Source organism: Scyliorhinus torazame, chromosome 11 (genome assembly GCF_047496885.1).
Source record: "Scyliorhinus torazame isolate Kashiwa2021f chromosome 11, sScyTor2.1, whole genome shotgun sequence".
In the NCBI taxonomy this organism is placed as follows: domain Eukaryota; kingdom Metazoa; phylum Chordata; class Chondrichthyes; order Carcharhiniformes; family Scyliorhinidae; genus Scyliorhinus; species Scyliorhinus torazame.
Window position 1 is genome coordinate 222,561,943 of NC_092717.1, and position 499,399 is coordinate 223,061,341.

Here is a 499,399-nt window from a genome sequence, read left to right on the forward strand (position 1 = left end):
CTACAGCGTGTTTTAGTTTCGTTTTCAGAGCTGGATAGCTGCAGGCAAACCAAGCAGCTGTATAATGATCTCTCTCTGCAATCTAAAGACTGTCTCCAGATCATGAAATGAAAATCGCTTATTGTCACAAGTAGGCTTCAAATGAAGTTACTGTGAAAAGCCCCTAGTCGCCACATTCTGGCGCATGTTCGGGGAGGCTGGTACGGAAATTTGAGGATTTGAAAGTAATACCTGTTTCTGTACAGGATTTAAACCTGCTGTCTTTCTGGAAAAAGGGTCTTTTGGTCTTATGGATGTTGTTCGGAAAGTTATGATGGGTTACATAGAATATTGTATCTGTGGGGATTATTGGTGTTGATTGTTGTTAAGATGTTTACTGTGGGTTTATAAAATGTTAACTGGATTTATAAATAAACATAGTTTTGTTTAAAAAGTGCTTTAGATCTCTGTTGCATCACACCTGTAAAGTGGGCCCTTGTGCTCCCCATAACCAAAATCTATTAAAAGTTGTGGGTCAGGTGATCTCCATGATACACTTTGGTGTTCTCTAAACCCTGGCCCAGAACACCAGCCATATCCCCCACTCTACCATTACCACCAAGCCAGGGGATCAACCCTGGTTCAATAAAGATTGCAGGAGGGCATGCCAGGAGCAACACCCTGCATACTAATAACTAGTTGTTGCGCGTGATTCAGGGGACTCAAGACTGCTGACTGGCATATTAAGCGGGGTGTTTCTTGGCAGCTGCAGTGCCAAAAACATCCCGCTATTCAAAGCCATTTACCACTTTTTTTGGCTTTGGGGAGTTTTTCCACCTTCGAGGGGATCGGGGCACTATTTTATCCGATAGTCACAATCTCCCTCCCCCCCATTTTCAGGCCCCCTCCCACTTCTTTGACCCTCCCTCACGCCCCCAACATTGGGGAGGCCCCCAGAAACCCCCCTGGCACTGCTGGGGTACCAGCCTGGCAGTGCAAGTTGCCCTGGTGCCAGGGGGAGTGCCAAGTAAAGACAGGAACAATGTTTACATTTTACAATTCCTGGCCCATTGCAGCAAGGAATGAGAAACTCATGCTAATATGTTAGTTCAGTATTACAGAGCTGATTGGAATTTACCAGATGCAGCTTCTGCAGGCATTCCAGCGACAGACACTGACTGTAACAAAGGCCTCGTGGCATGGTGCTCTTTTGCCTTCTGTTTCTCTGAGATCTCTCTCAAAGCACTGTGTCCCTATTGTGTTCTTAGTTAGCATCTCCCAGACCATGTGGAACCCAGGCTTGATTAGTGCTGGCCTTTCAACAAACCCATTGTGTGCTGCGGCATTCCGAGCTGAAACAGCCATGCCAACAGTCCATAAATATTCAGCAGTGTTTTATTTGCTACTGCACACTGTCCTGGTAATTAATACAAAGTGCAACATTTTATAATTATGATAAAAGTGCTCATTGACACAAGGGGCACGGTTGACAGGATGGACAAGCACATCTTTGTTTGACTATGATTCAAGTCAGCCCCACCAGCAGGGAGAAACTATGGCCTTGGCGTACAGTCAGCATCAAAGGGTGAAATGAACAATGACTTACACACTGCTGACTGAGAGCGACTTAGTCAGCAACTTGGGTCTGAATGTATGCCACAGGGGAGAGGGGAAGCGCAGAACCTCTCTGATGAGAGTGAAGCTCTCTGTTTTCATCTTGTCAGATGAGCCAGCATGCCCTCGAATACAGTAGGTTGACAGCGTACAAGATGTTGGCTCTAGCTGGCAGAGAACTGATTTATGTTCCTTTGGGAATTGATGGTTGAATAATGGGAACTGGCACCTCCTGCACAGTTGGCAAAATGTGTCCAGAATCCGTGAAAAGGTTGTCCAGCTTCCCCATCCCTATAAGAAAAAAGACTTGGATCCTGACTTCCAAAGGAGTAAAGTGAACCGATGTATTTTGGCCCTACTTAAGCCGAATGTGAAATTGAATGAAACCACAACTTTGGACACATCGCTCAGTAGTCTGAACAAGGTTTCCAAAGGTGGAAATTTGTGAAAATTGCAACCACACATCAATATATGCTCCAGTTCCAACTCACCCTTCCATATCAAAGCTTTTTATGCTTGTTACTCAAGTCGGATTCATGGCATCCAGTAGGATGTCAGGAAATGCAAGAGTGCCAAAGCCCACTCGGACTACATCAGGGATGTGTCCGCAGCTCCAGAACATCTGGCAAGGGGTCTTCAATCCTAAATATTCAAATGGAAGGTCTCAGTGGAACTCTCTGGGGTCAACTGGAGAGAGGGGAGGCCACTACAAGGTGCTGCCCCTACACTGACAATGATGATGACATTGAAACCATTGTCGATTGTTGAAATAACCCACCTGGTTCACTAATGCCCTTTAAGAAAGGAAATCTGCCATCCTTACCCAGTCTTGACCGACAAGTGACACCAGGCCCACAGCGATGTGGTTGACTCTTAAAATGCCCTCTGAAATGGCCCAACAAGCCACTCAGTTTAAGGGCAATTAGGGATGGGCATTAAATGTTGACCTAGCCAGTGATGCCCACATCCCATAAAAATTATAGGCACGGTTCAGCGACCCTGCTGTGCCTGGCACAGATTCCGGTGCAACGGGTGAATCGCCCGTGAGCCCCGCCGGAGCTCCGGACCGCGTGTCGGGCTGATCGCGTGTCACGCAACTTGCTCCACTCCGCGTGATCTGGATCTTGCCCTTACTGAGCGTTATCCAGATCTGCGGTGCAATAGCACAGTGGGTGCCACTCCCTCAAAGCCCTCATGCCCTCAGCACAGTAGCATTGTGGAGAGCACAATTGCTTCACAGCTCCAGGGTTCCAGGTTCGATTCCGGCTTGGGTCACTGTCTGTGCGGAGTCTGCACATCCTTCCCGTGTGTGCGTGGGTTTTCTCTGGGTGCTCCCGTTTCCTCCCACAGTCCAAAGATGTGCAGGTTAGGTGGATTGGCCATGATAAATTGCCCTTAGTGTCCAAAATTGCCCTTAGTGTTGGGTGGGGTTACTGGGTTATGGGGATAGGGTGGAGGTGTTGACCTTGGGTAGGGTGCTCTTTCCAAGAGCCAGTGCAGACTCGATGGGCCGAATGGCCTCCTTCTGCACTGTAAATTCTATGATAATCTATGTCCCTCTACCCACTCCCTATGGTTTCTCATGCCCCCATGCCAAGCTATGATACTTCCATGCTCATTGATACACTGTACACTTTATAAAACTAATAAGACCCATAGTATACACTGGTATTACTCAAAACAAAAGCTTTTGAAAAAAGTATCCATTGATAACGTCCTCTTACTCTTGAAAAAAGTCTGGAATGCAAGCTAATAAAACTATCAATCATCTAAGCCCTTTAAATTTAAAAAAAAAACACAAAACATTGAAACCACTTAACTTGCATGAACAAACATTGTGAATTTGCACACACAGAACAGAGAACGTTAGCTGCCGATCAAACAATGGGGGGTGGGGAAAGATTCCAGGTCCATTCACGGTGTGCGCAAATACCGTTATTTTCTTTTCTTTACGTTTTTATTGGTTTTCACATTTTATGTTACACATTTCAGTTCGTAGGTTCAATTACAAGTTGCATAACCGTGCACAAAACACAGCAAAAACAACGAAGAAATTTTTTTTAATTACAAAAGAGAACCGAAGAGAGAAAAAGAAAACAGAGACAAACAATGATCATTATATATATTTACATACACTTGTCTCCCCTCCCTCTGTGGCTGTGGTTCCCCTTTGGCTGATCTGCTTCAATTGTCTTCCCAAGTGTTGCCCAAACGTATATTAACCGGCATGTTTTAGTTGTTCATTCTGGATTTCCACGTGCCCTCTGGCCTCTCCCCTGCGGCTTTGTCCCTTGATCATCGCGAGCTTTGTGTGAGCCTTTGTCCGCCCCTTCCCCACTTCCTCATCCCCAACCCTTCCTTCCCTCCATTTCCTTTTCCTTTATGTTCCATGGCCTGTCCGTGTCTCCGCGCCCCCCCCCCCCCCCCACCCCCGGCATCAGCGGCATTCTGGCCCCGGCACCTTCCCCGCCTGCATGGCGTTGATATGCCTCATGACCTCTCCCAGTTCTAATGGTGCTTCCAGGCCCCGTATCCTATGTTCCCCCATGATCGGCATGTCCGGCCTATCGAGGAACTGCTTCATCCCAGAGTCCCCCTCAGAGGGCTCGGAGGTGCACAGTAGAAGGTCCCAAAGGCCAAGTTGATCTTTTCCGGCGTGACGACTAGCCTGCCACTGTCGTCATAACCTGCACTATTTCCCTTGTGCCTGTCTGCTTTCTCATCTGGTGAGCCAGTCTGGCTTCGTCTCCATGTTGGTGAAAGGTCCCGTGTCTGGCGTAACAGGTGCACCGTTTTCCTCGTGAAAAGCAGATCAAAGTCCGTTTGTAGCTTCTTCCTCTCCGCCAATAATTCTATTGTCGGGCCGTGGAGAACCACTGGTCTACCTCCAGTATGGAGTCGACCAGTTGCTGCCGAGTCTCCCTCTCCTTCCTACCTCTGCATGCTTGGTAAGTAATAATTTCTCCCTTTATTACTGCCTTCAGCGCCTCCCAGAACCTGGAGGGTGAGACTTCCCCATTATGGTTGTTGGTAACATACCCATCTATGGCTTGTGATATCTATTCGCAGAATGCCTCATTGGACAGGTGGGCTGTGCCCAACTTCCATGGGGGGCGTTGGGGCCAGCCCCCAACCACACATCCATGTAGTGTGGAGCGTGGTGGGAGATTACGGTTGAGGAGCATTCCACTCCTACTATCCCTGGAAGCACTGATTTCCCCACTACAAAGAAGTCGATCCTGGTGTAGACCTGTGTACCTCAGAGAAGAAGGAGAACTCCTTCTCCCCTGGGTGTGTGAACCTCTATGGATCCACTGCCCCCATTTGTTCCATGAACACCCTATTCCTTCGCCATGTTTGATTCTTTCCCCACTTCGGGGTTTGATCTGTCTGTCCATGGGTCCTGTGCACAGTTAAAGTCCCCTCCCATGATGAGTCGGTGTCTACGTTGGGGATTTCCACCATGGCATTTTTCATGAATTCTGCGTCATCCCAGTTGGGAGCGTAAATGTTCGCAGGTCAACTATAATAAAAGTAATCTTTATTGTCACAAGTAGGTTTACATTAACACTGCAATGTGAAAAGCCCCTTGTCGCCACATTCCGGCGCCTGTTCGGGTACACAGAGGGAGAATTCAGAATGTCCAAATTGCCTAACAGCACGTATTTCGGGACTTGTGGGAGGAAACCGGAGCACCCGGTAAGAAGTAGAAAGAAGTTGAACCGTGACGTCACAGCCTGCAGGTAAGTGATTGGCTGTGACTGGTAAGTAGTTTTTCTTTTCCCTGAGGTGTTATCGTGCGGGGCGCAGTGGTTGCTGAGTGAGTGCTTGCTGAGAAGGGGAGTACATTTTTTTTTTAAACTTACTGTTGGGAGTGTAAAAATGGCAGGAGATCCCAGACCCATGTTATGCTCCTCTTGCTCAACGTGGGAGTTCAGGGACGCGGCTGATGCCTCTGACTCCTTCATGTGCGGGAAGTGTGTCCAGCTGCAGCTCCTTTTAGACCGCATGGCGGTTCTGGAGCTGCGGATGGACTCACTTTGGAGCATCCGCGATGCTGTGGAGGTCGTGGATAGCACGTTCAGTGAGTTGGTCACACCGCAGATTAGGATTGTTAACGGAGACAGGGAATGGGTGACCAAAAGGCAGAGAAAGAGCAGGAAGGCAGTGCAGGTGTCCCCTGCGGTCATCTCCCTCCAAAACAGGTATACCGTTTTGGATACTGTTGGGGGAGGTGACTCACCAGAGGAAGGCAGTAGTAGCCAGGCTCATGGCACCGTGGCTGCCTCTGCTGCACAGAAGGGTAGGAAAAGGACTGGCAGGGCTATAGTCATAGGGGATTCAATCGTAAGGGGAGTAGACAGGTGTTTCTGTGGTTGAAAACGAGACTCCCGAATGGTATGTTGCCTCCCGGGTGCACGGGTCAGGGATGTCTCAGATCGGCTGCAGGACATACAGAAGGGGGAGGGTGAACAGCCAGTTGTCGTGGTGCATATACGCACCAACGATATAGGTAAAAAAACGGGATGAGGTCCTACAATCAGAATTTAGCGAGTTAGGAGATAAGCTAAAAAGTAGGACCTCAAAGGTAATAATCTCAGGATTGCTACCAGCGCCACGAGGCAGTCAGAGTAGAAATTCAGGAATAGTCAGAATGAATACGTGGCTTGAGAGATGGTACAGGAGGGAGGGGGATCAGATTTTTGGGACATTAGAACCGGTTCTGGGGCCGGGGGACCATTACAAATCGGATGGTCTACACTTGGGCAGGACTGGAAACAATGTCCTTGGGGGTGCTTTTGCTAACACTGTTGGGGAGGTTTTAAACTAATGTGGCAGGGGGATGGGAACCAGATTAGGAAGTTAGAGGTCAGTAAAGAGGCAGCAACTAAAGCCAGTAAGGTACTAGATAATAAACTCAATGTGACTAAGAGGAAGAGTAGACAGGGAAGAGATGATGAACGCAAAGTGACAGGTCGTCTGAGGTGCATTTGTTTCAATGCGAGAAGTGTAGCAGGTAAGGCAGATGAATTTAGGGCTTGGATTAGTACCTGGGAATATGATGTTATTGGCATTACTGAGACTTGGTTGAGGGGAGGGCAAGACTGGCAACTAAATATCCCAGGGTACAGATGCTTCAGGAGGGATAGAGAGGGAGCTAAAAGGGGTTGCATTACTGGTCAGAGATGATATCACAACTGTGAGTAAGGCGGGTTCGATGGAGGATTCGAGCACTGACGCAATATGGGTAGAGCTAAGAAATAGGAAGGGTGCAGTAACATTGTTGGGACTTTACTACAGGCCTCCAAAAAGCGAGCGTGAAGTAGAGGTACAAATATGTAGACAGATTATAGAAAAATGTAGGAGCAATAGGGTGGTCGTGATGGGAGATTTTAACTTCCCCAGCATTGAATGGGACTCATGTAGTGTTGGAGGCGTAGATGGAGCAGAATTTGTAAGGAGCATCCAGGAGAGTTTTTTAGGGCAGTATGTAAATAGTCCAACTCGGGAAGGGGCCATACTGGACCTGGTATTGGGGAATGATCCCGGCCAGGTGGTTGAAGTTTCAGTCGGTGATTACTTTGGGAATAGCGATCACAATTCCTTAAGTTTTAGAATACTCATGGACAAAGACGAGAGTGATCCTGAAGGAAGAGTGCTAAATTGGGGAAAGTATAACAAAATTCGGCAGGAGCTAGGGAATGTGGATGGGAGCAGCTGTTTAAGGGTAAATCCACATTTGAAATGTGGGAGTCTTTTAAGGAAAGGTTGATTAGAGTGCAGGACAGACATGTCCCTGTGAAAATGAGGAATAGAAATGGCAAGATGAGGGAACCATGGATGACGGGTGGAATTGTGAGACTAGCTAAGATGAAAAAGGAAGCATACATAAGATCGAGGCAGATTCCGCAAAGGCAGTGACCCAAGTCGGGAATCGAACCTGGGACCCTGGCGCTGTGAAGCATCAGTGCTAACCACTGTGCTACTGTGCCGCCCACAGACCGTTAAGTTCCTTGACATTCCAGGTGATATTCTGATGGGAGGTTTCTGTCCCCCCCCCCCCCCCCCCACCCAAGATGGCCGCTATCTATGTGTGCGCCATGTGGGTGAGCCCCTGCACTCCAGGGTTTCCTTTCGTTTGGGTCCCTCCAAAGTGGCTGCTTGCGGTGCCTTTGTGTTCCTTGCTGCCATATGTGATCAGTCCTAGCGTAACCAGCCTAGCGCCCTACCCCCCCTTGTCCCTTTGCTATCCCCTGGTCTGTCTCCTCATTCCTCCCCCCTTGTCCCTGTGAGTGTCCCTCCCAGCCTTCCCTCCCTGTTTACCCCCCCATTACTCCTCTCCCCCATCTGTAGTGTTCACCCGCCCCACCTCCCATCGCCAGGCACTCTCTCCCCAATGGGTGATGTGCAGTGCCCCCCCCCCATCTCCTCCCCCGCTCGTACTTCCTATTGCATGCTCACTTGCTTGTGTAGGCCTCCCCCCCCCCTCAATGGGGTCGATTTATGCCACCCCCTGACCGCTGCTTGTCTGTTCCCCCTTCCTCCTCCTCAACCCCTCCTGCGCATTGCTGCTCTCTCCCCCTCCTTTCTGAGAATTAACTCCTGAATTTAATACGAGCAGTCCAGTCCCGAGCAAGTAGTGTCTGTGTCGAAGCGCTGGGTATCTGGTTCAATGCTGGTTCCACTGTTGTCTTCCCAGCCCATGTTTGTGGATGAACTAATTTGACTCCGCTGGTGGGGTGAAATAATATTCCCTGCCCTGGAATATTAGCGGTGCCTTTGTGTTCCTTGCTTGGCCGGGTGCAGCATCCTGACCCACACCTTGTTTTTTTAAAGGGCCGGCTTGGCTTTGTAAAATTCCGCCCGGCGCTTGGCCAGGTCTGCCCCGATGCCCTGGTACACCCGGATTAAGTGAGCCCCCCAGCTGCAGGATCTTGTGGGTCTCGCCTAATTTCAGATCCTTTCCCGCTGCAGCTGTTCCCAGGCTTTGGGCATTGGCCGGAGTGACCTGTGGGCTCTGCCAATTTCTGGCGGCTTGGGGAATCTTTCTGTTCCCACCAGTTTGCTGAGCATTTGGGCCACGTATTCCGTAGGGTTCCTGCCCTTCGGTTTCCTCCGGTAGGCCCATAATGTGGGGGTTCTCATGCCGTGACTTTCTACTTTAGTGTCCCTCTCCTTGCCATTTCCGTCTCCAGTACGGCGATCTGATCGCTCTGGCCGGTCGAGGCCTTTTCCAGCTCCCTGATCGTTGCTTCCCGAGATTGCAGTTGCCTTTCTGCCTTTTCCAGTGCCGCGTGCAGGGTGACCAGCACCTCCTCGACCACCACCTTTACCGTTGCCATCATCTCTGTTTTGATGGCATCCTTGAACTCCTGGAGTTCCTGCGTGAGGAACTCACTCCATTTGTTCATCGGCGGGAAGTCCTGCGTGTGGTCCTTCCCAATCAAGTGTGACCGGGACCTCGTCGCCCCACATGCTTGCCATCGCCTCGGTCCTTCTCTCAAGGCTCTTACTGCCTTTGCCAACTTTCCGGCCCCTGGAGGTGCTGCCATTTGGCAAGTCTTGTCTTGATGGTGTTGGAGGAGAGTGAGGGTTTTTTCTCCTGGCCTTAGCGGCTATGTTGGGCTTAAATTTGAGTTTCCAGACGGACAGCCACCTTTCGTGCCTCCGCTCAGCACATCCCACGTTTCAGAGAACCCAACATCAGGCGGAGGCAGGAACATCCAAGGGAATCAGCAGTCAGAGGTTTGCTGGATCCCAGCGCTCAGCTGGGTCCCAGTCAGATGCTGAGCCTCTGGACAAGCTTAACCTGAGCTGATGCAGACGCTGTGAGATTTAAGCATTAATTATTCACGCACGGGTATCTCTCCGAACCACCTGGGAGGTGATTTGTCTGCCCACCGTCAGCTGGTGGGTTCGAAGGTTCGGCTGCCATATTTAAAGACCAGTGCAACATGCTCACCTCACTCTCTCCAGCCCACTTGCCTTCACGGGATGGTACAGGATGTCAGCAACCCAGAGGCAAAAGGTGGGCAGCCTCAACCACCTTGCCCTCCAGGCCTTGATTCAAGGAGTTTGGGCTCAGGAGCTTGCCCTCTAACCAGCGATGACTCGAGGATGCACACCGACCTCGCCTCCCCAGCTCAGGAGGCTGTTACCCAGGAGGTCAGCACAGCTGGGAATGCCAGGAGTGCCACGGAATGCAGGAAGCAGATGAATGATTTGATCTGCCTCACGGGGGAAGGTCCTCTCTCAACTCCCTCTCTCGGCGTGGCATCATGTATTCAAACGGCTACTCTCTTCACGGATCTCATCCATCCATTAGCGGGGAGGTGGGGGGGGGGGGACACTTATCAACATTCACTCTCTCCACAAGGCTTTCACCAAACCGTCGTCCCATCTGTCACATTGCTCACACTCTGTCCTCTGGGCCTTCTGGGGAGAGCACTCCAAACACAGGGATATGCATTTCCATTTCACCCAGCCTCTGCTCCATCCCCTCTGATCACATATCTTTCTTTCATCTTCATACAGGGCAAGCTGGTACACAACAAGCGAGAGAGCCCAGACTGGGCGCAGGGATGGCAGAGATCACAGGGTCTGAGGAGGCTGCAACCGACCGTGCTGGGGAGGATCGGGATCACTCCTGTGGTGACACGGACAGCAAGCTAGTATGGATCTCAAGCGCCATCACTTCATAATAATAATCTTTATTGTCACAAGTAGGCTTACATTAACACTGCAATGAAGTTACTGTGAAAAGTGTGAAAATATTCAAGGAACCATTTGTATTTAATTGCTAGCATTCAATTTCAAGTTTTTATAATGCTTCATTATATTAAATTTATTCAGCTAAATCCCCACTAAAATAGGCCAAATATAGTTTGCAAATTGCACACTTGAGCATTACGATAGTGGAGCTGTTAAATATACCGCCTCCCATATTGCCAACAGATCTAAACCAGGCAAAATGTTACAGAACTGTGCTAAGGTGAAAGCAAGTTACTGTGAATGCCGAGATCTGAAACGGAAAAAGGAAATGTTGGACAATCTCAGCAGCATCTGTGGAGAGAGAAGGAGGCTAACGGGCGCAATCTATCGGGAGAAGTCCAAGTGCTGTAGCGGGTGCGACTTCCTGGGTGCTACCCAATTGCCGGCCCGGCGAGATGCCGCCCTGTCTCTAATGGCAATTAGGGCCGGAAATGATCCCCAATGAACATCTCAGACGAAATGCCCATCCCGCCAGCCTTGACACCTGGACAGCGGCCAGCTAATGAGGGGGGTGCTGCTTATGAACGCTTCCTCCGAACACATATCAGTCAGCATACAGCCATGTCACCATGTAGGCCTGCTCCACGTTTCGGAGAACCCAACATCAGGCGGAGGCAGGAACATCCAAGGGAATCAGCAGTCGGAGGTTTGCTGGATCCCAGCGCTCAGCTGGGTCCCAGTCAGATGCTGAGCCTCTGGACAAGCTTAACCTGAGCTGATGCAGACGCTGTGAGATTTAAGAGGGGATGTCAGTGACTCCAGCGAGTGCATCGCCGATTGGAGGAGTCCCAAAGACTATGGGTGTAGGAGAATGTGTGACACTGAGGCCAACACTGCTGAGGTGGCGACCGCAGTGGAGAGCCTGGAGCACCACGTCAGCAACATGCGCAGTGGTGTCAAGGCGTGGTTCAGCCAGTGACAACTATGGCTGCGGGCCTTAACAGCGTGTCCCAGTCAGTGGAGGACATATCCCAGAAGTGGATATTGCCAAGGCACTGCGGAGCGTGTCCCAGTCGCTGAGGTATATGTCTCAGGTGGAGGTGGATATTGGGAGGCACAGCGGAGCCTGTCCCAGTCGCTGAGGTATGTGTCTCAGGTGGAGGTGGATATTGGGAGGCACTGCGGAGCGTGTCCCAGTCGCTGAGGTATATGTCTCAGGTGGAGGTGGATATTGGGAGGCACAGCGGAGCCTGTCCCAGTCGCTGAGGTATGTGTCTCAGGTGGAGGTGGACATTGGGAGGCACTGCGGAGCGTGTCCCAGTCGCTGAGGTATGTTTCTCAGGTGGAGGTGGATATTGGGAGGCACAGCGGAGCCTGTCCCAGTCGCTGAGGTATGTGTCTCAGGTGGAGGTGGATATTGGGAGGCACTGCGGAGCGTGTCCCAGTCGCTGAGGTATGTGTCTCAGGTGGAGGTGGATATTGGGAGGCACAGCGGAGCCTGTCCCAGTCGCTGAGGTATGTGTCTCAGGTGGAGGTGGATATTGGGGGGCACTGCGGAGCGTGTCCCAGTCGCTGAGGTATATGTCTCAGGTGGAGGTGGATATTGGGAGGCACTGCGGAGCGTGTCCCAGTCGCTGAGGTATATGTCTCAGTGGAGGTGGATATTGGGAGACACAGCGGAGCCTGTCCCAGTCGCTGAGGTATGTGTCTCAGGTGGAGGTGGATATTGGGAGGCACTGCGGAGCGTGTCCCAGTCGCTGAGGTATATGTCTCAGGTGGAGGTGGATATTGGGAGGCACAGAGGAGCCTGTCCCAGTCGCTGAGGTATGTGTCTCAGGTGGAGGTGGATATTGGGAGGCACTGCGGAGCGTGTCCCAGTCGCTGAGGTATATGTCTCAGGTGGAGGTGGATATTGGGAGGCACAGCGGAGCCTGTCCCAGTCGCTGAGGTATGTGTCTCAGGTGGAGGTGGACATTGGGAGGCACTGCGGAGCGTGGCACAGTCGCTGAGCTATGTGTCTCAGGTGGAGGTGGACTTTGGGAGGCACTGCGGACCATGGCCCAGTCGCTGAGGTATGTGTCTCAGGTGGAGGTGGACATTGGGAGGCACTGCGGAGCGTGGCACAGTCGCTGAGCTATGTGTCTCAGGTGGAGGTGGACTTTAGGAGGCACTGCGGACCATGGCCCAGTCGCTGAGGTATGTCTCTCAGGTGGAGGTGGATATTGGGGGGCACTGCCGAGCGTGAAAGTCAATGGGGAGCTGCCAGGGCCGGCAGGGGCGGATGGCACAGGGGCCTCTGGAGCTCACTACAGCTGCCACGCCGTCCCATGGAGTCACCCAGGGTCCCAAGGGCACCGACCGGCAGGAGGGAGCATTGGAGGTCGCCACGATGCCTTCCACAGGGAGACCACACCGGTCTTCACTTCTTCCGAATCCCCTCCGCTTGACCTTGCATGTCTCGAGGTCAGTGGGCAGAATAGGGTGGTAGCTTAATGATGTGTTAGTTTTTGATGCCCCCTTGACGCATTGTGCCAGGATTTATCCTTTCCCTCCACCCAAGGAGTTAGTAGTGAACACATTGTGCTGACAGTGACTGCCCCACACGGATCTGACACTTCGGGAAACATTAAGTGTCCAGGACCAGGTACATTTTGATGTCTCGGGGCAGGGAGGGGCGTTGAGGCCTGGGAGCTCGTCGGGGATACAGAGGTGTTTGAGGGTACTGATGGAGGGGCCAGAGGGAACATACCCCACCAGCCTCCCCCCCCCCCACCCACATAGAAATGAAATATTCCCCTCTTCTATGGGGTCTATGGCCCAGGCTGGGACCCCCAGGTGGCCTCACATCCACCATTGAAACAGCCAGTCCATCGCGTCTCAGCATCTACTGACTCCACATTCTTTCCCTGGTTTAATCTCAGCTAGTGCCATGGCATTTATGAGCAGAGAACCCATGCCCCTAGATAATCACTTCCTAAAAGGCTCACACACTCCACCCATTTCCCCGACTAACCCCAGGGATCATCCCATGGAGTAAGTTCAGGCCTCCCCATACCCACCTGCATAATTTACAGACATTGAACTGTGCTTATCCCTGATATAAATAGACTGTCCATCTTAGATGTCCATGCGAACCGATGATGGAACACATTACACAGTAACTGCACTCTGCTTTATTCAATGAAGAACTTTCAATCCACGTCAACAGACGTCTTTGCTCCACTGGATTCTTACTTGGCAGGAACTCAGGCGACAGGTCAGCCTTTGGCAGTGAATCCAATTCGAGTATTACAGTCAGCAGCTGTACAGGCTGATTTACATTCTCAGTTTGAAAAGCCGCTGGACTGATACGCAAACTGTTTTCCTCTCGCTAACTTTGGCCATTTTAGACACTCTGTCCTGAGTGGTTGGCTCACATTTTCTAAAAATTCAAGACCAAGGTAAAAAAAAGACATATCCCCATGGACACAGAAAGAATTTAATAGAATGTTTACTGTCATTTTGTTTACTTGGATCTAGCCCCTTGGGCGCCTTTATTGGTCTTCCAGCCTACTTCCAATATATGATGAGCAATGGCCTTGACTCTGTCCAGCACTGCAGCCTCCTCCATCCACACAGCCCGCTGAGGTCTCTACACTCGTACAATTCAGTTCTGTTACTTATTTCCGAATCCCCGTTGACAAGCCGTTGTGTCCTTGTGCCTGGGCTCTAAGCCAGCGTTGGTTAATAGACTCACCACTCACCACATCAGCCACAAACATGAGGTGAACTGACGCTATTCAGGTGAGAGATTTTGATCAGATAATAATAATAATCTTTATTGTCACAGTAGGCTTACATTAACACTGCAACGAAGTTACTGTGAAAAGCCCCTTGTCGCCACACTCCGGCGCCTGTTCGGGTACACTGAGGGAGAATTCAGAATGTCCAAATTACCTAACAGCACGTCTTTCGGACTTGTGGGAGGAAACTGGAGCACCCGGAGGAAACCCACGCAGACACAGGGAGAACGTGCAGACTCCGCACAGACAGTGACCCAAGCCGGGAATCGAACCCAGGTCCCTGACACTGTGAAGCAACAGTGCTAATCGCTGTGCTACCAAATGTATATTAGGGCCTTACAGCAGCCTGTTTGACAAAGGGTGTGATTCCAGACTCTAGCACAATCTGTGGCTGTGTCAAAGATAAGTAGCAGTTCCTGCGAGGAAAACAATCTTTAACATTAACAATCTGTTGCCTCGCTCCATTAAAATAAATGATTAAAAAAGGTTGTAAAGGGGTGGCGATCGCGAACGGAGCAGCCGCAGCAAAGACGCTCCCGCACAGCCACAAAATCACGGCTTTTTGGGGGGGGGGGGGTGGGATTCCCTGGGAATTTTAAGAAAAAAAAAATTTCTTTAGGCCCCGCGAATTCGGCCCTGCCCAAGCGCCAAAGCTCCGATCCACGGAGCTGGAGAGGGAGAGAAAAAACAAGGAGGGCCTGGTCCCGGTGAGCTGCAGGTGGAGGAGGAGTGGGGATCGCTCAGAAACGGCCCCTGAAAGTCGGAGCACGGAGAGGATCACAAGAACAAAATAAGAACTTTTTAATTCAACCTTCCTTGTTCCTCTCCTGCAAAAAAAAAAAATTTTTTTCGAAAGAAAAACTTTTTTAAAGGGAAAAAAAAACTTTCAAAAAGAAAAATCCCTTTTTGTTTTAAAAAAATCGTTTTTAAAAAGATTTTTTTAAAAAACTCCAAAAATAATTTCTTTTTCGCACCAAAACCCAGGAAAAAAAAGAGAAAGGAACAGACAGAAATATGCCTCCAAATAATAAATTGGGGGGACGGCGCGATGTAAGAAGGAGCAGCAGCGAAGGCGAAGGAAAAAAGCAGGAGCTGCGGCCGGGCAGGCAGACGACCCCACGGGGCGAGGCGGAGGTTCAGGCGAATCAGGAAGTGGAAAAGCTGGTGAGCCGAGCAGCGGAGCAGGAACCGGATGCGGCGACCACCCCCCCCCCCCCCCCCCCGCCCCCCGCGCACAGGGGGAGGAATGGAGAAATGTGCTGAAAACTGAAATAAACGCCATAAAGGACGGGATAAAAACGGAGATAAACGCCATGAGGGAGGCACTCAGGACGGAGCTCCACACAATGATGAAGGAGATGCTGGTGGAGACAACAGAAAAAATGCAGCGAGCCATCAACGGCCTGGAAAGGAAGGTGGAGGTGCAGGAGAAAACTATTCAGGAGTTGGAGACGGCCGCCTCGGACCAGAGCGACAGGATGGTAACTCAGGAAACCGAGGTGAAAAGGCTGGTAACGACCCAGGGGAGCCTAAGAGGGAAAGTGGAGGACCAGGAAAATAGGTCCAGACTGCAGAATGTTAAAATAGTGGGTCTGCCAGAGGGGATGGAGGGCAGAGATCCAACAGGCTGCGTCACCCAAATGCTGGGCAAGCTAGTGGGAAGGGAGACGTTTCCAAACCCCCCAGAAATCGACAGGGCACACAGGTCGCTCCGACCCAGGCCCAAAGCCGGGAGCAGCCCAGAGCGATTATCGTGAAGCTGCACAGGTTCCAAGACAGGGAAAAAATCCTAAAGTGGGCCCGGCAGACGAAATCGAGCACGTGGGAAGGGAAGACCATAAGGGTGTACCAGGACATTGGGGCGGACCTGGCCAAAAGAAGGGCTGAATTCAACAGGGCCAATCAGCACTCTACAAAAGTAATGTGAAATTTGGGATGTTATTCCCGGCCAAACTCTGGGTAACATTTGAGGGGAAGGAGCTGTTTTAAACACCCCAGCGGCAGCAGAGGAGTTCGTTAGAGCGAACAAACTGGGGGAGGGACAGCCACAACGGCCATCATGAAAGCGTCGGGGATGGAAAAGAAAGGAAGAATCGGAACAAAGAGCAGCGGGCAGACCGCAAACAGAGACAATACGATCATGAACTGTACACACGTGCTTGGTGCACTGTGCGGGACTGTGCTGACTCGTTCCCGGGCTCGTTCCACCTCTCAATGCAATGGGGGGGAGCGAAGCAAGGTGAATGAGGGTGAAAAAGGCGGACAGGAGGGCGAGACAAGGGCTAGCAAAAGGAAGGTAAAACAGGACCAGAGCAGGGCAAGTGCTGGGAGGGGGGCCTCCGTGCTAGCGAGGAGGGCTAACACGGGAGGGCAGGAAGAAAGGAGGGCCGCGCCGCGCCTCTCAGGGGAGATGGAGCGCCTGGCACAAAGAGAAGGAGGGGGCAGGGCAGAAGGGGGGGGGAAGAACACGGGGGGGGCAGAGGAACAGGGACTAAGGGGGGGGAGTCGGTGGGAGAGCGCAGAATAAAAGAGAAGCAAAGGGAAGTGTGAGGTAGATAAGCAGCACGAACACAGGCCTTGGCAGGCATGGAGCAGGGCGAGGAACCAAGATGGTGCCACAAACAGCCACTTGGGAGGGCTTCAGGACGAAGGGAGACCCTGGAGTGCAGAGGTGCAGCCATGTGGCGTACACACAGCTGGCGGCCATGGTGGGTGCCCCCTGGACAAGAGGAAACCCCGGAGCCCGGCCTCATGGTGAGAGCGGTGACCGCGGCCATTTTGTACGGCCCCCTAACAGGGCTGTTACTGGTTTCAATGACTCCTTCCCTCAGCAGCCTTTGGACCTCTGACCTAATAAAGATCAGTCCTGGGCACTGTCCCGTCTGCTCCTGGTGGCGACGGGTTTGCAATTCGGGGTGAGGTTCGCAAACAGGGAAGGCGGGTCGACCTTAAGGGTCGCGAGGCCGCAGACAGTAAGGGGGGGGTATAGGGCCACCAAATTGGAAGGTCAGACTTTGCAGGTTACACTGAAAGTCTAAACCCAGGAGTGTAGCCGTGCAGAGGTGAGGAAGGACATAGAGGCGGAAAATTTTGAACTCCCTTCCCTGGACTGTGAGGTTTGCTACACAAAACCCCTTTATGTCCACTGAGTGGGAACCGGAGGCCAGTGAAATTCTTTGATTAACAGGGTGGATAAGGAGGGAACAGCGCCTTACCGTATTGGGGTGTATAAAGCTCTCTGTGATCCCAGAGTCGATCAGGCAGGACGTCGCGTGGCTGTTGATGAAGATAACCGTCGTTGCTGTTGAGCTGTTGAGAGTGTTTGAGGTCGAGTTTGGTCCAGAGTCACCGAGACCAGATGCAGTAGTTGTGGATTTTGTTGAGGCAGTGCGTGGTCAGCCGAGCTGGGGTCCTGGGGCCCCATCCAAGATGGCGTCTCCCATTGGTCGCACATGGTGGCCAGGGGTGCACAAAATGGGGGCGCCCATCCTTCCAGCGTGGTGTCCAAGGGACAAGATGGCGGCGCCCGGGGTCCGCACGTGGCCCTTGGATATGGGGGTGGCGGCGACCGCTGGCCGCACGGGGCCCGTGGAGAAGTTCGCTGTGGCGGTCCGGAGTCGCCGCTGGAGACCGCGGCCACCGCTCGTGCCTGGCAGACTCCCACAAAATGGCCCTTTTTGCCGCATCCCTTGCAGATGGATGTGTGGGCTGGGCAGCGCTGACGGGGGTGCTTTTCCTACCCACAAAAGAAACAGCGGGGCCCATCGGGGTTGGCAGGCCACCTTACTGCGCAGGCCTGTGGGGAAATGGGGAAGGTCTCTGGGTCGGCCGCTGCGGGATTCCACACTGCCCAAGGGGCCGCCACGCGGTCGGGCACGTGGGCTCGTGCTTTCCTGGAGGCCACATCCATGGACCCTGCCAGGGCCCGTGCCTCCCTAAGTCCCAGGGTGTCTTTTTCTAAAAGACGCTGGCGGATTAGTGAAGAGCTCATACCTGCTACAAAGGCGTCCCGGACTAGAAGTTCCATGTGCTCGGAAACTTGCGGGCAGCCACAGCTTCTGCCCAGCACCAGTAGCGCGGTAGAATTCCTCCAACGATTCCCTGGGGGTTTGTCGTCTTGTTGCAAGCTGGTGACGAGCGTGGACCTGGTTTACTGGGCGAATATAGTGTCCTTTTAAAAGTTCGATTGCTGCATCAAAGTCTTCCGCCTCCTCGATGAGGGTGTAGATCTCTGGACTTACCCTTGAGTGCAGGACATGCAGTTTCTGCTCCCCCGAGGGTGTGCTTTCAGCCATATCCAGATAGCCTTTAAAACACGCCAGCCAGTGCTTAAAGATCGCCGCTGAGTTCACCGCGTGGGGACTGAGTTGCAGACACTCTGGCTTGATTCGGAGGTCATCCTTTCTACTTAAATCTAGCTTATTAAATTGATGCACGATCAATAACTACTAAAATGAGGTTGTAATACAACTGAAGGCTTTAATAAGCTAGAAGTATTCCCCAGCAACTCAGGTACAGAATGAGGGCTGCTGGGACGGTACGAGTTCTTATACCCTGCCTATCGGGGCGGAGCTACCATACTCTACAGCCAATGGTAAAACCCCTAGGTTTAACCAATGGTACTTCAGCCTCTCAGGTACCGTAATACCTGATAATACCACACAGAGATAGGGAAGAGAGGGTGGCCAGGCAACAACTGGTGGACTCCATCCTGGAAGTCGACAGAAAATACTCCGAGGCCTCGACCATAGGGCTGCTGGCGGAGAGGAAAAAGCTGCAAATGGACTTTAACCTGCTATCCACTAGGAAAGCAGTTTACCAACTCCGTCAGACATGGGGGAACCTTCTACGAACACGGAGACAAGGGTGGCCGCCTATTGGCTCGCCAGCTGAGAAAGCAAGCAGCCACAAGGGGAAAAAGCGCAGGTAAAGGATAGCAGAGGCAGACTGGTAACAGAACCAAAGGAGGTCAATCGGGCATTTGAGACCTTCTACCGGGGACTGTACACCTCCGAGCCCCCCAACGGGGACGCGAGGATGAAACTGTTCCTAGACGGACTAGAACTACCAGTTGTGGGGGAAGACAAACGGGCGGAGCTGGAAGCACCAATAGACCTGGGAGAAATCATGGAGAGCATCAGCTCCATGCAGGCGGGGAAGGCACCGGGACCCGATGGGTTCCCGGCGGACTTATGCAAAAAATTTGCACCAGTCCTGGCCCCACACCTAAGGGACATGTTCGCGGACTCACTGGCAAGGGGCACCCTGCCCCCAACTCTAGCGCAGGCCACAATTTCACTGATACTCAAAAAAGATAAAGACCTGACGGAATGCGGATCATACAGACCCATTTCACTGCTGAACGTGGATGCGAAAATACTCGCAAAGGTCCTGGCCAAAAGGCTGGAGGGCTGTGTACCAGAGGTGGTCGCAGAGGACCAAACTGGCTTTGTCAAGGGTAGGCAGCTCACAGCGAACATCAGGCGGCTGCTGAACGTAATAATGAGGTGATCGTCTCCCAGGATGCAGAAAAAGCCTTCGACAGAGTCGAATGGAAATACCTCCTCGAGGTACTGGAACGGTTTGGGAGAGGAGCGGGGTTCACCGCCTGGGTGAGGCTCCGGTACAATGCTCCCAAAGCGAGCATCCAAACTAACACCACCAGCTCTGAATACTTCCAGCTGCAGAGAGGAACAAGACAGGGCTGCCCCCTGTCCCCACTCTTGTTCACACTGACCATCGAACCCCTGGTGATAGCCCTGCGGGACGCAAAAAGCTGGGAGGGAATCCGGTGAGGAGATAGAGAGCACAGAATCTCACTCTATGCAGATGACCTGCTCCTCTATGTCTCGAAGCCACAGGAGGGACTGAAGGCAATACTGCAAATACTGAAAGAGTTTGGAACCTTCTCGGGCTACAAACATAACCTGGGCAAAAGCGAGGCATTCCCAATTAAAAACTCACCACTATTCTTAGAATTCCCCCTATACCAAAAAGGGTTGATATTCTAAATAGTGAACAGGGATTCTCACTCCCCAACTCCTATGCAGGCTTCAGTGGGTGCTATTCAGATCAAACTATGTTTTCAAGTTATCCCCTAGTATAACCCATATGTTCACAGAAGAATTTTACCTACTTACCCCTTAGTAGCATTGATATCCTGGGTCCTGCGTTGCTAAGTAAGTAAAGTAGACTAATAACCACTGTTTCAGGTTAAAACTTTTAAGTTATTTTATTATTATATATTTTTTCTTTTAAAAGATGCAATCACTGTCTTTACAGAAAAGTAAAAAGATCTTGTTTCTGGATCCTTATGGTTGGTTGAAGGGACCTTCAGGCCCAACTTGACAATCAATCTTCTTTTTAAAATCTGGTCTTCTTTAGATGTATTCGCTGGTGAGCTCGGTTGCTGTGTCCTATCTTTCCCATATACCGAGCTGTGAGAGCTGGCTCTGCTGGCTGTCCCCTTTCTTCGGGTTTATATATTTTTCTAACACTTATTACGTTTTTATTAATTTATTGTAAAGTAACTTTTATTTCACTTGGATTGTAAAAGGTACCTTTAATCTGAATTTTTCTAACACTACTAAGTATTCATTTTGGCATGGCCTCAGCCCTCAGATCTGATTACATTGTCCTTTGTGATGTTCAAAAATGCTTTGACTTCAAGAGGTGTTACTTTTAATTCCTGTCATTTCTATAGTTTTATTTTCCAATTGTGTCCTCAGCTCACAATTTTAACTTTGATTTTGGCTTTAAATTATGTTTCTCGTAGACTGATTGTCTCCAGTTTTCTTTAATTTACCTACTTTCTGCGGAGCTTCACACCTATATATTTGCCCCCCTAGTCATTCTTTTCCAGCTTCTGATTTTACTTCAATGATGGTGTGAATCATTGCTTTTAGCGTAATGCTAAAAACCCACTTGGTTATAACTTGGAAGGTTTACATTTATCACCTCACTCAACTCAAATCCTCATCCATGCTTTTCCAGATGCTCACTAAGATAGTTATTTTCAATGAAGGTGTGAGCCATTGTTTTTAGCTACATACAAAAATCCTGTGTTTGCTAAGCCTGTTTGGGAGAAAGAATCTGCATTTTATAATCCTGCTCTTTGCAGCTGCTGTTAACCCTTCGTGGGATCTTTCCCTGTATCCTCTCATGTTTCTTAAATCAGGTATTGCCAGACTTCCATGAGGAAGCTAAAGAAATTTGCCATGTCTGCATCGACTCTCACCAACTTCTACAGATGGTGATAGAGAGCATCCTATCCGGCTGCATCACAGGCCAAGATCGCAAGAAACTGCAGAGTGTGGTGAACTCAGCCCAACGCATCACACAAGCTTGCCACCCCCACATTGATTCTGTATACACCTCCCGCTGCCTCAGGAAGGCAGACAGCATTATCAGAGACCCCTCCCACCCAGGCATTGCCTTCTTCCAGGCTCTTCCATCAGGTAAAAGGTACAGAAGTCTGAAGACCCGCACATCCAGACATAGGGACAGCTTCTTCCCCACAGCTACAAGGCTCCTCAACGACTCCCCCTTGGACTGATCTGTTCCCTGTAAGAACACTACTCATGATGCCCTATACTGCTCTTGTTCATTTATTTGCTTCGTTTGGCCCCTTGTTCCGCACTGTAACCAATCACTGTTTGTCGATGCACCATTTGTCAATGTACTCTGTCAATTATTCTTTTGTCTGTATACCTTCACTCGGCAGCAAAAGAATAGAACAAAGAACAAAGAAATGTACAGCACAGGAACAGGCCCTTCGGCCCTCCAAGCCCGTGCCGACCATGCTGCCCGACTAAACTACAATCTTCTACACTTCCTGGGTCCGTATCCTTCTATTCCCATCCTATTCATATATTTGTCAAGATGCCCGTTAAATGTCCCTATCGTCCCTGCTTCCACTACCTCCTCCGGTAGCGAGTTCCAGGCACCCACTACCCTCTGCGTAAAAAACTTGCCTCGTACATCTACTCTAAACCTTGCCCCTCTCACCTTAAACCTATGCCCCCTAGTAATTGACCCCTCTACCCTGGGGAAAAGCCTCTGACTATCCACTCTGTCTATGCCCCTCATAATTTTGTATACCTCTATCAGGTTTCCCCTCAACCTCCTTCGTTCCAGTGAGAACAAACCGAGTTTATTCAACCGCTCCTCATAGCTAATGCCCTCCATACCAGGCAACATTCTGGTAAATCTCTTCTGCACCCTCTCTAAAGCCTCCACATCCTTCTGGTAGTGTGGCGACCAGAATTGAACACTATACTCCAAGTGTGGCCTAACTAAGGTTCTATACAGCTGCAACATGACTTGCCAATTCTTATACTCAATGCCCCGGCCAATGAAGGCAAGCATGCCGTATGCCTTCTTGACTACCTTCTCCACCTGTGTTGCCCCTTTCAATGACCTGTGGACCTGTACTCCTTGATCTCTTTGACTTTCAATACTCTTGAGGGTTCTACCATTCACTGTATATTCCCTACCTGCATTAGACCTTCCAAAATGCATTACCTCACATTTGTCCGGATTAAACTCCATCTGCCATCTCTCCGCCCAAGTCTCCAGACAATCTAAATCCTGCTGTATCCTCCGACAGTCCTCATCGCTATCCGCAATTCCACCAACCTTTGTGTCGTCTGCAAACTTACTAATCAGACTAGTTACATTTTCCTCCAAATCATTTATATATACTACAAAGAGCAAAGGTCCCAGCACTGATCCCTGTGGAACACCACTGGTCACAGCCCTCCAATTAGAAAAGCATCCCTCCATTGCTACTCTCTGCCTTCTGTGGCCTAGCCAGTTCTGTATCCACCTTGCCAGCTCACCCCTGATCCCGTGTGACTTCACCTTTTGTAATAGTCTACCATGAGGGACCTTGTCAAAGGCCTTACTGAAGTCCATATAGACAACATCTACTGCCCTACCTGCATCAATCATCTTAGTGACCTCCTCGAAAAACTCTATCAAGTTAGTGAGACACGACCTCCCCTTCACAAAACCATGCTGCCTCTCACTAATACGTCCATTTGCTTCCAAATGGGAGTAGATCCTGTCTCTAAGAATTCTCTCCAGTAATTTCCCTACCACTGAAGTAAGGCTCACCGGCCTGTAGTTCCCGGGATTATCCTTGCTACCCTTCTTAAACAGAGGAACAACATTGGCTATTCTCCAGTCCTCCGGGACATCCCCTGAAGACAGCGAGGATCCAAAGATTTCTGTCAAGGCCTCAGCAATTTCCTCTCCAGCCTCCTTCAGTATTCTGGGGTAGATCCCATCAGGCCCTGGGGACTTATCTACCTTAATATTTTTTAAGACACCCAACACCTCGTCTTTTTAGATCACAATGTGACCCAGGCTATCTACACCTCCTTCTCCAGACTCAACATCTACCAATTCCTTCTCTTTGGTGAATACTGAGGCAAAGTAGTCATTTAGTACCTCGCCCATTTCCTCTGGCTCCACACATAGATTCCCTTGCCTATCCTTCAGTGGGCCAACCCTTTCCCTGGCTACCCTCTTGCTTTTTATGTACGTGTAAAAAGCCTTGGGATTTTCCTTAACCCTATTTGCCAATGACTTTTCGTGACCCCTTCTTGCCCTCCTGACTCCTTGCTTAAGTTCCTTCCTACTTTCCTTATATTCCATGCAGGCTTCGTCTGTTCCCAGCCTTTTAGCCCTGACAAATGCCTCCTTTTTCTTTTTGACGAGGCCTACAATATCACTCGTCATCCAAGGTTCCCGAAAATTGCCGTATTTATCTTTCTTCCTCACAGGAACATGCCGGTCCTGTATTCCTTTCAACTGACACTTGAAAGCCTCCCACATGTCAGATGTTGATTTGCCCTCAAACATCCGCCCCCAATCTATGTTCTTCAGTTCCCGCCTAATATTGTTATAATTAGCCTTCCCCCAATTTAGCACATTCATCCTCGGACCACTCTTATCCTTGTCCACCAGTACTTTAAAACTTACTGAATTGTGGTCACTGTTACCGAAATGCTCCCCTACTGAAACATCTACCACCTGGCCGGGCTCATTCCCCAATACCAGGTCCAGTACCGCCCCTTCCCTAGTTGGACTGTCTACATATTGTTTTAAGAAGCCCTCCTGGATGCTCCTTACAAACTCCGCCCCGTCTAAGCCCCTGGCACTAAGTGAGTCCCAGTCAATATTGGGGAAGTTGAAGTCTCCCATCACCACAACCCTGTTGTTTTTACTCTTTTCCAAAATCTGTCTACCTATCTGCTCCTCTATCTCCCGCTGGCTGTTGGGAGGCCTGTAGTATACCCCCAACATTGTGACTGCACCCTTCTTATTCCTGATCTCTACCCATATAGCCTCACTGCCCTCTGAGGTGTCCTCTCGCAGTACAGCTGTGATATTCTCCCGAACAAGTAGCGCAACTCCACCTCCCCTTTTACATCCCCCTCTATCCCGCCTGAAACATCTAAATCCTGGAACGTTTAGCTGCCAATCCTGCCCTTCCCTCAACCAGGTCTCTGTAATGGCAACAACATCATAGTTCCAAGTACTAATCCAAGCTCTAAGTTCATCTGCCTTACCCGTAATGCTCCTTGCATTAAAACATATGCACTTCAGGCCACCAGACCCGCTGTGTTCAGCAACTTCTCCCTGTCTGCTCTGCCTCAGAGCCACACTGTCCCTATTCCCTAGTTCTCCCTCAATGCTCTCACCTTCTGACCTATTGCTCCCGTGCCCACCCCCCTGCCATACCAGTTTAAACCCTCCCGTGTGACACTAGCAAACCTCGCGGCCAGGATATTTATGCCTCTCCGGTTTAGATGCAACCCGTCCTTCTTATACAGGTCACACCTGCCCCGGAAGAGCTCCCAGTGGTCCAGATAATGGAAACCCTCCCTCCTACACCAGCTGTTTAGCCACGTGTTTAGCTGCTCTATCTTCCTATTTCTAGCCTCACTGGCACGTGGCACAGGGAGTAATCCCGAGATTACAACCCTCGAGGTCCTGTCTTTTAACTTTCTGCCTAGCTCCCTGAACTCCTGCTGCAGGACCTCATGCCCCTTCCTGCCTATGTCGTTAGTACCAATATGTACAACGACCTCTGCCTGTTTGCCCTCCCCCTTCAGGATGCCCTCTACCCGTTCGGAGACATCCTGGACCCTGGCACCAGGGAGGCAACATACCATCCTGGAGTCTCTTTCACATCCACAGAAGCGCCTATCTGTGCCCCTGACTATAGAGTCCCCTATTACTATTACTCTTCTGCGCTTTGACCCTCCATTCTGAACATCAGAGCCAGCCGTGGTGCCACTGTTCTGGCTGCTGCTGTTTTCCCCTGATAGGCTATCCCCCCCGACAGTATCCAAAGGGGTATATCTGTTCGAGAGGGGGACAACCACAGGGGATTCCTGCACTGACTGCCTGCCCTTTCTGGTGGTCACCCATTTCTCTGCCTGCACCTTGGGTGTGACCACATTTACATAACTGTGATCTATGACGCTTTCCGCCACCTGCATGCTCCTAAGTGCATCCAATTGCTGCTCCAACCGAACCATGCGGTCTGTGAGGAGCTCCAGTTGGGTGCACTTTCTGCAGATGAAGCCATCCGGGACGCTGGAAGCCTCCCGGACCTGCCACATCTCACAGTCAGAGTACAGCACCCCTCTAACTGACATTGCGTCAATTAATTAAAATTAAAATTAAAATTTGTCTTTTTTTTAAAAAAATATTTTTTTTTAAATTTCAAAGTTACTGTCAACTATCTGTTTCCTAGCACTAGATTTCTAATAGAAATGCGATAGCTAACTATAGTACTCTCCGATCTCTGGCTTAGATATCCCTCTAAATTATAATTAAGTTATTATGTTTAATTAGTTACCAAATACTAGCCACAGCTTTTCTGTGATGTCACTTCAGTTTCCCCCCGACACACAATTTGAAAAAAGGTATAAAAGTAAAAATAAGTAAAAATCACTTACTTACCTTCTGAGTGTCTCAGATGTTCTCAGGTTCTCTTGCTGACAGAGACTGCTCCTCCACCTCTGAACCTTGACCTGCACAATGCTAATAATATAATAATATAATATGGCACTTACCTCACACCAATGGGTCTTATTATTAGGTTAGAGGAGGAGGGCGGTGGGTGACACTACACGTGTAGTGCCTTGGGTTTCCTCTCCACCAGAATTTATTGGCTGGGGGGGGGGGGGGGGGACTTCCCAGAGGTCCGCGGGTCGAACTTCCGGTTCCCGCCTTATATAAAAACAAATAAAACAGAAAAAAACAGACACGGGACCAGGTAAGGGTTTTTAAATTCACTACTCACCTCCCAGAAGGCCCCTGCGCACCGCTGCCGCCGAAATCCAAAGGGCTGCTCCTGTAAAGATAAGAGTTTTTAAATTCACTACTCACCTCCCAGAAGGCCCCTGCGCACCGCTGCCGCCGAAATCCAAAGGGCTGCTCCTGTAAAGGTAAGAGTTTTTAAATTCACTACTCACCTCCCAGAAGGCCCCTGCGCACCGCTGCCGCCGAAATCCAAAGGGCTGCTCCTGTAAAGGTAAGAGTTTTAAAATTCACTACTCACCTCCCAGAAGGCGTTCTATAGACAAGATTTATATGTTCTATAGACAAGATTTATAATCATCTAGATAGGAATAATATGATCAGGGATAGTCAGCATGGCTTTGTGAAGGGTAGGTCATGCCTCACAAACCTTATTGAGTTCTTTGAGAAGGTGACTGAACAGGTAGACGAGGGTAGAGCAGTTGATGTGGTGTATATGGATTTCAGCAAAGCGTTTGATAAGGTTCCCCACGGTAGGCTATTGCAAAAAATACGGAGGCTGGGGATTGAGGGTGATTTAGAGATGTGGATCAGAAATTGGCTAGCTGAAAGAAGACAGAGGGTGGTGGTTGATGGGAAATGTTCAGAATGGAGTACAGTCACAAGTGGAGTACCACAAGGATCTGTTCTGGGGCCGTTGCTGTTTGTCATTTTTATCAATGACCTAGAGGAAGGCGCAGAAGGGTGGGTGAGTAAATTTGCAGACGATACTAAAGTCGGTGGTGTTGTCGATAGTGTGGAAGGATGTAGCAGATTACAGAGGGATATAGATAAGCTGCAGAGCTGGGCCGAGAGGTGGCAAATGGAGTTTAATGTAGAGAAGTGTGAGGTGATTCACTTTGGAAGGAATAACAGGAATGCGGAATATTTGGCTAATGGTAAAGTTCTTGAAAGTGTGGATGAGCAGAGGGATCTAGGTGTCCATGTACATAGATCCCTGAAAGTTGCCACCCAGGTTGATAGGGTTGTGAAGAAGGCCTATGGAGTGTTGGCCTTTATTGGTTGAGGGATTGAGTTCCGGAGTCGGGAGGTCATGTTGCAGCTGTACAGAACTCTGGTACGGCCGCATTTGGAGTATTGCGTACAGTTCTGGTCACCGCATTATAGGAAGGACGTGGAGGCTTTGGAGCGGGTGCAGAGGAGATTTACCAGGATGTTGCCTGGTATGGAGGGAAAATCTTATGAGGAAAGGCTGATGGACTTGAGGTTGTTTTCGTTGGAGAGAAGAAGGTTTAGAGGAGACTTAATAGAGGCATACAAAATGATCAGGGGGTTGGATAGGGTGGACAGTGAGAGCCTTCTCCCGCGGATGGATATGGCTGGCACGAGGGGACATAACTTTAAACTGAGGGGTAATAGATATAGGACAGAGGTCAGAGGTAGGTTCTTTACGCAAAGAGTAGTGAGGCCGTGGAATGCCCTACCTGCTACAGTGGTGAACTCGCCAACATTGAGGGCATTTAAAAGTTTATTGGATAAACATATGGATGATAATGGCATAGTGTAGGTTGGATGGCTTTTGTTTTGGTGCAACATCGTGGGCCGAAGGGCCTGTACTGCGCTGTATTGTTCTATGTTCTATGTTCTAAGGCCCCTGCGCACCACTGCCGCCGAAATCCAAAGGGCTGCTCCTGTAAAGGTAAGAGTTTTTAAATTCACTACTCACCTCCCAGAAGGCCCCTGCGCACCGCTGCCGCCGATATCCAAAGGGCTGCTCCTGTAAAAGTACTTGCCACTGTACTTCGGTACATGTGACAATAAATCAAACCAAATCAAAAAATCAAGTCTTGGACATTTTACAATGTTAAAAGGCGCTATATAAAGGCGAGGTGTTTTTATAGTGTTTAAAAGATTAAGTAGCGTCAATGTGGTAGTTGCAGAGTTGCAGTAATGAGACATCAATATCTACATTCCACAATAAACATTAAATGGGGGTTACCACGTCACTCACAACATGTTCTCATCTCATCTCAGACAAAAAAAGGCGGGAACAGGAGGGCCTTTAGTCTCCAGTCAAGCACAGAACAAGTGGTAATTGGGAGTATAAGGAAATATGCTGGAATTCTAACTGAACATACAACTCTGGACTGATCAAATCAGGAAACAAATCTCCAGTCCCGAAAAAGAGAATTTTTAAAATCCTTTCATTTGATGTTAGCATTGCGCACAAGACCAGCATTTATTGTTCATTGCCTCTTGAACCGCTGCAGTCCACTGGTCTCGGTACACCCACGGTGCTGGTAGCAAGGGAGTTCCAGAATTTGGATCCAGCAACGGTGAAGGAACGATTATATATTTCCAAGTCTGGATAGTGAGTGACTTGGAGGGGAACTTGCAGCTGGTGATGTTCCCAGCTATCTTCTGCCCTTATCCTTCTAGGTGGTAGATATCACAGGTTCGGGGGTGCTGTTGAGGTGAATTGCTGCAGTGTATGTTGTAGATGGTGTGATGTTCTTTGTGTTGTTAATTCTAGGATGGTTGGCGTAGTGTTCACAAAGACCACAAATAGCTTTTAACTTGAACAAAGCTATAGATTTATTAACACTACTTAATTGGATTTGACGCTTACTCCTATATAATACACAGTTGATAATAAACATATAATCTACACTCAACTACAACTAATCTCTACACTATTACATTAACTATGACCTGCTCTCACTCACACTATCTTTCCTTCAGTCTGTCCTCTAACCTTCTCCTCAACCTCTCACCCACAAGGCTTAGCATCGATGCCATGGACAGTTGTACATCTAGCTCCCTCTAGTGGTTGATTTAGACATTACATTAACCCTTACAGTTCTTTACATTTATTATAATATCACTGATGGTACACACTGATACCACTGTGCGCCGGTGTGAGGATGGAGTGAATGTTTAATGTGCTGAATGGGCTGCCAATCAAGCAGGTTTCCCCTGGATAGTGTCACGCTTCTTGAGTATTTTTGGAGCTGCACTCATCCAGGCAGGTAGACAGCATTCTATCGCACTCCTGACATGTACCTTGTAGATGGTGAACGGGTTTTGAGGATTCAGGTAGTGAGTTACTCTCCACAGGAGTACTAGTCTCTGACCTGCTCCTGTAGCCACAGTATTTATATGGCTAGTCTAGTTCAGTTTGTTAGTAGCCCCAAGATGTTGATAATCGGGAGGGGATTCAGCGATGGTGATGTTTTTGTATGTGTAGGAGCAATGGTTAGATTCTCTCTTGTTGGCAATAACCATTGCCTGGCACTTATGTGGCACAAATGTTATTTTCCATTTATCAGCCCAATCCTGAATATTGCCCAGTCTTGCTCCATTTGGACTGTTTCAGTATCTGAGGAGTCAGGAACAATGCTGAACATTGTATAAACATTGTATAATGTTCTGACCTTATGATAGAGGGAAGATTCTTGATGAAGCAGTTGAGGATGATTGGCCCGAGGAGACGACCCTGAGGAAACTTTCCACAATATCCTTTGATGAGGAACCTTATTGAATACCTTCTGGAAATCTAGGTACAGTAAATCCATCAGTTCCCCTTCATCCACAGCACATGGTATTTCTTCAAAGAACTCTAATAATTTGGTTGAACGTGATTTGTCTTTCAAAAAAACATGTTGACTCTGCCCGATTACCATGAATTGAGTGAATTGTTAACTGGCATAGGCAGATCATTTGCCTTTTAGTGTGAGCAAGGGACAGTGATTTAACGATGCATTCCGGCAAAAAAACAGATGACATTTCTGTCCGAAGAAACATATTATGCCAACTGGAGTCAAAGGGTTTTCTGTTCACATGCTGACATGAACACTCACAGACACTCATACAAGCATTTACACACAATCTCAGCTGAAAACCCTCTTCAAGCCTGAGGTGCAGCAAATTAAACAATATGAAGGTTGGAGCTGAGAGAGTTTGTATTTAAGCTTACCAGCTGATGAGAACAGTTCTGAGGTCAAGAAAGTCTTGACAGGAAGAATCTGTGACAACTCATTTCTAACGAGAAACAGAGAGATGTAACACATACTTTTCTCAAATGTTGGTTAAGTCCACCTCTATACTTAACCTATACTTCCATTTGTCAGTTGAATTGCTTTGTATTTTTTACTAAGATGTCAGAGGTTAAAAGGAGGGGTTATGTTGAATGTTACCTACACTTAAATCATTTGGCTCACAATACATAAATGTTTAGGTGATTTGGACATTCTGAATTCTCCCTCTGTGTTCCCGAACAGGCGCCGGAATGTGGTGACTAGGGGCTTTTCACAGTAACTTCATTGCAGTGTTAATGTAAGCCTACTTGTGACAATAAAGGTTATTATATAAAGTTTATTATTATTTCAATATTGACTGCAAATGAGGACCATTGAATCAACAACTCATTCTCCTTTGAGATTTTGAAAGGAGTCAACAGAGTTTTTACGCTGGCCTCAGCTTTGAAGCTATTTCTGTAAATAGTTGAGAGAAGATTGTGTGGCAGCAAGTGGACCGTGAGAACATTTGTTGAACCAGAACATGAACTCAGGCACAAGTTCAGTTCACACACTCTAATAGGGAACAAAAGCTGCTACTTTACAATAACAGTTTAGGCTTGGCATTATTGCCTCTTAAATAGACCTCAGGCTGTTATTAATAGAAAGATACACAAACACTTTGAATAATTTAAATACAATTGGGCGATTGGGTCAACTTAGCATAATTGTGCAGTATTAATGAGCATTTGAAATAGCCCAAGGGTGTGAGCATGCCCTCCTCTATCACAAACATGGGCGTACATCAGTGTTGGAGAAATGAACATTTTTCCACCCAGTGACAACAGCTGTTATTCTTGGGGCAAGGAAAAGTAAAGTCATCATAGACTGTTTCCCCTTTGAGGGGGAGAGCTGACTGGTGGTGATTTAACCTGAGGATCACCACACCTCAGGTGAGGGGCAAGGTTGAGAGGGCAGGGCCGTCATGAATATTCTCAGTTGGTACAGGAATTGAACCCGCAATATTGGCCTTGCTCTGCATCATGAACCAGCTGTATAGGCAACTGAGCTAAACCAGGAGAGGTAAACTCAGTAAAACTCTCACTCTGCCTCAATCCAATCAGAGAGGACCAGGTCACATTAAATCCATGTAAATTCTATACCATCCACCTCCGTAGCCTGTGGCTGCTATAATGCAGGACATAAGAAGGTTTTATGCTGTATCTTATTCCCTTCACAATTAGTATTAGTGTGCTTAAACTATGACTTCAACATCACCTTCTGGGATCCTGTTTCATAGAACCAGAGAATGCCACAAGAGAAAAACAATCTTCTCAATGTGATTTACCAACAGTAAGGCCATGCTCCCATATTATGAATATTCTTCTTTTACAAATCAGCTCCCTTTGAAATTTGTATATGTGTGTGTGGAATTTGTAGACTAGGTGACCACGTGGAATCTGGAGTGATGGGGGTGCAGAAAGGGTCCCGTGTTGGGAGCAGGGGAGTTCTCCACGGTGAACTAAGCCACAACCAGCCTGCCTGTGCCACCAGCCACATTGTAGCTGGCTATTCCCTTAAGGTTCGGAGCATGAACAAGATAAATAAATTAGAGTTCAGTCAGAGCAACCAAACCACTGAGCTTGCAACACACTGCTGTGAGAGTTTTGAGACCACCATGGAAAAGGTGAGATTTTCACCACCTTAAACATTGCATGCAGCACCACAAAACTAAAGGTAAAGGTCGACACTGAAGCAAAGAACAACGGCCAGTCCGGGTAGTTGCTGTGGGAGATTGACCCATATGCTGCACCAGACCCTAAAGTCCAGGTGGATCTCGTGGCATATGGTGGATGAACCATCCACATAGATGGTATGGTCACTCTCCATTGCATACAGGGCAGCTTCCAGTTTCATATCACTGACCAAATCATAAAGCCACTACTGGCTTGTGATCTTAAAGTGGAGGCCCAGCACAGTCAGAGAATTTCTCACAGGCCCAAGTTGCTGCAATGGCTTCCTCGTCGATAACAGAACAACGCTTCTCATTCTCAGTTAATGACCTGGAGCGTAGTAAACAGGTCTTCATTTGCTATCACTTTGGACTTGTAATAGCACTACACCTAGTCCCATTGCAGATGCATCATCTGCCACAATCATGGGAAGTTCTGCATCGTAATAGGCTGAGGTTGGCAACATCATTTAAACTTCTTCAAACAATCAATGTTGTTGTTCTCTCCAGTAACATGCCTGGTTCTGTCATAAAAGATGCCTGAAGGGTTAATTCTTCTGGGCTAAAGTGAGGCAGGAATTGGCCTAGTTGGTTGACCATTCCTAGAAACCTCAGGAGCTCTGCTGCATTTCTGGATGACTGGAAAATCCCTTATTGCTTTTGTTTTTGAGAGTCCGCACTTATTCCATTACGAGGACGATGTGCCCTAGGAATTTTATTATGGACCTAGAAGACTCACATTTTTCATTGAATGTCAAGCCAGCCTCTTGCAGTGCGAGTAAAACATCCCTGATCTGCTTGTCATGTCCTGCTTTGTTGACTCATGGATCAAGATGTCATCCAAATGGCAAATAACAACTGTCAATTCCCTGCAGTGTATTGGACATTGTCCTTTAGAATATTTCAGGGGCTGATGGGACGCTGAATGGATGGCAGACCGTTGAAACAGTACCATCCAAAGGGCGTAATAATGGCTTATGGCGTCATGGTTGGTGAAGATGGTGCTCTTGGCAAATTTGGCCAAGTTCTCATGTACTGATTCCAGCAGATAAATTTATCTTTTGACTGCTTCGTTGAGGTGTGCTAGATCTACAGAGATACAAATGGAGCCATTAGGCATAGAGGCTATAAGACCATAAGACATAGGAGTGGAAGTAAGGTCATTCGGCCCATCGAGTCCACTCCACCATTCAATCATGGCTGATTTCAACTCCATTTACCCGCTCTCTCTCCATAGCCCTTAATTCCTTGAGAAATCAAGAATTTATCAACTTCTGTCTTAAAGACACTCAACGTCCCGGCCTCCACCGTCCTCTGTGGCAATGAATTCCACAGACCCACCACTCTCTGGCTGAAGAAATTTCTCCTCATCTCTGTTCTAAAGTGACTCCCTTTTATTCTAAGGCTGTGCCCCCGGGTCCTTGTCTCCCCTGCTAATGGAAACAACTTCCCTACATCCATCCTATCTAAGCCATTCATTATCTTGTAAGTTTCTATTAGATCTCCCCTCAACCTCCTAAACTCCAATGAATATAATCCCAGGATCCTCAGACGTTCATCGTATGTTAGGCCTACCATTCCTGGGATCATCCGTGTGAATCTCCGTTGGACCCGCTCCAGTGCCAGTATGTCCTTCCTGAGGTGTGGGGCCCAAAATTGCTCACAGTATTCTAAATGAGGCCTAACTAATGCTTTATAAAGCTTCAGAAGTACATCCCTGCTTTTCTATTCCAAGCCTCTTGGGATGAATGACAACATTGCATTTGCTTTCTTAATTACGGACTCAACCTGCAAGTTTACCTTTAGAGAATCCTGGACTAGGACTCCCAAGTCCCTTTGCACTTCAGCATTATGAATTTTGTCACCGTTTAGAAAATAGTCCATGCCTCTATTCTTTTTTCCAAAGTGCAAGACCTCGCACTTGCCCACGTTGAATTTCATCAGCCATTTCTTGGACCACTCTCCTAAACTGTCTAAATCTTTCTGCAGCCTCCCCACCTCCTCCATACTACCTGCCCCTCCACCTATCTTTGTATCATCGGCAAACTTAGCCAGAATGCCCCCAGTACCGTCATCTAGATCGTTAATATATAAAGAGAACAGCTGTGGGCCCAACACAGAACCCTGCGGGACACCACTCGTCACCGGTTGCCATTCCGAAAAAGAACCTTTTATCCCAACTCTCTGCCTTCTGCCTGACAGCCAATCGTCAATCCATGTTAGTACCTTGCGTCGAATACCATGGGCCCTTATTTTACTCAGCAGTCTCTCGTGAGGCACCTTATCAAAGGCCTTTTGGAAGTCAAGATAGATAACATCCATTGGCTCTCCTTGGTCTAACCTATTTGTTATCTCTTCAAAGAACTCTAACAGGTTTGTCAGGCACGACCTCCCCTTACTAAATCCATGCTGACTTGTCCTAATCCGACCCTGCACTTCCAAGAATTTAGAAATCTCATCCTTAACAATGGATTCTAGAATCTTGCCAACAACCGAGGTTAGGCTAATTGGCCTATAATTTTCCATCTTTTTCCTTGTTCCCTTCTTGAACAGGGGGGTTACAACAGCGATTTTCCAATCCTCTGGGACTTTCCCTGACTCCAGTGACTTTTGAAAGATCATAACTAACGCTTCCACCATTTCTTCAGCTATCTTCTTTAGAACTCTAGGATGTAGCCCATCTGGGCCCGGGGATTTACCAATTTTTAGACCTCTTAATTTCTCTAGCACTTTCTCCTTTGTGATGGCTACCATATTCAACTCTGCCCCTGACTCTCCGGAATTGTTGGGATATTACTCATGTCTTCTACTGTGAAGACTGACGCAAAGTACTTATTCAATTCCTCAGCTATTTCCTTGTCTCCCATCACAAAATTACCAGCGTCATTTTGGAGCGGCCCAATGTCATCTTTTGCCTCCCGTTTGTTTTTAATGTATTTAAAGAAACTTTTACTATCATTCCTAATGTTACTGGCTAGCCTACCTTCAAATTTGATCCTCTCTTTCCTTATTTCTCTCTTTGTTATCCTCTGTTTGCTTTTGTAGTCTTCCCAATCTTCTGACTTCCCACTACTCTTTGCCACATTATAGGCTTTCTCTTTTGCTTTGATGCATTCCATAACTTCCTTTGTTAGCCATGGCTGCCTAATCCCCCCTCTGATAACCTTTCTTTTCTTTGGGATGAACCTCTGTACTGTGTCCTCAATTACTCCCAGAAATTCCTGCCATTGCTGTTCTACTGTCTTTCCCACTAGGCTCTGCTTCCAGTTGATTTTCGTCAGTTCCTCCCTCATGCCCCTGTAGTTACCTTGATTTAACTGTAATACCTTTACATCTGATTCTACCTTCTTTCTTTCAAATCAGAGATTGAATTCGACCATATTATGATCACTGCCTCCTAAGTGCTCCCTTACTTTAAGATCTTTAATCAAGTCTGGCTCATTACATAACACTAAGTCCAGAATGGCCTGTTCCCTCGTGGGCTCCATCACAAGCTGTTCCAAAAAGCCCTCCTGTAAACATTCAATGAATTCCCTTTCCTTGGGTCCACTGGCAGCATTATTTACCCAGTCCACCTGCATATTGAAGTCCCCCATGATCACTGTGACCTTGCCTTTCTGACATGCACTTTCTATTTCGTGGTGCATTTTGTGCCCCCGGTCCTGACCACTGTTAGGAGGCCTGTACATAACTCCCATTATGTTTTTTTTGCCTTTGTGGTTCCTCAACTCTACCCACACAGACTCCACATCATCTGACCCTATGTCGTTTAGTGCTATTGATTTAATTTCATTCCTAATTAACAAGGCAACCCCGCCCCCTCTGCCCACCTCTCTGTCTTTTCGATAGGTTGTGAATCCCTGGATGTTTAAATGCCAGTCCTGAACCCCCTGCAACCACATCTCTGTGATGCCTACCACATCATACCTGCCAGTCACAATCTGGGCCACAAGCTCATCTACCTTGTTCCGTACACTGCACGCATTTAAAAATAGCACCTTTAATTCTCTATTGACCATCCCTTTTTGTTTTCTTAGTGTGGTGGACCTTGGTTTACTGAGCCTTTCCATACACTGTGTCATATTTTGTGGGATGGGGACAATCGTAACCACTCTTGAGTTTTGTCTGTTCGTGTTTTTTTGTATTCTTAAGCAGCTACGCTCCCCGCTGATTACTTCACCTCTTGGTTCCCTGACTTTCCCTTCCCCCCCAATCTTTAGTTTAAAGTCCTATTGACCACCATATTTACTCTTTTCGCCAGAACACTGGTCCCAGCTCGGTTCAGGTGGAGACCATCCCAACGATATAGGTCCCCCCTGTCCCAAAACTGATGCCAGTGTCCCATGAAAAGGAACCCCTCATTCCCACACCACTCTTTCAGCCACGTGTTAACTTCCCTTATTCTTGCCTCCCTGTGCCAATTTGCACGTGGCTCGGGCAGTAATCCGGAGATTATGACCCTTGAGGACCTGTTTTTAAATTTGAATCCTAGCTCTTTATAATCTCTAAACAGGTCCTCTTTTCTAGACTTGTCTATGTTGTTGGTACCGACATGGACCACAACAACTGGATCCTCCCCCTCCCTCTCCAGTATCCTTTCAAGCCGGTCAGAGATGTCCCGCACCCCAGCACCGGGCAGGCAACATACCATGCGGGACTCTTTATCCTGCTCACAAAGGATACTATCTATCCCCCTGATAATAGAATCCCCTACAACTACAACTTGCCTATTTACTCCCTCCCCTTGAATGGCCTGCTGAACCATGGTGCCTTGGTCAGCTGACTCATCCTTCCTGCAACCCTGTTCGCCATCCACACAGGGAGCAAGTGCCTCATACCTGTTGGACAGAGTCAAGGGCTGAGGCTCCTGAGTTCCTGACTGCTGGTTCCCTTTACCTGCCTGACTTACAGTCACACCCTGCTGTCCCTGGCCACTGGCAGGATTTAAACTACTTACTCTGACAGGTGTGACTGCCTCCTGAAACACAGTGTCCAGGTAAGTCTCCCCCTCCCGGATGTGCCTCAGTGTTTGAAGCTCAGACTCCAGCTCATCAACTCTGAGCCGGAGCTCTTCGAGCAGCCAACACTTACTGCAGATGTGGCCGCTGCAGCTCGCAATGGGATCAAGCACATCACCTGACCAGCCATCACTAATTAGTTTAATTTAAGTTTATGGTGGGGGCAGCTTCAGCCAATCAGACACTCATCTACCCTGCACTTTTAACTGAAAAACAGCACAATTAGATTAACCACTTACCTTTCCTGGTTACCTCACTGCACCAAACTACCAAATTCTCACTGTCTGTATCTCTCTCACTCCGGCTGTGTCTCCTTGACCTGCACAATGCTAATAATATAATATAATAATGCTAATAATAATAATATAATATGGCACTTACCTCACACCAATGGATCTTATTATTAGGTTAGAGGAGGATGGTGGGTGGGAGACACTACACGTGTAGTGTCTCGGGTTTCCTCTCCACCAGAATTTATTGGTTGGGAGGGGGGGGGGGGGGGGGGGGCCTTCCCAGAAGTCGAACTTCCGGTTCCCGCCTTATATTAAAAAAAATAAAAAAATAAAACAGAAAAGAAGAACAGAAACGGGACTAGGTAAGTGTTTTTAAAGGAAAAACTTACCTCCCAGAAATCACTTGCGCACCGCTCCCGCCGAAATCCAAAGGGCCATACCAGAGCTCCACTTGGTTGGTTTAGTGGCTGGTGAAATGGTGTTGCAGCACCGCCTCAAACCCACACCTGACTCTTTTCAGAAGTGGGCGTGGGATCTTCCTTTGCATGAATAGACAAAGGAGCAGAGCATCTGTTTTGAGTGTAATGTGATACACGGTCTGTAAAGAGTTTGGGGATTTCCCTCCTAAATTCATTTTCTGGTTTCTTTGCATTTACCACCAACCTTTTGAAGCAGATTTAAAATTGTGCATGCTTTTCTGCTCAATAGAGGGTATGCTCAATTTTCGATGTCAGACAATGTTTCAGGAATTTCTCTATCTTTGCAGTTTAGTGTCATCTCTAGCTGGACTTGACTATTTAACTTGGCCCCTCCTGGACCTTGGAGTTGAATAGAGGACAGTTGCAGTGCCAGTTTATTCAATCAGATAGCACAGAAACACCAGCTCCTGTGCCTAGCTGGAATTAGGTCAGATGTCGATTTACTTCAATGACAGCACCCCAAAGGCGGTTTTGATCTTCCTTGATATTTCCCAGGAAAGTTGTGAAGCTCTGGAATTTCTTGAATGGAGGTTAATTTAACAGAATTCTCCCTCTGTTATAAAAACACAGATTTCCTGGAAACTTTCAGAAGGGCTGAACTGCCCACATCCATGGGATTGCACAAACCAGGCAGAAAATCTTTCCCGCCTGTGGACCTTATTCCTATCACAGTGAGGACATAGGAAAACTGTGGTTGGCATCTGTTCAGGGTGTTTCTCTGGTTGGTGCTTTGCTCTACCTTCGGGTTTATAGCCTACGAGCTAAACAACTTCATTGGGCTGTTCTTGGGAAATTTCCCTCACACCTCGAACAAAAGTCTCCACTCTTGTTTGACCACCTGTTCAGCTTTACATAATATTAAATTTTCCTTAGATTGCGGGGAGTCAGAGAGACTGCCATCTAAAACGCTAACAACTTTCCAATCAGTGATCAGGTTTTTTTTAAAGTGTTCCATACCCTCAAATTGTGGCTAGGCGGTAATAATAATCTTAATTATTGTCACCAGTAGGCTTACATTAACACTGGAATGAAGTTACTGTGTAAATCCCCTAGTCATCACACTCCGGCACCTGTTCGGGTACACTGAGGGAGAATTCAGAATGTCCAATTCACCTAACAAGCATGTCTTTCAGGACTTGTGGGAGGAAACCAGAGCACCCGGAGGAAGCCCACGCAGACACGGAGAATGACGCAGACAGTGACCCAAGCTGGGGAACGAACCTGAGACCCTGGCGCTGTGAAGCAGCGGTGCTACCCACTGTGCTACCGTACAAGTCAGTATGAATGGGTTGATCCCCTCATCCAGTTTTTGACTGCACCAGTTAAACTCCACCCTCTCGCTGACAATATTTATTTACAAAGACTGAAATGTGAGTCAAAGCTCTGAATACATCCTCGTGGGAGATTGCCTCTTCAGTCGCTCCTCGTCTAGGAGGCTGTGCTCCCAACAGTGTATGAACAAAGTGCTAACTTGATGTTTGTTCTCTACAGTTGTGAGGCCTGAGGTGTTGTGCTTTTAGGGAAAATGTTTTCACCAATTTTGCCATTGCTCCGCCTATCTGGGGTGCTGAATATTTTGAAAGCAGGGCAAAGTAGTAGCTATTGTTCACCCAGATCTGAGATTGTCTTTTTCCGCTTGTCCTGCCAGATGCCGAGCTGCCATCTTTACTCTGCGCTGTCTGATGTGGCTGCTGGATTGGCCTCGAAGTCCTTCATGATGTTCTCAGGCAAGGCATTCCAGATCGGAACCACTCACCGCATCAAAAATATTTTCTCAAGCCGCAGTTGCTTCTCTCGCCAATCATCTCAAGTCTGGTTCTCAAACCTTCAAGCAACGGGAGCAGTTTCTCCCTTTCTACTCGGTCCAGACCCCGCATGATTTTGAACACCTCTATCAAATCTTCTCTCAATCTTTTCTTTCCGAAGGCGATCAATCCCAGCTTCTCCAACCTAGCTTCTCAACTAAAGTCCTTCATCCTGGCACAATTCTCTTGAAGCTTTTCCATGCCCTCCCTAAAGTCTTCATTCCTTCCTAAAGTGTGGTGCCCGGAATTGAACACAGTACACCACTTGAGGCTGAACTAGCATGGGATAAAGGTTCATCATAATTTCATTGCTTTTGTAATCTCAACTCCATTCAGGAGGCCCAGGATTCTCTTTGTCTTTTTAACCACTTGCTCAATTTGCCATACCACCTTAAATGATTTGTATAGCTACACACACAGGTCTCTTTGTTCCTGCATCTTATGTCCTTCATCTTATATTGTCTTTCCTTATTGTACCTATTAAAATGAAATATTTTGCATTTCTCAGCAGTAAATTCCATCTGCCACTTATTCACCTATCCTACTACCTTGTATTTGTCCTTCTTGGAGTTTATCAATATATATGTATCACAATGCTTCCAAGTTTGTCTCTGCAAATTTTGAAATTATGCCCCGTACACTGCAGTCTGAGTCATTAATATACTGTCATGTGAGTGACCCTTTAAGAAAGGTTTGGTCTTACCACATGACCTGTAGCATGGCTTCAGTGATGTCATATGTGGGTGGAGCTGGGCTGTGGCTGTCAGGTGAGAGGGGGATTAGTGTTTGGGTTTCAGTTTCGGTTTGTTCATCAATTTGTTATCGGCCCGGGCTTAGAAACTCCAAATGTATTATGAAGCGCATCTGACCTATAACATTTATGTTGAATTTGGCTAGGATGAGCACAAGAGCCTTCCCTTCAGGTGTGATTCATCAGACTTCCTAGGCACTTTTATCAAAACAAAGTTTATTATAAGATTGTAGTTAACATATATAAAACACAGCAAAACTGTCTTAGCAGTTACAAACATAAAGAAAACACAACAGCTACAGTAATCTATGTATATAACGCTTAATGAATCCCCCTTAGTAACTGTTCCAATTCAATACAAAATCCAATAAACCAAAACCCCTTTCAAGGGCGTGGCCCAGCACTCTGTAATCTCACTGGAATGGGATTGGTCCTTTCCCGGAGATTCTGATCCACTTTCCAACCAGCAGATTCAAAACTCCTTCCGGAAAGCAACTCTATCTTTAAAGTTACCAAGACCGGAAAGCAACTCTATCTTTAAAGTTACCAAGACAGTTTGCCACACCCAATGTGCTGTCAGTTCTCTGGAACAGCTTTAAAATAAAACCAAAAAAAAAACAGGGAAACACTGCTTCTTTCTTCTGCATTCCAAAGCAACAAACCGAAACTGAAACCCAACCACTAAACCCCCTCTCACCTGACAGCCACAACCCAGCTCCACCCACAAATGACATCACTGTAGCTGTGCTACAGATCATGTGGTAAGGCCAAACCTTTCTTAAAGGGACTCTCACATGACAATACGTTTATTGGGGGAAACTAGCACTGACGCCTGGGCCTCAGCACCGCATACTTTCCTGCAGCCTTAATGACAACCATTTATCCTTAGATCCAGGAGGATGAGAGAAGCTGATACACCATCCTCACCAACACAGAGATTGTCAAACTTTGACAGAGAATCATCCAGACTCAAAACGGTAGGTCCCTTCTCCCTCCTCAGATGCTGTCAGACCCGCTGAGATTCCCCAGCGTTTTCTGCTTTTGTTTCAGATTATAGCACCCGCGGTCATTTGCTTTTATCTTATTGTCATTCTGGACTTTGGTTCGGGTTATTTCTCCCTGATTGTAGGAAACGGAACAAAGGTGGACCGGGGATCTGGGTGGTACCAATACATTCAAAGACCTTTGGAGAGGGAAGGGAATTGAGAATGGGATGGGAATTGAGAGGGTCAGGACACCAGTTTAGAAAGGTTGGGGGATCGGAACCTGAAGAATTGCCTAAAACCTGGATAGGGAAGAACAGTTGGATGCTTTCAAGCTTAGTGAGAATTAGGGATTGAGGGGCCAGAAGGTAGGTGTCATATCTGAGGTGATCTTGAGGTAGCCACGGCACAAACTGGAGCGAGGGAGAGCAGCGTTTATCCAGCATTTTCTGTTTTTACATTTCCAGCATCTAAAGTGCTTTCATATTATCAAGGGTTTCTTGTTCAAACATGCATATTGACTACAATGATATTCAGGTTGAACTCGTCAAAGTGTGAACACCCAGCTTGCCAAGTAATCCTGAAGAATATCAATTGAGCAATGTAAGGTTGGCAATAATTGAAATTGTATCTTTTGATTGCAGGCCAGAGCATCTTTAATGCCAGACCTGTACGTTTCCAGACCACTTAAACTCTGGTCTTCTGGTCTTCTATATATAGGTTGAATCTTTCCATCAAAATATTCATTTTTGGCCAATGACTGCGTTAAGACAGCCTATCAAAGGTTGTTACTATTAGGGGTGTTTGGATCTGAAATGTAAACTATATATGACTGTGCAGTGAGAACAATTTCCATATTAAGGCATATACATGAGTAAAAGGTGATAGCAACCTGGCACTTAGGTTCACTGTCAACCCCTCTCCTTCCAACTGCACAGCAAAGCACTCAGGGGCTTTGAATTTATGTTTTTTATTTCACCTTCACTCCCTGTATAGCGATCTGGTAGCTTGTCCACTGTAGAAACTGCTCAATTTTCATCCCATTGTTTACAATGGGACAAAATAGGAGTGGGATTTAATGGTTGGTAACCAGAAAAAAAATCTTGCATTTATATAGCATCTTTCATGACCTCAAGATGCATTTCTCGTCAATAAAGAACCACTGAAGTGTAGTCACTGTTGTAACATAGGAAACGTGGCTGCCAATTTGCGCACAGCAAGCTCCCACAAACAGCCATGTGGTAATGACAAGATAATCTCTTGCTGAGATCTTGCTTGAGGGATAAATATTGGTCAGGAGATTATCATAGATTATCATAGAATTTACAGTGCAGAAGGAGGCCATTTGGCCCATCGAGTCTGCACCGGCTCTTGGAAAGAGCACCCTACCCAAGGTCAACACCGCCACCCTATCCCCATAACCCAGTAACCCCACCCAACACTAAGGGCAATTTTGGACACTAAGGGCAATTTATCATGGCCAATCCACCTAACCTGCACATCTTTGGACTGTGGGAGGAAACCGGAGCACCCGGAGGAAACGCACGCACACACGGGGAGGACATGCAGACTCCGCACAGATAGTGACCCAAGCCAGAATCGAACCTGGGACCCTGGAGCTGTGAAGCAATTGTGCTATCCACAAGGCTACCGTGCTGCCCTCTTTAAAATCGTGGCATGAAATACTATACACCTGAGAAGGAGACAGAACTTACCTGAGGGGGAGACAGAACTTACCTGATAGTGCGACACTCCCTAGGTACCTAAATATTTAGCCTAAATATTTGAGCTTAAGTCTCCTGAGTCGGCCTTGAACCTATAACCTTCAGATTCAGCCCTGATGTGGAGATTCCGGCGTTGGACTGGGGTGGGCACAGCAAGAAATCTTACAACACCAGGTTAAAGTCTAACAAGTTTGTTTCGAATCACTAGCTTTCGGAGCGCAGCCCCTTCCTTAGGTGAGCCCTGATGAAGGAGCTACGCTAAAATATTAAAATACTAAAATCAATTTAATTCATGCAATTATATTTACCTTGACGCCATGTTACTGTTAAATAGTTCCACTACTTAAAGACAGAATCCAGTTGTGGGAGACACTATTTACTGTAATTCTCATGAGCAATATAAGATAGCTTCCAGTAACTACTGCAGGGTTATATTTTACCCACAACATTATGTACAGCCATTATGCAGTATGACACTACCATTAAATGGCACAATCACTGCTTATGGGAATTATTTCGAAGAAAGGTAATGGGACCCATTTTAAACCACAATTGTAATTTACAGACACATAAATGAGTTCCCTTCCCAGGCAACCCAATGAAGGATTTGATCTGATTAACAGAAGTTACAATTGTGAAGCAGAAGAGGTACAAATAAACCTGAATGTTTTAGTACATTTAGATTCTGGCGTGGATTAAATTGATCTTTGGCTGCACTGTACAGCTGGTGATGGCACATCATCCGCCAGTTTTGCATCCTGTTGCCATTGCATGCACCTGGTGCCCAAGCCCATTTCTTTAATTAATTCTCTGGAGGTAGTTAGTCGCCACTGAAAGGGTCAATATTTCCTGCCCAGCTCCAAAAGAACCCTAGAATTCATGCAGTACACGAGGCATACGGCCCATCGAGTCTGCACCGACCCTCTGAAAGAGCACCCGACCCAGGATTATGAGCCCAGGTATCTGAATTGCTCATCTAACTGCATAGCGTTGACAGTACCAGCCATATCGAACAACTGGCCATCGATCCCTGTACTGCAATGTTTTTCAAACTTTTTTTCCGGGGACCCATTTTTACCAACTGGCCAACCTTCGGAACGCAACCCGGCCGATCTTCGCGACCCATGACAGCCGACCTTCGCGACCCACGGCAGCCGACCTTCGCGACCCACCATTTTCTCTTACCTTGTTTGCTGCTGACAAAACGGAGGAATCACAATCGTGCCCAAAGCACATGATGTCAATGTTCAGGGGGTGTGGCCTGCTCTTTGCCTCCCTTCAGGCAGGAAGGTTACAGAAAATTTTATAAAAAACCTTCTGCATCTCCGGTTGCGCAAATTCGCAGGCAACAATCGCAGCAGCCGTTTTTCTTTTACAAGTTCAGGGGGGGTTATATTTAATAAAATATTACAGGAGAAAAATGCAGAAACTGAAAATATTTTCATCCTCTAGAAATTGGAGGTTCACCACATTTCACCTAAACATTACAATTAAAAATGAAAAAAAATAAGAGACTTAAAAATCAATTAATTAATAAAGCTTCCAAATACGACCTGAAATGAAATGAAAATCGCTTATTGTCACAAGTAGGCTTCAAATGAAGTTACTGTGAAAAGCCCCTAGTCGCCACATTCCGGAGCCTGTTCGGGGAGGCTGGTACGGGAATTGAACCCGCGCTGCTGCTTGCCTTGGTCTGCTTTAAAAGCCAGCTATTTAACCCACTGTGCTAAACCAACCCCTGAACTCCGGAGCACCCCGAGGAAACCCACGCAGACACGGGGAGAATGTGCAGACTCCGCACGGACAGTGACCCAAGCCAGGAATCAAACCTGAGACCCTGGAGCTGTGAAGCAACTGTGCTAACCACTGTGCTACCCTGCTGCCCCGCAGGCACTTTGTTTTGGAATGTTTACAAATCAAGATTTAAAAAGTTGACATCTCTTGGTTGAAGTTACAGCTGCGGTGAAACCATCGTTGGATCACTCACCATTCTTGGAGTAAGAGACTTCCACTTCATCAGCATCAAAGTTCAGAAAGCAACCAATCACATCAGTCTTCCCAAACTTTTTGCAGCCGGCTTTTAACAATGCCGGCAGCGAACGGCCTTCAAAAAGACTGCAACCAGGTTTTAAAAACTGCGGCCGCACTGTGCATGCGTGCCCGCTCATCGGTGCGCACCAATGAGCGGGCACGCATGCGCAGTACGACCGCATATTTATTTATATGTTCGTGGCCATTTTGAAGGCCGCTCGCAGCCGACATATTTAAAAGCCGGCTGCTGCGGCTGTTGCGCGCTGATTTGAGCGATCTGGAGCACCGTGACGGACGGCTCCCCAACCCTCCCGACACTCGCCCGCGACCCACGGGTGGGTTGCGCCCCCGCCTTTGACAATGCCTGCTGTACTGCACAGGGATGGCAGGTGTTTGCCTGTCACCTACAAGACAAAAGAAAATAACTTTATAGGACAGATGAATGGTCATATGCAGGCACAGTTGGACTTCTGTTCTGCGTTGCCCCTTTACAGAGATAGATGAAACTTCATAGAATCATAGGATTATCACAGTGCAGAAGGAAGCCATTCGGCCCATAGAATCTGCACTGGCCCTCTGAAAGAGCAACCTACCTAGGCCCGTGCTCCCACCCTATCCCTGCAACCCAGTAACCCCACCTAACTTTTTGGACACTAAGGGCAATTTAGCATGATCAATCCACCTAACCTGCACATCTTTGGACCTTGGGAAGAAACCGGAGCACCCGGAGGAAACATATGCAGATACAGGGAGGATATACAAACTCCACACAGTAGTTGGAATTGAGCCTGGGTCTCTGACGCTGTGAGGCAGCAGCGCTAACCACTGTGCCACCATGCCGCCCCTTAATGTAAACTTAATGTAAAAATTCAAATGCATCCCTCCAGATCAGCTGCTGTAAAACATGGAGCGATGACTTTGTTAAAAATTGCAAACAGCTACTTGGTTAAGTCCACTTCACACCTCGGGGCAAATGATCCAAGCAGATCATGCATCAATCCGTACTTCAATCCCTTCTATGCAGTATGGGCCTTCCATTCTGGCAATGCAACACCTTGTATAGTAAACCAGGCTGTGATAACATATCATCCATTACCAGCACATCCCTGGTGGAGTAGTAGCATCAGACTACAAAAAGTAAGTTCAAAGACTGATGATATGTTGGTCATTATTACAAGGGACCTGGAACACAATGGGGGAGTAGTTATGTTAGTTATATAAAGTCCCATCCTGAAATATTTTCAGTTCCAGGGTCCACACCTCATGAAGAGGATATTGGACTTTAATCAGGTGATATGCAGGACACCAGGATACCAGGACTCGGAGGGCAGCTTGCACACAGTAGGCTTGTGCTCACTTGAATAATGAAGATTAACTGATGATATGATTGAGGTGCTTCAAGGATTCGCGAAGTTAGATAGAGAGAAATTATTGTCTCTGGCAGGGGGAGTCCAGAACAAGGGACATCACCTCAAGATCAAATTCAGAAGTGATGACTGGAAACACTCCCTCACACAAAGGAAGGTGGAAATTTGGATTTCTCTTGCTTAAGAATAAGCCATTGAGGTTATTTTCATAGATAATTTTCATAGAATTTACAGTGCAGAAGGAGGCCATTCGGCCCATTGAGTCTGCACCGGCTCTTGGAAAGAGCACCCTACCCAAGGTCAACACCTCCACCCTATCCCCATAACCCAGTAACGCCACCCAACACTAAGGGCAATTTTGGACACGAAGGGCAATTTATCACGGCCAATCCACCCAACCTGCACATCTTTGGACTGTGGGAGGAAATCGGAGCACCCGGAGGAAACCCTCGCACACACGGGGAGGATGTGCAGACTCCGCACAGACAGTGACCCAAGCTGGAATTGAACCTGGGACCCTGGAGCTGTGAAGCAATTGTGCTATCCACAATGCTACCGTGCTGCCCTCAATGAACATTTCAAAAATTACATTGAAACCAAAGGTTTAAGAACCAATGTGCGTAGATAGAGATAAACCATGATTTAATTAAATGACGGAACAGAGACAGAGATCTGATTAGCCTATGCCTATTATGTTGTAAGACATAAAGAGCACAAAGTTTTGTTTCTGGGTGGAACGTTTCCCAGTATCTATCCCCATTATACTTTCTGGTGGAGTACCTGAGGATGACACTGATGCCAAAATCTTCTCATGTCTCGCCTTGAAAACTTACAAAATGCCCCGTAAATACCAAAAATCATTTTAATCAGCACTGAATTCCATTGTAATGGACCAATTTTTAAATTTAAATATTAAAAGTAATACAAGGAACTACAGTGCCAACAATGGCTCGTTGGCCTGGGAAGTGAACAGTGAGCTGGCATTGGGCAGTATCATCGCACCACCTACCCGACTAGCAAGGGCCAGATCATTGTTAATGTGCTTCATTTTAATGGGATCGGCGAACTGCCAGCTTGATGCTTTTCAGGGTGACCAAGACAGCAGCCCCTGTAGCGCCAACGCACCCCCCCCCCCCCCCCCACAACCTACCACCCACCACCACCATTGTGTCTTCCGACAGAGCTAAACAGTTCCCCTTGCACATAGGCCTACTTGTCAAATGGAAACTTGCGAGCTGATTTATGAATAAATTGGCAAGAGTGCTTTTTCACATGCGATTAAAAATTGGGTTGAGAGGCTAATATTGGTAAATAGATTCATAAATGTTCAACGCTTTGGTTAATAAAGTCACAGGACTAATTTCTCCTTGAAGTGGTGCCGTGTGAAGTCTTGTCAGAATTCATTATCATACCAATCCCTGTTGCGAAGGAGAGTTGGAGCAAGGCACCAGCTGTATGCGAATGAGTGGCTCCGCTCCGCTGAAATAGAGGGAAAAGGAAATATCGACATGACCCCTTGTATTATCTACAACAGGCAGGCTTGCAGATGATCCGGCCTCCTGCAGATCATTTCAATGAAGTTGTTATGGCAACGTGTCTGCACGATGGACCAGGCAATTGCTTTCTCTTGCTTTCTTTTCATACATACACACTGTTTCCCAATTCTCCTCTCTTAGTCAGCAGTCACGTCAGGTAACAAGAGGAGGGAAATAGATTAATGGGGACATATGCTGGAATAAAGTTCCTGCAGTTGTCATTTCGGATGATTGGCTATGTCTTCAGGGCAGTAAGAAGGGCAGCGGTGTGGAATTGAAATGAAATGAAAATCGCTTATTGTCACAAGTAGGCTTCAAATGAAGTTACTGTGAAAAGCTCCTAGTCACCACATTCCGGCGCCTGTTCAGGGAGGCTGGTACGGGAATTGACCCGTGCTGCTGGCCTGCCTTGGTCTGCTTTTCAAAGCCAGCGATTTAGCCCTGTGCTATACCAGCCCCTAATAAACCAGTTTAGCAAAATCAATGGACCTGGCTAATTCAGCCAAGCTTCTCAGATCTGGAACTAAGTGAAGTTCAGGATGAAACACAACAGGCGGGATTCTCCGGTCTCCACCACCCCCCCCCCCCCCCACCTGTTTCTCGGCAGCGCAACGGAATACCCTCCTCCCGCCGCGTGTCAGTGGGATTTCCCATTGAAGCCACCCCACACCGCCGGGAAACCCAAGGGCGGGGATGCGCTGCCGGCGGGAACAGAGAATTTCAACAGCCAGAGAATTCCGGCCAATATCCCAAAGGTGGGAGCTACAACAGGCACCACATCGGCGTGTCCATTAAAGGAACAAAATAATTATTACTGGAGGGGTTTGTAAACCACACGTTCACTAAGTCGGCAGCATTCGTACTGTGGTTTGTAGATCTGGTAGGGCGGAACTTGAGTATTGTGGGGAAAAACATTTTGACGAAGATTTTTAACTTGCACTCAGCAGGATAATTGCAAGAAAATCAATGTTAGGGGAAACAAAACCTTTTTACTGCATGAGATGAGAGTGTTGAGTGGGCTCTGATTGTGAGAGGCATTGCCTTGGAGCATGCACCAGTTGACAGTGACTGATGGTCAATTGCCAAGCATTGTTCGAAATTCAAACAGGGCTGCTTGACTTTGATTGATCAAGGCATTGCCCTGAGGAATGAAGCAGTGAATGGTTGTCACTTACGTTGTTTCGCTGAAATAGGCGCAATGTGTATACATGTTCTTGTATATTAAAATATGCAACTTCCAACACACACTCTGTGTTGAGAATTGAACAAAACATTGCTCCCACCACTTTGAACACAAGCATTTGCCTTGTATCTAGTCATTTCATATTTAATTTTAAATATTCTTTGAAATTAATTATGGAGATGGTTATGCAGCAGATCACTATAAATGGGATGAATCTAAAGACAGCTCAATTTTATAAATCAAACAAAAATGTTAGATATGTAAACAGGTCTATCAGCACTCAAAGGATTAATTCATATTTCTCCTCTACAGCGCCTGACTGATCCATTGTGTGTTCACAGCCTTTTCTGCTTGTGAAACAGAGGGCAGACAGAGCGGCAAAAAGGGTTGTGTGTTGTGTGTCCTGCATTAGCATGAAGTGCTGATCACTTTGCAAGTAATATATGACTGTCTGTGTGGAGTTTGCACATTCTCCCTGTCTGTGTGATGCACGATCAATGACCACTAAAGCGAGGTTATAGTCCAACTGAAGGCTTTAATAAGCTAGATGTTTCCCCCAGCAGCTCAGGTACAGAAGGAAGGCTGCTGAGGCGACACGGGCTCTTATACCCCACCATGCAGGGCAGAGCTACCATACAGCTTGACCAATGGGAAACATACAATATCTACCAATGGTGTTCCAGCATTACTAGGTGCCGTAATACCTCTACACAGACTACCACACTGTGTGGGTTCCGGTTTTGTCCCACAGTCCAAAGATGTGCAGTTTACATGGAATGGCCATGCTAAATTGTCCCTTAGTGGCCAAAAGGTGAGGTGGGGTTACGGGGATAGGGTGGGGACTTGGGCCTATGTGGGGTGTTCTTTCAGAGGGATGACGCAGTCTCGATGGGTCGAATGGTCTCCTGCTGCGCTGTCGGGATTCTATGTAACTTATACAAGGGGAGGCTTATTTGAACAGGAATCACAACAGTGACGATGACTGTGACACATTATCCTCTTTGACACTTCTCAGTCTGTCTGAACATTTGGCATAGTTGCCCATACGCTCCTCCAGTATCTCTTCCTTTGTTTGCACTGAGTGCTGAATTTGGTGCATTTTGAGTGCTATAGTAAGAGTTTGGTGACCGAGGGAGTTAGGTGAGGAGGGAGTAAGGTGCTCCTTTCATTTTGTTTCTGACATTTCCGCAAAGAGTGAGAAGAGAGCCAGGAGTTTACAGAAAGTGTAGCTGACTGGGAGCAGAGTCGGAGGGCGGAGATCTAATTAGTCCACAGGGCAGCTATATTCTGTCAGGTAAGAGGGGATGGAGGCTAGGCCAGTTGCATGCTCCTCCTGTAGGATGTGGGTGGTGAGGGATACCACCGGTGTCCCCGCACACTATACCTGCGGGAAGTGCACCCAACCTCAGCTCCTCAAAGGCCGTGTTAGGGAACTGGAGCTGAAGATGGATGAACTTCGGATCATCCGGGAGGCAGAGGGGGTGATTGAGAAGAGTTACAGGGAGGTAACTACACCCAAGGTACAGGGCAAGAATAGCTGGGTTACCGTCAGGGGGAAAAAAACAAACAGGCAGACAGTGCAGGGATCCCTCGTGGCCATTCCCCTTCAAAACAAGTATACCATTTTGGATGCTGTTGGGGGGGGGTGACCTACCGGTGGAAGGCCCTAGCGGCCAGGTCTCTGGCACTGAGTCTGGCTCTGGGGCTCAGAAGGGAAGGGGGGAGAATAGAAAAGCAATAGTTGTAGGAGATTCAATGGTTAGGGGAATAGATAGGAGATTCTGTGGTCGCGAGCGAGACTCCCAGAAGGTATGTTGCCTCCCGGGTGCCAGGGTCAGGGATGTCTCGGATCGTGTCTTCAGGATCCTTAAGGGGGAGGGCGAGCAGCCAGAAGTCGTGGTGCACATTGGTACCAACGACATAGGTAGGAAAAGGGGTGTGGAGGTAATAGACAAGTTTAGGGAGTTAGGCTGGAAGTTAAAAGCCAGGACAGACAGAGTTGTCATCTCTGGTTTGTTGCCGGTGCCACGTGATAGCGAGGCTAGGAATAGGGAGAGAGTGCAGTTGAACACGTGGCTGCAGGAATGGTGTAGGAGGGAGGGCTTCAGGTATTTGGATAATTGGAGCGCATTCTGGGGAAGGTGGGACCTGTACAAGCAGGACGGGTTGCATCTGAACCAGAGGGGCACCAATATCCTGGGAGGGAGGTTTTCTAGTACTCTTCGGGAGGGTTTAAAGGGCTGTGTGTTGTATGGCAGGGGAATGGGAACCGGATTTGTAGTCCAGCAACTAAGGTAGCCGATATTCAGGATGCCAAAGCATGTAATGAGGCAGTGGGGAAGGGAACACTGACAAAGGAGAGTACTTGCAGGCACGGAGATGGGTTGAAGTGTGTATACTTCAACGCAAGAAGCATCAGGAATAAGGTGGGTGAACTTAAGGCATGGATCGGTACTTGGGACTACGATGTGGTGGCCATCACGGAAACTTGGATAGAAGAGGGGCAGAAATGGTTGTTGGAGGTCCCTGGTTATAGATGTTTCAATAAGATTAGGGAGGGTGGTAAAAGAGGTGGGGGCGTGGCATTGTTAATTAGAGATAGTATAACAGCTGCAGAAAGGCAGTTCGAGGAGTATCACCCTAATGAGGTAGTATGGGTTGAAGTCAGAAATAGGAAAGGAGCAGTCACCTTGTTAGGAGTTTTCTATAGGCCCCCCAATAGTAGCAGAGATGTGGAGGAACAGATTGGGAAACAGATTTTGGAAAGGTGCAGAAGTCACAGGGTAGTAGTCATGGGTGACTTTAACTTCCCAAACATTGAGTGGAAACTCTTTAGATCAAATAGTTTGGATGGGGTGGTGTTTGTGCAGTGTGTCCAGGAAGCTTTTCTAACACAGTATGTAGATTGTCCGACCAGAGGAGGGGCAATATTGGATTTAGTACTTGGTAATGAACCAGGGCAAGTGATAGATTTATTAGTGGGGGAGCATTTTGGAGATAGTGACCACAATTCTGTGACTTTCACTTTAGTAATGGAGAGGGATAGGTGCGTGCAACAGGGCAAGGTTTACAATTGGGGGAAGGGTAAATACGATGTTGTCAGACAAGAATTGAAGTGCATAAGTTGGGAACATAGGCTGTCAGGGAAGGACACAAGTGAAATGTGGAACTTGTTCAAGGAACAGGTACTACGTGTCCTTGATATGTATGTCCCTGTCAGGCAGGGAAGAGATGGTCGAGTGAGGGAACCATGGTTGACAAGAGAGGTTGAATGTCTTGTTAAGAGGAAAAAGGAGACTTATGTAAGGCTGAGGAAACAAGGTTCAGACAGGGCATTGGAGGGATACAAGATAGCCAGGAGGGAACTGAAGAAAGGGATTAGGAGAGCTAAGAGAGGGCATGAACAATCTTTGGCGGGTAGGATCAAGGAAAACCCCAAGGCCTTTTACACATATGTGAGAAATATGAGAATGACTAGAGCGAGGGTAGGTCCGATCAAGGACAGTAGCGGGAGATTGTGTATTGAGTCTGAAGAAATAGGAGAGGTCTTGAACGAGTACTTTTCTTCTGTATTTACAAATGAGAGGGGCGATATTGTTGGAGAGGACAGTGTGGAACAGACTGGTAAGCTCGAGGAAATACTTGTTAGGAAGGAAGATGTGTTGAGCATTTTGAAAAACTTGAGGATAGACAAGTCCCCCGGGCCTGACGGGATATATCCAAGGATTCTATGGGAAGCAAGAGATGAAATTGCAGAGCCGTTGGCAATGATCTTTTCGTCCTCACTGTCAACAGGGGTGGTACCAGGGGATTGGAGAGTGGCGAATGTCGTGCCCCTGTTCAAAAAAGGAACCAGGGATAACCCTGGGAATTACAGGCCAGTTAGTCTTACTTCGGTGGTAGGCAAAGTAATGGAAAGGGTACTGAAGGATAGGATTTCTGAGCATCTGGAAAGACACTGCTTGATTAGGGATAGTCAGCACGGTTTTGTAAGGAGTAGGTCTTGCCTTACAAATCTTATTGAATTCTTTGAGGAGGTGACCAAGCATGTGGATGAAGGTAAAGCAGTGGATGCAGTGTACATGGATTTTAGTAAGGCATTTGATAAGGTTCCCCATGGTAGGCTTCTGCAGAAAGTAAGGAGGCATGGGATAGTGGGAAATTTGGCCAGTTGGATAACGAACTGGCTAACCGATAGAAGTCAGAGAGTGGTGGTGGATGGCAAATATTCAGCCTGGATCCCAGTTACCAGTGGCGTACCGCAGGGATCAGTTCTGGGTCCTCTGCTGTTTGTGATTTTCATTAATGACTTGGATGAGGGAGTTGAAGGGTGGGTCAGTAAATTTGCAGACGATACGAAGATTGGTGGAGTTGTGGATAGTAAGGAGGGCTGTTGTCGGCTGCAAAGAGACATAGATAGGATGCAGAGCTGGGCTGAGAAGTGGCAGATGGAGTTTAACCCTGAAAAGTGTGAGGTTGTCCATTTTGGTGATGATGCAGCTGTACAAAACTTTGGTAAGGCCACATTTGGAGTACTGTGTACAGTTCTGGTCACCTCATTTTAGGAAGGATGTGGAAGCTTTGGAAAAGGTGCAAAGAAGATTTACCAGGATGTTACCTGGAATGGAGAGTAGGTCTTATGAGGAAAGGTTGAGGGTGCTAGGCCTTTTCTCATTAGAACGGAGAAGGACGAGGGGTGACTTGATAGACGTTTATAAGATGATCAGGGGAATAGATAGAGTAGACAGTCAGAGACTTTTTCCCCGGGTGGAACAAAACATTACAAGGGGACATAAATTTAAGGTGAAAGGTGGAAGATATAGGAGGGATATCAGAGGTAGGTTCTTTACCCAGAGAGTAGTGGGGGCATGGAATGCACTGCCTGTGGAAGTAGTTGAATCGGAAACATTAGGGACCTTCAAGCAGCTATTGGATAGATACATGGATTACGGTAAAATGATATAGTGTAGATTTATTTGTTTTTAAGGGCAGCACGGTAGCATTGTGGATAGCACAATTGCTTCACAGCTCCAGGGTCCCAGGTTCGATTCCGGCTTGGGTCACTGTCTGTGCGGAGTCTGCACGTCCTCCCCGTGTCTGCGTGGGTTTCCTCCGGGTGCTCCGGTTTCCTCCCACAGTCCAAAGATGTGCAGGGTAGGTGGATTGGCCATGATAAATTGCCCTTAGTGTCCAAAATTGCCCTTGGTGTTGGGTGGAGGTGTTGAGTTTGGTGGGGTGCTCTTTCCAAGAGCCGGTGCAGACCCAGGGCGCCGAATGGCCTCCTTCTGCATTGTAAATTCAATGATAATCTATGATTAATCTAGGACAAAGGTTCGGCACAACATCGTGGGCCAAAGGGCCTGTTCTGTGCTGTATTTTCTATTGTCCAGCTCCACGGAACTGCTCTTGTCTGGTTTTAATATCTAGCCACGGCCAGAGTTCCTCCAGCAATGGTTTCTCTTTCTGTTCCTCCCACACCATTTACACGCCGCCCCCTCCAAGTCACCCATCATCTGACTTGGAAACATATTGTCATTTTGCTAACAACACCGCGAATGTACCTGCATCGCAAGGATTGCAACAGTTCAAGAAGGGGGCCTCACCACCACTTTCTCAAGGGCGGTTAAGGATGAGAAATGTGTTGGCCTTGCCTGCAATGCTGACAGATGGTGAACAAATAAAAACAATTACTTCTTGATTTCCCAAAGGAACTTACTTTGCCATCACACCATGGGTGGGATTCTCTCAGCCCATGCCGGGCCGGAGAATCGGCAGGCTGGCCGTGAATTGCGCAACCGGCGCTGGTCCACCGATTCTCCAGAGAGCGGAAAATTTGCGCCAGCGCGGTCAGCGCAAGGGGGCCGCTCTACACGCACCCCCCCCCCCCCCCCCCGGCGATTCTCCACCTGGGAGGCCGTAAAAGAAATCCGAATCCTGCCGGCGCCATCCACGGGTGGTCTTACTTGGTGGGACCTTGGCGTGCATCCATCCGGGGACAACCTGGTGGAGGGGGAGGGGGGTCCGACCCTGGGGGAGGCCTCCGCTGTGGCCTGGCCCGCAATTGAGGCCTACTGATCGGCGGACCGGCCTCTCGGGCTGGGGGCCTCTTTTGCTCCGCGCCCGCCCCTCTAGCCCTACGCCATGATGCGTCGGGGCCGGCGCGGAGAAAGGAGCCACAGCGCATGCTCGTAATTGCACCGGTCGCACTGCGCATGCGCACATTGGCACCGGTCCCACTGCGCATGCGCACATTGGCGCTGGTCGCACTGCCCATGAGCAGATCCGCGGCGCCCATTTGAGGCCGGTATCGGCAGCTGGAGCGGCGTGGGTCGCTCCAGTGCCATGTCAGCCCCCTGTATGGGTCAGAATCGCTGCTCCTGGGGGCATGTTGACACCAATTAAATACCTTCCCATACTGTCTGTTCCTATCCCTCTCCATGACTATGGTAAAGGTCAAAGAGTTGTGATCTCTGTCACCGAAATGTTCTCCCACCGAGACATCTGACACCTGGCCTGGTTCGTTGCCGAGCACCAAGTCCAATTTGGCCGCCCCCCTAGTCGGCCTATCTACATATTGAGTCAGGAATCCTTCCTGGACACACCTGACAAAATCTGCTCCATCCAAACCATTTGCACTAATGAGGTTCCAGTCAATATTAGGGAAGTTGAAGTCACCCATGACAACAACTCTGTTACTTCTGTACTTTTCCAAGATCCGCCGCCCAACCTGTTCCTCTATCTCTCTGCTGCTATTGGGGGGTCTGTAGAAAACTCCCACCAAAGTGTTTCTCGGGTAGCTGCCTGTGTGCTGTTCAATGTAGACACGAAAATACTGGCCAAAATCCTAGCCAGGCAACTGGAGGACTGCATACCAGAGGTGGTGGCAGAGGACTGGACGGGCTTTGTTGAGGGTAGACAGCTCACATCGAACATCAGGCGCCTGCTGAACATGATAATGGCGGGCAGCACGGTGGCACAGTGGGTTAGCCCTGCTGCCTCATGGCGCCGAGGCCCCAGGTTCGATCCCGGCTCTGGGTCACTGTCCGTGTGGAGTTTGCACATTCTCCCCGTGTTTGCATGGGTTTCGCCCCCACAACCCCAAAAAAATGTGCAGGCTAGGTGGATTGGCCACGCTAAATTGCTCTTTAATTGGAAAAATAATTGGGTACTCTAAATTTTTTTTAAAAGAACATGATAATGGCCCCACCCAGGGAAAGAACACAGAGGTGATCGTCTCCCTGGACGCAGAAAAGGCCTTCGACAGAGTCAAGTGGAAACACCTCATGGAGGAACTGGAACGGTTTGGGCTAGGAACAGGATTCACTGCCTGGGTTAAACTCCTGTATCGCTCTCCTGTGGCGAGTGTATGAATTGAACACCACAGCGCTAAGTCTTTCAAGCTGCTTGGGGGCACCAGGCAGGGATGCCCGTTGTCCCCGCTGCTGTTCGACCTAGCGATCGAGCCACTAACGATCGTGCTCAGAGCAGCAAAGAATTGGGAGGGGATCCGGAGAGGGGACAGACAGCACAGAGTCTCGCTCCCCGTGGATGACCGGCTCCTCTACGTCGCAGACCCACAAAGCAGCATGGAGGGAATCATGACGCTCTTGAAAGAGTTTGGAGCCTTCTCGGGCTACAAATTCAACCTGAGCAAAGGTGAAACATTCCCGGTAAACCTGCAAGGGAGACGGGCAAAGCTGTAGGGACTACCAGTTAAACAGGCCCAACACAAATTCTGCTACCTGGGGATCCAAATTTCCCACGACTGGACTCAGATCACAAGTGGAAGCTGGCCAGCCTGATGGAGGAAGTTAAGAAGGACCTGCAGAGATGGAACACACTCCCAGTCTCTCTGGCGGGGAGGGTACAGACGATCAAGATGAAGGCCCCTCTTCCTATTCAGATCCATACCGATCTATACCCCAAGGTGTGTTTTTTTTGGGGGGGGGGGGGCAAGGCCCCATCAGCAACAACCACAGCTTCGTGCCAGCCACAATGGATGGCACCTTCAAAAGGTGGAGACAGGATGGAGGACACTGACAGTTAGGGAATTCTGCACAGACAACAGACTAACAACACTAGAGGAACTGACAGAGAAGTTCCAACTCACTGGGGAAATGGAGCTAAGATATATGCAAGTTAAAAACTTCCTATGTAAGGACACAAAGACATACCCATGGACACCAAAACAATCGCTATTAGAGGACCTACTGAACGCAGACAACTTAGCGGGAGGGGGGGATTCGCGGGGATATGTAAGGTTGACCTGTATGGGCTCCTCACTCGATGAGACAAGAGAAAAATGGGGGGAAGACCTCGAGTTTGAAATAGGGTGGGGACTCTGGAGCGAAGCACTGCACAGGGTCAACTCCCCCCATGCGCAAGGTTAAGCCTATTGCAGCTAAAAGTGGTGCACAGAGCCCACTTAACCAGTTCCCGAATGAGCAGGTCCTTGCCGGAGATGGAGGACAAATATGGACGGTGCTAGGGAGACCCGGCCAACCACGTACAGATGTTCTGGGCATGCCCCAGACTTGTCGCATTCTGGACAGCCTTCTTCGAGGCATTGGCCAAGGTTGTGGGGATGAGGGTGAAGCCATGCCCAAATGTGGCAATCTTCGTGGTATTAGAACAGCCAGAACTCTTTGTGGAGAGGAGGGCCAACGCCCTATCCTTTGCCTCCCGAGTCAAAGCGGGGCACTTGTAAAACATGTGAATTGTAACTGATGTATATAGTTTCTGTGTATGTTCACTTTCATCTTTGTTTTGTCTGAAAAGAAAAGCCCTACTAAAAACATTTTCAAGAAAAAAAGAAGTTGAGCTTCATGTCAATCTTGCTGGAGCCCAATGAAATACATGGACAGCGCACTATAGCACCATCACATCTTTGTGACCAGGTAACCTGACTGGCTACCTTTCATATAATGTGGTCAGTAGATTTCTTATTGGATTCTGACATGACGTGACAAGAAATGTAAGTGTTGCTGCAAGTCCTAGAGGACTTTGACTGCTGAAATGGCCTGTGTGTGGAATTCTCCCCGGATAGGGGCTGGTTTAGCACAGTGGGCTAAATAGCTGGCTTGTAGTACAGAGCAAGGCCAGCAGCGCGGGTTCAATTCCCGTACCGGCCTCCCCGAACAGGCGCCGGAATGTGGCGACTAGGGGCTTTTCACAGTAACTTCATTGAAGCCTACTTGTGACAATAAACAATTATTATTATAATGTTTATAATAATTATTATTATAATGTGTCCCCTGGGAAGGCAAGTTATCCTTAAGGTGGCCTACGATTGGTGCTCTGGTGAGCTGGCTGTTCATGCCTCATTATAGAGTCTCCTATCCCGATATAGTCTCATTGCTCACAAGATCACCTCAGCTACATCCTCACATCCATTCAGAACTTTACCTTTGACCAAGCAGAGGCAATCTGAATAGTGATCATAGAATCATAGAATTCTTACGGTGCAGAAGGAGGCCATTTGGCCCATCGAGTCTGCACCGACCTTCTGAAAGAGCATCCTATCCAGGACCACTCTCTCACCCTATCCCTGTGACCCTACCTAACATGCACATCCCTGGACACTAAGGGGCAATTTATCATGGCCAATCCACCTAACCTGCACACCTTTGGACTGTGAGAGGAAAATGGAGCACCCGGAGGAAACCCACGCAGATATTGTGAGAACATGTAAACTCCCAATGTCACCCAAGGCCGGCTAATATGCGTAATCAAAGCAGAGACACACAAGATTTCAATTGCTGGATAACAAGGTTACAGAGGCAAACAAACAAAGCAAAAAAACTCAAAAAGAGATGAACGACAGCTTCAAGAAAGTTGACCCTGCCATAGAAATTCTATCAGCTTGCAAATTACCTCAATACACGCCCCGAAGGTCATGGTTCAGGGGAAGCGCAGGGATGCCAGTAGCATTAAAGTATCCTGTACGAGCCTGTGATCACCTGAAACTTTAAGATAAGGGAAGGTTGAGGGGTGGTCCTATTAAAGGCCTTTGAAATTATGAAGGGGGTTTATGGAGTAGAACAAGAGAAAGGGCGGGATTTTCCAGCCCCCACCCAGGCTTGATTTCTGGCCATGATGTGGGGATGCCGGCGTTGGACTGGGGTAAGCACAGTAAGAAGTCAATCAACACCAGGTTAAAGTCCAACAGGTTCTATCAAAACAAACGCTTCTTATTGCTTTCTAGTGGCAAAGGCAGCTCACCATTGGCTATCCATGGGACTTTCCAAAGCCTAAGGCAGCATGCATGGCTCACCAGGCCCACTGCCGGGGAACCCACCACAGGAAAGTCGCTTTCCGTGGGACCGGAAGATTCCGCTGGTGGTAAGGACCAGGAAATTCTGCCCAAAATGTTGCCATTTGTCAGGGGGGACAAAAAGCAAAGGTGATAAATATAAGAAAACCACAAATATATCTCATGGGGAATTCGGGAGAAACATCTTTACCCTGACAGTGGTCAGAATGTGGAACCTGCAGCTACATAATGTGGTTGAGGTGAATAGCATAAATAGTATTTAAGAGGAAGTTAGTTAAGCACATGAGGAATGAAGCAATTAATGGCTGTGCTGATCGGTTGGATAAACAAGGTGCGAGGAGGCATGGAGCAAAAACACCAGAATAAACGAACTGGGACGAACGGCCTGTTTCCAGGCTATAAATTCTACGTAATAAATATTCTGGTGTGCTTTTGGAGAAGAGTTTTTTTGTTGTTGTTGCCAAAAGATGGCTGTCAAAGAGGCTGTTCAACAGGAGCAAGATTTTGTGGCAGAAATATGAGTAATTTCATCAGTAACAGAGCGAAGGCAGCTGGCTGCGTAGAGACAGCCTGTTATGAAGGCAAAAAGAACAGCTCCTGCTGGAGTAGAGCAGGGGGGGCGATGATCTACTTCCCTACCATTGAAGGAAGGGTTTGCAGGTAGAGCATTGCAAGAGGTGGCTGAGTCCCCTCAACGACAGCAGCACGGTGCCAGGTTTTGCAAGCTCACCAGGAGGGAGGGAGAGAGCAACATGAACCTTTACACAGATTTAAAAGTGTTTCTGAACCAGACAGCAGCTGGCTGGCGTTTCCTATTACTCAATAGAATAATACTGCTAAAAGCAGCTGGAAAGGCTAATATAGCTCCTGAACAATAAGAAATGATTCTCTCGTCACAAAGCACAACTTTTTTTTAAATCACTGGCAAGGTGTGACGAATGGAGGATTTGAGGAATATTGGATTCTAAGGATTGGGGCTATTTAAGTGCTCTGAGCCTGGGGCTATAGTGTTTACTCCTGTTTTTCAGGGGTTGGGAGCCTTTAGGAGGTGTGGAATCTGTGTTAGAAGGATTACGGTACCTGGTAATGCCGGAATACCATTGGTGGAGAATGTACTTGTTCCCATTGGTTAAGCCTGTATGTTAGCTCCGCCCTGCAAGGCGGGGTTTAAGAGCTCGTGCCGCCCCAGCAGATGGACCGAATGGTTGACCGGTACGGTTTACGGGCCACATTCCCGTACCTCAATAATGTCACCATCTGCGGCCACGACCAGCATGACCACGAGACCAACCTCCAAAAATTCCTCCAGACCGCAAAAATCCTTAACCTCACGTATAACAAGGATAAGTGCGTGTTCAGCACCGACCGCACTGCTCCAAGGCCCTGAAGCGCTGCCTAGGTTTTTTTTCCTGCTATGCCCAGTGGGTCCCCAACTATGCGGACAAGGCCCGTCCACTGATCCAATCCACAATTGCAAAGGCCACGATGCATGCCATCGACGAATCCCTCCCCTTCCAGGTCGAGAGCGACGCATCCGACGTAGCTCTGACGGCCACCCTCAACCAAGCGGGCAGACCCGTGGCCTTCTTCTCATGCACCCTCCACGCTTCCGAAATCCGCCATTCCTCAGTCGAAAAGGAGGCCTAGGCCATAGTAGAAGCTGTGCGACATTGGAGGCATTACCTGGCCGGCAGGAGATTCGCTCTCCTCACTGACCAACGGTCGGTTGCTTTCATGTTCGATAATGCACAGCGGGGCAAGATAAAAAACAACAAGATCTTACGGTGGAGGATCGAACTCTCCACCTACGACTATGAGATCTTGTATTGTCCCGGGAAGCTAAACGAGCCTCCTGATGCCCTATCCCACGGCACATGTGCCAACGCACAAGTGGACCCCCTCCACAAGTGGCGTACCCCGACGGCTGACAGGATACGGTCTCCCTATGGGACCTGGCGCCCGCTGGATCCCCACACACACCCCCGCCACCAGTCCCACCCTCCCCCCACCGGCGCACCCCACAGCCGCCTCCTCTCCAGGTGGATCGGTTCTTCCACCGGCCCCGTCTAGGCCCTCCCGCCCACCGGCGCACCCCACAGCTGTCCCCTTCACAAGTCAGTCGGTCCTTCCACCAGCCCCGTCTAGGGGTGATGAAGCTGCCACAGAAGCCAAAACCACGCTCCCAGAGTCACAGACGCCCAAACCTCCACCGGCATCACCACCAAAGCTACGACGATCGCAGAGGACGACCAACTAATTTCTTCATTTTGAAATGTACATTACTGTTGTAAATAGTTAAGATGTAATAAGGCAAAACGCTGTACGGAGGTATTACGGTACCTTCATAACTGTAACTTCTACCACTTTACCACATTGTAATACGAAGCCACCACCCCTGCTGGACTCTTTTTTAACAGGGGGTGAATGTGGTAGTCTGTGTTAGAAGGATTACGGTACCTGGTAATGCCAGAATACCATTGGTGGAGAAAGTACTTGTTCCCATTGGTTAAGCTTGTATGTTAGCTCCGCCCTGCAAGGTGGGGTATAAGAGCCCGTGCCGCCCCAGCAGCTTTCTTCTGTAACTGCGCTGTTGGGGGAAACATCTAGCATATTAAAGCCTTCAATTGTCTCCAACCTCGCTTCTGGAGTTATTGATTGTGCATCAGGAGGTAGAAGGTGTAAGTGACAGAGGAATATGTTTTTCAGTCTGGGGCTAATGCACTGTGGTTTGACTGGAGATAGTCTCTGGGGAGTTAATGTGCTTTCAGTCCCTGGAAAGTTCATTTGTTTTTCAGCTAGGTAAGATGATGCCAATGCTGAGTGGAGCTAAGAGAGAGAGAGATTTTTGTGAAAGCCGTTGAAGAGGTCTGGATTGGCTACCACAGAGTCCACAAGCAAAGGCCGTTCTCTATCCCAGTAGGATAGTTTAAAAAAAGAGTAATAACAGTTAAAACAGAGCAGTCTTGTCTAAAGACAAGGAAGAGGCTGAAGAAAGCTAGTTGGAGCAGCTATTTGAAGATATCCAGCCAGAGTCTGAATGGGTTCTAACAGAAACCAAAGTCTGTTCTGTGAAGCAAGTATTACTTTACACCATGGTGAGTTTAAGCTGGATTGAGATCTGTTTTTTTTTCTTGTTTTATAATGGGGAATTGAGTAGGATTGTTTGAGGGGTAATTATAAGCTGTTCTTTTCAGTTGCAAAGTTAAAAAGTTTAATATTGTATTCATAATAAAGTTTTGTTTTAAAATACTAAATCCCTATTTGTTCATGCAATCACTCCTGGAGTGATTCATTCTTTCAGCAGTCTTAGAAAATAAAACAAACTACTGAGGTTTTGGTCCAGTATGCTGGACACTGTTGGGGTCGGGTCTGGGATTGTAATATAAGGCCAGCATTTATTGTCCATTCCTAAGTGCTTTTGAAAAGGCAGTGGTGAGCTTTCTTTTTAAAGCTCAAAAGGTGACAGCGACTGGGAACAGGACCTGCTCCTGTTCAGGAAGTCTAGGCAAAGTCTCCAACAATGGAAGTTGAGAAAGATGACAGGAGATGTTGAAACAAGTGGACATTTCCTCGCTGAGGGATTCCTGCTCTCTTTTCATCCTCGTCAATATGTCTGAATAAGTCAGCATTCGGGGCTTTTCCAGTTAGAAGGGAGAGCTGACGATGAGTACACCTGACTTCTATATTCAGGGGATTGGAGAGCGTACCCACCACTGTCGCTCTCCCCTAACTGGTGAAGTCGTGAATGTTTATTTGGATGGACAGAGAATGCAAAGCCCCCAGTGAGGTTGCTGCTCTGCATCATTAGGTAGAACTCATCGTGATGTAATTAACCATGGTAACAGTCAGTCGCCAAGGTCCCCTAGCAGCCAGCACTTTAATTCTTGCCAGAAACAGGCCTGGTCTTGGTTGATATGATATAAGAACATAAGAACAGAAGAAATAGGAGCAGGAGTAGGCCATCTGGCCCTTCAAGCCTGCTCCGCCATTCAATGAGATCATGGCTGATCTTTTGTGGACACAGCTCCATTTTCTCGCCCGAACACCATAACCCTTTATTCCTTTATTCTTCAAAAAATCTATTTTATCTTGAAAACATTTAATGAAGGAGCCTCAACTGCTTCACTGGGCAGGGAATTCCATCGACTCACAACATTTGGGTGAAGAAGTTCCTCCTAAACTCAGTCTTAAATCTACTTCCCCTTATTTTGAGGATCTGCCCCCTAGTTCTGCTTTCACCCGCCAGTGGAAACAACCTGCCCGCATCTATCCTATCTATTCTCTTCATAATTTTATATGTTTCTATAAGATCCCCCGCATCCTTCTAAATTCCAGCAAGTACAGTCCCAGTCTACTCAACCTCTCCTCGTAATCCAACCCCTTCAGCCCCGGGGTTAACCTAGTGAATCTCCTCTGCACACCCTCCAGCGCCAGTATGTCCTTTCTCAGATAAGGAGACCAAAACTGAACACAATACTCCAGGTGTGGCCTCACTAATACCTTATACAGTTGCAGCATAACCTCCCTAGTCTTAAAATCCATCCCTCTAGCAATGAAGGACAAAGTGCCATTCGCCTTCTTAATCACCTGTAAACCAACTTTTTGCAAGACTCATGCACTAGGACACCCAGGTCCCTCTGCACAGCAGCAGGTTTTAATATTTTATCATTTAAATAATAATCCTTTTTGTGTTATTCCTACCAAAAGGGATAACCTCACATTTGTCAACATTGTTGACAAGTGCCAGACCTGAGCCCATTCACTTAAACTATCCAAATCTCTCTGCAGACTTCCAGTATCTTCTGCACTTTTTGCTTTACCACTCATCTTAGTGTCGTCTGCAAACTTGGTCCCCAACTCCAAATCATCTCTGTAAATTGAGAACAATTGTGGGCCCAACACTGATCCCTGAGGGACACCACTAGCTACTGATTGCCAACTAGAGAAGCACCCATTAATCCCCACTCTTTGCTTTCTATTAATTAACCAATCCTCTATCCATGCTCCTACTTTCCCCTTAATGCCATGCATCTTTATCTTATGCAACAACCTTTTGTGTGGCACCTTGTCAAAAGCTTTCTGGAAATCCAGATATACCACATCCATTGGCTCCCCGTTGTCTACCGCACTGCTAATTTCCTCAAAGAATTCAACTAAATTAGTTCGGCATGACCCGCCCTTTATGAACCCATGCTGCGTCAGTCCAATGGGACAATTTCCATCCAGATGCCTCGCTATTTCTTCCTTGATGATAGATTCCAGCATCTTCCCTACTACCGAAGTTAAGCTCACTGGCCTATAATTACCTGCTTTCTGCCTACCTCCTTTTTTAAACAGTGGTGTCACGTTTGCTAATTTCCAATCTGCCGGGACCACCCCAGAGTCTAGTGAATTTTGATAAATTATCACAAGTGCATTTGCAATTTCCCTAGCCATCTCTTTTAGTAACCGAGGATGCATTCCATCAGGACCAGGAGACTTGTCTACCTTTAGCTTTATTAGCTTGCCCATCGCTACCTCTTAGTGATAACAATCGTCTCAAGGTCCTCATCTGTCATAGCCTCATTTCCATCAGTCACTGGCATGTTATTTGTGTCTTCCACTGTGAAGACCAACCCAAAAAACCTGTTCAGTTCCTCAGTCATTTCCTCACCTCCCATTATTAAATCTCCCTTCTCATCCTCTAAAGGATCAATATTTACCTTAGCCACTCTTTTGTTTTATATATTCATAGAAACTTATAGAACATAGAACATAGAACAATACAGCGCAGTACAGGCCCTTCGGCCCACGATGTTGCACCGAAACAAAAGCCATCTAACCTACACTATACCATTATCATCCATATGTTTATCCAATAAACTTTTAAATGCCCTTAATGTTGGCGAGTACACTACTGTAGCAGGTAGGGCATTCCACGGCCTCACTACTCTTTGCGTAAAGAACCTACCCCTGACCTCTGTCCTATATCTATTACCCCTCAGTTTAAGGCTATGTCCCCTCGTGCTAGCCATTTCCATCCGCGGGAGAAGGCTCTCACTGTCCACCCTATCTAACCCTCTGATCATTTTGTATGCCTCTATTAAGTCTCCTCTTAACCTTCTTCTCTCTAACGAAAACAACCTCAAGTCCATCAGCCTTTCCTCATAAGATTTTCCCTCCATACCAGGCAACATCCTGGTAAATCTCCTCTGCACCCGTTCCAAAGCCTCCACGTCCTTCCTATAATGCGGTGACCAGAACTGTACGCAATACTCCAAATGCGGCCGTACCAGAGTTCTGTACAGCTGCAACATGACCTCCTGACTCCGGAACTCAATCCCTCTACCAATAAAGGCCAACACTCCATAGGCCTTCTTCACCACCCGATCTTGTCATTCTTAATCTTGCCCCGCTGTGCATTATCGTACATGAAGGCAACCAACCGTTGGTCCGTGAGGAGAGTGAATCTCCTGCCGGCCAGGTAATGCCTCCACTGTCGCATAGCTTCTACTATGGCCTGGGCCTCCTTTTCGACCGAGGAGTGGCGAATTTCGGAAGCGTGGAGGGTGCGGGAGAAGAAAGCCACGGGCCTGCCCGCTTGGTTGAGGGTGGCCGCCAGAGCGACGTCGGACGCGTCGCTCTCGACCTGGAAGGGGAGGGACTCGTCGATGGCGCGCATCGTGGCTTTTGCAATGTCTGCTTTGATGTGGCTGAAGGCTTGGCGGGCCTCCGTCGACAGGGGGAAGTTTGTGGACTGGATCAGGGGTCGGGCTTTGTCTGCGTAATTGGGGACCCACTCTGCATAATAGCTGAAGAACCCGAGGCAGCGCTTTAGGGCCTTGGGGCAGTGAGGGAGGGGGGACTCCATGAGGGGGCGCATGCGCTCAGGGTCGGGCCTATGACTCCACTTCGCACTACATAGCCTAGAATGGCTAGACGCTCGGTGCTAAACACGCATTTATCCTTATTGTATGTCAAATTAAGAATTTTCGCGGTCTGGAGAGATTTTCGGAGGTTGGTGTCGTGGTCCTGCTGGTCATGGCCGCAGATGGTGATGTTATCCAGATACGGGAACGTTGCGCGTAAGCCGTACCGGTCAACCATTCGGTCCATCTCTCGCTGGAAGACCGAGACCCCGTTCGTGACACCGAAGGGAACTCTTAAAAAGTGATAGAGCCGCCCATCTGCTTCGAAGGCAGTGTACTTGCGGTCACCATGACGGAGGGGTAGCTGGTGGTAGGCAGACTTGAGATCCACCGTGGAGAAAACCTTGTAATGCGCGATCCTGTTCACCAGGTCGGCTATACGGGGGAGAGGGTACGAATCCAGCTGCATAAACCTATTGATGGTCTGACTGTAGTCAATGACCATCCTATGTTTCTCCCCGGTCTTTACCACCACTACCTGAGCTTTCCAGGGACTGTTGCTCGCTTCGATGACCCCTTCCCCCAGCAGCCTTTGGACCTCTGACCTGATAAAGGTCCGGTCCTTGGCACTGTACCGTCTGCTCCTGGTGGCGACGGGTTTGCAATCCGGGGTGAGGTTCGCAAACAGGGAAGGCGGGTCGACCTTAAGGGTCACAAGGCCGCAGACAGTAAGGGGAGGTATAGGGCCGCCAAATTTAAAGGTCAGGCTTTGCAGGTGGCACTGGAAATCCAGCCTAAGGAGGGTGGCTGCGCAGAGGTGCGGCAGGACGTACAGGCGGAAATTGTGGAATTCCCTGCCTTGGACAGTGAGGTTTGCTAGGCAGAACCCCTTTATCTCCACTGAGTGTGACCCGGAGGCCAGGGAGATCCTTTGATTTATGGGATGGGTGACAAGAGAACAGCGCCTTACCATGTCGGGGTGAACAAAGCTTTCCGTGCTCCCAGAGTCAATCAAGCAAGACGTCTCGTGGCCGTTGATGGAGATCGTCGTTGTAGCTGTTGCAAGCGTCCAGAGTCACCGAGGCCAGCTGAAGTAATTGAGAGTTCTGGTTGGGCAGCGTGTAGTCGGCTGTGCTGGGGGCCTGGGGCCCCATCCAAGATGGCGTCACCCACGGGTCGCACATGGTGTGCGGGGATGAAGAAGATGGCGGCGGCGAGGGACAAAATGGCGGCGCCAACCCGCCCAGCGTAGTGTCCCGGGGAAAAATGGCTGCGCCCGCGGGTCGCTCGTAGCCTTAGGATAGGGGGGTGGCGGTGAGCGCTGGGCGGTCGGGGCCTGAAGGGGGGGTTGCCGATAGTCGCTGGAGACCGCGGCCACGGCGCGGGCCTGGCAGACCCCAACAGAGTGGCCCTTCTTGCCACACCCTGTGCAGGTGGCGGTGCAGGCCGAGCAGCGCGGGCGGGGATGATTCGCCTGCCCGCAGAAGGAACAGCAGGGTCCGGCGGCGTTAGAACATAGAACATAGAAAATACAGCACAGAACAGGCCCTTCGGCCCACGATGTTGTGCCGAACCTTTGTCCTAGATTAATCATAGATTATCATTGAATTTACAGTGCAGAAGGAGGCCATTCGGCCCTTTGAGTCTGCACCGGCTCTTGGAAAGAGCACCCTACCCAAACTCAACACCTCCACCCAACACCAAGGGCAATTTATCATTGGCCAATTCACCTAACCAGCACATCTTTGGATTGTGGGAGGAAACCGGAGCACCCGGAGGAAACCCACGCAGACACGGGGAGGACATGCAGACTCCTCACAGACAGTGACCCAAGCCGGAATCGAACCTGGGACCCTGGAGCTGTGAAGCAATTGTGCTATCCACAATGCTACCGTGCTGCCCTTGAGAACAAATAAATCTACACTATATCATTTAACCGTAATCCATGTACCTATCCAATAGCTGCTTGAAGGTCCCTAATGTTTCCGACTCAACTACTTCCACAGGCAGTGCATTCCATGCCCCCACTACTCTCTGGGTAAAGAACCTACCTCTGATATCCCTCCTATATCTTCCACCTTTCTCCTTAAATTTATGTCCCCTTGTAATGGTTTGTTCCACCCGGGGAAAAAGTCTCTGACTGTCTACTCTATCTATTCCCCTGATCATCTTATAAACCTCTATCAGGTCGCCCCTCATCCTTCTCCGTTCTAATGAGAAAAGGCCTAGCACCCTCAACCTTTCCTCGTAAGACCTACTCTCCATTCCAGGCAACATCCTGGTAAATCTTCTTTGCACCTTTTCCAAAGCTTCCACATCCTTCCTAAAATGAGGCGACCAGAACTGTACACAGTACTCAAAATGTGGCCTTACCAAAGTTTTGTACGGGCCTTCTCGCTGCGCAGGCTTGCGGGGTCAGGGGGAAGGTCTGAGGGGCTGCCGCTGCGGGGTGCCACGCAGCCCAGGGAGCCGCCGTGCGATCTGGTGCAAAGGACAGCGCGTTTTTATAGGCAACGTCCAAGGACCCTGCCAGGGCCCGTGCCTTTGTAAGTCCCAGAGTGTCCCTTTCTAGGAGCCTTTGTCAGATAGCGGGGGAGGTCATACCTGCCACAAAAGCATCCCTGATCAAAAGTTCCGTGTGCTCGCTCCCCGAAACTGGCGGGAAGCCACAGTTTCGGCCCAGCACCAGCAGCGCCTAGTAGAAGTCTTCCAACGTTTCCTCGGGGCTTTGCCGCCTAGTTGCCAGCAGGTGACGAGCGTAGACCTGGTTCACAGGGCGGATATAATGTCCTTCTAGCAGCTCGATCGTGGCAGCATAATTTTCCGCCTCCTCGATAAGAGGGTAGATCCCAGTGCTGACCCGTGAGCGTAGGAGATGCATCTTTTGTCCTTCCGTGGGGGTGTCGGCAGCCGTGTCGAGGTAGCCCTTAAAGCACGCCAGCCAATGTTTAAAAATAGCAGCAGAGTTGTCCGCGCGGGGGCTGAGCTGAAGGCACTCCGGTTTGATATGGAGATCCATCCTACCAACTGAAGTTGCAGCAGATTAAATTGATGCGCAATCAATTACTCTCAAGACGAAGTGATTCATAACTGAAGGCTTTAATCTGCTAGAACTCTTCCCCAGCAGCTTCGATACAGAAAGTGAAGGCTGCTGGGACGGCACCGGTTCTTATACTCCGCCTCTCAGGGCGGAGCTATGTACAACAGCCAATGGTAGACTCCTGGGTCCAACCAATGGTCATCCACCTCTTAGGTACCGCAATACCTGGTACTACCACAGGTAGCAAAGGCAGAGAGAAGCCGGGTGGTGTCTTGATTGTACAGGATTCACAGTCACAGGATTGTTTCATCACAATTCGGCCCACCCTGTCGACACCGACTCCCAGGCAGATTCAAAGATGCCAGACAATGCTTGGAATGCGAGCATTAACCTGGTAACCCCAGGTTAAAGAGGTGTGAATTGTGTCTGCGAAATCCTACCAACTGTCCTGACTTGACACAATTCACACCTCTTTAACCTGGGGTTACCCCATCTCTGGATCTGTAAAGATTTAATCACCTGCTAATGCTCGCATTCCAAGCATTGTCTGGCATCTTTGAATCTGTCTATATATATGTTTCTGGAACATACCTGAGGAAGGAGCAGCGCTCCGAAAGCCAGTGACATCGAAACAAACCTGTTGGACTTTAACCTGGTGTTGCAAGACTTCGTACTGTGCTCACCCCAGTCCAACGCCGGCATCTCCACATCACATCTAAGAAATGATATACTTTCCTCAGAGGGAGGGCAGCGCAGGTTCACCAGCCTGATTCCTGGGATGGCAGGATTGGCACATGAGGAGAAATCGGGTCGAATGTGCCTGTATTCACTGGCGTTTAGAAGAATGAGAGGGGATCTAATTGAAACGTGTAAAATTCTGACTGGGCTGGGCAGACTGGGTGCAGGGATGTTGTTTCCTCCGGCTGAGGTGTCTAGAACAAGGGCTCACAGTCTCAGGATACGGAGTGGTCATTAAGGACTCAGATGAGGAGAAATTTCTTCACTCAGAGGATGGTGAACCTGTGGAACTCTCTACTGTAGAAGGCTGTGGAGACCAAATCACTGAATGTATTTAAGAAGAAAATAGGTGGATTTCTAGACTCTAAAAGTGTCAAGGGATATAGGGAGACAACGGGAATATGGTGTTGAGACAGAGGATCAACCATGCTCATATTGAATGGCAGTGCAGGCTCGATAGGCCGAGTGGCCTACTCTTGTTTCAACGTTCTATGTTTCTATGTTACTAGTCCAGCACGTTTACCACCATTCTTCAGATGCAGTGCAGTGGAAGTCTTCTCAGAGGAGAGCAGGATGCTTGTGGGCAGTTCAATACGTAGAGGCCTGGTTCTTCGGATCTCCACCTATTTTCCTGGTTGGCCGAGCCCCCTGTTCTCCTCGGGGTCTACAACCTGGAACATTGGCTCTACTCCTGTGCCAGCTGGAGGCGAAGATAAAGGAAGCATTCCCATCGGTTCCTGATGGAAAACATGCCGGGCACGATTGAGAAACATGCTTGAAACTTTGCCGACTCCCCAGGCTCTCCTTATTTGGATGACAAATTAAAAGTATTCTCGAGCAGATTCCCTGCTGCGCACCGCCCATGCGTCTGCCTCAGGCACCAGCTTCCTCCCTTCCTTTTGTTCAGCAGGAGAAAGCTTCCCCTGCCGCAGACAGAGGGGCAGCTGTCACAGGCTGCTCGCCCCCGAGTACAGCCACATGTCGGAATAAGCTGAAGGTCCCCAGTGGACCCCGAGCTGGAACAGGAGAAAACTCAGCCCTGCCCTTCCCACATAAATAGCAGCGAGCAGCTGACACCAACAGGCAGCAAATGGAGCAGGCTCCACAATATGTGGCAACTCCTGCTAACCTTTCAATCATCAGGCCAGTTTGGAAATCAATTTACAGTTTTGCATTCATGTCAAGCAGGGAGGACTAACTGGGCTCTCCTGAAGGGGAGAGATGTGATATCAAAATCATAAGATCATGCAGCACGGTAGCACAGTGGTTAGCACTTTTGCTGAACAGCGCCAGGGTCCCAGGTTCGATTCCCGGCTTGGGTCAATGTCTGTGTGGGGTCTGCACGTTCTCCCCGTGTCTGCGTGGGTTTCCTCCGGGTGCTCCAGTTTCCTCCCACAAGTCCCGAAAGACGTGCTGTTAGGTAATTTGGACATTCTGAATTCTCCTTCAGTATACCCAACCAGGAATGTGGCGACTAGGGGCTTTTCACAGTAACTTCATTGCAGTGTTAATGTAAGCCTACTTGTGACAATAAAAATGATTATTATCTTCTTTTAAGAGAGGACTGGTGAATCCTTTTCCGATGGTCGCTTCACAAATGGCCGGCACATTGCCAGACCGTCACTTAGCCGCCTCACTCGTGTGTCGTACTGTGTGACAACAAAAAGACACATGACTGACTTGTCCTTCTTCTCCCCACCCCTGCCCAACACAAAGGAAGGTTTGACAAAGAGCTTTAAATGAGGATGGCCCTTGTTTAATAAACTCATCTGTAGCTAAAGTGTAACAAAGGCATTTTGCATCTACAAAGGAGCAAATCAATTTGTTACACCCCAAGGCTACACTTCAGACCGTGACAGGCTCTGATACTATTGGGAGGTTCAGCTAATTTGAACTTCTGCTCCAAGATTCTCATTGAAGTTCGCATTGAAATGAATTGTCAGTCTGTTTGCATGATTGATAATAACCTTGTGATGACTGGCTGTTTCGGCACTCCACATCACCCCATTTACAGTCAGGCAAATTAAATGCAGGTTCATCACAAAATAAATTTGTTGCACTGAATTTCAGGCAATGGTTAAACTGGAGTGACCTCTAGTGTGCAAGAATATATTTTATAGTGACTGGTCCTTGTAACGGGCTGGGCCCAGTTTTCCACTTACTTTACACAGTACAATAGACGATAATCATTCAAACTTCCAAATTTTGAATACTTCTGATATTTTAGCTGCGGAGAATAAATGATGGTTTTTAAAAAACTTACTGCCAATAATATTGGCAAGCCAATACAGAAGGCACCTTTAATAATAATAATAGTCTTTATTGTCACAAGTAGGCTTCCATCAACACTGCATTGAAGTTTTTACTGTGAAAAGCCCCTAGTCGCCACATTCCGGCGCCTGTTCGGGTACACAGAGGGAGAATTCAGAATCTCCAAATTACCTAACAAGCATGTCTTTCGGGACTTGTGGGAGGAAACCGGAGCACCCGGAGGAAACCCACGCAGACACGGGGAGAACGTGCAGACTCCGCACAGACAGTGACCCAAGCCGGGAATCGAACCTGGGACCCCGGCGCTATTAAGCGAAAGTGTTAACAACTGTGCTAGCGTGCCGCCCAAAATGGATGGGTTGCACCTCAACAGGACTGGCAACGTCCTGACGACGAGGAGGTTCACTAGCATGGTGGGGAGGTTTTTAATCTAAATTGGCAAGGGGGTGGTGTGAAAACACACACGGTTCTTACATGGCTGATGTGCGACCATTGAAAGCAGATCCTGCATGTTTATGCACGGTTCCCTGGGAGTTACCATGATTCCTGCATCCTCAGTCGCTCCCAGGTTCCTGGAATCACCAAGGGACCAGAAAGTCAACCGCGATGGCTCGTGGTGGATAAGAGCTATCCACTTAAACAGTGGCTCATGTCTCCGGTGTCCCCCCCCTCAGACTCCAGCAGGAAAGATACTCCGCTGCTCACTCCACTACACGCTCCCTCATAGAGCAGACCATGCTCTTTTTTAAAAATGTTTTTATTGCAGTTTTTAATTTTATACACTGTACAGTAGACAAGGGTTTGTGCAAATGGCACAATATATAAATAATTTCCACTGGTAACTATCAGTTAGGAAACCCTGATGCGCAGAGTGTCACATATCTGATGAAGCCTCATCAGCCATTGTTCTCCCTTGAGGACTAATGATTGAGAACTCACCCAAGATACACTGCAAATAAAGAATTATACATTGAGGGTGACACACATCTCCCTGGCAACACACAGGTGACACTGAGGGTAACACCGCATTGCATTGAGGGTGACACACATCTCCCTGGCAACACACAGGTGACGCTGAGGGTAACACCGCATTGCATTGAGGGTGACACACATCTCCCTGGCAACACACAGGTGACACTGAGGGTAACACCGCATTGCATTGAGGGTGACACACATCTCCCTGGCAACACACAGGTGACACTGAGGGTAACACCGCATTGCATTGAGGGTGACACACATCTCCCTGGCAACACACAGGTGACACTGAGGGTAACACCGCATTGCATTGAGGGTGACACACATCTCCCTGGCAACACACAGGTGACATTCAGGGTGACATCGCATTGCATTGAGGGTGACACACAAGTACCAAGTGACATTCAGGGTGACATCACATGAATGTTAATCTTAAAAGGGGACACTTTGAGTGTGAGAAAGGTTCAACATCGGAATTAAGGGATTGCAAAGATCTAAATCAAAATGCTTTCATCTGACCATTAAGTTCACATCCCCATGTAATAGTTTTCAAAACTTATTCACAGTAATAGAGATGACATCAAAACTTTTAAACTTTCCTAATCATAAGACTATTGCAGCCCTGACATTTTCAGCAGGGACAGAGGCAGCCTGCTGACTGCTACACCCTAATGCCTGGGAATCCTCTGGTGGCCTGAGATCTGGAGGGAGCCAGATTCATAAAGGTCTCCTGTGCTGTTGGAGTTGGTGCAGGCACAGACAGAGGAGACTCGGAGTGGCTGCATATCCTTGGAGCATCCTGGGTGGAGGCCCCTGGGTGTCCAGCTAATACTCATCCTCTTTAAGGGCCCCAGCATGACTCTTGCAGGAGGAGATGGAGGACCTAAAGGGAGGTCAAGGTGTTGTAGTGATCTGTACATCTGTACATACATCTGCACATACACCAGGGACTACAGACAGATGCAACAGCCGCAGCATCACGAGAGGGCAGCATACAAAGGGTCCAGCCCAAGGGAGGATCCGCCTCTTTCAGAAGCACAGGGCTAGTGAGCAGCAGAAGACAGAGACAGCTCAGCATAGGCAGTTTACCTTAGCTTCACTGGTCATACCTCTTGACTGTATTATATCTAGTTAAGCTCTGGAAACAGAACAAACCCATTGAATAAAGTATTTGTGTTAACTGGAAATCTACAATCTTTATCCAGACTTAGAGAATAACATATGATGGCAGGAGTGATTTCAGAAAGCTAGCTAGACACCCCAGCAAGAGAAGAAAAACTTAAACCGGATATTCGACTGTGGAAGACTTCGCAGCAAATGGATCCTCGCCGACTAACTGATTCGATGAAACTTGTTGGAACTCCATGGCAGCTGGACACAGCCGGTAATTTAAGTTATAACTGGAAAATGTTTGAACAGCTGTCCAAATATACACACAGGGACCCTGTGTGAGAACCTCTCTGGCTACATCGAGGGCATCTTGAAACCCATCGTACAAGGTACACCCAGCTTCTGTCGCGACACGACGGACTTCCTACAGAAACTCAGCACCCATGGACCAGTTGAACCAGAACCATTGTTTGCAGCAAACTACCCAGTCTTCAGAACAGTGACCACGACACCACACAACCCTGTCATGGCAATCTCTGCAAGACGTGCCAGATCATCGACATGGATACCACTATTACACGTGAGAACACCACCCACCAGGTACGCGGTACATACTCGTGCGACTCGGCCAACGTTGTCTACCTCATACGCTGCAGGAAAGGATGTCCCGAAGCGTGGTACATTGGCGAGACCATGCAGACGCTGCGACAACGAATGAACGGACATCGCGCAACAATCACCAGGCAGGAATGTTCCCTTCCAGTCGGGGAACACTTCAGCAGTCAAGGGCATTCAGCCTCTGATCTCCGGGTAAGCGTTCTCCAAGGCGGCCTTCAGGACCCGCGACAACGCAGAATCGCCGAGCAGAAACTTATAGCCAAGTTCCGCACACATGAGTGCGGCCTCAACCGGAACCTGGGATTCATGTCGCATTACATTCATCCCCCACCATCTGGCCTGCGAAATCCTACCAACTGTCCTGGCTTGGTACAATTCACACCTCTTTAACCTGGGGTTACCCCATCTCTGGATCTGTAAAGATTTAATCACCTGCTAATGCTCGCATTCCAAGCAGTATTTGGCATCTTTGAATTTGTCTATATATGTGTTTCTGGAACAGACCTCTTCATTCACCTGAGGAAGGAGCAACGCTCCGAAAGCTAGTGACATCGAAACAAACCTGTTGGACTTTAACCTGGTGTTGTAAGACTTCGTACTGTGCTCACCCCAGTCCAACGCCGGCATCTCCACACCAAATATTTATCACAGCTACTGATTTAAGCACTACCTCTGATGCAACAAAATTAGCCCTTCTACTCTCAACAGGAGGGCATGAAGCTAGAGAAATCGATAATTGCCTTAATTACTTAGAAGGTGAGGACAACACCAAAGTAGGCATTAGACTCAAAAAATTTGTTGAACGCTGTAACAGTCAGTCCGGTGAGATGCTGGAAAGATTTAACTCTTGACAGAGAAACGGAGGGCCCATCTCTGATTTTATTGCAAATCTCAAGTTAATACCATAAGGCTGTGATTATGCTGATTTCAGAGACACTGTAATAATGCATCAATTAATTTCTGGATTATCTGATAAAAATTTGTGGGAAGAACTTTCATAAAATAAATATCTAACTCTAGAAATCGCTATACAAAAATGCCTTGCTTATGAACAAAAACAAAATCAGTACTTTGAGTCTCTACAAACACGGAATCATCATCTAGAAAACAAAATCGGTAAAAATGGCGCAAACACTCACCACGAGGCGGAGGCAGGGTTGAATCGGAGAAAGACGGAGGTTCTGAGCGGCAGCCATCTTGAGAAAGGAGCCACACATGCTCAGTTGCGAAAAGACGGCACAGTACAGGAAACTCGGTGTGTGCATGGGCAATCGAGTCCTACGCATGTCGACACGAGCGCCATGACGTCAGAGGACCAGGACCACGCCCATTTAAAAGGGAAATGTACGAAAATGAACAAAAAGAAATTTAAGGCTGCAAAACCCAATTTTCTTGCCTCAAAAGACAGAACAATGCCCGAACTTACACCAGCAGTTGAAAATAACTTTCACAACACCCTGGAATAAGCAGTTAGCACCGCCCTAGAAGATGATATCGTTCTTGTAGGCTATGACACAGACGAAGATTTCATCTTGGGAGATGGCTACCCCAGTACCAAATCCGAACCGCAACGAGAGGTGTTGTACCGTGAAGACCCCGACGATGAGTTCTTCGGAATGGGAAATCTGCAGCCCAGCATATATCCCGACTCGTGAGTGCAGGATTATGCTGCGGCCTGACGCCAAGAAACAGAGAGTGGTCCACGCAACACGAAGGGTCCCAACCTCCACACAAGATGATTTGTTCATTGAACATGAAGAGAACGATCACAACTCCGAAACAAAAAGCGATGATTTGTCCAACGAACAATACACACAATACTGCTCAGACATGGCTGAGTTATTCGGAGATCCTGATCACAGCATTAGCAAAAGCTCAATATGACTCTTCTCATGGTAGAGGAATCCAATACCATGGTGCCATGGCAGATCGTCGATACATTGGATGACAGCAATACCCAAGACGAAGACGACGCCACACAGAGAGCACAGAATGACTCCGTTGAGAGAGCACAGATCGACGCTACAGTGAGAACACTGCACGACTCCACAAAGAGAGCGATGACAGACTCCACAGAGAGAGCGATGACAGACTCCACAGAGAGAGCAATGACAGACTCCACAGAGAGAGTGATGAAGGACTACACAAAGAGAGCAATGACAGACTCCACAGAGAGAGCGATGAAGGACTCCACAGAGAGAGCGATGAATGACTCCACAAAGGGAGCGACGCAAGCCTCCGCAAAGAGAGTGACGCAAGCCTCCACAGACAGCTCGGTGACAGACTCAAAAATGGAAACAAGCAAATACTCCATAGCGAACGCCATGCATGTACAAGACCATGAAGATCGATCAAGCTTATTTGAGTAACCAGAAGAAGACACTGAATGTCTACCCACTATATGTGAGACAAGTGATGAAGAAATCACAATTCCCATACAGGATGTGCAGGATCACAGCGAGACTGACATATCCCAGCTCGTCTGCACAGAAGCACTCAATAATCAGAGGACGGACACCCAAGAGTCCAGAGAGACCACGTCAATTGAAATCTTGAAGATTTTGACTCCAGAAAAGGAGCACAAAGAGATCACAGATGATTCAAATGAACCTAAAATGACTCCAAAAGAGGAGCACCAAGAAATCAATGATAATTCAAGTGAACCAGAAATGACTCCAAAAGAGGAGTACCAAGTAAGCAAAGAAGAGGAATCGAATCCACCACAAATGACTGATGTCACCAACATCAATGCAACATCAGATCATTCTCACAATTCTCAAGAAGATATGCTCAATGTAGCAGAGACCACAACGGACACTGACACCAATACCTGTGACAATGACTCATTCATTGGGCTGTTTAGCACAGGGCTAAATCGCTGGCTTTGAAAGCAGACCAAGGCAGGCCAGCAACACGGTTCAATTCTCGTAACAGCCTCCCCGAACAGGTGCCGGAATGTGGTGACTAGGGGCTTTTCACAGTAACTTCATTTGAAGCCTACTTGTGACAATAAGCGATTTTCATTTCATTTTTTCATTTCATCCACATGGCACATTCATTGAGCGCAACAAGAACAACAAAAACCACAAGAAGCACAGCTGAAACAAGAACAAGAACAGCAACAACAAAAACAACAAGCAGTGCAACAAGAACGACAAAAGCACCAAGAAGCATCCCAGAAACAACAAGCATGACAAGAAAAAGAACAAGAATAAAAGCAAAAACAACAAAAACAGAATCAACAAGCGCGACAAAAAGAACAACAAGAACGACAACAACAAGAATGCCAATAAAAACAACCAAAATAGAAACGACAAAAACAACAAGAGTGACAACGAAAACAACAAAGACAGAAACAACAGAAACAACAACAATGAAACAACGACCTGTACAACATGGTACAACTCTGCATGTGAAGGACAATACCACAGCCCACTGCGAAACAAGACTACAAACATGCCATGGCATGATAAAGAATCTCACGAATTCACATCTGCTCCAGAACAAACAAGCAAAACAACTTTCCCGAATGATGACATACAGAATCAATACCACAAATACAAGAAAAAGTCGAGGTCAGATAAAGGTGCGACACAGAATCGCGACCAGCAATCAAATGGAACAGGGGAAAAAGGTGTCCACATCATTAAACGGCTCATCAACAAAGCAGCCAAGTCACGTTCCGACATCAACCTAGCTCTGTTATCGTACCGAGCAACCCCATTGAGCTCAGGACTGTCGCCAGCGCTAATGCTCTTCGGCAGAGACATCCGGACAACCCTACCGGCAAAGCAATTCTGAGACCCCGGCAACACACTGGTTCTCGACGACATGCGGGCACTATGCTCCAAACAAAAACTATACTACGATCAACATGCAATCCCACTCAAGCCGCTGACAATAGGTGACACCATCAGAATCAGGGACCCAGAAGGCGGAATGTCTGAGTCAGCCACGGTGATCTGGCAGGAGGCACCGCGGTCCTACATTGTCAAATCGTCTGCGGGAGTACTTTTTCGCCGTAACCGCTGGGATCTATTAGAGATTCGACCTACAAATGACCGAGTCCATTTGTCCACAGGATGTTCCTCGCCACACAACGCCAGACAGTACTCTTGATGACATCAAACCACATCCCTACTACCACCGTTAAGACGCTCCAGCAGAAGCCGTAAGGCACCTGACCGGCGAGATTTGTAACGACACGTCAACACACGCACAAAACGGATATGGACATTTCTTACGATGGACTCACAACACAGTTAATTGTTTCTGTATTACTTTTATCATTTTCACAGTGTGCCTATTTGCATATTCTCACCACTTGTTATGTACAGTTTTTTTGAGGCCAGTCTAGAAAACATGTCCAATAAAAGGGGGGGATGGAGTGATCTGTACATCTGTACATACATCTGCACATATACCAGGGGTTACAGACAGATGTAACAGCCACAGCATCACTAGAGGGCAGCATATAAAGGGTCCAGCCCAAGGTAGGATCCGCCTCTTTCAGAAGCACAGGGCTGGTGAGCAACAGCAGACAGAGACAGCTCAGCATAGGCAGCTTACCTCAGCTTCACTGGTCATACCTCTTGTATGTATTATATCTAGTTAAGCTCTGGAAACAGAACAAACCCATTGAATAAAGTATTTGTGTTAACTGGAAGTCTACAATCTTTATTCAGACTTAGAGAATAACCAAAGTGTCTCGTCCCATATGCCCTACATCTTGCTGGTGCCCACCTGAGTGTGTGCCACGCGCAAATCCAGCAGGACCTGCTGGACCAAGGTCTCCATGGTGGTCACCAATCTTCCCATGGTGACCTCGACGCACTCGCATGTCGGAGCCAGGACAGCAGGCGGAACACAGAGAGACTCTTCCATCGTGCACTCTAGCCTGCTGAGAGACTTTTGAAGCTCTGCATGATGTTCTGCTGCCTGCCATGGCAACTCCATCAACGAGCTGGCAGCCACTTCCAGAGGCTTACCATCTGACTGGGCCTGAACAAGCAGCTGGTCTCCAGCAGCGCTCCGAACACCAGAGACCTGGGCGGTTCATGCCTCCAACTGCTGGACCCCGAGTACCAGACACCAGGGCAGTCCCTGCCTCCGACTGCTGGTCTCGGAATACCAGAGACCTGGGCGGTCCCTGCCTCCGACTGCTGGTCCCCGTGTACCAGAGACCTGGGCGGTCCCTGCCTCCGACTGCTGGTCTCTGAGTACCAGAGACCTGGGCGGTCCCTGCCTCCGACTGCTGGTCCCCATGTACCAGAGACCTGGGCGGTCCCTGCCTCCGACTGCTGGTCTCTGAGTACCAGAGACCTGGGCGGTCCCTGCCTCCGACTGCTGGTCTCTGAGTACCAGAGACCTGGGTGGCCCCTGCCTCCGACTGCTGGTCTCGGAATACCAGAAACCTGGGAGGTCCCTGCCTCCGACTGCTGGTGTCCGCGTACCCGACAACAGGGCAGTCCCTGCCTCCGACTGCTGGTCGCGGAATACCAGAGACCTGGGCGGTACCTGCCAACGACTGCTGGTCTCCGAGTACCAGAGACCTGGGCGGTCCCTGCCTCCGACTGCTGGTCTCCGAGTACCAGAGACCAGGGTGGTCCCTGCCTCTGATTGCTGGTCTCCGAGTGCCAGACTCCTGGGCGGTCCCTGCCTCCGATGCTGCAGGGACAGTGAGGTGTCAGTAAGGTGTTCTCCAGAAAGCGATCCTCAATCTAACCTTGAAATACACCCTGTTAAATGGCTTTACAAAGTGCCATACTTAGCACGGGTAGAATTCATTGTCAATTAGGGGCCCCAGTTCCTGCAATGCCGCTTGATGCACTCTCAGCTCATTTGTTAAATACAAGGCCCGTGTGAGCTGCCGAGTCCCCAGGTTCTGTGCTGGGGCCAACTTAGAGTTGCCAACTCTGGTTGGACATATTCCTGGAGGCATCTTCATTAGACCTTCTGCCTCTAACCACTCTGCCCCCATATCCCCATCAAACTCCTCCAACCTCACGGTACACTGCCGTCCCTGCAGACAATCAGCAACACTCATCACTCAATTTTACCCTCCCCACCTCAGGTATTTCTATTATAAATAACCAAGGGATCCAAAAAGAGATTTTTTTTACAAAATAATCCTTAATAGCCCCAAGAAGCATCCCGGGGTTTAGTTTGCTTTAGTTCCAGAAGACTCCAGGGCAATCCTGGAGGGTTGGCAACCCAACCAGCCGGCTGGGTTTTCCCTGGGTTCTGCCATCAGCAGCCACTGCTGCTCATTCCTGCTCTGTATGACAACCAATGTATTTGCCTCTCCCTCGCTCTCTACTTCCTCCCCCCCCCCCCCCCCCCACCCCCCGAATGGACATCTGATACTTGGAAGGGGTGGAGGGTTTGAGGGTGTGCTGGCATGTGGGACACCGAGACTTCTGTGTCTTGGTTTGCATCACTTCAGGAGGAAAAAGAGCTACACTCCCTTGTGCGATTTCCCCCATGCAAATTAGGAGACCCTCTCGCCCTCTACACCTACAACCTTTGCTGGTCACAATCCTGGTATAAATGATGGGGACTCACCCAGTAGAATTACCAGTTCCCAGTCTTCCTGATGATTTTCATCAGTACGGTTAAACCTAGTTTATTCACTTGTATTCTTTTTATAATTAAGTGCAGCTTACGATTTCTTTACATATTTTGGGAACTTTATACCTTGAAGCAACCTCTTTTCCTCTTGGGGAGTTTGTACTCCATGCACCATATTCTTTTGCCAATTTCCTGCTCTGATCTGTTGTCCAATTTACTAACATTTCTGCCCAATGTTTTGGTGACAGATCTCACTGATCTAGAGAGTTTGTGGAGCAGATTGCAAGAACAAAGGCTGAGGGCCCACATTGGTGAGACCACACTTGGAATACTCTGTCCAATTATGGGCAGCACGGTGACACAGGTCCCGGGTCCAATTCCTGCCTCGAGTGACTGACTGTGTGGAGTTTGCACTTCCGCCCCGTGTCTGCGTGGATTTCCTCTGGGTGCTCGGTTTCCTCCCACAGTCCAAAGATGTGCAGGTTATGTGGATTGGCCATGTTAAATTGCCCCTTAGTGTCCAGGGATATGTACGTTAGGTTAAAGGGTTATTAGGAATAGGATGGGGAATTGTGCTTGGGTGGAGTGCTCTTTCAGAGGGTCGGTGCAAACTCGATGGGCCGAATGGCCTCCTTGAGCACTGTAGGGATTCTGTGATTTGTGGTCTCCTGACGTAAAGAAGGATATACTTGCTTTGGAAACAGTTCAAAGAAGGTTCGCTGGGCAAATCCCTGGGATGAAGGGGTTTGTCTTATGAGGAAACGTTGAGCAGGTTGGGCTGTGCTCTCTGGAGTTTAGAAGAATGAGAGGTGGCCTTAACGGAACATATCCGATTCTCAGGGAGGATTATGGATAGTGTGGATGCTGAGAGGATGTTTCCTCTCCTGAGGGAATCTAGAGCTAGCGGGCACAGTTTAAAGCTCTTGCAGTATTCTCCCGAGTCCCCGCGATGGCCCGATGCTGGCGTAAAGATACGGTGCAAACCACTCTGACGTCGGGCTGACCAGAAGTTGCGGAATACTCCGCACCTCCAGGGGCTAGGCCGGTGCCGGAGGGGTTGGCGCCTCGCCAGCCGACGCGCGAGTTAGCGCAAGCGGAGAGCGGCCAGCGTATTCTGGCGCATGCGCAGGGGGGGTGCCTCCTCTGCGCCGGCCATGGCGGAGCCCGACAGGGGCTGGTGCGGAAGGAAGGAGTGCCCCCATGGCACCGGCCCGCCCGCAGATCGGTGGGCCTCGATCGCAGACCAGGCTACCGTGCCCCCCCCCCACCGGGGTCGGATCCCCCCGCATGCCCCCAAGGACCACACCAACCGGCCTACCAGTCAGGTCCCGCCATGTGGGACCATGCCCAATTCACGCCAGCGGGATTGGCCAGAAACCGATGGTCGCTCGACCACTCGGGGCCTGGAGAATTGCCGGGTGGGCCGCTGCCAACGGCTCCCGACCAGCGTGGTGTGATCCCCATTCCCGCCTGAAAACCGGATACGGTGAATACAGCAGCCGGCGGCGGAGCGGCAGGACGGGATTCACGACGTCCCCCGGGGATTCTCCGACCTGGCGGGGGGGTCGGAGAATCCCCCCCAAAGTCTTCTGGTGGGCAGCGGTGTGGCGCTGAGGACCCGGGTTCGATCCCGGCTCTGGGTCACTGCCCGTGTGGAGTTTGCATGTTCTCCCCCTGCCTGCGTGGGTCTTACCCCCACAACCCAAAATGATGTGCAGGGTAGGTGGAATGGCCGCACTAAATTGCCCCTGATTTGGAAAAAAGGATTGGGGACTGTTAATTTTTAAAAAATGTATCCCATTTAGGACGGGTATGAAGAGGAATTTCTTCTCTCAGAGCGTCATTAATCTTTGGAATTCTCTTCCACAGAAAGCAGCAGAGAGTGGGTCATTAAATAGATTCAGGGCCGAGTTAGACAAAAGTTTGATTGACAAGGGAATCAAGGACAGTTGCTCAGTCTTGCTGCATGCAGGCATGGACAGTTTCTGCATCTGAGGAGTTACGGGTGGTGTTGTAAATTTTGCAATCATCGGAGAACACCCCCACACCTCACCTTAAAATGGAGGGAAGATCATTGATGTAGCAGCTGAAAATGGGTGTGCCGAGGACACTGCCCTGAGGAACTCCTGCAGTGATGTCCTGGATCTGAAATCTTTGCCCTCCAACAATCATCTTCCTTTGTGCTCATTGCGACTCCAGCAGCAGAGAGTTTCCCCCCGATTCCCATGACTTCAGTTCTGCCAGATCTCCGTGATTCCAAATTCAGTCAAATGCTGCCTTGATGTCAAGGACAGTTAGGCTCACCTCACCTCTTGAGTTCAACTCTTTTGTCCACATTTGGACCAAGGTTGTAATGAGCTCAACAGCTCAGTGGCCCTGGCAGAGCCCAGGGGGGAAGGCGGGTCAGGTTAGTGAACTTGATGATCAGCCAGATCATAACGAGATGCCGAGAAGGCTTGAAGGGCTGGATGGCCCATTCCTGCTATTTTCTATGTACGACCCAAACTGACCTTTAGTGAGCAGGTTATTGCTGAGTACGTTCCACTTGATAGCACAGTAGACAACACCTCCATCACTTTGCTGATGATGGAGAGCAGACTGATTGTCAGTAATTGGCCGGGTTGGATTTGTCCTGATTTTTGTGCACAAGACACACCTGGGCAATTGTCCACATTGCCGGGTAGATGCCAGTGCTGCAGCTGTATTTTGGCTAGGAGCACGGCTGATTCTGGAGCACTAGTCTATTATTGCTGTAATATTATCAGGGCCCATAACCTTTGTAGTTTCCAGTGCCTTCAGCCCACTTCATGATATCATGAGGGGTGAATCGTATTGGCTGAAGGCTGACATCTGTGATGCTGGGGACATCTGGGGCGGGATTCTCCCCCCCCCCCCCCCCCCCCCCCACCGGGTTGGAGAATCGCCGGGGGGCGGCGTGAATCCCGCGCCGCCGCTCCGAAGCTGGATTTTTGGCGGGGGCGGGGATCACGTCGCGCCAGTTGGGGGCCGTTGGCAGTGACCCCCCCCCCCCCGACAATTCTCCGTTTTCGGCTGCTCCCGCCGGCGTGAAATACACAAGGTCCATACCAGCGGGACCTGGCTCTGAGGGCGACCTGCAGAGTTCTCGGGGGGGCGAGGGGGGATCCGGCCCCGGGAGGGGGGGGGGGGGGGCACGGTGGCCAAGCCCGCCATCAGGGCCCACCGATCTGCGGGCGGGTGTGTGCCGTGGGGGCACTCTTTCCCTCGGCCTCTGTAAAGCTCCGCCATGGCCGGCACAGAGAAGAACCCCCCTGCGCATGCGCATGGATCAAACCAGCGGTTCTGCACATGCGGCAGAACACGCTGGCGCTCCCGCACCTGCGCCAACTCATGCCGGCTGGCGGAGGCCCTTCGGCGCTGGTTGGCGCGACGCCAACCACTCCAGCACCAGCCTAGCCCCCGGAAGTGCGGAGGATTCCGAAACATCCAGTCGGCCCGACGCCGGAGAGGTCCACGCCAGTCTTTGGCGCCATTACGGCCTGCCCGCCGGTTGGGGGAGAATCCTGGCCCTCGAGGAGACTGGGAAGGATCATCCACTCGGCACGTCTGGCTGAAGAAGTTTGCAAATGCTTCAGCCTTCTCTTTTGAACTGATGTACGAGCACTTCCATCATTGAGGGTGGGGATACTAATGGAACCTCCCCTTCAGTGAATTGTTTAATTGTCCGGCACCATTCACGACCAGATGTAACAGGACTGCAGAGCTTAGACGTGATTGCTGGTCACTTAACTCAGTTTATTACTTGCTGCATCTGCTCTTTGGCACACATGTAATCCTGTGTTGTAGCTTCACCAGGTTGACACCTCATTTTTCGGTATAAAAACAAAAGAACAAAGAAAAGCACAGCACAGGAACAGGCCCTTCGGCCCTCCAAGCCTTCGCCGACCATACTGCCCGTCTAAACTAAAATCTTCTACACTTCCTGGGTCCGTATCCCTCTATTCCCATCCTATTCATGTATTTGTCAAGGTACCCCTTAAATGTCACTATCGTCCCTGCTTCCACCACCTCCTCCGGCAGCGAGTTCTAGGCACCCACTACCCTCTGTGTACAAGACATGCCTCGTACATCTCCTCTAAACCTTGCCCCTTGCACCTTAAACCTATGCCCCCCGAGTAATTGACCCCTCTACCCTGGGGAAAAGTCTCTGACTATTCACTCTGTCTATGCCCCTCATAATTTTGTAGACCTCTATCAGGTCTACTCAACCCTCCAGTGAGAACAAACCGAGTTTATTCAACCGCTCCTCATAGCTAATGCCCTCCATGCCAGGCAACATCCTGGTAAATCTCTTCTGCACCCTCTCTAAAGCCTCCACATCCTTCTGGTAGTGTGGCGACCAGAATTGAACACTCCGAGTAATATGCCAGTGTAGCTCCTGGCATGTCCTCCTGCGCTTTTCGTTGAACCAGGGTTGATCCCCTGGCTGGGTGGTAATGGAACAGTGGGGGGTGTACCAGGCCATGAGGTTACAGATTGTGGTTGAACATAATCTGCTGCTGCCGATGGCCTGCGCCTCATGGATGCCCAGTCCTGAGTTCCAAGATCTGTCTGAAGTCTATCCCATTTAGCACCTTGGTATCCTCAGGCTGAAGATGGGACTTTGTCTCCACAACGACTGTACGGTGGTCATTGGTATCAATACTGTTAGGGACAGAAGCATCTGCGACTAGTAGATCGGTGAGGGCGAGGGCGAGTAAGTTTGTCGGTTTCCCCGCCATCTAGCGGCGTCTATTTAAAATAATTAGCAAAAGAATGAGAGAGAGGAAATGAAGAAAACTTTTCTCACACAGGGGGTTGTTCAGAGCTGGTATTCCCTGCCTGGGCGGGTGGGAAAGCAGACTCTGTAAGAACTTAGAAAGGGCAATTGGAGGTGTTGCCGAAGAGATCGACTATTTTGAATGGTTAGGGGAAAGGTGCATGGCGGTGAGCGACAGCTCTGTCAAACAGACAGCACTGACACTGCTGACAGATTCCAATTCCACAGGGTCATACTACATGGCTAGAAATGAAGAACTGAAAGTTTCTGCAGATTATGTGGCTGACAGGTTAAATTAACCATGAATAGTCATAACTATGTTCCAAGTAATATTAAATATCAACATTTTTCCATTCACCAGCCCAACCTATTAAGGAGTTATTGCATGAGGAGGACAAGGTGCAAAGAAGCACGTTGTATAAACCCTGATGTGTTTTTTTTTGCACTGAAGTATTAGTTTTGATTAATAAAGTGAGATGTCGCCGTGTGGTGTCCTGACTGATGGTATGACAGGCACCCTGGATGGGGCTTTACACTAACAGGGAGCGGAGGGAGGATTTGGGTAAAGGGAAATTCAGAAATCAATAAAGAAAGGTTGAGGCAATAAACCATACAACAGTGTGGGTAAAGCCAAGAAGAGTGAGACAGGAAAGGACAATGAATAGTGAGTAAGGTCCTTGCTGGAAATGGTGGGAAAAAATTAAAATGGAAGGTTCTTCATCTGAATACATGGAGCCTCCACACAAAGACAAATGGCATTCTGGCACAAATTGTGATAAAAGATTTAGACCTAATCATCATTACAGAGACATTGTAATGTGCAAGGACAGGGGTGGCAGGGTGGCACAGTGGTTAGCACTGCTGCATCACAGTGCCAGGGATCCAGGATCAATTCTGGCCTCGGGTGACTGTCTGTGTGGAGTCTACACGTTCTCCCTGTGTCTGCGTGGGTTTCCTCAGGGTGCTCCGGTTTCCTCCCACAGTCCAAAGTTGTCCAGGTTATTGGACATCATCAATTGCCTCTTAGTGTCTCGGGATGTGTAGGTTCGGTTAAGGGGTTGGTGGGATAGAGTGGAGTCCTCTTTCAGAGGGTTGGTGCAGACTCAATGAACCAAATGGCCTTCTTCTGCATGTTAGAGAATCTATGATTGTTGCAAGGTGACTATGATTGGGAAATAAATATTTCAGCGTTCACAGGGTTTTGAAAGGACAGGCAGAATGGAAAAGGAGCCCTGATAGTGAAGGATAACATAAGGACAGGAGTGAGAGAGAATCTTGGCTCAGAAAATCAGGAAGTGGAATCAGCATAGCTGGAGGGCAGGAACAGCAATGGTCAGAAATCCTGGTAGTAGTAGTTCAGATCATAGAATTTACAGTGCAGAAGGAGGCCATTCGGCCCATCGAGTCTGCACCGGCTCTTGGAAAGAGCACCTTACCCAAGGTCCACACCTCCACCCTATCCCCATAACCCAGTAACCCACCCAACACTAAGGCCAATTTTGGACATTAAGGGCAATTTATCATGGCCAATCCACCTAACTTAGTGATTGATGAATTTGGTGTTATTTTTAAACCTGCGTATAATTCAGCGCATGCTCATGGCATTGAACATGGACAGGTAATCAAAATACCTCTCCATTATGTTGCTCTATGTTTCATTAAGAGAGGGAACATTTCAGTCTAAGAAGCATTGCCAACAAATCCAAGCTACGACTGTCTCATGAAGCTGCATTGCATCAATTCAGAGCCTAAATGTAAAATTAAAAGTACCTGTGTCCATTTGGAGTGAAGAGTTCAGAGAGCATGGCATCGTTAACAGATTCAATTTGTGTTGACAGTTTTAGCTTCCTGCAGCAGAATCTTTTATGAGATCACAAACTATAATTCAAGGAAGGGACATGCCTAGGGAACGTGTTAAAAGTATAACTCACAAAGCAGATCTGACAATAATGCAGCATTCACTTTGTCTCAGGATCACCATTTCTGCATTGCTATATTTGCTTACACGGACATTTGTTTATTTTACAAATGCTCCAATTTTCTGCAACTAATTTTGTGTAACTTTGCCACACAATGCCATTTTTGTAAATTGCTTGGTTTAAGCCTTTGATTTACAAGGCTTATGAGGAGCAATTCCAACAAGTTATCACTCTTCACAGGGTGCATGTCTGGGAAACTCATGGCCAATTCTGGTTGGGTGTAGTCCTGGAGGTGTCACCACATGGTCTCCTGCTTCCAATGTCCCTACACCCCCCCCCCATACTTCCACCGTTTGTTCGCCCACCCAACTTCCATCTTTGTGCCGCATAGCCTTCCCACCTCTAGTACTGGAATGGAGGAAACCTGACTCTGCCAAAAACAGGCTTACCCCCACCCTCCTGTGACTCCAGTATTTTTGGAGCCAAGAAATGAAAATCTTCAGGAAAATGCATGGAAGGGGCACCGGTAGTACTGGTGAACGTGTACGCTCCCAACTGGAAGGACACAGCATTTGTAAGAAAGATCATGGAGGAAATCTCCGACATTGACACACACCAACTGATTATGGGGGGGAGACTTTAACTGTGTACAGGACCCGCTAACCGACCGATCGAACCCCAGAGCGTGGAAAAAGACAGGCATGGCTAGGGAACTAGGAGCTTTCATGGAGCAGATGGGGGCAGTAGACCCAAGGAGGTTCCTTTACCTGGGAGAAAAGAAATTCTCATTCTTTTCACAGGTGCACAAGGTATACACCCGTATTGACTTCTTTGCAGTGGGGAAATCGGTGCTTCCAGGAATTAGAGGACCGGAGTACTCTGCGATAGTCATCTCCGACCACCCTCCACATTGCATGGATGTGAGGTTGGAGACAGGCCGTGTCCAGCGCCCCACATGCAGGCTGGACACGGACCTCCTAGCCGACAAGGCCTTCTGCCAGAAAACATCGCAGGCCATAGGCGATTACATGAGTAACAACCAGAACAGGGAGGTCTCACCCTTCACGTTCTGGGAGGCACTGAAGGCCGTGATTAGAGGGGAAATTATAGATGATATAAAGATCTGTAGAGGGGTAGGTAGTATTTAGGAAACAGGCGGGCTGCAGAAGGACTTAGACAGGCTAGGAGAGTAGGCAAAGAAGTGGCAGATGAAATACAATGTGGAAAAGTGTCAGGTTATGCACTTTGGAAGGAGAAATGGAGGCATAGACTATTTTCGAAATGGGGAGATGCTTAGGAAATCAGAAGCACAAAGGGACATGGGAGTCCTTGTTCACGATTCTCTTAAGATTTACGTGCAGGTTCAGTCGGCAGTTAGAAAGGCAAATGCAATTTTAGCATTCATGTCACGAGGGCTAGAATACAAGACCAGGGATGTACTTCTGAGGCTATATCAGGCTGTATCAGATACCATTTGGAGCATTGTGAGCAGTTTTGGGCCCCGCATCTAAGGAAGGATGTGCTGGTCTTGGAAGGGTCCTGAGGAGGTTCACAAGAATGATTAGATAGGGTGGACAGTGAGAACCTTTTTCCTCAGATAGTGATGTCTAGCACGAGGGGACGTAGCTTTAAATTGAGGGTAGATAGATATAGGAGACAGATGTCAGAGGTAGGTTCTTTACCCAGAGAGTAATAAGGGCGTGGAATGCCCTGCCTGCAAAAGTAGTGGTCATTGGATAGACATATGGACGATAAGGGAATAGTGTAGATGGGTTTTAGAGTGGTTTCACAGGTCGGCGCAACATCGAGGGCCGAAGGGCCTGTACTGCGCTGTAATGTTCTATGTTCTATGTTCTATCCCTGGAATGAAGAGCTTGTTGTATGAGGAACGGTTGAGGACTCTGGGTCGGTACTCATTGAAGTTTAGAAGGATGAGAGGGGATCTTATTGAAACTTACAGGATACTGCATGGGCTGGATAGAGTGGACGTGGAGAGGATGTTTCCACTTATCGGAAAAACTAGAACCAGAGGACACCATCTCAGATTAAAGGGACGATCCTCTAAAACAGAGATGAGGAGGAAATTCTTCAGCCAGAGGGTGGTGAATCTGTGGAACTCTTTGCCGCAGAAGGCTGTGGAGGCCAAATCACTGAGTGTCTTTAAGACAGAGATAGATAGGTTCTTGATTAATAAGGGGATCAGGGGTTATGGGGAGAAGGCAGGAGAATGGGGATGAGAAAGTATCAGCCATGATTGAATGGCAGAACAGACTCTGCTCCTATGTCTTATGGTCTTATAGCCAACAAGGCATGTAGAGATAGGGAAGAGGGGGCGGCCAGGCAACAGCTGATCGACTCCATCTTGGAGGTGTGTTTCGCGATGGCTGGAGGTGGTGTGCCATCTGCTGGCAGCAAAATTCTCTGCTCTACCGCTGTCAATGGGAATTCCCACCTCACATCTCTGGGAAACCCATGACAATGACCTACAGTGCCCCAGGGTCCGTAACCGTCCGAGTCACTGTGAACCTCGTCCTCTTGCTGATTAGTATGGCTAGTCCCCTGGCCCCCGTCCCATAACATGAATGGTACCAAAAGAAAAAATGCTGGAAAATATCAGCAGGTCTGGCCGCATCTGTAGGGAGAGAAAAGAACTAACGTTTTGAGTCCAGATGACCCTTTGTCAAAGCTCATGAATGGTACGTCTGTCCCACCAGCCCGTCCTTACCAGTAATCTGTCCTCCCTCAGATGTGTCTCCTGGAGGTAGATTATGTCAGCCTTCAGGCTTCTTAGGTGGGTGAAGACTCTGGGTCTTTTCACTGGGCCGTTAAGTCCCCTTACATTCCAGGTGACTGTCCTGTTGGGGGGTTTCTCACCTCCTGTTCCTGCGGGATCAACCATACTTACCGGTTGGACGCGCCCCTGCACTCCGGGTTTTCCCTTTGTTAGGGGCCATCCAAAATGGCCACGGTCGCCGGTCTCACCAAAATGGCCACGGTCGCCGCTCTCACCATGAGGCCGGGGCCCTGCGCTCCGGGGTTTTCCTTTGTTCTAGAGGCACCCAACATGGTCACCAGCTATGTGTACGCCACATGAGTGCGCCCCTGCACTCCGGGGTCTCCCTTTATTTAGGAACCCACCAAGGTGGCTGCTTGCGGCGCCATATTGATTTCTCGGCCTGCTCCGAGGCCTGTGTCTGTCTCGCTGCCAACCCTTTCCTATCTTTCTGCCCCGTTTCTGTTCTGTGAGTTCCCCCCACCCCCGTCCCCCCCTCCCTGTCCTCCACTCCATGTCCTCCCCTGTACTTTTTCTCCCTTCTGCCCTGCCCCCCCCTTGGCCAGACGCTCCCTCTCCCCCGAGAGGTGCGCCGTGCCCCCCCTTACTGCCAGCCTTCCCGTGCTAGCCCTCCCTGCTAGTATGGTGGCTCCCCTCCCTGGGCTGGTCTCGCTCTGTCTCCAATCTGTCTGCCTCTTCCTCGCCCTCTCACCTGCTTCCCCTGTCCTCGCTCCCTTACCTCTCTGTCTTCCAGCTTTAAACCGAGAATGAAGCAGCACAGTCCCACGCAAACATAGAGCCGCATAATAGTTCCTGGTCCCATTTTGTCCTCCGCTTGCAGAGATTTTTTCCCGCTGCCTTCACCGCTGCCGTGTTTGTTCCCTCTCCAAGTTGTTCATTTTCACAAACTCGTCGGCCTCCGCCGGGGTGCCAAAGTAATGTTCTTTCCCCTGGTAGGTTACACAGAGTCTGGTCGGGAACAACCTGCTGAACCTCACCCCGTTCTTATGGAGCGCTGATTTTGCCCTCTGAAACTCGGTCCTCTTTTTCGAGGTCTGCCCCAATATCCTGATAAGCCCATATCCTGTGTCCTTCCCATGAGCTCGACTGTGTTTGTCGGGCCCATGTCAGGATCTTTTCCTGGTCCTGGTACTGGTGCAACTTTGTGAAGATCACTCTTGGCTGCTTCCTAGTTTTGAGTTTTAACCGGAGTGACCTGTGTGCCCTGTCGAATTCTGAGGGGCTGAGGAAGCTGTCCCTCCCGACTAGGTTGCCTAGCATTTGGGTGATGTCGTCCATTGGGTCCCTTCCCTTAATGCCCTCTGACAGGCCCACGATGCGGACATTTTGCCGTCGGGAACATGTTTTCCTGGTCCTCGACTTTTCCCTCCAAGTTCCCCTGGGCCGCCACCAACCTCTTCACCTTGGCCTCCAGAGCCCCGATCCTGTCGCTCTGATCCAATGTGTAATTGATAACATGGAAAAATGTGTCATTTGAAACATGGAAGTCTGGCAATATCTGGTCTGAGAGAAACATGAGAGAATACAGGGAAAGATCCCACAAAGGGTTAACAGCAGCTGTCAGGGAAGGATTGTAAAATGCAGATATCCTTGGTCAAGCAGGCTCAGCAAACAAGACAAACAGGATTTTGAATGAAGCCAAAGACAATGGCTCACACCTTCATTGAAAGTAACTAACTTAGTAAGGATCTGGAAAAGAATGGATGAGGTTCTAGGTGTGAAAATTTGCTAATACCAGGTTTATCAGTCTACGAGAAACATAATTCAAAGCCAAAATCAAAGTCAAAATTGAGCTGAGGACACAATTGGAAAATAAAACTATAGAAATGACAGGAATTAAAAGTAACACCTCTTGAAACCATGCATTTTGAACACCACAAAGGAAACAATGTAATCAGATCTATGAGATGAAGTCATGTCAAAATGTATACTTAGTTGGATTAAAAGGTTTAGAGCAAAGTTCCTTTTTACAATCAAAGAAAATAAGAGTTACTTTACAATAACATCATAAAAACGTAATTGTTAGAAAGCGAATATAAACCGAGAGGCAAGAGCAGGAACTATCCAGAACAACAACCAGAACCCAGAGGGAGAGAGAGAGGGGACAAGCAGCTAGAGTCACAGTCAGCTCGGTCATGGGAAAGATAGGACACAGCAACCGAGCTAACCAGCGAATACATCTAAAGAAGACCAGACTTTAAAGAAGATTGATTGTCAAGTTGGGCCTGAAGGTCCCTTCAACCAACCGGAAGGATCCAGAAGCAAGATCTTTTTACTTTTCTGTAAAGACAGTGATTGCATCTTTTAAAAAGAGAAAAAATATATAATAATAAAATAACTTAAAAGTTTTAACCTGAAACAGTGGTTATTAGTCTACTTTACTTACTTAGCAATGCGGGACCCAGGATCGATGCTACTAAGTGGTAAGTAGATGAAATCTTCTGTGAAGGTATGGGTTATACCGGGGGATAACTTGAAAACATAGTTTGACCTGAATAGCACCCACTGAAGCTTGCATCGGAGTCGGGGAGTGAGAATCCCTGATCACCATTTAGAATGTCGGCCCTTTTTGGTATAGGGGGACTTCTAAGAATAATGGTGAGTTTTCAAAAACAGATGAAACCTTTTCCAGGTCCAGGATCGTCTTTTCCTGGGATTCCACCTTCCTCCCCAGGCTGTCTATCGCGCGATGGAGGTAGGCCATCACTTCCATCACCACCTTCTTCACCACCACCTGGAACTCCATTTTAATCACCTCCCTCATGCCAGTCAATTCCTTTTTCAGGAAACTCTTCCATCCGTCCCCCGGTATCGGGGTGGGGAGGGAGGGGGGGGAACGTCGCTCTCTGCTCCTGTTCCACCGTTTGGGTCACTGGTCATCCCCGCTCCTGTTTCGCTGGGGTGTCCGCCTCGGCTCATGCATCCGCTGGTACGTCCACCAGTTGCTCGTGCCCCTTTCCGCCTCTTCTGCCTTCTCGCCGGCCCTTTGAACTACCGTTTGCCAGCATCTTCCTTCCCACTTTGTTGCTGTTCTGGGTTTCAGAGAGCTTTGGGTGGCTTTTTGGGCCAAAGATCTCAAAAAAGGTCACTATTTTGGGTCTGATTGGGAGGGGAGCCACCTGATGTGCATCCCCTCAGCACATCACCACCACCGGGAGCCATTTGGTTATTTTATAAACATACTTTATTAAAACAGAAGAAAAGAAAACAATATTTAAGCTATTATTTCAGTTCTAACACTAACATTCTGACAGATTACATGCAGTTTCTTAACCTCACCACACAAGTTCCCATTAAACATCACTTTAAATAACCATGTCACTCTCATGCCGCATGCACAGACAGGCCAAGACAATACTTGCATTTACAAAGTAATTTTTCTTCTGATAGAGACATTTGTTCAGAATCCTATTCCAAGGGCTGCCTAGCTGGCAACTTTCATGACCTCCCTGATCGATTTCCACAGCCTTCTCCCTGGAGCTGTTCAAAACAGCATTTCTTTCCCTCTCTCTAAGCTCCTCCCAGCTCCTCAAAGATAGGTTCTCGCCTGAGGTGGCCAGACTAGAATCCATTATCGTTATCTTGGCTGCCTGATTTCCCATTCCCGTTTCTACAAAAGAACAGAACGGTGTCAATCAGATGCATCTAACCTTCTATGGATGGGAAAATCGGTCATCAGACGCTGTGATGGCCTTTTGGCTGGTCAAACAGAGTTGTCCGAAACGACAATAGATCTTGAGTGGATCATCCTGGCTGAACCAGGGCATCCAGTCTGTTCCCACTAATGATGTTAAGTCCGAATTAGACAAGGTAACTCAGGCGTATCCCTCTGACTCTGCTGCTAGCAGCCTCTGACCCCTAAATTGCCTGCTTCACCTTAGACCCCATTTCTGGACCTAAGTTCCTAATATCTCCCTATCATGAAACAATATTTTGTGTTTTAATGAAAACCTTTATATTTGGGGGGAAAAAGGCTGGTGGCTATTTTTGCTCACCCCTTAAAGTTTACTTGACATTAAAGCACCTTAAATTTAAGAGAGAGGAGGTATTACATAAAAGACAAAGAGCAGGGAAAGTAAGAAGACCCCAGACCTTTCCGTGGACTTTGGGAAGGCTGAAACCACTATCTCTGGCCCCACTATAAAATTTGCTCCCTTATTGTTAATTCCATCCAACCGCCCATCTAATGAATCAAATTGAACCAGACAGTTTGTAATCTTGGCAGCCTATCTGATCCTGAATTGAACCCATTCATCCACATCTCGAGTAACGTGATTTTAATAATAATCTTTATTCGTGTCGCAAGTACAAAGAACAAAGAACAAAGAAATGTACAGCACAGGAACAGGCCCTTTGGCCCTCCAAGCCCGTGCCGACCATGCTGCCCGACTAAACTACAATCCTCTACACTTCCTGGGTCCGTATCCCTCTATTCCCATCCTATTCATGTATTTGTCAAGATGCCCCTTAAATGTCACTATCGTCCCTGCTTCCACCACCTCCTCCGGTAGCGAGTTCCAGGCACCCACTACCCTCTGTGTAAAAAACTTGCCTCGTACATCTACTCTAAACCTTGCCCCTCTCACCTTAAACCTATGCCCCCTAGTAATTGACCCCTCTACCCCGGGGAAAAGCCTCTGACTATCCACTTTGTCTATGCCCCTCATAATTTTGTAGACCTCTATCAGGTCGCCCCTCAACCTCCTTCGTTCCAGTGAGAACAAACCGAGTTTATTCAACCGCTCCTCATAGCTAATGCCCTCCATACCAGGCAACATTCTGGTAAATCTCTTCTGCACCCTCTCTAAATCCTCCACATCCTTTTGGTAGTGTGGCGACCAGAATTGAACACTATACTCCAAGTGTGGCCTAACTAAGGTTCTATTCTTTGCGTCCCTAGTAGCCCGGCGAAGGATCTTTCTAATGTGGAAGGAGGCGAAGCTCCCCAGCGTGGAGGCCTGGATAAACGATATGGCTGGGTTCATAAAGTTGTAGAGGATTAAGTTCGCCTTGAGAGGGTCTGCGCAGGGGTTCAACAGGCGGTGGCAACCGTTCCTAGAGTATCTCACGGAGCGTTAGAGGAAGATCGGTCAGCAGCAGCAGCAACCTGGGGGGGGGACGTCCTGGGAGGGGGGGGGGGTGGAAGGGGGGACTGCCTGGGAGGGTGGATGAGCAAGAGATAACATGAAGGGTTGGGGAAACTGGCACGTATGGGAGAGAGCCAGTGTACAAAGCCATGTAAATATATCATTTTGCCATGTATATATCTTGCTCTGCGCGATTTCTCGTTATTTTGTTACCGGGTGGGGGGGTTATTGTTTGTAAGGGAGAAAAATTGTGTTAAAAAACTTTAATAAATGTATATATTTTTTAAAAACTAAGGTTCTATACAGCTGCAACATGACTTGCCAATTCTTATACTCAATTTCCCGGCCAATGAAGGCAAGCATGCCATATGCCTTCTTGACTACCTTCTCCACCTGTGTTGCCCCTTTCAGTGACCTGTGGACCTGTACTCCTAGATCTCTCTGACTTTCAATACTCTTGAGGGTTCTACCATTCACTGTATATTCCCTACCTGCATTAGACCTTCCAAAATGCATTACCTCACATTTGTCCGGATTAAAACAGTCCAACTAGGGAAGGGGCGGTACTGGACCTGGTATTGGGGAATGAGCCCGGCCAGGTGGTAGATGTTTCAGTAGGGGAGCATTTTGGTAACAGTGACCACAATTCAGTAAGTTTTAAAGTACTGGTGGACAAGGATAAGAGTGGTCCGAGGATGAATGTGCTAAATTGGGGGAAGGCTAATTATAACAATATTAGGCGAGAACTGAAGAACATAGATTGGGGGCGGATGTTTGAGGGCAAATCAACATCTGACATGTGGGAGGCTTTCAAGTGTCAGTTGAAAGGAATACAGGACAGTCATGTTCCTGTGAGGAAGAAAGATAAATACGGCAATTTTCGGGAACCTTGGATGCCGAGTGATATTGTAGGCCTCGTCAAAAAGAAAAAGGAGGCATTTGTCAGGGCTAAAAGGCTGGGAACAGACGAAGCCTGTGTGGCATATAAGGAAAGTAGGAAGGAACTTAAGAAAGGAGTCAGGAGGGCTAGAAGGGGTCATGAAAAGTCATTGGCAAATAGGGTTAAGGAAAATCCCAAGGCTTTTTACACGTACATAAAAAGCAAGAGGGTAGCCAGGGAAAGGGTTGGCCCACTGAAGGATAGGCAAGGGAATCTATGTGCGGAGCCAGAGGAAATGGGCGAGGTACTAAATGAATACTTTGCATCAGTATTCACCAAAGAGAAGGAATTGGTAGATGTTGAGTCTGGAGAAGGGGGTGTAGATAGCCTGGGTCACATTGTGATCCAAAAAGACGAGGTGTTGGGTGTCTTAAAAAATATTAAGGTAGATAAGTCCCCAGGGCCTGATGGGATCTACCCCAGAATACTGAAGGAGGCTGGAGAGGAAATTGCTGAGGCCTTGACAGAAATCTTTGGATCCTCGCTGTCTTCAGGGGATGTCCCGGAGGACTGGAGAATAGCCAATGTTGTTCCTCTGTTTAAGAAGGGTAGCAAGGATAATCCCGGGAACTACAGGCCGGTGAGCCTTACTTCAGTGGTAGGGAAATTACTGGAGAGAATTCTTCGAGACAGGATCTACTCCCATTTGGAAGCAAATGGACGTATTAGTGAGAGGCAGCACGGTTTTGTGAAGGGGAGGTCGTGCCTCACTAACTTGATTGAGTTTTTCGAGGAGGTCACTAAGATGATTGATGCAGGTAGGGCAGTAGATGTTGTCTATATGGACTTCAGTAAGGCCTTTGACAAGGTCCCTCATGGTAGACTAGTACAAAAGGTGAAGTCACACGGGATCAGGGGTGAACTGGCAAGGTGGATACAGAACTGGCTAGGCCATAGAAGGCAGAGGGTAGCAATGGAGGGATGCTTTTCTAATTGGAGGGCTGTGACCAGTGGTGTTCCACAGGGATCAGTGTTGGGACCTTTGCTGTTTGTAGTATATATAAATGATTTGGAGGAAAATGTAACTGGTCTGATTAGTAAGTTTGCAGACGACACAAAGGTTGGTGGAATTGCGGATAGCGATGAGGACTGTCTGAGGATACAGCAGGATTTAGATTGTCTGGAGACTTGGGCGGAGAGATGGCAGATGGAGTTTAATCCGGACAAATGTGAGGTAATGCATTTTGGAAGGGCTAATGCAGGTAGGGAATATACAGTGAATGGTAGAACCCTCAAGAGTATTGAAAGTCAAAGAGATCTAGGAGTACAGGTCCACAGGTCATTGAAAGGGGCAACACAGGTGGAGAAGGTAGTCAAGAAGGCATACGGCATGCTTGCCTTCATTGGCCGGGGCATTGAGTATAAGAATTGGCAAGTCATGTTGCAGCTGTATAGAACCTTAGTTAGGCCACACTTGGAGTATAGTGTTCAATTCTGGTCGCCACACTACCAGAAGGATGTGGAGGCTTTAGAGAGGGTGCAGAAGAGATTTACCAGAATGTTGCCTGGTATGGAGGGCATAAGCTATGAGGAGCGATTGAATAAACTCGGTTTGTTCTCACTGGAACGAAGGAGGTTGAGGGGCGACCTGATAGAGGTATACAAAATTATGAGGGGCATAGACAGAGTGGATAGTCAGAGGCTTTTCCCCAGGGTAGAGGGGTCAATTACTAGGGGGCATAGGTTTAAGGTGAGAGGGGCAAGGTTTAGAGTAGATGTACGAGGCAAGTTTTTTACGCAGAGGGTAGTGGGTGCCTGGAACTCGCTACCGGAGGAGGCAGTGGAAGCAGGGACGATAGGGACATTTAAGGGGCATCTTGACAAATATATGAATAGGATGGGAATAGAAGGATACGGACCCAGGAAGTGTAGAAGATTGTAGTTTAGTCGGGCAGTATGGTCGGCACGGGCTTGGAGGGCCGAAGGGCCTGTTCCTGTGCTGTACATTTCTTTGTTCTTTGTTCTTTGTTCTTTGTAAACTCCATCTGCCATCTCTCCGCCCAAGTCTCCAAACAATCTAAATCCTGCTGTATCCTCTGACAGTCCTCATCGCTATCCGCAATTCCCACCAACCTTTGTGTCGTCTGCATACTTACTAATCAGACCAGTTACATTTTCCTCCAAATCATTTACATATACTACAAAGAGCAAAGGTCCCCAGCACTGATCCCTGTGGAACACCACTGGTCACAGCCCTCCAATTAGAAAAGCATCCTTCCATTGCTACTCTCTGCCTTCTATGACCTAACCAGTTCTGTATCCACCTTGCCAGCTCACCCCTGATCCGTGTGACTTCACCTTTTGTACTAGTCTACCATGAGGGACCTTGTCAAAGGTCTTACTGAAGTCCATATAGACAACATCCACTGCCCTACCTGCATCAATCATCTTTGTGACCTCCTCAAAAAACTCTATCAAGTTAGTGAGACACGACCTCCCCTTCACAAAACCATGCTGCCTCTCACTAATACGTCCATTAGCTTCCAAATGGGAGTAGATCCTGTCTCGAAGAATTCTCTCCAGTAATTTCCCTACCACTGAAGTAAGGCTCACCGGCCTGTAGTTCCCTGGATTATCCTTGCTACCCTTCGTAAACAGAGGAACAACATTGGCTATTCTCCAGTCCTCCGGGACATCACCTGAAGACAGCGAGGATCCAAAGATTTCTGTCAAGGCCTCAGCAATTTCCTCTCCAGCCTCCTTCAGTATTCTGGGGTAGATCCCATCAGGCCCTGGGGACTTATCTACCTTAATATTTTTTAAGACACCCAACACCTCGTCTTTTTGGATCACAATGTGACCCAGGCTATCTACACACCCTTCTCCAGACTCAACATCTACCAATTCCTTCTCTTTGGTGAATACTGATGCAAAGTATTCATTTAGTACCTCGCCCATTTCCTCTGGCTCCACACATAGATTCCCTTGCCTATCCTTCAGTGGGCCAACCCTTTCCTGGCTACCCTCTTGCTTTTTATGTACGTGTAAAAAGCCTTGGGATTTTCCTTAACCCTTAAGGGTTACAATAACTCTGCAATGAAGTTACTGTGAAAATCCCCGAGTCGCCACATTTTGGCGCCTGTTCAGGTACACGGAGGGAGAATTCAGAATGTCCAATTCACCTAACAAGCACGTCTTTCAGGACTTGTGTTCACACACCACCTGAATGTTCGTGGAGTAGGTCCCCTTCCTGTTGATGAACTCTGCCCTGTTATCCGCAAGTGGCCGCATGGCGGCGTGCACCCCCATCGATCGCCACCTGGACCATGGGTATCCTGGCCACAGCAGCGAAGCCCACTGCCCGAGCATCCTGATGGGCCCGGTCCACAGGGAACTGGATATAGCGGTCCGCGATGTCATACAGGGCGTCAGTCACTGCACGGATGCTCCGGTGCACCGATGGGTGGGAGATGCCGGAGAGGTCCCCACTCGGCGACTGGAACAACCCCCGTGGCATAAAAGGTTCAGGGCCAGTATCACCTTGACGACCACCAGGAGAGGGTGTCCACCCCCAGTCCCATGCGGTGCCAGGTGTGCCATCAGGTGGCAGCTATGGGCGACAGTTTCCCGGCTCATCCGGGAGTCCCCTCCTGCATGCCTGGTCCGTGAGGTCCTGGTACGATGAGCGGCGCCTGTACACACAGGGGCCTCATCGGGCGCCTCCGTCGCCGTGGCACCACCACCACCTCCCCCCTCCTCATCCTGTCGGGCGGGCGGCCCTCCAGCCTGGGCGGGTACCCACCTGCCCCTCTGTGGCACGCTCCTCTGCGGCAGCCTCCGTCGCCTCCCTGGCACTCTCCTGCTCCAGCTCCCATAGGACAATATGTAGAAGGGTGGCTCCCGCCACGGCGGCAACATCGCTGGTTGATTCCCAAACATAACAGGTCAGCATGGGGTGGGGTTAGACGACATGTCATCATTGTACATACCCTCGTCCACAACCAGGTGCCATGGGCTACATTGTCGCCACTGTTTCCAGCTGGCACCTAGCCAGGCAAACTCCCCCACAACCCTGACACTCCCCGATCCCCTCCCCGATCCCCTCCCTGATCCCCCTGAACCCCTCCCCGATTCCCCCCCGATCCCCGCCCCGATCCCCCCCGATACCCTCCCCGATACCCTCCCCGATCCCTTCCCCGATACCCCCCGATGACCTCCCCGATCCCCCCCCCATCCCCTCCCCGATCCTCTCCCCGACATTCCCCGATCCCCTCCCCTCCCCGATCCCCTCCCCGATCCCCCCAATCCCCCCCCGATCCCCCCCCGAATCCCTCCCCGACACTCCCAAATCCCTCCCCGATCCCCTCCACGAACACCCCCCTCGATCCCCACCCCCGATCCCCTCCCCGGCCTCCTCCCCGATCCCTTCCCCATTCCCCTTCCCGATCCCCTTCCCGATCCGCTCCCCGATCCCCTTCCCGGCCCCCCCCCCGATCCCCCCCGATCCCCTCCCTGACCCCCTCCCCGATCCCCTCCCCGGCCCCCTCCCCAATCCCCTCCCAGATCCCCTCCCCGATCCCCTTTCTGATCCCCTCCCCGATACCCTCCCCGATACCCCCCGATCCCCTCCCCGATCCACCCCCCGAACCCCTCCCCAACACTCCCCGATCCCCCCCGATCCCCTCCCCGATCCCCTCCCAGATCAACCCCCCGATCCCCCCCCCCCGATCCCCTCCCCGATCCCCTCCCCGGCCCCCTCCCCGATCCCCTCCCAGACCGCCTCCCCGATCCCCTCCCAGATCCCCTCCCTGATCCCCTTTCTGATCCCATCCCCGACCCCCTCCCCGACCCCCTCCCCGATCCCCTCCCTGATCCCCTCCCCGGTACCCTCTCTGATCCCCTTCTCGATCCCCTCCCCGACCCCCTCCCCGAATCCCTCCCTGATCCCCTCCCCGATCCCCTTTCTGATCCCCGCCCCGACCCCCTCCCCGATCCCCTCCCCGATTCCCTCCCTGATCCCCTGCCCAATCCCCTTTCTGATCCCCTCCCCGACCCCCTCCCCGATCCCCTCCCCGACCCCCTCCCCGATTCCCTCCCTGATCCCCTGCCCGATCCCCTTTCTGATCCCCTCCCCGATCCATTCCCCGACCCCCTCCCCGATGCCCACCCTGACCCCCCCCCGACCCCCTCCCCGATCCCCTCCCTGATCCCCTCCCCGATCCCCATTCTGATCCCCTCCCCGACACCCTCCCCGATCCCCTCCCCGACCCCCTCCCCGATTCCCTCCCCGATCCCCCCCGAAACTTTCCCCGGCCCCCTCCCCCTTCCTGATCCCCTCCCCGATCACCTTTCTGATCCGCTCCCCGATCCCCCCACGATCCCCTCCCTGATCCCCTCCCGATCCCCTCCCCGATCCCCTCCCTGATTCCCTCCGCGATCCCCTTTCTGATCCCCTCCCCGACCCACTCCCCGATCCCCTTCCCGATCTACCCTGACCCCCTCCCCGACCCCCTCCCTGACCCCCTCCCCGATCTCCTCCCGGACTCCCTCCCCGGTCCCCTCCTCGACCCCCTCCCTGATCCCCTACCCGATCCCCTCCCCGATCCCCCCATCCCCTCCCGATCCGCCCCCGATCGCCTCCCCGATCGCCTCCCCGACACTCACCGATCCCCTCCCGGATCCCCTCCCCGATCCCCCCCCCTCCCGATCCCCTCCCCGATCCGCTCCCTGATCCCCTCCCCGGCCCCCTCCCCGATTCCCTCCCCGATCCCCCCCCAACCCTTCCCCGGCCCCCTCCCCAAACCCCTCCCAGACCGCCTCCCCGATCCCCTCCCAGATCCCCTCCCCGATCCCCTTTCTGATCCCATCCCCGACCCCCTCCCCGACCCCCTCCCCGATCCCCTCCCTGATCCCCTCCCCGGTACCCTCTCTGATCCCTTTCTCGATCCCCTCCCCGACCCCCTCCCCGAATCCCTCCCTGATCCCCTCCCCCGATCCCCTTTCTGATCCCCGCCCCGACCCCCTCCCCGATCCCCTCCCCGATTCCCTCCCTGATCCCCTGCCCGATCCCCTTTCTGATCCCCTCCCCGACCCCCTCCCCGATCCCCTCCCCGACCCCCTCCCCGATTCCCTCCCTGATCCCCTGCCCGATCCCCTTTCTGATCCCCTCCCCGATCCATTCCCCGACCCCCTCCCCGATGCCCACCCTGACCCCCCCTCCCGACCCCCTCCCCGATCCCCTCCCTGATCCCCTCCCCGATCCCCATTCTGATCCCCTCCCCGACCCCCTCCCCGGTCCCCTCCCCGACCCCCTCCCCGATTCCCTCCCCGATCCCCCCCGAACCTTTCCCCGGCCCCCTCCCCAATCCCCTTCCTGATCCCCTCCCCGATCACCTTTCTGATCCGCTCCCCGATCCCCCCCCCGATCCCCTCCCTGCTCCCCTCCCGATCCCCTCCCCGATCCCCTCCCTGATTCCCTCCGCGATCCCCTTTCTGATCCCCTCCCCGACCCACTCCCCGATCCCCTTCCCGATCTGCCCTGACCCCCCCCCCCGACCCCCTCCCTGACCCCCTCCCCGATCCCCTCCCGGACTCCCTCCCCGATCCCCTCCTCGACCCCCTCCCTGATCCCCTACCCGATCCCCTCCCCGATCCCCCCATCCCCTCCCGATCCGCCCCCGATCGCCTCCCCGATCGCCTCCCCGACACTCACCAATCCCCTCCCCGATCCCCCCCCTCCCGATCCCCTCCCCGATCCGCTCCCTGATCCCCTCCCCGACCCCCTCCCCGATTCCCTCCCCGATCCCCCCTGAACCCTTCCCCGGCCCCCCTCCCCAAACCCCTCCCTGATCCCCTCCCCGATCACCTTTCTGATCCCCTCCCCGATCCCCCCCCGATCCCCTCCCTGATCCCCTCCCGATCCCCTCCCCGATCCCCTCCCTGATTCCCTCCACGATCCCCTTTCTGATCCCCTCCCCGACCCACTCCCCGATCCCCATCCTGATCTTCCCTGACCCCCTCCCCGACCCCCTCCCTGACCCCCTCCCCGATCCCCTCCCCGACTCCCTCCCCGATCCCCTCCTCGACCCCCTCCCTGATCCCCTACCCGATCCCCTCCCCGATCCCCCCATCCCCTCCCGATCCGCCCCCGATCGCCTCCCCAATCGCCTCCCCGACACTCACCGATCCCCTCCCCGATCACCCCCCCTCCCGATCCCCTCCCCGATCCGCTCCCTGATCCCCTCCCCGATGCCCTCCCCGATCCCCTCCCAAATTGCCCACCGACCACCTCCCCGATTCTCTCCCCGGCCCCCTCCCCGAACCCCTCCCCGATCCACCACCAATCCCCTCACCGACCCCCTGCCCGATCCGCCCCCGATCCCCCTCCACGGCCCCCTCCCCGATCCCCTCCCGATTCCCTCCCCGGCCCCCTCCTCGACCCCCTCCCCGGCCCCCTCCTTGGCCCCCTCCCCGGCCCCCTACCCGGCACCCTCCCCGATCCCCCCCGATCCCCCCGATCCCCTCCCCGATTCCCCCCCGTTCCCTTCCACGATCCCCTCCCCGACACTCCCCGATGCCCTCCTCGATGCCCTCCCCGATCCCCTCCCCGACACTTCCCGATCCCCTCCCCGATCCCCTCCCCAATCCCCTCCCTGATCCCCTATCCGATCCCTTCCCCGATCCCCTCACCGATCCCCTCCCCGACCCCCTCCCCGACCCCCTCCCCGACACCCACCCCGAACCCCTCCCCGATGCCCTCCCCGACCCCCTCCCCGATCCCCTCCCCGATTCCCCCCGATCCCCTCCCCGATCCCCTCCCAGATCGCCCGCCGATCACCCCTCCGATTCTCTCCCCGGTCCCCTACCCGATCCCCTCCCCGACCCACTCCCCGATCCCCTTCCCGATCTGCCCTGACCCCCCCCTTCCCTGACCCCCTCCCCGACCCCCTCCCCGATCCCCTCCCCGGCTCCCTCCCCGATCCCCTCCTCGACACCCCCCCGATCCCCCCATCCACTCCCGATCCGCCCCCGATCCCCACCCCGATCCCCCCCTCCCAATCCCCTCCCCGATCCGCTCCCTGATCCCCTCCCCGATCCCCTCCCCGATCCCCTCCCAGATCGCCCGCCGATCACCTCCCCGATTCTCTCCCCGGCCCCCTCCCCGAACCCCTCCCCGATCCGCCCCCAATCCCCTCACCGACCCCCTCCCCGATCTGCCCCCAATCCCCTCACCGACCCCCTGCCCGATCCACCCCCCGATCCCCCTCCCCGGCCCCCTCACCGATCCCCTCCCCGATTCCCTCCCCGGCATCCTCCACGGCCCCCTCCTCGGCCCCCTCCCCGGCCCCCTACCCGGCACCCTCCCCGATCCCCCCCGATCCCCTCCCCGATTCCCCCCGTTCCCCTCCCCGATCCCCTCCCCGACACTCCCCGATGCCCTCCTCGATGCCCTCCCCGATCCCCTCCCCGACACTCCCCGATCCCCTCCCCGATTCCCTCCCCAATCCCTTCCCCGATCCCCTCTCCGATCCCCTCCCCGATTCCCCCCGTTCCCCTCCCCGATCCCCTCCCCGACACTCCCCGATCCCCTCCCCGACTCCCTCCCCGATCCCCTCCTCGACCCCCTCCCTGATCCCCTACCCGATACCCTCCCCGATCCCCCCATCCCCTCCCGATCCGCCCCCGATCGCCTCCCCGATCGCCTCCCCGACACTCCCCGAAACCCTCCCCGATCCCCCCTCCCGATCCCCTCCCCGATCCCTCCCCGACCCCCTCCCTGACATCATCCCCGATCCCCTCCCCGATGCCCCCCCGACCCCCTCCCCGACCCCCTCTCCGATCCCCTCCCCGAACCCCTCCCCGACCCCTCCCCGACGCCCTCCCCGATCCCCTCCCCGATCCCCCCCGATCCCCTCCCCGATTCCCTCCCCGATCCCCCCTGAACCCTTCCCTGGCCCCCTCCCCAATCCCCTCCCTGATCCCCTCCCCGATCACCTTTCTGATCCCCTCCCCGATCCCCCCCCGATCCCCTCCCTGATCCCCTCCCGATCTGCCCTGACCCCCTCCCCGAACCCCTCCCCGACCCCCTCCCCGATCCCCTCCCCGACTCCCTCCCCGATCCCCTCCTCGACCCCCTCCCCGATCCCCTACCCGATCCCCTCCCCGATCCCCCTTCCCCTCCCGATCCGCCCCCGATCGCCTCCCCAATCGCCTCCCCGACACTCACCGATCCCCTCCCCGATCCCCTCCCCTCCCGATCCCCTCCCCGATCCCCTCCAGATTGCCCGCAGATCGCCTGCCCGATTCTCTCCCCGGCCCCCTCCCCGAACCCCTCCCCGATCCGCCCCCAATCCCCTCACCGACCCCCTGCCCGATCCGCCCCCAATCCCCCTCCCCGGCCCCCTCCCTGATCCCCTCTCCGATTCCCTCCCCGGCCCCCTCCTCGACCCCCTCCCCGGCCCCCTCCTCGGCCCCCTCCCCGGCCCCCTACCCGGCACCCTCCCCGATCCCCCCCCGATCCCCCCGATCCCCTCCCCGATTCCCCCCCGTTCCCCTCCCCGATCCCCTCCCCGACACTCCCCGATGCCCTCCTCGATGCCCTCCCCGATCCCCTCCCCGACACTCCCCGATCCCCTCCCCGATCCCCTCCCCAATCCCCTCCCCGATCACCTCTACGATCCCCTCCCCGACCCCCTCCCCGACCCCCTCCCCGACACACACCCCAAACCCCTCCCCGATCCCCTCCCCGATTCCCCCCGATCCCCTCCCCAATCCCCTCCCAGATGGCACGCCGATCACCTCTCCGATTCTCTCCCTGACCCCCTCCCCGACCCCCTCCCCGACCCCCTCCCCGATCCCCTCCCCGGCTCCCTCCCCGATCCCCTCCTCGACCCCCTCCCCGATCCCCTACCCGATCCCCTCCCTGATCCCCCCATCCCCTCCCGATCCGCCCCCGATCGCCTCCCCGATCGCCTCCCCAACACTCCCCGATCCCCTCCCCGATCCCCCCCCTCCCGATCCCCTCCCCGATCCGCTCCCTGATCCCCTCCCCGATCCCCTCCCCGATCCCCTCCCAGATCGCCCGCCGATCACCTCCCCGATTCTCTCCCCGGCCCCCTCCCCGAACCCCTCCCTGATCCGCCCCCAATCCCCTCACCGACCCCCTCCCCGATCTGCCCCGATCCCCTCACCGACCCCCTGCCCGATCCGCCCCCGATCCCCCTCCCCGGCCCCCTCCCCGATCCTCTCCCCGATTCCCTCCCCGGCCCCCTCCCCGGCCCCCTCCTCCTCACCCTCCCCGGCCCCCTAGCCGGCACCCTCCCCGATCCCCCCTGATCCCCTCCCCGATTCCCCCCCCGTTCCCCTCCCCGATCCCCTCCCCGATACTCCCCGATGCCCTCCTCGATGCCCTCGCCGATTCCCTCCCCGACACTCCCCGATCCCCTCCCCGGTCCCCTCCCCAATCCCCTCCCCGATCCCCTCTCCGATCCCCTCCCCGATCCCCTCCCCGACCCCCCCCCCGACACCCACCCCGAACCCCTCCCCGATGCCCTCCCCGATCCCCTCCCCGATTCCCCCCGATCCCCTCCCCGATCCCCTCCCCGATTCCTCCCCGATCCCCTCTCCGACCCCCTCCCCGATCCCCTCCCCGACCCCCTCCCCGACCCCCTCCCCGACACCATCCCCGCTCCCCTCCCCGATGCCCTCCCCGACCCCCTCCCCGACCCCCTCCCCGACACCCTCCCCGATCCCCTCCCCGATCCCCTCCCCGACCCCCTCCCCGATCCCCTCCCCGATCCCAGCTGCGAGGGCACAGCGATGGTCAGCGCTGGATTAGTACCAGCTGGGAGGACGCAGCGATGGTTAGCGCTGGATCTGTACCCAGCTGCGAGGGCTCGGCGCTGGTCAGCGCTGGATCTGTACCCAGCAGCGAGGTCACAGCGATGGTCAGTTCTGGATCTGTACCAAGCTGCGAGGGCTCGGCAATGGTCAGCGCTGGATCTGTACCCAGCTGGGAGGGCACAGCGATGGTCAGCGCTGGATCTGTACCAGCTGGGAGGACACAGCGATGGTCAGCGCTGGATCTGTACCCAGCTGGGAGGACACAGCGATGGTCAGCGCTGGATCTGTACCCAGCTGCGAGGGCACAGCGATGGTCAGCACTGGATCTGTACCCAGCTGCGAGGGCTCGGCGCTAGTCAGTGCTGGATCTGTACCCAGCTGCGAGGGCACAGCGATGGTCAGCACTGGATCTGTACCCAGCTGGGAGGGCACAGCGATGGTCAGCGCTGGGTCTGTACCAGCTGCGAAGGCACAGCGCTGGTCAGTGCTGGATCTGTACCAGCTGGGAGGACACAGCGATGGTCAGCGCTGGATCTGTACCAGCTGGGAGGGCACAGCGATGGTCAGCGCTGGATCTGTACCAGCTGGGAGGGCACAGCGATGGTCAGTGCTGGGTCTGTACCAGCTGGGAGGGCACAGCGATGGTCAGCACTGCATCTGTACCCAGCTGGGAGGGCACAGTGATGGTCAGCGCTGGATCTGTACCCAGCTGCGAGGGCACAGCGATGGTCAGCGCTGGATCTGTACCCAGCTGGGAGGACGCAGCGATGGTTAGCGCTGGATCTGTACCCAGCTGCGAGGGCTCGGCGCTGGTCAGCGCTGGATCTGTACCCAGCTGCGAGGTCACAGCGATGGTCAGTTCTGGATCTGTACCAAGCTGCGAGGGCTCGGCAATGGTCAGCGCTGGATCTGTACCCAGCTGGGAGGGCACAGCGATGGTCAGCGCTGGATCTGTACCAGCTGGGAGGACACAGCGATGGTCAGCGCTGGATCTGTACCCAGCTGGGAGGACACAGCGATGGTCAGCGCTGAATCTGTACCCAGCTGCGAGGGCACAGCGATGGTCAGCACTGGATCTGTAAACAGCTGCGAGGGCTCGGCGCTGGTCAGTGCTGGATCTGTACCCAGCTGCGAGGGCACAGCGATGGTCAGCGCTGGATCTGTACCCAGCTGGGAGGGCACAGCGATGGTCAGCGCTGGGTCTGTACCAGCTGCGAAGGCACAGCGCTGGTCAGTGCTGGATCTGTACCAGCTGGGAGGACACAGCGATGGTCAGCGCTGGATCTGTACCAGCTGGGAGGGCACAGCGATGGTCAGTGCTGGGTCTGTACCAGCTGGGAGGGCACAGCGATGGTCAGCGCTGGATCTGTACCCAGCTGGGAGGGCACAGCGATGGTCAGCGCTGGGTCTGTACCCAGCTGGGAGGGCACAGCGATGGTCAGCGTTGGATCTGTACCTAGCTGGGAGGGCACAGCGATGGTCAGCGCTGGATCTATACCCAGCTGCGAGGGCACAGCGATGGTCAGCGCTGGATCTGTACCCAGCTGGGAGGGCACAGCGCTGGTCAGCGCTGGATCTGTACCCAGCTGGGAGGGCACAGCGATGGTCAGCACGGGGTCTGTACCAGCTGGGTGGACACAGCAATGGTCAGTGCTGGATCTGTATCCAGCTGGGAGGGCACATCGATGGCCAGCGCTGGATCTGTACCCAGCTGGGAAGGCACAGCGATGGTCAGCGTTGGATCTGTACCTAGCTGGGAGGGCACAGCGATGGTCAGCACTGCATCTGTACCCAGCTGCGAGGGCACAGCGATGGTCAGCGCTGGATCTGTACCCAGCTGGGAGGGCACAGCGCTGGTCAGCGCTGGATCTGTACCAGCTGGGAGGACACAGCGATGGTCAGCGCTGGATCTGTACCAGCTGGGAGGGCACAGCGATGGCCAGCGCTGGATCTGTACCCAGCTGGGAGGGCACAGCGATGGTCAGCACGGGGTCTGTACCAGCTGGGTGGACACAGCAATGGTCAGTGCTGGATCTGTATCCAGCTGGGAGGGCACATCGATGGCCAGCGCTGGATCTGTACCCAGCTGGGAAGGCACAGCGATGGTCAGCACTGCATCTGTACCCAGCTGCGAGGGCACAGCGATGGTCAGCGCTGGATCTGTACCCAGCTGGGAGGGCACAGCGCTGGTCAGCGCTGGATCTGTACCAGCTGGGAGGACACAGCGATGGTCAGCGCTGGATCTGTACCAGCTGGGAGGGCACAGCGATGGCCAGCGCTGGATCTGTACCCAGCTGGGAGGGCACAGCGATGGTCAGTACCGGATCTGTACCCAGCTGGGAGGGCACAGTGATGGTCACGGCCCTCAGACCACAGTGAGTGGTATGTAGGGTCGCAACGGCGACTCAGGAAGGCCCTGAAGGGGCGAGGTTACCATTGGCAGGGTAGGTGATACCATTGGGAACCTCTACCAGTGCCACTGTACCTGATTAAGAGGTCCACCAGCCCCACGACCCTCCTGCAACCCCACCCACCTCCCTCCATTTGATTCAAGCCCACAGGAAGATCACCAGAATTCGCCAAATGGCTTTCCATCAGCGGCTGGGAAAATACCATTGGCAGTGGGGAGTGGGCCTTAATCGATCACTTCAGTGGTTCAATTGGCCTCTGGGCAGGTGGGCTGGTCTCTCTCCACCTTCCCCCGTATTGTTGGATTGCAATGGTGTTGCAAAGACCACCCCTACACCACCCTGCCTCCCCTCGCCATTTTAAACCCTTCCCCCCCCCAACTTCCCAAACCATCTAAAGAGGGCTGGAAATTCAGCCCAATAAATTTAGTCTAAATCACACCCCCCATCGCGCAGTGCAGTATGCAGGAACACTCAAAGCCACAGATGGAAATTTCCTTAAATGTTGAGATTCCTAATCTCATTCAAAAATATCCAAGACTATTCTGAACAGAGAACTCAAGGCAAATTTATAAAGGGTGAAACAACTTTGTGAGTCTGTCTGCTGGCCTAGTTACAAAGTGGGCTTGGCAAGCCCCAGTGATGGTACGTCTATCCATGTGGTGCTACACTGGGAAGAGAATATTTTCAATTTGAGGTTGGGGAGGAAATAATGATCCAATTCCTTGAATTGCTCTGTATTTGACTATAGTTGAGGGCAGCACGGTGGCGCAGTGGGTTAGACCTGCAGCCTCGCGGCGCCGAGGTCCAAGGTTCGATCCCGGCTCTGGGTCACTGTGTGGAGTTTGCACATTCTCCCCATGTCTGCGTGGGTTTCGCTCCCACAATCCAAAAACGTGCAGGATAGGTGGATTGGCAACAATCTATAGTTAATCTTGCTGCATTGCTGCGACTGCCTGATGTGTCACTCTGCTAATGGCCATCATTCACAGGGAGTTAGGATTGGCAGTCTTGCGCACAAGACGCCGTTGGTCCTGCATCAAACATTGTGCCACTGGCTAACTGAAGGTCAAGGTTTTATAAAGATGACCCAGAAAACAAGAGATTCTTCAATTTTTCATCAGCTTTCTGAGCAATGAACATTTTGAGAAGAACATATTCTTTCTGTATCACTTTTTCCTCTTCGCTTAATATTGTTCTGCTACATATTGTGACCAATTACCATCTATCGAGTTCCTCCTTGGATGCTCACATGTGGGCAAATGTCAACTCCAGCACAAATCAGATGGGCATGAAAACAAGATGTCACCTACATCTGCCCAGCAACATTTTTCTTGTCAATTTCATTTGCATCAAACTCCAAGCACTCAATCTAAAGCTGGCCTCAAGCTTGGCATTCTGGCAACACATTTGCAACTAAAGCTGACATCAGGCCCACCCAATTTTAGCCTCAGCTTATGCTCCCTAGTGATCATCAGTGCAGCCTACCCAGTGCAGATAAATCAACAAGCCCAAATTCTTGGACTACTAAACTGATGTCAGGGGCTACCCCACATAGGGATTGAGCTCTAATTCCATTCAGTCTAATGGTAAAATAGGGACATGTGTAGAAACAAATATACCAAGAAAACATGGGCTGCATCCTCCCCGAAATTAGAAAGAAAAGAAAAGGAAGGCTTGCATTAATATTGCACCTTCCGTGACCTCAGGATCGTCCAAAACACTTCTCAGTCAATGAATTATTTTTGAAGTGTGGTAATTGTTGGAATCCAGGCCACCTTGGCCAATTAACAAAACCAGAAAGCATTACAGTGCTAAATATGGGTCAGCCCATCTCGGAAATCTCCCCTGCTCTTCAAAATAGTGCCTTATGCCACCTGTGAAAACAGATGGGAACTCAGCAGCACATCTGATTTAAAGGCCTGCACAATGGAATGCGGCACTCCCCCAGTATCGTATTAAACTGTCAGCCTTGGTGATTGTGCCCAAATCTCCAGAGAGAGTATTGAACTCACAACCACCTGCACAGGGTCAATAGTGGAATAGTTGCAACTTGACTGAGGGTCAATAGTGGTCCCGGCCTAGTCAAGGACAATGCTGGTCCTGTCTGACTCAGGGTCAATAGTGATCCTGTCAGGCTCAGAATCAATAATGGTCCTGTCTGACTGAGAATCAAGAATGGTTCTGTCTGACTCAGGGTCAATAGTGGTCCAGTCTGACTCAGGGTGAATAGTGGTCCTGTCTGACTCAGGGTCAATAATGGCCCTGTCTGACTCAGGGTCAATAGTGGTCCTGTCTGACTCAGGGTCAATAGTGGTCCAGCCTGACTCAGGGTCAATAGTGGTCCTGTCTGAGTCAGGGTCAATAGTGGTCCAGTCTGACTGAGAATCAAGAATGGTTCTGTCTGACTCAGGGTCAATAGTGGTCCAGTCTGACTCAGGGTCAATAGTGGCCCTGTCTGACTCAGGGTCAATAGTGGTCCTGTCTGACTCAGGGTCAATAGTGGTCCTGTCTGACTCAGGGTCAATAATGGCCCTGTCTGACTCAGGGTCAATAGTGGTCCTGTCAGACTCAGAATCAATAATGGTCCTGTCTGACTCAGGGTGAATAGTGGTCCTGTCTGACTGAGAATCAAGAATGGTTCTGTCTGACTCAGGGTCAATAGTGGTCCAGTCTGACTCAGGGTCAATAATGGCCCTGTCTGACTCAGGGTCAATAGTGGTCCTGTCTGACTCAGGGTGAATAGTGGTCCTCTCTGACTCAGGGTCAATAATGGTCCTGTCTGACTCAGGGTCAATAGTGGTCCAGCCTGACTCAGGGTGAATAGTGGTCCTGTCTGACTCAGGGTCAATAGTGATCCTGTCAGACTCAGGGTGAATAGTGGTCCTGTCTGACTCAGGGTCAATAGTGGTCCAGTCTGACTCAGGGTCAATAATGGCCCTGTCTGACTCAGGGTCAATAGTGGTCCTGTCTGACTCAGGGTCAATAGTGGTCCTGTCTGACTCAGGGTCAATAATGGTCCTGTCTGACTCAGGGTGAATAGTGATCCAGCCTGACTCAGGGTCAATAGTGGTCCTGTCTGACTCAGGGTGAATAGTGGTCCTGTCTGACTCAGGGTCAATAATGGTCCTGTCTGACTCAGGGTCAATAGTGGTCCTGTCTGACTCAGGGTCAATAGTGGTCCTGTCTGACTCAGGGTCAATAGTGGTCCTGTCTGACTCAGGGTCAATAGTGGTCCTGTCTGACTCAGGGTCAATAGAGGTCCTGTCTGACTCAGGGTCAATAGTGGTCCTGTCTGACTCAGGATCAATAGTGGCCCTGTCTGACTCAGGATCAATAGTGGCCCTGTCTGACTCAGAGTCAATAGTGGTCCTGTCTGACTCAGGGTCAATAATGGCCCTGTCTGACTCAGGGTCAATAATGGCCCTGTCTGACTCAGGGTCAATAGTGGTCCTGTCTGACTCAGTGTGAATAGTGGTCCTGTCTGACTCAGGGTGAATAGTGGTCCTGTCTGACTCAGGGTGAATAGTGGTCCTGTCTGACTCAGGGTAAATAGTGGTCCTGTCTGACTCAGGGTCAATAATGGCCCTGTCTGACTCAGGGTCAATAGTGGTCCTGTCTGACTCAGGGTCAATAGTGGTCCTGTCTGACTCAGGGTCAATAGTGGTCCTGTCTGACTCAGGGTCAATAGTGGTCCAGTCTGACTCAGGGTCAATAGTGGTCCTGTCTGACCCAGGGTCAATAGTGGTCCAGCCTGACTCAGGGTCAATAGTGATCCTGTCTGACTCAGGGTGAATAGTGGTCCTGTCTGACTCAGGGTGAATAGTGGTCCAGTCTGACTCAGGGTCAATAGTGGTCCTGTCTGACCCAGGGTCATTAGTGGTCCAGCCTGACTCAGGGTCAATAGTGATCCTGTCCGACTCAGGGTGAATAGTGGTCCTCTCTGAGTCAGGGACAATAGTGGTCCTGTCTGACTCAGGGTCAATAATGGTCCTGTCTGACTCAGGGTGAATAGAGGCCTGTCTGACTCAGGGTGAATAGTGGTCCTGTCTGACTCAGGGTCAATAGTGGTCCTGTCTGACTCAGGATCAATAGTGGTCCTGTCTGACCCAGGGTCAATAATGGCCCTCTCTGACTCAGGGTCAATAGTGGTCCTGTCTGACTCAGGGTCAATAGTGGTCCTGTCTGACTCAGGATCAATAGTGGTCCTGTCTGACCCAGGGTCAATAATGGCCCTCTCTGACTCAGGGTCAATAGTGGTCCTGTCTGACTCAGGGTCAATAGTGGTCCAGTCTGACTCAGGGTCAATAGTGGTCCAGTCTGACTCAGGGTCAATAGTGGTCCAGTCTGACTCAGGGTCAATAGTGGTCCAGTCTGACTCAGGGTCAATAGTGGTCCAGTCTGACTCAGGGTCAATAGTGGTCCTGTCTGACTCAGGGTGAATAGAGGCCCTGTCTGACTCAGGGTCAATAGTGGTCCTGTCTGACACAGGGTCAATAGTGGTCCTGTCTGACTCAGGGTCAATAGTGGTCCTGTCTGACACAGGGTCAATAGTGGTCCTGTCTGACTCAGGGTCAATAGTGGTCCAGCCTGACTCAGGGTGAATAGTGGTCCTGTCTGACTCAGGGTCAATAGTGGTCCTGTCTGACTCAGGGTGAATAGTGGTCCTGTCTGACTCAGGGTCAATAGTGGTCCTGTCTGACTCAGGGTCAATAGTGGTCCAGCCTGACTCAGAGTGAATAGTGGTCCTGTCTGACTCAGGGTCAATAGTGGTCCAGTCTGACTCAGGGTGAATAGTGGTCCTCTCTGACTCAGGGTCAATAGTGGTCCAGTCTGACTCAGGGTGAATAGTGGTCCTCTCTGACTCAGGGTCAATAGTGGTCCTGTCTGACTCAGGGTCATTAGTGGTCCTGTCTGACTCAGGGTCAATAGTGGTCCAGTCTGACTCAGGGTGAATAGTGGTCCAGCCTGACTCAGGGTCAATAGTGGTCCTGTCAGACTCAGAATCAATAATGGTCCTGTCTGACTGAGAATCAAGAATGGTTCTGTCTGACTCAGGGTCAATAGTGGTCCAGTCTGACTCAGGGTCAATAATGGCCCTGTCTGACTCAGGGTCAATAGTGGTCCTGTCTGACTCAGGGTCAATAATGGCCCTGTCTGACTCAGGGTCAATAGTGGTCCTGTCTGACTCAGGGTCAATAATGGTCCTGTCTGACTCAGGGTCAATAATGGTCCTGTCTGACTCAGGGTCAATAATGGCCCTGTCTGACTCAGGGTCAATAGTGGTCCAGTCTGACTCAGGGTCAATAGTGGTCCTGTCTGACTCAGGGTCAATAATGGCCCTGTCTGACTCAGGGTCAATAGTGGTCCTGTCTGACTCAGGGTCAATAGTGGTCCTGTCTGACTCAGGGTCAATAGTGGTCCTGTCTGACTCAGGGTCAATAATGGCCCTGTCTGACTCAGGGTCAATAATAGAACATAGAACATAGAACAATACAGTGCAGTACAGGCCCTTCGGCCCACGATGTTGCACCGAAACAAAAGCCATCTAACCTACACTATGCCATTATCATCCATATGTTTATCCAATAAACTTTTAAATGCCCTCAATGTTGGCGAGTTCACTACTGTAGCAGGTAGGGCATTCCACGGCCTCACTACTCTTTGCGTAAAGAACCTACCTCTGACCTCTGTCCTATATCTATTACCCCCTCAGTTTAAAGTTATGTCCCCTCGTGCCAGCCATTTCCATCCGCGGGAGAAGGCTCTCACTGTCCACCCTATCCAACCCCCTGATCATTTTGTATGCCTCTATTAAGTCTCCTCTTAACCTTCTTCTCTCCAACGAAAACAACCTCAAGTCCATCAGCCTTTCCTCATAAGATTTTCCCTCCATACCAGGCAACATCCTGGTCCTCTCTGACTCAGGGTCAATAGTGATCCAGCCCGACTCGGGGTCAATAGTGATCCAGCCCGACTCAGGGTCAATAGATGCCCTGTCTAACTCAGGGTCAATAATGGCCCTGTCTGACTCAGGGTGAATAGTGGTCCTGTCTGACTCAGGGTCAATAGTGGTCCTGTCTGACTCAGGGTCAATAGTGGTCCTGTCTGACTCAGGGTCAATTGTGGTCCTCTCTGACTCAGGGTCAATAGTGGTCCAGCCTGACTCAGAGTGAATAGTGGTCCTGTCTGACTCAGGGTGAATAGTGGTCCTGTCTGACTCAGGGTGAATAGTGGTCCTGTCTGACTGAGGGTCAATAGTGGTCCCGACTGACTCAGGGTCAATAGTGGTCCTGTCTGACTCAGGGTCAATAATGGCCCTGTCTGACTCAGGGTCAATAGTGATCCTCTCTGACTCAGGGTCAATAGTGGTCCAGCCTGACTCAGAGTGAATAGTGGTCCTGTCTGACTCAGGGTCAATAGTGGTCCAGCCTGACTCAGGGTGAATAGTGGTCCTGTCTGACTCAGGGTGAATAGTGGTCCTGTCTGACTCAGGGTGAATAGTGGTCCTGTCTGACTCAGGGTCAATAGTGGTCCTGTCTGACTCAGGGTGAATAGTGGTCCTGTCTGACTCAGGGTGAATAGTGGTCCTGTCTGACTCAGGGTCAATAGTGGTCCTGTCTGACTCAGGGTCAATAGTGGTCCAGCCTGACTCAGAGTGAATAGTGGTCCTGTCTGACTCAGGGTCAATAGTGGTCCTGTCTGACTCAGGGTCAATAATGGCCCTGTCTGACTCAGGGTCAATAATGGCCCTGTCTGACTCAGGGTCAATAGTGGTCCAGCCTGACTCAGAGTGAATAGTGGTCCTGTCTGACTCAGGGTCAATAGTGGTCCAGCCTGACTCAGAGTGAATAGTGGTCCTGTCTGACTCAGGGTCAATAATGGCCCTGTCTGACTCAGGGTCAATAATGGCCCTGTCTGACTCAGGGTCAATAGTGGTCCTGTCTGACTCAGGGTCAATAGTGGTCCTGTCTGACTCAGGGTCAATAATGGCCCTGTCTGACTCAGGGTCAATAGTGGTCCTGTCTGACTCAGGGTGAATAGTGGTCCTGTCTGACTCAGGGTGAATAGTGGTCCTGTCTGACTCAGGGTGAATAGTGGTCCTGTCTGACTCAGGGTCAATAGTGGTCCTGTCTGACTCAGGGTCAATAGTGGTCCAGTCTGACTCAGGGTCAATAGTGGTCCTGTCTGACTCAGGGTCAATAGTGGTCCTGTCTGACTCAGGGTCAATAGTGGTCCTGTCTGACTCAGGGTCAATAGTGGTCCTGTCTGACTCAGGGTCAATAGTGGTCCTGTCTGACTCAGGGTCAATAGTGGTCCTGTCTGACTCAGGGTCAATAGTGGTCCTGTCTGACTCAGGGTGAATAGTGGTCCTGTCTGACTCAGGGTCAATAGTGATCCTCTCTGACTCAGGGTCAATAGTGGTCCAGCCTGACTCAGAGTGAATAGTGGTCCTGTCTGACTCAGGGTGAATAGTGGTCCTGTCTGACTCAGGGTCAATAGTGATCCTCTCTGACTCAGGGTCAATAGTGGTCCAGCCTGACTCAGAGTGAATAGTGGTCCTGTCTGACTCAGGGTGAATAGTGGTCCTGTCTGACTCAGGGTGAATAGTGGTCCTGTCTGACTCAGGGTGAATAGTGGTCCTGTCTGACTCAGGGTCAATAGTGGTCCTGTCTGACTCAGGGTCAATAGTGGTCCAGCCTGACTCAGAGTGAATAGTGGTCCTGTCTGACTCAGGGTCAATAGTGGTCCTGTCTGACTCAGGGTCAATAGTGGTCCTGTCTGACCCAGGGTCAATAGAGGCCCTGTCTGACTCAGGGTCAATAATGGCCCTGTCTGACTCAGGGTCAATAGTGGTCCTGTCTGACTCAGGGTCAATAGTGGTCCTGTCTGACTCAGGGTCAATAGTGGTCCTGTCTGACTCAGGGTCAATAGTGGTCCTGTCTGACTCAGGGTCAATAGTGGTCCTGTCTGACTCAGGGTCAATAGTGGTCCTGTCTGACTCAGGGGCAATAGTGATCCTCTCTGACTCAGGGTCAATAATGGCCCTGTCTGACTCAGGGTCAATAGTGGTCCTGTCTGACTCAGGGGCAATAGTGATCCTCTCTGACTCAGGGTCAATAGTGGTCCAGCCTGACTCAGGGGCAATAGTGGTCCTGTCTGACTCAGGGTCAATAATGGCTCTGTCTGACTCAGGATCATTGGTGGTCCAGCCTGAGTCAGGGTGAATAGAGGCCCTGTCTGACTCAGGGTCAATAGTGGTCCTGTCTGACTCAGGGTCAATAGTGGTCCTGTCTGACTCAGGGTCAATAATGGTCCTGTCTGACTCAGGGTCAATAGTGGTCCTGTCTGACTCAGGGTCAATAGTGGTCCTCTCTGAGTCAGGGACAATAGTGGTCCTGTCTGACTCAGGGTCAATAGTGATTCTGCCTGACTCAGGGTTAATAGTGGTCCAGTCTGACTCAGGGTCAATAATGGCCCTGTCTGACTCAGGATCATTGGTGGTCCAGCCTGAGTCAGGGTCAATAGTGGTCCTGTCTGACTCAGGGTCAATAGTGGTCCTGTCTGACTCAGGATCAATGGTGGTCCTGTCTGACTCAGGGTCAATAATGGTCCTGTCTGACTCAGGGTCAATAGAGGCCCTGTCTGACTCAGGGTCAATAATGGTCCTGTCTGACTCAGGGGCAATAGTGGTCCTGTCTGACTCAGGGTCAATAGTGATCCTGTCTGACTCAGGGTCAATAGTGGTCCTGTCTGACTCAGGGTCAATAATGGCCCTGTCTGACTCAGGGTCAATAGTGGTCCTGTCTGACTCAGGGTCAATAATGGCCCTGTCTTACTCAGGGTCAATAGTGGTCCTGTCTGACTCAGGGTCAATAGTGGTTCTGTCTGACCCAGGGTCAATAATGGCCCTGTCTGACTCAGGGTCAATAGTGGTCCTGTCTGACTCAGGGTCAATAATGGCCCTGTCTGACTCAGGGTCAATAGTGGTCCTGTCTGACTCAGGGTCAATAGTGGTCCTGTCTGACTCAGGGTCAATAGTGGTCCTGTCTGACTCAGGGTCAATAATGGCCCTGTCTGACTCAGGGTCAATAGTGGTCCTGTCTGACTCAGGGTCAATAGTGGCCCTGTCTGACTCAGGGTCAATAGTGGTCCTGTCTGACTCAGGGTCAATAGTGGTCCTCTCTGACTCAGGGTGAATAGTGGTCCTCTCTGACTCAGGGTCAATAGTGGTCCTGTCTGACTCAGGGTCAATAGTGGTCCTCTCTGACTCAGGGTCAATAGTGGTCCTTTCTGAGCCATGGTTGACGTAAAATTGGCCAGAATAGTGCAGATGGGAGAACGAAAACTGCCGAATAAATTTCCCAGCACCTCACTTTCTATTTCCTCTCTGTCTGGACTGATAATGGCCTCTCTTTCCCCATGCAGCGGGTTTGGTTTCTAGCGACGTAATACACACTTCCCTGGGCCATGGAATATTATGTAAAAATATAGTGAAAATTTCAATTCAATTGCCTCTTCCAGTGAAGATAAGCCTAAATTATGTTTCCCCCTCCTCTTAGTTTAACCTTTGGAGTCCAGCTATGATTCTAACATATCCACCCTGGGCTCCCACCGAACCAATATGTCATAGAACATAGAACATACAAAATACAGCACAGAGCAGGCCCTTCGGCCCACGATGTTGTGCCGAACCTTTGTCCTAGATTAATCATAGATTATCATTGAATTTACAGTGCAGAAGGAGGCCATTCGGCCCTTTGAGTCTGCACCGGCTCTTGGAAAGAGCACCCTACCCAAACTCAACACCTCCACACAACACCAAGGGCAATTTGGACATTAAGGGCAATTTATCATGGCCAATTCACTTAACCCGCACATCTTTGGGCTGTGGGAGGAAACCGGAGCACCCGGAGGAAACCCACGCAGACACGGGGAGGACGTGCAGACTCCGCACAGACAGTGACCCAAGCCGGAATCGAACCTGGGACCCTGGAGCTGTGAAGCAATTGCGCTATCCACAATGCTACCGTGCTGCCCTTGAGAACAAATAAATCTACACTATATCATTCTACCGTAATCCATGTACTTATCCAATAGCTGCTTGAAGGTCCCTAATGTTTCCGACTCAACTACTTCCACAGGCAGTGCATTCCATGCCCCCACTACTCTCTGGGTAAAGAACCTACCTCTGATATCCCTCCTATATCTTCCACCTTTCACCTTAAATTTATGTCCCCTTGTAATGGTTTGTTCCACCCGGGGAAAACGTCTCTGACTGTCTATTCTATCTATTCCCCTGATCATCTTATAAACCTCTATCAAGTCGCCCCTCATCCTTCTCCGTTCTAATGAGAAAAGGCCTAGCACCCTCAACCTTTCCTCGTAAGACCTACTCTCCATTCCAGGCAACATCCTGGTAAATCTTCTTTGCACCTTTTCCAAAGCTTCCACATCCTTCCTAAAATGAGGCGACCAGAACTGTACACAGTACTCCAAATGTGGCCTTACCAAAGTTTTGTACAGCTGCATCATCACCTCACGGCTCTTAAATTCAATCCCTCTGTTAATGAACGCTAGCACACCATAGGCCTTCTTCACAGCTCTATCCACTTGAGTGGCAACTTTCAAAGATGTATGAACATAGACCCCAAGATCTCTCTGCTCCTCCACATTGCCAAGAACTCTACCGTTAACCCTGTATTCCGCATTCATATTTGTCCTTCCAAAATGGACAACCTCACACTTTTCAGGGTTAAACTCCATCTGCCACTTCTCAGCCCAGCTCTGCATCCTATCTATGTCTCTTTGCAGCCGACAACAGCCCTCCTTACTATCCACAACTCCACCAATCTTCGTATCGTCTGCAAATTTACTGACCCACCCTTCAACTCCCTCATCCAAGTCATTAATGAAAATCACAAACAGCAGAGGACCCGGAACTGATCCCTGCGGTACGCCACTGGTAACTGGGATCCAGGCTGAATATTTGCCATCCACCACCACTCTCTGACTTCTATCGGTTAGCCAGTTCGTTATCCAACTGTCCAAATTTCCCACTATCCCATGCCTCCTTACTTTCTGCATAAGCCTACCATGGGGAACTTTATCAAATGCCTTACTAAAATCCATGTACACTACATCCACTGCTTTACCTTCATCCACATGCTTGGTCACCTCCTCAAAGAATTCAATAAGATTTGTAAGGCAAGACCTACCCCTCACAAATCCGTGCTGACTATCCCTAATCAAGCAGTGTCTTTCCAGATGCTCAGAAATCCTATCCTTCAGTACCCTTTCCATTACTTTGCCTACCACCGAAGTAAGACTAACTGGCCTGTAATTCCCAGGGTTATCCCTAGTCCCTTTTTTGAACAGGGGCACGACATTCGCCACTCTCCAATCCCCTGGTACCACCCCTGTTGACAGTGAGGACGAAAAGATCATTGCCAATGGCTCTGCAATTTCATCTCTTGCTTCACATAGAATCCTTGGATATATCCCATCAGGCCCGGGGGACTTATCTATCCTCAAGTTTTTCAAAATGCCCAACACATCTTCCTTCCTAACAAGTATTTCCTCGAGCTTACCAATCTGTTTCACACTGTCCTCTCCAACAATATCGCCCCTCTCATTTGTAAATACAGAAGAAAAGTACTCGTTCAAGACCTCTCCTATCTCTTCAGACTCAATACACAATCTCCCGCTACTGTCCTTGATCGGACCTACCCTCGCTCTAGTCATTCTCATATTTCTCACATATGTGTAAAAGGCCTTGGGGTTTTTCTTGATCCTACCCGCCAAAGATTGTTCATGCCCTCTCTTAGCTCTCCTAATCCCTTTCTTCAGTTCCCTCCTGGCTATCTTGTATCCCTCCAATGCCCTGTCTGAACCTTGTTTCCTCAGCCTTACATAAGTCACCTTTTTCCTCTTAACAAGACATTCAACCTCTCTTGTCAACCATGGTTCCCTCACTCGACCATCTCTTCCCTGCCTGACAGGGACATACATATCAAGGACACGTAGCACCTGTTCCTTGAACAAGTTCCACATTTCACTTGTGTCCTTCCCTGCCAGCCTATGTTCCCAACTTATGCACTTCAATTCTTGCCTGACAACATCGTATTTACCCTTCCCCCAATTGTAAACCTTGCCCTGTTGCACGTACCTATCCCTCTCCATTACTTAAGTGAAAGACACAGAATTGTGGTCACTATCTCCAAAATGCTCCCCCAAGTCCTTCCCAAGACGTGGTTCTTAGTGCCCTAGTATGGTCTAACCAGGGCTTTGTGTAGCTGAAATATAACTTTTACTCCATTGTATCTAATCTTCCAGATATAAAGGTCCTAATTTTCCTATAATCTTGACTAGGTCTGGTAATTACAGCCTCTCTGATTGAATCATTCAACTTAATATGGAGGAGTGTAAAAGAACCATAGAATAATTTCATCATTATAAATGACAGCTAATAAGAAGGATGTTTGATGAGAATTGGAATATGGATTGTCTGTATTTATCTTGCTTTAACTTTACAATATTCACATATATGTCAGAAAATCCTGATTACTGCGACGCCAGTTAATAATATTTTTGCTGAGACTTATATTTTTATGAAGCGCAGTAAAGAATGGAATAAAATAATGATAATGAATTGTGTTTGTAGCCCAGTGACAGCAAAGAAGACCTTCTTAGAATGTGGGTGCTGCACCTTTTTATTATCCAGCCAACATTGAGAGTCCACCGCATGATGTGAGATTGAAATCACATGTAGGCCACACCAGGTCGGAATGGAATAATAGCTCCAATGACTCCTTCGGTAGCAGGAAGGTGCTGATGTAAACAGCAGTAGTTCATGAATTTTTAAAAAACTGATCTGACACTGAGATCAATCATGTAAACCTGAACAAGATTAATAGCTGACGTGCCGAGGGCTGGATGCATGGAGATTAAATCAATGTTACTGTCTGCAATGAGATTACAGGATAGTGAATTTCTTCAGAATGAAGGTTCAAGTTTTACAGCTTTGGCTTCAGAAGGCCAGAAATGTCTACTAATTGTAAAATATTTCAGCTAAGGTCACTCAAGGGGAAATGTAACATTGATAAAGGAGTGAATCTGAGCATTTGTTTCAGCTTTAACTTCAGAGAATTTGAAATGATGATCCTCCCAAAATCAAGGACTAAAGAATAGAATTCTACTGTTGTGAATCTATCAATATGAACGTATCGAACATTTTGGAACTTTTATCTATTTGACCTGGGAGGCATCTTTTTCTATTTCATATTATGATATTGTTCTAAAGATTGATTCAGATTACAAAGGTTTGACACACAAGAAGAAATAGTTGAAGACATTACAGAGTAGTTTGTACCTGACATCGGAATAGATCTTTATTCAATTAACCAGGGGACTTAGCAAAACTATAAATGGGGGCGTCACGAGTTTAATATAATAATAATCACTTATTATCACAAGTAGGTTTCAATGAAGTTACTGTGAAAAGCCCCTAGTCGCCACATTCCTGCGCCTATTCAGGGAGGCCGGTACGGGAATTGAACCCGCGCTGCTGGCCTTGTTCTGCATTACAAGCCAGCTATTTAGCCCATTGTGCTAAGTCAGCCCCATAAGACAGTTCCACAGACAGTTCAAGGCTCCAATCAAAGTTTGGCAAGTGACGGAACAATCTTGACAACCACAACTAAGGGAATGGTCCAAACATAGTTTCTGTCACTTTTCCCCCCTCCCTCTGTGGCGGCAGGGCTACAAGGACATGAAGATAAAGGACAAAGATAACAATCATTACAAGGGCGTCAAACATTAAGTCTACATAATATGATAATATAGACCACAGACAGCAGGAAATTGGTTTCGTGTGATCTCCACCTCAGCGCTGAAGATCAATATAACATGCTGCTTAGATACTGTGGGCGAGATTTCCTGGCCCTTCCCATTGCCGGGATCTTCTGTCCCATCGAAGGTGACTCCTGCGGGCGGTCCCCCGATGGCGGGACAGGTGAGCCATGCAAAACGCCATAAACATTGGCACTGCTGCCGGAACACATGCCACAGAGAGGCCTGAAAATCCTGCCCTAAGTGAATATTGTTCGGAAGCAGAGGTAAATAACCTACGTTTGTGTCGGTGGATATTACAAATATAGATTTAATTGAGTTTAATTTAGTGTTTCTGTTTAAGAAACTAGATAGATTCATGTTAAGCAAAGGTGTTTGCATGTACGGGAATTTGGTTTCATTTAAAACATTGGGCACGATCGAACGACCACACTGCGCCTGAAAAGCAGTGTACCACGGCGCAACTTGTCCAATAGAAGCCGGGAGACCCCCCACTCCCGGGATCTACCTAGCTCGCAATGCTTCACAAAATCGTTGCAAAGTGAATCCCGCCCTGTTGTGGGTGGGATCACTTTCTGGCAAATCTGCATATTAGAGCGGTAGCTAGTCTCACCCTAATGTGCAGATTCCCAAGCTACCTGATGCTTTGGGATTCATCCCCTTTGCCTCAGAGACCTCGGGCAAGTGCTGTTCAGGACTGGTCTGAGTCATTAACACTCCAATGAAACATGACAATGTAAATGTTTAAGAAGGAATTGTAATGTAAAGAGCGATATGTGTGTAATGTTATCAAAATTGAATGGAAGAAAGTCAAGGGAATGTGTAACTCTGATGGAAATGTACAGTCAAGACAATTCGAAATGTTCTGTAATGTTTATGATAGATTTTATGAATAAAGTATATTTTTGGGAAAAAAAAACTGGTCTCCAGAAACTGGGACCAGATGCAAAAGCACTCATGGGGCTCTCCCATGGGATCGGAGGTCCCCAGGTGTGTGCCCTTTGGGGTAGGTGGTACCTAGGCACTCGTGTGCCAGCCAGTCAGGGTCTGGTCCTGTCCAAGTTGCAAAGGACGATTCAGTCCGATGGGCAAAATGACAAAGCTGAGAATACTGGGCCTTACAGTACATGCCACGATGAACTCATTTGTGAAGATGAGGTGATTTTGGGGGGATCACGGGTGGTTGTTCCACCCCTGGCCAGGGAACACCTCCTTCATCTGTAGCACTCTTCACTACTCCTGGACTGGTGACTGAGTCTTTCATAACTCTACATTCTCTCGCTTTTTGCATTTCTCTGCTCATTAAACCTTCAGTTTGTCCCGCTGCGGCTGCTTTCTAGACCTGGTGGACTTTGTCGCCCTGCACACTTCAAAGCTCTAGAGCACCTTTTTCCACCCTTTCCATAGCTAGAGCAACCTCCAGCGCCTTCTTCAGGGTTATCTCAAACTCTGTCAATGGTTTCTTCTGTATCCCACTCTTATTCACCCCACACGCTAAACCAGTGTTTTTCAAACTTTTTCTCCCAGGATCCACTTTTGCCAATCCACTGGCCTTTGGGACCAGCGCCAGCTGACCATCGCGACCCACACCGGCTTACCCTCGCGACACACGCAATGTTTACTTACCTTTGATGCTTAAGAGGAGCCTACTTGGTCCTCATGATCTCACTCCAATCAGGAGGAGTGGGCAATGAACATATCAGGTGCAGATTTCAGCCATTTCCTTTGTGCCACCTTCATCTTTGTGAGAACGGAAAATCCAACCTCGCATATGTAGGTCGTCGTAAAGGGCAATCGCAGCAAAATGTTTGTTTTACTCAGCACTGGATACACCTGGGAGATGCTCCTCCAGAACACTAACAGCCTCATGGGCTTTTGCCATAGTTATAATGTGCTGTCACGGGTCAGGTATAACAGCTTAGTCTGTTCATTTAGAGTCAGCTGCAAGTTAATAGCTGACTTTGAGGTCTCAAGCTCAAAAGGAATTTTTCACCTACCCTTTCTCTTTCAAAATCTGAAACTCCTTCTTTCATTTGCCAGTACTTCCCTGCACATAACACACATGGGCTTTGCATCCTTACTTGCACTGGCACAATCGTCTACGAAATTACGAGAGGTATGGACAGCGTGAATAGTAAGAAGCTTTTTCCCAGGATGGAAGACTCAATTACAAGGGGGCACAGGTTCAAGGTGAGAGGAGGAAAGTTTAGGGGAGATGTGTGGGGAAAAGTTTTTCACACAGAGGGTGGTGGGTGCCTGGAACGCGTTGCCAGTGGAGGTGATGGAGGCAGGCACAATAGCAACATTTAAGATGCATCTTGATAGACACATGAATGGGCTAGGAATGGAGGGATAAAGATTATTTTGGCAATAAGTAGTAGGTCTAAATAAGGAATCTGGATTGGCACAGGCTTGGTGGGCTGAAGCATCTGTTTGTGTGCTGTAATATTCTTTGGTCTTTGTTCTTTGTAATTGGCAAAACCATACCTCAAGAAATCATCTTTATACTGCGTTTTTCCTGAGTTAAGTTTCTTCTTTGTAGGCTGTTAACCAGAGACCCTAGAGCTCTGTAAAGAGCTGACACTAACATTGCCCTGTCCTGCCGTGGACTCTCCTGCGCAGCTCTCACCAGTAGATTCAGATGTGGGATCCTGACCAGTTGGCACACTGCCTTTTTGTGTCTCTGGCCGTATCATTCTTGTAAGAAAATGATTAATCTTCACATTCCTCTTGCCTTGCTTTCCAGCAGCTAAATGGAAGAAGCTCTCCTCCATTATTTGACATCAAAAACATGTACATACGAGGCACTTGACGTCAAGTGTATGGACAGGATGCATGACCTGCTCACTGCTGCCACTTCTGGCTAGAAGACTGCACGCAGCCTCATTTCTTCACATTTAAAAGGTGGCAGTGGTCGCAATTCTCAAGAAAAAGGCAGGGAGCAGCCATTGGGCATTTCTCCCGCAATCGGGATTACCGTGGGAACATCGTGACCGATCGCTCCGCCATCCTCCCGAAAACCACACGTGACCCATCCGTGGGTGGCAACCTACACTTTGAAAAGCCTTGCACTAGACAATTACTTAACATGCCATTAAGGGCATACATATATTCACAGTACTCTACTACTTGCCTTATTCTGGCCACAAAGGCTGCTATCACTTCTCCAGGGGCTCTTGTAGACAAATTGAATTTATACCTTTGCATAGTTATCAAGGGCTTTGGTCTACTATCACTGTGAAAGTCTTTGCATCAGGGTGTCTGGAGATGTCAAACTCCTGATTAAGTTATAAGGTTGGGCTCCACAGGCTGTAAGTAGTATGGTCTTTCTCTTCTCCTTACCCCCCTCCCCCCCCCCCCTCATTTCATTTGCCTGGAGAAAGTACCACAGATGTTCAACATATTGAACTCAATATTCGGAGTTAGGCTCATACAGCTCTAATTTGCCATAAAGAGGCATTTTGGCTGTAGACTGGCATGACTTGATTTATTTGAACATGAGGTCCTCATCGCCAATGTAGTCTCTGAGTGATGTGCGACCACCAGGGTTGAACAACAACGAACAGTTTATTATAATAAATATGACTATATGCAGAGTGCTAGGTTGTGCTGCCGACATCTACAACTCCAGAATTGATTCTGCCTGGGAAAGCCCACGACCCAATTGACCAATCGAGTCACATGACCCTTTGAAACCAACCCCCCTTCCCCTCCCGCTTAAAGGGGCCTGCTACCACACTGAAGTATTTATTAACTTTATTAAAAAGCATCAGTTTATTAAGAATTTATTAAGAAGAATTAATTTAATTGAATTGAATTATGCAGGTGGGCGACACAGTTTATTTGTTTATTTTGCACAGCTGCCTCTCGGCATCGAGGATTCGGGTTCGATCCCGGTCCTGGGTCACTGTCCCTGTGGAGTTTGCACATTCTCCCCATGTCTGCGTGGGTCCCACCCCCACAACCCACAAAGATGCGCAGGCTGGGTGGATTGCCCCTTAATTGGAAAACAAATAATTGGGTACTCTAAAATTAAAAAAATTAAAAAAAACAATTTAATAAAGAAGAATTAATTAAGACTAATTAATTTAATTAAGAAGCATCATAATCGAAATAGGCTGGAAAGACATACAACTCATAACAGACCAGAATGGTTTATTGATCCCTAATCAGGCAAATGGATGGAGAAGCTGATCTGTATACCTGGAAGTTACAATCTCTTGCCTGTTTGCTTCTGCCGTCTTCTTCTCTCTTTGTATTTTACCTGCTCAAGTTAGCCGAGATATCAGGCGGACCTTAGTTGTCACCTATGTGAGAGTTGGAATCGGCAGTCTCTTCGGCTTCCTTCAGTATTCTTGAGCTAACCAAGGTGTCAGGCTGGAGACAGCTTAGCTTAGGACCATCTCAAAAAGTTCTCTTCCATTTCAAGAGTTGTTTTTCCCTCTCGAGAGTTTGTTTTTATACTTTATTTCTGGGAAGCTTAAGTCATTATTTCATTCAATTGTTCATTTGCAAGGGACAGGTATTCAAGGTAAGCCCTCCTATTTCTGGTGGAAGTCCATGAAGTCAACTTGTGACTTATCGCTTCCTCGAATGTCCTGTTTAACCTTCTGACAATTGGTTTGCATATGGCTCATGAAGTTGACTCCCAAATCCCATCAGGATTACCAATGTCTTGTTTCAGTCTGTTTGTGCTAGAGACAGAATAACAGCCTTTGTTGGCTTGAGTATGCCAGCCCAGGAAGTTGAGAGCTTTCCTTCGAAGGAAGAAAGAGAGAGAGAGAGAGAGCTATTGCTATAATATTCAATACATTTCTTCAGATTTTATAAAATTACACGGTGATTTCTTACAGGCCAATGCAGAGTTGAACTCAAAAATCCAATAGATGCTGTCCAACATGCATTAGCTTTGTGAAGATGACAAACTTTCATGCATTGAAAAGTAACAATTACATGGTACAGCGCAATGGCACAGTGGTTAGCACTGCTGCCTCACAGCGCCAGAGACCCAGGTTGGACCCCCACCTTGGGTGACTGGCTGTGTGGAGTTTGCATGTTCTCCCTGTGTCTGTGTGGGTTTTCTCCCATAGTCAAAAGATGTGTAAGTCAGATAGATTGGCCATGCTACACTGTCCCTTATGGTCCAAAGACGTGCAGGTTAGATGGAGTTGCCAGAGGGGGGGGAGGGGCCTAGGTGCTCTTTCCAGTGGTGGGTGCAGACTTGATTGGTCGAATGGCCTCCTTCTGCACTGTAGAGATTCCATGGATATGTGGAGTGTCATTCCTTCAGGTTTTAACTGTTGGAGATGTTCAAAAGTATAAAACAAAAAACTTACATTAAAAATACCTTTCTGTTCCTATTTTTTCCCTCTGCCTTACTTCGTTTCTCTTTCTGTACGTGCTTTGACGTTGAATTAAACCACTCTAATCTACACTTCCACCTCAGTCCTTGTGTTGCTAATGTCACAATCCTTCAAATTGATTCACTGAGATATGCAGTTGCTTTCTCAGTTCTTTCACATCGAGGTGCCCTATACTCCTCACTGTGATATCATCAGCTCATCGCTATCCTGTCTTGCTTGTTCCGTTCCTATATTTGCAGAAATACTTGTTTTGTACTGTACCAATTGTGACCTGAAATTATTTTTGTTGCATTATTTGTAAAATAAAATAAACTCATAAAAGACAAATATTTTTTTAAATCCAAAATGTGAAAAGACGAGTCTAACCAAATGATAGACGTCATTGGCATTTGATCGCCTGCTACAAATTGGTACTAGATTGGCAAAGTCACTGGGAAAGAGCACAGGACAGATGGCCCAACATATGCAGACACTCACTGTTGTTCAGTAGGGGGTGTTATTGTGACATTAAAACTTTTCTATAACCTGCCGAACAACAGGGGACTGCATGATGCTGATATTCATTGACAGATGAAACATCAGCTGTTTTAACAGAGAAAGTAACCCGTTAAATGTACGCAAAGGAATTTTGTACAAAGACTCATCCAGCATGCATCCCCATATCAATGCCCAGCAGCCTCCCCAGCAAGTGGTCACGCTGGTGCCGATTAATACTCCTTTAGAAACAAATGAACCTGGCGAAGAGCTTCTGTGGGGAGTCGAGGAGGTGAATAGCCATCTTTGCTCACAGGCTGGGCTTGCCACCCCAGTGCTCGGTGGGGGGTGGGGGACCCTCGGCTGGGGTTGGGGGACCTGGAGAGATAGACAAAGGGACTGGGGCAGCCCGTATTGCGGAAGGAGGTGACAGAGGCATCATTATGGTGGTTAGTGTGTTGTACAAACCCCACTCCCAATGGTGCCACTCATTGCTGGCGGCATCTCCTGTGGCATACAGCATGTGGCTAAGAGCTAGTCTGGTTCCGTCAGATAGAGAAATCTCACTTAGGTTAGCAGAGAGTCGAACTCACAGAGAACTGTGCTAACTGGGTGACAGGTTCAATAAATCAAATTGAACTAACTTCAAGGTGTGGAGTATCTTTTAGTTAAAGCTGCATCCAGTTGCAACCCGTGTTATCTCCGTGTGCATAACATGACACACCCGATGTGCATCATCAGCGGTGTGGCTCTCACCAGATTGTGCCCCAGAAGCCTAACTAATAGCATGTCCCACCGAGGTGTGTGTATCTGCACTGGCGGAGGGGGGGGGGGGATGACAGCTGTGCTGCGACTTTAACAGTTGCATCCTAGGAACTCTCCTCCGATGTGTCCTCCTCAGAATCAGGAGAGGGGCTGCTCGGGATGAGCCAGTGCCGTCGGCTGGAGGACCTGCAGGAGAATGGACATGTGGTCAGTGGGAGGAATGGGTCAGTCAGTAATGCAATCGCTTCTCGTGTTTGACAGGTCCTCCGGGTGGAGCCAGTGGTTCTTCACCTCTGTGGCGACCGCCAGCCTCCGCGTTGGTGACCGATCTGTCCTCGGCCACACCGGTCACCTCCAGGGCCCGCTCCTCAAAGAGGTGAGGATTCTTATTTCCGACACCCCTCTGCCCGTCCGGGCCCTCTTCCACTGATTATGGGAGAGCTTTTCCTGAGGAGACTCAGAGGGGGCATCATTAGCCTTAATGATGTTCACAGTGGTGGGAGAGGCGGTGTGAAGGAGGGGTTGAATGGGGAAGGGGGTGGGGGAAGGGCTGGGGATCACATGGGTGGTTGGGGGGTGGATGCTCCTTTGGAGGTGGGTGGGGGAAGTTGATGTCAACTCACTCATGCTGCCCGGTGTAGGTCTTTGACCTCCTTACGGCACTGGAGGCCGGTCCTCCTGACCACACTCCCGGAGCTCACAGCTGCCTCCACCTCATCCCAGGCAGCACTGTCTGCCTTGTGGCTGACCCTCTGGGACCCTCGGTGGACCCTCCATGGCGTCTTGCGGCCTCCCCATGTCAGCATCCCCGGATCTTGGGGCCGGTCTCCTGAGCGGCATTGTTACGAGCTGACTGGGGATTGGCTGAGCAAGTGCTGCTTAGGTGCTGCTCAACCTTGTTAGCGGGGGGCTGGCGAGTGCGGTCCCGGCGAATCAGCTGGCGAGCCTTCATTTGCGGCAAGAAGCCCGTGAGGCCTCGTTAAGTAGACCAATTAACGTTGAATTGCGTTGCCAGCCTCGCTGGGCCAAGCGCCGGGAAGCTCGCGGCAATTCCCGCTCGCTACCACACTTAGAAATTCTTCTGGAGAATTGCGCCCTATTTCCTCAAGTTGCCTTTGGTTTATTCGATTGCAAAATTAATGCAAGGAGTTCTTCGCTTTAATCCATAATAGTTTGAGTTGTCAACAAAGAGATGAACACAGTTGAATGAAATGAAATGAAAATGGCTTATTGTCACAAGTAGGCTTCAAATGAAGTTATTGTGAAAAGCCCCTAGTCGCCACATTCCAGCGTCTGTTCAGGGAGGCTGGTATGGGAATTTAACCGTGCTGCTGGCCTGCCTTGGTCTGCTTCCAAAGCCAGCGATTTAGCCCTGTTATAAACAAGCCCTGTTAACAGTTTCCTGTTAATGAACACCGTCACTTTTTTCTCACTTGTAAAGATACATTAAACACTGTTCAGACATGATTCAGCACTGACCTTCAGCATGTCTTCATTTCTTGATAATGCTGGGTACACAATGGAAAGGTGTAAAGGGAAAAAGATTTGGCTGTTCTTATCAAGCAAATGCCGGGAGACTGAAATTACCCAATCACTCACAGACCGGGATTGTGATTTCAGTGCGACCATGCAGCTCAAGGGCATTTAAATGCAAAGCAAAATATTTGAATTAGTAAATTGACAGCAATGTCCCGACGGTGTTAAAGACAGAAGTGCATGTCCTCCCATGCCTCCTAGGACACTGTGGATTTTTGGGTTTGGGTTTATTGTCACGTGTACCGAGGTACAGTGAAATGTATTGTTCTGCGTACAGTACAGACAGATCGTTCCATACATGAAAAAACATAGGACATGATAGTGACGGATGCGTTGGAGGGGAGGTTAGTGGCGTTGATATGTATATGTGGCCCCACTTGGGACGGTGCGGGGTTCTTGAAGAGTGCGTTGGGTGCCATCCCAGATCTGGATACCCATGAGCTGCTAGTAGGGGGGAATTGGAACACAGAGCTGGAACCGAAGGTGGGCAGGTCCCAGCCACGCTCTCTGACCCAGCCAGAGCAGGGTGGGGGGGGGGGGGGGGGGGGGGGGGGGCTTTGGCTGGGCTCAAGAAGAAGATGGGGCAAAGGTTTTTTTTCCCCTGGTGCACAAGGTATTTTAGAGGATTGGCTTTTTTGTGGTGGGAAAGGCGCTGTTGGCTGGAGTTAAAATGTCAAAGTACTCGGCAATTGTGATCTCGGATCATGCCCCACATGGGCTGGATGTGTTTTTGGAGAAGGGGGCAGCCCAGAGGTCGGGGTAAAGATTGGACATGGAGTTACTGGCAGACTGGAGCTTCTGTAATAAGATAGGGAAGGTGATTGAATAGTATGTAGGGTTTATCGGGGATATGGTGTACGGGCCGGAGAGTGGAGCTGAGTCCACAAAAGATCAGCCATGATCTCATTGAATGGCGGAGCAGGCTCGAGGGGCCAGATGGCCTACTCCTGCTCCTAGTTCTTATGTTCTTATATGTTGTTATGTTAATTGCACGAGGCAGGTCGGTGGTCTCACAAGGCTCTGAAGGCGATGGTATGGGGGGGTGATCTTGTTTAAGGCTGAGGTGGAGAGGGAGGAACGCGAACGACTGATAGAAGATATTTTAGAGGCGGATGGGGGACCCAACCTGGGTCTCCTGGCAAAGAGGAAGGATCTGCAGGCAAGGTTTGACATATTGTCCATGAGGAAAGCAGTGCGTCAGTTGAGAAGGACAATGGAGGCTGTCTATGGGTACGGGAGAAGGCAGGGTGTTATGTTGGCAGATCAGCTCCGTTTGGAGGCTGCAGCGAGGGAAATAGTTCGGGTGCAGGACAAGATGAGGTAAGTTGGTGGCGGCTCCGGAACAGATTAATAAATTGCTTGAGGTGTTCTATAGGGACCTGTGTAAGTCAGAGCCACCGGAGGAGCAGCAGGAGATGAGGGAGGTTTTGGGTGGGCTAGAGTGTCCGAGGTTGGGGGAGGCGGAGAGGGCAAGGTTGGAGGAGCCGATGGGGGAGAAGGAGGTGAAGGTGCCGATTCGGAGGATGCTGGCAGGGAAGGCGGTGAGGCTCGATAGGTTTCCGGTCAAATTTTATAAAGGTTTTAAGGATAGGCTGGCGCTGTTGATGATGGGAATGTTTGAGGACGCGATGGCTGGGGGTGTCTTGCAGCAAACAGTGGGGCAGGCCTCCATCTCACTGTTGCCAAAGGAGGATAAGGAACCGGTGGAGTGTGGGTCGTGTAGGCCCATTGCTCTGCTGAATGCAGATGCCAAGATACTGGCAAAGCTGTTGGCGTTCAGGTTGGAAGGGTGCCTCCCAAAGGTGATTGGAGAGGACCAGATGGCCTTCGTAAAGGGAAGACAGTTGTCCTCGAATGTGAGGAGATTACTGAAAGTGGTGCTTCTCCGACAGAGGGGAGGGAGACAGAGGTGGTGGTGACGCTGGATGCAGGGAAGGTGTTCGATGGGGTGGAGTGGGTTATTTGATGGTGGTATTGGAGAAATTTGGGATTGGGCTGAAGTTTGTTGCATGGGTGCAGCTGCTATACAAGGAGCCGATTGCGAGCGTGTTGAGGTGGCTCTGCCATTTTGCTTGGCAGTGTCTCATTTTAGGTATTTAGGGTGCAAGTGGCTCGGGATTGGGCAGGGCTTTGGAAGTTTAACTTCACTAGCTTGGTTGGGAGGGTGAAGGCTGATTTGTTGAGGTGGGACAATCTCCCTCTGTTGTTGACGGGCCGGGTGCAGGGAATAAAGAAGAATGTTTCGCCCTGATTCCAGATTAGAAGGTGATATTGCAGAGGCAACGGCAGGTTGGGGGGTTAGGCCTCCCAAATTTGTTGTATTATTGGGCGGCAAATGCAGAGAAGGTTCAGGGTTGGAGAAGGTTGTGGGTGAGGATGCCGGCGAGTTCTGGCAGGGGTCGCGGTTGCGGGCGCTGGTAACAGTGCTGCTCTCCATGGCCCCAGGGAAGTATACGTTGAGTCCGGTGGTGGCCACGTTGAAGATCTGGAGGCAGTTTAGGCAGCATTTTAGGTTGGGAGCTGGGTCGGAGGTGATGCCAATCAGAGGGAAATCATGGGGTTGATCCGGGGAGGATGGATGCAAGGTTTCGGGGATGGGAAGAGAGGGGGATTAAGGAAATGAAGGATTTGTTTCTGGGGGGGCGATTTGCGAGTTTCGAGGAGTTGGGTGAGAGGTTTGGGCTGGCGTGGGGCGAAAGCTTTAGGTATATACAGGTGCGGGACTTCGCGAGTCTGGTCTTCCCGACCTTCCCGATAGCGGCTGACTCTTTGTTGCTGGAGGCGGTGCTGGCAGCGGAGGGTTTGAATAGGGGGTTGTCTCGGCGAATTACGGGAGGATCTTGGGGGAGGACGGGGTGCCCATAGAGGGGGTTAAGGCGAAGTGGGAGGAAGAGTTGGGGGTGGTGCTAGAGGAGGGTCTGTGGTGCGAGGCGCTGCGGAGGGTAAATGCCCCGACTTTGTGTGCGAGGCTGAGGCTGATGCAGCCGAAGGTAGTGTACAGGCGCACCTCACAAAGTCTAGAATGAGCCGGCTGTTCGAAGGGATAGAGAATGTCTGTGAGCGATGTGGAAGGGGCCTTGCGAACCATGTGCATATATTTTGGTCCTGCCCGAAGCTGGAAAGGTTTTGGAGGACGGAGTTCAGCACCATTTTGGGGGTTTTCCATGTGGAGCTCTGTCCCCTAGGAGTCATATTTTGGGCAGACGGGTACGGGCAGATGTTTTTAGCCTTCGCCTCGCTGGTTGCTCACAGGAATGTCTTGTTGGGATAGAGGTCAGATTCTCCACCCTGTGCCTCAGTGGCCGGGTGGACCTGGAGTTTCTGACCCTGGAAAAGGAGAAGTTTGCTCTGAGGGGGGCGAGTGATGGATTCTACAACTGTTGGAGTTTGGTCATCATGCATTTCAGGAGTTTATTCCTGTTGACTATAAAATAAAAAATAAATAGTCGTTATTGTCACAAGTAGGCTTACATTAACACTGCAATGAAGTTACTGTGAAAATCCCCTAGTCACCACACTCCGGTGCCTGTTCAGGTACACTGAGGGAGAATTCAGAATGTCCAAATTACCGAACAACACGTCTTTCGGGACTTGTGGGAGGAAACCGGAACGCCCGGAGGAAACCCACACAGACACAGTGAGAACGTGCAGACTCCACACAGACAGTGATCCAAGCCGGCAATTGAACCTGGGACCCTGGTGCTGTGAAACCATAGTACTAACCACTGTTCTACCGTGCTGCCACACTGGTTCAGTGGTCTGGGGGGTTTTGTAGGGTTGTTTTGTATTGTAAAACTGTTGAAAATTTGTTGAATAAAAACACTTCAAAAAAAGAATTTCTTTAAAGTATGCGTTGGGGTGCATCCCAAAGCCCTCGGTTTGTGTCATCCAATTTACTAATAAACCACAGCAAATGTGTGTTTTCATTAACTCAGAAGGTTAGTTTATTTCCCATTAAAAAAACAGAGGAGTGTTCACAACTTGCCACTCCACTACACACACACATAAACATGCACACACTGTAAAGGTGGAGGGGAATAGAAAAGAGAGTTTCACAACTATGGATAGTAATAGTACAAGAACCACAGAAATGAATTAATAGTTTATGTAATTTCCAAAGTCCGAGTCCAATGAGGAATTCTTTCATGTAGGAGTTTGAATGCAGCTGGCTGAAAACCAGAGTTGCAGAGTTTGCTTTATATCAGTTCACTAATATTGCAAGATGAAGCAGGAATACAGAGACTGTATACAGAGACTGGGTCGGTTCTGGAGGCAATGGTAGGAAATCTTCCAGCAGAGTCAGACCTCAAGGAGCAGCCTGTTGTTCTACTTGAAGGAAAGCTTCTTTGTGGTTCAGCAGTTGGGATATTAAACAGCTGGCTCTTCAGCAGGCTAAAGATGTAATGTTCAAACCTTCCAAAAAGGCCAGAGGCTTGGGTCATGTGACATGTCACATTCATGGTTAATTGCAGCTGAATAATCAGTTTCTTTGCTTCTGGCCAGAATTCTACTGTTCCTCCTTAGCGGAGAGACAAGGTGGTTATTAGCATCGCTGCCAGTATAGGGCTGGTTTAGCTCCATTGGTTAGACAGTTGGTTCATGATGCAGAACAAGGCCAGCAGTGTGGGTTCAATTCCTGTGGTAGCTGAGGTTATTCATGAAGGCCCTGTCTTCTCAACCTTGACCCTCCCCTGAGGTGTGGTGATCCTCAGATTAAATCACCACTGGTTAGCTCTCCCCCTCAAAAGGGAAAACAGTCCATAGTCATCTGGGACAATGGCGACTTTACTTTTACAGTGGAATGAGTTTCGATCTACCTCTTTTGTGATGGTTCCGGTTGGGGAGCCAGTTCATCTGAAACTTCTCCTGCTTTCGCTGACTACAATGAGGTCCGAGATTCCACAGAATGAGGGAGGAATTATTCTATTCTTGGAACTTCTGGTGGTAGCCCCCAGAACAAAGGGTCAACCGTGTGATCATGTGACTTGGGGCAGCCATCTTTTTTGGTTCAGCTGAAAGTCAATTTTTTTTCAATGGCAAATGATTTCTGTTCCTGTCGTATGGAACCCAACAACAGTGAAAACATATCAGCTTTTCTATTCTGCCTTTAAAAGTTTGAATTTCCCACATCTGCATTGTTTAAATGTTCTTTTTTCTACAGATCAGGAGTACCATTTTTCTCCTCTTACGGCACCAAGCCCAGCAGTTATTGGTTCAAAATCATTTTAACACAGAATCACAGAATTGTTACGGTGCAGAAGGAGGCCATTCAGCCCATCGTGTATGCACCTGGTGAAAGATAAGAATGGGAATGGTGAGATGAATGACGCATGGCGCATGCCGTTTCAATGCTGTTGGCGCATCAGCAGCCAGCCCACCCACGATGCTCCGCCCCCGACGGACCAAGATCCCGATGGCGCGGGACACGTGTGGTCCCAGCGGTCAGGAACCCGGCGTGTCAGCTGCGGACTGCGTCCAGCGCCGCCACATTCGGCCACTGGCGGGGGGGGGGCGGCGGCTGCTAGAGCTGGGGGGACAGGTGGGGGGCGGCCAGGGGGTGGCCAGAGGGTGGCCAAGGGCCACGGCTTCTGGTTAGGTTACGTGCACGGCCGGCGCCATGTTGGACGGCGCAACCGCCGCAGGTCGTCAGCTGTGCCCGTGCGCGGCCCGGGACCCGGCCATTCTCCGGCCGTTTTCTGCACGATCCGTGGGCGTGTCACACAGCGCGGTGCTAGCCCCTCATCGGTACCGGAATCGGTGAGGGGTTTGCGCTGATTTGTCAGTTATGAAACACCACGGGTCCCACGCCAGCGTCGGCTCTTAGCTGCAGGAACGGGGAATCCGGCCCAGTATCTTTATGACTGAACGAAACAGCAAGTGGAATAGGTGTGAAATCTGTGATTGGAAAGGAATTTATATCATCACCATTCTTGATTGATAGATGATTAATTTGTATTTCTACCTCAGCCAGAACTAAGAACAAAGAAAAGTACAGCACAGGAACAGGCCCTTCGGCCCTCCAACCCTGTGCCGACCATAATGCCCAAACTAAAAAAAAAACCTTGTCCCCTTATTCTGTCCGTATCCCTCTATTTTCTCCCGATTCATGTACCCATCCAGATGCCTCTTAAATGTTGCTAATGTGACTTCCGGTTGCGGCGATGCACTGCTAAGCCGCACGTTTCGGCAGCTCCCGTTCTAACGGACTTTTGGGCTCTTTTCGGGAGCCCCAACGGAAATTTTTTCAGACCAAACCCAGTGTGGGGTGACGAAGGAAGGTGTCCCCCCGGGGGTGTATGGAAAGGACCAGTGGCAGTGGCCAGATTGCGAAGGATCCTTTGGAGCAGCGGCAGAGAAGAGAAGGGAGAAGCAAGATGGCGGCGGATGGAGCCCCGACGACATGGGGCCCGGACCAGCAGGAATTCCTCCGACAGTGTGTGGAGGAACTAAAAAAGGAGGTGATGGCGCCGATGTTATTGGCAATCGATGGGCTGAAGGAAACACAAAAGGTCCAGGCGATAGAGCTCCGTGGAGTGAAGGCAAAGGCAGCTGAAAATGAGGATGAGATACAGGGCGTGGTGGTAAAAACGGAGACGCATGAGGCGCTACATAAGAGGTGTATCGAAAGGTTGGAAGCCCAGGAGAACAGCTCGAGGAGGAAGAACCTCCAGATTCTAGGTCTCCCCGAACGAATGGAGGGAGCTGACGTTGGGGCTTATGTGAGCACGATGCTCCATACGCTAATGGGAGCTGAGGCCCCATCGGGTCCCCTGGAGGTGGAAGGGGCTCACCGGGTCCTTGTGAGGAGACCAAAGGCGGGAGAACTACCAAGGGCGATAGTGGTGAGATTTCACCGCTTCACGGACAGAGAGGCTGTTTTGAGCTGGGCCAAGAAGGTACGGAGTAGCAGGTGGGAGAATGCAGTGATACGAGTGTATCAGGACTGGAGCGCGGAGGTGGCGAGAAGGAGGGCGAGCTTCAATCGGGCCAAGGCGGTGCTTCACAGGAAGAAAATAAAATTTGGGATGCTGCAGCCGGTGCGATTGTGGGTCACGCATCAGGGCAAGCACCACTACTTCGAGACGGCGGATGAGGCATGGACCTTCATCCAAGAAGAGAAACTGGACTAGAACTGAGAGACTGACGTTGGGGGGAAACAACGAGGTTGTGGTACAGAAGTGTAAATTGGGGAATGGGAGGTTTATAATATTGAAACGGTAGATGGAGAATTTCTCTCCTCTAGATGGGGGAGCACGGAGGAATGTGGGCGCCGGTGGAAAAAGGGACTGAGAGGGGGGATGGGGAATGAGGGAGCTGCGCCATAGGGGGCGGGGCCGATAGGAAAGCGCGGGGTTTTTCCCGCGCTATGGAGATGATGGCGGGGAGATAGGCGCAGGAAGGAACAGAGTTCCACACACGGGGGGGGGGTCAAAGGGAGAACGGGGGATGCCGGGGTCAGTTAGAGTTAGCTGACTTTCGGAAGCATCATGGGGGGAGTAACCATGCTAGATGGGGATCTAGCGGGGGGGGACGGGGGGGGGACTAACTGGGTTGCTACTGCTGAGTGCAAGAGGGAGCTGGTAAGAGAAGAGGTGGTCGGACGGGAAGGTACAGCTGGGGGGATGGGTGGGTGCGCGGGACCCGGACGGGGGGCTGGCCCAGAATAGGGGATGGCTAGTCGGCAGGGGGGGGTGGGGGGGGGGCCAATCCGGCTGATCACGTGGAATGTGAGAGGCCTGAATGGGCCGATTAAGAGGGCCCGGGTGTTCACGCACTTAAAAAGACTGAAGGCGGACGTAGTCATGCTTCAGGAGACGCATCTGAAGGTGGCGGATCAGGGATTCTCCGTCCTGGTGCAGCGTGCCACTGCCGACAGAGGGATTCTCCGTCCTGGTGCTGCGTGCCGCTGCCGACAGAGGGATTCTCCGTCCTGGTGCGGCGTGCCACTGCCGACAGAGGGATTCTCCGTCCTGGTGCAGCGTGCCACCGCCGACAGAGGGATTCTCCGTCCTGGTGCAGCGTGCCACTGTCGACAGAGGGATTCTCTGTCCTGGTGCAGCGTGCCGCTGCCGGAAGAGGGATTCTCCGTCCTGGTGCGGCGTGCCACTGCCGACAGAGGGATTCTCTGTCCTGGTGCGGCGTGCCGCTGCCGGAAGAGGGATTCTCCGTCCTGGTGCGGCGTGCCACTGCCGACAGAGGGATTCCCGTCCTGGTGCGGCGTGCCACTGCCGACAGAGGGATTCTCCGTCCTGGTGCAGCGTGCCACTGCCGACAGAGGGATTCTCCGTCCTGGTGCGGCGTGCCGCTGCCGACAGAGGGATTCTCCGTCCTGGTGCAGCGTGCCACCGCCGACAGAGGGATTCTCCGTCCTGGTGCGGCGTGCCACTGCCGACAGAGGGATTCTCCGTCCTGGTGCGGCGTGCCGCTGCCGACAGAGGGATTCTCCGTCCTGGTGCGGCGTGCCGCTGCCGACAGAGGGATTCTCCGTCCTGGTGCAGCGTGCCACCGCCGACAGAGGGATTCTCCGTCCTGGTGCAGCGTGCCACCGCCGACAGAGGGATTCTCTGTCCTGGTGCAGCGTGCTGCCGCCGACAGAGGGATTCTCCGTCCTGGTGCGGCGTGCCACCGCCGACAGAGGGATTCTCTGTCCTGGTGCGGCGTGCCACTGCCGACAGAGGGATTCTCCGTCCTGGTGCGGCGTGCCACTGCCGACAGAGGGATTCTCCGTCCAGGTGCGGCGTGCCACTGCCGACAGAGGGATTCTCCGTCCTGGTGCAGCGTGCTGCCGCCGACAGAGGGATTCTCCGTCCTGGTGCAGTGTGCCACCGCCGACAGAGGGATTCTCCGTCCTGGTGCAGCGTGCCACTGCCGACAGAGGGATTCTCCGTCCTGGTGCGGCGTGCCACTGCCGACAGAGGGATTCTCCGTCCTGGTGCGGCGTACCACCGCTGACAGAGGGATTCTCCGTCCTGGTGCGGCGTGCTGCCGCCGACAGAGGGATTCTCCGTCCTGGTGCAGTGTGCCACCGCCGACAGAGGGATTCTCCGTCCTGGTGCAGCGTGCCACTGCCGACAGAGGGATTCTCCGTCCTGGTGCGGCGTGCCACTGCCGACAGAGGGATTCTCCGTCCTGGTGCGGCGTACCACCGCTGACAGAGGGATTCTCCGTCCTGGTGCGGCGTGCCGCTGCCGACAGAGGGATTCTCCGTCCTGGTGCGGCGTGCCACTGCCGACAGAGGGATTCTCCGTCCTGGTGCGGCGTGCCACTGCCGACAGAGGGATTCTCCGTCCTGGTGCAGCGTGCTGCCGCCGACAGAGGGATTCTCCGTCCTGGTGCAGTGTGCCACCGCCGACAGAGGGATTCTCCGTCCTGGTGCAGCGTGCCACTGCCGACAGAGGGATTCTCCGTCCTGGTGCGGCGTGCCACTGCCGACAGAGGGATTCTCCGTCCTGGTGCGGCGTACCACCGCTGACAGAGGGATTCTCCGTCCTGGTGCGGCGTGCCGCTGCCGACAGAGGGATTCTCCGTCCTGGTGCGGCGTGCCACTGTCGACAGAGGGACTCTCCGTCCTGGTGCGGCGTGCCGCTGCCGACAGAGGGATTCTCCGTCCTGGTGCGGCGTGCCACTGTCGACAGAGGGACTCTCCGTCCTGGTGCGGCGTGCCGCTGCCGACAGAGGGATTCTCCGTCCTGGTGCAGCGTGCTGCCGCCGACAGAGGGATTCTCCGTCCTGGTGCAGTGTGCCACCGCCGACAGAGGGATTCTCCGTCCTGGTGCAGCGTGCCACTGCCGACAGAGGGATTCTCCGTCCTGGTGCGGCGTGCCACTGCCGACAGAGGGATTCTCCGTCCTGGTGCGGCGTACCACCGCTGACAGAGGGATTCTCCGTCCTGGTGCGGCGTGCCGCTGCCGACAGAGGGATTCTCCGTCCTGGTGCGGCGTGCCGCTGCCGACAGAGGGATTCTCCATCCTGGTGCAGCGTGCCACTGCCGACAGAGGGATTCTCCGTCCTGGTGCAGCGTGCCGCTGCCGACAGAGGGATTCTCCGTCCTGGTGCGGCGTGCCGCTGCCGACAGAGGGATTCTCCGTCCTGGTGCAGCGTGCCACTGCTGACAGAGGGATTCTCCGTCCTGGTGCAGCGTGCCACTGTCGACAGAGGGATTCTCCGTCCTGGTGCAGCGTGCCACTGCTGACAGAGGGATTCTCCGTCCTGGTGCAGCGTGCCACTGCTGACAGAGGGATTCTCCGTCCTGGTGCAGCGTGCCGCTGTCGACAGAGGGATTCTCCATCCTGGTGCAGCGTGCCACTGTCGACAGAGGGACTCTCCGTCCTGGTGCGGCGTGCCGCTGCCGACAGAGGGATTCTCCGTCCTGGTGCAGCGTGCCACTGCCGACAGAGGGATTCTCCGTCCTGGTGCAGCGTGCCACTGTCGACAGAGGGATTCTCCGTCCTGGTGCAGCGTGCCACTGTCGACAGAGGGATTCTCTGTCCTGGTGCAGCGTGCCACTGCTGACAGAGGGATTCTCCGTCCTGGTGCAGCGTGCCACTGTCGACAGAGGGATTCTCTGTCCTGGTGCAGCGTGCCACTGCTGACAGAGGGATTCTCCGTCCTGGTGCAGCGTGCCACTGTCGACAGAGGGATTCTCCGTCCTGGTGCAGCGTGCCACTGTCGACAGAGGGATTCTCCGTCCTGGTGCGGCGTGCCACTGCTGACAGAGGGATTCTCCGTCCTGGTGCAGCGTGCCACTGTCGACAGAGGGATTCTCTGTCCTGGTGCAGCGTGCCACTGCTGACAGAGGGATTCTCCGTCCTGGTGCAGCGTGCCACTGTCGACAGAGGGATTCTCCGTCCTGGTGCAGCGTGCCACTGTCGACAGAGGGATTCTCCGTCCTGGTGCGGCGTGCCGCTGCCGACAGAGGGATTCTCCGTCCTGGTGCGGCGTGCCACTGCCGACAGAGGGATTCCCGTCCTGGTGCGGCGTGCCACTGCCGACAGAGGGATTCTCCGTCCTGGTGCAGCGTGCCACTGCTGACAGAGGGATTCTCCGTCCTGGTGCGGCGTGCCGCTGCCGACAGAGGGATTCTCCGTCCTGGTGCAGCGCGCCACTGCCGACAGAGGGATTCTCCGTCCTGGTGCAGCGTGCCACCGCCGACAGAGGGATTCTCCGTCCTGGTGCAGCGTGCCACTGTCGACAGAGGGATTCTCCGTCCTGGTGCAGCGTGCCACTGCTGACAGAGGGATTCTCCGTCCTGGTGCAGCGTGCCACTGTCGACAGAGGCATTCTCCGTCCTGGTGCGGCGTGCCACTGCCGACAGAGGGATTCTCCGTCCTGGTGCAGCGTGCCACTGCCGACAGAGGGATTCTCCGTCCTGGTGCGGCGTGCTGCCGCCGACAGAGGGATTCTCCGTCCTGGTGCGGCGTGCCACCGCCGACAGAGGGATTCTCCGTCCTGGTGCAGCGTGCCACCGCCGACAGAGGGATTCTCCGTCCTGGTGCAGCGTGCCGCTGTCGACAGAGGGATTCTCTGTCCTGGTGCGGCGTGCCGCTGCCGACAGAGGGACTCTCCGTCCTGGTGCGGCGTGCCGCTGTCGACAGAGGGATTCTCCGTCCTGGTGCGGCGTGCCACTGTCGACAGAGGGACTCTCCGTCCTGGTGCGGCGTGCCGCTGCTGACAGAGGGATTCTCCGTCCTGGTGCGGCGTGCCGCTGCCGACAGAGGGATTCTCCGTCCTGGTGCAGCGTGCCACCGCCGACAGAGGGATTCTCCGTCCTGGTGCAGCGTGCCACTGCCGACAGAGTGATTCTCCGTCCTGGTGCGGCGTGCCGCTGCCGACAGAGGGATTCTCCGTCCTGGTGCGGCGTGCCACCGCCGACAGAGGGATTCTCCGTCCTGGTGCAGCGTGCCGCTGCCGACAGAGTGATTCTCCGTCCTGGTGCGGCGTGCCGCTGCCGACAGAGGGATTCTCCGTCCTGGTGCGGCGTGCCACCGCCGACAGAGGGATTCTCCGTCCTGGTGCAGCGTGCCGCTGCCGACAGAGGGATTCTCCGTCCTGGTGCAGCGTGCCACTGTCGACAGAGGGATTCTCCGTCCTGGTGCGGCGTGCTGCCGCCGACAGAGGGATTCTCCGTCCTGGTGCGGCGTGCCACTGTCGACAGAGGGATTCTCCGTCCTGGTGCGGCGTGCTGCCGCCGACAGAGGGATTCTCCGTCCTGGTGCAGCGTGCCACTGCCGACAGAGGGATTCTCCGTCCTGGTGCGGCGTGCTGCCGCCGACAGAGGGATTCTCCGTCCTGGTGCAGCGTGCCGCTGCCGGAAGAGGGATTCTCCGTCCTGGTGCGGCGTGCCGCTGCCGACAGAGGGATTCTCCGTCCTGGTGCAGCGTGCCACCGCCGACAGAGGGATTCTCCGTCCTGGTGCAGCGTGCCACTGCCGACAGAGGGATTCTCCGTCCTGGTGCAGCGTGCCACCGCCGACAGAGGGATTCTCCGTCCTGGTGCAGCGTGCCGCTGCCGACAGAGGGATTCTCCGTCCTGGTGCAGCGTGCCACTGCCGACAGAGGGATTCTCCGTCCTGGTGCGGCGTGCCACTGTCGACAGAGGGACTCTCCGTCCTGGTGCAGCGTGCCGCTGCCGACAGAGGGATTCTCCGTCCTGGTGCAGCGTGCCACTGCCGACAGAGGGATTCTCCGTCCTGGTGCAGCGTGCCACTGCCGACAGAGGGATTCTCCGTCCTGGTGCGGCGTGCCACTGCCGACAGAGGGATTCTCCGTCCTGGTGCAGCGTGCCACTGCCGACAGAGGGACTCTCCGTCCTGGTGCGGCGTGCCACTGCCGACAGAGGGATTCTCCGTCCTGGTGCGGCGTGCCGCTGCCGACAGAGGGATTCTCCGTCCTGGTGCGGCGTGCCGCTGCCGACAGAGGGATTCTCCGTCCTGGGGCGGGATTCTCTGCAAACGGCGTGATGTCCACCGATCGGCGACAAAAGCGGCGCGAATCGGTCCGGCATTGCGCCGTCCCAAACGTCGCTAAGTCTCCGGCCCGGAATGGGCTAGCAGCGACGTGACGCTATCCGCGCTGGCTCACGTGGTTCACGCCGTGCGGCATCATTCACGACGCACGGCGTGATGGCTCAAAAGACGCGCTGCTCCCCCCACCCGACCAGAAGACCCGACCGGATGGCCGCACGCCGCGCAGCCCCGAGGTTCCAGCACTGCGACAACGAGGCGCTCCTGGACGCAGTGGAGCAGAGGAGGGACGGAGAATCCCTCTGTCGGCAGCGGCACGCTGCACCAGGACGGAGAATCCCTCTGTCGGCAGTGGCACGCTGCACCAGGACGGAGAATCCCTCTGTCGGCGGTGGCACGCTGCACCAGGACGGAGAATCCCTCTGTCGGCAGTGGCACGCCGCACCAGGACGGGAATCCCTCTGTCGGCAGTGGCACGCTGCACCAGGACGGAGAATCCCTCTGTCGGCAGCGGCACGCTGCACCAGGACGGAGAATCCCTCTGTCGGCAGCGGCACGCTGCACCAGGACGGCGAATCCCTCTGTCGGCAGCGGCACGCTGCACCAGGACGGAGAATCCCTCTGTCGGCAGCGGCACGCCGCTGGAGGGAGGTGGCAGAGGCCGTCACCGCTGTGGCTCTGACACCACGGACAGGCGCCCAGTGCCACAAGAAGGTGAACAACCTCGTCAGGGCAGCCAGGTTGAGCCCCCCCCTGCCCGTTATCCATATCCCCCATATCCCCCCTCCCCCATATCCCCCATCCCCCATAACCCCCATATCCCCCTCCCCATAACCTCCATATCCCCCCTCCCCATATCCCCCATATCCCCCCTCCCTGATATCCCCCATATCCCCTCTCCCCATAACCCCCACATCCCCGCTCCCCCATATCCCCCCTCCCCCATATCCCCCTCCCCCATATCCCCCATATCCCCCTCCCCATTTCCCACATATCCCCCCTCCCCATATCCCCCATATCCCCCTCCCCCATATCTCCCCCATATCCCCCATATCTCCCCCATATCCCCCATATCTCCCCCCCTATCCCCAAGTGAATCCAGCCCTAACCTTAACCTCTGCAATGCACGCGCAACCGATGGCGTGCATTCATATACCTGCCTAACACTGTTGCCTTTTACCCCTGCCACCCCCCCCCCCCCACAGGAGAAGCGCGCACACAACATCAGGGAGCATGTGAGGACTGGAGGAGGCCCCGCTGATGAGAGGCCATTGACCGAACACGAGGAATGGGCCCTGGAACTGGCTGGCGGACCTGAGGACCGGGAGGTTGCCGATGCAGAGGTCAGGGGCCCACCAGCAAGTGAGCCACCGACAGCCCGTCCCCATATCCCCCCTCCCCATATACCCCCTCCCCCATATCCCCCCTCCCCCATATCCCCCCTCCCCCATATCACCTGATCACTGCCTGATGTCTAACCATGCATGCTTCATTGTGTATCGCAGGAGCAAACGTCGAGGCACCCATCCCCGCAGATGCAGACCGCCCGCACGATGCCCCTCGGAGACCATGGGAGACGGAGAGACCCGGACCCTCTGGCACGCGACGCCCGCAGGATGCCCCTTGGAGACCACGGGAGGCGGAGCGACCCGGCCCTCTGGCACGCGACGCCCGCAGGATGCCCCACGGAGACCATGGGAGACGGAGAGACCTGGAGCAACAGGGAGACTACGCCCCCGTCTCATGCGAGTGCGGCGACGCAGGCGTGTGCCACCCAGGGGCGAGGGGGGCAGCCACAGGCCCCTGTCGCAGCCGAGCCACAAAACCACTACCCAGGACACCCCTACCCAGGACACCCCGACCCAGGACACCCCTACCCAGGACACCCCTACCCAGGAAACTGAAATACGGGACAGTGACACAGAGTGGATGGGTGGAGACGAACCGCCACCCCAAAGTACCATGGACTCAGAGTTTGACGATGCGCACGACACAACGCCACTGCTGTCTCCAACACCCTCCGCCATCGCAGAGACGCTCACCTCGGTTGGGCACTTTAGTGATGAGGCGTCTGGTACACTCACTGGTGCGCACAACTCAACCGTCCCGGTACAGCAGGTGGAGGTTGGAGCAGCAGAGGGGCCGGACGGTCGGAGGGCAGCCCAGCCCAAGCGAACATCAGCCGCCCAGATGGATCCCGGGTTCCTGGAGTTACCACACCCACCCATAGATCCAATGCAACCACCGACCCGGAGATGAGTGAAGAGGGTGACGGCCGGCTTGCGGCGGCTGCAGTCGCAGGTGGAGGAGTCCACCCGCGTCCAGGAGCTGGGAGTGGTGCCGGTCATGCGTGCCACCCAGGCTGACACCGCACGGGTGGCGTCCGCGGTGGAGGCAATGGGTGCGACGGTGTCAGACATGGGGACCGGTTTGCGAGGCCTGGGGCCTTCCGTGCAGGCGGCGTCTGTGGCCCAGGACATGGCTGCCCTCTCACAGGAAACGGCCGCCAAAGGGATCCAGTGTCAGAGGGCAGGAATCACAGGAGTCCACCTCCAGTTCTGCTGTACAGTCTGGGAAAACACCTAGGCATAGTCAAAGGGCCCGTAAGGCCAAACAATTAGACACTGAGTAAGTTGGCACGGGTGCAGGGCACAGATGAGTTTTAGGGGCTAGGGCACGTGCATGCACTGCTTTTGTTATTAAAGTCAATGTTACACCTACAGAAGCTGCCTTTGTGCTCTGTCCAAAGCATGTGGGGGTGTCATATACGTTGAGCACAAGTGTGTGTGTGAGGGGTGGTCTTACCTCGGCCCCAGGTGAGTCTACCCCTTCCTCCTGGGCCACCCTCACCACCCCCCCGGGCAGAGGACGGGACCGTGCGCTGCAGTGTCACAGCTGCATGCAGGGATGGTCCGGGTGGATGGTGGTACTGTGGCCATGGGTCAGACATAGTCCAACGATGTGGAGCCAGGAGATCACCGCAGGGCGGGTTGTCATCATCCTCCATAGCCTGCGATAGACACGCGTCCACCCGCAACTGTGTGAGCCCGGCCGTTGTGCCGCAGGTGGATCGGCAATGGGGGGGTGGTGTGCATGCGGGTGGGGTGGGTGGGGTTGGGGAGGGGGGTGAGGGTGCTGGGTGGGTGGATGGGTGGGGGGTGTGGGTGGTCGGGTGTTGCCATGGTGTGCGGTCTGTGGCCATACTACCCGATTCCCACGCCCATCTAGTCAGTGAAGCGGGCGGCTATCAGTCTGTCCCGTGCCCGCTGGCCCAGCCGGTAACGGTGGGCAGCCTCCCGTCCATGTCCAGCCCGTCTGCCCTGACCATTGCCCCCATCCCCCTCATCTGGGGAAGACTGCGCCTCTTCCTGCTGCTCCTCCACTCCGCCCTCCTCTGCCTGCGGCACATCGCCCCTCTGCTGGGCTATGTTGTGCAGGACGCAGCACACCACAATGATGCGGCCGACCCTATCTGACCGACACTGGAGGGCGCCCCCAGAGAGGTCCAGGCACCTGAAACGCATCTTCAGCACGCCAAAGCACCTCTCGATCACTCCCCTTCCTATTGGTGAACACGGCCCTGTTATCTGCAGGTGGCCGCATGGCGACGTGCATCCCATCGATCGCGCCCTGGACCATGGGGAACCCGGCCACGGCAGAGAAGCCCACGGCCCGGGCATCTTGGCTGGCCCGGTCCACAGGGAAGCGGATGGAGCGGTCCGCAATGGCATATCGGGCGTCTATATCTGCCAGCAGGTGGCAGATGTGTGACACGGTTTCCCGGCTCATCCGGAGTCTCCTCCTGCATTCCAAGTCCATCAGGTCCTGGTACGACAGCCGGGGTCGGTACACATGGGGCCTCCTCGGGTGCATCCGTTGCCTTGGCGCTGCGACGTCCTCCTCCCCCTCATCGTCCTGTCGGGCTGGTGTCCCTCCAGCCTGGGCGGCAGCCGCCTGCCCCTCTGCGGCAGCCTGCGCCGCCTCTCTGGCACGCTCCTCCTCTTCCTCCTCATCCAGGGCAACATGGACATTAGCGGCTGCCGCCACGGCGGCCAACATCGCTGGCTGACCGGAAAACATGACGGCCTGCGCGGGGGGTGGGAACGACGACATGTCATCATTGCCCGTACCCCCTCCTCCCCCCAGCCAGGTGGCATGGACCGCATGGGTGCGACTGTTGGAGGATGGCACCTGGCCAGACGGACAAACTCACTTGTACTCGCACCCCCCCCCTCCCCGGCACGGACTTCCCCGGCAGGCACCTCCCCATCCCCCTCCCCGTAGGCCATCCTCCCGTCCCCCTCCCCGGCACGCACCCCCTCATCCCCCTCCCTGGCAGTCATCCTCCCGTCCCCTTCCCCGGAACGCACCCCCCCCCCCCATCCCCCTCCCCGTAGGTCATCCTCCCCATCCCCCTCCCCATAGGCCATCCTCACGTCCCCCTCCCCGGCAGGCACCTCCCCATCCCGCTCCCCGTAGGTCATCCTCACGTCCCCCTCCCCGGCATGCACCCCCTCATCCCCCTCCCCGGCAGTCATCCTCCCGTCCCCTTCCCCGGCACGCACCCCCCCGTCCCCCGTCCCCCTCCCCGGCAGTCATCCTCCCGTCCCCCACCCCGGCACGCAACCCACCCGTCCCCCTCCCCAGCACGCAACCCACCCGTCCCCCTCCCCAGTACGCAACCCACCCGTCCCCCTCCCCGGCACGCACCTCCCTGCCTCCCTCCCCGGCACGCACCCCCCCGTCCCCTTCCCCGGAACGGACCCCCCCCCGCCCGTACCTCACCTCCCCGCCCCCCTCCCTGTCGGTCATTCTCCCGTCCCTCTCCCTGGCATGTACCCCCCCGTCCCCCATCCCGACACGCACCTCCCCGCCCCCCTCCCCGGCACGCAGCCCCCCGTCCCCCTCCCCGGCACGGACCCCCCCCCGCCCGTACCTCACCCCCCCGCCCCCCTCCCTGTCGGTCATTCTCCCGTCCCCCTCCCCGGCATGTACCCCCCCCCCGTACCTCACCTCCCCATCCCCCTCCCCGGCACGCACCCCCCCATCCCCCTCCCCGGCACGGACCCCCCCCCCGTACCTCACCTCCCCGTCCCCCTCCCTGTCGGTCATCCTCCCGTCCCCCTCCCCGGCACGCAACCCCCCGTCCCCCTCCCCGGCACGCACACCCCCGTCCCCCTCCCTGTCGGTCATCCTCCCGTCCCCCTCCGCGGCACGCACCCCCCCCGTCCCCGGCACGCACCCCCCCCGTCCCCCTCCCCGGCACGCACCTCCCTGCCTCCCTCCCCGGCACGCACCCCCCCGTCCCCCTCCCCGGCACGCATCTCCCCGTCCCCCTCCCCGGCACGCATCTCCCCGTCCCCCTCCCTGGCACGCACCCACCCCCCCCCCAACCCCCTCCCCGGCACGGACCCCCCCCCGTACCTCACCTCCCCGTCCCCCTCCCTGTCGGTCATCCTCCCGTCCCCCTCCCCGGCATTTATCCCCCCCCCCCCGGCACGCACCCCCCCGTCCCCCCCCCCGCCCGTACCTCACCTCCCCGCCCCCCCTCCCTGTCGGTCATTCTCCCGTCCCCCTCCCCGGCATGTACCCCCCCCGAACCTCACCTCCCCGTCCCCCTCCCTGGCACGCACCCCCCCCCATCCCCCTCCCCGGCACGGACCCCCCCCCCCGTACCTCACCCCCCCGTCCCCCTCCCCGGCACGGAACCCCCCCCCCGCCCGTACCTCACCTCCCCGCCCCCCTCCCTGTCGGTCATCCTCCCGTCCCCCTCCCCGGCATTTATCCCCCCCCCCCGTACCTCACCTCCCCATCCCCCTCCCTGTCGGTCATCCTCCCGTCCCCCTCCCCGGCATGTACCCCCCCCCCCCATCCCCCTCCCCGGCACGCACCTCCCCGTCCCCTTTCCCGGCACGCATCTCCCCGTCCCCCTCTCCAGCACGCACCCACCCGTCCCCCTCCCCGGCATGGACCTCCCCCCTAACCTCACCTCCCCGTCCCCCTCCCCGTTTGTCATGCTCCCGTCCCCCTCCCCGGCATGTATCCCCCCGTTCCCCTCCCTGGCACGCACCTCCCCATCCCCCTCCCCTGCACGCACATCCCCGTCCCCCACCCCGGCACGCATCTCCCCGTCCCCCACCCCGGCACGCACCTCCCCATCCCCCTCCCCGGCACGCATCTCCCCGTCCCCCACCCCGGCACACACCTACCCGTCTGGATCGCTCTCGAGACCATGGGGAACCCGGCCACGGCAGAGAAGCCCACGGCCCGGGCATTTTGGCTGGCCCGGTCCACAGGGAAGCGGATGGAGCGGTCCGCAATGGCATATCGGGCGTCTATATCTGCCAGCAGGTGGCAGATGTGTGACACGGTTTCCCGGCTCATCCGGAGTCTCCTCCCGCATTCCAAGTCCATCAGGTCCTGGTACGACAGCCGGGGTCGGTACACACGGGGCCTCCTCGGGTGCATCCGTTGCCGTGGCGCTGCGACGTCCTCCTCCCCCTCATCGTCCTGTCGGGCTGGTGTCCCTCCAGCCTGGGCGGCTGCCGCCTGCCCCTCTGCGGCAGCCTGCGCCGCCTCTCTGGCACGCTCCTCCTCTTCCTCCTCATCCAGGGCAACATGGACATTAGCGGCTGCCGCCACGGCGGCCAACATCGCTGGCTGACCGGAAAACATGACGGCCTGCGCGGGGGGGTGGGGAACGACGACATGTCATCATTGCCCGTACCCCCTCCTCCCCCCAGCCAGGTGGCATGGACCGCATGGGTGCGACTGTTGGAGGATGGCACCTGGCCAGACGGACAAACTCCCTTGTACTCGCACCCCCCCCTCCCCGGCACGCACTTCCCCGGCAGGCACCTCCCCATCCCCCTCCCCGTAGGCCATCCTCCCGTCCCCCTCCCCGGCACGCACCCCCTCATCCCCCTCTCCGGCAGTCATCCTCCCGTCCCCCTCCCCGGCAGGCACCTCCCCATCCCGCTCCCCGTAGGTCATCCTCACGTCCCCCTCCCCGGCATGCACCCCCTCATCCCCCTCCCCGGCAGTCATCCTCCCGTCCCCTTCCCCGGCACGCACCCCCCCCCCCCCCCCGTCCCCCTCCCCGGCAGTCATCCTCCCTTCCCCCACCCCGGCACGCAACCCACCCGTCCCTCTCCCCAGCACGCAACCCACCCGTCCCCCTCCCCGGCACGCACCCCCCCCCATCCCCCTCCCCGGCAGTCATCCTCCCATCCCCCTCCCCGGCACGCACCCCCCCGTTCCCCTCCCCGGCACGCACCCCCCCCCATCCCCCTCCCCGGCGGTTATCCTCCCATCCCCCTCCCCGGCACGCACCCCCCCGTCCCCCTCCCCGGCAGTCATCCCCCCATCCCCCTCCCCGGCAGTCATCCTCCCATCCCTAACCCGGCGGTTATCCTCCCATCCCCCTCCCCGGCACGCACCCCCCCGTCCACCTCCCCGGCAGTCATCCTCCCATCCCCCTCCCCGGCACGCAACCCACCCGTCCCCCTCCCCGGCACGCACACCCCCGTCCCCCTCCCCGGCACGCACCCCCCCCCCATCCCCCTCCCCGGCGGTTATCCTCCCATCCCCCTCCCCGGCACGCACACCCCCGTCCCCCTCCCCGGCAGTCATCCTCCCGTCCCCCTCCCCGGCACGCACCTCCCTGCCCCCGTACCTCACCTCCCCGTCCCCCTCCCTGTCGGTCATCCTCCCGTCCCCCTCCCCAGCACGCACCTCCCTGCCTCCCTCCCCGGCACGGAAGCCCCCCCCCGCCCATACCTCACCTCCCCGTCCCCCTCCCTGGCATGCACCCCCCCCGTCCCCCTCCCCGGCACGCACCCCCCCCCCGTCCCCCTCCCCGGCACACACCCCCCCGTCCCCCTCCCCGGCACGCATCTCCCCGTCCCCCTCCCTGGCATGCACCTCCCCGTCCCCCTCCCTGGCATGCACCTCCCCGTCCCGCACCCCGGCACGCACCTCCCCGTCCCCCTCCCCGGCACGCACCTCCCCATCCCGCACCCCGGCACGCACCTCCCCGTCCCGCACCCCGGCACGCACCTCCCCGTCCCGCACCCCGGCACGCACCTCCCCGTCCCGCACCCCGGCACGCACCTCCCCGTCCCGCACCCCGGCACGCACCTCCCCGTCCCCCTCCCCGGCCCGCACCCCCCCGTCCCCCTCCCCGGCACGCACCTCCCCGTCCCGCACCCCGGCACGCACCTCCCCGTCCCGCACCCCGGCACGCACCTCCCCGTCCCGCACCCCGGCACGCACCTCCCCGTCCCGCACCCCGGCACGCACCTCCCCGTCCCCCTCCCCGGCACGCACCCCCCCGTCCCCCTCCCCGGCACGCATCTCCCCGTCCCCCTCCCTGGCATGCACCTCCCCGTCCCCCTCCCTGGCATGCACCTCCCCGTCCCGCACCCCGGCACGCACCTCCCCGTCCCGCACCCCGGCACGCACCTCCCCGTCCCGCACCCCGGCACGCACCCCCCCCGTCCCCCTCCCTGGCATGCACCTCCCCGTCCCGCACCCCGGCACGCACCTCCCCGTCCCCCACCCCGGCACACACCTGCCCGTCTGGATCGCGCTCTAGACCATGGGGAACCCGGCCACGGCAGAGAACCGCTCGTCCCCCTTCCCGGCAGTCATCCTCCCGTCCCCCTCCCCGGCACGCACCCCCCCGTTCCCCTCCCCGGCAGTCATCCTCACGTCCCCTTCCCCGGCACGCACCCCCTCGTCCCCCTCCCCGGCAGTCATCTTCACGTCCCCCTCCCCGTCCCCCTCCCCGGCAGTCATCGTCCCGTCCCCCTCCCCGGCACGCAACCTCCCCATCCCCCTCCCCGGCACGCAACCGCTCGTCCCCCTTCCCGGCAGTCATCGTCCCGTCCCCCTCCCCGGCACGCACCCCCCCGTCCCCCTCCCCGGCACGGACCCCCCCCCCGCCCGTACCTCACCTCCCCGCCCCCCTCCCTGTCGGTCATTCTCCCGTCCCCCTCCCCGGCATGTACCCCCCCCCCGTACCTCACCTCCCCATCCCCCTCCCCGGCACACACCCCCCCCCATCCCCCACCCCGGCATGGACCCCCCCCCATCCCCCTCCCCGGCATGGACCCCCCCCCCGTACCTCACCTCCCCGTCCCCCTCCCTGTCGGTCATCCTCCCGTCCCCCTCCCCGGCACGCAACCCCCACCCCGCCCGTACCTCACCTCCCCGTCCCCCTCCCCGGCACGGACCCCCCCCGTCCCCCTCCCCGGCACGGACCCCCCCCGTCCCCCTCCCTGGCATGCACCTCCCCGTCCCCCTCCCTGGCACGCACCTCCCCATCCCCCTCCCCGGCACGCACCTCCCCGTCCCCCTCCCTGGCACGCACCTCCCCATCCCCCTCCCCGGCACGCATCTCCCCGTCCCCCTCCCCGGCACGCACCACCCCCCGTCCCCCTCCCTGGCACGCACCCCCCCCGGCCCCCACCCCGGCACGCACCCCCCCGTCCCCCTCCCTGGCACGCACCTCCCCGTCCCCCCCCCCGGCACGCACCTCCCCGTCCCGCACCCCGGCACGCACCTCCCCGTCCCCCTCCCCGGCACGCACCTCCCCGTCCCCCACCCCGGCACGCACCTCCCCGTCCCCCTCCCCGGCACGCACCTCCCCGTCCCCCACCCCGGCACGCACCTCCCCGTCCCCCACCCCGGCACGCACCTCCCCGTCCCCCCCTCCCTGGCACGCACCCCCCCGTCCCCCTCCCCGGCACGCACCCCCCCCGGCCCCCTCCCTGGCACGCACCTCCCCGTCCCCCACCCCGGCACGCACCTCCCCGTCCCCCTCCCCGGCACGCACCCCCCCCGTCCCCCTCCCCGGCACGCACCCCCCCCGTCCCCCTCCCCGGCACGCACCTCCCCGTCCCCCACCCCGGCACGCACACCCCGTCCCCCTCCCTGGCACGCACCCCCCCGTCCCCCTCCCCGGCACGCACCCCCCCCGGCCCCCACCCCGGCACGCACCTCCCCGTCCCCCTCCCCGGCACGCACCCCCCCCGGCCCCCACCCCGGCACGCACCCCCCCGTCCCCCTCCCCGGCACGCACCCCCCCCGGCCCCCTCCCTGGCACGCACCTCCCCGTCCCCCACCCCGGCACGCACCTCCCCGTCCCCCACCCCGGCACGCACCCCGCCGTTCCCCTCCCCGGCACACACCTGCCCGTCTAGATCGCGCTCTAGACCATGGGGAACCCGGCCACGGCAGAGAACCGCTCGTCCCCCTTCCCGGCAGTCATCCTCCCGTCCCCCTCCCCGGCACGCACCCCCCCGTTCCCCTCCCCGGCAGTCATCCTCACGTCCCCTTCCCCGGCACGCACCCCCTCGTCCCCCTCCCCGGCAGTCATCTTCACGTCCCCCTCCCCGTCCCCCTCCCCGGCAGTCATCGTCCCGTCCCCCTCCCCGGCACGCAACCTCCCCATCCCCCTCCCCGGCACGCAACCGCTCGTCCCCCTTCCCGGCAGTCATCGTCCCGTCCCCCTCCCCGGCACGCACCCCCCCGTCCCCCTCCCCGGCACGGACCCCCCCCCGCCCGTACCTCACCTCCCCGCCCCCCTCCCTGTCGGTCATTCTCCCGTCCCCCTCCCCGGCATGTACCCCCCCCCCGTACCTCACCTCCCCATCCCCCTCCCCGGCACACACCCCCCCCCATCCCCCACCCCGGCATGGACCCCCCCCCATCCCCCTCCCCGGCATGGACCCCCCCCCCGTACCTCACCTCCCCGTCCCCCTCCCTGTCGGTCATCCTCCCGTCCCCCTCCCCGGCACGCAACCCCCACCCCGCCCGTACCTCACCTCCCCGTCCCCCTCCCTGGCATGTACCCCCCCGTCCCCCTCCCCGGCACGGACCCCCCCCGTCCCCCTCCCCGGCACGGACCCCCCCCGTCCCCCTCCCTGGCATGCACCTCCCCGTCCCCCTCCCTGGCACGCACCTCCCCATCCCCCTCCCCGGCACGCATCTCCCCGTCCCCCTCCCTGGCATGCACCTCCCCGTCCCCCACCCCGGCACGCACCTCCCCATCCCCCTCCCCGGCACGCACCCCCCCCCGTCCCCCTCCCTGGCACGCACCTCCCCGTCCCCCTCCCTGGCACGCACCCCCCCCGTCCCCCTCCCTGGCATGCACCTCCCCGTCCCCCACCCCGGCACGCACCCCCCCCGGCCCCCTCCCCGGCATGTACTCCCCCGTTCCCCTCCCCGACACGCACCTCCCCGTCCCCCTCCCCGGCACGCACCTCCCCGTCCCCCTCCCCGGCACGCATCTCCCCGTCCCCCACCCCGGCACGCACCTCCCCGCCCCCCTCCCCGGCCCGCACCCTCCCGCCCCCCTCCCCGGCACGCATCTCCCCGTCCCCCACCCTGGCACGCACCCCCCCGTCCCCCACCCCGGCACGCACCCCCCCGTCCCCCTCCCCGGCACGGACCCCCTCCCCCCCCGTACCTCACCTCCCCGTCCCCCTCCCCGGCACGGACCCCCCCCCATCCCCCTCCCCGGCACGGACCCCCTCCCCCCCCCGTACCTCACCTCCCCGTCCCCCTCCCCGGCACGGACCCCCTCCCCCCCCCCGTACCTCACCTCCCCGCCCCCCTCCCCGGCACGGACCCCCCCCCCCTCCCTGGCACGCACCCCCCCGTCCCCCTCCCCGGCATGGACCCCCTCCCCCCCCGTACCTCACCTCCCCGTCCCCCTCCCCGGCACGGACCCCGCCCCCCCCTCCCTGGCACGCACCCCCCCCGTCCCCCTCCCCGGCACGCACACCCCCATCCCCCTCCCTGGCACGCACCTCCCCATCCCCCTCCCCGGCAGGCACTCTCCCGTCCCCCTCCCCGGCACACACACCCCCGTCCCCCTCCCCGGGATTTCCCATTGTGGTCAGACCCTCGCTGTCGGGAAATCCCCCCGGCGTGGGTGCGCTGCCCGCCCAGCGGTGAATTGTCGACAGCGGGGAATCCAGCCCACAATGTTTTGGCCTTTACAATCCCTGTGGTAATGATTTCCACAGCCTCAGCACTGTCTGGGTGAAGAAATTTCTCCTCTCTGTCCGAAATGGTCTACCCATCTCAGTGCACGACCCCTAATCCCAGGCGCTTTAATTGTAGACACTAATACCTTATGCAAGACTTTGTCAAAAGCCTTCTGAAAGTCCGAATATACCACATCCACTGCCTCCCCCTCGGTAATTCTGCTTAGTTACATCCTCGAAGTATTCCAATATATCTGTCAAAATTTATTTCCCCTTCACAAATCCATGCTGACTCTGTCCAACCTTGCCACTATTTCCTAAGTGCTCTGCAGTAAAATCTGTGATAACGGATCCTAGAATTTTCCCGACGACAGAGGTCAGGCTGACTGTTCTATAATTCCCTGTTTTCTCCCTACCTTCCTTTTGCAATAGTGGGGTTACCCTCTAGCTACCCTCCAATCTGCAGGAACTGTTCCAGAGTCCATAGAATCCTGCAAGATGACCACCAATGCATCCACTATTTCTAGAGTCACTTCCTTAAATACTCTGGGATGTAGGTTATCAGGCCCTGGGGATTTATCAGCCTTCAATCCCATCAATTTCCTCAGCACCATTTCTCTACTAATATTGATCTCCTTCAGTTCCTCTCACTAAATGCTGCGTTCCCCAATATTTCTGGTATCTGATTTGTGTCCTCATTTGTGAAGACAGAACCAACGTGTGTGTTTAGATGCTCAGCCATTTCTTTGTCCCCCATTATACAATCCCCTGTTAGCATCAGCAGACCAAACATTTCTGGGAAACTTTGGGGACTAAAATCTGACAGATCCCTGGGCCTGGGTGGCCTACATCCAGGGGTTCTAAAAGATAGTTGGTTACAATTTTCCAAAGTTCTTTAGATTCTGGGATGCCGCCAGCAGATTGGAAGTCAGCAAATGTAACAATGCTATTCAAGAAAGGAGGGAGAGAGAGAAAACAGGGAATTACAGTCCGGTTAGCCGAAAGTCTGTCCTCGGGTAAGGACTGGAATCTATTATTTTTATTAAATATTTTTATTGGTTTCAAATTTATTCATAACAAAATTGCAAGGGATATCACATAACAATAAAGGGAAGTCTACAAAATGGGGATACGAAAGAAAAAATAAACAGGTATTTATACAAAAGTAACATGTATACAGAGATGGGGGCCCTAAATCTGGGCGCCTGGCGATCGGTTGCCATAATCATATTGTGGTTAATCACATACATGTTGCCTCCTGGTATTGAAACATACAAGGAGCGTGTTTAATATCAACCGGGCGTATCTTGGTCATGTATTTGTGGTCACCCCCATGCGTTTTCTTGCCCTTTATACCCTCTGGCTTCTCTGCCCTGCTGGCCCTGTGATCTAATTGGTGTCCTCTCCCCCCCCCCCTCTTATCTCCACCCCTATCCTCCCTCCTTTTCTCCCCCACTTTCTTTTCTCCTTCCGTTATCCGTTTTGACCCTCCCCCCCCCCCCCTCCCCCTCCCCCTCCCCGTGTGGAATCTATTGTTATGGAAGCCTTAAAAATATGCTCAGTGGGTCAGAGTATGACCGGCCAAAGTCATTATAGTTTTACAAATGGAAAATCATGCTTGACAAACTTATTGTGGATATGACTGGAAGGGTAGGTAAAGGAGAACCAGTAGATGTAGGCCAGAATTTCCGCAGAAGTTGAGCGGCTGTGTGCCCAACTAGAACTCGGGTGAAATTGGGTGCATAAGCCAGTGTCATAACGCCCTTGTGTGAAATTTCGGTTGGTGAGCTCGCACAAGAGTCAGCCGCGTGCAAAATTGGCCCTGTTCCGCCACAATATCCCGCCGGTGCTTTTGACCTGTTCTCCGTGGCATTTCTTCATTGTTGATGGTGTCTCTCCATGTGTCGCCCTGGATCTTGCAGAGGCAATGCTGGTGAAGTCGTTTCTTACCTGCCACATTTGCTGTTCTCTTCCATGTCTCACTGGCATAGATTACACCAGGTTAATTTACTGCCAAACAACATACTCGGCCTCTGTATAAATATTGGCCAGGAATCATCAACCTTATTATGTTCGGTTATGGCCTCCTCTCATGGTGATGGTAAACATAGAACATACAGTGCAGAAGGAGACCATTCGGCCCATCGAGCCTGCACCGACCCACTTAAGCCCTCTCTTCCACCCTATCCCCTTAACCCAATAACCCCTCCCAACCTTTTTTGGTCACTAAGGGCAATTTATCATGGCCAATCCACCTAATCTGCACGTCTTTGGACTGTGGGAGGAAACCGGAGCACCCGGAGGAAACCCACACAGACACGGGGAAAACGTGCAGACTCCGCAGAGACAGTGACCCAGCGGGGAATCGAACCTGGGACCCTGGCGCTGTGAAGCCACAGTGCTAGCCACTTGTGCTACCTTACTGCCTGTAGGATAGAGGTTGGCAAAGTTTCAGAGGGTAACTAAGCTTTGTCGTAGTTTAAAGGCTATTGGTTTTGCAATAGGCTTAGAGAGCTAACATTTTTGATCCCGGGAAGAGTGTGGACATTGAGGAGATTTCTTTGTGGTGTTAGAAAATAATGGTTCAAATATTCTGTTCAGGGTCGGAACCCTCTGATCAGACATAAAATACACCCTTGTCTTCCTTTGATTTTACAGGGCAAATTTCCATTGGAGGATCTGACTCAGTACAGGAAGGTTCAGTGAAGGGAGACCTTTAGCAGCTCCAACTGCCATATTCTGGGAATTATGAGGTTTAAATGTCCCAAAGCTTCTTTGAAAATATGTGGGAAGAAGGTAAATGGGTGAGGGGGTAGGGTGGGTGAGGCAAGGGGGTAGGGAGGAAGTAGGGTAGGTTGGTCGGTGGCTAGAGTGATGAGGTGCGGACAGAGGCATTGTGGGAGGGTTCAGGGAGACGTCAAGGGGCAAAGTCAGGGGAGTTGGTTGTTGGGGGCGAGTCAAGTCAGGTCGAGGGCGAGTTGCAGGCGGAGTTGGTGGATCGGAGAGGGGTAGTCATTGGGGTTAGTCAGATCAGAGGGGGTTGTTGGGAGGGCAGTCTGGTGGTGACGTCGGGTCAGACCAGGTGATGGGGAATCGGGCAGGGGGGGTTAGGAGGGGGCAAAGAGTCATCTAGACTCTGGTCTCTCTCCACAGATGCCGTCAGGCCTGCAGAGAATGTCCAGCATTTTTTGCTTCTGACCTCAAGGTCAAGTTGAGGGCTCCTGCAGTGAGCATTAAACTGTGCAAGCCCCTGAAAGTGGCCAACATTACTGCAAACAGATGGATCACTACAGAAGGGAAAAACAGTTGGAACCAGGGGCGGGATTCTCCGACCCCCCCGCCGTGTCGGACAATCGCCGGGGGCTGGCGTGAATCCCGCCCCCGCCGGTTGCCGAATTCTCCGGCGCCGGATATTCAGCGGGGGTGGGAATCGCGCCGTGCCGGTTGGCGGGCCACCCCCCCCCGGCGATTTTCCGGCCCGGATGGGCCGAAGTCCCGCTGCTGGAATGCCTGTCCCGCCGGCGTGGATTAAAACAACTCTCTTACCGGCGGGACAAGGCGGCGCGGGTGGGCTCTGGGGTCTTGGGGGGGGGGGCGGGGCGATCTGGCCCAGGGGGCTGCCCTCATGGTGGCCTGGCCCGCGATCGGGGCCCACCGATCCGCGGACGGGCCTGTGCCATGGGGACACTCTTTTCCTTCCCCCATCGCCACGGTCTCCACCATGGCGGAGGCGGAAGAGACCCCCTCCACTGCGCATGCGCGGGGATGCCGTGAGCGGTCGCTAACGCTCCCGCGCATGTGTCGCACGGCAAAGTCATTTCCACGCCAGCTGGCGGGGCACCAAAGGCCTTTCCCGCCAGCTGGCGGGGCGGAAATCAGTCTCAAGGTGAATCCTCGGAGGATTCCGCACCTTTGGGGCGGCGCGATGCCGGACTGATTTGCGCCGTTTTTGGCGCCAGTCGGCGGACATCGCGCCGATTACGGAGAATTTCGCTCCAGTATTCTTATTTCCCAGTTTTACTGTCTCCGTGGTTTCCTGAAATTGTTTGCTCCTAAAGTTTCCTTAGATTTCTCAGCCTCCTAAGGTGGCTGCATAGCTGGTGGGTGGTGACAGGGGTGGGTTGGATAGGGTGGCAGTGTGTAGAGGTTACACCATAACAGTATCGAACGGACTTGATGAACCAGACCACTTAGTGATTTAAAACTCCCTAATAAGGGAAGAATGATCCTGCAAAGCAGAACAAGACGGAAGAAAGTGGGAGTGATAATAAACGTGAGGCTTGCACATCATTCCCCTGAATAGCTCTAATACTTCATTCTATGGCCAAGTATTTCATTACAGGGAATCAGGAAATAAAGTTCCTATTCATAACTTGTACTTCTGCTCCTTGGTACCATGGCTTTGTTGCAGCCCAGTTAGCAGATGAGGTTACTTTTGCAAGTGACTATGAAAGCAAGACCAGCCGTTAGAGTCTATTTGTCCTGGTCCAGAACCAACTTGTAATGAAATGGGCCCACTGATTTGAGGGTCAAATACCATCCCGACAAACAGCAGGAGTCAGGCCCAGCTGGTACAGCAAGCACTGGAGCAGGAGGTTTCGGTGCTGCTCATTACTCTGTATGCACCGTGATGTTGAAAAGTTCACCTGTACTCACAGACCGAAGGCAAACAGTAGCCCAGGACAGGAAGCTAAATGTGTAATATTGTACTGAGGGAAAATGTCATTTAATTTAACAGTTCCATATTTCCAAAACATTGAAGCAGGGTTTTTATTACCTTTAATCACAAGCAGCTAAATAAATACAACCACGATATGGTATTGCCTCTTGAGGCACCTTTAATTATTTAAATACACAATTCAGGGTCTGTCCTGAGGGTTTACTGGGAAAAAGATCCTGAACCTGGTAGGGCAGAAATGTTTGTGCTAAGCTGGCCGAGGCGGCAGTCGAGACATTAGAATTAGTCTCAATGAGGCTGAAGTCACGTTGTGTGATATTAGTAACAAGTGCATTAATGCAATCATGATAATTTAAACCAAATTAGCTTCTTCAACACGAAACACCCCACCCATGGACTTTCAAAGTGTGGGAATATGAGTAGGATGATTGACTGTTGCTGATAACATTGTGTACGTAATCCTTGAAACTAGGTAATCGGCAACAAGGCCAGGGAAGAAAGAGTCATCCCTTCTTGGTGAATTCTGCTACTTGCTTTCGCAAAGAACAGGGATAGTGGAAATGATACATTGTACATTGAAATTATTCAGAGACAGGAAAATGCCATTATGTCCAACAACCGACACTTGACAGATTAACCTCAGTGATCTGTCGTCTCACAAAACTCATCAGCCCTGTCTTTCAGAGAGATACATCACTCATAGAGCATTCGAGGAGCCAGAGGCACTGATAACATTGTTGTCAAGAATAACAGTCTTCATCTTGACATCAACCTGACATTCAAACTCATGTTTTTATTACCGTTCATTAAATGGTGCTGTTTTTTAAGTAGTGTACCTGCAATGCTTCACCCATAATATAAAGCAATAAATGGCAACTGGTGCTAATGGTTTATTTCAGCACAAATGTTAAGGTAACTCCCTGATAAATTCACATTTTCTTCATTCATGGGATGCTGGCTCAGCTAGTAATTATTGCCCATCCCTAATTGCCCTTGAGAAGGTGGTGGTGAGCCACCTTCTTGAGCCGCTGCAGTTCATACGCTTTAGGTACACCCTAGAGGGAGAGTAGGTACACCCTAGAGGGAGAGTAGGTACACCCTAGAGGTTAGAGAGGGAGTTCCAGGATTCTGACCAGCGACAGTGAAGGAACGGCGATATATTTCCAAGTCAGTATGGTGAATGACTTGGAGGCGAACCTCCAGGGGGTGGTGTTGCTATGTGACTGCTGCCCTTCACCTTCTCCGTAGTAGAGTTGGTGGGTTTGGAAGGTGCTGTTGAAAGAGTCTTGGCGAGTTGCTTGTCCAACCTTTTCACTCAGTGCCCATATTTTCTCAACTCAAAGGGCTGGTGAGCAAAGTTCAGAAAGAGTTTGGTACAGCAGTAAACTGAGTTTCAAAAAAAACTTTGTGGCTTTAAGCAACAAAACAATTGTTGAGCAAAAGTATAGTAATGTCATAGCAATAAATTGTTTAGTTAAAAAAGAACAAGTAATAAAAAGCAACAGGGTGTGAGAGGGTCAGTGTACGTGACTGGGTGAGTGGGAGATGGTGCGTGTGGATGTGTGGTGGGGAGAGTGAGTGATAAAACTGAGATTGGTCATAAGGCAGACTCACACTCACCCCCACTCTCTCACTCAGTGTCTCACACTCACCCCCACTCTCACACTCAGTGCCTCACACTCACCCCCACTCTCACACTCAGTGTCTCACACTCACCCCCACTCTCTCTGTGTCTCCCACTCACCCCCACTCTCACACTCAGTGTCTCACACTCACCCCCACTCTCACACTCAGTGCCTCACACTCACCCCCACTCTCACACTCAGTGTCTCACACTAACTCCCACTCACTCAGTCAGTGCCTCCCACTCACCCCCACTCTCACACTCAGTGTCTAACACTCACCCCCACACACACTCACTCAGTGCCTCACACCCACCCCCACTATCCACTCAGTGTCTCCCACTCACTCCCACTCACTCACTCAGTGCCTCACACTCACCCCCACTCTCTCACTCAGTGCCTCACACTAACTCCCACTCACTCACTCAGTGTCTCACACTCACCCCCACTCACTCACTCAGTGTCTCACACTTACCCCCACTCTCACACTCAGTGTCTCACACTCACCCCCACTCACACTCACTGAGTGTCTCACACTAATTCCCACTCACTCACTCAGTGTCTCACACTCACCCCCACTCACTCACTCAGTGTCTCACACTAACCCCCACTCACTCACTCAGTGTCTCACACTAACTCCCACTCACTCACTCAGTGTCTCACACTCACCCCCACTCACTCACTCAGTGTCTCACACTAACCCCCACTCACTCAGTGTCTCACACTAACTCCCACTCACTCACTCAGTGTCTCACACTCACCCCCACTCACTCACTCAGTGTCTCACACTTACCCCCACTCTCACACTCAGTGTCTCACACTCACCCCCACTCACACTCACTGAGTGTCTCACACTAATTCCCACTCACTCACTCAGTGTCTCACACTCACCCCCACTCACTCACTCAGTGTCTCACACTAACCCCCACTCACTCACTCAGTGTCTCACACTAACTCCCACACACTAACCCCCACTCACTCACTCAGTGTCTCACACTAACTCCCACACACTAACCCCCACTCACTCACTCAGTGTCTCACAGTCACCCCCTCACACACTCACTCAGTCTCTCACACTCACCCCCACACACACTCACTCAGTCTCTCACACTCACCCCCACACACACTCAGTCTCTCACACACACCCCCACACACTCACTCAGTCTCTCACACTCACCCCCACACACACTCAGTCTCTCACACTCACCCCCACACACACTCAGTCTCTCACACTCACCCCCACACACACTCAGTCTCTCACACTCACCCCCACACACACTCACTCAGTCTCTCACACTCACCCCCACACACACTCACTCAGTCTCTCACACTCACCCCCACACACACACTCAGTCTCTCACACTCACCCACACACACATTCAGTCTCTCACACTCACCCTCACACTCACTCAGTCTGTTACACTCAACCCCACACACACTCAGTCTCTCACACTCACCCCCACACACACTCACTCAGTCTCTCACACTCACCCCCACACACACTCACTCAGTCTCTCACACTCACCCCACAAACTCACTCAGTCTCTCACCCTCACACACTCACTCAGTCTCTCACCCTCACACACACATTCAGTGCCTCACACTCACCCTCACACACTCATCTGTACACACACTCACTCAGTCTCTCACTCACCCGCACGCCACACTCAGACTCTCACATTCCCCCACACACACTCACTCAGTCTCTCACACTCGCCCCCACACACACTCACTCAGTCTCTCACACTCACCCCCACACACTCACTCAGTCTCTCACACTCACCCCCACACACACTCAGTCTCTTACACTCACCCCCACACACACTCACTCAGTTTCTCACACTCACCCCCACACACACTCAGTCTCTCACACTCACCCCCACACACACTCACTCAGTCTCTCACCCCCTCACACAGTCTCTCACACTCACCCCCACACACACTCAGTCAGTCTCTCACACTCACCCCCACACACACTCTCTCAGTCTCTCACACTAACCCACACACACACACTCACTCAGTCTCTCACACTCACCCCCACACTTACTCACTCAGTTTCTCACACTCACCCCCACACACACTCTCTCAGTCTCTCACACTCACCCCCACACACACTCAGTCTCTCACACTCACCCCCACACACACTCAGTCTCTCACACTCACCCCAACACACACTCAGTCAGTCTATCACACTCACCCCCACACACACTCTCTCAGTCTCTCACACTAACCCACACACACACTCAGTCTCTCACACTCACCCCCACACACACTCTCTCAGTCTCTCACACTCACCCCCACACACACTCAGTCTCTCACACTCACCCCCACACACACTCAGTCTCTCACACTCACCCCAACACACACTCAGTCAGTCTATCACACTCACCCCCACACACACTCTCTCAGTCAGTCTCTCACACTCACCCCCACACACACTCTCTCAGTCTCTCACACTCATCCTCACACACACACTCAATCTCTCATACTCCGGTTCCCGGTCTCCTGCCCGCCCCGATTCCCGGTCTCCTGCCCGCCCCGGTTCCCGATCTCCTGCCCCGATTCCCGGTCTCCTGCCCGCCCCGGTTCCCGATCTCCTGCCCCGATTCCCGGTCTCCTGCCCGCCCCGGTCCCCGGTCTCCTGTCCGCCCCGGTTCCCGGTCTCCTGCCCGCCCCGGTCCCCGGTCTCCTGTCCGCCCCGGTTCCCGGTCTCCTGCCCGCCCCGGTTCCCGGTCTCCTGCCCGCCCCGTTCCCCGGTCTCCTGCCCGCCCCGGTTCCCGGTCTCCTGCCTGCCCCGGTTCCCAGTCTCCTGCCCGCCCCGGTTCCCAGTCTCCCATCTACCCCGGTTCCTGGTCTCCTGTCCCGCTTCCTGGTCTCCTGTCCGCCCCGGTTCCCGGTCTCCTGCCCGCCCCGGTTCCCGGTCTCCTGCCCGCCCCGGTTCCCGGTCTCCTGCCCGCCCCGGTTCCCGGTCTCCTGCCCGTCCCGGTTCCCGGTCTCCTGCCCGTCCCGGTTCCCGGTCTCCTGCCCGCCCCGGTTCCCGGTCTCCTGCCCGCCCCGGTTCCCGGTCTCCTGCCCGCCCCGGTTCCCGGTCTCCTGCCCGCCCCGGTTCCCGGTCTCCTGCCCGCCCCGGTTCCCGGTCTCCTGCCCGCCCCGGTTCCCGGTCTCCTGCCCGCCCCGGTCCCCGGTCTCCTGCCCGCCCCGGTCCCCGGTCTCCTGCCCGCCCCGGTTCCCGGTCTCCTGCCCGCCCCGGTCCCCGGTCTCCTGCCCGCCCCGGTTCCCGGTCTCCTGCCCGTCCCGGTTCCCGGTCTCCTGCCCGCCCCGGTTCCCGGTCTCCTGCCCGCCCCGAGTCCCGTATCCTGCCCACCGTGGTTCCCGGTCTCCTGCCCGCCCCGGTTCCCGGTCTCCAGCCAGCCCCGGTTCCCGGTCTCCTGCCCGCCCCGGTTCCCAGTCTCCCATCTGCCCCGGTTCCCGGTCACCTGCCCGCCCCGGTTCCCGGTCTCCTGCCCGCCCCGGTTCCCGGTCTCCTGCCCGCCCCGTTTCCCGGTCTCCTGCCCGCCCCGGTTCCTGGTCTCCTGCCTGCCCCGGTTCCCGGACTCCTGCCCGCCCCGGTTCCCAGACTCCTGCCCGTCCCAGTTCCCGGTCTCCTGCCCGTCCCAGTTCCCGGTCTCCTGCCCATCCTGGTTCTCGGTCTCCTGTGCATCACGTTTCCCGGTCTCCTGCCCGCCCCGGTTCCCAGTCTCCTGCCCGCCCTGGTTCCCAGTCTCCTGCCCGTCCCAGTTCCCGGTCTCCTGCCCATCCTGGTTCTCGGTCTCCTGCCCATCACGTTTCCCGGTCTCCTGCCCGCCCCGGTTCCAAGTCTCCCACCTGCCCGAGTTCCTGGCAGCTCCGACCCACCTGGTCCCATTGTACTTGCTTCTCTGTCCTAAAGTCCCGATCCGGGAACAGATATTAAAAACTGAACGGCAACTGATTTGTTTTACTTGTCCAATCACTGGCTCACCAGTGGCTACCTAGCAATAGCCAATGCATGGAGAAACCAGCCTGTGATTGGCTAAGCATTTTTGGACATTCTTTCCGGGACGTTTTGGTGTTGACTTGTTACCAACACTTGGAGGATGCGGTAGGCCACTTAAAAATGCCGCATCGGCCACATCATGGGCCTACGGGCCGTGTTGGACAAGCTGATTTTAGCTTGTACACGCAGCTGCTATCGATGATGGAGGAAGTGAATGTTTAAAGTGCTAGATTGAGGTGCCAGGCTGACAGTCCCTGGTATATTCTTTTAGTCTCATGGAATCACACAGGGCAGAAGGAGGCCATTCGGCCCATCGTGTGAGTGCCTGGTTTGTACTGAGTTAGCCGCTCTCAGCTAACAACAATGGCGCTATAATCTTTTCAGTGCTCCAACGGGGGTGGGGGAAAGTTTGGCCCAATTGACGATCAGTGATGGCGTGTTGGTAACCACGGCCACCGAGTGTAGCCAGGACTAGTTTTGGCATTGTGACCACCCCTCACAAGGTTAACTTCTCCCCCAAAAGAGAGAAGTGGAAGAAAGTGGGGAAACGGAAATATTCACAAGCTATTTTTAATCACAATGAATATTTTAATAAGACATTGCGTAACAAAATTTCCATTTGAAGAAAGAATTGAGAAATTCTGCCTGATTTTGTTCGCACAGAGAAGATTGATTTGAAATTTGAAAGGACGGGACAGATTAGACAGAAACAAACGATGTGGTGCCTAGAATGAGGACACACTGATATACCATGAAGTGTAATGATAGGGCGCATGGGAAAGCCTTTTACACATGGGGTTGCGGGACTGTAGAATGCAGTGCCTGAGTTAGAGATTGAAACAGGTACCATGAAACCATTGAAGAATAATTTTGGTAGGTGGTTGAGAGAAAGGGAAATAAGGAGATGTCGGAATTGAATGGCAACTGGGAAGAAGGAGGTTAAATGCCAACACAAACTGGTTGGGATGAATGACGTGCCTCAGTTTCGCTAAATGATATGTAATTCCATATAAATGGGTACAATGCTGAGCATCCAACATGATCCCAAAATGTACAATCTCAGACTAAACAAATGTGACCCGAGATAGATTAATAAACCAATTAAAAGTGAGACGCAGAGGAAAAATGATCTTCATAGAATCGCTATTTCATAGAATCGCTACTTCATAGAATCGCTACTTCATAGAATCCTTACAGTGCAGAAGGAGGACAGCCAGCTCATCAGGTCTGCACTGACCCTCTGAAAGAGTGCCCTACCCAAGCTCACTCACTGACCCTCTGAAAGAGCGCCCTACCCAAGCTCACTCCCCCACCCCATCCCTGTAACCCCACTAAGGGGCAATTTATCATGGCCAATCCACCTAACCTGCACATCTTTGGAATGTGGGGGGAAACCGGAGCACCCGGAGGAAACCCACGCAGACACGGGGAGAAGGTGCAAACTCCACACAGACAGACAGTCACCCGAGGCCGGAATTGAATGCGGGTCCCTGGCACTAACCACTAATCCTTCCGGGAGAAAAGAGAAGGGGCCGACTGAGGTGAAAGCAAGAAAATGCTGCATGATTAGAGAGCCAATGGAGAACAGCAGCTTAGGTCAAACGTAATATTGTGAAGCTCTTGCAACACCACAACCTCTAGAAGGCAGAGAATAGGTTAAACCCATAAAAGATGCAAACAGGCTTGAAACCGAAGATTAGCGTAAGGGCTCTGAAGAGAAACATGAGGCGCAGACCCTCCCCACACAGTGATTTTGTAGGTAAAATGGATGCCGGAAATATAAATGCGATGATCAGTGAGAGACGGAGGAGACGTTCAAACACTGGAATCGGAGCAGAAAAGAGCAGGAAATCTCCGACAGAGCGGGAAACTCTGAGGAAGAATGGGGGAAATTTGAGTTTTTCAATCTGGAAAGGAAGAAGGAGAGGGATTGATTTAGAAAGGTTGCAAATATTGTTTGTGGTGTAGAAAACGTTAGTGCAGAATCTGGGTTTAAATTGTGCAAATAGAAATAGGCGACATAAATTCAAACCAGTAAAAGATCATGAGCCGATTGATAGTTGGGAATACCTTTTCGCATTAAGATCAATAGGTTGAAATCAAGTCCCCCTAGAGTAGGGGAGGTATAAAATCCTGGAATCATTTAAGAAACAATTAGATGTTGAAAAGCAGTTTGTACAAAGAAATTCCTTAACGAGACAGGTTGTTAAGTATTTGTAATGATTTCCTTTTTAACAAGTACATTGCTAGTTAGAATGTGTGCGCAGTACAATTACTGGCCCCTATTTGGACCGGTCTGTTCAAGGTTGTCCCTGCTTAGTACTGGATCTGATTGGAGCAGGCCATTCTCTGCACTATTTTAAGCGGCTGCTTGACATCGCTGGCTGAACAGGACTTCCACCACCGTCGGGTCTATGAGGGTTGACGTATCCCCCAAATCTTTTTCATTGCAAGCAATATGCCTCAGGATGCGCCTCATTATTTTACCTTTGGAAAAGAAAGAAATGATTGGTTAAAAAATGTGTTTTGTTAGTTGGATGCTTTTTACAAATGGCCTTAACTTCACCCGCTGCGGTCTCAGAACATCAGAATGACACATGGGGCAGGAATTTCCGACCCCCCCGCCGGGTCGGAGAATCGCCAGGGGGCAGCGTGAATCCTGCCCATGCCGGCTGCCGAATTCTCCGGCGCCGGGGATTTGGCAGAGGCCCCTCCTGAGATCCTCCGCCCCGCGATGGGCCGAGTGGCCGCCCGTATTTTGTCAGTCCCACCGGCGTAAATTAGGTCCTTACCGGCGGGAGCTGGCGGCGCGGGCGGCCTCCAGGGTCCTCGGGGGGGCGCGGTAGGATCTGGCCCTGGGAGGTGCCCCCACGGTGGCTTGGCCCGCGAACGGGGCCCACCGATCCGCGGGCGGGCCAGTGCCGTGGGGGCACTCTATTGTTCCGCGTCGACTGCTGTGGTCCTCTGCAATGGCCGGCGCGGAGAAGATCCCCTCCTGTGCATGCACTGGGATGTCGCCACACACGCTGGCGCTCAGGCGCATGCGCCAACTCGTGGCGGCTGGTGGAGGCTCTTCAGCACCGGTTGGCGTGGCGCCAAGCCCCTTCCCCGCAGGCAGGCGTGGCGCAAACCACTCCGGCGCCGGCCTAGCTCCTGAAGGTGCGGAGGATTCCGTGGGCGTGATTCTCCGAGCCCCACGCCGGGCCGGAGAATCGCCGCAACCGTGTCACGCCGCCCCGACGCACGATTCTCTGAGGTGCGGAGAATCGGCACCATTTGCGCTGGCGCGTTTGGCGCGGCACCGGTCGCGGGCCGCTGTACGAGGCCGGGCCGCCGATTCTCTGGCCCGGATGGGTCGAGCGGCCACGCGGATACGGCAGAGTCCCGCCGGTGCCATTCACCCCTGGTCGCTGCCGGCGGGAACTCTGCGCGAAGGGTCAGGGGGCAGCCGGTGGGTCGGGGAAAAGCGCTCCTTCACCGGCGGGGGCCTCCGATGGGGTCTGGCCCACGATCAGGGCTCACCGATCGGCGGGCCTGCCTCTCCCCCCCCCCCCCCCCCCCTCCCCGGGCCTACTTTGTTCCGCTCCCGGCCCAAAAACCCCGGCGCCATGTTGCGTCGGGGCCGGAGCGTTGAAGAAGTCCCTCGCGCTTGAGCCGGTTGGCATGGCCCCCATTTGTCGCCGGGAAGGGAGGCTGGAGCGGCGTGAACCGCTCCAGCGCCGTGCTGGCCCCATGTGGCGGACAGAATCGGTAGTCCCCGCGACTGTTTCGCGCCGTCGTGAAACGCGACGGCGTTCACGACGGCGCGAACACTTAGTCTCCATTTTGGAGAATCGCGCCCCGCACCTTTGGGGCGGCCTGACGCCGGAGTGGTTCACGCCACTCCTCGGCCCCGGGACCCCCCGCCCAGCCAGGTAGGGGAGAATCACGCCCAAGATTTACCTGAACGGGTTTTTGGGAGCCCAGGTGCATTCTGGATGTAGTCAGGCGTTGCTATTGGTCCAATCTTTTGTCGTACTACAAATGTAAAGAGAGATAATAAGTAAGTTTCACTGCATTATTTTCTAGTGATTTTGTCTTGTTGCCTGTCCAGGTGAAACCCGTCAGCATTAAGGAATGAAGACATTTCCATTCTTTCGCCTACAGTTCAGGCATCAGACGTTCCCGTAGAAGATTCTTACAGCTTTAAACTCGTCAAGGTCATCAAAGTCCCACCCACTTCTTCAGTGTGATGTTCCCTTTCTCATAACAGCAGCCTTCTGGCATGATTAATATGGGCCACAAAAGTGGGTAACTGGGTCTTCATTGGTAGCACTCTGGCCTCGGTGTCAGAAGAATGTCACCGTGCCCCGACCTCCCCCGCCCCTGACACTCCGTTTAAGATGAAGATGGGAAGAGATTTATTCTCTCAGAGAGTCACCAAAGTTTGGAGTTCTCTTCCCCAGAGAGCAGTGGGGTCTGGCCCATCGAATATATTAGACAGATTTGTGACTGACAAGGGTTATGGGTTCAGAGTTCTGCTCCTGCTCCTAGTCCTTATCTCAGGCCCAGCCTCCCTCATAATAAAGAGAATGTTGGATAAAGCTCCAGGTCCTACGTTTATACTGGAAGTACATGTTTTTGTCACTGAGTTCCTTCATTTGGAGCCTCATTTCCAGCATAACCTAAGCCTTGTGCGACTAGGCCGAATTACCTTTGTTTTTCAGTTCATCTGTAATGGTCTGAGTCAATTCTCTTCCATCCTTCAGAGTGACAAAACAGTAAATACATTCGCCCTTCACCGGGTGTGGATGGCTCACCGCAGCAACCTCTGCCACTGCACTGTGCTCTGCCAGGGCCGACTCCACCTCAGCACTGCTCAGCAGGTGACCTGTTGGTGTAAGAACAAAGACTCAAAACACACATCCATGGGGTGAGCAGTACGAGACATTCGCCACAGCAAGATAGTGCGATTTAAACTACCATCTGAGTAAGGAAGCCTTCCCGCTAGTCCAGAGAGGGAGCTGAAGCAGCCGAGACCTCTCAGATTTAGCTTTTTACTTTCTTTTGTCGATCACGTCAGGCCCTCTCAAGGTGACTTTAGGTCTCTCCTGTCTCAAACGTCTGCTCCCCTCACTTTCCTAACAGGAGACACCCTCCTGGAGCAACACAATTCTTCGAGTGTGAGAGGGAGGCCGTTGGTCACCCAAATATGGAACATGTTAATGGGGCTTAGGAGTTAACCGGGCTCCAGGTCCAATGTGACATGGGCAGAGGAGCGGGAAGCCAGTGCGTTTCCTCGGAAAATCCACTGCTTGTTACAGCAACCCCGGTGAGTTTAGTAATTTCTCAAGCTGACTTCAATATCATTTTTATTTTATCGTTCTTTGCAATGTGAGCATAGCTATTGCCCTTGAGAAGGTGGTGGTCAGCCGTCTTGTTGAACCACTGCAGTCCGTGTGGTATAGGTGCACCTACAGTGCTGTTAAGGAGGGAATTCCAGGATTTTGAACAGCAAAACATTTCCAAATCAGGATGGTGTGTGGCTTGGAGGGGAACTCCCAAGTGGCGGATACAATCAATAGATATGAATGTTGCAACGCCCTCCGAAATGTCCTCCTGCATCAGGCATTGGTGGTGTATTGGGATGGGGTAAAATGTGGAGTTTTTGGAAGCTCTCAGATAGACACAGTCCTCAGCAGACACTCAGCCAACCTTGGAACTCTGCTATTTCTCTCCTCTGGAAAACTTCACTTTAGCTGACCCAGCCCACCCTTGTACAGAGGAATTCCAGTCCAAAACCCCCTGTTGAGCAGCAATGTCTCCAGCACAGCGACGCTCATCTCCCAGGCTTCGCAGCTGCCTATCTTGTGGTGATCAAAGGGCTGAACCATAGATACAGGCGGATAGGTAGATGACGCAATGCACTGGACACCTGAGTTACAGTGGGTGTAGCCACCCTACTGCGAGCTGTTCCGAGGTCCAGAGTTGTGGATGGCCTCTACCCTGAACTGCGGCGGCAGCCCCAGACATTGTTCTGGTGAACCCCAACATCTGCCCGCCAAGGTGTTCCAAACATATTTAACACTTGCGTCTTTTCCCACGGCATCACGGAGAATTAGGCAGCTGTGGTCAAGCCTTCATCTGTATCCATTAGTGAGATGCAAATGAGGTTCCTCTGGCCTCCAGCGGCATTCCCTATCCGCTATGGTGGGCATCAGCGAAAGATCTTGGGCGGCACAATGATCAGCACTGCTGCCTCACAGCACCAGGGACCGGGGTTCAATTCTGACCTTGGGTCACTGTCTGTGCGGAGTTTGCACTTTCTCCCCCTGTCAGTGTGAGTTTCTTCCGGGTGCCCCGGTTTCCTCCCACAGTCCAAAGATGTGCAGGTTAGGTGGATTTGCCATGCTAAATCGCCCCTAGGTGCTGTGACAGGGATAGAACGGTGGATTGGGCCTAGGGTTGGTGCAGACTCGATGGGTCAAATGGCCTTCTTCTGCTCTGTAGAAATTCTATGATTATATGATTCTATAAATTCACGCCTGCGTAACACCGATTTTTGGGCCTTTCACTGAATTTCCTGCTCCTGATTGCCTTTGAGCCCGGATCAGTGATGTTAGGCGCCTTTTCAATATAGCACCCGGATAGGACAGCGGACTGCATACCATCAGGAGTGCCCAACCAGAATATGGCGCATAATATCTGGTTACATAATTAATGAGGTGGGGACCAGAAGATTTGCCGTGTTTTTCCACTGGCCCCCATAACAAGAAGCATTCCACATTCCCGCCCCCTGCCACGGGACTTAGTCCCCAAATGGGAATGTTTCAGTCATCCTCTCCCTGTCCTTATGGAACCTTCTCTCAGACCACCACCATCTTAAAACCTTTCCAAGGAAAAACACGTGCTTGATGCAGTGAGTATAGAGGAGGAAACTGTCATATTAGTAAGATGTACTCCCTGTGGCCCTTTTGATAGCCAAAATTAACAAGTATCCTTAATTCAAAGACCTGAATCGTAGGATGGCATACTGCTGGAATATTACATTTCCATGCTGACTAAATGCTTCCTAAAGGGACAGGACACAAGTATGCTCCAATAGGGTGGCATGGTGGCACGCTGGTTAGCTCTGCTGCCTCACAATATCAGGGATCCGGGTTCAAGTCACCTTAGGTGACTGTGTGGAGTTTGCACGTTCTCCCTGTATCTGCGTGGGTTTCCTCCGGGTGTTCCGGTTTCCTCCCACAGTCCAGAGATGTGCAGGTTAGCTGGAGTTAAAGGATGGGGCGGTGGTTTGAGTCTAGGTAGGGTGCTCTTTCAGAGAGGGTCGGTGCGGACACGATGGGCCAATGGCCTCCTTGTGCAGTGTAGGAATTCTATGGTTCCAAGTAGATTATCTGGTCATCATCACTCGCCAATTCTGGGATCTTGCTGTGTTGTGTTTTCCACATTACAACAGTGATTATGCTTAGACATTACATCAGTGGCTGAAAAGCACTTTGGAATATTCGAACGTTGTGCATGGCACTATCTAAATGAATTATTTTTTTAATGATGTATGTCCACTCAGGCATTCCTCGTGCTTGTCAGAAATTACATTTGACTGTTTTTTTCTTTCAGTTACAACCAGGTCTAAACAAAGCGATAATCCCGTTTGAAAGGCCATTAATATTTTTACCTGAGACATTCAGCATATCATCTATCCGTCCAGTGATCCAGTAATAACCTTCTCCATCTCGCCTGCAACCTGGACAACAAATCTTTCTGTGAGTAACAGCGGCAGTCACATAGCTGCAAAAGTAGCTCTTTAATTATTTATCCATTTAAGCTGACCAATTGTGAATAAAAACTAGAAGGAACATATTTAAATGTTGCTTTCAGTCGCGCTCATGTTTCAAAACTGAATCACGCAGGATGCTGTTGCTTCTCTTCAAATCAGTCTGAAACATTACTTCAGTTGAATCTCATTGGTGAAAATGAAATTAAATGAAAGTCGCCATAGACCCCGAGGACCATGGGCTGCTTTCCCCTTTTGGGGGAGAGCTGACTGGTGGTGATTTAACCTGAGGCCCACCACACCTCAGGCGAGGGGTGAGGTTGAGAAGGCGGGGTCTTCATGAATAACCTTCATGAATAATTGGTAACACTTAAAGAAAAGCCAGGAATGTACCTTCGGCCCTGACCCACCACCTCCACCTCACCCCACTGGCTCCTCACACAGTCAGTGAAAGCAAAATCTGGAAAATTCCACTCCCTCATTATTCTCCTGATATCCATCCTGTCAAATTCCCCCTAGATCGAAGGCATTCAGAAATTCAGCTCACACTGCACAAGCTGGCAATGCATTCCAGAGGCTCACTACACTCGGGGGAAAAGAAATACCATCTAATAGCTAGCTTATTTCTACCGTAGTTTAAATCCCTGTCCTTCCCATACACCCCGGGTCCTCCCCATTTGCCTGACTGAATTGGTCGAGCATTAGGTACGTAATCCAGCCCTCTGATTATTTTGTATTGCTCTCAGCACACTCTTCTCATGCAGTATAAATTGTTGTTCCCTTTACATTTGGTACTCTTGTGGGTTGTCCTGATGAGTGCAAGATGAAAAACTTTGACAAAAAAATGTCTTTTTTTTTCAGCAATACTCAGGTTTTGTACAACTCTATTGGGTTTCCACATCGTTATGAAGTACATCGACCCACCTCCTCAATCATTCTTCTGAACCTGTTCGAAGGCCAGTACATCACTCACTCGGGAAACCAAAACTGGGCCAATATGATGTTGTCTAACCAAGGATCTATTTAAGGACAACATTGTGCTTCACAAATAAGCTGGACTGAATTTTGTTGGTGCATTCCGGGTCCCCTCTTCCAACTATTTTATCCCTTATGAGCCACCTTCCCTGCAGCCAGAGTGCACCTCCTGTTTAGGAGTTTCTCCCTGCCTTTAAGTGACATCGGCAAGTATGTCTCCCTAACCCCATAAACAGACGCAGCAAATAAGCAGCACAGGTAGTGCAGTCGGCAGGCATGACCCATTGTAATGAGCTGGCGGCACGCGGTCCCTATCCAGCCCTGTTCTCGTGTACAGTCGAATTTCCAGGCCTATGTCTTGGCCTCGACTTTCCTACTCCCTGCATTAAAGTTCGAAAGATTCTTTTTTAAAGGCCAATGATTGTAAGAAAGGGACTGTGAACGCAGGTTTTAAACATTCATATCCGCCGTGAGAAAATACTTAAACACTTGATAATTATTATCAAACGTGATGGCACCAATAAGGTATTACTGGGGAAGGAAAATGTAAAAATAATAATATAAAACGATTCTCTAAAGGGATTTAGACCACTCAAATTAGAATTTAAGTCCAAACATATCTACTGTTTATGTATAAGTTATACATAGAAACATACATAGAAATAGAAGCAGGAGGAGGCCATTCAGCCCTTCGAGCCTGCTCCGCCATTCATTATGATCGTGGTTGATCATCTAGTTCAGTACCCTGATCCAGCCTCCCCCCCCCCCCCCCATATCCCCACCTCCCCACCCCCCATATCCCTTTAGCCCCAAGAGCTACATCAAATTCCTCCTTGAAATTACACAATGTTTTGGCCTCAACTACTTTCTGTGGTAATGAATTCCCCAGATTCACCACCCCCTGGGTGAAGAAATTGCTCCTCACCTCAGTCCTAAAAGGTTTACCCCTGATCCTCAAACTATGATCCCTAGTTCTGGACTCCCCCTCCATCAGGATCATTCTTTCCGAATCTACCCTGTCTAATCCTGTTCGAATTTTATAAGTCGCTATGAGATCCTCCCTCACTCTTCTAAACTCAATGAATATAATGCTAACTGATTTGGTCTCTCGATATTGAATGTTATACAAACGCACTAACACAGATAAACGTGTGAGCCCAGCTATTGTTGAACTCTGAAGCCTTTTACTGGTTTATGAGTATTTGTACCAACAGAACATGCCCCAGTATTTGACACGTCAAACGTTATGGTGGAAAATAAAAGCTTGTGGTGTGGGGTGTGACATATTGGCATGTGTTGAAGATTGGCGAGCTCGCAGAAAACAAAGGGTAGTGAGAAATGGTGCTTTTGCTGTTTGGCGTGATGTTAATAGTGTGCCACAGGGATCAAGCGCTGGGCCCTCAGCTTGGTGAAATTTTTATAGATGACTCGGATGAAGGGACAAAAGGTCTGGTTGCTAAATTTCCTGATGATGCAAAGATAGGTAGGAAAGTAAATTGTGAAGAGGACATAAGGAGGCTACAAAGGGACCTTGATAGGTTAAGTGAGGGGACAAAAATCTGGCAAATGGTGAATAATGTGGGCAAAGGTGAAGCTGTCCATTTGAACAGGAAGCATATTATCTAAATGGCTGAGCTCTGAGATGCAGAGGATCTGGGCGCCTCGTGCATGAATCGCAAAACGCCAGTGTGCAGGTACAGCAAGTATTTAGCAAAGCTAATAGAATGTTGTTTGTGAGAGGAATTGAATACAATAGTAGGGAGGTTATGCTTCAGTTACACATGACACTGGTGAGACCATAGCTGGAGTACTGTGTACAGTATTGGCCTCCTTATTTAAGGCAGGATCTAAATGTATTGGAAGCAGTTCAGAGAAGGTTTTACTCAACTGATACTAGGAACGGGCAGGTTGGCTTATGAGGAACGATTGGTCAGGCTAGACTTCAGAAGAGTAAGAAATGACTTGATTGGAACATATAAGATCCTGAGGGGTCTTGACAGGGTGGATGTGGAGAGGATGTTTCCTTTGGTCTGAGAATCTAGAACTAGGGGTCAGTGTTTAAACATAAAGACTCTCACCCAATTGAGGCAAGGATAACAAGACATTTGTTTCTCTCAAAGTGTACTGATTCTTTGGAACTCTTCCTCAAAAGGCAGTGGAAGCAGAGTCTTTGAATATTATCAAGGCAGAGGGAGATAGATTCTTGGTAAACAAGGGGGTGAAAGGTTATCGCAGGTTAGTCAGGTCAACCATGATCATGTTGAACGGCGGAGCAGGTTCGAAGGGCCGAGTGGCCTACTCTTGTACCTAACCCGTATGTTTGTAAAATCTCTTCAAGATTGTGATTTTCTTTTGGCATAAAGCAAGTGAAATAGGTAATTTTCGTCACTCAGCTTTGAACCAATCACCAACCATCTAAACGCCAAAGGTGGGTTCAGCACAAAGGAGGCTTATTCACGTAAGCCTACATTTAATTTTAATATTCATTGAAAGTGAAATAGTGATTTACTGTCTCCAGTGAGATAAAACCCTGGGAACTGTTTGAAGTACGTCATCTCAAAGCGCTCATTGTCTCCATACACCGTACGCAGTATAGACGGCCAAGGTTGTTTGAACACCTGAAAGAAAGACAGAAGAGGTTGATTCCACCAGTTAAAGAATTCCATCGGCATAGTCCTCCAGGGGCATTGACACATTGTTCAGTGTGTTTATTACGGGCGGGATTCTCCATTGCGAATCCGCCCGATACCCCTGCAAACGAGGACGAAAAATTTGGCTGCGCCATGCATTGCAGTGGGATTCTCTACTCCCGCCGCTTGTCAATGGGATTTCCCATTGTCCCATTGCCCCCCCCCCCAATGCCAATCTAGAGGAAACTGTCTGTCAATCAAGAAGTCTGTTGAAACCACTGTAGCCAAGGAAAAACATTGCTTGATTGACTACGTTCTGTGATAGATCTATTTCTCACTTGCTCAATGTTTATTTACACAAGATAAAGAGGTGTCAAGTGCTTGCAATTTCTTCCATTGATACTTTAAGTGTCTGATTGATTGGCACTTTTATAGGGTGATTTTGTAAGAATGTTATGCATCAATTATTTTTTTAAAGCTTTTTCACACATGATTTTGTTACTGTCGGATTCATTGGTTGTGTGCACGGGGTGAATGGACAATGAAGTGCCAGAAGGTGGCATGGCGGGCGGAGGGGCCATTGTGACTGGGTGAGAAGACATAGGTTGGCATGGGGCGGTAAGAGGTGTTTTGTGTTGTCTCGGGGTTTTAGTGTGTTACCATCTCTTGATGAGGCTTTGCTTATTTTATGAGTGAATTGAGATAGTCGGTATATCATTTTTCTTGAAACCATTTATTAAGAACTGAAAACAAGGACCAGAGGGTAAGCATGTGGTTTCCAAGACATGGTGTTACAACCCCACGAGACTTATGAGGACGATCCGATTGATCTCCCTATGGGGCTTGTGGACAACAAGCTCCCCTGCTGAGGGGCGGAGGCCCGTCAGTGGGCTCGTTAACTCCCAGGTAGGAGCCGGTACCTCAGAATGGCCCTGTCTGGGATTTGGACTGTTGCTTTGAAAATACTTTTCCCAACTGAGAGTTGCAAATGAACCACTTTGACTCTCCTTTTCCGGGCTCCTGTCTTTTTTAAAGATATTTTATTCCAAACATAGACAATAACACCACATTCCCAACAAAACAGAGTTAACACTTTGTACATTTTTCACCTTTTTAATCCCCTCCTTCCCCATCTACCCCCTGCGATGAACAGCTCCTCAAATGTCGTAATGAACGGCCTTCACCATACCTCAAAGCCCTTTTCCGACCCCCTTAAGGCAAACGTAATCACTTCCAACCAGAGAAACCCGTACAGCTCCCCCAGCCAGGCCACAACCCCCAGCGCCGTATCCGACCTCCAATTCAATAGAATCCGTGGCTGGGCAATCAGAGAGACGAAGGCCGCAACACCGGCCCCCTTCCCCTCCATCAGCTCCGGCATTCCGAAAACCCAAAGATCGCCACCATGGGGTCTGGCTTCACCTCAGCTCCCACTATTCACGATAAGGTCCCAAAAACCGCACCCCAGGATCTCTCCAACTTCCCGCAACCCCAAAACATGTAAACATGACTCGCCGGCCCCCACCCACACTTCTCACATCCATCCGTTACACCCGGGAAGAACACACGCATCCGAGCTGGAGTCATGTGTATCCTGTGCACCACTTTACACTGAATCAAGCTCATTCTAGCATAGGAGGAAATTGAGTTCACTCTCCGCATCGCTTCACTCCAGAGCCCCCATCCTATCTCCCTCCCCAACTCCCCCTCCCACTTAATCATTTGCACCAGCACCTTACCCTGTTCGCCCAACCACCCTTCCGAGCTCCTCTTTGACTACAATACATAAGCTGTTCTGCGTCTTGCTCACTTGAAGCCACTTGGCCATCTGACCCTTGGTTTCATGCCTATATTATCAATACCATCACTGTCTCATTAACATAACTATTAACCCTTTACTCTATACATGAGATGCTATTGTGGGTGGTTGGAGACCATGATGTGGCATGGAAAGGGCATGGGGAGTGTACGGTGGTGGGGGGTTTAAAGGGTTGTTTTCTGTCGGTTTTTTTACTGCCACTGGGACAAAGTCCCAGACCATCAAGACAGACCTGTTAGAAAGCCCACCTCTGCACACAGCAGTCCCTGTGGCTGCCACTGCCTTGTTTCCAGGTATGTCAAGCCCAACTCCACTTAGCACACTTTCACCCCAGAATGAAAGTCCCAACTCTGCGGCCACTTTCTCCCGAGGCAGGCACACTGAGCTGGGAAATTTCCCGACTCCCGCTGCCCATCTCTAGGGTGAACATCACGCCCATTAACTTTGCTTCCCCCTGTACTGAGGCTGTCTGACCTGCTGAGGCGTTCCAGCATTTCCTCTTCTTATTTTATGTTGGCATCAAAGCGATGTAACCCCATGCAGCACATCAGCAGCAGCAAAGGATTTCAGGCAACTTCCAGACCATTTTGCAAACGAGTTAAGAAATACGATTTCTCGTGTACAGAACTATCTCGAACATCGGTGTTGTGACATATATTTTGTAGTCGGTTCAGAGTTTTAAGAAAGTCCTGTCCGAGATGAACTGAGCACCTACCAAGTAACCTTCAGCCTCTCCTTCCAGCTCTTCACCATGTTCATTGAGAATTGCAGGGAGAACCCCAAAGAATGGAAATGTCTGGAGGAAAAAAGAAACAATGCAATTTGTCGAGTGTGTTTGTGCAGGAAGGAGATGGCTCACACCATGTGAAAGAAATCGTGGCGGCAATTCATTGAAGTGAGGCTTACAGTGGATCCCGGTTTCAATGCTGTAGCAGCTGGTAAAGGAGTCATCATTGGGCCACCCTGTACAGAAATACAAGACAATGAACATAAACATAAGTACATAGATCACATACATAGATTACATAGAATTTACAGTGCAGAAGGAGGCCATTCAGCCCATCGAGCCTGTACCGGCCCCTGGAAAGAGCACCCCCATTTTAAGCCCAGAACTCCACCCCATACCCGTAACCCAGCAACCCCACCCAACCTCTTTGGACACTAAGGGCAATTTAGCAATTTAGCAGTCCACCTAACCTACACGTCTTTGGAGTGTGGGAGGAAACCGGAGCACCCGGAGAAATCCCACGCAGACACGGGGAGAATGTGCAGACACCGCACAGCCAGTGACCCAAGCCGGGAATCAAACCTGGGACGCTGGAGCTGTGAAGCGACAATGCTAACCACCGTGCTACCGTGCCGCCCTGAGCATAAGAACTAGGAGCAGGAGTAGGCCATCTGGCCTCTCGAGCCTGCTCCGCCATTCAATGAGATCATGGCTGATCTTTTGTGGACTCAACTCCACTTTCCAGCCCAAACACTTTATCCCTTTATTCTTCAAAAAACTATCTATCTTTATCTTAAAAACATTTAATGAAGGAGCCTCAACTGCTTCACTGGGCAAGGAATTCCATAGATTCACAACCCTTTGGGTGAAAAAGTTCCTCCTAAACTCAGTCCTAAATCTACTTCCCCGTAATTTGAGGCTATGCCCCCTAGTTCTGCTTTCACCCGCCAGTGGAAACAACCTGCCCGCATCTATCCTATATATTCCCTTCATAATTTTATATGTTTCTATAAGATTCCCCCTCATCCTTCTAAATTCCAACGAGTACAGTCCCAGTCTACTCAACCTCTCCTCGTAATCCAACCCCTTCAGCTCTGGGATTAACCTAGTGAATCTCCTCTGCACACCCTCCAGTGCCAGTACGTCCTTTCTCAAGTAAGGAGACCAAAACTGAACACAATACTCCAGGTGTGGCCTCACTAACACCTTACACAATTGCAGCATAACCTCCCAAGTCTTAAACTCCATCCCTCTAGCAATGAAGGATAAAATTCCATTTGCCTTCTTAATCACCTGTTGCACCTGTAAACCAACTTTTTGCGACTCATGCACTAGCACACCCAGGTCTCTATGCACAGCAGCATGTTTTAATATTTTATCATTTAAATAATAATCCCTTTTGCTGTTATTCCTACCAAAATGGATAACTTCACATTTATCAACATTGTATTTCATCTGCCAGACCCTAGCCCATTCACTCAACCTATCCAAATCCCTCTGCAGACTTCCAGTATCCGTTGCACTTTTTGCTTTACCACTCATCTTAGTGCCGTCTGCAAACTTGGACACATTGCCCTTGGTCCCCAACTCCAAATCATCTATGTAAATTGTGAACAATTGTGGGCCCAATATTGATCCCTGAGGGACACCACTAGCTACTGATTGCCAACCAGAGAAACACCCATTAATCCCCACTCTTTGCTTTCTATTAATTAACCAATCCTCTATCCATGCTACTACTTTACCCTTAATGCCATGCATCTTTATCTTATGCAGCAACCTTTTGTGTGGCACCCTGTCAAAGGCTTTCTGGAAATCCAGATATACCACATCCATTGGCTCCCCGTTAACTACCGCACTGGTAATGTCCTCAAAATATTCCACTAAATTAGTTAGGCATGACCTGCACTTTATGAACCCATGCTGCGTCTACCCAATGGGACAATTTCCATCCAGATGCCTCACTATTTCTTCCTTGATGATATATTCCAGCATCTTCCCTACTACCGAAGTTAAGCTCACTGGCCTATAATTACCCGCTTTCTGCCTACCTCCTTTTTTAAACAGTGGTGTCACGTTTGTTAATTTCCAATCCGCCGGGACCACCCCAGAGTCTAGTGAATTTTGGTAAATTGTCACTAGTGCATTTGCAATTTCCCTAGCCATCTCTTTTAGCACTCTGGGATGCATTCCATCAGGGCCAGGAGACTTGCCTATCTTTAGCCCCATTAGCTTGCCCATCACTACCTCCTTAGTGATAACAATCCTCTCAAGGTCCTCGCCTGTCATAGCCTCATTTCTATCAGTCACTGGCATGTTATTTGTGTCTTCCACTGTGAAGACTGACCCAAAAAACCTGTTCAGTTCCTCAGCCATTTCCTCATCTCCCATTATTAAATCTCCCTTCTCATCCTCTAAAGGACCAATATTTACCTTGGCCACTCTTTTTTGTTTTATATATTTGTAGAAACTTTTACTATCTGTTTTTATATTCTGAGCAAGTTTACTCTCATAATCTATCTTACTCTTCTTTATAGCTTTTTAGTAGTTTTCTGTTGCCCCCTAAAGATTTCCCAGTCCTCTAGTCTCCCACTAATCTTTGCCACTTTGAATGCTTTTTCCTTCAATTTGATACTCTCCCTTATTTCCTCAGATATCCACGGTTGATTTTCCCTCTTTGTACCGTCCTTCCTTTTTGTTGGTATAAACCTTTGCTGAGCACTGTGAAAAATTGCTTGGAAGGTTCCCCACTGTTCCTCAACTGTTTCACCATAAAGTCTTTGCTCCCAGTCTACCTTAGCTAGTTCTTCTCTCATCCCATTGTAATCTCCTTTCTTTAAGCACAAAACACTAGTGTTTGATTTTACCTTCTCACCCTCTATCTGTATTTTAAATTCCACCATATTGTGATCGCTCCTTCCGAGAGGATCCCTAACTATGAGATCATTAATCAATCCTGTCTCATTACACAGGACCAGACCTAGGACCGCTTGTTCCCTCGTAGGTTCCATTACATACTGTTCTAGGAAACTATCGCGGATACGCTCTATAAACCCCTCCTCAAGGCTGCCTTGACCGAGCTGGTTAAGCCAATCGACATGTAGATTAAAATCCCCCATGATAACTGCTGTACCATTTCTACATGCATCAGTTATTTCTTTGTTTATTGCCTTCCCCACCATAATGTTACTATTTGTTGGTCTATAGTCTACTCCTATCAGTTACTTTTTCGCCTTATTATTCCTGATTTCCACCCAAATGGATTCAACCTTATCCTCCATAGCACCGTTGTCATCCCTTACTATTACCCGGATGTCATGCTTAAATAACAGAGCTACACCACCTCCTTTACCATCCACTCTGTCCTTCTGAATAGTTTGATACCCTCGGATATTTAACTTCCAGTCGTGACCATCCTTTAACCATGTTTCAGTAATGGCCACTAAATCATAGTCATTCACGATGATTTGCGCCATCAACTCATTTACCTTATTCCGAATACTCCGAGCATTCTTCAGGTAAAGTGCACTTGTGCTGGCTTTTATACCTCTGTTTTGAATCTTAACACCTCGATCAGTAACCTCTCCTAAGTTATATTTCCTCTTAGCTTTTCTCCTAATTTTCCTTGTCGTTGAACCCATATCTTCATGTAACAACCTGCTGCGTCGCTTACCATTTATGTTTTTACTCCCCGTTTTATTCCTTTTAGTATTACTGGGCCTATTCGCTGAGCTCCCCTCAGTCACTGTACCTTGTACTGTCGCCCTTTTTGATTTTTGACTATGGCTTCTCTGCCTTACACTTTCCCCCTTACTGCCTTTTGTTTCTGTCCCTGTTTTACTACCTTCCGACTTCCTGCATCGGTTCCCATCCCCCTGCCACAATAAAGGTGCAGGTCAGAACGCATTTCACAATATCCTGGCCTAAACCCTCTAGACATTCGCTGTTGGTCAACACATTCATCAGTGCTGCCCCACTCTCAATCTGGGCATGCAATACTCAGAACCGTAAGAAATGGTGATGATCTATGGGCAATAGGGTTCGCCTTTCGATGTTCAATTTCTCTGTAGCAATTTAATGACGTCGCAGTTAAGTGACCTCTTCAGGAAGTGCTCTGGAATTTCACACAGCAGCATCAAGGTGCGAGGGGGAAAGCGATCATTATGGGTCTACACCCATTGTTATCCACACGGGTAATGGTTGATCTGGGCCTAGCTACTGGGGGAGGTGGGAAGATGAATTAAAATACACACAGGAGAGCATTTGGAGGAGGTGGTTTAATCGCCCGATTTTATACAACTCCAGTTTCCGAGCAGAGGTTGTCTGGCTCATTACCTCACCCGTGACTGTCTAAGGCAGAAGGAGTAAAATACCCTGAAAAGAGAGAAAGGTCACATAAGAACCTTGTTCTAAAGGTGCCATTTATCGAAAACCTTTAGAATTATATGGAGGTGAATTTCCTCTGATATTAACTTAGCTAAAACACATCAGTGACTGCGTACAAACCAGATGTCTCCCACTGTATTAAAAATAGATGTAATCCATTGCCAGTGACAAGGTGAGGGAATCAAAGCGAAAATTATATGCAGTAAAAATTCTAATACAAGCAGGTTTTGTTTTTTGTTTTGAGGGAGAAAAGGCATTTTGGATTCACAACCCTAAGCCTCCAATTCAACTACGATAGTGATTGCCTCTTTACGGCCAACACAGCAGAGTAAGAGTCACCTGACTTGGGTGACCAATCAGGACTCAGTGTGGGGAATCACCCCACAGGGAGGAGTTACCCGAGGCAGAGGTATTTTAGGGCGAGCTGCAAATATGCTGCTGTTCTTGAAGATCACTCAATAGATCCTTTTTTGTTCATTAATGAAGTCTCTGAAAGTGCATCATTGCAACCACAATAATGACCAGAGCAGCGGGGAGAGCACTGAACCCCATTTTCTTGAGTTGGATATAGTAACTGAGTACATCTAATTGGCTCCACTTCCATGATGGCAGCCAATCCAAATCCGATCTCTGTCCAATGACATAGAACTCACCATTAGCCAATCACAAGTCGGGTTGCCAACTTACATTTCTGCTTCAAAACCAGACGCGAATAATTGAAGCAGAAAATTTACAGAATGGTTCATTGTACCTGTGCCTGCCCCAAGTCTTATCCACTTAGTCCCATTCCATACACCTCACTTTGTTCCATTTGCAATTGTATTTCAGAGATAGGGTTAAGGATCTGTAAAGACTTAATTACCTGCAAATGCTCGCATTTAAAGCATTGTCTTGCATCATTTACTTTGTCTATATATATGTTTCTGGAACATACCCCTTCATTCACCTGAGGAAGGAGCAGTGTTCTGAAAGCTAGTGTTTGAAACAAATCTGTTGGACTTTAACCTGGTGTTGTAAGACTTCTTACTGTGCTCACCCCAGTCCAACGCCGGCATTTTCACATAATTGTAGTTAATGGCAGAGGTTGTTTTGGGCTCTTTTGCCATTTTGAGGATATTTGAGGAAACCTATGCATCTCTGCTCAAGAGAGAATAGGATTAGTTTCAGATGACATTCAGAATCTCGAATACCTGCTTGTTGGCCTATGGAATGGTTCTAGGGACATGCCTAGGACTGAAAGTCAGATTCTTCCAGGACCACCGTGTGTTGTGTCTGTTGCCCATAGCCAGAGGTCTGTCAGCCACAGTTCTTTATCCGAGAGGACCATACACCTGCTCTTGCGTCTAACGTGAAATTGGTGAGGTGACCATTTGCAGAGATATCAGCATTCCAAAATGAGAATCCGTGATCCTTGATCTCACCCAAGAAGCATGGTTGGAACTCCTCCTGGTGTGGTACCTCAATATCGTGGGCTGTTTTGGGATCCCCTACTGCTCTTGAGGCCCTCGATATAAAGCTTTCCAAAGTGTCCCAGCCGGTTGCATTTGAAACACTGCACTGAGATGGCTGGACATTGCTGTCATCTGTGAGGACGTTTGGCTCCACAATGCTGACGTGGTCTCCCACCCTCTGCTGGTCTGTTTGGGTATTGCCTTTCTTGGCCTGGAGATTCCCTCGCCTTTTGTTGATTAGTGAGCTGGAGAGTTGGGGTTGCTCTTCAACATGGCTTAACCTCACCACGTAAAATTTTGTTGGCAGACTTCAGACTGCCTGACTATATGGAGGGTTTTTTCCAGGGTCAGGTCTTCTTTTGTCTGTAATACGGCATGACTGAAGTGATTCACACATAATGTCAGAGCACGTGACGTGAGGTGCTCACAACATTGAGGGTAAGAAGTGTGCCCCCTCTGCATCCAACCAAGCCTGGTAAAGTCCATAATCTCACCCAGTAGAGATCAGGAAGCAAGCCTGGATCATGATTGTCTTTTTAACCAGACTAAGTGCATTTGCCGAAGATGGCTGTTGAAAAGGTAACATTCAGACAATCAAATGCATCTAATCTTTCAGAATTTTTGTGTTGCACTTTGGGATCCTCAATTTGGATTTCCGAACCCGTGACCACTATCATCTAGAGGGACAAGGGCAGCAGATACCTGGGAACACCACCACCTAGAAGTTCCCCTCCAAGCCACTCACCATCCTGACTTGGGAATATTTCACCGTTCCTTCACTGTTGCTGGGTCAAAATCCTGGAACATGCTCCCTAACACCACTAGGGGTGCACCTACGCCACATGGGCTGCAGAGGTTCAAGAATGTAGCTCACCACCACCTTCCCAAGGGAAATTAGGGATGAGAAATGAATGCTGACCAGCCACTGACGACCACATCTCATGAATGAATAAAATAAACATGAGCATCAATGAACAAGAACAAAGAACAAAGAAAAGTACAGCACAGGAACAGGCCCTTCGGCCCTCCAAGCCCATGCCGACCATGCTGCCCGACTAAACTACAATCTTCTACACTTCCGGGGTCCGTATCCCTCTATTCCCATCCTATTCATGTATTTGTCAAGATGCCCCTTAACTGTCACTATCGTCCCTGCTTCCACCACCTCCTCCGGCAGCGAGTTCCAGGCGCCCACTACCCTCTGTGTAAAAAACTTGCCTCGTACATCTCCTCTAAACCTTGCCCCTCGCACTATGCCCCCTAGTAATTGACCCCTCTACCCTGGGAAAAAGTCTCTGACTATCCACTCTGTATATGCCCCTCATAATTTTGTAGACCTCTATCAGGTCGCCCCTCAACCTCCTTCGTTCCAGTGAGAAGTTTATTCAACCTCTCCTCATAGCTAATGCCCTCCATACCAGGCAACATTCTGGTAAATCTCTTCTGCACCCTCTCTAAAGCCTCCACATCCTTCTGGTAGTGTGGCGACCAGAATTGAACACTATACTCCAAGTGTGGCCTAACTAAGGTTCTATACAGCTGCAACATGACTTGCCAATTTTTATACTCAATGCCACGGCCAATGAAGGTAAGCATGCTGTATGCCTTCTTGACTACCTTCTCACCTGTGTTGCCCCTTTCAGTGACCTGTGGACCTGTGCACCTAGATCTCTCTGACTGTCAATACTCTTGAGGCTTCTACCATTCACTGTATATTCCCTACCTGTATGACACCTTCCAAAATGCATTACCTCAGTTTTGTCCGGATTAAACTCCATCTGGCATCTCGCCAACCAAGTCTCCAAATGATCTAAATCCTGCTGTATCCTCTGACAGTCCTCATCGCTATCCGCAATTCCACCAACCTTTGTGTCGTCCGCAAACTTACTAATCAGACCAGTTACATTTTCCTCCAAATCATTTATATATACTACGAACAGCAAAGGTCCCAGCACTGACCCCTGTGGAACATCACTAACCACAGCCTTCCAATCAGAAAAACACCCTTCCATTGCTACTCTCTGCCTTCTATGACCTAACCAGTTCTGTATCCATCTTGCCAGCTCACCTCTGATCCTGTGTGACTTCGCCTTTTGAACCAGTCTACCATGAGGGACCTTGTCAAAGGCCTTACTGAAGTCCATATAGACAACATCCACTGCCCTATCTGCATCAATCATCTTTGTGACCTCCTCGAAAAACTCTATCAAGTTAGTGAGACACGACCTCCCCTTCACAAAACCGTGCTGCCTCTCGCTAATTCCAAATGGGAGTAGATCCTGACTCGAAGAATTCTCTCCAGTAATTTCCCTACCACTGACATAAGGCTCACCGGCCTGTAGTTCCCTGGAATATCCTTGCTACCCTTCTTAAACAAAGGAGCAACATTGGCTATTCTCCAGTCCTCCGGGACATCACCTAAAGACAGTGAGGATCCAAAGGTTTCTGTCAAGGCCTCAGCAATTTCCTCTCCAGCCTCCTTCAGTATTCTGGGGTAGATCCCATCAGGCCTTAAGGACTTATCCACCTTAATATTTTTCAAGACATGCAACACCTCGTCTTTGTGGATCTCAATGTGACCCAGGCTATCTACACACCCTTCTCCAGACTCAACGTCCACCAATTCTTTCTCTTTGGTGAATACTGATGCAAAGTATTCATTTAGTACTTCGCCCATTTCCTCTGGATCCACACATAGATTCCCTTGCCTATCCTTCAGTGGGCCAACCCTTTCCCTGGCTACCCTCTTGCTTTTTATGTACGTGTAAAAAGCCTTGGGATGAGACTTCCGGTGGTGGCTATGAAGGAGTATGTCGCACATTTGGTAGCTCCCGCTCGGGTCGGACCTTTGGACCTTTTCCCCCGATTTTTTACCGGACTTGAATTGAAAAATTGATGACAGAAGCAATTGTCTACTGAATTCCCTCATCACTGCATGGAGAGGAGGACTAGAAGAGCTCGTAAAGGCAGAAACAGACGAAAGGAGCAGGCTTGGGCTGAAGCGGCTGCAGGTGGAAGCATGGCGGAGGACCGGACCTCTGGCTCATCGACCCAGCGGTCAATGGAGCAGCTGATGCAAGTTATCCAGGAGGGCTTCACCAAGCAGAAACGGGACTGCTTGGACCCAATTAAAGAGTCAATTGCGCGGCTGGAGCTCAGATTGGATGCCCAAGATCGGGCGATCCAGAAGGTAGAGAAGGCGCTGGCTGACCAGGAGGGACATCAAACAGCGCTGGAGGTGGAGGTGGAGATGTTAAGAGACCAGTAGAAAAGGATCCTGGAGAAGGTGGAGGACCTAGAGAACAGGTCCCGCCGGCAGAACATGAGAATCGTTGGGCTCCCGGACGGGTACGAAGGAGTGGACGCTGGGGCATACATAGCGGACATGTTCGAGAAGCTGCTGGGGGATGGGGCATTCTCCCGATCTTTGGAGGTGTACAGGGCTCACAGAGCGCCCGCGAGGAAGCCGCGAATGGGAGACCCCCCACCCCCACCGAGGGCAATGATGGTGAGATTCCACAGGTACTTGGATAAGGAGCGCATTTTACATTGGGCCAAGCAGACATGGAGCTGGAAATGGGACAACAATATCCTGCGGATGTATCAGGACCTGAGTGCGGAGGTGGCCAGGAGAAGAGCGGGCTTTAACCAGAGGGGGCGAGAATCTCCGACCCCCCGCCAGGTCGGAGAATCACCGGGGGCTGGCGTGAATCCTGCTCCCGCCGGTTGCCGAATTCTCGGCACCGGAGATTCGGCGGGGGCAGGAATCGCGTCACGCCGGTTGGCGGGCCCCCCCCCGGCGATTCTCCGGCCCGGATGGGCCGACGTCCCGCTGCTAGAATGCCTGTCCCGCCGGCGTGGATTAAACCACCTCTCTTACCGGTGGGAAAAGGTGGCGCGGGCGGGCTCCAGGGTCCTTGGGGGCACGCGGGGCGATCTGGCTCCGGGGGGTGCCCCCACGGTGGCCTGGCCCGCGATCGGGGCCCACCGATCCGTGGGCGGGCCTGTGCCGTGGGGGCACTCTTTTCCTTCCGCCTTCGCCACGGTCTCCACCATGGCGGAGGCGGAAGAGACTCCCTCCACTGCGCATGCGCGGGGATGCCGTGAGCAGCCGCTGACGCTCCCGCGCTTTCGCCGCCCGGCAATGTCATTTCCGCGCCAGCTGGCGGGGCACCAAAGGCCTTTCTCGCCAGCTGGCGGGGCGGAAATCAGTCCGGCGCGGGCCTAGCCCCTCAAGGTTAGGGCTCGGCCAGTCAAGATGCGGAGGATTCCGCACCTTTGGGGCGGCGCGATGCCGGACTGATTTGCGCCGTTTTTGGCGCCGGTCGGCGGACATCGCGCCGATTACGGAGAATTTCGCCCCAGGCCGACCCATTTTAAGAAAAAGGTGAGGTTCGGACTGCTGTACTCGGTCCGTCTGTGGTCACGTATGAAGAACAACACTTTTATTTCGAGTCACCTGAGGAAGCGCTGGACTGCAAAAAGGAAAGGACTGGTGGTGGACTGAGAACTTTTGAACTTTGCTGCAACGTTCATGTTTTAAAAAGTTTCTCGTTTTTCGGATGCTATTTGTATTGCCTTCTGTATTGATTTTGGGCCAGTTGGAGAGCTGAGTGAGTTAAAGTTTACATTTGCTCTGTTGCGGGATGGAGGTGTGTTTGCTTAGATGTTGGATGTCTTGCTTGATCTTTTCTTTGTTTCGCATTTTTTTTCTCTGTCGGGCAATTGTGTTGGGATTGTTTGTCATTGGAATATGTGTGCATGAGCGGGGGAGAGGGTGGGGAGGGAACAATAGGTGGGGGACTTTCTGGCACCAGGGGTGGGGGCCACCAAGCTAGCTGGGCGGGCCAGCTCACAGCGGGGGGTGAGCAGATGTTAAGATTATCAAAGGGATCGATTTACATTGTCCTGATCAACAAGCGGGTGGTGTTTGAGGCGGGTAGAATAGATTTGGATGTGGGAGGTCGGTACATTATGGTCAGTGGGAAATTGGAGGGGGTGCAGGTGGTATGAGTAAATGTGTATGCGCCAAATTGGGATGATGTGGAGTTTATAAAGAGGATACTGGGGAAGATACCGGACCTGGACTCGCACAGGTTGGTCATGGGAGGGCCCAACACAGTTATTGACCCTGGCTTGGACCGGTCAAGCTCGAAAACGGGCAGGGTGCCAGCAATGGCAAAGGAACTAAAAGGGTTCATGGAGCTGATGGGGGGGGATGGACCCATGGAGATTTGGGCAGCCGAGGGTGAAGGAGTTCTCCTTCTACTCACGTGCATAAAGTGTACTCCCGGATTGATTTCTTTATTCTGAGCGGGGCTTTACTGACGGGGGTGGTGGACACGGGGTACTCGGCGATTACAGTCTCAGACCATGCTCCACACTGGGTTGACCTGCAGGTTAGTAAAGACAGTAACCAGCGCCCGCACTGGAGGTTAGACGTGGGTCTTTTAGCGGATGATGAGGTGTGCAGGCGGCTGAGGAAATGTATTCAGAATTACCTGGAAGTCAACGACACGGGGAAGTTTCGGCAGCGGTGGTCTGGGAGGCATTGAAGGCGGTGGTTATGAGGGGAGCTGATCACGATAAGGGCCCATAGGGAGAAGGTGGACAGGGCAGAGACGGACCGACTGGTAAAAGAGATACTACAGATCGATAGGAGGTATGTGGAGACCCCAGAGGTAGGGCTTTTAAGGGAACGGCGGAGGCTACAGACGGAGTTCGGCTTGTTAACTACAGGGAAGGCGGTAGAGCAGCTGAGAAAGGCGAGGGGGGCGATTTATGAACATGGAGAGAAGGCCAGCAGAATGCTTGCACAGCAGCTTGGGAAGAGGGAGGCAGCCAGGGAGATAGGGAAAGTGAAGGATGGAGACGGGAACCTGGTGTGAGACTCAGCAGGGGTGTAAAGGCGTTTAAGGAGTTTTATAGTAGGCTGTACAGGTTGGAACCCCTAACGGGGCTGGAGGGGATGAGGCACTTCCGTGGGGGGCTGAACTTCCTGAAGGTGGACGGGGAGCTGGTAGAAAGGCTGGGGGCCCCGATCGGGTTGGAAGAGATGGCGGAGGGTCTGAAGGCCATGCAGTCGGATAAAGCCCCGGGGCCGGACGGGTACCCAGTGGAGTTCTACAAAAAGTTCTCTGGGATATTTGGACAGTTGTTGATGAGGACATTCAATGAGGCAAGGGAGAGAGGGGTGCTTCCCCCGACGATGTCACAGGCCACGATTTCGCTGATCCTGAAGTGAGATGATTGCAGTCCAGGCGAGGGGACAGGAGAGGCGATTGGGGAAGCTGCCGTTCGGAGTAGAAGGGGGCAGCTTTAGGTATCTAGGCATCCAAGTGGCATGGGAATGGGAACGGCTGCACAAACTAAATCTGGCCCGACTAGTAGACCTAATGAAGGACGATTTACGGAGATGGGGCGCGCTTCCGTTGTCACTGGCTGGGAGGATGCAGACGGTGAAGATGACGGTCCTCCCGAGATTCCTGTTTGTGCTTTAGTGTCTCCCCATCTTTATTCCACGTTCCTTTTTTAAACGGGTCAACAAGGTGATCACTGGCTGTGTATGGGCGGGCAAGACCCTGCGAGTAAGGAAGGTGATGCTTGAGCGGAGCCAGAGAGAGGGCGAGCTGGCGCTGCCAAACTTCAGTAACTACTATTGGGCGGCAAATATAGCCATGTTCAGGAAGTGGGTGGTAGGGGGAGGGTCAGCATGGGAGCGTATGGAGGCGGCTTCATGCAAGGGCACCAGTTTGGGGGCGTTGGTAACGGCGCCTCTGCCGTTCCCGCCAGCACGGTACTCCACCAGCCCCGAGGTGGTGGCAACCCTGAGAGCCTGGGGGCAGTGGAGGAGACATGTGGGAGCAGAGGGAGCATCGGTTTGGTCTCCAATCTGTATTAATCACCAGTTTGCCCCGGAAAGTATGGGTGGGGGGTTTCGGAGATGGCAGAGAGCAGGGATTGAGAGGATGTGGGATATGTTTATAGAGGGGAGCTTTCTGAGTATGAGGGCGTTGGAGGAGAAGTTTGGATTGGCGAGAGGAAACAAATTCAGGTATCTGCAGGTGCGGGACTTCCTACGTAGACAGGTTTCAGCCTTCCCGCTCCTACCACCAAGAGGGATACAGGATAGTGTAGTTTCCAGAGGGTGGGTGGGAGAAGGGAGCGTCTCTGACATTTACAAGGAACTTATGGGGTCAGAGGAGATGCAGACCGAGGAGCTGAAGCGCAAGTGGGAAGAGGAGTTGGTAGGTGAGATAGAGGATGGTCTATGGGCAGACGCGTTGAGTAGAATCAACGCGTCCGCAACATGTGCCAGGCTCAGCCTGATACAATTTAAGGTTGTTCACCGGGCACACATGACAGTGGCCCAGATGAGCAGATTATTTGGGGTGGAAGACAGGTGTGCAAAGTGTGCGGGTGGGCCAGCGAACCATGTCCATATGTTCTGGACATATGCAAAGCTTAGGGGATTTTAGCAGGGGTTTGCGGATGTCATGTCCAAGGTGCTAAAATCAAGGGTGGCACCGAGTCCAGAGGTGGCGATTTTCGTGGTGTCGGAAGATCCGGGAATCCAGGAGGAGAAAGAGGCAGACGTTCTGGCCTTTGCTTCCCTGGTAGCCCGGAGACGGATATTATAAGCATGGAGGGACACAAAGCCCCCGAAGTCGGAAACCTGGCTATCTGACATGGCTAGCTTTCTCTGTTTGGGGAAAATCAAGTTCGCCATGAGAGGGTCAATGTTAGGGTTCGCCCGGAGGTGGCAGCCGTTCATCGACTTCTTTGCGGAAAATTAATCGTCAGCAGAAGGGGGGGGGGGTTAGTTTAGCTTAGAGTAGGGGGTTAATAAAGGTGGGACCTGTAAGGGAGGGAGACGGCTTTTGCACTATGTTTATAGTTTCATGTACATTGTTTATTTTGTTGTTGTAAAACCAAAAATACCTCAATAAAATGTTTATTAAATAAAAAAAACCTTGGGATTTTCCTTAAGCCTATTTGCCAATAACTATTCGTGACCCTTTTAGCCCTCCTGATTTCTTGCTTATGCTTAAGTTCCTTCCTACTTTCCTTATATTCCACACAGGCTTTGTCTGTTCCCAGCCTTCTAGCCCTGACAAATGCCTCCTTTTTCTTTTTGACGAGGCCTACAATATCCCTCATTATCCAAGGATCGTGAAATTTGCCATATTTATCCTTCTTCCGCACAGGAACATGCCGGTCCTGAATTCCTTTCAACTGACATTTGAAAGCCTCCCACATGTCAGATGTTGATTTACCCTCAAACATCCGCCCCCAATCTATGTTCTTCAGTTCCCGCCTAATATTGTTACAATTAGCCTTCCCCCAATTTAACACATTCACCCCAGGACCACTCTTATCCTTGTCCACCAGCACTTTAAAACTTACTGAATTGTGGTCACTGTTACCGAAATGCTCCCCTACTGAAACTTCTACCACCTGGCCGGGTTCATTCCCCAATACCAGGTCCAGTACAGCCCCTTCCCTAGTTGGGCTATCTACATATTGTTTTAAGAAGCCCTCCTGGATGCTCCTTACAAACTCTGCCCGTCCAAGCCCCTAGCACTAAGTGAGTCCCAGTCAATATTGGGGAAGTTAAAATCTCCCATCACAACAACCCTGTTGCTTTTACTCCTTTCCAAAATCTGTCTACCTATCTGCTCCTCTATCTCCCGCTGGCTGTTGGGAGGCCTGTAATAAACCCCCAACATTGTGACTGCACCCTTCTTATTCCTGATCTCTACCCATATAGCCTCGTTGCCCTCTGAGGTGTCCTCCCGCAGTACAGCTGTGATATCCTCCCTAACCAGGAGCTCAACTCCTCCACCCCTTTTACCTCCCCCTCTATCCCGCCTGAAACATCTAAATCCTGGAATGTTTCGCAGCCAATCCTGTCCTTCCCTCAACCAGGTCTCTGTAATGGCAACAACATCACAGTTCCAAGTACTAATCTAAGCTCTAAGTTCATCTGCCTTACCTGTTATACTTCTTGCATTAAAACATATGCACTTTGGGGCTGGTTTAGCACAGGGCTAAAGAGCTGGGTTTTAAAGCAGACCAAGGCAGGCCAGCAGCACGGTTCAATTCCCGTACCAGCCTCCCTGAACAGGTGCCAGAATGTGGCAACTAGGAGCTTTTCACAGTAACTTCATTTGAAGCCTACTTGTGACAATAAACGGTTTTCATTTCATTTCAGGCCACCAGTCCTGCTGTTTTCAGCAACATCTCCCTGCCTGCACTTCCTCAGAGCCATAGTGGCCCTATTTCCTAGTTCTCCCTCAATTTTTTCACCTTCTGACCTATTGCTCCGGTACCCACCCCCCTGCCATACTATTTAAACCCTCCCGTGTGACACGAGCAAACCTCGAGGCCAGGAATGGAAATCTTTAAACATTGGTGATGTCCCTGACACTATCCATAATGTTGCATTAACTCACAGTCAATAGGCAGGGAATCCAGCAAACAAAGTCACTTATTCCACAACAGTTTCGGTTCCGAGGATGCAGTCATGTCAGAACGAAATGCCCTGCCTTCCTTGAATGCCACATCACAGGGATGAAAAAACCATGCCACTCTTTTTGAGTCCCTTCCTTCTTAAAAGTAACTCTAAGGATAGCTCTTTAACAGGAATGCTTACCGTTTCAGTCTGCCAAAAGGTATCTATGATGGGACACTGCCCATTCCCGATGACGTTATAATACCACGTCCAGGCCTCTGGGTTAATGGGCTCTCCAGCACAGCCCAGGATCTTCAAAGACCTGAGATTGAACCTGAAGCAGTCAAGAGAAAAAGAACTTCTGACGGAGGGGAAGGAAGGATTTGTAAATCATGCAAAACACCCAAAAATATAAGCTGCGATACAACAGGGATTTCATAGGAGGAGGTGGGGTAAAAAAAAAACCTTCAACTGGAAACTTAAACAAAACATCAAAATACTGGTAATCCGAAGGTCCATCTGAAACTGAAAGAGAAAAGACAAGTTAATGTTTTAAATACCCTTTCATCAGCTGTTTACGATATTCGTGCAAAGTCTGCAATAGAGGGGAAAGAAAACATTGGGAATTAAAAACAGGGTCAGTCAGCCAGCGCTGAAATGGAAAGATGGGATTCACTTTTTAGGTATAACTTCAGAACTTTATAAATTATTTTAATGGGCCAGGGTGTTTGTTTTAAATGTTCTCCTCACAAATAATAAATATCAGGACTAAACTTCAGCTTTGTAGTGCCGATCTTCATATTGCACAAAGCCACTTTTGGTGGCATCAAACATGTTTCTAAGAGATGTCAGAATTTGTTAACAAATGGTAATTATGATAAAAACAAAATTGCTAAATAGTTGTTACAAAAGTATCTTTTAGCTTACTGGAATATCTTTAACCTCTCTTGTACACAAACTGCACAGGTTCTGAAATTGTTGGCCAGTGGCAGCCTGACAAAAAAACAAACACTTGAGAGATTTCTCATGGGTCGAAATCAGGATTCCCACAGCCGATTACCAAGCAGCGATTTCTGCTGAGGAAAACAAAACGTGTAAGGACATTTACATAAGCTCACCGAGATGCCCTCTTAGTGGAGTAGCCTCTTGCCACCCACTGCCTCAGCTCACTTGGATGAGCTGGTTTGGCAATCTCAGTACCTCTGCGAGGAGAGGAAGGGGGAAGGTTGGGGGGAAAAGGAAGGAAGAGCAAATGAAAAGGCGAAGAGTGGTCAAAAGGAGAGAGGAAGACTGAAAAGCGTAGCAATTCTTCTTAATTGCAGACAGACCACTGAGAAAGAAAATGTAAGAAGTCTTACAACACCAGGTTAAAGTCCAACAGGTTTGTTTTAGAATCACTAGCTTTCGGAGCACTGCTCCTTCTTCAGGTGAATGAAGGGGTATGTTCCAGAAACATATATATAGACAAAGTCAAAGATGCAAGACAATGCTTTGAATGCGAGCATTTGCAGGTAATTAAGTCTTAATTAATACCTGCAAATGCTCACATTCAAAGCATTGTCTTGCATCTTTGACTTTGTCTATATATATGTTTCTGGAACATACCCCTTCATTCACCTGAGGAAGGAGCAGTGTTCCGAAAACTAGTGATTTGAAACAAACCTGTTGGACTTTAACCTGGTGTTGTAAGACTTCTTACTATGCTCACCCCAGTCCAACGCCCGCATCTCCACATCAAGAAAGAAATAGAGACGGCCGCTAAAATAGCGACCCCCAACAGGGCCGCTGTTGTAGACCTGACGGCACTCGAGCTTGTTCTTAGAAAGCATCAGAGTTTTTAGAACCTTGATGAACCCCTCCCCCACTGAAACCGAAGCTTGGAAAACAGCATCATCATCATCATGAACAGTTAATTTACTTATGGAAATTGCAATGGTTATTTAAAATAAAACAAGGCTTTAGAGAGATCCAATACAAATATCCACCGTCAACCTGAAACAGGACGTTGGGCTCAGCCACTCCATCATAGTGTTCATGCTGCACACACAGTGAAGGGAGAATACAAGAGCCCTTTATTTTTATTCACGGGATGTGGGCATCGCTGGCCAGGCCCATCCTTTGTTGCCCATCCCTAATTGCCCCTTGGTCTGAATGACTCGCTCGGCCATTTCAGAGGGCAGTTAAGAGTTGCTGTGTGGGTCTGCAGTCACGTAGGCCAGACCAGATGAGGACAGCAGATTTCCTTCCTCAAGGAGACATCGTTGGGACCAGATGGGTTTTTATGACAATTGCTGGTCAACCATTGCTGAGACTAGCTTTATATTCCAGATTTTATTCATTGAATCCAAATTCCATCAGCTGCCATGGTGCGGTTTAAACCTGTGTCCCCTGAACATTAGGCTGGGCCTCTAGATCAGTGTTCTTCAAACTTTTTTTCCGGGTACGCATTTTTACCAACCAGCCAACCTTCGGGACCCAACCTGGCCGACCTTCGTGACCCATGCCGGCCGACCTTTGCGACCCACGCCCGCCGACCTGCGCGACCCACCATTTTCCCTTACCTTGTTTGCTGCTGACAAAAATGGAGGAAATGATTTTGGCCCTTTGGCCCTCGTACACGCTCCTCCAATGGAACCTGTTGGATGAAGGTGAAGCCTTCCGGTGTCGGAAAGTATGGAGTCTCCATCTGCCTAAAGTTGTGCATTTTTTCCTGTAAAATTTTATCAAATAAACCCCCCCCCCCGAACTTGTAAAAGAAAATAAAAATAAAATGAATAAAATAAATGAACAAAATAAAAATTCAATGAATGAAATGAATAAACCGCCCCCCCCCCCCCCCCGAACTTGGAAAACAAAAAGCTGCGACCATTTAAAAAGAAAAAGTGGCCGCACTACACATGCGTGCCCGATCACCGGTTATGCGCATGCGCACCGATGATCAGGCGTGCATGCGCAATGCGGCTGCATTTTTTTTTTACATGTTCGTGGCCATTTTGAAGGCCGCTTGCAGCCGGCGTTATGAAAAGCCGGCTGCTGCGCTCAGATTTGCGCGATCGGGAGCGCCGCGAAGGACGGCTCTGCGACCCTCCCGGCACCCGCCCACGACCCACCCGCGGGTCGCGCCCCTGAGTTTGACAATCACTGCTCTAGATTACAAGCCCGGTGACATTACCACTACGGCACCATCTCCCTTCATTCGATCAGCCGACAAAGTACTCTAAACCATGAAAATGACAATAACCGAGGGCATGGGTCCTGAGAACACTTTAACCTTTAACCCAATGACACTACTTGGAAACTTTATTTTACTGCTCGAGGTAAATGTATCATACACACAAGTGGATATTTCAAATCCCATTTCTAACTTTCTTACTTTCTCACAGGTTCCTCTCCAAACTTCATGAGCATTCTAATGACTGTGGGCGCTGTGTAGAGCTTTGTCACTTTGTACTTTTCAATCATTTCATACAGTCTCCCAACATGTGGATACAGCAGCAGACCTTCAAACTGAAATGGAAAGAAAGTTACTGAAAATGTAAATTCATGCACTATACATTTTTATCTTTCTCAAATCTGCCAGCTCTGTCCTTCAGTTTTGTTGCTAGGCTCCTGGGGTAGCTCCAGACTCCAGGCAGTAAGGATGGGCAAAATGTTGGCCTCGCCAGCGACACTCACAGATTTGGAGGGAAAAGTGTAAGGCGAAGCACCTTCTCCCTTTTTACCAGCACATCTTCTCATGTAGCTCTGCATATTTTGGCACGTCATAACATTCAAGGCTATGGGCCAAGTGCTGGCAAAGGGGATTAGGTAGGTAGGTCAGGTGCTTTTCATGGGTCGGTTCAGACCCGATGGGTCGATTGGCCTCTTCTGCACTGTGTTATTCTGTGATTTAGGAGCTGATTTGCCAAACACTGGGATCAGGCTGGCTGCCTGTTCTCTCGCTGTCTCTCAAACAATTGGGTGCGGCACAGAGAGATCCAAGGAGATGAAAAAGATAAATGCGACGCTGTTACTGACTCTGTTATTGCGAAGGCCTCCCGTCGACTTCTGCAGGACTGGAAGATCCCGCAAGCAGCCAATGGCTTGCCGCATCTGCCGCAGGAAAACCCCGGCCAATGTTGGAGCCCAATCTGACTCTTCCTCAGAGAGGGGGCACGTTGAATTCGAAGCGTTAATTCTGTCTCTCTTTTCACAGATGCCGAGGAGATTTTACAGCACTTTCCGGTTTTGTTTTTCAAATTTCCAGCATCTGCAGAATTTTGCTATTATATCACATATTCTTTAATGTTCCCCTGTTCCTTGTCTGACTTTTTATGGTCGGAAGATGCGATAAGGCAGTTAATAAAACAGTTTCTATTATTTAAAAGAAATGAAGCATAAAGATGTGCAGGTTAGGTGGATTGGCCAAGTTGCCTCTTAGTGTTCCAAAGATGCACAGGTTAGGTGAGATTAAAGGTTATGGGGATTGGGCGGGGAAGTGAGACTCGTTAGGGTGCTCTTTCCAAAGGTCGGTGCGGACTCGGTAGGCCGAATTACCTCCTTCTACACTGTAGGGATTCTATGGATTCATTATATTCTATATAGAAATTTAATTTAAAATTTAATTTCATAGGAATTTAATTAAAGAGGATACGGCACACATTGGGGTGTTGCCTCAGACTTCCCCAACAGTCCTTCTGAATGATGGCGGCCATTTTCAACTAATGTTTCTCACCTGAAGTACAGACAGGCAGCAGTTGAAAATTGAGGATTGTGGGAAGAACAAAGAACAAAGAACAAAGAAATGTCCAGCACAGGAACAGGCCCTTCGGCCCTCCAAGCCCGTGCCGACCATGCTGCCCGACTAAACTACAATCTTCTACACTTCCTGGGTCCGTATCCTTCTATTCCCATCCTATTCATATATTTGTCAAGATGCCCCTTAAATGTCCCTATCGTCCCTGCTTCCACTACCTCCTCCGGTAGCGAGTTCCAGGCACCCACTACCCTCTGCGTAAAAAACTTGCCTCGTACATCTACTCTAAATCTTGCCCCTCCATACCGCAGCTCCTCCACTGACATCCAGGTTCCACAGGATGCACTTTTCAGGCAGCCCTAGGATTAGTCTGTGCATGCTCTGCATCTCTTTACAAACTGCTGGAGCACTCTTAAGAAACAAGAGGTCAAACTTGGAAATGATTGGCATCTGCAACACCTGTTTGAACTGGTCACGTGTATCGGAGCCACCAGTGTCAGTTGTGCTGGTTTTTGACAATTTTGAACTGGTTTTTAACAATTAAAAAATGTTTAATTTTGTTTTCATGGGAGATGTAGAGTACCTCCTTCAGTGCTATTTCATCCCATAAATCTACCGGCACTGATGTACTGGGCACTGATCACCAGAGCCCAAGGAGGCGATTTAACTCACCCCACTCACAGTTACAATGCGTGGGTTCCCTCCCACAAGTCCCGAAAGACTTGCTGTTGGGTAATTTGGAGATTCTGAATTCTCCCTCCGTGTACCCGAACAGGCGCCGGAATGTGGTGACTGGGGGATTTTCACAGTAACTTCATTGCAGTGTTAATGTAAGCCTACTTGTGATACTAATAAAGACTATTATTATTTTGTGTTCCTGCCGCCAAACCCGCCCCCGTCTGAAAACGGGAGCAGAAAATCCCCCCATTACCTTAACAAGATTTGCATGAACTCTTTTCATGAACCTTTTGAGGATATTTTCCCTACTCCAGAAGGTGTACAGAATATTGTCTCTACTCACTAGAACACATGTCGCACCATTTGCCAGTGGACCATAGATTACATACGAGTGTCCAGTAATCCATCCAATATCAGCCGTGCACCAATACACATCATCATCGTGGTAGTCAAACACATATTTAAAACTGATTGCAGTGTAAATCAGATAGCCCGCAACAGTGTGCAGTACACCCTAGAAAGAAAGCAAGAATAAAAGCAAAGATCAGTAATGTTCACCTCACGGTGACTCGTTGAGTAATAATCATGCTATTGCCCTGTGACTAGCCCTGAATTATCACTGGCTCAATGTGCAGTCAGTGATTCTTCGCTGTGGAGATTATAACTCAATAGCTGCAAGAATTGATGAAACCTCTGACAGAATTACAGTAAATAAGCCAGTTCGCATTCCTCCCGACCCCCAGGCTCCTGTGCCTAAGTGTTTGGGAACTTCTCAGAATTTGGGTCTGCGGTCCTAGATAGAGATTGCAACAACGTGGAACGTTTACAATTCACAAACATCACCTTAAATGTTAGGGTGATCTAAATAAAATACTTACTGTCATTGAGGTATAGAAAAGGAAGGAAATTGCAAATGTACAAATTTTGTAGTAGATTTATTTGTGAAAACATATTAAATTGCATTAACAAGATGGGATTTACTGACCACCTACTTTTATTCATTCATGGAATGTGAGTTTCATTAGATAGGCCAGCATTTAATGCCCATCCCTACTTACCCGTAAGAAGGTGGAGGGTGGAAGGTGGAGCGTTAATCACAGTGCTATTGGCCTGAGGTCACATGTAGGCCCAGACCAGTTAATGTCCTTCCCTGAAGTGAACTCTTTGGGCTGTTATGACAATCCAATAGTTATATGTGGTCACCATTACTGACATTAGCTCATTATTCCAGATTTACCAGGTTTAGCTCAGTTGGCTGGGCGGCTGGTTTGTGATGCAGAGCGAGGCCAACAGCACGGGCTCAATTCCATAACGTTATTCATGAAGGCCCCACCTTCTCAACCTTGCCCCTCGCCTGAGGTGTGGTGATCCTCAGATTAAATCACCACCAGTCAACTCTCCCCCGCAAAGGGGAAAGCAGCCTATGGTCCTCTGAGACTATGGCCGCTTTACTTACTTTACTATTCCAGATTTATTTAATTGATTTAAGTTCCCAGCTGACGTGGTGAGATTTCAACTCATGTCTCCAGATCACGGGTGCAGGCCTCACGATTCCTAATCCAGTAACAAAATCACTACACTACCATTCCCATACAGGAACGACTAAGGATTGTAATGCACAAAACCACCATGGTTAAAATGAGCAGTGATAAAGAAGAGCTAAATTAGGAAGTGGTGATGAGGTGAATTAAGTTGGGTTTTAGCTTGTAGGAGGAATGAACGTTTGAGGGAAGTAAAGAACAAAGAACAATACAGCACAGGAACAGGCCCTTCGGCCCTCCAAGCCTGTACCGGTCATGATACCAACCTTTTCCAAAACCCTCAGCACATCCTTGTGCCGTATCCCTCTATACCCATCCTATCCATGTGTTTGTCAAGGTGCCTTTTGAACACCGTTATTGTATCTGCTTTCACAACCTCCCCTGATAACGCGCTCCAGGCACTCACCACCCTCGGCGTAAAAAACCTGCCTTGCACATCTCCTCTAAACTTTGTCCCACGGACCTTAAACCTATGGCCCATGGTGACTGACCCCTCCACCCTGAGAAAGAGTGCCTGCCCATCCACTCTATCCATGCCCCTCATAATGTTGTAGACGTCTATCAGGTCACCCCTCAACCTCCGTCTTTCTAATGAAAACAGTCCGAGTCTATTCAGCCTCTCCACATAGCTAACACCCTCCATACGAGGCAACATCCTGGTATTCCTCCTCTGCACCCTCTCCAAAGCCTCCACATCCTTCTGGTAGTGTGGCGGCCAGAATTGTGTGCAATATTTTAAGTGCGGCCTTACCAAGGTGCTACACAACTTAAGCATTACTTGCCAGTTTTTATACTCGGTGCCCTGTCCAATGAAGGCAGGCATTCCGTATGCTTTCTTGACTACTTTGACCACTTGTGTTGCCACCTTCAAAGATCTGTGGAGATGCACGCCCAGATCTCTCTGACTTTCTATATTCCAAAGCGTTTTACCATTTACGGTATATTTCCCCTCTATGTTAGACCTATCAAAATGCATTAACTCACATTTGTGCGAATTAAACTCCATTTGCCATTTCTCTGCCCAAGTCTCCAATCTATGTCCTGCTGTATCTTCTGACAATTCTCAACACTATCTGCCACTCCACCAACCTCGGTGTCATCCACAAACTTACTGATCAGACTGTCAAAAAAGTCAGCCATGCGCGGCTGTGGGAAAGAATGGTTTAAAATAGTAGGTGTGACACAGTAATCAGTCTTGTATTCAATATGGTGACAATGCAAGGTAGAATTATATATTATCGATTGGCATCCTGTGGTCTCCAATGGGGAAGATCTCATGCAGATAGGAGACTTACCTTGGGTTTCCCAGTAGACCCACTTGTATAGAGGATAAAGAGTGGATGTTCAGCATCAACCCATTCTGGCTCACACTGCTCACTGGCATCCTTCATTAGCACATCCCAGCGCATATCTGTTTCACAGTTCCAGAATAACTTTGAGGAAATCACAAGGAATTAGTGCATTAACAGATTTCAGAGCTTACCATTTTGCTTCCGCTTAAATCACAGAACATTTATTTCTTTATTCGTTCATGGGATGTGGGCGTCGCTGGCTGGGCCAGCATTTATTGTCCATCCCTGAGGGCATTTAAGAGTCACTAACATTGCTGCTGGTCTGGAGTCACGTGTAGGCCAGACCAGGTAAAGATTTCCTTCCCTAAGGGACATCAGATGTTTTTTATGACAATCGACAATGGTTTCATGATCATCTTCAAACTTTTAATTCCAAATTTTTATTGACTCATCCCCAGTCTGTACCAGGTTACCTGGTTACCAGACTGCAACAACTAGGTCCAGGATTAGAAATGGAAATTTGATCTGAACATCATGATGCAGTAACATTTGCTCCCTGTTGTGTATTGTAGAGGACAGCCAAGAACAGGACCAGGTCTGGTTCTAACACCCACAATTGGATAACCAAGGCCGGAATTTTTGCAGAGCCAGAATGGGGTCTCCAGCTGAGGCAACTTGGCACCACAGCCCTGATTCCAGCCATCCCGACCTGAACTGGCGCCCACCATTTTTTCCAGGGACTGGGGAACGGAAGCAGATTGTAGTTTTCACATCCATGGTCCTTGAATGCATTTGGAACTGCTTTCAGCCATATCCAAATTTGGCTGACGGGTTGTCCAAAACTCAACTTGCGCACTTTAGATCTATCAGGGAAAAGTTTCAAGTTAGTGGAGTTCTTTGGAGAGGTAGGGTACTCTTTTGATAGGTTCAAGGACACCTTTGGAAGAGGTCAAGTACCCTTGGGGAGAGGTAAGTTGTCCTTTGGATTGTTAAAAGTAGATGTGAATGTGTGTAAAAATTGAATAGAACATAGAACAGTACAGCACAGAACAGACCCTTCGGCCCTCGATGTTGTGCCGAGCTTTGTCCGAAACTAAGATCAAGCTATCCCACTCCCTGTCATTCTGATGTGCTCCATGTCCCTATCCAATAACTGCTTGAAAGTCCCTAAAGTGTCCGACTCCACGATCACAGCAGGCAGTCCATTCCACGATCTAACCACTCTCTGAGTAAAGAACCTACCTCGGACATCCCTCCTGTATCTCCCACCCCGAACCTTATAGTTACGCCCCCTTGTAACAGCTACATCCACCCGAGGAAATAGTCTCTGAACGTCCACTCTACCTATCCCCCTCATCATCTTATAAACCTCTATTAAGTCGCCTCTCATCCTCCTTCGCTCCAATGAGAAAAGCCCTAGCTCCCTCAACCTTTCCTCATAAGACCTACCCTGACAGAGACAAACACAATTTTAAACCTGGAAAAAAATGAAAGGTTACCGGTTTCAATTCAATTTTGAATTGTAAGTTCCCACATTAAGTTGCCTCGTTTTGAGTCATATCGATTTGAACCCGCCCTATTTCTCTCTGTCTATGCTATCAAACTCTTTCATCGTTCTAAACCCTTATATCATAGTATAATCCTTTATACTTGAAGGAATACAAGAGTAGTCCATGCAACTTGTCCCCATAATTTAACCCTTTTAGTCGCAATATAATTCTGCTGAAGCTGCACCCCATTTCAAGGCCAATAAATACGTAATAGGGTAACACAAGGTTAGAAAGAGGATCTGTGTGAGAGAGCTCGCATAGTCGCCATGCTCCAACGCCATCTTGGGAGTGTAATGGAATACTCTCCACTTACCTGGATGAATGCAGCTCCAAACAAACTCAAGAAGCTCAACACCATCCAGGACAAAGGAACCCCACCACCTGGAGGTTCCCCTCCAAGTTACTCACCATGAATACGCTCAATTAAATTGACAACCTTATTGTAACTGTCAAGGGAGCTGTCAAAGAAACAGTCAATTGATCTGTAAAGCTGCCAAAGCAGCTGTTAAGGAAAATGTCAAAGCTCATAGGAACAGTCAAGATATCAAGGGATTTAAATCTCCTGGCCTTCAAATTCTTAAAAAAACAGCCTGCTGATTTAAAAAAATCAGTGCTTGCCATTTCACTCTGCCTGTTGACATTGACCAAAGGGTTATCATTATAGGATTTGGGCTGCATGACAGATCTCACAACCTATCATTATCATAGTGGGGTGCCTGACAGTTCACATTTTGATTGACAACTCCAAGTGCTTATAAAGTCTTTGAATTGTGATTACAAATGCAAATGTTTGTTGCTAAAATAAATTAAGTGGCTGAAGAAATGTAATTGTAGTGAATGGGTTTTTATCAATGAGAGTGCTTTTTGTTAAATCGTGAACTCATGAATAGACACTTGGAACATTATTTTATTTCCTCTTAGCATGGATCCTGGCCCATGGTGGATAGTGGGTGAGTTGACATGGAGGGTGTAAGGGTAAAGGATGGCTGGTTGGGGGGAGGCGGGGTGGGATTGGCATTATATAGGAACTCTCATGGGCCATGGAGGTTAGTGGAGGGGCAGAGGTTGGCATGGAGGATTTAAGAGGTCATGGGGCAGGAGGCATGAGGTGGCATTGGTTGGCATGGAGGGGGCTTGGGAACTGTGTGGGAATTAAGGTGTGTGGGGGATGAAGAGGACTAGAGGACGATTTTGTGTTTTGTTATCTTGCAGCTGGTACCAAGTGCCATATCACCGGGGCCGGCTCTCCACCCATCCCACCTCTGCACCCAGCAGGTGGCGTGCTTCCTCCAAGTGGTTTTGGGTGTCAGTGGACGAATCTCTCATCACATCACCAATCCCACCCAGAATGAAAATCTAAACTCCCAGGGTATTCCCTATCCAACATTTCCGGTATTAGTATATGACAGCAGCCATGAGCCAAGTTATTCTTGAATTGAATCACCTGCAGGATGTTACAGCAAATTTGACCATGGTTGTTTTTCACCTTGTCACCAAGGTGTTGCACCACAATGCACTTTTTCACGACAAAATCCTCCCTGAAATAAATGATAAATTAACTTGTAAATGAGTATTTTAAACGCAATATGTTCTACTTGTAGCAGGACTTAGATAATGGGAATTCACCCCGCCATCGCTGTCAGAGAGAATGGAGAATTTGGCGCTCACCAAAATTCCATTCAGCTCAGCGGGACGGAGAATCCGCCAGTGTGAACCAACAGAGAATTTTTGCCACAATCACTGCTCCACCATTGCCACTCTCTTTACTGCCCATGGTTTCAAAGGTGGTATTTATTTTCCCAGCTGCTCCCAATGATATGGACATGTTGTCAGGACTTTCCTGTCACACAAGGTGGGTCCCCAGGCGGCAGGACGGGCGAGCCACGCAAAATGCCCTGCACATCGGCGGGACTGTAAAATCCCATTGGCGGCCAATGGCAAGCCCCTTCCGTTGTCGGAAAACATGCCATGGGCCATCTTCTCTTCATCAGCCAAAGCTCAGCCTGGACTGAGTGCTGGGTCTTGCTGACTGTTGTTTCGCTCAAAAGGTAACTTGAGCTCAGGCTCGAAAAGGTGCTCGGGCAGAAATCTCACTTGTCTTTGCACTTCTCCAAAGCATCGTCTGCGATCTGCTTTAGGTTTACAAGCTTTTCTCCTCTGTAGAAGCCATCTAAATGACAGAAAAAAAACAGAAGGGTGAAGTCTCACGGCTCTCTAATACTGATGCTCAAAGCTTTCTGGCATAACCGTTACAACTATTCACCAGAATACGTCGGGAGATTTCAGCGCGCACAGTGAATAATTATACAGGAATAACAGGGAGGCTTCTTACCTGCAGTAATCAGCAATATGCATTGGGAGTCTAAAATTCTCTCAAATAGAGACTCAGCTGAGAAACCTGCAAACTAAATAACAAACACATAAAACAGCTGTAATGACTTCCTTTGTTTAATCAGCACAAAGCTTTAATCAGTTTTAATGAGTACATTGCCCGTGATAGCCAATGAGAATAAATAAAGTGGCTCAAGCCATATCCAAGTTCATATCTTCTGATGTAAGGTGGTTACTCTGATTTGTTGACTCTAGTTTCCCTCACCCAGATGTTGCCATACCTGCTGAATATTCCTTGAGGTTAGGGAATGTGTTCAATGAGAACCCATTTACTTGCCCCCTCACTTCACAACATTTTGTAAAATTTCCACAAATTTCCTTCCTGCACAACTGAAGAGCCAGTTAGAACACGCCAGCAGTAAAGCTAAGTCACTTGTTAGGCGATTAACCGGGCACCTCCTGAGATGAATGCTATAAGACTCTTGTATTAGTTTATTGCAAGCACAACACCGCTGCAAATCCATAATTGATGTCAGAAAATAGTTCTTCATTGAAAAGGTGTTTTATGAAGAACGTACAGCACCCTTCCTAACCTCAATACCCCAGAAACTGAAGCAATGTTTTTCTTTGAGGGGCCCCATATAAAGGTTTTGTTTGGGGGCAGCACGGTGGTGCAATGGTTAGCATTGTTGCCTCACAGCGCCGATGCCCCAGGTTCAATCCCGGCTCTGGGTCACTGTCCGTGTGGAGTTTGCACGTTCTCCCCGTGTTTGCGTGGGTTTCGCCCCCACAACCCAAAGATTTGCAGGGTAGGTGGATTGGCCACATTAAATTGCCCCTTAATGGAAAAAAAATGAATTGGACACTCTGAATATAAAAAAAGATTTAGTTCGAGATTCCTATAGGTTATTCGACAATGATATTAAGTACTGCCATCTTAAGTTGGTGTCAAATTCACATACACCTAACTGGCTCATGACCCCCTGTCTGGCGCATGACCCCTGTCTGGCTCATGACCCTGACTGACTCATGACCCCTGACTGGCTCATGACCCCTGACTGGCTCATGATCCCTGTCTGGCTCATGACCCTGACTGACTCATGACCCCTGACTGGCTCATGACCCCTGACTGGCTCATGACCCCTGACTGACTCATGACCCCTGACTGGCTCATGACCCCTGACTGGCTCATGTCCCCTGTCTGGCTCATGACCCCTGACTGGCTCTTAAATAACCGCTCACTGGCTTGTGACCCCATGAAATTGCATGGGCAGATAGGTCCTAACCCCACGTTGGGTCACAAAATGCTTTGCAGTCAATGAAACAGAGAACTAAATGTAGCCGACCACATCAGCCAACCTTGTCTCCGTAAAAAGAAAATGAGTTGAATGACCAGATGGTCTGTTTTTAGTGGTGTTGTTTGCAGATTAAATGGTGACCAAGGCGCCGGGAGAGCTTTTGTCACGGGCTCATTTACATCCACCCAATGGGATGCACGGTGCTTCACCTTTATGTCTTGCCTGTCAAGCCAAACCCCACCCCCAGAGTGCTAATCTTCTATTCTTGCTGGAGTATCTTGCAATGGTTCTTAACCCCTCACCAGGGATGTATTTACTTAAAGAATTTACTGCCCATTGAGCAGCTGGACATTCCATACGTACCACCACTGAGTGTATTGCTCCTATCCTCGCACACGCCAGCATTGCATATATCAGCTCTGGGATCACTGGCAAGTATATGGCAATCCTGTCTCCTTTCTGCACCCCTATAAAGAGAATAAGATGGTCTGCCATTTATTTATGATCGATTGAAAGATTTTGGATGTCAGGTTTTTGGAGTTAAATCAAAAAGGCTGAAGAACCAGTAGCAGAGCTTTGTGTGCGCGTGTGCTTTGCTTAAAGACAAAAGTGAAATGGAGACTGGATCACATGACACACTTCCTTCCACTGATGTCATGCTACTATCCCTTAAAGGTATATTACAACTGCAGAATGAACAAACCCCAAGAATTATAGAACCCCCTCCTTCGCGACCCCCCCCAGCTCAAACTTCACCTTCTCCAGGGTCAAAACCTCCAGCAGATCCCCCCGCCACACGGAGGCACAGGGTGGAGAGACTGACCCCTGAAATGTTCTTGTCGGATGGCCTGATTTATATTACCCGAAAACTTGTAGCTAAAGCTATAAGTAATTTATGTGGGTCAGATGTATACAAAACAACAGATGAATAACAGTCTGAACATGCACAAGCAACCTCCCTCTCAGCTCCCTAGTCAGTCTGAGGTCACCTGACTCTAACATTCACTTATATATTACTGAGACTCTTCGTGGTCAGTTGGTAAATTACAATGCAATCAGGATATCACTACAAATCCACCCCAACAGGACCTGCCTACGAGCGATCAGCGATGCGAAGGCTAAAACATCCGGCCCCCCCGCTACTCAGGCTGCAACTCAGGCTGGTCCGAATATAGCTCCACATGAAAGACCCCCGAGATTGTGCTACATACCGTCCTCCAAAATCTTTCCAGCTTTGGGCAGGACCAAAACATGTGAACATGGTTTGTGGGGCGCCTCCCACATCGCTCACAGACATCCTCCACCCCCTCAAATAGCCTGCTCATCTTTGTGGATAAGAGGTTGAATAAACTCGGTTTGTTCTCACTGGAACGACAGAGGTTGAGGGGTGACCTGATAGAGGTCTTCAAAATTATGAGGGGCATAGACAGAGTGGATAGTCAGATACTATTTCCCATTTCCCAGGGTAAAGGGGTCAATTACTAGGAGGCATCGGTTTAAGGTGCGAGGGGCAAGGTTTAGAGGAGATGTACGAAGCAGGTTTTTTTACAGAGGGTAGTGGGTGCCTGGAACTCGCTGCCGGAGAAGGTGGTGGAAGCAGGGACGATAGTGACATTTAAGGGGCATCTTGACAAATACATGAATAGGATGGGAATAGAGGGATACGGACCCCGGAAGTGTAGAAGGTTTTCGTTTAGATGGGCAGCATGGTCGGCTTGGAGGACCGAAGGGCTTGTTCCTGTACTGTACTTGTCTTTGTTTATTGTTCTTTGTTCGTGATTTGGTGAGGTGCATACTGTGCACGACTTTCAACTGTATCAGCCCCAGCCTCGCACACGAGGTTGAGGCATTTACCCTCCACAGCAAAATCCAATTTCCATCCCCAAACCCCCCAGCTCCTCCTCCCACTTTGCCTTAATCCCCTCCGTAGACACCCTGTCCTCCTCCAGGATCCTCCCATAGATCGCCAAATACAGCCCCCTCTCCAGCCCTCCCGCTGACAGCACCTCCTTCAGCAATGAAGAGGCTGTAGCACAATCAATCACTCACGAGACAAGATGAGAAGGAGTCGAACGATGGCTTTATTACACAGACTTGTTCCCCAGCAGCACAGTTACAGAATGCGGCTGCTGGGAGAACCCGCGCTCTTATACTCCGCCTTACTGGATGGAGCCAGTAGGCGGCTGATCCAATCGGGATCCAGCGTCTATCCACCAATTGCCTCTCGGCATCACAGGGTACCTTAATACCCCTAATACATACCACCACATTCACCCCTTGTTAAAAAAGAACCCGCAGGGTAGTAGTGGGCCGTATGGTGGTAGGGGTTTACAGTCGGTACCTAGGATGCCGCTAATACGGCGGCTATGCTCCGATATCAACTACTACTACTACTTACAATGCCGCTTTTACTGGGCAACCCAAAAAAAAATTATTTACAAAGGCATTTCTTGCTTTACTATGCTGATTCGATGAGTCGAATGGGTGCCTTGGTTGTCCTTGCCGATCGTCTTAGCCCCGGTGGTGATGCAGGCGCTGGTTCGGGCCCCGTCATCTCTGGGAGCGCGCGATGCCTCTTCCCGCTCCAATACCCCTATTTGGGGCAAGGGGGAGGACCGATCCACCCGGGAAGGGGGCAGCTGTGGGGTGCGCCGGTGGGAGGGAGGGGGTGATTGGTGTTGGGGGTGTGTGTGTGGCCCCAGAGGAGGTGACTGGTGTTGGGGGGGGGGGTGGCTTCGGCGGGTGGCAGGTCCCGCAGGGAGACCGTGTCCTGTCGGCCGTCGGGATACGCCACGAAGGCATATTGAGGGTTCGCTTGGAGGAGATGAACCCTCTCGACCAACGGGTCCGATTTGTGTGTCCGCACATGCTTTCGGAGCAGGATGGGTCCCGGGGCTGCCAGCCAGGTCGGAAGTGACGTTCCGGAGGAGGTCTTCCTAAGGAAGACAAGGAGGCGTTCGTGAGGTGTTTGATTCGTTGTTGTACACAGCAGCAACCGGATGGAGTGGAGGGTGTCCGGGAGGACTTCCTGCCAGCGGGAAACTGGGAGACCTCTGGACCGTAGGGCCAGCAGGACGGCCTTCCAGACCGTTCCGTTCTCCCTCTCTACCTGACCGTTCCCCGGGGGTTGTAACTGGTCGTCCTGCTCAAGGCGATGCCCTTGCTGAGCAGGAATTGACGCAGTTTGTCGCTCATGAAGGAGGACCACCTGTCGCTATGTATGTAGGCGGGGAAACCGAACAGTTTAAAGATAGTGCCGAGGGCTCTAATGACCGTGGCCGCGGTTATGTCGGGACAGGGGCTGGCGAAAGGGAACCGGGAGTATTCGTCAATCACGTTCAGGAAGTACGTGTTGCGATCGGTGGAGGGGAGGGGGCCTTTGAAGTCCAGGCTGAGGCGTTCAAAGGGGCGGGAAGCCTTTATCAGGTGCACCCTCTCTGGCCGGTAGAAATGCGGCTTGCACTCTGCGCAGATTTGGCAATTCCTGGTGGCGGTCCTGACGTCCTCGATGGAGTAGGGCAGGTTGCGGGTCTTTACAAAGTGATAGAACCGAGTGACCCCTGGGTGGCAGAGGTCCTCGTGGAGGGTTCGGAGACGGTCCACTTGTGCGTTGGCACATGTGCTGCGGGATAGGGCATCGGACGGCTCGTTCAGCTTCCCAGGACGATACAAGATCTCATAGTTGTAGGTGGAAAGTTCAATCCTCCACCGCAAGATCTTGTCATTCTTGATCTTGCCCCGCTGTGCATTATCGAACATGAAGGCAACCGACCATTGGTCAGTGAGGAGAGTGAATCTCCTACCGGCCAGGTAATGCCTCCAATGTCGCACAGCTTCTACTATGGCCTGGGCCTCCTTTTCCACTGAGGAGTGGCGGATTTCTGAAGCGTGGAGGGTGCATGAAAAAAAGGCCACGGGTCTGCCCGCTTGGTTGAGGGTGGCCGCCAGAGCTACGTTGGACGCGTCGCTAACGACTTGGAATGGGAGGGACTCGTCGATTGCGTGCATCATGGCCTTTGCGATATCTGCTTTGATGCGGCTGAAGGCCTGGCGGGCCTCTGTCGACAGGGGAAAAACCGTGAACTGGATTAGCGGACAGGCCTTGTCCGCGTAGTTGGGGACCCACTGTGCGTAATAAGAGAAAAAGCCCAGGCAGCGTTTCAGGGCCTTGGAGCAGTGAGGGAGGGGGAACTCCATGAGGGGGCGCATGCGTTCGGGGTCTGGGCCTATCACTCCATTTCGCACTACGTAACCGAGGATGGCTAGACAGTTGGTGCTAAACACGCTTTTCTCCCTGTTGTAAGTGAGATTCAAGGCGTTCGCGGTCTGGAGGAATTTGCGGAGGTTGGCGACGTAGTCCTGCTGGTCGTGGCCGCAGATGGTGACGTTGTCGAGGTACGGGAACGTGGCCCGCAAACTGTACCGGTCAACCATTCGGTCCACCTCCCGTTGGAAGGCCGAGACCCCGTTAGTGACGCCGAATGGAACCCTTAAAAAATGATAGAGCCGCCCATCTGCTTCGAAAGCAGTGTATTTGCGGTCGCTCGGGCGGATGGGGAGCTGGTGATAGGCGGACTTAAGGTCCACCGTGGAAAAGACCTTGTACTGTGCAATCCGATTGACCATGTCGGATATGCGGGGGAGAGGGTACGCACCCAACTGCGTGTACCTATTGATGGTTTGACTATAGTCTACGACCATCCTCTGCTTCTCCCCGGTCTTTACAACTACCACCTGAGCTCTCCAGGGTCTATTGCTGGCCTGGATTATGCCTTCCCTCAGCAGCCGCTGGACCTCTGACCGGATAAAAGATCGGTCCTGGCCGCTGTACCGTCTGCTCCTAGTGGCGACTGGTTTGCAATCCGGGGTGAGGTTCGCGAACAGGGAAGGCGGATCGACCTTGAGGGTCGCGAGGCTGCAGATAGTGAGTGGGGGTATAGGGCCGCCGAATTTAAACGTTAAACTCTGGAGGTTACACTGAAAATCCAATCCCAGGAGTGTGGCAGCGCAGAGGTGGGGAAGGACGTAAAGCCCGTAGTTCTTGAACTCCCTCCCCTGCACCGTGAGGTTCGCGATGCAGAACCCTTTTATCTCTACAGAATGGGACCCTGCCGCCAAATTTTTTTGATGACTTGGGTGGATCGGAAGGGAACAGCGTCTTACCGTATCGGGATGAATAAAACTCTCCGTGCTCCCAGAGGCGATCAGGCAGGGCGTCTCGTACCCGTTTATAAATACTGTTGTTGCTGTTTGGAGCGTTCAGGGCCGCGACTGGTCGAGGGTCACAGAAGCCAGTCGTAGTTGCTGCATCGGGGCATTTTCTTCAGGCCCCGTGGGCCGTCTATCCCGGGGTCATTAGCCGTCAGCCAAGATGGCAGCGTCCATGGGTCGCACACGGTCGGGGGTGGACAAGATGGCGCCGCCCCTGGATCGCACGTTGCCTGCGGAGCCCAAAATGGTGGCGCCCATCCCTCCCGCATGGAGTCTGGGACCCAAGATGGCGGCGCCCGCTGGCCGCACATGGATCGCTGGGGGGTTTGAATTTGGGGTTCTCCCCCGGAGATTGCGGCTACCCCCCGGGCCTGGCACGCTGCTAAAAAGTGCCCCTTTTTGCCGCACCCTTTACAGAGGGCCGAACGTGCCGGGCAGCGCATTTGGGGGTGTTTCCCTTGCCCACAAAAGTAGCAGCGGGGCCCCCCGGGTGATCTGCCGCTCTGGCAGCGCAGACCTGCGGGGGGGGGGGGGCGGGGGGGGGTGGTGGCGGGGGGTCCCAGGGGTTCGGCCGCGGTCGGGGGCGTAGGCACGGGCGTTCTGCGATGCCACATCGAACGAGGCAGCGAGGGCCCGTGCCTCCTTGAGACCTAGTGAGTCTCTTTCCAGCAATTGCTGGCGAATTTGGGATGAAAGCATACCTGCCACAAACGGATCTCGGACCAGTAGCTCCGTGTGTTCGTTAGCCAAAACCGATGGGCAGTTGCAGTTTCTCCCCAGTATTAACAGCGCACTGTAGAATTCGTCCAGCGATTCCCTGAGGATTTGCCGTCTCGTCGCGAGCTGGTGGCGTGCATAGACCTGGTTGACGGGCCGAACGTAGATTCTTATCAGCATGGCGAGCGCCACCTGGAAATCGTCCGCATCCTCTATGAGCATGTAGACTTCAGGGCTCACCCTGGCATGCAGGACCTGCATTTTCTGGTCTTCTGTAGGTATGCCGGGGACCGTTCGGAGGTATCCATGAAAACACACTAACCAAAGTTTAAAAGTGGCCGCTGAGTTTGGGCTGATTCGCAGACACTCCGGAATGATTCGGAGCTCCATGTCCTTTAAAGTCTGCGTAATAAATTGAAGCACAATCAATCACTCATGAGACGAGATGAGAAGGAGTCGAACGATGGCTTTATTATGCAGACTTGTTCCCCAGCAGCACAGTTACAGAATGCGGCTGCTGGGAGAACCCGGGCTCTTATACGCACCTTACTGGGTGGAGCCAGTAGGCGGCTGATCCAATCGGGATCCAGAGTCTATTTACCAATAGCCTCTCGGCATCACAGGGTACCTTAATACCCCTAATACATACCACCACAGAGGCCGGCGCTATCAGGGAGGTCAGGAAAACCTTCCTGGCGAAATCCCAAACCTGCACGTATCTAAACCCTTCCCCCTGCGCCAGCCCATACTTCTCTCCCAACTCCTCCAGGCTCGCGAATCAGACCCCAAGAAACAAATCCTTAATTTCCTTGATTCCCCCTCTCATCCCTTCTCCAAATCTCGCATCCATTCTTCTCGGTTCGAACCTATGATTTCCCCCTAATCGACATCGCCTCTGACCCGGCCCCCAGCCTAAAATGTAGCCTGAACTGCCGCCAAATCTTCAATGTGGCCACTACCACCACCAGGCTCACCGAATACCTTCCTGGAGCCATCGAAAGGCGACGCCGTTGCCAGTGCCTGCAACCCCGACCTCCTACACAGGCCCGCCTGCATCTTAACCCATCGGGCCTCCCCCTCCTTACTCCAGTCCCGCACCTTCTCTGCATTCGTCGCTCAATAGTGGTCCAATAAGTTTGGGAGGCCTAGCCACCCCACCTGTCACCCTCTTTGCAGAACCACCCTCCTAATCCTTGCCACCTTCCCCCCCGCAAATGAGCAAGGAGAACAACTTGTCCACCCTCCTGAAGAAGGACTTCGATAAAAAGACCAGCAGGCACTGAAATAAAAACAGGAATCGCGGCAACATATTAATTTTAACTGCCCCAGAACGCAAATGAGCAAGTTCTTCCCGGAGGTGAAGGATAAATGTGAGCGGTGCCAGAGGGGCCCGGCCAACCACACCCACATGTTCTGGGCCTGTCCCAAACTTGCCGGGTTCTGGACAGCGTTCTCTGAGGCAATGTCCAAGATTGTGGGGCTGAGGGTGAAGCCACGCCCAAATGTGGTAATCTTCAGGGTATGGGAGCAGCCAGAGTTACACATGGGGAAGGGGGCCAACGCCCTCGCTTTCGCTTCCCTAATCGCACGCCAGAGAATCCTGCTCGGTTGGCGATCGGCAGCACCACCCACAGCTGCAGGCTGGCTCGCTGAATTTCTCCACCTGGAGAAGATAAAATACGCCATCCGAGGGTCGAAGGAAGGCTTCATTACTGCACAGGGGCAATTTGGCGGCCTGTTCCAAACCTGTTTGAGGCCAGCAGCAGCCAGTAGAGAGGGAAACAGAAGGATCAGAGAGGAGAAAGAACAAAAGACAAGGAAGAATACCAGGGACACACAAGCCAGGGAGTGGGGAGGGGGGCAGAGAGTCTGAGGGATAAAGAGGGATACACGGGGGGGGGGGGGGGGGAGCACACCACGGCTGAAGCCGACAAAGGGAGAAGAAAAAGGGGAGGATCAAGGGGAAGGGGGAGCGCACCCCCTGATCGACCAATGAGGATAGCAAGGGGAGGTGGGCGGGGGAGACGGGGAGGGGCTAGGGACAGGGGGGACTAGGGAGGAGGCCCGGAGGGCGGGGGAGAGGACACGCCAAACTAGACAGCAGCAATCTGTAAATAAAGTAATGTAAGACAAAAGCCTTTTTTTTTCATTACTGTACAATAAATAACCACGAACATCAATGTACTTAATGTTGAAAATGCCTATAAAAAGATTTGTAAAAAAAAATGTTTTAACTGCCTGCACCCAACCCATCAACAAGAGAGGGAGGTTGTCCCACCTTGGCACATCAGCCTCCCCACCAAATTAGTAAAATTATATTTTTGGAGCCTTCCCCAATCCCACGCCACCAAGTACCTAAAGTGGGATGCCGCCAAATGGAATGGCACCCCCCAACCCCCCCCCAACTCCCACCCCTACCCCCGGCTGGGGGACCATGAAATACTCGTTCTTGCCTAAATTCAACTTATAACCCGGGAACGTCCTGAATCTCTGGAGCAGTTCCGTTGTACTCTCCACCAATGTGCTCGGTTCCAAGATATACAATAGCAGATCATTGGCATAGGACACCATATGCTCTCTCCCCCCACCCCCCCACCCCCCACCCCCTCACTAACCCCTTCCACAACTCCGAGCTCCTTAGCGCGATGGTCAAGGGCTCTATAGCCAATGCAAACAACAGAGGGGATATAGGGCACCCCTATCTTGTACCCCAGTGCAATGCAAAGTAGCCCGAGTTCATGCTGTTAGTCCGAGCTCTCGCCATTGGCTCCTTGTACAACAGCTGCATCCATCCTAATTCCAAACCTCTCCAATACTGCCATCAAGTAACCCCATTCTACCCGATGAAACACATTCTCTGCGTCCAGTGCCGCCACCACCTCCATCTCCTTCCGCTTCGCTGGAGACAGGATTGCATTCAGCCGCAAACAGCTGCCTTTCCTTCACGAAACGCGTCAGGTCCGACCCAACCACCTTCGGAAGACATCCCTCCAACCTTGACGCCAGGACCTTGGAATGGGAGAGGACTCAGCACCTCTGCCTCTGCTTTCACTCTGTCAGTGCAACAAACTAACATCCCCATTCCCGCACATTCATGTTGTTAGCACTACCTAAAACAGTCCTGATAATGAAAACCCGACAGAGTATCAATGCCAGCGCACGCTCGGTGACTCGCATGGCCTGTATCTATGCGAATATTCTACCTAATTTTCTGAAAGGAAAATCGACACAAATAGGTTTATTGTAGGCACCATTAACACATTTCATTTGACTTAATATAAGTTGAGGGTTAAACATTTTGATTTCATGTTGCAAACACTCTGAGTTTTTTTTCAGAAAATCAGATTGATTGTCTCCCCCCCTCTTTTGGGCTCTGACTTATTTCCGGAAACTATTATTAATCACTTGGACCCAAGTTTGATTTTCTCATTTTTCGTTATCGTCATTTCTGTACCTGTGAGAAATATCTCCTGATCGCCCTGTATGGAGTGGTTCGCACCAGAAACAGACTTAGGGGCAGCACTATTGCTTCACAGCGCCAGGGTCCCAGGTTTGATTCCCACTTGGGTCACTGACTGTACGGAGTCTGCACGTTCTCCGCGTGTCTGCATCGGTTTCCTCCGGGTGCTACGGTTTCCTCCCACAAGTCATTTAAAATTGTGCTGTAGGGTAATTTGGACATGCTGAATTCTTCCTCTGTGTACCCGAATAGGGTGGCAACTCGGGCTTTTCTCAGTAACTTCATTGCAGTGTTAATATATGGCTACTTGTGACAATAAAGATTATTTTTTTAAAAGACTGTGAAGAACGGTGAGTCTCAGATACATCCTGCCAAAACAATGCACCCACAGTCACTCACTGGAACCACAAAGCTCACTACGCAATATTTCGCTAAATTATACCGTTATGGGGTGTGGGACCACTGGCTGGGCCAACATTTATTGTACAACCCAATAGCCTGTCAACACAGTTGCATGTTAGGTCATTTCAGAGGGTATATCTGAGTCAGTGGGATGCTGTGGATCTGGAGTCACATGTGGGCGGACCGGAGCTCTTCTGAAATAACGGAGCACATCTCACTTGATCTCTTCCCACCGGAACAACAGAACTCTCTTCAATCCGGAATAACAGAGCTCTCTTCCCACTTGAATAACAGAACTCTTTTCCCACTGGAATAACAGAGCTCCCTTCCCACTGGAATAACCAAGCTCCCATCTCACTAGAATAACAGAACTGTCTTCCGACTGGAATAACAGAGCTCTCTTCCCACTGGAATAACAGTGCTCTCTTCCCACTGGAATAGCAGTGATCTCTTCCACTGGAATAACAGAACTGTCTTCCCACTGGAATAACAGATCTCTCTTCTCACTGGTAAAACAGAGATCACTTCCCACTGGAATAACAGAGTTCTCTTCCCACTGGAACAACAGAGCTCCCTTCTCATTGGAATAACAGCGATCTTGTCCCACTGGAATAACAGTGATATCTTCCCACTGGAATAACAGAGATCTCTTCCGACTGGAATAACAGAGCTCTATTCCCACAGGAATAACAGAACTGTCTTCCCACTGGACTAACAGAGCTCTTTTCCCACAGGAATAACAGAGCTCCCTTCCCACTGGAAAAACAGAACAGTCTTCCCACTGGAATAACAGAGCTTCCTTCCCACTGGAATAACAGAGATCTATCCTCACAGGAAGAACAGAACTGTCTTCCCACTGGAATAACAGAGCTCCCTTCTCACTGGAATAACAGTGATATCTTCCCACTGGGATAACAGAGCTCTCCTCCCACTGGAATAACAGCGATCTCTTCCCACTGAAATAACAGAGTTCTCTTCCCACTGGAATAACAGACCTCTCTATCCACTGGAATAAAAGAGCTCTCTTCCCACTGGAATAAAAGACCTCTCTACCCACTGGAATAACAAAGCTCCCTTCTCACTGGAATAACAGGAATTCTCTTCCCACTGGAATAACAGAGCTTTCTTCCCACTGGAGTAACATGGCTCTCATTCCACTGGAAAAACAGAGCTCTCTTCCCACTGGAAGAGCAGAGCTCTCTCCTCACTGGAATAAAAGAGCTCCGTTCCCACTGGAATAACAGAGCTCCCTTCTCACTGGAATAACAGAGCTTTCTTCCCACTCGAATAACAGAACTGTCTACCCATTGGAACAACACAGCTCCCTTTACTGGAATAACAGAGCTCCCTTCCCACTGGAATAACAGAGCGCTCTTCCCACTGGAATAACAGAGCTCTTTCCCACTGGAATAACAGAGCTCACTTCCCAATGGAATAACAGTGAGCTTTTCCCACTGGACTAACAGTGATCTTTTCCGACTGGAATAATGGAGCTCTCTTCCCACTGGAATCACAGAGCTCCCTTTCCAGTGGAATAACAGAGCTCCCTTTCCACTGGAATAACAGAGCTCTCTTCCCACGGGAATAACAGAGCTCTCTTCCCACAGGAATAACAGACCTCTCTTCCCACTGGAATAACAGAGCTCTCTTCCCTCTGGAATAACAAAGCTCCCTTCTCACTGGAATAACAGGAACTCGCTTCCCACTGGAAGAACAGAGCTTTCTTCCCACTGGAGTAACATGGCTCTCTTCCCACTGGAAAAACAGAGCTCTCTTCCCACTGGAATAACAGAGCTCTCTCCTCACTGGAATAACAGAGCTCTGTTCCCACTGGAATAACAGAGCTCCCTTCTCACTGGAATAACAGAGCTTTCTTCCCACTCGAATAACAGAACTGTCTTCCCATTGCAATAACACAGCTCCCTTCACTGGAATAACAGAGCTCCCTTCCCACTGGAATAACAGAGCGCTCTTCCCACTGGAATAACAGAGCTCCTTCCCACTGGAATAACAGAGCTCTCTTCCCACTGGAATAACAGAGCTCTCTTCCCATGGAATAAGAGAGCTCTCTCCACACTGGAATAACAGAACTGTCTTCCCACTGGAAAAACAGAGCTACCTTCCACTGGAAAAACAGAGCTCCCTTCCCACTGGAATAACAGCGACCTCTTCCCATTGGAATAACAGATCTCTCTTCCCACATTAATAATAACAGAACTTTCTTCCCATTGGAATAACAGAGCTCCGTTCACTGGAATAACAGAGCTCCCTTCCCACTGGAATAACAGAGCTCCTTCCCACTGGAATAACAGAGCTCTCTTCCCACTGGAATAACAGAGCTCTCTTCCCACTGGAATAAGAGAGCTCTCTCCACACTGGAATAACAGAACTGTCTTCCCGCTGAAAAAACAGAGCTACCTTCCACTGGAATAACAGAGCTCCCTTCCCACTGGAATAACAGCGACCTATTCCCATTGGAATAACAGATCTCTCTTCCCACATTAATAATAACAGAACTGTCTTCCCATTGGAATAACATAGCAACGTTCACTGGAATAACAGAGCTCCCTACCCACTGGAATAACAGAGCTCCCTTATTATTTGAATAACAGGAACTCTCTTCCAACTTGAATAACAGAGCTCGCTTCACAGTGGAATACCAGTGATCTCTTCCCACTGGAATAACAGAGCTATCTTCCCTCTGGAATAACAGAGCTCTCTTCCCACAGGAATAACAGAGCTCTCTTCCCCCATTGGAATAACAGAGTTACCTTCCCACTGGAATAAAATACCCCTCTTCACATTGAAATCACAGAGTTCTCTTCCCACTGCAATAACAGAGCTCCTTTCCACTGCAATAACAGAGCCCACTTCACAGTGGAATACCAGTGCTCTCTTCCCATTGGAATAAGATAGCTCTCTTCCCTCTGGAATAACAGAGCTCTCTTCCCACAGGAATAACAGGGCTCCCTTCCCCCACTGGAATAACAGAGCTCCCTTCCCACTGGTATAACAGAGCCTTCTTCCCACTGGAATACTTGAGCTCTCTCCCCACTGGAATAACAGCGATCTCTTCTCACTGGAATATCAGAGCTCCTTCCCACTGGAATAACAGAGCTGCCTTCCCTCTGGAATAAAAGAGCTCTCTTCCCACTGAAATAACAGAGCTCTCTTCCCACTGGTATAACAGAGCTCCATTCCACTGGAATAACAGAGCTCACTTCACACTGGAATAACAGAGCTCTCGTCCCACTGGAATAACAGAGCTCACTTCACACTGGAATAACAGAGCTCCTTCCCGCTGGTATAAGAGAACTCCTACGCACGGGAATAACAGCGATCTCTTACCGCTGGAAAAACCCAGCTCTCTTCCCACTGGAATTACAGAGCTCCCTTTCCAGTGGAATAACAGAGCTCCCTTTCCAGTGGAATAACAGAGCTCTCTTCCCACGGGAATAACAGAGCTCTCTTCCCACAGGAATAACAGACCTCTCTTCCCACTGGAATAACAGAGCTCTCTTCCCTCTGGAATAACAAAGCTCCCTTCTCACTGGAATAACAGGAACTCGCTTCCCACTGGAAGAACAGAGCTTTCTTCCCACTGGAGTAACATGGCTCTCTTCCCACTGGAAAAACAGAGCTCTCTTCCCACTGGAATAACAGAGCTCTCTCCTCACTGGAATAACAGAGCTCTGTTCCCACTGGAATAACAGAGCTCCCTTCTCACTGGAATAACAGAGCTTTCTTCCCACTCGAATAACAGAACTGTCTTCCCATTGCAATAACACAGCTCCCTTCACTGGAATAACAGAGCTCCCTTCCCACTGGAATAACAGAGCGCTCTTCCCACTGGAATAACAGAGCTCCTTCCCACTGGAATAACAGAGCTCTCTTCCCACTGGAATAACAGAGCTCTCTTCCCATGGAATAAGAGAGCTCTCTCCACACTGGAATAACAGAACTGTCTTCCCACTGGAAAAACAGAGCTACATTCCACTGGAATAACAGAGCTCCCTTCCCACTGGAATAACAGCGACCTCTTCCCATTGGAATAACAGATCTCTCTTCCCACATTAATAATAACAGAACTTTCTTCCCATTGGAATAACAGAGCTCCGTTCACTGGAATAACAGAGCTCCCTTCCCACTGGAATAACAGAGCTCCTTCCCACTGGAATAACAGAGCTCTCTTCCCACTGGAATAACAGAGCTCTCTTCCCACTGGAATAAGAGAGCTCTCTCCACACTGGAATAACAGAACTGTCTTCCCGCTGAAAAAACAGAGCTACCTTCCACTGGAATAACAGAGCTCCCTTCCCACTGGAATAACAGCGACCTATTCCCATTGGAATAACAGATTTCTCTTCCCACATTAATAATAACAGAACTGTCTTCCCATTGGAATAACATAGCTCCGTTCACTGGAATAACAGAGCTCCCTACCCACTGGAATAACAGAGCTCCCTTATTATTTGAATAACAGGAACTCTCTTCCAACTTGAATAACAGAGCTCGCTTCACAGTGGAATACCAGTGCTCTCTTCCCACTGGAATAACAGAGCTATCTTCCCTCTGGAATAACAGAGCTCTCTTCCCACAGGAATAACAGAGCTCTCTTCCCCCATTGGAATAACAGAGTTGCCTTTCCACTGGAATAAAAGACCCCTCCTCACATTGAAATCACAGAGTTCTCTTCCCACTGCAATAACAGAGCTCCTTTCCACTGCAATAACAGAGCCCACTTCACAGTGGAATACCAGTGCTCTCTTCCCACTGGAATAACATAGCTCTCTTCCCTCTGGAATAACAGAGCTCTCTTCCCACAGGAATAACAGAGCTCCCTTCCCACTGGAATAACAGAGCTCTCTTCCTCACTGGGATAACAGAGCTCTCTTCCCACTGGAATAACAGCGTTCTCTTCCCACTGGAATAACAGAGCTCACTTCGCACTGGAATAACAGATATCTCTTCCCTCTGGAAAGACAGAGCTCCCTTCCCACTGGAATAACAGAGCTCTATTCCCACTGGAATAACATAGCTCGCGTCCCACTGTAAGAACAGAACTGTCTTCCTACTGGAATAACAGAACTCACTTCCCACTGGGCTAACATAGCACTCTTCCCACTGGAATAACAGAACTGTCTTCCCACAGGAATAACAGAGCCCTCTTCCCACTGGAATAACAGCGATCTCTTCTCACTGGAATAACAGAGCTCCTTCTCACTGGAATAACAGAGCTGCTTTCCCATTGGAATAGCAGAGCTCTCTTCCCACTGCAATAACAGTGATCCCTTCCCACTGGAATAACAGAGCTCTCTTCCCACTAGAATAACAGAGCTCTCTTCCCACTGGAATAACAGCGATATGTTACCACTGGAATAACAGAGCTCTCTTCCCACTGGAATAACAGAGCTCGCTTCCCACTGCAAGAACAGAACTGTCTACCTACTGGAATAACATTACTCGCTACCCACTGGAACAACAGAGCTCTCTTCGCACTGGAATAACAGAACTGTCTTCCTACAGGAATAACAGAGCTCTCTTCTCACTGGAATAACAGAGCTCGCTTCCCACTGGAATAGCAGTGCACTCTTCCCACTGGGATAACAGCAATTTCTTCCCACTGGAATAACAGTCCTCGCTTCCCACTGGAATAACAGCTCCCTTCCCACTGGAATACCCGAGCTCTCTCCCCACTGGAATAACAGCGATCTCTTCTCACTGGAAAAACAGAGCTCTCTTCCCACTTGATTAACAGAGCTGCTTTCCCACCGGAAGAGGAGAGCTCCCTTCCCACTGGAATAACAGAGCTCTCTTCCCACTGGTATAACAGAGCTCCATTCCACTGGAATAACAGAGCTCCCTTCGCACTGGAATAACAGAGCTCTCTTCCCACTGGAATAACAGTGCTCACTTCACACTGGAATAACAGAGCTCCTTCCCACTGGTATAAGAGAACTCCTACGCACGGGAATAACAGCGATCTCTTACCACTGGAATAACCCAGCTCTCTTCCCACTGGAATTACAGAGCTCCTTCCCACTGGAATAAAAGAGCTCTCTTCCCACTGGAATAACAGATATCTCTTCCCTCTGGAAAGACAGAGCTCCCTTCCCACTGGAATAACAGAGCTCTCTTCCCACTGGGTTGAAAGAGCTCCCTTCCCACTGGAATAACAGATTTGTCTTCCCACTGGAATAACAGAACTCACTTCCCACTGGACTAACATAGCTCCCTTCCCACTGGAATAACAGTCCTCGCTTCCCACTAGAATAACAGAGCTCCCTCCCCACTGGTATAACAGAGCCTTCTTCCTACTGGAATACTTGAGCTCTCTCCCCACTGGAATAACAGCTATCTCTTCTCATTGGAATATCAGAGCTCCTTCCCACTGGAATAACAGAGCTCTCTTCCCACTGGGTTGAAAGAGCTCTCTTCCCACTGTAATAACAGAACTGTCTTCCCACTGTAATAACAGAACTGTCTTCCTACTGGACAAACATAGCTCTCTTCCCACTGGAATAACAGAACTGTCTTCCTACAGGAATAACAGAGCCCTCTTTCCACTGGAATACTGGAGCTCTCTCCCCACTGGAATAACAGCGATCTCTTCTCACTGGAATAACAGAGCTCCTTCTCACTGGAATAACAGAGCTGCTTTCCCACTGGAAGAACAGAGCTCCCTTCCCACTGGAATAACAGAGCTCACTTCGCACTGGAATAACAGATATCTCTTCCCTCTGGAAAGACAGAGCTCCCTTCCCACTGGAATAACAGAGCTCTCTTCCCACTGGGTTGAAAGAGCTCCCTTCCCACTGGAATAACAGAGCTCTCTTCCCACTGGAATAAAATTGCTCGATTCCCACTGCAAGAACAGAACTGTCTTCCTACTGGAATAACAGAACTCACTTCCCACTGGGCTAACATAGCTCTCTTCCCACTGGAATAACAGAACTGCCTTCCTGCAGGAATAACAGAGCCCTCTTCCCACTGGAATAACAGCGATCTCTTCTCACTGGAATAACAGAGCTCCTTCTCACTGGAATAACAGAGCTGCTTCCCATTGGAATAGCAGAGCTCTCTTCCCACTGCAATAACAGTGATCCCTTCCCACTGGAATAACAGCTCTCTTCCCACTAGAATAACAGAGCTCTCTTCCCACTGGAATAACAGCGATATGTTCCCACTGGAATAACAGAGCTCTCTTCCCACTGGAATAACAGAGCTCGCTTCCCACTGCAAGAACAGAACTGTCTTCCTACTGGAATAACATTACTCGCTACCCACTGGAACAACAGAGCTCTCTTCGCACTGGAATAACAGAACTGTCTTCCTACAGGAATAACAGAGCTCTCTTCTCACTGGAATAACAGAGCTCGCTTCCCACTGGAATAACTGTGCACTCTTCCCACTGGGATAACAGCAATTTCTTCCCACTGGAATAACAGTCCTCGCTTCCCACTGGAATAACAGCTCCCCTCCCACTGGAATACCCGAGCTCTCTCCCCACTGGAATAACAGAGCTCTCTCCTCACTGGAATAACAGAGCTCTGTTCCCACTGGAATAACAGAGCTCCCTTCTCACTGGAATAACAGAGCTTTCTTCCCACTCGAATAACAGAACTGTCTTCCCATTGCAATAACACAGCTCCCTTCACTGGAATAACAGAGCTCCCTTCCCACTGGAATAACAGAGCGCTCTTCCCACTGGAATAACAGAGCTCCTTCCCACTGGAATAACAGAGCTCTCTTCCCACTGGAATAACAGAGCTCTCTTCCCATGGAATAAGAGAGCTCTCTCCACACTCGAATAACAGAACTGCCTTCCCACTGGAAAAACAGAGCTAATCTCCACTGGAATAACAGAGCTCCCTTCCCACTGGAATAACAGCGACCTCTTCCCATTGGAATAACAGATCTCTCTTCCCACATTAATAATAACAGAACTGTCTTCCCATTGGAATAACATAGCTCCGCTCACTGGAATACCAGAGCTCCCTTCCCACTGGAATAACAGAGCTCCTTCCCACTGGAATAACAGAGCTCTCTTCCCACTGGAATAACAGAGCTCTCTTCCCACTGGAATAAGAGAGCTCTCTCCACACTGGAATAACAGAACTGTCTTCCCGCTGAAAAAACAGAGCTACCTTCCACTGGAATAACAGAGCTCCCTTCCCACTGGAATAACAGCGACCTATTCCCATTGGAATAACAGATCTCTCTTCCCACATTAATAATAACAGAACTGTCTTCCCATTGGAATAACATAGCTCCGTTCACTGGAATAACAGAGCTCCCTACCCACTGGAATAACAGAGCTCCCTTATTAATTGAATAACAGGAACTCTCTTCCAACTTGAATAACATAGCTCGCTTCACAGTGGAATACCAGTGCTCTCTTCCCACTGGAATAACAGAGCTATCTTCCCTCTGGAATAACAGAGCTCTCTTCCCACAGGAATAACAGAGCTCTCTTCCACCATTGGAATAACAGAGTTACCTTCCCACTGGAATAAAAGACCCCTCTTCACATTGAAATCACAGAGTTCTCTTCCCACTGCAATAACAGAGCTCCTTTCCACTGCAATAACAGAGCCCACTTCACAGTGGAATACCAGTGCTCTCTTCCCACTGGAATAAGATAGCTCTCTTCCCTCTGGAATAACAGAGCTCTCTTCCCACAGGAATAACAGAGCTCCCTTCCCCCACTGGAATAACAGAGCTCCCTTCCCACTGGTATAACAGAGCCTTCTTCCCACTGGAATACTTGAGCTCTCTCCCCACTGGAATAACAGCGATCTCTTCTCACTGGAATATCAGAGCTCCTTCCCACTGGAATAACAGAGCTGCCTTCCCTCTGGAATAACAGAGCTCTCTTCCCACTGGAATAACAGAGCTCACTTCACACTGGAATAACAGAGCTCCTTCCCACTGGTATAAGAGAACTCCTACGCACGGGAATAACAGCGATCTCTTACCACTGGAAAAACCCAGCTCTCTTCCCACTGGAATTACAGAGCTCCTTCCCACTGGAATAAAAGAGCTCCCTTCCCACTGGAATAACAGATATCTCTTCCCACTGGGTTGAAACAGCTCCCTTCCCAGTGGAATAACAGATCTGTCTTCCCACTGGAATAACAGAACTCACTTCCCACTGGACTAACATAGCTCCCTTCCCACTGGTACAACAGAGCCTTCTTCCCACTGGAATACTTGAGCTCTCTCCCCACTGGAATAACAGCGAGCTCTTCTCACTGGAATATCAGAGCTCCTTCCCACTGGAATAACAGAACTGCCTTCCCACTGGAAGAACAGAGCTCCATTCCACTGGAATAACAGAGCTCCCTTCACACTGGAATAACAGAGCTCTCTTCCCACTGGAATAACAGAGCTCACTTCACACTGGAATAACAGAGCTCCTTCCCACTGGCATATGAGAGCTCCTACGCACTGGAATAACAGTGATCTCTCACCACTGGAATAACACAGCTCTCTTCCCACTGGAATTACAGAGCTCCTTCCCACTGGAATAACAGAGCTCTCTTCCCACTAGAATAACAGATATCTCGTCCCTCTGGAAAGACAGAGCTCCCTTCCCACTGGAATAACAGAGCTCTCTTCCCACTGGGTTGAAAGAGCTCTCTTCCCACTGTAATAACAGAACTGTCTTCCTACTGGAATAACAGAACACACTTCCCACTGGACTAACATAGCTCTCTTCCCACTGGAATAACAGAACTGTCTTCCTACAGGAATAACAGAGCCCTCTTCCCACTGGAATACTGGAGCTCTCTCCCCACTGGAATAACAGCGATCTCTTCTCACTGGAATAACAGAGCTCCTTCTCACTGGAATAACAGAGCTGCTTTCCCACTGGAAGAACAGAGCTCCCTTCCCACTGGAATAACAGAGCTCTCTTCCTCACTGGGATAACAGAGCTCTCTTCCCACTGGAATAACAGCGTTCTCTTCCCACTGGAATAACAGAGCTCACTTCGCACTGGAATAACAGATATCTCTTCCCTCTGGAAAGACAGAGCTCCCTTCCCACTGGAATAACAGAGCTCTCTTCCCACTGGGTTGAAAGAGCTCCCTTCCCACTGGAATAACAGAGCTCTCTTCCCACTGGAATAACATAGCTCGCTTCCCACTGCAAGAACAGAACTGTCTTCCTACTGGAATAACAGAACTCACTTCCCACTGGGCTAACATAGCTCTCTTCCCACTGGAATAACAGAACTGTCTTCCTACAGGAATAACAGAGCCCTCTTCCCACTGGAATAACAGCGATCTCTTCTCACTGGAATAACAGAGCTCCTTCTCACTGGAATAACAGAGCTGCTTTCCCATTGGAATAGCAGAGCTCTCTTCCCACTGCAATAACAGTGATCCCTTCCCACTGGAATAACAGAGCTCTCTTCCCACTAGAATAACAGAGCTCTCTTCCCACTGGAATAACAGCGATATGTTCCCACTGGAATAACAGAGCTCCCTTCCCACTGGAATAACAGAGCTCCTTCCCACTGGAATAAAAGAGCTCTCTTCCCACTGGAATAACAGATATCTCTTCCCAATGGAAAGACAGAGCTCCCTTCCCACTGGAATAACAGAGCTCTCTTCCCATTGGGTTGAAAGAGCTCCCTTCCCACTGGAATAACAGATCTGTCTTCCCACTGGAATAACAGAACTCACTTCCCACTGGACTAACATAGCTCCCTTCCTACTGGAATAACAGTCCTCGCTTCCCACTGGAATAACAGAGCTCCCTTCCCACTGGTATAACAGAGCCTTCTTCCCACTGGAATACTTGAGCTCTCTCCCCACTGGAATACGCACGGGAATAACAGCGATCTCTTACCACTGGAATAACCCAGCTCTCTTCCCACTAGAATTACAGAGCTCCTTCCCACTGGAATAAAAGAGCTCTCTTCCCACTGGAATAACAGATATCTCTTCCCTCTGGAAAGACAGAGCTCCCTTCCCACTGGAATAACAGAGCTCTCTTCCCATTGGGTTGAAAGAGCTCCCTTCCCACTGGAATAACAGATCTGTCTTCCCACTGGAATAACAGAACTCACTTCCCACTGGACTAACATAGCTCCCTTCCTACTGGAATAACAGTCCTCGCTTCCCACTGGAATAACAGAGCTCCCTTCCCACTGGTATAACAGAGCCTTCTTCCCACTGGAATACTTGAGCTCTCTCCCCACTGGAATAACAGCGATCTCTTCTCATTGGAATATCAGAGCTCCTTCCCACTGGAATAACAGAACTGCCTTCCCACTGGAAGAACAGAGCTCCATTCCACTGGAATAACAGAGCTCCCTTCACACTGGAATAAGAGAGCACTCTTCCCACTGGAATAACAGAGCTCACTTCCCCCTGGAATTACAGAGCTCCTTCCCAGTGGAATAACAGAGCTCTCTTCCGACTAGAATGACAGATATCTCTTCCCTCTGGAAAGACAGAGCTCCGTTCCCACTGGAATAACAGAGCTCTCTTCCCACTGGGTTGAAAGAGCTCTCTTCCCACTGTAATAACAGAACTGTCTTCCTACTGGAATAACAGAACTCACTTCCCACTGGACTAACATAGCTCTCTTCCCACTGGAATAACAGAACTGTCTTCCTACAGGAATAACAGAGCCCTCTTCCCACTGGAATACTGGAGCTCTCTCCCCACTGGAATAACAGCGATCTCTTCTCACTGGAATAACAGAGCTCCTTCTCACTGGAATAACAGAGCTGCTTTCCCACTGGAAGAACAGAGCTCCCTTCCCACTGGAATAACAGAGCTCTCTTCCCACAGGAATAACATAGCTCTGTTCCCATTGGAATAACAGAGCTCCATTCCACTGGAATAACAGAGCTCCCTTCACACTGCAATAACAGAGCTCTCTTCCCACTGGAATAACAGAGCTCACTTCATACTGGAATAACAGACCTCCTTCCCACTGGTATAAGAGAGCTCCTTTGCACTGGAATAACAGCGATCTCTTACCACTGGAATAACACAGCTTTCTTCCCACTGGAAGTACAGAGCTCCCTTCCCACTGGAATAACAGTGCTCCCTTCCCGCTAGAATAACAGAGCTCTCTTCCCACTAGAAATACAGAACACTCCCCCCACTGGAATAACAGAGCTCCCTTCCCACTGGAATAACAGAGCTCCCTTCCCACTGGAATGACAGCGATCTCTTCCCACTTGAATAACAGAGCACTCTTCCCACTGGAATAACAGCAATTTCTTCCCACTGGAATAACAGTCCTCGCTTCCCACTGGAATAACAGAGCTCCCTTCCCACTGGAATAACAGAGCCCTCTTCCCACTGGAATACTGGAGCTCTCACCCCACTGGAATAACTGCGATCTCTTCTCACTGGAATAACAGAGCTCCTTCCCACTGGAATAACAGAGCTGGTTTCCCACTAGAAGAACAGAGCTCCCTTCCCACTGGAATAACAGAGCTCCCTTCCCACTGGAATAACAGAGCTCACTTTGCACTGGATAACATATATCTCTTCCCTCTGGAAAAACAGAGCTCCCTTCCCACTGGAATAACAGAGCTCTCTTCCCACTGGATTGAAATGGCTCCCTTCCCACTGGAATAACAGAGCTCTCTTCCCACTTGAATAACAGAGCTCAATTTCCACTGCAAGAACAGAACTGTCTTCCCACTGGAATAACAGAACTCACTTCCCACTGGACTAACATAGGTCTCTTCCTACTGGAATAACAGAACTGTCTTCCTACAGGAATGACAGAGACCTCTTCCCACTGGAATACTGGAGCTCTCTCCCCACTGGAATAACAGCGATCACTTCCCAATGGAATAACAGAGCTCTCTTCCCACTGGGTTGAAAGAGCTCCCTTCCCACTGGAATAACAGATCTGTCTTCCCACTGGAATAACAGAACTCACTTCCCACTGGACTAACATAGCTCCCTTCCCACTGGAATAACAGTCCTCGCTTCCCACTGGAATAACAGAGCTCCCTTCCCACTGGTATAACAGAGCCTTCTTCCCACTGGAATACTTGAGCTCTCTCCCCACTGGAATAACAGCGAGCTCTTCTCACTAGAATATCAGAGCTCCTTCCCACTGGAATAACAGAGCTGCCTTCCCACTGGAAGAACAGATCTCCATTCCACTGGAATAACAGAGCTCCCTTCACACTGGAATAACAGAGCTCTCTTCCCACTGGAATAACAGAGCTCACTTCACACTGGAATAACAGAGCTCCTTCCCACTGGTATAAGAGAGCTCCTACGCACTGGAATAACAGCGATCTCTCACCACTGGAATAACACAGCTCTCTTCCCACTGGAATTACAGAGCTCCTTCCCACTGGAATAACAGAGCTCTCTTCCCACTAGAATAACAGATATCCCGTCCCTCTGGAAAGACAGAGCTCCCTTCCCACTGGAATAACAGAGCTCTCTTCCCACTGGGTTGAAAGAGCTCTCTTCCCACTGTAATAACAGAACTGTCTTCCTACTGGAATAACAGAACTCACTTCCCACTGGAATAACATAGCTCTCTAACCACTGGAATAACAGAACTGTCTTCCTACAGGAATAACAGAGCCCTCTTCCCACTGGAATACTGGAGCTCTCTCCCCACTGGAATAACAGCGATCTCTTCTCACTGGAATAACAGAGCTCCTTCTCACTGGAATAACAGAGCTGCTTTCCCACTGGAAGAACAGAGCTCCCTTCCCACTGGAATAACAGAGCTCTCTTCCTCACTGGGATAACAGAGCTCTCTTCCCACTGGAATAACAGCGTTCTCTTCCCACTGGAATAACAGAGCTCACTTCGCACTGGAATAACATATATCTCTTCCCTCTGGAAAGACAGAGCTCCCTTCCCACTGGAATAACAGAGCTCTCTTCCCACTGGGTTGAAAGAGCTCCCTTCCCACTGGAATAACAGAGCTCTCTTCCCACTGGAATAACATAGCTCGCTTCCCACTGCAAGAACAGAACTGTCTTCCTACTGGAATAACAGAACTCACTTGCCACTGGGCTAACATAGCTCTCTTCCCACTGGAATAACAGAACTGTCTTCCTACAGGAATAACAGAGCCCTCTTCCCACTGGAATAACAGCGATCTCTTCTCACTGGAATAACAGAGCTCCTTCTCACTGGAATAACAGAGCTGCTTTCCCATTGGAATAGCAGAGCTCTCTTCCCACTGCAATAACAGTGATCCCTTCCCACTGGCATAACAGAGCTCTCTTCCCACTAGAATAACAGAGCTCTCTTCCCACTGGAATAACAGCGATGTGTTCCCACTGGAATAACAGAGCTCTCTTCCCACTGGAATAACAGAGCTGGCTTCCCACTGCAAGAACAGAACTGTCTTCCTACTGGAATAACATTACTCGCTACCCACTGGAACAACAGAGCTCTCTTCGCACTGGAATAACAGAACTGTCTTCCTACAGGAATAACAGAGCTCTCTTCTCACTGGAATAACAGAGCTCGCTTCCCACTGGAATATCAGTGCACTCTTCCCACTGGGATAACAGCAATTTCTTCCCACTGGAATAACAGTCCTCGCTTCCCACTGGAATAACAGCTCCCCTCCCACTGGAATACCCGAGCTCTCTCCCCACTGGAATAACACCGATCTCTTCTCACTGGAAAAACAGAGCTCTCTTCCCACTTGATTAACAGAGCTGCTTTCCCACCGGAAGAACAGAGCTCCCTTCCCACTGGAAAAACAGAGCTCTCTTCCGACTGGTATAACAGAGCTCCATTCCACTGGAATAACAGAGCTCCCTTCGCACTGGAATAACAGAGCTCTCTTCCCACTGGAATAACAGTGCTCACTTCACACTGGAATAACAGAGCTCCTTCTCACTGGAATAACAGAGCTGCTTTCCCATTGGAATAGCAGAGCTCTCTTCCCACTGCAATAACAGTGATCCCTTCCCACTGGAATAACAGAGCTCTCGTCCCACTAGAATAACAGAGCTCTCTTCCCACTGGAATAACAGCGATATGTTCCCACTGGAATAACAGAGCTCCCTTCCCACTGGAATAACAGAGCTCCTTCCCACTGGAATAAAAGAGCTCTCTTCCCACTGGAATAACAGATATCTCTTCCCAATGGAAAGACAGAGCTCTCTTCCCACTGGAATAACAGAGCTCTCTTCCCATTGGGTTGAAAGAGCTCCCTTCCCACTGGAATAACAGATCTGTCTTCCCACTGGAATAACAGAACTCACTTCCCACTGGACTAACATAGCTCCCTTCCTACTGGAATAACAGTCCTCGCTTCCCACTGGAATAACAGAGCTCCCTTCCCACTGGTATAACAGAGCCTTCTTCCCACTGGAATACTTGAGCTCTCTCCCCACTGGAATACGCACGGGAATAACAGCGATCTCTTACCACTGGAATAACCCAGCTCTCTTCCCACTAGAATTACAGAGCTCCTTCCCACTGGAATAAAAGAGCTCTCTTCCCACTGGAATAACAGATATCTCTTCCCTCTGGAAAGACAGAGCTCCCTTCCCACTGGAATAACAGAGCTCTCTTCCCATTGGGTTGAAAGAGCTCCCTTCCCACTGGAATAACAGATCTGTCTTCCCACTGGAATAACAGAACTCACTTCCCACTGGACTAACATAGCTCCCTTCCTACTGGAATAACAGTCCTCGCTTCCCACTGGAATAACAGAGCTCCCTTCCCACTGGTATAACAGAGCCTTCTTCCCACTGGAATACTTGAGCTCTCTCCCCACTGGAATAACAGCGATCTCTTCTCATTGGAATATCAGAGCTCCTTCCCACTGGAATAACAGAACTGCCTTCCCACTGGAAGAACAGAGCTCCATTCCACTGGAATAACAGAGCTCCCTTCACACTGGAATAAGAGAGCACTCTTCCCACTGGAATAACAGAGCTCACTTCCCCCTGGAATTACAGAGCTCCTTCCCAGTGGAATAACAGAGCTCTCTTCCGACTAGAATGACAGATATCTCTTCCCTCTGGAAAGCCAGAGCTCCGTTCCCACTGGAATAACAGAGCTCTCTTCCCACTGGGTTGAAAGAGCTCTCTTCCCACTGTAATAACAGAACTGTCTTCCTACTGGAATAACAGAACTCACTTCCCACTGGACTAACATAGCTCTCTTCCCACTGGAATAACAGAACTGTCTTCCTACAGGAATAACAGAGCCCTCTTCCCACTGGAATACTGGAGCTCTCTCCCCACTGGAATAACAGCGATCTCTTCTCACTGGAATAACAGAGCTCCTTCTCACTGGAATAACAGAGCTGCTTTCCCACTGGAAGAACAGAGCTCCCTTCCCACTGGAATAACAGAGCTCTCTTCCCACAGGAATAACATAGCTCTGTTCCCATTGGAATAACAGAGCTCCATTCCACTGGAATAACAGAGCTCCCTTCACACTGCAATAACAGAGCTCTCTTCCCACTGGAATAACAGAGCTCACTTCATACTGGAATAACAGACCTCCTTCCCACTGGTATAAGAGAGCTCCTTTGCACTGGAATAACAGCGATCTCTTACCACTGGAATAACACAGCTTTCTTCCCACTGGAAGTACAGAGCTCCCTTCCCACTGGAATAACAGTGCTCTCTTCCCGCTAGAATAACAGAGCTCTCTTCCCACTAGAAATACAGAACACTCCCCCCACTGGAATAACAGAGCTCCCTTCCCACTGGAATAACAGAGCTCCCTTCCCACTGGAATGACAGCGATCTCTTCCCACTTGAATAACAGAGCACTCTTCCCACTGGAATAACAGCAATTTCTTCCCACTGGAATAACAGTCCTCGCTTCCCACTGGAATAACAGAGCTCCCTTCCCACTGGAATAACAGAGCCCTCTTCCCACTGGAATACTGGAGCTCTCACCCCACTGGAATAACTGCGATCTCTTCTCACTGGAATAACAGAGCTCCTTCCCACTGGAATAACAGAGCTGGTTTCCCACTAGAAGAACAGAGCTCCCTTCCCACTGGAATAACAGAGCTCCCTTCCCACTGGAATAACAGAGCTCACTTTGCACTGGATAACATATATCTCTTCCCTCTGGAAAAACAGAGCTCCCTTCCCACTGGAATAACAGAGCTCTCTTCCCACTGGATTGAAATGGCTCCCTTCCCACTGGAATAACAGAGCTCTCTTCCCACTTGAATAACAGAGCTCAATTTCCACTGCAAGAACAGAACTGTCTTCCCACTGGAATAACAGAACTCACTTCCCACTGGACTAACATAGGTCTCTTCCTACTGGAATAACAGAACTGTCTTCCTACAGGAATGACAGAGACCTCTTCCCACTGGAATACTGGAGCTCTCTCCCCACTGGAATAACAGCGATCTCTTCCCAATGGAATAACAGAGCTCTCTTCCCACTGGGTTGAAAGAGCTCCCTTCCCACTGGAATAACAGATCTGTCTTCCCACTGGAATAACAGAACTCACTTCCCACTGGACTAACATAGCTCCCTTCCCACTGGAATAACAGTCCTCGCTTCCCACTGGAATAACAGAGCTCCCTTCCCACTGGTATAACAGAGCCTTCTTCCCACTGGAATACTTGAGCTCTCTCCCCACTGGAATAACAGCGAGCTCTTCTCACTAGAATATCAGAGCTCCTTCCCACTGGAATAACAGAGCTGCCTTCCCACTGGAAGAACAGATCTCCATTCCACTGGAATAACAGAGCTCCCTTCACACTGGAATAACAGAGCTCTCTTCCCACTGGAATAACAGAGCTCACTTCACACTGGAATAACAGAGCTCCTTCCCACTGGTATAAGAGAGCTCCTACGCACTGGAATAACAGCGATCTCTCACCACTGGAATAACACAGCTCTCTTCCCACTGGAATTACAGAGCTCCTTCCCACTGGAATAACAGAGCTCTCTTCCCACTAGAATAACAGATATCCCGTCCCTCTGGAAAGACAGAGCTCCCTTCCCACTGGAATAACAGAGCTTTCTTCCCACTGGGTTGAAAGAGCTCTCTTCCCACTGTAATAACAGAACTGTCTTCCTACTGGAATAACAGAACTCACTTCCCACTGGAATAACATAGCTCTCTAACCACTGGAATAACAGAACTGTCTTCCTACAGGAATAACAGAGCCCTCTTCCCACTGGAATACTGGAGCTCTCTCCCCACTGGAATAACAGCGATCTCTTCTCACTGGAATAACAGAGCTCCTTCTCACTGGAATAACAGAGCTGCTTTCCCACTGGAAGAACAGAGCTCCCTTCCCACTGGAATAACAGAGCTCTCTTCCTCACTGGGATAACAGAGCTCTCTTCCCACTGGAATAACAGCGTTCTCTTCCCACTGGAATAACAGAGCTCACTTCGCACTGGAATAACATATATCTCTTCCCTCTGGAAAGACAGAGCTCCCTTCCCACTGGAATAACAGAGCTCTCTTCCCACTGGGTTGAAAGAGCTCCCTTCCCACTGGAATAACAGAGCTCTCTTCCCACTGGAATAACATAGCTCGCTTCCCACTGCAAGAACAGAACTGTCTTCCTACTGGAATAACAGAACTCACTTGCCACTGGGCTAACATAGCTCTCTTCCCACTGGAATAACAGAACTGTCTTCCTACAGGAATAACAGAGCCCTCTTCCCACTGGAATAACAGCGATCTCTTCTCACTGGAATAACAGAGCTCCTTCTCACTGGAATAACAGAGCTGCTTTCCCATTGGAATAGCAGAGCTCTCTTCCCACTGCAATAACAGTGATCCCTTCCCACTGGCATAACAGAGCTCTCTTCCCACTAGAATAACAGAGCTCTCTTCCCACTGGAATAACAGCGATGTGTTCCCACTGGAATAACAGAGCTCTCTTCCCACTGGAATAACAGAGCTGGCTTCCCACTGCAAGAACAGAACTGTCTTCCTACTGGAATAACATAACTCGCTACCCACTGGAACAACAGAGTTCTCTTCGCACTGGAATAACAGAACTGTCTTCCTACAGGAATAACAGAGCTCTCTTCTCACTGGAATAACAGAGCTCGCTTCCCACTGGAATATCAGTGCACTCTTCCCACTGGGATAACAGCAATTTCTTCCCACTGGAATAACAGTCCTCGCTTCCCACTGGAATAACAGCTCCCCTCCCACTGGAATACCCGAGCTCTCTCCCCACTGGAATAACACCGATCTCTTCTCACTGGAAAAACAGAGCTCTCTTCCCACTTGATTAACAGAGCTGCTTTCCCACCGGAAGAACAGAGCTCCCTTCCCACTGGAAAAACAGAGCTCTCTTCCGACTGGTATAACAGAGCTCCATTCCACTGGAATAACAGAGCTCCCTACGCACTGGAATAACAGAGCTCTCTTCCCACTGGAATAACAGTGCTCACTTCACACTGGAATAACAGAGCTCCTTCCCACTGGTATAAGAGAACTCCTACGCACGGGAATAACAACAATCTCTTACCACTGGAGTAACCCAGCTCTCTTCCCACTGGAATTACAGAGCTCCTTCCCACTGGAATAAAAGAGCTCTCTTCCCACTGGAATAACAGATATCTCTTCCCTCTGGAAAGACAGAGCTCCCTTCCCACTGGAATAACAGAGCTCTCTTCCCAATGGGTTGAAAGAGCTCCCTTCCCACTGGAATAACAGATTTGTCTTCCCACTGGAATAACAGTCCTCGCTTCCCACTGGAATAACAGAGCTCCCTTCCCACTGGTATAACAGAGCCTTCTTCCTACTGGAATACGTGAGCTCTCTCCCCACTGGAATAACAGCTATCTCTTCTCATTGGAATATCAGAGCTCCTTCCCACTGGAATAACAGAGCTCTCTTCCCACTGGGTTGAAAGAGCTCTCTTCCCACTGTAATAACAGAACTGTCTTCCTACTGGGATAACAGAACTCACTTCCCACTGGACAAACATAGCTCTCTTCCCACTGGAATAACAGAACTGTCTTCCTACAGGAATAACAGAGCCCTCTTTCCACTGGAATACTGGAGCTCTCTCCCCACTGGAATAACAGCGATCTCTTCTCACTGGAATAACAGAGCTCCTTCTCACTGGAATAACAGAGCTGCTTTCCCACTGGAAGAACAGAGCTCCCTTCCCACTGGAATAACAGAGCTCACTTCGCACCGGAATAACAGATATCTCTTCCCTCTGGAAAGACAGAGCTCCCTTCCCACTGGAATAACAGAGCTCTCTTCCCACTGGGTTGAAAGAGCTCCCTTCCCACTGGAATAACAGAGCTCTCTTCCCACTGGAATAAAATAGCTCGATTCCCACTGCAAGAACAGAACTGTCTTCCTACTGGAATAACAGAACTCACTTCGGACTGGGCTAACATGGCTCTCTTCCCACTGGAATAACAGAACTGCCTTCCTGCAGGAATAACAGAGCCCTCTTCCCACTGGAATAACAGCGATCTCTTCTCACTGGAATAACAGAGCTCCTTCTCACTGGAATAACAGAGCTGCTTTCCCATTGGAATAGCAAAGCGCTCTTCCCACTGCAATAACAGTGATCCCTTCCCACTGGAATAACAGAGCACTCTTCCCACTAGAATAACAGAGCTCTCTTCCCACTGGAATAACAGAGCTCGCTTCCCACTGCAAGAACAGAACTGTCTTCCTACTGGAATAACATTACTCGCTACCCACTGGAACAACAGAGCTCTCTTCGCACTGGAATAACAGAACTGTCTTCCTACAGGAATAACAGAGCTCTCTTCTCACTGAAATAACAGAGCTCGCTTCCCACTGGAATAACTGTGCACTCTTCCCACTGGGATAACAGCAATTTCTTCCCACTGGAATAACAGTCCTTGCTTCCCACTGGAATAACAGCTCCCTTCCCACTGGAATACACGAGCTCTCTCCCCACAGGAATAACAGTGATCTCTTCTCACTGGAAAAACAGAGCTCTCTTCCCTCTGGAATTACAGAGCTCTCTTCCCACTGAAATAACAGAGCTCTCTTCCCACTGGTATTACAGAGCTCCATTCCACTGGAATAACAGAGCTCCATTCCACTGGAATAACAGAGCTCCCTTCGCACTGGAATAACAGAGCTCTCTTCCCACTGGAATAACAGTGCTCACTTCACACTGGAATAACAGAGCTCCTTCCCACTGGTATAAGAGAACACCTACGCACGGGAATAACAGCGATCTCTTACCACTGGAATAACCCAGCTCTCTTTCCACTGGAATTACAGAGCTCCTTCCCACTGGAATAAAAGAGCTCTCTTCCCACTGGAATAACAGAGCTCTCTTCCCACTGGGTTGAAAGAGCTCCCTTCATACTGGAATAACAGATCTGTCTTCCCACTGGAATAACAGAACTCACTTCCCACTGGACTAACATAGCTCTCTTCCCACTGGAATAACAGAACTGTCTTCCTACAGAAATAACAGAGCCCTCTTCCCACTGGAATAAAAGAGCTCTCTTCCCACTGGAATAACAGCGATCTCTTCTCACTGGAATAACAGAGCTCCTTCCCACTGGTATAAGAGAACTCCTACGCACGGGAATAACAGCGATCTCTTACCACTGGAATAACCCAGCTCTCTTCCCACTAGAATTACAGAGCTCCTTCCCACTGGAATAAAAGAGCTCTCTTCCCACTGGAATAACAGATATCTCTTCCCTCTGGAAAGACAGAGCTCCCTTCCCACTGGAATAACAGAGCTCTCTTCCCATTGGGTTGAAAGAGCTCCCTTCCCACTGGAATAACAGATCTGTCTTCCCACTGGAATAACAGAACTCACTTCCCGCTGGACTAACATAGCTCCCTTCCTACTGGAATAACAGTCCTCGCTTCCAACTGGAATAACAGAGCTCCCTTCCCACTGGTATAACAGAGCCTTCTTCCCACTGGAATACTTGAGCTCTCTCCCCACTGGAATAACAGCGATCTCTTCTCATTGGAATATCAGAGCTCCTTCCCACTGGAATAACAGAACTGCCTTCCCACTGGAAGAACAGAGCTCCATTCCACTGGAATAACAGAGCTCCCTTCACACTGGAATAACAGAGCTCTCTTCCCACTGGAATAACAGAGCTCACTTCCCACTGGAATTACAGAGCTCCTTCCCACTGGAATAACAGAGCTCTCTTCCCACTAGAATGACAGATATCTCTTCCCTCTGGAAGGACAGAGCTCCGTTCCCACTGGAATAACAGAGCTCTCTTCCCACTGGGTTGAAAGAGCTCTCTTCCCACTGTAATAACAGAACTGTCTTCCTACTGGAATAACAGAACTCACTTCCCACTGGACTAACATAGCTCTCTTCCCACTGGAATAACAGAACTGTCTTCCTACAGGAATAACAGAGCTCTCTTCCTCACTGGGATAACAGAGCTCTCTTCCCACTGGAATAACAGCGTTCTCTTCCCACTGGAATAACAGAGCTCACTTCTCACTGGAATAACAGATACCTCTTCCCTCTGGAAAGACAGAGCTCCCTTCCCACTGGAATAACAGAGCTCTCTTCCCACTGGGTTGAAAGAGCTCCCTTCCCACTGGAATAACAGAGCTCTCTTCCCACTGGTATAACATTGCTCGCTTCCCACTGCAAGAACAGAACTGTCTTCCTACTGGAATAACAGAACTCACTTCCCACTGGACTAACATAGCGCTCTTCCCACTGGAATAACAGAACTGTCTTCCTACAGGAATAACAGCCCTCTTCCCACTGGAATAACAGCGATCTCTTCTCACTGGAATAACAGAGCTCCTTCTCACTGGAATAACAGAGCTGCTTTCCCATTGGAATAGCATAGCTCTCTTCCCACTGCAATAACAGTGATCCCTTCCCACTGGAATAATAGAGCTCTCTTCCCACTAGAATAACAGAGCTCTCTTCCCACTGGAATAACAGCGATGTGTTCCCACTGGAATAACAGAGCTCTCTTCCCACTGGAATAACAGAGCTCGCTTCCCACTGCAAGAACAGAACTGTCTTCCTACTGGAATAACATTACTCGCTACCCACTGGAATAACAGAGCTCTCTTCGCACTGGAATAACAGAACTGTCTTCCTACAGGAATAACAGAGCTCTCTTCCCACTGGAATAACAGTGCACTCTTCCCACTGGGATAACAGCAATTTCTTCCCACTGGAATAACAGTCCTCGCTTCACACTGGAATAACAGAGCTCTCTTCCCACTGGAATACCCGAGCTCTCTCCCCACTGGAATAACAGCGGTCTCTTCTCACTAGAAAAACAGAGCTCTCTTCCCACTTGATTAACAGAGCTGCTTTCCCACTGGAAGAACAGAGCTCCCTTCCCACTGGAATAACAGAGCTCTCTTCCCACTGGAATAACGGAGCGCTCTTCCCACTGGAATAACAGCGTTCTCTTATCAATGGAATAACAGAGCTCCCTTCGCACTAGAATAACAGAGCACTCTCCCCACTGGAATAACAGAGCTCTCTTCCCACAGGAATAACATAGCTCTGTTCCCATTGGAATAACAGAGCTCCATTCCACTGGAATAACAGAGCTCCCTTCACACTGCAATAACAGAGCTCTCTTCCCACTGGAATAACAGAGCTCACTTCATACTGGAATAACAGACCTCCTTCCCACTGGTATAAGAGAGCTCCTTTGCACTGGAATAACAGCGATCTCTTACCACTGAAATAACACAGCTCTCTTCCCACTGGAAGTACAGAGCTCCCGTCCCACTGGAATAACAGTGCTCTCTTCCCGCTAGAATAACAGAGCTCTCTTCCCACTAGAATAACAGAGCTCTCTTCCCACTGGAATGACAGCGATCTCTTCCCACTTGAATAACAGAGCACTCTTCCCACTGGAATAACAGCAATTTCTTCCCACTGGAATAACAGTCCTCGCTTCCCACTGGAATAACAGAGCTCCCTTCCCACTGGAATAACAGAGCCCTCTTCCCACTGGAATACTGGAGCTCTCACCCCACTGGAATAACTGCGATCTCTTCTCACTGGAATAACAGAGCTCCTTCCCACTGGAATAACAGAGCTGGTTTCCCACTAGAAGAACAGAGCTCCCTTCCCACTGGAATAACAGAGCTCCCTTCCCACTGGAATAACAGAGCTCTCTTCCTCACTGGGATAACAGAGCTCACGTCCCACTGGAATAACAGTGTTCTCTTCCCACTGGAATAACAGAGCTCACTTTGCACTGGATAACAGATATCTCTTCCCTCTGGAATAACAGAGCTCCCTTCCCACTGGAATAACAGAGCTCTCTTCCCACTTGAATAACAGAGCTCACTTTCCACTGCAAGAACAGAACTGTCTTCCTACTGGAATAACAGAACTCACTTCCCTCTGGACTAACATAGGTCTCTTCCTACTGGAATAACAGAACTGTCTTCCTACAGGAATAACAGAGTCCTCTTCCCACTGGAATACTGGAGCTCTCTCCCCACTGGAATAACAGCGATCTCTTCCCAATGGAATAACAGAGCTCTCTTCCCACTTGAATAACAGAGCTCTCTTCCCACTGGAATAAAAGGCCTCACTTCCCCTTGGAATAACAGAGCTCTCTTCCCACTGGAATAACAGAGCTCTATTCCCACTGGAATAACCGAGCTCTCTTCGCACTAGAATAACAAAGCTCCCTTCCCACAGGAATAACCGAGCTCCTTTCCCCGTGGAATAACAGAGCTCCTTCCCATTGGAATAACAGAGCTCCCTTCCCACTGGAATAACAGAGCTCCCTTCCCACTGGAATAACAGAGCTCTCTTCCCACTGGAATAAAAGGGCTCACTTCCTATTGGAATAACAGAGCTCTCTTCCCACTGGAATAACAGAGCTCTCTTCCCACTGGGAAACTTTTTTTGCACTGAGTGCTGAATTTGGTGCTTTTTGGGTGCTATAGTAAGAGTTTGGTGACCGAGGGAGTTAGGTGAGGAGGGAGTAAGGTGCTCCTTTCATTTTGTTTCCGACATTTCCGTAAAGAGTGCGAAGCGAGCCAGGAGTTTACAGAAAGTGTAGCTGACTGGGAGCAGAGTCGGAGGGCGGAGATCTAGTTAGTCCACATGGCAGCTATATTCTGTAAGGTAAGAGGGGATGGAGGCTAGGCCAGTTGCATGCTCCTCCTGTAGGACGTGGGTGGTGAGGGATACCACTGGTGTCCCCGCTGACTATACCTGCGGGAAGTGCACCCAACTTCAGCTCCTCAAAGACCGTGTTAGGGAACTGGAGCTGAAGCTGGATGAACTTCGGATCATCCGGGAGGCAGAGGGGGTGATTGAGAAGAGTTACAGGGAGGTAACCACACCCAAGGTACAGGGCAAGAATAGCTGGGTTACAGTCAGGGGAAAAAAAAAAACAGGCAGACAGTGCAGGGATCCCTCGTGGCCGTTCCCCTTCAAAACAAGTATACCGTTTTGGATGCTGTTGGGGGGGATGACCTACCGGGGGAAGGCCGTAGCGGCCAGGTCTCTGGCACTGAGTCTGGCTCTGGGGCTCAGAAGGGAAGGGGGGAGAATAGAAAAGCAATAGTTGTAGGAGATTCAATGGTTAGGGGAATAGATAGGAGATTCTGTGGTCGCGAGCGAGACTCCCGGAAGGTATGTTGCCTCCCGGGTGCCAGGGCCAGGGATGTCTCGGATCGTGTCTTCAGGATCCTTAAGGGGGAGGGGGAGCAGCCAGAAGTCGTGGTGCACATTGGTACCAACGACATAGGTAGGAAAAGGGGTGTGGAGGTAATAAACAAGTTTAGGGAGTTAGGCTGGAAGTTAAAAGCCAGGACAGACAGAGTTGTCATCTCTGGTTTGTTGCCGGTGCCACGTGATAGCGAGGCTAGGAATAGGGAGAGAGTGCAGTTGACACGTGGCTGCAGGAATGGTGTAGGAGCGAGGGCTTCAAGTATTTGGATAATTGGAGCGCATTCTGGGGAAGGTGGGACCTGTACAAGCAGGACGGGTTGCATCTGGACCAGAGGGGCACCAATATCCTGGGAGGGAGGTTTTCTAGTACTCTTCGGGAGGGTTTAAACTAATTTGGCAGGGTTAATGGGAACCGGATTTGTAGTCCATCAACTAAGGTAGCCGATATTCAGGACGCCAAAGCGTGTAATGAGGCAGTAGGGAAGGGAACACTGACAAAGGAGAGTACTTGCAGGCACGGAGATGGGTTGAAGTGTGTATACGTCAACGCAAGAAGCATCAGGAATAAGGTGGGTGAACTTAAGGCATGGATCGGTACTTGGGACTACGATGTGGTGGCCATCACGGAAACTTGGATAGAAGAGGGGCAGAAATGGTTGTTGGAGGTCCCTGGTTATAGATGTTTCAATAAGATTAGGGAGGATGGTAAACGAGGTGGGGGGTGGCAATATTAATTAGAGATAGTATAACAGCTGCAGAAAGGCAGTTCGAGGAGTATCACCCTATTGAGGTAGTACGGGTTGAAGTCAGAAATAGGAAAGGAGCAGTCACCTTGTTAGGAGTTTTCTATAGGCCCCCAATAGTAGCAGAGATGTGGAGGAACAGATTGGGAAACAGATTTTGGAAAGGTGCAGAAGTAATAGGGTAGTAGTCATGGGCGACTTTAACTTCCCAAATATTGAGTGGAAACTCTTTAGATCAAATAGTTTGGATGGGGTGGTGTTTGTGCAGTGTGTCCAGGAAGCTTTTCTAACACAGTATGTAGATTGTCCGACCAGAGGAGGGGCAATATTGGATTTAGTACTTGGTAATGAACCCGGGCAAGTGATAGATTTGTTAGTGAGGGAGCATTTTGGAGATAGTGACCACAATTCTGTGACTTTCACTTTAGTAATGGAGAGGGATAGGTGCGTGCAACAGGGCAAGGTTTACAATTGGTGGAAGGATAAATACGATGTTGTCAGAAAAGAATTGAAGTGCATAAGTTGGGAACATAGGCTGACAGGGAAGGACACAAGTGAAATGTGGAACTTGTTCAAGGAACAGGTGCTACGTGTCCTTGATATGTATGTCCCTGTCAGGCAGGGAAGAGATGGTCGAGTGAGGGAACCATGGTTGACAAGAGAGGTTGAATGTCTTGTTAAGAGGAAAAAGGAAACTTATGTAAGGCTGAGGAAACAAGGTTCAGACAGGGCATTGGAGGGATACAAGATAGCCAGGAGGGAACTGAAGAAAGGGATTAGGAGAGCTAAGAGAGGGCATGAACAATCTTTGGCGGGTAGGATCAAGGAAAACCCCAAGGCCTTTTACACATATGTGAGAAATATGAGAATGACTAGAGCAAGGGTAGGTCCGATCAAGGACAGTAGCGGGAGATTGTGAACTGAGTCTGAAGAGATAGGAGAGGTCTTGAACGAGTACTTTTCTTCTGTATTTACAAATGAGAGGGGCCATATTGTTGGAGAGGACAGTGTGAAACAGATTGGTAAGCTCGAGGAAATACTTGTTAGGAAGGAAGATGTGTTGGGCATTTTGAAAAACTTGAGGATAGACAAGTCCCCCGGGCCTGACGGGATATATCCAAGGATTCTATGGGAAGCAAGAGATGAAATTGCAGCGCCGTTGGCAATGATCTTTTCGTCCTCACTGTCAACAGGGGTGGTACCAGGGGATTGGAGAGTGGCGAATGTCGTGCCCCTGTTCAAAAAAGGGACTAGGGATAACCCTGGGAATTACAGGGTTACAGGTATAATTACTTCGGTCGTAGGCAAAGTAATGGAAAGGGTATTGAAGGATAGGATTTCTGAGCATCTGGAAAGACACTGCTCGATTAGGGATAGTCAGCACGGATTTGTGAGGGGTAGGTCTTGCCTTACAAGTCTTATTGAATTCTTTGAGGAGGTGACCAAGCATGTGGATGAAGGTAAAGCAATGGATGTAGTGTACATGGATTTTAGTAAGGCATTTGATAAGGTTCCCCATGGTAGGCTTATGCAGAAAGTAAGGAGGCATGAGATAGTGGGAAATTTGGCCAGTTGGATAACGAACTGGCTAACCGATAGAAGTCAGAGAGTGGTGGTGGATGGTAAATATTCAGCCTGGATCCCAGTTACCAGTGGTGTACAGCAGGGAACAGTTCTGGATCTTCTGCCGTTTGTGATTTTCATTAATGACTTGGATAAGGGAGTTTAAGGGTGGGTCAGTAAATTTGCAGACGATACGAAGATTGGTGGAGTTGTGGATAGTAAGGAGGGCTGTTGTCGGCTGCAAAGAGACATAGATAGGATGCAGAGCTGGGCTGAGAAGTGGCAGATGGAGTTTAACCCTGAAAAGTGTGAGGTTGTCCATTTTGGAAGGACAAATATGAATGCGGAATACAGGGTTAACGGTAGAGTGCTTGGCAATGTGGAGGAGCAGAGAGATCTTGAGGTCTATGTTCATACATCTTTGAAAGTTGCCACTCAAGTGGATAGAGCTGTGAAGAAAGCCTATGGTGTGCTCGCGTTCATTAACAGAGGGATTGAATTTAAGAGCCGTGAGGTGATGATGCAGCTGTACAAAACTTTGGTAAGGCCACATTTGGAGTACTGTGTACAGTTCTGGTCGCCTCATTTTAGGAAGGATGTGGAAGCTTTGGAAAAGGTGCAAAGAAGATTTACCAGGATGTTGCCTGGAATGGAGAGCAGGTCTTACGAGGAAAGGTTGAGGGTGCTAGGCCTTTTCTCATTAGAACGGAGAAGGATGAGGGGCGACTTGATAGAGGTTTATAAGATGATCAGGGGAATAGATAGGGTAGACAGTCAGAGACTTTTTCCCCGGGTGGAACAAACCATTACAAGGGGACATAAATTTAAGGTGAAAGGTGGAAGATATAGGAGGGATATCAGAGGTAGGTTCTTTACCCAGAGAGTAGTGGGGGCATGGAATGCACTGCCTGTGGAAGTAGTTGAGTCAGAAACATTAGGGACCTTCAAGCAGCTATTGGATAGGTACATGGATTACGGTAAAATTATATAGTGTAGATTTATTTGTTCTTAAGGGCAGCACGGTAGCATTGTGGATAGCGCAATTGCTTCACAGCTCCAGGGTCCCAGGTTCGATTCCGGCTTGGGTCACTGTCTGTGCGGAGTCTGCACGTCCTCCCCGTGTCTGCGTGGGTTTGCTCCGGGTGCTCCGGTTTCCTCCCACAGTCCAAAGATGTGCAGGTTAGGTGAATTGGCCAATGATAAATTGCCCTTAATGTCCAAAATTGCCCTTGGTGTTGGGTGGAGGTGTTGGGTTTGGGTGGGGTGCTCTTTCCAAGAGCCGGTGCAGACACAATGGGCCGGTGGCCTCCTTCTGCATTGTAGATTCAATGATAATCTATGATTAATCTAGGACAAAGGTTCGGCACAACATCGTGGGCCAAAGGGCCTGTTCTGTGCTGTATTTTCTATGTTCCATGTTCTATAACAGAGCTCTCTTCGCAATAGAATAACAAAGCTCCCTTCCCACTGGAATAACAAAGCTCCCTTCCCAGTGGAATAACAGAGCTCCTTCCCATTGGAATAACAGAGCTCCCTTCCCACTGGAATAACAGAGCTCCCTTCCCACTGGAAATACAGAGCTCAATTCCCACTAGAATAACAGAGCTCTCTTCCCACTGGAACACCAGCGATCTCTTCCCACTGGAATAACAGAGCTCTATTCCCACTGCAATAACACAGCTCCCTTCCCACTGGAATAACAGAGCTCTCTTCCCACTGGAATAACAGAGCTCACATCCCACTGCAAGAACAGAACTGTCTTCCAAATGGAATAACAGAACTTGATACCCACTGGATTAACAGAGCTCTCTTCCCACTGGAATAACAGAACTGCCTTCCTACAGGAATAACAGAGCTCTCTTCTCACTGGAATAACAGAGCTCTCTTCCCACTGGAATAACAGTGCACTCTTGCCACTGGAATAACAGCAATTTCTTCCCACTGGAATAAAAGTCCTCGCTTCCCACTGGAATAACAGAGCTCCCTTCCCACTGGAATGACAGAGCCATCTTCCCACTGGAATACGTGAGCTCCCTCCCCACTGGAATAACAGTGATCTCTTCTCACTGGAATAACAGAGCTCCTTCCCACTGGAATAACAGAGCTGCCTTTCCACTGGAATAACAGAACTCTCTTCCCACTGGAATAACAGAGCTCTCTTCCCGCTGGAATTACAGAGCTCTCTCCTCACTGGAAGAACAGAACTGTCTTCCACTGGAATAACAGAGCTCCGTTCTCACTGGAATAACAGCGATCTCTTCCCACTGGAATAACATTGATATCTTCCCACTGCGATAACAGAGTTCTCCTCTCACTTGAATAACAACGATGTCTTCCCACTAAAAATAACAGAGCTCACTTCACACTGGAATAACAGAGCTCCTTCTCACTGGTATAAGAGAGCTCCTTCGCACTGGAATAACAACAACCTCTTACCACAGGAATAACACAGCTCTGTTCCCATTGGAACAACAGAGCTCCTTCCCACTGGAATAACAGAGCTCTCTTCCCACTAGAATTACAGAGCACTCCCCCCACTGGAATAACAGAGCTCCCTTCCCACTGGAATAACAGAGCTGTCTTCCCACTGGAATAACAGCGATCTCTTCCCACTGGAATAACAGAGCACTCTTCCCACTGGAATAACAGCAATTTCCTCCTACTGGAATAACAGTCCTTGCTTCCCACTGGAATAACAGAGTTCCCTTCCCACAGGAATAACAGAGCACTCTTCCCACTGGAATACTGGAACTCGCTCCCCACTGGAATAACAGCAATCTCTTCTGACTGGAATAACAGAGCTCCTTCCCACTGGAATAACAGAGCTGCTTTCCCACTGGAAGAACAGAGCTCCCTTCCCACTGGAATAACAGAGCTCCCTTCCCAGTGGAATAACAGAGCTACTTCCCATTGGAATAACAGAGCACTCTTCCCACTGGATTGAAAGGGCTCCCTTCCCACTGGAATAACAGAGCTCTATTCCCACTGGAACAACAGAGCTCGCATTCCACTGCAAGAACAGAACTGTCTTCCGACTGGAATAACAGAACTCACTTCCCACTGGACTAACATAGCTCTCTTCCCACTGGAATAACAGAACTGTCTTCCTACAGGAATAACAGAGTCCTCTTCCCACTGGAATACTGGAGCTCTCTCCCCACTGGAATAACAGCGATCACTTCCCACTGGAATAACAGAGCTCTCTTCCCACTGGAATAACAGAGTTCTCTTCCCACTGGAATAAAAGGCCTCACTTCCCATTGGAATAACAGAGCTCTCTTCCCACTGGAAAAACAGAGCTCTCTTCCCACTGGAACAACAGAGCTCTCTTCGCACTAGAATAACAAAGCTCCCTTCCCACTGGAATAACAGAGCTCCCTTCCCAGTGGAATAACAGAGCTCCTTCCCATCGGAATAACAGAGCTCCCTTCCCACTGGAATAACAGAGATCCCTTCCCACTAGAAATATAGAGCTCTCTTCGCACTAGAATAACAGAGCTCTCTTCCCACTGGAATAACAGCGATCTCTTCCCACTGGAAAAACAGAGCTCTATTCCCACTGCAATAACAGAGCTCCCTTCCCACTGGAATAACAGAGCGTTCTTCCCACTGGAATAACAGAGCTTACATCCCACTGCAAGAACAGAACTGTCTTCCAAATGGAATAACAGAACTTGCTACCGACTGCAATAACAGAGCTCTCTTCCCACTGGAATAACAGAACTGTCTTCCTACAGGAATAACAGAGCTCTCTTCTCACTGGAATAACATAGCTCTCTTCCCACTGGAATAACAGTGCATTCTTCACACTGGAATAACAGCAAACATCTTCCCACTGGAATAACAGTCCTCGCTTCCCATTGGAATACCAGAGCTCCCTTCCCACTGGAATGACAGAGACATCTTCCCACTGGAATACGTGAGCTCCCTCCCCACTGGAATAACAGCGATCTCTTCTCACTGGAATAACAGAGCTCCTTCCCACTGGAATAACAGAGCTGCCTTCCCACTGGAATAACAGAACTCTCTTCCCACTAGAATAACAGCAATCTCTTCTGACTGGAATAACAGAGCTCCTTCCCACTGGAATAACAGAGCGGCTTTCCCACTGGAAGAACAGAGCTCCCTTCCCACTGGATTAACAGAGCTCCCTTCCCACTGGAATAACAGAGCTCGCTTCCTCACTGGGATAACAGAGCTCTCTTCCCACTGGAATAACAGTGTTCTCTTCCCACTGGAATAACAGAGCTCACTTTGCACTGGATAACAGATATCTCTCCCCTCTGGAAAAACCGAGCTCCCTTCCCACTGGAATAACAGAGCACTCTTCCCACTGGATTGAAAGGGCTCCCTTCCCACTGGAATAACAGACCTCTCTTCCCACTGGAATAACAGAGCTCGCTTTCCACTGCAAGAACAGAACTGTCTTACTTCTGAAATAACAGAACTCACTTCCCACTGGACTAACATAGCTCTCTTCCCACTGGAATAACAGAACTGTCTTCCTACAGGAATAACAGAGTCATCTTCCCACTGGAATGCTGGAGCTCTCTGCCCACTGGAATAGCAGCGATCTCTTCCCACTTGAATAACAGAGCTCTCTTCAAACTGGAATAACAGAGCTCTATTCCCACTGGAATAACAGCGCTCCCTTTGCACTAGAATAACAAAGCTGCCTTCCCACAGGAATAACAGAGCTCCCTTCCCACTGGAATAACAGAGCTCTCTTCCCACTGGAATAAAAGGGCTCACTTCCCATTGGAATAACAGAGCTCTCTTCCCACTGGAACAACAGAGCTCTCTCCGCACTAGAATAACAAAGCTCCATTCCCACTGGAATAACAGAGCTCCCTCCCAGTGGAATAACAGAGCTCCTTCCCATTGGAATAACAGAGCTCCCTTCCCACTGGGATAACAGAGCTCCCTTCCAACTGGAAATATAGAGCTCTCTTCCCACTAGAATAACAGAGCTCTCTTCCCACTGGAATAACAGCGATCTCTTCGCACTGGAATAACAGAGCTCTATTCCCAATGCAATAATATAACTCCCTTCCCACTGGAATAACAGAGCGTTCTTCCCACTGGAATAACAGAGCTCACATCCCTCTGCAAGAACAGAACTGTCTTCCAAATGGAATACCAGAACTTGCTACCCACTGCAATAACAGAGCTCTCTTCCCACTGGAATAACAGAGCTCTCTTGCACTGGAATAACAGTGCACTCTTCACACGGGAATAACAGCAATTTCTTCCCACTGGAATAACAGTCCTCGCTTCCCACTGGAATAACAGAGCTCCCTTCCCACTGGAATGACAGAGCCATCTTCCTACTGGAATACGTGAGCTACCTCCCCACTGGAATAACAGCGATCTCTTCTCACTGGAATAACAGAGCTCCTTCCCACTGGAACAACAGAGCTGCCTTCCCGCTGGAAATACAGTGCTCTCTCCTCACTGGAAGAACAGAACTGTCTTCCCACTGGAATAACAGAGCTCCGTTCTCACTGGAATAACAGCGATCTCTTCCCACTGGAATAACATTGATATCTTCCCACTGGGATAACAGAGTTCTCCTCTCACTGGAATAATAGCGATGTCTTCCCACTAAAAATAACAGAGCTCACTTCACACTGGAATAACAGAGCTCATTCCCACTGGTATAAGAGAGCTCCTAGCACTGGAATAACAGAGCTCTCTTCCCACTAGAATAACAGAGCACTCCCCCCACTGGAATAACAGAGCTCTCTTCCCACTGGAATAACAGAGCTCTGTTCCCATTAGAATAACAGAGCTCCATTCCACTGGAATAACAGAGCTCCCTTCACACTGGAATAACAGAGCTCTCTTCCCACTGGAATAACAGACCGCCTTCTCACTGGTATAAGAGAGCTCCTTTGCACTGGAATAACAGCGATCTCTGACCACTGGAATAACACAGCTCTCTTCCCACTGGAAATACAGAGCTCCTTCCCACGGGAATAACAGAGCTCTCTTCCCACTAGAATTACAGAGCACTCCCCCCACTGGAATAACAGAGCTCCCTTCCCACTGGAATATCAGAGCTCCATTCCCACTGGAATAACAGAACTCTCTTCCCACTGGAATAACAGCGATCTCTTCCCACTGGAATAACAGAGCACTCTTCCCACTGGAATAACAGCAATTTCTTCCCACTGGAATAACAGAGCTCCCTTCCCACTGGAATAACAGAGCCCTCTTCCTACTGGAATATTGGAGCTCTCTCCCCACTGGAATAACAGCAATCTCTTCTGACTGGAATAACAGAGCTCCTTCCCACTGGAATAACAGAGCTGCTTTCCCACTGGAAGAACAGAGCTCCCTTCCCACTGGAATAATAGTGCTCACTTTCCACTGGAATAACAGAGCTCTCTTCAACAATGGGATAACAGAGCTCTCTTCCCACTGGAATTTCAGAACTGTCTTACTACATCAAAAACTGAGTCCTCTTCCCACTGGAATACTGGAGCTCTCTCCCCACTGGAGTAACAGCGATCTCTTCCCACTGGAATAACAGAGCTCTCTTCCCACTGGAATAACAGAGCTCTCTTCCCACTGGATTAAAAGGGCTCACTTCCCATTGGTATAACAGGGGTCTCCTCCCACTGGAATGACAGAGCTCTCTTCCCACTGGAACAACATAGCTCTTTTCGCACTAGAATAACAAAGCTCCCTTCCCACTGGAATAACAGAGCTCCGTTCCCAGTGGAATAACCGAGCTCCTTCCCATTGGAATAACAGAGCTCCCTTTCCACTGGAATAACAGAGCTCCCTTCCCACTGGAAATATAGAGCTCTCTTCCCACTAGAATAACAGAGCTCTCTTCCCACTGGAATAACAGCGATCTCTTCCCACTGGAATAACAGAGCTCTATTCCCACTGCAATAACAGAGCTCCCTTCCCACTGGAATAACAGAGCGCTCTTCCCACTGGAATAACAGAGCTCACATCCCACTGCAAGAACAGAACTGACTTCCAAATGGAATAACAGAACTTGCTACCATCTGGAATAACAGAGCTCAATTCCCACAGGAATAACAGAACTGTCTTCCTACAGGAATAACAGAGCTCTCTTCTCACTGGAGTAACAGAGCTCTCTTCCCACTGGAATAACAGTGCACTCTTCCCACTGTAATAATCGAGATCCCTTCTTATTGGAATAACAGGAACTCTCTTCCAACTGGAATAACAGAGCTCTCTTCCCACAGGAATAACAGAGCTCTCTCCACACTGGAATAACAGAACTGTCTTCCCACTGGAAAAACAGAGCTCCCTTCCCACTGGAATAACAGAGCTCCCTTCACACTGGAAAAAGAGCGATCTCTTCCTATTGGAATAACAGATCTATCTTCCCACTGTAATAAAAGAACTGTCTTCCCATTGGAATAACAGAGCTCCCTTCAATGGAATAATAGAGCGCCCTTCCCACTGGAATAACAGAGCTCCCTTCTTATTGGAACAACAGGAACTCTCTTCCAACTGGGATATCAGTGCTCCCTTCCCACTGGAATAACAGAATTACCTGCAAACTGGAATAAAATATCTCTCTTCCCATTGGAATAACAGAGCTCTATTGCCACTGGAAAAACGGAGCTCTCGTCCCATTGGAAAAACAGAGGTCTCTTCGCACTAGAATAACAAAGATCCCTTCCCAGTGGAATAACAGAGCTCCTTCCCATTGAAATAACAGAGATCCCTTCCCACTGGAATAACAGAGCTCTCTTCCCACGAGAATGACAGAGCTCTCTTCCCACTGGAATAACAGCGATCTCTTCCCACTGGAATAATAGAGCTCTCTTCCCACCGCAATAACAGAGCTCTCTTCCCACCGGAATAACAGAGCTCTCTTCCCAATGGAATAACAGCTCTCTTCCCACTGTAATCACGGAGCTCCCTTCCCACCGTAATAACAGAGCTCTCTTCCGACCGGAATAACAGAGCTCTCTTCCCAATGGAATAACAGCTCTCTTCCAACTGGAATAACAGCTATCTTCCCACTGGAATAAGGGAGCTCCCTTCCTACCGCAATAACAGAGCTCTCTTCATACCGGAATAACAGAGCTCTCTTCCCAATGGAATAACAGCTCTCTTCCCACTGGAATAACGGAGCTCCCTTCCCACCGGAATAACAGAGCTCTCTTCACACAGGAATAACAAAGCTCTCTTCCCAATGGAATAACAGAGCTCCCTTCCCACTGGAGTAACAGAGCTCCCTTCCCACTGGAATAACAGTGATCAATTCCAGTGGAACAACAGAGCTCTCTTCACATTGGAATAACAGAGCTCTCTTCCCACTGGAAGTACAGAGCTCCCTCCCCACTGGAATAACAGAGCTCTATTCCCACTGGAATAACAGAACTCTCTTCCCACTGGAATAACAGAGCAGCCTTCCCACTGGAATAACAGTGATCACTTCCCACTGGAATTACAGAGCTCTCTTCCCACTGGAATAACAGAGCTCTCTCCCCACTGGAAAAACATAGCTCATTCCCGTGGAATAACAGAGCTCTCTTCGTACAAGAATAACAAAGCTTCCTTCCCACTGGAATAACAGAGCTCCCTTCCCACTGCAATAAAATAGCTCCCTTCCCACTGGAATGACAGAGCTCCCTTCCAGCTGGAATAACGGAGCTCTCTTCCTCAATGGGATAACAGAGCTCTCTTACCACTGGAATAACAGAGCTGCCTTCCCACTGGAAGAACAGAGCACCCTTCCCACTGGAATAAAAAAGCTCCTTTCACACTGGAATAACAGAGCTCTCTTCCTCACTGGGATAACAGAGCTCTCTTCCCACTGGAACAACAGAGTTGTCTTCAGACTGGAATAAGAGAGCTCTCTTCCCATGGAATAACAGAGCTCTCTTCATCACTGGGATAACAGAGCTCTCTTCCCATTGGAATAACAGAGTTCTCTTCGCACTGGAATAGCAGAACTTTCTTCTCACTGGAATAACAGAGCTCCCTCCCCACTGGAATAACAGAGCTCTATTCCCACTGGAATAACATAACTCTCTTCCCACTGGAATAACAGAGCTCCCTTCCCACTGGAATAACAGTGATTACTTCCCACTGAAATTACAGAACTGTCTTCCCACTGGACTAACAGAGCTCCCTGCACACTGGAATAACAGAGCTCCCTTCCCGCTGGAATAACAGAGCTCCTTTCTCACTGGAATTACAGAGCTCTCGTCCCACTGGAATAACAGAGCACTCTTCCCATTGGAATAGCAGGAACGCTCCACTCACTGGAATAACAGAGCTCTCTTACCACTGGAATAACTGAGCTCTCTTCCCACGGGAATAACGGAGCAACCTTCCCACCGGAATAACAGAGCTCTCTTCACACTGGAATAACTGAACTCTCTTCCCACTGGAATAAGAGAGCTCTCTTCCCACTGGAATAACAGAGCTCACTTCCCACTGGAATAAAAGGACTCTCTTCCCACAGGAATAACAGAGCTCTCTTCCCACAGGAATAACAAAGCTCCCTTCCCACTGGAATAACAGAGCTCCCTTCCCAGTGGAATAACAGAGCTCCTTCCCATTGGAATAACAGAGCTCCCTTTCCACTGGAATAACAGAGCTCCCTTCCCACTGGAAATATAGAGCTCTCTTCCCACTAGAATAACAGAGCTCTCTTCCCACTGGAATAACAGCGATCTCTTCCCACTGGAATAACAGAGCTCTATTCCCACTGCAATAACAGAGCTCCCTTCCCACTGGAATAACAGAGCGCTCTTCCCACTCGAATAACAGAGCTCACATCCCACTGCAAGAACAGAACTGTCTTCCAAATGGAATAACAGAACTTGCTACCACCTGAAATAACAGAGCTCTATTCCCACTGGAATAACAGAACTGTCTTCCTACAGGAATAACAGAGCTCTCTTCTCACTGGAGTAACAGAGCTCTCTTCCCACTGGAATAACAGTGCACTCTTCCCACTGTAATAATCGAGCTCCCTTCTTATTGGAATAACAGGAACTCTCTTCCAACTGGAATAACAGAGCTCTCTTCCCACAGGAATAACAGAGCTCGCTTCCCACTGGAATAAGAGAGCTCTCTCCACACTGGAATAACAGAGCTCCTTCCCATTGAAATAACAGAGCTCCCTTCCCACTGAAATAACAGAGATCCCTTCCCACTGGAATAACAGAGCTCTCTTCCCACTAGAATGACAGAGCTCTCTTCCCACTGGAATAACAGCGATCTCTTCCCACTGGAATAACAGAGCTCTCTTCCCACCGCAATAACAGAGCTCTCTTCCCACCAGAATAACAGAGCTCTCTTCCCAGTGGAATAACAGCTCTCTTCCCACTGTAATAACGGAGCTCCCTTCCCACCGTAATAACAGAGCTCTCTTCCCACCGGAATAACAGAGCTCTCTTCCCAATGGAATAACAGCTCTCTTCCAACTGGAATAACAGCTATCTTCCCACTGGAATAAGGGAGCTCCCTTCCCACCGCAATAACAGAGCTCTCTTCATACCGGAATAACCGAGCTCTCTTCCCAATGGAATAACAGCTCTCTTCCCACTGGAATAACGGAGCTCTCTTCACACAGGAATAACAAAGCTCTCTTCCCAATGGAATAACAGAGCTCCATTCCCACTGGAGTAACAGAGCTCCCTTCCCACTGGAATAACAGCGATCAATTCCAGTGGAACAACAGAGCTCTCTTCACATTGGAATAACAGAGCTGCTTTCCCACTGGAAGAACAGAGCTCCATTTCCACTGGAATAACAGAGCTCCCTTCCCAGTGGAATAACAGAGCTACTTCCCATTGGAATAACAGAGCTCCCTTCCCAGTGGAATAACAGAGCTACTTCCCATTGGAATAACAGAGCACTCTTCCCACTGGATTGAAAGGGCTCCCTTCCCACTGGAATAACAGAGCTCTATTCCCACTGGAATAACAGAGCTCGCATTCCACTGCAAGAACAGAACTGTCTTCCGACTGGAATAACAGAACTCACTTCCCACTGGGCTAACATAGCTCTCTTCCCACTGGAATAACAGAACTGTCTTCCTACAGGAATAACAGAGTCCTCTTCCCACTGGAATACTGGAGCTCTCTCCCCACTGGAATAACAGCGATCACTTCCCACTGGAATAACAGAGCTCTCTTCCCACTGGAATAACAGAGCTCTCTTCCCACTGGAATAAAAGGCCTCACTTCCCATTGGAATAACAGAGCTCTCTTCCCACTGGAATAACAGAGCTCTCTTCCCACTGGAACAACAGAGCTCTCTTCGCACTAGAATAACAAAGCTCCCTTCCCACTGGAATAACAGAGCTCCCTTCCCAGTGGAATAACAGAGCTCCTTCCCATCGGAATAACAGAGCTCCCTTCCCACTGGTATAACAGAGATCCCTTCCCACTGGAAATATAGAGCTCTCTTCGCACTAGAATAACAGAGCTCTCTTCCCACTGGAATAACAGTGATCTCTTCCCACTGGAATAACAGAGCTCTATTCCCACTGCAATAACGGAGCTCCCTTCCCACTGGAATAACAGAGCGTTCTTCCCACTGGAATAACAGAGCTTACATCCCACTGCAAGAACAGAACTGTCTTCCAAATGGAATAACAGAACTTGCTACCGACTGCAATAACAGAGCTCTCTTCCCACTGGAATAACAGAACTGTCTTCCTACAGGAATAACAGAGCTCTCTTCTCACTGGAATAACATAGCTCTCGTCCCACTGGAATAACAGTGCACTCTTCACACTGGAATAACAGCAAACATCTTCCCACTGGAATAACAGTCCTCGCTTCCCATTGGAATAACAGAGCTCCCTTCCCACTGGAATGACAGAGCCATCTTCCCACTGGAATACGTGAGCTCCCTCCCCACTGGAATAACAGCGATCTCTTCTCACTGGAATAACAGAGCTCCTTCCCACTGAATAACAGAGCTGCCTTCCCACTGGAATAACAGAACTCTCTTCCCACTAGAATAACAGCAATCTCTTCTGACTGGAATAACAGAGCTCCTTCCCACTGGAATAACAGAGCGGCTTTCCCACTGGAAGAACAGGGCTCCCTTCCCACTGGATTAACAGAGCTCCCTTCCCACTGGAATAACAGAGCTCGCTTCCTCACTGGGATAACAGAGCTCTCTTCCCACTGGAATAACAGTGTTCTCTTCCCACTGGAATAACAGAGCTCACTTTGCACTGGATAACAGATATCTCTCCCCTCTGGAAAAACCGAGCTCCCTTCCCACTGGAATAACAGAGCACTCTTCCCACTGGATTGAAAGGGCTCGCTTCCCACTGGAATAACAGACCTCTCTTCCCACTGGAATAACAGAGCTCGCTTTCCACTGCAAGAACAGAACTGTCTTACTTCTGAAATAACAGAACTCACTTCCCACTGGACTAACATAGCTCTCTTCCCACTGGAATAACAGAACTGTCTTCCTACAGGAATAACAGAGTCATCTTCCCACTGGAATGCTGGAGCTCTCTCCCCACTGGAATAGCAGCGATCTCTTCCCACTGGAATAACAGAGCTCCCTTCCCACTGGAATGACAGAGCCATCTTCCCACTGGAATACGTGAGCTCCCTCCCCACTGGAATAACAGCGATCTCTTCTCACTGGAATAACAGAGCTCCTTCCCACTGGAATAACAGAGCTGCCTTCCCACTGGAATAACAGAACTCTCTTCCTACTAGAATAACAGCAATCTCTTCTGACTGGAATAACAGAGCTCCTTCCCACTGGAATAACAGAGCGGCTTTCCCACTGGAATAACAGAGCTCCTTCCCACTGGAATGACAGAGCCATCTTCCCACTGGAATACGTGAGCTCCCTCCCCACTAGAATAACAGCAATCTCTTCTCACTGGAATAACAGAGCGCCTTCCCACTGGAACAACAGAGCTGCCTTCCCGCTGGAATTACAGTGCTCTCTCCTCACTGGAAGAACAGAACTGTCTTCCCACTGGAATAACAGAGCTCCGTTCTCACTGGAATAACAGCGATCTCTTCCCACTGGAATAACATTGATATCTTCCCACAGGGATAACAGAGTTCTCCTCTCACTGGAATAACAGCGATGTCTTCCCACTAAAAATAACAGAACTCACTTCACACTGGAATAACAGAGCTCAATCCCACTGGTATAAGAGAGCTCCTCGCACTGGAATAACAGAGCTCTCTTCCCATTGGAATAACAGAGCACTCCCCCCACTGGAATAACAGAGCTCTCTTCCCACTGGAATAACAGAGCTCTGTTCCCATTAGAATAACAGAGCTCCATTCCACTGGAATAACAGAGCTCCCTTCACACTGGTATAAGAGAGCTCCTTTGCACTGGAATAACAGCGATCTCTGACCACTGGAATAACACAGCTCTCTTCCCACTGGAATAACAGACCGCCTTCCCACTGGTATAAGAGAGCTCCTTTGCACTGGAATAACAGCGATCTCTGACCACTGGAATAACACAGCTCTCTTCCCACTGGAAATACAGAGCTCCTTCCCACGGGAATAACAGAGCTCTCTTCCCACTAGAATTACAGAGCACTCCCCCCACTGGAATAACAGAGCTCCCTTCCCACTGGAATAACAGATCTCCCTTCCCACTGGAATAACAGAACTCTCTTCCCACTGGAATAACAGCGATCTCTTCCCACTGGAATAACAGAGCACTCTTCCCACTGGAATAACAGCAATTTCTTCCCACTGGAATAACAGAGCTCCCTTCCCACTGGAATAACAGAGCCCTCTTCTTACTGGAATATTGGAGCTCTCTCCCCACTGGAATAACAGCAATCTCTTCTGACTGGAATAACAGAGCTCCTTCCCACTGGAATAACAGAGCTGCTTTCCCACTGGAAGAACAGAGCTCCCTTCCCACTGGAATAATAGGGCTCACTTTCCACTGGAATAACAGAGCTCTCTTCAACAATGGGATAACAGAGCTCTCTTCCCACTGGAATAACAAAACTGTCTTCCTACATCAAAAACTGAGTCCTCTTCCCACTGGAATACTGGAGCTCTCTCCCCACTGGAATAACAGCGATCTCTTCCCACTGGAATAACAGAGCTCTCTTCCCACTGGAATAACAGAGATCTCTTCCCACTGGAATAAAAGGGCTCACTTCCCATTGGTATAACAGGGGTCTCCTCCCACTGGAATGACAGAGCTCTCTTCCCACTGGAACAACAGAGCTCTTTTCGCACTAGAATAACAAAGCTCCCTTCCCACTGGAATAACGGAGCTCCCTTCCCACCGGAATAACAGAGCTCTCTTCACACAGGAATAACAAAGCTCTCTTCCCAATGGAATAACAGAGCTCCCTTCCCACTGGAGTAACAGAGCTCCCTTCCCACTGGAATAACAGTGATCAATTCCAGTGGAACAACAGAGCTCTCTTCACATTGGAATAACAGAGCTCTCTTCCCACTGGAAGTACAGAGCTCCCTCCCCACTGGAATAACAGAGCTCTATTCCCACTGGAATAACAGAACTCTCTTCCCACTGGAATAACAGAGCTGCCTTCCCACTGGAATAACAGTGATCACTTCCCACTGGAATTACAGAGCTCTCTTCCCGCTGGAATAACAGAGCTCTCTCCCCACTGGAAAAACATAGCTCATTCCCGTGGAATAACAGAGCTCTCTTCGTACAAGAATAACAAAGCTTCCTTCCCACAGGAATAACAGAGCTCCCTTCCCACTGCAATAAAATAGCTCCCTTCCCACTGGAATGACAGAGCTCCCTTCCAGCTGGAATAACGGAGCTCTCTTCCTCAATGGGATAAAGGAGCTCTCTTCCCACTGGAATAACAGAGCTGCCTTCCCACTGGAAGAACAGAGCTCCCTTCCCACTGGAATAAAAAAGCTCCTTTCACACTGGAATAACAGAGCTCTCTTCCTCACTGGGATAACAGAGCTCTCTTCCCACTGGAACAACAGAGTTATCTTCAGACTGGAATAAGAGAGCTCTCTTCCCATGGAATAACAGAGCTCTCTTCATCACTGGGATAACAGAGCTCTCTTCCCATTGGAATAACAGAGTTCTCTTCGCACTGGAATAGCAGAACTTTCTTCTCACTGGAATAACAGAGCTCCCTCCCCACTGGAATAACAGAGCTCTATTCCCACTGGAATAACATAACTCTCTTCCCACTGGAATAACAGGGCTCCCTTCCCACTGGAATAACAGTGATTACTTCCCACTGAAATTACAGAACTGTCTTCCCACTGGACTAACAGAGCTCCCTGCACACTGGAATAACAGAGCTCCCTTCCCGCTGGAATAACAGAGCTCCTTTCTCACTGGAATTACAGAGCTCTCGTCCCACTGGAATAACAGAGCACTCTTCCCATTGGAATAGCAGGAACGCTCCACTCACTGGAATAACAGAGCTCTCTTACCACTGGAATAACTGAGCTCTCTTCCCACGGGAATAACGGAGCACCCTTCCCACCGGAATAACAGAGCTCAATTCATACTGGAATAACTGAACTCTCTTCCCACTGGAATAAGAGAGCTCTCTTCCCACTGGAATAACAGAGCTCACTTCCCACTGGAATAAAAGGACTCTCTTCCCACAGGAATAACAGAGCTCTCTTCCCACAGGAATAACAAAGCTCCCTTCCCACTGGAATAACAGAGCTCCCTTCCCAGTGGAATAACAGAGCTCCTTCCCATTGGAATAACAGAGCTCCCTTTCCACTGGAATAACAGAGCTCCCTTCCCACTGGAAATATAGAGCTCTCTTCCCACTAGAATAACAGAGCTCCCTTCCCACTGGAATAACAGAGCGCTCTTCCCACTCGAATAACAGAGCTCACATCCCACTGCAAGAACAGAACTGTCTTCCAAATGGAATAACAGAACTTGCTACCATCTGGAATAACAGAGCTCTATTCCCACTGGAATAACAGAACTGTCTTCCTACAGGAATAACAGAGCTCTCTTCTCACTGGAGTAACAGAGCTCTCTTCCCACTGGAATAACAGGGCACTCTTCCCACTGTAATAATCGAGCTCCCTTCTTATTGGAATAACAGGAACTCTCTTCCAACTGGAATAACAGAGCTCTCTTCCCACAGGAATAACAGAGCTCGCTTCCCACTGGAATAAGAGAGCTCTCTCCACACTGGAATAACAGAACTGTCTTCCCACTGGAAAAACAGAGCTCCCTTCCCACTGGAATAACAGAGCTCCCTTCACACTGGAAAAAGAGCGATCTCTTCCTATTGGAATAACAGATCTATCTTCCCACTGTAATAAAAGAACTGTCTTCCCATTGGAATAACAGAGCTCCCTTCAATGGAATAATAGAGCGCCCTTCCCACTGGAATAACAGAGCTCCCTTCTTATTGGAACAACAGGAACTCTCTTCCAACTGGGATAACAGTGCTCCCTTCCCACTGGAATAACAGAATTACCTGCAAACTGGAATAAAATATCTCTCTTCCCATTGGAATAACAGAGCTCTATTGCCACTGGAAAAACGGAGCTCTCGTCCCATTGGAAAAACAGAGGTCTCTTCGCACTAGAATAACAAAGCTCCCTTCCCAGTGGAATAACAGAGCTCCTTCCCATTGAAATAACAGAGCTCCCTTCCCACTGAAATAACAGAGATCCCTTCCCACTGGAATAACAGAGCTCTCTTCCCACTAGAATGACAGAGCTCTCTTCCCACTGGAATAACAGCGATCTCTTCCCACTGGAATAACAGAGCTCTCTTCCCACCGCAATAACAGAGCTCTCTTCCCACCAGAATAACAGAGCTCTCTTCCCAATGGAATAACAGCTCTCTTCCCACTGTAATAACGGAGCTCCCTTCCCACCGTAATAACAGAGCTCTCTTCCCAATGGAATAACAGCTCTCTTCCAACTGGAATAACAGCTATCTTCCCACTGGAATATGGGAGCTCCCTTCCCACCGCAATAACAGAGCTCTCTTCATACCGGAATAACAGAGCTCTCTTCCCAATGGAATAACAGCTCTCTTCCCACTGGAATAACGGAGCTCTCTTCACACAGGAATAACAAAGCTCTCTTCCCAATGGAATAACAGAGCTCCATTCCCACTGGAGTAACAGAGCTCCCTTCCCACTGGAATAACAGAGCTCCCTTCCCAGTGGAATAACAGAGCTACTTCCCATTGGAATAACAGAGCTCCCTTCCCAGTGGAATAACAGAGCTACTTCCCATTGGAATAACAGAGCACTCTTCCCACTGGATTGAAAGGGCTCTATTCCCACTGGAATAACAGAGCTCGCATTCCACTGCAAGAACAGAACTGTCTTCCGACTGGAATAACAGAACTCACTTCCCACTGGACTAACATAGCTCTCTTCCCACTGGAAATACAGAGCTCCTTCCCACGGGAATAACAGAGCTCTCTTCCCACTAGAATTACAGAGCACTCCCCCCACTGGAATAACAGAGCTCCCTTCCCACTGGAATAACAGATCTCCCTCCCCACTGGAATAACAGAACTTTCTTCCCACTGGAATAACAGCGATCTCTTCCCACTGGAATAACAGAGCACTCCTCCCACTGGAATAACAGCAATGTCTTCCCACTGGAATAACAGAGCTCCCTTCCCACTGGAATAACAGAGCCCTCTTCCTACTGGAATATTGGAGCTCTCTCCCCACTGTAATAACAGCAATCTCTTCTGACTGGAATAACAGAGCTCCTTCCCACTGGAATCACAGAGCTGCTTTCCCACTGGAAGAACAGAGCTCCCTTCCCACTGGAATAATAGGGCTCACTTTCCACTGGAATAACAGAGCTCTCTTCAACAATGGGATAACAGAGCTCTCTTCCCACTGGAATAACAGAACTGTCTTCCTACATCAAAAACTGAGTCCTCTTCCCACTGGAATACTGGAGCTCTCGCCCCACTGGAATAACAGCGATCTCTTCCCACTGGAATAACAGAGCTCTCTTCCCACTGGAATAACAGAGCTCTTTTCGCACTAGAATAACAAAGCTCCCTTCCCACTGGAATAACAGAGCTCCCTTCCCAGTGGAATAACAGAGCTCCTTCCCATTGGAATAACAGAGCTCCCTTTCCACTGGAATAACAGAGCTCCCTTCCCACTGGAAATATAGAGCTCTCTTCCCACTAGAATAACAGAGCTCTCTTCCCACTGGAATAACAGCGATCTCTTCCCACTGGAATAACAGAGCTCTATTCCCACTGCAATAACAGAGCTCCCTTCCCACTGGAATAACAGAACGCTCTTCCCACTGGAATAACAGAGCTCACATCCCACTGCAAGAACAGAACTGTCTTCCAAATGGAATAACAGAACTTGCTACCATCTGGAATAACAGAGCTCTATTCCCACTGGAATAACAGAACTGTCTTCCTACAGGAATAACAGGGCTCTCTTCTCACTGGAGTAACAGAGCTCTCTTCCCACTGGAATAACAGTGCACTCTTCCCACTGTAATAATCGAGATCCCTTCTTATTGGAATAACAGGAACTCTCTTCCAACTGGAATAACAGAGCTCTCTTCCCCAGGAATAACAGAGTTCGCTTCCCACTGGAATAAGAGAGCTCTCTCCACACTGGAATAACAGAACTGTCTTCCCACTGGAAAAACAGAGCTCCCTTCCCACTGGAATAACAGAGCTCCCTTCACACTGGAAAAAGAGCGATCTCTTCCAATTGGAATAACAGATCTATCTTCCCACTGTAATAAAAGAACTGTCTTCCCATTGGAATAACAGAGCTCCCTTCAATGGAATAATAGAGCGCCCTTCTCACTGGAATAACAGAGCTCCCTTCTTATTGGAACAACAGGAACTCTCTTCCAACTGGGATATCAGTGCTGCCTTCCCACTGGAATAACAGAATTACCTGCAAACTGGAATAAAATATCTCTCTTCCCATTGGAATAACAGAGCTCTATTGCCACTGGAAAAACGGAGCTCTCGTCCCATTGGAAAAACAGAGGTCTCTTCGCACTAGAATAACAAAGCTCGCTTCCCAGTGGAATAACAGAGCTCCTTCCCATTGAAATAACAGAGCTCCCTTCCCACTGAAATAACAGAGATCCCTTCCCACTGGAATAACAGAGCTCTCTTCCCACTAGAATGACAGAGCTCTCTTCCCACTGGAATAACAGCGCTCTGTTCCCACTGGAATAACAGAGCTCTCTTCCCACCGCAATAACAGAGCTCTCTTGCCACCGGAATAACAGAGCTCTCTTCCCAATGGAATAACAGCTCTCTTCCCACTGTAATAACGGAGCTCCCTTCCCACCGTAAAAACAGAGCTCTCTTCCCACCGGAATAACAGAGCTCTCTTCCCAATGGAATAACAGCTCTCTTCCAACTGGAATAACAGCTATCTTCCCACTGGAATAAGGGAGCTCCCTTCCTACCACAATAACAGAGCTCTCTTCCCAATGGAATAACAGCTCTCTTCCCACTGGAATAACGGAGCTCCCTTCCCACCGGAATAACAGAGCTCTCTTCACACAGGAATAACAAAGCTCTCTTCCCAATGGAATAACAGAGCTCCCTTCCCACTGGAGTAACAGAGCTCCCTTCCCACTGGAATAACAGCGATCAATTCCAGTGGAACAACAGAGCTCTCTTCACATTGGAATAACAGAGCTCTCTTCCCACTGGAAGTACAGAGCTCCCTCCACACTGGAATAACAGAGCTCTATTCCCACTGGAATAACAGAGCTCTCTCCCCACTGGAAAAACATAGCTCATTCCCGTGGAATAACAGAGCTCTCTTCGTACAAGAATAACAACGCTTCCTTCCCACTGGAATAACAGAGCTCCCTTCCCACTGCAATACAATAGCTCCCTTCCCACTGGAATGACAGAGCTCCCTTCCAGCTGGAATAACGGAGCTCTCTTCCTCAATGGGATAACAGAGCTCTCTTCCCACTGGAATAACAGAGCTGCCTTCCCACTGGAAGAACAGAGCTCCCTTCCCACTGGAATAAAAAAGCTCCTTTCACACTGGAATAACAGAGCTCTCTTCCTCACTGGGATAACAGAGCTCTCTTCCCACTGGAATAACAGAGTTATCTTCAGGCTGGAATAAGAGAGCTCTCTTCCCATGGAATAACAGAGCTCTCTTCATCACTGGGATAACAGAGCTCTCTTCCCATTGGAATAAAAGAGTTCTCTTCGCACTGGAATAGCAGAACTTTCTTCCCACTGGAATAACAGAGCTCCCTCCCCACTGGAATAACAGAGCTCTATTCCCACTGGAATAACATAACTCTCTTCCCACTGGAATTACAGAGCTCCCTTCCCACTGGAATAACAGTGATTACTTCCCACTGAAGTTACAGAACTGTCTTCCCACTGGACTAACAGAGCTCCCTGCACACTGGAATAACAGAGCTCCCTTCCCGCTGGAATAACAGAGCTCCTTTCTCACTGGAATTACAGAGCTCTCATCCCACTGGAATAACAGAGCACTCTTCCCATTGGAATAGCAGGAACGCTCCACTCACTGGAATAACAGAGCTCTCTTACCACTGGAATAACAGAGCTCTCTTCCCACGGGAATAACGGAGCACCCTTCCCACCGGAATAACAGAGCTCTCTTCACACTGGAATAACTGAACTCTCTTCCCACTGGAATAAGAGAGCTCTCTTCCCACTGGAATAACAGAGCTCACTTCCCACTGGAATAAAAGGACTCTCTTCCCACAGGAATAACAGAGCTCTCTTCCCACAGGAATAACAGAACTGTCTTCCTACAGGAATAACAGAGCTCTCTTCTCACTGGAGTAACAGAGCTCTCTTCCCACTGGAATAACAGTGCACTCTTCCCACTGTAATAATCGAGATCCCTTCTTATTGGAATAACAGGAACTCTCTTCCAACTGGAATAACAGAGCTCTCTTCCCACAGGAATAACAGAGCTCGCTTCCCACTGGAATAAGAGAGCTCTCTCCACACTGGAATAACAGAACTGTCTTCCCACTGGAAAAACAGAGCTCCCTTCCCACTGGAATAACAGAGCTCCCTTCACACTGGAAAAAGAGCGATCTCTTCCTATTGGAATAACAGATCTATCTTCCCACTGTAATAAAAGAACTGTCTTCCCATTGGAATAACAGAGCTCCCTTCAATGGAATAATAGAGCGCCCTTCCCACTGGAATAACAGAGCTCCCTTCTTATTGGAACAACAGGAACTCTCTTCCAACTGGGATATCAGTGCTCCCTTCCCACTGGAATAACAGAATTACCTGCAAACTGGAATAAAATATCTCTCTTCCCATTGGAATAACAGAGCTCTATTGCCTCTGGAAAAACGGAGCTCTCGTCCCATTGGAAAAACAGAGGTCTCTTCGCACTAGAATAACAAATCTCCCTTCCCAGTGGAATAACAGAGCTCCTTCCCATTGAAATAACAGCGCTCTCTTCCCACTGGAATAACAGAGCTCTCTTCCCACCGCAATAACAGAGCTCTCTTCCCACCGGGATAACAAAGCTCTCTTCCCAATGGAATAACAGCTCTCTTCCCACTGTAATAACGGAGCTCCTTTCCCACCGTAATAACAGAGCTCTCTTCCCACCGGAATAACAGAGCTCTCTTCCCAGTGGAATAACAGCTCTCTTCCAACTGGAATAACAGCTATCTTCCCACTGGAATAAGGGAGCTCCCTTCCTACCGCAATAACAGAGCTCTCTTCATACCGGAATAACAGAGCTCTCTTCCCAATGGAATAACAGCTCTCTTCCCAAGGGAATAACGGAGCTCCCTTCCCACCGGAATAACAGAGCTCTCTTCACACAGGAATAACAAAGCTCTCTTCCCAATGGAATAACAGAGCTCCCTTCCCACTGGAGTAACAGAGCTCCCTTCCCACTGGAATAACAGCGATCAATTCCAGTGGAACAACAGAGCTCTCTTCACATTGGAATAACAGAGCTCTCTTCCCACTGGAAGTAGAGAGCTCCCTCCCCACTGGAATAACAGAGCTCTCTTCCCACTGGAATAACAGAAATCTCTTCCCACTGGAATAACAGAGCTGCCTTCCCACTGGAATAACAGTGATCACTTCCCACTGGAATTACAGAGCTCTCTTCCCACTGGAATAACAGAGCTCTCTCCCCTCTGGAAAAACATAGCTCATTCCCGTGGAATAACAGAGCTCTCTTCGTACAAGAATAACAAAGCTTCCTTCCCACTGGAATAACAGAGCTCCCTTCCCACTGCAATAAAATAGCTCCCTTCCCACTGGAATGACAGAGCTCCCTTCCAGCTGGAATAACGGAGCTCTCTTCCTCAATGGGATAACAGAGCTCTCTTCCCACTGGAATAACAGAGCTGCCTTCCCACTGGAAGAACAGAGCTCCCTTCCCACTGGAATAAAAAAGCTCCTTTCACACTGGAATAACAGAGCTCTCTTCCTCACTGGGATAACAGAGCTCTCTTCCCACTGGAATAACAGAGTTATCTTCAGACAGGAATAAGAGAGCTCACTTCCCATGGAATAACAGAGCTCTCTTCATCACTGGGATAACAGAGCTCTCTTCCCATTGGAATAACAGAGTTCTCTTCGCACTGGAATAGCAGAACTTTCTTCTCACTGGAATAACAGAGCTCCCTCCCCACTGGAATAACAGAGCTCTATTCCCACTGGAATAACATAACTCTCTTCCCACTGGAATAACAGAGCTCCCTTCCCACTGGAATAACAGTGATTACTTCCCACTGAAATTACAGAACTGTCTTCCCACTGGACTAACAGAGCTCCCTGCACACTGGAATAACAGAGCTCCCTTCCCGCTGGAATAACAGAGCTCCTTTCTCACTGGAATTACAGAGCTCTCGTCCCACTGGAATAACAGAGCACTCTTCCCATTGGAATAGCAGGAACGCTCCACTCACTGGAATAACAGAGCTCTCTTACCACTGGAATAACAGAGCTCTCTTCCCACGGGAATAACGGAGCACCCTTCCCACCGGAATAACAGAGCTCTCTTCACACTGGAATAACTGAACTCTCTTCCCACTGGAATAAGAGAGCTCTCTTCCCACTGGAATAACAGAGCTCACTTCCCACTGGAATAAAAGGACTCTCTTCCCACAGGAATAACAGAGCTCTCTTCCCACAGGAATAACAAAGCTCCCTTCCCACTGGAATAACAGAGCTCCCTTCCCAGTGGAATAACAGAGCTCCTTCCCATTGGAATAACAGAGCTCCCTTTCCACTGGAATAACAGAGCTCCCTTCCCACTGGAAATATAGAGCTCTCTTCCCACTAGAATAACAGAGCTCTCTTCCCACTGGAATAACAGCGATCTCTTCCCACTGGAATAACAGAGCTCTATTCCCACTGCAATAACAGAACTGTCTTCCAAATGGAATAACAGAGCGCTCTTCCCACTCGAATAACAGAGCTCACATCCCACTGCAAGAACAGAACTGTCTTCCAAATGGAATAACAGAACTTGCTACCATCTGGAATAACAGAGCTCTATTCCCACTGGAATAACAGAACTGTCTTCCTACAGGAATAACAGAGCTCTCTTCTCACTGGAGTAACAGAGCTCTCTTCCCACTGGAATAACAGTGCACTCTTCCCACTGTAATAATCGAGCTCCCTTCTTATTGGAATAACAGGAACTCTCTTCCAACTGGAATAACAGAGCTCTCTTCCCACAGGAATAACAGAGCTCGCTTCCCACTGGAATAAGAGAGCTCTCTCCACACTGGAATAACAGAGCTCTATTCCCACTGGAATAACATAACTCTCTTCCCACTGGAATAACAGAGCTCCCTTCCCACTGGAATAACAGTGATTTCTTCCCACTGAAATTACAGAACTGTCTTCCCACTGGACTAACAGAGCTCCCTGCACACTGTAATAACAGAGCTCCCTTCCGGCTGGGATAACAGAGCTCCTTTCTCACTGGAATTACAGAGCTCTCGTCCCACTGGAATAACAGAGCACTCTTCCCATTGGAATATCAGGAACGCTCCACTTACTGGAATAACAGAGCTCTCTTACCACTGGAATAACAGAGCTCTCTTCCCACGGGAATAACGGAGCACCCTTCCCACCGGAATAACAGAGCTCTCTTCACACTGGAATAACTGAACTCTCTTCCCACTGGAATAAGAGACCTCTCTTCCCACTGGAATAACAGAGCTCACTTCCCACTGGAAAAAAAGGACTCTCTTCCCACAGGAATAACAGAGCTCTCTTCCCACCGGAATAACAGAGCTCTCTTCCCACTGGAATAACGGAGATCCCTTCCCACCGGAATAACAGAGCTCTCTTCACACTGGAATAACAAAGCACTCTTCCCACTGGAATAACAGAGCACCTTGCCCACTGGAATAACAGGAACTCTCTTCCCACTTAAATAACTGAGCTCTCTTCCCACTTCAATAACAGAGCTCTCTTCCCACTGGAATAACAGATATCCCTTCCCACTGGAATAACAGCGATCTCTTCCCACTGGAACAACAGAGCTCTCATCCCACCGCAATAACAGAGCACTCTTCCCACCGCAATAACAGAGCTCTCTTCCCAAGGGAATAACAGCTCTCTTCCCACTGGAATAATAGCGATCTGTCTTCCCACTGGAATAACAGAGCTCCCTTCACACTGGAATAATAGAGCTCCCTTCCCGCTGGAATAACAGAGCTCCCTTCCCACTGGAATAAAAGAGCTCTCTTCCCACTGGAATTACAGAGCTCCCTTCCCACTGGAATAACAGCGATATCTTCCCATTGGAATTACAGATCTCTCTTCACACTGTAGTCTAAGAACTGTCTTCCCATTGGAATAACAGAGCTCCCTTCACTGGAATATCAGAGTTCCCTTCCCACTGGAATAACAGAGCTCCCTTCCCACTGGAATAATAGAGCTCCCTTCTTATTGGAATAACAGGCACTCTCTTCCAACTGGAATTACAGAGCTCTCTTCCCACAGGAATAACAGAGCTCGCTTCCCACTGGAATAAGAGAACTCTCTCCACACTGGAATAACAGAACTGTCTTCCCACTGGAAAAACAGAGCTCCCTGCCCACTGGAATAACAGAGCTCCCTTCACACTGGAAAAAGAGCGATCTCTTCCTATTGGAATAACAGATCTATCTTCCCACTGTAATAAAAGAACTGTCTTCCCATTGGAATAACAGAGCTCCCTTCAATGGATTAATAGAGCGTCCTTCCCACTGGAATAACAGAGCTCCCTTCTTATTGGAATAACAGGAACTCTTTTCCAACTGTGATAACAGTGCTCCCTTCCCACTGGAATAACAGAATTACCTGCAAACTGGAATAAAATATCTCTCTTCCCATTGGAATAACAGAGATCTATTGCCACTGGAATAACAGAGCTCTCGTCCCATTGGAAAAACAGAGGTCTCTTCGCACTAGAATAACAAAGCTCCCTTCCCAGTGGAATAACAGAGCTCCTTCCCATTGAAATAACAGAGCTCCCTTCCCACTGAAATAACAGAGCTCTCTTCCCACTAGAATGACAGAGCTCTCTTCCCACTGGAATAACAGCGATCTCTTCCCACTGGAATAACAGAGCTCTCTTCCCACCGCAATAACAGAGCTCGCTTCCCACCGGAATAACAGAGCTCTCTTCCCAATGGAATAACAGCTCTCTTCCCACTGGAATAACGGAGCTCCCTTCCCACCGGAATAACAGAGCTCTCTTCACACAGGAATAACAAAGCTCCCTTCCCACTGGAATAACAACGATCTCTCCCACTGGAACAAGAGAGCTCTCTTCCCACTGGAATAACAGAGCTCTCTTCCCACTGGAAGTACAGAGCTCCCTCCCCACTGGAATAACAGAGCTCTATTCCCACTGGAATAACAGAACAATCTTCCCACTGGAATAACAGTGATCACTTCCCACTGGAATTACAGAGCTCTCTTCCCACTGGAATAACAGAGCTCTCTCCCCACTGGAATAACACAGCTCATTCCCGTGGAATAACAGAGCTCTCTTCGTAGAAGAATAACAAAGCTTCCTTTGACTGGAATAACAGGAACTTTCTTCCCACTTAAATAACAGAGCTCTCTTCCCACTTCAATAACAGAGCTCTCTTCTCACTGGAATAACAGCGATCTCTTCCCACTGGCATAACAGAGCTCTCTTCCCACGGGAATAACGGAGCACCCTTCCCACCGGAATAACAGAGCTTTCTTCACACTGGAATAACTGAACTCTCTTCCCACCTGAATAAAAGAGCTCTCTTCCCACTGGAATAACAGAGCTCACTTCCCACTGGAAAAAAAGAACTCTCTTCCCACTGGAATAACGGAGCTCCCTTCCCACCGGAATAACAGAGCACTCTTCCCACTGCAATAACAGAGCTCCCTTCCCACTGGAATAACATAGCTCCCTTCCCACTGGAATAACAGAGCTCTCGTCCCACTGGAATAACAGAGCTCCCTTCCCACTGGAATAACAGCGAACTGTCTTCCCACTGGAATAACATAGCTGCCTTCACACTGGAATAACAGAGCTCCCTTTCCGCAGGAATAACAGAGCTCTCTCCCCACTGCAATAACAGAACTGTTTTCCCACTGGAATAACACAGCTCCCTTCACACTGGAATAACTGAGCTCCCTTCCCGCTGGATTAACAGAGCTCCCTTCCCACTGAAATAACAGAGCTCTCTTCCCACTGGAATAACAGAGCTATCTTCCCACTCGAATAACAGAGCACTCTTCCCACTGGAATAACAGAGCTCTTTTCCCACTGGAATAACAGAGCTCCCTTCCCACTGGAATAACAGAGCTCTCTTCCCACTGGAATAACAGAGCTCTCGTCCCACTGGAATAACAGAGCTCTCTTCCCACTGGAATAACAGTGGTCTGTTCTCACTGGAATTACAGAGCTCTCATCCCACTGGAATAACAGAGCACTCTTCCCATTGGAATAGCGGAGCACCCTTCCCACCGGAATAACAGAGCTCTCTTCACACTGGAATAACAGAGCTCTCTTCCCACTGGACTAACAGAGCTCTCTTCACACTGGTATATCATAGCTCTCTTCCCAACGGAATATCAGAGCTCTCATCACACTGGAAAAACAGAGCCCCCTTCCCACTGGAATAACAGAACTCTCTTCCCACTGGAATAACAGAGCTCCCTTCCCACTGGAATAAGTGATCACTTCCCACTGGAATTACAGATCTCTCTTCCCACTGGAATAACAGCTCTCTCCCCACTGGAATACCATTGCTCATTCCCTTGGAATAACAGAGCTCTCTTCGTAGAAGAATAACAAAGCTTCCTTCCCACCGCAATAACAGAGCTCCCTTCCCACTGGAATAACATGGCTCCCTTCCCACTGGAATAACAGAGCTCCCTTCCCACTGGAATATCAGAGCTCTCTCCCCACTGCAATAACAGAACTGTCTTCCCACTGGAATAACACAGCTCCCTTCACACTGGAATAACAGAGCTCCCTTCCCGCTGGATTAACAGAGCTCCCTTCCCACTGGAATAACATAGCTCCCTTCCCACTGGAATAACATAGCTCCCTTCCCACTGGAATAACAGAGCTCTCTTCCCACTGGAATAACAGAGCTCTCGTACCACTGGAATAACAGAGCTCTCTTACCACTGGAATAACAGCGATCTGTTCTCACTGGAATTAGAGAGCTCTCATCCCACTGGAACAACAGAGTACTCTTCCCATTGGAATAGCAGGAACTCTCGACTCAGTGGAATAACAGAGCTCTCTTCCCACTGGAATAACAGAGCTCTCTTCGCACTGGAATAACGGAGCACCCTTCCCACCGGAATAACAGAGCTCTCTTACCATTGGAATAAGAGAGCTCTCCTCCCACTGGAATAACAGAGCTCACTTCCCACTGGAAAAAAAGAACTCTCTTCCCACAGGAATAACAGAGCTCTCTTCCCACTGGAATAACAGAGCTCGCTTCCCACTGGAATAACAGAGCTCTCGTCCCACTGGAATAACAGAGCTCCCTTCCCACTGGAATAACAGCGAACTTTCTTCCCACTGGAATAACAGAGCTCCCTCCCCACTGGAATAACAGAGCTCTATTCCCACTGGAATAACAGAACTCTCTTCCCACTGGAATAACAGAGCTCCCTTCCCACTGGAATAACAGTGATTACTTCCCACTGAAATTACAGAACTGTCCTCCCACTGGAATAACAGAGCTGCCTTCACACTGGAATAACAGAGCTCCCTTCCCGCTGGAATAACAGAGCTCCTTTCTCACTGGATTTACAGAGCTCTCGTCCCACTGGATTAACAGAGCACTCTTCCCATTGGAATAGCAGGAACGCTCCACTCACTGGAATAACAGAACTCTCTTCCCACTGGAATAACAGAGCTCCCTTCCCATTGGAATAACAGTGATTACTTCCCACTGAAATTACAGAACTGTCCTCCCACTGGAATAACAGAGCTCTCTTCCCACGGGAATAACGGAGCACCCTTCCCACCGGAATAACAGAGCTTTCTTCACACTGGAATAACTGAACTCTCTTCCCACTGGAATAATAGAGCTCTCTTCCCACTGGAATAACAGAGCTCACTTCCCACTGGAAAAAAAGAACTCTCTTCCCACTGGAATAACGGAGCTCCCTTCCCACCGGAATAACAGAGCTCTCTTCACACTGGAATAACAAAGCACTCTTCCCACTGGAATAACAGAGCACCTTGCCGACTGGAATAACAGGAACTTTCTTCCCACTTAAATAACAGAGCTCTCTTCCCACTTCAATAACAGAGCTCTATTCTCACTGGAATAACAGATATCCCTTCCCACTGGAATAACAGAGCTCCCTTCCCCACTATTATAATAGAGCTCCCTTCACACTGGAATAACAGCGATCTCTTCCAACTGGAACGACAGAGCTCTCTTCCCACCGCAATAACAGAGCTCCCTTCCCACTGGAATAACAGAGCTCTCTTCCCACTGGAATAACAGAGCTCTCGTACCACTGGAATAACAGAGCTCTCTTACCACAGGAATAACAGCGATCTGTTCTCACTGGAATTAGAGAGCTCTCATCCCACTGGAACAACAGAGCACTCTTCCCATTGGAATAGCAGGAACTCTCGACTTAGTGGAATAACAGAGCTCTCTTCCCACTGGAATAACAGAGCTCTCTTCGCACTGGAATAACGGAGCACCCTTCCCACCGGAATAACAGAGCTCTCTTACCATTGGAATAAGAGAGCTCTCCTCCCACTGGAATAACAGAGCTCACTTCCCACTGGAAAAAAAGAACTCTCTTCCCACAGGAATAACAGAGCTCTCTTCCCACTGGAATAACAGAGCTCGCTTCCCACTGGAATAACAGAGCTCTCGTCCCACTGGAATAACAGAGCTCCCTTCCCACTGGAATAACAGCGAACATTCTTCCCACTGGAATAACAGAGCTCCCTCCCCACTGGAATAACAGAGCTCTATTCCCACTGGAATAACAGAACTCTCTTCCCACTGGAATAACAGAGCTCCCTTCCCACTGGAATAACAGTGATTACTTCCCACTGAAATTACAGAACTGTCCTCCCACTGGAATAACAGAGCTGCCTTCACACTGGAATAACAGAGCTCCCTTCCCGCTGGAATAACAGAGCTCCTTTCTCACTGGATTTACAGAGCTCTCGTCCCACTGGATTAACAGAGCACTCTTCCCATTGGAATAGCAGGAACGCTCCACTCACTGGAATAACAGAGCTCGCTTCCCACTGGAATAACAGAGCTCTCGTCCCACTGGAATAACAGAGCTCCCTTCCCACTGGAATAACAGCGAACTTTCTTCCCACTGGAATAACAGAGCTCCCTCCCCACTGGAATAACAGAGCTCTATTCCCACTGGAATAACAGAACTCTCTTCCCACTGGAATAACAGAGCTCCCTTCCCACTGGAATAACAGTGATTACTTCCCACTGAAATTACAGAACTGTCCTCCCACTGGAATAACAGAGCTGCCTTCACACTGGAATAACAGAGCTCCCTTCCCGCTGGAATAACAGAGCTCCTTTCTCACTGGATTTACAGAGCTCTCGTCCCACTGGATTAACAGAGCACTCTTCCCATTGGAATAGCAGGAACGCTCCACTCACTGGAATAACAGAACTCTCTTCCCACTGGAATAACAGAGCTCCCTTCCCACTGGAATAACAGTGATTACTTCCCACTGAAATTACAGAACTGTCCTCCCACTGGAATAACAGAGCTCACTTCCCACTGGAAAAAAAGAACTCTCTTCCGACTGGAATAACGGAGCTCCCTTCCCACCGGAATAACAGAGCTCTCTTCACACTGGAATAACAAAGCACTCTTCCCACTGGAATAACAGAGCACCTTGCCGACTGGAATAACAGGAACTTTCTTCCCACTTAAATAACAGAGCTCTCTTCCCACTTCAATAACAGAGCTCTCTTCTCACTGGAATAACAGATATCCCTTCCCACTGGAATAACAGAGCTCCCTTCCCCACTATTATAATAGAGCTCCCTTCACACTGGAATAACAGCGATCTCTTCCCACTGGAACGACAGAGCTCTCTTCCCACCGCAATAACAGAGCACTCTTCCCACTGCAATAACAGAGCTCCCTTCCCACTGGAATAACATAGCTCCCTTCCCACTAGAATACCAGAGCTCTCGTCCCACTGGAATAACAGAGCTCCCTTCCCACTGGAATAACAGCGAACTGTCTTCCCACTGGAATAACATAGCTCCCTTCACACTGGAATAACAGAGCTCCCTTTCCGCAGGAATAACAGAGCTCTCTCCCCACTGCAATAACAGAACTGTCTTCCCACTGGAATAACACAGCTCCCTTCACACTGGAATAACAGAGCTCCCTTCCCGCTGGATTAACAGAGCTCCCTTCCCACTGAAATAACAGAGCTCTCTTCCCACTGGAATAACAGAGCTCTCTTCCCACTCGAATAACAGAGCACTCTTCCCACTGGAATAACAGAGCTCTTTTCCCACTGGAATAACAGAGCTCCCTTCCCACTGGAATAACAGAGCTCTCTTCCCACTGGAATAACAGAGCTCTCGTCCCACTGGAATAACAGAGCTCTCTTCCCACTGGAATAACAGCGGTCTGTTCTCACTGGAATTACAGAGCTCTCATCCCACTGGAATAACAGAGCACTCTTCCCATTGGAATAGCAGGAACTCTCCATTCAGTGGAATAACAGAGCTCTCTTCCCACTGGAATAACAGAGCTCTCGTCGCACTGGTATAACGGAGCACCCTTCCCACCGGAATAACAGAGCTCTCGTCACACTGGAATAACAGAGCTCTCTTCCCACTGGACTAACAGAGCTCTCTTCACACTGGAATATCATAGCTCTCTTCCCAACGGAATATCAGAGCTCTCATCACACTGGAAAAACAGAGCCCCCTTCCCACTGGAATAACAGAACTCTCTTCCCACTGGAATAACAGAGCTCCCTTCCCACTGGAATAAGTGATCACTTCCCACTGGAATTACAGATCTCTCTTCCCACTGGAATAACAGCTCTCTCCCCACTGGAATACCATTGCTCATTCCCTTGGAATAACAGAGCTCTCTTCGTAGAAGAATAACAAAGCTTCCTTCCCACCGCAATAACAGAGCTCCCTTCCCACTGGAATAACATAGCTCCCTTCCCACTGGAATAACAGAGCTCCCTTCCCACTGGAATAACAGAGCTCTCTCCCCACTGCAATAACAGAACTGTCTTCCCACTGGAATAACACAGCTCCCTTCACACTGGAATAACAGAGCTCCCTTCCCGCTGGATTAACAGAGCGCCCTTCCCACTGGAATAACATAGCTCCCTTCCCACTGGAATAACATAGCTCCCTTCCCACTGGAATAACAGAGCTCTCTTCCCACTGCAATAACATAGCTCTCGTACCACTGGAATAACAGAGCTCTCTTACCACTGGAATAACAGCGATCTGTTCTCACTGGAATTAGAGAGCTCTCATCCCACTGGAACAACAGAGCACTCTTCCCATTGGAATAGCAGGAACTCTCGACTCAGTGGAATAACAGAGCTCTCTTCCCACTGGAATAACAGAGCTCTCTTCGCACTGGAATAACGGAGCACCCTTCCCACCGGAATAACAGAGCTCTCTTACCATTGGAATAAGAGAGCTCTCCTCCCACTGGAATAACAGAGCTCACTTCCCACTGGAAAAAAAGAACTCTCTTCCCACAGGAATAACAGAGCTCTCCTCCCACTGGAATAACAGAGCTCACTTCCCACTGGAAAAAAAGAACTCTCTTCCCACAGGAATAATAGAGCTCTCTTCCCACTCGAATAACAGAGCACTCTTCCCACTGGAATAACAGAGCTCTTTTCCCACTGGAATAACAGAGCTCCCTTCCCACTGGAATAACAGAGCTCTCTTCCCACTGGAATAACAGAGCTCTCGTCCCACTGGAATAACAGAGCTCTCTTCCCACTGGAATAACAGCGGTCTGTTCTCACTGGAATTACAGAGCTCTCATCCCACTGGAATAACAGAGCACTCTTCCCATTGGAATAGCAGGAACTCTCCACTCAGTGGATTAACAGAGCTCTCTTCCCACTGGAATAACAGAGCTCTCGTCGCACTGGTATAACGGAGCACCCTTCCCACCGGAATAACAGAGCTCTCGTCACACTGGAATAACAGAGCTCTCTTCCCACTGGACTAACAGAGCTCTCTTCACACTGGAATATCATAGCTCTCTTCCCAACGGAATATCAGAGCTCTCATCACACTGGAATAACAGAGCCCCCTTCCCACTGGAATAACAGAACTCTCTTCCCACTGGAATAACAGAGCTCCCTTCCCACTGGAATAAGTGATCACTTCCCACTGGAATTACAGATCTCTCTTCCCACTGGAATAACAGCTCTCTCCCCACTGGACTATCATTGCTCATTCCCTTGGAATAACAGAGCTCTCTTCGTAGAAGAATAACAAAGCTTCCTTCCCACCGCAATAACAGAGCTCCCTTCCCACTGGAATAACATAGCTCCCTTCCCACTGGAATAACAGAGCTCCCTTCCCAATGGAATAACAGAGCTCTCTCCCCACTGCAATAACAGAACTGTCTTCCCACTGGAATAACACAGCTCCCTTCACACTGGAATAACAGAGCTCCCTTCCCGCTGGATTAACAGAGCGCCCTTCCCACTGGAATAACATAGCTCCCTTCCCACTGGAATAACATAGCTCCCTTCCCACTGGAATAACAGAGCTCTCTTCCCACTGGAATAACAGAGCTCTCGTACCACTGGAATAACAGAGCTCTCTTACCACTGGAATAACAGCGATCTGTTCTCACTGGAATTAGAGAGCTCTCATCCCACTGGAACAACAGAGCACTCTTCCCATTGGAATAGCAGGAACTCTCGACTCAGTGGAATAACAGAGCTCTCTTCCCACTGGAATAACAGAGCTCTCTTCGCACTGGAATAACGGAGCACCCTTCCCACCGGAATAACAGAGCTCTCTTACCATTGGAATAAGAGAGCTCTCCTCCCACTGGAATAACAGAGCTCACTTCCCACTGGAAAAAAAGAACTCTCTTCCCACAGGAATAACAGAGCTCTCTTCCCACTGGAATAACAGAGCTCGCTTCCCACTGGAATAACAGATCTCCCTTCCCAGTGGAATATCAGAGTTCTCTCCCAGTGCAATAACAGAACTGTCTTCCCACTGGAATAACAGAGCTCCCTTCTCACTGGAATTACAGAGCTCTCTTCCCACTGGAATAATAGAGCTCTCTTCCCTCTGGAATAACATAGCTCCCTTCCCACTGGAATAACAGAGCTCTCTTCAGACAGGAATTACAGATCTCTCTTCCCACTGGAATAACAGAGCTCCCTTCTCACTGGAATTACAGAGCTCTCTTCCCACTGGAATAATAGAGCTCTCTTCCCACTGGAATAGCAGAGCTCTCTTCCCACTCGATTAACAGGGCACTCTTCCCACTGGAATAACAGAGCTCTTTTCCCACTGGAATAACAGAGCTCCCTCCCCACTGGAATAACAGAGCTCTCGTCCCACTGGAATAACAGAGCTCTCTTCCCACTGGAATAACAGCGATTTGTTCCCACTAGAATTACAGAGCTCTCTTCCCACTGGAATAACGGAGCTCCCTTCCCACTGGTATAATAGAGCTCCCTTCCCACTGGAATAACAGCGATCTCTTCCCACTGGAACAACATAGCTCTCTTCCCACCGTAATAACAGAGCTCTCTTCCCAATGGAATAACAGCTCTCTTCCCACTGGAATAACAGAGCTCTTTTCCCACTGGAATAACAGAGCTCCCTTCCCACTGGAATAACAGAGCTCTCTTCCCATTGGAATAACAGAGCTCTCGTCCCACTGGAATAACAGAGCTCTCTTCCCACTGGAATAACAGCGGTCTGTTCTCACTGGAATTACAGAGCTCTCATCCCACTGGAATAACAGAGCACTCTTCCCATTGGAATAGCAGGAACTCTCCACTCAGTGGAATAACAGAGCTCTCTTCCCACTGGAATAACAGAGCTCTCGTCGCACTGGTATAACGGAGCACCCTTCCCACCGGAATAACAGAGCTCTCGTCACACTGGAATAACAGAGCCCTCTTCCCACTGGACTAACAGAGCTCTCTTCACACTGGAATATCATAGCTCTCTTCCCAACGGAATATCAGAGCTCTCATCACACTGGAAAAACAGAGCCCCCTTCCCACTGGAATAACAGAACTCTCTTCCCACTGGAATAACAGAGCTCCCTTCCCACTGGAATAAGTGATCACTTCCCACTGGAATTACAGATCTCTCTTCCCACTGGAATAACAGCTCTCTCCCCACTGGAATACCATTGCTCATTCCCTTGGAATAACAGATCTCTCTTCGTAGAAGAATAACAAAGCTTCCTTCCCACCGCAATAACAGAGCTCCCTTTCCACTGGAATAACATAGCTCCCTTCCCACTGGAATAACAGAGCTCCCTTCCCACTGGAATAACAGAGCTCTCTCCCCACTGCAATAACAGAACTGTCTTCCCACTGGAATAACACAGCTCCCTTCACACTGGAATAACAGAGCTCCCTTCCCGCTGGATTAACAGAGCGCCCTTCCCACTGGAATAACATAGCTCCCTTCCCACTGGAATAACATAGCTCCCTTCCCACTGGAATAACAGAGCTCTCTTCCCACTGGAATAACAGAGCTCCCTTCCCACTGGAATAACAGGAACTCTCTTCCCACTTGAATAGCAGAGCACTTTTCCCACTGGGATAACAGAGTTCTCTTCCCATTGGTATAACAGAGCTCTCTTCCCATTGGAATAGCAGGAACTCTCGACTCAGTGGAATAACAGAGCTCTCTTCCCACTGGAATAACAGAGCTCTCTTCGCACTGGAATAACGGAGCACCCTTCCCACCGGAATAACAGAGCTCTCTTACCATTGGAATAAGAGAGCTCTCCTGCCACTGGAATAACAGAGCTCACTTCCCACTGGAAAAAAAGAACTCTCTTCCCACAGGAATAACAGAGCTCTCTTCCCACTGGAATAACAGAGCTCGCTTCCCACTGGAATAACAGATCTCCCTTCCCAGTGGAATATCAGAGCTCTCTCCCAGTGCAATAACAGAACTGTCTTACCACTGGAATAATAGAGCTCCCTTCACATTGGAATAACAGAGCTCCCTTCCCGCTGGAATAACAGAGCTCCCTTCCCTCTGGGATAACATAGCTCCCTTCTCACTGGAATAACAGAGCTCTCTTCAGACAGGAATTACAGATCTCTCTTCCCACTGGAATAAGTGAGTTCTCTTCCCACTGGAATAAAAGAGCTCTCTTCCCACTGGAATAACAGAGCTCTCGTCCCACTGGAAAAAAGGAACTATCTTCCCACTTGAATAACAGAGGTCTCTTCCCACTGGAATAACAGATCTCCATTCACACTGGAATAACAGAGCTCTCTTCCCACTGCAATAACAGAACTGTCTTCCTCCTGGAATAACAGAACTGTGTTCCTACTGGAATAACAGAGCTCCCTTCCCGCTGGACTAACAGAGCTCCTTTCCCTGTGGAATAAGCGAGCTCCTTCATATTGGAATAACAGAGCTCCCTTCCCACTGGAATAACAGAGCTCTCTTCCCACTGGAAGAACACAATTTCTTCCCACTAGAATAACAGAGCCGTGTTTCCACTGGAATAACAGCTCTCTTCCCACTGGGATAACAGAGTTCCCTTCCCACGGGAATAACAGAGATCTCTTCACACTGGAATAACAGAGCTCCCTTCCCACTGGAATAAGAGAGTTCTCTTCCCATTGGAATAACAGAGCTCTCTTCCCACAGGAAAAACAGAACTCTCTTCCCACTGTAATAACAGAGCTCTCTTCCCACTGGAATGACTGAGCTCTCTTCCCACTGGAATAACAGAGCTCGCTTCCCACTGCAAGAACAGAATTGCCTTCCTACTGGAATAACAGAGCTCCCTTCCCACTGGAATAACAGAGCTGCCTTCCCACTGGAAGAACAGAGGCCCCTTCCCACTGGAATAATAGAGCTCTCTTCACACTGGAATAACAGATCTCGCTTCCCACTGGAATAACAGTGATCTCTTCCCACTGGAAAAACAGCTCTCTTCCCACTGGATTAACAGAGCTATCTTGCCACTGGAATAACAGAGCTCTCTCCCCACTGAAATAACAGAGCTCATTCCTGTGGATTAACAGAGCTCCCTTCCCGCTGGAATAACAGAGCTCTCCCCACTGGAATAACTGAGCCCTCTTCCCACGAAAAATAACAGAGCTCGCTTCCCACTGCAAGAACAGAACTGTCTTCCTACTGGAATAACATAACTCCCTTCCCACTGGAATAACAGAGCTCCCTTCCCATTGGAATAACAGACCCCCGTCCCACCGGAATACCAGAGCTCTCTTCCCATTGGAATAACAACAATCTCTTTTCACTGGAATAACAGAACTCCTTCCCACTGGAATAACAAAGCTCCCTTTCCACTGGAATAACAGACCACCTTCCCACCGGAATACCAGAGCTCTCTTACCACCGGAATAACAACAATCTCTTTTCACTGGAATAACAGAACTCCTTCCCACTTGAATAACAGAGCTCCCTTCACACTGGACTAACAGAGCTCCTTTCCCAGTGGAACAACAGAGCTCTTTCCCATTGGAATTACAGAGCTCCGTTCCCACTGGAATAGCAGAGCATACTCCCCACTGAAATAACAGAGCGCTCTTCCCACTGGAATAACAGAGCTCTCTTCCCACTGGAATAACACAGCTCTCTTCCCACTCGAATATCAGGACTCTCTTCCCACTGGAATAACAGAGCTCGCTTCCCACTGCAATAACAGAACTGCCTTCCCACTGGAATAACAGAGCTCCCTTCCCACGGGAATAACAGAGCTCCCATCCCACTGGAATAACTGAGATCTGTTCCCACTGGAATAACAGAGCTCGGTTCCCACTGCAAGAACAGAACTTTCTTCCAACTGGAATAAGAGAACTCCCTTCGCACTGGAATAACAGAGCTCCCTTCCCACTGGAATAATAGACCCCCTTCCCACCGGAAGACCAGAGCTCTCTTCCCACCGGAATAACAACAATCTCTTTTCACTGGAATAACATAACTCCTTCCCACTGGAAGAACAGAGCTCTCTTCCCACCGGAATAACACAGCTCTCTTCCCACTGGAATAACAGAGCTCCCTTCCCACTTGAATAATAGTGATCACTTCCCACTGGAATTACAGAGCTCCCTTCCCACTGGAATAACTGCGATCTCTTCCAACTGGAACAACAGAGTTCTCTACCCAGTGGAATAACAGAGCTCTCTTCCCACCGGATAACAGAGCTCTCTTCCCATTGGAAAAAAGGAACTCACTTCCCACTGGAATAACAGAGCTCCCTTCCCACTGGAATAACAGAGCTCTCTTCCTGTCTGGGATAACATAGCTCTCTTCCCACTGGAATAACAGAGCTCTGATCACATTGGAATAACCGAGCTCTCTTCCCACGGGAATAACAGAGCTCTCGTCCCACTGGAATAACAGAGCTCTCTTCCCATTGGAAAAAAGGAACTATCTTCCCACTGGAATAGCAGAGCTCTCTTCCCAGTGGAACAATAGAGCTCTCTACACACTGGAATAACAGCTCTCTTCCCACCGGAATAACACAGCTCACTTCCCACTGGAATAACAGAGCTTCCTTCCCACTGGGATAAGAGAGCTCCCTTCCCACTGGAATAACTGCGATCTCTTCCCAGTGGAACAACAGAGCTCTCTAACCAGTGGAATAACAGAGCTCTCTTCCCATCGGATAACAGAGCTCTCTTCCCACTGGAATAACAGCTCTCTTCCCACTGGAATAACAGAGCTCTCTTCCCACTGGAATAGAACTCTCTTCCCACTGGAATAACAGAGCTCTCGTCCCACTGGAAAAAAGGAACTCTCTTCCCACTGGAATAACAGAGCTCTCTTCCCACTGGAATAACAGAGCTCACTTCCCACTGGAATAACAGATCTCCATTCCCACTGGAATCACAGAGCTCTCTTCCCAATGCAAGAACAGAACTGTCTTCCTACTGGAATAACAGAACTGTCTTCCTACTGGAATAACAGAGCTTCCTTCCCGCTGGACTAACAGAGCTCCATTCCCTGTGGATTAACAGAGCTCCTTCCCATTGGAATAACAGAGCTCCCTTCCCACTGGAATAACAGAGCTCTCTTCCCACTGGAAGAACAGCAATTTCTTCCCACTGGAATAACAGAGCTGTGTTTCCACTGGAATAACAGTGATCTGTTCCCACCGGAATAACAGAGCTCTCTTGTCACTGGAATAACAGCTCTCTTCCCACTGGAATAACAGAGCTCCCTTCCCACTGGAATAACAGATCTCTCTTCCCACTGGAAAAAAAGAACTCTCTTCCCACTGGAATAACAGAGCTCTCTTCCCACTGGAATAACAGAGCTCTCTTCCCTCTGGAAAAAAAGAACTCTTCACACTGGAATAACAGCTCTCTTCCCACTGGAATAACATAGCTCTCTTCCCACTGGAATAAAAGATCTCCATTCCCACTGGAATAACAGAGCACTCTTCGCACTGCAATAACAGAACTGTCTTCCTACTGGAATAACAGAGCTCCCTTCACACTGGAATAACAGAGCTCCCTTCCCGCTTGAATAAAAGAGCGCTCTTCCCACTGGAATAACAGAGCTCCCTTCCCACTGGTATAATAGAGCTCCCTTCCCACTGGAATAACTGTGACCTCTTCCCACTGGAACAACAGAGCTATCTACCCAGTGGAATAACAAAGCTCTCTTCCCACCGGATAACAGAGCTCACTTCCCACTGGAATAACAGCTCTTTTCCCACTGGAATAACAAGCTCTCTTCCCACTGGAAAAACATAACTCTCTTCCCACTGTAATAACAGAGTTCTCTACCCACTGGAATAACAGAGCTCTCTTCCCACCGGAATAACACAGATCTCTTCCCACTGGAATAACAGAGCTCCCTTCCCACTGGAATAACAGTGATCACTTTCCACTGGAATTACAGAGCTCTCTTCCCACCGGATAACAGAGCTCACTTCCCACTGGAATAACAGCTCTCTTCCTACTGGAATAACAGAGCCCCCTCCCGACCGGAATAACAGAATCTCTCCACACTGGAATAACAGAGCTCTCTTCCCACTGGAATAACAGAGCTCTCTTCCCACTGGAAAAAAAGAACTCTCTTCCAACTGGAAAAACAGATCTCTCTTCCCACTGGAATAACAGAGATCTCTTCCCACTGGTATAACAGATCTCCATTCCCACTGGAATAACAGAGCTCTCTTCCCACTGGAATAACAGAGCTCTCTTCCCACGGGAAAAAAGAACTCTCTTCCCACTGGAAAAACAGAGCTCTCTTCCCACTGGAATAACAGAGCTCTCTTCCCACTGGTATAACAGATCTCTATTCCCACTGGAATAACAGAGCTCACTTCCCACTGGAATAACAGAGCTCCATTCCCACTGGAATAACTGAGCTCCCATCCCACTGGAATAACTGAGCTCTCTTCCCACTGTTATAACAGAGCTCTCGTCCCACTGGAATAAGAGAGCTCTCTTCTCACTGGAATAACAGCTCTCTTCCCACTGGAATAACATAGCTCTCTTCCCACTGGAATAAGAGATCTCCCTTCCCACTGGAATAACAGAGCACTCTTCGCACTGCAATAACAGAACTGTCTTCCTACTGCAATAACAGAGCTCCCTTCACACTGGAATAACAGAGCTCCCTTCACACTGGAATAACAGAGCTCCCTTCCCGCTTGAATAAAAGAGCGCTCTTCCCACTGGAATAACAGAGCTCCCTTCCCACTGGTATAATAGAGCTCCCTTCCCACTGGAATAACTGCGGTCTCTTCCCACTGGAACAACAGAGCTCTCTACCCAGTGGAATAACAGCTCTCTTCCCACCGGATAACAGATCTCTCTTCCCACTGGAATAACAGAGCTCTCTTCCCACTGGAATAACAGAGCTCTCTTCCCTCTGCAATAACAGAGCTCTCGTCCCACTGGAAAAAAGGAACTCTCTTCCCACTGGAATAACAGAGCTCTCTTCCCACTGGAATAACACAGCTCTCTTCCCACTGGAATAACAGATCTCCATTCCCACTGGAATAACAGAGCTCTCTATCCACTGCAATAACAGAACTGCCTTCGCACTGGAATAACAGAGCTCCCTTCCCACTGGAATAACAGAGATCCATTCCCACTGGAATAACTGAGCTCCCATCACACTGGAATAACTGAGCTCTCTTCCCACTGGAATAACAGAGCTCCATTCCCACTGGAATAACAGAGCTCTCTTCCCACTGGAATAACAGAGCTCTCGTCCCACTGGAATAACAGAGCTCTCTTCCCACTGGAAAAACAGAACTCTTATCCCACTGGAATAACAGCTCTCTTCCCACTGGAAGAACAGACCCCCTTCCCACCGGAATACCAGAGCTTACTTCCCACCGGTATAAAAACAATCTCTTTTCACTGGAATAACAGAACTCCTTCCCACTGGAATAACAAAGCTCCCTTTCCACTGGAATAACAGACCCCCTTCCCACCGGAATACCAGAGCTCTCTTCCCACCGGAATAACAACAATCTCTTTTCACTGGAATAACATAACTCCTTCCCACTTGAATAACAGAGCTCGCTTCCCACTGGACTAACAGAGCTCCTTTCCCAGTGGAATTACAGAGCTCCTTCCCATTGGAATTACAGAGCTCCGTTCCCACTGGAATAGCAGAGCTCCCTTCCCACTGGAATAATAGAGCTCTCTTCCCACTGGAATTACAGCAATTTCTTCCCACTGGAATAACAGAGCTGTGTTCCCACTGGAATGACAGAGCTGTCTTCCCACTGGAATAACAGAGCTCTCTTCCTACTGGACTAACAGAGCTCTCTCCGCACTGAAATAACAGAGCGCTCTTCCCACTGGAATAACAGAGCTCTCTTCCCCACTGGGATAACAGAGCTCTCTTCCCAAATGGAATAACAGAGCTGCCTTCCCACTGGAAGAACAGAGCTCCCTTGCCACTGCAATAACAGAGCTCCCTTCCCACTGGAATAACAGAGCTCTCTTCCTGACTGGGACAAAAGAGCTCTCTTCTCGCAGGAATAACAGAGCTCTCTTCCCACTGGAATAACAGAGCTCTCTTCCCACTGGAAGATCAGAGATCTATTCCCACTGGAATAACAGAGCTCTCTATCCACTGCAATAACAGAACTGCCTTCCCACTGGAATAACAGTGCTCCCTTCCCACTGGAATAACAGAGCTCCATTCCCAAAGGAATAACTGAGCTCCCATCACACTGGAATAACTGAGCTCTCTTCCCACTGGAATAACAGAGCTCTCGTCCCACTGGAATAACAGAGCTCTCTTCCCACTGGAAAAACAGAACTCTTTTCCCACTGGAATAACAGCTCTCTTCCCACTGGAAGAACAGACCCCCTTCCCACCGGAATACCAGAGCTTACTTCCCACCGGTATAACAACAATCTCTTTTCACTGGAATAACAGAACTCCTTCCCACTGGAATAACAAAGCTCGCTTTCCACTGGAATAACAGACCCCCTTCCCACCGGAATACCAGAGCTCTCTTACCACCGGAATAACAACAATCTCTTTTCACTGGAATAACAGAACTCCTTCCCACTTGAATACCAGAGCTCCCTTCCCACTGGACTAACAGAGCTCCTTTCCCAGTGGAATAACAGAGCTCCTTCCCATTGGAATTACAGAGCTCCGTTCCCACTGGAATAGCAGAGCTCCCTTCCCACTGGAATTACAGCAATTTCTTCCCACTGGAATAACAGAGCTGTGTTCCCACTGGAATGACAGAGCTGTCTTCCCACTGGAATAAGAGAGCTCTCGTCCCATTGGAATAACAGAGCTCTCTCCGCACTGAAATAACAGAGCGCTCTTCCCACTGGAATAACAGAGCTCTCTTCCCCACTGGGATAACAGAGCTCTCTTCCCAAATGGAATAACAGAGCTCTCTTCCTGACTGGTACAAAAGAGCTCTCTTCTCGCTGGAATAACAGAGCTCTCCCCACTGGAATAACAGAGCTCTCTTCCCACTTGTAGATCAGAGCTCTATTCCCACTGGAATAACAGAGCCCTCTTCCACTGGAAAAACAGAGCACCCTTCCCACTGGAATAACAGTGATCACATCCCACTGGAATTACAGAGCTCTCTTCCCACTGGAATAACAGATCTCCCTTCCCCCTGGTATAATAAAGCTCCCTTCACACTGGAATAACTGCAATCTCTTCCCACTGGAACAACACATCTCTCTACCCAGTGGAATAACAGAGCTCTCTTCCCACCGGAAAGCAGAGCTCTCTTCCCACTGGAACAACAGCTTTCTTCCCACTGGAATAACAGAGCTCCCTTCCCACCGGAATAACAGAATCTCTTCACACTGGGATAACAGAGCTCTCTTCCCACGGGAATAACAGAGCTCTCTTCCCACTGGAATAAAAGAACTCGCTTCCCACTGGAAAAACAGAGCTCTCTTCCCACTGGAATAACAGAGTTCTCTTCCCACTGGAATAACAGATCTCCATTCCCACTGGAATAACAGAGCTCCATTCCAACTGGAATAACTGGGCTCCCATCCCACTGGAATAACTGAGCTCTCTTCCCACTGGAATAATAGAGATCTCCTTCCACTGGAATAAGAGAGCTCTCTTCCCACTGGAACAACAGAACTCTCTAACCACTGGAATAACAGCTCTCTTCCCACGGGAATAACATTGCTCTCTTCCCACTGGAATAAGAGATCTCCCTTCCCACTGGAATAACAGAGCTCGCTTCCCACTGCAAAAACAGAATTTCTTCCTACTGGAATAACAGAACTCCCTTCCCACTGGAATAACAGAGCTCCCTTCCCACTGGAATAATAGACCCCCTTCCCACCGGAATACCAGAGCTCTCTTCCCACCGGAATAACAACAATCTCTTTTCACTGGAATAACATAACTCCTTTCCACTGAAATAACAGAGCTCTCTTCCCACTGGAATGACAGAGCTCCCTTCCCACTGGAATAACAGCGCTCCCTTCCCACTGGAATAACAGAGCTCCCTTCTCACAGGAATTACAGAGCTCCCATCTCACTGGAATAACTGAGATCTCTTCCACTGGAATAACAGAGCTCGCTTCCCACTGCAATAACAGAACTGCCTTCCTACTGGAATAACAGAGCTCCCTTCTCACTGGAAGAACGGAGCTCCCTGACCACTGGAACAACAGAGCTCATTCCGTGGAAAAACAGAGCTCCCTTCCCACTGGAATAACAGTGATGACTTCCCACTGGAATAACAGAGTTCTCTTCCCACTGGAATAACAGAGTTCTCCTCCCACTGGAAGAACAGAGCTCTCTCCCCACTGGAATAATAGAGCTCGCTTCCCACTGCAATAACAGAACTGCCTTCCACTGGAATAACAGAGCTCCCTTCCCAATGGAATAACTGAGCTCCCTTCCCACTGGAATAACAGAGCTCCCTTCCTACGGGAATAACAGAGCTCCCATCCCACTGGAATAACTGAGATCTCTTCCCACTGGAATAACAGAGCTCGCTACGCACTGCAAGAACAGAACTTTCTTCCTACTGGAATAACAGAACTCCCTTCCCACTGGAATAACAGAGCTCCCTTCCCACTGGAATAATAGACTCCCTTCCCACTGGAATAATAGACTCCCTTCCCACCGGAATACCAGAGCTCTCTTCCCACCGGAATAACAAAAATCTCTTTACACTGGAATAACAGAACTACTTCCCACTGGAATAACAGAGCTCTCTTCCCACTGGAATAACAGAGCTACCTTCCCACTGGAATAACAGCACTCCCTTCCCACTGGAATAACAGAGCTCCCTTCCCACGGGAATAACAGAGCTCCCATCCCACTGGAATAACTGAGATCTCTTCCACTGGAATAATAGAGCTCGCTTCCCACTGCAAGAACAGAACTTTCTTCCTACTGGAATAACTGAACTCCCTTCCCACTGGAATAACAGAGCTCCCTTCCCACTGGAATAACAGACCCCCTTTCGCACCCGAATACCAGAGCTCTCTTCCCACCGGAATAACAACAATCTCCTTTCACTGGAATAACAGAACTCCTTACCACTGGAATAACAGAGCTCCCTTCCCACTGGAATAACAGACCCCCTTCCCACCGGAATACCAGAGCTCTCTTCCCACCGGAATAACAACAATCACTTTTCACTGGAATAACAGAACTCCTTCCCACTGGAATAACAGAGCTCCCTTCCCACCGGAATAACAGAGCTCCCATCTCACTGGAATAACTGAGATCTCTTCCACTGGAATAACAGAGCTCGATTCCCACTGCAATAACAGAACTGCCTTCCTACTGGAATAACAGAGCTCCCTTCTCACTGGAAGAACGGAGCTCCCTTACCACTGGAACAACAGAGCTCATTCCGTGGAAAAACAGAGCTCCATTCCCACTGGAATAACAGTGATGACTTCCCACTGGAATAACAGAGCTCCCTTCCCACTGGAATAATAGACCTCCTTCCCACCCGAATACCAGAGCTCTCTTCCCACCGGAATAACAACAAACACCTTTCACTGGAATAACAGAACTCCTTACCACTGGAATAACAGAGCTCCCTTCCCACTGGAATAACAGACCCCCTTTCCACCGGAATACCAGAGCTCTCTTCCCACCGGAATAACAACAATCTCTTTTCACTGGAATAACAGAACTCCTTCCCACTTGAATAACAGAGCTCCCTGCCCACTGGACTAACAGAGCTCCTTCCGATTGGAATTACAGAGCTCCGTTCCCAATGGAATAGCAGAGCTCACTTCCCACTGGAATAACAGCAATTTCTTCCCACTGGAATAACAGAGCTGTGTCCCCACTGGAATGACAGAGCTGTCTTCCCACTGGAATAACAGAGCTCTGTTCCCAAATGGAATAACAGAGCTGCCTTCCCACTGGAAGAACAGAGCTCCCTTACCACTGGAATAACAGAGCTCTCTTCCCACTTGAATAACAGAGCTCCCTTCCCACTGGAATAACAGTGATCACTTTCCACTGGAATTACAGAGCTCTCATTCCACTGGACTAACAGAGCTCCCTTCCCACTGGGATAATAGAGCCCCCTTCCCACTGGAATTACTACGATCGCTTCCCACCTGAACAACAGAGCTCTCTACCCACTGGAATAACAGAGCTCTCTTCCCACCGGAATAACACAGCTCTCTTCCCACTGGAATAACAGAGCTCCCTTCCCACTGGAATAACAGTGATCACATCCCACTGGAATTACAGAGCTCTCTTCCCACTGGAATAACCGATCTCCCTTCCCACTGGTATAATAGAGCTCCCTTCACACTGGAATAACTGCAATCTCTTCCCACTGGAACAACACAGCTCTCTACCCAGTGGAATAACAGAGCTCTCTTCCCACCGGATAACAGAGCTCTCTTACCACTGGAACAACAGCTTTCTTCCCACTGGAATAACAGAGCTCTCTTCCCACTGGAATAACAGAACTATCTTCCCATTGGAATAACAGAGCTCTCGTCCCACTGGAAAAAAGGAACTCTCTTCCCACTGGAATAACAGAGCTCTCTTCCCATTGGAATAACAGAGCTCTCTTCCCACTGCAATAACAGATCTCCATTCCCACTGGAATCACAGAGCTCTCTTCCCAATGCAAGAACAGAACTGTCTTCCTACTGGAATAACAGAACTGTCTTCTTACTGGAATATCAGAGCTTCCTTCCCGCTGGACTAACAGAGCTCCTTTCCCTGTGGATTAACAGAGCTTCTTCCCATTGGAATAACAGAGCTCCCTTCCCACTGGAATAACAGAGCTCTCTTCCCACTGGAAGAACAGCAATTTCTTCCCACTGGAATAACAGAGCTGTGTTTCCACTGGAATAACAGTGATCTGTTCCCACCGGAATAACAGAGCTCTCTTGCCACTGGAATAACAGCTCTCTTCCCACTGGAATAACCGAGTTCCCTTCCCACCGGAATAACTGAGCTCTCTTCACACTGGAGTAACAGAGCTCCCTTCCCACTGGAATAAGAGAGTTCTCTTCCCATTGGAATAACAGAGCTCTCTTCCCACTGGAAAAACAGAACTCTCTTCCCACTGTAATAACAGAGCTCTCTACCCACTGGAATAACAGAGCTCTCTTTCCACCGGAATAACACAGCTCTCTTCCCACTCGAATAACAGAGCTCCCTTCCCACTGGAATAACAGTGATCACTTCCCACTGGAATTACAGAGCTCTCTTCCCACTGGAATAACAGAGCTCCTTTCCCACTGGTATAATAGAGCTCCCTTCCCACTGGAATAACTGCGATCTCTTCCCACTGAAACAACACAGCTCTCTACCCAGTGGAATAACAGAGCTCTCTTCCCACCGGATAACAGAGCTCTCTTCCAACTGGAATAACAGCTCGCTTCCCACTGGAATAATAGAGCTCCTTCCCACCGGAATCTCTTCACACTGGAATAACAGAGCTCTCTTCCAACTGGAATAACCGAGCTCTCTTCCCACTGGAAAAAAATAACTCTCTTCCCACTGGAATAAGAGAGCTCTCTTCCCACTGGAATAACAGAGCTCTCTTCCCACTGGAATAAAAGATCTCCATTCCCACTGGAATAACAGAGCACTCTTCGCACTGCAATAACAGAACTGTCTTCCTACTGGAATAACAGAGGTCCCTTCACACTGGAATAACAGAGCTCCCTTCCCGCTTGAATAAAAGAGCGCTCTTCCCACTGGAATAACAGAACTCCCTTCCCACTGGTATAATAGAGCTCTCTTCCCACTGGAATAACTGCGACCTCTTCCCACTGGAAGAACAGAGCTCTCTACCCAGTGGAATAACAGAGCTCTCTTCCCACCGAATAACAGAGCTCTCGTCCCACTGGAATAACAGAGCTCTCTTCCCATTGGAAAAAAGGAACTCTCTTCCGACTGGAATAACAGTACTCTCTTCCCACTGGACCAATACAGCTCTCTACCCACTGGAATAACAGCTCTCTTCCCACTGGAATAACACAGCTCTCTTCCCACTGGAATAACAGAGCTCCCTTCCCGCTGGGATAAGGGAGCTCCCTTCCCACAGGAATAACTGCGAACTCTTCCCACTGGAACAACAGAGCTCTCTCGCCAGTGGAATAACAGAGATCTCTTCCCACCGGATAACAGGGCACACTTCCCACTGGAATAACAGAGCTCTCGTCCCACTGGAAAAAAGGAACTCTCTTCCCACTGTACTAACAGAGCTCTCTTCCCACTGGAATCACAGAGCTCTCTTCCCAATGCAAGAACAGAACTGTCTTCGTACTGGAATAACAGAACTGTCTTCCTACTGGAATAACAGAGCACCCTTCCCGCTGGACTAACAGAGCATTCTTCCCACTGGAAGAACAGCAATGTCTTCCCACTGGAATAACAGAGCTGTATTTCCACTGGAATAACAGTGATCTGTTCCCACCGGAATAACAGAGCTCACTTGCCACTGGAATAACAGCTCCCTTCCCACTGGAATAACAGAGCTCTCTTCCCACTGGAAGAACAGCAATTTCTTCCCACTGGAATAACAGAGCTGTGTTTCCACTGGAATAACAGTGATCTGTTCCCACCGGAATAACAGAGCTCTCTTGCCACTGGAATAACAGCTCTCTTCCCACTGGAATAACCGAGTTCCCTTCCCACCGGAATAACTGAGCTCTCTTCACACTGGAGTAACAGAGCTCCCTTCCCACTGGAATAAGAGAGTTCTCTTCCCATTGGAATAACAGAGCTCTCTTCCCACTGGAAAGAAAGAACTCTTCATACTGGAATAACAGCTCTCTTCCCACTGGAATAACATAGTTCTCTTCCCACTGGAATAAAAGATCTCCATTCCCACTGGAATAACAGAGCATTCTTCGCACTGCAATAACAGAACTGTCTTCCTACTGGAATATCAGAGGACCCTTCACACTGGAATAACAGAGCTCCCTTCCCGCTTGAATAAAAGAGCGCTCTTCACACTGGAATAACAGAACTCCCTTCCCACTGGTATAATAGAGCTCTCTTCCCACTGGAATAACTGCGTCCTCTTCCCACTGGAAGAACAGAGCTCTCTACCCAGTGGAATAACAGAGCTCTCTTCCCACCGAATAACAGAGCTCTCGTCCCACTGGAATAACAGAGCTCTCTTCCCATTGGAAAAAAGGAACTCTCTTCCGACTGGAATAACAGTACTCTCTTCCCACTGGACCAATACAGCTCTCTACCCACTGGAATAACAGCTCTCTTCCCACCGGAATAATACAGCTCTCTTCCCACTGGAATAACAGAGCTCCCTTCCCGCTGGGATAAGGGAGCTCCCTTCCCACTGGAATAACTGCGAACTCTTCCCACTGGAATCACAGAGCTCTCTTCCCAATGCAAGAACAGAACTGTCTTCGTACTGGAATAACAGAACTGTCTTCCTACTGGAATAACAGAGCTCCTTCCCGCTGGACTAACAGAGCTCTCTTCCCACTGGAAGAACAGCAATGTCTTCCCACTGGAATAACAGAGCTGTGTTTCCACTGGAATAACAGTGATCTGTTCCCACCGGAATAACAGAGCTCACTTGCCACTGGAATAACAGCTCTCTTCCCACTGGAATAACCGAGATCCCTTCCCACCGGAATCACAGAGCTCTCTTCACACTGGAATAACAGAGCTCCTTGCCCACTGGAATAAGAGAGTTCTCTTCCCATTGGAATAACAGAGCTCTCTCCTGACCGGAATAACAGAATCCCTTCACACTGGAATAACAGAGCTCTCTTCCCACTTGAATAACAGAGCTCTCTTCCCACTGGAAAAAAATAACTCTCTTCCAACTGGAAAAACAGAGCTCTCTTCCCACTGGTATAACAGATCTCATTCCCACTGGAATCACAGAGCTCTCGTCCCACTGGAATAACAGAGCTCTCTTACAACTGGAAAAAAAGAACTCTCTTCCCACTGGAAAAACAGAGCTCTCTTCCCACTGGAATAACAGAGCTCCATTCCCACTGGAATAACTGAGCTCCCATCCCACTGGAATAACTGAGCCCTCTTCCCACTGGTAGAACAGAGCTCTCGTCCCACTGGAATAAGAGAGATCTCTTCCCACTGGAATAACAGAGCTCTCTTCCCACTGGAAAAACAGAACTCTCTTCCCACTGGAATAACAGCTCTCTTCCCACTGGAATAACATAGCTCTCTTCCCACTGGAATAAGAGATCTCCCTTCCCACTGGAATAACAGAGCTCCCTTCACACTGGAATAACAGAGCTCCCTTCCCGCTTGAATAAAAGAGCGCTCTTCCCACTGGAATAACAGAGCTCCCTTCCCGCTGGTATAATAGAGCTCCCTTCCCACTGGAATAACTGCGATCTCTTCCCACTGGAACAACAGAGCTCTCTACCCAGTGGAATAACAGAGCTCCCTTCCCACTGGAATAACAGTGATCACTTCCCACTGGAATTACAGAGCTCTCATTCCACTGGACTAACAGAGCTCCCTTCCCACTGGGATAATAGAGCCCCCTTCCCACTGGAATTACAACGATCGCTTCCCACCTGAACAACAGAGCTCTCTACCCTCTGGAATAACAGAGCTCTCTTCCCACCGGAATAACACAGCTCTCTTCCCACTGGAATAAAAGAGCTACCTTCCCACTGGAATAACAGTGATCACATCCCACTGGAATTACAGAGCTCTCTTCCCACTGGAATAACAGATCTCCCTTCCCACTGATATAATTGAGCTCCCTTCACACTGGAATAACAGCAATCTCTTCCCGCTGGAACAACACAGCTCTCTACCCAGTGGAACAACAGAGCTCTCTTCCCACCGGATAACAGAGCTCTCGTCCCACTGGAATAACAGCTTTCTTCCCACTGGAATAACAGAGCTCTCTTCCCACTCGAATAACAGAACTCCCTTCCCACTGGAATAACAGAGCTCTCGTCCCACTGGAAAAAAGGAACTCTCTTCCCACTGGAATAACAGAGCTCTCTTCCCACTGGAATAACAGAGCTCTCTTCCCACTGCAATAACAGATCTCCATTCCCACTGGAATAACAGAGCTCTCTTACAACTGGAAAAAAAGAACTCTCTTCCCACTGGAAAAACAGAGCTCTCTTCCCACTGGAATAACAGAGCTCTCTTCCCACTGGTATAACAGATCTCCATTCCCAATGGAATAACAGAGCTCACTTCCCACTGGAATAACAGAGCTCCATTCCCACTGGAATAACTGAGCTCCCATCCCACTGGAATAACTGAGCTCTCTTCCTAATGGTATAACAGAGCTCTCGTCCCACTGGAATAAGAGAGATCTCTTCCCACTGGAATAACAGCTCTCTTCCCACTGGAATAACATAGCTCTCTTCCCACTGGAATAAGAGATCTCCCTTCCCACTGGAATAACAGAGCTCCCTTCACACTGGAATAACAGAGCTCCCTTCCCGCTTGAATAAAAGAGCGCTCTTCCCACTGGAATAACAGAGCTCCCTTCCCGCTGGTATAATAGAGCTCCCTTCCCACTGGAATAACTGCGATCTCTTCCCACTGGAACAACAGAGCTCTCTACCCAGTGGAATAACAGAGCTCCCTTCCCACTGGAATAACAGTGATCACTTCCCACTGGAATTACAGAGCTCTCATTCCACTGGACTAATAGAGCCCCCTTCCCACTGGAATTACTACGATCGCTTCCCACCTGAACAACAGAACGACTGGATGAAAAGACCTGCCTTCCGACTGGAATAACAGAGCTCTCTTCACACTGGAATAACAGAGCTCGCTTTCCACTGGAATAACAGTGATCTCTTCCCACTGGAATAACAGATCTCTCTTCCCAACGGAATAACAACAATCTCTTTTCACAGGAATAACAGAACTCCTTCCCACTGGAATAACAGAGTTCCCTTCCCACTGGACTAACAGAGCTCCTTTCCCACTGGAATAACAGAGCTCCTTCCCATTGGAATAACAGAGCTCCATTCCCACTGGAATAGCAGAGCTCCCTTCCCACTGGAATAACAGAGCTCTTTTCCCACTGGAATAACAGCAATTTTTTCCCACTGGAATAACAGTGCTGTGTTCCCACTGGAATGACAGAGCTCTCTTCCAACTGGAATAACAGAGCTCTCACCCCACTGAAATAACACAGCTCTCTTCCCACTGGAATAACAGAGCTCCCTTCCCACTGGGATAAGAGAGCTCCCTTCCCACTGGAATAACTGCAAACTCTTCCCACTGGAACAACAGAGCTCTCTCGGCAGTGGAATAACAGAGATCTCTTCCCACCGGATAACAGAGCTCTGTTCCCACTGGAATAACAGGTCTCTTCCCACTGGAATAACAGAGCTCTCTTCCCACTGGGATAACAGGGCACACTTCCCACTGGAATAACAGTGCTCTCGTCCCACTGAAAAAAGGAACTCTCTTCCCACTGGACTAGCAGAGCTCTCTTCCCACTGGAATAACATATCCATTCACACTGGAATCACAGAGCTCTCTTCCCAATGCAAGAACAGAACTGTCTTCGTACTGGAATAACAGAACTGTCTTCCTACTGGAATAACAGAGCTCCCTTCCCGCTGGACTAACAGAGCTCCTTTCCCTGTGGATTAATAGAGCTCCTTCACATTGGAATAACAGATCTCCCTTCCCACTGGAATAACAGAGCTCTCGTCCCACTGGAAGAACAGCAATGTCTTCCCACTGGAATAACAGAGCTGTGTTTCCACTGGAATAACAGTGATCTGTTCCCACCGGAATAACAGAGCTCTCTTGCCACTGGAATAACAGCTCTCTTCCCACTGGAATAACCGAGTTCCCTTCCCACCGGAATAACTGAGCTCTCTTCACACTGGAGTAACAGAGCTCCCTTCCCACTGGAATAAGAGAGTTCTCTTCCCATTGGAATAACAGAGCTCTCTTACCACTGGAAAAACAGAACTCTTTTCCCACTGTAATAACAGAGCACTCTACCCACTGGAATAACAGATCTCTCTTCCCACCGGAATAACACAGCTCTCTTCCCACTCGAATAACAGAGCTCCCTTCCCACTGGAATATCAGTGATCACTTCCCACTGGAATTACAGAGCTCTCTTCCCACTGGAATAACAGAGCTCCTTTCCCACTGGTATAATAGAGCTCCCTTCCCACTGGAATAACTGCGATCTCTTCCCACTGGAACAACACAGCTCTCTACCCAGTGGAATAACAGAGCTCTCTTCCCACTGGATAACAGAGCTCTCTTCACACTGGAATAACAGCTCTCTTCCCACTGGAATAACAGAGCTCCTTCCCACTGGAATAACAGAGCTCACTTCCCACTGAAATAAGAGATCTCCCTTCCCACTGGTATAATAGAGCTCCCTTCACACTGGAATAACTGCAATCTCTTCCCACTGGAACAACACAGCTCTCTACCCAGTGGAATAACAGAGCTCTCTTCCCACCGGATAACAGAGCTCTCTTCCCACTGGAATAACAGCTCTCTTCCCACTGGAATAACAGAGCTCTCTTCCCACTGGAAAAAAAGAACTCTCTTCCCACTGGAAAAACAGCGCTCTCTTCCCACTGGAATAACAGTGCTCTCTTCCCACTGGTATAACAGATCTCATTCCCACTGGAATAACAGAGCTCTCTTCCCACTGGAATAACAGAGCTCTCTTACCACTGGAAAAAAAGATCTCTCTTCCCACTGGAATAACAGACCTCTCTTCCCACTGGTATAACAGATCTCCATTCCCACTGGAATAACAGAGCTCACTTCCCGCTGGAATAATAGAGCTCCATTCCCACTGGAATAACTGAGCTACCATCCCACTGGAATAACTGAGCTCTCTTTCCACTGGTATAACAGAGCTCTCGTCCCACTGGAATAAGAGAGATATCTTCCCACTGGAATAACAGATCTCTCTTCCCACTGGAAAAACAGAACTCTCTTCCCACTGGAATAACAGCTCTCTTCCCACTGGAATAACATAGCTCTCTTCCCACTGGAATAAGAGATCTCCCTTCCCACTGGAATAACAGAGCTCCCTTCACACTGGAATAACAGAGCTCTCATTCCACTGGACTAACAGAGCTCCCTTCCCACTGGGATAATAGAGCCCCCTTCCCACTGGAATTACAACGATCGCTTCCCACCTGAACAACAGAGCTCTCTACCCTCTGGAATAACAGAGCTCTCTTCCCACCGGAATAACACAGCTCTCTTCCCACTGGAATAACAGAGCTCCCTTCCCACTGGAATAACAGTGATCACATCCCACTGGAATTACAGAGCTCTCTTCCCACTGGAATAACAGATCTCCCTTCCCACTGATATAATCGAGCTCCCTTCCCACTGGAATAACTGCGATCTCTTCCCACTGGAACAACAGAGCTCTCTACCCAGTGGAATAACAGAGCTCCCTTCCCACTGGAATAACAGTGATCACTTCCCACTGGAATTACAGAGCTCTCATTCCACTGGACTAATAGAGCCCCCTTCCCACTGGAATTACTACGATCGCTTCCCACCTGAACATCAGAACGACTGGATGAAAAGACCTGCCTTCCGACTGGAATAACAGAGCTCTCTTCACACTGGAATAACAGAGCTCGCTTTCCACTGGAATAACAGTGATCTCTTCCCACTGGAATAACAGATCTCTCTTCCCAACGGAATAACAACAATCTCTTTTCACAGGAATAACAGAACTCCTTCCCACTGGAATAACAGAGTTCCCTTCCCACTGGACTAACAGAGCTCCTTTCCCACTGGAATAACAGAGCTCCTTCCCATTGGAATAACAGAGCTCCATTCCCACTGGAATAGCAGAGCTCCCTTCCCACTGGAATAACAGAGCTCTCTTCCCACTGGAATAACAGCAATTTTTTCCCACTGGAATAACAGTGCTGTGTTCCCACTGGAATGACAGAGCTCTCTTCCAACTGGAATAACAGAGCTCTCACCCCACTGAAATAACACAGCTCTCTTCCCACTGGAATAACAGAGCTCCCTTCCCACTGGGATAAGAGAGCTCCCTTCCCACTGGAATAACTGCAAACTCTTCCCACTGGAACAACAGAGCTCTCTCGGCAGTGGAATAACAGAGATCTCTTCCCACCGGATAACAGAGCTCTGTTCCCACTGGAATAACAGGTCTCTTCCCACTGGAATAACAGAGCTCTCTTCCCACTGGGATAACAGGGCACACTTCCCACTGGAATAACAGTGCTCTCGTCCCACTGGAAAAAGGAACTCTCTTCCCACTGGACTAGCAGAGCTCTCTTCCCACTGGAATAACATATCCATTCACACTGGAATCACAGAGCTCTCTTCCCAATGCAAGAACAGAACTGTCTTCGTACTGGAATAACAGAACTGTCTTCCTACTGGAATAACAGAGCTCCCTTCCCGCTGGACTAACAGAGCTCCTTTCCCTGTGGATTAATAGAGCTCCTTCACATTGGAATAACAGATCTCCCTTCCCACTGGAATAACAGAGCTCTCGTCCCACTGGAAGAACAGCAATGTCTTCCCACTGGAATAACAGAGCTGTGTTTCCACTGGAATAACAGTGATCTGTTCCCACCGGAATAACAGAGCTCTCTTGCCACTGGAATAACAGCTCTCTTCCCACTGGAATAACCGAGTTCCCTTCCCACCGGAATAACTGAGCTCTCTTCACACTGGAGTAACAGAGCTCCCTTCCCACTGGAATAAGAGAGTTCTCTTCCCATTGGAATAACAGATCTCCATTCCCACTGGAATCACAGAGCTCTCTTCCCACTCGATTAACATGGCACTCTTCCCACTGGAATAACAGAGCTCGTTTCCCACTGGAATAACAGAGCTCCCTCCCCACTGGAATAACAGAGCTCTCGTCCCACTGGAATAACAGAGCTCCCTTCCCACTGGAATAACAGTGATCACATCCCACTGGAATTACAGAGCTCTCGTCCCACTGGAATAACAGATCTCCCTTCCCACTGGTATAATCGAGCTCCCTTCACACTGGAATAACTGCAATCTCTTCCCACTGGAACAACACAGCTCTCTACCCAGTGGAATAACAGAGCTCTCTTCCCACCGGATAACAGAGCTCTCTTCCCACTGGAACAACAGCTTTCTTCCCACTGGAATAACAGAGCTCTCTTCCCACTGGAATAACAGAACTCCCTTCCCACTGGAATAACAGAGCTTTCATCCCACTGGAAAAAATGAACTCTCTTTCCACTGGAATAACAGAGCTCTCTTCCCACTGGAATAACAGAGCTCTCTTCCCACTGGAATAACAGATCTCCATTCCCACTGGAATCACAGAGCTCTCTTCCCAAAGCAAGAAAAGATCTGTCTTCCTACTGGAATAACAGAACTGTCTTCTTACTGGAATATCAGAGCTTCCTTCCCGCTGGACTAACAGAGCTCCTTTCCCTGTGGATTAACAGAGCTCCTTCCCATTGGAATAACAGAGCTCCCTTCCCACTGGAATAACAGAGCTCTCTTCCCACTGGAAGAACAGCAATTTCTTCCCACTGGAATAACTGAGCTGTGTTTCCACTGGAATAACAGTGATCTGTTCCCACCGGAAAAACAGAGCTCTCTTGCCACTGGAATAACAGCTCTCTTCCCACTGGAATAAGCGAGTTCCCTTCCCACCAGAATAACTGAGCTCTCTTCACACTGGAGTAACAGAGCTCCCTTCCCACTGGAATAAGAGAGTTCTCTTCCCATTGGAATAACAGAGCTCTCTTCCCACTGGAAAAACAGAACTCTCTTCCCACTGTAATAACAGAGCTCTCTACCCACTGGAATAACAGATCTCTCTTCCCACTGGAATAACAGAGCTCCTTTCCCACTGGTATAATAGAGCTCCCTTCCCACTGGAATAACGGCGATCTCTTCCCACTGGAACAACACAGCTCTCTACCCAGTGGAATAACAGAGCTCTCTTCCCACCGGATAACAGAGCTATCTTCCCACTGGAATAACAGCTCTCTTCCCACTGGAATAACAGAGCTCCTTCCCACTGGAATAACAGAGCTCTCTTCCCACTGAAATAATAGATCTCCCTTCCCACTGGAATAACAGAGCTCTCTTCCCACTGCAATAACAGAACTGTCTTCCAACTGCATGAAAAGAGCTGCCTTCTGACTGGAATAACAGAGCTCTCTTCACACTGGAATAACAGAGCTCGCTTTCCACTGGAATAAAAGTGATCTCTTCCCACTGGAATAACAGAGCTCTCTTCCCACTGGAATAACAGAGCTCTCTTCCCACTGGAATAACAGAGCTCTCTCCCCACTGAAATAACAGAGCTCTCTTCGCACTGGAATAACAGAGCTCATTCCCGTGGAATAACAGAGCTCCTTTCCCGCTGGAATAACAGAGCGCTCTTCCCACTGGAATAACAGAGCTGTGTTCCCACTGGATGAAAAGAGCTCCCTTTCCACTGGAATAACTGGGCTCTCTTCCCACTGGAATCACAGAGTGCTCTTCCCACTGGAATAACAGAACTCTCTTCCCACTGGAATAACAGAGCGCTCCTCCCACTGGAAGAACAGAACTCTCTCCCCACTGGAATAACATAGCTCGCTTCCCACTGCAATAACAGAACTGCCTTCCCACTGGAATAACAGAGCTCCCTTCCCACTGGAATAACAGACCTCCCTTCCCACTGGAATAATAGAGCTCCCATCCCACTGGAATAACTGAGCTCTCTTCCCACATAAATAACAGAGCTCGCTTCCCACTGCAAGAACAGAACTGTCTTCCCACTGGAAAAACAGCGCTCTCTTCCCACTGGAATAACAGTGCTCTCTTCCCACTGGTATAACAGATCTCATTCCCACTGGAATAACAGAGCTCTCTTCCCACTGGAATAACAGAGCTCTCTTACAACTGGAAAAAAAGAACTCTCTTCCCACTGGAATAACAGAGCTCTCTTCCCACTGGTATAACAGATCTCCATTCCCACTGGAATAACAGAGCTCACTTCCCACTGGAATAATAGAGCTCCATTCCCACTTGAATAACTGAGCTACCATCCCACTGGAATAACTGAGCTCTCTTCCCACTGGTATAACAGAGCTCTCGTCCCACTGGAATAAGAGAGATATCTTCCCACTGGAATAACAGATCTCTCTTCCCACTGGAAAAACAGAACTCTCTTCCCACTGGAATAACAGCTCTCTTCCCACTGGAATAACATAGCTCTCTTCCCACTGGAATAAGAGATCTCCCTTCCCACTGGAATAACAGAGCTCCCTTCACACTGGAATAACAGAGCTCTCATTCCACTGGACTAACAGAGCTCCCTTCCCACTGGGATAATAGAGCCCCCTTCCCACTGGAATTACAACGATCGCTTCCCACCTGAACAACAGAGCTCTCTACCCTCTGGAATAACAGAGCTCTCTTCCCACCGGAATAACACAGCTCTCTTCCCACTGGAATAACAGAGCTCCCTTCCCACTGGAATAACAGTGATCACATCCCACTGGAATTACAGAGCTCTCTTCCCACTGGAATAACAGATCTCCCTTCCCACTGGTATAATCGAGCTCCCTTCACACTGGAATAACTGCAATCTCTTCCCACTGGAACAACACAGCTCTCTACCCAGTGGAATAACAGAGCTCTCTTCCCACCGGATAACAGAGCTCTCTTCCCACTGGAACAACAGCTTTCTTCCCACTGGAATAACAGAGCTCTCTTCCCACTGGAATAACAGAACTCCCTTCCCACTGGAATAACAGAGCTTTCATCCCACTGGAAAAAATGAACTCTCTTTCCACTGGAATAACAGAGCTCTCTTCCCACTGGAATAACAGAGCTCTCTTCCCACTGGAATAACAGATCTCCATTCCCACTGGAATCACAGAGCTCTCTTCCCAAAGCAAGAAAAGATCTGTCTTCCTACTGGAATAACAGAACTGTCTTCTTACTGGAATATCAGAGCTTCCTTCCCGCTGGACTAACAGAGCTCCTTTCCCTGTGGATTAACAGAGCTCCTTCCCATTGGAATAACAGAGCTCCCTTCCCACTGGAATAACAGAGCTCTCTTCCCACTGGAAGAACAGCAATTTCTTCCCACTGGAATAACTGAGCTGTGTTTCCACTGGAATAACAGTGATCTGTTCCCACCGGAAAAACAGAGCACTCTTGCCACTGGAATAACAGCTCTCTTCCCACTGGAATAAGCGAGTTCCCTTCCCACCAGAATAACTGAGCTCTCTTCACACTGGAGTAACAGAGCTCCCTTCCCACTGGAATAAGAGAGTTCTCTTCCCATTGGAATAACAGAGCTCTCTTCCCACTGGAAAAACAGAACTCTCTTCCCACTGTAATAACAGAGCTCTCTACCCACTGGAATAACAGATCTCTCTTCCCACTGGAATAACACAGCTCTCTTCCCACTCGAATAACAGAGCTCCCTTCCCACTGGAATAACAGTAATCACTTCCCACTGGAATTACAGAGCTCTCCTCCCACTGGAATAACAGAGCTCCTTTCCCACTGGTATAATAGAGCTCCCTTCCCACTGGAATAACGGCGATCTCTTCCCACTGGAACAACACAGCTCTCTACCCAGTGGAATAACAGAGCTCTCTTCCCACCGGATAACAGAGCTATCTTCCCACTGGAATAACAGCTCTCTTCCCACTGGAATAACAGAGCTCCTTCCCACTGGAATAACAGAGCTCTCTTCCCACTGAAATAATAGATCTCCCTTCCCACTGGAATAACAGAGCTCTCTTCCCACTGCAATAACAGAACTGTCTTCCAACTGCATGAAAAGAGCTGCCTTCTGACTGGAATAACAGAGCTCTCTTCACACTGGAATAACAGAGCTCGCTTTCCACTGGAATAAAAGTGATCTCTTCCCACTGGAATAACAGAGCTCTCTTCCCACTGGAATAACAGAGCTCTCTTCCCACTGGAATAACAGAGCTCTCTCCCCACTGAAATAACAGAGCTCTCTTCGCACTGGAATAACAGAGCTCATTCCCGTGGAATAACAGAGCTCCTTTCCCGCTGGAATAACAGAGCGCTCTTCCCACTGGAATAACAGAGCTGTGTTCCCACTGGATGAAAAGAGCTCCCTTTCCACTGGAATAACTGGGCTCTCTTCCCACTGGAATCACAGAGTGCTCTTCCCACTGGAATAACAGAACTCTCTTCCCACTGGAATAACAGAGCGCTCCTCCCACTGGAAGAACAGAACTCTCTCCCCACTGGAATAACATAGCTCGCTTCCCACTGCAATAACAGAACTGCCTTCCCACTGCAATAACAGAGCTCCCTTCCCACTGGAATAACAGACCTCCCTTCCCACTGGAATAATAGAGCTCCCATCCCACTGGAATAACTGAGCTCTCTTCCCACATAAATAACAGAGCTCGCTTCCCACTGCAAGAACAGAACTGTCTTCCTACTGGAATAACATGACTCCCTTCCCACTGGAATAACAGAGCTCCCTTCCCACTGGAATAACAGACCCCCTTCCCACCGGAATACCAGAGCTCTCTTCCAATCGGAATAACAACAATCTCTATTCACTGGAATAACAGAACTCCTTCCCACTGGAATAACAAAGCTCCCTTTCCACTGGAATAACAGACCCCCCTTCCCACCGGAATACCAGATCTCTCTTCCCACCGGAATAACAACAATCTCTTTTCACAGGAATAACAGAACTCCTTCCCACTGGAATAACAGAGTTCCCTTCCCACTGGACTAACAGAGCGCCTTTCCCAGTGGAATAACAGAGCTCCTTCCCATTGGAATAACAGAGCTCCATTCCCACTGGAATAGCAGAGATCCCTTCCCACTGGAATAACAGAGCTCTCTTCCCATTGGAATAACAGCAATTTTTTCCCACTGGAATAACAGTGCTGTGTTCCAACTGGAATGACAGAGCTGCCTTCCCACTGGAATAACAGAGCTCCCTTCCCACTGGAATAACAGAGCTCTCTTCCTGACTGGGATAACAGAGGTCTCTTCCCACTGGAAGATCAGAGCTCTATTCCGACTGGAATAGCAGAGCTCTCTTCCCACTGGAATAACAGAGCTACCTTCCCACTGGAATAACAGTGATCACTTCCCACTGGAATTACAGAGCTCTCATCCTACTGGATGAACAGAGCTTCCTTCCCACTGGTATACTAGAGCCCCCTTCCCACTAGAATTACTGCGATCTCTTCCCACTGGAACAACAGAGCTCTCTACCCACTGGAATAACAGAGCTCTCTTCCCACCGGAATAACACAGCGCTCTTCCCACTGGAATAACAGAGCTCTCTTCACACTGGAATAACTGATCTCCATTTCCACTGGAATAACAGAGCTCTCTTCCCTCTGCAATAACAGAACTGTCTACATACTGGAATAACAGAGCTCCCTTCACACTGGAATAACAGAGCTGTCTTCCCACTGGATGAAAAGAGCTCCCTTCCCACTGGCATAACTGAGCTCTCTTCCGACTGGAATAACAGAGCTCGCTTCCCACTGCAATAACATAACTGCCTTCCTACTGGAATAACGAAGCTCCCTTCCCACCGGAATGACAGACCTAATTCCCACCGGAATACCAGAGCTCTCTTCCCACTGGAATAACAGATCTCTCTTCCCACTGGAATAACAGAGTTCTCTTCCCAATGGAATAAAAGAGATCTCTTCCCACCCGAATAACAGAGCTCTCTTCCCACGGGAAGAACAGAGCTCCCTCCCCACTGGAATAAAAGATCTCTATTCCTACTGGAAGAACAGATCTCTCTTCCCACTGGAATAACAGAGTTCTCTTCCCACTGGAATAACAGAGATCTCTCCCCACCGGAATAACAGAGCTCTCTTCCCACTGGAAGAACAGAGCTCCCTCCCCACTGGAATAACAGATCTGTATTCCCACTGGAAGAACAGAGCTCTCTTCCCACTGGAATAACAGTGATCAGTTCCCACTGGAATTACAGAGCTCTCTTCGACTGGAATAACCGAGCTCCCTTCCCACTGGTATAATACAGCTCCCTTCCCACTGCAATAACTGCGATCTCTTCCGACTGGAACAACAGACCTCTCTACCCATTGGAATAACAGAGCTCTCTTCCCACCGGAATAACAGAGCTCTCTTCCCACTGGAAGAACAGAGCTCCCTCCCCACTGGAATAACAGATCTCTATTCCCACTGGAAGAACAGAGGTCTCTTCCCACTGGAATAACAGTGATCACTTCCCACTGGAATTACAGAGCCCTCTTCCCACTGGAATAACAGAGTCCCCTTCTCGCTGGAATAACAGCGCGCTCTTCCCACTGGAATAACAGAGCTGTCTTCCCACTGGATTAAAAGAGCTCCCTTCCCACAGGAATAACTGAGCTCTCTTCTTACTGGAATAACAGAGCTCGCTCCCCACTGCAATAACAGAACTGCCTTCCTACTGGAATAACAGAGCTCCCTTCCCACTGGAATAACAGAGCTCCCTTCCCACTGGAATAACAGACCCCCTCCCCATCGGAATACCAGAACTCTCTTCCCACTGGAATAACAGATCTCCCTTAAAACTGGAATAACATATCTCTCTACCCACTGCAATAACAGAACTGTCTTCCGACTGGAGTAACAGAGGTCCCTTCACACAGAACAGTCTTCCTACCGAAATGACAGAGCACTCTTCCCACTGGAATAACAGAGCTCCCTTCCCACTGGACTAACAGAGCTCCCTTCACAATCGAATATCATACCTCCTTCCTAATGGAATAACAGAGCTCCCTTCCCACTGGAGCAACAGAGATCTCTTCACACTGGAATAACAGAGCACTCTTCCCACTGGAATAACAGACCTATTTTCCCACTGGAATAACAGAGCTCTCTTCCCACTGGAATAACAGGGCTCTCTTCCCACTGGAATAACAGAGCTCTTTTCCCATTGGAATAACAGAACTCTCTTCCCACTGGAATAACAGAGCTCTATTCCCATTGGAATAACAGAGCTCCTTTCCCACTGAAATAACAGAGTTCCCTGCCCACTGGAATAACAGAGTTCCTTCCCACTGGAATAACAGAGCTCCCTTCCCACTGCAATAACAGAGCTCTTTTCCCACTGGAATAACAGAGCTCACTTCCCACTGGAATAACAAAGCTCTCTTCTGACTGGAATAACAGCGTTCCCTTCCCACTGGAATAGCAGAGCTCCCTTACCACTGGAATAACAGTGCACTCTTCACACCAGAATAACAGTGCTCTCTTCCGACTGGAATAACAGCGATCTCTTCTCACTGAAATGAAATGAAATGAAAATCGCTTATTGTCACATGTAGGCTACAAATGAAGTTACTGTGTGAAGCCGCTAGTCGCCACATTCCAGCACCTGTTCGGGGAGGCTAATACGGGGATTGAACCATGCTGCTGGCCAGCCTTGGTCTGCTTTCAAGGCCATCAATTTAGCCCTGAGCTGCACAGCCCCACTGGAATAACACAGCTCTCTCCCCACTGAAATAACAGAGCGCTCTTCCCACTGGAATAACAGAGCTGCCTTCCCACTGGAAGAACAGAGCTCCCTTACCACTGGAATAACAGAGCTCCCTTCCCACTGGAATAACAGAGCTCTCTTCCAGACTGGGATAACAGATGTCTCTTCCCACTGGAATAACAGAGCTCTCTTCCCACTGGAATAACAGAGCTCCCTTACCACTGGAATAACAGAGCTCCCTTCCCACTGGAATAACAGAGCTCTCTTCCAGACTGGGATAACAGATGTCTCTTCCCACTGGAATAACAGAGCTCTCTTCCCACTGGAATAACAGAGCTCCCTTCCCACTGGAATAACAGTGATCACTTCCCACTGGAATTACAGAGCTCTCCTCCTACTGGATGAACTGAGCTCCCTTCCCACTGGTATACTAGAGCCCCCTTCCCACTGGAATTACTGCGATCTCTTCCCACTGGAACAACAGAGCTCTCTACCCACTGGAATAACAGAGCTCTCTTCCCACCGGAATAACACAGCACTCTTCCCACTGGAATAACACAGCTCTCTTCCCACTCGAATAAATGATCTCCATTTCCACTGGAATAACAGAGCTCTCTTCCCACTGCAATAACAGAACTGTCTTCCTACTGGAATAACAGAGCTCCCATCACACTGGAATAACAGAGCTCCCTTCAAGCTGGAATAACAGTGCGCTCTTCCCACTGGAATAACAGAGCTGCCTTCCCACTGGATGAAAAGAGCTCCCTTCCCACTGGCATAACTGAGCTCTCTTCCCACTGGAATAACAGAGCTCTCTTCCCACTGGAATAACAGAGCTCCCTTCCCACTGGAATAACAGTGATCACTTCCCACTGGAATTACAGAGCTCTCCTCCTACTGGATGAACTGAGCTCCCTTCCCACTGGTATACTAGAGCCCCCTTCCCACTGGAATTACTGCGATCTCTTCCCACTGGAACAACAGAGCTCTCTACCCACTGGAATAACAGAGCTCTCTTCCCACCGGAATAACACAGCACTCTTCCCACTGGAATAACACAGCTCTCTTCCCACTCGAATAAATGATCTCCATTTCCACTGGAATAACAGAGCTCTCTTCCCACTGCAATAACAGAACTGTCTTCCTACTGGAATAACAGAGCTCCCATCACACTGGAATAACAGAGCTCCCTTCAAGCTGGAATAACAGTGCGCTCTTCCCACTGGAATAACAGAGCTGCCTTCCCACTGGATGAAAAGAGCTCCCTTCCCACTGGCATAACTGAGCTCTCTTCCGACTGGAATAACAGAGCTCGCTTCCCACTGCAATAACATAACTGCCTTCCTACTGGAATAACTGAGCTCCCTTCCCACCGGAATGACAGACATAATTCCCACCGGAATACCAGAGCTCTCTTCCCACTGGAATAACAGATCTCTCTTCCCACTGGAATAACAGAGTTCTCTTCCCAATGGAATAAAAGAGATCTCTTCCCACCGGAATAACAGAGCTCTCTTCCCACTGGAAGAACAGAACTCCCTCCCCACTGGAATAACAGATCTCTATTCCCACTGGAAGAACAGATCTCTCTTCCCACTGGAATAACAGAGCTCTCTTTCCACTGGAAGAACAGAGCTCCCTCCCCACTGGAATAACAGATCTCTATTCCCACTGGAAGAACAGAGCTCTCTTCACATTGGAATAACAGTGATCACTTCCCACTGGAATTACAGAGCTCTCTTCCCACTGGAATAACCGAGCTCCCTTCCCACTGGTATAATACAGCTCCCTTCCCACTGCAATAACTGCGATCTCTTCCGACTGGAACAAAAGAGCTCTCTACCCACGGGAATAACAGAGCTGTCTTCCCACTGGATTAAAAGAGCTCCCTTCCCACAGGAATAACTGAGCTCTCTTTCCACTGGAATAACAGAGCTCGCTCCCCACTGCAATAACAGAACTGCCTTCCTACTGGAATAACAGAGCTCCCTTCCCAGTGGAATAACAGAGCTCCCTTCCCACTGGAATAACAGACCCCCTCCCCACCGGAATACCAGAACTCTCTTCCCACTGGAATAACAGATCTCCCTTTAAACTGGAATAACAGATATCTCTACCCACTGCAATAACAGAACTGTCTTCCGACTGGAATAACAGAGGTCCCTTCACACTGGAATAACGGAACAGTCTTCCGACGGAAAGGACAGAGCACTCTTCCCACTTGAATAAAAGAGTTCCCTTCCCACTGGAATAACAGCGATCTCTTCCCACTGGAATAACAGCGATCTATTCTCATTGGAATGACAGAGCTCCTTTGCACTGGAATAACAGAGCTCTCTTCCCACTGGAGAGTTTCCTTTCCACTGGAATAACAGAGCTCCCTTCCCACTGGACTAACAGAGCTCCCTTCACAATCGAATAACATAGCTCCTTCCCAATGGAATAACAGAGCTACCTTCCCACTGGAATAACAGAGCTCACTTCGCACTGGAATAACAGAGCACTCTTCCCACTGGAATAACAGACCTCTTTTCCCACTGGAATAACAGAGCTCTCTTCCCACTGGAATAACAGGGCTCTCTTCCCACTGGAATTACAGAGCTCTTTTCCCATTGGAATAACAGAACTCTCTTCCCACTGGTATACTAGAGCCCCCTTCCCACTGGAATTACTGCGATCTCTTCCCACCGGAACAACAGAGATCTCTACCGACTGGAATAACAGAGCTCTCTTCCCACCAGAATAACACAGCGCTCTTCCCACTGGAATAACAGAGCTCTCTTCCCACTCGAATAACTGATCTCCTTTTCCACTGGAATAACAGAGCTCTCTTCCCACTGCAATAACAGAACTGTCTTCCTCGTGGAATAACAGAGCTCCCTTCACACTGGAATAACAGAGCTCCCTTCAAGCTGGAATAACAGAGCTCTCTTCCGACTGGAATAACAGAGCTCGCTTCCCACTTCAATAACATAACTGCCTTCCTACTGGAATAACTGAGCTCCCTTCCCACCGGAATGACAGACCTAATTCCCACCGGAATACCAGAGCTCTGTTCCCACTGTATTAACAGATCTCTCTTCCCACGGGAAGAACAGAGCTCCCTCCCCACTGGAATAAAAGATCTCTATTCCTACTGGAAGAACAGATCTCTCTTCCCACTGGAATAACAGAGATCTCTTCCCACCGGAATAACAGAGCTCTCTTCCCACTGGAAGAACAGAGCTCCCTCCCCACTGGAATAACAGATCTCTATTCCCACTGGAAGAACAGAGCTCTCTTTCCACTGGAATAACAGTGATCACTTCCCACTGGAATTACAGAGCTCTCTTCGACTGGAATAACCGAGCTCCCTTCCCACTGGTATAATACAGCTCCCTTCCCACTGCAATAACTGCGATCTCTTCCGACTGGAACAACAGACCTCTCTACCCATTGGAATAACAGAGCTCTCTTCCCACCGGAATAACAGAGCTCTCCTCCCACTGGAAGAACAGAGCTCCCTCCCCACTGGAATAACAGATCTCTATTCCCACTGGAAGAACAGAGGTCTCTTCCCACTGGAATAACAGTGATCACTTCCCACTGGAATTACAGAGCTCTCTTCCCACTGGAATAACAGAGTTCCCTTCTCGCTGGAATAACAGAGCGCTCTTCCCACTGGAATAACAGAGCTGTCTTCCCACTGGATTAAAAGAGCTCCCTTCCCACAGGAATAACTGAGCTCTCTTCTTACTGGAATAACAGAGCTCGCTCCCCACTGTAATAACAGAACTGCCTTCCTACTGGAATAACAGAGCTCCCTTCCCACTGGAATAACAGAGCTCCCTTCCCACTGGAATAACAGACCCCCTCCCCATCGGAATACCAGAACTCTCTTCCCACTGGAATAACAGATCTCCCTTAAAACTGGAATAACATATCTCTCTACCCACTGCAATAACAGAACTGTCTTCCGACTGGAGTAACAGAGGTCCCTTCACACAGAACAGTCTTCCTACCGAAATGACAGAGCACTCTTCCCACTGGAATAACAGAGCTCCCTTCCCACTGGACTAACAGAGCTCCCTTCACAATCGAATATCATACCTCCTTCCTAATGGAATAACAGAGCTCCCTTCCCACTGGAACAACAGGGCTCTCTTCACACTGGAATAACAGAGCACTCTTCCCACTGGAATAACAGACCTATGTTCCCACTGGAATAACAGAGCTCTCTTCCCACTGGAATAACAGGGCTCTCTTCGCACTGGAATAACAGATCTCTCTTCCCACTGGAATAAAATAGATCTCTTCCCACCGGAATAACAGAGCTCTCTTCCCACTGGAAGAACAGAGCTCCCCCCCCCCCCACTGGAATAACAGATCTCTATTCCCACTGGAAGAACAGATCTCTCTTCCCACTGGAATAACAGAGTTCTCTTCCCACTGGAACAACAGAGATCTCTTCCCACCGGAATAACAGATCTCTATTCACACTGGAATAACAGATCTCTATTCCCACTGGAAGAACAGATCTCTCTTCCCACTGGAATAACAGAGTTCTCTTCCCACTGGAACAACAGAGATCTCTTCCCACTGGAACAACAGAGCTCTCTTCACACTGGAATAACAGAGCACTCTTCCCACTGGAATAACAGACCTATTTTCCCACTGGAATAACAGAGCTCTCTTCCCACTGGAATACCAGAGCTCTCTTCCCACTGGATTAACAGATCTCTCTTCCCACTGGAATAACAGAGTTCTCTTCCCAATGGAATAAAATAGATCTCTTCCCACCGGAATAACAGAGCTCTCTTCCCACTGGAAGAACAGAGCTCCCCCCACTGGAATAACAGATCTCTATTCCCACTGGAAGAACAGATCTCTCTTCCCACTGGAATAACAGAGTTCTCTTCCCACTGGAACAACAGAGATCTCTTCCCACCGGAATAACAGATCTCTATTCCCACTGGAAGAACAGAGCTCACTTCCCACTGGAATAACAGTGATCACTTCCCACTGGAATTACAGAGCTCTCTTCCCACTGGAATAACCGAGCTCCCTTCCCACTGGTATAATAGAGCTCCCTTCCCACTGCAATAACTGCGATCTCTTCCGACTGGAACAACAGAGCTCTCTACCCACTGGAATAACAGAGCTGTCTCCCCACTGGATGAAAAGAGCTCCATTTCCACTGGAATAACTGGGCTCTCTTCACACTGGAATCACAGAGTTCTCTTCCCACTGGAATAACAGAACTCTCTTCCCGCTGGAATAACAGAGCGCTCTTCCCACTGGAATAACAGAGCTGTCTTCCCACTGGATGAAAAGAGCTCCCTTTCCACTGGAATAACTGGGCTCTCTTCCCACTGGAATCACAGAGTTCTCTTCCCACTGGAATAACAGAACTCTCTTCCCACTGGAATAACAGAGCGCTCCTCCCACTGGAAGAACAGAGCTCTCTCCCCACTGGAATAACAGAGCTCGCTTCCCACTGCAATAACAGAACTGCCTCCCCACTGGAATAACAGAGCTCCCTTCCCACTGGAATAACAGACCTCCCTTCCCACTGGAATAACAGAGCTCCCATCCCACTGGAATAACTGAGCTCCCTTCCCACTAAAATAACAGAGCTCGCTTCCCACTGCAAGAACAGAACTGTCTTCCTACTGGAATAACAGAGCTCCCTTCCCACTGGAATAACAGACCCCCTTTCCACCGGAATACCATAGCTCTCTTCCAATCGGAATAACAACAATCTCTTTTCACTGGAATAACAGAACTCCTTCCCACTGGAATAACAAAGCTCCCTTTCCACTGGAATAACAGACCCCCTTCCAACCGGAATACCAGATCTCTCTTCCCACCGGAATAACAACAATCTCTTTTCACAGGAATAACAGAACTCCTTCCCACTGGAATAACAGAGTTCCCTTGCCACTGGACTAACAGAGCTCCTTTCCCAGTGGAATAACAGAGCTCCTTCCCATTGGAATAACAGAGCTCCATTCCCACTGGAATAGCAGAGCTCCCTTCCCACTGGAATAACAGAGCTCTCTTCCCACTGGAATAACAGCAATTTTTTTCCCACTGGAATAACAGTGCTGTGTTCCACTGGAATGACAGAGCTGCCTTCCCACTGGAATATCAGAGCTCTCTTCCTACTGGAATAACGGAGCTCTCACCCCACTGAAATAACAGAGCACTCTTCCCACTGGAATAACAGAGCAGCCTTCCCACTGGAAGAACAGAGCTCCCTTACCACTGGAATAACAGAGCTCCCTTCCCACTGGAATAACAGAGCTCTCTTCCTGACTGGGATAACAGAGGTCTCTTCCCACTGGAATAACAGAGCTCTCTTCCCACTGGAAGATCAGAGCTCTATTCCGACTGGAATAGCAGAGCTCTCTTCCCACTGGAATAACAGAGCTCCCTTCCCACTGGAATGACAGTGATCACTTCCCACTGGAATTACAGAGCTCTCATCCTACTGGATGAACAGAGCTCCCTTCCCACTGATATACTAGAGCCCCCTTCCCACTGGAATTACTGCGATCTCTTCCCACTGGAACAACAGAGCTCTCTACCCACTGGAATAACAGAGCTCTCTTCCCACCGGAATAACACAGCGCTCTTCCCACTGGAATAACAGAGCTCTCTTCCCACTGGAATAACTGATCTCCATTTCCACTGGAATAACAGAGCTCTCTTCCCACTGCAATAACAGAACTGGCTACCTGCTGGAATAACAGAGCTCCCTTCACACTGGAATAACAGAGCTGTCTTCCCACTGGATGAAAATAAATCCCTTCCCACTGGCATAACTGAGCTCTCTTCCGACTGGAATAACAGAGCTCGCTTCCCACTGCAATAACATAACTGCCTTCCTACTGGAATAACTAAGCTCCCTTCCCACCGGAATGACAGACCTAATTCCCACCGGACTACCAGAGCTCTCTTCCCACTGGAATAACAGATCTCTCTTCCCACTGGAATAACAGAGTTCTCTTCCCAAAGGAATAAAAGAGATCTCTTCCCACCGGAATAACAGAGCTCTCTTCCCACGGGAAGAACAGAGCTTCCTCCCCACTGGAATAACAGATCTCTATTCCCACTGGAAGAACAGATCTCTCTTCCCACTGGAATAACAGAGTTCTCTTCCCACTGGAATAACAGAGATCTCTTCCCACCGGAATAACAGAGCTCTCTTCCCACTGGAAGAACAGAGCTCCTTCCCCACTGGAATAACAGATCTCTATTCCCACTGGAAGAACAGAGCTCTCTTCCCACTGGAATAACAGTGATCACTTCCCACTGGAATTAAAGAGCTCTCTTCCCACTGGAATAACCGAGCTCCCTTCCCACTGGTATAATACAGCTCCCTTCCCACTGCAATAACTGCGATCTCTTCCGACTGGAACAACAGAGCTCTCTACCCATTGGAATACCAGAGCTCTCTTCCCACCGGAATAACAGAGCTCTCTTCCCAATGGAAGAACAGAGCTCCCTCCCCACTGGAATAACAGATCTGTATTCCCACTGTAAGAACAGAGCTCTCTTCCCACTGGAATAACAGTGATCACTTCCCACTGGAATTACAGAGCTCTCTTCCCACTGGAATAACCAAGCTCCCTTCCCATTGGTATAATACAGCTCCCTTCCCACTGCAATAACTGCGATCTCCTCCGGCTGGAACAACAGAGCTCTCTACATATTGGAATAACAGAGCTCTCTTCCCACCGGAATAACAGAGCTATCTTCCGACTGGAATAACAGCTCTCTTCCCACTGGAATAACGGAGCTACCTTCCCACCGGAATAACAGAGCTCTCTTCACACTGGAATAACAGAGTTCTCTTCCCACTGGAATAAGAGAGCTCTCTCCCCACTGGAACAACAGTGCTCTCTTCCCACTGGAAAAAAAGAACTGTCTTCCCACTGGAATAACAGAGCTCCCTTCTCGCTGGAATAACAGAGCGCTCTTCCCACTGGAATAACAGAGCTGTCTTCCCACTGGATTAAAAGAGCTCCCTTCACACAGGAATAACTGAGCTCTCTTCCCGCTGGAATAACAGAGCTCGCTCCCCACTGCAATAACAGAACTGCCTTCCTACTGGAATAACAGAGCTCCCTTCCCACTGGAATAACAGAGCTCCCTTCCCACTGGAATAACATATCCCCTCCCCACCGGAATACCAGAACTCTCTTCCCACTGGAATAACAGATCTCCCTTAAAACTGGAATAACAGATCTCTCTACCCACTGCAATAACAGAACTGTCTTCCGACTGGAATAACAGAGGTCCCTTCACACAGAACAGTCTTCCTACCGAAATGACAGAGAACTCTTCCCACTGGAATAACAGAGCTCCCTTCCCACTGGACTAACAGAGCTCCCTTCACAATCGAATATCATAGCTCCTTCCCAATGGAATAACAGAGCTCCCTTCCCACTAGAATAACAGAGCTCTCTTCACACTGGAATAACAGAGCACTCTTCCCACTGGAATAACAGACCTATTTTCCCACTGGAATAACAGAGCTCTCTTCCCACTGGAATAACAGATCTCTATTCCCACTGGAAGAACAGATCTCTCTTCCCACTGGAATAACAGCGTTCTCTTCCCACTGGAAGAACAGAGATCTCTTCCCAGCGGAATAACAGAGCTCTCTTCCCACTGGAAGAACAGAGCTCCTTCCCCACTGGAATAACAGATCTCTCTTCCCACTGGAAGAACAGAGCTCTCTTCCCACTGGAATAACAGTGATCACTTCCCACTGGAATTACAGAGCTCTCTTCCCACTGGAATAACCGAGCTCCCTTCCCACTGGTATAATACAGCTCCCTTCCCACTGCAATAACTGCGATCTCTTCCGACTGGAACAACAGACCTCTCTACCCATTGGAATAACAGAGCTCTCTTCCCACCGGAATAACAGAGCTCTCTTCCCACTGGAAGAACAGAGCTCCCTCACCACTGGAATAACAGATCTCTATTCCCACTGGAAGAACAGAGCTCTCTTCCACTGGAATAACAGTGATCACTTCCCACTGGAATTACAGACCTCTCTTCCCACTGGAATAACCGAGCTCCCTTACCACTGGTATAATACAGCTCCCTTCCCACTGCAATAACTGCGATCTTTTCCGGCTGGAACAACAGAGCTCTCTACCCATTGGAATAACAGAGCTCTCTACCCACCGGAATAACAGAGCCATCTTCCCACTGGAATAACAGCTCTCTTCCCACTGGAATAACGGAGCTCCCTTCCCACCGGAATAACAGAGCTCTCTTCACACTGGAATAACAGAGTTCTCTTCCCACTGGAAAAAAAGAACTGTCTTCCCACTGGAATAACAGAGCTCCCTTCTCACTGGAATAACAGAGCGCTCTTCCCACTGGAATAAAAGAGCTGTCTTCCCACTGGATTAAAAGAGCTCCCTTCCCACAGGAATAACTGAGCTCTCTTCCCACTGGAATAACAGAGCTTGCTCCCCACTGCACTAACAGAACTGACTTCCTACTGGAATAACAGAGCTCCCTTCCCACTGGAATAACAGAGCTCCCTTCCCACTGGAATAACATACCCCCTCCCCACCGGAATACCAGAACTCTCTTCCCACTGGAATAACAGATCTCCCTTAAAACTGGAATAACAGATCTCTCTACCCACTGCAATAACAGAACTGTCTTCCGACTGGAATAACAGAGGTCCCTTCACACAGAACAGTCTTCCTACCGAAATGACAGAGAACTCTTCCCACTGGAATAACAGAGCTCCCTTCCCACTGGACTAACAGAGCTCCCTTCACAATCGAATAACATAGCTCCTTCCCAATGGAATAACAGAGCTCCCTTCCCACTGGAATAACAGAGCTCTCTTCACACTGGAATAACAGAGGACTCTTCCCACTGGAATAACAGACCTCTTTTCCCACTGGAATAACAGAGCTCTCTTCCCACTGGAATAACAGGGCTCTCATCCCACTGGAATAGCAGAGCTCTTTTCCCATTGGAATAATAGAACTCTCTTCCCACTGGAATAACAGAGCTCTATTCCCATTGGAATAACAGAGCTCCTTTCCCACTGAAATAACAGAGTTCCCTGCCCACTGGAATAACAGAGTTCCTTCCCACTGGAATAACAGAGCTCCCTTCCCACTGCAATAACAGAGCTCTCTTCCCACTGGAATAACAGAACTCTCTTCCCACTGGAATAACGGAGCTCTCTTCTGACTGGAATAACAGCGTTCCCTTCCCACTGGAATAACAGAGCTCCCTAACCACTGGAATAACAGAGCCCTCTTCACACCAGAATAACAGTGCTCTCTTCCGACTGGAATAACAGCGATCTCTTCTCACTGAAATGAAATGAAATGAAAATAGCGTATTGTCACACGTAGGCTTCAAATTAAGTTACTGTGTAAAGCCCCTAGTCGCCACATTCCAGCACCTGTTCGGGGAGGCTAATACGGGAATTGAACCATGCTGCTGGCATGCCTTGGTCTGCTTTCAAGGCCAGCAATTTAGCCCTGTGCTGAACAGCCCCACTGGAATAACAGAGCGCTCTTCCCATTGGAATAACAGAGCGCTCTTCCCACTGGAATAACAGAGCTGCCTTCCCACAGGAAGAACAGAGCTCCCTTACCACTGGAATAACAGAGCTCCCTTCCCACTGGAATAACAGAGCTCTCTTCCTGACTGGGATAACAGAGGTCTCTTCCCACTGGAATAACAGAGCTCTCTTCTCACTGGATGATCAGAGCTCTATTCCGACTGGAATAGCAGAGCTCTCTTCCCACTGGAATAACAGAGCTCCCTTCCCACTGGAATAACAATGATCACTTCCCACTGGAATTACAGAGCTCTCATCCTACTGGATGAACAGAGCTCCCTTCCCATTGGTATACTCGAGCCCCCTTCCCACTGGAATTACTGCGATCTCTTCCCACTGGAACAACAGAGCTCTCTACCCACTGGAATAACAGAGCTGTCTTCCCACCGGAATAACACAGCGCTCTTCCCACTGGAATAACAGAGCTCTCTTCCCACTGGAATAACTGATCTCCATTTCCACTGGAATAACAGAGCTCTCTTCCCACTGCAATAACAGAACTGTCTTCCTACTGGAATAACAGAGCTCCCTTCACACTGGAATAACAGAGCTCCCTTCAAGCTGGAATAACAGAGCTCTCTTCCCACTGGAATAACAGACCTCTTTTCCCACTGGAATAACAGAGCTCTCTTCCCACTGGAATAACAGGGCTCTCTTCCCACTGGAATTACAGAGCTCTTTTCCCATTGGAATAACAGAACTCTCTTCCAACTGGTATACTCGAGCCCCCTTCCCACTGGAATTACTGCGATCTCTTCCCACCGGAACAACAGAGATCTCTACCGACTGGAATAACAGAGCTCTCTTCGCACCAGAATAACACAGCGCTCTTCCCACTGGAATAACAGAGTTCTCTTCCCACTCGAATAACTGATCTCCTTTTCCACTGGAATAACAGAGCTCTCTTCCCACTGCAATAACAGAACTGTCTTCCTCGTGGAATAACAGAGCTCCCTTCACACTGGAATAACAGAGCTCCCTTCAAGCTGGAATAACAGAGCTCTATTCCGACTGGAATAACAGAGCTCGCATCCCACTTCAATAACATAACTGCCTTCCTACTGGAATAACTGAGCTCCCTTCCCACCGGAATGACAGACCTAATTCCCACCGGAATACCAGAGCTCTCTTCCCACTGGATTAACAGATCTCTCTTCCCAATGGAATAAAATAGATCTCTTCCCACCGGAATAACAGGGCTCTCTTCCCACTGGAAGAACAGAGCTCCCCCCCCCCCACTGGAATAACAGATCACTATTCCCACTGGAAGAACAGATCTCTCTTCCCACTGGAATAACAGAGTTCTCTTCCCACTGGAACAACAGAGATCTCTTCCCACCGGAATAACAGATCTCTATTCCCACTGGAAGAACAGAGCTCACTTCCCACTGGAATAACAGTGATCACTTCCCACTGGAATTACAGAGCTCTCTTCCCACTGGAATAACCGAGCTCCCTTCCCACTGATGTAATAGAGCTCCCTTCCCACTGCAATAACTGCGATCTCTTCTGACTGGAACAACAGAGCTCTCTACCCACTGGAATAACAGAGCTGTCTTCCCACTGGATGAAAAGAGCTCCCTTTCCACTGGAATAACTGGGCTCTCTTCACACTGGAATCACAGAGTTCTCTTCCCACTGGAATAACAGAACTCTCTTCCCGCTGGAATAGCAGAGCGCTCTTCCCACTGGAATAACAGAGCTGTCTTCCCACTGGATGAAAAGAGCTCCCATTCCACTAAAATAACTGGGCTCTCTTCCCACTGGAATCACAGAGTTCTCTTCCCACTGGAATAACAGAACTCTCTTCCCACTTGAATAAGAGAGCGGTCCTCCCACTGGAAGAACAGAGCTCTCTCCCCACTGGAATAACAGAGCTCGCTTCCCACTGCAATAACAGAACTGCCTTCCCACTGGAATAACAGACCTCCCTTACCACTGGAATAACAGAGCTCCCATCCCACTGGAATAACTGAGCTCCCTTCCCACTAAAATAACAGAGCTCGCTTCCCACTGCAAGAACAGAACTGTCTTCCTACTGGAATAACAGAGCTCCCTTCCCACTGGAATAACAGACCCCCTTCCCACCGGAATACCATAGCTCTCTTCCAATCGGAATAACAACAATCTCTTTTCACAGGAATAACAGAACTCCTTCCCACTGGAATAACAGAGTTCCCTTCCCACTGGACTAACAGAGCTCCTTTCCCAGTGGAATAACAGAGCTCCTTCCCATTGGAATAACAGAGCTCCATTCCCACTGGAATAGCAGAGCTCCCTTCCCACTGGAATAACAGAGCTCTCTTCCCACTGGAATAACAGCAATTTTTCCCACTGGAATAACAGTGCTGTGTTCCCACTGGAATGACAGAGCTGCCTTCCCACTGGAATAACAGAGCTCTCTTCCTACTGGAATAACAGAGCTCTCACCCCACTGAAATAACAGAGCACTCTTACCACTGGAATAACAGAGCAGCCTTCCCACTGGAAGAACAGAGCTCCCTTACCACTGGAATAACAGAGCTCCCTTCCCACTGGAATAACAGAGCTCTCTTCCTGACTGGGATAACAGAGGTCTCTTCCCACTGGAATAACAGAGCTCTCTTCCCACTGGAAGATCAGAGCTCTATTCCGACTGGAATAGCAGAGCTCTCTTCCCACTGGAATAACAGAGCTCCCTTCCCACTGGAATAACAGTGATCACTTCCCACTGGAATTACAGAGCTCTCATCCTACTGGATGAACAGAGCTCCCTTCCCACTGGTATACTAGAGCCCCCTTCCCACTGGAATTACTGCGATCTCTTCCACTGGAACAACAGAGCTCTCTACCCACTGGAATAACAGAGCTCTCTTCCCACCGGAATAACACAGCGCTCTTCCCACTGGAATAACAGAGCTCTCTTCCCACTGGAATAACTGATCTCCATTTCCACTGGAATAACAGAGCTCTCTTCCCACTGCAATAACAGAACTGGCTACCTACTGGAATAACAGAGCTCCCTTCACACTGGAATAATAGAGCTGTCTTCCCACTGGATGAAAAGAGCTCCCTTCCCACTGGCATAACTGAGCTCTCTTCCGACTGGAATAACAGAGCTCGCTTCCCACTGGAATAACTGATCTCACTTCCCACTGGAATAACAGAGTTCTCTTCCCAATGGAATAATAGAGATCTCTTCCCACCGGAATAACAGAGCTCTCTTCCCACGGGAAGAACAGAGCTCCCTCCCCACTGGAATAACAGATCGCTATTCCCACTGGAAGAACAGATCTCTCTTCCCACTGGAATAACAGAGTTCTCTTCCCACTGGAATAACAGAGATCTCTTCCCACCGGAATAACAGAGCTCTCTTCCCACTGGAAGAACAGAGCTCCTTCCCCACTGGAATAACAGATCTCTATTCCCACTGGAAGAACAGAGCTCTCTTCCCACTGGAATAACAATGATCACTTCCCACTGGAATTACAGAGTTCTCTTCCCACTGGAATAACCGAGCTCCCTTCCCACTGGTATAATACAGCTCCCTTCCCACTGCAATAACTGCGATCTCTTCCGACTGGAACAACAGAGCTCTCTACCCATTGGAATAACAGAGCTCTCTTCCCACCGGAATAACAGAGCTCTTTTCCCACTGGAAGAACAGAGCTCCCTCTCCACTGGAATAACAGATCTCTATTCCCACTGTAAGAACAGAGCTCTCTTCCCACTGGAATAACAGTGATCACTTCCCACTGGAATTACAGAGCTCTCTTCCCACTGGAATAACCAAGCTCCCTTCTCACTGGTATAATACAGCTCCCTTCCCACTGCAATAACTGCGATCTCTTCCGGCTGGAACAACAGAGCTCTCTACCCATTGGAATAACAGAGTTCTCTTCCCACCGGAATAACAGAGCTATCTTCCCACTGGAATAACAGCTCTCTTCCCACTGGAATAACGGAGCTACCTTCCCACCGGAATAACAGAGCTCTCTTCACACTGGAATAACAGAGTTCTCTTCCCACTGGAATAAGAGAGCTCTCTCCCCACTGGAACAACAGTCCTCTCTTCCCACTGGAAAAAAAGAACTGTCTTCCCACTGGAATCACAGAGCTCCCTTCTCGCTGGAATAACAGAGCGCTCTTCCCACTGGAATATCAGAGCTGTCTTCCTACTGGATTAAAAGAGCTCCCTTCCCACAGGAATAACTGAGCTCTCTTCCCACTGGAATAACAGAGCTCGCTCCCCACTGCAATAACAGAACTGACTTCCTACTGGAATAACAGAGCTCCCTTCCCACTGGAATAACAGAGCTCCTTTCCCACTGGAATAACATACCCCGTCCCCACCGGAATACCAGAACTCTCTTCCCACTGGAATAACAGATCTCCCTTAAAACTGGAATAACAGATCTCTCTACCCACTGCAATAACAGAACTGTCTTCCGACTGGAATAACAGAGGTCCCTTCACACAGAACAGTCTTCCTACCGAAATGACAGAGAACTCTTCCCACTGGAATAACAGAGCTCCCTTCCCACTGGACTAACAGAGCTCCCTTCACAATCGAATATCATAGCTCCTTCCCAATGGAATAACAGAGCTCCCTTCCCACTGGAATAACAGAGCTCTCTTCACACTGGAATAACAGACCTATTTTCCCACTGGAATAACAGAGCTCGCTCCCCACTGCAATAACAGAACTGACTTCCTACTGGAATAACAGAGCTCCCTCCCCACCGGAATACCAGAACTCTCTTCCCACTGGAATAACAGATCTCCCTTAAAACTGGAATAACAGATCTCTCTACCCACTGCAATAACAGAACTGTCTTCCAACTGGAATAACAGAGCTCCCTTCCCACTGGACTAACAGAGCTCCCTTCACAATCGAATAACATAACTCCTTCCCAATGGAATAACAGAGCTCCCTTCCCACTGGAATAACAGAGCTCTCTTCCCACTGGAATAACAGGGCTCTCTTCCCACTGGAATAGCAGAGCTCTTTTCCCATTGGAATAACAGAACTCTCTTCCCACTGGAATAACAGAGCTCTATTCCCATTGGAATAACAGAGCTCCTTTCCCACTGAAATAACAGAGTTCCCTGCCCACTGGAATAACAGAGTTCCTTCCCACTGGAATAACAGAGCTCATTTCCCACTGCAATAACAGAGCTCTCTTCCCACTGCAATAACAGAGCTCTCTTCCCACTGGAATAACAGGGCTCTCTTCCCACTGGAATAGCAGAGCTCTTTTCCCATTGGAATAACAGTACTCTCTTCCCACTGGAATAACAGAGCTCTATTCCCATTGGAATAACAGAGCTCCTTTCCCACTGAAATAACAGAGTTCCCTGCCCACTGGAATAACAGAGTTCCTTCCCACTGGAATAACAGAGCTCACTTCCCACTGCAATAACAGAGCTCTCTTCCCACTGCAATAACAGAGCTCTCTTCCCACTGGAATAACAGAGCTCACTTCCCACTGGAATAACAAAGCTCTCTTCTGACTTGAATAACAGCGTTCCCTTCCCACTGGAATAACAGAGCTCCCTTACCACTGGAATAACAGAGCCCTCTTCACACCAGAATAACAGTGCTCTCTTCCGACTGGAATAACAGCGATCTCTTCTCACTGAAATGAAATGAAATGAAAATAGCGTATTGTCACACGTAGGCTTCAAATTAAGTTACTGTGTAAAGCCCCTAGTCGCCACATTCCAGCACCTGTTCGGGGAGGCTAATACGGGAATTGAACCATGCTGCTGGCATGCCTTGGTCTGCTTTCAAGGCCAGCAATTTAGCCCTGTGCTGAACAGCCCCACTGGAATAACAGAGCGCTCTTCCCATTGGAATAACAGAGCGCTCTTCCCACTGGAATAACAGAGCTGCCTTCCCACAGGAAGAACAGAGCTCCCTTACCACTGGAATAACAGAGCTCCCTTCCCACTGGAATAACAGAGCTCTCTTCCTGACTGGGATAACAGAGCTCTCTTCCCACTGGAATAACAGAGCTCTATTCTCACTGGATGATCAGAGCTCTATTCCGACTGGAATAGCAGAGCTCTCTTCCCACTGGAATAACAGAGCTCCCTTCCCACTGGAATAACAGTGATCACTTCCCACTGGAATTACAGAGCTCTCATCCTACTGGAAGAACAGAGCTCCGTTCCCATTGGTATACTAGAGCCCCCTTCCCACTGGAATTACTGCAATCTCTTCCCACTGGAACAACAGAGCTCTCTACCCACTGGAATAACAGAGCTCTCTTCCCACCGGAATAACACAGCGCTCTTCCCACTGGAATAACAGAGCTCTCTTCCCACTGGAATAACTGATCTCCATTTCCACTGGAATAACAGAGCTCTCTTCCCACTGCAATAACAGAACTGTCTTCCTACTGGAATAACAGAGCTCCCTTCACACTGGAATAACAGAGCTCCCTTCAAGCTGGAATAACAGAGCTCTCTTCCCACTGGAATAACAGAGCTGTCTTCCCACTGGAATAACAGAGCTCGCTTCCCACTGCAATAACAAAAACTGCCTTCCTACTGGAAAAACTGAGCTCCCTTCCCACCGGAATGACAGACCTAATTCCCACCGGAATACCAGAGCTCTCTTCCCACTGGAAGAACAGATCTCCCTCCCCACTGGAATATCAGCCCTCTATTCCCACTGGAAGAACAGATCTCTCTTCCCACTGGAATAACAGAGTTCTCTTCCCACTGGAATAACAGAGATCTCTTCCCACCGAAATAACAGAGCTCTCTTCCCACTGGAAGATCAGAGCTCCCTCCCCACTGGAATAACAGATCTCTATTCGCACTGGAAGAACAGAGCTCTCTTCCCACTGGAATAACAGTGATCACTTCACACTGGAATTACAGAGCTCTCTTCCCACTGGAATAACCGAGCTCCCTTCCCACTGGTATAATAGAGCTCCCTTCCCACTGCAATAACTGCGATCTCTTCCGACTGGAACAACAGAGCTCTCTACCCATTGGAATAACAGAGCTCGCTTCCGACCGGAATAACAGAGCTATCTTCCCACTGGAATAACAGCTCTCTTCCCACTGGAATAACGGAGCTCCCTTCCCACCGGAATAACAGAGCTCTCTTCACACTAGAATAACAGAGTTCTCTTCCCACTTGAATAAGAGAGCTCTCACCCCACTGGAACAACAGTGCTCTCTTCCCACTGGAAAAAAAGAACTGTCTTCCCACTGGAATAACAGAGCTTCCTTCACACTGGAATAACAGAGCTCCATTCTCGCTGGAATAAGAGAGCGCTCTTCCAACTGGAATAACAGAGCTGTCTTCCCACTGGATTAAAAGAGCTCCCTTCCCACAGGAATAACTGAGCTCTCTTCCCACTGGAATAACAGAGCTCGCTCCCCACTGCAATAACAGAACTGACTTCCTACTGGAATAACAGAGCTCCCTTCCCACTGGAATAACAGAGATCCTTTCCCACTGGAATAACATACCCCGTCCCCACCGGAATACCAGAACTCTCTTCCCACTGGAATAACAGATCTCCCTTAAAACTGGAATAACAGATCTCTCTACCCACTGCAATAACAGAACTGTCTTCCGACTGGAATAACAGAGGTCCCTTCACACAGAACAGTCTTCCTACCGAAATGACAGAGAACTCTTCCCACTGGAATAACAGAGCTCCCTTCCCACTGGACTAACAGAGCTCCCTTCACAATCGAATATCATAGCTCCTTCCCAATGGAATAACAGAGCTCCCTTCCCACTGGAATAACAGAGCTCTCTTCACACTGGAATAACAGACCTATTTTCCCACTGGAATAACAGAGCTCTCTCCCCACTGGAATAACAGATCTCTATTCCCACTGGAAGAACAGATCTCTCTTCCCACTGGAATAACAGCGTTCTCTTCCCACTGGAAGAACAGAGATCTCTTCCCACCGGAATAACAGAGCTCTCTTCCCACTGGAAGAACAGAGCTCCCTCCCCACTGGAATAACAGATCTCTATTCCCACTGGAAGAACAGAGCTCTCTTCCCACTGGAATAACAGATCTCTATTCCCACTGGAAGAACAGATCTCTCTTCCCACTGGAATAACAGAGCTCTCTTCCCACTGGAATAACAGTGATCACTTCCCACTGGAATTACAGAGCTCTCTTCCCACTGGAATAACCGAGCTCCCATCCCACTGGTATAATACAGCTCCCTTCCCACTGCAATAACTGCAATCTCTTCCGACTGGAACAACAGAGCTCTCTACCCATTGGAATAACAGAGCTCTCTTCCCACCGGAATAACAGAGCTCTCTTCCCACTGGAAGATCAGAGCTCCCTCACCACTGGAATAACAGATCTCTATTCCCACTGGAAGAACAGAGCTCTCTTCCCACTGGAATAACAGTGATCACTTCCCACTGGAATTACAGAGCTCTCTTCCCACTGGAATAACCGAGCTCCCTTCCCACTGGTATAATACAGCTCCCTTCCCACTGCAATAACTGCGATCTTTTCCGGCTGGAACAACAGAGCTCTCTAACCATTGGAATAACAGAGCTCTCTTCCCACCGGAATAACAGAGCTATCTTCCCACTGGAATAACAACTCTGTTCCCACTGGAATAACGGAGCTCCCTTCCCACCGGAATAACAGAGCTCTCTTCACACTGGAATAACAGAGCTCTCTTCACACTGGAATAAGAGAGCTCTCTCCCCACTGGAACAACAGTGCTCTCTTCCCACTGGAAAAAAATAACTGTCTTCCCACTGGAATAACAGAGCTCCCTTCTCGCTGGAATAACAGAGCGCTCTTCCCACTGGAATAACAGAGCTGTCTTCCCACTGGATTAAAAGAGCTCCCTTCTCACAGGAATAACTGAGCACTCTTCCCACTGGAATAACAGAGCTCGCTCCCCACTGCAATAACAGAACTGACTTCCTACTGGAATAACAGAGCTCCCTCCCCACCGGAATAACAGAGCTATCTTCCCACTGGAATAACAGCTCTCTTCCCACTGGAATAACAGAGCACCCTGCCCAGCGGAATAACAGAGCTCTCTTCACACTGGAAAAACAGAGATCTCTTCCCACTGGAAGAAGAGCGCTCCCTTCCCACTGCAATAACTGCAATCTCTTCCGACTGGAACAACAGAGCTCTCTACCCACTGGAATAACAGAGCTCTCTTCCCACCGGAATAACAGAGCTATCTTCCCACTGGAATAACAGCTCTCTTCCCACTGGAATAACAGAGCACCCTGCCCAGCGGAATAACAGAGCTCTCTTCACACTGGAAAAACAGAGATCTCTTCCCACTGGAAGAAGAGCGCTCCCTTCCCACTGCAATAACTGCAATCTCTTCCGACTGGAACAACAGAGCTCTCTACCCATTGGAATAACAGAGCTCTCTTCCCACCGGAATAACAGAGCTCTCTTCCCACTGGAAGATCAGAGCTCCCTCACCACTGGAATAACAGATCTCTATTCCCACTGGAAGAACAGAGCTCTCTTCCCACTGGAATAACAGTGATCACTTCCCACTGGAATTACAGAGCTCTCTTCCCACTGGAATAACCGAGCTCCCTTCCCACTGGTATAATACAGCTCCCTTCCCACTGCAATAACTGCGATCTTTTCCGGCTGGAACAACAGAGCTCTCTAACCATTGGAATAACAGAGCTCTCTTCCCACCGGAATAACAGAGCTATCTTCCCACTGGAATAACAGCTCTGTTCCCACTGGAATAACGGAGCTCCCTTCCCACCGGAATAACAGAGCTCTCTTCACACTGGAATAACAGAGCTCTCTTCACACTGGAATAAGAGAGCTCTCTCCCCACTGGAACAACAGTGCTCTCTTCCCACTGGAAAAAAATAACTGTCTTCCCACTGGAATAACAGAGCTCCCTTCTCGCTGGAATAACAGAGCGCTCTTCCCACTGGAATAACAGAGCTGTCTTCCCACTGGATTAAAAGAGCTCCCTTCTCACAGGAATAACTGAGCACTCTTCCCACTGGAATAACAGAGCTCGCTCCCCACTGCAATAACAGAACTGACTTCCTACTGGAATAACAGAGCTCCCTCCCCACCGGAATACCAGAACTCTCTTCCCACTGGAATAACAGATCTCCCTTAAAACTGGAATAACAGATCTCTCTACCCACTGCAATAACAGAACTGTCTTCCAACTGGAATAACAGAGCTCCCTTCCCACTGGACTAACAGAGCTCCCTTCACAATCGAATAACATAACTCCTTCCCAATGGAATAACAGAGCTCCCTTCCCACTGGAATAACAGAGCTCTCTTCCCACTGGAATAACAGGGCTCTCTTCCCACTGGAATAGCAGAGCTCTTTTCCCATTGGAATAACAGAACTCTCTTCCCACTGGAATAACAGAGCTCTATTCCCATTGGAATAACAGAGCTCCTTTCCCACTGAAATAACAGAGTTCCCTGCCCACTGGAATAACAGAGTTCCTTCCCACTGGAATAACAGAGCTCCCTTCCCACTGCAATAACAGAGCTCTCTTCCCACTGCAATAACAGAGCTCTCTTCCCACTGGAATAACAGAGCTCACTTCCCACTGGAATAACAAAGCTCTCTTCTGACTTGAATAACAGCGTTCCCTTCCCACTGGAATAACAGAGCTCCCTTACCACTGGAATAACAGAGCCCTCTTCACACCAGAATAACAGTGCTCTCTTCCGACTGGAATAACAGCGATCTCTTCTCACTGAAATGAAATGAAATGAAAATAGCGTATTGTCACACGTAGGCTTCAAATTAAGTTACTGTGTAAAGCCCCTAGTCGCCACATTCCAGCACCTGTTCGGGGAGGCTAATACGGGAATTGAACCTTGCTGCTGGCATGCCTTGGTCTGCTTTCAAGGCCAGCAATTTAGCCCTGTGCTGAACAGCCCCACTGGAATAACAGAGCGCTCTTCCCATTGGAATAACAGAGCGCTCTTCCCACTGGAATAACAGAGCTGCCTTCCCACAGGAAGAACAGAGCTCCCTTACCACTGGAATAACAGAGCTCCCTTCCCACTGGAATAACAGAGCTCTCTTCCTGACTGGGATAACAGAGCTCTCTTCCCACTGGAATAACAGAGCTCTCTTCTCACTGGATGATCAGAGCTCTATTCCGACTGGAATAGCAGAGCTCTCTTCCCACTGGAATAACAGAGCTCCCTTCCCACTGGAATAACAGTGATCACTTCCCACTGGAATTACAGAGCTCTCATCCTACTGGAAGAACAGAGCTCCGTTCCCATTGGTATACTAGAGCCCCCTTCCCACTGGAATTACTGCGATCTCTTCCCACTGGAACAACAGAGCTCTCTACCCACTGGAATAACAGAGCTCTCTTCCCACCGGAATAACACAGCGCTATTCCTACTGGAATAACAGAGCTCCCTTCACACTGGAATAACAGAGATCCCTTCAAGCTGGAATAACAGAGCTCTCTTCCCACTGGAATAACAGAGCTGTCTTCCCACTGGAATAACAGAGCTCGCTTCCCACTGCAATAACAAAAACTGCCTTCCTACTGGAAAAACTGAGCTCCCTTCCCACCGGAATGACAGACCTAATTCCCACCGGAATACCAGAGCTCTCTTCCCACTGGAAGAATAGATCTCCCTCCCCACTGGAATAACAGCTCTCTATTCCCACTGGAAGAACAGATCTCTCTTCCCACTGGAATAACAGAGTTCTCTTCCCACTGGAATAACAGAGATCTCTTCCCACCGAAATAACAGAGCTCTCTTCCCACTGGAAGATCAGAGCTCCCTCCCCACTGGAATAACAGATCTCTATTCGCACTGGAAGAACAGAGCTCTCTTCCCACTGGAATAACAGTGATCACTTCACACTGGAATTACAGAGCTCTCTTCCCACTGGAATAACCGAGCTCCCTTCCCACTGGTATAATAGAGCTCCCTTCCCACTGCAATAACTGCGATCTCTTCCGACTGGAACAACAGAGCTCTCTACCCATTGGAATAACAGAGCTCTCTTCCGACCGGAATAACAGAGCTATCTTCCCACTGGAATAACAGCTCTCTTCCCACTGGAATAACGGAGCTCCCTTCCCACCGGAATAACAGAGCTCTCTTCACACTAGAATAACAGAGTTCTCTTCCCACTTGAATAAGAGAGCTCTCTCCCCACTGGAACAACAGTGCTCTCTTCCCACTGGAAAAAAAGAACTGTCTTCCCACTGGAATAACAGAGCTTCCTTCACACTGGAATAACAGAGCTCCATTCTCGCTGGAATAAGAGAGCGCTCTTCGAACTGGAATAACAGAGCTGTCTTCCCACTGGATTAAAAGAGCTCCCTTCCCACAGGAATAACTGAGCTCTCTTCCCACTGGAATAACAGAGCTCATTCCCCACTGCAATAACAGAACTGCCTTCCTACTGGAATAACAGAGCTCCCTTCCCACTGGAATAGCAGAGCTCCCTTCCCACTGGAATAACAGAACTCTCTTCCCACTGGAATAGCAGAGCTCCCTTCCCACTGGAATAACAGACCCCCTCCCCACCGGAATACCAGAACTCTCTTCCCACTGGAATAACAGATCTCCCTTAAAACTGGAATAACAGATCTCTCTACCCACTGCAATAACAGAACTGTCTTCCAACTGGAATAACAGAGGTCCCTTCACACTGGAATAACAGAACAGTCTTCCTACCGAAATGACAGAGCACTCTTCCCACTGGAACAACAGAGTTCCCGTCCCACTGGAATAACAGCGATCTCTTCCCACTGGAATAACAGCGATCTATTCTCATTGGAATAACAGAGCTCCTTGGTACTGGAATAACAGAGCTCTCTTCCCACTGGAGTGCTTCCTTTCCACTGGAATAACAGAGCTCCCTTCCCACTGGACTAACAGAGCTCCCTTCACAATCGAATAACATAGCTCCTTCCCAATGGAATAACAGAGCTCCCTTCCCACTGGAATAACAGAGCTCTCTTCACACTGGAATAACAGAGCACTCTTCCAACTGGAATAACAGACCACTTTTCCCACTGGAATAACAGATCTCTATTCCCACTGGAATAACAGGGCTCTCCTCCCACTGGAATAACAGAGCACACTTCCCACTGGAATAACAAAGCTCTCTCTGACTGGAAAAACAGCGTTCCCTTCCCACTGGAATAACGGAGCTCCCTTACCACTGGAATAACAGAGCTCTCTTCCGACTGGAATAACAGCGATCTCTTCTCACTGAAATGAAATGAAATGAAAATCGCTTATTGTCACACGTAGGCTTCAAATGAAGTTACTGTGTAAAGCCCCTAGTCGCCACATTCCAGCACCTGTTCAGGGAGGTTAATACGGGAATTGAACCATGCTGCTGGCCTGCCTTGGTCTGCTTTCAAGGCCAGCAATTTAGCCCTATGCTGAACAGCCCCACTGGAATAACAGAGCGCTCTTCCCATTGGAATAACAGAGCTCCTTTCCCACTGGAATAACAGAGCTTTCTTCCCACTGGTATAACAGAACTCCATTCCCATTGGAATAACAGATCCTCCCTTCCCATTGGAATAACAGAGCTCCCTTCCCCCTGGGATACCAAAGCTCCCTTCCCACTGGCATAACAGAGCCCCTTGCCACTGCAATAACTGAGCTCTCTTCCCACTGGAATAACAGAGCTCCCTTCCCACTGGAATAACAGAACTCTCTTCCCACTGGAATAACAGAGCTCCTTTCCCACTGGAATAACAGAGCACTCTTCCCACTGGAATAACAGAGCTCTCTTCCCACTGGAAGAACAGAGCTCTCTTCCCACTGGAATAACAGTCATCACTTCCCACTGGAATTACAGAGCTCTCTTCCCACTGGAATAACCAAGCTCCCTTCCCACTGGTATAATAGAGCTCCCTTCCCACTGCAATAACTGCGATCTCTTCCGACTGGAACAACAGAGCTCTCTCCCCACTGGAACAACAGTGCTCTCTTCCCACTGGAAAAAAAGAACTGTCTTCCCACTGGAATAACAGAGCTTCCTTCACACTGGAATAACAGAGCTCATTCTCGCTGGAATAACAGACCCCCTCCCCACCGGAATACCAGTACTCTCTTCCCACTGGAATAACAGATCTCCCTTAAAACTGGAATAACAGATCTCTCTACCCACTGCAATAACAGAACTGTCTTCCAACTGGAAAAACATAGGTCCCTTCACACTGGAATAACAGAACAGTCTTCCTACCGAAATGACAGAGCACTATTCCCACTGGAATAACAGAGTTCCCTTCCCACTGGAATCACAGCGATCTCTTCCCACTGGAATAACAGCGATCTATTCTCATTGGAATGACAGAGCTCCTTGGCACTGGAATAACAGAGCTCTCTTCCCACTGGAGTGCTTCCTTTCCACTGGAATAACAGAGCTCCCTTCCCACTGGACTAACAGAGCTCCCTTCACAATCGAATAACATAGCTCCTTCCCAATGGAATAACAGAGCTCCCTTCCCACTGGAAAAACAGAGCTCTCTTCACACTGGAATAACAGAGCACTCTTCCAACTGGAATAAAAGACCACTTTTCCCACTGGAATAACAGAGCTCTCTTCCCACTGGAATAACAGGGCTCTCCTCCCACTGGAATAACAAAGCTCTCTTCTGACTGGAATAACAGCGTTCCCTTCCCACTGGAATAACGGACCTCCCTTACCACTGGAATAACAGAGCCCACTTCACACCAGAATAACAGTGCTCTCTTCCGACTGGAATAACAGCGATCTCTTCTCACTGAAATGAAATGAAATGAAAATCGCTTATTGTCACACGTAGGCTTCAAATGAAGTTACTGTGTAAAGCCCCTAGTCACCACATTCCAGCACCTGTTCAGGGAGGCTAATACGGGAATTGAACCATGCTGCTGGCCTGCCTTGGTCTACTTTCAAGGCCAGCAATTTAGCCCTATGCTGAACAACCCCACTGGAATAACAGAGCGCTCTTCCCATTGGAATAACACAGCTCCTTTCCCACTGGAATAACAGAGCTCTCTTCCCACTGGTATAACAGAGCTCAATTTCCATTGGAATAACAGATCCTCCCTTCCCATTGGAAGAACAGAGCTCCCTTCCCCCTGGAATAACAAAGCTCCCTTCCCACTGGCATAACAGAGCCCCTTCCCACTGCAATAACTGAGCTCTCTTCCCACTGGAATAACAGTGCTCCCTTCCCACTGGAATAACAGAACTCTCTTCCCACTGGAATAACAGAGCTCCCTTCCCACTGGAATAACAGAGCACTCTTCCCACTGGAATAACAGAGCTCTCTTCCCACTGGAAGACCAGAGCTCTCTTCCCACTGGAATAACAGTCATCACTTCCCACTGGAATCACAGAGCTCTCTTCCCACTGGAATAACCAAGCTCCTTTCCCACTGGTATAATAGAGCTCCCTTCCCACTACAATAACTGCGATCTCTTCCGACTGCAACAACAGAGCTCTCTACCCACTGGAATAACAGAGCTCTCTTCCCACCGGAATAACAGAGCTATCTTCCCACTGGAATAACAGCTCTCTTCCCACTGGAATAACAGAGCACCCTGCCCAGCGGAATAACAGAGCTCTCTTCACACTGGAAAAACAGAGATCTCTTCCCACTGGAAGAAGAGCGCTCCCTTCCCACTGGAACATCAGTGCTCTCTTCCCACTGGAATAACAGAGCTCTCTTCCCACTGGAATAACAGAGCTCTCTTCCCACTGGAATAAAAGAGCTCTCTTCCCATTGGAATAACAGAACTCTCTTTGCACTGGAAATACACAGCTCTCGTCCCATTGGAATAACAGAGCTCTCTTCCCACAGGAATAACAGCGATCTATTCTAACTGGAGTAACAGAGCTCCTTCGCACTGGAATAACAGTGCTCTGTTCCCACTGGAATAACACACCTTCCTTCCCACTGGAATAACAGAGCTCCCTTCCCACTGGACTAACAGAGCTCCCTTCACATTCGAATAACAAAGCTCCTTCCCACTTGAATAACAGAGCTCCTTTCCCACTGGAATAACAGAGCTCTCTTCCCACTGGTTTAACAGAGCTCCATTCCCATTGGAATAACAGATCCTCCCTTCCCATTGGAATAACAGAGCTCCCTTCCCCCTGGAATAACAAAGCTCCCTTCCCACTGGCATAACAGAGTGCCTTCCCACTGGAAGAACAGAGCTCTCTTCCCACTGGAATAACAGTCATCACTTCCCACTGGAATTACAGAGCTCTCTTCCCACTGGAATAACCGAGCTCCCTTCCCACTGGTATAATAGAGCTCCCTTCCCACTGCAATAACTGCGATCTCTTCCGACTGGAACAACAGAGCTCTCTACCCACTGGAATAACAGAGCTCTCTTCCCACCGGAATAACAGAGCTCTCTTCCCACTGGAATAACGGAGCTCCCTTCCCACCGGAATAACAGAGCTCTCTTCACACTGGAATAACAGAGTTCTCTTCCCACTGGAAGAAGAGAGCTCCCTTCCCACTGGAACAACAGTGCTCTCTTCCCACTGGAATAACAGAGCTCTCATCCCACTGGAATAACAGAGCTCTCTTCCCACCAGAACAACAGAGCACTCTTCCCACTGGAATAAAAGAGCTCTCTTCCCATTGGAATAACAGAACTCTCTTTGCACTGGAAAAACACAGCTCTCTTCCCATTGGAATAACAGAGCTCTCTTCCCACTGGAATAACAGCGATCTATTCTCACTGGAATAACAGAGCTCCTTCACACTGGAATAACAGTGCTCTGTTCCCACTGGAATAACAGAGCTTCCTTCCCACTGGAATACAGAGCTCACTTCCCACTGGTCTAACAGAGCTCCCTTCACATTCGAATAACAAAGCTCCTTCCCACTGGAATAACAGATCTCCCTTCCCACTGGAATAACGGAATTCCTTCCCACTGGAATAACAGAGCTCCCTTCCTACTGGAATAACAGAGCTCACTTCCCACTGGAATAACAGTGATCTCTTCTCACTGGAATAACAGGGCTCTCTTCCCGCTGGAACGGAGCTCGTTTCCCAATGGAACAACAAAGCTCTCTTCTGACTGGAATAACAGCGTTCCCTTCCCACTGGAATAACAGAGCTCCCTTCCCACCGGAATAACAGAGCTCTCTTCCCACTAGAATAACAGCGATCTCTTCTCACTGGAATAACAGAGCCCCTTCCCACTGGAATAACAGAGTCACGTCCCACTGGAATAACATAGCTCTCTACCCACCAGAATAACAGAGCTCTCTTCCCACGGGAATAACAGATGTATCTTCCCACCTGAATAACTGAGCCCTCTTCCCACTGGAAGAACAGCGATCTCTTCCCACTGGAATAACAGTGATCTATTCTCATTGGAATAACAGAGCTCCTTTGCACTGGAATAACAGAGCTCTCTTCCCACTGGTGAGCTTCCTTTCCACTGGAATAACAGAGCTCCCTTCCCACTGGACTAACAGAGCTCCCGTCACAATCGAATAAAAGAGCTCCTTCCCACTGGAATAACAGAGCTCCCTTCCCACTGGAATAACAGAGCTCTCTTCACACTGGAATAACAGAGCTCGCTTCCCACTGGAATAATAGTGTTCCCTTTCCACTGGAATAACTGAGCTCCCATCCCACTGGAATAACAGAGCCCTCTTCCAACCAGAATAACAGAGCTCTCTTCCCACTGGAATAACAGCGATCTCTTCTCACTGGAATAACAGAGCCCCTTCCCACTGGAATAACAGTGATCACTTCCCACTGGAGTTACAGAGCTCTCATCCCACTGGACGAACAGAGCTCCCTTCCACTCGTATACCAGAGCCCCCTTCCCACTGGAATTACTGCGATCTCTTCCCACTAGAACAACAGAGCTCTCTACCCACTGGAATAACAGAGCTCTCTTCCGACTGGTATTAACACAGCTCTCTTCCCACTGGAATAACAGAGCTCCCTTCCCACTGGAATAACAGAGCTCTCTTCCCACTGGAATAACAGAGCTCTCTTCCCATTTGAATAACAGAACTCTCTTCCCACTGGAATAACAGAGCTCTCCTCCCACTGGAATAACAGAGCTCCCATCCCACTGGAATAACAGAGCTCTCTTCCCACTGGAATAACAGTGATCTCTTCTCACTGGAATAACAGAGCTCTCTTCCCACTGGAATAAGAGAGCACACTTCCCAATGGAATAACAAAGCTCTCTTCAGACTGGAATAACAGCGTTCCTTTCCCACTGGAATAACAGAGCTCCCTTCCCACTGGACTAACAGTGCTCCCTTCACACTCGAATAACAGAGCTCCTTCCCACTGGAATAACAGTGGTCTCTTCCCACTGGAATAACAGTGATCTCTTCTCACTGGAATAACAGAACTCTCTTCCCACTGGAATCACAGAGCTCTCTTCCCATTGGAATAACAGAGCTCTCTTCTGCCTGGAATAACAGTGTTCCCTTCCCACTGTAATAACAGAGCTCCCTTCCCACAGAATAACAGAGACCTCTTCCCACCGGAATAACAGAGCTCTCTTCCCACTGGAATAACAGTGATCTCTTCCCAGTGGAATAGCAGAGCTCTCTTCCCAGTGGAATAACAGAGCTCTCTTCCCAGCAGAATAACAGAGCTCTCGTCCCATTGGAATAACAGAGCTCTCTTCCCAGTGGAATAACGGCGATCTATTCTCACTGGGATAACAGAGCTCCTTCGCATTGGAATAACAGAACTCTCTTCCAACTGGAATAACAGAGCTTCCTTCCCACTGGAATAACAGAGCTCCCTTCCCACCGGACTAACAGAGCTCCCTTCACGCTCGAATAACAGAGCTCCTTCCCACTGGAATAACAGAGCTCCCTTCCCACTGGAATAACGGAGCTCTCTTCCCACTGGAATAACAGTGATCTCTTCTCACTGGAATAACAGAGCTCTCTTCACACTGGAACAACAGAGCTCCCTTCCCAATGGAATTACAAAGCTCTCTTCTGACTGGAATAACAGTGTTCCCTTCCCACTGGAATAACAGAGTTCTCGTCCCACTGGATTAACAGCTATCTCTTCCCACTGGAATAACAGAGCTCCCTTCCGACTGGAATAACAGAACTCTCTTCACACTGGAATAACAGAGCTCCCTTCCCACTGGAATAACAGAACTCTCTTCACACGGGAATAACAGAGCTCTCTTCTCACTGGAATAACAGAGCACTCGTCCCACTGGAACAAAAGAGCTCCCTTCCCACTGGAATAACAGAACTCTCTTCACACTGGAATAACAGAACTCTCTTCCCACTGGAATAACAGAACTCTCTTCACACTGGAATAACAGAGCTCTCGTCCCTCTGGAATAACAGAGCTCTCTTCCCACTGGAATAACAGAGCTCTTTTCCGACTGGAACAACAGAGCTCCCTTCGCACTGGAATAATAGAGCTCTCTTCCCACTGGAATAACAGAGCTCCCTTCCCACTGGAATAACAGAGCTATCTTCCCACTGGAATAACAGAGTTCCCTTCCCACTGGAATAACAGCTCTCTTACCACTCGAATAACAGAGCTCGCTTCCCACTGGAATAACAGAGCTCTCTTCCCATTGGAATAGCAGGAAATCTGCATTGACTGGAATAACACAGCTCTCTTGCCATTGGAATAACAGAGCTCTCTTCCCACTGGAATAACAGCGATCTATTCTCACTGGAATAACAGAGCTCCTTTGCACTGGAATAACAGAGCTCCCTTCCCACTGGAATAACAGAGCTCACTTCCCATTGGACTAACAGAGCTCCATTCCCACTGGACTAACAGAGCTCCCTTCACATTCGAATAACAGAGCTCCTTCCCACTGGAATAACAGAGCTCGCTTCCCACTGGAATAACGGAGCTCTCTTCCCACTGGAATAACAGTGATCTCTTCTCACTGGATTAACAGTGTTCCCTTCCCACTGGAATAACTGAGCTCCCATCCCACTGGAATAACAGAGCCCTCTTCCAACCAGAATAACAGAGCTCTGTTCCCCCTGGAATAACAGCGATCTCTTCTCACTGGTATACTAGAGCCCACTTCCCACTGGAATTACTGCGATCTCTTCCCATTGGAACATCAGAGCTCTCTACCCACTGGAATAACAGAGCTCTCTTCCCACCGGAATAACACAGCTCTCTTCCCACTGGAATAAAAGAGCTCCCTTCCCACTGGAATAACAGAGCTCTCTTCCTACTGGAATAACAGAGCTCGCTTCCCATTTGAATAACAGAACTCTCTTCCCACTGGAATAACAGAGCTCTCCTCCCACTGGAATAACACAGCTCCCATCCCACTGGAATAACAGAGCTCTCTTCCCACTGGAATAACAGAGATCTCTTCTCACTGGAATAACAGAGCTCTCTTCCCACTGGAATAAGAGAGCACACTTCCAAATGGAATAACAAAGCTCTCTTCTGACAGGAATAACAGCGTTCCCTTCCCACTGGAATAACAGAGCTCCCTTCCCACTGGACTAAGAGTGCTCCCTTCACATTAGAATAACAGAGCTCCTTCCCACTGGAATAACAGTGGTCTCTTCCCACTGGAATAACAGTGATCTCTTCTCACTGGAATAACAGACCTCTCTTCCCACTGGAATAGCTGAGCTCACTTCCCAATGGAATAACAAAGTTCTCTTCTGACTGGAATAACAGCGTTCTCTTCCCACTGGAATATCAGAGCACCCTTCCCACTGGAATAACAGAGCCCTCTTCCGACTGGAATAACAGAGCTCTCTACCCACTGCAATAACAGAGCTCTCTTCCCATTGGAATAACAGAACTCTCTTCCCACTGGAATAACAGAGCTCTGTTCCCATTGGAATAACAGAGCTCTCTTCCCACTGGAATAACAGCGATCTCTTCCCACCGGATTAACAGAGCTCCCATCCCACTGGAATAACAGAGCTCCCTTCCCACTGAAATAACAGGAACTCTCTTCCCACTGGAATAGCAGAGCTCTCTTCCCACTGGAATAACAGAGCTCTCTTCCCACTGGAATAGCAGCGATCTGTTGTCACTGGAATAACAGAGCTCCTTCGCACTGGAATAACAGAGCTCTCTTCCCACTGGTATAACAGAGCTTCCTTCCCACTGGAATAACAGAGCTCCTTCCCACTGGAATAACAGAGCTCCCTTCCCACTGGAATAACGGAGCTCCTTCCCACTGGAATAACAAAGCTCTCATCCCACTGGAATAACAGTGATCTCTTCTCACTGGAATAACAGCTCTCTTCCCACTGGAATAACAGAGCTCCCTTCCCAATGGAATAAGAAAGCTCTCTTCTGCCTGGAATAACAGTGTTCCCTTCCCACTGAAATAACAGAGCTCCCTTCCCACAGAATAACAGAGCCCTCTTCCCACCGGAATAACAGAGATCTCTTCCCACTGGAATAACAGCGATCGCTTCCCAGTGGAATAACAGCGATCTATTCTCACTGGAATAACAGAGCTCTCTTCCCACTGGAATAACAGAGCTCTCTTCCCACCAGAATAACAGAGCTCTCATCCCATTGGAATCACAGAGCTCTCTTCCCAGTGGAATAACAGCGATCTATTCTCACTGGAATAACAGAGCTCCTTCGCATTGGAATAACAGAACTCTCTTCCAACTGGAATAACAGAGCTTCCTTCCCACTGGAATAACAGAGCTCCCTTCCCACCGGACTAACAGAGCTCCCTTCACACTCGAATAACAGAGCTCCTTCCCACTGGAATAACAGAGATCCCTTCCCACTGGAATAACGGAGCTCTCCTCCCACTTGAGTAACAGTGATCTCTTCTCACTGGAATAACAGAGCTCTCTTCACACTGTAACAACAGAGCTCCCTTCCCAATGGAATAACAAAGCTCTCTTCTGACTGGAATAACAGCATTCCCTTCCGACTGGAATAACATAACTCTCTTCACACTGGAATTACAGAGCTCCCTTCCCACTGGAATAACAGAACTCTCTTCACACTGGAATAACAGAGCTCTCTTCTCACTGGAATAACAGAGCACTCGTTCCACTGGAATAAGAGAGCTCCCTTCCCACTGGAATAATAGAACTCTCTTCACACATGAATAACAGAGCTCTCTTCCCACTGGAATAACAGAACTCTCTTCACACTGGAATAACAGAGCTCTCGGCCCTCTGGAATAACAGAGCTCTCTTCCCACTGGAATAACAGAGCTCTTTTCCGACTGGAACAACAGAGCTCCCTTCGCACTGGAATAATAGAGCTCTCTTCCCACTGGAATAACAGAGCTCCCTTCCCACTGGAATAACAGAGCTCTCTTCCCTCTGGAATAACAGCGATCTATTCTCACTGGAATAACAGAGCTCCTTCGCACTGGAATAACAGAGCTCCCTTCCCACTGGACTAACAGAGCTCCATTCCCACTGGACTAACAGAGCTCCCTTCACATTCGACTAACAGAGCTCCTTGCCACTGGAATAACAGATCTCCCTTCCCACTGGAATAACGGAGCTCTCTTCCCACTGGAATAACAGTGATATTTTCTCACTGGAATAACAGTGTTCCCTTTCCACTGGAATAACTGAGCTCCCAACCCACTGGAATAACAGAGCCCTCTTCCAACCAGAATAACAGAGCTCTCTACCCACTGGAATAACAGCGATCTCTTCTCACTGGAATAACAGAGCCCTTTCCCACTGGAATAACAGTGATCACTTCCCACTGGAGTTACCAGGCTCTCATCCCACTGGTATACTAGAGCCCCCTTCCCACTGGAATTACTGCGACCTCTTCCCACTGGAACAACAGAGCTCTCTACCCACTGGAATAACCGAGATCTCTTCCCACCGGAATAATACAGCTCTCTTCCCACTGGAATAAAAGAGCTCCCTTCCCACTGGAATAACAGAGGTCTCTTCCCACTGGAATAACAGAGCTCTCTTCCCATTTGAATAACAGTACTCTCTTCCCACTGGAATAACAGAGCTCTCCTCCCACTGGAATAACAGAGCTCCCATCCCACTGGAATAACAGAGCTCCCTTCCCACTGGAATAACAGAGATCTCTTCTCACTGGAATAACAGAGCTCTCTTCCCACTGGAATAAGAGAGCACACTTCCCAAAGGAATAACAAAGCTCTCTTCAGACTGGAATAACAGCGTTCCCTTCCCACTGGAATAACAGAGCTCCCTTCCCACTGGACTAACAGTGCTCCCTTCACACTCGTATAGCAGAGCTCCTTCCCACTGGAATAACAGTGGTCTCGTCCCACTGGAATAACAGAGCTCCTTCGCATTGGAATAACAGAACTCTCTTCCAACTGGAATAACAGAGCTTCCTTCCCACTGGAATAACAGAGCTCTCTTCCCACCAGAATAACAGAGCTCTCGTCCCATTGGAATCACAGAGCTCTCTTCCCAGTGGAATAACAGCGATCTATTCTCACTGGAATAACAGAGCTCCTTCGCATTGGAATAACAGAACTCTCTTCCAACTGGAATAACAGAGCTTCCTTCCCACTGGAATAACAGAGCTCCCTTCCCACCGGAATAACAGAGCTCCCTTCACACTCGAATAACAGAGCTCCTTCCCACTGGAATAACAGAGATCCCTTCCCACTGGAATAACGGAGCTCTCTTCCCACTTGAGTAACAGTGATCTCTTCTCACTGGAATAACAGAGCTCTCTTCACACTGGAACAACAGAGCTCCCTTCCCAATGGAATAACAAAGCTCTCTTCTGACTGGAATAACAGCATTCCCTTCCGACTGGAATAACATAACTCTCTTCACACTGGAATAACAGAGCTCCCTTCCCACTGGAATAACAGAACTCTCTTCACTCTGGAATAACAGAGCTCTCTTCTCACTGGAATAACAGAGCACTCGTCCCACTGGAATAACAGAGCTCCCTTCCCACTGGAATAATAGAACTCTCTTCACACTGGAATAACAGAGATCTCGTCCCTCTGGAATAACAGAGCTCTCTTCCCACTGGAATAACAGAGCTCTTTTCCGACTGGAACAACAGAGCTCCCTTCGCACTGGAATAATAGAGCTCTCTTCCCACTGGAATAACAGAGCTCCCTTCCCACTGGAATAACAGAGCTCTCTTCCCACTGGAATAACAGCGATCTATTCTCACTGGAATAACAGAGCTCCTTCGCACTGGAATAACAGAGCTCCCTTCCCACTGGACTAACAGAGCTCCATTCCCACTGGACTAACAGAGCTCCCTTCACATTCGACTAACAGAGCTCCTTGCCACTGGAATAACAGAGCTCCCTTCCCACTGGAATAACGGAGCTCACTTCCCACTGGAATAACAGTGATATTTTCTCACTGGAATAACAGTGTTCCCTTTCCACTGGAACAACTGAGCTCCCAACCCACTGGAATAACAGAGCCCTCTTCCAACCAGAATAACAGAGCTCTCTACCCACTGTTATAACAGCGATCTCTTCTCACTGGAATAACAGAGCCCCTTCCCACTGGAATAACAGTGATCACTTCCCACTGGAGTTACAGGGCTCTCATCCCACTGGTACACTAGAGCCCCCTTCCCACTGGAATTACTGCGACCTCTTCCCACTGGAACAACAGAGCTCTCTACCCACTGGAATAACCGAGATCTCAATACACCGGAATAACACAGCTCTTTTCCCACTGGAATAAAAGAGCTCCCTTCCCACTGGAATAACAGAGGTCTCTTCCCACTGGAATAACAGAGCTCTCTTCCCATTTGAATAACAGTACTCTCTTCCCACTGGAATAACAGAGCTCTCCTCCCACTGGAATAACAGAGCTCCCATCCCACTGGAATAACAGAGCTCCCTTCCCACTGGAATAACAGAGATCTCTTCTCACTGGAATAACAGAGCTCTCTTCCCACTGGAATAAGAGAGCACACTTCCCAAAGGAATAACAAAGCTCTCTTCAGACTGGAATAACAGCGTTCCCTTCCCACTGGAATAACAGAGCTCCCTTCCCACTGGACTAACAGTGCTCCCTTCACACACGTATAGCAGAGCTCCTTCCCACTGGAATAACAGTCGTCTCTTCCCACTGGAATAACAGTGATCTCTTCTCACTGGAATAACAGAGCTCTCTTCCCACTGGAATAACTGAGCAAACTTCCCAATGGAATAACAAAGCTCTCTTCTGACTGGAATAACAGCGTTCTCTTCCCACTGGAATAACAGAGCTCCCTTCCCACTGGAATAACAGAGACCTCTTCCGACTGGAATAACAGAGCTCTCTACCCACTGCAATAACAGAGCTCTCTACCCATTGGAATAACAGAACTCTCTTCCCACTGGAATAACAGAGCTCTCTTCCCATTGGAATAACAGAGCTCTCTTCCCACTGGAATAACAGCGATCTCTTCCCACCGGATTAACAGAGCTCCCATCCCACTGGAATAACAGAGCTCCCTTCCCACTGGAATAACAGGAACTCTCTTCCCACTGGAATAGCAGAGCTCTCTTCCCACTGGAAGAACAGAACTCTCTTACCACTGGAATAGCAGCGATCTGTTGTCACTGGAATAACAGAGCTCCTTCGCACTGGAATAACAGAGCTCTCTTCCCACTGGTATAACAGAGCTTCCTTCGCACTGGAATAACAGAGCTCCTTCCCACTGGAATAACAAAGCTCCCTTCCCACTGGAATAACGGAGCTCCTTCCCACTGGAATAACAGAGCTCTCTTCCCACTGGAATAACAGAGCTCTCTTCCCACGGGAATAACAGAGGTATCTTCCCACCTGAATAACTGAGCTCTCTTCCCACTGGAAGAACAGCGATCTCTTCCCACTGGAATAACAGTGATCTATTCTCATTGGAATAACAGAGCTCCTTTGCACTGGAATAACAGAGCTCTCTTCCCACTGGTGAGCTTCCTTTCCACTGGAATAAAAGAGCTCCCTTCCCACTGGACTAACAGAGCACCCGTCACAATCGAATAACAGAGCTCCTTCCCACTGGAATACCAGAGCTCCCTTCCCACTGGTATAACAGAGCTCTCTTCACACTGGAATAACAGAGCTCGCTTCCCACTGGAATAACAGTGATCTCTTCCCGCTGGAATAACAGAGCTCTCTTCTGACTGGAATAACAGTGTTCCCTTCCCACTGGAATAACTGAGCTCCCATCCCACTGGAATAACAGAGCCCTCTTCCAACCAGAATAACAGAGATTTCTTCCCACTGGAATAACAGCGATCTCTTCTCACTGGAATAACAGAGCCCCGTCCCACTGGAATAACAGTGATCACTTCCCACTGGAGTTACAGAGCTCTCTGCCCACTGGAATAACAGAGCTCCCTTCCCACAGAATAACAGAGCCCTCTTCCCACCGGAATAACAGAGCTCTCTTCCCACTGGAATAACAGTGATCTCTTCCCATTGGAATAACAGAGCTCTCTTCCCAGTGGAATAACAGCGATCTATTCTCACAGGAATAACAGAGCTCTCTTCCCACTGGAATAACAGAGCTCTCTTCCCACTGGAATAACAGAGCTCTCTTCCCACGGGAATAACAGAGGTATCTTCCCACCTGAATAACTGAGCTCTCTTCCCACTGGAAGAACAGCGATCTCTTCCCACTGGAATAACAGTGATCTATTCTCATTGGAATAACAGAGCTCCTTTGCACTGGAATAACAGAGCTCTCTTCCCACTGGTGAGCTTCCTTTCCACTGGAATAAAAGAGCTCCCTTCCCACTGGACTAACAGAGCACCCGTCACAATCGAATAACAGAGCTCCTTCCCACTGGAATACCAGAGCTCCCTTCCCACTGGTATAACAGAGCTCTCTTCACACTGGAATAACAGAGCTCGCTTCCCACTGGAATAACAGTGATCTCTTCCCGCTGGAATAACAGAGCTCTCTTCTGACTGGAATAACAGTGTTCCCTTCCCACTGGAATAACTGAGCTCCCATCCCACTGGAATAACAGAGCCCTCTTCCAACCAGAATAACAGAGATTTCTTCCCACTGGAATAACAGCGATCTCTTCTCACTGGAATAACAGAGCCCCGTCCCACTGGAATAACAGTGATCACTTCCCACTGGAGTTACAGAGCTCTCTGCCCACTGGAATAACAGAGCTCCCTTCCCACAGAATAACAGAGCCCTCTTCCCACCGGAATAACAGAGCTCTCTTCCCACTGGAATAACAGTGATCTCTTCCCATTGGAATAACAGAGCTCTCTTCCCAGTGGAATAACAGCGATCTATTCTCACAGGAATAACAGAGCTCTCTTCCCACTGGAATAACAGAGCTCTCTTCCCACCAGAATAACTGACCCCTCGTCCCATTGGAATAACAGAGCTCTCTTCCCAGTGGAATAACAGCGATCTATTCTCACTGGAATAACAGAGCTCCTTCGCATTGGAATAACAGAACTCTCTTCCAACTGGAATAACAGAGCTTCCTTCCCACTGGAATAACAGAGCTCCCTTCCCACCGGACTAACAGACCTCCCTTCACACTCGAATAACAGAGCTCTCGTCCCATTGGAATAAGAGCTCTCTTCCCACTGGAATAACAGTGATCTCTTCTCACTGGAATAACAGAGCTCTCTTCACACTGGAACAACAGAGCTCCCTTCCCAATGGAATAACAAAGCTCTATTCTGACTGGAATAACAGCGTTCCCTTCCCACTGGAATAACAGAGTTCTCGTCCCACTGGATTAACAGCTATCTCTTCCCACTGGAATAACAGAGCTCCCTTCCGACTGGAATAACAGAACTCTCTTCACACTGGAATAACAGAGCTCCCTTCCCACTGGAATAACAGAACTCTCTTCACACTGGAATAACAGAGCTCTCTTCTCACTGGAATAACAGAGCACTCGTCCCACTGGAAGAACAGAGCTCCCTTCCCACTGGAATAACAGAACTCTCTTCACACTTGAATAACAGAGCTCTCTTCCCACTGGAATAACAGAACTCTCTTCACACTGGAATAACAGATCTCTCGTCCCTCTGGAATAACAGAGCTCTCTTCCCACTGGAATAACAGAGCTCTTTTCCGACTGGAACAACAGAGCTCCCTTCGCACTGGAATAATAGAGCTCACTTCCCACTGGAATAACAGTGCTCCCTTCCCACTGGAATAACAGAGCTATCTTCCCACTGGAATAAGAGAGCTCCCTTCCCACTGGAATAACAGCTCTCTTGCCACTGGAATAACAGAGCTCTCTTCCCACTGGAATTACTGAGCTCTCTTCCCCCAGGAATAACAGAGCTCTCTTCCCATTGGAATAGCAGGAAATCTGCATTTACTGGAATAACACAGCTATCTTCCCATCGGAATAACAGAGCTCTTAACCCACTGGAATAACAGCGATCTATTCTCACTGTAATAACAGAGCTCCTTCGCACTGGAATAACAGAGCTCCGTTCCCACTGGAATAACAGAGCTCACTTCCCACTGGACTATCAGGGTTCCATTCCCACTGGACTAACAGAGCTCCCTTCACATTCGAATAACAGAGCTCCTTCCCACTGGAATAACAGAGCTCCCTTCCCACTGGAATAACAGAGCTCTCTTCCCACTGGGATAACAGTGATCTTTTCTCACTGGAATGACAGAGCTCTCTTCTCACTGGAATAACAGAGCCGCTTCCCACTGGAATAACAGAGCTCACTTCCCACTGGAATAACAAAGCTCACTTCCCACTGGAATTACAGAGCTCTCTACCCCCCAGAATAACAGAGTTCTCTTCCCACGGGAATAACAGAGGTATCTTCCCACCTGAATAACTGAGCTCTCTTCCCACTGGAAGAACAGCGATCTCTTCCCACTGGAATAACAGTGATCTATTCTCATTGGAATAACAGAGCTCCTTTGCACTGGAATAACAGAGCTCTCTTCCCACTGGTGAGCTTCCTTTCCACTGGAATAACAGAGCTCCCTTCCCACTGGACTAACAGAGCTCCCGTCACAATCGAATAACTGAGCTCCTTCCCACTGGAATAACAGAGCTCCCTTCCCACTGGTATAACAGAGCTCTCTTCACACTGGAAGAACAGCGATCTCTTCCCACTGGAATAACAGTGATCTATTCTCATTGGAATAACAGAGCTCCTTTGCACTGGAGTAACAGAGCTCTCTTCCCACTGGTGAGCTTCCTTTCCACTGGAATAACAGAGCTCCCTTCCCACTGGACTAACAGAGCTCCCGTCACAATCGAATAACAGAGCTCCTTCCCACTGGAATAACAGAGCTCCCTTCCCACTGGTATAACAGAGGTCTCTTCACACTGGAATAACAGAGCTCGCTTCCCACTGGAATAACAGTGATCTCTTCCCACTGGTATAACAGAGCTCTCTTCTGACTGGAATAACAGTGTTCCCTTCCCACTGGAATAACTGAGCTCCCATCCCACTGAAATAACAGAGCCCTCTTCCAACCAGAATAACAGAGCTTTCTTCCCACTGGAATAACAGCGATCTCTTCTCACTGGAATAACAGAGCCCCTTCCCAATGGAATAACAGAGCTCCATTCTCACTGGAATTACTGAGCTCTCTTCCCCCAGGAATAAGAGAGCTCTCTTCCCATTGGAATAGCAGGAAATCTGCAATTACTGGAATAAAAGAGCTCTCTTCCCACTGGATTAACAGAGCTCTCTTCCCACTGGAATAACAGAGCTCCCTTCCCACTGGAATAACAGAGCTCTCTTCCCACTGGAATAACAGAGCTCCCTTCCCACTGGAATAACAGACCTCTCTTCCAACCGGAATAACAGAGCTCTCTTCCCACAAGAATAACAGCGATCTCTTCTCACTGGAATAACAGAGCCCCTTCCCACTGAAATAACAGAGCTCTCTTCCCACTGGAATAACAGAACTCTCTTCCCACTGGAATAACAGAGCTCTCCTCCCATTGGAATAGCAGAGCTCTCTTCACACTGGAATAACAGCAATCTCTTCCCACCGGAATTACAGAGCTGCCATCCCACTGGAATAACAGAGCTCCCTTCCCACTGGAATAACAGGAACTCTCTTCCCACTTGAATAGCAGAGCTCTTTTCCCACTGGAATAACAGAGTTCTCTTCCCATTGGTATAACAGAGCTCTCTTCCCATTGGAATAACAGCGATCTCTTCCCACCGGATTAACAGAGCTCCCATCCCACTGGAATAACCGAGCTCACTTTCAAATGGACTAACAAAGCTCTCTTCTGACTGGAATAACAGCGTTCTCTTCCCACTTGAATAGCAGAGCACTTTTCCCACTGGAATAACAGAGTTCTCTTCCCATTGGTATAACAGAGCTCTCTTCCCATTGGAATAACAGCGATCTCTTTCCACTGGAATAACAGAGCTCTCTTCCCACTGGAATAACAGAGCTCCCTTCCGACTGGAATAACAGACCTCTCTTCCAACCGGAATAACAGAGCTTTCTTCCCACTGGAATAACAGCGATCACTTCTCACTGGAATAACAGAGCCCCTTCCCAATGGAATAACAGAGCTCCATTCTCACTGGAATTACTGAGCTCTCTTCCCCCAGGAATAAGAGAGCTCTCTTCACCTTGGAATAGCAGGAAATCTGCAATTACTGGAATAAAAGAGCTCTCTTCCCACTGGATTAACAGAGCTCTCTTCCCACTGGAATAACAGAGCTCCCTTCCCACTGGAATAACAGACCTCTCTTCCAACCGGAATAACAGAGCTCTCTTCCCACAAGAATAACAGCGATCTCTTCTCACTGGAAAAACAGAGCCCCTTCCCACTGAAATAACAGAGCTCTCTTCCCACTGGAATAACAGAACTCTCTTCCCACTGGAATAACAGAGCTCTCCTCCCATTGGAATAGCAGAGCTCTCTTCACACTGGAATAACAGCGATCTCTTCCCACCGGAATTACAGAGCTGCCATCCCACTGGAATAACAGAGCTCCCTTCCCACTGGAATAACAGGAACTCTCTTCCCACTTGAATAGCAGAGCTCTTTTCCCACTGGAATAACAGAGTTCTCTTCCCATTGGTATAACAGAGCTCTCTTCCCATTGGAATAACAGCGATCTCTTCCCACCGGATTAACAGAGCTCCCATCCCACTGGAATAACTGAGCTCCCTTCCGACTGGAATAACAGACCTCTCTTCCAACCGGAATAACAGAGCTCTCTTCCCACAAGAATAACAGCGATCTCTTCTGACTGGAATAACAGCGTTCTCTTCCCACTGGAATAACAGAGCTCCCTTCCCACTGGAATAACAGAGCCCTATTCCGACTGGAATAACAGAGCTCTCTACCCACTGCAATAACAGAGCTCGCTTCCCATTTGAATAACAGAGCTCCCTTCCCACTGGAATAACAGACCTCTCTTCCAACCGGAATAACAGAGCTCTCTTCCCACAAGAATAACAGCGATCTCTTCTCACTGGAATAACAGAGCCCCTTCCCACTGAAATAACAGAGCTCTCTTCCCACTGGAATAACAGAACTCTCTTCCCACTGGAATAACAGAGCTCTCCTCCCATTGGAATAGCAGAGCTCTCTTCACACTGGAATAACAGCGATCTCTTCCCACCGGAATTACAGAGCTGCCATCCCACTGGAATAACAGAGCTCCCTTCCCACTGGAATAACAGGAACTCTCTTCCCACTTGAATAGCAGAGCACTTTTCCCACTGGGATAACAGAGTTCTCTTCCCATTGGTATAACAGAGCTCTCTTCCCATTGGAATAACAGCGATCTCTTCCCACTGGAATAACAGAGCTCTCTTCCCACTGGAATAACAGAGCTCCCTTCCGACTGGAATAACAGAGCTCTCTTCCCACAAGAATAACAGCGATCTCTTCTCACTGGAATAACGGAGCCCCTTCCCACTGAAATAACAGAGCTCTCTTCCCACTGGAATAACAGAACTCTCTTCCCACTGGAATAACAGAGCTCTCCTCCCATTGGAATAGCAGAGCTCTCTTCACACTGGAATAACAACGATCTCTTCCCACCGGAATTACAGAGCTGCCATCCCACTGCAATAACAGAACTCCCTTCCCACTGGAATAACAGGAACTCTCTTCCCACTTGAATAGCAGAGCTCTTTTCCCACTGGAATAACAGAGTTCTCTTCCCATTGGTATAACAGAGCTCTCTTCCCATTGGAATAACAGCGATCTCTTCCCACCGGATTAACAGAGCTCCCATCCCACTGGAATAACTGAGCTCACTTCCCAATGGACTAACAAAGCTCTCTTCTGACTGGAATAACAGCGTTCTCTTCCCACTGGAATAACAGAGCTCCCTTCCCACTGGAATAACAGAGCCCTATTCCGACTGGAATAACAGAGCTCTCTACCCACTGCAATAACAGAGCTCGCTTCCCATTTGAATAACAGAGCTCCCTTCCGACTGGAATAACAGACCTCTATTCCAACCGGAATAACAGAGCTCTCTTCCCACAAGAATAACAGCGATCTCTTCTCACTGGAATAACAGAGCCCCTTCCCACTGAAATAAGAGAGCTCTCTTCCCACTGGAATAACAGAACTCTCTTCCCACTGGAATAACAGAGCTCTCCTCCCATTGGAATAGCAGAGCTCTCTTCACACTGGAATAACAGCGATCTCTTCCCACCGGAATTACAGAGCTGCCATCCCACTGGAATAACAGAGCTCCCTTCCCACCGGAATAACAGGAACTCTCTTCCCACTTGAATAGCAGAGCTCTTTTCCCACTGGAATAACAGAGTTCTCTTCCCATTGGTATAACAGAGCTCTCTTCCCATTGGAATAACAGCGATCTCTTCCCACCGGATTAAAAGAGCTCCCATCCCACTGGAATAACTGAGCTCACTTCCCAATGGACTAACAAAGCTCTCTTCTGACTGGAATAACAGCGTTCTCTTCCCACTGGAATAACAGAGCTCCCTTCCCACTGGAATAACAGAGCCCTATTCCGACTGGAATAACAGAGCTCTCTACCCACTGCAATAACAGAGCTCGCTTCCCATTTGAATAACAGAACTCTCTTCCCACTGGAATAACAGAGTTCTCTTCCCATTGGAATAACAGAGCTCTCTTCCCATTGGAATAACAGCGATCTCTTCCCACCGGATTAACAGAGCTCCCATCCCACTGGAATCACAGAGCTCCCTTCCCACTGGAATAACAGGAACTCTCTTCCCACTGTAATAGCAGAGCTCGCTTCCCACTGGAATAACAGAGCTCTCTTCCCACTGGAATAGCAGAGATCTCTTGTCACTGGAATAACAGAGCTCCTTCGCACTGGAATAACAGAGCTCTCTTCCAACTGGAATAACAGAGCTTCCTTCCCAGTGGAATAACAGAGCTCCCTTCCCACTGGACTAACAGAGCTCCCTTCACACTCGAATAACAGAGCTCCTTCCCACTGGAATAACAGAGCTCCCTTCCCTCTGGAATAACGGAGCTCCTTCCCACTGGAATAACAGAGCTCTCTTCCCACTGGAATAACAGTGATCTCTTCTCACTTGAATAACAGAGCTCTCTTCCCACTGGAATAACAGAGCTCCCTTCCCAATGGAATAAGAAAGCTCTCTTCTGCCTGGAATAACACTGTTCCCTTCCCACTGGAATAACAAAGCTCCCTTCCCACTGGAATAACAGAGCCCTCTTCCCACTGGAATAACAGAGCTCTATTCCCACTGGAATAACAGCGATCTCTTCCCACCGGATAAACAGAGCTCCCATCCCACTGGAATAACAGAGCACCCTTCCTACTGGAATAACAGGAACTCTCTTCCCACTGTAATAGCAGAGCTCTCTTCCCACTGGAATAACAGAGCTCTCTTCCCACTGGAATCACAGAGCTTCCTTCCCAGTGGAATAACAAAGCTCCCTTCCCACTGGACTAACAGAGCTCCCTTCACACTCGAATAACAGAGCTCCTTCCCACTGGAATAACAGAGCTCCCTTCCCACTGGAACAACGGAGCTCCTTCCCACTGGTATAACAGAGCTCTCTTCCCACTGGAATAACAGTGATCTCTTCTCACTGGAATAACAGAGCTCTCTTCCCACTGGAATAACAGAGCTCCCTTCCCAATGGAATAAGAAAGCTCCCTTCCCACTGGAATAACAGCCCTCTTCCCACCGGAATAACAGAGCTCTATTCCCACTGGAATAACAGCGATCTCTTCCCACTGGAATAACAAAGCTCCCTTCCCACTGGAATAACAGCCCTCTTCCCACCGGAATAACAGAGCTCTATTCCCACTGGAATAACAGCGATCTCTTCCCACTGGAATAACAGAGCTCCCTTCCCACTGGAATAACAGAACTCGCTTCACACTGGAATAACAGAGTTCTCTTCCCACGGGAATAACAGAGGTATCTTCCCACCTGAATAACTGAGCTCTCTTCCCACTGGAATAACAGCGATCTCTTCCCACCGGATTAACAGAGCTCCCATCCCACTGGAATAATAGAGCTCCCTTCCCACTGGAATAACAGGAACTCTCTTCCCACTGTAATAGCAGAGCTCGCTTCCCACTGGAATAACAGAGCTCTCTTCCCACTGGAAGAGCAGCGATCTGTTCTCACTGGAATAACAGAGCTCCTTCGCACTGGAATAACAGAGCTCTCATCCCACTGGAATCACAGAGCTTCCTTCCCAGTGGAATAACAAAGCTCCCTTCCCACTGGACTAACAGAGCTCCCTTCACACTCGAATAACAGAGCTCCTTCCCACTGGAATAACAGAGCTCCCTTCCCACTGGAACAACGGAGCTCCTTCCCACTGGTATAACAGAGCTCTCTTCCCACTGGAATAACAGTGATCTCTTCTCACTGGAATAACAGAGCTCTCTTCCCAAAGGAATAACAGAGCTCCCTTCCCAATGGAATAAGGAAGCTCCCTTCCCACTGGAATAACAGCCCTCTTCCCACCGGAATAACAGAGCTCTATTCCCACTGGAATAACAGCGATCTCTTCCCACTGGAATAACAGAGCTCCCTTCCCACTGGAATAACAGAACTCGCTTCACACTGGAATAACAGAGCTCTCTTCCCACTGGAATAATAGAGCACTCTTCCCTCTGGAATAACAGAGCTCTCTTCCCACTGGAATAACAGAGCTCTCTTCCCACCAGAATAACAGAGCTCTCGTCCGACTGGAATAACAGAGCTCTCTTCCCAGTGGAATAACTGCGATCTATTCTCACTGGAATAACAGAGCTCCTTCGCAGTGGAATAACAGAACTCTCTTCCAACAGGAATAACAGAGCTTCCTTTCCACTGGAATAACAGAGCTCCCTTCCCACCGGACTAACCGAGCTCCCTTCACACTCGAATAACAGCGTCCTTTCCTACTGGAATAACAGAGCTCCCTTCCCACTGGAATAACGGAGCTCTCTTCCCACTGGAATAACAGAGCTCCCTTCCCACTGGAATAACAGAATTCTCTTCCCACTGGATTAACAGCGATCTCTTCCCACTGGAATAACAGAGCTCACTTCCGACTGGAATAACAGAACTCTCTTCACACTGGAATAACAGAGCTCCCTTCCCACTGGAATAACAGAACTCTCTTCACACTGGAATAACAGAGCTCTCTTCTCACTGGAATAACAGAGCACTCTTCCCGCTGGAAAAACAGAGCTCCCTTCCCACTGGAATAACAGAACTCTCTTCACACTGGAATAACAGAGCTCTTTTCCGACTGGAACAACAGAGCTCCCTTCGCACTGGAATAATAGAGCTCTCTTCCCACTGGAATAACAGAGCTCCCTTCCCACTGGAATAACAGAGCTATCTTCCCACTGGAATAACAGAGCTCCCTTCCCACTGGAATAACAGCTCTCTTACCACTGGAATAACAGAGCTCTCTTCCCACTGGAATAATAGAGCTCCCGTCTCACTGGAATTACTGAGCTCTCTTCCCCCAGGAATAACAGAGCTCTCTTCCCATTGGAAAAGCAGGAAATCTGCATTTACTGGAATAACACAGCTCTCTTCCCATTGGAATAACAGAGCTCTCTTCCCACTGGAATAACAGCGATCTATTCTCACTGGAATAACAGAGCTCCTTCGCACTGGAATAACAAAGCTCCGTTCCCACTGGAATAACAGAGCTCACTTCCCACTGGACTAACAGAGCTCCATTCCCACTGGACTAACAGAGCTCCATTCACATTCGAATAACAGCGCTCCTTCCCACTGGAATAACAGAGCTCTCTGCCCACTGGAATAACAGAGCTCTCTTCCCACCGGAATAACACAGCTCTCTTCCCACTGGAATAACAGAGCTCCCTTCCCACTGGAATAACAGTGATCACTTCCCACTGGAATTACAGAGCTCTCTTCCCACTGGAATAACAGAGCTCCCTTCCCACTGGTATAAAAGAGTTCCCTTGCCACTGGAATAACTGCGATCTCTTCCCACTGGAACAACAGAGCTCGCCACCCAGTGGAATAACAGAGCTCTCTTCCCACCGGATAACAGAGCTCTCGTCCTACTGGAATAACAGCTCTCTTCCCACTGGAATAACAGAGCTCCCTTCCCACTGGAATAATAGAATCTCTTCACACTGGAATAACAGAGCTCTGTTCCCACTGGAATGAGATAGCTCTCTTCCCACTCGAATAACTGATCTCCATTTCCACTGGAATAACAGAGCTCTATTCCCACTGCAATAACAGAACAGTCTTCCTACTGGAATAACAGAGCTCCCTTCACACTGGAATAACAGAGCTCCCTTCAAGCTGGAATAACAGAGCGCTCTTCCCACTGGAATAACAGAGCTGTTTTCCCACTGGATGAAAAGAGCTCTCTTCCCACTGGAATAACAGAGCTCTTTTCCGACTGGAACAACAGAGCTCCCTTCACACTGGAATAATAGATCTCTCTTCCCACTGGAATAACAGATCTCCCTTCCCACTGGAATAACAGAGTTCTCTTCCCACTGGAATAAGAGAGCTCTCTTCCCACTGGAATAACTGATCTCCATTTCCACTGGAATAACAGAGCTCTATTCCCACTGCAATAACAGAACAGTCTTCCTACTGGAATAACAGAGCTCCCTTCACACTGGAATAACAGAGCTCCCTTCAAGCTGGAATAACAGAGCGCTCTTCCCACTGGAATAACAGAGCTGTTTTCCCACTGGATGAAAAGAGCTCTCTTCCCACTGGAATAACAGAGCTCTTTTCCGACTGGAACAACAGAGCTCCCTTCACACTGGAATAATAGATCTCTCTTCCCACTGGAATAACAGATCTCCCTTCCCACTGGAATAACAGAGCTATCTTCCCACTGGAATAACAGAGCTCCATTCTCACTGGAATTACTGAGCTCGCTTCCCCCAGGAATAACAGAGCTCTCTTCCCATTGGAATAGCAGGAAATCTGCAATTACTGGAATAAAAGAGCTCTCTTCCCACTGGATTAACAGAGCTCTCTTCCCACTGGAATAACAGAGCTCTCTTCCCACTGGAATAACAGAGCTCTCTTCCCACTGGAATAACAGCCCTCACTTCCAACCGGAATAACAGAGCTCTCTTCCCACAAGAATAACAGCGATCCCTTCTCACTGGAATAACAGAGCCCCTTCCCACTGAAATAACAGAGCTCTCTTCCCACTGGAATAACAGAACTCTCTTCCCACTGGAATAACAGAGCTCTCCTCCCATTGGAATAGCAGAGCTCTCTTCACACTGGAATAACAGCGATCTCTTCCCACCGGAATTACAGAGCTGCCATCCCACTGGAATAACAGAGCTCCCTTCCCACTGGAATAACAGGATCTCTCTTCCCACTTGAATAGCAGAGCTCTTTTCCCACTGGAATAACAGAGTTCTCTTCCCATTGGAATAACAGAGCTCTCTTCCCATTGGAATAACAGCGATCTCTTCCCACCGGATTAACAGAGCTCCCATCCCACTGGAATAACAGAGCTCCCTTCCCACTGGAATAACAGGAACTCTCTTTCCACTGTAATAGCAGAGCTCTCTTCCCACTGGAATAACAGAGCTCTCTTCCCACTGGAATAGCAGAGATCTCTTGTCACTGGAATAACAGAGCTCCTTCGCACTGGAATAACAGAGCTCTCTTCCCACTGGAATAACAGAGCTTCCTTCCCAGTGGAATAACAGAGCTCCCTTCCCACTGGACTAACAGAGCTCCCTTCACACTCGAATAACAGAGCTCCTTCCCACTGGAATAACAGAGCTCCCTTCCCACTGGAATAACGGAGCTCCTTCACACTGGAATAACAGAGCTCTCTGCCCACTGGAATAACAGTGATCTCTTCTCACTGGAATAACAGAGCTCTCTTCCCACTGGAATAACAGAGCTCCCTTCCCAATGGAATAACAGAGCCCTCTTCCCACCGGAATAACAGAGCTCTATTCCCACTGAATTAACAGCGATCTCTTCCCACCGGATTAACAGAGCTCCCATCCCACTGGAATAACAGAGCTCCCTTCCCACTGGAATAACAGGAACTTTCTTCCCACTGTAATAGCAGAGCTCTCTTCCCACTGGAATAACAGAGCTCTCTTCCCACTGGAAGAGCAGCGATCTGTTCTCACTGGAATAACAGAGCTCCTTCGCACTGGAATAACAGAGCTCTCATCCCCCTGGAATCACAGAGCTTCCTTCCCAGTGGAATAACAGAGCTCCCTTCCCACTGGACTGACAGAGCTCCCTTCACACTCGAATAACAGAGCTCCTTCCCACTGGAATAACAGAGCTCCCTTCCCACTGGAATAACGGAGCTCCTTCCCACTGGTATAACAGAGCTCTCTTCCCACTGGAATAACAGTGATCTCTTCCCACTGGAATAACAGAGCTCCCTTCCCAATGGAATAAGAAAGCTCTCTTCTGCCTGGAATAACACTGTTACCTTCCCACTGGAATAACAAAGCTCCCTTCCCACTGGAAAACCAGCCCTCTTCCCACCGGAATAATAGAGCTCTATTCCCACTGGAATAACAGCGATCTCTTCCCACTGGAATAACAGAGCTCCCTTCCCACTGGAATAACAGAACTCGCTTCACACTGGAATAACAGAGCTCGCTTCCCACTGGAATAATAGAGCACTCTTCCCTCTGGAATAACAGAGCTCTCTTCCCACTGGAATAACAGAGCTCTCTTCCCACCAGAATAACAGAGCTCTCGTCCGACTGGAATAACAGAGCTCTCTTCCCAGTGGAATAACTGCGATCTATTCTCACTGGAATAACAGAGCTCCTTCGCAGTGGAATAACAGAACTCTCTTCCAACTGGAATAACAGGGCTTCCTTTCCACTGGAATAACAGAGCTCCCTTCCCACCGGACTAACAGAGCTCCCTTCACACTCGAATAACAGCGCTCTTTCCCACTGGAATAACAGAGCTCCCTTCCCACTGGAATAACGGAGCTCTCTTCCCACTGGAATAACAGTGATCTCTTCTCACTGGAATAACAGAGCTCTCTTCCCACTGGAACAACAGAGCTCCCTTCCCACTGGAATAACAGAATTCTCTTCCCACTGGATTAACAGCGATCTCTTCCCACTGGAATAACAGAGCTCACTTCCGACTGGAATAACAGCGCTCTTTCCCACTGGAATAACAGAGCTCCCTTCCCACTGGAATAACGGAGCTCTCGTCCCACTGGAATAACAGAATAACAGAGCTCCCTTCCCACCGGACTAACAGAGCTCCCTTCACACTCGAATAACAGCGCTCTTTCCCACTGGAATAACAGAGCTCCCTTCCCACTGGAATAACGGAGCTCTCTTCCCACTGGAATAACAGTGATCTCTTCTCACTGGAATAACAAAGCTCTCTTCTGACTGGAATAACAGCGTTCCCTTCCCACTGGAATAACAGAATTCTCTTCCCACTGGATTAACAGCGATCTCTTCCCACTGGAATAACAGAGCTCACTTCCGACTGGAATAACAGAACTCTCTTCACACTGGAATAACAGAGCTCCCTTCCCACTGGAATAACAGAACTCTCTTCACACTGGAATAACAGAGCTCTCTTCTCACTGGAATAACAGAGCACTCTTCCCGCTGGAAAATCAGAGCTCCCTTCCCACTGGAATAACAGAACTCTCTTCACACTGGAATAACAGAGCTCTCTTCCCACTGGAATAACAGAACTCTATTCACACTGGAATAACAGAGCACTCTTCCCACTGGAATAAAGGAGCTCTCGTCCCACTGGAATAACAAAGCTCTTTTCCGACTGGAACAACAGAGCTCCCTTCACACTGGAATAATAGAGCTCTCTTCCCACGGGAATAACAGAGCTCCCTTCCCACTGGAATAACAGAGCTATCTTCCCACTGGAATAACAGAGCTCCCTTCTCACTGGAATTACTGAGCTCTCTTCCCCCAGGAATAACAGAGCTCTCTTCCCATTGGAAAAGCAGGAAATCTGCAGTTACTGGAATAAAAGAGCTCGCTTCCCACTGGATTAACAGAGCTCTGGAAGGGAGCTCTCTTCCCACTGGAATAACAGAGCTCTCTGCCCACTGGAATAACAGTGATCTCTTCTCACTGGAATAACAGAGCTCTCTTCCCACTGGAATAACAGAGCTCCCTTCCCAATGGAATAACAGAGCCCTCTTCCCACCGGAATAACAGAGCTCTATTCCCACTGGATTAACAGCGATCTCTTCCCACCGGATTAACAGAGCTCCCATCCCACTGGAATAACAGAGCTCCCTTCCCACTGGAATAACAGGAACTTTCTTCCCACTGTAGTAGCAGAGCTCTCTTCCCACTGGAATAACAGAGCTCTCTTCCCACTGGAAGAGCCAGGATCTGTTCTCACTGGAATAACAGAGCTCATTCGCACTGGAATAACAGAGCTCTCATCCCCCTGGAATCACAGAGCTTCCTTCCCAGTGGAATAACAGAGCTCCCTTCCCACTGGACTGACAGAGCTCCCTTCACACTCGAATAACAGAGCTCCTTCCCACTCGAATAACAGAGCTCCCTTCCCACTGGAATAACGGAGCTCCTTCCCACTGGTATAACAGAGGTCTCTTCCCACTGGAATAACAGTGATCTCTTCCCACTGGAATAACAGAGCTCCCTTCCCAATGGAATAAGAAAGCTCTCTTCTGCCTGGAATAACAGCGTTCCCTTCCCACTGGAATAACAGAATTCTCTTCCCACTGGATTAACAGCGATCTCTTCCCACTGGAATAACAGAGCTCACTTCCGACTGGAATAACAGAACTCTCTTCACACTGGAATAACAGAGCTCCCTTCCCACTGGAATAACAGAACTCTCTTCACACTGGAATAACAGAGCTCTCTTCTCACTGGAATAACAGAGCACTCTTCCCGCTGGAAAAACAGAGCTCCCTTCCCACTGGAATAACAGAACTCTCTTCACACTGGAATAACAGTGATCTCTTCTCACTGGAATAACAGAGCTCTCTTCCCACTGGAATAACAGAGCTCCCTTCCCAATGGAATAAGAAAGCTCTCTTCTGCCTGGAATAACAGTGTTCCCTTCCCACTGGAATAACAAAGCTCCCTTCCCACTGGAATAACAGAGCCCTCTTCCCACTGGAATAACAGAGCTCTATTCCCACTGGAATAACAGCGATCTCTTCCCACCGGATTAACAGAGCTCCCATCCCACTGGAATAATAGAGCTCCCTTCCCACTGGAATAACAGGAACTCTCTTCCCACTGTAATAGCAGAGCTCGCTTCCCACTGGAATAACAGAGCTCTCTTCCCACTGGAAGAGCAGCGATCTGTTCTCACTGGAATAACAGAGCTCCTTCGCACTGGAATAACAGAGCTCTCATCCCACTGGAATCACAGAGCTTCCTTCCCAGTGGAATAACAAAGCTCCCTTCCCACTGGACTAACAGAGCTCCCTTCACACTCGAATAACAGAGCTCCTTCCCACTGGAATAACAGAGCTCCCTTCCCACTGGAACAACGGAGCTCCTTCCCACTGGTATAACAGAGCTCTCTTCCCACTGGAATAACAGTGATCTCTTCTCACTGGAATAACAGAGCTCTCTTCCCAAAGGAATAACAGAGCTCCCTTCCCAATGGAATAAGGAAGCTCCCTTCCCACTGGAATAACAGCCCTCTTCCCACCGGAATAACAGAGCTCTATTCCCACTGGAATAACAGCGATCTCTTCCCACTGGAATAACAGAGCTCCCTTCCCACTGGAATAACAGAACTCGCTTCACACTGGAATAACAGAGCTCTCTTCCCACTGGAATAATAGAGCACTCTTCCCTCTGGAATAACAGAGCTCTCTTCCCACTGGAATAACAGAGCTCTCTTCCCACCAGAATAACAGAGCTCTCGTCCGACTGGAATAACAGAGCTCTCTTCCCAGTGGAATAACTGCGATCTATTCTCACTGGAATAACAGAGCTCCTTCGCAGTGGAATAACAGAACTCTCTTCCAACAGGAATAACAGAGCTTCCTTTCCACTGGAATAACAGAGCTCCCTTCCCACCGGACTAACCGAGCTCCCTTCACACTCGAATAACAGCGTCCTTTCCTACTGGAATAACAGAGCTCCCTTCCCACTGGAATAACGGAGCTCTCTTCCCACTGGAATAACAGTGATCTCTTCTCACTGGAATAACAGAGCTCTCTTCCCACTGGAACAACAGAGCTCCCTTCTCAATGGAATAACAAAGCTCTCTTCTGACTGGAATAACAGCGTTCCCTTCCCACTGGAATAACAGAATTCTCTTCCCACTGGATTAACAGCGATCTCTTCCCACTGGAATAACAGAGCTCACTTCCGACTGGAATAACAGAACTCTCTTCACACTGGAATAACAGAGCTCCCTTCCCACTGGAATAACAGAACTCTCTTCACACTGGAATAACAGAGCTCTCTTCTCACTGGAATAACAGAGCACTCTTCCCGCTGGAAAAACAGAGCTCCCTTCCCACTGGAATAACAGAACTCTCTTCACACTGGAATAACAGAGCTCTTTTCCGACTGGAACAACAGAGCTCCCTTCGCACTGGAATAATAGAGCTCTCTTCCCACTGGAATAACAGAGCTCCCTTCCCACTGGAATAACAGAGCTATCTTCCCACTGGAATAACAGAGCTCCCTTCCCACTGGAATAACAGCTCTCTTACCACTGGAATAACAGAGCTCTCTTCCCACTGGAATAATAGAGCTCCCGTCTCACTGGAATTACTGAGCTCTCTTCCCCCAGGAATAACAGAGCTCTCTTCCCATTGGAAAAGCAGGAAATCTGCATTTACTGGAATAACACAGCTCTCTTCCCATTGGAATAACAGAGCTCTCTTCCCACTGGAATAACAGCGATCTATTCTCACTGGAATAACAGAGCTCCTTCGCACTGGAATAACAAAGCTCCGTTCCCACTGGAATAACAGAGCTCACTTCCCACTGGACTAACAGAGCTCCATTCCCACTGGACTAACAGAGCTCCATTCACATTCGAATAACAGCGCTCCTTCCCACTGGAATAACAGAGCTCTCTGCCCACTGGAATAACAGAGCTCTCTTCCCACCGGAATAACACAGCTCTCTTCCCACTGGAATAACAGAGCTCCCTTCCCACTGGAATAACAGTGATCACTTCCCACTGGAATTACAGAGCTCTCTTCCCACTGGAATAACAGAGCTCCCTTCCCACTGGTATAAAAGAGTTCCCTTGCCACTGGAATAACTGCGATCTCTTCCCACTGGAACAACAGAGCTCGCCACCCAGTGGAATAACAGAGCTCTCTTCCCACCGGATAACAGAGCTCTCGTCCTACTGGAATAACAGCTCTCTTCCCACTGGAATAACAGAGCTCCCTTCCCACTGGAATAATAGAATCTCTTCACACTGGAATAACAGAGCTCTGTTCCCACTGGAATGAGATAGCTCTCTTCCCACTCGAATAACTGATCTCCATTTCCACTGGAATAACAGAGCTCTATTCCCACTGCAATAACAGAACAGTCTTCCTACTGGAATAACAGAGCTCCCTTCACACTGGAATAACAGAGCTCCCTTCAAGCTGGAATAACAGAGCGCTCTTCCCACTGGAATAACAGAGCTGTTTTCCCACTGGATGAAAAGAGCTCTCTTCCCACTGGAATAACAGAGCTCTTTTCCGACTGGAACAACAGAGCTCCCTTCACACTGGAATAATAGATCTCTCTTCCCACTGGAATAACAGATCTCCCTTCCCACTGGAATAACAGAGTTCTCTTCCCACTGGAATAAGAGAGCTCTCTTCCCACTGGAATAACTGATCTCCATTTCCACTGGAATAACAGAGCTCTATTCCCACTGCAATAACAGAACAGTCTTCCTACTGGAATAACAGAGCTCCCTTCACACTGGAATAACAGAGCTCCCTTCAAGCTGGAATAACAGAGCGCTCTTCCCACTGGAATAACAGAGCTGTTTTCCCACTGGATGAAAAGAGCTCTCTTCCCACTGGAATAACAGAGCTCTTTTCCGACTGGAACAACAGAGCTCCCTTCACACTGGAATAATAGATCTCTCTTCCCACTGGAATAACAGATCTCCCTTCCCACTGGAATAACAGAGCTATCTTCCCACTGGAATAACAGAGCTCCATTCTCACTGGAATTACTGAGCTCGCTTCCCCCAGGAATAACAGAGCTCTCTTCCCATTGGAATAGCAGGAAATCTGCAATTACTGGAATAAAAGAGCTCTCTTCCCACTGGATTAACAGAGCTCTCTTCCCACTGGAATAACAGAGCTCTCTTCCCACTGGAATAACAGAGCTCTCTTCCCACTGGAATAACAGCCCTCACTTCCAACCGGAATAACAGAGCTCTCTTCCCACAAGAATAACAGCGATCCCTTCTCACTGGAATAACAGAGCCCCTTCCCACTGAAATAACAGAGCTCTCTTCCCACTGGAATAACAGAACTCTCTTCCCACTGGAATAACAGAGCTCTCCTCCCATTGGAATAGCAGAGCTCTCTTCACACTGGAATAACAGCGATCTCTTCCCACCGGAATTACAGAGCTGCCATCCCACTGGAATAACAGAGCTCCCTTCCCACTGGAATAACAGGATCTCTCTTCCCACTTGAATAGCAGAGCTCTTTTCCCACTGGAATAACAGAGTTCTCTTCCCATTGGAATAACAGAGCTCTCTTCCCATTGGAATAACAGCGATCTCTTCCCACCGGATTAACAGAGCTCCCATCCCACTGGAATAACAGAGCTCCCTTCCCACTGGAATAACAGGAACTCTCTTTCCACTGTAATAGCAGAGCTCTCTTCCCACTAAAATAACAGAGCTCTCTTCCCACTGGAATAGCAGAGATCTCTTGTCACTGGAATAACAGAGCTCCTTCGCACTGGAATAACAGAGCTCTCTTCCCACTGGAATAACAGAGCTTCCTTCCCAGTGGAATAACAGAGCTCCCTTCCCACTGGACTAACAGAGCTCCCTTCACACTCGAATAACAGAGCTCCTTCCCACTGGAATAACAGAGCTCCCTTCCCACTGGAATAACGGAGCTCCTTCACACTGGAATAACAGAGCTCTCTGCCCACTGGAATAACAGTGATCTCTTCTCACTGGAATAACAGAGCTCTCTTCCCACTGGAATAACAGAGCTCCCTTCCCAATGGAATAACAGAGCCCTCTTCCCACCGGAATAACAGAGCTCTATTCCCACTGAATTAACAGCGATCTCTTCCCACCGGATTAACAGAGCTCCCATCCCACTGGAATAACAGAGCTCCCTTCCCACTGGAATAACAGGAACTTTCTTCCCACTGTAATAGCAGAGCTCTCTTCCCACTGGAATAACAGAGCTCTCTTCCCACTGGAAGAGCAGCGATCTGTTCTCACTGGAATAACAGAGCTCCTTCGCACTGGAATAACAGAGCTCTCATCCCCCTGGAATCACAGAGCTTCCTTCCCAGTGGAATAACAGAGCTCCCTTCCCACTGGACTGACAGAGCTCCCTTCACACTCGAATAACAGAGCTCCTTCCCACTGGAATAACAGAGCTCCCTTCCCACTGGAATAACGGAGCTCCTTCCCACTGGTATAACAGAGCTCTCTTCCCACTGGAATAACAGTGATCTCTTCCCACTGGAATAACAGAGCTCCCTTCCCAATGGAATAAGAAAGCTCTCTTCTGCCTGGAATAACACTGTTACCTTCCCACTGGAATAACAAAGCTCCCTTCCCACTGGAATAACAGCCCTCTTCCCACCGGAATAATAGAGCTCTATTCCCACTGGAATAACAGCGATCTCTTCCCACTGGAATAACAGAGCTCCCTTCCCACTGGAATAACAGAACTCGCTTCACACTGGAATAACAGAGCTCGCTTCCCACTGGAATAATAGAGCACTCTTCCCTCTGGAATAACAGAGCTCTCTTCCCACTGGAATAACAGAGCTCTCTTCCCACCAGAATAACAGAGCTCTCGTCCGACTGGAATAACAGAGCTCTCTTCCCAGTGGAATAACTGCGATCTATTCTCACTGGAATAACAGAGCTCCTTCGCAGTGGAATAACAGAACTCTCTTCCAACTGGAATAACAGGGCTTCCTTTCCACTGGAATAACAGAGCTCCCTTCCCACCGGACTAACAGAGCTCCCTTCACACTCGAATAACAGCGCTCTTTCCCACTGGAATAACAGAGCTCCCTTCCCACTGGAATAACGGAGCTCTCTTCCCACTGGAATAACAGTGATCTCTTCTCACTGGAATAACAGAGCTCTCTTCCCACTGGAACAACAGAGCTCCCTTCCCACTGGAATAACAGAATTCTCTTCCCACTGGATTAACAGCGATCTCTTCCCACTGGAATAACAGAGCTCACTTCCGACTGGAATAACAGCGCTCTTTCCCACTGGAATAACAGAGCTCCCTTCCCACTGGAATAACGGAGCTCTCGTCCCACTGGAATAACAGAATAACAGAGCTCCCTTCCCACCGGACTAACAGAGCTCCCTTCACACTCGAATAACAGCGCTCTTTCCCACTGGAATAACAGAGCTCCCTTCCCACTGGAATAACGGAGCTCTCTTCCCACTGGAATAACAGTGATCTCTTCTCACTGGAATAACAAAGCTCTCTTCTGACTGGAATAACAGCGTTCCCTTCCCACTGGAATAACAGAATTCTCTTCCCACTGGATTAACAGCGATCTCTTCCCACTGGAATAACAGAGCTCACTTCCGACTGGAATAACAGAACTCTCTTCACACTGGAATAACAGAGCTCCCTTCCCACTGGAATAACAGAACTCTCTTCACACTGGAATAACAGAGCTCTCTTCTCACTGGAATAACAGAGCACTCTTCCCGCTGGAAAATCAGAGCTCCCTTCCCACTGGAATAACAGAACTCTCTTCACACTGGAATAACAGAGCTCTCTTCCCACTGGAATAACAGAACTCTATTCACACTGGAATAACAGAGCACTCTTCCCACTGGAATAAAGGAGCTCTCGTCCCACTGGAATAACAAAGCTCTTTTCCGACTGGAACAACAGAGCTCCCTTCACACTGGAATAATAGAGCTCTCTTCCCACGGGAATAACAGAGCTCCCTTCCCACTGGAATAACAGAGCTATCTTCCCACTGGAATAACAGAGCTCCCTTCTCACTGGAATTACTGAGCTCCCTTCCCCCAGGAATAACAGAGCTCTCTTCCCATTGGAAAAGCAGGAAATCTGCAGTTACTGGAATAAAAGAGCTCGCTTCCCACTGGATTAACAGAGCTCTGGAAGGGAGCTCTCTTCCCACTGGAATAACAGAGCTCTCTGCCCACTGGAATAACAGTGATCTCTTCTCACTGGAATAACAGAGCTCTCTTCCCACTGGAATAACAGAGCTCCCTTCCCAATGGAATAACAGAGCCCTCTTCCCACCGGAATAACAGAGCTCTATTCCCACTGGATTAACAGCGATCTCTTCCCACCGGATTAACAGAGCTCCCATCCCACTGGAATAACAGAGCTCCCTTCCCACTGGAATAACAGGAACTTTCTTCCCACTGTAGTAGCAGAGCTCTCTTCCCACTGGAATAACAGAGCTCTCTTCCCACTGGAAGAGCCAGGATCTGTTCTCACTGGAATAACAGAGCTCCTTCGCACTGGAATAACAGAGCTCTCATCCCCCTGGAATCACAGAGCTTCCTTCCCAGTGGAATAACAGAGCTCCCTTCCCACTGGACTGACAGAGCTCCCTTCACACTCGAATAACAGAGCTCCTTCCCACTGGAATAACAGAGCTCCCTTCCCACTGGAATAACGGAGCTCCTTCCCACTGGTATAACAGAGCTCTCTTCCCACTGGAATAACAGTGATCTCTTCCCACTGGAATAACAGAGCTCCCTTCCCAATGGAATAAGAAAGCTCTCTTCTGCCTGGAATAACAGCGTTCCCTTCCCACTGGAATAACAGAATTCTCTTCCCACTGGATTAACAGCGATCTCTTCCCACTGGAATAACAGAGCTCACTTCCGACTGGAATAACAGAACTCTCTTCACACTGGAATAACAGAGCTCCCTTCCCACTGGAATAACAGAACTCTCTTCACACTGGAATAACAGAGCTCTCTTCTCACTGGAATAACAGAGCACTCTTCCCGCTGGAAAAACAGAGCTCCCTTCCCACTGGAATAACAGAACTCTCTTCACACTGGAATAACAGAGCTCTTTTCCGACTGGAACAACAGAGCTCCCTTCGCACTGGAATAATAGAGCTCTCTTCCCACTGGAATAACAGAGCTCCCTTCCCACTGGAATAACAGAGCTATCTTCCCACTGGAATAACAGAGCTCCCTTCCCACTGGAATAACAGCTCTCTTACCACTGGAATAACAGAGCTCTCTTCCCACTGGAATAATAGAGCTCCCGTCTCACTGGAATTACTGAGCTCTCTTCCCCCAGGAATAACAGAGCTCTCTTCCCATTGGAAAAGCAGGAAATCTGCATTTACTGGAATAACACAGCTCTCTTCCCATTGGAATAACAGAGCTCTCTTCCCACTGGAATAACAGCGATCTATTCTCACTGGAATAACAGAGCTCCTTCGCACTGGAATAACAAAGCTCCGTTCCCACTGGAATAACAGAGCTCACTTCCCACTGGACTAACAGAGCTCCATTCCCACTGGACTAACAGAGCTCCATTCACATTCGAATAACAGCGCTCCTTCCCACTGGAATAACAGAGCTCTCTGCCCACTGGAATAACAGAGCTCTCTTCCCACCGGAATAACACAGCTCTCTTCCCACTGGAATAACAGAGCTCCCTTCCCACTGGAATAACAGTGATCACTTCCCACTGGAATTACAGAGCTCTCTTCCCACTGGAATAACAGAGCTCCCTTCCCACTGGTATAAAAGAGTTCCCTTGCCACTGGAATAACTGCGATCTCTTCCCACTGGAACAACAGAGCTCGCCACCCAGTGGAATAACAGAGCTCTCTTCCCACCGGATAACAGAGCTCTCGTCCTACTGGAATAACAGCTCTCTTCCCACTGGAATAACAGAGCTCCCTTCCCACTGGAATAATAGAATCTCTTCACACTGGAATAACAGAGCTCTGTTCCCACTGGAATGAGATAGCTCTCTTCCCACTCGAATAACTGATCTCCATTTCCACTGGAATAACAGAGCTCTATTCCCACTGCAATAACAGAACAGTCTTCCTACTGGAATAACAGAGCTCCCTTCACACTGGAATAACAGAGCTCCCTTCAAGCTGGAATAACAGAGCGCTCTTCCCACTGGAATAACAGAGCTGTTTTCCCACTGGATGAAAAGAGCTCTCTTCCCACTGGAATAACAGAGCTCTTTTCCGACTGGAACAACAGAGCTCCCTTCACACTGGAATAATAGATCTCTCTTCCCACTGGAATAACAGATCTCTGTTCCCACTGGAATAACAGAGTTCTCTTCCCACTGGAATAAGAGAGCTCTCTTCCCACTGGAATAACTGATCTCCATTTCCACTGGAATAACAGAGCTCTATTCCCACTGCAATAACAGAACAGTCTTCCTACTGGAATAACAGAGCTCCCTTCACACTGGAATAACAGAGCTCCCTTCAAGCTGGAATAACAGAGCGCTCTTCCCACTGGAATAACAGAGCTGTTTTCCCACTGGATGAAAAGAGCTCTCTTCCCACTGGAATAACAGAGCTCTTTTCCGACTGGAACAACAGAGCTCCCTTCACACTGGAATAATAGATCTCTCTTCCCACTGGAATAACAGATCTCCCTTCCCACTGGAATAACAGAGCTATCTTCCCACTGGAATAACAGAGCTCCATTCTCACTGGAATTACTGAGCTCGCTTCCCCCAGGAATAACAGAGCTCTCTTCCCATTGGAATAGCAGGAAATCTGCAATTACTGGAATAAAAGAGCTCTCTTCCCACTGGATTAACAGAGCATCCTTCCCACTGGAATAACAGAGCTCTCTTCCCACTGGAATAACAGAGCTCTCTTCCCACTGGAATAACAGCCCTCACTTCCAACCGGAATAACAGAGCTCTCTTCCCACAAGAATAACAGCGATCCCTTCTCACTGGAATAACAGAGCCCCTTCCCACTGAAATAACAGAGCTCTCTTCCCACTGGAATAACAGAACTCTCTTCCCACTGGAATAACAGAGCTCTCCTCCCATTGGAATAGCAGAGCTCTCTTCACACTGGAATAACAGCGATCTCTTCCCACCGGAATTACAGAGCTGCCATCCCACTGGAATAACAGAGCTCCCTTCCCACTGGAATAACAGGATCTCTCTTCCCACTTGAATAGCAGAGCTCTTTTCCCACTGGAATAACAGAGTTCTCTTCCCATTGGAATAACAGAGCTCTCTTCCCATTGGAATAACAGCGATCTCTTCCCACCGGATTAACAGAGCTCCCATCCCACTGGAATAACAGAGCTCCCTTCCCACTGGAATAACAGGAACTCTCTTTCCACTGTAATAGCAGAGCTCTCTTCCCACTGGAATAACAGAGCTCTCTTCCCACTGGAATAGCAGAGATCTCTTGTCACTGGAATAACAGAGCTCCTTCGCACTGGAATAACAGAGCTCTCTTCCCACTGGAATAACAGAGCTTCCTTCCCAGTGGAATAACAGAGCTCCCTTCCCACTGGACTAACAGAGCTCCCTTCACACTCGAATAACAGAGCTCCTTCCCACTGGAATAACAGAGCTCCCTTCCCACTGGAATAACGGAGCTCCTTCACACTGGAATAACAGAGCTCTCTGCCCACTGGAATAACAGTGATCTCTTCTCACTGGAATAACAGAGCTCTCTTCCCACTGGAATAACAGAGCTCCCTTCCCAATGGAATAACAGAGCCCTCTTCCCACCGGAATAACAGAGCTCTATTCCCACTGAATTAACAGCGATCTCTTCCCACCGGATTAACAGAGCTCCCATCCCACTGGAATAACAGAGCTCCCTTCCCACTGGAATAACAGGAACTTTCTTCCCACTGTAATAGCAGAGCTCTCTTCCCACTGGAATAACAGAGCTCTCTTCCCACTGGAAGAGCAGCGATCTGTTCTCACTGGAATAACAGAGCTCCTTCGCACTGGAATAACAGAGCTCTCATCCCCCTGGAATCACAGAGCTTCCTTCCCAGTGGAATAACAGAGCTCCCTTCCCACTGGACTGACAGAGCTCCCTTCACACTCGAATAACAGAGCTCCTTCCCACTGGAATAACAGAGCTCCCTTCCCACTGGAATAACGGAGCTCCTTCCCACTGGTATAACAGAGCTCTCTTCCCACTGGAATAACAGTGATCTCTTCCCACTGGAATAACAGAGCTCCCTTCCCAATGGAATAAGAAAGCTCTCTTCTGCCTGGAATAACACTGTTACCTTCCCACTGGAATAACAAAGCTCCCTTCCCACTGGAATAACAGCCCTCTTCCCACCGGAATAATAGAGCTCTATTCCCACTGGAATAACAGCGATCTCTTCCCACTGGAATAACAGAGCTCCCTTCCCACTGGAATAACAGAACTCGCTTCACACTGGAATAACAGAGTTCGCTTCCCACTGGAATAATAGAGCACTCTTCCCTCTGGAATAACAGAGCTCTCTTCCCACTGGAATAACAGAGCTCTCTTCCCACCAGAATAACAGAGCTCTCGTCCGACTGGAATAACAGAGCTCTCTTCCCAGTGGAATAACTGCGATCTATTCTCACTGGAATAACAGAGCTCCTTCGCAGTGGAATAACAGAACTCTCTTCCAACTGGAATAACAGGGCTTCCTTTCCACTGGAATAACAGAGCTCCCTTCCCACCGGACTAACAGAGCTCCCTTCACACTCGAATAACAGCGCTCTTTCCCACTGGAATAACAGAGCTCCCTTCCCACTGGAATAACGGAGCTCTCTTCCCACTGGAATAACAGTGATCTCTTCTCACTGGAATAACAGAGCTCTCTTCCCACTGGAACAACAGAGCTCCCTTCCCACTGGAATAACAGAATTCTCTTCCCACTGGATTAACAGCGATCTCTTCCCACTGGAATAACAGAGCTCACTTCCGACTGGAATAACAGCGCTCTTTCCCACTGGAATAACAGAGCTCCCTTCCCACTGGAATAACGGAGCTCTCGTCCCACTGGAATAACAGAATAACAGAGCTCCCTTCCCACCGGACTAACAGAGCTCCCTTCACACTCGAATAACAGCGCTCTTTCCCACTGGAATAACAGAGCTCCCTTCCCACTGGAATAACGGAGCTCTCTTCCCACTGGAATAACAGTGATCTCTTCTCACTGGAATAACAAAGCTCTCTTCTGACTGGAATAACAGCGTTCCCTTCCCACTGGAATAACAGAATTCTCTTCCCACTGGATTAACAGCGATCTCTTCCCACTGGAATAACAGAGCTCACTTCCGACTGGAATAACAGAACTCTCTTCACACTGGAATAACAGAGCTCCCTTCCCACTGGAATAACAGAACTCTCTTCACACTGGAATAACAGAGCTCTCTTCTCACTGGAATAACAGAGCACTCTTCCCGCTGGAAAATCAGAGCTCCCTTCCCACTGGAATAACAGAACTCTCTTCACACTGGAATAACAGAGCTCTCTTCCCACTGGAATAACAGAACTCTATTCACACTGGAATAACAGAGCACTCTTCCCACTGGAATAAAGGAGCTCTCGTCCCACTGGAATAACAAAGCTCTTTTCCGACTGGAACAACAGAGCTCCCTTCACACTGGAATAATAGAGCTCTCTTCCCACGGGAATAACAGAGCTCCCTTCCCACTGGAATAACAGAGCTATCTTCCCACTGGAATAACAGAGCTCCCTTCTCACTGGAATTACTGAGCTCTCTTCCCCCAGGAATAACAGAGCTCTCTTCCCATTGGAAAAGCAGGAAATCTGCAGTTACTGGAATAAAAGAGCTCGCTTCCCACTGGATTAACAGAGCTCTGGAAGGGAGCTCTCTTCCCACTGGAATAACAGAGCTCTCTGCCCACTGGAATAACAGTGATCTCTTCTCACTGGAATAACAGAGCTCTCTTCCCACTGGAATAACAGAGCTCCCTTCCCAATGGAATAACAGAGCCCTCTTCCCACCGGAATAACAGAGCTCTATTCCCACTGGATTAACAGCGATCTCTTCCCACCGGATTAACAGAGCTCCCATCCCACTGGAATAACAGAGCTCCCTTCCCACTGGAATAACAGGAACTTTCTTCCCACTGTAGTAGCAGAGCTCTCTTCCCACTGGAATAACAGAGCTCTCTTCCCACTGGAAGAGCCAGGATCTGTTCTCACTGGAATAACAGAGCTCCTTCGCACTGGAATAACAGAGCTCTCATCCCCCTGGAATCACAGAGCTTCCTTCCCAGTGGAATAACAGAGCTCCCTTCCCACTGGACTGACAGAGCTCCCTTCACACTCGAATAACAGAGCTCCTTCCCACTGGAATAACAGAGCTCCCTTCCCACTGGAATAACGGAGCTCCTTCCCACTGGTATAACAGAGCTCTCTTCCCACTGGAATAACAGTGATCTCTTCCCACTGGAATAACAGAGCTCCCTTCCCAATGGAATAAGAAAGCTCTCTTCTGCCTGGAATAACACTGTTACCTTCCCACTGGAATAACAAAGCTCCCTTCCCACTGGAATAACAGCCCTCTTCCCACCGGAATAATAGAGCTCTATTCCCACTGGAATAACAGCGATCTCTTCCCACTGGAATAACAGAGCTCCCTTCCCACTGGAATAACAGAACTCGCTTCACACTGGAATAACAGAGCTCTCTTCCCACTGGAATAATAGAGCACTCTTCCCTCTGGAATAACAGAGCTCTCTTCCCACTGGAATAACAGAGCTCTCTTCCCACCAGAATAACAGAGCTCTCGTCCGACTGGAATAACAGAGCTCTCTTCCCAGTGGAATAACTGCGATCTATTCTCACTGGAATAACAGAGCTCCTTCGCAGTGGAATAACAGAACTCTCTTCCAACTGGAATAACAGGGCTTCCTTTCCACTGGAATAACAGAGCTCCCTTCCCACCGGACTAACAGAGCTCCCTTCACACTTGAATAACAGCGCTCTTTCCCACTGGAATAACAGAGCTCCCTTCCCACTGGAATAACGGAGCTCTCTTCCCACTGGAATAACAGTGATCTCTTCTCACTGGAATAACAGAGCTCTCTTCCCACTGGAACAACAGAGCTCCCTTCCCACTGGAATAACAGAATTCTCTTCCCACTGGATTAACAGCGATCTCTTCCCACTGGAATAACAGAGCTCACTTCCGACTGGAATAACAGCGCTCTTTCCCACTGGAATAACAGAGCTCCCTTCCCACTGGAATAACGGAGCTCTCGTCCCACTGGAATAACAGAGCTCTTTTCCGACTGGAACAACAGAGCTCCCTTCACACTGGAATAATAGAGCTCTCTTCCCACGGGAATAACAGAGCTCCCTTCCCACTGGAATAACAGAGCTATCTTCCCACTGGAATAACAGAGCTCCCTTCTCACTGGAATTACTGAGCTCTCTTCCCCCAGGAATAACAGAGCTCTCTTCCCATTGTAAAAGCAGGAAATCTGCAGTTACTGGAATAAAAGAGCTCGCTTCCCACTGGATTAACAGAGCTCTCTTCCCACTGGAATAACAGAGCTCCCTTCCCACTGGAATAACAGATCTCTCTTCCCACTGGAATAACAGAATGCTCTTCCCACTGGAATAACAGAGCTCTCCTCCCATTGGAATAACAGAGCTCTCTTCACACTGGAATAACAGCGATCTCTTCCCACCGGAATTACAGAGCTGCCATCCCACTGGAATAACAGAGCACCCTTCCCACTGGAATAACAGGAACTCTCTTCCCACTTGAATAGCAGAGCTCTTTTCCCACTGGAATAACAGAGCTCTCTTCCCACTGGAATAGCAACGATCTATTCTCACTGGTATAACAGAGCTACTTTGCACTGGAATAACAGAGCTCCCTTCACACTCGAATAACAGCGCTCCTTCCCACTGGAATAACAGAGCGTCCTTCCCACTGGAATAACAAAGCTCTCTTCTGACTGGAATAACAGCGTTCCCTTCCCATTGGAATAACAGTGCTGCCTTCCCACTGGAATAACAGAGCTCTCTTCCCACCGGAATAACAGAGCTCTCTTCCCACTGGAATAACAGAGATGTCTTCCCACTGGAATAACAGAGCTCCCTTCCCACTGGAATAACAGAAAGCTCCTCACACTGGAATAAGAGAGCTCCCTTCCCACTGGAATAACAGAACTCTCTTCACACTGGAATAACAGAGCTCTCTTCCCACTGGAATAACAGAGCTCCCTTCCCACTGGAATAGCAGAACTCGCTTCACTCTGGAATTACAGAGCTCTCTTCCAACTGGAATAACAAAACTCTCTTCACACAGGAATAACAGAGCTCTCTTCCCACTGGAATAACAGAGCACTCTTCCCACTGGAATAACAGAGCTCTCATCCCACTGGAATAACAGAGCTCTCTTCCCACCAGAATAACAGAGCTCTCGTCTGACTGGAATAACAGAGCTCTCTTCCCAGTGGAATAACTGCGATCTATTCCCACTGGAATAACAGAGCTCCTTCGCAGTGGAATAACAGAACTCTCTTCCAACTGGAATAACAGGGCTTCCTTTCCACTGGAATAACAGAGCTCCCTTCCCACCGGACTAACAGAGCTCCCTTCACACTCGAATAACAGCGCTCTTTCCCACTGGAATAACAGAGCTCCCTTCCCACTGGAATAACGGAGCTCTCTTCCCACTGGAATAACAGTGATCTCTTCTCACTGGAATAACAGAGCTCTCTTCCCACTGGAACAACAGAGCTCCCTTCCCACTGGAATAACAGAATTCTCTTCCCACTGGATTAACAGCGATCTCTTCCCACTGGAATAACAGAGCTCACTTCCGACTGGAATAACAGCGCTCTTTCCCACTGGAATAACAGAGCTCCCTTCCCACTGGAATAACGGAGCTCTCGTCCCACTGGAATAACAGAATAACAGAGCTCCCTTCCCACCGGACTAACAGAGCTCCCTTCCCACTGGAATAACAGAACTCGCTTCACACTGGAATAACAGAGCTCTCTTCCCACTGGAATAATAGAGCACTCTTCCCTCTGGAATAACAGAGCTCTCTTCCCACTGGAATAACAGAGCTCTCTTCCCACCAGAATAACAGAGCTCTCGTCCGACTGGAATAACAGAGCTGTCTTCCCAGTGGAATAACTGCGATCTATTCTCACTGGAATAACAGAGCTCCTTCGCAGTGGAATAACAGAACTCTCTTCCAACTGGAATAACAGGGCTTCCTTTCCACTGGAATAACAGAGCTCCCTTCCCACCGGACTAACAGAGCTCCCTTCACACTTGAATAACAGCGCTCTTTCCCACTGGAATAACAGAGCTCCCTTCCCACTGGAATAACGGAGCTCTCTTCCCACTGGAATAACAGTGATCTCTTCTCACTGGAATAACAGAGCTCTCTTCCCACTGGAACAACAGAGCTCCCTTCCCACTGGAATAACAGAATTCTCTTCCCACTGGATTAACAGCGATCTCTTCCCACTGGAATAACAGAGCTCACTTCCGACTGGAATAACAGCGCTCTTTCCCACTAGAATAACAGAGCTCCCTTCCCACTGGAATAACGGAGCTCTCTTCCCACTGGAATAACAGAATAACAGAGCTCCCTTCCCACCGGACTAACAGAGCTCCCTTCACACTCGAATAACAGCGCTCTTTCCCACTGGAATAACAGAGCTCCCTTCCCACTGGAATAACAGAGCTCTCTTCCCACTGGAATAACAGTGATCTCTTCTCACTGGAATAACAAAGCTCTCTTCTGACTGGAATAACAGCGTTCCCTTCCCACTGGAATAACAGAATTCTCTTCCCACTGGATTAACAGCGATCTCTTCCCACTGGAATAACAGAGCTCACTTCCGACTGGAATAACAGAACTCTCTTCACACTGGAATAACAGAGCTCCCTTCCCACTGGAATAACAGAACTCTCTTCACACTGGAATAACAGAGCTCTCTTCTCACTGGAATAACAGAGCACTCTTCCCGCTGGAAAAACAGAGCTCCCTTCCCACTGGAATAACAGAACTCTCTTCGCACTGGAATAACAGAGCTCTCTTCCCACTGGAATAACAGAACTCTCTTCACACTGGACTAACAGAGCACTCTTCCCACTGGAATAAAGGAGCTCTCGTCCCACTGGAATAACAAACATCTCTTCCGACTGGAACAACAGAGCTCCCTTCACACTGGAATAATAGAGCTCTCTTCCCACGGGAATAACAGAGCTCCCTTCCCACTGGAATAACAGAGCTATCTTCCCACTGGAATAACAGAGCTCCCTTCTCACTGGAATTACTGAGCTCTCTTCCCCCAGGAATAACAGAGCTCTCTTCCCATTGGAAAAGCAGGAAATCTGCAGTTACTGGAATAAAAGAGCTCGCTTCCCACTGGATTAACAGAGCTCTCTTCCCACTGGAATAACAGAGCTCCCTTCCCACTGGAATAACAGAGCTCTCTTCCCACTGGAATAACAGAATGCTCTTCCCACTGGAATAACAGAGCTCTCCTCCCATTGGAATAACAGAGCTCTCTTCACACTGGAATAACAGCGATCTCTTCCCACCGGAATTACAGAGCTGCCATCCCACTGGAATAACAGAGCTCCCTTCCCACTGGAATAACAGGAACTCTCTTCCCACTTGAATAGCAGAGCTCTTTTCCCACTGGAATAACAGAGCTCTCTTCCCACTGGAATAGCAACGATCTATTCTCACTGGTATAACAGAGCTACTTTGCACTGGAATAACAGAGCTCCCTTCACACTCGAATAACAGCGCTCCTTCCCACTGGAATAACAGAGCGTCCTTCCCACTGGAATAACAAAGCTCTCTTCTGACTGGAATAACAGCGTTCCCTTCCCATTGGAATAACAGAGCTGCCTTCCCACTGGAATGACAGAGCTCTCTTCCCACCGGAATAACAGAGCTCTCTTCCCACTGGAATAACAGCGATGTCTTCCCACTGGAATAACAGAGCTCCCTTCCCACTGGAATAACAGAAAGCTCTTCACACTGGAATAAGAGAGCTCCCTTCCCACTGGAATAACAGAACTCTCTTCACACTGGAATAACAGAGCTCTCTTCCCACTGGAATAACAGAGCTCCCTTCCCACTGGAATAGCAGAACTCGCTTCACTCTGGAATTACAGAGCTCTCTTCCAACTGGAATAACAAAACTCTCTTCACACAGGAATAACAGAGCTCTCTTCCCACTGGAATAACAGAGCACTCTTCCCACTGGAATAACAGAGATCTCATCCCACTGGAATAACAGAGCTCTCTTCCCACCAGAATAACAGAGCTCTCGTCTGACTGGAATAACAGAGCTCTCTTCCCAGTGGAATAACTGCGATCTATTCTCACTGGAATAACAGAGCTCCTTCGCAGTGGAATAACAGAACTCTCTTCCAACTGGAATAACAGGGCTTCCTTTCCACTGGAATAACAGAGCTCCCTTCCCACCGGACTAACAGAGCTCCTTTCACACTCGAATAACAGCGCTCTTTCCCACTGGAATAACAGAGCTCCCTTCCCACTGGAATAACGGAGCTCTCTTCCCACTGGAATAACAGTGATCTCTTCTCACTGGAATAACAGAGCTCTCTTCCCACTGGAACAACAGAGCTCCCTTCCCACTGGAATAACAGAATTCTCTTCCCACTGGATTAACAGCGATCTCTTCCCACTGGAATAACAGAGCTCACTTCCGACTGGAATAACAGCGCTCTTTCCCACTGGAATAACAGAGCTCCCTTCCCACTGGAATAACGGAGCTCTCGTCCCACTGGAATAACAGAATAACAGAGCTCCCTTCCCACCGGACTAACAGAGCTCCCTTCACACTCGAATAACAGCGCTCTTTCCCACTGGAATAACAGAGCTCCCTTCCCACTGGAATAACGGAGCTCTCTTCCCACTGGAATAACAGTGATCTCTTCTCACTGGAATAACAAAGCTCTCTTCTGACTGGAATAACAGCGTTCCCTTCCCACTGGAATAACAGAATTCTCTTCCCACTGGATTAACAGCGATCTCATCCCACTGGAATAACAGAGCTCACTTCCGACTGGAATAACAGAACTCTCTTCACACTGGAATAACAGAGCTCCCTTCCCACTGGAATAACAGAACTCTCTTCACACTGGAATAACAGAGCTCTCTTCTCACTGGAATAACAGAGCACTCTTCCCGCTGGAAAAACAGAGCTCCCTTCCCACTGGAATAACAGAACTCTCTTCACACTGGAATAACAGAGCTCTCTTCCCACTGGAATAACAGAACTCTATTCACACTGGAATAACAGAGCACTCTTCCCACTGGAATAAAGGAGCTCTCGTCCCACTGGAATAACAGAGCTCTTTTCCGACTGGAACAACAGAGCTCCCTTCACACTGGAATAATAGAGCTCTCTTCCCACGGGAATAACAGAGCTCCCGTCCCACTGGAATAACAGAGCTATCTTCCCACTGGAATAACAGAGCTCCCTTCTCACTGGAATTACTGAGCTCTCTTCCCCCAGGAATAACAGAGCTCTCTTCCCATTGGAAAAGCAGGAAATCTGCAGTTACTGGAATAAAAGAGCTCGCTTCCCACTGGATTAACAGAGCTCTCTTCCCACTGGAATAACAGAGCTCCCTTCCCACTGGAATAACGGAGCTCCTTCACACTGGAATAACAGAGCTCTCTGCCCACTGGAATAACAGTGATCTCTTCTCACTGGAATAACAGAGCTCTCTTCCCACTGGAATAACAGAGCTCCCTTCCCAATGGAATAACAGAGCCCTCTTCCCACCGGAATAACAGAGCTCTATTCCCACTGGATTAACAGCGATCTCTTCCCACCGGATTAACAGAGCTCCCATCCCACTGGAATAACAGAGCTCCCTTCCCACTGGAATAACAGGAACTTTCTTCCCACTGTAATAGCAGAGCTCTCTTCCCACTGGAATAACAGAGCTCTCTTCCCACTGGAAGAGCAGCGATCTGTTCTCACTGGAATAACAGAGCTCCTTCGCACTGGAATAACAGAGCTCTCATCCCCCTGGAATCACAGAGCTTCCTTCCCAGTGGAATAACAGAGCTCCCTTCCCACTGGACTGACAGAGCTCCCTTCACACTCGAATAACAGAGCTCCTTCCCACTGGAATAACAGAGCTCCCTTCCCACTGGAATAACGGAGCTCCTTCCCACTGGTATAACAGAGCACTCTTCCCACTGGAATAACAGTGATCTCTTCCCACTGGAATAACAGAGCTCCCTTCCCAATGAAATAAGAAAGCTCTCTTCTGCCTGGAATAACACTGTTACCTTCCCACTGGAATAACAAAGCTCCCTTCCCACTGGAATAACAGCCCTCTTCCCACCGGAATAATAGAGCTCTATTCCCACTGGAATAACAGCGATCTCTTCCCACTGGAATAACAGAGCTCCCTTCCCACTGGAATAACAGAACTCGCTTCACACTGGAATAACAGAGCTCGCTTCCCACTGGAATAATAGAGCACTCTTCCCTCTGGAATAACAGAGCTCTCTTCCCACTGGAATAACAGAGCTCTCTTCCCACCAGAATAACAGAGCTCTCGTCCGACTGGAATAACAGAGCTCTCTTCCCAGTGGAATAACTGCGATCTATTCTCACTGGAATAACAGAGCTCCTTCGCAGTGGAATAACAGAACTCTCTTCCAACTGGAATAACAGGGCTTCCTTTCCACTGGAATAACAGAGCTCCCTTCCCACCGGACTAACAGAGCTCCCTTCACACTCGAATAACAGCGCTCTTTCCCACTGGAATAACAGAGCTCCCTTCCCACTGGAATAACGGAGCTCTCTTCCCACTGGAATAACAGTGATCTCTTCTCACTGGAATAACAGAGCTCTCTTCCCACTGGAACAACAGAGCTCCCTTCCCACTGGAATAACAGAATTCTCTTCCCACTGGATTAACAGCGATCTCTTCCCACTGGAATAACAGAGCTCTCTTCTCACTGGAATAACAGAGCACTCTTCCCGCTGGAAAAACAGAGCTCCCTTCCCACTGGAATAACAGAACTCTCTTCGCACTGGAATAACAGAGCTCTCTTCCCACTGGAATAACAGAACTCTCTTCACACTGGACTAACAGAGCACTCTTCCCACTGGAATAAAGGAGCTCTCGTCCCACTGGAATAACAGAGCTCTTTTCCGACTGGAACAACAGAGCTCCCTTCACACTGGAATAATAGAGCTCTCTTCCCACGGGAATAACAGAGCTCCCTTCCCACTGGAATAACAGAGCTATCTTCCCACTGGAATAACAGAGCTCCCTTCTCACTGGAATTACTGAGCTCTCTTCCCCCAGGAATAACAGAGCTCTCTTCCCATTGGAAAAGCAGGAAATCTGCAGTTACTGGAATAAAAGAGCTCGCTTCCCACTGGATTAACAGAGCTCTCTTCCCACTGGAATAACAGAGCTCCCTTCCCACTGGAATAACAGAGCTCTCTTCCCACTGGAATAACAGAATGCTCTTCCCACTGGAATAACAGAGCTCTCCTCCCATTGGAATAACAGAGCTCTCTTCACACTGGAATAACAGCGATCTCTTCCCACCGGAATTACAGAGCTGCCATCCCACTGGAATAACAGAGCTCCCTTCCCACTGGAATAACAGGAACTCTCTTCCCACTTGAATAGCAGAGCTCTTTTCCCACTGGAATAACAGAGCTCTCTTCCCACTGGAATAGCAACGATCTATTCTCACTGGTATAATAGAGCTACTTTGCACTGGAATAACAGAGCTCCCTTCACACTCGAATAACAGCGCTCCTTCCCACTGGAATAACAGAGCGTCCTTCCCACTGGAATAACAAAGCTCTCTTCTGACTGGAATAACAGCGTTCCCTTCCCATTGGAATAACAGAGCTGCCTTCCCACTGGAATAACAGAGCTCTCTTCCCACCGGAATAACAGAGCTCTCTTCCCACTGGAATAACAGCGATGTCTTCCCACTGGAATAACAGAGCTCCCTTCCCACTGGAATAACAGAAAGCTCTTCACACTGGAATAAGAGAGCTCCCTTCCCACTGGAATAACAGAACTCTCTTCACACTGGAATAACAGAGCTCTCTTCCCACTGGAATAACAGAGCTCCCTTCCCACTGGAATAGCAGAACTCGCTTCACTCTGGAATTACAGAGCTCTCTTCCAACTGGAATAACAAAACTCTCTTCACACAGGAATAACAGAGCTCTCTTCCCACTGGAATAACAGAGCACTCTTCCCACTGGAATAACAGAGATCTCATCCCACTGGAATAACAGAGCTCTCTTCCCACCAGAATAACACAGCTCTCGTCTGACTGGAATAACAGAGCTCTCTTCCCAGTGGAATAACTGCGATCTATTCTCACTGGAATAACAGAGCTCCTTCGCAGTGGAATAACAGAACTCTCTTCCAACTGGAATAACAGGGCTTCCTTTCCACTGGAATAACAGAGCTCCCTTCCCACCGGACTAACAGAGCTCCCTTCACACTCGAATAACAGCGCTCTTTCCCACTGGAATAACAGAGCTCCCTTCCCACTGGAATAACGGAGCTCTCTTCCCACTGGAATAACAGTGATCTCTTCTCACTGGAATAACAGAGCTCTCTTCCCACTGGAACAACAGAGCTCCCTTCCCACTGGAATAACAGAATTCTCTTCCCACTGGATTAACAGCGATCTCTTCCCACTGGAATAACAGAGCTCACTTCCGACTGGAATAACAGCGCTCTTTCCCACTGGAATAACAGAGCTCCCTTCCCACTGGAATAACGGAGCTCTCGTCCCACTGGAATAACAGAATAACAGAGCTCCCTTCCCACCGGACTAACAGAGCTCCCTTCACACTCGAATAACAGCGCTCTTTCCCACTGGAATAACAGAGCTCCCTTCCCACTGGAATAACGGAGCTCTCTTCCCACTGGAATAACAGTGATCTCTTCTCACTGGAATAACAAAGCTCTCTTCTGACTGGAATAACAGCGTTCCCTTCCCACTGGAATAACAGAATTCTCTTCCCACTGGATTAACAGCGATCTCATCCCACTGGAATAACAGAGCTCACTTCCGACTGGAATAACAGAACTCTCTTCACACTGGAATAACAGAGCTCCCTTCCCACTGGAATAACAGAACTCTCTTCACACTGGAATAACAGAGCTCTCTTCTCACTGGAATAACAGAGCACTCTTCCCGCTGGAAAAACAGAGCTCCCTTCCCACTGGAATAACAGAACTCTCTTCACACTGGAATAACAGAGCTCTCTTCCCAGTGGAATAACAGAACTCTATTCACACTGGAATAACAGAGCACTCTTCCCACTGGAATAAAGGAGCTCTCGTCCCACTGGAATAACAGAGCTCTTTTCCGACTGGAACAACAGAGCTCCCTTCACACTGGAATAATAGAGCTCTCTTCCCACGGGAATAACAGAGCTCCCGTCCCACTGGAATAACAGAGCTATCTTCCCACTGGAATAACAGAGCTCCCTTCTCACTGGAATTACTGAGCTCTCTTCCCCCAGGAATAACAGAGCTCTCTTCCCATTGGAAAAGCAGGAAATCTGCAGTTACTGGAATAAAAGAGCTCGCTTCCCACTGGATTAACAGAGCTCTCTTCCCACTGGAATAACAGAGCTCCCTTCCCACTGGAATAACGGAGCTCCTTCACACTGGAATAACAGAGCTCTCTGCCCACTGGAATAACAGTGATCTCTTCTCACTGGAATAACAGAGCTCTCTTCCCACTGGAATAACAGAGCTCCCTTCCCAATGGAATAACAGAGCCCTCTTCCCACCGGAATAACAGAGCTCTATTCCCACTGGATTAACAGCGATCTCTTCCCACCGGATTAACAGAGCTCCCATCCCACTGGAATAACAGAGCTCCCTTCCCACTGGAATAACAGGAACTTTCTTCCCACTGTAATAGCAGAGCTCTCTTCCCACTGGAATAACAGAGCTCTCTTCCCACTGGAAGAGCAGCGATCTGTTCTCACTGGAATAACAGAGCTCCTTCGCACTGGAATAACAGAGCTCTCATCCCCCTGGAATCACAGAGCTTCCTTCCCAGTGGAATAACAGAGCTCCCTTCCCACTGGACTGACAGAGCTCCCTTCACACTCGAATAACAGAGCTCCTTCCCACTGGAATAACAGAGCTCCCTTCCCACTGGAATAACGGAGCTCCTTCCCACTGGTATAACAGAGCACTCTTCCCACTGGAATAACAGTGATCTCTTCCCACTGGAATAACAGAGCTCCCTTCCCAATGAAATAAGAAAGCTCTCTTCTGCCTGGAATAACACTGTTACCTTCCCACTGGAATAACAAAGCTCCCTTCCCACTGGAATAACAGCCCTCTTCCCACCGGAATAATAGAGCTCTATTCCCACTGGAATAACAGCGATCTCTTCCCACTGGAATAACAGAGCTCCCTTCCCACTGGAATAACAGAACTCGCTTCACACTGGAATAACAGAGCTCGCTTCCCACTGGAATAATAGAGCACTCTTCCCTCTGGAATAACAGAGCTCTCTTCCCACTGGAATAACAGAGCTCTCTTCCCACCAGAATAACAGAGCTCTCGTCCGACTGGAATAACAGAGCTCTCTTCCCAGTGGAATAACTGCGATCTATTCTCACTGGAATAACAGAGCTCCTTCGCAGTGGAATAACAGAACTCTCTTCCAACTGGAATAACAGGGCTTCCTTTCCACTGGAATAACAGAGCTCCCTTCCCACCGGACTAACAGAGCTCCCTTCACACTCGAATAACAGCGCTCTTTCCCACTGGAATAACAGAGCTCCCTTCCCACTGGAATAACGGAGCTCTCTTCCCACTGGAATAACAGTGATCTCTTCTCACTGGAATAACAGAGCTCTCTTCCCACTGGAACAACAGAGCTCCCTTCCCACTGGAATAACAGAATTCTCTTCCCACTGGATTAACAGCGATCTCTTCCCACTGGAATAACAGAGCTCACTTCCGACTGGAATAACAGCGCTCTTTCCCACTGGAATAACAGAGCTCCCTTCCCACTGGAATAACGGAGCTCTCTTCCCACTGGAATAACAGAATAACAGAGCTCCCTTCCCACCGGACTAACAGAGCTCCCTTCACACTCGAATAACAGCGCTCTTTCCCACTGGAATAACAGAGCTCCCTTCCCACTGGAATAACGGAGCTCTCTTCCCACTGGAATAACAGTGATCTCTTCTCACTGGAATAACAAAGCTCTCTTCTGACTGGAATAACAGCGTTCCCTTCCCACTGGAATAACAGAATTCTCTTCCCACTGGATTAACAGCGATCTCTTCCCACTGGAATAACAGAGCTCACTTCCGACTGGAATAACAGAACTCTCTTCACACTGGAATAACAGAGCTCCCTTCCCACTGGAATAACAGAACTCTATTCACACTGGAATAACAGAGCTCTCTTCTCACTGGAATAACAGAGCACTCTTCCCGCTGGAAAAACAGAGCTCCCTTCCCACTGGAATAACAGAACTCTCTTCACACTCGAATAACAGAGCTCTCTTCCCACTGGAATAACAGAACTCTCTTCACACTGGAATAACAGAGCACTCTTCCCACTGGAATAAAGGAGCTCTCGTCCCACTGGAATAACAGAGCTCTTTTCCGACTGGAACAACAGAGCTCCCTTCACACTGGAATAATAGAGCTCTCTTCCCACGGGAATAACAGAGCTCCCTTCCCATTGGAATAACAGACCTATCTTCCCACTGGAATAACAGAGCTCCCTTCTCACTGGAATTACTGAGCTCTCTTCCCCCAGGAATAACAGAGCTCTCTTCCCATTGGAAAAGCAGGAAATCTGCAGTTACTGGAATAAAAGAGCTCGCTTCCCACTGGATTAACAGAGCTCTCTTCCCACTGGAATAACAGAGCTCCCTTCCCACTGGAATAACAGAGCTCTCTTCCCACTGGAATAACAGAATGCTCTTCCCACTGGAATAACAGAGCTCTCCTCCCATTGGAATAACAGAGCTCTCTTCACACTGGAATAACAGCGATCTCTTCCCACCGGAATTACAGAGCTGCCATCCCACTGGAATAACAGAGCTCCCTTCCCACTGGAATAACAGGAACTCTCTTCCCACTTGAATAGCAGAGCTCTTTTCCCACTGGAATAACAGCTCTCTTCCCACTGGAATAGCAACGATCTATTCTCACTGGTATAACAGAGCTACTTTGTACTGGAATAACAGAGCTCCCTTCACACTCGAATAACAGCGCTCCTTCCCACTGGAATAACAGAGCGTCCTTCCCACTGGAATAACAAAGCTCTCTTCTGACTGGAATAACAGCGTTCCCTTCCCATTGGAATAACAGAGCTGCCTTCCCACTGGAATAACAGAGCTCTCTTCCCACCGGAATAACAGAGCTCTCTTCCCACTGGAATAACAGCGATGTCTTCCCACTGGAATAACAGAGCTCCCTTCCCACTGGAATAACAGAAAGCTCTTCACACTGGAATAAGAGAGCTCCCTTCCCACTGGAATAACAGAACTCTCTTCACACTGGAATAACAGAGCTCTCTTCCCACTGGAATAACAGAGCTCCCTTCCCACTGGAATAGCAGAACTCGCTTCACTCTGGAATTACAGAGCTCTCTTCCAACTGGAATAACAAAACTCTCTTCACACAGGAATAACAGAGCTCTCTTCCCACTGGAATAACAGAGCACTCTTCCCACTGGAATAACAGAGCTCTCATCCCACTGGAATAACAGAGCTCTCTTCCCACTGGAATGACAGAGCTCTTTTCCTACTGGAACAACAGAGCTTCACTTCACACTGGAATAACAGAGCTCTCTTCCCACTGGAATAACAGAGCTATCTTACAACTGGAATAACAGAGCTCCATTCCCACTGGAATAACAGAGCTCTCTTACCACTGGAATAACAGAGCTCTTTTCCCACTGGAATAACAGAGCTCCCTTCTCACTGGAATTACTGAGCTCTCTCGCCCCTGGAATATCAGAGCTCTCTTCCCATTGGAATAGCAGGAACTCTGCACTTACTGGCATAACAGAGCTCCCTTCCCACTTGAATAACAGAACTCTCTTCCCACTGGAATAACAGAGCTCTCCTCCCACTAGAATAACAGAGCTCCCATCCCACTGGAATAACAGAGCTCTCTTCCCACTGGAATAACAGTGATCTCTTCTCACTGGAATAACAGAGCTCTCTTCCCACTGGAATAAGAGAGCACACTTCCCAATGGAATAACAAAGCTCTCTTCAGACTGGAATAACAGCGTTCCATTCCCACTGGAATAACAGAGCTTCCTTCCCACTGGACTAACAGAGCTCCCTTCAGACTCTAATAACAGAGCTCCTTCCCACTGGAATAACAGAGCACTCTTCCCACTGGAATAACAGAGCTCTCTTCCCACTGGAATAACAGCCCTCACTTCCAACCGGAATAACAGAGCTCTCTTCCCACAAGAATAACAGCGATCCCTTCTCACTGGAATAACAGAGCCCCTTCCCACTGAAATAACAGAGCTCTCTTCCCACTGGAATAACAGAACTCTCTTCCCACTGGAATAACAGAGCTCTCCTCCCATTGGAATAGCAGAGCTCTCTTCACACTGGAATAACAGCGATCTCTTTCCACCGGAATTACAGAGCTGCCATCCCACTGGAATAACAGAGCTCCCTTCCCACTGGAATAACAGGATCTCTCTTCCCACTTGAATAGCAGAGCTCTTTTCCCACTGGAATAACAGAGTTCTCTTCCCATTGGAATAACAGAGCTCTCTTCCCATTGGAATAACAGCGATCTCTTCCCACCGGATTAACAGAGATCCCATCCCACTGGAATAACAGAGCTCCCTTCCCACTGGAATAACAGGAACTCTCTTTCCACTGTAATAGCAGAGCTCTCTTCCCACTGGAATAACAGAGCTCTCTTCCCACTGGAATAGCAGAGATCTCTTGTCACTGGAATAACAGAGCTCCTTCGCACTGGAATAACAGAGCTCTCTTCCCACTGGAATAACAGAGCTTCCTTCCCAGTGGAATAACAGAGCTCCCTTCCCACTGGACTAACAGAGCTCCCTTCACACTCGAATAACAGAGCTCCTTCCCACTGGAATAACAGAGCTCCCTTCCCACTGGAATAACGGAGCTCCTTCACACTGGAATAACAGAGCTCTCTGCCCACTGGAATAACAGTGATCTCTTCTCACTGGAATAACAGAGCTCTCTTCCCACTGGAATAACAGAGCTCCCTTCCCAATGGAATAACAGAGCCCTCTTCCCACCGGAATAACAGAGCTCTATTCCCACTGAATTAACAGCGATCTCTTCCCACCGGATTAACAGAGCTCCCATCCCACTGGAATAACAGAGCTCCCTTCCCACTGGAATAACAGGAACTTTCTTCCCACTGTAATAGCAGAGCTCTCTTCCCACTGGAATAACAGAGCTCTCTTCCCACTGGAAGAGCAGCGATCTGTTCTCACTGGAATAACAGAGCTCCTTCGCACTGGAATAACAGAGCTCTCATCCCCCTGGAATCACAGAGCTTCCTTCCCAGTGGAATAACAGAGCTCCCTTCCCACTGGACTGACAGAGCTCCCTTCACACTCGAATAACAGAGCTCCTTCCCACTGGAATAACAGAGCTCCCTTCCCACTGGAATAACGGAGCTCCTTCCCACTGGTATAACAGAGCTCTCTTCCCACTGGAATAACAGTGATCTCTTCCCACTGGAATAACAGAGCTCCCTTCCCAATGGAATAAGAAAGCTCTCTTCTGCCTGGAATAACACTGTTACCTTCCCACTGGAATAACAAAGCTCCCTTCCCACTGGAATAACAGCCCTCTTCCCACCGGAATAATAGAGCTCTATTCCCACAGGAATAACAGCGATCTCTTCCCACTGGAATAACAGAGCTCCCTTCCCACTGGAATAACAGAACTCGCTTCACACTGGAATAACAGAGTTCGCTTCCCACTGGAATAATAGAGCACTCTTCCCTCTGGAATAACAGAGCTCTCTTCCCACTGGAATAACAGAGCTCTCTTCCCACCAGAATAACAGAGCTCTCGTCCGACTGGAATAACAGAGCTCTCTTCCCAGTGGAATAACTGCGATCTATTCTCACTGGAATAACAGAGCTCCTTCGCAGTGGAATAACAGAACTCTCTTCCAACTGGAATAACAGGGCTTCCTTTCCACTGGAATAACAGAGCTCCCTTCCCACCGGACTAACAGAGCTCCCTTCACACTCGAATAACAGCGCTCTTTCCCACTGGAATAACAGAGCTCCCTTCCCACTGGAATAACGGAGCTCTCTTCCCACTGGAATAACAGTGATCTCTTCTCACTGGAATAACAGAGCTCTCTTCCCACTGGAACAACAGAGCTCCCTTCCCACTGGAATAACAGAATTCTCTTCCCACTGGATTAACAGCGATCTCTTCCCACTGGAATAACAGAGCTCACTTCCGACTGGAATAACAGCGCTCTTTCCCACTGGAATAACAGAGCTCCCTTCCCACTGGAATAACAGAGCTCTCGTCCCACTGGAATAACAGAATAACAGAGCTCCCTTCCCACCGGACTAACAGAGCTCCCTTCACACTCGAATAACAGCGCTCTTTCCCACTGGAATAACAGAGCTCCCTTCCCACTGGAATAACGGAGCTCTCTTCCCACTGGAATAACAGTGATCTCTTCTCACTGGAATAACAAAGCTCTCTTCTGACTGGAATAACAGCGTTCCCTTCCCACTGGAATAACAGAATTCTCTTCCCACTGGATTAACAGCGATCTCTTCCCACTGGAATAACAGAGCTCACTTCCGACTGGAATAACAGAACTCTCTTCACACTGGAATAACAGAGCTCCCTTCCCACTGGAATAACAGAACTCTCTTCACACTGGAATAACAGAGCTCTCTTCTCACTGGAATAACAGAGCACTCTTCCCGCTGGAAAATCAGAGCTCCCTTCCCACTGGAATAACAGAACTCTCTTCACACTGGAATAACAGAGCTCTCTTCCCACTGGAATAACAGAACTCTATTCACACTGGAATAACAGAGCACTCTTCCCACTGGAATAAAGGAGCTCTCGTCCCACTGGAATAACAAAGCTCTTTTCCGACTGGAACAACAGAGCTCCCTTCACACTGGAATAATAGAGCTCTCTTCCCACGGGAATAACAGAGCTCCCTTCCCACTGGAATAACAGAGCTATCTTCCCACTGGAATAACAGAGCTCCCTTCTCACTGGAATTACTGAGCTCTCTTCCCCCAGGAATAACAGAGCTCTCTTCCCATTGGAAAAGCAGGAAATCTGCAGTTACTGGAATAAAAGAGCTCGCTTCCCACTGGATTAACAGAGCTCTGGAAGGGAGCTCTCTTCCCACTGGAATAACAGAGCTCTCTGCCCACTGGAATAACAGTGATCTCTTCTCACTGGAATAACAGAGCTCTCTTCCCACTGGAATAACAGAGCTCCCTTCCCAATGGAATAACAGAGCCCTCTTCCCACCGGAATAACAGAGCTCTATTCCCACTGGATTAACAGCGATCTCTTCCCACCGGATTAACAGAGCTCCCATCCCACTGGAATAACAGAGCTCCCTTCCCACTGGAATAACAGGAACTTTCTTCCCACTGTAGTAGCAGAGCTCTCTTCCCACTGGAATAACAGAGCTCTCTTCCCACTGGAAGAGCCAGGATCTGTTCTCACTGGAATAACAGAGCTCCTTCGCACTGGAATAACAGAGCTCTCATCCCCCTGGAATCACAGAGCTTCCTTCCCAGTGGAATAACAGAGCTCCCTTCCCACTGGACTGACAGAGCTCCCTTCACACTCGAATAACAGAGCTCCTTCCCACTGGAATAACAGAGCTCCCTTCCCACTGGAATAACGGAGCTCCTTCCCACTGGTATAACAGAGCTCTCTTCCCACTGGAATAACAGTGATCTCTTCCCACTGGAATAACAGAGCTCCCTTCCCAATGGAATAAGAAAGCTCTCTTCTGCCTGGAATAACACTGTTACCTTCCCACTGGAATAACAAAGCTTCCTTCCCACTGGAATAACAGCCCTCTTCCCACCGGAATAATAGAGCTCTATTCCCACTGGAATAACAGCGATCTCTTCCCACTGGAATAACAGAGCTCCCTTCCCACTGGAATAACAGAACTCGCTTCACACTGGAATAACAGAGCTCTCTTCCCACTGGAATAATAGAGCACTCTTCCCTCTGGAATAACAGAGCTCTCTTCCCACTGGAATAACAGAGCTCTCTTCCCACCAGAATAACAGAGCTCTCGTCCGACTGGAATAACAGAGCTCTCTTCCCAGTGGAATAACTGCGATCTATTCTCACTGGAATAACAGAGCTCCTTCGCAGTGGAATAACAGAACTCTCTTCCAACTGGAATAACAGGGCTTCCTTTCCACTGGAATAACAGAGCTCCCTTCCCACCGGACTAACAGAGCTCCCTTCACACTTGAATAACAGCGCTCTTTCCCACTGGAATAACAGAGCTCCCTTCCCACTGGAATAACGGAGCTCTCTTCCCACTGGAATAACAGTGATCTCTTCTCACTGGAATAACAGAGCTCTCTTCCCACTGGAACAACAGAGCTCCCTTCCCACTGGAATAACAGAATTCTCTTCCCACTGGATTAACAGCGATCTCTTCCCACTGGAATAACAGAGCTCACTTCCGACTGGAATAACAGCGCTCTTTCCCACTGGAATAACAGAGCTCCCTTCCCACTGGAATAACGGAGCTCTCGTCCCACTGGAATAACAGAGCTCTTTTCCGACTGGAACAACAGAGCTCCCTTCACACTGGAATAATAGAGCTCTCTTCCCACGGGAATAACAGAGCTCCCTTCCCACTGGAATAACAGAGCTATCTTCCCACTGGAATAACAGAGCTCCCTTCTCACTGGAATTACTGAGCTCTCTTCCCCCAGGAATAACAGAGCTCTCTTCCCATTGTAAAAGCAGGAAATCTGCAGTTACTGGAATAAAAGAGCTCGCTTCCCACTGGATTAACAGAGCTCTCTTCCCACTGGAATAACAGAGCTCCCTTCCCACTGGAATAACAGATCTCTCTTCCCACTGGAATAACAGAATGCTCTTCCCACTGGAATAACAGAGCTCTCCTCCCATTGGAATAACAGAGCTCTCTTCACACTGGAATAACAGCGATCTCTTCCCACCGGAATTACAGAGCTGCCATCCCACTGGAATAACAGAGCACCCTTCCCACTGGAATAACAGGAACTCTCTTCCCACTTGAATAGCAGAGCTCTTTTCCCACTGGAATAACAGAGCTCTCTTCCCACTGGAATAGCAACGATCTATTCTCACTGGTATAACAGAGCTACTTTGCACTGGAATAACAGAGCTCCCTTCACACTCGAATAACAGCGCTCCTTCCCACTGGAATAACAGAGCGTCCTTCCCACTGGAATAACAAAGCTCTCTTCTGACTGGAAAAGCAGCGTTCCCTTCCCATTGGAATAACAGTGCTGCCTTCCCACTGGAATAACAGAGCTCTCTTCCCACCGGAATAACAGAGCTCTCTTCCCACTGGAATAACAGAGATGTCTTCCCACTGGAATAACAGAGCTCCCTTCCCACTGGAATAACAGAAAGCTCCTCACACTGGAATAAGAGAGCTCCCTTCCCACTGGAATAACAGAACTCTCTTCACACTGGAATAACAGAGCTCTCTTCCCACTGGAATAACAGAGCTCCCTTCCCACTGGAATAGCAGAACTCGCTTCACTCTGGAATTACAGAGCTCTCTTCCAACTGGAATAACAAAACTCTCTTCACACAGGAATAACAGAGCTCTCTTCCCACTGGAATAACAGAGCACTCTTCCCACTGGAATAACAGAGCTCTCATCCCACTGGAATAACAGAGCTCTCTTCCCACCAGAATAACAGAGCTCTCGTCTGACTGGAATAACAGAGCTCTCTTCCCAGTGGAATAACTGCGATCTATTCCCACTGGAATAACAGAGCTCCTTCGCAGTGGAATAACAGAACTCTCTTCCAACTGGAATAACAGGGCTTCCTTTCCACTGGAATAACAGAGCTCCCTTCCCACCGGACTAACAGAGCTCCCTTCACACTCGAATAACAGCGCTCTTTCCCACTGGAATAACAGAGCTCCCTTCCCACTGGAATAACGGAGCTCTCTTCCCACTGGAATAACAGTGATCTCTTCTCACTGGAATAACAGAGCTCTCTTCCCACTGGAACAACAGAGCTCCCTTCCCACTGGAATAACAGAATTCTCTTCCCACTGGATTAACAGCGATCTCTTCCCACTGGAATAACAGAGCTCACTTCCGACTGGAATAACAGCGCTCTTTCCCACTGGAATAACAGAGCTCCCTTCCCACTGGAATAACGGAGCTCTCGTCCCACTGGAATAACAGAATAACAGAGCTCCCTTCCCACCGGACTAACAGAGCTCCCTTCCCACTGGAATAACAGAACTCGCTTCACACTGGAATAACAGAGCTCTCTTCCCACTGGAATAATAGAGCACTCTTCCCTCTGGAATAACAGAGCTCTCTTCCCACTGGAATAACAGAGCTCTCTTCCCACCAGAATAACAGAGCTCTCGTCCGACTGGAATAACAGAGCTGTCTTCCCAGTGGAATAACTGCGATCTATTCTCACTGGAATAACAGAGCTCCTTCGCAGTGGAATAACAGAACTCTCTTCCAACTGGAATAACAGCGCTCTTTCCCACTAGAATAACAGAGCTCCCTTCCCACTGGAATAACGGAGCTCTCTTCCCACTGGAATAACAGAATAACAGAGCTCCCTTCCCACCGGACTAACAGAGCTCCCTTCACACTCGAATAACAGCGCTCTTTCCCACTGGAATAACAGAGCTCCCTTCCCACTGGAATAACAGAGCTCTCTTCCCACTGGAATAACAGTGATCTCTTCTCACTGGAATAACAAAGCTCTCTTCTGACTGGAATAACAGCGTTCCCTTCCCACTGGAATAACAGAATTCTCTTCCCACTGGATTAACAGCGATCTCTTCCCACTGGAATAACAGAGCTCACTTCCGACTGGAATAACAGAACTCTCTTCACACTGGAATAACAGAGCTCCCTTCCCACTGGAATAACAGAACTCTCTTCACACTGGAATAACAGAGCTCTCTTCTCACTGGAATAACAGAGCACTCTTCCCGCTGGAAAAACAGAGCTCCCTTCCCACTGGAATAACAGAACTCTCTTCGCACTGGAATACCAGAGCTCTCTTCCCACTGGAATAACAGAACTCTCTTCACACTGGACTAACAGAGCACTCTTCCCACTGGAATAAAGGAGCTCTCGTCCCACTGGAATAACAGAGCTCTTTTCCGACTGGAACAACAGAGCTCCCTTCACACTGGAATAATAGAGCTCTCTTCCCACGGGAATAACAGAGCTCCCTTCCCACTGGAATAACAGAGCTATCTTCCCACTGGAATAACAGAGCTCCCTTCTCACTGGAATTACTGAGCTCTCTTCCCCCAGGAATAACAGAGCTCTCTTCCCATTGGAAAAGCAGGAAATCTGCAGTTACTGGAATAAAAGAGCTCGCTTCCCACTGGATTAACAGAGCTCTCTTCCCACTGGAATAACAGAGCTCCCTTCCCACTGGAATAACAGAGCTCTCTTCCCACTGGAATAACAGAATGCTCTTCCCACTGGAATAACAGAGCTCTCCTCCCATTGGAATAACAGAGCTCTCTTCACACTGGAATAACAGCGATCTCTTCCCACCGGAATTACAGAGCTGCCATCCCACTGGAATAACAGAGCTCCCTTCCCACTGGAATAACAGGAACTCTCTTCCCACTTGAATAGCAGAGCTCTTTTCCCACTGGAATAACAGAGCTCTCTTCCCACTGGAATAGCAACGATCTATTCTCACTGGTATAACAGAGCTACTTTGCACTGGAATAACAGAGCTCCCTTCACACTCGAATAACAGCGCTCCTTCCCACTGGAATAACAGAGCGTCCTTCCCACTGGAATAACAAAGCTCTCTTCTGACTGGAATAACAGCGTTCCCTTCCCATTGGAATAACAGAGCTGCCTTCCCACTGGAATAACAGAGCTCTCTTCCCACCGGAATAACAGAGCTCTCTTCCCACTGGAATAACAGCGATGTCGTCCCACTGGAATAACAGAGCTCCCTTCCCACTGGAATAACAGAAAGCTCTTCACACTGGAATAAGAGAGCTCCCTTCCCACTGGAATAACAGAACTCTCTTCACACTGGAATAACAGAGCTCTCTTCCCACTGGAATAACAGAGCTCCCTTCCCACTGGAATAGCAGAACTCGCTTCACTCTGGAATTACAGAGCTCTCTTCCAACTGGAATAACAAAACTCTCTTCACACAGGAATAACAGAGCTCTCTTCCCACTGGAATAACAGAGCACTCTTCCCACTGGAATAACAGAGATCTCATCCCACTGGAATAACAGAGCTCTCTTCCCACCAGAATAACAGAGCTCTCGTCTGACTGGAATAACAGAGCTCTCTTCCCAGTGGAATAACTGCGATCTATTCTCACTGGAATAACAGAGCTCCTTCGCAGTGGAATAACAGAACTCTCTTCCAACTGGAATAACAGGGCTTCCTTTCCACTGGAATAACAGAGCTCCCTTCCCACCGGACTAACAGAGCTCCTTTCACACTCGAATAACAGCGCTCTTTCCCACTGGAATAACAGAGCTCCCTTCCCACTGGAATAACGGAGCTCTCTTCCCACTGGAATAACAGTGATCTCTTCTCACTGGAATAACAGAGCTCTCTTCCCACTGGAACAACAGAGCTCCCTTCCCACTGGAATAACAGAATTCTCTTCCCACTGGATTAACAGCGATCTCTTCCCACTGGAATAACAGAGCTCACTTCCGACTGGAATAACAGCGCTCTTTCCCACTGGAATAACAGAGCTCCCTTCCCACTGGAATAACGGAGCTCTCGTCCCACTGGAATAACAGAATAACAGAGCTCCCTTCCCACCGGACTAACAGAGCTCCCTTCACACTCGAATAACAGCGCTCTTTCCCACTGGAATAACAGAGCTCCCTTCCCACTGGAATAACGGAGCTCTCTTCCCACTGGAATAACAGTGATCTCTTCTCACTGGAATAACAAAGCTCTCTTCTGACTGGAATAACAGCGTTCCCTTCCCACTGGAATAACAGAATTCTCTTCCCACTGGATTAACAGCGATCTCATCCCACTGGAATAACAGATCTCACTTCCGACTGGAATAACAGAACTCTCTTCACACTGGAATAACAGAGCTCCCTTCCCACTGGAATAACAGAACTCTCTTCACACTGGAATAACAGAGCTCTCTTCTCACTGGAATAACAGAGCACTCTTCCCGCTGGAAAAACAGAGCTCCCTTCCCACTGGAATAACAGAACTCTCTTCACACTGGAATAACAGAGCTCTCTTCCCACTGGAATAACAGAACTCTATTCACACTGGAATAACAGAGCACTCTTCCCACTGGAATAAAGGAGCTCTCGTCCCACTGGAATAACAGAGCTCTTTTCCGACTGGAACAACAGAGCTCCCTTCACACTGGAATAATAGAGCTCTCTTCCCACGGGAATAACAGAGCTCCCGTCCCACTGGAATAACAGAGCTATCTTCCCACTGGAATAACAGAGCTCCCTTCTCACTGGAATTACTGAGCTCTCTTCCCCCAGGAATAACAGAGCTCTCTTCCCATTGGAAAAGCAGGAAATCTGCAGTTACTGGAATAAAAGAGCTCGCTTCCCACTGGATTAACAGAGCTCTCTTCCCACTGGAATAACAGAGCTCCCTTCCCACTGGAATAACGGAGCTCCTTCACACTGGAATAACAGAGCTCTCTGCCCACTGGAATAACAGTGATCTCTTCTCACTGGAATAACAGAGCTCTCTTCCCACTGGAATAACAGAGCTCCCTTCCCAATGGAATAACAGAGCCCTCTTCCCACCGGAATAACAGAGCTCTATTCCCACTGGATTAACAGCGATCTCTTCCCACCGGATTAACAGAGCTCCCATCCCACTGGAATAACAGAGCTCCCTTCCCACTGGAATAACAGGAACTTTCTTCCCACTGTAATAGCAGAGCTCTCTTCCCACTGGAATAACAGAGCTCTCTTCCCACTGGAAGAGCAGCGATCTGTTCTCACTGGAATAACAGAGCTCCTTCGCACTGGAATAACAGAGCTCTCATCCCCCTGGAATCACAGAGCTTCCTTCCCAGTGGAATAACAGAGCTCCCTTCCCACTGGACTGACAGAGCTCCCTTCACACTCGAATAACAGAGCTCCTTCCCACTGGAATAACAGAGCTCCCTTCCCACTGGAATAACGGAGCTCCTTCCCACTGGTATAACAGAGCACTCTTCCCACTGGAATAACAGTGATCTCTTCCCACTGGAATAACAGAGCTCCCTTCCCAATGAAATAAGAAAGCTCTCTTCTGCCTGGAATAACACTGTTACCTTCCCACTGGAATAACAAAGCTCCCTTCCCACTGGAATAACAGCCCTCTTCCCACCGGAATAATAGAGCTCTATTCCCACTGGAATAACAGCGATCTCTTCCCACTGGAATAACAGAGCTCCCTTCCCACTGGAATAACAGAACTCGCTTCACACTGGAATAACAGAGCTCGCTTCCCACTGGAATAATAGAGCACTCTTCCCTCTGGAATAACAGAGCTCTCTTCCCACTGGAATAACAGAGCTCTCTTCCCACCAGAATAACAGAGCTCTCGTCCGACTGGAATAACAGAGCTCTCTTCCCAGTGGAATAACTGCGATCTATTCTCACTGGAATAACAGAGCTCCTTCGCAGTGGAATAACAGAACTCTCTTCCAACTGGAATAACAGGGCTTCCTTTCCACTGGAATAACAGAGCTCCCTTCCCACCGGACTAACAGAGCTCCCTTCACACTCGAATAACAGCGCTCTTTCCCACTGGAATAACAGAGCTCCCTTCCCACTGGAATAACGGAGCTCTCTTCCCACTGGAATAACAGTGATCTCTTCTCACTGGAATAACAGAGCTCTCTTCCCACTGGAACAACAGAGCTCCCTTCCCACTGGAATAACAGAATTCTCTTCCCACTGGATTAACAGCGATCTCTTCCCACTGGAATAACAGAGCTCTCTTCTCACTGGAATAACAGAGCACTCTTCCCGCTGGAAAAACAGAGCTCCCTTCCCACTGGAATAACAGAACTCTCTTCGCACTGGAATAACAGAGCTCTCTTCCCACTGGAATAACAGAACTCTCTTCACACTGGACTAACAGAGCACTCTTCCCACTGGAATAAAGGAGCTCTCGTCCCACTGGAATAACAGAGCTCTTTTCCGACTGGAACAACAGAGCTCCCTTCACACTGGAATAATAGAGCTCTCTTCCCACGGGAATAACAGAGCTCCCTTCCCACTGGAATAACAGAGCTATCTTCCCACTGGAATAACAGAGCTCCCTTCTCACTGGAATTACTGAGCTCTCTTCCCCCAGGAATAACAGAGCTCTCTTCCCATTGGAAAAGCAGGAAATCTGCAGTTACTGGAATAAAAGAGCTCGCTTCCCACTGGATTAACAGAGCTCTCTTCCCACTGGAATAACAGAGCTCCCTTCCCACTGGAATAACAGAGCTCTCTTCCCACTGGAATAACAGAATGCTCTTCCCACTGGAATAACAGAGCTCTCCTCCCATTGGAATAACAGAGCTCTCTTCACACTGGAATAACAGCGATCTCTTCCCACCGGAATTACAGAGCTGCCATCCCACTGGAATAACAGAGCTCCCTTCCCACTGGAATAACAGGAACTCTCTTCCCACTTGAATAGCAGAGCTCTTTTCCCACTGGAATAACAGAGCTCTCTTCCCACTGGAATAGCAACAATCTATTCTCACTGGTATAACAGAGCTACTTTGCACTGGAATAACAGAGCTCCCTTCACACTCGAATAACAGCGCTCCTTCCCACTGGAATAACAGAGCGTCCTTCCCACTGGAATAACAAAGCTCTCTTCTGACTGGAATAACAGCGTTCCCTTCCCATTGGAATAACAGAGCTGCCTTCCCACTGGAATAACAGAGCTCTCTTCCCACCGGAATAACAGAGCTCTCTTCCCACTGGAATAACAGCGATGTCTTCCCACTGGAATAACAGAGCTCCCTTCCCACTGGAATAACAGAAAGCTCTTCACACTGGAATAAGAGAGCTCCCTTCCCACTGGAATAACAGAACTCTCTTCACACTGGAATAACAGAGCTCTCTTCCCACTGGAATAACAGAGCTCCCTTCCCACTGGAATAGCAGAACTCGCTTCACTCTGGAATTACAGAGCTCTCTTCCAACTGGAATAACAAAACTCTCTTCACACAGGAATAACAGAGCTCTCTTCCCACTGGAATAACAGAGCACTCTTCCCACTGGAATAACAGAGATCTCATCCCACTGGAATAACAGAGCTCTCTTCCCACCAGAATAACAGAGCTCTCGTCTGACTGGAATAACAGAGCTCTCTTCCCAGTGGAATAACTGCGATCTATTCTCACTGGAATAACAGAGCTCCTTCGCAGTGGAATAACAGAACTCTCTTCCAACTGGAATAACAGGGCTTCCTTTCCACTGGAATAACAGAGCTCCCTTCCCACCGGACTAACAGAGCTCCCTTCACACTCGAATAACAGCGCTCTTTCCCACTGGAATAACAGAGCTCCCTTCCCACTGGAATAACGGAGCTCTCTTCCCACTGGAATAACAGTGATCTCTTCTCACTGGAATAACAGAGCTCTCTTCCCACTGGAACAACAGAGCTCCCTTCCCACTGGAATAACAGAATTCTCTTCCCACTGGATTAACAGCGATCTCTTCCCACTGGAATAACAGAGCTCACTTCCGACTGGAATAACAGCGCTCTTTCCCACTGGAATAACAGAGCTCCCTTCCCACTGGAATAACGGAGCTCTCGTCCCACTGGAATAACAGAATAACAGAGCTCCCTTCCCACCGGACTAACAGAGCTCCCTTCACACTCGAATAACAGCGCTCTTTCCCACTGGAATAACAGAGCTCCCTTCCCACTGGAATAACGGAGCTCTCTTCCCACTGGAATAACAGTGATCTCTTCTCACTGGAATAACAAAGCTCTCTTCTGACTGGAATAACAGCGTTCCCTTCCCACTGGAATAACAGAATTCTCTTCCCACTGGATTAACAGCGATCTCATCCCACTGGAATAACAGAGCTCACTTCCGACTGGAATAACAGAACTCTCTTCACACTGGAATAACAGAGCTCCCTTCCCACTGGAATAACAGAACTCTCTTCACACTGGAATAACAGAGCTCTCTTCTCACTGGAATAACAGAGCACTCTTCCCGCTGGAAAAACAGAGCTCCCTTCCCACTGGAATAACAGAACTCTCTTCACACTGGAATAACAGAGCTCTCTTCCCACTGGAATAACAGAACTCTATTCACACTGGAATAACAGAGCACTCTTCCCACTGGAATAAAGGAGCTCTCGTCCCACTGGAATAACAGAGCTCTTTTCCGACTGGAACAACAGAGCTCCCTTCACACTGGAATAATAGAGCTCTCTTCCCACGGGAATAACAGAGCTCCCGTCCCACTGGAATAACAGAGCTATCTTCCCACTGGAATAACAGAGCTCCCTTCTCACTGGAATTACTGAGCTCTCTTCCCCCAGGAATAACAGAGCTCTCTTCCCATTGGAAAAGCAGGAAATCTGCAGTTACTGGAATAAAAGAGCTCGCTTCCCACTGGATTAACAGAGCTCTCTTCCCACTGGAATAACAGAGCTCCCTTCCCACTGGAATAACGGAGCTCCTTCACACTGGAATAACAGAGCTCTCTGCCCACTGGAATAACAGTGATCTCTTCTCACTGGAATAACAGAGCTCTCTTCCCACTGGAATAACAGAGCTCCCTTCCCAATGGAATAACAGAGCCCTCTTCCCACCGGAATAACAGAGCTCTATTCCCACTGGATTAACAGCGATCTCTTCCCACCGGATTAACAGAGCTCCCATCCCACTGGAATAACAGAGCTCCCTTCCCACTGGAATAACAGGAACTTTCTTCCCACTGTAATAGCAGAGCTCTCTTCCCACTGGAATAACAGAGCTCTCTTCCCACTGGAAGAGCAGCGATCTGTTCTCACTGGAATAACAGAGCTCCTTCGCACTGGAATAACAGAGCTCTCATCCCCCTGGAATCACAGAGCTTCCTTCCCAGTGGAATAACAGAGCTCCCTTCCCACTGGACTGACAGAGCTCCCTTCACACTCGAATAACAGAGCTCCTTCCCACTGGAATAACAGAGCTCCCTTCCCACTGGAATAACGGAGCTCCTTCCCACTGGTATAACAGAGCACTCTTCCCACTGGAATAACAGTGATCTCTTCCCACTGGAATAACAGAGCTCCCTTCCCAATGAAATAAGAAAGCTCTCTTCTGCCTGGAATAACACTGTTACCTTCCCACTGGAATAACAAAGCTCCCTTCCCACTGGAATAACAGCCCTCTTCCCACCGGAATAATAGAGCTCTATTCCCACTGGAATAACAGCGATCTCTTCCCACTGGAATAACAGAGCTCCCTTCCCACTGGAATAACAGAACTCGCTTCACACTGGAATAACAGAGCTCGCTTCCCACTGGAATAATAGAGCACTCTTCCCTCTGGAATAACAGAGCTCTCTTCCCACTGGAATAACAGAGCTCTCTTCCCACCAGAATAACAGAGCTCTCGTCCGACTGGAATAACAGAGCTCTCTTCCCAGTGGAATAACTGCGATCTATTCTCACTGGAATAACAGAGCTCCTTCGCAGTGGAATAACAGAACTCTCTTCCAACTGGAATAACAGGGCTTCCTTTCCACTGGAATAACAGAGCTCCCTTCCCACCGGACTAACAGAGCTCCCTTCACACTCGAATAACAGCGCTCTTTCCCACTGGAATAACAGAGCTCCCTTCCCACTGGAATAACGGAGCTCTCTTCCCACTGGAATAACAGTGATCTCTTCTCACTGGAATAACAGAGCTCTCTTCCCACTGGAACAACAGAGCTCCCTTCCCACTGGAATAACAGAATTCTCTTCCCACTGGATTAACAGCGATCTCTTCCCACTGGAATAACAGAGCTCACTTCCGACTGGAATAACAGCGCTCTTTCCCACTGGAATAACAGAGCTCCCTTCCCACTGGAATAACGGAGCTCTCTTCCCACTGGAATAACAGAATAACAGAGCTCCCTTCCCACCGGACTAACAGAGCTCCCTTCACACTCGAATAACAGCGCTCTTTCCCACTGGAATAACAGAGCTCCCTTCCCACTGGAATAACGGAGCTCTCTTCCCACTGGAATAACAGTGATCTCTTCTCACTGGAATAACAAAGCTCTCTTCTGACTGGAATAACAGCGTTCCCTTCCCACTGGAATAACAGAATTCTCTTCCCACTGGATTAACAGCGATCTCTTCCCACTGGAATAACAGAGCTCACTTCCGACTGGAATAACAGAACTCTCTTCACACTGGAATAACAGAGCTCCCTTCCCACTGGAATAACAGAACTCTCTTCACACTGGAATAACAGAGCTCTCTTCTCACTGGAATAACAGAGCACTCTTCCCGCTGGAAAAACAGAGCTCCCTTCCCACTGGAATAACAGAACTCTCTTCACACTGGAATAACAGAGCTCTCTTCCCACTGGAATAACAGAACTCTCTTCACACTGGAATAACAGAGCACTCTTCCCACTGGAATAAAGGAGCTCTCGTCCCACTGGAATAACAGAGCTCTTTTCCGACTGGAACAACAGAGCTCCCTTCACACTGGAATAATAGAGCTCTCTTCCCACGGGAATAACAGAGCTCCCTTCCCATTGGAATAACAGACCTATCTTCCCACTGGAATAACAGAGCTCCCTTCTCACTGGAATTACTGAGCTCTCTTCCCCCAGGAATAACAGAGCTCTCTTCCCATTGGAAAAGCAGGAAATCTGCAGTTACTGGAATAAAAGAGCTCGCTTCCCACTGGATTAACAGAGCTCTCTTCCCACTGGAATAACAGAGCTCCCTTCCCACTGGAATAACAGAGCTCTCTTCCCACTGGAATAACAGAATGCTCTTCCCACTGGAATAACAGAGCTCTCCTCCCATTGGAATAACAGAGCTCTCTTCACACTGGAATAACAGCGATCTCTTCCCACCGGAATTACAGAGCTGCCATCCCACTGGAATAACAGAGCTCCCTTCCCACTGGAATAACAGGAACTCTCTTCCCACTTGAATAGCAGAGCTCTTTTCCCACTGGAATAACAGCTCTCTTCCCACTGGAATAGCAACGATCTATTCTCACTGGTATAACAGAGCTACTTTGTACTGGAATAACAGAGCTCCCTTCACACTCGAATAACAGCGCTCCTTCCCACTGGAATAACAGAGCGTCCTTCCCACTGGAATAACAAAGCTCTCTTCTGACTGGAATAACAGCGTTCCCTTCCCATTGGAATAACAGAGCTGCCTTCCCACTGGAATAACAGAGCTCTCTTCCCACCGGAATAACAGAGCTCTCTTCCCACTGGAATAACAGCGATGTCTTCCCACTGGAATAACAGAGCTCCCTTCCCACTGGAATAACAGAAAGCTCTTCACACTGGAATAAGAGAGCTCCCTTCCCACTGGAATAACAGAACTCTCTTCACACTGGAATAACAGAGCTCTCTTCCCACTGGAATAACAGAGCTCCCTTCCCACTGGAATAGCAGAACTCGCTTCACTCTGGAATTACAGAGCTCTCTTCCAACTGGAATAACAAAACTCTCTTCACACAGGAATAACAGAGCTCTCTTCCCACTGGAATAACAGAGCACTCTTCCCACTGGAATAACAGAGCTCTCATCCCACTGGAATAACAGAGCTCTCTTCCCACTGGAATGACAGAGCTCTTTTCCTACTGGAACAACAGAGCTTCACTTCACACTGGAATAACAGAGCTCTCTTCCCACTGGAATAACAGAGCTATCTTACAACTGGAATAACAGAGCTCCATTCCCACTGGAATAACAGAGCTCTCTTACCACTGGAATAACAGAGCTCTTTTCCCACTGGAATAACAGAGCTCCCTTCTCACTGGAATTACTGAGCTCTCTCGCCCCTGGAATATCAGAGCTCTCTTCCCATTGGAATAGCAGGAACTCTGCACTTACTGGCATAACAGAGCTCCCTTCCCACTTGAATAACAGAACTCTCTTCCCACTGGAATAACAGAGCTCTCCTCCCACTAGAATAACAGAGCTCCCATCCCACTGGAATAACAGAGCTCTCTTCCCACTGGAATAACAGTGATCTCTTCTCACTGGAATAACAGAGCTCTCTTCCCACTGGAATAAGAGAGCACACTTCCCAATGGAATAACAAAGCTCTCTTCAGACTGGAATAACAGCGTTCCATTCCCACTGGAATAACAGAGCTTCCTTCCCACTGGACTAACAGAGCTCCCTTCAGACTCTAATAACAGAGCTCCTTCCCACTGGAATAACAGAGCTCCCTTACCACTGGAATAACGGAGCTCCTTCCCACCGGATTAACAGAGCTCCCATCCCACTGGAATAACAGTGCTCTCGTCCCACTGGAATAACAGTGATCTCTTATCACTGGAATAATAGAGCTCTCATCCCACTGGAATAACTGAGCTCACTTCCCAATGGAATAACAAAGCTCTCTTCTGACTGGAATAACAGCGTTCTCTTCCCACTGGAATAACAGGGCTCCTTTCCCACTGGAATAACAGAGCCCTCTTCCGACTGGAATAACAGAGCTCTCTAGCCACTGCAATAACAGAGCTCTCTTCCCACTGGAATAGCAGAGCTCTCTTACCACTCGAATAGCAGCGATCTGTTGTGACTGGAATAGCAGAGCTCCTTCGCACTGGAATAACAGAGCTCTCTTCCCACTGGAATAACAGAGATCTCCTCTCACTGGAATAACAGAGCACTCTTCCCACTGGAATAACAGAGCTCCCTTCACACTCGAATAACAGAGCTCCTTCCCACTGGAATAACAGAGCTCCCTTCCCACTGGAATAACGGAGCTCCTTCCCACTGGAATAACAGAGCCCTCTTCCCACCGGAATAACAGAGCTCTATTCCCACTGGAATAACAGCAAACTCTTCCCACTGGAATAACAGAGCTCCCTTCCCACTGGAATAACAGAGCTCCCTTCCCACTGGAATAACAGAGTTCTCTTCCCATTGGAATAACAGAGCTCTCTTCCCATTGGAATAACAGCGATCTCTTCCCACCGGATTAACAGAGCTCCCATCCCACTGGAATAACAGAGCTCCCTTCCCACTGGAATAACAGGAACTCTCTTCCCACTGTAATAGCAGAGCTCTCTTCCCACTGGAATAACAGAGCTCTCTTCCCACTGGAATAGCAGCGATCTGTTGTCACTGGAATAACAGACCTCCTTCGCACTGGAATAACAGAGCTCTCTTCCCACTGGAATAACAGAGCTTCCTTCCCAGTGGAATAACTGAGCTCCCTTCCCAATGGATAAGAGTGCTCTCTTCTGACTGGAACAACAGCGTTCCCTTCCCACTGGAATAACAGAGCTCCCTTCCCACTGGAATAACAGAGACCTCTTCCCACCGGAATAACAGAGCTCTCTTCCCACTGGAATAATGGCGATCTCTTCCCACTGGAATAGCAGAGCTCCCTTCCCACTGGAATAACAGAACTCTCTTCACACTGGAATAACAGACCTCACTTCCCACTGGAATAACAGAGCTCTCGTCCCACCAGAATAACAGAGCTCTCGTCCCACTGGAATAACAGAGCTCTCTTCCCAATGGAATAACAAAGATCTTTTCCCATTGGAATAACAGAGCTCTCTTCCCACTGGAATAACAGGGCTCTCTTCCCTTTGGAATAACAGAGCTCCTTTCCCACTGGAATAACAGAGCTCTCTTCCCACTGATATAACAGAGCTCTCTTCCCACTGGAATAACAGAGCTCTCTTCCCACTAGAATAACAGTGCTCCCTTCCCACTGGAATAACAGACCTCCCTTCCCATTGGAATAACAGAGCACTCTTCCCACTGGAATAACAGAGCTGCCTTCCCACTGGAATAACAGAGCTCTCTTGCCACTGGAATAACAGAGCTCCCTTCCCACTGGAATAACAATGATCTCTTCCCACCGGAATAACAGAGCTCCCATCCCACTGAAATAACAGAGCTCCCTTCCCACTGGAATAACAGGAACTCTTGTCCCACTGGAATAACAGAGCTCTCTTCCCACTGGAATAACAGCGATCTCTTCCCACCGGAATAACAGAGCTCCCATCCCACTGGAATAGCAGAGCTCTCTTCCCACTGGAATAATAGAGCTCCCTTCCCACTGGGATAACAGAGCTCGCTTCTCGGCGGAATAACAGAGCTCTCTTCCCACTGGAATAACAGAGATCTCTTCTCACTGGAATAACAGAGCTCTCTTCCCACTGGAATAAGAGAGCACACTTCCAAATGGAATAACAAAGCTCTCTTCAGACTGGAATAACAGCGTTCCCTTCCCACTGGAATAACAGAGCTCCATTCCCACTGGACTAAGAGTGCTCCCTTCACACTCGAATAACAGAGCTCCTTCCCACTGGAATAACAGTGGTCTCTTCCCACTGGAATAACAGTGATCTCTTCTCACTGGAATAACAGACCTCTCTTCCCACTGGAATAGCTGAGCTCACTTCCCAATGGAATAACAAAGCTCTCTTCTGACTGGAATAACAGCGTTCTCTTCCCACTGGAATATCAGAGCACCCTTCCCACTGGAATAACAGAGCCCTCTTCCGACTGGAATAACAGAGCTCTCTACCCACTGCAATAACAGAGCTCTCTTCCCATTGGAATAACAGAACTCTCTTCCCACTGGAATAACAGAGCTCTCTTCCCATTGGAATAACAGAGCTCTCTTCCCACTGGAATAACAGCGATCTCTTCCCAACGGATTAACAGAGCTCCCATCCCACTGGAATAACAGAGCTCCCTTCCCACTGAAATAACAGGAACTCTCTTCCCACTGGAATAGCAGAGCTCTCTTCCCACTGGAATAACAGAGCTCTCTTCCCACTGGAATAGCAGCGATCTGTTGTCACTGGAATAACAGAGCTCTTACGCACTGGAATAACAGAGCTCTCTTCCCACTGGTATAACAGAGGTTCCTTCCCACTGGAATAACAGAGCTCCTTCCTACTGGAATAACAGAGCTCCCTTCCCACTGGAATAACGGAGCTCCTTCCCACTGGAATAACAAAGCTCTCATCCCACTGGAATAACAGTGATCTCTTCTCACTGGAATAACAGCTCTCTTCCCACTGGAATAACAGAGCTCCCTTCCCAATGGAATAAGAAAGCTCTCTTCTGCCTGGAATAACAGTGTTCCCCTCCCACTGGAATAACAGAGCTCCCTTCCCACAGAATAACAGAGCCCTCTTCCCACCGGAATAACAGAGATCTCTTCCCACTGGAATAACAGCGATCGCTTCCCACTGGAATAACATAGCTCTCTTCCCAGTGGAATAACAGCAATCTATTCTCACTGGAATAACAGAGCTCTCTACCCACTGGAATAACAGAGCTCTCTTCCCACCAGAATAACAGAGCTCTCGTCCCATTGGAATCACAGAGCTCTCTTCCCAGTGGAATAACAGCGATCTATTCTCACTGGAATAACAGAGCTCCTTCGCATTGGAATAACAGAACTCTCTTCCAACTGGAATAACAGAGCTTCCTTCCCACTGGAATAACAGAGCTCCCTTCCCACCGGACTAACAGAGCTCCCTTCACACTCGAATAACAGAGCTCCTTCCCACTGGAATAACAGAGATCCCTTCCCACTGGAATAACAGAACTCTCTTCACACTGGAATAACAGAGCTCTCTTCACACAGGAATAACAGAGCTCTCTTCCCACTGGAATAACAGAGCACTCTTCCCACTGGAATAACAGAGCTCTCATCCCACTGGAATAACAGAGCTCTCTTCCCACTGGAATGACAGAGCTCTTTTCCTACTGGAACAACAGAGCTTCACTTCACACTGGAATAACAGAGCTCTCTTCCCACTGGAATAACAGAGCTATCTTACAACTGGAATAACAGAGCTCCATTCCCACTGGAATAACAGAGCTCTCTTACCACTGGAATAACAGAGCTCTTTTCCCACTGGAATAACAGAGCTCCCTTCTCACTGGAATTACTGAGCTCTCTCGCCCCTGGAATATCAGAGCTCTCTTCCCATTGGAATAGCAGGAACTCTGCACTTACTGGCATAACAGAGCTCCCTTCCCACTTGAATAACAGAACTCTCTTCCCACTGGAATAACAGAGCTCTCCTCCCACTAGAATAACAGAGCTCCCATCCCACTGGAATAACAGAGCTCTCTTCCCACTGGAATAACAGTGATCTCTTCTCACTGGAATAACAGAGCTCTCTTCCCACTGGAATAAGAGAGCACACTTCCCAATGGAATAACAAAGCTCTCTTCAGACTGGAATAACAGCGTTCCATTCCCACTGGAATAACAGAGCTTCCTTCCCACTGGACTAACAGAGCTCCCTTCAGACTCTAATAACAGAGCTCCTTCCCACTGGAATAACAGAGCTCCCTTACCACTGGAATAACGGAGCTCCTTCCCACCGGATTAACAGAGCTCCCATCCCACTGGAATAACAGTGCTCTCGTCCCACTGGAATAACAGTGATCTCTTATCACTGGAATAATAGAGCTCTCATCCCACTGGAATAACTGAGCTCACTTCCCAATGGAATAACAAAGCTCTCTTCTGACTGGAATAACAGCGTTCTCTTCCCACTGGAATAACAGGGCTCCTTTCCCACTGGAATAACAGAGCCCTCTTCCGACTGGAATAACAGAGCTCTCTAGCCACTGCAATAACAGAGCTCTCTTCCCACTGGAATAGCAGAGCTCTCTTACCACTCGAATAGCAGCGATCTGTTGTGACTGGAATAGCAGAGCTCCTTCGCACTGGAATAACAGAGCTCTCTTCCCACTGGAATAACAGAGATCTCCTCTCACTGGAATAACAGAGCACTCTTCCCACTGGAATAACAGAGCTCCCTTCACACTCGAATAACAGAGCTCCTTCCCACTGGAATAACAGAGCTCCCTTCCCACTGGAATAACGGAGCTCCTTCCCACTGGAATAACAGAGCCCTCTTCCCACCGGAATAACAGAGCTCTATTCCCACTGGAATAACAGCAAACTCTTCCCACTGGAATAACAGAGCTCCCTTCCCACTGGAATAACAGAGCTCCCTTCCCACTGGAATAACAGAGTTCTCTTCCCATTGGAATAACAGAGCTCTCTTCCCATTGGAATAACAGCGATCTCTTCCCACCGGATTAACAGAGCTCCCATCCCACTGGAATAACAGAGCTCCCTTCCCACTGGAATAACAGGAACTCTCTTCCCACTGTAATAGCAGAGCTCTCTTCCCACTGGAATAACAGAGCTCTCTTCCCACTGGAATAGCAGCGATCTGTTGTCACTGGAATAACAGACCTCCTTCGCACTGGAATAACAGAGCTCTCTTCCCACTGGAATAACAGAGCTTCCTTCCCAGTGGAATAACTGAGCTCCCTTCCCAATGGATAAGAGTGCTCTCTTCTGACTGGAACAACAGCGTTCCCTTCCCACTGGAATAACAGAGCTCCCTTCCCACTGGAATAACAGAGACCTCTTCCCACCGGAATAACAGAGCTCTCTTCCCACTGGAATAATGGCGATCTCTTCCCACTGGAATAGCAGAGCTCCCTTCCCACTGGAATAACAGAACTCTCTTCACACTGGAATAACAGACCTCACTTCCCACTGGAATAACAGAGCTCTCGTCCCACCAGAATAACAGAGCTCTCGTCCCACTGGAATAACAGAGCTCTCTTCCCAATGGAATAACAAAGATCTTTTCCCATTGGAATAACAGAGCTCTCTTCCCACTGGAATAACAGGGCTCTCTTCCCTTTGGAATAACAGAGCTCCTTTCCCACTGGAATAACAGAGCTCTCTTCCCACTGATATAACAGAGCTCTCTTCCCACTGGAATAACAGAGCTCTCTTCCCACTAGAATAACAGTGCTCCCTTCCCACTGGAATAACAGACCTCCCTTCCCATTGCAATAACAGAGCACTCTTCCCACTGGAATAACAGAGCTGCCTTCCCACTGGAATAACAGAGCTCTCTTGCCACTGGAATAACAGAGCTCCCTTCCCACTGGAATAACAATGATCTCTTCCCACCGGAATAACAGAGCTCCCATCCCACTGAAATAACAGAGCTCCCTTCCCACTGGAATAACAGGAACTCTCGTCCCACTGGAATAACAGAGCTCTCTTCCCACTGGAATAACAGCGATCTCTTCCCACCGGAATAACAGAGCTCCCATCCCACTGGAATAGCAGAGCTCTCTTCCCACTGGAATAATAGAGCTCCCTTCCCACTGGGATAACAGAGCTCGCTTCTCGGCGGAATAACAGAGCTCTCTTCCCACTGGAATAACAGAGATCTCTTCTCACTGGAATAACAGAGCTCTCTTCCCACTGGAATAAGAGAGCACACTTCCAAATGGAATAACAAAGCTCTCTTCAGACTGGAATAACAGCGTTCCCTTCCCACTGGAATAACAGAGCTCCATTCCCACTGGACTAAGAGTGCTTCCTTCACACTCGAATAACAGAGCTCCTTCCCACTGGAATAACAGTGGTCTCTTCCCACTGGAATAACAGTGATCTCTTCTCACTGGAATAACAGACCTCTCTTCCCACTGGAATAGCTGAGCTCACTTCCCAATGGAATAACAAAGCTCTCTTCTGACTGGAATAACAGCGTTCTCTTCCCACTGGAATATCAGAGCACCCTTCCCACTGGAATAACAGAGCCCTCTTCCGACTGGAATAACAGAGCTCTCTACCCACTGCAATAACAGAGCTCTCTTCCCATTGGAATAACAGAACTCTCTTCCCACTGGAATAACAGAGCTCTCTTCCCATTGGAATAACAGAGCTCTCTTCCCACTGGAATAACAGCGATCTCTTCCCAACGGATTAACAGAGCTCCCATCCCACTGGAATAACAGAGCTCCCTTCCCACTGAAATAACAGGAACTCTCTTCCCACTGGAATAGCAGAGCTCTCTTCCCACTGGAATAACAGAGCTCTCTTCCCACTGGAATAGCAGCGATCTGTTGTCACTGGAATAACAGAGCTCTTACGCACTGGAATAACAGAGCTCTCTTCCCACTGGTATAACAGAGGTTCCTTCCCACTGGAATAACAGAGCTCCTTCCTACTGGAATAACAGAGCTCCCTTCCCACTGGAATAACGGAGCTCCTTCCCACTGGAATAACAAAGCTCTCATCCCACTGGAATAACAGTGATCTCTTCTCACTGGAATAACAGCTCTCTTCCCACTGGAATAACAGAGCTCCCTTCCCAATGGAATAAGAAAGCTCTCTTCTGCCTGGAATAACAGTGTTCCCCTCCCACTGGAATAACAGAGCTCCCTTCCCACAGAATAACAGAGCCCTCTTCCCACCGGAATAACAGAGATCTCTTCCCACTGGAATAACAGCGATCGCTTCCCACTGGAATAACATAGCTCTCTTCCCAGTGGAATAACAGCAATCTATTCTCACTGGAATAACAGAGCTCTCTACCCACTGGAATAACAGAGCTCTCTTCCCACCAGAATAACAGAGCTCTCGTCCCATTGGAATCACAGAGCTCTCTTCCCAGTGGAATAACAGCGATCTATTCTCACTGGAATAACAGAGCTCCTTCGCATTGGAATAACAGAACTCTCTTCCAACTGGAATAACAGAGCTTCCTTCCCACTGGAATAACAGAGCTCCCTTCCCACCGGACTAACAGAGCTCCCTTCACACTCGAATAACAGAGCTCCTTCCCACTGGAATAACAGAGATCCCTTCCCACTGGAATAACAGAACTCTCTTCACACTGGAATAACAGAGCTCTCTTCTCACTGGAATAACAGAGCACTCGTCCCACTGGAATAACAGAGCTCCCTTCCCACTGGAATAAGAGAACTCTCTTCACACTTGAATAACAGAGCTCTCTTCACACTGGAACAACAGAGCTCCCTTCCCAATGGAATAACAAAGCTCTCTTCTGACTGGAATAACAGCATTCCCTTCCGACTGGAATAACATAACTCTCTTCACACTGGAATAACAGAGCTCCCTTCCCACTGGAATAACAGAACTCTCTTCACACTGGAATAACATAGCTCTCTTCCCAGTGGAATAACAGCAATCTATTCTCACTGGAATAACAGAGCTCTCTTCCCACTGGAATAACAGAGCTCTCTTCCCACCAGAATAACAGAGCTCTCGTCCCATTGGAATCACAGAGCTCTCTTCCCAGTGGAATAACAGCGATCTATTCTCACTGGAATAACAGAGCTCCATCGCATTGGAATAACAGAACTCTCTTCCAACTGGAATAACAGAGCTTCCTTCCCACTGGAATAACAGAACTCTCTTCCCACTGGAATAACAGAGCTCTCTTCCCATTGGAATAACAGAGCTCTCTTCCCACTGGAATAACAGCGATCTCTTCCCAACGGATTAACAGAGCTCCCATCCCACTGGAATAACAGAGCTCCCTTCCCACTGAAATAACAGGAACTCTCTTCCCACTGGAATAGCAGAGCTCTCTTCCCACTGGAATAACAGAGCTCTCTTCCCACTGGAATAGCAGCGATCAGTTGTCACTGGAATAACAGAGCTCTTACGCACTGGAATAACAGAGCTCTCTTCCCACTGGTATAACAGAGGTTCCTTCCCACTGGAATAACAGAGCTCCTTCCTACTGGAATAACAGAGCTCCCTTCCCACTGGAATAACGGAGCTCCTTCCCACTGGAATACAAAGCTCTCATCCCACTGGAATAACAGTGATCTCTTCTCACTGGAATAACAGCTCTCTTCCCACTGGAATAACAGAGCTCCCTTCCCAATGGAATAAGAAAGCTCTCTTCTGCCTGGAATAACAGTGTTCCCCTCCCACTGGAATAACAGAGCTCCCTTCCCACAGAATAACAGAGCCCTCTTCCCACCGGAATAACAGAGATCTCTTCCCACTGGAATAACAGCGATCGCTTCCCACTGGAATAACATAGCTCTCTTCCCAGTGGAATAACAGCGATCTATTCTCACTGGAATAACAGAGCTCTCTTCCCACTGGAATAACAGAGCTCTCTTCCCACCAGAATAACAGAGCTCTCGTCCCATTGGAATCACAGAGCTCTCTTCCCAGTGGAATAACAGCGATCTATTCTCACTGGAATAACAGAGCTCCTTCGCATTGGAATAACAGAACTCTCTTCCAACTGGAATAACAGAGCTTCCTTCCCACTGGAATAACAGAGCTCCCTTCCCACCGGACTAACAGAGCTCCCTTCACACTCGAATAACAGAGCTCCTTCCCACTGGAATAACAGAGATCCCTTCCCACTGGAATAACAGAACTCTCTTCACACTGGAATAACAGAGCTCTCTTCTCACTGGAATAACAGAGCACTCGTCCCACTGGAATAACAGAGCTCCCTTCCCACTGGAATAATAGAACTCTCTTCACACTTGAATAACAGAGCTCTCTTCACACTGGAACAACAGAGCTCCCTTCCCAATGGAATAACAAAGCTCTCTTCTGACTGGAATAACAGCATTCCCTTCCGACTGGAATAACATAACTCTCTTCACACTGGAATAACAGAGCTCCCTTCCCACTGGAATAACAGAACTCTCTTCACACTGGAATAACAGAGCTCTCTTCTCACTGGAATAACAGAGCACTCGTCCCACTGGAATAACAGAGCTCCCTTCCCACTGGAATAATAGAACTCTCTTCACACTTGAATAACAGAGCTCTCTTCCCACTGGAATAACAGAACTCTCTTCACACTGGAATAACAGAGCTCTCGTCCCTCTGGAATAACAGAGCTCTCTTCCCACTGGAATAACAGAGCTCTTTTCCGACTGGAACAACAGAGCCCCCTACGCACTGGAATAATAGAGCTCTCTTCCCACTGGAATAACAGAGCTCCCTTCCCACTGGCATAACAGAGCTCTCTTCCCACTGGAATAACAGCGATCTATTCTCACTGGAATAACAGAGCTCCTTCGCACTGGAATAAGAGAGCTCCCTTCCCACTGGACTAACAGAGCTCCATTCCCACTGGACTAACAGAGCTCCCTTCACATTCGACTAACAGAGCTCCTTCCCACTCGAATAACAGAGCTCCCTTCCCACTGGAATAACGGAGCTCTCTTCCCACTGGAATAACAGTGATATTTTCTCACTGGAATAACAGTGTTCCCTTCCCACTGGAATAACTGAGCTCCCAACCCACTGGAATAACAGAGCCCTCTTCCAAACAGAATAACAGAGCCCCTTCCCACTGGAATAACAGTGATCACTTCCCACTGGAGTTACAGGGCTCTCATCCCACTGGTATACTAGAGCCCCCTTCCCACTGGAATTACTGCGACCTCTTCCCACTGGAACAACAGAGCTCTCTACCCACTGGAATAACGGAGCTCTCTTCCCACCGGAATAACACAGCTCTCTTCCCACTGGAATAAAAGAGCTCCCTTCCCACTGGAATAACAGAGGTCTCTTCCCACTGGAATAACAGAGCTCTCTTCCCATATGAATAACAGTACTCTCTTCCCACTGGAATAACAGAGCTCTCCTCCCACTGGAATAACAGAGCTCCCATCCCACTGGAATAACAGTGGTCTCTTCCCACTGGAATAACAGTGATCTCTTCTCACTGGAATAACAGAGCTCTCTTCCCACTGGAATAACTGAGCTCACTTCCCAATGGAATAACAAAGCTCTCTTCTGACTGGAATAACAGCGTTCTCTTCCCACTGGAATAACAGAGCTCACTTCCCACTGGAATAACAGAGACCTCTTCCGACTGGAATAACAGAGCTCTCTACCCACTGCAATAACAGAGCTCTCTACCCATTGGAATAACAGAACTCTCTTCCCACTGGAATAACAGAGCTCTCTTCCCATTGGAATAACAGAGCTCTCTTCCCACTGGAATAACAGCGATCTCTTCCCACCGGATTAACAGAGCTCCCATCCCACTGGAATAACAGAGCTCCCTTCCCACTGGAATAACAGGAACTCTCTTCCCACTGGAATAGCAGAGCTCTCTTCCCACTGGAATAACAGAGCTCTCTTACCACTGGAATAGCAGCGATCTGTTGTCACTGGAATGACAGAGCTCCTTCCCACTGGAATAACAGAGCTCTCTTCCCACTGGTATAACAGAGCTTCCTTCGCACTGGAATAACATAGCTCCTTCCCACTGGAATAACAGAGCTCCCTTCCCACTGGAATAACGGAGCTCCTTCCCACTGGAATAACAGAGCTCTCTTCCCACTGGAATAACAGAGCTCTCTTCCCACGGGAATAACAGAGGTATCTTCCCACCTGAATAACTGAGCTCTCTTCCCACTGGAAGAACAGCGTTCTCTTCCCACTGGAATAACAGTGATCTATTCTCATTGGAATAACAGAGCTCCTTTGCACTGGAATAACAGAGCTCTCTTCCCACTGGTGAGCTTCCTTTCCACTGGAATAAAAGAGCTCCCTTCCCACTGGACTAACAGAGCTCCCGTCACAATCGAATAACAGAGCTCCTTCCCACTGGAATAACAGAGCTCCCTTCCCACTGGTATAACAGAGCTCTCTTCACACTGGAATAACAGAGCTCGCTTCCCACTGGCATAACAGTGATCTCTTCCCACTGGAATAACAGAGCTCTCCTCTGACTGGAATAACAGTGTTCCCTTCCCACTGGAATAACTGAGCTCCCATCCCACTGGAATAACAGAGCACTCTTCCAACCAGAATAACGGAGCTTTCTTCCCACTGGAATAACAGCGATCTCTTCTCACTGGAATAATAGAGCCCCTTCCCACTGGAATAACAGTGATCACTTCGCACTGGAGTTACAGAGCTCTCTGCCCACTGGAATAACAGAGCTCCCTTCCCACAGAATAACAGAGCCCTCTTCCCACAGGAATAACAGAGCTCTCTTCCCACTGGAATAACAGCGATCTCTTCCCACTGGAATAACAGAGCTCTCTTCCCAGTGGAATAACAGCGATCTATTCTCACAGGAATAACAGAGCTCTCTTCCCACTGGAATAACAGAGCTCTCTTCCCACCAGAATAACAGAGCACTCGTCCCATTGGAATAACAGAGCTCTCTTCCCAGTGGAATAACAGCGATCTATTCTCACTGGAATAACAGAGCTCCTTCGCATTGGAATAACAGAACTCTCTTCCAACTGGAATAACAGAGCTTCCTTCCCACTGGAATAACAGAGCTCCCTTCCCACCGGACTAACAGACCACCGTTCACACTCGAATAACAGAGCTCCTTCCCACTGGAATAACAGAGCTCCCTTCCCACTGGAATAACAGAGCTCTCTTCCCACTGGAATAACAGTGATCTCTTCTCACTGGAATAACAGAGCTCTCTTCACACTGGAACAACAGAGCTCCCTTCCCAATGGAATAACAAAGCTCTATTCTGACTGGAATAACAGCGTTCCCTTCCCACTGGAATAACAGAGTTCTCGTCCCACTGGATTAACAGCTATCTCTTCCCACTGGAATAACAGAGCTCCCTTCCGACTGGAATAACAGAACTCTCTTCACACTGGAATAACAGAGCTCCCTTCCCACTGGAATAACAGAACTCTCTTCACACTGGAATAACAGAGCTCTCTTCTCACTGGAATAACAGAACTCTCTTCACACTGGAATAACAGAGCTCTCGTCCCTCTGGAATAACAGAGCTCTCTTCCCACTGGAATAACAGAGCTCTTTTCCGACTGGAACAACAGAGCTCCCTTCCCTCTGGGATAACAGCTCTCTTACCACTGGAATAACAGAGCTCTCTTCCCACTGGAATTACTGAGCTCTCTTCCCCCAGGAATAACAGAGCTCTCTTCCCATTGGGATAACAGTGATCTTTTCTCACTGGAATGACAGAGCCCTCTTCTCACTGGAATAACAGAGCCCCTTCCTACTGGAATAACAGAGCTCACTTCGCACTGGAATAACAGAGCTCCGTTCCCACTGGAATAACAGAGCTCACTTCCCATTGGACTATCAGGGCTCCATTCCCACTGGACTAACAGAGCTCCCTTCACATTCGAATAACAGAGCTCCTTCCCACTGGAATAACAGAGCTCCCTTCCCACTGGAATAACAGAGCTCTCTTCCCACTGGGATAACAGTGATCTTTTCTCACTGGAATGACAGAGCTCTCTTCTCACTGGAATAACAGAGCCCCTTCCCACTGGAATAACAGAGCTCACTTCCCACTGGAATAACAGAGCTCACTTCCCACTGGAATAACAGAGCTTTCTACCCACCAGAATAACAGAGTTCTCTTCCCACGGGAATAACAGAGGTATCTTCCCACCTGAATAACTGAGCTCTCTTCCCACTGGAAGAACAGCGATCTCTTCCCACTGGAATAACAGTGATCTATTCTCATTGGAATAACAGAGCTCCTTTGCACTGGAATAACAGAGCTCTCTTCCCACTGGTGAGCTTCCTTTCCACTGGAATAACAGAGCTCCCTTCCCACTGGACTAACAGAGCTCCCATCACAATCGAATAACAGAGCTCCTTCCCACTGGAATAACAGAGCTCCCTTCCCACTGGTATAACAGAGCTCTCTTCACACTGGAAGAACAGCGATCTCTTCCCACTGGAATAACAGTGATCTATTCTCATTGGAATAATAGAGCTCCTTTGCACTGGAATAACAGAGGTCTCTTCCCACGGGAATAACAGAGGTATCTTCCCACCTGAATAACTGAGCTCTCTTCCCACTGGAAGAACAGCGATCTCTTCCCACTGGAATAACAGTGATCTATTCTCATTGGAATAACAGAGCTCCTTTGCACTGGAATAACAGAGCTCTCTTCCCACTGGTGAGCTTCCTTTCCACTGGAATAACAGAGCTCCCTTCCCACTGGACTAACAGAGCTCCCATCACAATCGAATAACAGAGCTCCTTCCCACTGGAATAACAGAGCTCCCTTCCCACTGGTATAACAGAGCTCTCTTCACACTGGAAGAACAGCGATCTCTTCCCACTGGAATAACAGTGATCTATTCTCATTGGAATAATAGAGCTCCTTTGCACTGGAATAACAGAGGTCTCTTCCCACTGGTGAGCTTCCTTTCCACTGGAATAACAGAGCTCCCTTCCCACTGGACTAACAGAGCTCCCGTCACAATCGAATAACAGAGCTCCTTCCCACTGGAATAACAGAGCTCCCTTCCCACTGGTATAACAGAGCTCTCTTCACACTGGAATAACAGAGCTCGCTTCCCACTGGAATAACAGTGATCTCTTCCCACTGGAATAACAGAGCTCTCTTCTGACTGGAATAACAGTGTTCCCTTCCCACTGGAATAACTGAGCTCCCATCCCACTGAAATAACAGAGCCCTCTTCCAACCAGAATAACAGAGCTTTCTTCCCACTGGAATAACAGCGATCTCTTCTCACTGGAATAACAGAGCCCCTTACCAATGGAATAACAGTGATCACTTCCCACTGGAGTTACAGGGCTCTCTGCCAACTGGAATAACAGAGCTCTCTTCCCACCGGAATAACACAGCTCTATTCCCACTGGAATAACAGAGCTCCCTTCCCACTGGAATAACAGTGATCAATTCCCACTGGAATTACAGAGCTCTCTTCCCACTGGAATAACAGAGCTCCCTGCCTACTGGTATAAAAGAGTTCCCTTGCCACTGGAATAACTGCGATCTCTTCCCACTGGAACAACAGAGCTATCTACCCAGTGGAATAACAGAGCTTTCTTCCCACCGGATAACAGAGCTCTCGTCCCACTGGAATAACAGCTCTCTTCCCACTGGAATAACAGAGCTCCCTTCCCACTGGAATAACAGAATCTCTTCACACTGGAATAACAGAGCTCTCTTCCCACTGGAATGAGATAGCTCTCTTCTCATTGGAATAACAGAGCTCTCTTCCCACTGGAATAACAGAGCTCCCTTCCCAATGGAATAAGAAAGCTCTCTTCTGCCTGGAATAACAGTGTTCCATTCCCACTGGAATAACAGAGATCCCTTCCCACAGAACAACAGAGCCCTCTTCCCACCGGAATAACAGAGCTCTCTTCCCACTGGATTAACAGCGATCTCTTCCCATTGGAATAACAGAGCTCTCTTCCCAGTGGAATAACAGCGATCTATTCTCACTGGAATAACAGAGCTCTCTTCCCACTGGAATAACAGAGCTCTCTTCCCACCAGAATAACAGAGCTCTCCTCCCATTGGAATAACAGAGCTCTCTTCCCAGTGGAATAACAGCGATCTATTCTCACTGGAATAACAGAGCTCCTTCGCATTGGAATAACAGGACTCTCTTCCAACTGGAATAACAGAGCTTCCTTCCCACTGGAATAACAGAGCTCCCTTCACACTCGAATAACAGAGCTCCTTCCCACTGGAATAACAGAGCTCCCTTCCCACTGGAATAACGGAGCTCTCTTCCCACTGGAATAACAGTAATCTCTTCTCACTGGAATAACAGAGCTCTATTCACACTGGAACAACAGAGCTCCCTTCCCAATGGAAAAACAAAGCTCTCTTCTGACTGGAATAACAGCGTTCCCTTGCCACTGGAATAACAGAGTTCTCTTCCCACTGGATTAACAGCGACCTCTTCCCACTGGAATAACAGAGCTCCCTTCCGACTGGAATAACAGATCTCTCTTCACACTGGAATAACAGAGCTCCCTTCCCACTGGAATAACAGAACTCTCTTCACACTGGAATAACAGAGCTCTCTTCTCACTGGAATAACAGATCACTCGTCCCACTGGAAGAACAGAGCTCCCTTCCCAATGGAATAACAGAACTCTCTTCACACTTGAATAACAGAGCTCTCTTCCCACTGGAATAACAGAACTCTCTTCACACTGGAATAACAGAGCTCTCGTCCCTCTGGAATAACAGAGCTCTCTTCCCACTGGAATAACAGAGCTCTTTTCCGACTGGAACAACAGAGCTCCCTTCGCACTGGAATAGCAGAGCTCCCATCCCACTGGAATAACAGAGCTATCTTCCCACTGGAATAACAGAGCTCCCTTCCCACTGGAATAACAGCTCTCTTACCACTGGAATAACAGAGCTCTCTTCCCACTGGAATAACAGAGCTCCCGTCTCACTGGAATTACTGAGCTCTCTTCCCCCAGGAATAACAGAGCTCTCTTCCCATTGGAACAGCAGGAAATCTGCATTTACTGGAATAACACAGCTCTCTTCCCATTGGAATAACAAAGCTCTCTTCCCACTGGAATAACAGCGATCTATTCTCACTGGAATAACAGAGCTTCTTCGCACTGGAATAACAAAGCTCCGTTCCCACTGGAATAACAGAGCTCACTTCCCACTGGACTAACAGAGCTCCATTCCCACTGGACTAACAGAGCTCCCTTCACATTCGAATAACAGAGCTCCTTCCCACTGGAATAACAGAGCTCTCTGCCCACTGGAATAACAGAGCTCTCTTCCCACCGGAATAACACAGCTCTCTTACCACTGGAATAACAGAGCTCCCTTCCCACTGGAATAACAGAGCTCTCTTCCCACTGGAATAACAGAACTCCCTTCCCACTGGTATAAAAGAGTTCCCTTGCCACTGGAATAACTGCGATCTCTTCCCACTGGAACAACAGAGCTCGCTACCCAGTGGAATAACAGAGCTCTCTTCCCACCGGATAACAGAGCTCTCATCCTACTGGAATAACAGCTCTCTTCCCACTGGAATAACAGAGCTCCCTTCCCACTGGAATAACAGAATCTCTTCACACTGGAATAACAGAGCTCTCTTCCCACTGGAATGAGATAGCTCTCTTCCCACTGGAATAACAGAGCTCCCTTCCCATTGGAATATCAGAGCTCTCTTCCCACTGGAATAACAGAGCTCCCTTCCCAATGGAATAAGAAAGCTCTCTTCTGCCTGGAATAACAGTGTTCCATTCCCACTGGAATAACAGAGATCCCTTCCCACAGAACAACAGAGCCCTCTTCCCACCGGAATAACAGAGCTCTCTTCCCACTGGATTAACAGCGATCTCTTCCCACTGGAATAACAGAGCTCTCTTCCCAGTGGAATAACAGCGATCTATTCTCACTGGAATAACAGAGCTCTCTTCCCACTGGAATAACAGAGCTCTCTTCCCACCAGAATAACAGAGCTCTCCTCCCATTGGAATAACAGAGCTCTCTTCCCAGTGGAATAACAGCGATCTATTCTCACTGGAATAACAGAGCTCCTTCGAATTGGAATAACAGGACTCTCTTCCAACTGGAATAACAGAGCTTCCTTCCCACTGGAATAGCAGAGCTCCCTTCACACTCGAATAACAGAGCTCCTTCCCACTGGAATAACAGAGCTCCCTTCCCACTGGAATAACGGAGCTCTCTTCCCACTGGAATAACAGTAATCTCTTCTCACTGGAATAACAGAGCTCTATTCACACTGGAACAACAGAGCTCCCTTCCCAATGGAAAAACAAAGCTCTCTTCTGACTGGAATAACAGCGTTCCCTTGCCACTGGAATAACAGAGTTCTCTTCCCACTGGATTAACAGCGACCTCTTCCCACTGGAATAACAGAGCTCCCTTCCGACTGGAATAACAGATCTCTCTTCACACTGGAATAACAGAGCTCCCTTCCCACTGGAATAACAGAACTCTCTTCACACTGGAATAACAGAGCTCTCTTCTCACTGGAATAACAGATCACTCGTCCCACTGGAAGAACAGAGCTCCCTTCCCACTGGAATAACAGAACTCTCTTCACACTTGAATAACAGAGCTCTCTTCCCACTGGAATAACAGGAACTCTCTTTCCACTGTAATAGCAGAGCTCTCTTCCCACTGGAATAACAGAGCTCTCTTCCCACTGGAATAGCAGAGATCTCTTGTCACTGGAATAACAGAGCTCCTTCGCACTGGAATAACAGAGCTCTCTTCCCACTGGAATAACAGAGCTTCCTTCCCAGTGGAATAACAGAGCTCCCTTCCCACTGGACTAACAGAGCTCCCTTCACACTCGAATAACAGAGCTCCTTCCCACTGGAATAACAGAGCTCCCTTCCCACTGGAATAACGGAGCTCCTTCCCACTGGAATAACAGAGCTCTCTTCCCACTGGAATAACAGTGATCTCTTCTCACTGGAATAACAGAGCTCTTTTCCCACTGGAATAACAGAGCTCCCTTCCCACTGGAATAACAGAATCTCTTCACACTGGAATAACAGAGCTCTCTTCCCACTGGAATAACAGAGCTCCCTTCCCACTGGAATAACGGAGCTCACTTCCCACTGGACTAACAGAGCTCCATTCCCACTGGACGAACAGAGCTCCCTTCACATTTGAATAACAGCGTCCTTTCCCACTGGAATAACAGAGCTCCCTTCCCACTGGAATAACGGAGCTCTCTTCCCACTGGAATAACAGTGATCTCTTCTCACTGGAATAACAGAGCTCTCTTCCCACTGGAACAACAGAGCTCCCTTCTCAATGGAATAACAAAGCTCTCTTCTGACTGGAATAACAGCGTTCCCTTCCCACTGGAATAACAGAATTCTCTTCCCACTGGATTAACAGTGATCTCTTACCACTGGAATAACAGAGCTCACTTCCGACTGGAATAACAGAACTCCCTTCCCACTGGAATAACAGAGCTCCCTTCCCACTGGAATAACAGAGTTCTCTTCCCATTGGAATAACAGAGCTCTCTTCCCATTGGAATAACAGCGATCTCTTCCCACCGGGTTAACAGAGCTCCCATCCCACTGGAATAACAGAGCTCCCTTCCCACTGGAATAACAGGAACTCTCTTCCCACTGTAATAGCAGAGCTCTCTTCCCACTGGAATAACAGAGCTCTCTTCCCACTGGAATAGCAGCGATCTGTTGTCACTGGAATAACAGACCTCCTTCGCACTGGAATAACAGAGCTCTCTTCCCACATGAATAACAGAGCTTCCTTCCCAGTGGAATAACAGAGCTCCCTTCCCACTGGACTAACAGAGCTCCCTTCACACTCGAATAACAGAGCTCCTTCCCACTGGAATAACAGAGCTCCCTTCCCACTGGAATAACGGAGCTCCTTCCCACTGGAATAACAGAGCTCTCTTCCCACTGGAATAACAGTGATCTCTTCTCACTGGAATAACAGAGCTCTCTTCCCACTGGAATAACAGAGCTCCCTTCCCAATGGAATGAGAAAGCTCTCTTCTGCCTGGAATAACAGTGTTCCCTTCCAACTGGAATAACAAAGCTCCCTTCCCACTGGAATAGCAGCGATCTGTTCTCGTTGGAATAACAGAGCTCTTTCACACTGGAATAACAGAGCTCACTTCCCACTGGAACAACAGAGCTTCCTTCCCACTGGAAAACAGAGCTCCCTTACCACTGGACTAACAGAGCTCCCTTCACACTCGAATAACAGAGCTCCTTCCCACTGGAATAACAGAGCTCCCTTCCCACTGGAATAATGGAGCACCTTCCCACTGGAATAACAGAGCTCCTTTCCCACTGGAATAACAGAGCTCGCTTCCCACTGGAATCACAGTGATCTCTTCCCACTGGAATAACAGAGTTCTCTTCCCACTGGAATAACTGAGCTCCCTTCCCAATGGATAAGAGTGCTCTCTTCTGACTGGAACAAAACGTTCCCTTCCCACTGGAATAACAGAGCTCCCTTCCCACTGGAATAACAGAGCCCTCTTCCCACCGGAATAACAGAGCTCTCTTCCCACTGGAATAACGGCGATCTCTTCCCACTGGAATAGCAGAGCTCCCTTCCCACTGGAATAACAGAACTCTCTTCACACTGGAATAACAGAGCTCACTTCCCACTGGAATAACAAAGCACTCTTCCCACTGGAATAACAGAGCTCTCTTCCCACTGGAATAACAGAGCTCTCGTCCCACCAGAATAACAGAGCTCTCGTCCCACTGGAATAACAGAGCTCTCTTCCCAATGGAATAACAGAGATCTTTTCCCATTGGAATAACAGAGCTCTCTTCCCACTGGAATAACAGAGCTCTCTTCCCTTTGGAATAACAGAGCTCCTTTCCCACTGGAATAACAGAGCTCTCTTACCACTGATATAACAGAGCTCTCTTCCCACTGATATAACAGAGCTCTCTTCCCACTGGAATAACAGAGCTCTCTTCCCACTGGAATAACAGTGCTCCCTTCCCACTGGAATAACAGACCTCCCTTCCCATTGGAATAACAGAGCACTCTTCCCACTGGAATAACAGAGCTGCCTTCCCACTGGAATAACAGAGCTCTCTTGCCACTGGAATAACAGAGCTCCCTTCCCACTGGAATAACAGAGCTTTCTTGCCACTGGAATAACAGAGCTCCCTTCCCACTGGAATAACAGATCTCCCTTCCCACTGGAATAACAGTGATCTCTTCCCACCGGAATAACAGAGCTCCCATCCCACTGAAATAACAGAGCTTCCTTCCCACTGGAATAACAGGAACACTCGTCCCACTGGAATAACAGAGCTCTCTTCCCACTGGAATAACAGCGATCTCTTCCCACCGGAATAACAGAGCTCCCATCCCACTGGTATAACAGAGCTCCCATCCCACTGGAATAGCAGAGCTCTCTTCCCACTGGAATAATAGAGCTCCTTTCCCACTGGAATAACAGAGCTCGCTTCCCACTGGAATCACAGTGATCTCTTCCCACTGGAATAACAGAGCTCTCTTCCCACTGGAATAACTGAGCTCCCTTCCCAATGGATAAGAGTGCTCTCTTCTGACTGGAACAACAGCGTTCCCTTCCCACTGGAATAACAGAGCTCCCTTCCCACTGGAATAACAGAGCCCTCTTCCCACCGGAATAACAGAGCTCTCTTCCCACTGGAATAACGGCGATGTCTTCCCACTGGAATAGCAGAGCTCCCTTCCCACTGGAATAACAGAACTCTCTTCACACTGGAATAACAGAGCTCACGTCCCACTGGAATAACAGAGCACTCTTCCCACTGGAATAACAGAGCTCTCTTCCCACTGGAATAACAGAGCTCTCGTCCCACCAGAATAACAGAGCTCTCGTCCCACTGGAATAAGAGAGCTCTCTTCCCAATGGAATAACAGAGATCTTTTCCCATTGGAATAACAGAGCTCTCTTCCCACTGGAATAACAGAGCTCTCTTACCACTGATATACCAGAGCTCTCTTCCCACTGATATAACAGAGCTCTCTTCCCACTGGAATAACAGAGCTCTCTTACCACTGGAATAACAGTGCTCCCTTCCCACTGGAATAACAGACCTCCCTTCCCATTGGAATAACAGAGCACTCTTCCCACTGGAATAACAGAGCTGCCTTCCCACTGGAATAACAGAGCTCTCTTGCCACTGGAATAACAGAGCTCCCTTCCCACTGGAATAACAGAGCTCTCTTGCCACTGGAATAACAGAGCTCCCTTCCCACTGGAATAACAGATCTCCCTTCCCACTGGAATAACAGTGATCTCTTCCCACCGGAATAACAGAGCTCCCATCCCACTGAAATAACAGAGCTACCTTCCCACTGGAATAACAGGAACTCTCGTCCCACTGGAATAACAGAGCTCTCTTCCCACTGGAATAACAGCGATCTCTTCCCATCGGAATAACAGAGCTCCCATCCCACTGGAATAGCAGAGCTCTCTTCCCACTGGAATAATAGAGCTCCCTTCCCACTGGGATAACAGAGCTCGCTTCTCGGCGGAATAACAGAGCTCCCTTCCCACTGGAATAACAGGAACTCTCTTCCCCCTGGAATAACAGAGCTCCCATCCCACTGGAATAACAGAGCTCCCATCCCACTGGAATAGCAGAGCTCTCTTCCCACTGGAATAATAGAGCTCCCTTCCCACTGGGATAACAGAGCTCGCTGCTCGGCGGAATAACAGAGCTCCCTTCCCACTGGAATAACAGGAACTCTCTTCCCCCTGGAATAACAGAGCTCCCATCCCACTGGAATAACAGAGCTCCCATCCCACTGGAATAGCAGAGCTCTCTTCCCACTGGAATAATAGAGCTCCCTTCCCACTGGGATAACAGAGCTCGCTTCTCGGCGGAATAACAGAGCTCCCTTCCCACTGGAATAACAGGAACTCTCTTCCCCCTGGAATAACAGAACTCCCATCCCACTGGAATAACAGAGCTCCCATCCCACTGGAATAGCAGAGCTCTCTTCCCACTGGAATAATAGAGCTCCCTTCCCACTGGGATAACAGAGCTCGCTTCTCGGCGGAATAACAGAGCTCTCTTCCCACTGGAATAACAGAGCACTCTTCCCACTGGAATAACAGTGCTCCAATCCCACTGGAATAACAGAGTCCTCTTCCCATTAGAATAGCAGGAACTCTCCACTCACTGATAATATGGGCCAGGGTTTAGAGAACACCAAGTGTATCATGGATTTCACCTGACCCACAACTTTTAATAGGTTTTGGCTATGTGGAACTGAAGGTGTGGTGCAACATAGATCTAAAAGTATTTTAAAACAAAAACAATGTTTATTCTATGAATCCAGTTAACATTTTATAAACCCACAGTAAACACCTTACCAACTACGAACACTGATAATCTCCCCCCCCCCCCCAATCATACAGTATTCTATAGATAACCCTTAACAACTTTCCAAACAACATCCATAAATCAAAAAACCCTTATTAACAAAGACAATAGGTTTGCATTCCTTACAGAAACAGGTATAACTTTGAAATCATCAAGTGATCAGGAGACATTCTTTAAGTTGCAGAGAGGGATCAATACACATCTGCTTCGTTTGAATGCAGCTCTCCAACTGAAAGCGAAACTAAGACACACTGCAGCTCCCAGCTCAAAACGAAAGTAAAAAGCAGAGCAGAGCTCCACCCACACACTGACATCACTGCAGCCACTTAAGAAGACAAACATTTCTTAAAGTGACAACCACATGACACTGGAATAACAGTGCTCTCTGCTCACTGGAAGAACAGTGCTCTCTGCTCACTGGAATAACAGAGCTCTCTTCACACTGGAATTACCAAGCTCTCTTCACACTGGCACATTGAGCCTTCCTTACTGAATTGTGAAAACCTTACACACTAGATTAACAGAACTCCCTACTCCCAACTTCCCGCACAAGAGTCGGGACAATACAGCCCAGTTAATCAGCACCCCATCCACTAGTTTAAACTTCCACTCCCTCCGCCAGGACATGCAGTGGCAGCAGTGTGTAACATCTTCAAGATACGCTGCAGCAGCTCACCAAGGCTCCTTTGACTGAGAACGACAAGGGAAGCAGATGCTAGGGTTCACCACCACCTGCAAATTCCCCTTCAAGCCACACGCCATCCTGACTGGGATCTATATCTCCGTCCCTTTACCGTCACTGGGTCAACATCAAAAATCAGCACTGTGGGTATACCTACAACACAGGGATTACAGCAGTTCAAGCAAGTGGTTCATCACCAAGTTCTCAGGGGCAATTAAGGAAGGGCAATAAATGTCAACAATTTTCACATCCCATGAGTGCATTAAAAAATAAACAAATAGCAGCAATTTACTCCCTGGAATAAGGCAGCATTCTACTCACTAGATTAACAAGCTCTCTACTTACATGGACAAGATAAGATACTGCTGCGTGGAAAAAGGAATTATTCACCTAAAGTCCGTAGGACATTGGCAAACTTGCAGACTTCCTTTAAGAGCTGATAATAGGTGATGGTGGAGCAGTCCTCAGGTTCATTTCCTTCCCTGGAAAAAAGTCAACAATCAGCCTCGTTAAAAAACTTTGTTCCTCCAATATCATTCATCCCAATAGCATCCATCTGTCTCTGTCCTGAACTCAACTAAATGTTTCATTTTATTACACTCTCACTTCAATTCTCTGCACTGATTTCCTCCCACACCTCTTTCAACAAAGAACAAAGAAATGTACAACACAGGAACAGGCCCTTCGGCCCTCCAGGCCCGTGCCGACCATGCTGCCCGACTAAACTACAATCCTCTACACTTCCTGGGTTCGTATCCCTCTATTCCCATCCTATTCATGTATTTGTCAAGATGCCCCTTAAATGTCACTATCGTCCCTGCTTCCACCACCTCTTCCGGTAGCGAGTTCCAGGCACCCACTACCCTCTGCGTAAAAAAACCTGCGTCGTATATCTACTCTAAACCTTGCCCCTCTCACCTTAAACCTATGCCCCCTAGTAATTGACCCCTCTACACTGGGGAAAAGCCTCTGACTATCCACTCTGTCTATGCCCCTCATAATTTTGTAGACCTCTATCAGGTCTCCCCTCAACCTCCTTCGTTCCAGTGAGAACAAACCGAGTTTATTCAACCGCTCCTCATAGCTAATGCCCTCCATACCAGGCAACATTCTGGTAAATCTCTTTACCTTTAAGTTAATGATCCAACCTCATTGTGCATGCTTGGTTGAGAGTCCAGACAGCTATTAGAATACAAGAATGCCAGCTCCCCAGATGAAATATTGTTTAATTGGCAGCTCAGGTCTCTGATGTCTGCTGTAAATTTTACAGTGCTTATTTATACATGTTTGTGATTTGTGGATTGTGGTTTTTGAAATGTCAAAGGGCCTGGATGATTGACACTTTTGGTAGCTTGTTCTCCAGTCTACACATGCCACTATACACTTAGTGTTAATTGGTTCTAGAAAGTGTACGGTGGGTCAATGGGCATAGGCATGCCAGAGCCTTGCATAAGGAACGTAGAATTTGGGTAGAAGGGCAGATCTGGCATGGTAGCATAAGGAGCGCAAGCGCAGAGCTTGGCATGGGAACATGAGGGGACACATGGTCTAGGTGGAAAGACAGAGCTTAGTATAGGGGAATGAGGACTCTGAGAGGTGGGTGAAGGGGCATAGCTTCACATAGGGGGCTTAGGAGGCATGAAGGACCTAGGAATATGGGTAGAAGGGCATAGCTTGGCATTGAGTGCATGAGGGGTCCAAGGGGCTGAATGGGGGCATGAGGTGGCATGGATGGCATACGGCGAGTGTTTTGAGGGTGAAGAGGGTGTGAGGGGTGAGGGTTGGATTGCCTTTGTGTTTTTATTTTAAGCAGGCCTTTTAAACAGCCTGCCTCAGTGGCTACCCCCAAACCTCTTCCTAGGTGGGCTGGGCTGGCTCTGGTCTCCAGCAATGAAGATCCTGCCTTTGTGGGCAGTTTCTCCCAAGGCGGACGGGCCATATCGGGAATTTTTCTGACTCTATATGGCTCAAGAATGAAAATTCAGGATCAAATTTCAGTGGTGCCTTAAAACAGTTAGTCCTTTAATTAAATTACCTCTCTATCAGCCACATTGCCACCAACGCATTGGCAGATCAGACTACGTCGTTTATGAGGTAAATCCCGTTCAATTTCTGGTCAATGATAACGTCTCTCTTGGATTGGATTGGATTGGATTTGTTTATTGTCACGTGTACCGAGGTACAGTGGAAAGTATTTTTCTGCGAGCAGCTCAACAGATCATTAAGTACATGAGAAGAAAAGGGAATAAAAGAAAATACATAATAGGGCAACACAACATATCTTACTTACAGTTAAGAGAGAAAGATATTTTTTATGGTAGGTGGTTGTCTTTCAGTCTGGCGGATGGTAGATAATGGTGTTCCCAAGAATTAGTGAGAGAACCATTGCTTTTTCCTGAGGTATATAAATGCGTTAGATATTGGAATACAGACTAAAGTTTCAAAATTTGCGATGATACCAAAGTTGAGGTACGGCAGACAATGAGGATGATGCATCCTCATAGGACATAGATAGGCTAGTAGAACAGGCAGATGGGATTTAATACAGAGAAGGATGAGGTGATACATTTTTCCAGAAAGGATACAGAAAGACAATATAGACTTCATGGCACAGTTGTGAAGTGTGTGCAGGGGCCGAAAGACCTGGGGTTTTGTGTGCGTAGATATTTGAAAGTGGCAGAACATATTGAGAGATTAATACATATATGGGCGCGATTCTACGACCCCCCACCAGGTCGGAGAATCGCCGGGGGCTGGCGTGAATCCCGCACCCACCGTGTCCCGAATTCTCCGCCACCAGAGATTCGGCGGGGGCGGGAATCGCGGCGCGCAGGTCGGCGGCAATCGCGCCGGTCGGCGGGCCCACCCCCGGCGATTCTCCGGTCCGCGATGGGCTGAAGTCCCGCCGCTGTCAACCCACGCCAGCCGGCGTGGTTGAACCACCTTTCTTACCGGTGGGAGCAGACGGCGCGGGCGGGCTCCGGGGTCCTGGGGGGGTGGGGCGCGGGGTGATCTGGCCCCGGGGGGTGCCCCCACGGTGGCCTGGCCCGCGATCGGGGCCCACCGGTCCACGGGTGGGCCTGTGCCGTGGGGGCACTCTTTTCCTTCCGCCTTCACCATGGTCTTCACTGTGGCAGAGGCGGAAGAGACCCCCTCCACTGCGCATGCGTGGGGATGCCGTGAGCGGCCGCTGACGCTCCCGCGCAAGCGTCGCCCGGCGAAGTCATTTCCCGCCAGCTGGCGGGCGGAAATCAATCCAGCTCGGGCCTAGCCCCTCAAGGTGAGGGCTCGGCCCCTCAAGATGCGGAGAATTCTGCACCTTTGGGGCGGCGCGATGCCGGACTGATTCGCGCCATTTTTGGTGCCGGTCGGCGGACATCGCGCCGATTGCGGAGAATCCCGCCCATGATCTTGCACTTCCTAAATAGAGGCAGAGTATAAAAGCAGGGAAGTTGCAAAAGCTAGAGTGTTGAGTCCAGTTCTGGTCACCACACAATAGAAAGGGTGTGAGGGTCCTTGTGAGGAGATTTACCAGAATGGTTCCGGGTGACGTATTTGGTGAAGATTATAGCCTTGATCAAAACATGAACAAAGGAGCTGAGCCCAAGTGGTGAGGCAGGAGTGACTACCCTCGACACCAAGGCATCATTTGACAAGAAGCCCTCGCAAAATGGAAATGAGTGGGAATCTGAGGAAACACTCTCCACTAGAGAGAGGGCATTCAGCCCCTCACGTTCATGCTGACTCTCAAGTTCAATTCAGTCAGTGCCACTACACCTTCAATCCCCATAGCCCCACTCAAATATCCAACAAATTTCCCCTTCAAATCATTCATTGTCTTCACGGTGGCACAGTGGTTAGCACTGCTGTCTCACAGCACCACGGACCCGGTTTCGATTCCGACCTTGGATCACTGTCTGTGTGAAGTTTGCACATTCTCCCCGTATCTGCGTGGGTTTCCTCCCACAGTCCAAAGATGTGCAGGTCAGGTGGATTGGCCATACTAAACTGCCCCTTAGTGTCAAAAAGGTTAGGTAGAGTTCCCTTGTCACCCTGCTTCATTTCCCACCCCCCTGTCATTCATGTTTAAACCCTCCCCAACCACACTGGCAAATACACGGCCCAGGACATCAGTCCCTCTCCAATAACTGGTCCCAACATCCCAGGAAACCAGGTATTCATCCGATGTATCCTGCTATTTCCACTCTAACTAGCACGTGGCACTGGTAGTAATCCTGAGATCACTATATTTGAAGTCCTACTTTTCAACTTACTTCCTAACTCCCTATATTTTGCTTTTAGGATCTTTTTAAACCTATGTCATTTGTACTAATGTGTACTACGACCACTGGCTGTTCACCCTCCCCCTCCAGAATGTCCTGTCACCAAACCGACCTCACCGAGACATCTTTGACCCTGTCACCAGGGAGGCAATAGACCATCCTGGAGTCTTGTTTGCAGCCGAAGGAACACCTATAAAATCCTTACAATCTGGAATTAAGAATCTAATGATGACCATTTTCGATTGTGTAAAAATCCATCTGGTTCACTCATGTCCTTCAGGGAAGGAAATCTGCCGTCCTTATCTGGTCGGGCCTACATGTGACTCCAGACCCACAGCAATGTGGTTGACTCTTAAATGCCTCTGAAATGGCCTAGCAAACCATGCAGTTCGAGGATAATCAGGGATAGGCAATGCATGTTGGCCACGCATGTTGGCCACGCCATCGACACCTTGGGCGGGATTCTCCGACCCCCCACCGGGTCAGAGAATCCCCGGGGGGGCGGCGCGAATCCGGCCCCGCCACCCCGACGCCAGCTGCCGTATTCTCCGGCGCCATTTTTGGGCGGGGGCTGGATTCCCGCCACGCCAGATTCTCCGGGCCCCGATGGGCCGAGCGGCCGTCCATTTTTGGACAGTCCTGCCGGCGTGAATCACTCAACTCACGTACCGGCGGGACCTGGCAGGTAAGTTGGTGGCGGCAGTCCTCGGAGGAGGGGGTAGGGTCACGCCCCGGGGGCGGCCCCCACTGTGGCCTGGTCCGCGATCGGGGCCCACTGATCTGCGGGCGGGTTTGTTCCGTGGGGTCACTCCTTTCTTCCGCGCTGACCCCTCTAGGGCTCCGCCATGGCCGGTGCGGAGGTGAACCTCCCGCGCATGCGCCAAAATACGCCGGCCGGTCTGCTCATGCGCAAAATCACGCCGGCGGTTCCGCGCATGCGCAAGATCCTTAGTGTCCAAAGATGTGCAGGTTGGGGTGGGGTTAGGGGATAGGGCGGTGGAGTGGGCCTGGGTAGGTTGCTCTTTCAGACGGTCGGGGCAGACTCGATGGGCCAAATGGCTTTTTCTGCACTGTAGGAATTCTATGGTTACAAACAAAGAAAATTACAGCACAGGAACAGGCCCTTCGACTCTCCAAGCCTGCGCCGTCCATGCTGCCCTTTTAATCTAAAATATTTTACACTTCCTGGGTCCGTATCCCTCTATTCCCATCCGATTCATGTATTTGTCACTTAAACGTCACTATTGTATCTGCTTCCATCACCTCCTCTGGCAGCGAGACTGACTATCCACTCTGTTCATGCCCCTCATAATCTTGTAGACTTCTATCAGGTCGCCCCTCAACCGCCATTGTTCAAGTGAGAAGAAACCGAGATTATCCAATCTTTCCTCATAGCCAATAGCCTCCATACCAGGTAACATCCTGATGAACCTCTTCTGCACCCTCTCCAAAGCCTCCACATCCTTTTGGTAGTGTGGTGACCAGAATTGAACACTATACTCCAAATGTGGCCTAACTAAGGTTCTATACAGCTGCAACATGATTTGCCAGTTTTTATACTCAATGGGCCGATGAAGGCAAGCATGCCGTATGCCTTCTTGACTACCTTCTCCACCTGTGTTGCCACTTTCAGTGACTTGTGGACCTGTACACTCAGATCCTTCTTCCTGTCACTAGACTTCAGGGTTCTGCCATTTACTGTACATTTCCCACCTGTATTAGGCCTTCCAAAATGCCGCACATTTGTCTAGATTAAACTCCGCCCAAGTCTCCAACCGATCTATATCCTGCTGTCTCCTCTGACAGTCCTCATCGCTATCCGCAATTCAACCAACCTTTGTGTCATCCGAAAACTTAATTATCAGACCAGTTACATTTTCCTCCAAATAATTTTCTATGCTACAAACAGCAAAGGTCCCAGCACCTATCTCTGCAGAACACCACTAGTCACAGCCCTCCATTCAGAAAAGCACCTTTCCACTGCTACCCTCTATCTTCTATGACCTAGCCAGTTCTGTATCCATCTTGTCATGTGACTTCACCTTCTGTGTCAGTCTGCCATGAGGGACCTTGTCAAAGGCCTCACTGAAGTCCATATAGACAACATCCACTGCCCTATTGCCCTACCATGAAGAATAACCACTTGGGTGAGCTACCATCAGGTTACCACTGGATGAAATAGCACCATACTCCAATATTAGCCAGTGTCATTTGTGGAAAACAAGAATTTTCATCTCCTGAAGGCATTTCCTGGATCAACAAAATTTGTCTAAATGTCCTAGTTGAGGTCCAAGCAAAAACTAAGTTCAGAACATTTGTCATCGGCTGGATTTACAACTATTTTTGAAGAGTATTTTTTTTTTAAAACTGCAACAATATATATCTACAGAAAGAACAGCAAATATAACGCCTTGATTACCAGTAATAAGCTATTTTGTCTCCCTGGCCATTTTCTTGTATGTTTCTGTCCAGGAGGTTGTAGCAGATGTTTGTTGTTGCTCCTTCCATGAATTTCACAAACACATTGCCTTTTGTCACATCAAAATTGTAATCTAGAATTGTCCCTGTCGGAGGACTGTTCCAGTAAAATCCTTTTGCAAGCTCACCCCAGAATTCTGTTGAGAAAAGGATGAATTTATAAATAATAAAAGGGAGCTTCACAAGCAATACCCTTTCCTAGTAATTTGCCATGGGTAGAAATTCTTTTATCCTTGACTAGTCATGAAGATAATGGTGATCAGTGTAGCTTTTGTTATTCATTCATTCTGAGGTTGTGAGCTTTGCCAGCGAGGCGAATTTATTGTCCATTCCTCTTTGCTCTTGAGAGGGTGGTGGTAGGCTGCTTTCCTGAACCGCTGCATTGTTTTGTGGTGGTATTGCCTACAATACCGTTAGCTAGGGAATTCTAGGATTTTGATCCAGCTGCAACAAAGGTACAGTAATGCAGGTTCAGGTCAGGGTGGTGTGTGACCTGCAGAGGGACTTGGAAGCGATGGGGGGGTGAATTCTCCATCCTGGGTCACCCGAAGTGTATTTCCCAATGCTCTGGCTCCCCACTGCAGGCGGGGTTGGGTATAGGACCTCCCAGCGGGAGGATGTAAATGAGTCTTAATGACCCATTTGCATCCAATTAGCGGGCCCGGCACCCTAATCTCCGGCCCGCTGTGATTTTCCGGTCCCCAAGGCTAGGAATCACATGGGTGGGGATTACAACAGGTCTCACCAAACGTGAGCCTGACGTGGTGGTCCTTGCGGTGGGCCAACGGGGTAACTCCTTAAGAGAGTTTCCCCCAAAGTCCATCCCAGGACTACTCTCCGCCCCCCTCCCACACAATGCCCACTCCTGTTCTACCAGACAATGCCCCCCCACCGAGATCCCCGAAACAGGAGAACTCTCCAAGAGACTCACTTAATAGGGAACCCCCCCCCAGAGACCTCCTTAATAGGGAACCCCCCCCAGAGACCTCCTTAATAGGGAACTCCCCCCCCCCAGAGACCTCCTTAATAGGAAAATCTCCCCCAGAGACCTCCTTAATAGGGAAATCTTCCCCAGAGACCTCCTTAATAGGGAACCACCCCCAGAGACCTCCTTAATAGGGAGACCCACCCCACAGGAACCCCCTTAATTTGGAGACCACCCCTCAGGCACCCCATGATTAGGACGAACACCCCACCCCCACCCCCGAGACCCCCTTAATAGGCAGATCCACCCATCCGCGTGGGATGCCCTAACTGAAGGAACCCCTCCCCTAAGAGACCCCCAAACAAAAGGGATCTATCACAGGGAGCCCCCCCTAACTTAAGGAACACCCCAGAGCGACCCTCTAACTAACGGGATTCCCCACAGGGGCTCCTTAACTAAAGGAACGCCCCCCATACGGACTTGAACATAGAACATAGAAAATTACAGCGCAGTACAGGCCCTTCGGCCCTCGATGTTGCGCCGACCTGTGAAACCACTCTAAATGAAATGAAATGAAAACGAAAATTGCTTATTGTCACGAGTACGCTTCAATGAAGTTACTGTGAAAAGCCCCTAGTCACCACATTCATGCGCCTGGTACGGGAATTGAACCATGCTGCTGGCCTGCCTTGATCTGCATTAAAAGCCAGCGATTTAGCCCAGTGAGCTAAACCAGCCCCTACCCATCTACACTATTCCCTTATCGTCCATATGTCAATCCAATGACCATTTGAATGCCCTTAGTGTTGGCGAGTCCACTACTGTTGCAGGCAGGGCATTCCATGCCCCAACTACTCTCTGAGTAAAGAACCTACCTCTGACATCTGTCCTATATCTATCTCCCCTCAATTTAAAGCTACGTCCCCTCGTGCTAGACATCACCATCCGAGGAAAAATGCTCTCACTGTCCACCCTATCCAATCCTCTGATCATCTTGTATGCCTCAATTAAGTCACCTCTTAACCTTCTTCTCTCTAACGAAAACAACCTCAAGTCTCTCAGCCTTTCCTCATAAGATCTTCCCTCCATACCAGGCAACATTCTGGTAAATCGCCTCTGCACCCTTTCCAATGCTTCCAAATCCTTCCGAAAATGTGGCTTACTAAAGGGACCTCCACAGAGACCCCCTAACTGAAAGGAACCCTTCAAAGGGACTGCTTTAATTAGGGGGTCTATGTGGGGGGTTCCATTGGTTGGGGGGTCCCAGAGAGGTGGTCTCCATATTCATTGGGCCGTTGGGAAGGGGGTTCACCCGATTAAGGTGGTCCCTGGGATCTCCCTATTAGGGGGTCGCAGGGGGCGGTCTCCTGATTAGAGGTGTCCTTGATTGGGGGGGGGTGGGGGTATTCCTTTTGACGGGGTCCATGGGGGGGGTCTCCCTATTTAGGGGCCCCTGTGGGGTCTCCCTATTAGAGGGTACTTAGGGGAGGGGTGGGTGGGAAATGCGGTACTTTGGGGAGGGGGGCAATCAGGCAATCAGAGGGTGGAGTGTTGCATTGCGGTGCAGGGTGGGGTCTGATTTGCGGTGCAGGGTGGGGTCGGATTTGCGGTGCAGGGGTGGGACCTGATTTGCGGTGCATGGGTGGGGTCTGATTTGCAGTGCAGGGGTGGGGTCTGTTTGCGGTGCAGGGTGGGGTCTGATTTGCGGTGCAGGGGTGGGGTCTGATTTGCGTTGCAGGGTGGCGTCTGATTTGCGGTGCAGGGGTGGGGTTTGATTTGCGGTGCAGGGGTGGGGTCTGATTTGCGGTGCAGGGTGGAGTGTTGCTTTGCGGTGCAGGGTGGGGTCTGATTTGCGGTGCAGGGGTGGGACCTGATTTGCGGTGCAGGGGTGGGGTCTGATTTGCGGTGCAGGGGTGGGGTCTGATTTGCGGTGCAGGGTGGGGTCTGATTTGCGGTGCAGGGGTGGGGTCTGATTTGCGGTGCAGGGTTGGTGTCTGATTTGCGGTGCAGGGTGGGGTCTGATTTGCGGTGCAGGGGTGGGGTCTGATTTGCGGTGCAGGGGTGGGGTCTGATTTGCGGTGCAGGGGTGGGGTCTGATTTGCGGTGCAGGGGTGGGGTCTGATTTGCGGTGCCGGGTGGTCTGATTTGCGGTGCAGGGGTGGGGTCTGATTTGCGGTGCAGGGGTGGGGTCTGATTTGCGGTTCAGGGTGGGGTCTGATTTGCTGCGCAGGGATGGGGTCTGATTTGCGTTGCAGGGTGGCGTCTGATTTGCCGTGCAGGGGTGGGGTCTGATTTGCGGTGCAGGGGTGGGACCTGATTTGCGGTGCAGGGTGGAGTGTTGCTTTGCGGTGCAGGGTGGGGTCTGATTTGCGGTGCAGGGGTGGGACCTGATTTGCGGTGCAGGGGTGGGACCTGATTTGCGGTGCAGGTTGGGGTCTGATTTGCGGTGCAGGGGTGGGGTCTGATTTGCGGTGCAGGGTGGGGTCTGATTTGCGGTGCAGGGGTGGGGTCTAATCTGCGGTGCAGGGTGGGGTCTGATTTGCGGTGCAGGGATGGGGTCTGATTTGCCGTGCAGGGTGGGGTCTGATTTGCGGTGCAGGGGTGGGGTCTGTTTTGCGGTGCAGGATGGGGTCTGATTTGCGGTGCAGGGGTGGGGTCTGATTTGCGTTGCAGGGGTGGGGTCTGATTTGCGGTGCAGGGTTGGGGTCTGATTTGCGGTGCATGGTGGGGTCTCATTTGCGTTGCAGGGGTGGGGTCTGATTTGCGGTGCAGGGGTGGGGTCTGATTTGCGGTGCAGGGGTGGGGTCTGATTTGCGGTGCAGGGTGGGGTCTGATTTGCGTTGCAGGGGTGGGGTCTGATTTGCGGTGCAGGGGTGGGGTCTGATTTGCGGTGCAGGGTGGGGTCTGATTTGCGTTGCAGGGTGGGGTCTGATTTGCGGTGCAGGGGTGGGGTCTGATTTGCGGTGCGGTGGGGGGTCTGATTTGCGGTGCTGGGGTGGGCCTGATTTGCAGTGCAGGGGTGGGGTCTGATTTGCGGTGCAGGGTGGGGTCTGATATGCGGTGCAGGGTGGGGTCTGATTTGCGGTGCAGGATGGGGTCTGATTTGCGGTGCAGGGGTGGGGTCTGTTTTGCGTTGCAGGGGTGGGGTCTGATTTGCGGTGCAGGGTTGGGGTCTGATTTGCGGTGCAGGGTGGGGTCTGATTTGCGTTGCAGGGGTGGGGTCTGATTTGCGGTGCAGGGGTGGGGTCTGATTTGCGGTGCAGGAGTGGGGTCTGATTTGCGGTGCAGGGTGGGGTCTGATTTGAGTTGCTGGGGTGGGGTCTGATTTGCGGTGCAGGGGTGGGGTCTGATTTGCGGTGCAGGGTGGGGTCTGATTTGCGGTGCAGGGTGGGGTCTGATTTGCAGTGCAGGGGTGGGGTCTGATTTGCGGTGCGGTGGGTGGTCTGACTTGCGGTGCAGGGGTGGGGTCTGATTTGCGGTGCAGGGTGGGGTCTGATTTGCGATGCAGGGTGGGGTCTGATTTGCGGTGCAGGGGTGGGGTCTGATTTGCGGTGCAGGGTGGGGTCCGATTTGCGGTGCAGGGTGGGATCTGATTTGCGGTGCAAAGGTGGGGTCTGATTTGCGGACCGGGGGGGCCTGATTTGCGGTGCAGGGGTGGGGTCTGATTTGCGGTGCAGGGGTGGGGTCTGATTTGCGGTGCAGGGGTGGGGTCTGATTTGCGGTGCAGGGGGGGGTCTGATTTGCGGTGCAGGGGTGGGGTCTGATTTGCGGTGCAGAGGTGGGGTCTGATTTGCGGTGCCGGGTGGTCTGATTTGCGGTGCAGGGGTGGGGTCTGATTTGCGGTGCAGGGGTGGGGTCTGATTTGCGGTGCAGGGTGGGGTCTGATTTGCCGTGCAGGGGTGGGGTCTGATTTGCGTTGCAGGGTGGCGTCTGATTTGCGGTGCAGGGGTGGGGTCTGATTTGCGGTGCAGGGGTGGGGTCTGATTTGCGGTGCAGGGTGGGGTCTGATTTGCGGTGCAGGGGTGGGGTCTGATTTGCGGTGCAGGGGTGGGACCTGATTTGCGGTGCAGGGGTGGGGTCTGATTTGCGGTGCAGGGTGGGGTCTGATTTGCGCTGCAGGGGTGGGGTCTGATTCGCGGTGCAGGGTGGGGTCTGATTTGCGGTGCAGGGGTGGGGTCTGATTTGCGGTGCAGGGTGGGGTCTGGTATGCGGTGCAGAGGTTGGGTCTGATTTGCGGTGCAGGGAGGGTCTGATATGCGGTGCAGGATGGGGTCTGATTTGCGGTGCAGGGGTGGGGTCTGATTTGCGGTGCAGGGGTGGGGTCTGATTTGCGGTGCCGGTGGTCTGATTTGCGGTGCAGGGGTGGGGTCTGATTTGCGGTGCAGGGGTGGGGTCTGATTTGCTGCGCAGGGATGGGGTCTGATTTGCGGTGCAGGGAGGGTCTGATATGCGGTGCAGGATGGGGTCTGATTTGCGGTGCAGGGGTGGGGTCTGATTTGCGGTTCCGGGTGGTCTGATTTGCGGTGCAGGGGTGGGGTCTGATTTGCGGTGCAGGGGTGGGGTCTGATTTGCGGATCAGGGTGGGGTCTGATTTGCCGTGCAGGGGTGGGGTCTGATATGCAGTGCAGGATGGGGTCTGATTTGCGGTGCAGGGGTGGGGTCTGATTTGCGTTGCAGGGGTGGGGCCTGATTTGCGCTGCAGGGTTGGGGTCTGATTTGCGGTGCAGGGTGGGGTCTGATTTGCGTTGCAGGGGTGCGGTCTGATTTGCGGTGCAGGGGTGGGGTCTGATTTGCGGTGCAGGGGTGGGGTCTGATTTGCGGTGCAGGGTGGGGTCTGATTTGCATTGCAGGGGTGGGGTCTGATTTGCGGTGCAGGGGTGGGGTCTGATTTGCGGTGCAGGGTGGGGTCTGATTTGCGGTGCAGGGTGGGGTCTGATTTGCGGTGCAGGGGTGGGGTCTGATTTGCGGTGCGGTGGGGGGTCTGATTTGCGGTGCAGGGGTGGGCCTGATTTGTAGTGCAGGGGTGGGGTCTGATTTGCGGTGCAGGGTTGGGGTCTGATTTGCAGTGCAGAGATTGGGTCTGATTTGCGGTGCAGGGGGGGGTCTGATATGCGGTGCAGGGTGGGGTCTGATTTGCGGTGCATGTTGGGGTCTGATTTGCGTTGCAGGGGTGGGGTCTGATTTGCGGTGCAGGGGTGGGGTCTGATTTGCGGTGCAGGGGTGGGGTCTGATTTGCGGTGCAGGGCGGGGTCTGATTTGCGTTGCAGGGGTGGGGTCTGATTTGCGGTGCAGGGGTGGGGTTTGATTTGCGGTGCAGGGTGGGGTCTGATTTGCGGTGCAGGGTGGGGTCTGATTTGCGGTGCAGGGGTGGGGTCTGATTTGCGGTGCGGTGGGGGTTCTGATTTGCGGTGCTGGGGTGGGCCTGATTTGCAGTGCAGGGGTGATGTCTGATTTGCGGTGCAGGGTGGGGTCTGATATGCGGTGCAGGGTGGGGTCTGATTTGCGGTGCAGGATGGGGTCTGATTTGCGGTGCAGGGGTGGGGTCTGATTTGCGTTGCAGGGGTGGGGTCTGATTTGCGGTGCAGTGTTGGGGTCTGATTTGTGGTGCAGGGTGGGGTCTGACTTGCGTTGCAGGGGTGGGGTCTGATTTGCGGTGCAGGGTTGGGGTCTGATTTGCGGTGCAGGGGTGGGGTCTGATTTGCGGTGCAGGGTGGGGTCTGATTTGCGTTGCTGGGGTGGGGTCTGATTTGCGGTGCAGGGGTGGGGTCTGATTTGCGGTGCAGGGTGGGGTCTGATTTGCGGTGCAGGGTTGGGTCTGAATTGCGGTGCAGGGGTGGGGTCTGATTTGCGGTGTAGGGTGGGGTCTGTTTTGCGGTGCAGGGTGGGATCTGATTTGCGGTGCAGGGGTGGGGTCTGATTTGCGGACCGGGGGGGCCTGATTTGCGGTGCAGGGGTGGGGTCTGATTTGCGGTGCAGTGGTGGGGTCTGATTTGCGGTGCAGGGGTGGGGTCTGATTTGCGGTGCAGGGTGGGGTCTGATTTGCGGTGCAGGGGTGGGGTCTGATTTGCGGTGCAGGGTGGGGTCTGATTTGCGGTGCAGGGGTGGGGTCTGATTTGCGGTGCAGCGTGGGGTCTGATTTGCGGTGCAGGGGTGGAGTCTGATTTGCGGTGCAGGGTGGGGTCTGATTTTTGGTGCAGGGGTGGGGTCTGATTTGCGGTGCAGAGGTTGGGTCTGATTTGCGGTGCAGGGGGGGTCTGATATGCGGTGCAGGGTGGGGTCTGATTTGCGGTGCAGGGGTGGGGTCTGATTTGCGGTGCAGGATGGGGTCTGATTTGCGGTGCAGGGGTGGGGTCTGATTTGCGTTGCAGGGGTGGGGTCTGATTTGCGGTGCAGGGTTGGGGTCTGATTTGCGGTGCAGGGTGGGGTCTGATTTGCGTTGCAGGGGTGGGGTCTGATTTGCGGTGCAGGGGTGGGGTCTGATTTGCGGTGCAGGGGTGGGGTCTGATTTGCGGTGCAGGGTGGGGTCTGATTTGCGTTGCAGGGGTGGAGTCTGATTTGCGGTGCAGGGGTGGGGTCTGATTTGCGGTGCAGGGTGGGGTCTGATTTGCGGTGCAGGGTGGGGTCTGATTTGCGGTGCCTGGGTGGGGTCTGATTTGTGGCGCAGGGTGGGGTCTGATTTGCGGTGCAGGGTGGGGTCTGATTTGCGGTGCCTGGGTGGGGTCTGATTTGCGGTGCAGGGGTGGGGTCTGATTTGCGGTGCAGGGTGAGGTCTGATTTGCGGTGCCTGGGTGGGGTCTGATTTGTGGTGCAGGGTGGGGTCTGATTTGTGGAGGAGGGGTGGGGTCTGATTTGCGGTTCAGGGTGGGGTCTGATTTGCTGCGCAGGGATGGGGTCTGATTTGCGGTGCAGGGAGGGTCTGATATGCGGTGCAGGATGGGGTCTGATTTGCGGTGCAGGGGTGGGGTCTGATTTGCGGTGCAGGGGTGGGGTCTGATTTGCGGTGCAGTGGTGGGGTCTGATTTGCGGTGCAGGGGTGGGGTCTGATTTGCGGTGCCGGGTGGTCTGATTTGCGGTGCAGGGGTGGGGTCTGATTTGCGGTGCAGGGGTGGGGTCTGATTTGCTGTTCAGGGTGGGGTCTGATTTGCCGTGCAGGGGTGGGGTCTGATTTGCGGTGCAGGATGGGGTCTGATTTGCGATGCAGGGGTGGGGTCTGATTTGCGTTGCAGGGGTGGGGTCTGATTTGCGGTGCAGGGTTGGGGTCTGATTTGCGGTGCAGGGTGGGGTCTGATTTGCGTTGCAGGGGTGGGGTCTGATTTGCGGTGCAGGGGTGGGGTCTGATTTGCGGTGCAGGGGTGGGGTCTGATTTGCGGTGCAGGGGTGGGGTCTGATTTGCGGTGCAGGGGTGGGGTCTGATTTGCGTTGCAGGGGTGGGGTCTGATTTGCGGTGCAGGGTTGGGGTCTGATTTGCGGTGCAGGGTGGGGTCTGATTTGCGTTGCAGGGGTGGGGTCTGATTTGCGGTGCAGGGTGGGGTCTGATTTGCGTTGCAGGGGTGGGGTCTGATTTGCGGTGCAGGGGTGGGGTCTGATTTGCGGTGCAGGGTGGGGTCTGATTTGCATTGCAGGGGTGGGGTCTGATTTGCGGTGCAGGGGTGGGGTCTGATTTGCGGTGCAGGGTGGGGTCTGATTTGCGGTGCAGGGTGGGGTCTGATTTGCGGTGCAGGGGTGGGGTCTGATTTGCGGTGCGGTGGGGGGTCTGATTTGCGGTGCAGGGGTGGGCCTGATTTGTAGTGCAGGGGTGGGGTCTGATTTGCGGTCCAGAGATTGGGTCTGATTTGCGGTGCAGGGGGGGGTCTGATATGCGGTGCAGGGTGGGGTCTGATTTGCGGTGCAGGATGGGGTCTGATTTGCGGTGCAGGGGTGGGGTCTGATTTGCGGTGCATGTTGGGGTCTGATTTGCTTTGCAGGGGTGGGGTCTGATTTGCGATGCAGGGTGGGGTCTGATTTGCGGTGCATGTTGGGGTCTGATTTGCGATGCAGGGTGGGGTCTGATTTGCGGTGCAGGGTTGGGGTCTGATTTGCGGTGCATGTTGGGGTCTGATTTGCGGTGCATGTTGGGGTCTGATTTGCGTTGCAGGGGTGGGGTCTGATTTGCGGTGCGGTGGGGGTTCTGATTTGCGGTGCTGGGGTGGGCCTGATTTGCAGTGCAGGGGTGGGGTCTGATTTGCGGTGCAGGGTGGGGTCTGATATGCGGTGCAGGGTGGGGTCTGATTTGCGGTGCAGGATGGGGTCTGATTTGCGGTGCAGGGGTGGGGTCTGATTTGCGTTGCAGGGGTGGGGTCTGATTTGCGGTGCAGGGTTGGGGTCTGATTTGCGGTGCAGGGTGGGGTCTGACTTGCGTTGCAGGGGTGGGGTCTGATTTGCGGTGCAGGGTTGGGGTCTGATTTGCGGTGCAGGGGTGGGGTCTGATTTGCGGTGCGGTGGGGGGTCTGATTTGCGGTGCAGGGGTGGGCCTGATTTGCAGTGCAGGGGTGGGGTCTGATTTGCGGTGCAGGGTGGGGTCTGATTTGCGATGCAGGGTTGGGTCTGAATTGCGGTGCAGGGGTGGGGTCTGATTTGCGGTGCAGGGTGGGGTCTGTTTTGCGGTGCAGGGTGGGATCTGATTTGCGGTGCAGGGGTGGGGTCTGATTTGCGGACCGGCGGGGCCTGATTTGCGGTGCAGGGGTGGGGTCTGATTTGCGGTGCAGTGGTGGGGTCTGATTTGCGGTGCAGGGGTGGGGTCTGATTTGCGGTGCAGGGTGGGGTCTGATTTGCGGTGCAGGGGTGGGGTCTGATTTGCGGTGCAGGGTGGGGTCTGATTTGCGGTGCAGGGGTGGGGTCTGATTTGCGGTGCAGCGTGGGGTCTGATTTGCGGTGCAGGGGTGGAGTCTGATTTGCGGTGCAGGGTGGGGTCTGATTTGTGGTGCAGGGGTGGGGTCTGATTTGCGGTGCAGAGGTTGGGTCTGATTTGCGGTGCAGGGGGGGTCTGATATGCGGTGCAGGGTGGGGTCTGATTTGCGGTGCAGGGGTGGGGTCTGATTTGCGGTGCAGGATGGGGTCTGATTTGCGGTGCAGGGGTGGGGTCTGATTTGCGTTGCAGGGGTGGGGTCTGATTTGCGGTGCAGGGTTGGGGTCTGATTTGCGGTGCAGGGTGGGGTCTGATTTGCGTTGCAGGGGTGGGGTCTGATTTGCGGTGCAGGGGTGGGGTCTGATTTGCGGTGCAGGGGTGGGGTCTGATTTGCGGTGCAGGGTGGGGTCTGATTTGCGTTGCAGGGGTGGAGTCTGATTTGCGGTGCAGGGGTGGGGTCTGATTTGCGGTGCAGGGTGGGGTCTGATTTGCGGTGCAGGGTGGGGTCTGATTTGCGGTGCCTGGGTGGGGTCTGATTTGTGGTGCAGGGTGGGGTCTGATTTGCGGTGCAGGGTGGGGTCTGATTTGCGGTGCCTGGGTGGGGTCTGATTTGCGGTGCAGGGGTGGGGTCTGATTTGCGGTGCAGGGTGAGGTCTGATTTGCGGTGCCTGGGTGGGGTCTGATTTGTGGTGCAGGGTGGGGTCTGATTTGTGGAGGAGGGGTGGGGTCTGATTTGCGGGGCAGGGTGGGGTCTGAAATGCGGTGCAGGGTGGGGTCTGATTTGTGGAGGAGGGGTGGGGTCTGATTTGCGGTGCAGGGGTGGGGTCTGATTTGCGGTGCAGGGTGGGGTCTGATTTGCGGTGCAGAGGTTGGGTCTGATTTGCGGTGCAGAGGAGGGGTCTGATTTGCGGTGCAGGGTGGGGTCTGATTTGCGCTGCAGGGTGGGGTCTGATTTGCGGTGCAGGGTGGGGTCTGATTTGCAGTGCAGAGGAGGGGTCTGATTTGCGGTGCAGGGTGGGGTCTGATTTGCGGTGCAGGGGTGGGGTCTGATCTACGGTGCAGGGTGGGGTCTGATTTGCGGTGCAGGGTGGGGTCTGATTTGCGGTGCAGGATGGGGTCTGATTTGCGGTGCAGGGGTGGGGTCTGATTTGCGTTGCAGGGGTGGGGTCTGATTTGCGGTGCAGGGTTGGGGTCTGATTTGCGGTGCAGGGTGGGGTCTGATTTGCGTTGCAGGGTGGGGTCTGATTTGCGGTGCAGGGGTGGGGTTTGATTTGCGGTGCAGGGTGGGGTCTGATTTACGGTGCAGGTGTGGGGTCTGATTTGCGGTGCAGGGGTGGGGTCTGATTTGCGGACCGGGGGGGCCTGATTTGCGGTGCAGGGGTGGGGTCTGATTTGCGGTGCAGCTTTGGGGTCTGATTTGCGGTGCAGGGGTGGGGTCTGATTTGCGGTGCAGGGGTGGGGTCTGATTTGCGGTGCAGGGTGGGATCTGATTTGCGGTGCAGGGTGGGGTCTGATTTGCGTTGCAGGGGTGGGGTCTGATTTGCGGTGCAGGGGTGGGGTCTGATTTGCGGTGCAGGGTGTGGTCTGATTTGCGGTGCAGGGTGGGGTCTGATTTGCGGTGCAGGGGTGGGGTCTGATTTGCGGTGCGGTGGGGGTCTGATTTGCAGTGCAGGGGTGGGCCTGATATGTAGTGCAGAGGTGGGATCTGATTTGCGGTGCAGGGTGGGGTCTGATTTGCGATGCAGGGTGGGGTCTGATTTGCGGTGCAGGGGTGGGGTTTGATTTGCGGTGCAGGGTGGGGTCTGATTTACGGTGCAGGTGTGGGGTCTGATTTGCGGTGCAGGGGTGGGGTCTGATTTGCGGACCGGGGGGGCCTGATTTGCGGTGCAGGGGTGGGGTCTGATTTGCGGTGCAGCTTTGGGGTCTGATTTGCGGTGCAGGGGTGGGGTCTGATTTGCTGTGCCGGGTGGTCTGATTTGCGGTGCAGGATGGGGTCTGATTTGCGGTGCGGGGAGGGTCTGATTTGCGGTGCGGGGGAGGGGGCTGGTTTGTGGTGCGGGGGGGTCTGATTTGTGGTGCGGGGGGGTCTGATTTGCGCTGAGGGGGTAGGGTCTGATTTGCGGTGCAGGGTGGGGTCTGATTTGCGGTGCAGTGGTGGGGTCTGATTTGCGGTGTAGGGGTGGGGTCTGATTTGCGGTGTAGGGTGGGGTCTGATTTGCGGTGCAGGGTGGGGTCTGATTTGCGGTGCAGGGCGGGGTCTGATTTGCGGTGCCGGGGTGGGGTCTGATTTGCGGTGCAGGGTGGGGTCTGATTTGCGGTGCCGGGGTGGGGTCTGATTTGTGGTGCATGGTGGGGTCTGATTTGCGGTGCAGGGTGGGGTCTGATTTGCGGTGCAGGGTGGGGTCTGATTCGCGGTGCAGGGTGGGGTCTGATTTGCGGTGCAGGGTGGGGTCTGATTTGCGGTGCAGGGGTGGGGTCTGATTTGCGGTGCAACGGTGGGGTGTTATTTTCGGTGCAGGATGGGGTCTGTTTTGCGGTGCAGGGTGGGGTCTGATTTGCGGTGCAGGGTGGGGTCTGATTTGCGGTGCAGGGTGCGGTCTGATTTTCGGTGCAGGGGAGGGGTCTGATTTGCGGTGCAGGGTGCGGTCTGATCTTCGGTGCCTGGGTGGGGTCTGATTTGCGGTGCAGGGTCGGGTCTGATTTGCGGTGCAGGGTCGGGTCAGCTTTGCGGTGCAGGGTGGGGTCTGATTTGCTGTGCAGGGTGCGGTCTGATTTGTGGTGCAGGGTGGGGTCTGATTTGTGGAGGAGGGGTGGGGTCTGATTTGCGGGGCAGGTTGGGTCTGATATGCGGTGCAGGGTGGGGTCTGATTTGCGGAGGAGGGGTGGGGTCTGATTTGCGGTGCAGGGGTGGGGTCTGATTTGCGGTGCAGGGTGGGGTCTGATTTGCGGTGCAGAGGTTGGGTCTGATTTGCGGTGCAGAGGAGGGGTCTGATTTGCGGTGCAGGGTGGGGTCTGATTTGCGGTGCAGGGTGTGGTCTGATTTGCGGTGCAGGGCGGGGTCTGATTTGCAGTGCAGAGGAGGGGTCTGATTTGCGGTGCAGGGTGGGGTCTGATTTGCGGTGCAGGGGTGGGGTCTGATCTACGGTGCAGGGTGGGGTCTGATTTGCGGTGCAGGGTGGGGTCTGATTTGCGGTGCAGGGTGGGGTCTGATTTGCGGTGCAGTGGTGGGGTCTGATTCGCGGTGCAGGGTGGCGTCTGATTTGCGGTGCAGGGTGGGGTCTGATTTGCGGTGCAGGGGTGGGGTCTGATTTGCGGTGCAGGGTGGGTTCTGATATGCGTTGCACGGTGGGTCTGATTTGCGGTGCAGAGGTGGGGTCTGATTTGCGGTGCAGGGGTGGGGTCTGATTTGCGGTGCAGAGGTTGGGTCTGGTTTGCGGTGCAGAGGAGGGGTCTGATTTGCGGTGCAGGGTGGGGTCTGATTTGCGGTGCAGGGTGTGGTCTGATTTGCGGTGCAGGGCGGGGTCTGATTTGCAGTGCAGAGGAGGGGTCTGATTTGCGGTGCAGGGTGGGGTCTGATTTGCGGTGCAGGGGTGGGGTCTGATCTACGGTGCAGGGTGGGGTCTGATTTGCGGTGCAGGGTGGGGTCTGATTTGCGGTGCAGGGTGGGGTCTGATTTGCGGTGCAGTGGTGGGGTCTGATTCGCGGTGCAGGGTGGCGTCTGATTTGCGGTGCAGGGTGGGGTCTGATTTGCGGTGCAGGGGTGGGGTCTGATTTGCGGTGCAGGGTGGGGTCTGATATGCGTTGCACGGTGGGTCTGATTTGCGGTGCAGAGGTGGGGTCTGATTTGCGGTGCAGGGGTGGGGTCTGATTTGCTTTGCAGGGTGTGGTCTGATTTGCGGTGCAGGGTGCGGTCTGATTTGTGGTGTAGGGTAGCGTCTGATTTGCGGTGCAGGGTGGGGTCTGATTTGCGGTGCAGGGTGTGGTCTGATTTGCGGTGCAGAGGTGTGGTCTGATTTGCGGTGCTGGGTGTGGTCTGATTTGCGGTGCAGGGGTGGGGTCTGATTTGCGGTGCAGGGTGTGGTCTGATTTGCGGTGCAGGGTGGGGTCTGATTTGCGTTGCAGGGGTGGGGTCTGATTTGCGTTGCAGGGGTGGGGTCTGATTTGCGGTGCAGGGGTGGTGTCTGATTTGCGGTGCAGGATGGGGTCTGATTTGCGGTGCAGGGGTGGGGTCTGATTTGCGGTGCAGGGTGTGGTCTGATTTGCGGTGCAGGGTGGGGTCTGATTTGCGGTGCAGGGTGTGGTCTGATTTGCGGTGCGGCGGGGGGTCTGATTTGCGGTGCAGAGGTGGGGTCTGATTTGCGGTGCAGGGGTGGGGTCTTATTTGCGGTGCAGGGTGGGGTCTGATTTGCGGTGCAGGGTGGGGTCTGATTTGCGTTGCACGGTGGGTCTGATTTGCGGTGCAGGGGTGGGGTCTGATTTGCGGTGCAGGGTGGGGTCTGATTTGCGGTGCAGGGGTGGGGTCTTATTTGCGGTGCAGGATGGGGTCTGATTTGCAGTGCGGGGGGGTCTGATTTGTGGTGCGGGTGGGTCTGATTTGCGGTGCGGGGGGGTCTGATTTGCGGTGCGGGTGGGTCTGATTTGCGGTGCGGGGTGGGTCAGATTTGCGGTGCGGGGTGGGGTCTGATTTGCTGTGCGGGGGTGGGGTCTGATTTGCGGTGCAGGGTGGGGTCTGATTTGCGGTGCAGGGTGGGGTCTGATTTGCGGTGCAGGGTGGGGTCTGATTTGCGGTCCGGGGGGGGGGGTCTGATTTGCAGTGCGGGGGTGGGGTATGATTTGCGGTGCGGGATGGGTTCTGATTTGCGGTGCGGGGTGGGTCTGATTTGCAGTGCGGGGGGGGGGTCTGATTTGCAGTGCGGGGGGGGGGGTCTGATTTGCAGTGCGGGGGGAGGGGTCTGATTTGCTGTGCGGGGTGGGTCTGATTTGCGGTGCGGGATGGGTTCTGATTTGCAGTGCGGGGGGGGGGTCTGATTTGCAGTGCAGGGGTGGGGTCTGATTTGCGGTGCAGGGTGGGGTCTGATTTGCGATGCAGTGTTGGGTCTGAATTGCGGTGCAGGGGTGGGGTCTGATTTGCGGTGCAGGGTGGGGTCTGTTTTGCGGTGCAGGGTGGGATCTGATTTGCGGTGCAGGGGTGGGGTCTGATTTGCGGACCGGGGGGGCCTGATTTGCGGTGCAGGGGTGGGGTCTGATTTGCGGTGCAGTGGTGGGGTCTGATTTGCGGTGCAGGGGTGGGGTCTGATTTGCGGTGCAGGGTGGGGTCTGATTTGCGGTGCAGGGGTGGGGTCTGATTTGCGGTGCAGGGTGGGGTCTGATTTGCGGTGCAGGGGTGGGGTCTGATTTGCGGTGCAGCGTGGGGTCTGATTTGCGGTGCAGGGGTGGAGTCTGATTTGCGGTGCAGGGTGGGGTCTGATTTTTGGTGCAGGGGTGGGGTCTGATTTGCGGTGCAGAGGTTGGGTCTGATTTGCGGTGCAGGGGGGGTCTGATATGCGGTGCAGGGTGGGGTCTGATTTGCGGTGCAGGGGTGGGGTCTGATTTGCGGTGCAGGATGGGGTCTGATTTGCGGTGCAGGGGTGGGGTCTGATTTGCGTTGCAGGGGTGGGGTCTGATTTGCGGTGCAGGGTTGGGGTCTGATTTGCGGTGCAGGGTGGGGTCTGATTTGCGTTGCAGGGGTGGGGTCTGATTTGCGGTGCAGGGGTGGGGTCTGATTTGCGGTGCAGGGGTGGGGTCTGATTTGCGGTGCAGGGTGGGGTCTGATTTGCGTTGCAGGGGTGGAGTCTGATTTGCGGTGCAGGGGTGGGGTCTGATTTGCGGTGCAGGGTGGGGTCTGATTTGCGGTGCAGGGTGGGGTCTGATTTGCGGTGCCTGCGTGGGGTCTGATTTGTGGTGCAGGGTGGGGTCTGATTTGCGGTGCAGGGTGGGGTCTGATTTGCGGTGCCTGGGTGGGGTCTGATTTGCGGTGCAGGGGTGGGGTCTGATTTGCGGTGCAGGGTGAGGTCTGATTTGCGGTGCCTGGGTGGGGTCTGATTTGTGGTGCAGGGTGGGGTCTGATTTGTGGAGGAGGGGTGGGGTCTGATTTGCGGTTCAGGGTGGGGTCTGATTTGCTGCGCAGCGATGGGGTCTGATTTGCGGTGCAGGGAGGGTCTGATATGCGGTGCAGGATGGGGTCTGATTTGCGGTGCAGGGGTGGGGTCTGATTTGCGGTGCAGGGGTGGGGTCTGATTTGCGGTGCAGGGGTGGGGTCTGATTTGCGGTGCAGGGGTGGGGTCTGTTTTGCGGTGCCGGGTGGTCTGATTTGCGGTGCAGGGGTGGGGTCTGATTTGCGGTGCAGGGGTGGGGTCTGATTTGCGGTTCAGGGTGGGGTCTGATTTGCCGTGCAGGGGTGGGGTCTGATTTGCGGTGCAGGATGGGGTCTGATTTGCGGTGCAGGGGTGGGGTCTGATTTGCGTTGCAGGGGTGGGGTCTGATTTGCGGTGCAGGGTTGGGGTCTGATTTGCGGTGCAGGGTGGGGTCTGATTTGCGTTGCAGGGGTGCGGTCTGATTTGCGGTGCAGGGGTGGGGTCTGATTTGCGGTGCAGGGGTGGGGTCTGATTTGCGGTGCAGGGGTGGGGTCTGATTTGCGGTGCAGAGGTTGGGTCTGATTTGCGGTGCAGGGGGGTCTGATATGCGGTGCAGGGTGGGGTCTGATTTGCGGTGCAGGGGTGGGGTCTGATTTGCGGTGCAGGATGGGGTCTGATTTGCGGTGCAGGGGTGGGGTCTGATTTGCGTTGCAGGGGTGGGGTCTGATTTGCGGTGCAGGGTTGGGGTCTGATTTGCGGTGCAGGGTGGGGTCTGATTTGCGTTGCAGGGGTGGGGTCTGATTTGCGGTGCAGGGGTGGGGTCTGATTTGCGGTGCAGGGGTGGGGTCTGATTTGCGGTGCAGGGTGGGGTCTGATTTGCGTTGCAGGGGTGGAGTCTGATTTGCGGTGCAGGGGTGGGGTCTGATTTGCGGTGCAGGGTGGGGTCTGATTTGCGGTGCAGGGTGGGGTCTGATTTGCGGTGCCTGCGTGGGGTCTGATTTGTGGTGCAGGGTGGGGTCTGATTTGCGGTGCAGGGTGGGGTCTGATTTGCGGTGCCTGGGTGGGGTCTGATTTGCGGTGCAGGGGTGGGGTCTGATTTGCGGTGCAGGGTGAGGTCTGATTTGCGGTGCCTGGGTGGGGTCTGATTTGTGGTGCAGGGTGGGGTCTGATTTGTGGAGGAGGGGTGGGGTCTGATTTGCGGTTCAGGGTGGGGTCTGATTTGCTGCGCAGGGATGGGGTCTGATTTGCGGTGCAGGGAGGGTCTGATATGCGGTGCAGGATGGGGTCTGATTTGCGGTGCAGGGGTGGGGTCTGATTTGCGGTGCAGGGGTGGGGTCTGATTTGCGGTGCAGGGGTGGGGTCTGATTTGCGGTGCAGGGGTGGGGTCTGTTTTGCGGTGCCGGGTGGTCTGATTTGCGGTGCAGGGGTGGGGTCTGATTTGCGGTGCAGGGGTGGGGTCTGATTTGCGGTTCAGGGTGGGGTCTGATTTGCCGTGCAGGGGTGGGGTCTGATTTGCGGTGCAGGATGGGGTCTGATTTGCGGTGCAGGGGTGGGGTCTGATTTGCGTTGCAGGGGTGGGGTCTGATTTGCGGTGCAGGGTTGGGGTCTGATTTGCGGTGCAGGGTGGGGTCTGATTTGCGTTGCAGGGGTGCGGTCTGATTTGCGGTGCAGGGGTGGGGTCTGATTTGCGGTGCAGGGGTGGGGTCTGATTTGCGGTGCAGGGTGGGGTCTGATTTGCATTGCAGGGGTGGGGTCTGATTTGCGGTGCAGGGGTGGGGTCTGATTTGCGGTGCAGGGTGGGGTCTGATTTGCCGTGCAGGGTGGGGTCTGATTTGCGGTGCAGTGGTGGGGTCTGATTTGCGGTGCGGTGGGGGGTCTGATTTGCGGTGCAGGGGTGGGCCTGATTTGTAGTGCAGGGGTGGGGTCTGATTTGCGGTCCAGAGATTGGGTCTGATTTGCGGTGCAGGGGGGGGTCTGATATGCGGTGCAGGGTGGGGTCTGATTTGCGGTGCAGGATGGGGTCTGATTTGCGGTGCAGGGGTGGCGTCTGATTTGCGGTGCACTGGTGGGGTCTGATTTGCGGTGCAGGGTTGGGGTCTGATTTGCGGTGCATGTTGGGGTCTGATTTGCGTTGCAGGGGTGGGGTCTGATTTGCGGTGCAGGGGTGGGGTCTGATTTGCGGTGCAGGGGTGGGGTCTGATTTGCGGTGCAGGGTGGGGTCTGATTTGCGTTGCAGGGGTGGGGTCTGATTTGCGGTGCAGGGGTGGGGTTTGATTTGCGGTGCAGGGTGGGGTCTGATTTGCGGTGCAGGGTGGGGTCTGATTTGCGGTGCAGGGGTGGGGTCTGATTTGCGGTGCGGTGGGGGTTCTGATTTGCGGTGCTGGGGTGGGCCTGATTTGCAGTGCAGAGGTGGGGTCTGATTTGCGGTGCAGGGTGGGGTCTGATATGCGGTGCAGGGTGGGGTCTGATTTGCGGTGCAGGATGGGGTCTGATTTGCGGTGCAGGGGTGGGGTCTGATTTGCGTTGCAGGGGTGGGGTCTGATTTGCGGTGCAGGGTTGGGGTCTGATTTGCGGTGCAGGTGGGGTCTGACTTGCGTTGCAGGGGTGGGGTCTGATTTGCGGTGCAGGGTTGGGGTCTGATTTGCGGTGCAGGGGTGGGGTCTGATTTGCGGTGCAGGGTGGGGTCTGATTTGCGTTACTGGGGTGGGCTCTGATTTGCGGTGCAGGGGTGGGGTCTGATTTGCGGTGCAGGGTGGGGTCTGATTTGCGGTGCAGGGTGGGGTCTGATTTGCGGTGCAGGGGTGGGGTCTGATTTGCGGTGCGGCGGGGGGTCTGATTTGCGGTGCAGGGGTGGGCCTGATTTGCACTGCAGGGGTGGGGTCTGATTTGCGGTGCAGGGTGGGGTCTGATTTGCGATGCAGGGTTGGGTCTGAATTGCGGTGCAGGGGTGGGGTCTGATTTGCGGTGCAGGGTGGGGTCTGTTTTGCGGTGCAGGGTGGGATCTGATTTGCGGTGCAGGGGTGGGGTCTGATTTGCGGACCGGGGGGGCCTGATTTGCGGTGCAGGGGTGGGGTCTGATTTGCGGTGCAGTGGTGGGGTCTGATTTGCGGTGCAGGGGTGGGGTCTGATTTGCGGTGCAGGGTGGGGTCTGATTTGCGGTGCAGGGGTGGGGTCTGATTTGCGGTGCAGGGTGGGGTCTGATTTGCGGTGCAGGGGTGGGGTCTGATTTGCGGTGCAGCGTGGGGTCTGATTTGCGGTGCAGGGGTGGAGTCTGATTTGCGGTGCAGGGTGGGGTCTGATTTGTGGTGCAGGGGTGGGGTCTGATTTGCGGTGCAGAGGTTGGGTCTGATTTGCGGTGCAGGGGGGGTCTGATATGCGTTGCAGGATGGGGTCTGATTTGCGGTGCAGGGGTGGGGTCTGATTTGCGGTGCAGGATGGGGTCTGATTTGCGGTGCAGGGGTGGGGTCTGATTTGCGTTGCAGGGGTGGGGTCTGATTTGCGGTGCAGGGTTGGGGTCTGATTTGCGGTGCAGGGTGGGGTCTGATTTGCGTTGCAGGGGTGGGGTCTGATTTGCGGTGCAGCGTGGGGTCTGATTTGCGGTGCAGGGGTGGGGTCTGATTTGCGGTGCAGGGTGGGGTCTGATTTGCGTTGCAGGGGTGGAGTCTGATTTGCGGTGCAGGGGTGGGGTCTGATTTGCGGTGCAGGGTGGGGTCTGATTTGCGGTGCAGGGTGGGGTCTGATTTGCGGTGCCTGGGTGGGGTCTGATTTGTGGTGCAGGGTGGGGTCTGATTTGCGGTGCAGGGTGGGGTCTGATTTGCGGTGCCTGGGTGGGGTCTGATTTGCGGTGCAGGGGTGGGGTCTGATTTGCGGTGCAGGGTGAGGTCTGATTTGCGGTGCCTGGGTGGGGTCTGATTTGTGGTGCAGGGTGGGGTCTGATTTGTGGAGGAGGGGTGGGGTCTGATTTGCGGGGCAGGGTGGGGTCTGAAATGCGGTGCAGGGTGGGGTCTGATTTGTGGAGGAGGGGTGGGGTCTGATTTGCGGTGCAGGGGTGGGGTCTGATTTGCGGTGCAGTGTGGGGTCTGATTTGCTGTGCAGAGGTTGGGTCAGATTTGCGGTGCAGAGGAGGGGTCTGATTTGCGGTGCAGGGTGGGGTCTGATTTGCGCTGCAGGGTGGGGTCTGATTTGCGGTGCAGGGTGGGGTCTGATTTGCAGTGCAGAGGAGGGGTCTGATTTGCGGTGCAGGGTGGGGTCTGATTTGCGGTGCAGGGGTGGGGTCTGATCTACGGTGCAGGGTGGGGTCTGATTTGCGGTGCAGGGTGGGGTCTGATTTGCGGTGCAGGATGGGGTCTGGTTTGCGGTGCAGGGGTGGGGTCTGATTTGCGTTGCAGGGGTGGGGTCTGATTTGCGGTGCATGGTTGGGGTCTGATTTGCGGTGCAGGGTGGGGTCTGATTTGCGTTGCAGGGGTGGGGTCTGATTTGCGGTGCAGGGGTGGGGTCTGATTTGCGGTGCAGGGGTGGGGTCTGATTTGCGGTGCAGGGTGGGATCTGATTTGCGGTGCAGGGTGGGGTCTGATTTGCGTTGCAGGGGTGGGGTCTGATTTGCGGTGCAGGGGTGGGGTCTGATTTGCGGTGCAGGGTGTGGTCTGATTTGCGGTGCAGGGTGGGGTCTGATTTGCGGTGCAGGGGTGGGGTCTGATTTGCGGTGCGGTGGGGGGTCTGATTTGCAGTGCAGGGGTGGGCCTGATATGTAGTGCAGAGGTGGGGTCTGATTTGCGATGCAGGGTGGGGTCTGATTTGCGATGCAGGGTGGGGTCTGATTTGCGGTGCAGGGGTGGGGTTTGATTTGCGGTGCAGGGTGGGGTCTGATTTGCGGTGCAGGTGTGGGGTCTGATTTGCGGTGCAGGGGTGGGGTCTGATTTGCGGACCGGGGGGGCCTGATTTGCGGTGCAGGGCTGGGGTCTGATTTGCGGTGCAGCTTTGGGGTCTGATTTGCGGTGCAGGGGTGGGGTCTGATTTGCTGTGCCGGGTGGTCTGATTTGCGGTGCAGGATGGGGTCTGATTTGCGGTGCGGGGGGGGTCTGATTTGCGGTGCGGGGGAGGGGGCTGATTTGTGGTGCGGGGGGGTCTGATTTGTGGTGCGGGTGGGTCTGATTTGCGCTGAGGGGGTAGGGTCTGATTTGCGGTGCAGGGTGGGGTCTGATTTGCGGTGCAGTGGTGGGGTCTGATTTGCGGTGTAGGGGTGGGGTCTGATTTGCGGTGTAGGGTGGGGTCTGATTTGCGGTGCAGGGTGGGGTCTGATTTGCGGTGCAGGGCGGGGTCTGATTTGCGGTGCCGGGGTGGGGTCTGATTTGCGGTGCAGGGTGGGGTCTGATTTGCGGTGCAGGGCGGGGTCTGATTTGCGGTGCCGGGGTGGGGTCTGATTTGTGGTGCATGGTGGGGTCTGATTTGCGGTGCAGGGTGGGGTCTGATTTGCGGTGCAGGGTGGGGTCTGATTCGCGGTGCAGGGTGGGGTCTGATTTGCGGTGCAGGGTGGGGTCTGATTTGCGGTGCAGGGGTGGGGTCTGATTTGCGGTGCAACGGTGGGGTGTTATTTTCGGTGCAGGATGGGGTCTGTTTTGCGGTGCAGGGTGGGGTCTGATTTGCGGTGCAGGGTGGGGTCTGATTTGCGGTGCAGGGTGCGGTCTGATTTTCGGTGCAGGGGAGGGGTCTGATTTGCGGTGCAGGGTGCGGTCTGATTTTCGGTGCCTGGGTGGGGTCTGATTTGCGGTGCAGGGTCGGGTCTGATTTGCGGTGCAGGGTGCGGTCTGATTTTCGGTGCCTGGGTGGGGTCTGCTTTGCGGTGCAGGGTGGGGTCTGATTTGCGGTGCAGGGTGGGGTCTGATTTGCGGTGCAGTGGTGGGGTCTGATTTGCGGTGCGGTGGGGGGTCTGATTTGCGGTGCAGGGGTGGGCCTGATTTGTAGTGCAGGGGTGGGGTCTGATTTGCGGTCCAGAGATTGGGTCTGATTTGCGGTGCAGGGGGGGGTCTGATATGCGGTGCAGGGTGGGGTCTGATTTGCGGTGCAGGATGGGGTCTGATTTGCGGTGCAGGGGTGGCGTCTGATTTGCGGTGCAGGGGTGGGGTCTGATTTGCGGTGCAGGGTTGGGGTCTGATTTGCGGTGCATGTTGGGGTCTGATTTGCGTTGCAGGGGTGGGGTCTGATTTGCGGTGCAGGGGTGGGGTCTGATTTGCGGTGCAGGGGTGGGGTCTGATTTGCGGTGCAGGGTGGGGTCTGATTTGCGTTGCAGGGGTGGGGTCTGATTTGCGGTGCAGGGGTGGGGTTTGATTTGCGGTGCAGGGTGGGGTCTGATTTGCGGTGCAGGGTGGGGTCTGATTTGCGGTGCAGGGGTGGGGTCTGATTTGCGGTGCGGTGGGGGTTCTGATTTGCGGTGCTGGGGTGGGCCTGATTTGCAGTGCAGGGGTGGGGTCTGATTTGCGGTGCAGGGTGGGGTCTGATATGCGGTGCAGGGTGGGGTCTGATTTGCGGTGCAGGATGGGGTCTGATTTGCGGTGCAGGGGTGGGGTCTGATTTGCGTTGCAGGGGTGGGGTCTGATTTGCGGTGCAGGGTTGGGGTCTGATTTGCGGTGCAGGGTGGGGTCTGACTTGCGTTGCAGGGGTGGGGTCTGATTTGCGGTGCAGGGTTGGGGTCTGATTTGCGGTGCAGGGGTGGGGTCTGATTTGCGGTGCAGGGTGGGGTCTGATTTGCGTTACTGGGGTGGGGTCTGATTTGCGGTGCAGGGGTGGGGTCTGATTTGCGGTGCAGGGTGGGGTCTGATTTGCGGTGCAGGGTGGGGTCTGATTTGCGGTGCAGGGTGCGGTCTGATTTTCGGTGCAGGGGAGGGGTCTGATTTGCGGTGCAGGGTGCGGTCTGATTTTCGGTGCCTGGGTGGGGTCTGATTTGCGGTGCAGGGTCGGGTCTGATTTGCGGTGCAGGGTGCGGTCTGATTTTCGGTGCCTGGGTGGGGTCTGCTTTGCGGTGCAGGGTGGGGTCTGATTTGCGGTGCAGGGTGGGGTCTGATTTGCGGTGCAGTGGTGGGGTCTGATTTGCGGTGCGGTGGGGGGTCTGATTTGCGGTGCAGGGGTGGGCCTGATTTGTAGTGCAGGGGTGGGGTCTGATTTGCGGTCCAGAGATTGGGTCTGATTTGCGGTGCAGGGGGGGGTCTGATATGCGGTGCAGGGTGGGGTCTGATTTGCGGTGCAGGATGGGGTCTGATTTGCGGTGCAGGGGTGGCGTCTGATTTGCGGTGCAGGGGTGGGGTCTGATTTGCGGTGCAGGGTTGGGGTCTGATTTGCGGTGCATGTTGGGGTCTGATTTGCGTTGCAGGGGTGGGGTCTGATTTGCGGTGCAGGGGTGGGGTCTGATTTGCGGTGCAGGGGTGGGGTCTGATTTGCGGTGCAGGGTGGGGTCTGATTTGCGTTGCAGGGGTGGGGTCTGATTTGCGGTGCAGGGGTGGGGTTTGATTTGCGGTGCAGGGTGGGGTCTGATTTGCGGTGCAGGGTGGGGTCTGATTTGCGGTGCAGGGGTGGGGTCTGATTTGCGGTGCGGTGGGGGTTCTGATTTGCGGTGCTGGGGTGGGCCTGATTTGCAGTGCAGGGGTGGGGTCTGATTTGCGGTGCAGGGTGGGGTCTGATATGCGGTGCAGGGTGGGGTCTGATTTGCGGTGCAGGATGGGGTCTGATTTGCGGTGCAGGGGTGGGGTCTGATTTGCGTTGCAGGGGTGGGGTCTGATTTGCGGTGCAGGGTTGGGGTCTGATTTGCGGTGCAGGGTGGGGTCTGACTTGCGTTGCAGGGGTGGGGTCTGATTTGCGGTGCAGGGTTGGGGTCTGATTTGCGGTGCAGGGGTGGGGTCTGATTTGCGGTGCAGGGTGGGGTCTGATTTGCGTTACTGGGGTGGGGTCTGATTTGCGGTGCAGGGGTGGGGTCTGATTTGCGGTGCAGGGTGGGGTCTGATTTGCGGTGCAGGGTGGGGTCTGATTTGCGGTGCAGGGGTGGGGTCTGATTTGCGGTGCGGCGGGGGGTCTGATTTGCGGTGCAGGGGTGGGCCTGATTTGCAGTGCAGGGGTGGGGTCTGATTTGCGGTGCAGGGTGGGGTCTGATTTGCGATGCAGGGTTGGGTCTGAATTGCGGTGCAGGGGTGGGGTCTGATTTGCGGTGCAGGGTGGGGTCTGTTTTGCGGTGCAGGGTGGGATCTGATTTGCGGTGCAGGGGTGGGGTCTGATTTGCGGACCGGGTGGGCCTGATTTGCGGTGCAGGGGTGGGGTCTGATTTGCGGTGCAGTGGTGGGGTCTGATTTGCGGTGCAGGGGTGGGGTCTGATTTGCGGTGCAGGGTGGGGTCTGATTTGCGGTGCAGGGGTGGGGTCTGATTTGCGGTGCAGGGTGGGGTCTGATTTGCGGTGCAGGGGTGGGGTCTGATTTGCGGTGCAGCGTGGGGTCTGATTTGCGGTGCAGGGGTGGAGTCTGATTTGCGGTGCAGGGTGGGGTCTGATTTGTGGTGCAGGGGTGGGGTCTGATTTGCGGTGCAGAGGTTGGGTCTGATTTGCGGTGCAGGGGGGGTCTGATATGCGTTGCAGGGTGGGGTCTGATTTGCGGTGCAGGGGTGGGGTCTGATTTGCGGTGCAGGATGGGGTCTGATTTGCGGTGCAGGGGTGGGGTCTGATTTGCGTTGCAGGGGTGGGGTCTGATTTGCGGTGCAGGGTTGGGGTCTGATTTGCGGTGCAGGGTGGGGTCTGATTTGCGTTGCAGGGGTGGGGTCTGATTTGCGGTGCAGGGGTGGGGTCTGATTTGCGGTGCAGGGGTGGGGTCTGATTTGCGGTGCAGGGTGGGGTCTGATTTGCGTTGCAGGGGTGGAGTCTGATTTGCGGTGCAGGGGTGGGGTCTGATTTGCGGTGCAGGGTGGGGTCTGATTTGCGGTGCAGGGTGGGGTCTGATTTGCGGTGCCTGGGTGGGGTCTGATTTGTGGTGCAGGGTGGGGTCTGATTTGCGGTGCAGGGTGGGGTCTGATTTGCGGTGCCTGGGTGGGGTCTGATTTGCGGTGCAGGGGTGGGGTCTGATTTGCGGTGCAGGGTGAGGTCTGATTTGCGGTGCTGGGTGGGGTCTGATTTGTGGTGCAGGGTGGGGTCTGATTTGTGGAGGAGGGGTGGGGTCTGATTTGCGGGGCAGGGTGGGGTCTGAAATGCGGTGCAGGGTGGGGTCTGGTTTGTGGAGGAGGGGTGGGGTCTGATTTGCGGTGCAGGGGTGGGGTCTGATTTGCGGTGCAGGGTGGGGTCTGATTTGCGGTGCAGAGGTTGGGTCTGATTTGCGGTGCAGAGGAGGGGTCTGATTTGCGGTGCAGGGTGGGGTCTGATTTGCGCTGCAGGGTGGGGTCTGATTTGCGGTGCAGGGTGGGGTCTGATTTGCAGTGCAGAGGAGGGGTCTGATTTGCGGTGCAGGGTGGGGTCTGATTTGCGGTGCAGGGGTGGGGTCTGATCTACGGTGCAGGGTGGGGTCTGATTTGCGGTGCAGGGTGGGGTCTGATTTGCGGTGCAGGATGGGGTCTGATTTGCGGTGCAGGGGTGGGGTCTGATTTGCGTTGCAGGGGTGGGGTCTGATTTGCGGTGCAGGGTTGGGGTCTGATTTGCGGTGCAGGGTGGGGTCTGATTTGCGTTGCAGGGGTGGGGTCTGATTTGCGGTGCAGGGGTGTGGTCTGATTTGCGGTGCAGGGGTGGGGTCTGATTTGCGGTGCAGGGTGGGATCTGATTTGCGGTGCAGGGTGGGGTCTGATTTGCGTTGCAGGGGTGGGGTCTGATTTGCGGTGCAGGGGTGGGGTCTGATTTGCGGTGCAGGGTGTGGTCTGATTTGCGGTGCAGGGTGGGGTCTGATTTGCGGTGCAGGGGTGGGGTCTGATTTGCGGTGCGGTGGGGGGTCTGATTTGCAGTGCAGGGGTGGGCCTGATATGTAGTGCAGAGGTGGGGTCTGATTTGCGATGCAGGGTGGGGTCTGATTTGCGATGCAGGGTGGGGTCTGATTTGCGGTGCAGGGGTGGGGTTTGATTTGCGGTGCAGGGTGGGGTCTGATTTGCGGTGCAGGTGTGGGGTCTGATTTGCGGTGCAGGGGTGGGGTCTGATTTGCGGACCGGGGGGGCCTGATTTGCGGTGCAGGGGTGGGGTCTGATTTGCGGTGCAGCTTTGGGGTCTGATTTGCGGTGCAGGGTGGGGTCTGATTTGCGGTGCAGTGGTGGGGTCTGATTTGCGGTGTAGGGGTGGGGTCTGATTTGCGGTGTAGGGTAGGGTCTGATTTGCGGTGCAGGGTGGGGTCTGATTTGCGGTGCAGGGCGGGGTCTGATTTGCGGTGCCGGGGTGGGGTCTGATTTGCGGTGCAGGGTGGGGTCTGATTTGCGGTGCAGGGCGGGGTCTGATTTGCGGTGCCGGGGTGGGGTCTGATTTGTGGTGCATGGTGGGGTCTGATTTGCGGTGCAGGGTGGGGTCTGATTCGCGGTGCAGGGTGGGGTCTGATTTGCGGTGCAGTGTGGGGTCTGATTTGCGGTGCAGGGGTGGGGTCTGATTTGCGGTGCAACGGTGGGGTGTTATTTTCGGTGCAGGATGGGGTCTGTTTTGCGGTGCAGGGTGGGGTCTGATTTGCGGTGCAGGGTGGGGTCTGATTTGCGGTGCAGGGTGCGGTCTGATTTTCGGTGCAGGGGATGGGTCTGATTTGCGGTGCAGGGTGCGGTCTGATTTTCGGTGCCTGGGTGGGGTCTGATTTGCGGTGCAGGGTCGGGTCTGATTTGCGGTGCAGGGTGCGGTCTGATTTTCGGTGCCTGGGTGGGGTCTGCTTTGCGGTGCAGGGTGGGGTCTGATTTGCGGTGCAGGGTGCGGTCTGATTTGTGGTGCAGGGTGGGGTCTGATTTGTGGAGGAGGGGTGGGGTCTGATTTGCGGGGCAGGTTGGGTCTGATATGCGGTGCAGGGTGGGGTCTGATTTGTGGAGGAGGGGTGGGGTCTGATTTGCGGTGCAGGGGTGGGGTCTGATTTACGGTGCAGGGTGGGGTCTGATTTGCGGTGCAGAGGTTGGGTCTGATTTGCGGTGCAGAGGAGGGGTCTGATTTGCGGTGCAGGGTGGGGTCTGATTTGCGGTGCAGGGTGTGGTCTGATTTGCGGTGCAGGGCGGGGTCTGATTTGCAGTGCAGAGGAGGGGTCTGATTTGCGGTGCAGGGTGGGGTCTGATTTGCGGTGCAGGGGTGGGGTCTGATCTACGGTGCAGGGTGGGGTCTGATTTGCGGTGCAGGGTGGGGTCTGATTTGCGGTGCAGGGTGGGGTCTGATTTGCGGTGCAGTGGTGGGGTCTGATTCGCGGTGCAGGGTGGCGTCTGATTTGCGGTGCAGGGTGGGGTCTCATTTGCGGTGCAGGGGTGGGGTCTGATTTGCGGTGCAGGGTGGGGTCTGATATGCGTTGCACGGTGGGTCTGATTTGCGGTGCAGAGGTGGGGTCTGATTTGCGGTGCAGGGGTGGGGTCTGATTTGCGGTGCAGAGGTTGGGTCTGATTTGCGGTGCAGAGGAGGGGTCTGATTTGCGGTGCAGGGTGGGGTCTGATTTGCGGTGCAGGGTGTGGTCTGATTTGCGGTGCAGGGCGGGGTCTGATTTGCGGTGCAGGGTGGGGTCTGATTTGCGGTGCAGGGGTGGGGTCTGATTTGCGGTGCAGGGTGGGGTCTGATATGCGTTGCACGGTGGGTCTGATTTGCGGTGCAGAGGTGGGGTCTGATTTGCGGTGCAGGGGTGGGGTCTGATTTGCGGTGCAGAGGTTGGGTCTGATTTGCGGTGCAGAGGAGGGGTCTGATTTGCGGTGCAGGGTGGGGTCTGATTTGCGGTGCAGGGTGTGGTCTGATTTGCGGTGCAGGGCGGGGTCTGATTTGCAGTGCAGAGGAGGGGTCTGATTTGCGGTGCAGGGTGGGGTCTGATTTGCGGTGCAGGGGTGGGGTCTGATCTACGGTGCAGGGTGGGGTCTGATTTGCGGTGCAGGGTGGGGTCTGATTTGCGGTGCAGGGTGGGGTCTGATTTGCGGTGCAGTGGTGGGGTCTGATTCGCGGTGCAGGGTGGCGTCTGATTTGCGGTGCAGGGTGGGGTCTGATTTGCGGTGCAGGGGTGGGGTCTGATTTGCGGTGCAGGGTGGGGTCTGATATGCGTTGCACGGTGGGTCTGATTTGCGGTGCAGAGGTGGGGTCTGATTTGCGGTGCAGGGGTGGGGTCTGATTTGCTTTGCAGGGTGTGGTCTGATTTGCGGTGCAGGGTGCGGTCTGATTTGTGGTGTAGGGTAGCGTCTGATTTGCGGTGCAGGGTGGGGTCTGATTTGCGGTGCAGGGTGTGGTCTGATTTGCGGTGCAGAGGTGTGGTCTGATTTGCGGTGCTGGGTGTGGTCTGATTTGCGGTGCAGGGGTGGGGTCTGATTTGCGGTGCAGGGTGTGGTCTGATTTGCGGTGCAGGGTGGGGTCTGATTTGCGTTGCAGGGGTGGGGTCTGATTTGCGTTGCAGGGGTGGGGTCTGATTTGCGGTGCAGGGGTGGTGTCTGATTTGCGGTGCAGGATGGGGTCTGATTTGCCGTGCAGGGGTGGGGTCTGATTTGCGGTGCAGGGTGTGGTCTGATTTGCGGTGCAGGGTGGGGTCTGATTTGCGGTGCAGGGTGTGGTCTGATTTGCGGTGCGGCGGGGGGTCTGATTTGCGGTGCAGAGGTGGGGTCTGATTTGCGGTGCAGGGGTGGGGTCTTATTTGCGGTGCAGGGTGGGGTCTGATTTGCGGTGCAGGGTGGGGTCTGATTTGCGTTGCACGGTGGGTCTGATTTGCGGTGCAGGGGTGGGGTCTGATTTGCGGTGCAGGGTGGGGTCTGATTTGCGGTGCAGGGGTGGGGTCTTATTTGCGGTGCAGGATGGGGTCTGATTTGCAGTGCGGGGGGGTCTGATTTGCGGTGCGGGTGGGTCTGATTTGCGGTGCGGGGGGGTCTGATTTGCGGTGCGGGTGGGTCTGATTTGCGGTGCGGGGTGGGTCAGATTTGCGGTGCGGGGTGGGGTCTGATTTGCTGTGCGGGGGTGGGGTCTGATTTGTGGTGCAGGGTTGGGGTCTGATTTGCGGTGCAGGGTGGGGTCTGATTTGCGGTGCAGGGTGGGGTCTGATTTGCGGTGCAGGGTGGGGTCTGATTTGCGGTGCAGGGTGGGGTCTGATTTGCGGTCCGGGGGGGGGGTCTGATTTGCAGTGCGGGGGTGGGGTATGATTTGCGGTGCGGGATGGGTTCTGATTTGCGGTGCGGGGTGGGTCTGATTTGCAGTGCGGGGGGGGGGTCTGATTTGCAGTGCGGGGGGGGGGTCTGATTTGCAGTGCGGGGGGAGGGGTCTGATTTGCGGTGCGGGGTGGGTCTGATTTGCGGTGCGGGATGGGTTCTGATTTGCAGTGCGGGGGGGGGGTCTGATTTGCAGTGCGGGGGGGGGGGTCTGATTTGCAGTGCGGGGGGAGGGGTCTGATTTGCGGTGCGGGATGGGTTCTGATTTGCGGTGCGGGGTGGGTCTGATTTGCAGTGCGGGGGGAGGGGTCTGATTTGCGGTGCGGGGTGGGTCTGATTTGCAGTGCGGGGGGAGGGGTCTGATTTGCGGTGCGGGGTGGGTCTGATTTGCAGTGCGGGGGGAGGGGTCTGATTTGCGGTGCAGGGTGGGGCTTCACTGAGAACCTGGAGAAAGGTCACAGCGGCAGAATCTGGAGGACCTGGAGAAAGGTCACAGCGGCAGAATCTGGAGGACATGGAGAAAGGTCACAGCGGCAGAATCTGGTGAACCTGGAGAAAGGTCACAGCGGCAGAATCTGGAGGACATGGAGAAAGGTCACAGCGGCAGAATCTGGTGAACCTGGAGAAAGGTCACAGCGGCAGAATCTGGAGGACATGGAGAAAGGTCACAGCGGCAGAATCTGGAGGACATGGAGAAAGGTCACAGCGGCAGAATCTGGAGGACATGGAGAAAGGTCACAGCGGCAGAAAGGGGGTGAATGTGGTAGTCACCACTGTTGTGTTGTATATACTGCATAGTTATACATAGCGTATCCCGACGGCCGCCAAGACACAGTCTCAGCGACCTGGCGCCAGCTGGGTTTCCCCCCCCCCCGCTGCCCCGGCGCCACCCTCCCTCCCCCCAGCGCACCCCACCACAGCCCCCGCTCCAGGACGATCCGTCCTCCCCTGGTCCCACCCGGGGATGAAGATGAGGTCGACACACTCCCGGAGTCACCGAAGACCGAACCGACGCCTGAATCACCACCAGAACTGCGGCTCTCGCAACGACGGATCAAGGCACCGGAATGTGGCGACTAGGGGCTTTTCACAGTAACTTGATTTGAAGCCTACTTGCGACAATAAGCCATTTTCATTTCATTTCATTTGAGGAGTTTTATAAAATATTGTCCCCGGGGGACGAGTCAGTGGGGATTAAGGAAGTTCCGGTGGCGATAGGGAAGATGCAAGCGGGCAGGACACTGGGGCAAGGTGGGTTCCCGGTTGAGTTTTATTAAATATTTTTGGATATGCTGGCGTCACTGTTGAAGATGTTTCAAGGTGCTGTGGATAAGGAGGCATTCTCGGAGACGATGAGACAGGCATCCATTTCACTGTTATTGAAAAAGGATAAGGGCCCGATGGAGTGTGGGTCGTCTAGGCCAATATCTCTGCTAAATGTGGATGCTAAGATTTTGCCACGGTGTTACCGCTTTGGTTGGAAGAGTGCCTCTCTCAGGTGATTGGAGAAGATCAGGCGGGGTTTGTAAAAAGTAGGCAGTTGTCTTTGTTCGTGCGGTGTTTGTTAAACATGGTGCTCTCTCCAGCAGAAGGAAGAGAGTCGGAGGTAGTTGTGGTGCTGGATGCGGAGAAGGCATTTGGCTGTGTAGAGTGGAGTTACTTGTTTGCGGTGTTGGAGAGGTTTGGAATGGGGCCTAACTTTGTGGTGTGGGTCAAATTGTTATATAAGGAACGAAGGCGAGTGTGCTCACGAATGTGGTGAATTCGGGTTACATAGGAGAATGAAGCAGGGGTGACCCATGTTCCCCCTTTTGTTTGTGCTACCGATAGAGCCCTTAGCCATTGCGCTGAGGTGCTCGGATAAGTGGAAGGGGATAGTGAGGGGGATGGGTGGAGCATAGAGTGTCTTTGTATGCCGATGATTTGTTGTTGTACATCTCCAACCCGAGTTCTATGGTGGCAGATATATTGGGACTGCTCTGGAAATTCAGGGTTTTTTCAGGTTATAAACTGAATCTGGAAAAGAATGAGAGTGTTTTGGTGTCTTCTCCAGGGACAGGAGCTGGTTTAGGGGGGCCGTTTCAGATGGCAACTGCCCACTTTAGGTATTTGGAGGTGCGGGTGGCTCGAGACTGGGCCCGGCTCCGTCAATTGAATTTCATTAGCCTGGTGGGTAGAGTCAAGGCGGACTTGTTGAAATGGGACATTGGCAGGCCGGGTCAGGCAATAGAGAGCTACCGGTCCTTTTGCCAAAAGCGTTCTTTATGCTGGTGAACCGGTTGATTTTGTCGTTTGTCGGGGCAGGTGTAGCAGCAAGGATTCTGGAGAAGGTGCTTCAGAGAGGATGGCAGTCAGGGGGCCTGGTCCTTCCAAACCTGTTGTATTATTATTGGGCGGCAAGCGCTGAGAAGGTGCGGTGCTGGAGCAGGGAGCAGGAGGCTTTGTGGGTGAAGTTGGAGGCAGGCTCTCGTAAGGGGTCAGGGTTGCAGCCACTGGCAACAGGGAAATATTCGGGGAGTCCCGTGGTGGTAGCCATGTGGAAGATACAGAGGCAATTTCGGCAGCACTCCAGGTTAGGAGCAGGGTCAAAGCTGATGCAGATCCAAGGGAATCATGTGTTTGAGCCGGTGAGGCTGGATGTTAGGTTTCAAGGATGGGAGGAGCAGGGGTGATGGAAATGAAGGACTTATTTCTAGAAAGGCAGTTCGGTTTGTGAGTTTGGAAGAGTTGACGGGGAGGTTTGGAATTCCACGAGGCGAGGCCTTTAGGTACATGCAGGTGCAGGATTCCCGGCTTTTCCGGTTGACCCGCTCTCCTCGCGTTGGAGAGGGTGCTGTCGGTGATGGGGCTGGAGGCGGAGAGTCATCTCAGCGATCTACGGGCGGATTTTGAAGGAGGATATGGCGCCGTTGAAGGGGGTTAAGGCTAAGTGGGAAGAGCAGCTGGGGTGGGCGCTGGAGGAGGGGTTGTGGTCCGAGGTGCTGCGGAGGGTGAATGCCTCAGCCTCATGTGCGAGACTGGGGTTGATACATAGAGCACACCTGGCGAAGTTGAGGAAGAGTTGGTGGGGAACACTTGCGAGCGGTGTGGGAGGGGTCTGGCCAATCACGTACATACGTCCTGGTCCTGCCCGAAGTTGGAGAATTTCTGGAGGTTGTTTTTCTGCACTATGTCGCCGATCCTGCACGTGGATAGGAAAGTAAGTTCTCATGATAAAGTGGAGAGTCTGCTTAGATAGGCTCAGTGAAGGGACACAAATTCAGCAGCTGGAGTATACTGTAGGAAAATGTGAACTTGTCCACTCTGACAGGAAGATTAGAAAAACAGTGTATTTTTTATATGGGGAGAGATCACAGAACTCAGTATTACAGAGGGATCTGGGTGTCGTGGTACTTGAATCGCAAAATGTGAGTATTCAGGCGCAGTAAGTGATTAAGACAAATGGAACATTGCCGTTATTTGCAAGGGCAATGGAATATAAAAGTAAGGAGGTTTTACTGCAGCTGTAGTCCCGCGTGAATCACTGAACTCAACTACCAGCGGGACCTGGCAGGTAAGTCGGCGGGGGCGGTTCTCGGGGGGGGGGGGGGGCGTGGGGGGGATCAGACCCCCGGGGGGGGGGGGCGCGGTAGCCTGGCCCGCAATCGGGGCCCACCAATCGGCGGGCGGGCCTGTTCCATGGGGGCACATCTTCCTTCCGCATCGGCTCCCATGGCCGGCACGGAGAAGAGAACCCCCCCCTGCATGCGCCAAAATACACCAGCCGGTCTGCGCATGCACGGAACCACACCAGCAGTTCCACGCATGCACAAGATCATGCCGGCCCTTCGGCCCATGCACGAACTCGCTGGAGCAACGCCAACCCCTCTGGCGTACACCTAGCCCCCGAAAGTGCAGAGAATTCCGCACTTTCGGGGGCTGTTGACGCCGCAGGGGTTGGCGCCGGTTCTCCCGCCGGCGTGGGGACTTGGTCCCCAGAAGAGAGAACCCCGGCCAAGATGTCCATCATAAGGTCTCTTTATTTGAAAAATGATATTTTTGCATTGGAAGCAGTTCAGAGAAGGTTCACTTGGCGCATTCGTGGGATGAGCGGCTTATCTTATGATGAAAGGTTGAACAAATAGGGCTTAAAACCATTAGAGTTTAATGGAATGAGACGCGGACCGGAATTGTCCAACCATTCGTTTGCGGCGGGATTCTCGGATCCTGCTGGCAGGGGTTTCCTGGTAACGTGGTGTGGCTTCAATGGGAATTCCCATTGACGATGGTGGGAGCAGAGATTCCCGACACCAGGGTAACACGTGCCTCTTGCCGCCACCAAGAGACATGCAGCTGGGAAGCTGGAGGATCCGGCCCATGATCTTATTGAAACATACAAGATGCTGAGGGGACTGGGTGGGGTTGATACCCGGAGGACTGGATGAGGTGGATACCTGGAGAATGTTTGCAGGAGAGACTAGAGTTCAGAGACACTGTTTAAGATCTACCATTTAAGACAGAGATGAGGAGAATCTGTTTCTCTCAGAGAATATTAATTAGTGGAATTCCCTTCCCCAGGGAGCAGTGGAGGCCAGGTCATTGAATTTATTCAAGGCTGAGTTCGACCGATTTTTGATAGACAGGGAGTCAAAGGTTTTGAGGGGCAGACAGAAAAGTGGAGTTGAGATCACAACCAGATAGACAAAATCCTATTGAATGGCGGAGCAGGCTAGAAGGGCAGAATGGCCTGCTCATGCTGCTAAGTCCTATGCTTCTATGTGGCTGGCCAACTTTAAACTAACTAAGGTCAGATCAGGGAATTAAATCGACTCTCCAGTTACATAGGTATACCACATTGAACTTGTTCTTACCCATTTAGCCATCAAAGAGATTTTAACCATTATCCCACGTCGAATAACTGTAGTTGCTTCATATTAAATAATAATTTAAAGATCAATAAGGATGTATTGATTACGTCACAATCATCCATTCTTAAATTAGAATGTCATCAGAATGCAGCTCAAAGATTGCAGAATAAATTGGACAAAATATCTCAGACAACTGCTGAGGAACACGTATTCTATAAATCTTGAAATAGCTCAAGATGAAGTTCAAAAAGACCTAGAAGCAGATGTTCAACTTGTGCCAGTTTCCAGAACAAAATGGGCAGCAGAATTCCAATGACGTCAGGAAAATTGGGCTCCGAGCTTAGTTTGCAATGAATCAGTGAGTTTGCAATGAATCTGACACTAACGGGGCATCGCCTTGCAGTGGCCAATCTGACTGGTTCTGATTGGGCAGGACATAGTTAGGGTCTGGCGGAGACAAAGTGGACAGGATAGGTTATCAATAGCCCACAGTATTTTTGTGGAACCAGGACAAGCAATGGAATGGCCTCTATCAGTTCCTTTGAGGACCTCTGATTAAGCTGCTGAGGTAGCATGTACAGCATAAGCTCCCCTCATCCATAGAATAGGATAGAGTCCCTACAGTGCGGAAGGAGGCCCACCATGTGTGCACCGACCCTCTGAAAGTGCACCCTACCTTGGCCCACTCCCCCGCCCTTTCTCCATGACCCCTAATCTTTGGACACTAAGGGGCAATTCAGCATGGCCAATCTACTTAACCTGCACACCTTTGGACTTTGGAAGGAAACATAGGAAGGAAGGACACATAGAGAGGTTCATTTTCTCCCCATTCAGGTCTTAGTAGGTTCAATATGAAATATGTGCAGTCAATAAGAAGCTTCAATCTACATAGCTAAGAGTAAAATGCAAGTCAGTGAATTCTTGATCACAGTGTACCGGGCACACACCTTTAGCACAGCAAAGGATTCTAATCTATTAACCACAATGGAGACATTCAAGATTTGGTTGCAGTGCAGATAAGAATTGATGCCGATTCCTAAATATTAACATTCTTCGTTATGAGAAAAAACTGGAAAACTTAGGCATTTTTGCTCTTGAAATGTGGGATCTGACGGGTGATAGCACAAGAGTAAATAAAATTTAAGGTGATATGGAAAAGATAAATCAGAGATTACACCGAAACAAACTAGTATTGCTGAAAACAGGCATTTTGTCGAAGCTTTTCATCTGGCACTCATCAGGACAATTGCAAGGGGCGGCACGGTGGCACAGTAGTTAGCACTGCTGCCTCACAGTACCAGGGTCCCAGGTTCAATTCCGGCCTCGGGTGACTGTCTGTGCGGAGGATGCACTTTCTCCCTGTGTCTGCGTGAGTTTCCTCCGGGTGCTCCGGTTTCCTCCCACAGTCCAAAGATGTGCAGGTTAGGTGGATTGGCCATCCTAAATTGCCCTTTAGTGTCCAAAAGGTTAGGTGGGGTTACTGGGTCATGGGGATAGGGTAGGGCTCTTTCAGAGGGTCGATTAAGACTCGATGGGCTGAATGGTCTCCTTCTGCACTGTAGAGATTCTATGATAAAGGAATAATAAAGAATGCCAATATCTGGGAAACAACGGCTCGGATTCTCCAAAATCCCAGCCAAGTGTTGACGCCGGCGTCAAAACCGGCGCGAGCGACGCCAGCGTCAACAGGCCTCCAGGCCCAGGCATTCACCCCTTCTTCGCGGGCTAGTACGACGGCGGAGTGCTGCGTGCTCGGAAGCTGGCGCATGCGCACCACGGCCAGTGTGGGTTGCCGTCCCCGTGCCAGCCCCGGGCAATATGGCGGAGCATACAAGGGTCCGGCGGGGAGGAACATAGGCCTCACCCGGAATTAGCCCACCCGTCGATCGGTAGCCACCGATCATGGTCCTGGCCACCATGGAGCTCCCCCCGGAGTCAGATATCTCCGCCCCCCACCAGGATGGCCCCCGCAGCCAGAACTCCGAAGTCCCGCCGGGTGGGACCAAACGTAACCCACGCCAGAGGGACATAGCGGGCTCTCGGCCCTTCGAGTGCGAAAAATCGCCATGGGGCTGCCACCGCGCGGGCGCGATTGGTGCGATTCTCCGGTCGCCGGAGAATTGGCGGCCCGGCGTCGGAGCGGCATGGGGTTCTCGCGCCCCCCCACCCCCGGCGATTCTCCAATCTGCCGCGGGATCAGAGAATCCCGGCCAACATCTTTATACGGTATGAGAAGAGAGTGCTGATTGGTTAGAAAGTGGATTCTGTCTGGTAGAGGCATCACCACGGAAAATACACCAGTTAACGGTTGAGCATTGATAGGAAATTTAAACCAGGCAGCTTGGCTCCGATTGGTCAAGACCTGAGGCAGCCCTGAGGAATAAACCAGCAATTGCTGTCACTTGTTTTGTTTAGCTGAAATAGATGCAATGTGTGTTCAAGAACAGGGAGCTGGACTCCACCCCAGCCCTCCTCACCACCACCACCACCCCCCCCCCCCCCGCCCCCCCCCCGTCTCCACCTATCGGAGAATCGGCGCCAGTCGCGCATGCGCGTCAACGCGGTGCCGGTCGGGGGCCGTTGAAAGAGGCCGCCGCCGCGATTCTCCGCGGTCGGCCGGCCGAGTTCCCAATGACATGGTTCATGTATGGATTCACCCGGCGGGAGCTCGGCGTCGCAGCTGCGGTGGGGGGGGCGGAGGGATCAGTCTCCGGGGGGGCCACCGATTGGCGGGCGCGTTCTGGGAGGGGCCTACCTTCTTCCGCAACGGCCCGCTGTGTGGCTCCGCCATGTTGCCGCACCAGCAGGACCCACGCCAGCAGGACCTGCGCCAGCAGTGCAGGGCCACGTACGGCAGCTGGAGCAGAGCGGAGCACTCCGCCGCCGTGCTGGCCCCCTGTGAACCACGGAGTCGCTGGGCCAAGAGGCCAGTTGACGCTGGCGTGAAACACTCTGGTGTTTACGCCAGCGTCAACACTTAGCCACATTCTTGGAGAATCCCGGCCAAGGAATGGGGTGAGCACTCAGGGTCCAATGCTTTCTTGCACGGGAAGAAGAGGCATTGGGGGTCCCGCTTCTGTGCCGGACCCCACTGCCTGCCGGTCAAGATCCATTCCCCGCTCCCCCCCCACCCCCACCCTCCCCCCCACAGCCCCACCCCCAGGCGGATTTCACCATCCAGTTGATCCTGGCCACTGAGTATCTGTGAGCATATCACCCTCTTGTCAGACCCCCCCAGTGTGAGAGCATGAGGGAGGGGAGAACCAGACGGGAGCAAGTCTAACTGGGCAACGGCAAAGGCCGGGGCCAGTCCTGAGCTGTGACTGTGCGGTACTGTGCCACATCCATGCAGACTTGGTGCCATGTGGCGTCGGAGGACACACACTCCCTGTGGCCATCAAGGTCACGGCAACCTTCAATTTTTACGCTATGGGGTAGTTCCAGGCACAGTCTGCCTGGTGAGACGGAGTCTTCTACAGTACATGTTATCTGAGAGCTCCATGAAGGAAACATGAGTCCTGTACACCCTTGGCCTCCGTCTGTGCCTTTGTGCTCCCTGTATGATTGGTGTGGCCACTGGCCCCTGAGCCTGCCCTGTGGCCCTCTGGTCTTGTTCTGCAGGGTCTCCCCTGAATGCCGCCACACACTGCTGCTGGAGTCTGTGCCCCTCCAGTGCTGTGATAAGAATGGCCAGCTCCACTGGCTCCATACCAATATTGATCGGATTTCTGCCAAGCATTAGAAGGAGGGAGTGAAGTTGTTGTTGCAGCCAGTGAACGTCATTACCTCCCTCACCCATTGGCCTACTGGACCTGGAAGCAGCCAGTCTCCGACCTTATCGGAGGACCTCCATGGGGGAACCTATGTAGTAGCATATCACAAGCATTGCCCATAAGTGCATCCATGATGCCATGGATGTACTTTATGCTCGGGTTTGGACTTTCTACATTTCGATCTGGACCAGGCCCGGCAAGATGAGAGGGGCATGGGCTTTGTCAACATAACTGGTCTGCCACAGGCACAGGGGGTGATCGACTGCACCCATGTCGCTCTTCATGCCCTGTGGCACCAGAGAGTCCCCTTCAGAAACTGGAAGAGGTCTACATCCTCAATGTACAGCTGATGTGTGACCCCAAATATGATTCATGCACATGTGCGCCTGTTTTCCAGGGAGGGTGCATGATAGTTACATCCTCGGTCAATGGCAATTACTGGCATCTCTAAGGGTCACCTCAGGCTGCAGTGATGGCTCATTGGGGACAAGGGATATCCACTCAGGTCTTGGCTGATGATGCCAGTGTGGAGCCAGAGACCACAGCAGGTACAATGATGCTCACAGTGCTACCCAATCTGTAATCGAGCAGTGCGTCTGCCTCCTAAAGGTGAGGTTCCATTACCTCAACAGGTCCAGTGGGGCCCTCCAATACAGCCCCCAGAGGGCCTCCCACTTTGTGGTGGTCTGCTGTGCCCGACATAATTTGGCTCTGCAGCAGGGCGGCGGCCTTCCTGAGAAAGAACTCAAGGAGCGACATCTGTCCTCTGATGAAGAGGACGTTGAGGAGGGAGTCAAGGAAGAGCCCACTGAGGATCCTGAGGATGGAGACCCGGCGGGGACGAGGTTGTGCATGGGCAGGAGGGCTAGAAATTACTCCATCGCCTTCTGTTTCATGGAATAGGATTAGCTTGATGTTGACAACATGCACCCGTAACACCCCCCCCCCCCCACCCCCCAACACCATCCCCCGCTCCCCACAGGATGTTGTGACCCCTCTGCAATGGGGTGAAGATTACACGCCAGGGTGCTGGGTCTGGGGAGTCCATGAGTGCCTGCTACCCACTGATGCACTATCAATTACGACGAGACGAGAGTAGAATGTAATCGAGGCTTTATGACACAGAGATGTGTGACCTCCTACAGCAGCTGACGGAATGGCTGCTGTACGGAGAGCACACATATTTACACTCCGCCTATTGGGCGGAGCCAGCAGGCAGGGATCTACCCCCGTACCTGTAGTACAGGGGCCTTACCGTAAAACCCATATATATACAGTATAATACATCAGTGGTGACTACCACACCCAGTGAATGCCGGAGGGTGATGATGACTCGCAATGAGGAATGATCTGTGATTCTCCTCAGCTACTGCTTATGTCTGACTCGTGTCTGCCTGCTGAAAGTACGCTGACTCCCCGGCTCATGTCTGAGTGAGGTTCTGCCCTACATTCCTTTGTCCCTTCGCTCTGGAGGGGAATTAGGAGCGAAGGTATCGGGTTCACTGAAACATGCCTGAGTCCTATCACTGCAAACGAAGCATTCACACGGAGAGGTCCTAATCGCGTGGTGGTCAGGGAGGGCCAGTGAGAACACCAGTGTCCTAATAGGGTGATGTGCTACCCAAGTTGGAGGAGGGTTAAAGAATGTGAGACATTAAGGTGGCGAAGAACAATAATAGTTTATTCATTAACATGTCCAGATTTAACAAGTGAGAATGCCCCCAACCTGTGCCTAATTCACCCGTGCCCACGCTATAGAACATACAGTGTAGAAGGAGGCCATTTGGCCCATCGAGTCTGCACCGACCCACTTAAACCCTCATTTCCACCCTATCCCCGTAACCCAATAACCCCTCCTAACCTTTTTGGACATTCTTTGACTTCCGTACCCTCCCACTATTTCTAGGTGTATTCCCAGGATGCACATCAGAGGTGGAGGCAGCCTACTGCCTTCCACGTCCTGTTGCCCAAGATGCCATTGGTGAGCAACCTCTGGAGTGTCAGGACCTGGAGAGCCCCAGTCTACACGCGGGTGGCAATGGTGTTGCCGTGTCTGCCCGTTGTGTCTGAGGTGTAGCAGTTTCAGGAAGGGGAGATTCACATTCGCTGGTCACTTCCAGGGTCTCCTGGGATGTGCTCCAGAGGATCTTCATCCCTTCCAGTGCTCGTGGCTCCTAGGTTACTGCCTGGGATGGAGGAGCAGCGGGAATGAGCTGCAGAATTTTCAACGTCAATGGTGCTGCCAGTCCTGGAGATTCACCATTGTTTGCACCATGCAATTGAAGCGCACAGTCGTGAAGCTCAGGGACTGAGCCACGCTTCAGAGTTTTCCTGTCATGGGATCTGACCTCTTGACCCAGGATTCCCATTGTGGACGTCACCCTTGCAGTGTTGGCCTGAGTGCCACGCATTGCCGGCACCACCTCATGTGACTGAAGGCTTTGGGGCTCCTCCATTCCTCCTTGCAGTTGCAGGAGTATCACTGACAACCCCTCCTGGTATTCCTGGCTCCATCTCTAGCAGCTGAGGGACGAGCGTGTTCAGAGGCACGGCATCTGGCTGGGGCACAGCTGAATCCTGGCATCCAGCAGACGTCCGTCTCTCCGATCCCTGGGACATTCCTGCCTCTACCTGATGTGCATCAGAAGCAATGTAGTGAACCAGAAGCCTGCCTGTTAAGTTCACCCACCGAGGTGGGTGGTGGACGGTGTGGGTGATATCCGTGACTCCTCATCCGTGTTCTCCTCCAAGATGGTGTCGAGGGTGGGCGGTGGGACACTGTTGGTGGATGGGCCAGGCTCTTTGGGTTATGTTCCTGAAAGGCAAGGGACATGGTTTTAGTACATGGCCTGGCCAAGGGGTTGGACTTCACAGAACTCACTTGAGACTGATCATCTGGATGAATTTGCAGTGGCTCCTCACTTTTCCCCCACAGGCCCACCTCACTCTCAGCACAGGCCCACCTCACTGTCAGCACAGGCCCACTCCTGCTCCTATCCTGTGAGCTCCAGGGCTCTCTCATCGTACAGAGTCAGGATCCTCAGCTCCAGCATCCCACTGTCCATCTTCTTCCGTTCACGTCGGTTTTGGGGGAGCTTCTCCTGTAGGCACACAAATGGGAATGATGTGAGCTGGCCGCTTGGTGGGTCAGATATCCAAGGCGGCTGGCAATTGTGGGCATTGCACGTAAGCAAGGAGGGGTTCTGATGAGGAGAGCTGGGGGGTTTGAGGAGGTTTGTAGGAAGTCGGGACCCAGCGAGGTGGGTGATATTCTGGGTGGGTGACGGAAGGGTGGAGTGCAGAGAGGAGACGGGGTGCACTTACCCTGGCTGATCGGAGGAAGCCATACATCTTTTGCCTTCATTGCACTCCCGTCCTCTTGGCCAGGCTGCTGGCACTGACCAGGACAGCAACCGTCTTCCAGACAGGATTCGTCAGGGCCTCCCGCCAGCTCGAGGGTATATTGTAGCCCTCCATGGCATCCAGCATATGGGTGATGGCCCTCCTATGTGAATCGAGGAGCTGGTTTCCTCGCTGCCATCCTCCTGGCTTGATTGAGAGTGAGTGCTGTGGAGCCGTTTAAATGCTCAGAAGACCCCCTCCCCGGCTGGGCGAATCAGATGCTTCGCGCCTCAGGTGTTTCGTTTTCCAAATGGGAAAAAAAATTCTTCTGGGTGCCTGATGATTGGGATCCGGATCAGATGCCAGGCTGGCGGAATCGCACCGATTTTCTCACTGAAAGTGACACTTTGTAATTTTTTCAGAACATTCCACCCATCGTTACTGCCATCATTTCGAGAAAATCGACAGCCTATTGCTGTACAGCAGGATCCCACAGACAGCAACATGTCCAAATAGGTTTTTTTTACATATTAATTAAGGGATAAATATTGGCCAAGTCACCCAGGTGAACTCTGATGTGCTTCAAACTAGCGCCACGGGATCTTTTACATTCACCTGAGCGGGCAGGTGGGTCCTAATCCGAAATATGGCTTTGTGCAGCACTGCACATACCTTCCAACCTGGATTCCAAATTCAAGTCTAGGACAATATTCTGCCCAAGGGTGAGCGGGCTACCACTGAACCAAAGGAGAGATCAATTTGGCACCAATTCAACTTCATATGATGAATGATCAGCACTGCTGCCTCAACGCGCCGAGGTCCCAGGTTCGATCCCGACTCTGAGTCACTGTCCGTGTGGAGTTTGCACATTCTCCCTGTGTTTGTGTGGGTTTTGCCCCCACAACCCAAAGATGAGCAGTGTAGGTGGATTGGCCACGCTAAATTGCCCCTTAATGGGAAAAAATGAATTGGGTACTTGAAAACATTTTTTTAAAAAGAAGTGCTGCAAGACTAATTTGTGAGCAAAGTCAGAGCTGATTGAATAAAAGGGGCAGTAGCAACAATACAAAATTGATCAAGTGATGGGCAAGAGATTAATGGTGAACAGTTATTTTACAAACTGGGGTAAGGTTTGTAGTGGAGCTCGCCAAGGACTGGCATTAGGACCCCTGCTCTTCCTGATATATATTATATAACCTAGACGTTGGTGTACAGAGAACCACTGCAAAATTTGCAGTTGGTGCAAAACTTGAAAGTATTGTGCACCATGTGTGGATAGTGGACAGCTTCAAAAGGACAGGGGCAGGCAAGCGTGCGAAGTGATTCATTTTGACAGAATGTGGAGAGACAATGTAATATAAAGGGTACTATTCTTAACGGGGTGCAGGAGCAGTGGACCTGCGTGCAAATGTGCTTAAATCATTGAAGGTGGCAGGACTGGTTGAGAACGCGGTGAATAAAGCATTCAGTATCCTGAGCTTTATCAATAGGGACACAGAGTACAAAAGCAAGGAGGTTATGTTGAGCTGCAGCACGCACAGCTTCAACCTCAACAGGAATATTGGGCTGGATGCTCCGATTTTGAGGCTTTGTCCCCATGCCGGCGTGGGATCTGTGGCGTTTTACGACAGAAGAAATGGCGGAAAACGGCCACCGATCCTCCGTTTGGCCAGCGGCTAGCATGCCGGCAGTGTAGAGCACCCGGCTCTAGCTGCCAATATGGTCGGAGAATTGGCGGGTCTGTGGCCACGCGTGCTACATGGCGCCGGCTGCTCGCGGACCCGGTCGGCGAAATAGTCCCCCCTTTGGCCATCTCACGCGCCCCAGACCACCCCCCAACAGTGCCCCCAGCCGCTGATAATGCCCCCCCTGCCTGCGGATCGGCCCTCTCCCGCCTGTGGCGGCACTGGACTGAGTCTGCAGCCGCCATGCCGAGTTCCCGACGGGTGAGACTACGCGCGACCGATGCCGTCGGGAACTCGGCCGGTCGGGGGCGGAGCATCGGGTGCAGGCCTCAGGCAATGTCCTGAGGCCATCGAGTACGCCGCTTTGGATGGGGCGGAGCATCGCCCCCAATTGGGTCAGGAACTGTGATTCTCCGGCCGATCACCGAACGGGATTTCGGCGTCGGCGACCAGAGAGTCCAGTCCATGGTGTCCAATTCTGGGTTTCACACTTTAGAAAAGATGTGAAGGAGAAAGGTGAAAGGGATGTGGAACGTAAGTTATGTCCATGGTTTGGAGAAGCTGGGTTGTTGTCCTTGGCGAGGAGAAGGTTGAGAGGAGATTTGATTATTCAAAATGTGATTGTTGGTATTCAAAATCATGAGGAGTCTGGGACAGAGTAGATTAGGGAGAAACTGTTCCGATTGGTGGGAGGATCGAGAAGGGCGGGGGGGGGGGGCACAGATTTCAGGTCATTGTGGCAAAAGAAGCAATGATGACAGGAGGAAAGGACTTCAGCAGCGAGTGATGAGGGTTTGGGGTGCTGCTGCCTGAGAGTGTGCTGGAGGCAGGGCCAATCGAGGCATCCCAAAGGGAACTGGATCATTATCTGAAAAGGAAAAATGTGCAAGGTTACCGGGAAAAGACAAGGGTGTGGCACGAGGAGGATTGTTCCTTGAGGGAGGGGGGAACAGCACAGACATGGCAGGCTGAAAGGCTTCCTTCCCTGCTATGAATCTATAGAGTGGGCGTTGCAACGGGAGGAGGGGATTTGAAGCTGAATAGGCCAACAAGAATGCTCGTTATCGTCTGTCACCACCCAGTGATGTTGCAGAGAGTAACATTGATCAAAAACGTCAACCCTGAAGTTAAATTGCAAAAGAAACAGCTACCAAATACTTTTGCAACTTGCATTTATATAGCGCCGCCAGTGAGATACGGCCGTCCCAATGTCAAACAATATTAGGCATTGCGGAGCTATGAAGCCAGCTGATGAAAAGTTTGGCGGAAGAGGTATGAGGTAGGGAGGGAATTCCAGAGGGGTTTGGAGGGGGAATTCCAGAGGGGTTTGGGAGGGCATTCCAGAGGAGTTTAGAGGGGGAATTCCAGGGGGGTTTGGGAGGGCATTCCAGAGGGGTTTAGAGAGGGAATTCCGGGCGGGTTTAGGGGAGGGGATTCCAGAGGGGTTTAGGGGAGGTGATTCCAGAGGGGTTTAGGGGAGGGGATTCCAGGTGGGTTTGGGAGGGGATTCCAGAGGGGTTTAGGGGAGGGGGTTCCAGGGAGGGTTGGGAGGGGATTCCAGAGGGGTTTAGGGGAGGGGATTCCAGGGGCGTTTGGGAGGGGATTCCAGAGCGGTTTTGGGGAGGGGATTACAGAGGGGTTTAGAGGGGGAATTCCAGAGGGGTTTAGGGGAGGGGATTCCAGGTGGGTTTGGGAGGGGATTCCAGAGGGGTTTAGGGGAAGGGATTCCAGGGGCGTTTGGGAGGGAATTCCAGAGCGGTTTTGGGGAGGGGATTACAGAGGGGTTTAGAGGGGGAATTCCAGAGGGGTTTAGAGGGGGAATTCCAGGGGGGTTTAGAGAGGGAATTCCAGGGGGGTTTAGAGAGGGAATTCCAGGGCGCTTTGGGAGGTGATTCCAGAGGGGCTTAGGGGGGAATTCCAGAGGGGTTTAGGGGGGAGTTCCAGAGGGGTTTAGGGTGGGAATTCCAGAGGGGTTTAGGGTGGGAATTCCAGAGGGGTTTAGGGGAGGGAATTTCAGAGCTTTACGGGGGCTGTGGCAGGTGAAGGCTGGAACAAACTGCTTTGCCTCAGCGCAGAACACAGCCTGTATAAAAAGAGACGGAAGTCTCTGATGTTTGAAGCAAGTTTGTTTAAACCTGCCGCAAGCAGGAGAGACACAGAAAACATCAGCTGAAGTAGCCGGAGTCAGCAAACACCTCAACATCAGGCTGGGGCGAGGAGTCCCAGCAGAAAGACGGTTAAATCTTGATGCCCAAATTGGATTTCGGGTCAACTCGTTTTTGAACTCTTAGAATAAAATACTATACCTTCTGGGTTTTCAATTGATTTCTTATGTAGCTGTCTGTACGTTTCAAAATCTGGTACGTGAGCGTTTGGTTGCATAGTTGGGTCGGGGTGGTACACCAACTTTCTCAGAGAAACTCTTTCGGAAGTCATGCTGATCTGCTGAATGGGAACCTCTCCTGCAGCAGCTGTATTCAGCAGCACAGGAAAAATACCCACAAGCTCCCCCAGACTCCGCCCTGTATACCTGACAGACTAGCCCACTCTCACCGCACGCAATGTCAAAGGACTGGTTCATATCAAACACAAGAAAAGTTCTGTCCTAATCACACAAATGCAGAGCTCTTTATCGCTTCAGATACATTTTATTACAGACGTTGCATAATGTTGCTAAATGCAAACTGAGTAATATGATGGCCCCTTTATTTTATGGTTAATTTGGTAGGGCTCCCAATATCTTCTCTGAGGTGGGTTAGTATCACCCACCAGTTGTGTGGTGATGTGGTCTGAAGATTGGTCTGGGCCAATCGCAAGCTTGGAAAGCAAACTGTTAAGCAATCAAGCTGCAAAACCAGGTAGACAGAAATTTCTATCAGCATGTTCGTTTTTTTAATATATTTGAGCACTCCGAATAGGTATCATAGAATCCTTACAGTGCAAAAGGAGGCCCATCGCGTCTGAACCAACCCCCGAAAGAGCCAGGCCCAGTCCCCACCCTATCCCCATAACCTCACTAACCTTCAGACACTAAGCGGCGGCTTGGCATGGCCGATTCACCTAACCTGCGCATCTTTGGACTGTGGGAGAAAACCAGAGCACCCGGAGGAAACCCACGCAGACACGGGGAGACAGTGCAAACTCCACACACTGACACCTGAGGTCGGAATTGAACCAGGGACTCTGGCACTGTGATGCAGCAGTGCTAACCACTGTGCCGCCATTTCCTCTGGCATTTACAAGCAGTGCGCCTCGCCTTGTACAGAGCCTAAAACATGTGGATGCTCATGATCTGCAAGGCTCCTGCTCCAGAATCTCCATGCAGAAGGGAAATCCTTTGACCTCTGACAAAACATTCAGAGACGGATGAGTTACAGCTTTAAAAGACGAAATGAAATGAAAATCGCTTATTGTCACAAGTAGGCTTCAATGAAGTTACTGTGAAAAGCCCCTAGTTGCCACATTCCGGCGCCTGTTCGGGGAGGCTGGTACGGGAATTGAACCATGCTGCTGGCCTGCCTTGGTCTGCTTTAAACGCCAGCTATTTAGCCCAGTGTGCTAAGCCAGCCAAAGATGTTCAATGTTTGAGAAACACAATGTGAGCAGACAAAGAAACACTGACACCGGTGTCTGCAATCACCGCTGTTCATAGAATCATAGAATCCCTTCTGTGCAGAAAGAGCCCATTAGGCCCATTGAGTCTGCGCTGACACTTCGAAAGAACACCCTACCTAGGCCCATCACTGGAGTGTGGGAGGAAACCGGAGCACCCGAAGGAAACCCACGCAGACACGGGGAGAACATGCAGACTCCGCACAGACAGTGACTCACAGTCAGAATCGAACCCAGGTCCCTGATGCTGTGAGGCAGCAGTGTTAACCACTGTGCCACCGTGCTGCCCTGTTGCAACAAATCATTTAAAATGGATGGGTCCAATTTATGGGAAAGGAAATTAAATTCCTTATGTTCAGAAACAGCAGAGAGTGGGTTCGGTCAGAAGGCACACCTCAACTGATATGAGAAGAAAAATATGGGTTTATTCAGGAAAGTGAGAAGATATTGAGATTGTAGGAGTTGCAATGACATACAAATCAATCAATTTATATCATATTAATCTTATTTTTCAAGATTCGCAGAATACGCTTTTTAAGAAAGTGTGTTCTCCGCCAGTGATCAACATTAGCACGGCCGAGTTTATTGCCCAGTTCTAGTTTCTTTGATTAACTTTGGGAGAGAACCCAAGGTTCCAAAAAAGGATCCTACAAAGGAAAAGAAACATGGGAGGCCTGGCCCTCCCAAACCTACAGTTCTACCACTGGGCGGACACAGCAGAAAGTGAGGAGATGGGTGAAGGAACTGAAAGCAGAATGGGTGAAGATGGAGGAGAATTCCTGCATAGGAACGTCCCTCCAAGCCCTAGTCACAACCGCCCTTCCATCGCCCTCGACAAAGCACTCGAGAAGCCCAATGGTAGTAGCCATGCTCCAGATGTGGTACCAAATGAGGCAATACTTCGACTTAACCGAAATGTCCACCATGACCTCCATCTGCTACAACCATAGGTTTGCTCCCGCAATGATGGACGCCACGTTCAAAAGGTGGAGACAGGATGAGGAGACACTGATATTTAGGGACGTGTACACGGACGATAGAGTAGCGACCCTGGGGTAACTCACGGAGAGATTCCAATTGCCAAAAGGGAACAAGCTAAGACACATACAGGTCAAAAACTTCCTCCGTCAGGAAACAATGACGTACCCCAGGTACCAGGACATTCGTTAGTCGAAGAACTGCTGGACGCGGGCGACATAGGGGTGGGAAACTGTGGTGACCTGTATGTGGCCAACTCTTGGAGGAGGTACACTCCCCCCTGGACGAGACAAGGGAAAAATGTGAGGAGGAACGAGGAATAGAAATGAGGGGAGGACTCTGGATCGAAGTACTGCACAGGGCGAACTTCATCTCCAGGTGCAGGGCTGAGCCTGATGCAGCTAAAGGTAGTGCACAGAATGCATCTAACCAGAACCCGAGTGAGTAGGTTCTTTCCGGAGGTGGAGGCCAAATGTGAACGGTGCCAGGGAGGCCCAGCCACATGGTTTGGGCCTGCCCCAGCTGTGTCAAATACTGGAAAACCTTCTTTGAGGCAATGTCCAGGGTTGTGGGAGTGAGGGGGTAGCCATGCCTAAACATGGTGGTCTTCGGGATCTCAGAGCAGCCAGAACTCTTTATGGGGAGGGGGATCTGATGCCTTAACCTATGCCTCCCTGATCGCTGCCGGAGAATCCTGCTCGGCTGGTGATCGGCAGCACCACACAAGGCTGCAGACTGGCTGTCCCGGAGAAGTTTCTCGAACTGGAGAAAATAAAATTTTCCACCTAAGCGTCGGATTCTGTGGAAGCCATTCACCACCTTGTTCCAAGATCTGTTCATAGGAAGACATGCAAGGAAAACGAGAGGGACCAGGGACCAAAACTGTAGATAGACATCTGTAAATACACGCCTGAGCCAAACTAGGAATTGCAACAAAGGTACGCCGACCAAAGGGGGGAAAGCAATTGTATGTAAACATCTGTACTGACATCTGCCTGTCTTTTTAGCTCCGTTTATTTCTTGCTCATTTTTTTCTTTATCGGTGAGGTTATGTAAAGTGTAACATAAGAGTTGTGAAACACAAAATGTGAAAACCCAATAAAAACACTTCATAACAAAAAGGTTTAATGAATCAACCACATGTTGGCTAGCCCAGGTCATTGTATCAAGTTGCTTTGCTGTGCACGCTCAATTCTATAGCATACCAGGGTGGAACCCCAGTCTTAGCGATCATTCCACCCTTCTAATTCTCTCATTTCCCCCCCTTCTGACATGAAGCATTGAATGCATTACTCATTTATAATTCCATTAGTATCGGCTACCCTCTCATACATTTTCATCCAAGTAATAATGCTTGCTGTGAACCCAGAGCATTCATCATAAAGGGTATCCCTTCAAAACGCAAGCCTATTCAAAGCCGACATCCATACATAAGCATTTCCAGGAGAAAGCCTTGGAGATCCCCACAGCCCAAAGTTCTTATTCACTAATTGGACTAAATGCAGACAGCGATGCCATGGGTAGGATAATACTTGAGTTTTATTTTTGAATGGCATTTTATAAAATGAGCCTTTGCAGAATCTTTTTTTCCTGATAAATATGCATTCAGCTCCAGTGATACCTCAGCTCGGGTAGGACCCTTGAGAAGGGAATTGGTGAAAGATGGCTGGACCTAGGAAACTAGCCTGAGGAACTCTTGCAGTGATGTCTTGGGACTAAGATAATTGACCCCCAAACATCACAATCATCTTCCTTTGTGTCAGGTGTGGCTTCAACAGGGGTAAGACCCCCCCCCCCCCCCCCCCGCCCCCACCCCGGATTCCCATTGACTCCAGTTTAGCTAGGGCTCCTTGATGCCATACTCAGTCAAATGCTGCCTTGATGTCAAAGGCAGTCACTCTCATCTCACATCTGGCATTGAGCTCTTTTGTCCATGTTTGAACCAAAGCTGTAACAAGGTCAGGAGCTGAGGGACCCTGGCGGAACCCAAACTGTGTCAGTGAGCAGGTTGTTTCTGAGTAAGGGTTGCTTGATAGCACTGTTGACGCTGATCGAGAGTAGATTGATGGGGCAGTTGTCTTTGTCCTGCTTTTTGAGGATAGGATACACCTGGGCAATTTTACACATCACCAATGTTGTAGCTTTATTTATTTATGGGATGTGGGCATCAATGTCTGAGCCAGCATTTATTGATCATCACTAATTGCCCTTGAACTGAGTGGTTTGCTAGGCCATTTGTGAGGGCAGTTAAGAGACAACCGCATTGCTGTGGGTCTAGAGTCACATGTAGGCCAGACCAGGTAAGGACGACAGATTTCCCTCCCTAAAGGACATTAGTGGACCAGATGGGTTTTTATAAGAATTGACACTAGAAATTGACATTAGACTTTCATTAAATTCGCATTTCATCAACTGCCATGGTGGAATACAAACCCAGTTCTCTACAGTATTGCCCTCGGTGTCTGGATTGCTATCTCAGTGAAAATACCACTACACCACTGCCTCCCCAAGCTGTACTGGAACAGCTTGGCTAAGGGCACAGCTTGTTCCGGAGCACAGGTCTTCAGTACTATTACAGAATGTTGTCACGGTCAGTAGTCTTTGTGGTATCCACTGCTTTCAGCCATTTCCTGGTATCATGTGGAGTAAATCTAACGGGCTGTGGACTGGCATCAGGAGGAGGCTGAGGTGGATCATCGACTCGACACTTCTGGCTGAAGAGTGTTGCAAATACTTCAACGTCGTCTTTTGCACTGATTTGTGGCGCTTCCCCATAACTGAGGGTGGGCATATTTGTGGAACCTCCTCCTCCAGTGAGTTGCTTAATTGTTCACCATTCACAGCTGGATGTGGCAGGACTGCAGAGCTCAGACTTGATAGATTGGTTGTGGAATCGCTTAACTCTGTCTATTACCTGCTGCCTATGATGTTTGGCAAGTAGTCCTATGTTGTTTCTTCACCAGGTTGACACCTCATTTTTCAGTGTGCCCGGTGCTGCTCCTGCACTCTTCATTGAGCCAGGGTTGATGCCCTGGCTTGATGGTAATGGTAGAATGGGGGATATGCCATGAGGATACAGATTGTGGTTGAGTACAATTGACCCAAAGCACTTCATGGCTGCCCAGTTTTGAGTTGCCAGATCTGTTCGAAGTTTATCCAAATTAGCATGGCAATACTGCCACGCAGCAGAATGGAGGGCACCCTCAATGTAAAGACGGTTCTATGTCTCCACCAAGACTATGCAGTGGCCACTCCTACCGATATTGTCATGGACAGACGGATCTGCGGTTGGCAGGTTGGTGAGGACAAGGTCAAGCAGGCCTTTTCCCTCTTGGTTGTTCCCTCACCACCAGCCACAGATCCAGTCGAGCAGCGATGTCCTTTAGGACTTTGCCAACTCGGTCAGTAGTGGTGCTACCGAGCCACTCTTAGTGATGGACATTGAAGTCTCCCACCCAGAGTACATTCTGTGCCTTGGCCAGCCTCAATGCTTCCTCCAAGTGGTTTACAACATGGAGGAGTACTGCTGAGGAGAGGAGGGGTGAAATAGGTTGTAATCAGTCGGCATTTCCTGGCCCATGTTTGACCTGATGCCATGAGACTTCTTGGGATCCAGTGTCAATGTTGAAAACTCCTAGGGAAACTTCCTCCGGACTATATTCTATTGTGTCGCCACCTCTCCAGGTGATGGTGCTATCTGGGACATTGGGCGAGATTCTCCGTTTGGGAGATTATTTTCTCTTGCCGGAGGAGGATTGCAACCAATTTAAGTTCTTCCTGGGAGCGCAAATCAGGAAGCAATACCGTGACCCTTGCCATGCAAATTTGTCCATGATGAAGAATAGGTGGGATTCCCGAGGGCGCGTGGGCGGCCCGATAGCGAAGACCCGCAGCCAGCCAGCCAAAATCAGCCATTCACCCCCCACACCACAAAGCAGCCCCCTACCCCTGGATTGCCTGAATGGTCCTGCCCCAGGGACCCCCTTAATAGGCAGGCAAGTACCCCAGGATCCTCTTAATAGGGAGAACCCCAGCAACCCCTTAATGGGAAGACCCCACTCCCCCCAGGGACCCCATGAATAGGGAAATCCATCCAGGTGCCCCATGAAGAGCGAGATCCCCCATCGACCCCATGAATAGGGAGAACCCAGGGCACCCTAACTAAAGGAACCCCCCACAGAGACTCCTTAACTAAAGGGACCCCTCAAAGAGACCCCTAACAGAAGGAACCACCAACAGAGACTCCCTAACTTGAGGGACACCCCCCCCCCTCACCCCCCCCCCCCCCCCCAGTTACAATTGGGATGATGATCCTGTTGCGTCTGTTCCTATACAACCTAGTAGCATGGAAATGAGAGTTGGAAACAAGAGTCAGACATGCATAATTGTGCACACTCTCTGAACAGCCAATCAGAAGAGCATCAATGCTGTTCCATCAATGTGCAATATTACACTTTAAAAAGTCAATCAACAATCGGCAGAATTCTCCCTTCCTGAAACTAAGGGGTGACACCGTGGCAGAATTTATGGACTTCTATGATGCCAAAACTGGTGCTGCACCAGGACCGAACGACCATTGAGAGGCTAACACTGGCGTCATGTGGAGCACAAGCGATTCCAATGGCAAACGGGATTCGCTGGATTCACGATTGACACTCAGGAGGCGAACAAGCTGCAACTGCATATACACACTTCACTCCCCACGCACACCACCCCACGCACACCATCCCACACACGCCATCCCAGCCAACAAGACGGCTAGACGCCGTGAAGCAGAGGCGGGCAACCCTGTACCCCGGCCCGGGAAGGAGGCTATTGGCCACCGACTTTTGTCGTGCCTTAGCGCAGGTGGCAGAGGCGGTTAGCGCCACTTGGACCGGCCAGCAGTGCCGGAAGAAACCTCTTCAGGACGGCCAAGGTGAGTAGGCAGCGCTGTGCCCCCCAGCACCAACCCTGATTTCACAACCCCCCCCACAACCAGGTGGGTGATGAACCCCCACCCTGCACCACATGCCGGCACCCATGCCGGCCGCCATGACCGGGTGCCCTGACCACTGAAGCCAGCAGTTACCCTCCCCCTGAGCTACCTGTGCCAGACTGTCTAACACTGTGCGTTGTCTACTTCCTCTTCCAACCCCAGGAGAAGACAGCCCATAACTGTCGGGAGCGGGAGAAAGACTGGAGGGGGACCCGGACCTGCGGACCTTCACCGCGGCAGAGCAGCGGGCCCTGGATGTGGCCGGTGGGCCCAAGTAAAAAGCAGTCACCAGAGTGGAGGTCGCCATCAGGCGAGGAAGTGAGATCCTGCTGAGCAGCGGTTCCCATTGACATGTACGTCACCCCTCCCAACACCATCCTCACCCCCACACCAGCCCCTCACCCCCACACCACCCTCACACCAACCCCTCACCACCCTAACCCCCACTCTACCACTACCACCACCCGTACTCCCCCCTCCCTAACACACCCCTCCCCAACACACCCCTACCATCCCCACTGCCCCCCTCCCCTGGCCCACGGTCTAATCATGCGTCTTGTCTTGTGTCTTGCAGGAACTGCTGGTGATGGGGTGGGTCCTTCTGGGTGTCCCCGCCCCCAGCCACAGCCACAACCCCAGGTGCCAACCAGCAACAATGTGGATATCGATATGGACGCGAGCCACAAACTCAAGGCTCAGGACACCCCGGGGCTCGAGTCGGAGGATGACACTGACTTCCCGTCATAGCTGTCTCCAACACCTTCCACCATCCCAGAGACACTCACCTCGGTTGGGCACATTAGTGAAGAGGCTACTGGGACACTATCTGGTGCTCACCACACATGTGCTGCGGTACATCAGGTGGAGGCAGGAACCCCGAGGGGGCGGACGGTCAGAGGGCAGGCTCCTGGAGCCTGCTAGAGCCTCCTAGAGCAGGCTTCTAGTCCCAGAGACTAACTGCCATCCAGCCGGGTCTCAGGCTTCTAGAACAGACAGTCCTATCGATCATGGAAATGCAGTCACAGACCCAGGGGTTGTCGGCGAGCATCCAGTACCTGCAGGCTCAGGTGGAGGAGTCCAACTGTGTGCAGGAGCAGGAGGTGGTGCCGACCATACGTATCACCCAGGACAACACCGCATGGGTGGCATCCGTGGTGGAGGCCTTGGGGGTGAGCGTTTTGGCTATGGGTCAGCATGGGAGGTTGGCCCCTGGGTGACAGGGGTTATATACATGTATATGGACTTTGATGCAGCAAGCTTGGTCTTAACTCTGATGGATTTGGATTTGATTTCGATTTCGATTTATTGTCAAGTGTACCGAGGTACAGTGAAAAGTATTGTTCTGCGTACTGTCCAGACAGGACGTTCCATACATGAAAATATAGGACATACATAAATACGCAATGTTCATGCATAGGCACAGGCATTGGGTGAAGCATACAGGAATGTAGTGCTACTCAGCAGAGATGATGTGCGAAGAGATCAGGTCAGTCCATCAGAGGGTCATTCAGGAGTCTGGTAACAGCGAGCAAAAAGCTGTTTTTGAACCTGTTAGTGCGTGTTCTCAGACTTTTGTATCTCCTGCCCGATGGAAGAGGTTGAAGAGAGAATAACCCGGGTAGGAGGGGTCTTTGATTTTGCTGCCCGTTTTCCCAAGGCAGTGGGAGGTGTAGACAGAATTAATGGATGGGAGGCGGGTTCACATAATGACCTGGGCTGTGTTTACAACTCTGTAGTTTCTTGGGCCGAGCAGTTGCCATACCAGGCTGTGATGCAGCCAGATAGGATGCTTTCTATGGTGCATCTGTAAAAGTTGGTAAGAGTCAATGTGGACATGCCGAATTTCCTTAGTTTCCTGAGGAAGGATAGGCCTGTTGTGCTTTCTTGGTCTGTGGGTCAGGAAGTCGAGGATCTAGTTGCAGAGAGTGGAACCAAGTCCTAGGTTTTGGAGTTTGGATATGAGCTTGGCTGGGATCATTGTGTTGAAGGCAGAGCTGTAGTCAATGAATAGGAGTCTGACATAGGAGTCCTTGTTGTCGAGATGCTCCAGAGGTGGATGTAGGGCCAAGGAAATGGTGTCTGCTGTGGACCGGTTGCGGCGGTATGTGAGTTGTAGTGAATCTAGGCATTCTGGGAGCACGGAGTTGATGTGTCTCATAACCTCACAAAGCACTTCATTACGATCGATGTCAAGGCCACCGGATGGTAATCGTTGAGGCACGTTGCCTTGTTCCTCTTTGGCGCCAGTATGATGGTGGTCTTCTTGAAGCAGGTGGGAACCTAGGAACGGACTAGGGAGAGGTTGAAGATGTCTCCGAACACCCCCCCCCCCCCCCCCCCCCCCCCCAGTTGGTCTGCCCTTGATGCTCCTGCAGTTAAATAACTTCTTGGTAATCTTTTGTGTGGGTCTCATATGAGTGATAGTGGCGATGGCAAGGTACTGGAGCACATAAGGTGCCCATGGCACTTTATTCCTGAAAAGCAAGGGGAAGATACATTATAAGCGAGATTGCTTTTAGTAGCTCACACTAATACGAAAAGAATGTATTGCTATAACATTACAGTTTCGCTGATTATTTTTGCCTCATTCTTTCAGTTTTCAATTCTGCATTTCCGATTTTGTCAACAGGGGGCACTGGAGACTGATTCCTAATTTGAGATGCTCAATTGAAAGATTTTCTGTTTGAAAATAACAAAGTGCTTCATCTATTTTCACTAAAAAATATTTCATTTGCATATTTTACTAATATGGCAACCTTATTTTTTAAATGAAAACTCAGACATTTCAGTGTTTGGCCAATGAATGGGCTGAATATTACTGCCGAACATGTTAACAATGCTTGTTAAAAACCTTTTGTCTGCAATTTGACGAGAGAGAACACATTTATTTTGAACCTTCAGTAAATAGCTTGCCAGACAGCACTCATTATGAACAGCGCCTTGAGCAGAGTTCTAAATCGCTGTGGGGTTTTTTTACTGTAAAGGAATTTCATACAAATACACCACTGCATTTATTATCAGATATCCAGTACTGGAGGAGAGGAAATTTCCTCTGGTTAAGGATCGGGATGTCTGAAGGAACTGTTTTTGATTCCTGCTCCAAATTGTCTTCCGAGCTACTGGCTCCATCCCTTTCTCGGGAAACGGTGCGAGATTAAGCCAGTCTTTTCGCAACCTTGCTGTCACATTTGAGCCATGTCACATTTGTGGCACATTTCCTAACCCGCAACAAGTCCCGTTCACCCATCACCCCTGTGCTCGCTGATCTACTTTGACCTCTTGTCAGGCAACGTCTCATCCCTGTTTTAAAACCTCTCCAGGGCTTCACCCCTCCCTATCGCTGCAATCTCCTCCAGCCTGTAGCCTAGTGGGTATTTGTAAAGACACCAGCAAAGCCCGATGGTTAAAAGAGCTAACTTGGTGTCAGGCCGAAGGATTGTGGGAGCAGCTAGGCTGCGGGGTTCTGCAGTGAAGACCAGGCACAGGAGGTGGTTGGACAGTGGCTGTTGCTATGCCTCAAACAGACAAGTAATTGAACACAGACTCTTGTGTGACATGCTCCCGAGAGAAATAAGACTCCCAAGTGAGTCACGACTCCTGAGCATTCGTGATTATAGGACAGTGATTGATTGGCGCTTGTCCTTTGAGTACGTAACTGAGAGCATGATCAGTGCTGTATAAGAAGAAGAGACCGGTAAGCTAGGACCAACCACTGAAAAAGAAGCAGCAAGACCCTGAACCTGGGTCTTGGAGACATCCGAACACAGCACTCTGGAATATCTGAGCTCCTGTGAATCTGGTCCACTTAGCATCCCTGATTTTAATTGCTCCACTATCGGTGCCTGCACCTTCAGTTGCCTAAGGCCTAAGCTCTGGACTACCCTCCCACAACCTCTGAGGTTCACAAGCCACATGCTACACCACAGCTAGTGATGGGTGGGATGTGCAGGTGGGTGCCAGGGTATACTGAGATACAGGCACGGTATTGTGCTATGACATGGGGGGGGGGGGCAACCAAGGGTGGCAGACAGAACCAGCACCATGGGGCCAATGCCAGCTCACCTGTGCAACCCGGTGGAGGTCCTTGAGCTTCTTGCGGCACTGGATGCTGGCCCTCGTGGTGATGGCCTCTGCCACTGCCTCACAGGCGGCACTGGCTGCCCTGTGGCTGACCCTCCAACCCCTTCGGGGGAACAGGGTATCCCGTATGGACTCCACCGCGCCCAACAGTCTGGTGAGGTTGGCATCCCCGAATCGTGGTGCAGGTCTCCTTGGTAACATGGCGGCGTGCTGTCTGGGGTTTGCTCTGCGGGGTCGGTTTAAGTGCTGCTTCCCCTCGTTAGCGGAGAGCTGCTGGGCGAATCAGCTGTTTGGGGGGGGGGGGGGGGGGGGGACAGTCATTTCCAACAAGGAGCGAATGTGGTTTAATCACCCTAATTGGGGTTTGATACCGGTAGTGGTATTGCCAGGTCGGCTGTCGGGAAACACCCAGCAACTCCCACTCGCTACCACAGTTAGAAACTTTTCCATTACATTACGCCCTCTGTAATAAGAGTTGGTGCAGCTTAAATTTTGCACAATATTGTTAGGGAGCTTCAGGATCTTGGCCCACCTACAATGAAGTCATAGTGATATATTACCCAGTCATATGGTGTGTGATTTGGAGGGGAACATGCAGGTGGCGGTGTTATCACATAGCTTTTGCTAATGTTCTTCTAGCTGGTGGAGGTCACAGGTTTGGGAGATGGTGCCAAAGAAGCCTGCAGCAGTGCACCCAGTAAATAGCATCCACAGAACACCAGTGGTGGATTAAGTGGAAGTTTAAGATGATGGCTGCACTGTTGATCGAGCTCACTGCTTTGTCCGAGTTTCTTGAGTGCAGCTACACTAATCCAGGAAAGTGGAGAGGGCATTCAGCTCAACTGGTCTATGCTGATGTTTCTGCTTCAACCACCTTAATTCATCTCACCCTGGCAAAATATCCTTGTATTCTTTCCTCCCTTCTGTACCTACCTAGCTAACCCTTAAATACATAAATAAAAGCAAAATACTGTGGATGCTGGAAATCTGAAATTAAAACAGATTAACTGGATAAATTCAGCAGGTGTGGAAGAATATAGCTAGTTAAAGATTAAAGTATGGACTGGCTGTGTACGTTAATATATCAGATACAGCTAGTTAAAGATTAATTGTATGGACTGGCTGTGTACGTTAATATATCAGATACAGCTAGTTAAAGATTAAATGTATGGACTGGCTGTGTACGTTAATTTTCAATTTCTTTTTAAATTTAGAGTACCCAATTCATTTTTTTGCAATTAAGCGGCAATTTAGCTTGGCCAATCCACCAACCTGGCACATCTTTGGGTTGTGGGGGCGAAACCCACGCAAATACAGGGAAAATGTGCAAACTCCACAAGGACAGTGACCCAGAGCCGGGATCGAACCTGGGACCTCGGTGCCATGAGGCAGCAGTGCTAACCACTGAGCCACTGCTCGGCTATGTACGTTAATATATCAGATACAGTTTGTTAACAATTAAATGTATGGACTGGCTGTGTAAATGAATATATCAGATACAGCTAGTTATAGATTAAATGTATGGACTGTCTGTGTAAATGAATATATCAGATACAGCTAGTTATAGATTAAATGTATGGACTGGCTGTGTAAATTAATATATCAGATAGAGCTAATTATGGATTAAATGTATGGACTGGTTGTGTGAATTAATGTATCTGATATAATTAGTTATAGATTAACTGTATGGACTTTAGAAACCAATATGTCATGGGCACCTAGTTAGTTATAGAGATTACAAAGCTGCACATCAGATAGCTACTTGCACATTGAATCAGCAGATGCTGCTCTGAGTTTGATTGCAGGGTCTGTGCGCCAGGCTGTGCAGTGGCTCGGCGATTGTATTGATTCCGTGGCTGACGGTTGGCGGCCGCTCTGCTGCGCCGCCATGTTACTCTCCGGTCTGTACCGCTCTGCCGTCTCACACTCGGTAAGGATCTACACTGTTTGTTAAGTCATTCCCGGGAATTGCAAACCGAGTGAGATGAGGTATTTTTGTTTGTGTGGTGGTGTGGAGCCTGTTTGAAAGCGAATGAGGCAATTAATGCGGGCCCAGGGCTGACTGAGAGTCAACATGGCGGCGGCGGTGGTGGGTTTGACCTTCAGAGAGGAGCCTGCTTCCCCCAGAGCTCTGCAGTTTCCTTCAGCCTTTCATTCATCGTCCAGTAACCCTCGCTGCGCTACGTGTTGTTAGTTTTTACCCCCCCCCCCCCCCCCCCATTTCACCCTGTTTATTTACAACTGTTTGCACTTTTTAATTGACACTCTGTTCAATATAGTTACACAAATGTGACTTGTTCACTGTCACTGAATTCCCCCACCATACCCCCAATTGTGTTCCATTTAATTTGCAATTGAAGAATTTCAAATGAATCCTAATGTGTTGCCACTCAGTATCTTCATCTTGTTCAGCCCCAGATCCCCTTCCTGCTTTGATTTGGTGTCTATTTTTGTCTAATTGTTTCTGTTGAAATGCCTTGAATATATAACCTACTAAATACAGTAAATGCTACCAAGTTTTGCATCAGCTAACTTTTTATGTAAACTATGAGGATCGTAAATTACTTTTGCTTCAGGCTGTGAGCTATGTATGTATTCAGTGTATGAAGATGTTGTTTATTGGTTCTAGAATTCTCCAGTGATTTTATTTTTAAATGAAATGTAATAATTGGTCCATTGATGTTACTCAAACTGTATTTTGTTTTAATCTTAATTTGGGGAGTGGCAATGGTGAATTGACATTCTCCTGCAGGGCTGTTGGAAAATACTTTTGATTTGCAAAAGGCTGGGTCCCCTTTCCAAATTGATTCCCATTGGTTCTAAAAGATAACAAGCATATAATATTTTTTTGAATACTCAAAATTGGATTAGCTCACTTGGTTAGACAGCTGTTCATGGTACAGAGCAAGGCCAGCAACGTGGGTTCAATTCCCATACCAGCTAAGGTTATTCTCAACCTTGCCCCTCGCCTGAGGTGTGGTGATCCTCCAGTTAAATCACCACCAGTCAGCTCTCCCTCTCAAGGGGAAAAGCAACCTATGATCATCTAGGACTATGGCGACTTTACCTTGGTTATCTATGGCTGCCATTGTTCGCCAGTGGTGGGGGAATTTTTGTGGCAATCAAGCGGGCTGCGTTAGATGGATGGTGTCGAGCATCTTGAGTGTTGTTGGAGCTGCACTCATCCAGGCAAGTGGAGAGTATTCCATTACACTCCTGACTTGTGTCTTTTAGATGGCGGACAGGCTTTGGGGGATCAGGAGGTGAGTTACTCGCCGTAGGAGTCCTAGCCTTTGACCTGTTCTGGTAGCCACAGTATTAATATCACTAGTTCAGTTTATTTTGACAAATGGTTACCCCCAGGGTGTTGATTGTGGGGTATTTAGCGATGGTTGTCAAGGTTGAATTTAGCGATGGTTAGACCTTCTCTTGAGATGGTCATTGCCTGGCACTTGCAGCGCGAATGTAACTTGCCACCTGGATATTGTCCAGGTCTTGGTGCATTTGGACATGGACTGCTTCATTATCTGAGGAGGAGCGAATGGTGCTGAACATTGTGCAGTCATCTGCAAGCATCCCTACTTCTGATCTTATGATGGAAGGGAGATCATTGGTGAAACAGTTGAAGATGGTTGGGCCTAGTGCAGTATCCTGAGGAACTCCTGTAGTGATGTCCTGGAGTTAACAGCACATTGGTTAGTACTGTTGCTTCACAGCTCCAGAGTCCTAGGTTCAATTCCTGGCTTGGGTCGATCTGTGCGGAGTCTGCACATTCTCCCCGTGTCTGCGTGGATTTCCTCCGGGTGCTCCGGTTTCCTCCCACAAGTCCCGAAAGACGTGCTGTTAGATAATTTGGATATTCTGAATTGTCCCGCTGTGTACCCGAACAGGCACCAGAGTGTGTCGAGTAGGTGCTTTTCACAGTAACTTCATTGCAGTGTTAATGCAAGCCTATTTGTGACAATAAAGATTATTATTATAATAGAGGTGATTGACCTCCAACCACCACAATCATCTTCCTTTGTGCCAGGTATGACTCCAACCTGCGGAGAGTTTCCCCCCCGATTCCCATTCTCCAGTTTAGGTAGGGCTCCTTGATGTCATATTCGGTGAAATGCTGTCATGATGTCAAGGGCAGTCACTCTCACCGTACCTCTGGCATTCAGCTCTTTTGTCCATGTTTGAACCAAAGCCGTAATGAGGTCAGATGCTGAGTGCCCCTGGCGGAACCCGAACCGAGCGTCCATGAGCAGGGTTATTGCTAAGTAAGTGCCGCTTGATAGCGCTGTTGTTGACTCCTTTCATTACTTTGCCAATGGTGGAGAGTAGACTGATAGGGCGGTAATTGGCTGGGTTGGATTTGTCCTGTTTCTTGTGTACAGGATACACCTGGGCAATTTTCCTCATTGCCGGGTAGATGCCAGTGTTGTAGCTGTACTGGAACAGGTTGGCTAGTAGTGCGGCAAGTTCTGGAGCACAAGTCTTCAGTACCGTTGCTGGAATATTGTCAGGGCCCATAACCATTGCAGTATCCAGTACCTTCAGCCTTTTCTTGATATCATGTGGAGTGAAACATATTGGCTGAAGACTGGCATCTGTAACGCTGGGACCTCCGGAGGAGACCGAGATAATCATTTACTCGGTACTTCTGGCTCAAGATTCTTGCAAATTCTTCAGCTTTGTCTTTTGCACAGATGTTCTGGGCTCCTCCACCATTGAGGATAGGGATATTTGTGGAACCTCCTCCTCCAGTGAGTTGTTTAATTGTCCACCACCATTCATGGCTGGATGTGGCGGGACTGCACAGCTTAGATCTGATGCGTTGGTTGTGGAATCGCTTAACTCTGTCTATTACTTGTTGTTTGGCACACAAGTAGTCCTGTGTTGAAGCTTCACCAGGTTGACACCTCATTTTTAGGGATGCCTGGTGTTGCTCCTGGCATGTCCTCCTGCACTCTTCATTGAACCAGGTTTGAACCCCTGACTTGGTGGTAATTGTGGAGTGGGGGATAGAACATAGAAAAATACAGCACCGAACAGGCCCTTCGGCCCACGATGTTGTGCCGAACCTTTGTCCTAGATTAATCATAGATTATCATAGAATTTACAGTGCAGAAGGAGGCCATTCGGCCTGTCGAGTCTGCACCGGCTCTTGCAAAGAGCACCCTACCCAAGTTCAACACCTCCACCCTATCCCCATAACCCAGTAACCCCACCCAACACTAAGGGCAATTTATCATGGCCAATCCACCTAATCTGCACATCTTTGGACTGTGGGAGGAAACCGGAGCACACACTGGGAGGATGTGCAGACTCCGCACAGACAGTGATCCAAGCTGGAATCGAACCTGGGACCCTGGAGCTGTGAAGCAATTGTGCTATCCACAATGTTACCATGCTGCCATTAAGAACAAATAAATCTACACTATATCATTCTACCGTAATCCATGTACCTATCCAATAGCTGCTTGAAGGTCCCTAATGTTTCCAACTCAACTACTTCCACAGGCAGTGCATTCTATGCCCCCACTACTCTCTGGGTAAAGAACCTACCTCTGACATCCCCCCTATATTTCCACCATTCACCTTAAATTTATGTCCCCTATGTAATGGTTTGTTCCACCCGGGGGAAAAGTCTCTGACTGTCTCCTCTATCTATTCCCCTGATCATCTTATAAACCTCTATCAAGTCACCCTTCATCCTTCTCCGTTCTAATGAGAAAAGGCCTAGCACCCTCAACCTTTCCTCGTAAGACCTACTCTCCATTCCAGGCAACATCCTGGTAAATCTCCTTTGCACCTTTGCAAAGCTTCCACATCCTTCCTAAAATGAGGCGACCAGAACTGTACACAATACTCCAAATGTGGCCTTACCAAGGATTTGTACAGCTGCATCATCACCTCACGATTCTTAAATTCAATCCCTCTGTTCATGAACGCGAGCACACCATAGGCCTTCTTCACAGCTCTATCCACTTGAGTGGCAACTTTCAAAGATGTATGAACATAGACCACAAGATCTCTCTGCTCCTCCACATTGCCAAGAACCCTACCGTTAACCCTGTACTCCACATTCAGGGTTAAACTCCATCTGCCACTTCTCAGCCCAGCTCTGCATCCTATCTATGTCTCTTTGCAGCCGACAACAGCCCTCCTCACTAGCCATAACTCCACCAATCTTCGTATCGTCTGCAAATTTACTGACCCACCCTTCAACTCCCTCATCCAAGTCATTAATCAAAATCACAAACAGCAGAGGACCTAGAACTGATCCCTGCGGTACACCACTGGTAACTGGGCACCAGGCTGAATGTTTGCCATTCACCACCTCTCTCTGACTTCTATCGGTTAACCAGTTTGTTATCCAACTGGCCAAATTTCCCACTATCCCATGCCTCCTTACTTTCTGCATAAGCCTACCATGGGGAACCTTATCAAATGCCTTACTAA

At 50.3% G+C, this 499,399-nt stretch overlaps 1 protein-coding gene and 1 long non-coding RNA gene across 2 annotated transcripts; both read right to left on the reverse strand.

Moving 5' to 3' along the window:
• Positions 1-168,222: 168,222 nt before the first annotated feature.
• LOC140385809 (acetyl-coenzyme A synthetase, cytoplasmic-like) lies at positions 168,223-481,758 on the reverse strand. The gene is made up of 18 exons (XM_072468356.1): positions 481,608-481,758; positions 436,396-436,591; positions 430,084-430,175; positions 210,645-210,748; positions 208,985-209,057; positions 208,747-208,822; positions 208,097-208,190; positions 205,106-205,243; positions 202,613-202,783; positions 200,230-200,363; positions 197,058-197,190; positions 181,745-181,801; positions 181,554-181,634; positions 178,899-179,007; positions 175,316-175,384; positions 172,349-172,525; positions 171,598-171,672; positions 168,223-170,142 (listed from the first exon to the last, which is right to left on the reverse strand). The coding sequence occupies exons 1-18, from the start codon at positions 481,735-481,737 to the stop codon at positions 170,015-170,017; spliced, it is 2,037 nt and encodes a 678-aa protein (XP_072324457.1). The 5' UTR covers positions 481,738-481,758; the 3' UTR covers positions 168,223-170,014.
• An 8,389-nt stretch (positions 481,759-490,147) lies between these two features.
• Positions 490,148-497,536, reverse strand: LOC140385810 (uncharacterized). Its single transcript, XR_011933480.1, has 2 exons — positions 496,017-497,536; positions 490,148-491,343 (listed from the first exon to the last, which is right to left on the reverse strand). It is a non-coding gene; the product is annotated as an uncharacterized lncRNA (long non-coding RNA).
• Between the last annotated feature and the right edge of the window lie 1,863 nt (positions 497,537-499,399).

Bases quoted from the DNA above. Each gene is read 5' to 3' on its own strand.
- LOC140385809 (XM_072468356.1), bottom strand. From the start codon at position 481,737: ATGACTTCCGAAAGAGTTTCTCTGAGAAAGTTGGTGTACCACCCCGAC. The intron at 430,176-436,395 runs GTAATCAAGGCG...ACTTTTTTCCAG, and splicing joins GACAAAATAGCTTATTACTG to GGAAGGAAATGAACCTGAGG. The intron at 205,244-208,096 runs GTGATTCAATTC...ATTTCCTCAAAG, and splicing joins TTTGCTGTAACATCCTGCAG to TTATTCTGGAACTGTGAAAC.